Consider the following 566,521-nt stretch of genomic DNA (forward strand, 5'->3'; position numbering starts at 1 on the left):
TGATCAAACAATTTCTTAATATTAAAAAATTTTAACGTATTTTTATTTCATTTAATTAAAATTAAATGTAAAAATAAACTTAGAAAGATATTTAAAACTAAAGAAGAAAGGATGGGAACAAAATGTAAGCAGATGTTAAAAACATTGGGTAAAAGAAAGTCATATATGAATTCCATCAATTTTAACATGTCGTGATAAAAAGGTTCTCGTATTGAAACAATGGTGCTCTCACAACTGTCCTGCTTAACTGCCAACCCCATTTTATTTAATTCAAAGGTATAATTTTTTTGCAATAAAAATGCATTTTTACCTTTTTTTAAAATCACGTGTTTTAATGCATGCACAGTGTGAGCTTTATTTATTTATATATATTGTATATATATATAATATTGTGTATATATATATATATATATATAATATTCCGTTTCCTTTGATGCCTTTTTCATAAAAAAATATTCATACTTTTTTCATATATCGCATTTCTTTTTTTACATCATTTCATTTTTGTTTATTTCATTAAGTTTGAATAAAAAAGTCATCAAACTCTTTTTTCTTCAACTCTCCTTTCATTCATTTTCTTAACATTTCCTTTTTAACAAATCTTTAATGCATATCCAAATGCTTTCTTTTCCCACAAGTTTTTTGTTTATAGTACAATGCGCAGATGCAACTTAGAATGAATTCCTGTGCATACAACGAGCAAAAAATAATATATAAACATGTAGTATGCTAAAAAAATAATAAAAAAATGCAAAAATAAAGAAGTGTTTTTTGTTGTATGTATAATAAATTCAATGAACTTTGTACAAAAAAAAAATAACGAAAATTGATATAGTAAAACAGGATGGACAATTTTTTTTTTCTTTTCTAATGGTTATTAAGTACAATGGTGAAATTTATGCTCTGAAAAAAATTTCAAACTACTTCAAAAATTTTGACAATTTTCAGCGTTTAATTAACTTAAACGTAGTTTAGATTTTATCGGTTCTTTACTCAAATCTAGGAGATAATCTCCAATTATTCATCAATAATAGTATCAAAATTCCTTGAAAATTTATAAAAAAATATGTGAAATTGGCCGATTGATTAGATTTAGAATTCAAAACATAATAATTTTTTTCAATTTTAACGCTCGAGAGGTGTAAAGGTAGTTGTCTAAGATTTTATAACAAAGAATGGAGGAAGTAGGGATTAAAATGTCATTTTTTGCATAGTATAAAGTGAAAGGTTCTCAACCTTAATCATTTTAAGTGATTTAATTTCGAAACTTGCATCTATTGTGTTGAACCCTTTGAACTTTGTGTCCCGTAACTATAGCTTTTTAAATTTGCTATTATATGCACACGATAAATCAACAAAAGACTCGTGTCTTTTTTAAGGATCAAGGATCAGACTTGTTTTGTTACCCATATTTTTTGTCTTTTACTAACAAATATCAGGTGTATTTTGTAAATAAAGGTTGGTAAAATAATGGAACAATAGATTGCCTATAGTGTAGCTTTAAAAAATGTTACCCCTCATAATGTACCCAGATTATGTTTTTCTATTGTGTGTATAAACTATGCCTGTTTTATATTTATACTGAAGATTTACATCAAAAGGACCTTTGTCAGATTGTTTATTTGGTATTTTGAAGCACTTTACAATGAAGATCAAGTGTAACGACTTTCTTGTCTTTAAAAACTAAAATTTAGTTTGCGTGTAGGTGAAACGGTTAAAACCGTTTAAAAATTGATCAAGTGAAATGTTTTTTTTTTTTTTTTTTTTTAATATGTTTTTGGGATTTTCATTTTCTTACATTGTTTTGTATAGTATAATATTTTGATAAAAAACTACTTTTAGTTAGTATAAATAGTGTCAAACATTAATTATTGCAACAATCAAATACTATGGAATAAAATTGAATCAAGAAAGAGATAGAATGAAAACAAAGTCAACTAATGCGTACAGTAAATACTGTTGACGTCAAAAACTAGAAATCATTATAAACATAAACAAGAAACTTACATAGTATTAGTCGTTCTTATGAAGGTTCAACTGTATTGCTTAATCAAACCGATGAGTAAAGTGCTGCCATTTTTATAGGCGTAGTTCTCAGTTTAAAAAAATGTTTAATTTTTAATACAAGAAATTCTCATTAATAGTTTTTAAAATTTAATAAAATTGTGCAGTGCCTTTTAGTGCTTAAAAATGGTATCGACAGACGATTATTGGAGAAGTGTATTCACATTTCTTACCATTCTAATTATGGGCGTATTCGCTCAATTTGAATGGCAGGCTCGAGATGCATTTGATGAGATTAAAGTAAAATATGATAAAGTGACTCAAGATAATTGTCAAATTCAACATTTGGGCGATTTATATTTGCCTGAAAATACAGTTTCGCATCTTCCGGATATTAAAGAAATTAATATAAATCCAGTATTTCCAAACCGAACCGCTCTTTTACATTTACACAACATGGCACTAAGTAGAGCATTTTTTTGGAGTTACATTCTTCAAAGTCGCTTTATCCGTCCAGCTATAAATGATACCTATGATCCTGGAATGATGTATTACTTTTTGTCCACTGCTGCAGATGTCTCTGCAAATCCAATGATTAACGCTTCAGCTATTTATTTTGCTCCAAATTCTTCATACTCTTCCTCGTATCGTGGATTTTTTAATAAAACTTTTCCCAGATTTGCACCTCGAACATTTCGACTTGATGACTTCAACGATCCAATTCACTTGCAAAAAATATCAACATTAAATACATTCTCAGTTCAAGATCTGGGTGCAATTCCATCGAATGCTTATTCGAAAGATTACACGACTGATTATTATAAAACTAATGAATGGTACAAAAAATGGTTACCAGATGATGTAGAAAATAGACATGACACAAAGACAACATACGACATTGAGATTCGTTATGCAAATAATACTAATGAAACATTTACATTCCATGGACCACCCGGAGCTGATGAAATTCCTGGTCCTGTAAAATTCACACGACCCTATTTTGATTGTGGCCGTTCAAACAAATGGCTTGTAGCTGCTGTTGTCCCAATTGCAGATATTTATCCCCGACACACTCAATTTAGACATATTGAATATCCAAAGTGAGACATTAACTAATAATTCACAAACATAAAAAAGTAATTTAGAAAGACGGCTTTAAATAATTGAATTTTAATTGTTATAGGTATACTGCAGTTTCTGTTGTTGAAATGGATTTTGAAAGAATTGATATTAATCAATGTCCACCAGGTGAAGGAAATAAAGGACCAAATCACTTTGCTGACACTGCGAGATGTAAAACTGAAACTACTGAGGTAAACTACTGCAACCACTTACAGAAAGAAGAATTGAAAAGCTTTAAGATAACTATTTTGTTTGTTTATTTTTAAATGAAAGTGTGAACCTTTGGATGGTTGGGGTTTTCGAAGAGGAGGATATCAATGTAGATGCAAGCCACAGCATCGACTACCAAGTCACGTCAGACAACCATTCTTGGGCGAAATTTTAGAAAGAGCTACTGACGAACAATATTATAATGGATTCGACTGTCTTAAAGTGGGATGTAAGTTATCATGTGATGAAAATGTGAAAATTATTATACATTTATTACAACCATTTAAACTTATATTAAAGGGATTCAGAAAATACCAATTCAATGGGAACGAGCGCCACCATATATACGGGAAAAATATTTAGACAGATATACTGAATATAGAAATTACACAACTGGAGCAGGATCTTTACACACTGACAAAATTAATGCAGATCAAGTTTTAAATTTTATTTTGGGTGTTTCAGAAAGAACTTGTGGCGAGTAAGATATTTTTCTAATTAACTAATCAATTTTGATTAAAACACATTTATTTTCCCTTTTTTTAGTTATCATGAACAAGATTTGGTGTTAAGAGGAGATATTGCTTATGGTGCTCGAAAGCAATTTGAAAATGAAGCTAAAATGGCATTACGATTGGCAAATTTTATAAGTGCATTTTTGCAGGTAAATGATCCTACTGAAGTTTACTCTGGAAAGCGCGTTGCCGATAAGCCTCTTACAGAAGATCAAATGATTGGTGAAACTTTAGCACTTTTACTTGGTGATACAAAAATTTGGTCTGCAGGAACTTATTGGGAGAGAAACAAGTTCACGAATAGAACATTATTTGCACCTTTTGCTTACAAAAAAGAGCTAAACACACGTAAATTTAAAGTTGAAGATTTGGCACGTCTTAACAAAACGGGTGAAACATATTTGGAAAAGGATTTTTTCAGATTTTTAAAACAACGTTGGTCTACAAATTTTGACGATTTAGAGCAATTTTGGATGAAAATAAGAATTAGACATAATGAAACTGGAGAATATTCTCAAAAGTATGAACATTATCCTAATTATTATCATGCATCAAGATTAGAACATGGTCATTGGACTGTTCCACGTTTTGATTGTAAAGGATTTGTTAAGAAGTGGATTATTACGTATGCAGCCCCTTTCTTTGGTTTTGATAGTTTAAAAGCAAAATTAGAATTCAAGTAAGGATAACTATAATTTAAAAATATATACATATTTATAAAATTGCTTCCAGAGGTGTAGTTGCTGTGTCAATGGATATGAGACAATTGGACATCAATCAGTGTCCTGATGATTATCACGTTCCAAATGCATTTAAAAACACACACAAGTGTGATCAAAGTACATCCTATGTAAGATTAAATTATTTACATTGAAGAAAATTTTAACCAAAATGATTTTTTTTAGTGTGTTCCTATAATGGGTCGTGGATTTGAAAGTGGAGGATACAAGTGTGAATGTTTGCAAGGGTTTGAATATCCCTTCGAAGATTTGATAACATATTATGATGGTCAATTGGTTGAATCAGAATTTCAAAATATCATGAACGATAAGGAAACTCGTTATGATTTATTCAAATGCAGATTAGCTGGTGCTAGTGCAATAAAGTCTCAATTGTTCCTCATTTCAGGGGTTCTTCTAATACTTTTATTTTATGTGCAAATTAGAAACCGATAGATGAATATTTTCCGCCTATCATTAAAGAAATCTCATTGAACATATCAATTTGTTCAAAAACAAATATTACAGTAAGATTGATGTTAAACCGTCCATTTTTAATGTTGAAATTTTAAAAAATAATAATAAGCATAAAATGTCCGTTTTTAAATAGTGTCTGTTCTAAAAAATTCCAAAAATTAATGAATGGACACAACTACCTAAATAGAAAAGAAGTTAAATAAATTTTTCTATTTTTTTAAAAAACAAAAAAAACTATGAATTATTATTTATTGAACTTACATTTCATAGAAGAAAGAAAATAGGACACAGAGGATCCCAGTGATCGTAAAACCAATTATAAGATCATGCAATAACTGAAGGAAAAAATTCAAATAAATTGATTGTGTGGGTGAAACAAGTTGGTTATGTCAAATGTATGTTTATGTTTTAAGCGCATCGTTTCATAACAACGATAACGATTGGTCACGAATATTGATCCGTTAAATAATAAAACAATAAGTAAATAAATTAATTACTTCATATATGATTCAATCAATGACTCTTGATCCTACTGGATTTTGTACTTTGTTGATTTGAAAAAAGCTACATTTTTCTACTAACATAAGTTTCTAAATCATGCTACAAATATGCATTTACAAAATTTTTTAATTAATTTGAAGTTACAAGTCAAAAAGCTGATCGCTGTCACAAAAATGCGCTTAAGTCGCAGTTATATCGCAATAAGTTCGGATATATCGTATTTTTATTTAAACCTTCTTAAAATTATTAATAAATCTTATGTTTTTAAATTAAAAAAAAATTATTATTTCTGACAATGGAAGAAAACAGAATACAAAGAAGTAATGATGGTACAAAAATCAGTGATATAGTTGCTTTTTGGATATTTGGTTTGTGTAATAATTATGGATATGTAGTTATGTTAACTGCAGCCAACGATATTCTTAATTCAAACAATGTAATTGATTAATTTTATCGAAGTTTTAATACAGACACTAAATTTGTGATAATTTTAGATGAACAAAGAAAACTTAATAGACGACAGAAATTGTACTTTTGTTAGCACGGGAGCTATTCTTCTTGCTGATATAATTCCGGCTTTCATAATAAAGCTACTATCACCATTCCTTCCATATCATACAACAAGTCGAATATTTTTGTCATGTCTTACATCGATATTCAGTTTTATATTAGTCGCAACAGCATCATCAAGATGGATTGTAATACTTGGTGTTACCGCGACTTCTTTTTCTAGTGGCCTTGGTGAACCAACATTTTTATATCATTCAACTTATTATGATAAAAATACTATATCTTCATGGAGCAGTGGAACAGGCGCAGCCGGAGTCGTAGGAGCTCTTTCGTATTCAATATTAAGACAAATGGGTCTTAATAGTTACAATACATTAATCCTAATGATCCTAATACCTTTAGTAGAGTTATCAGTTTACATGAAAGTATTAAGTTCACCGGTGGCTATATCGAATGATAATTCTGGTGATCATATTATTAATGATAACAATAATGAAAATTCCCCATTAATACGTCGAGAAAGCAATTTATCAAATACTGTTCTAACATTCGCTGAAAAATGTGCACTTTTTCCCATGTTATTAGTTTATATATTACCACTAAGTCTCGTTTACTTTTTCGAGTATTATATCAATCAAGGATTGGTAAGTTATATAATCTAGATATAAATATCATATTTGCTTCCATATTTACAATTATATATATATATATATATATATATATATATATATATATATATATATATCTTGATTTTAGTTTGAGTTAATCGTGTTTGAGAATATTTCTTTAACCAAAGAACAACAATATTATTGGTTTCAAGTCACATATCAAATTGGCGTATTCATTGCTAGATCATCAGTAAACTTCATCAAAATCAAGCAAACATGGATTTTAGCAATCATTCAAGGAGTTATTGCCATTTTCTTCACATTTGAGGCAATTTATTTATTTTTACCAAGTATTTGGATAGTTATGTCAATTATTTTGGTCGAAGGTTTTCATGGTGGTCTTGTTTATGTTAATACTTTTTATCGAATAAATCAAGAAGTCATGCCCGCATTAAAAACGTATGCAATGAATATTGTTGCATTAAGCGATAGTTTCGGAATAATTTTAGCTGGATTTTTTGCCATTATCGCGCACAATTTTATATGTAGTTTATAACGATTTAATAAGAAAAAAATTTATTCGATTAAGACGTAATGCAAAAACATTTAGGTACCTATTTCTTTGTTTTTACATCGAAAATTATTTCTTTTTATTTTTCTTATATATTAAGAATTTTTTAATTAAAAAGAAGAAGAATATCCAGATGTTTGTTCATCAACAAAAGATCGTTATTTGCATCTACTATTTGAGCAAAAAATGCCAGAAAATGATAAATGAGATGTTTTATGACTTTTTTTTTTATTGCACACCATGATAAAGAAAGAGATGGACTTGAAATTTTTTCTAAGATAATAATATTAGTTATTTCTTGTATCTCCTGATTTTACAACATCAAACAAAAAAAACTATTTCCCCTATTTTTGAAGAAAGCAAGAAACATTTTTCGAAATTCTACACGTTTTTAAGGCAAGACTGTATTCTTGAGGAATCTTCATTTTTTCGTGTGAAGTATTAATTATATTTGTGAATACTATCTAAAAGTTAAATTTGTTTCAAACGTTATTAGAATTGAAAATGCTTTAAACGAAATAAATTGGATCATCATAAGTGAGCGAGACAAAAATTTTACCAACAGTTCCTGAAATAAAAACCTGTTTTACGACGAAACGTTTATTTTAAGAAGTAAAATCAACAAATGTGATGCATTGTATGGTAGAGAAGAAGGGTTGCGAAAAAACGAAGATAAAAGAATCAAAAGTTGTCTGTACATGCTAAAGATTTACAAAAAAAAAAAACTTCTCATGCACATGTGATGGTTCAAACAACTCAAGGCAAAGAAAATTCCCACACATGACTACAGAATGTTAATGGAATAAATAATAAAACGTGTTTCCTTCCGACTATTTTTCTTAGCGATTTAAAATAAGCCGTTGGATGAGTTTTTTTTCTATTAATTAATAAGGGTTTGTGCTGTGTATCAAATTTTTTTTTAGATAAAAAAAATCTCACATAATATTCTGAGTAAATCATTTCTTTTGTACAATTTTATGGATCACTTAAATATAATACCGAAAAAAATGACACTGAACTTTCTTTCCTTTATAATAAATATTTGCATATTTTGAGGTCTGATAGAATTTTAATTCGAGCTCATATCTTTCTATTTTGTTATTCCAATCAATAAATGGACAAATAAATTCATCCATGTTTTAATAGCTTTGCTTTCACTCTCCTACTTTTAAACAACACTGAATCACTGATATTTACTAGAATCACTTTATCACAAAACATTGGCTCTTAAAAATAATTTCCTCGAGTAATGTCTTCAAGGTTTTAAAAAAGTCTTAATTTACTAAAATTATTATAATGAAAATCTTGAATTTCACGATTAACTTTGTGTTGCATTTTTGTATTTTTACACTCTTTTATTTTTACCGAATTGTGAAAATCTGAAACTTTGAAAACTTGTTGAAAAACCGACACTCAATGAGAGAATAGAAATTTCAAATTTATTTTGACCGTTCTAAAAATCGACGTTAAAATTTATAAATTTTCGACTAAAACAGTCACAACGAAGGTTCGATTTGTTAAAGTAAAATAAAAATTAAGAAAAAGTGAATTTCGTAATAGTTTTTTATTTATGTTTTCTACTCAAAACAGATATTATAACGGTCTTTCGATATTGAAAACGTTCATGTTTTACACTAACACAACAAAAAATTTCTACGGAGAACGTCTCCGTATAAAATTCATTTAATAGTATTGAAAATTTAACGGTCGCACTGTTAGAAAATAAAAATAAAGAACAAAGATTTTTATCGTTACCTATTTTTTATTTGATAAAGGTATTTTAACTATTTTTTTCCATTTGAAAGACAAAGTAATTAACAAAAAACGACTTAAATTAAAGAGATTTTAATAAAAAATGAAATAGAATATAATATTCAACCACAAAAAATTTCTTTTTCGACAATCGACTTGCAGAGAAGTTAATTTATTTTAATTTGAGCTAGATGCTGCGATGGATTCTTTCATAATTTTGTTTGCTTCTTCAGACTTTTGAGCATGCTCTTTACCACCAAGATAATGGTATCCAATAAATCGTCCACCTTGAACTGTTTGTGCTGAAGCATTAGTAAAATGGCACGCAAATAAAAGTAGATTTTGTGGCTGAACTTTCCATGCAAAGCGCATAAAAACACAAGAGTAGAGGATTAGTGCTGAAAAAGAATAAAATCAGGAATAACATTCTGCATTACCGACTAAGCTTATTTACCTGTAGTCATTGTGCCTGAAATAATTTTTGGATCTTTTCTAATGTCAGCTAGACATGCAATTGGAATACCCCAATTTGCCACTGGACCCCAAAAATGAGTACTGTTCAATTGAATAATGAGAAAATTGATATAGAGTGTAAACAACACATACATCAGCCGGATAAGATTATATTATCAAGTTTCCAAACTGTCATTAAAAGTCATTTTAGCAATCAAAAATGCTCACCTCATTAAATAGTCTCTGAACTCTTTACTTTTCAAGCTGTCAAGTAATTTTTTTGCTATTTTCGACATTTTTTAATTTATAAGATTTTTTTTATTCCTTAAAGATCTTGAAGTTAGGTAATAAATTAATCTTCTTGTTTTACAATGTATTATCTTTATAACACTTTATTTTTGATATATGTAATGTCTTGATACTAATTGTATAACCAAATAGAATGATTAAATCGTTTAAAGACAAAAAAAATATAATTATTTTCTCTTTTTTCCCGCAGTCTATCCAATATCGATACCTCTTTAATCTTTTGTTGACATTACTTTTCAAAAATATGAAAAACTTCTGTTAAATTTAAAATTGGGTAAAATATTTATCAAACTTTACCAAATGATCATTGCAATGGAATAAAAAGTCAATAAAGAACAAAGTACTTTGATAATTACATAATATTTATTATCATTTCTGTGACAAATACGCATTTACTGACACTGTACTTAAATTTTGTATAATATTGCCATCTTTGTTGTTTTTTGTAAGATTTTTAAATAATTTTATTTCAAGAAAAAACAGTTTTCACACCACAAGAATGCCGAAAATGAGAGAGCAATTATTTAAATTTATTTGCAAGTACCTTTACAAAAAAAAGATTACATAATTAAAATGCATTAAATGCTTGCATTTTTGTTTTTTCCTTTTTTTTCAAAAGCTATTAAATAATACCTTAATTGTTTTAATATCTGTACTTCTTATAACTATAATAGTACTTTTTCAGTTTTTTTTTTATCAATTTCCTTTAATTTTTCACGTGAATGTCTAAACAGTTTAAAATTAATTTTAAGTTTTATTTCATTATCGAATGTGCTTGTATGTATTAATATTGATAGTCAAAAGGAGAGTTGCTTATTTTTTTGTAACATTTACGAAAATTTATGCTTACGATATTAGGTATGTAGCTATTTTTTATTTTCTTTTATTATTTTCATGCATTCATGCTTTCATAAATGCATTACTCTTTAAGTAAAATTTTGGAGTATATTTTTTTCTTTTTAATTCTCTTTTATATTAAATTATTTACATATATTAATCCACATTTCACAAACTTACTTTTGATTTATGGAAATTAAAGAGAATTTAATTTTAGTTATCATATTGACGATTTCAGATACAAAAATGTATGGCACAATAATTAGATTTTTAGATGCACATTAATATTGATAGATAAATAGATTTTGATATGGATATATTATTTTTTCATATATATCAATTCAATTCAATTCAAAACGAGATTCTTTTATTTATTATTTTTTCACTGATGATGCTTCAGAGTTGAAGTCTGATTAACAGATGGAAAAATATATTGCTTAGTCTAAGAACTACAAGTTTACAGGGCTTAAACATGCTAAGATGCTAAACCAAGACGAAAAGTAAACAATATCTGCCAGAGATATAATCAAGTCTTTAAAATAGCAACTAAAAAAATTAATTTAACAGATGAATCTAGCAGTAGAAAAAGCTTTAATACAATCGCCTCTCTGCAAATATGCTTAGTAGTGATTTTTGAATTTTTTTATATTAGATTCAAATAATGGAATTTGTTATTACTGTATTTAATACTGACCAATAGAATATTGCAAGAGTTTAAATGTTACGCAATTGGGTATTTTCTCGTTTTTATCTGACTTGTTATTAACAATAATTAAATGCTGTGAAATAATTTTGATAAATTATTTAATGCAATAGTCAGTGAATATATTTTGTAATAGATTTTCAACATTAAATACTTATAAACTTTGCGATTTTTGAAATGGATTATCGTCACTATAACTAATTTTTTTAATAATTACGGTTTAAAATGTTGTTTTGTGGGGGGCGAGACAATTCAGAAATTAAATGTTCATCTATTCATCATTCTTCTATTTAATGATTAAGTAGACAGCAAGCTGTACATCGATTTAAATATATTAAGATTAACTTTAAAGAATATTTTTTGAAAAGTAACAAACCAAATGAACCAAAAAAGTATTTCAATTACTAGGTAAGGTTTAAAGCGCAATAATAACTTCACTCTGGTTGGCTAACTGAATGAGGCAGTGCTGATACATTTGAATCCAATTGCAATTTTTATTTAAGTTGTAAAATTGTCAAATTTATGTTGGAAGTTAATTTTTGTATATCAAATGGTTAGATAATAGCAAAAATCATGGATATTTTTCATATTCTGATAGTTAAATCTGAGCAAAATAATATTTAGGCAAGTAAAGATATTTTATTTGTCTGCCTTTGCATCTATTTTCGGTATCGTACGATATCATAAAAAGTTAGTGATTTCAAAGTTTAGCCATTATAAAGGCGTATCTTTTGATATATAACAATAAAAAGTTTAAAAATTAACCCTCATTTTAAAGTTTAGAGTTTTAAAGCATAACTAAAAATCGCCATTGAATTCAAAGGAATCAACACTGAAATAAGGAATTTTTGCTCTGCACCATTGCTTTATTCTGGTGACAGTTGATCAAAAATCGCAAAAGCATATTCAAACACTTTAAATACATGACAATGATTTTTCACTTCAAAGGTATTGGGTAATTCCACAGATTGGTTGAATTTTGGAAATTTTTACTTGAATAATCCGTGTTCTTTAAAGTTTAATTATTTCTAAAATGACATTTAATTTAGTTAACACTTCAAAAAGATGTTTTCTAATGAAAACAATTGTTGTTAAATAAACTAAATTTTTTAATTTTAATAATTTGTTTTCACACGGATTAGGAATTTTGTTACTTAAACTTTTTTTGACCATTGGGAGTAATTAAATTTTTTAATTTTAATCAATTTATAAAATTTTAATTTTGTTAAAATGTTTCAATAGTCTGAATTTTACTTTTGAATGATGTCAAAAACAGCAAATTTCAAAAAGAAAAAAAATGTATAAATAACGGGTTTTATCCCGTGGATGGTGGATGGAAATATTATGCTTTCCCGAAATCCCGGTTCCGAAACTTTTCCGGGTTAATTTCTTCTAATCCTTACAGATTGTTTATAATCGAATATGTCATTTAAAATCGGAAAATTTATTTTATCTAGTTTAATTAATGACTTTTTGGTAATGGCTTATTACCGGATAAAATTCTTTTTTCAGAGTTAAGTTTCTTTATTAAGCCAGTGGCTTAGTAACGGGTAGTTGCTTATAACGTAAATTCAGAGTAAACGTCCTTTATTCTTATTATTTTTATTTTGTTAAGAATTTATAATAATTTTTTTTTAAAAATCTGGTCCCGCGGGACTAGTCCCGGAAGATTTTCGGGACTCGAGACGGGACCGGGACGGGACAGTATCGGAATTTCTCGGTCCCGGTATTGGGAAAGCATAGGAAATATTTTTCTAATTAAAGTATATTGAAGTGTACAGACAACTTATAACGGTAGTGAATGGGTAAATATAGGGCAGTAAAAGTAGTGATAAAGTGAGCAAATTAAGAGAAAAATCATTTTTGGTGAAAAAAATTATCTGTGGAATCACCCTATTTTCAAGTTCAAATTTTGAAGAATTTTTTTCTTTTGGGTTTAAAATTCGAATTTTGTTTCTTGAATCGATTTCAATGCTTCAAATCAAGGAAAAAATCTGATCTGCCTATTCTATGTCATTGTTTTTAAAATACAAACGTTTCATTCAACTTTATTAGTAAATGAGAATAAGATTTTTACCCCAAAAAGTATCAGAGAATTAAAAGTTTGTTAAATTCTTTTGGGTAATCGATCTTATTGTATAAATAAAAACTAATAGAAAAATTTAACTTTTTTAACCTGCCATTAACTGAGAAATAAAAAATTAAGACTATTACATGTTAAACTACACTCAAAAACTCATATCTATAAACGTTAATTTTTATCATTATTTAAAACATCACCTACAATTGAAAATCAAACGGATGAAAATGCATTTTAAAAAAAATTCATGTCAAAAGATGTTTTGTTTCAATACACATATCCTTCGTAATTACAATTTTTTACCAATTTTCCTTAGTTTGCGATTCCATTGGAGCTGTAAGAACGAAAAAAATATAATTAATCAGATAAATATATTTTATTATAATAATTAACAGCGCTTACCTGCTGAATCATAAAGCGTATCAGTATCTTGAGTTGGTTCGCCTTGAAGTGAACATTGATTTGTAAGAGTACCTAAATAAAAGGAAAAATATAAAATAAAATTGTGATGCTGCATTTCATTTAATATAATCACCTGCTCCACAGTCGCAAAAAAATCTATCGTGTCTAATAAATTGTACATCGTGACCTTGATGGCAAATTTTGATACAATTGACACATATTGCATTGCGATCAGTAGTGTTACACGACAAACATCTATAAAAGTCATGCATTGGAAATGATGTATAAGATGATATTTTGTAAAGACATTGGCCACCACTAACGGCTTTCTCTACTTCGTCATGATTATTAAAAATTTTATTTGTACCACGAATAATAGGTTGAACACCACTTGCAAGACAAAGTCCTCCAAACTTGTTATTAAAAATTTGATTATTCTCTAAAGTAGCTGTTGCATTGTTTGTTATTTCTACGCCTGCTGCTAGGCCATCAAAAATTCTATTTCTTTTTAGTACGGGATGAGATTGAGTTGAAATTAAAACTCCGGCTTGTGTATTTCGAAAAATGTCATTTTCTTCTAAAATTCCTTTTCCACCATTGAAAATGCAAATTCCTCCATCTCTTCCATCATAAATCTTATTTCGTTTTAATGTAGGATTAGAATCGGTTTTAATCCAAACACCGGCCATTGCGTTGTCAAATATCTCATTTTGCTCCAAAATACCTAATCCACCGTTATAAACTAAAACTCCACCATTTTGACCCCCCCAAATTTTGTTGCCTTTAATAATTGGATTAGATCCAGTTCTAATTTGAACACCAGAATATAAGTGATTGAAAATGTCATTATCTTCAAGCTTTCCGTGCCCATTGTCATAAAAATAAACTCCAACTTGTTTTCCAGAATGAATACGATTTCGTCTTAGCACTGGAGTACTTCCAGTTGTAATCCATACACCTGCCAAAGTATTTGCATAGACCTCATTCTCTTCTATTAGTCCTTGACCTTTTTCATGAACGTATATTCCACCGTGCTGACCATGATGAATCTTGTTATGTCTTACAATAGGATCTGAAGTAGTACGAATTTGAATGCCAGCAAGAGCATTTCCATAAATGTTATTATGTTCGATTAATCCTCGTCCTTCTCCAAAGATGTACACTACGAAATTAGAAAATTAAAAAATAAATAAATAAATTTTTAATCTCTTGTAATATTGTACATTTATGATTAGCATACCTCCACCCTGATGGCCATTATAAATTTCATTTTTACGTATTGTAGGATTCGAATTAGATGTTATCCAAACGCCTGCAAAGTTATTGCTATGTATTCGATTTTCAATAAATTGTCCTAGACCATTTTCGTGTACATAAATTCCACCGGTTTGTCCGTGATGAATTTCGCACTTGACAACCGTTGGATTTGCACCAGCTTTTACTTCAAAACCTGCTATTCTGTTATTATGAATATCATTTTTCTCAAAGTATCCCTGTAATTGATAAATAACAATATTAAAATAAAAATCATAAATTAATATTGCTACTTACCATTCCATTGTCGAAAGTAAAAATGCCTACATCACGACCATGATGAATGTGATTATCGCGCATAATTGGAGAAGCGAAATTTTTCACCCAGATTCCAGCTAATGCGTTTCGACTAATCTCGTTGTGTTGATATGTCCCTTGTGCATAATCTGTCACATACAGACCAACATTTTCACAGTCACTTATATCGCAATATTTTATATGAGGATTTGCAGCAACTCCGTTAATACAAACAGCCGCACCAACTATTTAGTAAATTAAAATTGTTTAAAATCATGAATATTTAGATAAAATAAAAATTACTAACCAACAGAAGTACTACGAATGATACAATGATCAATTGTTGGACTACAATTTTCACTTATTTCAAGACAATAATGCTTATGATGGGGTACAGTACTTGTAATGTCAGGAGAAAATTTAAGAGTCATATGTCCGATATAAGCATTTTTAGCGCCTTCGACGAACATAACTGTTGATTCTGATTCACGTTCTAATAAAATGGCATTAAAATGTTATAATAATAATTAATAATATCAACAACAACAAAAAAAAAAAAATAAATAAATAAATGAAAAATCTTAATTCATACCTAAAACTACAGATTCTGCAACATTTCCAGACGCTGCACCAATTAATGTGATATCAGAATCAATCACGAGAAATTCACCACGATATATTCCAGTATGTAAAAATATTAAAGTACTAGGTTGGTCTTGAACAGATGAATTTTCTTCATTCAATAATAAGTTAGGTGATGCAGATGGAATCGATAAATTACTATTACTGGCATTACTATTAACTCCATTCATTTGAGCATTTCCATTCAAATTATTTGCAGCATTTCTCTCATCAGCATAATCTAGTGCTGCTTGTACAGTATTAAAATATGAAATGTTTCTTCCTTGATATTTCCTTTCTTGATATCCGGGACGTACGTGAATACCATGATACAATTGTCGAAAGCTCTCTTTCCACGGATTGGCATAGTCGCAGTCTTCTACTTTTACAAAACTCATAATATTATGCTCGGGATTGAATAATGGCATATCATATTCATAAACATTTTGATAAAGTCTCTTCCACAATCCACAGTCATTTGCAATGATTTGAAATCGTTTACATACCAATGATACACGACATAAATCTTGCTCTAATAAATAGCTAAATATTGTCAGCAAAACTTCATCGGGCATTTCATATTGAAGATAATGTGCCGCACTCATTGTCGTAGCAGATGATGCATCGTTACTAGAATATGTTCGTCGTGGACGTTTTCGTGCGGGAAGATAATCATAATTTGCATTGTTATTATTAGCTAATGAATAATGGTGATGGCTGTGTGAAGACGATAGTTGACCAGATGTGCATGTTGCCGACGACGATGTTGAGCTACCACTCGAACCAGCAATGCAGCCAAGCCAATTTTCACTATTGCTACTATTACATGTTGTTGGAGACTTTTTTCTTAAATCATATGGCGAATGATGGCAATTTGCAGATGAAGAGGAGCATCCACTAGAATTACTTGGTAGAGCTTCATTTGATGACACATTTGTTGATACGGCAGTTGATGCCGAAGTTGTATTTGGAATTGTTGGATTACTACCGCTCGAGTTTGATGAACTGGAAGTATCTGGATTTGAAGATGAATTATTTACGGAGGGAGCAGTTCCAACATTTGGTGCAGGAATATTTTGGCAATTTGGTGGTTCATATGCATCTAGAATAAAGGAAGAAAGAAAATCAATTTTAATTCAACTTTTTCTTTTCCTAAGTTTCATTCAAAAAGTATTAAGGTGGTATATGGCCATAATGAAATTGAAGCCTAATAATGCATGTAGGTCATAAATTGAATTCAAAGTTGTTTTTAGTCTTTGCATACTTTTTTCAGCTTCCATTTTTTTGGTACATCATTTTATTATACCCTTAATTTTTTTCATTCCAATTTATATATGGATAGTTCATAAAAAAAAAAATAAAAACAGAGAAGGAAAAAAAAATCATTTAAAATTTATGTGTATCATATTTTGAAAGAGTATGAGCAACCGATACATGTATTTTTTTTTTTTTTTCTAAAAGGATAAACAATCTATAATAATTTTCCTGGTATAAAAAAAGAATCAATGCATATTTTAACAAGTACCTACACTTTCAGATATTTAAATGTCAGATGTATGTATTCTTTTCTTTTTCTTTAAATTTGAAAAAAAAATCTGTCACAATTCCAGTTAATTTCACATTAATTAAATTAAATAAACACTGAAAATTGCATCACAATTTTCGCAGGTAAATATAGTAAAAATGATTATTTTTTATTGTTCCTCTTTATTTTTAAATAATAATATATTTAATCCCGAAATACCCATCTGTCCGAAATTCATGAATTTCATATTACTCACAGGAACCAAGAGAAGAAAAAATTTACCTGAATTATTTCGATTTGATCCTTTCCTTTTTGAACGTCGATATGTTCTTGATGATGAAAATGAAGCACTGGGCATTGTATAATTTTTTTTTTAATATCAAAGAACTAAATCTTAGCTCCACAATAAATAATCTTGGATTTATTTACGCAGCTTCTTGAATAAATGAAAGATATATTTCTTGCTAAATATTCTCCTTCTTCCTATATTTCCAATTTTTTTGAGCTAATTTGAATAATATTCCATACAAAAAACTTTCACACTCATTTTGGTTCACTTATTTTATATTTCTGCAAATAAAACTTTTTCATTCATATTAATTAGTATATTCAAAACATTTCTACACTGTATATTTACTATTTTTCGCAATGTATGTTATGTTTAATTCCGTTTTTTAGTAGGTCCATAGAGGAAAAAAGAATGAAACAAATCTCCGCTGTGCTGCAGATGCACTAAGCTGAACAACAACAAAACCAGTATATAAGTTCCATTCACAGTTGTGACTAGGTGAATTAGGCGCTTTATGTACGCGTAAATATGTCTATTCAAGTATTCTAATTAACAAAATAAAAAACGATTCCCGAGTTTTTGAGGTTAGCTAGCTATTTAATTACATGTGTAGTTAAAATTTTCAAACTACCTACTTCAACTTTGTCTCTGTCGTTTAAACTTTGGAAGGCAAATATATAATTTGCATAAAAAGGGGATTTCAACTAAGTGAAATAAATATTTTTTAAATACAACTTTGAAAGTTATAGACCATGACAAAGTGAATCTTTCTGCCTTTTTTCTCAAAAAAAAAGGTCACACTAGAAAAAAATATCACACTGAACGCAACGTTTCGCAATGTTTCTTAGACAAAATTCGTTCAAATATTTTTTATTCGTTATGCTAAAAATGGGTTTATCTACGTAGGTAGGTATTTAATTAATTCAAACATATTATTTGCCATAACCGTTTGTTAAAAACCATTTTTTTTTCTTCAAAAAAGTAGGTAGCTTAATAAGACACAATAGTCGGTCATTCTGCTGACGTTAAAAAATTTTAATCCAGACATTGCAGAGGGCTTGGAATGGAATTAAAATATTAGTTCCATAAAGTTATTGCGGCGCCGAGCTTTTAAAAGTTTCAAATCGCACCATAAATATCATAATTAACAAATTTTCATTTTGATAAACAACATCAACAACACATTTTCTTATTGTTTTACAGTTTTTTCAATGTTTTAAATTTTTTTACAGTGTTTCCGGAACAAAGTTTAAGTTCACCTTAACCGTTTTGTGGATTGAATTATAAAAATCCGTTAAATGATGAAATTCTTCAGGCTCCTGTCAGAGGGCGAAGCCGATTCATGTTTAGCTCGCTATAGCCGGCTAAGAATCGGCTAAACTATAGCTAGCTTTAGCCGGCTAACGAATTTCGTTGTTTTCTTTTAGCCGGCTATAGCTGGCTAAACGCATACTAGCTGGCTAAAACCTTAACTAAAGCCGGCTAAAAATAGAATTTTTGACTTGTGAAGTTTAGTGAAATTTCATACAAAAATTTCAAGCTTTTTCTTTTTAAGCCCCTGGCTTCGCCCTGTGGTTCCAGTAAATTGATTTGGAATTTACTTGAACTTTTTTTGTAGGTCTGGAAGTGATCTGGATCCTACTACATTAAGATCAACCTAATGGATTTCGTTTTTTAGATCTGGAATCTACCTGGATCTTATTGAATCTCGTTTTTTAGGACTAGGAGTGATCTGAATCCTACTGGATGTCGTTTTGTAGGTCGGGTACTGACTTACTGGTCGCTAGGGAAAAAATGCGCTTAAGTCCCTCGATAAATAACACGATGAATTATGCATTTTTTTTTTGCTGTAACTCAATTCAGCTGCAGCACGGCTTTAATTGTAAATAAACAACTTATAGTTGATTATTACTACAAGGAAATACATGTCATTTTGAAGTTTACACATGTCTCAAAGGAAATTAACAATTTTATATGGAAGCGAAACAGGAACAGCACAAGAAGTGAGCGAAAATATATGGCGTGAGTCTAAACGGTATCATTGTCATGGATTTGTAAAGCCTATGGATGATTATGATGTTAAAAGTTTAATTGATGAGAAACTGGTATTATTCGTATGTTCAACAACTGGATGTGGAGGTATGAGCGATTTACTATAGTTTTTAAATTTTTAATTAAATTATGATATTATAGAGGAACCTGAGAATATGAAAACATTTTGGAAATTCTTGTTACGTAAAAATCTTCCGACAAACTCGTTATCAAATCTTTCCTTTGGAGTAATCGGTTTGGGCGATTCTAGTTATCAGAAATTTAATTTTGTCGCGAAAAAATTGCATAAAAGAATTTTACAACTTGGAGGAAATTCAATTTTATCCATTGCTTTATGTGATGATCAGCACGACTTAGGAATTGGTGGAACGCTTTCTAAATGGATCATTGATTTCTGGGATAAAATCAATGAAATCGAACCTCTTTCTTTAGGAATAAATCCATTGCCGAGTACATTTAAAACTACAAAATGGACAGTTAAAAAAGTTCAATCAAATACACCTCATATTGATATTTATGGACCTGAATTTTTTGAAGAATCTATATCAAATGGATATGTTCAAGTTTTGGTAATAAATTATATTTTCTTTATTTAATACCTAATCGATATTAATTATTTCATCACTTTTCATATCAATTATTTATAGAGAAATTTAAGAACTACAGCTGATGACCATTTTCAAGATGTTAGATTAATATCGTTTGATCGGTGCAATTTAAGTTGGGAAGTTGGTGATGTAGCTTACATAAGACCTAAAAACTCTCAGCAAAATATTGAACAGTTATTTAAAATTTTTAACGAACATAATTTAGACATCAACGCTGAAGATACTGTCGTTCTTGAGGATAATGAGGGTGAGTTGAGCAATTGAATTTACTTAATTAAATTTAATATTTTGGAACTGATTTCATCTTCTTGGCAATACATAAATGAACCGTCCGTTGTTTTCAAAAACGACTAAAAGTTGTTAAAATCAAGTCCACGGTGATTCCACCGATTGGTTGAATTTTGAAAATTTTTACTTGAATAATCCGTGTTCTTTAAAATTTAATCATTTCCAAAATGACATTTAATTCAGTTGACACTTCAAGAATACCAGATAAACATCTTTATTTTCTCACTCAACATCATAAACAGCATTCTAATCAAATTAATTGCTGTTAATTAAGTTATAATTTTGATTTTAAAAATTTGTTTTCCCGCGGATTAGGAATTTCGTTACTTATACTTTTTTCAACAATGAGAATTTTTAATAATTTTAGCTTAATAGCTTGGTTTTGAGCCCTAATAAGCACAACATAAGATGTATTAGATAAGGAACCATCGATTAGACTACCAAAGAAGCTTTAAAAGTGTTTAAATAGTCTATATTTTCGTTTTGAATGATGTCAAAAACAACAAATTCCAAAAAAAGTATAAGTAACGGGCATAAAAATGGAAATATTTCCTTAATTAAAGTGTATTAAAGGTACTAGATGACATAAAACGATAGTAAATAGGTAAATACATGATATAAGGCATTAAAAGTAGTGAAAAAGTGAGTAAATTAAGAGAAATATCATTTTTTGTGAAAAAATTCATCGGTGGAATCACCGTCCAATGATTTTTCATTTTTGAATATGATTTTTATAAAGTTTCTTTGGTGCATGCATTACGTAAAGATCTTTCATAATACTTTCAATTAGTTCCATTCGACTCATCTTTAACGACTTAATTTTTTACTATTAAAAATACATGATAAGTTAACTTCACAAATTTCTAGCGCGTTTCTCACTTTTATATGTAAACATTTTTTAGTGGATTTTTGAAATTTTAATCAAAAAAGTCGTTCGGCTGTCATTAAAAACTTTTTATCTAGACATCGTAGAGAGCTCGAAATGGTTTTAAAAGATCAGTTCCATAAAGTTATTGGGCATTAAAAGTTTCAAATCAACGCATAAATACTAAAATAAACAATTTTTCATTTTTATATACAACATCAACAAAAACAACAACACGTTCTTTCATTGTTTTACAATGTTCTTCAATGTTTTTGGATATTTTTAGTGCTTACCGAAAAATGTTTGAATTTTTTTTAAAGTGACCTGGATCTTACTGAATCTTGGTTTTTAAGTCTGGAAGTGACCTGGATCTTGCATTTTAGTTCTGGAAGTGATCTGGAATCCTACTGGATCTTGTTTTTGAGATTTGGAAGTGATCTGGATTTTACTGGATCTTGGTTCTTAGATCTGGAAGTGACCGGGATCTTACTGGATCTTATATTTTAGATCTGGAAGTGACCCAAATATTACTGGATCTTGTTTTTTAGGTCTGAAAGTATACTGGATGCTTCTGGATCTGGTTTTTTAGGTCTGGAATTGACCTGGATCTTACTGGATCTTGTATTTTAGGTCTGGAAGTGATCTGAATTCTACTGGATCTTCTTTTTAAGATTTGGAAGTGACCTGAATCTTACCGGATCCTCGTTTTTAGATCTGGAAGTGACCTGGATCTTACCGGATCTTGTATTTTTGGTCTAGAAGTGACCTGAATCTTAGAGGATCTTGATTTTAGATCTGGATCTTACTGGATCTTGTTTTTTAGATCTGGAAGTGACTTATTAATCAATTACTGATCGCTGGGACAAAAATGCGCTTAAGTCCCTTGATTAATAACACGAGGACTTTTGTAATTTTTTTATTTACTTGCAATATTACTTAACTTGCGTTTTGTAAACAAAACTTGCTGAATAGCTGAATAAAAACACGAGTGTTAAAATTCAGAATTAATATTATTAAAAAAAAGTTCAATTTTCATTATAAAAGAAAATGCTTCGAAGACAAGCACGTTTGCGTCGAGAGTATTTGTACAGAAAAACTGCCGAAATAAAGCATAAATCGTTACAAGAGAAAAAAGAACGAATTAAAAAATCTTTGGAAGATCATACGACAATTCATGGAGATTTAAGGAGAGATGCATTAGAATTGCAGAAAAAACTAAAGTGGAGTGATGATGGACCAAAACAAGCATCAACAACAAGTGGAATTAATGGAGGAGCAAATACAGCAAATTCCCAAGACGACGAATATTTGTACGCTGGAAGTCAGGATCCAAAAATTTTAATTACTACTAGCCATAATCCATCAAACACATTAAAACAATTTGTAAAAGAGCTCCGATTACTTATACCAAATGCACAACGTGTCAATAGAGGAAACTATGATATTAAACAGTTAGTCCATGCGAGTCGAGCAAATGACGCTACCGATTTGATTATAATTCACGAGACACGAGGCGTTCCGACCAATTTAGTGATTTGCCACCTGCCTTATGGCCCAACAGCAAAATTTAACATTTCTGATATTGTTACTAGACACGAAATTCCCGATATTGGAACTATGCCTGAAGCAAAACCGCATCTTATTTTTCATAATTTTAAAACAAAATTGGGCGAACGTACAATGTCCATTTTAAAATATTTGTTTCCTGTTCCAAAAGAAGATTCTAAACGTGCAATAACATTTGCAAACCATGATGATTTTATAAGCTTTCGACATCATTCATATCGTTATGTTGACAATAGTCTTGAATTAACAGAACTTGGTCCACGTTTTCAATTAAAACTTTATCATATTTTGTTAGGGACAATTGATGAAGAAAAAGCGGCTGATACAGAATGGGTTTATCGCCCATACATGAATACAACGGCCAAAAGAAGATTTATGTCTGATGAAGATGGTTGGAAAGAAGATGAAATTGAATAAAAACTTGATAAAAATTTTATCGAGGAATTTACATTATGAAATAAATGAATATTAACTTTATTTATGCATTATTTATCATGCCTAAATTCTTCTTTGATTTCAGAAATGCCAGCTCCAGTTTTTTTAAAGAAACCATTATCAATGAAAACAATTGCAAGTCAGTTTTGGGATCTGAGTTCACGTCCCAAATTAAGAGCTTTCGAAGTTCTTGCATATAATTGCGATAATGAATTGGAAAAGGAAAAATTGCAAGAGTTTGCTTCATTCGAAGGACAAGAAGAATTATTGAATTATGTTAATCGACCAAGGCGAACAATTCTAGAAGTTTTACAAGACTTTCCCCATGCTACTTCAAAACTAACTTTTGATTTGCTTTTTGAGCTATTTCAACCAATTAAACCTCGTGCATTTTCAATTGCTTCCAGTAAACACAGTAATCGTTTAGATATTCTTGTGGCTATCGTTGAATACTATACAAGACTCAAATCACAGCGTAAAGGTTTGTGTTCGAATTGGTTAAAAGATTTAAAAATTGGAGACCGGATAAGAATTTGTATTAAGAAAGGAACATTAAAATTTCCCAAAGTTATCACTACACCAATCATTATGGTTGGCCCCGGTACTGGATTAGCGATATTTCGCGCCGTCCTTCAAGATGCCGAATTTTCTGCAAATACTTTTAAAGATAAGTTTGTCTTGTTTTTTGGATGTCGTTATTCAAATAAAGATTTTCACTGTAAAGATGAATTGAAAAGGATGCAAAATGAAGGGAACTTAAATCTTTTTTGTGCCTTTTCAAGAGACAATGACCAAAAAGTGTAAGTATTTAATTATTAATTATTTCAAATCAACTTGTATCTTTTATTAATTTTTAGGTATGTTCAAGACTTGATTCTAAGAGAAAAATCTTTATTGAAAAATTTGATTTTTCAACGAGGTGGATATGTCTTTGTATCTGGAAATTCAAAAAACATGCCAAAATCTGTCAGAGAATCTTTCGAAGAGGTACTGGAGGATAAAAATTATGTTGCTGAAATGATAAAATGTGGACGTTATCAAGAAGAAACATGGTCTTAATTTATTGATTGAAAACGAAAATGTAATTTATTTTGCTGCCACTCTTTTTAATACATTCAACTTTTTTTTTTATTCATATATAGAAGATTTATAAAATATGAAATATTTAATTAATATTTAAAATAAATCATTAAGCGAGAATGCATTACATTAAACAGAATAATAAAACAAAAAATAAAAATACAAAAAAACTTGGAACGACTTCAGCGCATTTTTGAACAAGCGGTCATTAATTATTTGATAATTTAATCTTTTATAATATACAATTTTTATTTTCAGCTGAACAAGAACAAAGTGTATTACAGGGTGTATTATTAAACTCACTTTTGCAACAAAATTCATAAAAATGCACTAAAAATTTTAATTATGATTATTATATTGAAATCCAATAAAGGGTCGTTCACTTATTACGTTCGCTCTTAGGGGGTCTATGTTTTTTTTTTCTTTTCATGGAAATTTCTTACAAGGAGGGGAGGGTGTTGGGTTCTAGAAATTTGTTTTTCTGCGGAACGTAATAAGTGAACGGTCCCTAAGTTAAGTTCTTATAAATTATACTCTTTGAATTTCAAAAAGCTTCACTTCTGTTTCGTACCATATAGCAGGATCAACGTTTCTAAGATAAATTATACCCCACATATATGTTCTAAACCAAGCTGTAGTTCCACCTATATAAATTTTTAAACAATTAATAGACATAAAACTAATTTATCGAAAAATTTAGTTAATACATACTGTTTGCTTGATATTTTCTTATCAAAATCGGATGAGGAACAGGTAGCAGTCCTACTAATGTACCATGTTGAAGAAATTTTAAAATTTCACTTTCATCCGTTAAGCCCCTAATTAGGGGGAAAGGGAGAGAAAAGAAAATAAAATTGAAAAATTAAATTTTAACTAATAATCCAATTATTTACTTGTCAATGCAAATTTTTTCTACTTGTGGAACTAAGACTTGTAAAAGTCGCATGATAGTTTGAAGAGGTAATTTTGCTCGCCAAGACTGAACCCAATCCGAATTAGCTCGCCAAACGGTCTGATTATTCTGAGTTAAATTTTGAGTTACACGTATGCTGCCTCTTGTATTTATTGCACGTTTGAATGTTTGAGTTGCATTCTTAATAGGAGTTACACACTTATTTTCGTCAAGATTAATGTCGGTTTCACCATTTGTTATATCAGTAATCGATGCAGATGTATGCTCCGTATTTGTTGTTATATCATTAAGAAGCTGCTGACTTGGATGAGCCGATTCTTTTTCCGTCATTTGACCTATTGCTGGTGTTTCAAGTAGAGTAGCATTTAAAGTACCAGGCAGACAAGGTTCTGCTGGTTTACTCCCTGGCTGTACGTCTTGACTATCGTTCTTATTATCTTCATCGCTAGCTTCTCCGATAATTTCAGATTCAATTTTATTGGGTTCTGTAATTTCCGACAAGTGTGCAACATTTTGACTCTCATTCCCATTCTCACATTCGTCATCATCATCATCTTCATCATTATTTAACTCTAATTTTTTCATGAAACCTGCTGTTTTCTGAGTTCGACCACTCATTTTTCGATTATTTAAACATTTATTAATCGAACTTATATCAGTTGGAATGTTTGCTAATGTATGGAATACTTGTCGCTTTCTAATAATAGTATACACTAAATTGGAATTTCCGTCAAATTGATACTGAATGATGTTATTAAAAATTTCCAAGAGGAAAAACACTAAATGATGATTTGATGGAGAGCTAAATAAAAACCATGGTGTACTAAAAGCTTCTAGTAAATGCAATAGTTTGATTGCTGCTACCATCGAAAGAGTCTTCAAATAAGGAGAAACATTTACTAAAATTGTTAGTAAACAATCAAACAATGGCTGAAGACGTTGATGTCCAGTAGCTATGATTTTGTGAAAGACAGTAATCAATAAATCAGCATGAGTTCCAGAGAAAACAGGAATATCCATAGGAACGGTTGCTACATATGGCTTGTTGAGTCGAACACCAAAATTTCTTTCTCCAGACAATAAAAGTAGAATAAACACGCCAATGTGCATCAGTCCAACACGAGCTACAAAATTCAAAAAAATTTAATTAGCATAGATATTACAGACAAAATTGCATTTCCTCAAAAATATATATTTTATACTTTAGGTATTTTGAAATAGCCAAATTTAAAAAAAAAAAAAAATATATATATATATATATATATATATATATATAAGGAAAATGCGTTTAAAGAAAGTCCATCAGTTTCAACAAATTATTTCATACATTGATCAGCACGTGAATCGTTCAAGTGGTATAAAATTGGAACCAGGATATCCAAAACATCGGAACTTTTAAGCACAAAGTAAAGAAATTTTTTGTTGTAGTCGCAAATTTTCCAAAAAAAAACTAGCAACTCTTGATGGCAGTAAAGCCGCTTAGTAGAATTAGGCAAATAGCTTTGCACTAAAGGATTATTCAATAGTCTTGTTATTCCTTTCAACATAAAACTAAAATCTTCATCTCGATGAATTCTTGATAAATAATTGATGAACAAATTATCTATTACAGTCTCCTCAGCATTGAATGACGATGAAACAACCGAAGAGGTCGGTGATGGAGTATTGCATGATATGACATCATGATCTAATGTAACTATTAATAATTGCAAGCAAACTTCTACGAGAGGTTCTTGAAAATCTTGAAATAGTAAATGATTGTACGGAACTCCAAATGAACCAATTGCTAAAAAAAATTAAATTATTGATTGATTTTTATTCCTAAAATAATGATTATATTTGTCTTACGATCATAAGCACAAACAGTGTTTAGTAAAGAAGTGAAAAGTGGTAGAGCATGTCGATTTTCAGCACTTGTGAAATATTGAATCCATCTATTTGGTTGATTTTCATTAATATTTGGTGGTCTATACATCGTTTCGCTTAAGCACGTTAGTAAAAGCTTCAAGAGTTCACACCTTCTAGCTTCCATTTGACTATTTTTCGGAAGAGAATTCGCAAAACCAACTCCAGTCTCCCAAATGTACTCACAGCTATCGATATTTGCCAATTCTTCAGCTTTATCAGGACCCGATTTTTTATTTGTCGCAGTAACAGTAAAATCAGGGCAAAACAACAAGTCCTAAAATGAAAACAAGATTTTTAAATCTGAAAAAATAAACGAATACTTCAACATACACAAATTGCATTTATCAAACTTTGAGCTAACGGTGTTGAATCATTTTTATCGCTTGAAGGTAAAGATGACCAGAAAAAGTCTTTCCATTCATTGTCTTCAAAAATATATGGTATAATTCGTGTGAGCAGTCTTGTGCAATTCAAAACTGCTTGCTGGTCTGTACTTGTTCTACAGCTACTGTCTACTGCTTTAACTATTCGCTCAGTTGCCTTGTAGCATAATGTTGCCAAATTTTCTGGTTGTTCCATACGTAGCTTTCTTATTTCATTTGATGTCACCAGTGCGAAAACGTCTATAAATTTTTTTTTTCAAACAGATGTTTTTAGTAAAAACTTGGATTTTCGATAGTAATTTAAAACATGATTTTTTACCTTGAACCGATGTCTGATGTTCAGCCCAAAATTGCTCCCAAAAAGCATCTTCCGGTTTAATTGGCTATTGTAACAAAAATTTCAATTGAGAAAAAATTATGACGAATTAAAAAAAAATATTGATTTCGTTTCAAACTTATTTTTTTAAATATTCAATTCATTTAAAGTTTTATATTACCTGATTTTTATTGGCTAATTGAATTATTGCCTTCCTAAAATTCAACTTAGTATCCGCGTTGCCCATTAAAACAATTAATACTTTTCACTCTTATTTATTTTTCAAGTAACTTGAGAAGGGCAAATCCGTAAAAAGCAAGAACTCTTATATTTTTGTGTGCAGGATCAAAACTTTTTTAATTGCTACCTAATTGTACCTAAGTAGCTGAAGTATCTTAATTTTAAAAAAAAATCATTCGGCTGATTGTGGGATTTTAATCAATTTGTCCAAATTCAACACAAACTTTCGTGATCCTCATATTGTCAACTGATCTATCACTTTGTCCTCCTAGACTCTTAAGTTGTGAATTTGTGTGATAACACACTTAATTTGTTAACACAACATATTTTTAAGTGTTGAATTAAAAAAATTGTGATAAACAAATTTTCGACAATTTTTGCCTTTTGTTGATTTGCCCAGAAATAGAGCACAAATAATCTTTAAGTTTGTCTGTAACGCATGAATGAAACAAAAAATTACAAAAGTCCTCGTTTTACTGATCGAAGGACTTAAGCGCATTTTTGTCCCAGCGATCAGTAATTGATTAAAAAACCGTTTTCGATAAATAAAAAAAAACGAGATCCAGTAGGATCCAGGTCACTTCTCGGTCCACAAAGCAAGATCCTGTATGACCCAGGTCACTTCCAGACCCAAAAAAACAAAATCCAGTAAGAACCAAGTCACTTCCCTACCCACAAAACAAGACCCTGTAAGATCCAGGTCACTTCCAGACCTACATAACGTGATCCAGTAGGATCGAGGTCACTTCCCTACCCACGACACAAGACCCAGTAGGAACTAGGTCACTTCAAGATCTATAAAACGAGATCCAGGTCACCTCCCGGTCCACAAAGCAAGATTCAGTAGGATAAATGTCACTTCAGACCCAAAAAACAAGATCCATTAGGATCCAGGTCACTTCCAGACACAAAAAACAGTAAATTTCGAGTCATCATACTAGATTTTTAAGAATTTCATCATTTAACGGCTTTTCATAATTCAAACTATAAACGGTCAAAAAAAAATTAAAACTTTGTTGAATTGTAAACACTGTAAAAACATCGAAGAACATAGAAAAACACTGTAAAACAATCAAAAAACGTGTTGTTGTATTTGTTGTTTATCGAAATGAAAAATCATTAATTATAGTATTTGTGCTATGACTTGAGACTTTTAAATGCTTTTTCCCGCAATAACACAATAGCACGGAGCTAATAAAACAATCCTGAGCTCTCTACGATGTGTAATAGCTGCGAAAAGCACCGGACCCGAACGAAAGAACAAAGTGCATTATTAAGCTATCTTTTTGAAAACAAGTTTTAAAAATGCGGAGCATATTAAAATAACGCGAAACTTCAAAAGTTTCATTTTTTCAACCATATCATTTTTTCGAAAAATTTTTCATGCAAATCTCTTATAATTTTCGAATTTTAAAAAACCGTTAAATTCTTCAAGCATTTTATTTATCTTAAAAATATATTTTATAGCTAAGTTTTCTTCTTATATTGATGAACTAAGCTAATTTAATTGTTTTTAATGTAAATAAACAGTTTTATTCTAGAAAACATTGGAAACGTGTATGTATAAATGCATAGTAAATTCAACGGTTTTTTAAAATTTGAAAATTATAAGAGATTTGCATGAAGAATTTTTCGAAAAAATGATACGGTTGAAAAAATGAAGTGTTCGTAAAAATGAAGTTTCGAATTATTAAAATTCGTTATTTTAATAGGGACTCGAAAAAGCGCTAAAAAGTAAACTGGATTGAATACAAAAACCTCTTGATTACGTGGAAAAATAATTGTACGTTTAAAAAAAAACCAGATTAATTACACATCATTCACCAAAATTAAAAATATCAAATTTTATTTTAACGTTTAGTGGAAATAAAAAAATTGTAAAATGTCGAGCAATCATAATAGTTAAAAAGTAAATTTGAAAATGTTTTGACCGTTGTGAAGAACGTTGTTGGAAGAAACATTATTTCTTAATAACACAAAATTATTTAGATTAGATAGTATAGGCAGTTGTCGGCAAACTTTTTGCTGAAATCTTCTGGTCAATCCATGTACGGAACTTAGCAACATTTACATAAACTCCAGGAACATTTGTTTCGCCACATCCAATTCCTAATATTAATTAATTAAGAAAAAAAAAAATAAAGTATTTGATATTATGTTGTTATACATTAATTTAGATTTCATACCCCATGCGACTATTCCAGCTTGATAATAATGTCCAGCTTTTCCATCAACTGGACAAACAAGTGGACTTCCTCCATCTCCTTTGCATGCATCTTTACCAACTTCTCCACCAGCGCACATGAAACTGTCGTGCAAAATAAATCTTCTTCCCAAGCGTGTCTTTCTTAAGTTATCTTGACATTGAGCAAATGGAACAGTAGGAATATCGATTTTCTTGAGAATAGCTTGATATTTTCCTTCTTTTCCAAAAACATCCTTTCCCCAACCTAGTATTCCAGCGAAATTTTTTAATCATTTAGAAATTTATAAACAATTCTTTAATATTCTTTTATTGTGATTACCTGAAACAAAGCATCGTTTTCCATCAAAAACTTGACCTTGAGGTGCTAAGCAGATAGTATTAATGTGTTCCGCAAGTGGAATGCTATCTTTAAGGAAAAGTAACGCTATATCGTTATGAAGACCTCCTTTATAATATTTTTCATGAATAACCACATCAATAACAGAATGATCTGAATGCGGAAAGAGCTCATTCTTCGTTTGAGTATCCCATTCACTGGAATAATATACATAGATAATGTCAAAGTAATATTTCAGCAAGCACAAAATCTACTCACCCAGCACGAACTTTCAGAACATTTGGGGCTTTCCCGTCCACACAATGAGCAGCTAAATTTACAAACAAAATTATTATAATACTTTTCCAAAAAAAAAAAAAAAAAAATGAAATAAATTACCAGTAAGAACAACGTTTGGAGTTATTAAACTTCCACCACATTGATAAACATTAAGAACTTGCTCTGCTGCTACTTCTTCTTTGAGAATTGCCAACATCCATGGGAATTCTAGAAAAAAAATTAATATATAAATAAACTAAGTTTATATTGAATTTTTAAGTCATACCTCCGTATTCGGATTCGCCATCATTGTTACCAGTAATTCTAAAACCTACGCCTTCAGCATTTCTAAGACCACAACCTTGTCCAACAATTGGCTTCGTTGTCACGGGTAGTACTGGATCAGTCTAATTTTATTATTTTTTAATTACGTAAATAAACGCTTTAATAAATCTTATGAATTTATACCTTAACTTCTCCTGTATCGCAGCACTGTTCAAAGTAATCAATGCACTCATTTTCTTCATTAAAACGAATATCTAAAAGATCAGATCCATCCGTATTGACTTTACCTTCGCTACAAAGATAGTAAGGAACACACTCTCCATTTCCATTATTGCATGGCTGAAAAAAAAGTTATAAAAATAAAATGAAATTATTCAACAAATGCTTCTTTTTTTAAATCTTACTTTTGGTGTATCATCTGCAACAGCATTATTTTTACTATCAAGTGCAGCATTGATAGCTTCATCTACATTATCATCTGCATGTGTCAATAAAATTACTCCTAACACCAGAAGTAATCCTCGAATCAACATCTGTAAAATTGTAATGCAATAATTAAGTGTTTATTGTATTTTGCGGTTAATAAACTTTAATATACAAAGTGTATACTAAATATGATAGCATTAAACAATTAAAATGTCATGTCTGATATTCTCAAAACTGGTTTTGTTCTTATTTTTTTTACCAAGAAATGTTTATAAATTAGCACCTTTACTATTTAAAAATTATTCAACACACAATATCAGCATAAAGCATTCTCTTAAGTTAAAAAATTTGCAATATATTTAATCAATAATTTCTGTAGAACTGATTAAAAATTTTCAAACTCTTTTTGTGTTATATGTCTGCTTAGAATTCGATAATTTTTAAAAGACAAAACTTATTTAATGTAGGTAGTTATACGAAAAAAATCTACAGAAAATATTTTAGAGCCAATGATAATTAACAGAAAAGAAACTCTTTGCTATGCAAAATTATAGTCAATAATGGTAGTTTCAGTGAATTTTTTTGTTTATTAGTATTGTAGAAGTATTTCACTAAAATCGTTTTGAAGAAAAAAACCCAACTTCAAAAGTGACGACTGCTTTGTGGTCATTAAGGTCATCGACAAAAATTATGCTTAATACATGCTGACAAAATTCCAATTTTATGATAAGAATTATTAAATCAATGTTTTTTTATGACAAAATTCTTGAGAAATTATTTTTTTTTTTTAAGAAATATAAGCTATGATTTAATCACATAAATGATTTCTAGTACTTACACTTGTTAATTAGTTTATAATAAATAACGTATACAAAACAAAAATCACTACTGTTCCTCAATTACTACTGTTTCGTTATGCGATCAGCAAACGAATAAAGAGTTTGTGAGGATGAGAACTACTTAAAAGATCTCTTTTTTTCACAATATTTTTTGTTATTGTGTGTTTTTCCCCTATATATTCATATACTTACGCATAAGAATCAATATTCCGTAAAAATCTCAGCAATACACATTTAAAAAATTTTAATTAAAATTACCTGCTAACCGGTATATGTTTATAAATAAATATAAAAGAACTTTTGTTAATAAATATTATAACATTGACCATGCATTGAAATAGCACTTTTTCAAGGTTGGTGGATAAAAAAAAAATAAGCATATAAAAAAATAAACCAGTATTACTAAACCTTTCTTCGTTTCTCTTTTTTTCTTTCAACAAAATAATTTACACTGAAAAGATTTACATTTGTATTTTTTGATTAATATTATCATCTTTCTCATCTTTTTGCTGTTCTCTTTTATTTGAAATTGTTTTATTTACATATTTAATATTGTTGGGAAAATCCGAGGTATGATTAAAATAAACATATGCACATGTATTCATATAGGACAGTAAAATTAATAGTCATAAAACAATCGATACAAAGATTCAATATATAAGTATCTACCTAAAAATTATTAATTGAATTCTATTAAAACATTATATTAGGTATTAAGTTTTTGATTATTCATATTCAGGGGTGAATTTTTTTTTCTTTTGAAAGCAGGTAAAAGAATTAAAAAAATAGCTCACGTATTTTCTCAGTCGAGTGGCTAGACGTTCTTAATCTTTGAAGACCTGTGACGAGACTTAAAATAATAAAATTATTTTTAGCAGAATTACATTTGATTTATTGACAAGATACTAGCTATTCTTGGATGAACTTAAATATCCATGAACTAAATTTTGCTACATTTACGTAAACTCCAGGTACTCCTTTATCTCCACATTTTATCCCCCATGCAACAATACCAACTTGATAATAATGATTTGTTGAATTATCGAATGGACACATAAGAGGACTTCCTCCATCTCCAGTGCAAGCATCTATTTCTTGCTCACCACCAGCACACATAAAGCTAGAATCTAAAATAAATCTTTTTCCCATACGCTTTTTTCTCAATATATCTTGGCACTCAATAAAATTAACAGTTGGAATTTCAATTTTTTTAAGAATAGTTTGATACACTCCTACTTTTCCAAAAACATCTTTTCCCCAACCTAGAAAAAAATTTTCTCAAAAATTAGTTAAATTAAATCACATTTCAACTATTTTTCTTAAGTTATTAAAGCAGCACCCGTTCTTACCTGAAACAAAACACCGTTTACCATCATAATCATGACCTTGGGCTGGCAAACAAATTGTATTGATATGTTGAGCAAATCTAACATTATCTTTGAGTTTTAGAAGAGCAATATCGTTTTGAAGATTGGCACTATTAAACGCTTCGTGAATTATTATACTTGATGCATAATACTCTGAATAAGGAAATGGCTCGTCTGTGCTCTGTGTGTCCCATTCTCCAGCACGAATTTTTAGAGATTTGACATCTAACTTATTTACACAATGAGCGGCTGCGTAAAAAAATTGTTTTTTTAAAAATTTTCAAAGGAGAAAGTATTTAGATAAAATTACCAGTTAATACTATTTTGGCGGATATAAGAGTACCTCCACATTGATAAATGTCAGTGATAAAGTCGAGTGTAATATTTATTTTTAAAATGGCTACTATCCAAGGAAATTCTGCAAAAGTCTCAAATTTATTTTTAAACCTAAACAATATTTTAATTATTTACCGCCATATTCTGCCTCTCCTTCAATATTATTTTGAAATTCTATTCCATTAGCATTTCTAAGTCCACATTCTTGTCTTAAAAAATCAGATCTCGTTGAAAATAAATTTATAGGCTGCAAATTTGTACTTTCATTCAGATTTAATTTCAACTTTAAAAGTAATCATACTTTTCCTGGAATAATGCTTGCTTCAACATTTTTAATATCATAATTCACAACCAATTGAGAAAGGAGTTGAATAATTAGAAATATTTTATACATGATTATTATCTTTTTATTTTGTTAAATTTAACAAGAAAAAAATCTTTTAAAGCTATGTAATATATATTTTTTTTACTAAAGACAATTTCAGTCTGAGTTATATAAAGATAAGAGTACAAATGAAATTGACTAGGAAAGTCCCAGTTTTTATTATAAATGAAATACTTGTAAAATACCGAGAGAAAACATGGTGAAATTAGGTTCTCGTAGATTAATAAAGATGAGTTATTTTGCCGGGGGGCTTTGGGGTTTTTCACTTATTGCATTCTATTCTATTTTTTATGATTGAAATAGTTTAAAATGAGACTTTTTAATGTATTTTCTTGAAGAAAAAAAAAAAAAAACGCTATTAATTACATTTTGTCCATCAATTTATAGACTGTCGCTTTACAACTCCTTCAATTAAAATTTTATATGTGTTATATTCTTAATAGATAGCAATCAAATAGATAGTTATAGTAGAATTCGGCTGGGTTTGATTAATCAAAATTTTAATTATTTTTTAAAACTTTTTTTCAGTCTGAATTTTACTAATTTTAATTTCAGGTAGAAGTAGTTTAAATAAGATAAGTTTATTGTTTTTAAAAGTCAAAATTAAATTTTCATTCCCGGGACAAAATCTCAATCCCGGAATTTGAAAAATTGCCCAATTTCGATAGATTTTCGCGATTCTTCGGATAAGTCAAATTCGTCTAATTCGTGTCTCAAAAACTAAAAAATTTGCTTCATAGAAAAACATTACTTTAACTTATAGTAAGTAAGTATCTTTATTTACCATAAAGGTATTTTGATTTTGAAGGAGTTGAATATTTTTTTTGGTACACAGTATTTTTGACACATTGATATGAAGGATCCAATTTAACAATTTTTCAAATCAAGGTTTCGAATAAATTTAGGCTTACGTTTCGGCGGCTATTTAGCTCTCGTCTTTTTGTCACTCGAGATTGTACACTTCAAGTTTGTAACCCGTTCCTTAATCCAACATTGCACCAGAATTTCAAATTAGGCTTGATCTCGTACATTAAGCAGTCGAAGTATCTAAACTTCCGAAAAAGAACAAATTTGGAAATGACTGGATTCGAACCGACAACCTTCGAGTTACCATACCAAATTTGAGCCAATCGCCTTACCTATCGCCTTGCTGGTCAAGGCACTTAACTTATTGAACAAAGTAATTAATTGTTAATTTCGTTTTAATATTAATTATAATATCTCAATCTGTCTTTATTTTGTGTTGTTAGTCTATAATTCCTGCAAAAGCATAAAATCAAAAAATGAATTTTCTCACGGATTAGGAAAAAAGTTAGAAAAAGATAGTTTTAGGTGAAATACACTCGAAATATTAAGTCAACCATAGTGAAATGAAGAATAAAGTGCAAAAAAATGGATAGACAGAGCAAGTCAAATAAAAGTGTGTAAAAAATTAATGTTGAAAGTCGGAATTTGATTTAATTGATTCCGAGAAACCGGCATAAAAATTTAAGTATTTAATTAAATGAAGCATGACAGAAAAATGTAATTATACAGAAATAAAGATCTGCACAACCCCATAGGATAAATAAAGAACGGAGCTATAAAATTGCCAGATTATAAGAAAAATTGATTCAAAGTCCAAAATTTTAAAAAAATTTTATCAGAGAATCACCCTTTCACATACAAATATATTTAATTTCTGGACTTTCAAAATATTAACAATTTAACATGAGTTTTTGAAGAAGTTTCAATCAAATTTTGTTGAAAAATGAAAATAAAAAATATTATTAGAATAGAACATAGCAATTTACAATCTTTATTTTTTTTATCATCAAGAACTTATAGTGTTTCTGTCAGACATTATTTTAATATACTAAATATTGATTATATAACTTGTTGTAGGCAAATTTTTAGAAGAAATTGTTTGATCAATCCAAGAGCGGAAGTATGAAACGTCAACATAAACTCCAGGAATATCTTTTCCACCGCATCCGATTCCTTGCGATTCGATATAAGTAAAAATAAACACATATATTTTTTTTGTTTTACCATTATTATTTCAAAGAATTTGCTATATTTACCCCATGCAACAATTCCAGCTTGATAGTAATGGCCAGGTGCTTCTTCAATTGGGCAAACAAGTGGACTTCCTCCGTCGCCTTGACATGCATCTATTCCCTCTTCTCCTCCAGCACACATGAAGCTATTATGTAATATAAATCTTTTTCCCAATCTTGTTTTCCTCAAGTTATTTTGACACTGAGCAAATGATACAGTTGGAAGATCAATCTTTTTCAATATAACTTGATATTTTCCATCTTTGCCAAATATGTCTCTTCCCCAACCTAAAATTTTAGTTTAAAGTCGGTTTTTATTTACCTTAGAAATATTATCCTTAATTTTTTACCTGAGACAAAACAGCGAGTTCTGTCAAAAATTTTACTTTGAGGTGGTAAGCAAACTGTGTTTATATGTTCACTAATTGGTACAGATTCTTTTAATATCATAATTGCCACATCATTTTCAAGTTTACGGCGATTAAAGTTTTCGTGAATTATTATTTCGGCTACTGAATAATCTTGTTGTGGAAATAATTAATTTTTTGTCTGAGTGTCCCATTCACCAAGTCGAAGCTTAAAATCGTTTGCACTGTTATTAAAAACACAATGCGCAGCTGGAAACGATATTATTTAAATGAAATTTAGATCAGTAAAAATCACGAATATTAAGCGCACCCGTAAGAACAACGTCTGGAGTTATTAAACTTCCTCCACACTTATAAATATTAAGTATTTCTTCTTCAACTCTTTCTTGTTGTAAAATGGCAACCATCCAAGGAAATTCTAATCAAAATTAAATTATAGAACGGTATAGCTTTTTAAATGTTTTTTTTGTTCCTCCATATTACCTCCATATTCAGCTTCATTGTCATTATTACCAGTAATTGTAAAACCAATGCCTTGAGGATTTCGTTTTCCACATTTCGATGAAACTTCAGAAGTTTTCAAATGTGTATTATGCTTTCACAAATATAGGTATTATTGCTTTATATAAACTTTTAATTGTTATCATTTTAACTATTTACCTCTGTTTTGTCCTCTATATTGCAACAAGTTTCTAAAAAGTCTATGCACTCATTTTCTGGATTGAAACGAATATCAATAATAGTTGATCCATCAGTGTTAATTGTTCCGTTCTTACATTGATAAAAAGGAACACATTCTCCTAACCCTTCATTGCAAACCTAATAATATAAATGTTTGAATTTATTATATGTATATGTATCTTTTTGTAATTCAATAGTTACTTTTGGTTCATCGTTTTTGAATAAATCATCAATTTCACCTTCTCCGTTTCCGGCTTTCTGTGTATAAACTAATGCTATGATACCGGTCAAGATGAAAAAAATTTTCACCGGCATTTCTAAAAATGCTTTTAGATCAAAATTATTTAAATGATAATAAGTATTTAATTTAATAAAGTCTGAGTTTTAAAATAATCAATGTTTGACTAAGAACTTGTGATTGATGATCCATTTTAATGAAGTTTCAGATTATATATAAAAAAAATACAATTAAAGAATCACACACATTTAGAAGATTATTGAGATTGAGAGTCATAAATTCTTATTCTCAATTATTAAAAGTTTACTTTTAAATGGGTTTCTCCAGCTGATAAATTTTGCAAAATTTTATAAACAGAGTTGATAATCATAGACGCATAAACAATTTGCACGTTAGATCTAAAATTCACATTTTTTTAATAATAATTACCTGGATGCAGAAAAGCGAAATTTTAATAAATTCGAATTTTCATGACCATTTTCATGGCATTTCAATGAGCTTCTCAATGACGGAGTGGAGGACCCTGCTGTACAGTCAAGGCACCCGTATGATATTGATGATGTGAAGGAGTTCGAGCCTCCATTACTGGATGAGGTAGCAGCGGTAAACAGTAGCCTTAAAAATAATAAATCACCTGGTATTGACAACCTGCCAGCAGAGCTGTTCAAAACCGGATGTGATGAGCTTATTGATACACTTCATCACCTGATTGTAAAAGTTTGGACAGAGGAGAAGTTGCCGGATGAATGGATGACCGGTGTGATATTCCCGATACATAAGAAGGGATGTAAGATGACGTGCTCCAACTACAGAGGGATTTGGCTCCTTCCTTCAGCATACAAAGTGCTCTCGAAAGTGCTAGCAATGCGACTTGAGTCCCTTGCGGAAGCATTCTTAAGTGAATATCAGGCTGGCTTCCGACGACAGCGATCGACCTCGGACCAACTATTTGGCATCAGACAAATTGTTCAGAAGAGCTACGAGATGAAGGTGGAAACGCATCATCTCTTTATAGATTTCCGAGCGGCGTAAGATTCAATTGACCGAGAGGGACTATGGCACATCATGGCAGAGTTCAACTTTCCGCATAAGTTGATAAGGTTGCTTAGAGTTTGTTTGAGTGTAGGACCGGACTGAGACAAGGTGATGAGTTGTCGACTAAGCTGTTTAATATCGCTCTGGAAGGTGTTTTTCGAAGGGCTGGCCTGGAACTAAAGGGAACGATCTTTACAAAGTCAACGCAGCTACTTGGGTTCGCGGACGATGTGGACATTGTTGGAAGGAATATCAGGTCTGTTACCGACGCTTTTTCCAAAATGGAAAAAGAAGTCAACAAAATCGGCCTCCACGTTAACGTCGATAAGACAAAGTTCTTGATGGTGTCTGCTTCGGAAAGAACAAGGAAGCTAGTCCGCTCACATCTTGTCATTGGTGATAAGAGTTTCGAGGTAGTTAACGAGTTTGTCTACCTGGGAGCTATTATCAGCAACAACTTCGACACGACAATGGAAATTAATCGAAGAATTTTGGCAGCTCTGCGTGCTTATTTTACAGTCAGACACCTACTAACGTCCAAGAGAATCTCGAGACTCGCCAAGGTAACCATGTACAAGACGTTAATACGCCCAATAGCTCTGTATGGCTCGGAATCATGGAACAAGACTGCTGCGGATGAAAATGCTGTGGGTGTCTTCGAGAGAAAAATTCTTAGAGCCATCTTTGGCCCTAAGAAAGAAGGTGACCTGTTCAAGTGCATGAGTAATGCAGAAATATATCAGCTTTTTAGGGATGCTGATATTGTAAAGCGAATAAAAGTGAACAGGTTGCGATGGGCTGGGCATGTTATTAGGCGACCTGAGGAAAGCCCATTAATTAAGGTCTTCAAAGCTGATTTTCTGGACGGTAAAAGAGCCCGTGGACGCCCAAAGAACTTTTGGAAGGAAGCTGTCGATAAAGATGGCAATGCACTTGGTATCAGAAATTGGCAAGTGGTAGCCAGCGATAGAGTCAGTTTCAGGCGACTCCTGAGGGAGGTCATGGATCACAACTGATCTGCACGACCAGCGAAGTAAGTAAGTAAGCTAAATATAAATAAATTTATTAGAGTTTTATTTTTTTTTTATGTGATATATTATGAATATGCAATATTCAATTTTATAAAGCTTTAGTTCTAAGTTTTACATATGGCAGTTCCTTCAATTCCCATCGAGCTAATAAATGTTCATTCATAAATTTTTTTGATACTATACCTAAGGTACATTACAAATATTTACAATCAACGCATTTCGCTTTTTTCTCTATTTTGTGTCCACGTGATAAAGCTCAACATAATGGTAGTTTAATGGTAATTCATACGCTACACACCCAAAATTTTACAATATAATATTGGAGTAGAATACTAAATTTAGTAGAATATTTTGCGTTGAAGTGAAAGCATTAAATAATAAATTTTTTTGGAAATTATGCCTGGAATTGAAGACAAAAGTCATTCTATTTCAGATATATTTTCTCCCGCGAAAAATATGTCTAATGATCGTGTAAAAAAAACAAATAAAAACGTATTAAATAAATGTTACAAAAAACATAATCAGGATAAATTTGAGAATCTGAAAAGATGCTTTGGATTTTTCGATTTTTTAGAAACTTCATGGAAGACTTTTAAGGAATTCTCAGCTGATACCAGCATTCATGGTAACGAAAATCAATATTTGTTGATATTGAGATTTATTAAATTCTCTTGTAGGAATAAAATATTTGACTGACAAACAACGAAATTGGACAGAAAAATTATTTTGGTCAGTGGCTTTAGTTTTGTCAATTATTGCATGTGCATATGTCATTTATTTATCCTGGCGTAAACGAATTGATTCGCCTTTGATTTTTTCTTTCGCTCCAAAACCAATGAATATTTGGGACATACCTTTTTCTGCTGTAACGATTTGTCCTACTGGTGGCATAAACTTATCAGCGACAGTTCTAAAAAACTTTACAGGCAATGTGAATGAAAGAATTACAAATGTGAAATGGCGACATGATGAATATCATTCAAATAAACTTTTCACAGAAATTGTGACTCATGAGGGATTTTGCTACACTTTCAATATGATGAACTTTTATGATCTTTTTGAGAAGGATGTGTAAATTAATTAAATTTTTTTATGCTTGATTATTTAATATTTATTCCATCATTTTAGTGCATTTGAGGGATTTGAAAACTTAAAAGATAAAGTTAAACATCCTAATACTACTTGGGATTTGCAAGAAGGATACAGTAACACTGATCCTTTTACTTATCCATTTCGAATATCAGGTTCCGGAGAAAACGGAGGTTTAAAATTTCAAATTTGGAGAAAAATTAGCGAAGTGAAAGCTATCAAGACTCCTGTGAAAGGATTTAAATTAGTTATACATCTACCTTGTGAAATGCCAATTTTTGATCAACAATATTTTAGATTTCCTCTTGAAAAGTCAGCAACATTAATTATTCGCCCTTCAATGACTGTAAATAATTTAAATTGTTCAATTGTTAAAATTTTTATTGTTTTACTTTAAGGTTACAGAAGGTTTAGATGGATACTCGTCTGATGCGAGACAATGTTATGTAGAAGGAGAGAAAAAGCTTGTTTATTTCAAAAAATATACAAGAGCCAATTGTTTACTTGAGTGTCTGGTAAAATATAACATCGAAAATTGCGGATGTGTTCATTTTTCCCTACCTAGAAAAAAAGGCGAAAAAATTTGTAATTCATCAATGGAAAGTTGCTTTTATCAAGCAAAGAAAAAATTGGCATTGCAAAAAATGAAAGACAGTTTAGACAAAAACAACTATAATGGTGGAATAGAAAAAAGTTCATGTAAATGTCTACCGTCATGCACCAGTCTTTTTTATGAAGGAGAAATAAGTCAAGATGATATTCGATATTTCTCTAAGAGCGAAAGAACTTTAGAGTAAGTCGTTCATATTTGTATGTGTCTCGGAATGTGAAATACGTTTATATGTATATTTTAGTGCATACAGATCGGTTGTATCAATATTATTCAAAGACGATGACTTTTTGTATACTCAAAGATCAGAAATTCACGGATGGGCAGATTTTATAGCAAACGTTGGAGGATTACTTGGACTTTTCCTTGGTGTATCCATTCTTTCAATTGTTGAAATAATTTATTTTATATCATTTAGACAGTTAAATGAAGAAAATCGAAGCCACAGTATATCAAATTTTTCAAGAAAATCTTCTTTTGCAAAAGATTTGGAAAATATTTCAAATTCAGCATCATTATCATCCAAAAATATATCAAAATATTAAAACTGTTTCATTTTCATCATTGTTTAGAGCTTTTTTGAAAGCTATTTAATCCTTTTAAGTTAAATAGAAAAATTTTACTATTTTAGTTAAATTTGCGAATAATGTTCGTAGAGCAAGGAGTGGTAAGGAGTGGTAGAACATTTGAAAAAAAAATTATAAACTCATAAAAGTTCAATGTCATTTCCTTTATTGCGTAAGCATATTAAAGTGTCATAGTATTCAAATTTAAAGTTCATAAAAATGTAATAATTTTAAATACCTAAGTTGTTTGTATTAAAGTTTAAAACTACTTTTAACTCTTGTGAACTAGTATTAAAATTTAATGTCTATTTATTACTTATTTAAAAAAAATCAGTTTTTGTTAAGAATTATTAACTTTTTATTACAAATTAATTATAAATTTTAATTTTTTTTATTAAAAAATTGATAAATACAGAAAGCAAATTTAAAAGTGAAAAGATGTTAATCAGAATCATTAAATCTTTCGTTTGTGATAGTTTTATCGAACTTTGACAGAAGGAATAAAAAAATCCTCTCAAGAAACTAGTGTCAGTAACTTATATGTATAAGTTTATTTTTTCTTCTGGATATATCAGTGGTTCTCAAACTTTTCAGAGTGCAATTTATCACATTGCACTAATTTACTGATACATTTTATATTTTTTTGTGTCTTCTTTTTAGTTGAGTATACAATATTTTTTAAACAAAATATGCGATTACGCCATAACATAATTTGTTGGTAGCACTGGTAAAAAATTTCAGAATTAAACTTGATTCTGTATCATACAATTAAACGATATGCAACAGCTTGCAACTTTTTATTTCATTCTATTATTAGCTACACTCATGTACATGAGAGTAAATGACTTTTTTCACCTTTCACTTAATGTGAACTTTCAATGTTTTATTATATATTGTTCATAATGAGACAGATTTTTTTTAACGTCTTTCAATTTTACGTAACACTAATTTCACTAGTGCTGAAGTTTTTGTGAAAATAAATTTAATCAGAATATTGTTAACAAAACTTTATACCTCATAAAAAAAAAAAATTTTCAAAAGTAATAAGAATTAAGTGATTTTTTCCATAAAATTTTAAGTCGACATAGCAATTACAATTTTAATAATAAGTAGAATTTTTATTAAAAATCACTCAAAAGCTTCATAATTAAGCAAAGTTTTAAACATAATTTAAATGATTTTTCACTCGAAATATACTACGTTCTCATAAAATTAATTGCAACAATTTTTTTAGCGGCAAGTGAGATGCATGAGAATTATCATCATCATTCGAGAATTATTTGAGCTTATGCATACACAATATTTTTACGTTTCAATGGCTTAATCCTATTTTTGAGTGTTTCAAGTGAAAATGCATACTTTTGCAAGCATAGTTTTCCGCGTTTTGAGAATGCATAATTAATGAGAAAAATTTTATATTTTAAGCAGTGACGGGTTTCAAACTTCGTAATGCATGTGTGAATGCATAATTAAAGTATGGAGTTCGAGCATTTTTCATACATTTGACAAATTCTATACCTCTATTGTATTGAAAATCTTGCCAAATACTAATATATTTAGGAAATTTAAACGGATGTATTCTCTTAAGAAAATTTATGTTGTAATTTTTAATTGGAATCGATAACGATTATCGCGAAAAAAGATTTAATGCGTTTTAATTGATAATAAATTTTACTCTTGAGTAGCATTATTGAAAATCATTAGTATTTAATCCCTTTTATAGAAATTACTGAATATTGACAGCTTAATTTATTTTTAAATAATTTGTAAATTAAGATTTTTTTTTTGAATTTTGTGCTTCGGACTAACGAAGTTAATCAATATGACGATTAACATCGGTCTGAAAATATTTTAAATTTTCTGTTCTTCTACTTTAAAGAGTATAAAGCAAAAAATACGTAATTATAAATAAATACTATTGATTAACCACACGTTGTTAAGTGAAAAAATAATAAAATTCTTAATTTAATATAATGCAAAATTTTATTGCACTACTCAATTTAATAAATTTATTGATTTACTGATTTATTAACAGAGACATCAAATGGAAAATTGCTAGTTATGACGTAATTTTGTCCACTCGGGATCCACACTAATATAGCATTTATTAAGGTATTTGAGTATCATTTGGTCCAGATGGTATTTTTGAAAAATGTCTCCAAGTACTAATCTCTTCAAAAAGTCTTTGTCCAGGACATTCAGTATCACGAACTTGACGATGGGCAAGAATTTTATAAGTTGATGTCAAATAGCCATTGTGCATACTATATTCAATTAGAGTCTTTGTGGCATCGAGCATTTGTTGTGATGGTAATTCAGCTAATTTAAAAACAAATTTGAGATTGATATAATTCAACAACAAATCTAAGTGGGATTTTTAAATTCATTTACTTCTCCAATCACCGATTAAACAAATTCCAATGCTTTTGTCATTATATCGTGGTGCGTGAGCACCAATTACATTAAATCCTCGACCCATATAAATTCGACCATCACCACATACCGCAAAGCTATATCCAACGTCATTCCAACCATTTGACAATTGATGAAAATCCTGTATATTTTGCATTGCTCTTTTGCACTCGTTTTCCGTATATGATACGCTTGGTTTATAGGAGTGATGAATAATGACAAATGGTATTTTGCCTGTAAACTTTTCAATAAGCTTCGGCTCTCGTGCTCCCCATTCATTTCGTGAAACAAAGCCTTCATTCATTTGAAAAATAAATGAATAAATAGATAAAGAAAACTAGTAAACTAATAAACTAAAAAAAAAATAGCTTTAATTATTTAAGTAAACCTACTTAAAATTTAAAGAACAAGTGACCCCGTGCGACACAATGCTCCATTTTGAAGCTACACGAAATGAGTATGAACTCCTCCTTCTACTTTGTGTCACTCGGGGACTCTGCTTAAAAGACATTTTAGATTTCGATATGAAATAATTTCATTTCAAAACAGATCTGTCTCTTCCTCTTTTTACGATTATCTATCAAATGTGTTTTTAAAACTTTTTTTTAGAAACGAATTGAAATTTTATTTCATCAAATTGCTGATAAACAATTAAATTTATATTCAGATTAATACAGTAAATTTTCTTTTTCTTAATTCTTTTAATACAGTAAATAGAAAAAAATTGGAGTCAGCTCACTCATATTATTTCCAATCTCACTGATCATGTCACAGGTACTAATTTTTGGCATTCTTATAAAGAGTAAAATTGTCAAATGCACACACAACAAAAATCTCCACCTTAAATCTTTCATGATGACACCCACACGCTTGCGAAATATTAATTGCGAACTCAACTGAAAAATTTATCAGTCACTAGGAATCATTTAATGAAACTGATAGATCGCAATGAAATGACTGATTTTATATATATGTATATACATGCAGAATTATATGTAGAATACTATCATAGTGTATGTTGTTCAAGTGTCAGATTGCTGTATTAATTTACCTATTTTTTTGTATGTTTGACATATATTTGAATTATATTGCGGTACCTTATTATCTGCAGAGTAGTAACCAGATTCGTCAAATATTTCTAAATATTTTCTAGTTTTGATATTAGCTATTTTTGAATTAAAATAAATATAATTATATATAACATATAGAATAATTTTTAGAGCGAAGTTAAATTTTAACCAAGAAATATTTCTACCCTAACTACGTGTCTGCTTAACAAACACATGACATTCAGAGTACGATTTCGTTTCTTTACTTTTTTATTTTTAGTTTTTGCTTAATTTTTTAAGCATAAATTTTTATTTATCATCTACAGAAAAATTAAATAAATATTTATGATGATGATTTGTTTATTTTACCAAAATGATATTAGAGTTGTTGAAAATATCAATTCATAAATTTTAACAAAATAATACAATAATAAAAAAAAATATTTATCTATTTTAAATAGGTAAAAATGTTTATTATTTTTATTTTTTACTAAGAATTTATAATTGCTCATTTCTACGACTTAATCTATTGCCGCATAAACATCTTTTTTATTTGAAAAATCCCCTTTTATTATCGTCATAACATATACATTTTTGCTGAGAAAACAAACATTCGACCAAGCAAAAGTCACAAGAAATAACTATTGCGCAATTTTTAAATTCATTTATCTCTGCGTTTAATTTCGAGAAAAAACTAATCGATCTTAGTGAAACCGGATAGGATTATCCTGCGATTTGGATAATCTTATGGATTATCCTGAGATTATCTCGATACAATCCCCAAAAATTAGGGTAGATAATCCGAAAATGAGGATTATCCACTAATGAATTTATTCTAAAATCAAAAAAATTGAGTACAAAATTTAAATTTCTATGATTTAGGGTAAATTAGAAAATTGGTTGTCTTACAACTACTTGTTGAACTGCTAAGTTTTAAATATATAACAATGTATTACAAACTAAAAAAATTTCTATATTTGAATGAATTATAGAATGAAAAGAATTTATAAAAATGATGAATTCATTATTAATATAATTTAGGTCATTTGTTCTTTGTCTGTCATTCCGCTCTAAACTCTGTCGCTTTTATAAATTTTATTTACCAAAATTGTGAAACTTTTTGAGAATTATATAAATATCCATAGAAGCACGTTAAATTTAAGTCATCCCTCCGTGCTTGGTGGGGTAATATTCAAGTATTAAAGAGTTTGAATATAATAAATATTTTTCCTTTTTGTTTCACAATTTTATTTCAGTATTTTCATATCTTTTGTGCATATAAAGCAATAAGAGTAAAAAAACATCAATTCTGAGCATGCATCAAATCCATTAAAAATCTATGTTTGAGAATGTATTTAAGTTGAAATTGAATTTTTATAGTGTATATATATATTTATATATGGATATATATATATATATATATATATTTATATACGTCAAATATATTTGATGTATACATGGAATTCAAGCATGAAGAATACATAATCTTAATTTTAACATGTTAAAATAAGCTTTACGTATTAATTATATTAAACTTAAAAAAAATAAAAAAATAATATTCTCAGTTAAAAAATACTAATACTAAACTAATACTAAAGTTTTCTATTAAGAAGTAAAATTAACATGTAATTGAAATTCATACACGCTCTTACTGTGGTGTGAAGAGAAATGCAATTTTTATGGTGTATTTGCAAACAAAATCCAATTCCGCTTTCCATATCATTTTTATGGATGTATGTAAAGAAAAAGCACTTGAGATTTCCCGCTTCGGTAAGTTTATATATTACTAGTTCAAATACTACTTTAAAGCTTATGTACATTATTTCGCTTCGTTTAAACTTTTTTCATTCACATTCTTACATTTTCCCTATATACTCTATCAAATGATTTAGATATTTTTTTTTCCTTGTTTTTTTTTTTTTTTTTTGATAGTTTAATACTCGACACATTTAAGAAAAAGCTTTGTAATAGTGACAAATACTTGAACCTATGATAATAAACAAAAAATTCATTGTGAATTGCGAAGTGCTACTCATTTTAGATATGTATAACAATGTAAAGCATTTTAAGGTTCTTAAAATGCAAATAAAATTGTTCAAACAATGAAAAATCTCATAATTAGACAACTTTTGAACAGTAATGTACATAAAACCTATGCTATAATCGTTTTGTAAAAAAATCCAAAAATTCAAGTATTTCTAAGAATTGAAATACAATAAGAGAAAAACTGATCAAATTCTCAGTCTAAAGGGGCAGTTAAGGACTAAAATTTTAATGAGCAAAAAAAGGGACTTTATCTTTCTTAGTTATAAGACCTTTCTGTGATGAAAGCATTATTTTATTACTTTCTATAAAGTCATCCTTTGTAATGACCATTCGATCCTATTTATCATCCCTTAATTGTTTAAATTCTCCTAAAGTACTAAAGTTACATCAATTATTTCACCAAGATTAAAAGACTGTTTAAGCAAATTAAATTTTTATTGATTTTTATACTTCATGAAATCTACAGTTTTTTGCATATTGTAAATTACGATCCACAAAAGTTGGTATTGAAATTAAAGCAGGGGAGTTAATAATGAAGTGAGTTTGACACTGCTGTGATCTATAAAAAGTCGGAAGAGCAAAGTGAAGTATATATTTATGGTGAGTTTGGAACACGTAATAGAAAGTTCTTTGAAGAAAATAACAAAACTTCTAAAAATAAACAGAATAATTATAATGTGAGAGACACTTACTTTTTCTATTTACAATAATTTGGATTGAATTTGGATTACTTTGATACATAAATGATGATTATTATTTATTTATTTTTTATTTTATATTTCGCCATCCTGATTATATGTGTACAAATATTTGTGACAAAAAGTCTAAATGAGATTTAAGCAGCGAAAAAGCGGCAATGGTCAAGTGGTTAGAGCGTTGAACTACCGTTCTAACTACCCGGGTTCAATCCTTGGGAAAAGTCTAGTTGGATTCGGGTGCCTTTTTGCATTTTTGCCCCAGCAATCAGTAACTGATTAATAAATTAGTTCTCGACCTACAAAATTAGATCCAGTAAGATCCATTTACCTTCCAGATCTAAATCAATTATTGACGATGGAATGAAAAGCGATTGTATTTAATGCTCTTATATCCCTGCAAAATTAATTAAATTAATAAATTTTACGTACGTAAAAATTTTAACCGAGTGACGGATTTTTTGCATTTTTAAGCTTATCTAATCTTAATCTTAATCTTAAATCGAGAAAAAAGAATGCAAATCAAGTATTAGAAAGACTTTAGATGATATTAGCAATGCAAAGTTGAGTAATTAATGAAATATTTTAAATTTTGTAAAAAAAAATTTCGTAAGTTTAACCGAGTGACGGATGTTTTTTGACAATATCTCTCTTAATAGCTATTAATTCTACACTTTTTTAAACAGGAAAGATCCAGACCAAGTTTTTATACATCTTTAGTTTAAAAAAATTAAGAATTGGGACGTATTTAAAGAAATATTGCAAATCAAAATCTTTTTATAGCATTTTTCACTCATGGATTTGCTCAGCGTTTAAAGAGCAGCAAATGATAGTTTTAGGTGAAATACACTCGAAATAGTAAGCCAACATAATATTTTTTGAATATTTTTTAAACATTTAACTACTTTTTAATTTCAGAAAAGACTAATTTTCTTATTCTCCTCCTAAAAAATCCGATTTTGCATAGATTTTTTTTTATTAAAACGTGAAAAATTTACAAAAAATCCGAATTATGCCTCGAATTTCTAATTTTCGGATGAAAAGCTCTCAAAAATTTTAATTGAAGTATTTATTTTGAAAAACTACCCAGAAAAGCATTATAGACTAAATAAGAAAATTTGAAGCAAAATTCAGTTTTTCTTAGTGTTTTTCATCCAATAATTAGAAATTTTAGGCAAAATTCGAATTTCTCGTGAATTATACACGTTTTAATAAGAAAATCTATGCAAAATCGGCGGAGTTTTGCTAGAATAAGAAAATTAGTCTTTTCAGATTATAAATTATGAGAAAATATTAAATAAATATTACGAGATTCGAACTTCGAAATTAAAAAAAATTTTTTCCATATGAACATTCCATATATGACAAGTGAAGAATTTCATTTTAGTCGATTTTAGTCAAAATTTTCAGCCGGTTTTAGTCGACTAGTCGGTTTTCTTGTTTGTACTAAAAGTCGACTTTGTTTGCATAAAAACCTTCCGACTACGACCTCTGTGAATTGCAAAATTTTCAATTTTCTGTTGGTTTTCTTGTTTGTACAGAAACGTTGTTTGCATAAAATTCCGTACTTTGTATGAGAAAAATCTATTTATCTTATTATATATCATCAAAAATATAGAAATATCAATATGTTATACCATTTTCTTTTTTGAATTTCTTAATACAATTTATAACTGCATTTTGAGCTTTAAAGAAGATTGAAGCAAGTTTTATTTTGAATTTTTATTCTGTATTTCTTTACAAGCCGATATAACTTCAAAGAAGCAATGATATAAATGACTTTTTTATTTACTTTAATGCTTTAGTAGAGAGTAATCTACTCTTTTTTCCTTTTATGTAAATATAGCTTTTTAACTTGCAAATATTTAAGCTTCGTTTTACGTACAGTGAACATATAACTTAAAAGAGTAAAGACTTATCTTGATGAAATATCCTAGGTCATATTTGTAAATTACTTAATTTTTAAAAAATATTTTAGTTTGTAAAGCATAAAAAGTAATACAAATATTCGTACAAACTCCTACAAAAGACATAAAAAGTATGAAGAGGCAAGAAACGCATATGAAAAGAATTCTTCATATATGTATGAAATTTAATAATGTGTATTGTGTGACAAAAGAAGCGCACAAAAAATATTAAAGAATGATGTGCGACGATTGGAATTAGGTTATTGTACTTCTTTTATGGTATCAATATATTATCTCACCTTTTTCCCACAAACTCTTATTTTTCCTTTTCATCCTTCCTCTAAACATTTTCTGTGCTTTGCTTTCATTGGAATCGTAATCAAACAATTTATGTTCTGAACGTGAAATGAATTTTATGTTGAGTTTTGCGTCTATAGAACATCTATATTTATTTATATATTTCAACATTTGGTATTTCTAAATGCGTGGAAGGTGATAAAGAGAATTAGAGAAATTGAAAGAGTGCTAAATATGGATTTAAAATTCAAGACATCAAAAGTTAAGTCTTTAAGGGATTAAAAATTCAATTTGCCTTGTTTTCAATAAACTTGTTCTCATTCTGTTGATTGCTGTGCAATAGTAATATCAAAGTTATTAAATCACAAAATTTAATAAATCTCATTTTTTCATTAAAGTGATTTTTAAGCTTTGACAAGAAAAACAACAAAAGTTTTCCAGTAATAATAATTGAAACATTTTATTGAAAAAAAGTTTAAAATGTTTCGTTGGTAATATCAAAGTTGAGCACTATAAGTATTAAGGGGTCTTTATATTTAAAAAAACTTAACTTTTTTTTAACTCTTTTGTTTTTATCTCATGATAATAAATTTTAAACTCTTCCTCGTGCTATCTAAAGCAAAAAAAAAGGTCAAGCACTTGATTAAATTGGATCGAAATTTCTTGTCATGTTTGATTTCAAATCTTTCATCCCTTTTTATATTCTTTTACTTCTTTCTTTATTTTCGATGTATTTATATATATATATATATATATAAATATATATGTATTTATATATGTATATTGAAAATAAATTTCATCGCTTTAGACAAAGATGTGTCAGAAAATATACAAAAAAGTATGTGGATGCAAACACCCGACAAACCTTCTTCCTTCATTAAATTTGTTCTTATTCATGTTCCTTTTTAGCCAACACTTGACTTGAGTAGATGCGTGACAAGAATATATGATCTATGCTGCTGAATAACTTATAAGAGTGAAGCTTCTTTTTTTACTTTTTTCCCTTTTTTATTTTTCTCTTGTTTATTTATATATTGTTAATAATTTGAAAGTTAAAAGAGTGGAAAATATTTGACTGACTGTAAATTGTCAATGGATTCTTTTTAACACATTTTTGAAATTTTTTTCAAAAAGGTAGCTTAATTAGACACTTTGTTCGTTCGTTCGTTCGGTCGGCTGGATTGCGAAATCTCGAAAACTAGACTTCGTAAAAAGCTCAGGATTGTTTTATTAGTTCAGTTCCATCGAGTTATTGGGTTATTGGTCATTTAGAAGTTTCAAATTAACGCATATCAATTTCAATACAAAATGTAAACAACTTTTGGCGGGAAAATTTTTAAACTTGCAAAACCGTTAGAAAGTTTGAATCCCAGAAAACCTTTATAAGAAAAATTTAAATTATTTTTTCGAAGCACCAAGTTTTTCTTGAAAAAAACTTTTTACCAGTATTATGCTTCCTAAACAAAAGATTCTGAGAATTATACCGTTATTTATATGGATTATCCAGCGGTAACAGATTTTTAAAGAATTTTTCAAAAATTCGAATATTAAGACCGTAGTTTATTTTTTTGTTTAGGGTATTGCATTATTTTTAGACATTTTTCATTTTTGAAAACTTTTAATGTGGATATTTCCAAAAGAATTTTTAGACTTGTCAATTCCAAGATATATAAATTTCAAAGTCAAGTGTAATCTTTGGTCATCATTTTTTATGATGAATCCTGAAGAAGTGCTTTATTTATTTGAAAAGGTAATATCAGGAATGATAGAGAGATGAGAAAGGTAACTTTACAGGTACTTATTGGGTTATGAAAAACTAGTTTTTTAGCGCAAGCGGCTGAAACAAAAATTGACCAATTTCGGTAATTTTTCGAATTTTTTCTTTTAGAAATTTTAAACTGCAGGAAGTCCAATAGTCAGAAGTTTTATTGCAAAAGTTTTTACTTTTGGTTGTTTTACAACTCTTCTTTACAAGCCATCCTCGAAAAACGTTTATAAATGGCTTTTTTTTAAAAATGACCAAAAACAATTTTTTTTTACCCTAAATATTCGGATATATATAGTCAGAATATACGGATATTACCGGTAATCACCGGTAATTACCGGTAAATATACGTTACCGTCAAATCTCGATTACCGGTAATTTTCGGAATTCTAGGTACATACACTTCTTCAAAAGTTTTGAGAAGCTTAGATTTTTATTTAAATCCCAATAAAAGCTCGAATAATCATTCGAACCATGCTTGATTAATATTTATTCTAGTTGTTTTATTATTATAAAAACCACATAAATAAACAAAATTATAATGAATTGCATAATTAGCAATCTTTAGGGTAAAGAATATACAGGCCGTTTCACTAAAGCGGATTATCCTAAATTTAGGACATTTTTTCAAATATTTTTTATTTAATTTATCATTTTCCACGTACTTTGCAGACTTAAATTTGTTGAATATAATTCTAATAATAAATTTAGCTAATCTTCTTGAAGAATTAAGCTAGAAATTCTCAATACAATATTACAACAAAAATTAGATTCTTTATCCATTTCAAATTTTGAAAGCACAATCTTTTCGGTGATTCCACCGATTGGTTGAATGTTGAAAATTTTTATTTGAATAATCCATGTTCTTTAAAATTTAATCATTTCCAAAATGACATTTAATTCAGTTGACACTTCAAGAATACCAGATAAACGTCTTTATTTACTCACTTAATATCATAAACAGCATTCTAATTAAAGCAATTGCTGTTAATTAAGTTATAATTTTGATTTTGAAAATTTGTTTTCACGCGGATTGGGAATTTCGTTACTTATAATTTTTTTCAACAATGAGAATTTTTAATAATTTTAGCTTAATAGCTTGGTTTTGAGACCTAATAAGCAAAATATAAGATGTATTAGATAAGAAACCATCGATTATACTACCAAAGAAGCTTTAAAAGTGTTTAAATAGTCTAAATTTTGGTTTTGAATGATGTCAAAAACAACAAATTCCAAAAAAAGTATAAGTAACGGGCATAAAAATGGAAATATTTCCTTAATTAAAGTGTATTAAAGGTACTAGATGACATATAACGATAGTAAATAGGTAATTACATGATATAGGGCATTAAAAGTAGTGAAAAAGTGAGTAAATTAAGAGAAATATCATTTTTTGTGAAAAAATTCATCGGTGGAATCACCGTTTTATCAAAATCAACTCATCAAAAGAACTGTCCAGTGACATCAGTTGTCCACTTTGTTCGTCACTCATTGAGTTGAAGAATAAATATTTAAATATCATCAATATTATCAATCAGAATTTTCTTGATTTTTCCTTTTCCATTTTGTATTTTTTTTTTCTTTCTTTACTTTTCACGTTTTGACCATTAACATTAGTAACAAGATTAACATGAAATAAATATTTAGATTTATGTCATAAGAATAGGTTGTTGCTTATAACGATCGAAAGAAAATTGAAGAATGAATAAAAAAAAAATGTAGCAAACATTTCAATTTGGTTGACAATGTACTTATATGTATGACTGTGGGGAAATCTATTGATTGAATTCATGTCACAAATAAAATTGACTTGATTATTATCAGAAATCATCAAAGTAATGATAATGTGAAGGGTTCTTCGCACGTTTCTTTTACATGACGATGACGTTACAGTAATGCTTTGAAGTATTGCTTAATCTGTTTAAGGACTAAATAAACTGTTTATAAACCATAGGAGCAAGACAGTACTATAAATTTGTAAGGTAATAGTCGAAATATTGACAATTTGTATTGTGATTCCGAAACGGACGGAAGTAAAATTGTGATTACAAAAAGTTTAACAAAATAAAAATGAACTCTTACAAAATTTATTGGAAAACTCATATAAATGAGCATTCAATGATTTGTCATGTATGTGGAGATAAGTCAAGTGGAAAGCATTACGGAGCTTTCTGTTGCGATGGTTGTTCTTGCTTTTTTAAGAGAAGTGTACGTAGACAAGTCATTTATTCATGCACTGGTAAGCAGCAGCTTCAATTTTTTTCTTACTAAATATTAAAGGAAAATATTCAGCAGGAACAAATGAATGTATTGTCGACAAAACAAGAAGAAATTGGTGTCCACATTGTCGACTGCAAAAATGTTTTACAGTTGGGATGAATATTTTAGCAGTACAAGATGAACGGGGACCTAGACAATTAAAAATCAAGCCTAAAATTAAAAATATAATCTCATTGGATTCATATTCTATTTTAAATACTAATGGAATAAGTTTAATAAAAATACATAACGAACATAATGATGACAATCAACAGAAAATTTTAAACCAAGTTTTGATGACGTGCCTAAATCAAGCTCAACAAAATGAATATTTCTACTCAATTTCTAAAATTCAACGAAACTTCATTTTGAAACATGTATGGAGCGAATTATTTCTATTAAAAATATCTTACTGGCCGATTGATGTTACAAATGCTATTGAAAGATGTGGCTTTAAGCATTTAATGGATATAACAAAAGAGTTGAGAGGATTGAATCCTGATTTAATGGAATTGTCATTGCTGGAAAAAATTATTCTTTCGAGACCAGAATATGCAGTTGACAATAAAGAACATTTGAATTTGAAATACAATTTAGAAAATGCTTTGGTTCGATTGGCCTCTTATATTTCATCAATACCACAAACATTCGATTCTTTATTTTCTACACATCCAGAAAAAAATGATGAAACATTACATAAAATTGAAAAGTTAATGGAAAAAGGAGTGTCATTGGATACATCAAATGTTACAAGATTTGGGAAGTTATTGCTTGCGTTAAAAAATTTATCTTTCGGTTCATATCATCTTCATCATTTATTTGGTGAAATTATAGATTCAAATTTTTAATGTTATCAAAGCAAATGTCGTTTAAGAACGTTTACTTTTTATATAACGTTCTTTTTGGATGGAGACTCATATTTTTTTTTTAATTTTCGTATACTTTGAATATTATAATGTAATTTAATATTGTTTGCATTCCCAAACGAAATAACTTTTAAAAAATTTAAATTTTAAAATTAATGCTTTAGTTCAGATCAATGGTGGTATGGAGAAATGAATGAAAGTAAATATTGAGTCGTCACTCACATCGTAAACTATTTTTTTTTCACTCATCTCGAAAATTTATTACTATCAATTTAAAAAAAAAACTGATTTGTTATTCTGTTCGCGTATAAACTGCGTGAGAGAGTAAAAATAGACGAGTAGAAGTATGATGATTTTCTATGGAAGTTAATGGCAAATTTTCCATGCTGGAAATAACAACTGTTTGAGTTTGAATTATTCACGTGTTGGATGGAACTTGGAATACATTTTTAGCATTTGGAATGAGAATTTATATGCATAAAAAATTCATATAAGCTATTGTTTATTGATTTTAATACATTTTTTTCGAAATAAGTTAGATTAGTTAAAAATATAATACCCTATTTTAGTTTTTATTTAATGAATCACAATTGGAATAGTATGTATGATTATCTATTGCAATTACCGTAAAAGTATTCCAGGAAATAAAAAAAATTGTTGCATTTTCCCTTAACCATGTGACAAGACGTGTTTTAATTTAAAAACGTACTACGCAGGCTCTTAATTTTATGCTCTATAGAGTATTGCTTTGAATTTTTCACGACATCGCACATTTCCCTATGGAAAGAGCATACAGAGAGAGAGATTATTATTATAAAGTAAAATAAGAATTTTGACAGAATTCGTATTTCAATCATTAAAAATTTTGCTCTTTTCTTTGTTATTGCTTGTTGCATGAGTATTTTTTTTCCTTAATTGAATATAGAGACTGAATTTTATGAACCATAACTATTCTTTTTGTATTAAGTTTACCTATGTACATAGACTACTTACTAAAGATTATTTAATAATATATCTGTATGTTGATATGACTTGACATGTTCTCATAAGTATTCAACTAATTGTTAGAAAGTGAAAAAAAAAAATAACAAGAATAAAAAAGGAATAGTAATGATGGAGTATTACAAATCCCTAGAAGGGATTCATTGAATTTTTCTCCCCATTTCCATTGCTTTTAGATTTTATTTTATCGATTTCTATCTTAATTCGTGAATGCATGACCGATTTTGAAAAGGATTCCGTCTGATGTGATAGATTGAGTGCTGTCCTTTACCAGAAAGCAATTTATTTTTGTTGTATATATTTTTTTCCTTTTGAATTGATTGTTAATCGTTTAAGAAAGTAAAAAGTTTTATAGGTATTTAAAAATTTATAATACAATAAAAACGCTTTTTGATTGTTCTGAAAAGGTTTACTTAAAAATTTGTTTACTTGGCTGAATTTTATGCTAATTACAATTTTTACTAAATTATTGAAAATATTTTAAATAATGTTTGCCCACTAAATAACAACTAAAAATGGTTTCAATTAGATAATGGCATTCATATATAAAGTAAAATATGTCAAATATTGATAACTTGACACTTCTCAATTAAGGATATAATGTGTACATTAACTTAGTGTGATATAAAGATTGATGATATACGGTAGGAAAAAATTATAATACTTATGAACGACCCATTATGTATTGCATGTCTTATTGGCATGAATATAATAAATGATGATTTTCTTTTCATGAAAACCCTAAATGTAAACATAATTTTATAAATTATTGTATAAATAATCTAATGTTGTTCACTTATGGCGTAACAAGAATAAATCAGGGATTTTTTTTTTCAAAAAATATAAAATTAAATAAATAAACATTTTAAAAATTATTTCACTTAACGGGAATATCTCTCAATCAAATAAAAGGATGAGCATTCAATTATGATTCAATTATGAATTAAATTTTTATCACTAAAACGCTAACTTTAAATTTTGTCAAAAAATGGATAAAAAATTTTGATACCAACGCTACTCACGACAAATCTTTGATATTATCAAAATTTCTCAAATGTATAATTTTGGATGTAGGTATACATTTTTCATCACATTTTCATTTTCAACTTTAGACATGTTCAAGAAAATTTTCTCATACATGATATTTCTAAAGTCGTACACATATGGGTATACGTACGTATGAAAAAGAGCTGGAAGAGAAAATCCACCACATAAGTTGATGAGTACTGACTTTATTTATAACTTTTCTTCCATATTACCTAGTTAAAACTGTTGGAAAACATAATTTGGAAAGTGAAAGATACATAAATCTCTTCAAGATTTTATAATTTCAATTTTTATTTCATTCATATCTTTAAATTGAAGATCTTGAATTTCTTCTTAATTATTTTACTATTATTTCTGTTGAAATTGTTCTGAACGTCTTATTAAGGGTTTACCCATGAGAAATCTTTATTTTAAATAAAATAAGTGGAGCTGAGAAACGTCAGTTACTTATAAAAGCTTGTGAAAGCATAACATCATCCCCTGTTGTAGTAACATTAAGCTTATCGTATAAATCAATGTTTGTCTCAACTCATAAATTTTACTTTTATCTCTTTTTTCATCTTACTGAAATGCGATTTAAATTGGGAGTGACAGCTTTTTAATGAGAAGATTCTAAAAGCTTTACATGCATACCTCAGCTGGATGGCTGACTGCTAATATATTTTTCGAATGTTTTTATCAACAGTATTAATTTTTTTTTTGTATGTGAATTAATTGAATTTACAAGAACGTTTTAGTATAAAAGGATGCTAAAATTTGATTTTTATTGGATTTATTTAAAATACATAGATGACTAATCATGTAAAAAAAAGTAAAGTAAATGTGTTAAAATTATCAGTTAAAGATGAAATATAAATTTGCACTTTCCATGAAAAGGTTAAATTGCTTAATTGCCTTAATGTCAGCTTTTCTTAGTTGACTTCATTAATTTTTACTTCACTTTATTTGCTGTAATTCTTTCCATCTTGTTTATTTTATACAAGAAAACTAGAAGAGTAGCTCGCCAAGCATCATTCAATAATAAAACAATTTTCTCATTTTTGTCATATTATAATAAAGAGTGAAATAACACAAAATAAAAGCATACTGATATGACTTTAGGATGTATATAAATATGTAAATTGATTTGAAGCTTATATACACACACAAGCATACACCTATGTGCAGTGAATCGATCAAAAAATTTACAATAAAAAAGAGAGCAATGCGGATAAGAAAAACTTTGAATTTATGTATAATTGATGCTGAATATTTCATGAAATGTTCCCGTTTGTTGAGTTCTCTAACTGATTTACAATTTAAAAATAATGAATAATAAAATCAAATTAATTTACTTTATTTTCCATCTGACGCTTTCATGTTAAGGTACTAAAAAATCTCAAATGACAAATCGTTGTTGATAAATAATGAAGAATCATTCAAGTAAATAAATCAGAATATGATTATCGAAATTGATTTAGAATTATCCTCTTCTATCAAAATTTGCATACTTTTTATGACATTTGTTTTATTTTCTCAATTTTCTATATTTCATCACTTTTTAGTCATTCATCATTGTTTCTTTTCTATAGGTTTTTTTTGAGCACCTCAATATGGCTCAATATCTATGAGGAATATCAATAAAATGAGAAAGATGAAAAATTTGCTAATTTTTTATTATATTTTCTTGACAGTTTTTATAGACCAATATCATGAAATAAACATTATATTCTGAGCAATTAATGCTTTTTTAAAAGTTAAATCTGGTTAAATCAAAGTCTGCCATGAATTATTATAATTTTGTTATAAATGAAAATAAAACTGAAATGAATTTAATGTTGATGAAACTGTATTTTTTATTTTCCATCAAATTCATCACATCCATTGCATCTCAAAGTATTAACACACGGTATAAAGTTATGGACAGTAGATTTAAAACTGGATCAAATCGGGTAAAAAATATTTATGATGAAGCTGCAAGTGAAATAAAAGAAGAAATTGTTCATGAATGGCCTGTTCCTTATTATGGAAGTGGAAAATATCATAATTCAATTTATGGTTTTAATCCTTTATTTCAAATTAAAGCCAACAAAAAGGAATTACAGCCATTCAAGAGAAACAGTATTAATCGTAAGTAAATATGATCGCCTCTTGGAATATTTTTAAACTAGAATTTTTTCTTGAATTAAAGGCAATCCTGCAGAAGAATCTATTAATAATAATGGTGAAATAAATTCCACTTTAAATAAAACACAAAAAGATACAAACACTTCAAAAATGTTAAATGTATTGGCACCAGTGGGAAATAATAATGAAACAAATGAATTGGAGGATTTAAAGATGATATTGAATCAAATATACGATGAGCTTGAGACTATAAAAACTGTGAAGATGTGCACGGATAAAGATCCGGATGCCAATGATTGTGATATGAATGGAACATGGAATTCTGCAGAAATTGGATTACGGATAGAACTTTCAACATCATCAGCAATGAATGGAATAGATGGCAATAAATTGCTTGTCAATTTATCTGAAAAAATTCCTAAGAAGCCAACATATCGTATCGACACAACTTGGGTATGTTCCGGAAGTAAAGTACAAAAAAATGGTGGACCATTTTATTTTCATTGCACGAATCATCAATCTCCACAATCGATGACAATATTTCATGGAATCTGTAAAAAATGTAGCGGTTTTGACACAATTTTTGGCGAGTGGATATTTCAGCATATTCCTAGCGACTGCAGACACTTATGGACATTTTCTGAAACAAAACGTGACGTCTTTCATAGAAATAAAATACATCACCTCAAATTTTCAACCAATGATAATAGTAAGCTTTTGTTCAATTGATTGACAAATATTTCATTTATGATTTTCTTCCAATCCAGTTGGCAATAATCAAACGAGATTATACTCATTGAACAAGAATAATGAGACTATAAACTCCAAGACAGCAAAATTCCAACGAAGTAGTAAGAATTATGTTCAAAAAATTAATCAAGATTTATTTTATGAAAGCTTAAACTAATATTATATTGAAGGCATTCGGCAAAAAATCAACTTTTCAAGAAGCCAATTATAATTTTTACAATTCATTAACTTTTTATTTTTAAATTAACAAAATTATTATGTACCTACTTCAATATTAATAAAAATAATGCAAAATAAAACTATTTGTATATTAGTTCTAGGGATTTATTGATTTCATATTCACACAATTAAATTGTGTGAATTATTGTTTGACCACCAAATGACTAAATCAGAGTTTATTAATTTTTCATGCACAACAAACGTTTTTTTTTTTTTTTTTTTAAACCATAATGTTACTAATAAATTTGAGAACCACTGCTCCATATGAATCTTCAAATAAAATAAAACAGTTCAAATGCCTTTTATTTTATTCTACAATTTGAAAACAAAATAAATGGTAAAATGCTCTGTATGATGACGAATAAAACTGATGATGGTGATGACAGCAACGATAACCAAGAGGATTTTTAAAATGAATCATGCAAATTGACAATAAACATAGCGATGGGACCAATTGTTTTCTAGCACAAGAGATGCAAAGAGAATGGGAGGAGAGCTATAAAATCAAATGAAAAGAGAATGTAGAAAAGAAACTTTTGTATGTCCATCAAGGATCTGTCGACATTTGAAAGTTTCCAATTCAATTTTTCATTTTAATTGAATTGTCATCCTTTCGACATTTCAATTTTTCATTTATACAATGAAAGAAGTAAAAAGTAAAAAATATACTCAAATGGCATTTGGTGTAAAAGAGTCTGTATGTTTTAATGCATTAAAATAAAATTACAATTTAAAGTTCTTTTAAAAAATCGGCTTAGCAAGCCGATTTGCCTAAAAAAAAATGTAATGGTGAAAATAATGACAGCAACAAATGTGAAATCAGAAATGTTTCAAGCATTCCAATGTCGTTAAAGTTTTAAATAATTTATAAGGTGAACGTGAAAAGAGAATTCGTTTAAATTATTTTTTTCGTGAAATCACTTGAGTAGATTAAATAATCATTCAGTTTAAGATGAAATGCGGAGGTGAATAAAACAGATAAGCAAAACAAAATTCATTTGCGAAGAATTTTTCATTTCATATGGACAACTTTTTGGATTGTTAGTTACAATTTTCACAACGATTTCAGATCTTTATTAAACTTTCACATTAAACTCTTTATAAGAAATTATCATAGTTCTTTTTATTTGCCATTTCCACTTGATTTATTAATATTTTATATTAAAAAAGTAATACTGAAAGAAATAAAGAAAATAATGTAATGGTGAAAATAATGACAGCAACAAATGTGAGTTATAGTCAGAAATGTTTCAAGTCATTTTACGAACATTTTTCAAATTCTTTTTTTCTGTTTTGATCTGTGCCATTATCTCTATTTTATGAGTAAGACTGGTTAAAATATAAAAAAAATATGTATGATGAATTCTCATATTATTAAATAATATTAAATATATGGATTTATCATATGTAAATAATGTGTTTTATCCCTCAAAAGTGCCTAAACCTTGTGAATATAAATAATGTATTAATGTAAATGCTTATTCATCCATTATTTATTTTTACACACATGATGTCCTGTATAGATGTAAATATTTTTTTGTCATGTAACCATTTTTCCTTTTTTTTTGTATGTGAAAATGAACGCTACAGAATGCGTCTTTTAGTTCAGTCATATAACAAAACACAAACTCGATATAAAGCTCTTGTTTACTGGCAGCTAAAGTATCAATTTATCAAAACTTTCTTCTCTTTATTTCAGATGGTATGTATTCAAACGTTACTTTGAATGAATGGCCCTTGGGACATCACAAAATATACTGCAAATGTTGCTTCTTGAATACAAGATTACATTATTTGCTCAATTAGTCATAGTAAATACAGGACTCATTTGTAATTTTTTATTATCTCATTATTACTCATTGCTTCTGAACATTAATAAAAATTTTATATGTAGATAATCAAAAGTTTTTTCAACAAGTTTTAAATTTAAAATTTTGTTTTTCTTTCCGAAGATGCGCGTTAAAAAATTTGCTACAAACTCTGTACTTTTCTTTTGACTTTTTAATTTTTGAAAATAATTTAAATCAATCACTTTCTACATCATTTTTCTCTTATTAAACCAAAGCTTAACCTATTTCTCAATTTGAGCTAATGCATATCATTATTTTATGTGTTTTTTAGTTACAGAACGCAATATATGAAAAACATGAAATCATCATGTTCATAGGATAATTTGGAATTTTTTATCCCCGAACGGAAATTAAAATTTCCTTCGCAATTTGTAAAACCTTCTATTTATGTTTTTTGTTTTCACTTTTCTAACCATTGTACTTTTTCATTTTTATATCATCTTATTACCATATTTTTATTTTCCGGAATGTATGTTTGTGGATTAGAAGGCTGTTTTGAATTTAACATAAGTAGGCAATGACGAAGCAAAAACAAAAAAACTAGCAGACTCAACATTTTCAAATGTCAACTGTGGAATGCTTAATGCATATGTTATTAAAAGCTCTAAAAAATCGAGTATGGGTGTGTTATTTTTATATTCATGTGTGCATTCCAAATATTCTTATATCATTCCTTTAAATTTTTCAATATGTCAAGAATTGAAAACAATCAAGTATAAAATTTAAATTGCCATTACTTTGACATCACACTGTCTTATTATATGAATTTAATCAGCTATACTATTCAACGACTTTATTTCAAAAATTTTAAAATATGCAATTTATACTTGAGAAATTCTCTGGAGGAAAAAATTAACTTAAAAAAGAATCTCTCGCATTTTATCTGTACAATACCATTTTCATTCGATGTGAAAAATAATTTTCTACATGACACAATAGAGGAAGTGTAGGAGCAGAAAATAAATTTATAAAGATATATTAGGGACTGAGAATCAAATTGACGAACTGAAATAGCCAAAAATTTATCACACAATGAAATGATGAAACCGTGAAAAGTTCAACTAAAATTTCATAGCATAGAAAATGAAGATTTTGTGAATTTGATTTTGCAATTCATCTACGACTACGTAATAATCACAAAAATGTTTCTACTAACTAAAATTGAAGATTAAATTTAAATTAAGAAAAACGTATAAATGAAGTCATTAATTCTAACGTTCGATAGGAGAGAAAATAATAGATCTGAGAAAAACGAGTTTGAATTCAACATTTTTAAGGGATCTTGTATTATGATTTTATTTTTTATATCCTTTTTGAAGTTCAAATATAATCAGTAGGTTCCCAGTCTTTCTAAAATATTTACTTTGTAAATAAGTTTGTAGCAGGAATGATATTTTAAAAAGTCCTCTTGATATTTTTATTTATTTAAGTTTACACCATCTTGACTACTAATTGCTCTTAATTATTACAGAAAAGCAACTTAAAATGATAAGATTAAAGATAATTAATGATAACAGAGCAAGCGGAGTGCTCGATTGGGAGTTATCATCAACAATTTCATAAGAATCATTTCTTAAAGTATTTTTTAATTCCCAGATTTGATTATCTATTGAATCTAAATGTTGATAAACGCAAACTTTGTATTGCCATAGTAAATGGTCACTTAACAATTGCTTCTGACATTCTTGAATATTTTCTTTCAAATCAATCATTATACCAATTGCTTCTTCGTGAGCGTATTTTGGTAAAAATGAAATGTTTAATTTCATGTTTCCTATAGATAGAATTGAATTTAGATGATCATCCAAAGCCGATTCGTTTTCAATATCTGGCCACTTTAAAATCTGTCATGAAATAAATTTTTCTGTTTAATATCTGTTTTATTATGCATGCACTTAAATAAAGTTTATTCTTACTTGTCCATAAGTTGATTGTAAAAGTTGAAACAAAAATAAAAGGACCAAAATAAATATTTTAAATTTCATGATTTTAAATTATTTTTCTTTGACTTAACTTCTGTATTCAAAAACTTTCAATTATCATCTACCTACCTTTTTTTCTTTATATTTTGAGGAAATAAATTTTCATCTATTTTATCATTTATTGTAGCAAACGTTTGTATCTTATCATGGTAAAATATTTTTTAACAAATATTTAGGCAGATCTGGTCTCTAAATTAGTTTTTTTGCGTATTTCCCAGACTTCAGTTTGAAACTCGTAGTTGTCCTCACTTTGTTCGTGATACCTTATTATTGTAATTCTGTTAAATTGCGGAAAAGTTCCACCGACTTTTAAAATATTCGTATTTCCGGAACATTCCGATCTCGATCCCGATAGTGAGAAAGCATACCGAAGTCAATACGCAAGGGTTCTTTCCAAAGAATGAATTCCGATATCATCAACTGAAAAATGCGCTTCTCTTTCCGCATTTATGAGGGCATTCTTTATTACTCTTAGCGCATTTCTAAAACTTGTTTTCAAAAAGGTAGCTTAATAATACGAAAAATATGTTCGGCTGACGTGAAAAACTTTTTAACCAGACACTTTTTTATCAGAGAGCTCTGGTATTTTACATTTAATCAACGCTGTTTTTAAACTACTTATTTACTTATTTATATTTAAACTTGATACTTACCAGTTGTACGTATACGTACACTATTTACCTCGTCATCACAAGCACGTAACGCGTTATTCAATTCAATTTTTTTCAATCACAAATTAATTCAAAATTTCTTAATAATATCAGTTTATCTTGTTATTAGTCTTAAGCTATAATTTGTCCGATAGGGTTAATAAATCATTATCAATCAATCAAATACTATAATTAACGATTTTTTTATTTCATTTTTTATACATTACCGGATCTTGACCTAAAAGGTCGGGAAATTTTTTTTTTTTTCCTTTTAAAAGCACAAGGCTTTTATTGAATTATAATTTCGAATAACATTAAAAAAAAAAATATTACGTTTGTAGGCCTGGAAGTTACCTGGATATTACTTGATCCTGTCTTATAAGTTATTAATCAATTACTGATCGCTGAGACAAAAATGAGCTTAAGTCCTTCGATCAATAACACGAGGACTATTTTAATTTTTTTTTTTTCATTGCATGATTACAAAAATATCCTAAATTTTCACCTAACAGTGCAAAAAAAATTTAAATTATTCGATTCTTTGATAATTTGAATAAGGTTAATTAGATTTTGTCTGATCTTGTCAGTAATCAATACTATTAATATTAGGAAGAAAAAACAGTAAAATTGTTTAAAAATAAAAAGAGAACATCATATTTTATGAAGACTGATATAAAAGTTTCAATTTTCACTATGTGCTTTATTATTAATTTAACTATATATGAACATGACACATTGTACGATATGAATTGTGTAAGGAATGCTTTATTCGTATAATTAAATTTTAATTTTAAAGCTGTTCGTTTTCATGACATCAAGATTCATTCATCATCACCCTGAATTGGAATGTATGGGAGAAAAAGCTACAATGGAAGCGTCAAGAATTAAAAACAATATGAATGGTATAAAAATAAGCGTAGCTTCGCTTTGTAAATTTGTATAGAACTAATTAAAGGCTGAGTATCTCCAAAATGAGAATGACGAACAAAAATGTTGATTGTAAATAACTGAAAGAAATAACCATATGTCATTAATTCGTACAAAATGCTACATTTCAGGTACGATTATTTATTTTTTACTAATTAATTTTAACATGTTCACGTTATAGTTCATTTTAATTATCTTGTTTTCATATGGATGTTTTTTGCCCACCCAATTTTTAAAACATAATGACGTTCACACACATAATTCACATATGCGAAATAAGGATTTAAGAACAAATAAGTCATTCTTAATTTACACAAGAGTTAATTTTCAGTTAATGTGATTGAAAATAATTTTTTACTAACTTTTCTTTTTCTCATATGATGATGTTTATTTTATTAAAAGTATGTGCATTAAAAAATAACAAAGAAATGTAGAAGTTCCTTTCAAGCTACGCTTTTATTCTAATAGGATTATTTTATTCTTTTTTTTATACTCTTTATGGGGGAGGAGGGTCTACGATTTTGTAACAGCCTAACCAAAAATTTTTTTTTTCGATGTACATTTTGTAACGAGGGCGGGAGGGGAGTTCTAGAAATTCGTTTTTATTGCGTAACGTAATAAGTGAACGGCCCCAAAGTATATTTCAAGATTTTGACAAAGGAATGTTTCTATAGAATATATGTATATACATATATAAGTATCTTAAAGACAATGTTAATAGATGAAGAAAGAGAAGGAGAAAATTAGCGTTGAATAATTAAAGCAAAAACAAAAGTAGCAGTATGAAGGATTTTCTATGCATAAGTACAGAGTTTTATACAGCTACACACATACAGAAAATTACGGTAGGATGCCATAAAGAACGAAGAGCAAGGAAAAGACGGAAGAGATTTGCTCAAATCTTAATCATACTACATAAATTTTGATCATATTTCTAAAGTACTATAATCTGATGTTATTAAGATGAAATAATTTATTTATGCGGTAATTTTATTCTTACCCTCTTTTCACCGATTATCGTTATTCGTCGTAGATACCGTTTGAGATAATCATTAGTAAAGTCTATTTAGATATACATAAACATATGAATTCTTTCATATATTCAGAATGCCAGAAGCTTATGTATATTAATAATTCTTTTCATGCACAGGTAAGTGTTTTACTTAATTTGTAGAAATATTACACCAGATTTAAATAATTTAACAACAATAATATCAATATTCGGCATATTCAAGAGTGAGCTCTCAATCAGTCAAGTTTTAACTCCAAAACAAAATCATCTTAAAGAAATCCTGTTAAAAAAATATTGATCGCTTAATAAACTTTAGTAATGATATAGCACAAGATATGATGACATGTTAAAAATCAACTGTGTACTTCATATAAAGAAAGAGCCATCTTTATGAATGAAAGATGACTCTTCAACATTTCATACTCGTTTTATGTATTGAATCGTTTCGGCATGTGACAATTAACAAGATATCAAATAAAAAAAAATCAATATATTACATTTCTCTGTACTTAAGTACTCTTTTGCCAGTTGCTGATAAGAAATATTTCGGAACAAATTTTTCATTCAATTTTAGTTATAAGTTCTCGTTCTTTAGCATTAAACGACGTCGGTATTTTATATGTTCTGAAGTGGGTAAATCTCAATGTGGAAAGTTTTAATACTGTTTGTTTACGTAACAATAGAAGCTTTAGCCGAAGTGTCATTTGAAAATACCAATGTGAATGTTAAGAGTGCTCAAAAAAATAGTGGAAGTAGTAACGATGTCACTTATCGGTTACCTAACACTACAATCCCTCAAATGTATTCAATTGGTATTACATTCCGTGATGATGTGAGCTTCTTAGGAAGCGTTTACATAAAGATCAACGTTCTGGAGAGCACTAATATGATAACTCTTCATAGTTCTGTATTAATATTAAACACAACTTTAACAAAATCTGATATATTTGGTGCATCTATCGCTCACACTCACGATATTGATGTGGAAAGAGAGTTTTTATTGATTAAAACAACAGAAGAAATATTAAAAAAAGATTCAATTTTGTGGTTAACAGTTAACTACATTGGGTATATTAGTACATCCAATGAAGGTGTTTTTCGTAAAAGTTTTACAGATTCAAATGGCAATATAAGGTTTGAAAGTGGTTAATACAGTTTATATTTTAATTATTATAAAATTTAATCAATGCTTCGTTTTCTTTATCATTTAAGTTATTATATTGCAACTCGGACGAAGCCAAATTATGCAAGAAGGATATTTCCATCGTATGATGAACCAAGATTCAAGGCTCAGTTTATAATTTCATTAAACCATGCTGCACAGTATAAGGCAATATCCAATATTGAGGAACAAGAATCTACCGAGTAAGTAATAGATATGATAAATAAGAAATAATCAGTTTATCTGTTATTTGACCTTGAAAATTTTCTCATAATTTATTTTTAGCGAATTTTTGATTTTTTTTTTAAAAAGGTAGCTTAATAAATCACTTTGTCTGTTCGGTCGGCTGGCAATAAAAACATTTTATCTAGACACCGTATAGATCTCGGAATGGTTTTAAAGGATCAGTTCTATAAAGTTATTGCGGCGCCTTTAGGTCGGAAAGTGACATGGATCCTACTGGATCTTGTTTTGTGGGCTGGGAAGGGACCTGAATTTTATGAGTCGAGTAAACTGACTTATTAATCAATTACTGATCGCTAGGGCAAAAATGCGCTTAAGTCCCTCGATCAATAACTATCAATTCTATCAATTCGTCAAGAAGACATCGTAGAGAGCTTTAGTTTTTTTAATACCTCAATTCCATTGAGTTATTATGTTCCCGGGCATTTAAAAGTTTCAATTCACATTATAAATACTATAATTAACAATTTTTCATTTTCATTAACAACAAAAACAACACGTTTTTTTCATTGTTTTACAGTGTTCTTCAATGTTTTCCGATGTTTTTACAGTGTTTACAATTCAAGAAAGTTTGAATTTTTTTGACCGTTATATAGTTTGAATTATCAAAATCCGTTAAATGATGAAATTCTTAAATTTCTAGTATAGTGACTTGGAATTAACTGGATCTTATTTTGTTAACTTACTTATTAATCAATTACTGATTGTTGGGACAAAAATGCGCTTAAGTCCCTCGATCAATAACACGAGGAATTTTGTAATTTTTTTTTATTGTGTGTGTAGTGTATAATTTTCAATGCCGTGGCAAAAAAAAGCCCACCGCTGATTTAGTATGTTAAAGATGTCCATAAACCCTTTCAAATTTCCTTATTATAGTCATTTTTGAAATACAATTTAATATGATTGTCATAATATTTTATGATTTTATTTTATTTTTTGTTCTACAAAGAGACAGCTATGGACGAAGAATAACGGTTTTTAATCACACTCGTTACATGCCAACTTATCTCATCGCGTTTGTCATATTTGATTTCAATGCGACAGAATACAGAACAAGTAATAATATTATGCTTCGTACATTTTCAAATCAAATAGAACTTGAAAATACGGCGTTTGGATTAGAAACGATTGAACAAGCACTTCATATGTTTGAAGAAAATTTTTCTTTTGAAATTCAATATGAACTCAATAAGCTAGATCAAGTAGCATTACCTTTTTTCAATCAATGTAGCGTTGCAAATTATGGAATCGCACTTTATCGGGAGAACTGCTTGTTGTATGACCCTTCAGTAAGTAAAATTTATCTTTATTTGTTATATGTATTGATTTTATCATCAGTATTGTGGTTTTAAAAAATTTGAGCGTTTTAAGTATTCAATTGATATTTGAAATTTGCATCTCTTATATTTTAATCTTAATGACGGCATTTCCTCAATTAAGTAACAACACAAAATAATAAATTATATTAAACATTAATTAAAACAATTTTTAAAGTTACTACTCATCGTCGTTAAATACACAGAGGTCCCTATGTAAAAGCGTTGGAAATAATTTAAAATCAGACATTTTGCAACTAATTTTCGTGCCATATCATAATGATATTATATATATAAACGTGATTTTAAAACCATTAATTTTTGTTAATAAAACATACACTATAATAAAAGTGTTAGGTACTCATGATAATGAATTATTTATTTCATGTTTGTTTTTCTGGTAACAAAAGATTAATACAATAAAAGAGAAAGAATCAGCCGCTTTATCTATAGTTAACAATGTGAGTTACGTAGCATAAAATATTAAAGAAACAAAAAGCTCTTATCTCTTCCTTTTTCTTGATTTTCTAAAAAAAAAAGGTCTGTCATCAAGTGTTGGGTAGAGTAAAACATGATCTGATTGAATTTTTCTGTGAGATAAATATACAAAATTGTATTTGATTTCCATTAGATAATCGCCTTACACCTTCTTGGTGGTCGACTGAATGGCTTTTTGAGGGATTATGCAGGTCTGTTATTTATTTGTTTATTTATTTATTATTAGTTTTTCGAAAATGTTATTTCGTTTATGATGGCAATAAACTGACATGTGGAGTATAAACAAATAAGTAATAAGTAATTTTTTTTTTTTTTAGATTTTATGAGTATTTTATGACATCGAAAATTTATCCCGAAATGGTCTTAGAAGGATTGTTTTTAGTGGATATAGTAGAGAGTGCTTTGGTTTACGATTCATTGTCAGCAACACATTGTTTATCACATTATGAGGAGTCACCGGGTGGTGTCAGAGAGTTATATGATACAATAACTTACAATAAATGTAAATAACTGTGAAGAAAAAGACACCAAGTGAAAAAAGAAACATTATTGCAACCTTGTTGCTCATATACTTTTCTATTTTAGCTGCAAGCATTCTTCGAATGTTTTATCATTCACTATCAGAGACAACATTTACCAAAGGCCTTAAAATTTACTTAAGTAAATCCTCACTGAATAACTTGGGTGTAACATTTCACAAAGATATTTATGACGCTTGGCAGCGTGCAGCCAACGAGGACAATACTGCTTTGGGAGGCTATAAAGTTGAGGAATTATTTAGCTGCTGGGAGAATCAAGAAGGATATCCAATATTATTTGTTGAGAGGAGCTATAATAATCATCGTGTTAGGTTTACTCAAGTAAATTATATTTTGAATTTTTTCATGGATATTAAGAAGGAAAATCATTTTTTGAAATGTTTCTTAATTTTTTTTTATAGAAACCTTTCACAATGTCATCCAAAAATTTGTCAAATTTTTTATGGTTTATACCTGTTACATATACTTCAAAATCTGACTCTGAATATAGTTTGCAACCAAAAATTTGGCTCCAAAAGCAGAAAACTATAGATATTTTAATTGACACCTTACATCCAAGCTCTTATTTTCTTGTGAATATTGAACGAATTGGTTATTATCGTGTACAGTACGATGAAGCTAATTGGATGCTTATTTCAGAAGAATTATCCCGTATGGACCCTTCTTCAAATATATCGCCTATTAGCCGTGCAATGCTGATGAATGATGCTACAATATTTCTTACAAGAAATATGCTTCGAGTCAGAATATTTTTGGAATTGATGAAGCATCTCGAGCATGATGTGAGAATGAAAGAAAAAAATAAGTTTTATTGTGCCATTGGGAGCAGTTGTACAATTATGATTGCAAACGAAAAAAAAACGTTATTATTTCCTTTTTTCTTTTCTCGTTTTATGTTTTTATTATTTTTATAGATCGAATATATACCATGGCTTGTTGCAACAAGAAGCTTACGTTATATGAGATTGATGGTCATAAATGGAAATTCAAAATTATCGGACGACTTTAAGGTAAATATTTTTTTTTAAATAAAAAGCTCATGACAACTTTGAGCTCTAAATTTTAATTAATTAGCATTTAAATATTTTAGTTTTGGTAGTTTTTTAGAAACAAATTGATACTCACTTGCTTTAAAAATTAAAAAAAAAAAAAAACAAAGACATTGTCAAATGGTCGCTTGTGAAGGTGATTCAAAGTAATTTAAAGCTTTTCAATATTAATTAATGAATGCTTTCAGAGATTTTTACAAAAACTTCTTTTGAAACTTTTTACGACATATGGCATTGATGAGAAGCCTGAGGAGCCACAATATCATAAACATATTCGAAATATTGCTATCTCATGGAGTTGTGGTATGCATTTACAATCATGTTTAGATGCAACACGGGAAAAATTATGGAAATTTATGTTAGAAGAGAGAAATACTAGCATATCGGTTGATCATGAATATGTAATATTTTGTAAAGGCCTAATAATGATAACTGAGCACGAATTTGATTTCATATGGAAGGTTTTCAAAGGAACTAAAAATCCGGCGAGACGTAATCTTTATTTGAATTCAATGGGATGTATAGAAGATGAGTCAATATTAATGAAATTTATTATGATGATAATTGAAAGTAAAGATATCGATAACGTTGTAAATAATGAATGGAAAACCATATTGAAAGCTACTTATTCAAACAACGTTGTTGGTTTGAGGGTTACGCTTCATTTTCTTCGACAACACTATGATGCTTTTATTGAATTGTAAGTGCATAGATTTTTTATTCCAGTCGCTTCCCATTTCCCTATTTAAGCATTGTTATAACCATCTATATCTTCATTGGATTTTGTACTCCATTTAATCTATAATCACTTTAAGAGTCAAATCAATTGATACATTCAATAATATGCAATTTCAATTCAGATTGCATGAACTCAACTCCGTGTCATCAATGAATGCAATTCTAAAGGACATCGCTGACAGAATCAATGATAACAGTTTATCAGCAACACTATCTGATTTGCTTGTAATATACAACGTAAATAAGGATGTAAACGAAGAGATTCATACTATTGTTAGCGGCAATTTGCGATGGCTCAACACTCATTCAAGTGACATTCAAGATTTTCTTAACGATTTTCATAGCAGCACATCATTGTCAACTACATCTACAGTAGTTTGGTATCTCTTCATAATTATATTTGGTTTCCTCTATTAATTGGATTATGCAAAGTTAAATGAGCTCAGAGTAGCACAAATTATAAATTGCTTAAAGCTATAAACAGATGAAGATTAAAATTTTAAATATTATCATGTAAAAAAGTTTATTTCATGAATAAAACAAATTAGTACTTTTATTTGATCTACTAAATGGTGATGTAGTTTTTAGAAAATTCATGGGATTTTTCCTTTCCCTTCTTTATAACAAACTATTTTTGATCTGTTCTAATTTTCGTCACTCATGAGAAATAAATATTTAAAATAATAAAAATATAATGATTGTTAATACTTTATCATGTTTGACATGGAAGTTCTATTAAAAACATTTTTAATTAGTTGTAAACGTTTTGGCTTATACCTAAGAAAAATATTGATAAAACTAAAGTAAATGAATAAAAGCATTCATGAAACACATCAGCAGAAATGTATTAATTTTTTGTAGATAATTTGATTACCATTATTTTGATAAAACAGACTACAGAAAAGTTATTTTTATTGACACATAATCTTCAAACATATGTAAGAAAACTTACATACTCACGTATACTTTATGCCACCCATTCATAAATACATCTTAGCGAAGATGGAGAACATCCTTAATTGGGAAGTCTTATATATTTCTATTAATTGTCTTTTTGACACAAAATCATCTGATGTCATTCTTGACATACATTTAAGAGATTCATTATTCATATTCATAATACTTACGGACTTAAATTTGTCGAAATATAAGTATATATTTTAAGACATCAGCAACATAAAAGAAATTGCCTGAATTTTGATTAATAGATAGCTTTTGTAAACATTTTATTAAAATGAAATAAATAGCCATCATGTTAAGCTATTGGATACCGTAACAGAAACTAAACGATGTAAATTATTGTGCCTAATTATTACATAATGTCTAAATTTATTTCTAATTCACTTCAAACATTAATCAAAATGTTCTTGTTTATCGAAATAATCAGAGATATAACTTCTTTATTATTCATTAACATCATTTATACTAATAAGAATTCATAACATTCTGACAATGAAAAATTGGCTTTTACACTTAAAGTAATTATATTTAAATAACTTGTATATTGGGCAGAAACACAATGCAAATATATTCACATCTTATCGTAAAATCTTTAGAGCAAAATGCTTTTACTGTTGACGACCAAGAAAATTAACTAAAAAACGAAATCATGCTTTAAATGATTAGGAATTAATATAGATTAAAACTTCCCATTTGCAAATTACTTGGTTTACATCATAATAGCATTATGAATGAGCACAGGCTAATTTTTGAGAGTAAGAAGCTCTTGTGAGGATAAATGACATTCATATGTCGATCATTTTAAAAAAAATTATTTTCAGATTCATGGAGTAAAATAGTGCTTTCACTGAAATACCAAAAACTCTCCATAAACAATATATTCACCGAAATTGAAAACTTGGTGTGAATATGAAGTTTTAAGTGAAGTTTGTTTTTTTACAAAAGTAAAATAGTTTTTCGAGAAGACAAGATTAAAATCGAATCAATAATTAATCAAATGTTGGAAGATTTAGTGATAAACAAAGTTAAATGACGATAGTATGAATTACGGAACAGAGAATTATTTCCTTTTTCCCCATTTCAACGATTTACTTATCGTGTCTGGTTTACTCTATTTCATTGGCTCAATATCGATAAAGATGAAATGAGCGGATATAAAAATTTATGTATTATGGTAGTAAAGCCACCTAAATAGAGCTAGCACGACGGATGCTCCCATCCCCTCTGGCATTCAGACTTCTGTCTCCACTTACGCGATAAATAATTTTTCTATCTCTTCTTCTTTATATATTATGCTTTATATATTTATATATGTGTTTATGTCTGTGCTTTTGTAATCCTTACTGAGTATATTGACTTAAAATGATTGAAACTTTAAGTTTCAGACATTTTACGTAGTCAGTGGTTGATTAATTTTTTTTTAAGTTATTAGTCTCAGAGAATTTAGAATTTCATAATCATTTATACAGCCATTAAAGATATTTTTGTGCAAATTATTTTACACATATTTAAAGGTTACACTTTATTTATATATGTACATACTTATAAATGAGAATATTCAACACATAAGAGAATTCTGGAAGGCTGAGATGAATGGCTTTTGTAAATAATGAAGAAACATTTTCATTTCCATGTCAACATTTTGCTAGTTCATTAACACAAGTAAAGCGAAGGAAAATAGGGGAAAAGAATAAATGTATAGGATTTTTCTTTCAGAGTATTTTATCCCTTATTTCCTTCTGTTATTTTTTCATTGTTTTTCTATCAACGCTTTAAACATCATCACTGATGTATAACTTTACAATAAATGAAACAAAACTATGCAAATCAAGCGTTCCTGAATACATAAATAAATGTATATATAATATTAATAAAAATATGTATATAAACATAAGGAATTGAATACAATATGTCTTTCAAATTTATGCAATATTCTAATGTTGATGATATCTATCACATATACTTTTATATAAATTATACGACAAAAACTACTTTGTTTGTTTCATACAGCTTGTGGCGCTTGTTAACAAGTCGGAAAACATGAAACTTTTCTTTTGAGTTTTTCACCGTATTCAAAAAAAAAAAACCAAATTGGAAAAAATACAAAAGCATCTACATACATTATACCAGCTGTTGAAATTCTCCTAAAGTTTCAAAAAATCATATTATACTTGAGTCCCTTATATGCATCAAAATATTTAAAAATGAAAAAAAATAAATTTATTCTTCTATTTTTATTTGATTAAATAAAGTTACATATGTATCAAATAATCCCAATGGAGCAAATAGTCCGAAGCAACAATTTATTGCTCTAGGAAAAGGAAGATAACAAGAAGCATATAAACTCAAATTTAACAAATCTCAATAATATTAAAATTATCATCATTATTGATGTAATTAAACATGTTGACAAGTCATTGTAATTGCAATTTTCTAACGTATGCTTCTTATGTCAAGAAATATAATTGTAGCAACTAAAATTATTGATTAATATCATTATTATATTCGCTTAATCTCAGAACTGACAAGGAGCATAATCATGAATATGCTCAAAAAATTATGTATGATAATTTATATTGATTGAGTATACTCATTACTTACTTACTTACTGGAACCATGCTCCGACTTGGAGCCTAGGTTGCTACAAAAGGCCTTCCATCTGACTCTGTTGCTGGCTGTATCACAAAGCTTGTACAAATTCTCAGTTTTGACATCTAACTGGCATTCTTTCATTACCGTCCTACGCCATGTTGCTCTTGGAGCACCTGGACGCCTTTTCCCTTGTGGATTCCAACCAAGGGCAGTATAGCAAGCTTGTGTCTCACCCCCAGCTACAACACTATTACGTTTTCGAAGTGTGTGACCTATCCAGCCATATTCGAAGTGTGTGACCTATCCAGCCATATTGAGTATACTCATTAACGACCTCATTTAGGAGAGCATACTGATTGCCTGTTAGCGTTATTTAGAAAGACAATAGTCAGTAAGATGATATCACATTAAAATAAAAAAAAAAATAAGGTTAGGCAAAGATAAAAAAAAAAAAAATAAGTTGCATGGATTCTAATTTTCTTCTTTTTGAGTAAACTTCATTCGTCCCTTCATTTTTCATTTGTTAAATCGGCTTTTTCATATAAACGAGAGTTTAAAAGGAGTAAAGTCTCTCTTCTTAAGAATATAATTTGTCCTTTTTTCTTCGAGTCTTTCGCCTCAAATAATCCTTAAAATAAAGATTATAAATTTTCATTAAAATTCTAAAAGATTTTAATTTTTTAATGTTGAATTTTAAATCTTTGTCAAAATATTAAAACTTATGAATTATTTATGATCACTTAATAAAAGTTTTTTTTTAAAAATAATTCAATAGTTAATTCGTTAAAATATTAAGTCATGAATTTCAATTTCTATATATGCTCAATAAAGCTTTTGTGTTTAAATTCATATGGATGTTTGACAAAAACATTTTTTTTTATATCTATGTAAGACAGATTCTGTCTGAATTTAACTTTTAATTGGAAGATAAAATGAAAAATTGGTCTTAAAATAATATTAATTTTATTAAAAAAATAGTGATAAACAAAGGTAATATTTTAAAATTGAATCTAAATCCTTAAGCTCTTTCATTCAATTTTATTTCCATCTTATATTTCCTTAAATTTATTCAGAATTAATATTCACAAATTATGTCGCTAAATTCAAGTTTAGTCATTTGCATTCTAATTATTTTCCTTATCTCTTTCTGAAGCTTTTTGAATTTCTTTCTTTTCTTGCTGAATATTTTGTTTTTATTTCATTTACATCGCAGTTCGCTCAATTTAATTACTAAGATCGTATTGTATTCGTAAATCTTTTTAAGTGGTTTTTTTAAGTGAGGAAAGAAATGTTTGTGTACAATTATGAAGAGAGTGAGAAAATTAAAAGCAAAATTGTAAGGAATAAATTTTACAATTAGATATAAACAATTGTGTGCTTTTGACAAAACCAGATATGAAATAATCTTGAGCGAATGGCAATTAAGATAAGATATGAAGCTTATGACTAAATATGTTGATTAATTATTATAGAAGAATGCTAATCTTAGAATAAAGAGAGTTAATTTATTCAAAACTTTTGATTTTATTTTAAAAACGGTACATATAATAAAAAAGATTTTTAATGTGTTAAATAAAAACATCAAAATTTAAAAAGAAAATTGTTTTTATGAAATGAGGAAAATAAATTTCAACATTCATAAAATGAGCCTAATAAAATAAATTTGAATTAAACAATAATCAGGAAATACAGACTACTATTCATTTGAATAAATATACAACGACGATTTTCATAAGTAATAAACAGTACTTGGAATGTTCTCTTTTTACTTCTTTTCATTTCTTCATATCTCACGAAGGTCGGTCTTGTTAAGCAATGAGTTTTTCGTTTTTTTACCCGATTCCAATTTTTTTTCATGGATTCTCTAAATAATTTATGCTACCTTTTTTATTAAGCATCACCCAAATTTAATTTTCATTTTCACATTTCCTTCAATGAGTGAGAAAGCATAAGACAAAGATTTATATAATACTCAAAAGTACAAGACTTTAACTTTCCACCTCGTAAAGCAAGGTTTCAAGTGAGTTTATGGTTACAAAATATCCACAGTGTAAAAATATTTCACTAAAAATCTACTTTCATATTTTATCTATTTTATCTTGTTAAAAGAATATTAAAGACAGATGTATTAACCATAAAAAATTAAACTTATAAAACAATTTCAGAATTCATAATAAAGGGTAGGAAAAAAGATTAAATTTCATCTTTGACCTAAAACTTTACATCAGAAAATAGTAATTTTAAAATTTTCTAATTATATTTCATCAGATATCTTATTTTAAACTTTGATTTTTCTAGAAGAGTATCAGCATTAAAAAGAGTTAGAGACAATATATAAAGTGCTACTGAATCAATTTCGACAATGATATTTTAATATTTATATATAGACTAATTCTTGTCTTTTCTTCTTTAGAAATTAGGTCTATGTGTCCTTTTATTTTTGTATCTATTTAACCAGATGAAAAGTCCTATAAAAACATTGATGAACGCATTTTATAATTTCTCTAATTTGACAAGTTAAGTTATTAATTCGATCCTAGGTTGATGTGTCCAATATTGAATATTAACCAATGCCTTGAAGCGTGAAACATAATATCAAATTATGATTTTTCTGTATAAATTTGATCTCTTTTCATATCTAATATTTCAAACATCTCTAAGGTATTTTTCTACAAACATCATACCAAAAAACGAGCATCATTCAATTTATATACATATGTATGTGGTTCTATATTATATTATATAGTCATATATAGTTGTCAAGAGTTAGTTCGTGATAAATAAAATCCCTACAATAATGTTTTATTCAGTATTATGGAATCTCAATTTTCTGAGAAAGATATTTATTATTATGTATTTCGAGAACTATTTTAGCGAGTATAACTGTGAAAAAAGAAACCATAATTTAATTTTAAAATCAAGCTTTCATGGCAATTTTCTTTTAAATATCCTTTATTATAATTCTTTGTAAAATTTTATATATATTGTTCTTCTAAAAATCATGACCTAAACGATACATTCAACAAAATCAGCTGTGTTATATTCTCCTATATAAAAAATATTTATTTTTTTCCTGAATAGAGCATTGGAAAAAAATTTATATATTTCTCTCAGTATTTCCACATGCTAAATTTTCTATTCCACATTTTCTTTCCAGTTATTGCATGGAAGAACCTAAAGGCTTCATTATTCCAACATTTCTCTCTTTGATAGTGAGAATTGCATTTGGTATAAAGATCTCGAGAGTCAATCTTATGTCAGTTTGAATGTGAACTTGAATCGGGGAAGATAAACGTTAATTTGCCTGAATCAGATTCATATTATCATTTTTTCATAAAAAATGTAAAAGTTTCATAATTAAAAATTATGACACAAAGAGTTTTAAAAGAGAACAAATTGAAATTAAATATTTTGACGATGAAAAAAAAAAATATTTCCGAGTAATAAAGAAAATAAACAAATAAGATTTTTCTTACGGTCGGTGAAAGAGAAAAGCAAACAAAAGAAAAGGAACAAAAAAATATCTCTAATTAAATGATAAAAATTGCTTTGTGCTGTAATATTTGGATGAATATAAATGTTGAAGAAAGACATTAAAATGAAATTAGACGCCTTTCGTTCTCCTTTTTTTGTTAGAGTGCAAACCACAATATTCATAAACTCATAAAAAAGATAAAGTTAAAAAGAAAAAAAAGTGATTAAAAGCCAGACAAAGCGTAAAAATATAAAAAAATATCTCCTCAAGGATTTCCTCAACAGAAAACAGTGAAATGAAACAGCAAGAAAGAATGGAAAAATAATTTAAAATGAAAATAATTAACTTTGAATTAAAAAAGACAAAAGAGGCATTGGCCAAACAAAAAGTTATGTTAAATATGAAATAACTTAAATACAAATAAGTGACAAAAATGAGACTGTCAATAAGTCAATTTTGTTAGTATCTATAATACTTTAAAATTTATTTTAAAGTGGGAATACTTCTTCAAAATAAAAATACTTATTTATTTATTCAATATTCATTCATTTATATCTACAAGCCAATATTTTCATTATTTCGTTTTTGAATAAATTTATAAATAAATAATACACAAACAAAGAACCTTTGACTGTAAAATTCAATTTTTTTTTGTTATTTTTCTCCACTTACTTGTTGTACGGTGTTTTGATACAAAGACTCTTCATAAAAATAATAAAAATTGACATTAAAGTGCTAAAAATATTTGCTTCATATTTTTCCATTTACACAAAAAAAACGACAACTTTCAAGATAAAGAAAGAAAAAAAGTTTGAAGTCTGTGTTGTCTCTGCGGAAAAATCAACCAAACAAGCACACGCGAAAATATAGCAAAAAAGGAGCATAAAATTCGGAAACACATATTTACTCACATACATAAAGTTAGCGAAAGGAAGCGTGATAAAATGTTAAAAGTGAATGAAAATCGATTACAATTCATTCGGAAAGTAAGCAGTGAATGAGAAAAATTTGTTGTGTCTCATTTTTGAAGCTGTTGTTGGTAGTTTTCGTAATATGTGGATAAAACATTTAAATTTTGCCTAAAAAAATATACTCTACAAATGGAGAGAAAAATTATTAAATTTGAATCAGTGCCAAAAAATGTTAATACGTTTTTCCTTCCATCATCATCTTTAGTATCAGTTTCAGATTTTGCATACATAACTATAACTATAAATCAATAAAATTAAGTGTGAACAGACAAAAAAAAACTTAATTGAATAATATTTCGAAATTGTTGAAATCTTCTTAATGACCAAATTTTAAATAAGAATAATAAAGATTCAATTACGAAAAGTGAAAATTAAGAAGAGTATGCGGAATGGATCTGAAACAATAAAAAAAAATATAATATCAACAACAACGAAAAAAGAAGGAAAGGAAGAATGAAAAGTCTTCAACTTGAATAAAGTAAATTGCAAATTGGCATTAAGCAATCCAATAAAAAAAAATAACAAAAGCAAAAACAAAAACAATAACTAGAGAAGCATGAGAAAGAAGATTATTACATAAGGAAAAGACAGAGCAGACAAATAAACAATAAGAAGTAAAGACAGTACTAGTGAAATAATATAAAGAAAGTAAGAAAGAGATTTTCCCTCTCATTTCTATTTTACGACAAGATTTACTCATTCTGTCATTGTCATTGAAAATTTTTTTTAGTCAATGCTCTTCATATCTTAAAGAAAAAGAAAGAAGAGAAGTAAAAATTATATAAATACATTAGAGAGAAGCGAGAAAAAAATATAAAAAGGACAACAGTCACCAGCAATACATATAAGAAAACCAAACCTTATATATAAACGTTACAGAAGAAGTAACACAATGAAATGAAATTGAGAAGTAGATAATAATCTGGTACAGATTTAATAAACAAATAAGCACACCAAAAAGCAATACTTGAAGAAATTAATATCTTTATATATTCGCATTGTTTACAGCTGATAATGTGTACAAATCGATAAGGAACAAAATAATAATAATAATTACGTCGTGGCTTATCAATTCAATCAATGAATGAATAAAAGAGAAATATTCTTTATTCTATAGCTGTCAGTACATGAATGAATCTTAGATATGAAAAATGACACAATAAAGTAATAAGAAGAAACGAAAAATTATCGATTTCTCTTACAAGTTATTATTCTTATTGTATGCAATGACAAAAATCATTTTAAAATGATACAAAAAGGATAAAATATGTGAAAAGTGTGGAATAGAAGAAGCAGAAAATTGTATATTGGGATAATTCTTTAAAAAAAAAATTAAACTTGAGGAAGTAAAAGGAGACATTAATTGAAAGCAACTGAAAATTACATCACTAAACGGCTCTATACATTTGAGTATAACATAGAGTATGTTACTGTAAATTTTAATTGTGACAGTAATTAATGGGCCACATTCGGTGGCTCAATATAATGGAGAGTGGATATAGCATTCTACAACAATAACACCTCTACAATTATTGACGAGATTGCTGGATTATTTAATGAGATAAATACTGTTTAGGAGGAGTATTAAAATGTGCTCATGTACAATTTACATATAACATACATTTGTCGTAATTGTGATCGAAAAATTGAGAGATATATAAATAGACGAATTAGTTAAAAAGGTAGATAAAAGTGTTTTAAAATTAACATAATAAATTTGCATATATCAAATAAAGGAAATGAATGTTTTAAACAATTTAAGTATATGAATTCAATAAGAATATTAAACATGTGATATAAGTATTTTTTTTATTTCGAATTCATTAATTGTTGTTGTAATTTCGAATTACCGATCAATCATCTAATCAATGAAAATCGTAATCGGGAACTTTCGGAACAAAACGGGTAGAAAAAGCAAATCCATCTGATTTAACTCAAAAAAGCAAAAAAAAAATAATAATAATAAAAAAATAAGTAAACATTTAATTGACGCAATGGAAACAGATAAATTGAATCAAAATTGTACAGTATATGCAAGGAGTTAACTTAATTATTCAATATATGCGCTCATAATTTATATATTCATCATTGTGCGTTGATAAGCATATAAACAAATAATTAAAATAATCAATTATTACAAATAACATTTTATGTGTGTTATTTACAATTTTTATCCCCAAAATAAATGATGTTAATTTTTTAAACGTGTATTTCGCGCGTCGCGTGTATCAAATGTAATTAAACGTCGCTAATTAAACTAATTTTCATTGTGCTGCTGCATTAATTAAATAAAATTTGCACATAATTAAAGTGTATGGTGGAGGGAGATACCCTCTGACAGATTGAAAATTAAAATTTTTTTACCAGCATACAGCAAAAGCTTCAAAGCCACTGGCAAAATATTTTTTCTAGATATTTACATATAAATTTTTTTTTACCGTGTGTGTACAAAAATCATATAAGAAGAACGAATAACGCTTAATTGAAAAAGTGAACAAACAATAATTTTACATGAATATTCATATTCACAACATAACATGTGCACGACTGAGAGTTGAAACCGATACAAAAATTCTCAAAGAAAAAAAAACATTTAGTTGACGCGAGTCGTCGTAAAAATTTCATTTACACAGCAAATAAGTTTACATGATATATTTTGGAGAACAATGGATAAAATATATGCAATATCACAATAATGCCATTGCAACAGCACTTAAAACAGAACAAAAAAAATACTAAGTGAAAAAATACGAAAATAGTGATTTAAAAAATGAACCATTGTTTTGTGCATATTTTATCGTTTTAAATGAACAAAATTCATTTATCATATACAATAATAGAACAAAAGTAATAATAATAATTAAAATGCTCTCGCAAATGCTGCTACTTTGATATGGCTTTCCATTTATGCAACATATATATGTATATTTATGTTGTAAGTCGAAAGGAGTAAGTGAAAAGAGTAAAAAATCATAAAAAAGATAAAATTTATGTGAATTGTACAAGTCTGTGGGTCCAAATGTCACACAATAAATAAAAAAAAAGAGTTTTATAAAAGTATGAAGTAGAAGAAGAAAGCTAAGTTAAAAAATCGACTTTTCACAAAACATTTAACATTTAGCTATTGCCCCCTTATGTCATATATGAACGCTAGTAGGTAAAAAGATAGACATAAAAAATAAAATTTATGATGCAATATTACGTGACACAGCGAGTTAAAGTTAACGGAAGCAAAAGGACATAAAATACAAGAAAATATTTAGATCCGAAATATAATCTAAGTGGGAAGTTGAAATATCACTGACTTCAGCAAAAAAAAAGCTTTCTAAATCAGAGGTATTCAATATTTTAAAAGTGTTTTAGTAAAAGATAAAAACATAATATAAAATAAACCACGAAATATTGGATGAATAACTAAAGGATTAAAGACGAAAGGGTGATACGATGCGTCAAAAACACTGTACTTTGCTAAATTTTAGGCAACAAAATATTACAGTATTGTGAAATGTATGATAATATAAAAAGGATTTTTAAGGACAAATCGATAATAATAAAGTATTAAATTTTAAATATAATTAAAAAGAACATAATACTAAGAGTAAGTGAAACATTATGTTGGCTTTAAAAACAGTTAGAAATCAAATTTGTTTCGTTCATTCTTCTATAAATGTTAATATAAAAAGAAATAAATGAATAAGAGAACAATAAATTTTAAATTTCATCATATCACAAAAACCATATGCATCAATAAGCAAAAGCATAAAAAAGTGATGTTAACTAATAAACAGTTACGACACATATAGATAATAAATACATATAAAGCAAACTCGCAAAAAATAAACATTAATAAGTTTTGGGTTTTGTGATTAATTGAAAATGACAGTAATTATTAAGTCTCCAATGAGAAATAAGTTTTTTTCAACATTGAATTCTCAAAGCATTACTATTACATCAAACTAATCAACATATAAATATATCATCATTTTTGAAGTGCAGAAATAATTATATTAATATAAAACGAAAGAAAAAGGCAATATACAATACCTATATTTTAAAAAAAAAAATATTGAGTGTGTTTGAAATTTTAAAAGATCGTGATCTATTATAAAAAATAAATAGCTAAGATGGATTATCTAACAGCAAATTCAAATATAAATGAGACAGCTGAAGAATTCCTTTCATACCTTGGAAATTCTTCATCTACGGATATGCTAAATATAAGTGATGCATACAACAATGAATCTTTTTCATCAACTACTGCCCTTACACCACATACAATATACCGTAATGGATATCCGAGCGGATACACTATTACTTCCATCATATTTGCATCCATCATTGTCACAATCTTAATGATAATTATAGTTGTCGGTAATATGCTAGTAATTATTGCAATTGCTACTGAAAAGGCATTAAAAAATATACAGAATTGGTTTATTGCTTCGCTGGCCGTTGCAGATTTTTTTCTTGGCCTTGTAATCATGCCCTTTTCACTAGCTAATGAATTAATGGGCTATTGGGTCTTTGGCTCATGGTGGTGCGACATACATTCAGCTGCCGATGTACTACTGTGCACAGCATCCATAATGAATTTATGTTTAATATCCCTCGATCGCTATTGGAGTATTACTCAAGCTGTAGAGTATTTAAAGACGCGGACGCCTGCACGTGCCGCACTGATGATAGCCTTTGTATGGATAATGAGTGCACTGATTTGTATACCGCCATTACTCGGTTGGAAAGCAAAACGTCCCGAAGGTGATTTGCCACAATGCCAGGTGAGTTATTTTTTTATTTATTTACTTCTTACATCCCACTGTGGTGTCATTTTTTGTTCACTTCAACAGACCATCATAACATTTGTTCTTTTTTTTTGTCATAAACTTAATTTGATTTGGTATTATGATCATGATTTGGTGATTATGATCATTAGGTATTTAAAGAATTTATTCGAATTAATGCAAAAATACCTAATTAAATTATGTGGCACATAGGAATTTTGGAATTATTTCATGCATAATTTTAAGAAAAGTTAATTAGATAATTTGTCGACTTTTTATACATTTCTAAATTCGAGATTTTTCTCCCATCAACTTTATATCTACAGTAAAAGAGCCTCAAGTTTATTTGTCAATATTGTCCACATAAATATTATTTTATTTGCACTCGCATAAATTGGTACCTTTTCGTTACATTATGTATTTATCTACTACAGCATTTTCGTATTCTTATTTCAAATTGATTGCCTTTCTACATACATTTGACAATTCCGATTTTTACTTTCTTAACATATATGCGGCAAGAAAATAACACCTTTAAATTTAAAAAAAAAATCGAGAAACAGATTTTGCTTCGATTATTTTAACTAAATAACATAACTGTCTTGAAAAACATAGCTTTATACTCATCCTTATACAATTCAACAATCACTTTACTTCTTTCTTCTATTCATTCTTTATTTCGTTAGAAAAGGGGGGAAAAAGAATCAACTCTGATTTGCTCAACCATAAAAATTCATCGGTGTAAAAAAGAGAAAGGTGCGAGTTGGATAGAAAAAAGAGAAAAATAATTGTGCTGATGTCGAAAAGTTGAATGCCTTGAGAAATAAAAACTTTCTTTCGTTTTTCAGTACTTTTGTACCGGAAAAACAACACTTTTAGTGGAAAGTATTTATTTAACAGCACGTATACAAGCTCATATGATAAATATTTTTCGCTTTCCCAATGTGTCGTCTCGCGTCCTCCGCGAATAAAGAAAGCAATTGCCTTCCCTCTATTTATATGTATATGAAAAAGCAAAACAATAAATCATAACCATAAATATATGCTTACATTGGATGTGCGTTACATTAATTTTTTCATTGTCGTCGTCATCGTCGTCGTTGACGTCTTTGGTTGAATGGAAAGAGTATATGTATTTTATATAGAGAAAGCATGCCGGCAGCGTCTTCAAGAATCGCCTAGCATATTTGAAAAGAAAAAGTTTTCTATATCACGTTTCAACTTTTTTCCTTTGCTTGCTTCCACATCTTTTTTCCTCTTTCCCCTTTTTTTCTTACATGTTTCTTTTTCCCTTTTGCCTCTTTTCATTCATTTCTTTTGTTCTCAATCTTTTAGTTAAACTGGATGTTTTGAAAGTATATTGCAATATTTTCATGGAATGATTGATATGATGTGAGGGGAGAGAATGTAAACCTCAGCATTTACTCCCCTCTTAAGCTACTCTTGCTACTAATACTTAAAAATTCTCATCTTATAAATGTGATACACTTATTTAGATTACTCTTTTATTGAGTATTATTTCAATTTAAGATTCAGTAAAATTTATGTATTTTACCTTAAAAAAAAGCGTGTAAAATGACATTGAACTAGATGAATATGATCTTCTTGTTGACATTATTCAACTGTTGGTTGTGTCTAAAGTATAAAAATTCAAATTTATTCTTAATTTATTATTCATTATTTTTCGGGACAAGGTCAAACTTAATTTCGAATTTAAAAAAGCTACCATTTTTATTTTCTTTCTTAAAGCTATCACTTTTGTCTTCAAGGTTGGAATAGCGCAATTTCTGCGAACACCAAATAATATAATTAAAAACGGCTTGCTTATATTTTTAATTCAGCTGGTTTATTCCATAAATTTGTGAGTTCACAACTTAAGATTAATAAAGGAATTCAAGTTAGTTTAATGCATAAAATTCATATTAGAGTAACTTACAATCATTGCTTTTGGATCCAACCCTCTTGACTTATTGATATTAAATGGGGTAAGAAAAGGGGTTGCTAAGTGTAGGGTAATATCAACCTGGAAAATTATCCCTTTATTGAGCAAGTACGAATTTTATGACATAACGTAAAATGTAACTGAAGTCTGTCATTTGTAGCGAATGACATACTCGGCGCCCGAAAGAAATTCATAAAGATATACATATATGCATATATCATATATGCTTATTCAGCGATGTCAGCATCGAGGTCAATTTGAAGGACTTCATCATCAGAGTCTTCCGAATTAGGTTCAGCCGTCTTGGATGTTTCACCTATTTCTTCTATTCGTGATTGAACGGTCTGTTTACTTCCTTCCGATGTTTTCTTATCCTCATCGTCCTCCTCCTCAGTTGTGTCTTCTGTTGCATTCAGCATTACGTTGTGTGTTTGACGAAACTTTTTAGCTGATTTCGAATTTCCCTTTCCTGGGTATTTTTTGTGATACTTGTCGTACAGGTTTTTGATCAATCTCTTGTTGTCGATTTGCTTCTTTTCTTGCAAATATCCTGGCCATTCGTAAGTAATGATTAACTGATTTATTGCTTCGGCTTCTTGGTTCCAGGGAACAATTCCATTTTGGAGGAAATGAGAGTCTTCCATAGCGACCAGCATGGGGATATTTTCGCTGAGTGTTGCTTTAATCAGCTTCTGCTGAATCATATGCTCAATAAATCCACCTTCTCCTGCGGTTAGGCGAGCATCAGCTTGACGAAGGAATGTCGCAAATCCATGGGAGATAGTCCAATCTCTCTTTCCATCATATCCCAACCTCATTCCAGTTATAACACCTTTCTTTTCGAAGTATCTTAATAACTCAAACAAGTAATAAATGGGCGCTTCTTGCTTTCGATCTAAGCCTTTTAGCATAATAGTAATTGGTACGCCATGAAACGAAGCACTGAAGTTTTTGTCAATAAACGTTGCTCGGCCTATCTTCATTGGAACCTCTATAGGAGAAACGTAGCTGTTATTAATATCCAATTTTACCTTTTCAAGGTATTGTGCGCTTTGCTTAAATGGAAGATAAATGAACACAGTTTCACCCAAGCGTTTAGCCTTATAATCAGCCACTCTCATTATTCCAATCGCATCCTTGATGTACGGTGAAATTTCCAGCAATATTTGGCTGAGGGTAAATGATTCAGGAATTGGAGCTAATTGTACAATCGAATAGAAATTGTCTTGAGTTCTGGGAAACTTATTCATACGTTCTGTCAGATCATTTTGTTCTGCCTTGCGCTTGCTTAATTTAAAATTCATGATTATAATTGATTTATCTGTAATGAGAAGAAAAAAATAATTAATGCTATACCATGCGTATAATAATAGAACTGATGCGTTCTTTCGGGAATTTAAGTGAGTTTTATAATAAGGCATGCTTAGTCATGCAGAGAGTTTCTGAATATTTAATTTGGCAAGTCTATTGACACTACGACGTTGCTTTATTGTGCCATCCGACATACGAATATCAGCAACTCTTCCTCGCGAATCCTTTGATTTGTAAATTTTGATGATCTTTGCTCGCTCCCATGCTTTCCGAGTTTTATTTGGGTCAACAAGTAGAACTAAATCATCCGGTTTCATCGGAGGCTTGTCCTTAAACCACTTGTCTCGTTTTGTTAGAACAGGCAAGTAATATGCGACGAATCTGCGAGTAATGTCTTCAGCTAAAATTCGTCCTTTCCTATATTCACTTCTGTCATTCATCGGATCATGGGGTGTTTTTTGACTGAATAATGATGGGAGCAATGGCCATCCTGAACGGTTTTTTGCTAAATGATGAGGGGTGAGGACTTCTTCATCCTCGCTGCTTAGTGGATTGTGAGTGAGAGGTCGACAATTGAGTCGGTGACCTGCCTCTTGCAGTGCGATGTTAAGTTCCCTTTTGGATACCTTTCGACTCTCAATGGATGATATTATGGCTCTTTTGACTTCTTTAATAAGCCTCTCGTAGAAACCCCCAAACCACGGCGACTGAATGGGAATGAATTTCCAGGTACAAAACTTTTCAACTTGTTTCTTGTCCCATTCTTTCTTAGACTGTTCAAGACATTTCAATATTTCGTGCTTATCGTGATTGATGACCTTCGCGGCTTTGACGAAGTTGGTGCCATTGTCAGAAATGAATCTGCTGATGGGGCCATGAGCAGCCCAAAGTGAAATTATTGCTTCCAGTACACTTAGTGTATCAAGTTTCTCAAGTAAATGCAAATGCACAAATCTGGTCATTGTGCAAGTAAAGATAAGGATCCACACCTTTTTCGCCCTTCCATAATTATATACTATTAATGGTCCAGCACAATCTAAGCCAGTGACCTCAAATGGCTTCAGTGATGGATTTACTCTGTAATCTGGCAATGGAGCCATTTTGGGAGGAACTGGAACTGCATTCTTGACGTTACAGTAGTTGCATAAACGCTTTGTTTTCTGCAAAGCTGAGCGGATTTGAGGCATCCACATAGAAGATCTAAATTCAGCAATTTGGCTTTCAATGCACACATGCTTGTATTTGTGATGATAATGCATGAGTAAAATTTCACTAATTGGATTTTTTCTAGGCACTATGGGTGCATTTTTTTGAGCATAAACTTCCTTAGAAAGATTTACCCGTGAACTTATTCTCATCACACCATTGTGATCCATAAATACATTTAGTTGAGCAAGTTCAATGTTCCTCACACTTTTTCCTTCTTGTAGCCTTTTGTAATCAAGAGAATATGACTCACGCTGCATTCTGCGTATGATGAATAGAATGGCTCTTTCATAATCGATAGCTTTTGGATGTTCAATATCAACGCTTTCATAAAGTTGTCTCCACGCAAGAATTTCATTCCATTTTTTTGTTTTTAATAGTGGAATGATCATTTCAAAGTAGATTTTCAGTGACCGAGCTACGGCTCTCGTTAATTTATCCCAATTGCTCGTAATTGAAGCTGGAAACAAATCAATAAAATAGTCAGAAGCTAATGCACAATTGATGTTTGGCAGTTTAATTGGCGATTGAATATTATTATTTTGAACTATAACATTGACATTGTTGCTCGAACACTCAAAATTAATTTTCTGCTTTGGCCAATATTCTCTCGGCAATTTAAGAAACCTAGGACCTTTGAACCAATCCGAATTTGAATCTCCAAAATCAAAAGCTCTGAATTTTGTAGCGATGTCAGCAACATTGTTTTTGGAGTCTACATGTCTCCATTCATGTGGAGTAGTAAGTTCCAAAATCTCTTCAACTGGCGAAACAGCAAATTTCGGTAATCGTTGATTGGGATTTTTGATCCAACGAAGTGCTATTTCGCTGTCGGTCCACAAGAATGTTTCGAATGACAAATCTTGATGCAAATGAACTATTGTATTTTTCAATCTAGCAGCGATGAGACAGGACATCACTTCTAGCCTTGGCATTTCCGTTATTTCCGTTTTGCTTTTCATCTTGATGGGAGCGACCTTTGCTTTTGCCATAACGAAACTGACATTTTTGTATGAATTAATTGTAGCGACGAAATACGACGATGTAGCAAAGGCTTCCTTTCCTGAATCACAGAACATATGAAGTTCTAATGACTCGACCTCGTTAAGATTTATGTTCTTAAAACGTAATCGTGGAATTTGAAGCTTTGTGACTTGTTCTAAGTCTTGTAACCATTTGATCCACACATTATTATCATCATCTCCGATTTCTTCGTCCCAATTAACTTTCTTTCGCCAGGATCTTTGTAAAAGTATTCGACCACGAATTATGCAAGGTGCCAGAAATCCAATTGCATCAAATATTCTTGCAATTGTTGAGCATTGTTCGCGCTTTGTTGGTTTGCGGCCATCATCTTTAATAATTAGTGCACTTTTATCCAATTTAAATTCAAATTTGTCTGTTTTTGGGTTCCACACCAATCCCAGTACCTTTGTCGTATAAGTTGATTCCTCTTCGCTCATAATGGGAATTAGTTCTTGTTTAACGTGAGAATTGGGCAACGACCTTAAAAATTCGATACTGTTGCTCTGAAATCCTATAAGTTCCCAGTTTATTGTTTTTAAAATATTGATACATTCACTTGCAACTTTTATAGCTTTCTCAACAGATGGCTCACTGCTCAATAAATCGTCCATATATGTGAATGATTTCAATGCATGAGCTGCTTCTGGATATTGTTCCTTAAATTTATCAGCAGTTTTATTTTTAACATACTGAGAGCAGAACGGTGAACAATTTGGACCAAATAGCATTGATTCTTGTATGAATATTTGTAGTGGATCATTCAAGAATTCCCTCCAAAGAATGCGTTGGCATTGCTGATCTCGATGACAGATTTTGATTCTATGAAACATTGATTTTACGTCTCCTGTAAAAGCTATCTTATTCATACGCATTTTCATCAATGGTTTCAGCATGTCTACCAGTAAGTTAGGTCCCATTAAAAGATGATCATTTAATGAAGTATTATTATAACGTGCGGATGCATCATAAACTAATCGAGTCTTTATTGGTTCTTTATTATAGTTAACAACAAGCGAAATGGGTATGTAGGAAACGTTTGGCCAAGATGACTTCATATCCACATCTGTTGCGGCTCTAACGTAGCCATCATCAATTAGCTGCTTAAATTTGTTATTGAATGCCTGTAATAATTCTGGATTTTTCTTTAATTTGACTTCTTGAGCTAATGTCCGTTTCAATACCATCGGATAATTATTTGGCAGACTTGGTATATTCCCATTAATCTTCTTCCAGACCAACGGAAGCTCCACTGTTCCATCAGGAAGGATTTTCATTTCCTCTTCCAAACAGTTTATAGCTTCTTGCTCATCCTGTGTGTAATGTGAATCCTTTTGCTTAATTCCGAGGCTTTCTATGGAGCATGCATAAGCGTAATTATAATCCAATTGCTTATTTGATAGTTCGTCCGATGAATTATTCATTGATATGGATTGAAGAGTAAGCTTATTATTAGAATTATATTCAGGAGCGCCTCCATAAATTGTGTAACCTAGTTTACTCTTCAAACCCACAGGTTTTCCACTTCCGTTTTGTTTGACAGGCTCTACTGCTTCAAACATATGAGCGTCCCTAGATCCAATCAAAATACATGGAGATACATCATAATATGAATCAAAGGGAATGTTACGTAGATATGGGAATTGTTTCTTCAATTTCTCAACATTAAGCGTTCGAGGAGGTAGTATGAAGTCTTTAACAGCATAACATTCAGTTAATTCCAACACTTCGCTATCGTGTAAGATTCCTGAAATTTTCAAATTAACTTTTATAGCTGGAGTTAATTTGACCGTTGAGTCTGTCCAAGAAAGTTCAATGTGGCAAGGTTCTCCAACAATTCCTAGATCCGAGATTAAATCTTGTTTAACTAGAGTCACTTCCGCTGCCGAATCTCCCAACGCGAACCCAAATCCTTTTTTATTTTTACCATAAAAATACGTTCTAAAAAGTTTGATAGTACGCTGGGAACTAATTTGTTCGTTCTGATTGCACAGCGACAAAATTGTGTATCCTTTTTCAGATGTGGATACAGTGGAACAAGTATAACCTTGATATTGACTGTTACTTTGCTGTGATTGTTGAATTGTATTTGATGATGTTGGCTCATTTGGCGGTGCTGAGGGCGTTTGGGGTTCGTGACGTAGACAATTGCTTTTGGACTTGTAACTGTTGTTGGAACTGGAACGTCTTTTATGTTTGTAGAAATTATTTGATTTATTATATTTCCCACGATGGAGAGTAATATGGTGCTTTTGGGAGCATTTGGTGCTGTAATCTACATTAAATCCACAACCTAATTTTAGATTGCATTCGTTAGCTTGATGCTCAGTAGTAAGTAAGCAATTGGTACATATGCCTTTGGCTTTTAAAATATTGTATCGCTGATCCATTGGCATAATCCTGTAATCACGACATTCAAGCGAGAAATGGCTCAACTTTTCACAAAATTCGCACTTCTTTTTCAGCTTTTGAACTTTATCCATATCGTAGCCAATATAAGGGGCTGTTTCCTTGCTGCGAATCTCGTACTTAAAGTCTTGATTGCTGTCTTTATTATCCTTTCCTTGGAATTTCGAAAAAGATGATCTTAAATTAGTTCCACTTTTAGTCGATGTGACTGAAGTTGAAAAGACTTGAAAATTCTTGTTCGTTGCTTCCTTCTTCTCAATATTTTTAATTTCATTCATAGGTAATGTCTTGGACAGTTCATTTAGAAACTCGAATTGCACATCAAGCCTTTCCAAGCGTGTCGATCCAGGATATTTTTCATAGAAGTATTTGTAATATTGTTGTTGATACGTCGGGTCCAGTTGATTGTGGATATGCATTGATATACTCATATCAAGTATTGGAAGTTGGGCATATTTACATGCTGCCATGTAGGAGGTAATTTTTGTTGTAATTTCCATGACAGAAGGATGAGTAAGTGGTTTCGCCAACTTCACTGCTAATAACTTTTTTCTTGCACTAGATACGATGTTCATAGAACATCCATAACTCTCTTTCAGGTATACCATTATCTCAGATGCTGTTGAAAAATTGTAAATGCTGTCAACTCTTTCGAGAGGTTGTCCTGATAGAGCCTGACGAATTAAACTTTTTGCCAAACTGTCACAATAACGTCCTTCACGTATATTTCTTTCTACAGCTCTTTCAAAGGTTAGCCATCTGTCTATACTACCGTCAAATTTTTCAATTTTAGGTAGACATTTACGAATGTCTTTCAGACTTAATCCTTCGTCGAGGTTTTCAGCAATTGGAAGTGAATATGTCGAAGTGTGATTATTTTGAGATGTGTTTACAGCATTTTGATTTTGATGCATAGACTGTTGATTCAACTCTTGAGCTATTTGCGCTAGAACCTCATTTGCTGATAATACTTTGATGCTATATGATGCTTGATTCAATATTGCAGCCTTTGTGGCTGAACTTTCGGTGTGAGATTGTCTCAACGTTTGTGAAGAAGATGTACCTTCTTCAGTTCCGGACACGTTTATGCCATTCGGGTGAGAAATATGACTCATCACCAAAGTTGAGCTTAACGGCGGAGGAGGTTGTCTCACTCCAGACTTTGTTGAAATTGCTGGCAAGCTTTGAAGCTTCGCATCCTGTAAAAACAATCGTTCATTTATAGTTTTCTCCAGTTGTTGCATTCTTATTTCTCTAGCATCATTTTCTGCTGCCTTTCTTGCCAATTGATCTTGCAATTCTTTTTTCTCCAATTCTGATCTCATAACTACATCCTTTAATGACTCAAATTCACTTTGTTGTTGTATTAATTTTGTACCAAGAAGTCTTGATACTGTCATAGGCTCCAAATTTTTAAAATCCACATGTAGTGATTGCTCAATCACTGACATGTCGAAAAATGGATCCAACTGATCATGTGATTCTTCCAATGAAATAGGTAGAGGTGAAGGTATTTCCACTGCTGTCGTGTATTTTTTCAAGCCTAGCTTTTAGTGTCAGAATTTGTCTACCGGACTTGAAGAATTCAGTTGCGTGCTTATTTAAAGGATCCGTTGTGCATTCTAAACAAATCCACGGAGTTTTCTCATTCACTAAATCTTCCTCAGTTGCCCTTGAACATCTCTGATGATATATACGGTCACAAGAGAAGCATAATAGAAATAATCGCGATTCTTCACTGTCGCGATCTTTACATTCCTTTTGAAGCAAGTCACACTTATTTCCTTGTGCACATTTATAGCCTTCTTTGACAGTATTGGCAGCGAAAATGTAATTGTCGATAACATCTGCTCCAGGATTATTGTTCATGTAATCGATGAACCATTGTTTCTCCTTGTTCAACAGCTCCTTAAGTGATTTGACATTCTTATTTGTCATGTTGTAATTTTTTTATATATAAATTATTCAGGAATTTGACAGGTGCCTCTTGCCGGCTTGTAGACCACTTGAACGGTCCAAATTGAACTTGGATCGATGAGGGGTATCTTGTTGTGTTTGGTAAGTCTCTTGGCGACTTATAGGATCTCTTGTTTGATCCAGTGGATCACTTGACAATCCAGTTGAGGTTTGAAAAATTTTTTTATATGTAAAATACCTTGATTCGTTTACCATGCGTAAACGAATGCAAGTTTTGCGTAAATCTACGACGGGTGATGATTCGTAGTTGTTTACGACTTTGTAAAGTAAGGAAATGATTACTGTGGAAGAAAAAAAGAAAGAAAAAAAAAAACTCTCCGCGTGCCTTCAGGCTAAATTAAAGTTAGTGCCAATTTATCTTCGATAACTCACCAAATACCCCTTTTTCGTTCATAAACCGACTTACAGGTGTTATTGGATGTCGTTAGCTGCCTGGAATTGCTGAAACTACAAGTTCCAGTGATGATTGACCAAAAAAAATTTTCTGCACCAACACGCGTCTCGAAAATTCTCTCAAAATTTTTTCAATTTCTTCTTTTGCCTTTTCTAGCGACTTTAGCTTCAGCTCTTCAATTGATTTGACTTCCTTGATGATCAGGCCTTCACTTTTTTCGCTTTAAAATTCTCCGCTCTATCCTTTTCCTTTTTATTCACACCAAAGATTTTCAAAATTTTTTTTCAATAAAATCCGCGTATTATACTGACGAAAAAAAAAATTTTTTCTCAGGAGTTAATTTTAGGCTAATTAACTAGGCCCTGTTGTGGTGACTTTCGATATTGTAATGACTTAACCAATTGTCACCTCAATGATTTTGTGAAAATGTCTTCAAGGTTGGAATAGCGCAATTTCTGCGAACACCAAATAATATAATTAAAAACGGCTTGCTTATATTTTTAATTCAGCTGGTTTATTCCATAAATTTGTGAGTTCACAACTTAAGATTAATAAAGGAATTCAAGTTAGTTTAATGCATAAAATTCATATAAGAGTAACTTACAATCATTGCTTTTGGATCCAACCCTCTTGACTTATTGATATTAAATGGGGTAAGAAAAGGGGTTGCTAAGTGTAGGGTAATATCAACCTGGAAAATTATCCCTTTATTGAGCAAGTACGAATTTTATGACATAACGTAAAATGTAACTGAAGTCTGTCATTTGTAGCGAATGACATAAATGTCTTCAAGGTTGGAATAGCGCAATTTCTGCGAACACCAAATAATATAATTAAAAACGGCTTGCTTATATTTTTAATTCAGCTGGTTTATTCCATAAATTTGTGAGTTCACAACTTAAGATTAATAAAGGAATTCAAGTTAGTTTAATGCATAAAATTCATATTAGAGTAACTTACAATCATTGCTTTTGGATCCAACCCTCTTGACTTATTGATATTAAATGGGGTAAGAAAAGGGGTTGCTAAGTGTAGGGTAATATCAACCTGGAAAATTATCCCTTTATTGAGCAAGTACGAATTTTATGACATAACGTAAAATGTAACTGAAGTCTGTCATTTGTAGCGAATGACATACTCGGCGCCCGAAAGAAATTCATAAAGATATACATATATGCATATATCATATATGCTTATTCAGCGATGTCAGCATCGAGGTCAATTTGAAGGACTTCATCATCAGAGTCTTCCGAATTAGGTTCAGCCGTCTTGGATGTTTCACCTATTTCTTCTATTCGTGATTGAACGGTCTGTTTACTTCCTTCCGATGTTTTCTTATCCTCATCGTCCTCCTCCTCAGTTGTGTCTTCTGTTGCATTCAGCATTACGTTGTGTGTTTGACGAAACTTTTTAGCTGATTTCGAATTTCCCTTTCCTGGGTATTTTTTGTGATACTTGTCGTACAGGTTTTTGATCAATCTCTTGTTGTCGATTTGCTTCTTTTCTTGCAAATATCCTGGCCATTCGTAAGTAATGATTAACTGATTTATTGCTTCGGCTTCTTGGTTCCAGGGAACAATTCCATTTTGGAGGAAATGAGAGTCTTCCATAGCGACCAGCATGGGGATATTTTCGCTGAGTGTTGCTTTAATCAGCTTCTGCTGAATCATATGCTCAATAAATCCACCTTCTCCTGCGGTTAGGCGAGCATCAGCTTGACGAAGGAATGTCGCAAATCCATGGGAGATAGTCCAATCTCTCTTTCCATCATATCCCAACCTCATTCCAGTTATAACACCTTTCTTTTCGAAGTATCTTAATAACTCAAACAAGTAATAAATGGGCGCTTCTTGCTTTCGATCTAAGCCTTTTAGCATAATAGTAATTGGTACGCCATGAAACGAAGCACTGAAGTTTTTGTCAATAAACGTTGCTCGGCCTATCTTCATTGGAACCTCTATAGGAGAAACGTAGCTGTTATTAATATCCAATTTTACCTTTTCAAGGTATTGTGCGCTTTGCTTAAATGGAAGATAAATGAACACAGTTTCACCCAAGCGTTTAGCCTTATAATCAGCCACTCTCATTATTCCAATCGCATCCTTGATGTACGGTGAAATTTCCAGCAATATTTGGCTGAGGGTAAATGATTCAGGAATTGGAGCTAATTGTACAATCGAATAGAAATTGTCTTGAGTTCTGGGAAACTTATTCATACGTTCTGTCAGATCATTTTGTTCTGCCTTGCGCTTGCTTAATTTAAAATTCATGATTATAATTGATTTATCTGTAATGAGAAGAAAAAAATAATTAATGCTATACCATGCGTATAATAATAGAACTGATGCGTTCTTTCGGGAATTTAAGTGAGTTTTATAATAAGGCATGCTTAGTCATGCAGAGAGTTTCTGAATATTTAATTTGGCAAGTCTATTGACACTACGACGTTGCTTTATTGTGCCATCCGACATACGAATATCAGCAACTCTTCCTCGCGAATCCTTTGATTTGTAAATTTTGATGATCTTTGCTCGCTCCCATGCTTTCCGAGTTTTATTTGGGTCAACAAGTAGAACTAAATCATCCGGTTTCATCGGAGGCTTGTCCTTAAACCACTTGTCTCGTTTTGTTAGAACAGGCAAGTAATATGCGACGAATCTGCGAGTAATGTCTTCAGCTAAAATTCGTCCGTTCCTATATTCACTTCTGTCATTCATCGGATCATGGGGTGTTTTTTGACTGAATAATGATGGGAGCAATGGCCATCCTGAACGGTTTTTTGCTAAATGATGAGGGGTGAGGACTTCTTCATCCTCGCTGCTTAGTGGATTGTGAGTGAGAGGTCGACAATTGAGTCGGTGACCTGCCTCTTGCAGTGCGATGTTAAGTTCCCTTTTGGATACCTTTCGACTCTCAATGGATGATATTATGGCTCTTTTGACTTCTTTAATAAGCCTCTCGTAGAAACCCCCAAACCACGGCGACTGAATGGGAATGAATTTCCAGGTACAAAACTTTTTAACTTGTTTCTTGTCCCATTCTTTCTTAGACTGTTCAAGACATTTCAATATTTCGTGCTTATCGTGATTGATGACCTTCGCGGCTTTGACGAAGTTGGTGCCATTGTCAGAAATGAATCTGCTGATGGGGCCATGAGCAGCCCAAAGTGAAATTATTGCTTCCAGTACACTTAGTGTATCAAGTTTCTCAAGTAAATGCAAATGCACAAATCTGGTCATTGTGCAAGTAAAGATAAGGATCCACACCTTTTTCGCCCTTCCATAATTATATACTATTAATGGTCCAGCACAATCTAAGCCAGTGACCTCAAATGGCTTCAGTGATGGATTTACTCTGTAATCTGGCAATGGAGCCATTTTGGGAGGAACTGGAACTGCATTCTTGACGTTACAGTAGTTGCATAAACGCTTTGTTTTCTGCAAAGCTGAGCGGATTTGAGGCATCCACATAGAAGATCTAAATTCAGCAATTTGGCTTTCAATGCACACATGCTTGTATTTGTGATGATAATGCATGAGTAAAATTTCACTAATTGGATTTTTTCTAGGCACTATGGGTGCATTTTTTTGAGCATAAACTTCCTTAGAAAGATTTACCCGTGAACTTATTCTCATCACACCATTGTGATCCATAAATACATTTAGTTGAGCAAGTTCAATGTTCCTCACACTTTTTCCTTCTTGTAGCCTTTTGTAATCAAGAGAATATGACTCACGCTGCATTCTGCGTATGATGAATAGAATGGCTCTTTCATAATCGATAGCTTTTGGATGTTCAATATCAACGCTTTCATAAAGTTGTCTCCACGCAAGAATTTCATTCCATTTTTTTGTTTTTAATAGTGGAATGATCATTTCAAAGTAGATTTTCAGTGACCGAGCTACGGCTCTCGTTAATTTATCCCAATTGCTCGTAATTGAAGCTGGAAACAAATCAATAAAATAGTCAGAAGCTAATGCACAATTGATGTTTGGCAGTTTAATTGGCGATTGAATATTATTATTTTGAACTATAACATTGACATTGTTGCTCGAACACTCAAAATTAATTTTCTGCTTTGGCCAATATTCTCTCGGCAATTTAAGAAACCTAGGACCTTTGAACCAATCCGAATTTGAATCTCCAAAATCAAAAGCTCTGAATTTTGTAGCGATGTCAGCAACATTGTTTTTGGAGTCTACATGTCTCCATTCATGTGGAGTAGTAAGTTCCAAAATCTCTTCAACTGGCGAAACAGCAAATTTCGGTAATCGTTGATTGGGATTTTTGATCCAACGAAGTGCTATTTCGCTGTCGGTCCACAAGAATGTTTCGAATGACAAATCTTGATGCAAATGAACTATTGTATTTTTCAATCTAGCAGCGATGAGACAGGACATCACTTCTAGCCTTGGCATTTCCGTTATTTCCGTTTTGCTTTTCATCTTGATGGGAGCGACCTTTGCTTTTGCCATAACGAAACTGACATTTTTGTATGAATTAATTGTAGCGACGAAATACGACGATGTAGCAAAGGCTTCCTTTCCTGAATCACAGAACATATGAAGTTCTAATGACTCGACCTCGTTAAGATTTATGTTCTTAAAACGTAATCGTGGAATTTGAAGCTTTGTGACTTGTTCTAAGTCTTGTAACCATTTGATCCACACATTATTATCATCATCTCCGATTTCTTCGTCCCAATTAACTTTCTTTCGCCAGGATCTTTGTAAAAGTATTCGACCACGAATTATGCAAGGTGCCAGAAATCCAATTGCATCAAATATTCTTGCAATTGTTGAGCATTGTTCGCGCTTTGTTGGTTTGCGGCCATCATCTTTAATAATTAGTGCACTTTTATCCAATTTAAATTCAAATTTGTCTGTTTTTGGGTTCCACACCAATCCCAGTACCTTTGTCGTATAAGTTGATTCCTCTTCGCTCATAATGGGAATTAGTTCTTGTTTAACGTGAGAATTGGGCAACGACCTTAAAAATTCGATACTGTTGCTCTGAAATCCTATAAGTTCCCAGTTTATTGTTTTTAAAATATTGATACATTCACTTGCAACTTTTATAGCTTTCTCAACAGATGGCTCACTGCTCAATAAATCGTCCATATATGTGAATGATTTCAATGCATGAGCTGCTTCTGGATATTGTTCCTTAAATTTATCAGCAGTTTTATTTTTAACATACTGAGAGCAGAACGGTGAACAATTTGGACCAAATAGCATTGATTCTTGTATGAATATTTGTAGTGGATCATTCAAGAATTCCCTCCAAAGAATGCGTTGGCATTGCTGATCTCGATGACAGATTTTGATTCTATGAAACATTGATTTTACGTCTCCTGTAAAAGCTATCTTATTCATACGCATTTTCATCAATGGTTTCAGCATGTCTACCAGTAAGTTAGGTCCCATTAAAAGATGATCATTTAATGAAGTATTATTATAACGTGCGGATGCATCATAAACTAATCGAGTCTTTATTGGTTCTTTATTATAGTTAACAACAAGCGAAATGGGTATGTAGGAAACGTTTGGCCAAGATGACTTCATATCCACATCTGTTGCGGCTCTAACGTAGCCATCATCAATTAGCTGCTTAAATTTGTTATTGAATGCCTGTAATAATTCTGGATTTTTCTTTAATTTGACTTCTTGAGCTAATGTCCGTTTCAATACCATCGGATAATTATTTGGCAGACTTGGTATATTCCCATTAATCTTCTTCCAGACCAACGGAAGCTCCACTGTTCCATCAGGAAGGATTTTCATTTCCTCTTCCAAACAGTTTATAGCTTCTTGCTCATCCTGTGTGTAATGTGAATCCTTTTGCTTAATTCCGAGGCTTTCTATGGAGCATGCATAAGCGTAATTATAATCCAATTGCTTATTTGATAGTTCGTCCGATGAATTATTCATTGATATGGATTGAAGAGTAAGCTTATTATTAGAATTATATTCAGGAGCGCCTCCATAAATTGTGTAACCTAGTTTACTCTTCAAACCCACAGGTTTTCCACTTCCGTTTTGTTTGACAGGCTCTACTGCTTCAAACATATGAGCGTCCCTAGATCCAATCAAAATACATGGAGATACATCATAATATGAATCAAAGGGAATGTTACGTAGATATGGGAATTGTTTCTTCAATTTCTCAACATTAAGCGTTCGAGGAGGTAGTATGAAGTCTTTAACAGCATAACATTCAGTTAATTCCAACACTTCGCTATCGTGTAAGATTCCTGAAATTTTCAAATTAACTTTTATAGCTGGAGTTAATTTGACCGTTGAGTCTGTCCAAGAAAGTTCAATGTGGCAAGGTTCTCCAACAATTCCTAGATCCGAGATTAAATCTTGTTTAACTAGAGTCACTTCCGCTGCCGAATCTCCCAACGCGAACCCAAATCCTTTTTTATTTTTACCATAAAAATACGTTCTAAAAAGTTTGATAGTACGCTGGGAACTAATTTGTTCGTTCTGATTGCACAGCGACAAAATTGTGTATCCTTTTTCAGATGTGGATACAGTGGAACAAGTATAACCTTGATATTGACTGTTACTTTGCTGTGATTGTTGAATTGTATTTGATGATGTTGGCTCATTTGGCGGTGCTGAGGGCGTTTGGGGTTCGTGACGTAGACAATTGCTTTTGGACTTGTAACTGTTGTTGGAACTGGAACGTCTTTTATGTTTGTAGAAATTATTTGATTTATTATATTTCCCACGATGGAGAGTAATATGGTGCTTTTGGGAGCATTTGGTGCTGTAATCTACATTAAATCCACAACCTAATTTTAGATTGCATTCGTTAGCTTGATGCTCAGTAGTAAGTAAGCAATTGGTACATATGCCTTTGGCTTTTAAAATATTGTATCGCTGATCCATTGGCATAATCCTGTAATCACGACATTCAAGCGAGAAATGGCTCAACTTTTCACAAAATTCGCACTTCTTTTTCAGCTTTTGAACTTTATCCATATCGTAGCCAATATAAGGGGCTGTTTCCTTGCTGCGAATCTCGTACTTAAAGTCTTGATTGCTGTCTTTATTATCCTTTCCTTGGAATTTCGAAAAAGATGATCTTAAATTAGTTCCACTTTTAGTCGATGTGACTGAAGTTGAAAAGACTTGAAAATTCTTGTTCGTTGCTTCCTTCTTCTCAATATTTTTAATTTCATTCATAGGTAATGTCTTGGACAGTTCATTTAGAAACTCGAATTGCACATCAAGCCTTTCCAAGCGTGTCGATCCAGGATATTTTTCATAGAAGTATTTGTAATATTGTTGTTGATACGTCGGGTCCAGTTGATTGTGGATATGCATTGATATACTCATATCAAGTATTGGAAGTTGGGCATATTTACATGCTGCCATGTAGGAGGTAATTTTTGTTGTAATTTCCATGACAGAAGGATGAGTAAGTGGTTTCGCCAACTTCACTGCTAATAACTTTTTTCTTGCACTAGATACGATGTTCATAGAACATCCATAACTCTCTTTCAGGTATACCATTATCTCAGATGCTGTTGAAAAATTGTAAATGCTGTCAACTCTTTCGAGAGGTTGTCCTGATAGAGCCTGACGAATTAAACTTTTTGCCAAACTGTCACAATAACGTCCTTCACGTATATTTCTTTCTACAGCTCTTTCAAAGGTTAGCCATCTGTCTATACTACCGTCAAATTTTTCAATTTTAGGTAGACATTTACGAATGTCTTTCAGACTTAATCCTTCGTCGAGGTTTTCAGCAATTGGAAGTGAATATGTCGAAGTGTGATTATTTTGAGATGTGTTTACAGCATTTTGATTTTGATGCATAGACTGTTGATTCAACTCTTGAGCTATTTGCGCTAGAACCTCATTTGCTGATAATACTTTGATGCTATATGATGCTTGATTCAATATTGCAGCCTTTGTGGCTGAACTTTCGGTGTGAGATTGTCTCAACGTTTGTGAAGAAGATGTACCTTCTTCAGTTCCGGACACGTTTATGCCATTCGGGTGAGAAATATGACTCATCACCAAAGTTGAGCTTAACGGCGGAGGAGGTTGTCTCACTCCAGACTTTGTTGAAATTGCTGGCAAGCTTTGAAGCTTCGCATCCTGTAAAAACAATCGTTCATTTATAGTTTTCTCCAGTTGTTGCATTCTTATTTCTCTAGCATCATTTTCTGCTGCCTTTCTTGCCAATTGATCTTGCAATTCTTTTTTCTCCAATTCTGATCTCATAACTACATCCTTTAATGACTCAAATTCACTTTGTTGTTGTATTAATTTTGTACCAAGAAGTCTTGATACTGTCATAGGCTCCAAATTTTTAAAATCCACATGTAGTGATTGCTCAATCACTGACATGTCGAAAAATGGATCCAACTGATCATGTGATTCTTCCAATGAAATAGGTAGAGGTGAAGGTATTTCCACTGCTGTCGTGTATTTTTTCAAGCCTAGCTTTTAGTGTCAGAATTTGTCTACCGGACTTGAAGAATTCAGTTGCGTGCTTATTTAAAGGATCCGTTGTGCATTCTAAACAAATCCACGGAGTTTTCTCATTCACTAAATCTTCCTCAGTTGCCCTTGAACATCTCTGATGATATATACGGTCACAAGAGAAGCATAATAGAAATAATCGCGATTCTTCACTGTCGCGATCTTTACATTCCTTTTGAAGCAAGTCACACTTATTTCCTTGTGCACATTTATAGCCTTCTTTGACAGTATTGGCAGCGAAAATGTAATTGTCGATAACATCTGCTCCAGGATTATTGTTCATGTAATCGATGAACCATTGTTTCTCCTTGTTCAACAGCTCCTTAAGTGATTTGACATTCTTATTTGTCATGTTGTAATTTTTTTATATATAAATTATTCAGGAATTTGACAGGTGCCTCTTGCCGGCTTGTAGACCACTTGAACGGTCCAAATTGAACTTGGATCGATGAGGGGTATCTTGTTGTGTTTGGTAAGTCTCTTGGCGACTTATAGGATCTCTTGTTTGATCCAGTGGATCACTTGACAATCCAGTTGAGGTTTGAAAAATTTTTTTATATGTAAAATACCTTGATTCGTTTACCATGCGTAAACGAATGCAAGTTTTGCGTAAATCTACGACGGGTGATGATTCGTAGTTGTTTACGACTTTGTAAAGTAAGGAAATGATTACTGTGGAAGAAAAAAAGAAAGAAAAAAAAAAACTCTCCGCGTGCCTTCAGGCTAAATTAAAGTTAGTGCCAATTTATCTTCGATAACTCACCAAATACCCCTTTTTCGTTCATAAACCGACTTACAGGTGTTATTGGATGTCGTTAGCTGCCTGGAATTGCTGAAACTACAAGTTCCAGTGATGATTGACCAAAAAAAATTTTCTGCACCAACACGCGTCTCGAAAATTCTCTCAAAATTTTTTCAATTTCTTCTTTTGCCTTTTCTAGCGACTTTAGCTTCAGCTCTTCAATTGATTTGACTTCCTTGATGATCAGGCCTTCACTTTTTTCGCTTTAAAATTCTCCGCTCTATCCTTTTCCTTTTTATTCACACCAAAGATTTTCAAAATTTTTTTTCAATAAAATCCGCGTATTATACTGACGAAAAAAAAAATTTTTTCTCAGGAGTTAATTTTAGGCTAATTAACTAGGCCCTGTTGTGGTGACTTTCGATATTGTAATGACTTAACCAATTGTCACCTCAATGATTTTGTGAAAATGTCTTCAAGGTTGGAATAGCGCAATTTCTGCGAACACCAAATAATATAATTAAAAACGGCTTGCTTATATTTTTAATTCAGCTGGTTTATTCCATAAATTTGTGAGTTCACAACTTAAGATTAATAAAGGAATTCAAGTTAGTTTAATGCATAAAATTCATATACGAGTAACTTACAATCATTGCTTTTGGATCCAACCCTCTTGACTTATTGATATTAAATGGGGTAAGAAAAGGGGTTGCTAAGTGTAGGGTAATATCAACCTGGGAAATTATCCCTTTATTGAGCAAGTACGAATTTTATGACATAACGTAAAATGTAACTGAAGTCTGTCATTTGTAGCGAATGACACACTTTCTTTTCTATCTTTTACTTTATTCATCAGTTTTTTAGATGATAAAAGCATTTTTTCTGCTAAATATGAGCATAAAAAAATATGTTTTTATTGTATAGTATCTTTTTCTTTTATGTATTATTATTAACAACAAATATTACAAGACTTGAAATAAAGAATTTGATAATGCTGAGAAAACACATCTATAGATATTCCTTGAACATTATAAGAAATCTATCGCATGCTGATAAAAGTATCCTCTATCTATGTCTTCTTGTGAAAAATAGAGAAAAAAATGTAATATTGAACAAAGTCAATTTTCATAATGTTACATCATGTTGTTCTACATACATATATTTCGTCATTGACTTTCAAAAAGTACAAAAAAATTGAAAGTTTTTCTTACTTAGAATACATATACAATAAAAATTACTTTTCAATGTCTTTGGAGACTGATGTAAATAAAAAATTGATTGTGCTTTACTGAAAGAAGTGGAAAGAAAAAAGAAACCAGATGTAAAATAAAGCTTTCAAAAAACATTAATAAGAATCTTAAAACACAAGGGAGAGCATTTGTGCAAATATTTTCATTGTTTATCCTTTGTAGGAACAGAGAGCTCTAAGAAACGACATCACACAGTACATCAATATGAAGTGATTGTACTGGTTCTTTTTTTTTTCTTTCTTGCAATATTTATCAATATACGATGCTAAAATAAACTTTTGTTCCAAAAATGATGAATAAATCTCTTTTAATGCTTCTTTGAAGGCAAAAGCACGTGTTATAATTTATGGTCTCCTAAAAAAAAATATGGAAAATATTAACAATCAGAGTTGTCACCGATCGATTCCCTATCAAATTTAAATTAAAGAGAAAACATGCCTCTCTTAAACAGAGTCTTGACAGATACAAAAAATGTTACGTATATATAGACTTTATCGTTGACAAGGTGATTTTTAGGTGAAGTTTAGGCACCTATCTGAAGCTATTTTTTTCAACTCTGGTTACAAATAAATATATATACAATTCTGTCCGTCTCAAAAATTTCTTACCCTCTAATTTTCTTTATAGTGAACACATACAAATTTTATTTTTATATTCCAATCCTTCAAAGGAAAACATAATAAAACTAAAACACAAGGAAGGAATTTATTTGGGTGCTTTTTATTATTGGAATTAAGGAAGTTTTATTCTTCTTCTTATTGTCATGAATGAATGGCGTAATGAAGCATACTTTATGTCTCATCTAAAAAACAACCATAAATTTGATGAGGGGCTCAGTAATGTGGGACATTGATTACATATTTTTCAAGTGATTGAACATAATTTTTTATTTCATAACTCAGTATTTAGTATAGGTAATAGTTTTGTACAATTTGTATTAAGAAATTTACTCTTCTTTAATTTTTGAAAAAAATTTCAAAAATGCGCTAAAAATTAAAAAGCTTGATCATAAAATCTTAAACTTAAAATTTTTTAAATTTTTTTTTTTAGTTTTTTCGGAATTTTTAATGAAAGAAATCATTGCGCATCTATATTTTAAGCCCTTGTATGTGTATACATAGTTAGATATAATGTAGTTAAATATTACCGCTGGTGCTGTAAATTTAACCCTGCTTAATATTGAAGCATATTTTAAAGAACTGAAGGAATTTTCATACATGGAATCTCAGTATATCATTTGTAAGAAAGATTAGACAAATTACGAAATTCTTTCAACATCACAAAGTTTCTTCCTTTTGTACGCATTTTTCGTATTTTCGTATTTTTATACACAACTGAGTGATACATAAAAGAAAAAAATGTAAAGGAATTGTTCAGTTTGAAATTTTATTGTAAAGCATCCTTGAAAACATGAAGTTTGCGTTTTCCTTCTTTGCTAACGCTATAAGCTTCGGATTATGGTAATTTAAAAATTTTACGATAAAAAATAAAAGAATTTTTGATGCCTTTAACAATTTCTCTCGTATTTAAAAAACACTTTCTATCTTAAAATTTTATTTTTGGTTTTTCGAATGGAAAGGGAAAGTAAATTTATGCCGTTTCTTTGTCTCCACTTTACTCAATTGACTTTATTTCTTTTCTTCCATTTTCTTCCGTTTAGCTTCTTTACCTTTTCTTCTGTAAGCTAAAACTTTTAATGCATTTTATGAAAAAGTTCAAAGAGCCTCTCAATTGGCTCAATTTATTTCTTTCTTGAGAGTTTTTCATGATCTTTTTTACGTACTTTGTGAATATTTTTATTGGAATACTCAATGTATAATAAACAGCTACGAAAATAGGAAAAAAAATAATTGGTCAAGTAGTCAAAACTTTCTCTTTTTGTTGCAAAACTATATTTAGTTTGATTAATTCAGACTCAAGCGACACAGATTAGGCTAAAGCAGTCATATGGAATTTACAAGGACTCCAAATTTCGTAGTTGCCAAATGAAGCTTTCAGTATAAATTTTTACTCACAAATCAGATTAACATTTTGCTGTATTTAACCTAACCACAAAAGAACTTTTTGCAGTATCAGTTTCATGAATTCATTTATAAATTTTGAAGAGAAAAAAATGATAATATTAATCTTTCATTGTTGTTGATATAAAAAATTTGATATTTTTAAATGTAAATAAAATAAAAATCACAAAATCAAATTGAAATAAATAAATTGAAAAACAGTCCTGTTAAAGAACAACTCAACATCGATAAAATTGGTTCTTATAAATCATGCTATTCTTAATCTAATTCAGAATTAAATTCAAATTACATCGAGTTTCAAAAAATGAGCCTTATTAGAAAGTCAAGAACTCGTGATTTCAATGAATAGATTGATGTTACTTGAACATAACAAATCATTTTATATTCGCATTTCATATTTCAAATAAAATTTGCTCCTATTTGTAATTTTGATCTTAAGTATTCACCAAACATAAATCGTCTTTGTTTGAAACTTAATAAACTATTTAAGCGTGCGTTATTCTTTCTCTTTAATTTATTTGGTTTATTAATGTTACTATCAAAAACTATTAATGAAATTAATTAATATTCCAAAATATCAAAGCTTTTAAATTTTAAGTTATTTATAAATAAATATGCAAAAATAATAAAAAATAATTCCTTTTATTGATATTTTCAAAACGGAATAGTATTATTATATAAATGACTATTCAATTCATAAAACCAACCACCACCTATAGATTAATTGAATTTGATATGATATGCAGACATGTTTCAGGAAATGAGGAATGAGAAGTTCATTTTTTATAATCCTATCGTGCTGTTACTGGTATAACTACCTATACTGCATGTAATACACACCCATTTTGCTTCAAATTAGAAGACAGCAATGGTACCATCAATAGCACTAGTAGCTTTAATCAATATGAACGATAAAAATAGCTCATTCAGCATGAGTATATAAAACGTGCTGGAAATGAAATGTTATTTACTCAAAATGTGCAATAAAGTGCTGTCGATTTCTCATCTGCCATCATCATAGTCATGAAGAGAAGGGAAAATGTTTCAACATCGTAGGAATGTAGAAAAATATATAACGAAAATGTTTTAGATTTCAACTTAAGCGCTTTCTGTAGTGATTCAATCTTCGCATCATTAACTTGATAAACACTTATCGTCTGTCACATTGTCATTACAATATCAATTGAAAATGTTTGCATGATGAAAAGCTTAAATACAGTAAGAATGAAACTTTCTTAAAGTTCAAAAATTTTAAAGTTATTTTTTTTTTGTTTTGAATTTAAATATGTAGTTCATTTATTTCTAAATTTTAATTTTTAAATTTAAAAAATCTATCTCAAAATATTAAAAGGTCGATCAACCAATATCGAAAAAATTTAATCAGAGATAAAATTTAAAGTTTTATGAAAATCAATCAAAAATCTTTTTTTATAACAACATAAAGAAACAAGCTGCACATCTGTGAAAGGCATGATAAATGAGTCTCAATATATATATAAAGAAAGTAAACATGTTTGATTTTATTAACCAAATATTATACCAAAGATGTAAGTCAACTAGAATTTTGCATGAAAATGTCAAGTGTCGAGTCGACGCTGAGAAAAGATTTTGAGCTTAACAAAGCGCTCAAAAAGTTCTGATCAGAAGTGTTTGTTTGTATAAATTTACCTATTTTTATATTCTTTGAAAACGTCTATTAAACAAAATTTACTGCAACAACAAAACAGGAAATTTTGATTTTTGTTCTTAGTATTACGATATGTTTTATCAATTTCTTATATTATTTTAATAAAAGAAAATTTAATAGCTATAAACGTAACATTATTCTGTAACAATTAGCAAAAACCAAAACTGTTTCGATAATCAATGGATGAAATTAATTTCTTCCCTCATGTGCTTATAGTGTTAAGTACCTTACTAAATACTGAAATTAATGGCACATACACGTGCAAAAATTTCTGCTGAATATAGCCAAAAGAATCGCTAGGAGAAAAATATTTTAATCGTTTCCGCGCTATAATGCCTGATTATATTCTATGATATTTATGCGAAGTGAAATAAAAGCAAGTAATAAAAATGATTGTAAGTGAGTAAAGAAATAGAAATAATAATAACAAGGATGGAAGATATTAAAATTGAAAGTATATAACGTTATGCTCAATAATAATTCATGGTATATAATTTTGAGTTAGGAGGCATCTTGCTATGTAATAATATTTATTTATTGATTGTACACATTTTACAATTCTTTTTAAGGATGTTCCAAAACGAAATATAAATTTATGTTTTGAATAGAGTTCTCTCCAAAACAAATAATATTTTCTTGGCTACTTGAACAAACAAAAATGAAACTTTTTCTTTACATTGAAAATATGCATATTATTTTTCTGCTTTATCTCAAAACTAATAATTTCAATAAAAGGAATTTCCATCTGTTCAATTTCTCATAATGATGATTTTTTATGATGGATTTAAAATTTTTATTTTATTTTATCAGAGATGAAGACTAGTTGTAATATAAGTAAAATAGCAGCAATAAATGCTTCTAATTTTTATTTTACAATTTTTATTTCTTTGGATAATATTTTACATATTTAAGTTTTATTTTATTCAAAAACTTATATAAGATATGATAAGAATTTTTTTTCGGTCATGTTCACAAGGAACAATTCTCAATTTTGGATTATCCACTTTAGTTTTTCAGGAAATTCTTGATATAAAATAAAAATTCTTTTACTTTGAAATGTTTTTAATAAAAAAAAATCTCCCAAAAAAGCAATATCACCAAAAATTTCCTACAAATTTTTTCCACCTCTTTTTCATTCTTATCTAGAAGATTTATTTATTTAATTTTGTTTTTTTTATTTGCTTCTTTTTTGAAAGAACGAAAATTTTCTCTCTTAAAACTTATCATATTTCAAAGTTTTCGGATTTAAATTTCCTTCAAATTTTCTAATGCTGTTGTTAAAAATATAATCGAAGTAATGAATGTATAAAAGGAGGAAAATAAGAAGATATAAAATACTTTTGGTTAAAAGATAAATATAAAATTTAATAAAAGAACCCTCAAAGATCCTAAAATGTGCCGCAACAAGATTTCACTTTGCCATTTGTTCATATTTTGAAAAATGTATATACAAATATGAGAAATAATTTTATTTGAAAGCAAGCAGAAAAAGGAACATGTTGATTATCAAACAGTTTTCATTTACATTTCAATGACAGTGTATATTCATTTTGAGGCAATTTGTCTTGATTTCAAATCTTATTCTTGCCATTTTTAATCCACATTTTAATATTTTTCTTCTCTATCTCTTCGTATATGTTTGTGAATTTAAAACCACATTTACAACAGTTCCTAATCCTAATAAAACAAAGGCGAAATAGTATCGTGAAACATTTTCTATCCTAAAAATATTTTTTGATGAAACATTTGGTGTTTTATGAACGTATTCGAGCTTTTTTTGGTTCATTCTAAGATTAAATATGCATATATTATTATGTATCTCCATTTAATCTCAATAAAGGAGTGAGTTGAGTGAGAAAAATGAGAGAGGATGTAGAATGTGAAGCAGAAGAGGACAAGAAAACTTCTGATAGAATATAAAAGATGAGATGAATTTTAATCAACTTTTCTGGTAGTTGACATCGAAAAAGGAAAGAAAAATAAATTAAAATGGAATAATCTTTTATCCGTGGAAGCAAAGAGTACCATTTAAAATTATTATGCAAAACCATAGATTTTAAAGAGTAAATGTCTAAGAGCTTTAAGGAGAAATTGAAGAAAAATTATTTTATTTTAAAATTAATCGCTTGTTATTACATTGATGGCTATAGATTAATTGAAGTTTTCGTTAGAAATTAAATGGTGCATTAAATTGAATTCATTTCCTCTTGAATTAAAATCAAGAAAAAGTTAAGCATAAAGATATGTATTAGAAATTTTTACATTTTTAAAATACTTGAATGGTTTAGAAAAGGAAAACATTATCCCTAAAATACATTATTGCTTTCTAGATAATGTAATTACGTCTATAAATCATAGTGTGATAAGTACAAAACAATTTATCCTTTTTTGTTTATACAACAAACGAGAAAAATAGAAAGGTAGAAAATTACCTTGCATAATAACCAAATCTATTTTATTATCTGCTAAATTATGTTCAGGCTCATTCCTTTTTAAATTATCTGTCGGAAGAAAATTTATCAAAACCTAATCCCTCATTGTTGGGCCATTTGAACACTCTTAAGCTCTTTAATGGAAACATTTTTAAAATGATACAATTCCATATTGAATTCATAATCGATCCTTTCTATCGTTTAATCTTAAAATCTCTTTATTATGCATGCACACATTTTTGAATTTCTATGTTAAATTACATATCCATGTATGTTCAGGAATACGAAGTTTACAGCGAAATCTAAAAAAGAAATGGTTAAAAAAAAAATCAAATTTTTGTGCTTTAAAAATTTTGGCTAACCTTCAGTGTGTTAGCACGTGGCATAAAAAAAGTTGGCTTGAATTTTAATAAATACCTAACAAATTATATAATTACGAAAATACATTAGCAAAATCAACAAGTTTTTTTATTGTTCAGTATTTCAACAGGAAACAAAAAAAATACTATTTAGTTTTTCCGCCCTACATTTTATAAAGGCGTCAAATTTTATGGTTTTTTCAACACTAATGAAATATTTTTCTTTGATGAATGTATAACAAGAAAGTCACGCGAAAACATATTTAATCCAAAAATGGAGGCAATAAAGCAACAATTACTCGTTATTTTAATTTAATTTCTAGATTGATTTGGTGCCTCACAATGAAAATTTTCTTATAATTTTTTTTTCATAAAAGTTCATGTTTTAATTATAATTATAATTATCAAAATTCAAATATTATAATTTTTTTAAATTTATTGTACTTTTTGTTAGGTTATAGTTAAAAAAATAACTTTTGAAATTAAAGCAAGTTTGGTAAATGTTTTTCATAACAGTAAACAATAGGAAAAGGATTTCGTTCAATCAAAATACTTCTGACTTTTATTTGACAAGCATGGTCTGGCTTTAATTGAAAAATTTCATATTCATGGATTCCTTTTGTATTTCCTCAAGTAAAACTTATTTATTATTTTTAGAAGAATAAATTGAGAAAAGTTAGAGGGATGATTTCTTTTTTGCTTTCTGAAGTTTTCTTTTTATTTATTTCATTAGCATATTGCAAACCGAAATCAATAAATTCCAATAGTGGAATATTTCGTTTATATTATATCGTCTTTTAAGCAGACCCTTTTCCAGTTATTTCTATTTTACAGACTTTCAGCATGAATCTATATAAATATCTACGCACAGAATGTAATATAGTAAAACATAGCAAAGATTGATGATAATATTGACGTTTCTCTCATTATGCTTGCTTTACCCGTACTGGTTTGAAATTTTTGTTTTCCATCTCTTCTTTTTTTACTTTTTGTTCTACTCATAACCACAAAGCTTTTTTCCTAGTTGCTATTGCGAGAAAAAACAACAGAAAAATTATAGGGAGAAAGCGAATGAAGAAAAAACGTATAAGGATAATTGATTGTGTTTCATTCGACCACTTTTTGCCGCTTTCAAAAATTGTGGCACATCAACTCACAAAAAATGGACTAAACCAATGCTCACATTCTTTACATTCATTTTTCTTCAGAAATGTTGCTCAATATTCTTTCCATGGTGATTAATTTTTGAGTTCGATGTCTTTATTAATGCGTAAAATGTGTTTTTGATTGAAAAATTACTTTTCTATGATGCTAAAGTGGAAAATGATAGCACAAAGAGGAGAGCAAAAGTAACAAATTTAAACCCATCCTTACCGTAGGGTAGCGTAAATATAAAATTAAAGGCAAAAAACATAATTAAATATCGTAAAATTTATCTTTTTTTTTAGCCAACTGAATCATAGTTGCCACAGTTATATTTTTGCTTTAGAAAAAATGTGTGAAAATCAGTAAACCTTTTTTTTTTATTTTTTGAATCTGATCGATACACATGCCTTAGGAATAATATGTGGTGAAACTAAAAGAACATTTATGTATCTCTTTATATTTTTAAATAAAACAATGAAATATTTTAAAGGTTATATTTGCAATCCAATAGCCTATGGCCCGGGCGAGTCTTATAGATTCTTAATTTTTTTTTCTTTTTCCATAAGACATCAAAAACACATTTTATTAAGACATTTGGTTGATATAGATTTTAAAATACTCAATAGTAAATTAAGCTTTTTTTACTGTAACGTTAAAATAAAGTCCTTATTACATTTTATTGATAAGATTTAATCACAAAATACAATAAAGTATTCAATTCAAAGAAACTTAATTATAAACCAATAAGACAGAGATTAAGAAATTTAAACCATAAATTTTCTCAATATCGTCGGCTATAGTTCAGTTTATTGCTCAATTTCTCACTTAAACTGTTATAAATTTTTTTTTTTGGATTTATTGTTTTTTGAAGGTTAAAGAAAAAATTAGAAAAACAATTTTAACGACCTTTTCAATTATTTTTGTGGCATTTAAAATACTCTTCATTTTGCTTATATGAAGACATAGCGGATGCTCTAACAGTACAATTTATTTGGTTAAGAAAGCCAGAGCATTATATGAGTCGTTCACCTATTACGTAACACTTTTACATTCTGTCATTCCGCTGTTTTAAGCAGAGTTTTTTTATAAACACATACCTTTTTTTAATATTGTGAAACCTCTGAGATTAGTTTTAGCGTACTTGTGAATTCCATTTTACATTCTGAGAAACAGCTTCTTGATGGAGTTTTATTTTAGTTAAAATTAAAAATAATTCACAGTCAATAGGATTCCAAAAAAAAAAATTTGATCAATTCAGAGTTTATCTCGTTTAAATTCGTTAAAAAATTGGAAATAAATAAAAATGGTAAATGTTCTAAAATTCAAGAAAAATATGAATATATTGATAATGAAAAACATTCAAAGATGAAGATAAAGCACACAATGTTGAAAATTTACATATTTACATTTTCATATTTATTGCTTTGAAATTTTTTTTGACATTTAATTTTTGATTAATTAGTCATCAAAATAAATAATCTACTCTTGATTGGTTCAATTTTTTTAATAATCGAAATTTTCGCTCTTTTACCTCCTATTTTTTTAACGTTGAAGTTAAAAAATACGTTACTGGAGTATTTAAGAGAACTTAATAACAACTGTTGTTGATTTTCGATATGGTCTTTTTATTTTTTCCTACAATAAACTTTTATGTTTATTCCATTCGATCAACAATGGCAATTGTTACTTGTCTAACTGTATTGCACAAATTATTCTTTTTCTGGTTCAATAAGAATCCTTTTCTCATTATTTTTTATTTTTTGATCTTAAAATAAAAAATAATAAACACTTTAAATTCAAACAGACCAAATACCTAAAGCATTGTTTGAGAAGAGGATTTTGATTTTCGCAAGCATTTATTGTAATGAAAAAGATAAAAAAAAAGCACAAAGGCGTAATGGTAGACTTATCACATTTACTTGTTGATTTTTGTAGATGATTTTATGCTGATATTGATACTTATGTTGATTAAGTACATGCCAAATGCTTTTAGATTCTTTAAAAAAAGTAATAAACAATATTATCTAAATAATGAAAAACAAGAAAGATTTTCACCTCAGGAACATGATGATTTAAGTATGTAAATTTACATCATTCACTTCGACAGTCCTCAAAATAATAAAAAGGAGATTTTTTACTTCGCAAGTAACAATCAATACTTGGTTATTGAAGCAATAGCTTTTGATGCGCAAATGCCACAAATAGACACAAATAGATAGTAAACACAACAGAAAAGAGAATTTAGCGAGGAAAAAAACTTTTTTCTCCTCCACCACTTAATCCCTCGTTTACATTTCCATCTTTTAGCTTTGCACAAATGTGATGGGAATTTGAAATATTTTACATTTTCTTTTACCATTTCCTATTCATTCATCACTCAACTGATTTATTAAGTTTCAAATTATTTAGAATAAGGTTATTAAAAATAAAGCTATTTAAGCTAATAAAATGAAAAAAATTAAAGATTCTTTGAACCAAATGAACCGAGTGTTATATTAATATGATCTTTTATTTTCATAGTAATGATTCAAACAAGATGAGATATTGGTATGCATAGGCAGTAAGTTCTTTTTATTTAGTCTTTGTAAAAAATTTCTAAAACATGCAAGCATATCGAATATGCTGCATAGTGATCGATATATAGATACGAAATTCTGAATTATTCATAGTATGACGAAAATCTACAATATAATATGCAGATAAATAAATGTTTTCTCTCATATCAGAATTATTTCTTATTGAAAAAGTTATAATAAAGACATATTCATCAAAATCTGCTTGTATATTCAGAAAGCGAGCAAAAAAGTTCTGCAAAACTTTATCTAGAGCATCTTAAATATTTTTCAATAAAAAAAGGTTTAGTAAATCTGAAAGATTCGCTTATTTGATTTCTTTAATTTTAAATATTTGACTTTAATTTGCAATTAACTATTTATTTTTTCAAATATAATTTAGTCCTTTATTTAGTTTTTTGTCCCATTAAACATTTCTTTTTAAACAACAAAATTGTAAATTAAAAGTATTGAGAGTTTTTTTTAAAACAATTATAAAAATCTCATTTGAACAGTAAGTTGATGACTAATGGCACTGGATATTATCAAATATATTCTGGATATTACTTGATCTTTATACATTGAGATTTTATAAGATTCTGTGTATCTGAGATCTATTTTGTACATCGTTTTATATAAATGTTTTGAGAATTTCAGAAACGAAATAGAAAATAGTTTAGGGTCCTTCAGTGATGGTTGATCTGATCTATACTACGATAATAATTCTATGCTCATTATGTTCAATTGAGTCCTTTTTTAGATAATTAGTTGTTTTTATTGAACGTTTAAAATTTTTGTTTTACAATAAATCATATATATTCAATAAACATGAGTAAATTAAATTATTGCCATTTTTAGATAATTATTCGACGTTTAAAATGTTTTACAATAAATCATATATATTCAATTGTAAATTAAATTAATTTTTCACTTAAATAATTGTTTTTGTTAATTTTATATTTATCCATTTTTACGTTCATAGCGCACTGAAAAAGTTTTTATTTTCACAAAAAAATGCCTAATGACGATTAGTTGCTAACTAACGATTAGTGGCTTAGATCGTTAGAACATAATAATAATTTAGTATAATAAGTCAAACATGATTTCAGATCAAGTTCACTTTTTTTTAAACTTTTTTTAAGTTTTTGTGTAAAGTTTGAAAAACTGCAATTATGAAAGAACGCGATCATGCTGTGTTTAACGAAATATATTTAAAAGATGAAGAATTATTAACATTTTGTTTGATGGGATATACCTATCTCTAACACAATATAAATTTGAGTAAAAGTTTAATAAAATGATAAATACTGGTTTGTAAAGTAAGTTCTTAAATTTTTGGAAGTTTTATATGGATCTTGTTTTCAAATTATTATATTAATTTTTGGTAAACCTGGGTAAACCATAAATATATTGATAAAAGAGCTTAAAATTTATGAAGTGAAACAAAAATTCTTTTGGATAGTTAATCTAAAGTAAATCTCAAATATAAGAAAAAAGAAAATATTAAAGGTAGCAAAGTTCCTTATATCTATATCATCTCCTCCCTTATTTTTCAACAATCAAATGGTTCGATGAATAGGAAAATTCAGCACCTTTTTTAGTTTGAAAAGAGGGAAAATATAATATACCTCACTTAAACTAGATAGACACCTAAAATTGTTTTCTAAAACATGGTCAAAAGCGATCGTCAATTTCACATCGAAAAGTTATTTTTATGAAATAAATAACAACTCAAACAAATGAAACCATGGTGGTGTTTTAATTTCCATTTCTTGTATAATTGAACAGAAATGCGATAATTAGAAAAAGAAATCGCCGTTAAATATTTATGGATATGAATGGCAATGATATAGCATTGTGAGAGAGATAACATTAAAAATACGAGAGATGAGAAAGAATGTGGCTGATAAATTAAATTAAATTGCATGAAAATAAAATATTTTTATTTAGACATTTCTTTACATTTACTCTCCCCATTTTGCTATTATGGTTGCTTTTGCTATCGTCCGGCCGTTTTTGCGGTTCAGTAAACGATTCTCAGATTGCCTCATCTTTCTTCTCCTTTATATATTTTTTTCTTTTCTATTGTATTTCATGTTCTGAGTGTACTATAGAAAAAAGCAGCGGAAAAGAATGGAGACATATAGGGTAAGAAGAAGTAAAAAATTATGGTTTCCGCTCTTGCACAAACAAAATTTTTGTCTTCATGAATTCCTCTGTATGTTACATTTACAAACATGCGAGATGTATGAGACATCATCAGTTGATAAATTGTGAGTCAATGTGACATGTAAAAATGTGATTTGTATGCCTCACTATGCAATAATAAAAGTGTCAATAAAATTTTTTATTTTATTTATTTATAGGTTTTGGACCAATTTTTCATTCATATATAATCATTTTACTTTGACAAAGATCCCGTTTAATGTCTCAATATTATAAAAATGAAAAGTATTTTATGATTTAAAATGCTTCACTTATTTTTACGCTGATTCTGTGTCAGTACACTGTTGTTTATGTTAAAGGAATCAAATTACGGTCCCCTTTTCATATGGCCTAATGGTAGCAATTTTTGCTGACTCTTTTGCTATCCAACTTCAATTCTAAATGTGTTGGTTTTTATAGTACCATTAAGGAAAGCGAAGATGCTCGCTTTACCATACATGCCTACATAAAAACATTCGAATTATGGTAAATTAGAGGACATTTGGTTTTTCTTTACGAGATTGGAATGAAAGTGAAATAAAAACCATTGAATTTGGTACCGTAATTCATCAGATAATAATTGAATATCAAGTGACCATTTTCTTGCAATACCAAATTTTGCTCTTTACATTTTCATTAAAATTGCTGTAATAATTAAATTGACCTATTTATTTGATACAAAACTTCTTAACAATATTTTTTAAGCTCTTAATTAAGACAATCTAATCAGATATCTCAATGATATGAAAATCAAAACTATTGAAATGAATCAAATACAAAGTCTGCAATTTTTATATAAAGTTATTTTTTCATTGTTGATTATATTGGATGTAATAAAATTGCAACTGTTTGAAATATACAATTTTTCTATAATATTAATATAGATTTTTATCCATATCTTTGTATGATACAATATTAGTAAAACTCTGAAAGTGACAAGCTCACAAATATTATGGTCTACTGCTACTCGTACTGCTTTTACTCCATCTCAATATAGTAAAGTACATACATACATATAATACCATATGCTGCACAATATTGGAATCATAAATTTTCCAAGTGTGTTAATGTTTTTGATAGGTAACAGGCCCGAAGCAGATATTTTACTTCACTTACTCTACATTTGCTTCAGATAAACATGAACATATTGATCAAGGAGTTGTTTCTTTGCACCAAATTTAGTTTGTTTTTAAAAATTAATAGATAACATAAGTAATCAAGCCAACATTTTCCTAGAATCAACTTTGAGCTGTGTTTTCTGGGAAGCGCTTTTTCAGCAAGCATTCAGAGATTTTCAGTCAATGAATTTAAATTTACAGCGTTAAATTCAACACTGAAACAAATAATTTTCGAAAATATAGTTTGCTTTAAGAATGATTTTAGATTAAGTTTGTAATTCAAAAAAAAAAAAGTTAATACAATATAAAAAAATTTAAACTGTCGCATCATTTTTTTTTTGGGGAAAATTTGACGAAAAGAATTGCAACAATTCAAGGGTACAACAAGTTCATCTCTTTAAATATATTTTTCGCATTTTATCACTTTTTTTCATAAAAACCCACTCTCCAATTTACATATAAAACGATTGGTATCAAAGGAAATTTCTGCATTATAAAAAAACATAACCTTCAAAAAAAAACTGAAAATTCTGTTACAGAAGGTTTCATTGGATTTTAAAACAGAAAAAAAACTCATCCATAAAATTTGAAACATACATATTTTACCATCCTATACATATAATACAAGTGTTTTATATTCTTCTTTCATTTAGTGCTTTCACATTTTTTAAACCACTAAAAGGCAAATAAAATTTCTTTGTCTCTCACAGTATTACTAAAGCATTAACAAAAGGCAAAAAAAAACATGCATACCTTAGCGATATTTATTAAGGTTGAAATCCTTTTGGCTCGCTGCACTTTTCGTATTATCCCCTCAGAAATAAATGATGATTACTAAACCACGAAAAGCATAACTTATACACAATACACAAAAACAACATTGCGAATCACAGTTGTATAAATAAGTATCAAAAATGGAGAGCAGTATAATTAAAATCTTTGTGTAATAATAATGTGTACGCTTGTGTGTGGTTCACAATGTAAGGACTCATTAATGTGAGTTGAATTAATATCTTTTTTTGAGACATCGCAAAAAAGAAGAATTTGTTGAAAAGAGGAATAAAAATGTTTTTCTTACTTTTCTTATATATAACTTATCACACGTACCACCATATTTTATATACATACATATATTCAAAATTGTTGAATTTAAATTGTGTGCCCAAAATTAAACACCAAATTTGTTACATACATCACGAATTTAATTTTTTTTTTTGTTTAAAAACCGAAGAGAAAAATAATACAAGAAAATAAATTTTTAATAATCCCAAGCACACATAATTCTTGCATATATTTTCCTTCGTTCTGTTTCAATAAATATAAATGTAATTGAGTTACTTCATACTCCAAGAGCTCGCTTAGCTCTTATTTTTGCATTTATTCCTATATTTATAAAATTTTCCCAAAGTTTATGCTTTTATTTTTTAAAAGCCAATCAAAGAGAAAAAAAGGTTTAATAGTATTGTATGTCAAAATGATTTATTTGATTAATATTGCTTAATACCTATTCCAAATCAATTTATTTTTATATAATTTTATCAAATAATATTTCAAGTGATTCAATTTAAATCTTCTCTGAAGAGAGCATTTTTCGTCAGTGCTATCTATAAAATTTGTATTTTATTTTGATGATACATAAGGACCATTTTCAGAACAGCGTATAATATACATTTTTGGATTATCTACTTTCTCGATTTCCTCAATGCAAAAAAAACCCAAACATTTTTTTGTCTAATAATTTTCATTATCTGAAAATGAAGATTATCTGCTTCAATGTAAACAGCTCTACAATCCTCAGAGTTTATATGAAATAATCTTAAAATTTTCATTAATTATGATAATTTCACTTCAATAAATTTACAACTCTAAAACAAAAATACAGCTTAATTGGTATTGTCGTGAAAAGAAACAATTTTTCAGCGATTAATACATAGCACAATTTGTTAGATACAGTAAAAAAAATTTAAATTTATAAATTTAAAATTTAAATAATTAGACCCAAAACGCAAGTCATTTTGTTAATATCATCATAATTATGACCTCATTTCATATCTATGGTTGCCGTTTTTTTCCTTTTTCTATTATATAAGCGTTTAAACTGCCTTTACAATGCATATTTTCCTTTCCAAGTCTTAGACCCTTATTATTATTAGTTTTTTTTTTATGAATGGGTCAAAAACACAAATTGGCTCGACTTTTTGAATCTGTCAAATGACACATCAAAATCATTTCGTCACAACCATTTACGGCTTTTTATGTTATATCACGCGGAATGAAAATAGCAGAAAAAGAAACAGAATCGCCTTTAAACTGATAATATTTGTGGCGGCAGGATGTAATCATCATCTAGCAGTATGACATTAGCAGACACAATGGCGTGACATTAAAGTTACAAAGGCACTAGTTTGAAGGTTGTGAATGTTTTTATTGTCATTTTTGAGGTTGATGTATATGATGTGAAATAGGAACAAAAAATAAATTTTTATATTCCATTTTTGTCCTATTCGTTTTTTATCATACATCTCTCATGTGTATGTTAACTATGTTTGTGTATGTTTGTTTATTCGTACATGTCATTAAATTACCTCATGAAGAGCAGTAAGTCAATCAAATTCTGATTTATTTTTATTGTTGAAAAAAATTAAATTTGAATTTTATAGTTATTTCCTATTAAAATATTATGGCGTTAATGACAATTACAATTTCGTGACACACATTTGTTTGCGTTCATAAAAATACATTTTGCGTGCGGTATAGATTTAAATGGCAATAAATGAATATGCAAATATATTTTAAACAAGTTCTAAAAATGTGATGTATATTTTCATTTAAAATAATGATAAATTTTTTCAATACGTGCACTTGTATTTTTTTTTAATATTATTATGTTTCTTGGAATATAATATATATTATGCCGTCAGATGTTTAAATAAGAATTACCGCATAACCACGGACATTCAATATTTCAATTTAAAAACCTATAAAAATAAAGGAATAGATATAAAATAAAAAAGATCTACAATATTCGCATTTATTTTTTTAATAACTCACTTTGTTTTTTAGGCCTGGAAGTGTCTTAGATCTGGTATTTTTAGTAGCTGATATCAATTACGGATCGCTGGGTCAAAAATACGCTTAAGTCCCTCGATCAATAACACGAGAGAAATTTTCGTAATTTTTTTCATACATTTAAACGTTTTCATTTTAATAATACCTAGTAGGGATTGGAGAAGCTTCCATCCCGGGATTGCGGGATTGAGAATTCATTTGATGTTGATACAAAAACTTCAAGTTTAAAGTCTAAAATTTAAAAAAATTTAAGAATCACACGTTTGAAAATCATATCTAATAACAAAATATAGTAATTTCATCCACAATTTTAGAAACCAAAGATCTCAAAAGTTTAGACAACACAATTCTGTGTTGATTATGCTTTCTTGATATCGGGATTTCCCGGGGAATCCCGAAAAATCCCGAGATCCCGAAAATTCTATTCTCGATCCCAAAAATCTATCGAGATTGGGATTTTGAGAAGGAATGATGTTGATATCTTGATTTCGGCTTTGAAAACACAAATCTTGGCAATTTTTTGGCATTAACTTGTCTCGTTAACTATTTAAAATACATTTTTGTCTACTGGAAATGATTTTTTTAGCCAAAAAATTTCTAATAAAACTATTAGTATTACATTTATACTGGAATTCGGCTAAAACTAGATATTTTTTTCTTCATCCAATCCCGGGATTGAGATTTTGTCCCGGGATTGAAACCCCTAATACCTACCTAACAAAGATTAAAAATTCATCAATTTTCGGTCTTTATTCTACTCGAATACTTTCTCAAAAAATCGACATAAATGAAAAAAATAAATTAATTAGCTTAGTATGGAAAGTTTTTTTTTAATAATAAAGTAACTTTTAGAGTAATTGTTTTAAAGTCTTGATTAAAGACAAGAATAGAGTTTCATTTCATTTTTTCATTGCACTTTAATGAGTGCATATAATAATAAAAAAAAAAACGAAAAAGAAACATCGTTATTATGAATAGAAGAAAAAGTCACAATTCATACCTTGCCATACTTTAATTCATGATGATGATCACAACACAATGCATCTCATTAATGTGAAAGTTTTTCCTTTATTTATTTCTGTATGTAAATAAGCATGAAAGGAAATCTACAGAAAATGGTATGAAATGGAAATGTAGACAGAAATGGTAATGAAAAAAGGAGGATTCTTTAGCATACTGTGGTTATTTTCACATTTTATTTTAATGAAAGCGCATCATAAAATAGAATTATTAATTTGAAGGAATCTTTTTCTTCCTTCATAAAAATTCCATTTCTGAATACGGAATTATCTTTTTATTATGTTAGCGCATCTTTACAAAACGAAAAGGAACAAAAAAAGAAAAACTTCAGGTGAATTGTAAAGATTATAACGATGTTAGTAAATGCCAATTTAAAGCATTCCTTTCTTTGTTAATATTTTCTTCCAAAAGATACGAATTTGTTTTGCTTTTTTATTAATGTTCTATGTCATCTTATGAAACAAATACTTTTTTAAAATCTTGATCAGCCCTAACTAGACTAATTGTCAAACTATTTGGAAATTTAAAGGAAGCTAGTCAATATTTTGAAAACAATGCTAATGAATTTTCTGTCAAACAAAAAAGAGCTGGCTTTAGATTTTACAATGGCTCTTTTAAATTTAAAATCATCATACTTCAAACTCTTGTAAGTTACTTGCTTATAAAAAAAAATAGGATATTTTTAAGGGTAAATAAATTTAAAAAAAAATAAAAGTTTTTAAAAAGTTTAGAATGATAGAAATCTCTGCGCGTCATTTAAAGTTCATGATAAGACGAAGCGTTTGAGACATGCGAGAAGCGAACAGGAAATGATTTATTATCTTTTGCCCTTGTAGTAAGCGTTTTCCAGTAACAAAAGACTAGAAAACAAATTATGAGGCAAGATGAAAGCGAAATAGAATAGAAAGAAAAGCAGAAAAGTTTAAATGAAAAACTTCATCGTAAGCTGCTGAAAAAATCTTTCAGGGATGAAAAAATAAAAAGTATATATTCAGGATCCACCACAACAGCTATAAACGTTTTTCTTTATATAATCGTATGTTATCAAAAATAAATAAATAATATTATAAGTTGGTAAGCATGTTTGTTTATAAAAAATGTGGAATAAATTTATTTAAATAAATAAAATCACAAGTAACTTTCAATAAAGTAAGTTTATTAATCATTTCTAAATTTATTTGATTCCCAACTTGAAAAAAATAACTAAATAAATCCGCTTTTAGGTATTCATAAACTTTCCAACAATTTAAAATATAATTCATTAAATAATATATAATTAACATGGCAAATTACAAGTATTTACATCAATTTCATAAAATAAGGAAGGTTTGAATTACATAGTTTTATCTCTTTTGAGCCTTTTTAAACAAGAATATATTATTATTAACAAGACGTAAAGGAAAAAGGAGTAGTTTGTAAAAGTTTTTCAATATTTGTACAAAATGTCAAATTGTTAAAGACATTTGTTTTAAAACCAATAAGTTAGTTGCATTGACCCAAGCTCTCCGGTTTTTTGTGTATCCATAACACTTGGTTGTCGCATAAGTTTTTTCATTGTTTGACGTCTCTCTGTTCTTCTTGCTTCAAGTGGCGTCTTTTCATCAATTGTTGATGTTTTAAATGATATCACCTGACTTAACTCAATGTCTTCTTTTGCTGCTAAATTTTCATACGAACCAGATGCTGAATCAAGTGTAGTTTCAATCGGAATACATCTTAAGCAATCATTATAATTCCAATTTTTTCCATATTCTTCTCCTTCTTCAATTGTTTGCGGTAATCGAGAATGAAGAGTTTCAGGCAAACGTAATCCAGTAAATCCACCAGCTGTAACAAGCCATCCCATTATGAATAATGGTAATCGTAGATTTTCTTTTCCCAGATATGTAATAAATGGTATTATGATAAGTCCCAGACCACCAACATAGCTTGAGAAACCAATGCCAACACCTCGAGCCTGTGTTGGATATAGTTCACCCGCAAACGGATAAATTATCAAGAAAGATCCACAAATCATTGACTTAGATATAAGATACAATATAAGGGTTCCCATTTCAGCATCTTCAGGTAATAATACTGTTATTACGCAACTAATACCACCAAGAATCATAAGTAAGCACATTGGCCATCGTCTACCATAGCGGTCCATAACAAACCAACATAAAGCATAACTCGGCAGTTCAACCAGTGATGACAGAAAGAAGCTCAATGGTGGATTACTTCCTAATGACGGCCCATAATAGCTCAATCCCAAATAAACTGTCTCATTCGCAAACCAATTTAGAGTGATGAGAAATGTTTTCATACGCATATTGGGTGTTCTAAAAATAAGAAAAATATTAAGAATGAAAATAAATAACAAACATCACGACTTAAAACCAGAACAATTAATCAAGTTCTTGATTCAGATATAAAATTTTTGAGGGCTGCAATGCTATGTATACACTTTAAAGACACTCTTTTCTGACTAACTTTTTTGTTAATATTTTTTTTTCTTCAAATACATACTTGCATAAATCTGATGCTCCAACAGTACGGTCTTTCCTTTTACTTTTTCGTTGTTTCTCTTGCAAAACGCGTTCTTCCAATTTGCTATGAAAGGTTTCAGGAAATTCTTTTCCATTTATTCGCGCCATTGTTTCAAGTATCTTTAGTGCATCTTCTAATTTACCTTTGGCAAGCAGCCATCTTGGACTTTCCGGCATGATGAAAATGTACAAAAAATAAAGAAGAAATGGAACAGATGTTACGAGACTGAGAATGAACCAATCTTTAACGAATACTGTAACCAATGCAAGACCCATAAGGCCAAATGTATAGAATGTGCAGGTCATGACTGTAACAAATGAACGATAATTTGGTCCAACAAGTTCTAATGCTAAAAATAAACAAGAAAAATGTTGTGTTAGAAATTTTCTTAGGTAAATTAAAAAGAAAAAATGTTAAAGCTTTTGACACTGAAAGCATTCAAAGCTTTAAAAGGACAAAAATTTCAAATTAACATACCAATTATAAATGGAATTTGGTAAACAGCCGGTATAGTAAGTCCAACAACAATTCGACTTAATGCCCACATACCAAAGTTAGTACTAAAAGCTGTGATAAAACTTCCTATTAATAATGTTCCTAAACATGAAAAGTATGAGAAACGACGTCCATATCTGTCATTAAGCATCCCAAAAAAATATACTCCAATCGGGCCACCAATGTTGAGCGCTACTAAGCCTAAAGTAGGATAAATATCTTTTTCACAGACTAAATCGTACTGATGATATTCATATATGTCATTTCATAAAAGTGAATAAAAATTATTATTTACACAACAATAAAAAATAATAATCATGAGTTAATAAGGTGTAAGAACATGTAAATTAAAAATATAATTAACTAATAATTAGTTTTGTCACACATTAGATTTCAATTAGCTCTTACATCAATCACAATTGAAGATTGTACATCTGTTTTATTATATTCCCATCCATTATCACAATGCTGAGTTGGCAAAGATTCGTTTGGCATAAAAGATTCAAGGTTACCCTCTTGCAAAATAAAATCCCAATCCACAGCATATCTCCGGCATTTATCATACACCTGTTCTCCATTTTCCTACAAAGTAAAAGAAATTCATTTAAACTAGCTAAGATATAAAATAGTACAACAGTATCTAAGGAGAAAACTATCGAATGTTAAAAAAAAAAAATATTTTAATTAAACAATTTTGGGAAGAATTTATTCAAAGCTAAATTAGCAGAATTTATCAACCTAATTTTAATATCCATTTCCGATTCATTATTCGAGGAATTTAAGTTCAAGATAAATCTATTATCTGACATCCTTGAATTAATTTATTGGGGATCTAAAATATTGTAATTTAATAATATATTTTATTCAAAGATAAACCTTTGTTACATAAAAAGTATAAAAAATCTTTTTGACACAAAACAATAAACAAACAAAAAGCGACAGATTTTGGTCTTATTATTATCTTATTTATTTTCTACATTTCCTTTTCTTATTTCCATCTTTTATTTTCGTGCTAAACTTTGTTCATCCTTTTCTTATCAGAAATAGAGTTTATTCCACGTTCTTACTTCATCACACATTAAATTGAATTTTCAATCGTCAATGTCGCATTGGTGTGGCATTCATTGATCAAAGTCGAGGTTATACGTATTATATTGTATGATATGTATATACAGAAGAATAAGGAGTAAAATATACATAAACAGAAATGTGGAACAGATGAAGAAAAAACGAGTAATGTCAATGTTATGCAGTGAAAAAACATAAATCTCAAGAGTGTTTATATTGTATACCCACCTCCATTTTTTCTATATGCCACATTATATTGAGAAAAATTGATGCCGACACCAAGCACGCGAGTCACATAAGTTACTCTGATAAAACGTAAATCTTTCACTCATACAATAATATGCTCATCTATGTTATTTTTGACTTATTTTATCAGGATATTGCATTGCAAATCACGTGCTTGCTATTCTAAAGCGAAGCTCTTTAACAGCTTACGAAACACTCTAAATTTGTATGAATGCATTTACATACCATAAACTTTTTTTTTACATTAACATATTGGTTTACGATAATTCTTAAAATAACACTAATCATATCTTTTTCCAAAAATCTAATTTTCTATAAAAACAAGTTTTCAGAATGCACTAAAATGTGTTTTTTATTCTGAACAGAGAATTAATATTGATAAAACAAAAAACGAGAATCAAAAGAATTAAAATTATTTACCTAAATGCCACATATGAAAAAGTGACGAGAAATTCTTTAAATCGATTTTATTGTGTCAGCTTAAACTATTTATCTACTTTAGCTAAGAACTTTAAAGTAAAATTTATTTAAATTCAATATACTCACAGTAAAAGAAGGTATTGATAATAATTTCTTATGTTCTTCTGAAAAATTCATTAATTGTGGAACTCGACACCAATAATCCTTAGGAGTATCTTTGAAATATTAACAATAATCATATAAAATTTGCAAATAATAAATAAAATGTCAAATCTTCTGCTAACCAGCCATAAATATTTGATTAAAAGCACAAAACCCGCAAGGAACACACGCTGGCAAGCATATAAACCAAAGTAATAGTTTTTGATATTTTCCAAATTCTCCTATTGATGGTAAAAGCTCGTCTAAATCGAAAGGTTCCTGTTGATTTAAAATAAGAAAAGTCATAAATTAATCGATACTGATCAAGCATAATAATATGCAAATTTTACTAAAACTGTTAATGATTTCATAATTGATTAGATTAAAAAAAATCAAATATTCAGTTATGGTTTTATAAATTACGTTTTAAAAATTACATGTACCAAGATTTACAGCAAACGCATGCACAACACTAAATGTATTAAAGAATTTTACTAAAGCAAAAATTTTCCTGAGCGAATATATTCCAACTTTGCTTAAAGAATGTCGTAAAGAGTCTCAATTTATACAGAACTCAATGTTTGTAGAAAAAATTTAATAAAATCATTCGATCGATTTATATAAAGTCAAAATAAACTCGTATTTCACATTACCTAAGTGCTTAATGAACCGATGTGTCATTGGAAAATGAAATCTATATAATCCAGATAATGCGAAAAATGAAAAGAATCATTGATTTGTATTTTATATATTTTTCGTACTCCACTTAACTCATACTTGTTCAGGATATTGCAAATATACTATATATACTTTTTAAAAAATGGTGATTCAAAATGAAATGTGAAAGAATAAAAATCTTTAAAAAATAATTAAAAAAAGAAGTATAGTAATAAAATATTCTAATGTTAGTAATGTAAATTCACTAACATTTATTAAGATCAAGAGCTGCGCCAGGACGACTGAAATAATTTTTTATTAGGAGAGTAGACTATTCTTTCTATTTTTTAATTATTTCATAAATTCAATTACATTTCGCAAAATTCAGCTCTAAAGACTTAGGATTTTTTTATACTATATATGAATCAATAGTACTTTCTTTGAGAATACGGAAAATCAATACTACAAATGAATGTTTATAATTTAATCGTATTATATGACGGTTCAACAACTTAAGCTTAAACTTTTTTTTTTTTACTAACTTGACATTTCAAAAATAATTTTTATTTTTGAAATTTATTTTTATTTTTAATTATTTGGATATATTTAAATATTTTAGACTATTATATTTGTCATCAACAGTAACAATTTTTTTCATATAAACTCTGTTTTTTGTGCTTACATCATCGCAATATGTTATTTCATCTTCATTAATATCTTTGACCATTTTGTTTATTTTTTTTAATTATATATTACTTTTATGATAAAAATATTTTACACCAAAATTATTCAACTAATGTTTCTTATTTATTAATAATATTTTTGCACTAATTTATACTTTTATAACTGTTTATAACTTTATAAAAAACATTTTATTTAATTTTAATGTTGAAACACATTAAAAAATATATACTTTTGTCTATTGTTTAAGACCTCTGCAAAGAATGTCTAGAAGGAAGACAAGTTAAATTAGTTCTAAATAAATAGAGAAAAAAAGGAAGTTGCTTTTAACATCAAGTGCAACACCGTGCAATAGTAGGAAATTCTATTCAACTTGAGTTTTTTTACTCATTTTTCTCTCTATTCACTCACAAAATATACCTTAGCGTTCCATAAACGCTCAATAAATGAATTGTTGTAAGATTTAACATGAGACAGAACGTATTGAATGAAACCTTACAATATCATTCTCACATTTATTATTGCTTATTAATAATTAGACTTTATTGATGCTATTAATTTCATACCTCTGAAATTCAAAACATGAGCATGAGAACATGAGCATTCAAAATCGACGGGAAATTATATTATAAATAATCTCCCTCTACTAAAACTAACTAAGAACAAAAGAAAAATCACATAGAAACCTGCTTAAACATCTAATAAAATTTAAAGGGAAATTTCACAGATGTAAGATAACATTAAATATTATTTGTTTATCTTTCATTGTTTTAAATTTAATTATTAACTTTAAATAATTGAAAAGATAGCAAAAAGTTTGTTTGAAAAACAAACATTTAATGCAGTTAGGAAAGTAAAAATAACACAAGTATAGATATGGTCATTCTTATTCGACAGAAGTGCATCTTTCTCAAAACAAAGTTAAACATTTCAACAACTCAATGACGACTACACCTATAGTTGTAAAGTGACCAAAAATCATCTTGAAGTTTTTTTAACAGGAGTCTATGAAAGATCTGTGTTCTATACTTTTTAAATATTAGAACTCAGGATTGAATGCGATAACAGGACAACATTTTTCGCAAGAAGATGTTGAAATAAGGAACATAAACCTGTTCAAGAAGAAAATCTAATTATCATTGAATCAAAGATTATTAAATGAAACTTTCCATTTTTTAAACGAAGGAGTTTCGTTAGACTAGACGGTCAGAATGCCACAATATCGTTATTCCTTTATAAAAATGTAGTAAAAATTGAAATTAATATATTCTAGATTTTTAATTTTTTTTTTTTCATACTTAACAATCGATAAGTAAGCATCTACTTATCACATCGTTTGTGAATTAATTAAACGTAATGAAAGGTGCTCATCATAATTGAGATAAGTGTATAAGTCATAGAAAGAAAATAAAAAATAATGAATGATACTAATCAAAATAAATGTGCGGTAGTTACTTATAGCAACGAAATGTGAATCAGTTTTATATAATCAAGATTAAAAGTACACTGAATCACGCAGTGTACTTAATGAATATAAATTTATTACGAATGTGAAAAAACACTTTTCTTTTCTTAACTCTCAAGAACTATTAAGGGTAAATCTACGAAGAAATTTATAGACCATCAATTTTAAATTCACGCTGATCTGAGTGCACAAAAAAAAATTAGAACTAGACAACAACTTGCCATTATCTAGTTACACAAATTTATCCACTTGAGATTATTAATATTAATATTGGTGAAATAAAAAAAACACCCCTAAATAAACTGGCTGGATATATTGAAAACTCAATATCCTTCCAATTTTTTGAATCCATTTAGTTTACTGATGGCATGCCTTCACGTATTTCATATGTGTAATTGCAGAACGTGCTAGGATATTGTACTTTATACGAGTACATCTAAATGATGGTCTTCGCCTTACTTCTTTGTCTTCGTTTAAACATGAAAATACGTCGTAAAATGAGCTTTAATAAATTCCAACATGTTGATAATTATTAATTTATTGTCCATCTGCTTGTCAAGGCACTTAAAGCGTGCTTATCTTGCACGCACATAAGTTTTTCAGCATCTTCTTTTTTATGAGCAATTTTTTCGATTAAGAAATCAGGCGACCTTATACAGCTGAAAATGTCTAGCATTTCTAATTAAATCTTTAAAATTCTTCATGGTTGAAACATGTTTGATCCTTAAATTTAAATGTAAATATCAATGAAATACTTATTTTATTATCTGACAAATCAGTTCTCTCAGTTTGATCATAAATTTAAATGTTAAACAAAATATTCAAACTTAAACGTTTGGTACATCCTAGCCTATTATAAAGACAGCAAAGAGTATATATGTAAAAATTAAAAAAAAAAAAAAAAAAAAAAAACATTGTTGCCAAAAAGCATAAAAAAGTAAAACATTTTTCTTCATATTCATATACATATCTGTTGGAAAAGTAGTAAACATGTATATATTTGTTCAAATTAATCTTAATGTATATACCTAGGTCAGATCTCGTTTAAATAGACTTGTTATTTGTACGAAAGAATATGTACATGAACATTTAATGTTAAGAACTTTTTGTGCTCATACAAATAAAAGTTTTTCTACCATTATAAATAAAGTTTTTATTTCTCATCACAACATTAATTTGTATAAAATGATGAATGAGAACAGACTAAAAACCAACAAAAAAGTTATTTTAGAATTGCTTAGTTGTAAATTTAAGCAAAATCTTTTAGATTCTTAATTGAAAAACTATCTGCAATGCATTTCAATATTAAATAAATTTGAAAAAACAAAAATTTTTTTTGTGAATATAAAAAAAAAAAAAAAGTTAAGCTTAAGCGACATCAACATCTAAGCCACGAAAGTAGTACTTGTGCCAGTAACAGAAGGAAAAAAAAAAACTTTCTGTATTGGTATTTTATGATTTTACCGACCGATATAATATGAAAAAATTCCATAATATTTAAAGGGAAGATACGAGATGGTTAAAATGAAGCATAAATTCCAAATAATTGAATCGACATGAGAAAATCGTCCAGCGGTTTCAAACAGCAGTTGGAATGTGTATTGTTTAGCATATATTTTTTTTTTTTGCTTGTTCTCTGTTTTCATTATGAAAGAAAATGGAATGATGTGAAAATTAAAAATATTTTTCATGATGGAATTTAGAAAATTTTACTACTTCTATTTCCATTTCTCTTAATACGTATATAAAATAAAGTAAAGCTTGATTTTATTGATTTTTTAATACATTTAAATATCACAATTCTACGGTATAGTATTTAATCTGTTGTTATATATTTCATTTGCCAATTCTTTTCACATCAAATCAATTTAAGTATTTTTTTTTTATAAAGATAGCGTTATGATTTTTTAATTTACTGATAAGGTCTGTTGATTAAAAAGATTGCATTCAATTTAAATGCGGATTATATAGGTATAGAATTTATAAGTAATAATTTTTCTATTTACTGTCTTCTATTTTTAGCTTTCTGAAGATATCGGTTATGTGCTGTATAGTGCTTTAGGCTCATTTTATATACCATCATGTATAATGGTTTTTGTTTACATTCGAATTTACTATGCTGCAAAGGCTCGTGCAAGAAGAGGTATACGGAAACAACCAAGAAAACTGCCAAACGAACAGGTTAGAATAAATAATAAAATAAAATGAAATGAAACAATAATAATAATAATAATGTTTTCATTATAATTTTAGGAAACAAAGTTTTCAAATCCACGGACTAACATTCCAATGCCCCCTGGTCCAAGTGCTTCAAAAGAATGTTCAATGCATAACGATTCAACTCAAATAGCAACAATAGAACAACAGCCAAAAAATGGTGCATCTACGTGCAATAATAATGGTGCGCCTGGATTAACAGATCAACAAGTGCCTGGCACATCAGTAAATATATCAATACCTATAGTAACCTGTGATTTTGCTTCCGATGTCTCGACAAGTGAAGCTGGTGCTGAAAATGAAAATGATATATATAAAGATACGTTGCGAGTAGATGCAGTGACTTCACCGCAGGATGGTAAGTCACGTTTATCACTGTCAATAAATGACACATCAAATAATGATTGTTCGGCGAATGATAATCCAACAATGTTTATAGAAAAATCAGATGGAAGTGATATTAAAAAATCATCGCCAAACATTGGGCGGTGCCGTGCCCTTTCAGTAAACATTGAAACTGATGCAGTGAGTGAATTTGAGCCATCAAGTAGTGATTCCGGTGTAGCTAGTCGATGTGCAGTAGTTAAACCATTAAAATTTCGTCTTTGTCAACCAATTTTCGGTAAAAGGTTTGCAAAATCAAGTAATAAAGAACAAAATCTCAATCATCAACACCATCATCACCATCATCATCATCATCAGCATAATAAAAAAGTGAAAAACAAAAACCAAAAATCAAGCTCAACAACCGTGCAATCAAACTGCGAAATAGAACCTGCTCTGCCCAAAGTTAAACAGCGTGATCCAGAGAAAGAGAAAAGACGGATAGCAAGAAAAAAGGAGAAGCGAGCAACTTTAATTTTGGGACTTATCATGGGAAGTTTTATCGCATGCTGGCTTCCATTTTTCTTCCTTTATATTCTAACACCTGCCTGCCCTACATGTGAGATTCCGTCATGGGCGTTTGCATTAGCTTTCTGGCTTGGTTATATGAACAGCGCTTTAAATCCTGCCATTTATACAATATTCAATAAAGATTTTCGTCGAGCTTTCCGTCGTATATTGTTCAAGTGATGTTTATCTTATGTATGCTGTTATCGATGCGTCACGCGTTCTATTGAGAAAGCAACAGAAAAAGCTATGATGGGTACAAGAACACCATTGTACGGCGGCTATTTGAGACATCATTATTAAATAATTTTTAAGAATATATATAGAAAATATTATTTAAGTTTTTCCAAAATATTTATGCTTTTTTTAATGATTTAAATTAGTTATCCGATATAATTATTATGATTCTCATAAATTTGTAGCTTTGCAAAGAGAAATATTTTCATATATAAAATCCACTCATTCTTTCAAGATGGATTTTCTTTTTTTTTTTAAATTGTTGATAGTGAAATTAAATACAATAAAGAGAGTATATTTTTCTGAAACTAAATAATATGAATATTTAAAAAAATACAGGGAATCTTTTATGTAAAAGTTCATCTTGCAACATTCAAAGAAAAACCTGAGAGGAAGAGAAAGCCAGAAAAAAATCATTAAATTTCCATCATCGGGATATGACGATAAAAAAAGAGAAAATAATTATTATTATATATAAATGAAATAATAATAAAAATATATTTGTAAAGTTATAACATTAAGCAAATGTGTACAATATTTATACATACACCTATTGTTAAATAATATATTTATAAGCAAAAAGAGAAAAAGTATTGTTGAAATGAAAGATGAAAAAAAGTTTAACAATTAGAACCGGTATGTTGATTTTTTTCGCTCTTTTCATTTTTTCTACCCTCATTGCGTGTATATGTGTGTAAATAACAACAAAACCTCATAAAAAGTTTTTCTTTTAGTATTCAACATATTTTCAATATTTTTTACCCTCTTTTCCTCGTGATTTACTTTTATCAATGTGGGTATAATATAAGATGTTTTTTTACATAACTGGATTATAACGTAAATGTTCAAATACATATAAATTTAATAAATATGAATAATAATTAATAGAAAAAAATCATAACACCAACAAAAAAAAAACATATGAAAAGAAAATTTAAAAAAATTATGACTAAGCGAATTAGGAACAATTTTCAATCATTTAAAGAATGATAAATAACATTAACAATAAAAAAAAATCAATAGATAAGTTTTTATAACCCAATAAAAAAATGTAAGTTAAAATTTTACAGATACTACCAGAAACGTAATTATTTAAAAAAAATAATAATAATAAAATGCATAGAGACACAATAATGATGAGGCATACAGATTAATCTGTTTCAGAAATAAATTAATGTAAATTAAAAACTTAGAAAAAAATTTCAATTTTATACTTTATAAAAACTATATGTTTTCTATATACAAATATATTTTAAGACAAGATTCACGAAGTAATCAATAGTAATGAAAAAAAACAAAAAGAGAAAGCAAGAAAAGATGTTCTTCTTTCACAATCATGAGCAATATAAAGTTTTTGATGTACACAAATATTGTTCTTCTACAAAAAAATATATTTCCTGTAAAGAAATAATACAAATATTTTTTAACATAATTACTTTTCACTCTCTTTAATACAATCTCCCGAATGTCATAGAAATGAAGCGAAAAGCGATCCCAAAAATATTGAAGCTAATTGAAAATTAAAATTTTAAAAATATTATCATACGCCGATTTCACTAAAGTGGATCATCCTCCATTTTGGATTATCCAATTTAATTTTTTAAGATTATCTCGAAAGTTTTCTTCAAAGTGACGGTTTTAAAAGGACTTACGTTTAGGTTTTTCCGTGAAGATTTATGACATTGGGGATAAGTGGGGTCTTAAAAAATTTAGTGATACGTAACAAATGAGCAACTCATAGTTAGAGATTAATTCCCGATGAATCATGTAAAAAATTTAATTTCTAGTTGAAAAAAATGAGAAAACAGCTTACACGAAAAGTTTTCATATACATAGGTATTCTTAAAAAAATCAATTTGAAAGTAATAAGCTTGAAGCCTTTTTTCTTTTAACTTTTTGCTTTCTTTCTTTCGTTTTGTTTGCAAATTGATGTTCAAGTTTTCTCAATGAATCTAACGTCGAAAAATTTACATGTGCTCAATTTGTTCAAGTTTAAAAGTACAGTATATAAAATTTTTATGCTAAATTCGCATATTTAACGATTCATTATCATTGTGTTTCCAACTGTAAAAATAAGATAACAATCGTGGAAAAGAAGAGTTAATGCGATTAAAATTGAAAGGTTTTCGGTAACTCAAAAGTAAACATTCAAACTTTTGAATTCATTACTTCTTTATAATGCTCGCTTTCACTGGTAATGGCTTAAAAAAAATTGAATGATTAATACGTGATTTAAAGATGTACAAGGGCTCATTTGTATTATAGAGAGAAAAAGTTTTAAAAAAATTAAGTATTTTAAGGAATATAATTTCAAATGGATGATGTAAAGCCCCCATCATCCATTCGAATGATGTGTGAAAATCAATTCTAGCCTATATGCTTGTGTACACACAATAATAAGAACTAAACAACATATGTATTAAATACAATATTAGTTTTTTTAATGTTCTATTTCGTTTAAAAATTGTTTAAAAAATTCTAAATCTGTTAAAGTATGACTCGGTCTGATAAATTAATAATGTTTTCATCCGTTCATCATCGTGTTGTCATCAAGTTTTTAACTAGCTAATATTTAAAACAAGGTTGCCACCATCTAGGTTTTTCACATTATGGATATAATGATGGTAATTTTAAAATGTTTTAAATTACAATTTAATTGTCAAAAACATGTTTTTGGTGGTTATTTTTTTGCAATTTTTAAATGTACAATATTCATCACAAAACAAATTCTTTATAAGTATTTAAATTTATCAATTTTTATGAATTACTTGAACGTTCATGATTAACGGTTCTTCGTTTTTAATCTTCAACAATATAGAATTAAAAAAAAAATGAAATGATCTTATAGTATTAAAGATTAAAAACTTGGAAGCCAACGTGATGAAAATATATAAAACATAAATAAAACCAGAAATTATTTTATAAACAAAACATTAAGTTTTTTAATTGGCATCTTAAAATTATAATGTAATGTTTAGAGAACTGAAAATAGCAAATTTTTTTACAAAGTGAAGTTCTAAAAAAAATGATAAAAATGTGAATTAATTCTTCCAAGAACCTTTTTCAAAATGTTAATATTTTTTTATATTCAACAGTTTTACAAAATAATATAAAATTTGAGAATAAAAGCTCTTGTTTTTTACAATGACCAAATTTACCATTATTCCAATAATCTTCATTTTTATTAAGAGCGAAATTTTTTGCTTCATCGCTCATTCACTCATTCACCGGTCCGAACTTCGCACTGAGTGCTGAATTAAAATCGCAACATATTTTTTCATTAAATTGTTCAAATCATGAAGCTTTTATACTTAAAAAAAAAAGTAAAACAACTCGTAAAATGTTAACTTCCATATGTATGTGTATTTATAAGATTTTTATACAGAACCAAGTGAGTAAAAGAAGTATTTATAAATTTCAAAAAAAAAAAAAACATATGACCAACTTATAGAATTGAAAGTTCTTTACTGTCTAAAAATCTAATCAAGGTTTAATTTTGTTATATTCTACATTTAAATAAATTCTGATAAGGATCGAAAAAGTCGAGTTTAAAAATACAGACCTAAAGACCTCTTATTCAGTTTCTTGTTAACATTTGCCAAATAATAAGAGTCATCATTCTATTTTATTTTTAATTTTATATATTAAATGTTATGACGTAAACATATTTTAAATTAAATGAGAATAACTATCGGATAAATTAAAAAAAAAAAAACATTAATCTTGTTATTATGAAAATACCTAAATTAAGAAGAAAAAAAAATCAAAAATAATAGCATAAAAATTGTATCGTAAGCATTTTAATTGATGTTCATAATATAAATACATTTTTCGATATAAATATATGTTTGTCTTTTATTAAAAATATATCAAGAAGAAAAACATGAAGATATTCAGAAACAAGAAAAAATAAATAAAAGCAAACGATGCAATCGAATTAATAAACACTAATATTTAATAAAATGAATTGATTAATTTAATGATATATATTCAAAACATCCATTATCCATAGGTTTTATAAACAAATTATTATACATCTATGTCATAAACACATCTAGCAAAAAAATAGTATATTTCATATATTGTCATGAGAATATCGTGAATGATTTTGAATATAAAATAATAAATTAAAAAATTATACCTAATAAAAATGAACAAGCTCATATTTTTATTCGTTTTGGAAAATGAAAGAAAATTTATAAAAATCAATTAATAAAAATGAATAATTATTTAAAAAATAATTAATATTATGTTTAATTTACATTTATAAGAATCGGAATATATATACAAATATATCGGTATGTATACAACTTTGATAGCAACGATGTTCTCATGTTTGAATAAGAGGAACATCTAAACTTGACTTATACCATAAACAGATGGCAGCAGTGGCCATTCAAAGTCTTCTGGCCACCCTAGCTTAATATGGCTACAGAAATTTTTAAACACAAACATCTTACCTTCAACAATAAATTTTAAACCGATGTTATTATACCAATTTATATTCAGGCATTCAACGCATATTTAAAGCTTTTTTATGTGAAGCAGTAAAATAAAACTCCATTTAAATCTTAGGAACAACATTCATATTAACCCGTTCAAATTTTTAGCAAGTTACAATACATTCAAGTCCATATCATTACAACGATACCATCCGCGGTATATTTTTCTTCATCCATTCATGAACTATTTGTTTAACCTTATATTGTCATCAGACCACTAATGCAAGGTAGAATTGTTTATGTAAATTATTTATTTGGGCCGTTCCTAGAAGTACTGCAATACTAGGCCAACCCGGACAGAACAGAAGCAAGCTTCTTTGTTTCCGTCATTTTCCAAAAATCAGTTTAACATTTGTTTGTTCTGCTATGCAGAAACTACCAGATGTTAAGCTGATAAGAACAGATACTACACTTTGATCTTAGCCATTACAGCCGAGAAGCGATAAATTTTCAGTGTCAAGTCAAAATATATGAATTCTTAATTTCTGGTGTCACTTGCGAAGTATATGAGCAAACTAACATTAATATATAGGAACCTTACAAATTCATTTTTTGTACTTGTGAATTATGTGACCAAATTTAAATTTATATGAGAACACTACAAAACTATTTTCTACGGATAAAAAATTTATCAAACTCCTTCAACAACAATAAAAACATATAAAAAAATCATGCAAAACGTCAGTAATTTAATTACTTATATGCTTTAGTAATTTAATCAAAATCATGAAATTGAAGGTAGAATTGAAGACATGTAACAAATAAAATTTATAGTCCTAAAAGAATAACCGAAAAACTAATTTTGAATTTATCAACCCATATACATTTTTAAGCGGGAATTTTTTATTCAGAATTTGTTATAAAAAAATATTAATAAAAACCATGGAAAATGACTGTTCTGCTTGTGGCAAAAGCTTCAAATTGGGTGATAAAGCTGTAAGATCCAACTGTGGACACTTTGTTCATTGCTTTAAAGCTGATTGTTGTGAGAAAGAGTGAGTATTGCATAGGTTTAAGGAGTGTAACCTTTTGATTTCTCATTAACAATTTTTCTCTAGCTTCTGTCGGCAATGCAACAAGGAATTTCATGTCCATACTAGCTCTCCAATCGTTACTTTGAGATGCACCAATGAAAAGTACGAAAATATAGTAGAAGATGAAGAGATTCTGCAAGAAAAACTGGATACAAGTCGTGTTAAAAAAATATTCAAAGGAAATACATGCGACGAGCGCAATTCCTATTATTTAGAGAAACTTGAGGAACAGCGAAAGATTAATTTGGAAATTATGAAAAAGATAAACTTGCTGACCAACAATCACGAATCTTTAGTAAAGCTGATGTCGGAGCAAACTCAAAATTTCAAAATTATCGTCACGGAAATTTCGTGAGTATTATTTAACCATACATTTGTTCAATCCTGTAATAAATATCCTTTAAATTAAATTTAATAGAAAAATGCATACAGATGTTAGTAAAATTAAAGTCGATGTTGGCGAGGTTACAGAACAAGTAGTAGATTTGTTGAACGCAGTTTTTGAAGAACCATATTCACCATGTTAACTGTTTCATGTTCATACCATATAATTAAGGCTCAAAAATAACGTTCAATTAAATTTTGAATAAAGATTTTTTTTCTAAACATTCAATTTGTTTATACCGCTTTATTCATTTTGTGCACAAATTTTTTATTCAAATTAAATTAAAAAGGGCAAAATGAACGATAGTTTAGTCAGAATTAACAGTTCTTTCGTTTCTGAGCGCATTAATAAGATACGGTTTGTGGAGGAAGAACAACAACAATTGGAACCGACGAATTTCCTAACTGCATCGTCAGAAAATAAAAACAATGTGAAATTTTGGAAGATGACAAAGAACAAGTATGCAGATGAATTTGTTGAAAATGAATACATACCGAAAGTGCTCTCAAAGTTGACTCTTGATGGTGATGAGTCTACGGGACTTGAAATAATAGATCATAATAATTTTGCTGTATCTTGCGGAAGTAACGTGTTTATAATATACATCAATCGAGATGCTAATATTATTCGACAAAATTTCAAATTTAGCAACATACACTCTTTTAAGACCACTGATTCTGCTTTATGCACGGGTAATACATTCTTAAATTATAAATTCAACAATATTTTACTACTTCTAAGATTTCTTTTTTTTTATCTAGGCATTTCAGTTTTTGGTGAAAATATTAGTACAATTGGTGAAGATGGAAAAATTAATATTTTATCTGCAAATAGTCAAAAAGTTGTGACAAGTCTAGAAAAAACAGATTCAGTTACTCAAACAGCAGTGCGTTTTATTAACTATAAGGAATTAATCACAGGAAATCGTTTGGGAATTTTAAAAACCTTTGATTTAAGATCAGGAAAAAGAGATCCATCATCTGTTTTTGAAATATCTTCGCAAGATCAAAAGAAATGTTATGGTGTAACTAGTATCATCCATCATCCAACACAGAGCCATATTATTTTATCTGGATCAGAAGAAGGATCTATTACAGTTTATGATCTTCGAAATCCCTCATTTCCTGCAAGTTATCTTTGTTCTCATAATTTTGCAATTACTGAGCTTATGTTTCATCCAACTCAACCGGATAAGCTATTCTCGGCATCGTCTAATGGTGAATTATGGAAGTGGACTCAAAATATGATGCAAAATATTACACAAGATTATGATGGAAATAACCAAGTTGACTCTATAAATTCATGGCTTAATGGAGAGCGAGCAAAAAACAAAATATCAATTACAACAATGCTTAGCGGCTTGAGAAAATCCATCACATCCATTGATTGTTCAAAGCAAACTCGATTAATATGCTCAAGCAATAATGAGGCAGTCTATGTAATCGATAATTCATTTTAAAAACTGGATTTTTAAGTCACCTGCTGTAATGTTAATTTTGTTAAATTTTGCTGATTAATAAATAAAGGAAATCACATCAAAATTAAATATCAACTTAACCGATAAACATTGATTTTATTACATCTATCAATACTTTAGAAATCAATCTTTATTAGACAAACTGAAAAAAAGCTTTAACGGTTTTGCTATGTTTAAATTTGAAAAGTGACTCTAGAATATAATTTGAGAGTTTTCACTGTACATAGGGCTATTGTTTTTTGTTTATTTAGTTTAAATAAAATCGTCGTCTAGAGAACAAAGAAAAATGAGAATTTTGATCAGTATATTTTTAGTATTTATTTTTGGTAAGTAATATTTGTTTATTGATCGCAATTCTAAACATTTTAACTTCATTGTATTCTAAATATAAAAATTCTTTGTTTTGATGCGTAATTAATGACTGGTATTACATTTATATTTAGCTACTGTAATTTCTTGTTCGGTAATATTGGGCCGTAATCATTGCACTTATGGACCTGCATATTGGTGTTCGAATATAACGTGAGTAAACCAGCATATATTTTCCTTTTTAATGTCCCACAAACTTGATTTTTTTTAAAGAAAAATATTTACATCTAAAGGCATTTAATTTGATTAGCACAAAAAATTAATTAGATTTATGATAGCGTAACTTATTCCTATTGAAAATGAAAAGTTACAAAAAAATTAATTAATATAGAAGATGAAAATAATTTTATCAAATTGAATAAAATGTCACAAAGGTTATCATACTTTAACTTATTTTCATAGCTGTTTGCTGATCAATACGGAATTCTTATAAAATTAATTTAATTTCAGAAACGCAAAAAGCTGTGGAGCCGTTCGTCATTGCATTAAGACTGTTTGGGAAAAACAACATGTACCAGAGGATAACGATTCAATTTGTCAAATATGCCTTGATATGGTAAAGCAAGCGAGAGACCAACTCGAAAGTAATGAAACAATGGAAGAGATTAGAGAAGTTTTCGATGGATCCTGTGACTTGATTCCTATTTCTGTTGTAAAGAAGGAATGTAAACGATTAGCAGATGATTTTATACCTGAATTGGTAGAAGCTCTGGCATCGCAAATGAATCCACAGGTAAAATAAGTATTTAGAATTTCTATAAAAAAGAAAATATTTTCCATTTCACTGATTGTCCCAATTTATTTTATTTTACATCATTATCATCATCATTTCAAAAAGAATGATTCACTTCCTTATTTTCAAATTATCATTTTTATTGCTATTGTCTTACTTGTGTCTTGTAAATCTATTAGGTTGTTTGTTCAACGGCTGGACTTTGCAATAATGTAGCCATTGATAAGCTACTTGAGGAGTATAAGGTACAAAAGCAGGCTTTCAGTTGTAATAAATGTAATGACGCTGGAGATGCAATCTCAAATAAATTTCATACTTCAAGTCGTGACCAAGTACTAGATGGGTTTTTATCAGCTTGCGGTCATTTGTCATCATTTTCAGATGCTTGCTCAAGCATTATACTAACATATTTCGATAATATTTATGATGAGCTGTCGAAAAACTTAAAAGCTGACAAAATATGTCATATGAGTGGATCGTGTTCAAAAAAATATCATAATCATGACTCAAGCAATATTGAAATTAAAACTGAATCAAATCTTGGATTTATTAATAATAAGGATGATATTCCATGCGAATTGTGTGAACAGCTTGTCAAGCATTTACGCGACGTTTTGGTTGCAAATACCACAGAACAAGAATTCAAATCTGTTCTTCTAGGATTATGCTCGCAAACTAAAGGATTCAAGCAAGAATGTAATAGCATTATCAATCAATATTATGGCATAATATATGAAACATTGGTAAAGAATTTAGATGCCAATGGAGTTTGCTTCTTAATTGGACTTTGTGATAAAGGTATCAAAGGAAATGCACCTCATATGCCTTTACTGCCTTCACAACAACCTATTTCACGAAAACGTCTTGGTCAAAACGAAAAGGTCTTTTCAAATGAACAGATTCAATCAATGATATTGCCTATTGATCAACTGATGGGAGCGAAATCAAACCTTGACTTGGTTGACGGTGGTCAACAATGCGCTATTTGCACCTATTTCCTTCATTTTCTTCAAGAGGAATTGAGTGACGCAAAGAATGAGGATCAAATCAAGGAGTTGGTCAAAAAAACTTGTGCTAAATTTCCGAAATCTATTCAACCGAGTTGCGATAGCTTTGTAGATTTGTATGGTGATGCTATAATTGCACTTTTAGTGCAGGAAATTGACCCTCGTGATTTGTGTCCACAATTAAAATTATGCCCAACAAATGTTAATCAAGATGACGTTGATATATTTTCTCCAAACACCATTCATGTTGAAATTAATGAAAAAAGCAAACCAAGTTGCCCGTTATGTGAATTAGTCGTTGCTAAAGCTCGCCAATTTATTGATAGTCCAAAAAGCAAAGAATCTGCAAAAGCCGCTCTATCAAAAGTTTGTAAGCATTTACCACCTAAACCACAATTGGAATGTAATGATTTTATAGAGACTTACTATGACGAGCTGATTGAAAAGCTTTTATCTGATTTAACACCAAAGGGCATTTGCTCTCTGTTAAAGTTATGTCCAGGAAAGGCAGAAATTAGAGACGATACGATTAAGGTCGGTGTAGAAAAAATAAATTTCATCCCTCATATTATCGTAACAAATGAAATTCCTGACAATACAATTGATGGTCAAATTGTCAATACAGATTCTGGAGAGTGTCTTTTGTGTACATCGGTTGTCGGTGGTGCCGAATCAAAAATATCGCAAAGCATGTCAAAACAACAAATTGAAGATGTTTTACTGCGTGAATGTTCTAAATTCCATCCATATCAAGGAATATGCGATAACTTTGTTGAAAAAAATGTCGACGAGATTGTCGATTTACTTTCAAAACAACATATGACACCAAAAGAAATTTGTCAAAAGTTATCACTTTGTGCTATTGAAGAAGATTTAAATATTGATGAGGCTGTTATTGTTAATGTTGTTGCTATTCCAGCTGTTCCAGTAGTTGGACTTGTATCTTTGTCAAAAGATGACACAAAGAAAAACGTCCAAGAGGATCCAATGTGTGTGCTTTGTGAATTTGTCATGGCAAAATTGGAATCAGAACTCAAAGATAAGCATACACAAGAAGAGATTAAACATGCAGTGGAGAATATTTGCAGTAAAATGCCAAAATCCATCACAAAACAATGTACTAAATTCGTAGATCAATATGCTGAATTGATAATGACTTTAATTGACACAGTTCCCCCAAAGGAAATTTGTGTTGAAATGGGTTTATGTACTCCCGCAAAGAAAAATATGCACTTAGTTGGTGATTCTGAATGTACTTGGGGACCTACCCATTTTTGTGGAGACTTAAAAGTTGCTGAAAAGTGTAAAGTAAGTACTTCTAAACAAATTAACATTTTAGCAAATTAAATTATTAAAATTTTGTTCTTAACTTTACAGGCAACTGAATATTGCAAGAAACAAAAGATAGGAATGTTTGCCTAAAAGAAGCCATACAAAAAATTATCTCAAATATTATAATCTCTCTCCTACGTAGAATGTTGTGATTGAAATCTCATTTGTACAATTTTAATAACAATAATAAAAAATAAGACATCGTTTGGATGTCAGTTATACCAAATACATACTAAATTTACAGAAATGATTTATTCTAAAAATGTCAGTAAGTTACATTTTGAAAAACTAAAAGCTTTATTTATTCTGATACTCTTTCAGTGCTTCTTGCAGTTTAATATCCTGCTTTTCTCGAACCTTTCGTATTGTGCTTTCTATTAGCTCTTTTTGCTGCTTATCTTCTGGCGGATAAAGTTCTCGTTTTGTTTCAATTACCTAGAAAAAAAATATTAGTCTATAATTCATGATTGAAATGAAACAATATTACGTATATTACCCATTTCTCAAAATATTCAGGTTGATTAAACCAATGAAATAATGCAACTGGAAATGACATATACAGCGCCATTCTAAATACCTCCAATTTCCATCCACCCATTTTGGTATGCGTTCTTTTTTTAATAATATTTTTTTCCAATTTTCCAAATTAATTTTAGAACCGGTTTTTTGTTTACATCTGAATCGGTTCTCACCGATTTGCTATTTTTTTAAAAAGTCAAAAACCGTTTAATTATCAACCTATTTAAAAATTGCAAATATCAATATCGGTAAAAGCAATGAAGCTGACTTAATCATCAAGAATCGATTCTAGATCATTGAAAATGAGTAGTATTAAAAAAAATTACGATTTAATTTGTGCAAAACCAAATCTATATGCATAAGTAGTTGAGCGTTACTTACTTGGGTAAAAAGTTTATTCAAACCAAAAATTTAAAAGTTAGAAAAATTAAAGATATTTTTAGCGAAACAATTAACAAAAGAAGGAGGAATGGAAATTTGAGATATAATAAACATCCGGTTTGTGAAAAAATAAAAAACAAATAATTGCAAAATAGACTTTTATTTCAATGAATAAGATGCATCTGTTGTAATTGCACAGTTTAATCTATTGTCCTTCAACACCGAAATCAATACGATTCTTCCTCTTTCCGTTTGCAATTTATCACCATTTATCACTATTTAATGCCCATTATTCGATTATTTGTAAGGAGGGAACTTACATCAGCTTTACTTCTTCTTTCATCTATTGTACAATTTTTGTCATTGTTAATTCGTCTTAGGTAAGTATTTAAAGGATAGTAAATAAAAAAAAGGAAAGGAAGAGAAAAAAATATAAAGAAGAAAAAAAAATTTCAGATTCATATTGTTTGCTAAAAGACGGAGCGTGGAGCATAAAATATAGAATAGACAGAGGAAATGGTACATTATTTACACTCATTTTTAACACCATTTATTGTAATAAGAAATTTAGTAGAGGAATATGAGAATAGGATTAAAATTTAATGTAACTCAACAAATCAACAGCTTCAATATATTTTTGTTATTTTCTTCTCTAATTCTTTACCAAAGATTAAGTCGGTAAATAATATTGCATTTTTTTATTCTTAGACCTAAATGCCTTAATAATAAGCAGTTAAACCGATTTCTGGTATTTTCCTCCATTCAGTTATGCCCTAAGCAATCTAATCAAGAAACCAAACATTAAAGGAACATAAAGAACAAGAAAAAATATCATTGAAATAAGTAGCCACAGGAAAACACTGTTAGATAATTCATTAAAGCTAAGGGAATAGAACGCACATTATATTTATATACTTTTGGTGTTTTAAATCATGGTCAAAGTGAATATTTCAATATGTAGTATCATGCATTTCATCTTTTTCTGAATTTACTGTGTTAAAGAATTAGACCAGAAGATTATTAAATAGTCTCAAAGGAGGCTGTTGCGTATTATGAACATATACAATTAGTATTACATGTGTCATGAGTTTATTCTTCAAGTCTCCATCACACTACATATTTCATTAGAGCATTGACTGGTGCCCGTTTGATGATAGTGGTAAACATTGTAGTTAACATGATGGTCTCGAAAAATGAAGAGCAGAATGTTAAAATTATATTATAATGAGAAAGACAATTCATTTCGTGATTTTCAAATTATTTAACTTGCAGGTGAAGCGCACACATTAAATTTTGATGTTTTGTTTTCAAGCTGGAAAAAGCTGAGGGCCTTTTTTATATTTTTTATATTTTATTTTAACATCACTCTTCCACACTGATATAGTTTGGAATAAATTATTGAATTATTGCTTACCATCATAGCTTTCTTACTCTTTATAAATGCCTATATGAAATGTGTACATGCACTAAAGGAAGGAAAAAAAGACTTAACTTTATATAATGATCATCGCAATGTAACGAAGAGAGCGAATAAGCAGGTGAAAAGTTTTATAACTTCACATCGAATTGAAGGAACTGAAAGAACGAAGAACAAAAAGAAGCGACCTTTTAATATAGAACGAACCATGAATGTATTTTTAATCGATATGCATTCATTTTCTATTGATGAGACATGAAAATCATGATCGAGCTGTCTATAGACTTTATAGACATTTTTTAGTTTTTTTTTTTTTTTTTCATTTCTTCATTTTTTTTCTGAGAATAATTTTTTTTCAATGATGCAGGTGAATTTTATTTATTTCATTTTATTTGTAAAAATAGAGATAATAACGCCTTTTGTACAAATTTTAAATTCCTTAACTACATTAATCGACTTAACATGCATATCTTTTTCAATAAGTGGATTAGTTTCATATTATGCCAAATGTATGACGTTGAAATGAGAAATTTCTCGGAAACGCCTATGACTAATTTTGTTTTCTTGCTTCATTCCCTAATTTACATCAATAGCCACAAACATGGATAACTTCTAAGGTAGCATAAACAATTATGACATGAAATATATCAGACAACATATGCACAAAAGAATGCAAAAGGAGAATCTGAAAAGAAAAATATTTTGCAACAAACAGTTACTTAAATCTTAATCGGATTAGTGTTGAATCTGTTTTGGTTACCCAACAACACAATCGCAATGGTAATGATGTGCATTGTTCACATTCACTGACCATAACCCAGCATATCTCCAATTACTTTTCGCATCGGAAATCTACAAACGTTAACAAATTTGAGTTTTATTCTTAATAAAAACATAAGTCATTGTTCGTTGTTAAATCCTAAACTTAAACTTTAAATTCCAATGCAAAACAACTTATAAAGATTTTTTTTCATTTGTATAGATTCAAAAATTCTTCCTTCATAATTATTTTTTGCATGATATAATTTCTTTTTTTTTAATCTATGATAGCTCCAAAGTCCGAGCATACTCAATCACAGTAACAAAGTTCTTTGTATGTTAAGAAATGATATCCAAATTTTGCAGACTTTTATTCAGTACATCATGAGAGTAATATGAATAAGTATTTTAATTATCATAATGTTTTTTTTAAGTAGATATATATGACTGAAAAAAAGTAGATTTAAAATGAGTCTATGAGCAAAAAGAAACTATATAGTTAATCTTAGCACATTAATTTCTGCAAAATAATGATTTGTAGATTCCCCATGCTTTAGGGTATCATAAAGGTAATATTTATGGTCGAAAGGTGCATCAGTAAAATAAAATGAAATCAAGCTTCACAAAATTTATGGACGAAATGAAATGAAATGAATAAAAGAGAAAAATTAGGAAAAAAAAAGAATGAAAAGGCAAAAATTTGTTTGCAAAATACAAAAAATACTATGGAGCTACAGAAAAGTAAGATTACCTACTGAGATGCAAGCAAGCACAGCGTGTAATAGATTTCAAAAAGTCTGAGAACTGTAAACTATATATGCAGGGGTTTTGTTTTCATTTTATATCCTCATTTTTCTTAAAATATTAGATAATCAAAACCAAAATACTAGATAACGGTCAGCAAGCATTCTTTATTTTCTATTAAAGTTAAGAGATAAGACCATTTCCAACATATTAAAATTACCAAGACGAACCCAATTCTGATTATAAAGTAAAGTAAAAAAAAATAATAATTAATTTTTAAATAAATTTTATGCTCATCATATTCTACACACATTTTTGACAGCTTCATTAAAGCTAAGTCCGAAAGTAAATACCTAGAGAAATTCTTTAGCTGAGAAATTTATCGGAACAAAAGAGTTAATCCCTCATTTTCACATCCTTTTATCCATTCAATAGCCATAGAATTTCACTCTTTATCGAAATGTGTTTTTTCATTTCTCTATGCCTTTATATTGTTGTTTTTTTTTCAAAACATAAAAGACAGATAAAAGAGTGAAAAGGAATACAGACAACAAAAGAATTTTAACCAAACGAAATTTTACAGTGCAGTCGCATTTGTCAAAAGGATTGATTCATCAATACATACCTATATTTTTCTATCCATCTTAGTGTATATCCTTTCACTTTTTGTGGAATTAGAATAAATAATTTTAAGAAGACTAAAAATCGAAAAACATCATACAAAAACTTCTCATTAAACTTTTACACCTGCCCGGTGCAACGATTTTATTTTATTTTTTTAATTTTAAGGTATTGGAAGAACGAAATGAGAGATAATTTTGAGAAGATTTTATTTCTTTATTGTGTTTGTATATATTTTGAATTCACCTGCAAATAAGAAGAGGCCACAAAAAGGAAGATGTGAAGATTGATATTATTTTGCCTTTTACAAGAAAAATGCATTAAATATTCCTATTTTTTCCATTCTCTCTCGCATTCATGTATTCAACTTTAGTTCTTGGTAAAAAAAAAGCGATTACAATTTTTATAAGTTCAAATTTTATGCTATGGATAGAGTTATGGTAAAAAATGGAAATTTATTTATAATGAAAAGAACTGGAATCACCTTTTAAGCCTGCAAGCAATTTTATTATTTTTTTTTCGTTCTCTCCTCATCTTTAGCAGTGCATCAATGCCGGTTGTAATAACAACAATTTATTATATGAAAAATGTATGCTGGTTGGTTGACTTGTGAAGGATCAAATGCAGTGCTGCATAAATTTTTATTCAACACATTTCCTAATTGTTCCACGACACAATACCATGTAATGTGTTCGCTATTCATTGTCTGTTAGTCCTAATAATCATTAACCGAAAGTATTGGAAAATTAATATTTTGCGATTTCATCGGCTATTGTCAATGATGTTCTAGGAATAAAATATTAAACCTTTCATTCTAAAAATGGTTCAGTGTTAAAAGTAAATAAGCTATATATTTCAATTGATATAAAAGAATAGGATATTTTTGCAGCTGGACTTCAAAAAAGAGATTAAAATGTGTGTAAACTATGTGACAAAATGAAAATAAACCTCAGTAGATTGCTGAAAAGCGCGTTCATGAAAATCGTTCTCTTTCGTTTAATATTGATTGTGTGGTTTCATATCAAACACAATGTGTATGAACTGAGAACACGAAAAAGAACTTTCATCACGAGCGACATCATCGCCCTCACAAATAAAATTGAAAGAAAAGGAATGTTGGAAGAAGGGAGTAAAAATAACAAAATTAAGAGTAAACTGACAACATAACATCATGGTATGGTTCTGAATAATTACTGTGGCAGCCACGAACTTGATTGTAAACCTGCATTGTAATCATTTATACGTATATGAAATGATCAAGATGATGAACATGAACAATTCTAGGTGGGCACCAAATCTTATGAACGAAAAGAGAAGAAAAAATCAATCGAAATTATTTTTTGGTCGTTAATGCTGGATGCTGTAATGAGAATTTCATTTCTTTAGATCAGAAAATTATGACTTCAAGTAAAAACCAAATATTTTAGTCTTCAAAACATTCATAGTCTTAATGATTTATTAAATTCTTTTTTTTTCTTAACTTATGACCTAATTTGTACAATAAACTCTTACATTTTCATTAAAATTTTTATTTCTTTCCTTCCAATTTTGTTTTTTCTTTATTTTACTTAACGAGATTTCTTCTTTTTCTTCTTTTTTTATGAAAGAAATGTAGAGCATTAGCAAGCATATTTTAATTAGCTTAGGTATGGCTCATCAAAAGCTCTAGTAACATTAAAATTAGAGCAAAAATAAGATGTAAAAGAAGGAAAAAAAACTCGTAAAAAATTTTCTTATAATTACCATAAATAAAACATAACTTTTCTTATTTTTTTAGTTAATACAAAGAACTAATTAGTTTAAACTCATTTGGGACTAGAAAATGATTCAATAAGCGATATATTTATGAGAAACGAAAAAGCATTTCCTCTTCTATACTATCATTGAAGTTTAATGATTTCACAAATCAATGCCATTCAATTGGTCATACACCAGTAATGATAATGTAGTTAAAAGCGTGTCTACGAACTCAATTGATGAGTAGTATAGAGTGGAACAATTTTTCGTTCGTCATAAAGTCCCGTTGGTAAATAAATTGGTGGTTGAGTGACAGCTTGCTGAAGTGGATAGGGGCATCCGAAACTATAAATATTACTGTTCACTGTATTATTGTAATGCATAAGATTGCTCATGTTTTCATTATGCTTTACCGAAATCTCTTCATAGATGTGATGCTGCTCAAAACTACAGTCGGCATCGTTGTTAATGAATTGTGATTTGCCTTTGAATTTATGAGTAATAAAGTGACGATTCTTGTAAACTACTATTGCTGTCACAATACCGATCATAAGAATAAATATTATATATGTTACAATTGGTGATCCACCGTTACTGCATCCAAGAGCTTCATTTGGAATATCTTGAAGTCGTTGTTCATAAAATTGTGCTGGTGATGAGCAAATTATATCATAATTGCTTTTTATATCCTTCGTCAAAATTGTATGAAGCCATTTTAATTCACAATCACAGCTAATTGGATTATCGGCAAGCTCAAAAGACTTTAATGATTTCCAGGGCAATAATTGTTCACGAATAGTCTCAAAAGCATTATTTCGTAAATCAACATTTTTGATGTTTGGCAAATCACTGAAAACGCCATCATGAATGTCAATCAATAACTTATTTGATGAAATGGTGATCGTTTCTAGATTTGGATTTGCTGCAAAAGCACCAGGTTGAATTTGTTTTAAGATCTTATTGCCGGAAATATCAATTTTTCTCAGAAATGAAAGACCGAAAAATGATCCTTCACCAATTACTTCAAAATCATTTTGTCCAATTTTGAGCGATTCAAGTCGTTGAAGACTACTCAATGCGGCAGTAGGAATTTTTGTTAACGAATTATCTGATATATCCAGTGATTTCAAATTTCTCAAACGATAAAAAGCAGCATGCGAAATGTTTGTTAGAAGAGAGCCATGAACATCGAGAGCCGCTAAATTTATTAAATTTCTGAATGCGTCATTCTCCAGCGAGTTAAGTGAATTCATACCAATAAAGAGCTCAGCAAGATATGGAATATTTTTAAAGGCAAAATTTGGAATTGATGTCAAGATATTGTCGTCCAAGTATAATGACTTTAAATTCTTTAAACCATCGAATGCTTCGGGTTCGATTGTGGCTATTCTATTTTGTCCCAAATTCAAATATTCAATGTTTGGTGTTGTCGCAAAGACGCCATTTCTCAATTCCATAATGTAATTGCCGCGTAAATTTAAAGTCTCAAGTCTTACGAGGCCTTTAAATGTATTATTATTTATATCACTAATTTTGTTGTTATTCAAATGAAGCTGCAGGAGTTTATTTTGATAGATGAAAACTTTATCTTCAGTCAAATAAATTTCGTTATTGCTGAGATCGCACATTCTTAGTTCACTATAGAACTGAATAGATGAATCGATTATCCTAATTGAGTTGAATTTGATGATTAAACGTTCTGTGGCTGGATTTAAAGTAATGGGTAAAATATCAAGATTATTGCCCTCTTGGCAACGAACTAATAATCTTTCATCTTCACAAGAACAACCAGCAGGACATAAGGCCAATCCAATAGCTAAATTTGTTAGAGTCAATAACACTAAGCTCTTTATGACGATACGTTCCATTTTACCCAATTAACTTAATTAATTTAAGTTCTACTCTCGCCTGTCTAGCGACCGTAAATTATAATTTTTAATAATTTTTCACTTTTTTATTTCACCGTAAAATGTTGGTTTTCTTTTCTTTTCTTTGTTATAGTCTCAACATGTAGCTTATTATAAATTCAACTTTTTTGATTTTTTTATTGGTTTTAGATTAGGCACTTTCAAATAGGAACGCAAAATAAAAGCGTTTTTTATATCGTTTACATTTGAATTTTCACATAAAATTATCTTTATATATTTTTTTATTTATATTTTTTCATCTTCAATTTATTGGAAAACTATTATGACTTTCAACTTTACGTATATATTTTATTCTTGTTCGTTTTTCTCTTTTTGTGATGTTAACACGTTGAAGGTAAGTATGAGACTAAACAGAACGGAAACGAAGAACACAGTATATATTGTTACAGGCTTTAACAATAAAAACCTTATATTTTCTCATTTTTCTCTTCTTCTCATAAAAATGATCTTCAGGTAAACTTGTTTGCTCTTTCAGTGAGCGTTTGATGGGAACGAAATATGACGATCCTCTCAAATTTATTTGTGTTTATATTGTTGAAGCTCACAAATTTTTAAACATTTATTTTTCTCTTTGCAACTTTTGTTTTTGGCTACTCGTGAAACGTGGTTGAGATTACAAAAAAAAAAAAATACGCAAATGCATAAAATGAGAAAAGAGAATAAGAAACAGTAAAAAAAATAAAGGTTGAAATTGTTCTTAATAAATTAACGGCAGGTGCAATTCTCACGGCTCAATATATGTATCCATCGTTTTGGGTCTCTGGTTTTATTATTTCGAGACGGTTTATATTGGTATTTCTTGACTTATTCTTTAAGGTCCGTTTTAAAGGAATCTCATAATTTTCGGGCTTTCTACAAAAAGAATATCAAAAACTGTGCCTTTGCCATCATTAAAGTCTTGTCCTTTTAAGAAATAAATAATTTTTTATTTTAAGAGTATAAAATCATAGCAGTAAATTGGTCATTAATCGTTTTTGGAGGCGCAACGAAATGATACATCTATCCGTAGAATTTCCGATGAAATAAGTTAAGCACATCGTTCAGAAATTGCCACTGACTAAAAATAAAAAGAATGAGGGAGCGAAGAAATCATTCGCTACGTTTCATTCTATTAATTTCTCAGGTAATTTTCTCATCAAATCTATTTATTGAATTTAACACAGATAATTTCAATTTAATTGTTTCTTTTTCTACTCAAAAATAATGAATCGTATGAATTTCTAGTGTATTTTTAGAATTGCAGTATTCAAAAGAAATGGGCATTTTTAAAGTTTTCATATTGATTATATTACCACCTATCGATATGAATTATGGGGCGCGAAGTAATAACAACGAAACGGTCATTTAATAAATCACCTCGATAATACACCTTTGTTATTTATGAATGAATGGTCCTTTTTTTCTTATCCTTTTATAATAATACGGTTCTTTCATTAAACTTTTTCCACTATAGTTAGTGATTGTTAAGATATTTTAAGGAGTTTGTAATCCAAGAAGGTGAATGAAAAATTTTGTCATTTGATATCAACGTGGGATGCCAAAACTAAAATAGCAGTATAAAAGAACTTTTATCTTAAAATTTCTAAAACTTGGTATTTGAAACTAAATAATATTTGATTTAAACATAACATTTTTTTGGAACTAAAAAAGTTTAATTCTTTTCGAAATTTAAAAATACAGTTCAGATTAGTTTTTAAAACTAAAACGTCCAATTTTAAAATGTTTAAAAACTTCAAAAATTAAAATCCAAAAATGTTTCGATTGCAATTTTAATATTCTTTTTCCAATTTCGTATCAGTTTTATTATTTGTTATTTTTCATATTACTGATATAAAAAAAATACAAATAAGAATTTTTCATAAATAATACCATTCATATTAAGGATTTCCACAGAAAAAGTTTCTCGGAATTACTAAAATTTAATTTTTAAGCTTCGTAAGTAAAAAAAAAAATCAAAACAGAAAAGTCTGATTATGAAAAAAATTGATATGAAGTCGAAAATTTTAAAAAAACCATCTGGAGATTGCCAATTTATAATCAAAAAAATTGATTTCGGTAAAATAAAACTTCTCATATTATCAAAATCTTGACAGAATATTATTAAATAGAATATGAGAGATTTTTAAAGATCATCGTTTATTTTGATTTAGTCCCTAAAATAATAAACTTGTGAGAACAATAAAGTAAAAAAAAAAATATTTTCACGATTTCAAGAATTATTCAATACAATTTTATTTAATTTTGGTCATTTGATCTTAAATGATTTAACTCACGACAATACCAAATTGAAAATTTCACACTCGTGATCTACCATGAATTCTATTTCATTTTATTTTTACTGAAATACAATTTAAAAGTCATTAAATTTCGTGATTTTTTTTCTCATAGCCCACGTACGAGATGTGAAAAATTCTATTACAGCAATTAATTTTCGATCAATCATTAATCGAGCACAAATGAGATTAAAACTAGCAAGTAAGCATTTTGGAATAGGTAATTCTTGAAATTCTTCAAAAATTACAATTAATCATATTTTTTCTGATGTCATACCTATATGCACAATGAATGTAAAGCCTCCTTTTTAATTTATAATCTTCCGACACATAGCATCCGATTTCTTTTTTTTTAATTTTTCAATTTATTAACAATGGATGATGTTGGAATAAAATAAAACGAAAATCTATAACTGGATATTAAAAAGGAATTACACATACAATTTGTCATTTGTCCATTTATTTATTTGTATTAAGTAACTAAAACTAAAATTTCTTGAGATCATATAGCTATATATAGATAGATTTAAACGAGTAAATTATGAAAATTAATTTCTTACATATTGTTATTTTTCGGTATTAATTTATAAATCCATCTGCATATTAAACATCTTACCTATCTAATAAAACCACTATATGTATATAGATAACTAAAGATATTGAGAAATTCGCGTATCAAATTATCTTCTTACTAGAAGATCATTGATTTGCTATACCATCCACATTCCTTAATTTAGTATGAGTTAATGTACAATCTTGTGAACAATCGTCATATAGATTTATTAACATACGATGGATATAAATTTCATGGTTTATAGGTATGAATAATAAAGTGTACAAATTACAAGTTTCTTCTAATTGAACAAAAAAATCAGCTTTTATGCAGATTGCCGAATGTATGAAAGGATCCTCTTGAGAATGTAAAACAATGATTTTAGCAGAAGTCAATCTGGTAAAATTTGTTATTCCGAAAAGGTCCATTTTATGAGCCATTATAAAAGCTGAAAATGAGAAGAAGTAGAAAATAAATTGTTGAAAAAGGGTAGTCAAGGTGTTATTTAAAAGAAAGAGAAAATGAGAGAATTTTGTGATTTATTGCCACCTTTTGTTCAATGTGTAAATAAGAATTTTGCAAAAAGATACTTTGGTCTCAAAAAGAATCGATTCCGTATATATTGTTAAGAATTTCAATTTATTTGAAATTTAAAGAAAATTATTATTTTTTGACTCAAACAATAGCACCAAAGGTCCATCTAATGCAGACAATTACAAGCAATGAAGGCACATATACTCAGTGGGATATCTATAGGACGACGATGCCGATTGTTTCTGTTTAATATTAAGAAAAATTGTCTTCTTTTGTGGATCCTTTTGTTATAAAAAAGTATAAAATTCAACCAAAAGCAAACTTAAAGCGCATTAATTTTTAATTACATAATCGAAAAAAAAATTTAATTTCTAACAAATATTAATTAGAATTTATATTTTTAACAAATTTTCCTAAAAGGAATGTTTTATGTTATTTTGTTTACTTTCTATTTATGTTACCATAAGAAGATTTTAAGACTTTTAAATCGGTTTAAGATTGTTAGATGCGACTTATGCGTTTTATATGTGCAATACAAGAAGGTCCTAAATGCTTGAATTGATATTAAAGAACTTCACATATTTTGCCTTTCTTTCGCTTTTTGTCATCCTTCGTGCCTCTTTTGAAAATTAATTTCTCAAAATCACATTATTACGGTTATAAATTTGGAATTAGACAACCATTTATTTTCGGTTTTAAGATTATGAGATTTTTCATGTATCCAACATTTTTATTTTGTTATTTTCACAGATTTAAAAAATGTTGAGACCAATTGTTTTCGATTCTTTTATCTTTTTTTTTCTTTTCGGCATTGTTTATAAGTGCATTATTTTTGCGTGAATGATTAACTGTCGAAACTGTGCAATTTCAAAACCTCATCCTTTATAAGAGTCTTCTTTTTGTATATGCTGGCGTTTTCTTTTGTGTTATTTCTTTTTTCGGTAGTTCTTTTCTCTTCTTTATTTAATTTTCATTAGAATTTCATTACAATCGGTTAGATCATTAAAAACTATTTGAGTGGAAAATTCTTTCTTAGTTGGGTGCGTTATGGTTCTTCATTTTTTTATTGTATTTAATGAAACAAATGGAGAATAAAAGTATTTTCTATGAAATCGAACATACTTCTGTCCCATTAATTCATAAAGGCAATTAATTTTAATATCAACACATCTTGTGGCCTTTTATAGGTTAAAGATGTTAAAACAGCACACGTTTTGCAATATGTTTGTTACCCTCGCTTCTTTTATGACAATACATGATTATACATATGTAAGGAAAAATATTTTAACATAAACCGTTTAATTTATCATGTGAACAAAAAAAAATAAATTTTGCTTGTGCGCAGCTTTTTTCTAACGTTTTCATAAAATTCAAATCTAAAGGGCTTTACGCTAGTTTTTAAAGAAAACAAAAATTTAATTAGGCAGGAGGATGATAATTTATTTTAAAAAAATGTTAAAAATTGACAAGTTTTAGTGATTTAGCATATACGGTTTTGTGCTAAATCACAAAGGCGTGACAGATTCTATTGAGATAAAGGAGTTTGATAAGCAGATATTATGTTAAAGAAGGAAAAAATTGAGAATACTGAATAAAGTTCTTAAATTAGTCAAATGATAAAATTAAACGAAACTAAAAGGCTATTGAATAATCACTAATCATTTTTGACGATCTACGCTTCATTTAACTATGTTTTTTATATTAGTTCGTCGCTATAAATTGTTATTTCTACTTGGAATTGTCATATTATTAATTCAAGTGTTTCTCGCATATAAATCAATTAAAATTCCAATCGAATCAGGCAATAAGTTGTTTGTAGAAAAAATTAATATTCTTAAGGACAGATTCCAAAGTATAAACGATATAAAATCATCATTAAATGATGATGAGGATATAATTAATTCAAATATACAGCATCAAGAAACCAGCGCACTTAAAAATGATAAAGAGAAAACATTAGCAACATTACTCAGCGAATTGAAATTTAAACCAAAATGTGATATTTTAAAAGATAAGGAAGTTCTATCAGCAGTTCAGCGAGCGAAAACACAACCGTGTAAAGAGCACATTATAGATGTGGCATGCGCTATAAAGACTAATACATTTTATCCTAATACACTTCCAAATTCATGTCCTAGCGGCAATTATATTGCGAATCGTTCAATTGGTTGTTTTAAAGATAATAAAAAGAATCGTCTTTTATCCAAATTATATTCCAATTTTAAAGAATCTAATTCGGCCAAAAAATGCATTCAGACATGCCTTCAATCTGGATATCTTTTTGCTGGTGTGCAATATTCAACAGAATGCTTTTGTGGAAATACTGAACCAGATATTAAACATAAACTTCCTGATTCAAGCTGCAACATGAAATGTCCGGCAGAAAAGACAATTTGTGGTGGATATTTTACAATGAATGTATATGAAACTGGAATTGCAAGTAAGCTATTTAATTCACATTTTACGATGACATTTTATTAATCCTCATTATTCTTCCAGAGTTTTCACCGCAAGTAGCCGAAACTCAGCCGAAAATTGCAGAGAGAAGAGCAAAGATTGTGTTTTTATTAACTCTAAATGGACGAGCGTTGAGACAAGTTTATCGTTTAATTAAGTCAATTTATAGTGTTGATCATTTCTATTATATTCATGTTGATACGGTATGAATAACAGTAAATTATTCATTGCATATAATCCTTATAATTCCTATATTATGCTTATTTTTAGCGTCAAGATTATCTTTATCGAGAATTATTATCATTAGAGACAGCATTTCAAAACATTCGTCTTTCAAGAAAACGATTGGCAACTATTTGGGGAGGCGCGTCATTATTAGAAATGCTACTAAGCTGTATGGCTGACTTATTGGAATCTGATTGGAAGTGGGATTTTGTATTAAATCTAAGTGAAAGTGATTTTCCTATAAAAACTATAGATAAATTAACTGAATTCTTAACAGCAAATAAAAATAAGAATTTTGTAAAATCGCATGGTAGAGAAGCTCAAAGATTCATTCAAAAGCAAGGACTAGACAAAACCTTTGTAGAGTGTGATACTCACATGTGGCGTATAGGGGACCGTTCATTGCCTCTTGGCATCCAAATTGATGGCGGAAGTGATTGGATATGCTTATCAAGGAAATTTGTAGAATATGTAACGGCAGAAGAAAAAGACGAGCTCGTTGAAGGCTTACTCAAAATTTTTCGATTTACTTTACTTCCTGCTGAATCGTTTTTTCATACAGCTATTAGGAACTCAATCTTTTGTGATTCGTACATTGACAATAATCTTCATATAACTAATTGGAAGCGAAAATTAGGATGCAAATGTCAATACAGACATATTTGCGATTGGTGTGGATGTTCTCCAAACGATTTTAAACCTGAAGACTGGATTCGATTGCAAGCAACTGAAGCAAAACAATTGTTTTTTGGACGAAAATTCGAACCGGTTGTAAACCAACTTGTGATATTACAATTAGGTATCTAATAATGCATTGTCTTTTTTTTTATTTAGAATTTATAATTGTATGTCTTAAATTTTAGAGGAATGGCTTTTTGGACCCTATATTGACGGCTACTTAAATTTAAATAGCTATTGGCAAAGTCTTTATCATTTTAAAGACAAAAGCTCCCCGTCAAATGAAGCAATTTTATTACTTGCAAATAGTTTGATACGAATTAATTCCAAATCAAATTTAGTTCAACAATTTTACGAGCCTGGAAATGTACTTGAGATTACTGACTATTTTGATTTAGATGTTTATAAAGGATTTCTTATAAGACATGAAGCAAAATTTAATGAGAATATTACTTTAGAGGTTGAAACATGGTGCCGTCCAAATAATCAACACGCGCAAGTTTCAAAATCGAACAAAATCGCAAAAAAGATTATGCAATTAGATGTTAGCACGGATTTCGATCAAAAAGTAAAAAAAAAAAAATTATTTTTTTGAAATTTCCTAATCAAACATTTTAAAATCATTTTAGGAGCAAATATCAAGAAATTTTCCAAGAATTATCACTCAAGTTTCTGAACCATGTTTGATTATGAAACTATCTAGTACATCGCAAGTTGAAAATTCAACAATTACATTAACTGTCGTTTGGACAAATCCTGATAATAAAGTTGAGGATATTGGAGAAATAACTATAGAAGACATTACAGTGACATCAATTAATTTCTCAAAATCCAATTTAAAGCATCCTCTAATGAGTGGCATTTGGACAGTCAAACTTCTGCAGAAGAAGTCACTCATTGGACTTACAAAATTTCTCGTGATTCCGAGTTTTAACAACACAATGACCAAAGATTTAAATTCAAGTCATCACTTAGATAAACTGATAGCAAATTTTTATTTAATAAAAGACACATGCATATCCTACAATCAGAAAAATATACGGGATATAATAGGAACATATTTGGGTAATTTTGGCCCTAGTTATCTAACATCAAAAAACATTGTTAAATTTAATGAATGTAAAAAATCACTCTGGAGCTCAATGTCACCTGATCCCAAAAGTGAATTATTAACAGATTATGGAAATTTTGATGGTTCGTCATCATAGCGATATGAATTAAAATTATCATTTTACAATTCCTGTTAGATATGTACGTAAAATCAATCAAACTGTTGCAATATTTATATCTATGTACATTTTCAATCGTCGTTTTGTACTTGAAGCATTAAATTTCATGCCCATATCAGATCCGTTTTCATTCAATTTAAGTGCCATTGAACAGTAGAAAAATACATAAATTTCTTCGAGTAACGATCTATTTTTTCTTGTGGTAGATAGGTACTTCCAATCGACAAGGCCACTTTTTTTTCATAATCATTGAATGTTTTTTGAAAAATCAAAAAAGACATTCAAAATACATTGCATTTATCACTATTCTGTATTTATAAATTCTTCAATAGTACAATATGTCTAATTCATGTATTTATGTTTTCTTTTTCTCTGAACGGAATAAAAAAACATTTATTGATATTATTGATGACTAAATGACAGTAAATTTAAAATTGTAAATCATTATCTGGATCATCTTCTTCATCAAAATCGTCGGTAATATCAGGTGTATAAATTATTTTCCCTTCTTGCTTGACATTTGCAGTTTTATTTGGAAGATCACTAAATAGAAAAAAAATATAAATTTAAAATTGGTTTAATCAATACTGTTTTTTAATTTAATATGTATCTAATGCTCACATTATTTCAAATGGAAGTTTTAGGCTTCGTTTTGCTTCAAGTTCATCAGCTTTTTGACCAATCTTGAAGGTTCCCATATTTTCCACATTCACCTCCGGTGCTATCAATTGAATATTTTCTTTTTTATACTCTTTAATAGACGTTTTTCCTAATGATAACTCATGGACGTATTCTCTTGATCTTATAATGCCTGATTTATTTTTTGAAACAATTGTCATATGCTGACTATTATTAATTGTGACTGTCAAGTTGCTCATATGCTCCAAAAATGACAAAAGAATTTTATTCTGAACATTCTTGCTACTGATCCATCCGAATATTTGCAAAACATTTTCACTGGATTTTAATTCTTGAATTTTTCTAAAAATATTTTCATAGATATGACTTGAATACTTAAGTTCAAGTTCCGAAAGTGATCCTAAAATGATACAGCTTTTCTCTAAAATATTCTCAAACTCATTGTAAAATTTGTAGTTCTGATTTTGTTCTTCTAATAGGTTTGTTAATATTGTCTTCCAGTTCGGATCTATTCCGAAATTATCCACAAACAGCACAAATTTATAATTTCCAATCAAATTACTCGATAACATGTTAATTTTAATTTATAAATTTATTAAGATCTGTATAGCTTGTTTTAACAAAACATTTTTTGAAATTATCATCTTCGTTTCAAAGAAAAAAAAAATTAAAATTCAGAGAAAAATGGAAAATTTTGTTAATTATAATAAAATAATAGACTTAAAAGTCGATATGCATAATTTAAACATTCGTGCTATCATTCTAGAAATAGAACCTCCAAAAATTCTCTCAAATAAAAAAGACATTTATAGATTAATCATCGCTGATAAAACAGCAAAAATTTGTTGTAAGCAAAGAATAAAATTTTCATTAATTCACTAGGTACTTAATTCGTCAATTTTCATTGCATTTTTTATAAGGTGCTTTATTCGACAAACGTGTATCTTTTTTGAAAGCCGGCGATATAATTTACATGACAAAATGTTATACACTGATATTTAAATCGGAATTAACAATTTACAAATATAATAAGGGTAATATTGTTAAAATTGGTGACTTTTGCATGGTTTATAATGATAAAGTAGATATGAGTCAAGTAAGAATCAAGCAGGAAGCCATCGATGTTCTTAAATCACGTAATAGTAATCAAAAATTCGTAACTAGAGAACATAATACAGCAGAGAATAAAAACATTCAAATCAACATGGATGAAAATAAGAAAGTCGAATCTCCATCAACACATCGAAATACCGATAGATTATCAAGTCCAAAATCCCCTCGATTTTTAAAGTATCCATCTACTCATAATTTAATGCTTAAAAAAAGAAAAAAAGAATACGACTGATTTATAACGATTTTTTTAAACTACATGTTAAAAGGGAAAGTTTTGCTTCAATTGTGTACCTCGTTTTTCCCGCTTCAACTTAAAACAAAGGAAAATTTCAACCTAGTTCTTAATTAATATTTTTGTATAAAAATGAGTGTAACTAATAAAAATGATATTTTGGCTGTAATACAAGTATTGAAAAAGTACAATTTGAAGGTAGTTTATGATATATAAAGTCAGTGTATGTATTAACATGAAAACGTTGTTAAATAATTTTTAAGGACACAGAGAATATTTTAAAACAAGAAGCAAATCTTTATGATATACCTGAAAGTTTCACACATGATGCATCAGATAGCGTTTTGCAGACTTATGAGAGCGGAGGAGATCCAGATGTTTATAATTCTTGTTATTATGAATTACGAAAATTTGTTGATTCTTCACTGGATACATTTAAAGTATGTTTTCATTAAGTTTGGTTAGTGCAAAGGTATTTCAAGAGTATTTTTTTTTAGTTTGAACTGAATATGATTTTATATCCTGTATTCGTTCATATGTATATTGAACTTGTTTATAATGGCCATGAATGTCAAGCAAAAGAATTTATGGAAAAGTTTGGTCCGGAACAAGAATATTACTATCAAGATGACATTAAAAGATTGTCTATGATTACAAAAAGAAGTCAGATGCGTGGAAATGATTTAGCTGATACTTTTAGATCCAATGAATTCATAATTCGTATTTCTCGCGACACATTGTCACTGCTTAAACGGCATCTCCAAGAGAAGAAAATTAGTATCGTTATGAATATAATCAATGAGCATTTGTATTTTGATCTATATGAAGGAATGGCTAGAAATAAAAAACAATGTGAAGCAACTGCTGGTTCTTTGTTGGGTGAAGCTAGAAGACAAGACAATAGAATACAAGTTTATCATGGATTATTAAAAGAGCCTGATTATCAGCTAATAATGACACAGACGCCTTTGCCAGAAGATGAAGATGAAAATGATTTTGATACGGAACGTCCAAAAAAGAAGAAAATAAAGAAGGATATATTGTTTGGAAAGAAAGGAAGGTCGGATCCAAATGCTCCATTATCAGATAGAGTCTATTTACCTCAATTACGTGAGATTGACATAAATGAAAAAATTAAAGTTTTCCGTGAGACACAAAAACGCGTAAGTCTAGGGCCAGATTCTTTGCCTTCTGTTTGTTATTATACATTGCTGAATTCTTTGCATACAGTAACATGTGCTGAAATTGCTGAAGACTCTTCTTTAATTGCAATTGGTTTCTCTGATGCTACAATTAAAGTTTGGACTATGACACCCGCAAAGTTAAATGAATTAAAATCTGCTGAACAATTAAAGGAAATTGATACCGAAGTCGATGATATACTTGTTAGAATGTTGGATGAAAGAAAAGCAGAAACATCAAAAATGTTGTTAGGACATGCCGGTCCAGTGTATAATTGTTCATTTACATTCGATCGATCTCTTTTACTTTCTTGTTCTGAGGATTGTACGATAAGATTGTGGTCGCTCCAGACATGGACATGTCTTGTAGTATACAAAGGCCATTTAAATCCAGTTTGGGATGTAAAATTCTCACCACATGGGTACTATTTTGTCAGTTGTTCCCATGACAAGACTGCTCGCGTTTGGGCTACAGATTCTCCACACCCATTAAGGATTTTTGCGGGTCATTTATCTGATGTTGATGTTTGCACATTTCATCCAAATTCAAATTACATTGCTACTGGATCATCTGATAGAACTGTTCGATTATGGGATGTTTTATCGGGTGGCAGTCACGTACGATTAATGACAGGCCATAAAGGAGCTATCTATTCCCTTGTTTTTTCAAAATGCGGACGGTATTTAGCCAGTGGATCAAGTGATAAAGTAATAAATGTTTGGGACTTGGAACATGGACATTTAGTCGCAAGTCTAGATGGTCATACATCGACAATTCATTCGCTATGCTTTAGTCGTGATGGAACTATTTTAGCGTCAGGTGCACTTGATTGTAAACTTAAGTTGTGGGACTTTTCAAAATTATGTGAAGATCTAAATGTCGAGAGTTTCAATGTTTCTCATAATCCAAATGTAAGAAGCGGAGAAAATTATTTACTTAGAACTTTTCCTACAAAAAAATCACCGTTCATAACACTACATTTTTCCAGGAGAAATTTATTATATGGTGTAGGTTTATTTAATAAATCATAGCAGTAAAAAAATAAAGAAATAATATAATTTTTGAAATTTAAAATTCTTAAAAGTCATTTTTTACTTGCTTTATTTTCAAACTTCAACCAAAAATGGATATCACACAAAACATAAAATGCTGAGGAAAAATATCAAACCGGGTTTATGGATGAAAAATCAGGGAGGGAAAATTTAAAGATCAATTAAATCATGTGTTTTAGCGATGGCAAATAAATAATTATTTTTGAACATGATTGGATCTTCATCATCGGATGCAAAGTTTCTTTCAGGTCGTGTACTAGCGTAAGGATTCTTTAAAGGTGGTATTAAAATTTCAACATCATTATTTGTGACTTTTTTAATTCTGTCTAAATCTAAATAACATTCATTCTCAGTAGTCGAAGTTACTAGAAGAGGTGAACCAGTTTTTAAAGCTGCTTCAATCGTCATTGGCCACGTATCAAATCCACAAAATCCTGAACGGTGTAAGGCAGGATTAAAGAAGCATACAAAGTCAGGTTTAACAAATGCCGAACTTTCACAGTAATCATGATAGAATTTTTTGCATTGAAAATCGAATCTTATACCACAGCAATTTTGACGACATATTTTACATACTCTAAAAAAAGTTATTTTTAATTTTAAATTATAACAAGATTTAATATAAAAACTGTAAATACCTTGTTCGAGATATAATTTCCACCGGAAGGTTTTCAAAATTTAATTCAGATCCAATGAACATTATCTGCAAATCAGTCACACCATGTGCAAGATGAAGGAATAGCGATTCCCATTTTTCAAGTCGGTCAGCTTCAAATTTTAATTCTGCACCTAATGATAAAATAATCTACTATTAGTAAAAACTATATCTTGTGCCATATTTTAAGATAACTATACCAACAAAATGAATGATTAATCTTTCCGAAAATTCAATTCCTACTTTTTGAATTGAATAAAATGTTGTTAAAGGTGCTGTGACGATTTGCATTAATGCAGCATTTATGCATTCATCTTCAAATGCAGTCACATTTTTATATAATAACTGCATGATATCTTGAACATTATCAGTCAAAATTGGAATCTTTTTTAAAACTTTTTGTGGAAGTGCTATGTTAATTTTTCCGTATGATTTTTCGTGCAATACAATTCTTTTGAATAGTGCGTAAGAATTACATATTAATTTGTGACTATCATTTAAAGGATGTAGTGAACAAAATGAAATCTAATAAAAATAGTTAAGTCAATTTTTAATTTTAAAATCATTTCATATTGATATAGTAATTTAATTACTTGTCCACATTTTCCACAATCACTCAATAAATTAGATCTCCACTCTCGACATTGGTTGTAATAACAGAGTCTAGGAAAAAGAAAAACTTCTCGCTCAAACGTGAGTAGTGATCGATTTAAAAATTGTTCACATAAATATATTGTATGCAGCCGAAGATTTCTGAATTCCATTCTTGAGAGATGTTTTGCCATATTGTAGACATGACCTCCTGATGAGATTAATCATAGTTAATTATTGAAATAAATGATCAAATTATTGAATAAAAAAAAATCACCTCTTCGTTTGGCTATTAATTGAATAGCCATACATAAACCTTTATGATTAAGGTAATCAATCTTCATGTGGTCTTCCTTACAGTATGCAATCATTTTGCATTGATTGCACAGAAAATATCGACTCAAATTAACTTTACAGACCTAGGAAAATTGATTGAGTCAATCCAGTGACCCATAATTACGCAAAATTATGTACATACTTGACAAATTGATGCACAGAATATTTGACGTGGCGTTATTTTATACTCTGAATATTGATCATCACTACTTCCAAAATTTTCGTTAGAGACGTATCCTTTTATGAATGGTTTTTCATTTTGAATTCTTGATGATACTGCATCGGTGACATCTTTTGAAAAAAAATTTCGTTGTAAATTTCCAGTCAAAGTTGATGGTAAAATAATTTTTATTGTGCCATCTTTTGTTAAAAGTGCTTTCATTTGATTAGTATTATTATCGGAACTTGATGTTGTTATAGGACGCTTGATGGGATTCATTGATTTTTCATCCATTTTATTTATTCTAAATGCTGGTTGACTAAATGATTTAAAAGATTATTTTGTTTCAGTTGCCGAAGCCTAAAATCAGAATCACAGTTTAATAAAATAGAAATCATAATGAATGTTAAATGAGATTTTGGAATTCAAATTACCATAGATGATGCAGATTTTGGTGTTGCTGTTTTAGTGCTATTTGCTTTTTGTGGTGTAGCTAATGGCTTTTGGTTAGTACTTTTAGTATTGATAGGGGTTTTTGAAGTGGCTGATTGTCGTGTTTGTGAAACTGTTGGCTTCGGCTTGGCAGTAGGTGATTGTGATTGGGCAGTGCTAGTTGTAGTTGCCTTAGCAACCGAGGGTGTTTTAGTTTTAATAGGTGAAGCTGTCTGATTAGTTACATTACCTGCTCTCGGTACAGGTTTTACATTACTAGTTTTAGTTACATCGGGACGTGGTGGAACTTTTGGTTTATCAGTGCTGGGTGGTGTAATTTCGTGCGATGAATTTTGGACATCAATTTTTTGGGAAGGTGTATCATTTGAGACATTATTAGCACTTTCAAACTTGGGTTGAGGTTTTTCTACAGTCGGTGATAGTGATTTTGCTGGTGCTTGTGAAGGCTTCTTTGCATCTGCAGGTTTTGAATTGATTTTAGCTTGGACTTCCGATTTAGGTTTTTGTATTATTGTTTTATTTTGTGGAGTTTTTCCATCTAATCCCTTTTGAAGAGTTGGTCTTGGCGGGGTTTTTATCGGTGATTTATTCTTATTCGCTTGCTGCTTATCATCTTTCTTCAGCGGCTTTGCATCTTTTGCATCAGCAGGAGACACAAAACCGCCTCTTTGCACGTTTTTTGGATCGGTAAAATCTTGTTCATTCACTTTTTCTTCTTTTATTTCTGCTTCAACTTCCGCTTTATTAACAATAACCATTTCATCATCTTGTATTTCGGAACTAACTTTGATAGCTTCATCATCTGAATTTTTTGCAATTTCTTTACACAGTTTTTCTTCCGTGGTCTCTTTCATTATTGGCTGCATTATTTCTTTGATTTGTTCAGATGGTTTTACTTCAATTATTGCTGATTCAGGTCTTGCTAAAGGAGCTGCTTCAACTTTAACATCATCATTCTGTTTTTTAATTTCATCTGGTGGTGGATCAGGAGCATTTTTTAACATTTCTGCCATGCTTGGCTTTTGAACAGTGATTGGAATTAGAGGAATCACCTCAGGAACTCCTTTTAGGACATCTTTCTTTTCATGCTTATGATTCTTATTTTTGTGAGAGCTTTTTGGCGAAGTTTTTTGTTCCTTATCGTTTTTCTTCTGATCATTTCCTTTCAGATTTAAACTATTTTTATTTTCATTTATATTAAACTCTTGTGATACTGGCTCACATGATGTAATTGGTTTAACTTCAACTGGCATAACTAGCTTTACGTCTTTGTTATTCTTACAATCAAGAGATTCAATCTTTCCCTGAGCTTGTTCTTTATTTTTTTCTTCAGTTTTTAGAATTTTTTTTTCTTGGTTTTCAATTTCTATATTTTTAACTTCTTTATCATTCTTTCCTTTATCTTTATTATGTTCTCTTTTCTTGGGTTCTTTTTTTGGCGATTCGGGATTTTCATGCTTAATCGCTTCAAGTTTTACGTCATCCGGTTTTGATTTACATTCATGTAAGTCCATAGGAGCTTTTATTTCAGGAAGTTCGTGCAATATTTCTTTTATTTCTTTAACGGAAACACTATCATTTACACATTTAATTTTTTCCAAAATATTATCCTTTTTATTTTCAGTACTTATTAATTCCTCAGCTTTAGACTTTGTTTGGGGTACCTTTTGTGGCTGTTTCTTTTGATCATTTGCATGCTTATTTTGTTCTTTTGGTGAACTCTCTGGTGATGACTGTTTTTTCTCAGTAATAATTTTTTTTGCATCCTTTTGTGGTGATTTAGATTTTTCTTTTTCTGGTTTTTCGGCAACAGATAATGCTTCAGCATCATTTTCAACTTTTAGTTCTGCATCTTGTAATTTAACAGCTTCTTTAATGTTTTCAGGAATTTCTTGAACTTCCGATTTTTCAGAAACTTTAACCTCAGATTTCTGCTTTTCTTTTAATGCTTGGATTTCTTTTAACTTTCCAACATTTGCCATCAGAGCATCTAAAAGTGAAGCTGTGGCAGGAGATTGTTTAGGTGGTGGAGGTGGCTCTTGAGATTCTTCTTCTTCGGTAAGAGCTATCAATTTCTCAACAATTTCTTGATCTTTCATTTTGTTCAATTCAACTTCGAGATTCTGAATAATTTTTTGTTGCTTCTGAACTTTATTAATTTCACTTTTTGTATTGTCTAAAACTCTATTAATTTCTGACATTAGTGCATCTCGTGATTCGATTTCTTTGATTAGTTCGTCCTTGGTTTTTGGAACTTCACCTTTAGTGAGATCTCGCATTTCTTTGGCCATTTTCTGGATATGAGGTGGAACAGCAGAACTAGTTTGTCCTCCAAGTAAAATGTCCTTACTTTGTTTAACTTTTGCCACTTCTGCTTCAAGACGACTAACGTATGCTTGTTGAGTTTGAGCGTTTTTAATTTCAAGTTTTGTCATTCCTAAAACTTGTTCTATTTTATTAACCAATTCTTCTTCTGCTGGTGTTGATTTCTTACTTGATGATTGTTTAGAAGTTTTTGAAGCTAATGTTGGTGAACGAGGCTTGGCAGCCTCTTGACTCAATAATTTGACATCTTTTAATGACTCTTGTTGATTCTTTGCTAACTCAACTTCAGTTTTATGACAGTCTAATACCAAATCAATAGTCTCTAACAATTTTTCACGTTTTGCTATTTCATTTTTAATATGTGCTTGAGCTTCCTTCTGCTCCCGTTCTTGTCGTTCTTGCAACTCATCTGATATAGTTTTCTTTGAGCTTAAATCAAAACGTTTTGGTTTCTTTCCTCTTCTTTGTGGTTCAACTTTTTCTTTTTGCTCACGTTTGGTTTCGGTTTTTTGAAGCTGCTCATTTTCTAATGGTTTTTCAGCAATTATTTCGTTTTGTTCTTGATTAACTGTAGTTTTGTTTTTGTTTTTATTTCTCTTTCGCTTCAAAGTATTTTGTTGAGAAGATAAAGTATCCTCTCCCGGTTTTTCCATAACGATTTCTCCTGAGTCATCATTTTTAATCGTTTCTTGGACATTTTCTTCTTGAACATCACCCACGTTACCAACATTTTTCTTTCTATTTCGACGACGTTTCTTTTTTAACGTATCTGTTGATGCATCAGCTGATGATGGTTTTTCTTCAGCAGATTCAGATTTCATTTCATTTGCAAGATTCAAGATTTCCTCTTTTTCATTTACATATCCAGCTTTTTCTTCAATTGCTTCCTCAATGTTTATTTCTGTTGCTGTATCTACACATAGAAAATAAATTTTTAAATTATTTGTATCCTTTTGGTATTTGATCCAAAAACAATACTGATCAATAATTGAAATTATTAATAGATCATCAATGGATAAATACGTTTTAAGGAAACCTACTTTTCTTTTTGCGATTACGTCTTTTCTTTGATTTTAATGTTCCTTCCTTTGATTCATTACTTTCTTCTGCTAAAGTTTCAACTATTTCTGTCTCCACTTTTAACTCTTCCACTTTAGGTGTTTCCATTATTTGAAATTTTTCATCTTTTTCAAAGTTTTCACTTTCCAATTTTACAGTATTTTGTTGAATATTTGCAGTCTGATTTTTATTTTTTCCTTTTTTCCCCATCGTTGCTTTGCTAGGCACGAATTAATTTAGTATTTACACATTAACATATATTTGTATGTGGTACATAAATTGAAACGAATTAACTTCGAACAAAATTGTATTTATTTAAATTGTTTTAATGTAGTGAATTTGTTTAAGTCAATTTTAGGTATGTATAGTTAAAAATTTGGTAAAAAAATGAATATTAGCCAGAAAATAAAATGCATGTTGAAATGCCACAAAAAAAAATTCATTGTGATTTCTTGGCGTTGAATATTTTTATGTGTTATGAAAGTTTTAAAATTGTAAAAAAAATTTGATGGCATCAGATGATAATTTCTAAAAATATCTCTTAGTAGTATTGAGTAACTCATCAAAAATTGTTTTAAGATCTTCAATTTTTTGATAATTAAATGTCCTACTATCCTTCATATTTACAATTCTAAAATTGTTTCCTCGCCCCAAACCTTGACTTTTTCAAATCCTTTTCAGATTTGACGTACGTCACAAATCAAATTTTTTTTGTATCATAATTATACAATTACTTTAATCAACAGCAATAGCAGAGTATTCGTAGATCCAATCCATCGAAATTAAAAGACAATTTAGATAATTTTAGAATGGAAATAACGTCGTTCGATGACATTATAATGAAATGATGAAAATTCTAAGGTGACAAATAGCGTAATGCATTGCAATAAAAAGAAAACATTCAATACTAGTAAAGTAGAGGCATTTTTTTCAAGCACTTCATTTTCTTCTTTTGAGAATTTTTCTCCCAAAAATTCTCATATATTTCAAATATAAAAATATTTACGCTCTTAAAATTTATTTTTAATTTGTTCAAGACGAAAAATGAAAATTATTGTAAATGAATACATACAAACGCGCATTCAAATTTTCGCGAGTTTTTTGAATCTTCAAATAGGTACAATAAGAGAAAAATAAAAATGAGAAATATATATCCAAGAAAAATTAAAATTTCGTTTTTAAATTTTTTTTAATGAAAAAATAATAATTTTCATTTAAAAAAGGAAACTCTTATGCAAAATTAATTTATATTAATTTAATTTAAATAATATACACTCAATTGTTTTTTTTTTATTTTTTTCTCTATATAGAAATTATATGCTGTAAAAATCCTTTTCAAGTTATGTAACCACAATTTTTTCTTCAGTAGTAACTCTTTTTAGTCAATTTAATTTGACATTCAAATTTAATCAGATAAAATTTTTAAGTCGACAAGATTTTTACTAAAAATATATGGAGGAAAAACCAAACTCCGCTTACAATTTTCTACTTATTAATAATCTATCTGGGAAGAAGAAGAAGATTAAATCTTCTTTTTTAGCTGCGCGACTATTTGTTTTTACGTTTCGAGCACACAGAAGGAGATCTCAGACTGAAAACTCTTCGAGCATAAAATGAAAATTTTTCATGAATTTTTTATTTTCATGATCTTTTGAGAAAATTAGAAAATGAGAAACAAATAGAAAAGAAAATCGTTAACACGAGTGCACTGTTTACATTTTCTAAATGTATAGCATCTATTTTCATTTGATCAGCAGATCTTTATGGTAAAAGAAGAACACAAAAAGATTCATAATATACATGTATGTTGCATTACATTACATTTTACTAGATTAAAACGCATATTAATGCGCAGCTATGGATCTTATGATCTGAACAGCTAATGCATATTTTTTTTAAATTAAATTTTAGTTAATAAATATTAAAACAATTTTTTTTTAAATTTAAGTCATTTCTTTATTTTAATTCATTTTTAGAAAATTGTTATAGCATAATTACTGAAGATAATGGAGAGTTACATGTTTTGTGCCATTTATATTATTGTCACTGATAAAATTTTTACTTATTGTCATGTACAATTGTGTTACATTATTTTTCATATTTCCATGTTTTTTTTAGATTTAATTTTCGTTTATTCATTGAAAATTCGAATTTACGCTTTACTATTAATTTCACTGAGTCAATGATGATATAAAATTTAAAATAAAACCATTAAAAAATCTAAAAACCATGGAAATTGAAATATATTCGTTAATAGAAATTGATTTTATAAATCTATTTTATTATAAATATTTGTCAGTTTAATGAATGAAAAGTTGAGAATTACAGTTAAAAAATATTAATAATCGAATGTCACATCTAGTAGAATTGAATACATTTCTATAATAAAATTAAATATTTTGTGGAAATGTTTTCCACGAACATCATTTTTCGGAAGTTTACAATTAAAAAATCAAATTTTTTATAACTCAGAACTCGAAGTAAATTCGAATTTTATATGGATTCGAGTCGACTTTTCCTTGGAAAATTTGAATCAACTTCGAACTCTGTTATTAATTGATAAATAATAATTATTTTAATTCATAGGTATTTTGTTAATTGATATAGAACAGTTTTTTGTGCTAAAAATAAAATAATTTATTTTTTGATTTTTTTTTTCAATTGAATAATCTCAATAATTATTTATAGAATTTGTATGATTATTAATTGATTAAGGTACAGATTATGTTCATTCGAAGATGTAAAATGTGAAATACTTAATAAATATTCTTGCGTGGTTGTGTGAATTCTCGATGCATAAGCTTTAAAAGTTTACATTTAAGCTTAATTTATCATATTAGTTATTTTTTATTTTAATTTCAACACGTTTAAGGAATTAAAAATGAATTTAGTAGTTTATGTCAATTTCATCATGAAACTTGTAGATTTTAAGTTTTTAATTTTACATATAAATGGAAGAAAACTAGAATTGAAAGATATAGAGATGATTTTCTATTATTTCAGAGAATAATATTCGTTATGTCATTTATACCATCAATTTTTAATTGTTTTTATAATTTATCAGCCATATGAATGAGTTTCTTGGGCTAAAATTATGATGTTTAACGCCAACATCATAATTTATCATTTACAACTTTTAATGTTAGAATTTTTAATTACTCTTTGTAATAGTTTTTAAAACAAGAAACTTTGGAAGAAATTAAAAATAATTTTATTTATTAGGGACTCGAGACAAAATTAATATCATTTAGAATTCAAAATCTTTGATAATTTCACCGATGAAAATGCAAAAATATTTTTTTATTGTCAAGCGAATGAATAACAGGTTCTTAAACTGTCTGTTAAACCTTGGCATATTCAACGCATTAACTCACAAAGAAATCCATTTGCTAACATTTGATTTCACAAAAGACTCATTACCTTCTTAAAGCTTTTATTTCATCAATTTGAAATAAATTCACAATTGAATTTTTTTTTAAAAACTTCTTTAAATTGTCCCTAATTAAATTTCATTTTCAAGATTTTTATTTCATTTTTGGAATTGAAATTTTGATATTGTTTTCTTTTAAATAATTTTTATTTTAAACATGTTTTAAAATTCTCAACAAAATACTTAAATATTTTAATTAACAAAATTGATTATTTAATTCTTTAACGATTAAACATGCTTAAAATAATAATAACTTATATTGATTAATTTGATCATTATTTTTAGCTTTATAAAGTTAAATCTATATAAAGTATTTATATTTCTAACATAATTTATTTTTTTAAAAAAACTTTAAAATTCTAATTAAAAATTTAATTATTGTTTTGTTTACGATTAAAGTAAAAAAATTACCTTAAGGATTTATTTAGTTTTTTATTGTCTTTGAGCGAGAAATGATGGCTTTAAAAAGTAATATTTTTTGTGAAAAAATTAAAAATGTTTGTGTGTTATTTCAAAAAATAATAATATTAATTAATATTGACAATGCAGTTAATACTTGTTTATAGACACTACCAGTCATTTTTGAAGAATGATAAAAACACTAAAAAATTTCAAATGAAGTCAAACCAAAAATCACATCAATATATCGCTCCTGATTATTCTTATATTATTCTAATTTAAATTGTCTTGTCACTCACATATTTCATTCTCACAAGTTTCTTCATTTATGTTTAATTCTAGTTTTTTATTGTCGACTTTTGCAATACAGCTTTGTTCGTTTATTTGTTCTTTTTTTCTTTTTTTTTTTTTAAATTTTTTAAGAAACATTAACGAGCAAAAAAAATCTCTTTTTCATAAAATTACTTTTAGGTTTGTTTCATACGTAAAACTTTGTTTTCTTAAATTTTTTATAATGCATAATTTGCTCTCAAGAAATTGACATGTTTATTTAATTAATTTCAATTTATTGTTGAAAGATTATTGTCAGTGTTTTCAAAAAAAAAAAATAACATTTTTATTTTCTTATTGTCTTCATGTCATTTTTCTTTAACGAAATTTAGGCGCTACGCTTTTATATTTTATATACGAAGGGGAAATTGTCATAACCTTTCTTTTCGTTTCAACTGGTGCTGATGTAAAACACTAGACATCTCACTTTTCAGGATGAAAATTTTTTCTCCCATAACTTTCTCTCGTTTCCACCATAATTTTTCGCATATTAAATAATATGGGGGAAAAGAAGTTTTGATTTAATCCAAATGGCATCGTTTAGTTCTATTCGAAATGGCCTTTAAAAACTAGAATACTCACCCACACGAATCTAGCAGACACAACATTCGCACAGATATGTTTTTCGTAGATATAACAAGGTTGAAAATTTCAAAATGCTTCTTTTTTTGAAATTTTGATATTTCTTAAAGAGAATAATTAGTGTATTTTTCTCTTTTTCTTCAATTGATTACATTGTGCTTTCAAGAAAAAATGAAAACTTTGAAAAATTTTAAATTATCTAATATTTAACCTTCTGTTCTGTACTTTGAAACTTTATGCTATTTGAAGGTAAATATGAAGAATTTATTTATCAACTATAAGTAGCATCTGATAGCGTTAGCAAAATGAATGGCAATTAAATTTACTATCAGGAATAATGATGCATTTAATGAAACAGTACTAACTGCATTTCTGTGTAATGTTGTGCCTGGATCGACTACGTGTATTTTCCATCCAAGGTTATTATGGGTGTAGCACTATAAGAAAGGGTTTACATTAGATAATCAGAAATAAAATCGTTATTTAAAAAGAGTTAATAGTAAATAAAGATTGTATTTGACAAAAACTACAAATTTCAAGGTTTCATTAATTGCAGAATATAATAAAAGATGAGGAAATAAAACTAATTTTTTTGTATTATTTTGTGCTATATTAAAGAATAACAATATACCTGGTAATAAACCAAATTTGGTGTGTCAAAAGAGACCGTCCAATTAAGAACAGCCGGTTCTCCCGGCTCACATTCTAATTTCAAGGTCTTTTTATATTCTTCGAATGTTTCAATGTCATTTGATTTGTCGATTGTAATGTGTTGCCATTCACAATATCGTCCTGTTGCTGTAAAAATAACAAATGATCATCTTCTTAGCGCTTCTTAGCAAGGACAATAAACTAACAAAAAACTAGATTCAATCCATAAAATGTTTAATTTGGCATAACATGAATACAGTTGGATATTAAAGTTTCTATGAATAATATTTAGGTATTTATGTTTTTATAGCCAAAAACAGTAAATGTATCTAAGTATCTTTAACTTAGCTTTTGAATAATTGAGAATAAACTAAGAAGCATTATACTATATATATTATACAATATATCCAATTTTTATCTAAATTTTAGGACTATGAATCTAAACGTGCACGTGTTGTCGAACATTTGAACTCACCTGTAGGTTTTGGATAACCATCATCTTCAAACTTAACACCAGCATAAACTGTCTGACGTGATTGTTTAAGTTGAGACTTTTGGCCATAACCACCTTCATCTGAGTCACTTATATAGAAAGGATGATACCTGTTTACACAAAAATAATAAACACGAAGTTATTATTTTTATTTATACATTTATTCAAATTAAGTTATTTAACCTTGCAGGCTGAGTTTCATCGTTTCCACCTTCCACTAAGAATGTATAAGTTTGGCCTCTCTCTACATAAAGTTCTGGGATTAGTAAATCATTTAAATACCATGCAATTCCCCAAGAAGGATAACCTTAATGTTAAAAAATAAGAATTTTTAAAAATAAATTATCAAAGCTTAATTATAGAAATTAAATTTAATACCGGTTATCGCTGTATAACCCTTCTTGCCTCCAGTTGGTCCAATTCTCACAGTAATCATGTTTTCACCAATTATTGTTCTCGGTGGCCAAGGCTTTACAATATTTTCATCTTTTCTATCATAAAGCGATGATTTACATGAATGTTCATTCTTTGATGAAAAATCTATTTTTATATCATCAACAGTGTGCTCATCACCGGTGTGAGTGTGAGAATTAGCTTCTTGTCGAGAATTAAGTGGTCCAATTGCTGCAATTACATTAACTTCACGGTCCAATGGAATTGCTTGGTCATTAACAGGCTCATTTGTCTGTAGAAAACGTCTGTATTTTATATAGGTCACTCCATTTTTTCTATCCCCATGGACTTAAAAAAGAAACAAATTGTCAAGAAAAAATAATATTTTTTTTTTTTAATTTAGTCTCTTACTATAAACTGCATCGTTTCTTCCACCAATTCTTTCATCCGGACACACGCCTTGTTTGCCGTCACATTGTGACAAATGGGATATATAATAATCCTCAACTCGAAATCTTAATTGGCTTCTGTCGTAAAAAGCTACAACCACATCACCATTTACCATTTGTGATCGACCATTAGCTCCGGAGAGGCCAAAGGCCATGTATTGATCTTCTGTTATTCTACCATACAGTTCAATTACTACAGAATCTCCTTGTATCTCCCACTGCACTTGAAGCTTTCCATCGATTATTTCCTTACAATTCTTCGCCTTTGGTCTCTGAGTTGTTGTAGTCGTCTATTATCGATAGAACAGAAATATGAAGAAAGAACAGAGGAAAATTCATATGTAATAAAAGCTATATACATAATTTAAGTCTTACAAATTCAACAGGTTAAATAGTAGTAAACTTAAACTTACAGGATTATACCACCATTCAGGCTTTTGGTTAGCGTTAAAATTAATTGATTTCAATTTTATAAATGCATTGTACATAGATAATTTTTTATGAATCAATAAATGCTTAATATTAGAAATACACTCACAGTTATTTTCGTTTGCCCTAAGGCAGGAGGCACATCTAAGTCCTTTGGAATCACAACATGACCAAAATTGTGTCTATATTCTACGCACCATACAGCCAGCCAGTCTATATCATAAACTGTGAGATTGCCAGGTAGTTGTATCTCTATGTCTTCTCCTTGATAACCACGCAAAACCTCATAGCTTCCCAATTCATTTGGAACTTTGACTCCTTTTAAATCCATAAAATATTAATTATGAAAACAAAATAACTTGTAATTTTAAATTTTTCAACCAATAAAGTTAAAAGTTGGTTACTAGTAATATTTAGCTTCTTACCCATGATGTTTGGTTGAGAGCCGTTTCCCACCCAAAAATAAGCATCAGGCTGAAACAAAAAAAAAAAAATTAGTTATTTAATATAAATTGCTCTAAATTTATAAAAATTAATTTAATATTATAAAGGAACATTTTAATTCTTAAATAAGCTTTTTACTTACACCAGCTCCATCGTAGTGAAGATTAGGTATATAGAACGTTTTTGCATCTAATACGCTTATATTACTTGATCTAAGACCATGTGCTAATCTCTTAAATTCTGGTAACACTCTTGGTCTTGGTACATCTAACATTGATGGTATGAAAACCTCACCAAAATCAACCTAAATATAATACACATTAAAAAAGGGGGAAAATAAAACGAAACGACAGAATTTTTCATTTCTGCTGGATTTTGCGCATTTCAATAGAATAAAGCATAAATAATGCCATCTCGCTCAATTGTATTTCATATATCTCCCCACTATTACACAAAATATCTAACTGAGACATTTGTTAGTCAAGATATTTGCATGTTACGTATGTTTCCTCATTTTATGCTCCATGCTACCAAATATATTATTACGATATTTTTTAATGTTTGCTTATTGTTGAATTATTTTTTCTTTCAATACTGTATCGATTTCTATCTACATTTTTGTTTTTCGTCATACATCTTTTTAAAAGGGAAGGAGAAGATAGAAAATAATAACGACAGGACGACTAATGAAAATTGACGTTGAAAATTTAGGGAATATTGATGAATTGTCACATTATCGAATTCATCATTTGACTGTAAAATTTCTATAGAAATATAGCAAATTAGGTATAAATCGATGTTAATTTAAAATTGGATTTCATACTCATACAAAATCTTAATTTTTCTTTTCATACCAATCCGCCAAATTGCTAGTATAATATCCCTTCAAGCTTGTAAATGTGAATATCAATGAATATTTGTCAGGATATTTACTAACTGGGAAATATTTTTCATTTTTGTTTCAATAATCTTTAATATTTACAAATCGGCACTCGCACATCAGCATCAAGTGTTTGTACTAGAAATAAATTGCTTCATCTATTGCATGTTCCCTCTATTTGCTCAAAAATATATAAATGTAATAACATTCTCTTCTTTCTTTAGATACCAAAAAATGAAAGACCACGCACATCATGAACATTATCAAGTAAAAATAGCAAGAGTTTTTATAAGTGATTTAATAGCAATAATCTTTATTTAGAGATGATATTCATTTCAAACTGTTTTGTATGAAGCAATTGCAGACAAAATTGTTAAAGAATTATACTTTGACAGTAATATTCAATATATGGAAAAAATGTATTCGGGTTATGGAAAAAGAGGGATAAAGGTTATTATTATTTTTTCTTCTATTTATAAGATGGTCAATCATTTTTAAGTTATCTTCATATAATATGACATGATTTTATTTTTCCTGTTTGATTTAGGTACTTTCGTCATTTTATGACATCAAAACAAAATCGTATAACACTTCGCATATATCAATGTAATTGAATATTATTTTAGTTCTAATTTAATTTTAGGACAACACAACTTGTATAAATTCAAAATATTGAAATAAAACAAAAGAATATTTCATAATAAAGATTATGAGCAAAATCATGAATGATGGAAAAATGAGCAGGAGGAGATAAGAAATTTGACAAGCTTTAAGCGGAAAAATCACTGAAATGCGGAAAATCTCATAATTTTCGCAATATTGCGTTAATAATCTGATTGTAAAAAGGGAAGTTGAAGTATAAAGGAAAAATAAATAAAAATATAAGGTATCGTGTTACAAAAGTTTTCATGAGGGATTTCATCTGATTCTTGCATGATACCGTTTACTTACCGTAAATCGACGACACCATACAGAAAGCCATCGAATATCACGAATTCTTTTGCCCATAGGCAATCTCAAAATGATGTCAGTATTATTGTGTGCTTGCAAAATTGGTGGTTCTCTATAATGAATTTAAAATAATTTTAACGGACAATAATGGAAATCTTCATGAATTTAGTTAAATTGTGCAAGATTTCACCCATAAAGAATGAAATGAAAAGAAAAATGATTTGAATGAAAAGAATGGAGGTACCATAGCGTAAAAAAGAATATGAAAATGAAACGAACATTACCCCTTAAAAATTAAATTTATTCTAGAATGAGGATAAAATATTAAAGCCGTTTTTGATTGAAGCTTTAAAGTTGTAAAGAAAAAGAATTCCATTAAACGCTTTATTAATTTTTCATTTCAACAATATGCAAACAATGTGAGGTTGTAAATTCAATGTTTTGTTCATAGCAATCGCAAGCTAATCATTGTATATTGCTAGGATACTTAATGGCATAGGCGACAACATAAAATCTCCATTTAACGGAGGGTTGAACATGTACCACTATGTCATAAAGACTAATAACAATGTGAAGCCACGTGCCATAACTAATATGAAAATGCATTTTATTGACTGGATATGATAAGAGAGTGAGAATAAAGGGAAGGAAGAATTATGAGTAGATATTTATATAAAAACGAATGCCTTTCTTGTCGCTTGGATGATTTTTCTTTTCATATTTGAAAAATCTTTTTATTTTTTAGAAATCGATATTACGGCTGTCATGGAAATTTCTCATTTTTTCTTGTTTTTACATGCTCTTTAATGTCATGATATTTTCATCAATGTCACTTATATCATACATTGTAGGTTGATGTACGATATTAAATTTATCATTCATTGCCTTGCGATGACATTAAGGCAGATATATAAAAATATATGAATTATTTAAAAAAAAGGTGTACACCTGTAAGTGATATTTAGGATTTTAGCTAAAAAATTTAAATTATCATTCGCTTCATTAATAATCATTTGATTAAACATGGTAACATTTAATACTTTTAGCAGCAAACAATTGATGTAAGTAAATTAATGACTTTATCGTATCATCATATCATCATTTCAATTTCCATTCGAGTAATAACTGAGCTTTTGAATAATAATGAGCATTGTACGGAGGACACGCACAACCCTTTTGGTAGATATGTACTTAGATTTGTTGCAAGGAAATAATAATGATTGAAATGATTAAAAAAGACACGAAAAAGGGGTGAACGAATTTCTATTGTAAGCAATATTTTTTTTTCACTTTATTTTACACTCATTCTGATTTTCATTAGTGCCCTACGTGATAGTGATAGATACAAAATTGTGATTTTTAATGATGATACATTCTTCTTATTAACGCAATACTTTTAAATTATTTTTAAAAAATTTAAAACCGAATTTTTTACTTCTACAATATCAAGTTGTAAAATTTTTAAGGGAGATAAAATTATTTTAATTTAATTTATCATTCAGAAAAGAAGGAGAGTTTTTCATGCTCTGTAACCAGAAAAATAATGACAATTGAGGAGTGAATAACGAAAAAGAACATTTATGCATCAAATGGGGTGCATTTTAATCAACTTCTTGTTGCTTCAGCATCTCTAAAAACAGTTAATTAAATTCATCGAAAATTTTTGCTTAGCAAGACAAAATTTAACAAGGCGCAGACATAATTTTGTACTTTTGTAAAATGATGATTTTAGCGAATTTTAGAATTTAAAAAAAGTATATAAATCTTTGATAAAAACTCGTATCCTGCTTTAAAAACTACCTATCTATATATAAATTCAAATTAAAAGCAAACATCTCTTTTGGAACTCGTAATAAAATGAGTGAAAGAAACGAAAGCAATATTTATTTGATTTGAAAATATCCAAACAAATCCTCTTCATTTTTCCCCTTATCATCTTGTTTATGTGCAATATACACTACTTTCTTATACATCTAAGCTTAAAGCGATATTAAATTTAATGCGAAACAAGTGAAGAAATAAGAACCAGCAACAAGAAAAAATAATTTTTCTTCCTTTATTTATTTCTCATCGTTTATTTAGACGGGGATTTTCGGCTTTTAAGAAAACTTATTTTTCTGTTTTTTCTATCGTTTATGTTTTATCGTCTTGAATTTTCTGTGAAACTACCATTGTTGATCTTTATTAACAGCTTACATTTTCATCAGAATCAAAATTAAGTATTTAAAAACGCATATAGGAAACTTCATCAGTCATTTATGATATGAACCTTTTAGTAAAGCACGTATTAAAGGTTGTTTTTTTGAAATTCATTATGTGGAATTGTGAAATAAATTTTAAAGCAAGAAATTAATTTGTCTAGTGTTAAAGTTATTTGTCGAGTGTTAAATAAGTTGATAAATTACCTTCCACTGTATTCTTCAGGATATGGTATGATGTAGCCTTCAGGACTTGGCCTCGCTGAATTTCCTACCCAGAAAAAAGCGTCCGGTCCAGTCCCATCGTAGGCGAAGCCTTTTATAAACAAGGTCGACTCATCAACTGCATAAACTCTACCCTGTTATTAAATTTTTAAAATTTTTGCTAAAAAATTGAACAACCCAAAAAGTATACCTTGATTCCATGGGCAAATTCTGTAAAACTACCAATTAAACGTCCGTAATATGGCTCTGGTGGTGCTCGTGCATTAATGCCTATAAAGAAATAAAAAAAAAAAGTTTTAGATTTTCTTTCCACATGAGCGCATGCATTCACATAATAAATATGTCTTGGTTTTTCACCCACAGTAAATGTAAAAAAAGAACATGAAAAGGTTACAATTTGTGGCATTTTCACCATTGCACATACGCATTGAACAACGTGCAAAACATATGAATGAAATTGTAAAAAAAAGAGTATGAGTTGAAAACGCAATTTCGTTAAAAGGATTTTCCAATTGTAGAAAATGAATTTCTTTGTTAGTGAAAAAAGTTATGTGAATGTATACGTATATTGTACACAGTTGAGTTTGTGTATCAGTCAAGGAAAAATAATGATGTCATCATCATTTTCAAATAAAATTTCATTTCCCCTCATGCAAGCATTCATTCTATTTTGTGCCCTCAATGAAGGAAATTTGAGAAGAAAACGAGAGAATTTTCTCAACGATGTGGTGTGAGATGATATAATATTTTATTCTATTGAGAAGAAATAAAACTCTAAAGAATTATGAAATTTTTTATTAAAAATTAAGAGTTTTCCTTGATTAAATTTGATTAATCCTAAACAACAAGCATATGCAGTCACGAATCAGTCTAAATGAATATACCACCAGAAATATATCTTAAATGGTACTTAAAACTCATTGAAATTTTGTTATAAATCACCTTAGCATATATCACTTTTAATTGTTATGCTTAATTTGAAAGATGCAAGAAAATTTTGTTGAGCATGAAAATATTTTTCTTCAAATGCCAAAAAAATTTCAGGAATTTTCTCATCATAAATATTTTATGTGAAGGGAATTTACCAGCATTTTCAACAAGTGAGTTATTTTTCCAACCCTCATAAATTCTGTCTTTCCAAATTAACTGAAGCTTCAAATAGACACGATATGAAACTCATATAAATATCCCTTGTAGGCATAAAAATGAAGTCAGTTGGTAGAACGAAAAGTCAACGAGGAAGCGTCTATGTTCGTTAAACCATCAATCAATTCCATTTCAAAAATAAATTGAGTAGATTTTTTTAATTTTTTAGCGCATTTTGTCCATCGAACCATCTGTAAAACGTGTAATAAACTATCATCAAGAGAAAATAGAAAAATATTTTATATATACTTGTCTGTAGTACTTAACAAGTTAAAAATCGAAGTTGCTCGAAGTTGCATGAATTTGCACCAAAAAATGCAGTTCGCCGCATTAATGGTAGGGCTATGGAAACCGTGATTTGTGCGACAAATGCAGTTCACCGCATTATTCTGCTCGTTTGTTTTAATAAAAATTTTCATCTTTTTAAAATTCAACAAAGTAAAAAATCTATAAACATAAAATTAATAATATCATTTAGTTCATTTGTTCTTTTGTCTGTCATTCCGCTTTAAGTTCTGCCCTTTTTCATAAACATCACAATGCATAGCAAAATTTTTACCAAAATTTGTGCCACTTTTTGAGATTTGTTTATTATGTATATCCCAATAGATGCCCGACTAGTAATTAAATTAAAATTTTCCCATCCTGCTTTGTAGGGGATTATTCTAGTTTAATATATTAAGGCATCATTAAGGTAATTTTTAATGACTACTTGAAAAAACTGCATCAAAAAACCTACGGCATCTATTGTTTAAATCTGGTTTAAGATTATATCGTTTCATTCTCTACTTTATGTGTGAACGACCTCTTTCCAGTTTTGTTCAGAGAATGGTACTATCGAATGGCCTTGAAAAAGTGAAAGGAAAATTTTAAAAACATCGTTTAAACAACGAAATATTAAATATGTAAGGTGGTTTACGTTTTATTTTATTTAGTTTGAAATATTTTTTTGATTAATATCGGCAAAATTGAAATTTTAATCTGAGTTTTTCTTAGCTATGGAGCATCTTGATAAAAATGGTTTTAATGTTAAATTTTTCCTTTATAAATTTCCGTAAAATTTTCTTATCACGTTTCATCACCCTCGTTTAAAAAAAAAAAAAAACATTATTCACCAAACAGAAATCTTTTTCATTGTGACAATCCTTACATTAATAAAATAAGGATTTAATGGTATGAAATTCAATGTCTGTTTGTTTAAGATAATCAACATTGATGCATTCATCAATGCTGTTATTAAATTAACACTGTATTTAAATGGTAAATGTCTTGCTAAGATAATTCCACATTAAGAACCATCAAATCACTATTTATTGTTCGAAGAGCTCAAGGAAAATTGTCAAGGGATATAAAATTGTAAAAAAGAAGTGAATAAAACGAAGGGACAGTTTCCTCTGCAGTCATCCCTCTTTTTATGTGTAATTCTTCCTTTTCACTTTTGCTATGCTTTATAAAGAATAATGAATAAGGAATTGGATAAATGGATCTTTAAGTTCATCAAGGAAATGAGAGGAAATAACTTTTTATTCAATTCAACACAAATAAAGGAACTGAATTTACTCCATACATTTAAAATTATATAATGATATATTCAGAATATATGAATTATGAATTTTTTGATTTAACTTATTAAAGCTAACTTTAACGTTTGAAGTTGTTTATAAATGACGTCTTTTGTTTAATCCAAAGAGAAAGTTGTGTAAAATTCCGAGAAGAAGCTTCTTTAATAATACAATATGGGTCATTTAGGTATTAAAAAATTAAGTTAGCTGTGTAACAAGAAATTTCGTTCACCTAATTTATAAATTTACGAGATTAAATTGCTAGAAAAGATCAATTCCTTTGGGATCTTTTTTTCAATTTCCACATTCATCATTTTTGCTTCATTTCATTTAAACAATAGAATTTTCAAATTTTAGTCTATAAAGCGACATAGATTTGTTAATTCAGCATATATTTCTCTCAAATATATAAAAATAAAATTTTTGCCATATCAAATGTACTGAAAACATCAAAGAGACTAGAAAAACTATAATGATTTATTAATAACAAAAAAAAAGTTGCCACTATGGTATTAAGAAATGAAAAGGGAAATTAAAAAAAAAGTTTTCTGTAATGCTTTTACTTTAGTTTTTTAATGACGAAAAAAACATGAAACTAGTCAAAAGTCGTTCACTTATTACGTTACTCAAAAAATGTAAGCGTAATATGTGAATGAGCCCCAAAACAAATTTATATAATATTTTAAACAAACTTGTAATCAAGAATATCTATAAGTATATTTATTTTTTTATAATCATATTTGCGTTTTTAAATCTGTTCAAAAGTCACATTTTACAAAACCCAAAATCAGCATGGGAAATAAAAAAAATAAATCTAATTATTTTTTCACTGATGTATAACTATATATTCAATATTCATTATATTTATTGAAAATCTTAAAAAATGACATAAAAGAAGATGAAAAATCGATAAAGATTAATTTACATCAAAAAGTCGTTTGTTCTCTTTCTTTCTTTTATAAAAATTTTTCGTACTGTTTCAAGGTGAAGTAAGTGAGTATTCAACTTAAAAAAATTAAATCATATTTTTGTTTTATTTTCAATATCTTTTAATTTTTTTTTTTTTAAATAATAATAGTAGCTAGTTTATAAAAATGTAAAAATTCTAAATAATATCTCCAAGTACAAATCTCCTAAATGTATATATTTCAAATGCGGACTTAATCTATTAAAATTGGATTATTTTCCCTTTTGAATCTATTTTCATACTTATTTCATAATTTAGAATTAAATTATGAAATTTATTTCAGGTTTTCTTTTTAGAGCTTCTGGAAAACCGCGTTTTTTTAAAAATGCAGTGTATGCTGTTTTTAAAAATGTGTAAACTGACGCTTTAAAGATTTTTATAAAATAATAAAAAATTACAATTTTGAAATTAAATTTACTAAAATATTTGAAAAAATGATTCAGAAAACCGCTGTCAGAAACCCTAATTTCTCTCTATTTTAATATTTGAAATTTCACATAATAAAAAAAAAAAAAAAATCCGGAAAAAAATCCTTTCATAAATAATATTAAAAGCTCCAATGATAAAAGTAACTGAGGGTATTGTAGTAGATCATTATCATATAATTCTTACATCTCTCTCATTATTATAATATTCATATGAATCATGTCTCTATTTTGCTCATCAAATTAAGCTGATTTTATACATAAAGATATTCCTGTTGTGAAAAAAATTTTGTTCTTCTTCATTCTCATTTCATTCATCACCCTCGCTCGTTCATGGATCATATTTATTGTGTGTTTACTGTCAGTGCAGAATTATGGGTATGTCTATATACATAAAGTGAGAGAGAGAGTTATGTACTTTAAGGGTGATTATATGATGAGTGAGCGAGTATTATATTCATTTTTAGTGTGAGGTTTATTGCGAGGGATGTTTTTCATTCAATATTCCTCAATCTCTCTATTTCACTTTTCCCCATCTCCCTTATGTCTCATCGTTTTATCATTCATGACACATCATAAAAATGAAATTTAATTTTCCATTATCACAATTTAATGAGCCACATTCCGTTCAGGAATAAGTGAAAATTTCAGTTCTTTTACAATTTTATTTCATTACATACAATTGTTCAATTTTTGATATTTGAGATTAAGGCAAATTAAAGTTAGGTTTATTAAATTTTATTAATTTAGCTGGTAATAAATTTAAGATAAAAAATTTACGCCAAATTGTTTGAAAAGATCTCCATACTCACAAAACAAAGCGAAATGAAAATTTAAAAATTTAAGATATCAACATATAATAAAATTATGATTTGGCTTATAAAATAATGATTCATTAATTAACGTGCTTATAGATGGATTTGCGATTTTAGATTATACCGATCAATCTATGGCAAGCAGCCAATTTTTCAAACGAGACCTTTCTACGTTGATGATTGTCATAATTTCAGATCACCTTTCAGTCAGCAAAACAAAAGGCATTGTTGAGAGCTCTTCTTTAAATTTGTTTGAATAAATGATTTAAATGCACGCACAAATTTGTATCCAATTTAAGTATATGCAATTTTATTGTATAACATCAATACAATGAAATCTGCTTTATTTCTAAATCTTTTTGAATTGTAAGTGTATACAGTATTTGGATTGAGTTCTCAAAATTAACAATTTTAGAAATATTTGTGCATCAAAAGGCATTATTAAAAATTCGAATAAACTTTTTTAAATTTTAACTTGTTTACCTTAAAAACTGATTTAGTAAAGGTCAATCAATTTAAATACAAGACTCTGTCTCATTAGAAAGTGATTTCAAATTAGTGCGATCATCATAGTTAATATCTTTTGATTTTTGTAGTAGTAAAGAAAATGCAACACAACAAAGATCATTGAAGGACAGAAGAAGTAAATAACAACAAAAGAACGGAAAGAAAAAGAAAAAAAAATAACTTATTTATATGCAGTTAAGCAAAAATTATGTTGTTGACGTGGAACAGTAAAAGCAATAAGCGATTCATTTACCTTGGTCTTTAAAGACTAGTTTATCATCTTAATATTCTCATAGCATTTTTAATTAACAGCATAATAGTTGAATGAACGAGAAAAGGTTTTTTCACAATGTAAGTAGAGAAACAAACTCATAATAAGAAGTATGATGTTAAGTAACTTGCCATTTTTAATGATGTTAAGAAATGATAACGTTTAAAATTGATTTCAACTTCAAAATCAAATAAGGTGGTGTTTTTTATTACAAAAAAGTAAAATTAAACTGAATAGGATTTAATTGCGTTTCTTTCATATACGTTTTCGTTTCAATCTATTGATTTTTTTAAAGTTTAATAATTACATATACTCAAATTTTTAAATTTATTTTAAAACTTTAAATTATAACGTAAGATAGAATGGTAAAAGCAAACAAAAAACAAATTGAACCAACAGTATTTGAAAAATATAATCTTTTTGAAAATCAGTTATAGATTACTTTTGATATTATAAAATTTACATTCAAAACATTTTCATAACGCTTTTAAGCAACTTTTAAGCTTTTCAACGTGTTAAGGGTTAAGAATTAAAATTAAAAAATAATTGTGAATTAAATTACATAACTATGCTCACCATTATTCTCGATAGTTGATAGCAACAACAGTGCTACGATATAAAAATCCCTGAACATGTCTAGATGTCTTATGCCTTTTCAGATTAGCTATCTTCTTTCAATTTATGTAATCCACATTAAAAATCAAAACTTTTTGATGTCGTGTTGATTGGTGATGCTTAAAAAGAGCTTTTTCACAAGAACTTTTCTTTTTTCTTCTATTTATATATATATTTTTCTTCTTTCCCCAAAAAGAAAATTTGACGATTTTCACAAAATGGCCTCCCAAATTATCTACTTTTTTTTGATTTTTCAAATCAGATTTTTCTTATGTTTTAATTATTTTAATTTTATATAGGTAATGAATATCATTATTGTCATCACTTTATCACAGATTAATTCACTATATAATACACATATATGGGATATCCAATAATATGGTGGAATGAAAATGATGGTATTTAGATGTAGCCTTTTTGTATCGTAAATGAAGAAGCTTTTCAACACTTTTTTATTTTTTTTTTTTCACTTTTGATAAAATTATAAAAAATTACAAAAACTAAAAAAGTTAAAAATAACAAAAGAAAAAATGTATTGTTATTTAATTTTTCTTTGCACAACCGAAGAAAGCATGACAACTAACGAATGTGTGTCTTTACAGCAGGGACTTTAATCTCGGACTGAAAAACTTCTCATTTCGCAAATCTTTTTTCTTCTTCAAACCGCAATGAAGCTCTTCGATATACGTGTGTGAAAGAGATAAAAAATGTTTCATTGAGCTTAAAAGATCTCCACGCGCATTTTTATACTCACAAAATGAAGAGACTTTGGAAAGATTTTTTTAATTGTACAATAAGTCATGAAACAAGTGAAAGTTTTGCATTAAATGCTAGTTGTGATTTTTTGCCGGCATAAATTTATGATTTAAATTTAAATTCACATTCAAAAATTTGTATTAAATAGATAATGGTTAAATTTTTTAAAAAGCTTCTTAACTTAAAAAGCTCGATTTGTAACAAAATATTATAACTATGGAAAATTTATTAAATTAACAAATTTGATATTTTAATTATTGGGGAGCCATCATTTTTGATGACTGGTATTTTATTTGCGCATGGATTTTGAAGGGGAAATTGTTGTAATTTTATATTTATTCTGATACAAATAATGCAGTATACACGTCTTTCACTTAAAACATTGAAATTAACATTTTTAATGTTGAATGTTTTATCCAATTTTGTCATTGTGTTATTGTTTTTGTATCGATGTTTTACACTGAAAAAAAAAATTACGAAAATTATCTTTAGGAATTATTTAAAAAAAAAAAATAGGTATAGCACTATATTACAGTGTTGTCAAAAAACTATTTTGTGCTTCAAAATACCCAATGAACAAAAATACGTTATAACTTAATTAATTCAAACTAATGACCAGATAATGGCTTCTTCTAATGGTTTTTTATCCACTCAAAGTAAAAAAATCTGATCAAAATTATTCTGAATTATCGCTTACTCTGTAAATATTCATTTGAGAAAACATTGTTGCTTCTAGAAAACATTGTTTTATTAGAAAACATTTAACTTCTTTTCTAAGTTTAAATTTATTCTTCAGTAATGTTTGAGCTCTTGTTGTGTAAACATAAAACAGACACATTTTTTTCCTAAGAAAATATTTACTTGAATCTGCAGGTATTTTAGTTTAAAGAATATGTGTCAATTTATTATCGAGTCTTTTTAAAGAGTCATTCGAAGCATTATTGGATTGTTATTTGTGTACTCAAAAAATTTTAAGCAACAACATAAAATTTTTAAAGCTAGATTTTATTTGATGCTATAGACATATTAATCTTGAATTTTACTGGATTTTCATATTAGAGTTTGGAAATCATCTATCTCTGAGAATCCTCTAGATTCAAAAGCTCGAGTTTTGATCTACATGAGTGAGAATTTTTATAAGAATGTTCAATGTTTTTTAAACTTAGATTAATGTTTTGTTTGCAATCAGTTTGAAAGTTAAATCGTTTCTCTAAAGTAGCGCAAATATAACAAAATATTTGAAGGAATATATAGAATTATCAGTAATATGCTAAGTCAGTTTCATCCTGGTTTCATCTCAATACTGAATTATTCGGTTTGGTTTTTATAAAAATAAAATCTTCATCATGTTCTGGAAATGATCGAAAGATAATTATGATCGTTTATCATAAGGAATTTGGTGCTTAGGACTTAAAGATCGGATTGACAGAAAGAGAAAGAAGAAGATATCAGTGATTTAACCTTTTATAGAGATTTACCCTGAATTTACGTTATAAGCCACTACTACCCGTTACTAAGCCACTGGCTTAGTAAAGAAATTTGACTGAAAATTTTTTGGATTCGTTAATAAGCCACTACCAAAATGCCATTAATTAAACTAGATAATATAATTTAATTGTTTTCGAATGATATATTTAGACATTGACAATCAGTTAGGACTAGAAAACACTTAATAATTTTTAAAATTTCCAAGAAAATTTTGAATTTTCTTCATTTGTTTACATTTCTTTACTAAACCACTTCTCGTTATTAAGCCTTTTTTTGAGATTTTGAAAACTTTTCTCTTCCGATAAGCCACTGGCTTATAACGTAAATTCAGGGTAAGGCTTTTTTGAAGATTTGAACCTTTTACATATATTAGGATATATTCTAATTAAAATTTTAGTCAAAGTCCATTTTACAGCAGTATCCAATATAATTATGTTCAATCCATTTGTATCCATTTAGTTAATTCTTACTAAAATTAGTAAACAATGGTAAAAAAACATACAACAAAGTTTCATATGACGGAAAATTATTAATATAATTTAAGTAATTGGTTCTTCTGTCTGTCATTCCACTCTAATATTCATCCCATTTTCATTAACATCAAATTTCCTAGAAAAACTTTTATTTACCAAGATTTGTGAAACTTTTTGATATTTTTTTGCTATTTTATAAGTCCCAATAGAAGCCCGACTAATCGTAAAATTAAAATCTACCCACCATGCTTGGTGGGGGAATATTCTACTAATATATTAATTAAAAAATGGGTCATGGTCATATTGAGAAAAAAGCCATTTTCAATACGCATAATAAAGTGTCATTGATTTAGTTTAAAGTACAATACGAGAAGAAGCAACAGGTAAGAAAATTCCCGTAACATAATATCATGCGAATTGAATTTCCTTTTTTAAATATAATGTAAAGGGTGCAAATTTATTCATCCCTCTTTCAACGTACACCTTTTCCCATAAAAATCATAAAATGAAAAGCAACTTTAATGGGAACCGAATTCTCAAAGGTAAAATAGCTGTAAAAAGTAAACATTCTGTAGAAAATAAAATTTCTGATTATATTATTCCTAAAAATTATTTTAGCTTTTCCTAAAAATTATTTAATTTGTTAAATGCGCTTAAATGAAGAATAATGAATGAGTTTTCATCCAGAGGAAATTTTGTTTTTGTTGGCTTTTTCCGTTCAATATTGTAGCCTTTAATGTTATTATGTTGTGTTTCAACTTTTATGCAATGTACTTTTACACAATTACCTCTGTCTCTCAATATTTTTCAATGACAAATACACAAATAGAACTTCAAAATTAAATATGTATTAAAATCCATTTGCTCAGTATTTTTATTCTATTAATATCAACGCCAATGTCCAATAGAATTAAGATTTTAAAATGTAATTCATTTAATTGAAAATTCATACTTTTAAATTAAATTGATTGAGCTTTTTTGACTCACTTTTCTGAGCTAATTTTTCTCTCATCGTCTCATCATTTTGCAAACATCCACTATGTCATACATTACAAAGCAAATAAAAGTTTATTAGCTTTTTCTGCTGCCAAAAACCCATCGATGGATTACAATAACCGCTTTTATCTCTTTTACTCAGTCTATTGTTGTTTCATAGCGTGATATGTATATGAAAAAGTTTCATAATACAGCTAGCAAAATACACTTGACAGGAAAAAAGTTTTCATTATAAAGTTTTCTTCTTTCCTTGCTATCCTACCTAACAAATTACAAATTAAAGCATAAGGTGCACTCAAACTGTGTTGATATTAAGAAAAATTAAATTATATTAAAATTAACGTTAGTTCAAAATAAATCTTATCTTTATCTACATGATGAAATTTCATTATAAAATCAAAAAAATTAATTTTCATTATCATTATGCAGTTAGTAAGTAGGAGTAAGAATCGTATAGTAAAAATTGTTTTATAACAGGAATTCATAAAAAAATAAATTTAAATAAAATTATTTGAAAATAATTAAAGTCATAAAGTAAAGATTGTTATTTACTAGACTTTATAACGTGTTATTAATGAAATGAATACAGCTTTTTTTAGAAGTAAATAAATGTATTTAGTTGCCATGACAATACCTCAATTTAATTAAATCTGTTTCCATGATTTTCATTTTCAATATATTTACTAAATGCCATTGAAAATGTGAAGAAAAAAGCAATCTAGAAATGAGAAGGTTCACTATAGCAACAAACAAGCATCATTCCTTAATCTAATAGGTATTATTGAAATAAAAATGATTTTGTACTGAGATTTTTTCAGGAAGAAAATCCGCTTTTGTTTTTCTCAAAATAATAATCCGCTTAGAAAATCCATAAACAATGATGCAAATCTTTCTTATGTCTTAAATTTTAATCTTTTTCCTTTTCTGGAAAATTTAACTTTGAATTTTTAATTATATGAATACATATTGTAAATTGATATCTGAAAATCGATTTAAATAGGAGCTATTATTTTCACTAACATTTGCTCAAATGTAAAATTAATAATTCTAGGATAACATAAAAATAAGGTAACCATATCACTTCATCACTCGAGTAAAATAAATATTTTTGAATATTAATAAGAACAACTGTAATCACACAAAGATATTGTTAACCGAAACATGTGTATGTCAACAAGTTTTACCGCTGACTGATTCATATCAGAGTTTCTCTCAGTTCTCAAGTACTCTTTTTATCTTCGTTTCGGTAGATGTGCGCGCATCTGAAAACGTTTTGCTCCTTTTACTATAGATGCATTTTATCAATCGTGTTAAAATATTCGTTATCACATGTTGTGGAAATATTCAATTTTGAAATGATTTTTTTATTTTGTTTTCTTAGGTTTTTAACAAAATAATACTTTAAATATGTATTTAAATTTTGGTACTCTGTAGAAATTACTATAAACATAATAATATTGAAACTGCAAGAAAGTTCAACTGCAAATATTATGGCAACACCGAAAAAAACCTGTTTGATTTCATTTTTATTCTTTAAGTTTTTCATTCCAAACTTTTAATTATTTTAGCGGATAATTTCGAGTAGACATCATTTAATATTTATAAAATGAAATTTGTTTGGAAAATATTTCTGTCAGCGACATTTTTTGGATTGATTCTCTTACTTTATCTGGAGACAACCAGAGATTATGAAGCAGAAAGTTCAGATATTCTGAAAATTAAAGATGTTTCGGAAGATTTAGGAAAAATGTATGCGAATTTTTATGAAATCGAAAATATGTTTGGCAATTTAGTTAAATCTTTTGACAAAAATAGACAATTCATACAGAACTATAAAACACAAATTGAAAATATAAATATGAAGAATAAAATTTAATTGTTTAATGCACATTATTGAAGTGTTTTCCTTGTGTTAGTGATTTACCATAAAACCAACTTCCAAGTGATGATTGTATTCAACATCTAAAAATATAAATTATATTAACGCTATTTTAATAATTCATTACAGCGAGCAGAATTTCTTACAGCGAGAATCGTTTTTCGTCATCATCCGTATAGAGTCCGTCATCAGATATTGATAGAGTATAAAATACTTGAGTGTCTTTATCTTCGTAATAAAGAATTTCTCACTACAATTTAAAAGTGTAAATCTTTTAAATTATCTACAGCCTTATTCACGTCTTTTAATGTAGAAGAACCGAAATTTTTGACTTTATCAACTACTTTGCTTCCAGTTTCTTTAATATTATCCTCGATATTGCTGGGAGCATTTTTCAATTCATCAGTTATATCAGCAATTAATTTGTCAGGTAAACTATTTACAATAGACACAGTTATAAACATTAAAAATAATGCACAAAACTTCATATCGGAAAATTTTAAACTGTCCTGTGTGCTTTAATTTCTAGATTTTACTGAATTTTACTATCTTGTCTTCTAGCTTTTTATAAGAATATTTTGATTTCTAGACATGCTAATTAATTAATTTTACACCTTCAATATTTTTTTACATATCCAACCTCATAATCATATTATTTAAAACTAACACTTAAAATTTTTAAAATATTGACATGTATAATTAACAATTATGATAAATTCAAAGAAAAATTCACTTGTTATTGGAGCTTTTTAGTTGTAATAAAACTAACTCGTAAGTGACGATAGTTGCGAGCATCTAAAATTCATCGAACATTTTTAATGCAAATACCAATTTAGAAAATAATTTATCAACTTACTGCTAAAATAGATTTCCTAGTCAAATAGAAAAATTTCATTCCTGAAAGTGCAATAGTTTGTGATCGAGCCTCATCCAAAATTCTTTGCATCTCTATACACCATCCTTCAGGCGGAATTGATTTTATTATTACCTCGTTTTTCTTAACTTGCTTTCTTGTCTGTTTGTTTGTTTGTCTGTCGAGGTCAAATCTTGCGATCGATTTTTCGACCACTTCTACTACTCCAATCGAGCTGAAATTTTACATGCATGTGTATTCTCGATGACAATGCAATATTCAATCATTAGTTAATCACAATATAGCTTAGTTATGCTATAATTAATTAATTAAAATTAATTATACGTACGCGCTTTACGCGCTTTATGCGCTTTACGCGCTTTACGTACGTAACTTTTACGTAGCCCTTAAAAATATATTTTTTATAAAATTCCAAGCCGGTCAAGGGTTCAAGTCTCAAATTTTCCAACTTTTTTTGACGTACTTTTTCAATTCTTTTTCATACTTTTTTGATAACTTATAATGTTTTAAATTAGAATTTTCCATTTTCACACTTTTCTAAGCTATTTTGCAATTGTTTCTTAGAGTTTAATATTTTTCATCGGTGCAGCTTAGTTCTTCAAACTTTTGCCAAGCGAAGCTTGGCCTATCGGTCTAGCTTAGTCCTTCAAACTTATGCCAAGCGAAGCTTGGCCTATCGGTCTAGCTTAGTTCTTCAAACTTATGCCAAGCGAAGCTTGGCCTATCGGTCTAGCTTAGTTCTTCAAACTTATGCCAAGCGAAGCTTGGCCTATCGGTCTAGCTTAGTTCTTCAAACTTATGCCAAGCGAAGCTTGGTCTATCGGTCTAGCTTAGTTCTTCAAACTTATGCCAAGCGAAGCTTGGCCTATCGGTGTAGCTTAGTTCTTCAAACTTATGCCAAGCGAAGCTTGGTCTATCGGTCTAGCTTAGTTCTTCAAACTTATGCCAAGCGAAGCTTGGCCTATCGGTCTAGCTTAGTCCTCAAACTTATGCCAAGCGAAGCTTGGCCTATCGGTCTAGCTTAGTTCTTCAAACTTATGCCAAGCGAAGCTTGGCCTATCGGTCTAGCTTAGTTCTTCAAACTTATGCCAAGCGAAGCTTGGCCTATCGGTCTAGCTTAGTTCTTCAAACTTATGCCAAGCGAAGCTTGGTCTATCGGTCTAGCTTAGTTCTTCAAACTTATGCCAAGCGAAGCTTGGCCTATCGGTCTAGCTTAGTTCTTCAAACTTATGCCAAGCGAAGCTTGGTCTATCGGTCTAGCTTAGTTCCTCAAACTTATGCCAAGCGAAGCTTGGCCTATCGGTCTAGCTTAGTTCTTCAAACTTATGCCAAGCGAAGCTTGGCCTATCGGTCTAGCTTAGTTCTTCAAACTTATGCCAAGCGAAGCTTGGTCTATCGGTCTAGCTTAGTCCTCAAACTTATGCCAAGCGAAGCTTGGCCTATCGGTCTAGCTTAGTTCTTCAAACTTATGCCAAGCGAAGCTTGGCCTATCGGTCTAGCTTAGTTCTTCAAACTTATGCCAAGCGAAGCTTGGCCTATCGGTCTAGCTTAGTTCTTCAAACTTATGCCAAGCGAAGCTTGGTCTATCGGTCTAGCTTAGTTCTTCAAACTTATGCCAAGCGAAGCTTGGCCTATCGGTGTAGCTTAGTTCTTCAAACTTATGCCAAGCGAAGCTTGGCCTATCGGTCTAGCTTAGTTCTTCAAACTTATGCCAAGCGAAGCTTGGTCTATCGGTCTAGCTTAGTTCTTCAAACTTATGCCAAGCGAAGCTTGGTCTATCGGTCTAGCTTAGTCCCTCAAACTTATGCCAAGCGAAGCTTGGTCTATCGGTCTAGCTTTGTTATTGCCAAGCAAAGCTTGGCCTATCGGTTATGTCCTCAAAAGCCAAAAGCTTGGCCTATCGGTCTAGCTTAGTTCTTCAAACTTATGCCAAGCGAAGCTTGGCCTATCGGTCTAGCTTAGTTCTTCAAACTTATGCCAAGCGAAGCTTGGCCTATCGGTCTAGCTTAGTTCTTCAAACTTATGCCAAGCGAAGCTTGGTCTATCGGTCTAGCTTAGTTCTTCAAACTTATGCCAAGCGAAGCTTGGCCTATCGGTGTAGCTTAGTTCTTCAAACTTATGCCAAGCGAAGCTTGGCCTATCGGTCTAGCTTATTCAAACTTATGCCAAGCGAAGCTTGGCCTATCGGTCTAGCTTAGTTCTTCAAACTTATGCCAAGCGAAGCTTGGCCTATCGGTCTAGCTTAGTTCTTCAAACTTATGAAGCTTGGCCTATCGGTATAGCTTAGTTCTTCAAACTTATGCCAAGCGAAGCTTGGCCTATCGGTCTAGCTTAGTTCTTCAAACTTATGCCAAGCGAAGCTTGGCCTATCGGTATAGCTTAGTTCTTCAAACTTATGCCAAGCGAAGCTTGGCCTATCGGTAGCTTAGTTCTTCAAACTTATGCCAAGCGAAGCTTGGCCTATCGGTATAGCTTAGTTCTTCAAACTTATGCCAAGCGAAGCTTGGCCTATCGGTCTAGCTTAGTTCTTCAAACTTATGCCAAGCGAAGCTTGGCCTATCGGTCTAGCTTAGTTCTTCAAACTTATGCCAAGCGAAGCTTGGCCTATCGGTATAGCTTAGTTCTTCAAACTTATGCCAAGCGAAGCTTGGCCTATCGGTATAGCTTAGTTCTTCAAACTTATGCCAAGCGAAGCTTGGCCTATTTAGCTTAGTTCTTCAAACTTATGCCAAGCGAAGCTTGGCCTATCGGTCTAGCTTAGTTCTTCAAACTTATGAAGCTTGGCCTATCGGTCTAGCTTAGTTCTTCAAACTTATGCCAAGCGAAATCGGTCTAGCTTAGTTCTTCAAACTTATGCCAAGCGAAGCTTGGCCTATCGGTCTAGCTTAGTTCTTCAAACTTGATAAATTAAGTAATCTTTTGACTAAAAAGTTGAAAATAAAATACTTTATAAAAAAAACTTTTTAAAAAAACCTCGTTTTTCGCGTAGACTAAAAAGTAAAAAATAACTTTTATTTTGTGCTGTAGAGAAATTGGTTTGAAAGTTGAGACGACACATGAATTACAAACATGCACCTTGATCTTATCGTATAGTTCTACAACTTAAAACGAGGGCGCTTGTTAACAGAACTTCATCAAAGCTTTGCGCCCTCGTTTTAAGTTGTAGAACTATACGATAAGATCAAGGTGCATGTTTGTAATTCATGTGTCGTCTCAACTTTCAAACCAATTTCTCTACAGCACAAAATAAAAGTTATTTTTTACTTTTTAGTCTACGCGAAAAACGAGGTTTTTTTAAAAGTTTTTTTTATAAAGTATTTTTAATAGGATACCTTGAAGAATCGTGAATATTTGCTGCTAAAAACTGAGCAGTTATTGTTCGAGAAAACAGGTATATTAATGAATACCAAAAATATATTGAATTTATTTTATATGGTAATGAACTGAAAAGATAATTTTATATTTTTAATTTCCCTAAAAAGATGTAGTATGAAGAAGATTACTCAAAAATGTTCAGCAATTGATAACAAATGAAATAAAGGTTGTTTAAATTTGATAATAAGATTATAAACCGAAGATCATGATCAACCTTTTCAACTAATTCACATAGAAGTACGTAGTCTTTATGAACCTTTGTCCAAAGTTCTTCGGAAACTATCTGTAATAGATGATATACATTTATTTTAGAACGTTATACAATTTTAGAATTTATTTGCGTTTTGTTATTCACTTATTACGTTTAGTTTTAATGCAAAAAGCGAGAGAGATCAATAATTTTTTAACAGTTTAAACAAGCAAAAGAATATTTCCTGTAACAACATGAATGGGACCTAAATTGAAATTAAAATTACCTTTCCAGAAAATTTTTGAATTCTTTGATTGATTTGTTGAAATCTTGTTGATAAACCTATGCTAATTAACATAACAAATAGTTCCATATAATTCCAACCAAAAGTGAATGTCATGTTCATTAATTCATTGAAAATTCCAAAAGGTGTAGAAAAAGAAACATTTTTAAAGAGAAATCCGAATTGATTCTTGAGAAAATAGCCAACTGGATCGTCAATTGTTATATTTTCAGACTTGACATATTTGTACTGATTGTAAGCTGAGTTTACTATATACAAAGTATGCTCAATGAAGGCTAATACAATGATAATCACTGCCGTTAGTTGAATTTTAACAGACAATTTTAATTTGAATGGCTGATAAGGGTTTCGAATGAAATGCTTGTCAACTAATGTCCATTTCTTCATTAATTTTGGCCATTTTTGCGCAACATTAAGAAATATTATTGTGCATGTAACTGTGTATGAAAAAAATACAAGTCCAACTGAAAGTTATGAAAAATAAAGTAGTGCTTTATAAAATTAATTTGATTGCCTAACCAAAATTCAATGCATTAATTCCCGAATTGTAAATTTCTTTGAAGTATGTATAAGTCAAAAATGATCCATATGATATGTACAATAAAGTAGCTAAAACTCGAAATGAAATCCATTTGAATACTAATTTATCACTGTTACCACTTATACCACAAACTGGCATTAAAAAAAGAAATTGTACAAAAGTAGCGATGGGCTTAATCGCGTCATGAAAATATTCGTCAAGATCTGTTGAAAATATATTCTCATTCTCTTCCCGATACAAAAGTTTAATTTTTTTAAAATATTTTACATTATTTTTTGTCTCGAAATTCGTTGTTTTATAAATTTTTGGAACAGAAATATTCATTCTGTATTCGTCAACTGAAATAAATAAACTGATTTTGTTACAAATATTACAAAGTATATATTTTTTATAAATTACTATGTTAAATTCATATTGAACTTAAGATTATAGGAATTATAGCGTTGAGCATGATTTTTAGCACATTTCGAAGAAACTAAATAAAGTATGACTACATTAAGTATGATAATAGATCAAAGCTTTAGAGCTGGAAATCATAAACATTTTGAGCAATAAATATGAAATGTTCATTTTAAAATTTCCTGAAATAAATATGTTTTATTTTAGATTGACTTTGTTATATAGACTATCTCCAAGCTCGAAGTCGAATTAAATTTTGCATGAAGTAAAATTGTCTGCTCCACAAAAATCTGTATTAACTTTTGATAAAAATATATCATTAATAACTACAAATAATTTTTCTTGTATTTTTGGATACTAACTTTTATTTCTTTTAGAAAAAAATTTGTAAAAGTTTTGTTTGAAAATTAAATACATATTTTATAAAAAAAAAATTAAGTCACTTAAATACAGAATAGAAGTATGACAAATAAAAAATCACGAATTTTACTTTCAATATGGGTAATCGAATTTTTTTTCTCATTTGATTTTGTAGAATTTCGCAGAAATTTATTAAGAAAAAAGTTTCACAAAAAATAAAGAAATTTGCAAATTAAATTGCAACTAAATTTGAATACAATAGATAATTTATTAACTTTAATTTTCATCAAAGTACCTACAATAAAGATTAGGATAATGAGATTATTTAACTATCTATTGAGATTTCTTTTTAAATTTATTATTTAAAAATGTGTAAGAAAAATTTTGTCTGATTTTTTACAGTTTGCAAAATTTTTCTAGACATTTTATTCGATCTATTTAACAACGTATGCTCTTTAATTTATTATGTCAAGTCAGTAATAATGTTCTGTATAACAGGATTATTTTCTTTGTCTTCAAAAATCATTATCATTATTATGATGAATTAATCATATGAATGTGAAGAATAAAGAAGTAGTTATTTTTATAATTGGATATATGGAACTTATTTCGGTTGACACAAAATTTGAAGTTTTTCACACAATTTTTCAAATAGAAAATACGTTCGTAAGCACACTCGATAATTTTCTCCGGATATTTTTTTTATAATTTTTGATTGGAAATAAAATTAAACAAAATAGACATTCATGTTTTTAGATAATGTTGATAGTCTTCCTTATACATTGTGTTTAACAAAAACTCTTATTTGTGTCAGTCGAATTTGGAATAAGCAATTATCTGTTTTAGCTAATTAATATCCATTATGATAAGCCGAATAGTATTATTAGTAATCCAAAAAAAAAAAAAAATAAATAAAAAATACGCAAGAATAATTTTTTCTCACCTAAGTAACGTAAAGATGATTATCTATCTTACTGTATTATGTAATGTAAACGATAATAATAGTTTTTGTTTTCTAATAATTTAAAATGGTGCTCAGAGTCTGACTAGATTTGTTAAACTTTTATTAACATTTGTATTAACTTGGTGCTGCTAGTCCTGAATGTCTCAAACTTACATTTGAAACTGGACGAGGACCTCGTTTAATATCAGCATCGTTATTACTCAAATTATGTACTCCAATCAAATTGTTAGGTTGTTGAATCCCATGAGCTGGTGCATGTGGCGCAACAGGAGGAGGGGTATCTTCTTTTTGCATTTGTGCTTTTATCACTTCCATATATTCCTTAATAAGATTTGCAATTTGGAATGCCTAAAAGAATTATTAAAAAACGATGAATAAACTTTTAAGTTTAACCAAACAATTGTCAATATTACCTGTGATGTTGTTAAAATAACTTTTGACTGCTTTTTCTCTGATCCAGTTATGATCATCAAACAATTCATATTTGGCGAAAATGATAGAATTGAATGATAATCATAAGTACAGAGTGTATTACGCGATCGATGTTCGAGCAAATGCAAGCCCTTCTGATCAACCGCTAACCATAAAATTCGCGGCCAATTAGAAGTGAAAGATTGCATAACATCAAAAATTGTTGCCTTATGTAATGGCCAACTACGAATAAGATTTAAGAAAGCTTTTTTGGCTTCAGGCTGTGTCATTCCTCGTAAACTTTGATGATGCATTGCTACTCCTTCATGTGGAATGTTAGGAACAAATCGAGGAGGTAAGCAGTGACTTGCAATTAATCGATAGTCATTTACAGCGTCAGTGCAATCTCCAAGTTCAACTTGACCTTGCAAAGCAGTCAACATAATCTACAAACAAGCAAACAAAAATATTAAATTTTATTTTAAACACTAAAGTCAAATACATACAGCTTCCATTTCCGATATTGGATATCTTTCAGCTCGCAGTCCATGTAACACTTGATGATATAACAATTCTTTTTCAACAGGGTCTTCTAAATTCAAGTATTGATCACAAAACAGATGCTTTTTAAATAGGAACAAATGATGTTGTCTTCTACACGTTTGATTATTGGCATTATTTTGTGTTTGGCTTTGTTGTACAGCTTGTGCTGCAGCATTTCTATATTTTTCCCATTTTGACATTACATCTGCGACTTTTTCATCAGGAAGAAGGCTTCGCTCACTAGCACCAAGAACTTCATAGATTGCATATCCTTGTGCATTTTCCTGTAATCCAATTTTTTTCTTTACTATTTCCATTACTTCGCGTGCTGTTGAACTAGGGTGAAATTCTACAGAATGATATTGTCCATCCATAAAGTGAAAGCGAGCATAAATAGGGCGTCTATTAATTGTGCATACAATTTCTTCGCGCGATGGGGGCCATTGACGTCTCCTTGTTCCTTGAGTCTTCATAAAACACTTTTCAGCAAATCTAGCATATTTTCCTTCTTCACTTATATAATCCGATGAACATCGCTTTAAGTGTCCTATTAAATATTTTCTAACAATTTTTTGTGGTGGAAGAATAACACTACAAGCAAGAGACAAAAGTGCCCAATGACGAAGGTTCACTCTTGAATTTGGATCTGGATGGTCAGTTGTTTGTTTAACAAGTTGTAAATATAACTCATTTAAAAGTGATTCTTTTCGCATACATCGTTCCATAATCGATTGAATTAAAGTTATATGTTCATCTTCGGCACGTTGAACAACCTCTCCATTCTGTCCGAGCCCAGCATATGTTAAAATTGATTGGAAGACATTCAGCATAGCTTGTTCCTCTTGATCAGGTAATTTTGTTAAAGATTGTGGAAGCGCTTGACGACAAAATGCCCAATAGGCATGAGGGAAGCCCTTATATGTTTCACCATGATCACTTACAGAATTTCCACCTTCAGCTCTCAATTTTTCAAGTCGATGCTTTGACAATCTCCTTAAAGTGTTTCTTAAAAATCCACCTGATAAATCATGAGGTTTACGTAGCAATTCGGTATCAACAAGTTGCCGACGACAAACAACAATATTATGATGTAATCTAACTCGATCTTCATTAGTAATACCCTTTGCTTTTCTTATTGGATTTTCATTCTCAGTAATCCAATTAGATAGTGGTGGAAAGTATGAGACAATCAATGATCCTATTTCATGTTTCTGTTTAGTTTCAAATACATAGCATCTTTGTTGCTCTGGAGCCGTAGTTGAACGATTAAGATTAATTGTAATGAATGAATCGGATGGATCTAGCATAATAGATTCAATTTCAGAATAACGGAATTCATACAAGATAAACTTATCATCTGGTTTTATAAGAGCAACTCCATCAATATTAACTCCAAAAATAAGACTATTTCCGTAACTCCAATAACCTCTATACGAAACAGTAAACATTGTTGTCCCATAGAGAGGATATTGCATAACACATGACAAATATAAAACTTTGGCTGTTAAATCTGTACGTCCAGCACCATATTGACGATGTGCTTGTGCCAAAATTGGAATCCATAACTGCTCTTCTCTAGTTTTAGAGATTCTATCTGGTAAATAACTTGAAACCTCTGAATAATATTCAAGTTTTGGTTGATTTGATGGATCACCTAGAGCAACTTGGGCTTGTAATCCAGCAAGCTGTATAGCAACTTTTTCGCTAACCGGGAATTCATCACATTTAACGATTGAGTATACAGCTTGAGCATAAAGAAGACTAATTTCAATTGGATCTTGTGATAATTCTCTTGTCGATTTAAACATTCTCTTTTTGAAAACAAATCTGTTTTCTCCTGAACCGAGAGTTGCTGCATTTTTACGCAAAGTTGAATTTGTTGCCTGCAACTTTGTCTGTTTAATTTCCCATGCTGCAATAATATCGTACAAAAAATCATGAGATTTTACATGCTCTTCTCCATCTGGACGTGATTGGTAAATTGCCCAGCCTTCTGTATTGTATAGTCCTAATTTTTCGGCTAATTTGGCAACAGCATCGGCTGCCGTGTCTGTTGGATGAACATCAATTGCTTTTGTCCTTCCATCCAGGAAAAAGAAACGACAAACTATCGTACCCAATCGTTTCATTGCGGCAATTTCAACCGATGATGGTGGAAATTGTCGGCAACTAACTTTTGTATTTTTACAATTATCGAGGCACCATTGCACATATTGTCTTAATTTTCCATCAAGTTGCTCGAGATTTCTCTTCAAAAAACTCACAAAATATTTGAATAATAATTTGCTGGGTTGAAAAGCAACAATAGTTAAGCATAATAGAAGCCAGATTCTATCAGTCCATTCTATTGATGGATTGTTGGTGGATTGACGCATAGCTTGTATAAAAATTTCATCTCTCAATTCTTCACGTTCAATACCCTGTCCTATTATGTACTGAATAACTTGTAATTCTCTTTCAGTGCTTAATTCACCGCGTATGTATTTGCATAGTTCCTTAAAAATGTTGCATGAAAGTGTAACATTTTCTGGATCATACATATGAATATGAGAGGATGGTATAGACGTTCCCCGATAATAAGTAATCATTTCATATTTTGGCACCATATCAACAGATTTTCTGCCTTTTCTTGTTAGTGTTGCCATTATAGTACCCTCAGGAGAACGTTCATGAGTATTGAAGTAGTTTTCGGCAAATTCGAGAATGTCATGATATACATCTTCTCTTTGATGCTGTTCCTTCTCACGATCAATGTTGTCGCTTTGCATTTCCTGTAATTTCTTTTCAACACGATGTTTTCGACGTTGTTCTCGCTCAAACGGATGTCCACCTGTAGACGAAGTTCTTGAACTTGGCCTCGAATGTTTTGGAGATGATGGACTTAAGGGACCTCCAGATAAACGGTTCATTGGACTAGCAGAACGAACATTTTGAACTGCTGGACTTTTTGGCCTCAATTTTATATGTTCATTAATTGGAGGAGTTGGAAGTGGCTCAGGAACTTCTTTAACAGTTGGCAGTGTTTGAATACCCTGTGTAACAATTGGTTGTAATGGTGGTAATGGTATTATGTTATGATGATTTTGCGGTTCGCGATGATGTATGACTGCCTCATAAATTGGCTCTTCGAATAGCAATTTATTAGCAGCTTGTGGTTGTGGTTGCGGAGGTGCCACCTGTAAACTTTCATTAAATATAGATGGAGGTGGCGGAGGTCTAGTTGTTGGTTCTGGTAAAGACGGAATGCTAAAAAAAAGAATTTTTTTTATAAAAAAAACTTTAAAGAATTTCAAATGAAGAAAAATATTAATTTACATACCCCATTTTGTTTTGTTGCTGAATAATAGCATTTGTTTGTATTTGAGGCAGTTGCTGTGAGATTGAATGATTAGTTTGATGTTGAGCATGGTTTAATTGTTGATTAGCTGTCAATTGTTGAGGATTGTTGAATTGTCTATTATTATTTTGTGGTTGCTGGTGATTTTGAACAGGTTGAGGCGAACTTTGCGTCTGATTTTGAACTTGATGCTGGTCCAAAACATTTTGTGACTTTTCAGAACTGTCTAGCGAGTTTTGACTTTTTGCTAGATTTTTCTCATTTGTCAAACCTTCAATTTCTTGTTGAATCACACTTTCTAATTCAACATCTAAATCCTCAACTAAATGATTCATCTTCTCTCCAATCTCATTTATGATTGCATTGGAATTTGGGCCATTTGGAGTAACTTCACTAAGAAATGCAAATAAGTTATCCAAATCGACTGACTCATTTGATGACTTTATTCCATTAGGAAATATTTCTGACTTTCTTTGATTTTGTTGTTGTTGAGCAGAAAATTTTGAGTTTATCTGTTCTGCCATTTGTGAAAGTGCCATTATTTCTTGTTTTGCAACACTGTAAAAAGTTATAAAAATTATAAATTACTATTCAAAATATGATTTGATTTATTTAATGCATTATGTTATCAGATTTGTTATGAAATGGCCAGATTCTATTCATATCACATTAAAGTTTTAAATCAAATGCATTGAATTAATTTTGAATTATCTTATTAATTAAGCTATTGAAACCTTATTAAGTTTATTAAACTTTACATGAATTAAGGATCTTTTCATAAATCACATTGAATAATTCAAGCATAAATATGGTTTTTGAACAATAATTCGGCTATTGAGTAAAATGTTAATATTTATTTATTTTATTAAGATATTAGCTTGTTGTGTCAATTAAGCAAATAAATTGTGTTCAGTGAATAAATTAAACTAGCACACCTATATACTACCTTTTAATCTATCAGCTTTAAGTAATTATACATCAATATTTACGTTAAACTGTTTCACTTACCGTCTAGATTTACTTGATTTAACTTTTCCACGGTGATTCAATTTTGCGATTCTTTACGTGCACAATTTTAATTCATTTTTTATTATGGATATATTTTGGATATTTTTTGGTTGTTGAATATATTTTATTATATTCCGAAAAGGAGTCAAAACGGAAAATTGTGGAAGAAGAAAAAGAAAAAATTTTGAAAATCATAAACCGGATATGAAGGATTTCATTAGTCCATTAAATGTTATAATAAATGAAATGATGTTTTGAACATATAAATCATTTATTTTTAAACATCAATAAATGGAAAAACGAAATGTAATAGGAAATCCAATTTTTGAGCAAATATTTTCTTATATCTAATAAAATTGTTTATGTCATGTCTGTTTATTTATTTTAGAGTTTTTTGTTATGACTATATAGGATAAATGCTATTCTACAATTACATTCTGCAATTGTTTAAAAATTATATTAAAGTTCATGAGATGATTTCTTAAGCATGTTAAAGAAAAACAAGCAAGATGCTTTGATTGTTTTTAAATTTCTGATTTTCCGCATCTTGAAAAAAATTTAAATCTAATGAGGTAGGTAATAAAATTAAAATAAATGCACTTAAAATACTATACTTAAAGTATGATTGACTGATAGCTAAAATACGTAAACAAAATATCAAATTCAAAATGGCAAAAATTAATTTTTATAATCCAGTCAACATAAATTAACCAAAATAAGGAATAAAAAAATCTGATAAGCTTAATGCAAAGTTGGATGCACACTATTGAATGATTTAATTTAGGTGTTTTATAGGTAGTGTAGAAAGATGTGTTTTTCAAAAAAATAAATTATGTAAATATAATATATTACTAACCGCTCAGATTCTTCAAGTGCTAAACGATCAGCTTCTGCTTGTTCAGCCTCTCGCTGCTTTCTCTCAGCTTCAAGTCGTTCACGTTTTCTCATCTCTTCTTCAACTCGACGCATTTCTCTTAATGCGGCTGCAACTTCACGAGCAAAGACGCCACGTAAATGACTTTGTATGACAATAGCTGCTCTTCTTTTTTGTAAGAAAACGATTCGTTGTTTCCAGCCTCTATATGCGTGCTGAATTTTCATTACAGCAACTTTAATATTACTATATTTACATCTTTCGTGATATCTTTTCCAATGTTTCTGAATAACAGTTGCTTTGGCATTTATTACTTGTTTTCTAGCATCCTCTAGTGGTTCATGAACCTTAATTAAAATAAATATTTTAAAATTGTTTCTTTAAATGAATTTAATAAATAATTTACATACCTTTGCTCTTATAAATACTTTTGTTTTACCCATTTGCCATTCTGTTTCCGGTACATGCAAGTTATTAATAACAGCAAGTACTTGATCTTTTATAGGCAAATTTCTGACCCGTTTGGTTAAACACTGATATCGATAAACAAAATCGTCGAATGGAAGATGTATTTGGTAGCCTTCGCGTCTTATTCTAATAATATCTAGCATTCCTAAATATCTAAGTTGATCTAGTACCATTTGGTCGTTATAATCATTTGGAAGTTTATCAGAATTTGGTTTAATACAGCGAACATACCATGGATTTGTACTTTGAAGTACATCAACAAGAGATTGAAGTTGATATCGAAAAATGTCACTGACAGTCTGCTTTCCTTTAGATGTTCCTCGTTGCACAGTCGCATTTCCGTTTGGTATATTTTGAAGTTGTTGTTGTGATTGCGATTGGCTTTGTAATGTAAGAAGATCTTGATACGAAGAAAGTTCTTGTACAAATGTATTTTTACTACGACTCATAAAATCAAAAAGAACATCTTGTTGCACATCTCGATTTTTATCTACAAATCCCTTTACTTGATAAGTAACAAAACCTGCATAATGCTTAATACTAAATTCAGTTTCTAAGTGGCGTCTATCAGAGCTTTTTTCATAATATGGATGAACTTCAAATTCACTATTAAGATTGTTTACGTAAGCAGCATCTGATCCTTTGGGCATATGGCACTGTTCAGTTAATAATTTGAGAAGACATCTCGGAGGCTTTTCTATCAACTCGAGGCATTGTGTGTTATCAGTAAATTGAATATGAGAGAATACAATTTCCTCTTGCTTGTACTATGAAATAAAAAAAAATTAGCGATAAAATACGATTTGTATATAATGACCTAGAAATTTACTTACAATTTCCTGTTCTAGTGCAAAGACATAATGATTAAAGAATTTATGAAGTTTTTCATTTGTATAGTTAATACAAAGTTGTTCAAAGGAATTTACAGCAAAGTTTTCAAAACCAAAGATATCTAAAACACCTAGAAATCGTGTAGCATCTTGTCCTGGATTTATACATGTGTTTATATGATTAATCAACCATGCAAATGTACGAGAGTATAGTGCTTTTGCCATTGCATGTCGATTTTCACGAGCTTCTTGAACTTTAAGTGGGATTTCCGTAATATTTCCACGAACATTAATTTGTCTTTTAAGAGCTACTTGACTAACTTCATCAGATTCTAGACCAAGTAGTTCTGAAACTTTGGCAATAATTTCTTTATCATCAACAGCTAATTCGCATTTTTCGCCATCTACGTCTTCAAATTCTAAATTTCCAAGCCATAAAATAGCACTCAATACACGAAAAATACCATCTATTATATGTTGTGGAATTTGTAAAACTTGGAATGCTAATCGAAGACCTTCAAATCTTCTTGATTCTGTTGCAATTTCAATTTGAACACTTCCAGAAGCATTTAAGTATTTATAGAACGATGGCTCTCGTAAATGCAATGACTGACCAACTTCCTTGTTATTTTGACCCTCAGCTACCAATTGATAAAGAACATGATAATTTCTTTCTCCGGGACTTTGAAACGTTATTCGTGATTGTTCGAGAAGATAGTCTTGGATAATGCAGCCCTTAATAGTGTGCTTCGAATCAAAACAGACTTGCATAAATTTCCCAAATCGAGAGCTGTTATCGTTTCGGACTGTTTTTGCATTTCCTGTAAAAATTACAATGCATTATTAAATTGAATTATTTTCCGATATACATTCCAAAAGAATATTTACCAAATGCTTCTAATATAGTATTAGCTTCTAAAATTTGTTGTTGCACCCATGTTGATACGTTACATGTTACAGAGCATAAATATTGCAAAACAAATTTTGTCGTTTCTGTCTTCCCTCCACCACTTTCTCCAGAAATTACGCATGACTGTGTGAAAAATAAACATTATGAATTTTTTTTCTCTATTCTTGCCAAACCAAAAACAGAAGATTTGGTGTGATTAATTAATAGTGTCGCACAGACATTAGCGTGTCAATTTTATCTGCTCACCTGGTTCTCATCGTTATCTATAATATTTCTATATGCTGCCTCAGCAAGCGCAAAAACGTGAGGCTCCAACATTCCAATTTTTTGACCATGATATTTGTATACGTGATCCTAAATAAATTTAAATGAAAATTATTGTATTTTCGACATTTTCTATTCTAAAATAACTCGCTTGTTTTTTATGAATATACATGACCATATTTAAATGAGTTTTTTTCTTCTTACTTTAGTTATATTTAATCCTATTTATTTGTTCGATTAGTGCATTTTTTCAATGCATTATACTTTATTGATCCCTTTCCTTAGCAAAAACATGAACAGAAATTCTATTTGTAGCATTTAAGATCAATAAATTATTTTGGGCAATAAATGTTTTTATTTTTTCGATATCTTAGGAGATAAATTTTAAATTTGTTCAATATACTATGTATATGATTTTTCAGACAGTAAGAGTGAAAGAAGACGAAAAAAACATTTTTAATTGAAAATGAAATGGAAAATGAAAAAAATTTTTATTTGGAAAATTGGATAACGGAATTAGTGGGAAATTATTTATGTTTGATTGAAAAGCAATAAATTTCAGAATAAAAGTTAATTTTTCAGACGTTCATTTCAAAGAGAAAAAAAGGATAAATTAACTCTCTTAATTTTATGATACTTGACTAAGACAAATTCATTTTTCACATTGATATTTTCCAGTGTGTATAAACTTTATACTATAAAGAATCAGATAAAATTAAATGGTGAGAAAGTGTAACTCAAATTCTTTGTGATATAACAAAAGTTCTACTATTGTTTTCACGCTTAAGTAAATACGCGGTTGTTAAAAACAAATCAAAATTATACGGCTATTTATCACATCAAGAAAGAGATTTGACTTTTGTTACGGAGTCCTCATAAAATTTAATGGAAATTTAAAATCATTTCTCTTTTGATGTATTTATATTAAATTCATAATAGTTGATCAAATGGTTTAAAAAAAGTATATATTTTGAGCATCATCATCATAAAAAAAACAAATAGAACTATGCTTTTGATCATAATGGATGCCTATACAATTCGTTTTGCTTATCTTTTGCTTTAATATTTTTTATTTACACATTAATCTTTATTTTATTTTACATTTCTTAAAAATGTAGTTCAACGAACTTCTCATCAACGTCAAATGAATATTATTACACTGCAGCATAACATAAATTCCACACTTCTATTTTTAAAAATTTTTAAGGCAAGATTTTATTAATGAACTTCGAAAACAGAAAGTTATGTTTGCTTTTAACACTAAAAGTTTTCATTATTTTAAATTTTAAAAATTGCTTAACTATTATTTAATACTATACAGTAATTTGACAATAAAGCACACCTTAGAAGTTAGTAATCATTGAAGGCGTCAAAAATTCTAAATAAAGTTTTTTTTACGAAGAGTTACATATTTAAAGTTTATTCAATTAAATAAAGCATTATATGATTAAAATTTATAATACTTTTACGTTGTAAAAGGGAAAATGTCATCTGTCTCCCTTAAAAAATATATTGTGATAAAAATTTATTTAATTTGTTAACAAAATCGCGTGACGTTGAAATTTGATAAGTTTCCAGTCTACCAATTAGCTAAATGTTTGATCTAATAAAATGGTATTAACAAGTATTAACTTCTTTCCAATAGCAAGTAGCATCTGGTCATGTTTAAAGTGAATGATGAAATTGCTACGCATTAGTTTCTTATAATAATTTGTCAGAAGTGAAAAGAAATAAAAAATTTAAACAGTCAAACCTCGCTTTAGTGATGCAATATTTACTAAATTAGGTCAAATGAGTCAATAGACTCTTTATGTTGAAGAGAAAATGTATTTTTAACTTAATATTTATCGAAACTTATTAAAAACATTTTATGAAATGCTTTAACTATTTTAACCAGCGAAAAAAACTTTAAGTTATCAAAAATCAACTAAAAATATCCTCAAAAATCGTACTACTTTAGCAGTTCATTTAGTTTATATAACCCAGCAAAACATTATTTTATAAAGAATCAGATTTCATTAAACTGAACTTACCAGTCCAAAACAATCGATTTCTTTGTATGGATTTACTGCTATAAGAATAGATCCTGTGTAAGTCTGAAATAAAAAATTAAAATTATATTTTAAACGAATTTAAAAGATATAAAATATGTTAATTGAAAATTAGATTCTTAGAAAAGATTTTAATTAAATTATGAATATTTACAACTTTAATTATCACTTTAACTCTTTAATGTTTCGCGAAAATGATTCTATTTTATTATTCTTGAAGCTTCAATCACTTTTTAAAGTAATGTTATTATTTATATGTAAGTAGGTATTTCGATTTTCCCAATACTTTTTTCCCCAAACACAGTCAAAACATATTAAATTTTATTTTTTCGTACTCTATACTAATAGTATGTTATATTTATTCACCCTATTTATGTTCATACCTGCTCAACTCATTTATTTAATTATTCGCAAATTTAACTTTGCAAATTTTTATCAGGTAAACAAATTCATTTGAAAGAAAATATAGCATTGGACAAAACAGGTTACAGTTTGTCACACAGAGAATTATTTAACTGTTGTATCGAAAGAATTTTAAGTATAAGCTAATAAGTCGAGTTTTTGTGGATGTTTTGATGATATAATATGATAATTCATTTAAGTATCTAATTTTAGACGCTTAAATCAGAAAACAATTTAATTTGAATGTTAGTTCAAAAGTTTCTTCAAATGTTTGAAACTCCGTTCTTGAAAAAAATTAAATAAATTCTTTTATGAAATATTATTAGCTTAATATCTTAAGCATAGATAGAGAGTGAAAAAGAAAAGAGGATCGAAGCCACAGATGACATTCCATAAATCACAAAGAAAGAAATTCACTTTAGTTTTACATTTTAAATAGGAAATATATAAGGCATAGTAATATACTAATACTGCATATAAAAATAACTAGTTCTGTCTCATCGGCAAACAAAATAATAGCTAGCTGCATTCAGCTTTTTAAAGTGAATAAGCAGCAAAATGACATAAACCGAATTTATTCCTCGTTTTGTCTTTTTTATGTGTGAACTGTAATCTCGATTATGTTTATTCTGTTCTTTGCTATATAGAGATTTACAACGTATATTTTTTCAATGATATTTATAGCACTTTAAATTTATCAAAAGAAGTGATTATTCTGTGTGAATAATTTTATTTGATTTACAAATGCTTTACTTTTTAAAATGCATTAGTAAATTCAAAATGCTTTGCGAAAACTTAATTGAAAAATTGTTTCATCCTGTCATTTTTTTTACGAACTTTTATTACGATAAGTAGGTATATATTCTATATGGAATTTAGATCTAAGATACTTCTTAGATGCTTACTAGCAACTTTTATTGATGATTCATTTTAATTTTTAACTCCGCAAGATTTTGAAAATTCATTCAAAAATTAATTTTTCCTTAAAAATCATACCTTTATTTCAGTATTTTGATTCTACTAGATGAATCATCATTAATTAAATCTATAGTCATGCTTATAAGAATAAAACAAAAGAACTATAACATGAGATGGTCAACAATCATCAATTCTTAAAATTATATTAATCACCACAAAATTTTCAATGTTATTTAGTGATAGGTATTTCTGGGATATTATATAAAGAAATTTTTCATTATGCAGCAAACACCTGATTAAAATCAGTTTAATTATTAAATGTCAACAAGATTGAAATGTAGAAATTTAGCTCCTGTTTCTTTGAAAAATGATGAATCATCATGATGTTTTCCTTATTGTAAAGCGCAAAAAATTATTCTTTCGTAGACTGAATTTACTTTCTTTGATTTGCCATATGAATGAAAACAATTTTTAATTGATAGTTAATCAGTTTTCGTCAACGTGTATACATAGTAAATAATAAAATTAGCTAAATGACCTTAATGTGAAATTTAAAATTCATCACACAAGCTCTCATGGCTAGTGGAAGTGTATGGAATGAAAAAGAAGTAACGACAGGAAACGTGCTGCGTGTTCTCTAGACTGTCGTAAAAATTTCTTTGACGATTTTTATAATTCAATACAAATGTTTGAGGATTACAGAACAACAAAATAATTATAATAATGAAAAATTACCTATATCTATTCTTTTTTCTCAAACTCAATCTTTACTACACTTTACTACTTTGAAATAATTAATAAAGAATTTCATTCATTGGATCATTCATTTACTGTGAATCAGGCATATTTCACGAGATGAAAGAATTATTTATGGTTGATACGAAGAATAATAATCATCACCATTCTAACAACTATTTAAAGTAGTTTTTAAAATTAAATTAGATTTTATGCTTAAAAAAATCAATGATAGCACTCTTTTATTCCGCATTATTATGATATGCGAAAAATCCTTGTCTTTTGTCAAAAATTATGTAAAGACAACAAATAAATTGAGTATTGCAGATGAACATGAGAATTGTAGTTTACTTTAGTGTATCTACATGCTTGTGTGTGTCTTAAATATATTTAAGTTTACTTTTTTACAGACAGCAACCCCATTTCAAATTTGTATCTCACACACACTTAAGTGCATTGACCTATTAATATGACTGCTTTAAAAGTCTTTAGGGTAAAGTGTGAATATTGAGTTTTTTTTTTTAATTCTTATTTTTATAATTAAAGAGTCGCATCTGTTTCAATTACGATTTGTTTATTTGATCGCTGATATAACTAAAAAAATCTTATGACACTAAAGGAAACTTACATAAATTTCATCACGTTCATATCGAACTTTTAAATTCCGATTGATTCCAGTTTCATCAATGTCTGGAATACATGTCATATCTGGCACACCTTTGTCTGGAGTTGAAGATCCAACACGACCTGAAATGGAGTGACATTATAAGCAAAAAGTAATGAAAATGATCATAAAAGACATCAATGTTCTTATGGTAGATTGCAAAGTCCAAAGAAGTGTATTGAAAATATAAAAAATGCGAATAACAGAAAAAAAAATTTCAATTCAGATAGCAGCATCAAGAGCTATTAAGAATTTTTAAGTGAGCATGAAATTAAAAAGGATTTTGCCATTTCAAAATTCAATAAGGCTATAAAAAATCTTCTGAAAGTTCAATGTTTTTTCTATGGTGTTTATCGTCTGGTATTTTTAAATCAATATCGATTCAGCCTACCGACTCTCAGAATTGAATTATATGTAACTATCCGTAATTATAGGATCAATCCCGGAATTGAAATCCATGAAGTCGGTAATATTTTTCCAGCGAAATTAATTAAAGTTCCGCTAAAAATCTCAGCACATGAAAAAGTGATAAATTTTTTGGATAGGAACTGTTGATTGATATAAAGACCAAATAAAGACTGAATAATTTCATTCAAATAAAAGAAATATTATCACATTGAAATTATATGCTGCATTAAGTGCACGAGTTCTTGTCTCAATAGCATGAAACGTGATTTTATTTATTTAATAAGTCAATGATAAAAAAGAGCACAAAAAGGAGCATGACAGAGTATAGTTACAAATAAAAATTTCGTTGAAATTAAACTTGTTTTCGTTTGAATAGACACAATAACTGTTATACTCTTGGTAGAAAACACCTATGACTCATTCGTGCCTCTTATTATCTTTCATTCATTTCTGACGTCATAGGATTCATTACTCACAGTCAATTCCATGAAAAAGTATAATTATTTTATCATACCTCAAGAAATTATTTAAATTATCTAGAAAATGTGTACCGTCATAAAAAAATTTGAAAGTTCCCGAATAACATAAATAAACAAAACAAGAAGAAGAGAATTTGCACATGTGGTCTCCAGATTGTTTTTAACCTTCGATAAATTCCAAGAAATTTTTCTGTGAAAAAATTCTATGCGCGATTTTTTTTAAATAAATTTTAAAGGCCATCCACATGTTATCTCTTTATTATTTAAGGAACAATGTGTTCTATTTTGGCAGCTGCTTCATCCACACATACACACTTATATCTTATTTATATAATTTCAATGTGTATACAATACACACCATAAATTTATGTTCATATTATGTTTTTTTAATGTTGCAAATGCACCAAATTCATATAAATATAAAGAGAAATATCCACGAGCATGTTGATATCCGAAAATTGTATGAATGAAAATCGAGGGTGGGTTGAAACATAATTGAGAAAGTGTTAGTGAGCTAAGGGTGGATTTTTATTTTGCTGTATTGGTAAATTTTCGCTAAATTAATAAATTTTGATAATTTTACATAAAATTTTCTTTATTTTTGCAAATTATTTGAGTAAAAATAGTGGACTTTTTGTAAAGAAAGTAAATTAGGAGATTTTATTTTAAAAGTTTTGCCCAAAAGACCTACAGACCTTCAATAAAATTGATCACCTCCATTGTGCAAAAAAAAAAGTTGCAGAAGAAAATTTAAATAATTCCTCTTAATCCTTGATGATAAAATTATCAAAACTAGCTGAAACTATTATATTCTATAATTCACTTTGTAAATTTATGACTCTGATCATTTTTCACTAGATTTATATTCACATTTTAATTTTTTCATTTTTGCATTTTTTTTTGCTTATCGCAAATTCTTTTACTTGCAACTTTTCACTATTTAAATTTTATTTTTAGCCTTTTACAATATTAACAGGTATTTTTTAAGAGGTAAATTAGCAAATTTTTCTATAAAAAATCAATGTAAATCAATATTATGTTAATTTTTTACAGTCTTAAATTGTATTCACAAATTTTAATAACGGGCTTTACTACACGATGTCTCGTCCCGATCTGAAGGAGAGTTAAAAACTCTCAAAAATGTAAGTGTTTCCTATTGTTTCCCAATGCTTCACACTGAGAGTAGTGAGAAAATAAAAACACTAACAAAGCATTAGCCAGACAAAAAACATATGGAACAGTCACATGGTTCCGATGTTTCTCTTTTTAAAATTCATGTTGAGTTTTTTTATGTTTTATGCTGTTGATTTCATTTAATGTTGCATTCCATGTTTTCCAATGTTTTCACAATCTTCAAAATAATATCATTTTTTACTTAGGGAAATCATGCTATGAAATTTAATTCAACTATTTCTTGCTATGTATTGCGAACAAAATTTAATATTTGATAAGGGATTTAATAAAAATTATCGAAAAAACCGACTCATTTTATTTTTATTAACTATTTTAAGCGGATTCAATAAATATTAAAATAAACGTATAAGCATAATGTTGTAAATTTTCTTAAAAGTTCTTAAAACAAGCAATCTGAAAAGGCACAAATGATCATGTTTTCAAAATGTAGTGAAATTCTCTATTAATAATAAGAGTAAGAAACCTGTTGACTGAACCCAAAAAAAAAAAAATGTTTTCCGATTGACAAGAGCAGGAACTGACAAAATGAGTCCGCAAAGATAAGAGAATTTGCTTTTCTTATTCGTAACGTATTTAATTTTTTTAAATAACTAAAAGTACTATCACATATGACTATTTGATAAATCAAAATCAACTAGATACATGTTGGCAAATTTGTATTCCAAAGCAATTCTCATATTTCAATAATTAGTAAGAAGATAAATATTATTTCAAGCTTTGAATGGTTGCTATGAGAATCATACATTTACTTCTTTTATGTTACGAAAATTAAATTTTTAATTCCAGCTGGTTGCATATTAATTATTTACCAAAATAATACTAGTTTAAAGATCGTCATGGATGTCTATTATAAAGCAGAAAATGTCGTTAATTAATGTTTTGAATAACTTTCTTGCAAATCATTTTTAACCACATTTCACAATAAGCACCAGCAATAAATATACAAGTAACGTATTTTTTTATATCCATTTGTCAAGCGTAAAAGTGGAATAAATACAGCAATAAAATTTATCAAATTGAATGTGTCCTCATAACTGACTATTTGATGATATGCTCTATAAGTTATTTCCTCTAAAAATCAATTCCTAAAAATAAAATCAGACAGTTCAATTACCTACCTATAGAAAATATATTACTGTCCAAACATCCAAATACGCACACAGAAAATAAGTTTACGATCATTATTGTCGTAAGTAACTAACCTGGCGCAACTTTCCGAAATTTCTGCCTTCTTTTTGCGACTGTGAAAATATGAAGTAAATATTAAATCTCGTCATTTTGGTTGAAAGAAAAATATCAACAATGAAGATAACGTTCATTGACTGATCAGTTGTGCATAACAATTCCATTTTGTAGAATGTTGACTGAGCATGCCCAAAAATCTTTTGACCTAGTCTTCTTGTAGGAACTATTATTTTCATCAATATTTTCCCCAATGAAAACTGCACAGTAGAGGTTTGAGCAAATCTGGATCAGACTGTATAGACAAATGACGATAAATTTAAGATAAGATAGGAACGTTTAAAACGTGATATTAAAATGCGAACAAAATCTGTTGGTTGTTCTAGAATTCCGCAATATTTTTATTTTGAAAGAAATATACATAATTTTCGCCGATTTTTATTTACATAAGAGAATTCTTAAAAGTAATCCGAATCGAATTTTGGTAAACGAGATTTTCTCTATCTACTAAAATTTAACCCATTTGAACTATTCGCCCGATTGAAACGATAATCTACTTTTGCTTTTACGAGAAATTTTATAGCGAAAAACTTCATTCTTCATACTAGTTGGAATTGCTGATACTGCTTATTCATTATATTTTGGTGCAGGTGATTCGGTTTTTGAGTAGTCACGAATTGGACTGTAGAACTATAAATAAAGACAAAGAAAAGAAAAATTTGATTATTAAAATGACCTTCATGATTGAATTTTTCATCGTTAGGTGATCATGAAAGCGAAAATTCTTTGCAGTGTTTATTTTATCTCGCATAAAATAACATTTGCGTTGCGGAAAAAAGCTAGTGAGCTTGTGCATTACTTGAAGGTTGCACTTTATTGATTTTCTTTCTTCCTTGAAAATGTGCAATGAAAATTTTCAATGTAATATAGATATGACGAAACTTACTTTGTACTGCTTGTTGCGATAATGTTCCCATGGTTCTGAAATTGGCAAATAAAAAATTAACGTGTTGCTAATAATAAGACAAAGATTAATTTTTTACCTGGGTTATTCTTATGACTCCATGTGACTTCAGGAGAACGAGTTGCCAAACGAAGAAGATAATAACCAGCACCAGCCATACCAGCCACAATACAAACGTATAGAGGCAAGAGCTTAGAAAATTAAATAGAAAAAAAAATTGCTAGAATTGCCTTGATTTTTAGACATGGACGACACAATTTTTTTTTTTCTTTAAAAAAAATGACGTAATGACGAAAAACTATCGGAATTAATGTTTTCTTCTTATTTCATTTTACTTACTGCTGGATTCTTTTTTATACTAGCCATTGACAGTCCTTGCATAGTCATCTTGCAGTGAATTTAATTAACTTTTTTCAGCGCTTGAACAATTTTGATGTGCTCGAAATGAAGTTTCAAATCCGACTAAAATTAAATCCCTTACGTTTAATTTGTTCAATAGTTTCAATACGTCATTTTTTTTACGTAAATCGGGGTACGCAACAATTAGGTGTATAACCGAATTTATTTGAAATTTCGAATAAAAAGAAAATTTTTTTCAAAACTTTAACATTATTTTTAAATAAAGTTAATTTTGTCGTAAAATGTCTATTGAAATCGAGTCAGCTGATGTTATTCGTCTTATTCAACAGTTTCTCAAGGAGAGTAACTTGACAAAGACTTTATTATGCTTACAACAAGAGAGTGGTATAAAAGTAAATAATAAAAGTTCTAAAAAAATCAATTTTCAATATAAACAAATCTTAATGAATAATTCAAATAATTAATTTAGCAAAATACTGTGGACTCTGTGGAAGGATTTGTGTCGGATATAATCAATGGGCATTGGGATAATGTATTGAAAGCAATACAATCACTTAAACTACCAGATAAGAAGCTAATTGATCTCTATGAACAAGTAAGTTCAAAACATATTCACAGTTTATTTACTTATACTTTTGTTCGTTCTAGATTGTAATTGAATTGATTGAGTTGAGGGAAATGGGAGCTGCAAGATCACTGTTGAGACAAACAGATCCGATGATCATGTTGAAACAACGCGAACCTGAAAGATACATACATTTAGAGAATCTTTTACAACGTGGATATTTTGACCAACGTGAAGCATATCCTGAAGGAAGTAATAAGGAAAAAAGACGTCAAGCAATAGCGCAAGCGTTGTCTGGTGAAGTTTCTGTAGTTCCTTCATCAAGATTGCTTTCTCTTCTTGGTCAAGCTCTCAAATGGCAAGCAACGCAAGGACTTTTACCTCCAGGAACAACTATTGATTTATTTAGAGGAAAAGCTGCTGTAAGAGATCAAGAAGATGAACAATGTCCAACACAACTTGCTAGGCAAATAAAATTCGGTTCAAAATCACACGTCGAAGTTGCTACCTTTTCACCCGATGGCCAATTTCTTGTTACAGGGAGTGTCGGTAAGAAAGGAATTTTTAAATAATTTCTAAATTAAAACTAAAAATATATTTTAATTCTTAATTCAGATGGTTTTATTGAAATTTACAATTTCTTGACTGGAAAAATTCGTAAAGATTTGAAATACCAAGCACAAGATAATTTTATGATGATGGATCAAGCTGTACTTGCATTAAGTTTCTCAAGAGATTCAGAAATGATTGCTTCTGGAAGTCAAGATGGTCAAATTAAGGTATGGAAGGTTCTGACAGGACAATGTCTAAGAAGATTTGAAAAAGCCCATACAAAAGGAATTACATGTTTAGCTTTCTCTCGTGATAATTCTCAAATTTTGTCAGCATCATTTGATCATTTAATCAAATTACATGGATTAAAGTCTGGAAAGATGCTTAAAGAATTCCGCGGACATAAATCGTTCGTCAATCAAGCTGTATTTTCAACAGACGGACATCATGTTTTGAGTGCATCATCTGATGGTCAAGTAAAGGTTTGGTCAATTAAAACTACAGAAACTTTATCAACATTTAAATCTCTTGGTGAAGATTTGGCAGTAAATTCAATCATGCTCTTGCCAAAGAATCCTGACAATTTCATCGTATGCAATCGAAGTAATACAGTAGTTGTAATGAATATGCAAGGACAAATAGTAAAATCATTTTCAAGCGGAAAGAGAGAAGGAGGCAATTTTATAACAGCTATCATATCTCCGCTTGGCGAATTCATTTATTGTGTTGGTGAAGATAAAGTTCTATATTGCTTCAGTTACACATCAGGAAAGCTTGAAAGAACACTTACTGTGCATGAAAAAGACGTAATTGGCATATGTCATCATCCGCATCAAAATATTATTGCAACATATTGCTCAGATGGTCTTTTAAAATTATGGAAACCTTAGATTGTAGTTTTTTGTGTGTCATTTTTTCTCAAATAAACTTTTATTCAAATTTAATAATAAGAACCAGCAATAAAAATGTTGTTTTCGATTAAAATAATCATCTGTGATTTTCTTTAGATCACAGGAGATATTGACTTGTGTTGGAAGGTTGTGAACCAGGCGCAAGCGGTAAATCAACAGGCACAATGACAACATTATCAAAATATTTATGAGTTAAAGCATCTTTAGCTGATATTCTTTCATCGGGATCATATTTTATCATTGATTGAAATAATTCTATTGCGTCATTATCATTATAAATTCGAGATGGTAAACCTTGCCGCTCCCATTTCGGAAATGATTCTTTATAGTCAGGTAATTCATGAATGTTCTTCCAGACTGTTGTATCTGGTGTTCCAAACTGTCTGAATATTCTGTATAACTGATCTATTTCACTATCACCTTGAAACATTGGTCTTAGCATCATCATTTCTGCAAAAATACATCCAAGACTCCAAATATCTACAGCTGTTGAATACAATTTACATCCAAGAAGAATTTCTGGTGCACGATACCATAATGTAACAACTTCATGTGTATAAGCTCTTAAAGGAATATTAAACGTTCGTGCTAGTCCAAAATCTATACAAATTTTAAAATGAATTTTAAATTTCCAAAAAATATTTTTTACTATTTATACCTGCAAGCTTGATATGTCCCGAACAATCGAGTAGTAAATTTTGAGGCTTGAGATCTCTATGAAGTATTCTATTCATATGACAATAATCTATTGCTTCCAAAAGCTGATGCATATAACTCTTAACCAGTTTTGAAGTGAGTAACTGTTTCTTGCGGTCTAATAATTTTTTAAGATCCATATCGAGGTATTCAAAAACCATATATATACAACCTCCTGCAACAATCACATCAAATAATTGAACAATCGAGTGATGCTTCATATTCTTAAGCAATGAAATTTCTCGCATAGCGGTTGATGGAATTCCTTCTGTCTCCCTGAAAAAGTGATTTTGAAAATTTAAGCTAATGAAATTTTTCCGGCATCTTTTAAAAAATGTTTTAATTTAAAGAAAGTTATCAAATTCTAAAAGGTATGCTTTTTAATTTCAGTCGATATGATACATAAAAGCAAAGCTGAATCCTGTGGTGCTACGAATACTTTTTAAACAACGTAAATCACACACATAATTCAGTCGTTCCTTAATATGCATAAAAATTATTTCTTCTTCTTGATTTTCCAAAATGGATATTCCTCTTGGCCTGTTTTTTTAAATGCTACTTACGATTCAAGTCGGATTTTTTTGAGGGCCACATCGATGCCATTTCTTTTATGCTTAGCTCGATACACAATTCCATAAGTTCCTTCGCCGATCTAACGATATAATAATAGCATGAAAAAATTTCAAGTTCAAGTAAACAACTCGTCTCAATCAAAAAAGTAAACAAATTAATATTTATTCGATTTTAAAGCACTATAATTTACCTTTTCTATTTTCTGAAATGATGGTAAATGATTTAAATCGTTCATTTTCTATTTAATTAAATGAATACACCAATTCATATAAATTTTCTTGCAATTTAATGCGTTTACAAAAAATACAACATCTGCTCACAAAAAAATAACGATTAAATGGATAATCGAAAAATTGGATTAATTCTTAAACTACAAGTTTTGTCAGTCTTCCTGCTGATTCTTCCGATAATTAAGTCAGTATTTAACTAACTAAATTATTTTTTGATACAATTTTCCCGTCTATTAACCAATTTTTACCAATTTTAATTTTCTTTTTACTAATTTCTTTATCCACTTTTCGCGCCAAGTGATTGCGCATGATATGACATCTGTCGGCAAATAATCGATTGCCTTAACTATTTAATTTAATATTTTTGAAGTAATAGATTAACATCAACGGTGAATAAAAAATCAAAATATTAAGGGAAAAGAAGCTAAAAAATGCCGATATATTGTGTTTTGATTCTTTAGTTTAAAAGGTTCTTTTGTACTGTGTAGACTTGATTTTTTGTAACTCTGTATTATATTAAATAATTTTAGTATTTATTTAGTTCCTTTTATCATTATTAAGTGATTATAAAATCTAAACAAATAAAGAAAAGTTTGTTGTAACATAAGTTCAAGATAATTATTTATGTAAGCAAGGATTATGCATTATTTCTTTTATCGCATGACGACTATTTGTGAATTTAATTAATACCGTGTGATACAGTGAATCATACTTTTTGAAATATATAAAGAAAGATGTAATGTCAAACGATGAGTGACTTTAAAAAGTTATGAATAGTTTTTTGTGAGTTTTGTGTCTGAAAAAAAAACTGTAATGCAGTTGTGCAAAAAGTGGTACTCTGTATAAAAAAAAGTTTCTGTCACTTTTCCTTAAAAGCATTGAAAAGAAATATCTCACTATTATTTATAAACATAGATGATCGTGTGACTTTCGCTTTTTGAATTCCCTTGTAATTGTGTAATAACTAGATATGTATCAAATGTTGATCTACTACTTGGAACTTATATTAAATCATAACTTTGCTCTTCAATTATCTTCATATTTGTTTGATCAACACCTATGAGTAATGAGCAGTTCGTATGTATATCAAGACAATAAAAATTAGCTTTTAGCAATTTCTCACATGCAAACAACTATAAAAGATCACTTACATACAAACATCGTTCTTAAAAGCTTTTCTTCCTCTGATGATATGTTTTAACTAATTAACAAGTTATTTTACTGTTTATTTTAATAATATATAGATCCGTAAAAAATATCTTGTTTTCTCGTATCATGCAAAATTGATCAGCCATGAAATTAAAATCACTTTTTTTCCTTTTAGAATAATGTGCCCGTGAACCAATAATTTAACATCAAACTTATAATATAACGAAGTGATTTGAGTAAAATTTGTTAAAAATGAGATGATATGAGTTGAATACACAAAGAGAAAGTTAGAAAAGTGCGAATAATTCATTTTAATTCTATTAAAGAAGTGATTAGAACATCAATTGTCGCTTGACTTAAAAATTTTGTAAAGATTGCTCATTAAAGCAATTAAAAAAAAATCAACAAGATGACAGTCAGCTATACAGGTCAAGTAGCCACTTGCCGTGGATTTGGATGCTTCCTAAAGCTATTAATGAGGTAAGAACAATGTCAAAGTATGGAAATTCCGTACGCTTTGATGCAATCAATAAGTTGTTATAATTACACTGTTCGTGTAGTTTTGAATGTAGGCCTAAAAATTTCCTTAATTGCCATTCTATAGGTACATGTACAAAAATGATTTGTTATCAAATATATCGATGTAACAGAATATCCACCTACAATAATTACCAAATCATGACATGAACAATTATTTGTGTTAAACCAAAAGCCTGACAATCAATATTATCAGTCAATATACTATCTATTATAAAAGTAATAAATAATAATAATAAAAAAATATATGCAACGAAGTTCATTAAACTTCCGCTGTTATTTATCGGTAGTTAGAATATTCGCTTGAATCATTTGCATAATTATTATATCTGTATAAATAATTTTATTGATCAGAGAATTTAAATTCCTTCTTCCTTTTCTATAGATTTTTTTTAAATATTTACGAAGATCTATAGAGGTTTCTTATTTCCCTTTTAAAGTTTTTCAAACTCATCTTTATAAAGTTCAAAAAACCTGCCGCTTTTAAAATTCTCACGTTGACCTTGAATATTCACTTTGTAATGCCAATTGGTTTCAACAGGTTTTCTTCTAACATACAAAAGTACTCGAATACCGTCAACGTAAGACTTCATATTGGTTGTTTTTTGAAAATCCCATTTTTCGTGACGAATAATTGACGTAATTTGAAGGTAAATAAAAAAAACTTCTTTGGCCAATCTTAGCTTGTATGGCGGTTATTATTTATCTTTTTTAATGGCGAATGAATCATTTTGGGGTTTTTAGGCTGATTTATATTTCTAGGAAATTGAGAGATGCTTCTTAAAGATATATTTTGTAAAAATTCAAACTAAGATAGATTTTTAAAGTTTTTTTTATTAGCATCTGAATGAAACTTACTTAAAGATTATTAAATCATGAAGTTTTTATATTGTTAAAATTAAAGGTTCAAAACCCCTTTAAAATTCTTATTAAAAATGTTGCATAAAGTAAAAATTCCACTGCGAAATAAAACGCTAGTGGTGTTTGAAACACATTCAACTGTTTATGACCATGGCGTCAAATTAAAAATCAAAGCGACATGCGACCGTATACACTGCCGTCCAATTGTAATTATTAGTTTTTTTTATTCAATACATAATTTTTTCTTCCATTCATAGATACGAGCCTCTGAGGCGTCATTCATTATCGTATTTACAATCAAACTATAAAATTTAATACTTGAATTATTTCTTTCAAGTAGACTTTGTGATTTTCTATTATAAAAACATTATGCAGTCATTGATGATAGTCGAAAAGTACTTATCAAAAAGATCGATAAGCGTCACAAACCAAGCAATAAATGTAGCATTTTATTCCATTCTAATAAGGACGAATTACTCATTAGAATCACATGATAGTGCTTGAAATTTTTCGTCATTTCCGATTGCCCAGTATTATTAACTAATGATAAATTTTTGCTTTGGATTTGTTCTGTTTATAAATCATGACCTATGTATGTAAGTTTGTTTTAAACATGAAAACAACTCACACACATTAATTTGTGAATGAAATTTTATGTGTTTCTTGAACTTGGTTCCTTATTAATTTGCGTGATTACTTCGTCATTCTTTGAATAGAATTTTATTTCCTGCTTCTTTTTGTTCTCATTATAGTTATTGCATGTTTATTTTTGTTGAATTAATGCTCTTAATATAATTACTACAGGCAAAAAAGCAATAAATGCGAAACAAAAATCATCTGCTGCGGATTTCCCCAATGATACTTATTATGAAATAATGATTTCTCTCAATTTACGCTAAAAAGTGAATCTCAAGGTCAAATTCCGAAAAAACATTTTGTACACATGAACTGTTTTTGTTCTATTCATACTAATAGACGGTTGGCATAAATGACATAAATTTTAAAAAATGTTAAAGACATAATATTCATATGATAAAAATGCGACAGATGCGTTTTTTTCATGTCTTTTAGAAAATTTGGATAATGATCATGTATTTTTTTTCATTGTAACACGAGAGTTAATAAAAAATAAATATAAAGTGAAAATCAAAATATTATATTGTAAGGAAATTAACTTTTTTTTTAAGAATTAGAATCTCAAGAGATATTTTACATCATTATTAAAAATAAATACATAATATATAAAATATATGTACTTAACTTAATTGTATTAGCGCAAACATGCTAATGCGTTATCATAAAAAATAACTCTCTTGGAACTAAATTAATGTGAAGAACAAAACTTTTATGTCATCAACATATCTCAAAATGTTAATTATAACCGGTAAAACTCAAATAATTTACACTTGAGTTTTAGAGATTGTAAATAGATAAGTGAATGTTCTTATCATTCATCAATAGTGTGTACTTGAAATTGACAATTAAAGTATGTGCATTTTAAATGATAGGAACGTGTATGAATGACCATAAAATTGTTGAAATAGTTTTGTGCTTTAAAGGAAACGTTTAAAGTATGTTTTTTAAAACCTAAAAGTAACTTGATATCAAGTCTTAATTGCAGTTTTAGTAACTAAATTCTAAATTATATTAAATGTTGTTAACACTTTGTTATTTGTCATGATCTCATACTAATTTATTTACTGACTTAATGAACTTGCAATATACCCTCAATGTTATAACCTTTCAAAATTTTAATTTATACTTTCAGATGGCGAGGATCAATCTACAAATTAGTGTGGCTAGATCTTACTTCGTTTCTTTTAGTGTATTATACATTAAATCTTACGTATCGCTTTGTGCTCAACGAAGAACAAAAGAAGACTTTTGAAGCAATGGTTAAATATTGCGATGAACATTCCAATTTAATTCCACTATCATTCGTGCTGGGTTTCTATGTTTCCATTGTTATGACTCGTTGGTGGAATCAATATACAGTAATCGATATTTATTTCATTTATTTTTCTGCGGAATGATAACAAATATTTTAATTTTAGAGCATTCCTTGGCCTGATCCAATTGCTGTCTTCGTGAGTGCTACTGTCCATGGACAGGATGAAAGAGTAAGCGTATTTATTATTATTATTTGCATTGATTTAGTTTAAAATGATCAATAATTATTTCTGTATCATTTTGCTTATTGACCCAAGAAATTTCTGTTTTACATACAAGCAATTCTTATCACATTTCAATTGTTGCTATTCTCTATGATTTTATTTTTATGCGTAACAAATACATTCTGTTTGTTCGATTTGATCTTATAAACTAATTGTTCTGTTTTAGGGTCGTGTGATGAGACGAACAATTATGCGCTATGTCTGTTTATGTATTTCAATGGTAAGTTATAAAATGTCTTTAAAAGCATTGTCTTATTTATCGCACTTGTCTGCTCATTTATTTTATTAGGTATTAGGAAATTTGTCGCCAAAAGTGAAAAAGAGATTTCCAACACTTAATCATTATGTCGAAGCTGGTCTTTTAAATGATAATGAACGAGATATTATTGAGGATTTAAATATGAAATTTCCGAAGCATTCAAAGCACTGGCTACCAATTGTTTGGGCTGCAAGCATTATAACAAGAGCAAGGAAAGAAGGAAGAATTCGCGATGATTTTGCTGTCAAGACTATTATTGATGAATTGAACAAGTTTCGTGGTCAGTGTGGGGTTTTAATTGCTTATGACACTATCAGTAAGTAAATCAAATTCAATTATGTATCCAAGTGCATGATAATAATTGCAATTTATTCTTTTGAAAAAAAGGTATTCCGCTCGTTTATACTCAAGTGGTTACGATTGCTGTATACTCTTATTTCCTTGTTGCACTTTTTGGACAACAGTGGACAGAAGGGAAGGGAGAAGAAAATGGATACAAAAATAGAATTGATCTTTATTTTCCTATATTCAGTCTACTACAATTCTTTTTCTATATGGGATGGTTGAAAGTCGCCGAACAATTAATCAATCCATTCGGCGAAGATGACGATGATTTTGAAGTCAATTGGATGATTGATAGAAATCTTCAAGTTAGCTATTTAATTGTTGACGAAATGCATCATGACCATCCTGAACTTTTAAAAGATCAATATTGGGATTCCGTCCTTACAACAGATCTGGTATATCACATTATTTAAAAAACACAGTATTTGAAACGTTTATTTCATTGTGCTTTTTATCATTTCACTAGCCATACACTATCGCATCTATGGGTAATCGAGAAGAACCACCTGCACCTTCAACGGTAATTAATTAGTTTCATTACTTGTTTTCTTTTTCAAGAGATTCTTCTTTTTAAATTCATATTTAATTTTATATGCAGGCAAACATTGAAATAAAAAAAGGCGGGGGAGATATCGTCACTGCTCCTTCTATGGCTAAAATGGAAGATATGGTCGGTAAAAATGCAACAACAATGAATTATGAATTCCCAGATAATGATATTGACAGTGATAAGGTTAGCCGGATATGCATTATTCCAAGAGCTTTCTTCTTTTAATGCCAATTAAGTGACTGATAATTTACTTGTCATTTTAACATTTTTTCTTTCTTTTGGTGAAGGATTTGAATCAAAAGTTTGTCTATCTATTATGCACAGGCTCTCCACAGAAAGTAATGAAAATTTTCAAGACTACACAAAAGCAATCATTAATTCAAAGTTTTAGAACTATAATTTATGAATGACAAATTTATAGAGAACAAAATTTATTTTATCCTTTAATAGTGTCCCAAAAAGTCTTATTAACCTTTCTTTCTAGGCATGTGTAACATACATCGGCTTCTTTTGCTAGCTTTTAATTATTAATTGTGGGAATTGGAATGTATTCGGCTTTATATCTATTATTACAGCAGGAAATTTTTTAAATTCCTATTCACTACTTTATTAGTTCAATCTTATATTTTTTCGTTGCTTTCTTATAATTTTGGTAAAAGGAATTTAGAAAATTTGATTGCGAAAATCATAATTTATTTAACATATGAACTTTAACAAATCAAAACGAAACAATTTAAGGGAATATTTTAAAAATAATTTTAGGATAATGATGACAATGCTAGTGGAATTCATTTTACGGCAAGTGGGCGAAGACGTAATGCAAGTGGTTCAGCTTCAAATACCTCAATGCATTCAGTGGCTGGAACAATGAGTCGAGTAAATACAGTAACATCTTTATTAAAACGATTCTTAAGTAAAGATGATGGAAGCCGCCCAGGAAGTGCGGCGAATCCTGAAAAAGGACTTGGAAATTCTGCAAGTTCCGCAAGCATTACTGAAAGGCGACATCCTGCAGGCAGCATGAGGAAGATAACAGATCAAGTAATTGAGGAAGTGGACGAACAAATGACTATAACTTCAATGAGAAATAACAATGTTGATCCACGACCAACAGCGCAAAGTATATTTTCAAAGCCAAGTGAACCAATTGACGTTCCTGGTTCAATTCCACCTCCTTATGGACGATTTTTCTCTGCCACTGTTCATGAAAATGATCCAAGCCTCTTTCCAATAGGCGGAGTAGATGATTTATTAAGTTCGTCAGCACCCACAAAATTTGCCACTACAAGTAGCTCTCATCAACCAAATACATTATCGGAATTTGATCCGAAAAATTTCGAAACTCAACTAAGTCGAAAGAGTGAAAGTATGGAAGAACATGATAGTACAGCAGCTGATGACGATTTCGAAAAACTTCGCCAAGAACGCGAAGCAGCAAGACTGGCAAAACAAAAAGAAAAGATAGCACGTAGTATTTCAACACAACAAGGAATTGTTAATCAAATGGAGTTACATGAATTACTCACAGATGCTTTAAATAACGTTCAAAAATCTGAAAGTGGAGCTAGCAGTCCTACACACGAGGCAGCATGATCTTAATTTTAAAAAAAAGGTTAAAACGAAGAGCCTTAGGTTGATTACATTTAATAACTGATTATACTTTTCTCAAACACACAAAACTAAAAATTAGTTAATTAAGTTATTGTTAAGAATACCTATTCCCGAAAGACACAAACAATTAAAGTGTTCATCTGGGTACAATTTTTTGGATTATGTCAGGTTTGAGCACAAATATTGACATATTAAGTACTGTAAAATTGAAGGTAAAAAATCCCGATTCAATCGACAGAACCCGTCAAGAAATGACCTTATTTCCCTAAAATAATACTCGGAACGATTTCAAATAAATTTTGATTGAATATACATTTGATAAATTGTGTCATTAAAAAGACATTTAGATGATTTTGGCAAACAAATAAATTCTTTGATCAGTATCTATTCTATTTATTTAAATTAACTTTAATAATGCAACTTAAGCTATAAAAACATAAGATATGAGCCTTAAACGTGATAAAAAAAAACCACATAAAAATAGTGTGATAATTGAACAATAAAATTGAAGGTAGTTTATTTAGGCAACAATTCTGTAGAATTTGACATTAACATTTATAAGAAGTAAAAATGGCTGAAATCTCTTGGAGATGTAACACTAAACAATTTTATATACTAAGTTTTTCAATTCTCATGGCACAAAATTTGATGTTATTTAAGTGTTGCTTAAAATTTCCAATTGATTTCAGCCCTTCTTGTGAAGATAAATTGCTAAATTGGCAATCAAAAACTATTTAAAATTCCACGTTATTATTTAAAAATGTATTTTATTTAAGAAAATATTTTGATCTGATTTCACAAATACGAAATAGAAAATCAGAGTTGCTTATTAATTTAATTATAAATACCTAACTTTTCATGAATCTTGAAATTTCTTGAATAAAGAAAATTAAAATTAATAAAAGAATAATTTTTTTTGAATCACAGTTATCATTTGCATTAAATTTTTTCTTTTACTAGAAAGAATAATAATGACCGTAACGTACACTGATCAAGTGGCAACTGCTAAAGGATTAACTTTGATAAAGTTATTTTTTCGATGGAAAGGATCAGTAATTCGATTGTTATGGAAAGATTTGTTAGTTTACCTTGCAGCATATTTTATGCTTCATTTTATATATGCATATGTATTCAACGAAACTTTACAATTGTATTTTGAAAATATCGTTACTTACGCGAAAAAGTATGACGATATTAAGACACTCTCATTTGTGCTGGGATTTTTTGTATCAATAGTAATGACAAGTAAGTATTGTTGGCATATATATTAGTTTTGTCAATGACAATCGTTTTATTTTTAATTATTTAGGATGGTGGAATCAATTTCTATGCATCCCATGGCCACATTCTATATCGGTTTACGTATCAAGCACAATACATGGATACGATGAAGTAGGACGGGCGCTGTAAGATTAATTCATTATATTCTAAACATTTAATATAATAATATTATTTTTATATTCAGGAGAAGAACCATATTGAGATATGTCAATTTATCATTAGTTATGGTCTTTCGTGTGCTTTCGCCACGTGTCAAAAAAAGATTTCCTCGAATGGACGATTTGATTTCCGCTGGTTTGATTAATGAAAATGAGTTGATAATTTTACAGGAATTGGAAAAAAAGTTTCCTGGTGAGTTATTGACATTAAATTATAGCATGCAGTTTATGAAGATTTTATTTCACTAGGATACAGTAAGAATTGGCTTCCAATTTGTTGGGCAGCAAATGTAGCAACAAGAGCTCGAGCAGATGGCAGAATAAAAGATGATTTCGCATTAAAGACAATAATTGAAGAGCTAAATAAATTTCGTGGAAGATGTGGTGAATTGATGAACTATGCAATGATTTGTATGTAAAGTAAAAAAATAATATTTATTTCAATATTATCTAATAATTTTTTTTTTTAATGAAGGCATTCCACTTGTTTATACACAAGTTGTGACAGTTGCTGTCTACACATTTTTCTTAACTGCTTTGATCTCACAACAGCCCATCAAAATACGAAATGAAAGCACTGAAAATCGATCTGTCGAAGAAAATAACCATCTTTATTTTCTTGACAGCCTTCCGTTTATGTTAACTCTCCAATTTATATTTTATATGGGATGGTTGAAAGTTGCAGAGACAATGATTAATCCGTTTGGCGAAGATGATGACGACTTTGAAGTGAATTGGATGATTGATAGAAACTTGATCATGAGTTATTTAATTGTTGATGAGATGCACAATGATCACCCGGAATTGCTTAAAGATCAATTTTGGAATGAAATTCCAAAACAATTGCCAGATTTAGGAAGAACAAGCTCAAAAGAATTAGTTCCAGGTCACCATCAAAAAGATTTTTTTGATGTCGATCAAAATCCAAGCACAGTTTTGCGTCAACGTAGAACACTTATAATTCCAACTGATATGGAGGAGGAAGTACAACCACAACTAACATTAACGGTCAATCCTTCAAAAACAGAATTAAAGCCTCGATCGTCAGTCATAGACGAGACGTATCGAAGATTAACGGATGTTGAAATGACACAAAGCTTATTAGACAAAAGTATGCAAAAGATTCGAGACAAAGCAGCAACACCAAAAGATGGAAGTGATAGCGAAACTGATAGTTCTATCATTGATTCTACAAAATTTTCATAAATAAAGTTAAATAAAAATTGAAAAATTTTTAGTGAGCTATGAAAATAGTGTTCATTGTTTTAATTTTCAAAATTATTAATTATGACTGTTTCATACTCGGCTTCTGTCGCGACCTCAAATACTTTTACGTTCTTCAAGCTTTTATTACGTTGGAAAGCATCTGTGTATAAATTATTATGGAAGGATTTAATATTTTTTGTCTTTTTATTCTATTTCATTCGAATTACTTATATTTTCATACCAAATTACAATCAAAAGCAATTTGAATCTTTTGTCCATTACTGTAAAAAATATGGATCGTCAATTCCTCTATCTTTTGTGCTTGGTTTTTTTGTGTCAACTGTTATGTCACGTAAATATGATTAATGGCATATTTTTTTCCGAAATGTATAAAAATAATTTTACTATAGGATGGTGGAGTCAGTTTCAAAACATTCCATATCCTAATACATTGGCAGTATTGGTATCATCGTCACTACGAGGATATGACGAGGAAGGACGAGCAATGTACTGATATTTTTTTTTAGATATTCAATTTGTCGGTTTTTAAATAATAAATTTTTCAAATTTAGGAGGAGAACGATCATGCGATATGCTTGCCTTAGTCTTACGCTGGTCTTTAGGGTTTTATCACCTAGAGTAAAAAGCAGATTTCCAAAACTAAAGGATTTAGTTAAATTTGGTTTACTATTAGATGAAGAACTGTACATGCTAGAAGAATTGGAAGAAAAATTTCCTGGTAAATTGAACAAATTTTTTGATTCATTTATTCTAAAAGCTTAAGTTTTTAGGGTATAGCAAGAGTTGGCTACCTGTCATATGGGCAGCAAATATAGTTTCAAGAGCAAGAAAAGAAGGAAGAATTCGAAATGATTTTTCTGCAGATGGAATTGTCAAACAATTGAATATATTTCGTAGTCAATGTACAAAATTAATGAGGTAAATTTTGAATTTTTAATTTAATTGAAGACAAAATGTTTTATTTTATTTCGTTTAAGCTATCACTCAATTCAAATTCCATTGGTCTACGTTCAAGTTGTGACAATTGTAGTTTATTTTTACTTTTTTACTGCATTGTTCGCAAATCAAGAAATAAGACGTACTGAATCAGATCCTGTAGGATTCAATACATTTGATGCACATCCGATTATTTTGATTCTCGAATTTATCTTTTATATGGGATGGTTAAAAGTCGCAGAAGCTCTTCTAAATCCATTTGGAATGGATGATGATGACTTTGATGTTAATTCGATGATTGATAGAAATTTACAAATGAGTTATTTAATTATTGATGATATGCATAATGAACACCCTGAATTGTTGAAGGATCTTTATTGGAATGGAATTCCGCAAATTTTGCCTGATCGCACAAAGATATTATTTCCTGAACCAGAAGAATTGGATGCTGATATTATCGATTATGATGTATTATCACGTAAAAGTGTTTTTGGAAGAGTTTCGGTGACAATGAAAAAGTATAAGAAATCTAATTTAGAAGATAAAAATGAAAGAAGAGTCACGTTTGCAAATGATTGCAGTCTGATTCCTAACCCCAATCATATTTGTGATATTTACCAAAATAATCCTAAAGTTCAAACAGAGCAGAATGCTTTAAATCAAGAATTCGAAAAACAACGTCGTTTATCAAAGCAAGATGCTGAAAATTATTTAAATAGCAAGCATGACAATCAGAACTGAAAGCAGAATTTCTTCTTTGCAAAATTATAATTTTTATTTGACTTTTTATACATAATGTTTCATCCAAAAACCGAACGCATTACAACATTTTTGCATCCTTTGTTATAAAATTGATTCTTATTCCTTTTTTATTTCGCCTCAAAAATCAGAATTTTTAATGTTATTGAATACTCCACACTTGGAATATATGTTTTTTTTAATGGACAGCAGAACTCAAAATTTTCATCTGTTTTTAAAGCTTAACTTTCTTTAATATAATTTCTCTTATCTTTATTATTCTGATATTCTTTTTGGTTCATTTTAAGATGTTTTCTAGCTTTCTATGAATTAAATTTCATTTCAAAAGTTTACAAATCTTTTCTTTTTTATTTAGAACTGAAATGAAATATTCAGAATTAAAAGGAAAGAAAAAAATATGCCAAAAATGGTAATCAAGTAATAACTATCACTTTTTTGCGTTGCAAATGCTTTTTTAATGATTACTTCATATTGCTATTGTAATTTTTTGGATTTCCTGCCTTTTTGTAAATCATCTCATTTTCATTTTTTTTATCATGCAAAAGGGATTTTCATCATGTTACTTAATTTATGTTTTTTTTTTCATTTCATCTAAAGTTATAATTTTTATACCATTTAATATCATCATTGATTTCTAGTAAAAACGAAGAAAATCATAACAATTAATGTGCTTATCTTCATTTCTTAATTTAAAGAATTTTGTGATCCGCCGAAAAAATTGGTGAATTTCATCAAATCACAAAATTGCCAATCATAATTTTTTTGCTGTATATTTTAGTTTCATCATTAAAGCGTTTTTCATTAATAACTTACAAGCATTTTTTTTTTTGATCTTTTGCTTATGCGCTGCCTTTAAATGTGTGTTAATGGAATAGGAGAGACGGTGTGTATATATAATTAATATGTAGTTATTGAATAAATTAAGGCTTCTTACTTTTTTAGGGACACGATTTAGATGAAAATAGAAACTATAATTACTTTTTTCTTCTTGATATGAAATGAGCTTGTGATTCAATATTGTATTGATTAAAAAATTCCTTTCTTTTATTCCCAGCAACTAAACAACTCTACTCGATAATATGTTTCAATACTTTTAAATTATAAACCATTAATAATATAAATTGAGCTGAATTGGTTAATTTTATGAATAATGTAAGGCAATTGACAAAAATCCTTTTTGCATTATTTTTTGCTCAATTTTTATCTTACTTATTTATGAAACAGCAGCAGTTGTTTTGATACTGGGATTATTTAAATTGTGAATAATACATAAAAGCCACAATAAAAAAATGCAATTATTAATGTCTTTTCTTTACCGCATTTTGCGACTGCAGCGAGAGGTTTCTTTAAGATGGTTTTAAAGAAAAAAAGAGATTCATGGAATGTGAAAGAAGCTAGTATTTAATAACAATATAGGAATTTTTTATCTACTCCCACTGCATTATTTAAAAGCTCGTAAATACATTTATTTAATTAATATGCAATATTATTTTCAGGATCATTGAAGTTGGTGGATCAAATTCATTTAATATGTATGTTTTGAGATCATAATAAAATGGCGAATAAACGTGGGAAAATCATCAGTCTCCACCAATTAATATTAATCATGTTTCAAAATGAAAACAAAAAATGACGATTCTTCAAAAGTTCATTTTTTTTCTATGTAAACTAGGCTGCGTGTTTTGTATTTTTTATGATCACGAAAAATTATGAGTTTATAAAAAGGAAAAAACACTGTCCAATCTTGATTTTTTTTTTTAATTTTTTCGTTCTTTTTGCACTTTTCTTAAAAAAATACAATTATTAGCTTCTTACGAATAAATACATACTTTTCTCATCTGTTAATATATTTATAATATTTCTCATTATCTTCAACAAGGTTTCCCTTTTTTAGCATTTTTAAAGCAATCTTTTTTTTTAAGTCTGCTTAATAATATCATAAATTTTTAATACGTAAATGGTTTTCATAAAGGTAGCAAGAATGTTCAGATCATTATTGGAAAAAGTTTATCGAAAATAAATTAGAGCACATATTTGAACTAAATTTAATGAACAAATAACACGAAAAAAGGATAATGAGTCTTGGAAATGTTTTGTTAAATATGTTTAATGTTGATAACTTTACGTCACTTATATAAAAGGTATCATAAAGAGAGCTAATAACATAGATTTGAACTAAACGATCAATACAACATATAGTAATTAATAAAAGTAAATAAATAATTATTACCTATGTAAGTAAATTATTTCTTAATTAATAGATCTGATGGATACTGATAAGTTTTGAGAGTATATCCAACATTGAAAATTTTTGTATTCAAGTCCTTTTGAGTATATTTTAGTTGTTAAAAATGTCATGTTGATATTTTTGAATTATAAGAATCTTTGAGTAAATGCGCATTTGATATTCTATTAAACAAGCTCCTTTTACATAAAATGATGCAATTTTTGAATACTTTAATAGAATAAGTAGAATAATCTATAAAGACTTGATTACAAAATTTCAATTTATTTTGGATATTTGGTGGTTATAATTCGTTCTTCTTTTGTCTATAATGCATCAGGCATAATATGGCAATGTTAATTGAACAGCTTTATCTTATATGACATTTAAATTTTTTTAAGTTCTATCTCGTAATGATTTGATAAATTTTCTGTATTATGTTTTATAGTCATAGACAGTTACACGGAATATAAAGCAATTAAACAAATTATAGTTCTAAAAATTAATCAATTAATTAATAAATAATACTAAATTCATACCTTACAATCTTTGGTAAATGTTACGATTCCTTTGAAAATTGCACTGACATTCTTAAGGGTTTAATCTAAATACCATTCATTCAGATAAATTATTAAAATTGTAAATAAAATAAGCAAGAATTATGAGACAGTCAATGTTGTGAAAAGAGGAGTTCATTAAAAGCTTCTATGAAACTTTCAAGAGCTTGAGCCATCTTTTTTAAAGGATAATGTGTTCATGATGTTTTTTAATGTTTCGCCAATACCTTTAGAATTTGGCGATTGCGAATCAGCTGAGGTTCTACTGTTTGCAGGATGTGCATCTAAACACTTTTGATATCGAAGCTAGAAATGTAAATGAGAAAAGGATTAAGAATATAAGACGGCATAGATGAATAATGATGTTTTACTTACTTTACAAGCAGCTTCTATAGTTTTACATAAAGCACCACTACTCGGTTCACATCGAAAAGCATGACATATAAATTTATCCTGTGCTGTATGAACAATGAAAGCGCAATTTTTAACATTTTTTCCGATTCCTAAGAAGCTCAAATATCGTACACGAGCTTCCACAACAGTCTGGTCATCGTCCTGAATAAAGGCAATAAAAGTTTTTATGAAAAAATCAATAAGAATCCAAACTTCCGTATGACTCATTTTCATTGTTTAAATTACCCCAGTTGGCCGAATCGCAATCACACTTGGAGATATAGACACATTTGCACTCAGCCAATTCTCAGAAGGTACTTCCGAGATAATTTTCTCAATCGCATCATTAAGGACCGTCATTCCGACAGCTTGATGCACTTCTGTAAATCCTAAATACTGCGCCCTAAGTACTTTTTTTGGCTCTTCCATTGGCGTTGGAAAAGATTGTGCTAGAAAGGAACATTTATAATTAAGGAATAATGGATATTTAATTTTAATTTTACCATGTCTCATTCGACGTTGTCGATTTTCAGTTGGTAAATCAGTAGGACGTACTGCTCTTTTTGATACATTCGGACCGTTTGTTCCATCAAGTTGCACAGAACGTTCAATCATGATTTTTTTGCAAATGTCCCTAAAAAAGTGGAAAATGGAAAATGATGAGCGTAATTTAGGATATTCGTGAAACAATTCATACCTTAAAGTGTTGGCAATTGTTCGCGCCGCCGTTTCACAACGAAAAACATGACACATATGGACTCGAGTTAAGCGATCACGAGCTACATAAGCAAAATCACTGAAACAATAAATCCGAAATAAGGAAAATTAATGGTTGGAAATTGGAGTTCAGGCTATATAAATAGCAAATAAATTATATACCCATTTAATTAGTAACGAACTAGTCAAAAATATGAGACTTACCGTTCTCTGTAAGCACATTTGAATAGAAAAATTTTGGGGAAAAAATTGTTAATGAAATGAACACTAATTAAAAATTTATTGTTAAAAAAGATGTGTGAAAAATTCTGGAAAGCTTTTTACGCTTTTGTTATTACTTGCAATGAAAAAAATTCAAACACAATACTTGATAGCTTCCACAGAGTGAAATCTGTTACTTCAATGTATAATTTACCTTCCATTGTCTCGACCAACACCCCACACTCGTATTGTGTGGATTGGTTGAGTATTCAAAACAGTTAGATTTTCGGGGTCAATAAGTTTCAATGCACCTTCATCCAAATCCAAAAATAAGTCTTTTCCCTATAAATTCAAAAACAAATAAAAATAAGCTTAAAAATAGATCTCAATTACAAAACTTAATTTACTTACATCACCCCATCGCCCAACTACATCAAGCAAATCATTTTTACCAAACGATAAATCAAGAATGCACTTATTTACAGCTTTTGATGAGCGCTCTGGTGTTAAATCCTCTTCTGCTATTTCGACCCAACCTAATGATCGCACAGCGAATCGTATGGGCTTGTTGTCTGTTTCTGATTTTAGTGGATAACTGCGGCGCCTTCAAAAATATAATGATATTAATATAAAGAGGCTATAATAAAAATTTTGTCATTACGTACTTATACTCCAAATCCTTTCGCTTTCTATTATCCTGATCTAAATCTAATGTATGACTGGACGTACTTCGTGCAACTGAAGTTAGTGAATTCGCTCCATTATTTCCAATATTAGAGCTTCCATTTAAAACTGTACCACCGTTTTGGTTTGAATCACCATAGTTATAAAGTGAGTTGAATGCCACAGAAAATGGATTATTTCCATCTGTGCTTGGTATTGGACTGATGAATAAATCAATTTTTATTAAATATTGATGTTCTTTTTTATAACAAAAAAATTACCTTGTAGGTGGAATAAGTGGAGTCTTTAATTCCTTGGGCCAAACTGGCATTTCACGTTGAATTGTTCCAGACTTAATGTGCCAAAAGTAACATCCGCCGTTATCTATCAAAGATAAAATATAGTGTAAAAGAACAAATTAAATTTAATTTTTCACATTCAAGCATGTCCATAAAAATAGTAAATCTTTTACCTTCATGACGTTCCCAACCAGGAGGTAACTTTTCAATGCCATTTTTCTTATCACCACTTTTAACCTTTTCCCTATCGTCTCTTTTCCCGTCGCCCTCCTCTTCGTATTCATCTTTTACTCCTTCTGGCTTTTCTATCACATACTTTTCACACATTTCATCGCTTTTTTCACCTCCACAACCCTCACTTGTTTGCTGTTCAGTTAGTTTATTATCTGGATATTGATTTGTGTCGGTGAGAATTTTGTTTTTCCTATTTGACATAGGTCATTTTTTATTAAATATTTGCAAATTTTCATCATTCAAATTAATAATAAATTAAAGCATATTATTTCTTACTCGAAATTTTCCTTTAGATCAACTCCCATTGATCCAATGTCTAAGCATGCATAGCTTTTTCTATTATTCATTATGACTTTTGTATCGCTTCCACTACGTTGCCTTGATTCAGACATTATTTCCTCAAATAAGTTTTGATTGTGTTTTATTGACTTCGGATCGAGATGATAATTTGGGTTTTCATAACTTAATAGACCATTTTCTTTTTAGAAACGAAATACAGGAAATATATGTGTTAAAGCTACAGAATTATTATATAAATATGATTTTTAAAACGGTTCATTTAAAACAAAAAAGTTTTGATTAAAAAAATTCTATCTAGAACCTAAATATACATACATAGGTTTTTCACATCGAAGAATAAAATGTTTTACTATTGGCTACATAAAAATGTCAATATTACAAAAATCTACTTCATGGACAACCGAAAAAAAACGATAAAAATGCTGAAACAAAAATTCAACGTAAAAAAATTAGAGAAAGGAAAGAAATACCACAACATATAAAGCGTTTAGTCTTAAAGCGGTTACTAGTGACTAACTTCCGTTTCATTTGCGTTCTATATATTAAATCAATAGTTCCGTTTGACTGAAAGGCGCCAAAATAGGAATTTCTGATTTAAATGCGGCGCCATGCATATTGTTTCACTTTTTACAACCCCTCAACTTTAGTTCATTTTCATTTATTATTATTGGATTGCTTTTTTCTTTAAATTTGAATGACGGCACTTGACAGTATAATTAATTTCGATGCACTCAATACAGCCGATTTGGTGAATGCCCTTTTACACTTATTCTAATGATGGTTAATAATTAATTATAAATAATTTTACCACATTAATTAAAATATTTCTTTTTAAATAATAGCATTTGAAAAAAAAAAAAAAACTGAAAAGTTAAAATTTCAATATTCCAAAGTTAATTAGGTTCATTTCAAAAATATAATTAATTTATAAACTTTTGATTAATAAAGGCTAACATAATTTATAAAACATAAAATAAATGAAGAATTTAGCAAAAGATCGACTCTTGGTTGTAATATTTTAAAAATTCATACTAACAACTGTCAGTAAAAGTAATTTATAGATGAACAAATAAAGCAAATCAACATAAATGCGAAAATGTATAATCTAATTGATTAAATAATATATTATAATATTATTATTATAACGAGGTAAAAAGTGCTTAAATAATATAGTAGACATAGGTAAATAAATATGAAAAAAGCAAGAAGAGATAAGAGATGAGTGATACAGAAAGAATGAAGAAGAATATAGAATGTATATCAAGGTTTATATTGAAAAAAAAAACAACAGATGCTTACTGTAAAATCATATTGTATGCGAAATATAAAGATAAAAGTATATCTGACTGTCATTTAGACATAGCTTATAGTAAATTTGAAGCAGAATTGATAACACATAAGTTTTGGACTAATTAAAAAATTAAGTATAATGTTTGTAGTGTTCAAAATTTTGTATTTTACTTATAAATACCTATTTAATGAAATTTTTCATTACCTAGACATATTTCGGATACATCATTGTCTAAACCGGACTGATACACATCCATAATACGTTTATATGTGCTTTTTGCACGTAAAATATTTTGGATCTTAATCCACTTTAATACACACAATCGTACCACTTTGAATTATTTTATTTAAATAATTGAATAATATACTTTCTTGGATTTATTGAATTGTGATTCTCGATAAATTCACTCATTAAAAAGTGTCAGTAGGTTATTAAGAAATGTTCTTTTTTATTTTAAAGGAGAAAAGAAAAAAAATTTATTGATTAATCTCACTATATATATTTTTTAATAAACAAGCCATCAATTCACACATAAATAAAAGCAATATTTTTTCATTTTCATTCGGTTGCAATCTCTTAATCTCAATCTACTCGCTCCCACAAATTAATTAAAATTACTTCATTTCAGTTTATCAGCCCATTCAACACATTCAATATCGAAAAAGGGTAAAAAGAACTCTCATTTTTTAATTTAATATATCAGCAAATTTTCAATTTCGGATACATTATATGATTATGAGACTGAAAATCTCAATCATCAAGTTTTTGCAGTGGCAGACATTTTCATCATTGCATTTATGTTAATGAAGAAATTTTTTTACTAATTAATAAATTTAATGCATGATTAAATTTTTCTCAATTAAACAGGAAAATCCAGAAATTAATTTTCACATCTTGTATGTCTTATACTTCAACATTGACTTCGTCAATAATGGTGTAACATATTGAAAACACTACATAAAAATGGTCAGAAAGGTTATTGGTAATAAAGGGACAAATAGAATGCCCTTTGGAAATATCATATATAACTTATTCATGTCTACTAAGGATATAGAAGAGCAAGGAAAATGTAGAAGATATACCAACTCAGAAAGATATTCTTCTTATTCAACAAAAATATAGTGCAATAAAAGTACATAATATCAACTTCGAAATTACTAATTCTGATTAAAAATATTTTTTTCATAAACTTCTCTTCAACATTCAGTTTAGTAAAGTAATGAAAATAGTTAACTTTTTTATAAATTATACAGCATTATGTATTTAACTAATACTTGACTAATACAATAAAAAGAGCTGTTTCTATTCGATGCTGGCATAAATAAAATTTTATTTTGCAGTGACATTTTATACAAACAGAGCATGATTTTGCAACTTCTGTACGAAAAATCAAATGAATATTTATGTTATTATATTTTTTGCTCACATTTTTAAGACTTTTTATCTCTACCACAAAAAAAATGTGTGTACAATCGGTAAAAGAACTCTATGTACTATTTGATACACAACAATTTGAGATAGAAAAAGTTTGACAATTCAAAATCAAATAAAAATGGACAGTGTAAACAGTAATCTGCTAAATGCAAAACGAGCGTCTGTGGACACATCATGAATTAGGGCTTAAGTTATCATCATTTTTTGTATCGCTTGCGTTAAAACAAAAATATATACAATTGGGGATTTAGCATTTATTTTACCACTAGAAATAAAAAACCGCATTGGATAGAGTAAGAGGCAGACGATAAGGCGAAAAAGAATATCATAGACAGAAAGCAAAAGTCGGTTTCAAATTACATAACAAATGCCAGTAAATGAATATTTTTTGGTTTTCGGTTATTTGTGGAAAGTTAAGAATAGTATAGACAAACAGTAATCTTTTAGAATTGTATTACTTTACGTTGTCATATTAATAAAAGTTCTAATGAATCATACCGAAATATTAATTACATGTACTTAACGAGAAATTTTCTCTCTTTCGATTCTTTTAATAATTTCAATATAAAAATGTCCTTCACAATAAATTTACATGTACAGAATGATTCAGCATGATGTTAGAAATTAAAAAAAGTTTTCACATATATTTTTTATGTAATAAAATTTTCCTTTTCTAATTAAATGGGGAAAGCAATTCAGCAATATAATTTTTTTTTTCTTTTTATCTTTTCCTTTATATTGTTGCATTATTGACATTAAAAGAATCTTGAGTACTCTAAAGAAATTACTTCAAACCTATCTATTCCTAAATTTCAGTCTTTAGATTTTCTTTATGTCCAGCACTCGAGTTCTTCTGTATATTTTTGTTAATTAAAGATATTTATATCATGATAGTTTTAAGTAATTGCAAAAGGGTGTGTGAAAAGGAAGATTGGAATTCATTTTACTTCATAAGACATACAAGTTTCGCGAGGATATTTTTCTTGTACAATGAATTTCACGTACGTAGCACACAGCCAGTCAGCGAAAAAAATGTTTTCATTGATTTTTTTTTCTTCAACCCCTCTCCCATGCTCGATACATAATATGCCGAGAAAAAAAGAAAGGAAAAATACCCCATTCAATGAAAAAAACGGGGAGAAAATCATGAATAATCCAAAAATGTAATTTCATGTTTGCAGAACTTTTCTCATTTCCAAATAATCAGCTAGTCAAAAATTTACTTTTTATGAAAATTGAAATGTTATTAATCATCAAAAACATTGAAATGCGTCGTTATTTAAACAAAAAAAGGTAAATACTCTCTTCATGCAAGAATTTCGGAAAAAAATAGTCACACAATTTCTATGAAGAAAATCCTTTTCACAAATCGATTTTTCATTTTTCCATTTTTTAACTTGAAATTTTTTTAACTCATTTATTTCACACCATATCGTTAATATTTATAATAAATTTAATCCTTACACATTCAATTGTTCTTAAAGTTTATTTTATATGCATATTTATGCTTAATTTAATAAAATTTCACTACTTTTATCAATTTTTAAATTTTCCTTTTCTTCGTCTAATTTTTCCAAGCAACTTATTTTCATCCCCTTTCTATGGAAAACTGAGCAATTTTGAGCAACGATTTTTGCTCAGATTTCCATTTAAAATTCGTATAAGATTCATACAAGGATATTTATTTATATTACACAAAATATTCATTCAAAGAAAAATGATTTTAAACAGGATTAGAATCAATTGTCGATCAATTTGTACAACTGCAAAAAAATTTAGGCCTATTGGAAATATCAGCCAGTCTAGTGATGTCAATATTTTTGATTTATTTAACACAAAAAGATTGCAAAAAGAGAGAGCTGCTAAGAGGTAGGTATTTATTTTTATTATGATAAACAAATTAAAAGTTTAATAATATTATTTAAGGGATGATGTTGAAATATATGACTATATAAAAGAAGAAATAGGTTTTCGGTTATCAGATCGATTATTTGACATCAAGAAGGAACTCAAAAATGGAGTTGATTTTGGTATGTTTATCTATTTCATTAATATAAAATAGTTTGTAATTCTTTTGATGTAGGTGGTGGACGAGGATATTTATCGAAAAATATTCTAGCTGAAACATTACAAAATCTTAAAATATATGATGTTAGCGAGACAATGTTAAATCAAGCTGAATCAACTCCTGGAATTAATATTGAGAAAAATGTTCTTAAAAGCGAATATCTGGATGTAAGCAATAAATTTTTGTCTTTCAATTGATTCTAATTCCTTCATTTTTAGTTGCCTGAAAATAGCCAGGATGTTGTAATTTCAAATCTAACATTTCACTGGTTTAACGATCTTCCTGGAATTTTTAGATCAATTAATTATTGTCTTAAGCCAGATGGAGTATTTCTTGCATCGATGTTTGGAGGAGAAACATTATATGAACTGAGATCGGCACTTCATTTAGCAGAACAAGAAAGAAGAGGTGGTTTATCTCCACATATTTCTCCATTTGCACAAATTAGAGACATAGGGGGGCTATTGAACAGCTCAGGATTCAATATGCTAACTATCGATACTGATGAGATGGTTGTTGGATATCCAAGTATGTTTGAGCTATTACATGATCTTAAAGGAATGGCTGAAAATAATGCAGCATTTAATCGTCCATTGACATTAAGCAGAGATGTTCTACTTTCATCAGCTGCAATTTATAATGAAATGTACAAAAAAATTAATCCTGAAACAAAAGAGGAAGGTGTTCAAGCAACTTTTCAAGTAATTTACTTTGTCGGATGGAAGCCACATGAGAGTCAACAGAAACCTGCTGAGCGAGGATCAGCGAGTGTGTCTTTGAAAGATTTAGGGACAATTATGACTGAGAAAAATAATAAAAAATAAGAAACTAAAGTTAATAAATGATATAATAGTCAATTAAGAGTAACGGTTTATTTTGAATCTAGTATCATGTCCCGTTCATTTTATTTTTCAGTCATGCTTGCCCCTATCAAGTGAAAAAAAAAAAATTTCTTCTCTGATGAATTTAATTTAATTTTTGTGGAATAAAATATCAATTGATATCAAAAATATCGCAAATCAACATCTAAGTGTATGCTTTTGTGAAATGTTGTTAAGAATTTGATATTTAAAAAGAATTAATAAATTTAAAATTTGTGAAGAAGTGGTTGCAAGAAATACCTTGAGAATATAAAGAGAAAAAAATACAAATTTCTAATTAAATTTTTTGTTTTCACAATGAATGCAGTTCAAAATTATTTGGATAATTGGATAATTTAAAAAAATGAGCAAGCCATAATGTGGTGAGTAAAATTATACATAAATCAGAATTCGTCAAAATGTAAGGATGGGCAAAAACATTTTCCAAGTGCTATCGATTTTTCATAATTTTCCCTCACATAATAATAATTTCTTTTAAATGAGTACACCAAATTGTCAATTTTTGCTTTAATTCTGACTTTTATGAACTCGTTTGTGTTTAGAATAGTCTATATTTATTAAGCATTGATCGATCAAATGTGCTGAATGAAACGAAACAAATACGCAAAAATTAAAACTTGCCAAAATACGGAAAAAAGTTTTTTCCTCTTATCGATTTTTCCTTCATTGAGTCATGCTATAAAAGAAAAGAACAATTCTTATTACAAGAAGAAGAAAAAGGATGAGGTTTTCAATAACAGTATGAGAAAAAAAAATAAATAAAATGAATAGAGTTAAAATGTATTATCAGCATATGCACTGATTGTGAAAATTTATGATCTCGAGTCTTATCAACTTTACCTGTATCTACAAAAAACCTCATTCCTAACAATAAAAACGTCAGCTTCATTATTAAGCCGTTTGTGATATGTGAAGTAAATGCATCATTTTTTTAGTTTACTTATCTTTTTTTAAAGTATATTTCATTTCTACCTACACATAATGCACAAAATTCATTCACCGCACCCCGATTCACTTCGAAGACGTTTTCAAAGGAAGTCGTAAACATCATAATCATTATTTAATTAAACATAAATTTAATGTACTAAACATTGACATAAAACGATTTTAAGGAAAGAAATTATTTCACCTAATTTATATTCATAAAAATACTTGTGAGAAGCGTAAATGCACTCACATCAATCACATAATAATCTGATGAACCACTTAAATGCTATGTTAAAATTCACATGCTATAAAGACAAAAAGTATGCTTCAAAATAGAATCTATGTGAAAAAGTTATTTAGGTTGATGTGGAAATAAAAATATTTATAATACGGATGAATTGTACGTGACGTACTATATAGTGCTTAAGTCATTCTATTTAATCAATAATTGGTTGTGGATTTTGTAACAATTTCTTAATGAAATGTATGACATCATCATATGAAAATTCCAACAACAAATACCAAGAAGAAAATGGCGAAAAATAAATATTTGCAATTACACTACAGAAATCTAAGCAGAATATTTTTATGAAACAAAAAGCATTAAGGACTTTGGGGCTGATAATTCACAGATGTGACCTTTATTATCTTACGTTTTTATTGCTAAAATTTCTTATAAATTCGCTGTAAAGTAAAAAGAGAGTCCATCATGCAAACGAAAAAGGAAAATAGTGTTTTCTGAAGGGAAGCTCATTTTTAACCGAAAAGCGCATGATCAATTTTTTTTAATTTTCTTCCTTATTTAGTGTGGTAGAAACATTGTAGAAAAGAACAAAAACCATGCACAAAAATAATTTGTTAAGAGGACAAATTGAAAAATTTTTATTTTTGATACATTTAAAAAAATTAAAGAAAAATAAATTATTAGAAAGAAACAAAAGGTTTGGTTCAATGCTATGTCTACAGACATTTTTGGTCGATTTTTATGTGGTCTCCAAGTTCACGTCGAGTAATAATATTAAGTTTAAGACGTCATAATATACTTTTTAGCTGAATAATTCTGCTTCAGTGAATGCCAAAGTTGCTTAAGCTTAAAATAAAGCTACTACTTAGAAAACCATTTTTGGTGAAAGGAAAAGTGATTTTTTTTTATGTCGTAATTGCTCTTTTTCGCGTTAAAACAAAAATTTAATACAATACTGAATCTTTTATGAATTTATTTTGTTTTTAATTTGCACTAATAATGAATCATTGAGAATGAAATTAACTTTGAGCAATTTTAGTTATAAAACTTTAAATAAACAATAATTATGCGCTAAAATCGTGCAAGCATTTTTAACTTAAGAAACCTTGTAAAATAGTAAAATTTAAGTCGCAAAAAGCAAATTTTGCATGAATTTCAAAAATATTTCTTTTCAGCAAATGATATTCTCACTTCATTGCATGCATGTGTCTACAGTAGTATGTGCATGAAAAACTTTTATTCGTTAACATTGAAATTGATATCAATTGAGCTTATTAAATTGTTTAGACTGAAAATCATGAAAAAAACAATCTATAGTCATGAGTTCAAAAAGAAAATATAATTCATTAATTTATTTTTGATACGTTGTAAATTTCAATGGAATTATTGAATTGCATCAAATAGTACACATTTTGGTCACAAATGTATTAGCATATGTATTATTTCTTTGGAAGTAATTTTCTCGGTTGATCTCCTCTCACATATTTAAATGAGAAGAAAATATGACATTAAATGATGTGAAAAGAAAGTTCAGTATCAAATACACGATTTTCAAGGCCACATCTTATCACAAAACTTTGAGCTACACATTTAATTTACAGTTAATATAATTTTTACAGAATAAAATTTTTCTGAAAAAGTAATTTTCTTAGGCATGAAAAATTATTAATTTATTTAGGTATAATTGGTTACTGTTGTTTTGTTTTTTAAGAGTAATCAATGTATATGTTACAAAAAGTTGTCACTGACCTATGGGACAATAACTGTAAAACAAGAGTTAACCACGCATTAAAAAAAACATTCAGTCTTGACATTTAAACAAATATTTATCAATTTAGATGTTTGTAAACGAAACAAATCCATGTTAATATCTAATGAACTATAAAAGATTAATGTTTAATATTTTGCTAGGTACGCTCTCTTAATTAATCACGCTTGATATTTTACACGCATCAGATTAGATATCGAGAAAAATGATCAAAGAATAAAAACAAAAGTTTTGTTTATTCGATAAGTTAGACATTTTTTTTTTCATTTCATGATTTACGTTTTTTTCTTTAATTCTGAGAATGTAGAGAAATTTTGAAGAAAATCTGAATCGTTCAATAATAAAAATATTATTTCTTTAAATGTTCATTGTACGACAAAAACTTTTGATTATTGTACATAGATAAATTTATAATTATGCTTAATACTTTAAAGATTATAATTTTGTCAAATTGTATAATTTCAAATTTTTAAACTATGTATTGGAATAAAAAACTTCCTTTTCACATATGATGAATCATCATCCACATGTGTTAGTCAGCTAACTAAAATGTTCCATAATAATACACGAATGACATATTTAAATGATCATCTATCAAAATTTAAATTCTTGGTCGCAGGGATAATTTTTATGTGGCAAAGATGTTCATAAGTTACAGAAGAGAGAAGAAAATAGAACAAAAAATGTAAAAGATATACGATGACTAATTTTAAATTCAATCTTCACATTAAAGCATTTTATGTTGTGTTTTATGAATTCATATTCTCATGATAAAGTTAAAAAGTTATGCGTAGTGCATATTCGGATTCACGATTTATCATTTCAAATGATGTTTGGAGACTCATCGGAAAATTTGTTTTCTCACGTTTTCGGTACAAGCATACATCTATACAAAAAAAAAAGAAAAAATGAAAATGAATAAAAATTCTCGTAAGTTTTCGTTTATTTTCTTCATCAAATACTTTTTTACTTCTCGCAGAGTCTCATTCATTTAGATTTATCCCAAAAATACCATCCAAAACGACAAAACTCAATCGGAAAAATAATATTTTTGGTAATTGAAAAAACATGTGTCATAAAGTCAAAAAGAGTCGTAGAATTAAATTCCATTTTATTTAAAAATAAATCCAGAGAGAAGGAAAACATTTTGAAGCAGAAATCGTTAAGTAACGAAAAGTATATGTGTAAGAAAAGAAAATCAAAACCGAAAAAAATTCAATAAAGTTCGTTCGTGAAAAGAGCAAAAACCCCGACAACTTGTCTCGATGCCCACAAGTATACCGACAGTTCGATTTTGAATCGCGTTTGAGAATGTACATCAAGATTTTTTTGTTCTAATAAAAAGTGAAAAATTTCCTCTTTTGAATGACCTCATCGTGAAAAATGATTCTATTTATAAATGAGGAACATTTTTATGCTTTAAAAGAAGCAAAGTGAAAAAAAAATAAATTGAATCTAGTTTTTACTCGTGATATAGTGAAATTAGAAAAGAGGAAATAAAAATTAAATGTTCACTGGATTTAACTTTAAAATACATACATTTATGCTAATTCTTCTAGTTTTGCGGAAGAAAGCTTGGATAATCAAAAAAGTAAATGGAAAAATTCACAAATATCATCTCTTTGTAAACAATTCAGTTGAAGATTTAAATCAAAAAATCTAATGGTTTTTAAAGGAAATTGCAGCTATTTTTTGCATTTAATCTTAAGATTTATATGATGACTGGTAATAAAGATGTTCGATAAAATTATAGTATTAGTACGCACTATTCAAATATAATATGTGTGTGTATTATTCTCCATATATTATTAATAGTAAATTTTTCTTCAATATGCTTTAATGATGTGCGAACCGAAGATTCATCACACAGATCATGGACCTACTTTTCTATCTCACTTAATCTTTGTTGTTATGTTTATTTTAAGCATCGCATCGAGAAAGAGTTTTTTTTCGTGTGAATAGTTTATTTAGTAGTAGAATACGGTATGCTAATGTAAATATTTGAACAAATAAAATATGCATTTAATATATGCGAAATTTCTTTTCGTTGTGTTGAATAGAAATGGGAATAAAAGTCGATAGTAATACCTAAAAGGAAGTCAATTTTTATGCCTTAATTCACTTTATTAAACACAACTTTGATATTTTTACCAATTGAATCAAACTTTAAGATAGACAGACAAAGCTAGTGAAATAAAAGCGTGTAAAAATACATTAATTTCTAGTTCAATGCACATCCATGATTTAATTGAAAATAAAATTATGAATTTAAATTGAAATTAAAAGATTGATTAGTATTGAATAACAGGATTGAAATTAAACAATAAGATAAATAGTACCAACTAATACCATTCGTTCTTTCGTAAATTTTCTCCACTTTGAATAACAAGAAGGAATTATAAATTATTTCAATATAAAAGTTCCAAAAATAAATTGGATTTGCATATGTCCTTAACATTTATGATATTCATGTGGCAATTTTCACAGTTTTTTCCTTCTCTGCTTGTCTGGCGTCGTTATTATTTATTGTTTTCATAAGTTAAGTGTCTTATTGTTCTGTCTATTTTTGCGATGACAAACAATTTTCGATTTTTTCTTCATTATTCACATCACTACGCCAGTAAAATATTTTTCATAAAACAAAATACAATTTTCTTTAAATTTTCATGCTTATTGAATAATGAAAAATTTTTAAGAATCAATAATAAAATTTAATCTCTATATAATGTAATGTGAGTTTACGATGACAGAAAATATTTCGAGAGAATAATTTAGAGAATACTCATTCAACTAATGCCAAGATATTTTACGAAGATCAGTAAAAATGGAATATATTCAAGGGTGAGAATTGTATAATTTTCGAAATGCAGTCAGAGGGATTAATAATTAGTCCCTAAGAAGCACATTTGGTGTTTGTTAATTTATGTCATGAATCGGGTTAATATTAAATGAGAATACGAAAAACTAATAAAAAAATAAAAAAAAAAAAAAAAATTCAATACATCCACTGTTGAAATATGAAAATGTATATTTGCTAGAAATATTTTTCTCTTCAAGTTATTAATCCATTTCACTATTATACTCTAATTTTTATTCAAAAGTATTTAAATTTTAACGCTGTAAGATCAAATTTCTATTTATATGATTCTTATATTTTGTTTAATGTGATGCTATGCAGGCGATCACTTAGAATAAAGATGCCATGAGATCTTAAATTACATTATACATATTTTATTATTATTATTACTTAGAACTTCCATAATTTACATTAAGTCAAGTTAAATAAGAACATAATTTCCCTTCTAATTTGGAAATATTAGTTGCATTTAATATGATCGTAAAGGAAACGCTTGATTTAAATTTTCAAATATCTAAAAGTATTTTTTTTATCCATAATCCTCAATTTTTCTAACAAATCATATTATTAACTTTTGCTTCTTTCTATATTTCATATTCTTAAAATGAATATTTTACTTTTTTCGAAATACCTCAAAAAGTAAATCACTTGGAGCATAAAACGTTGCAAATACTAATTTTTGGTAGTTGCATCATAATAAATTTTTCATCATAGTGAAAAATGAAAATAAACAAACTAAAAGTTTTAATTCCAACGCTTTTAATTTTTTTTTTGCATGTAGAAGTACAGTCTTAAATTCTTTGTACATTTACAAGATGTGAAAATGTGATGTATGTGTGATAATGAGCTGTTTGTTACAGAAATAAAACGTGCTAAAATTACGGCAAATACTTTTCACATAGTATTTTGTGGGCAATTTCCATTAAATGGCCTTCAGATTGCAAAAAAAAGTTATTCGTTAAATGCATTTTTCACAAAATAGAAGCAATAAGGTAAAATTAAAAATAATTTCCCTTATTTTGTCTTATTGAAAGACATATTTAAAAATAAAAAGGGAATCAATTTAGAAAATTTTTAAATTTTTATGTTTTTGTATGCTTTTTTATAGAAACATTACGTTAAAATAAAACTCAATGTAACAATTTTATTTACATTTCTGTGGAAGTTCATATTTATTATATAAGAAGTAGAACGAAACAAATATAGTAAGAAAAGTAATTTTCTGAAAATTCATGACGTCAATAAACCAAATGAAAAAAAGAAATAAAGAGAAAGATTAAGCGATAATTGATCGACGCTAAAAATAAGACGATGGAGTTAATTTCTATTCAAATTGAGTACCAGTGTTTTAGTTTTGATTTAATTAAATACATGCACAATTCATTCCGTCATTGTTTCTTTTGTATTTTCAATGATTTAGTGGATTTTATTTCTAAATATCTCTAGATGTTATGTTTTTGGATAAATTGCGGAAATGAGATCTTAATAAACGTGTTAAATATTTTATACAAAAAGTGCTTTTCATCTCACATTAATTTATCTTCTCATAATGCTTTTTATTGACCGATTTGCATAAAAAATAACATCAAGATATTTGGTTTATTATACAAAAACAAAATTTTTCCATTGCGTAATATATTGACAACTCTTATAATACATATCTAAATGTGTAGATAAAAGATTGTTAGATATGTAAAAGATTTCTATTTCAGCATTAAAATTTAGGTTACTATGAAAACTGTTGAAAGTAAAAGGAACGAGTTAATGAAGATTCCCTTTTATGTTGACATGTATGTTTGCCTTTTAATTAAAAGAATTCTTGCTTTGCTTGCATCATATTTTTTATTTTCTCTAAATCATTACTTTTCTTTTTTTATTGAAAGTTAGTCACTTTTTCTATTGAATTACATTAATAAATTATAGACTATTTAATACCAACTTTGTTAAATTTATTGAATTATTCATTATTTAAATAGAAATTTCTTATAACTCACTATAAAAATATTGGACCGCATGTAGCGCCAGACAATAAGATAACGATGTAAGCAAATATGAGTAAAGAAATGTGTACTTCACATGAAGAGAGTAAAAAGTCCCTATTAGAAAAATTTCCTCTTTTTTGCCAATATGTTTTCTTTTGCTTTGTCTGCACAACTTTGAATTTGCTTAAATTTCTTTAAGGTCCATCATTATTTGTATAGTTTTTTTTTCAGTGTAAATTTAGCCAAAAATATAAATTTTTAAAAAATTGCCAAAAATTTATTTGATTTTATTTTTTGAAAAATCAAAGATGGATGAATAATGAGAATTTTACAACACATAGCTATATTTGCAAGAATAAAGAAAAATGTTTACAAAGAGAAAGAGCGAATAAAAAATTTAAATTAATTTAAATTGGCATTAATTCAACTTGAAGTCGTTAGAATGTGTTGATATGTGGGTATAGCTAGCTACATATACATAAAAGAGTTGAATAAAATGGAATACATTGCATATGGGAGTCTGCTTTTAAATATATCACAAGGAATACTCTTTCGAGTTGTATTAATGCGAGCACAGAGTGATCTCATGCTCACTTAAATATGAAATAAAAAAAATTGTTCTATTAATTTTAATTTGTGAGAGAAGCTTGATGTGTTCGGTTCTAAAGGTCCTAACGTTTCTTCTGTGTTTATCGCGATTAAAGTGCGTGACATCAGTACAATTTTAAATAATTGTGAAGTTTTTAATAAATAATATCAGCTATTGCGCAAAAAATATCTGAAATGAATTTTAAAAATCATAAAAAGAATGAAATTTGAGAAAGCTATTTATTATTTGAATGACACGAAATATAAATGTCTTAAATAAATCTTCAAATGATTGCATTAATTTTTATTGCACCTTGTTTAAACACTCTAAACCAGCTACTTTATTGGTATTTTGTAATTATATCGGAGCATAAAATGTCTAATATAGAAAATGATAAATTGCAAACAGGAAGTTTGATGTAGTTTGCACTATGTAACTGATACATATGAGAAAAAAAAAATTATTATTGCCATACTTTTAATCTACTTTGTTTAAATTGTCATGTCGTCAATCTGTGAATAAATAAAGTGACATTTTTTTCATTTTAAATGAAATGACTCAGTTTTATAGCCACATGATATATCATGATAAGACGATGATGTAGAGTATTTATTAGTATGAAAGAAATGAATGCATAGGAAGATTAAGCAGTGTTTTCAATTTAAATTTAAAGTCCATGTTGCCAAATTTGATTAATATTTTTTATATTTGGTTTTGAAGGCACATTTCTATCACTTTGATATTTTTTTAGCAAATTGGAAATATCCGTAAAGACAATATTAATTGACCTAGTAAAATAATTTAGAAATACAACAAAGATAAGTAATGCATTTAAAAAAAATGATTTCTATAGTCTTGATTTGGAGTTCGTCTTGAACAGAAACAAAAATAAATTTACGAAACCTTAGTCATATTATATCCAGACTGATATAATTAGTGCAAGAGGTACCACAAAAGTAAATTGATATCATCCAATAAATTCTTTTATTTATGCATAAAAATTAATGCAAAAATAGCACTATATTTTAATGGCGACAAAAATAGCTCCTTATTTTTTTTTTCATAGAAGTTTAATCTGCAATTAAAAAACTAATAAATTTTTTTTAAAAAACTGAACAATTGAGAAATAAAAGTGAATGAAAATACGTTGAGCTTCCTGCTAAACAAAAAAATAAAATGTTGTGAATAAACTGTAAAACAAAAAAGTAAATAAGCAAAAATCAAATAAATGAAGAATTGAATTATGAGAAATCAAATTGCATTAAAGGTACTGTGAAATAAAATTTTTAATGTGAATATTAATAAGCTCAACAAAACATAAAAAAAGTATTTCATGAACAAAAACATCAACACATGATAGGGTAAACATATAAATGCTGCTACTCTTCATAGTGTGTTTGATGAAATTAATTGAAATGTATTCAGCAAATACCAATAATAACAAAATGACGCGTAATAAATGTCTTCGAAATACTAAAGAGAACAATTTTAAAAGTGGATTTAAAATTCATAACAATAATAATTATGGAAGCAATGAAATGTGGAGGAATGAAAATATAATGACAAATGAGAATTGCTTCCCTATGAATTACTTTCAAGACATTGATCAGTCTTGTGCAGAAGAATTGAAAGAATATTTGAAGAATCGTAAAACAGGTAAATAAAATTTGAATGCCTTCCTTTATGTTCGTATTATTAACTACTTGTTTTATTAACTTCCTATCAGTAAAATTAAGTACAATTTTAAAATCTAATACTAGAAATTAAAGTTTAATGACTTTATGACCCAAACAGACATGCAATGCTTTAACAAAAAAATTTTTAAAATTGCATTTAAAGTGCAATTTTTGGTCTGACTTTGGTATTTTTTTTTTTAAATCATAGATTTTTTATTTATCAATTGAAAATTTAGTCGTAAAAGTCTAAAAAATTTCAATTTTCATATATTTATTCGTAAAAATTTTGAAAACTACTATTTAACGATTTTCAAGATAGTGTAGGACATGATTGAAAAACTGACAAAAATAATTAAAACTTCTGAACATGATACACGTCAAAAATATATAAAAACCTCTATTACAAACGGAGAGTGGACACATATCGTACATAGAAAAAATGTATATTAAACAATAATAGAAATAAAAAAAAAAAAGTTGCGTTATTTGTCAAAATTAGCGTAAAATTCTTCCATATTTTTTTTAAAAAATATTTTGCATTCTGTTTTCAAAAAGTAAGTGCCTTAAATGTGGCCTACCTAAGCCTCTTTTAAACAAAATAGTCAAAAATCACTTTTTTTCGACCCAAATATTTATTTAACGCTATTATATATATTATAAAATTGAAATATAATACAAAAACTATTTTAGTGCATGGGAGGAGTCGTGTTGCCTTTTTCAATGTTGCAAATACAAAATTACTCAGCTATTGTTAATTTTTGAGTAAGAAAAATTCACTGCTCTTTAAACTTAATTTAACATGCATACTGGCATATGTTATTATACACATTTTAAAGATACATTCAGTTACATTAATGTATCTGTTTATGCGTGATCACTTATCAAGCAATATGATGATTCATAGTAAACATTTTAAAGTTCGTGAACTTTGTCCTGGACGTAAATTAAAGTGACAATATATCTGATGTTTCAACAACTTTATTTTCGTCAGAACTGATTCATAGTAAACATTTTAAAGTTCGTGAACTTTGTCCTGGACGTAAATTAAAGTGACAATATAGCTCAGAACTGAGCTCAGAAATAAATGTTTTTTGATTTTGTATTTTTGTAAAATTAAGGAAATATTTTTATAAATTTTGTTTTTTTGCCAAAATTTCAATTATAAAACAGTCAAATGCTGATTACTGTTTGAATTTTGTTAGTCTTTAATTATGAAATCTTATAATTCATTGTGATGTCCCGTCAAAACATGAACTCAACAAAGAGACACGCGCATAAGATTTATCGATTTAGTTCAAATTTATTAAATACAACTACAAATTAGCGAAAGAATTTCATTCAGAGATTAAGAAATAAAAAAAAAATTGTTTTGTGGTCAACTATTTTTCTTAAAGCGTTTGCGAAATTTGAAGTGTTATAAGAAATATTCTTGCTTTACACATCAAAAATTGAGTAGGCGGCTAATTTCATTTTAACCTTAAGTATTTTTGAATGCGGTATTTTTGTATCAATGACGAAGGCCTTTATTATTTTAACCTTATATATTTTATTACAATTTCAATTACTCATCGTGTATTTTTATTTTACCAAGAAAATTTAACTTTTTATCACGTGAAACATGTACAACTTCCTTCTATAATCACTGTCGGAAATCAAAATATACTTAAAAACTTATCATAATTATTTCTGCACAATGCATACTGAAATAAGATAGTCACACCATCTTAAATCATTATTGGTGAATATCAATTAGCATTAGTGAGCTAAAAATCAATTTTTTGCATGCATTTCAATATATTTTTTGTTTATAATACCTATTACATTTTATTTATGTATTCCTATAAGCAACAGACAAAAGTATGACAATACAGTCAAAAAAATAATTATAATCTCTAAATTATTTTATTGGCGTATAGATTTTATGAATTAAATAAGTAAATATTTCTTTATATAAAGAATAAAAAAACGCATAACGGTTTTATGAATTTAGTGTCATCCACGAGAATGATTTAATTGAAATCCACCTTCGCAATGACTATTTTCTTAAAGTAATAATATTGCAATCCCTGAGTAATCCATTGCAACCCCAATACGACAATATCTTTACATCTATATAAACACAAAAGCAAAATAGTCTTGTTGAATTTTACAGTACAAAAACCCAAAAACCAATACATGATGAACGGAGTACGAAAGAAAGAAAAAATATTGAATTAGTTTTCAGTCTCTGTCTGAGTTTCATTTGTTGCGGTTGAAAAGGTATAAAGATTTTGTTTGCAATATAATTTCTTATATTACCTTACGTCGATTTGTAAAAATGTGTGTAGAATTTCGGCCTCAAAAAATGAATGAGTCAATGAATGAATTAAAATTTTTTAATAAATTCTCGACAACAGGAAAAAAATATTAAGCATGTGATAAGAAAGTGAAAATGTTCAAAGGTTGAAGTATCTAAGAATGATGATTTAGCGTCACAAAGAAGATCTTTTAACTTTATAAGAAAATATTATCCAGTTTATTTATTTTTTGTTCTAAACTTTAGAGACATTCAAAAAAAATATCAAACAGAATATAATAAAAATTAAAATGTTACTTAACATCATAATAAGATTAGTGTTGCCACAAATTGTCATACAACGCTTTCGATGAATGTTATATAAAATGTTTGTCATTTATAGATCTCATTTTGAATTGTTAATGATATGTCGCCTGCTACATAATGCACAAGCTACCACACACATCAAATGAAGCATATGAGAGAAATAAAAAACTATAAAAATATATTTTCTAAATAATACAAATTTTTACCAACTCGATGCTCTATGATTTTTAAAAATAAATTGATTCACAAAGTGAAATGGGATTTTTCTTAAAACCAACTAATTTTTTTTTCTTCTTATAAGAGTGAAGATCTTAATTTACAGACATCAAATTATTTGATTTCTTCTTATTGTGATAAATAAGAAATTACTATTGAAATGGCGACAGATAAATCATTTTCACATTCTTTGATCACAGTTTTGTTTAATTCAAAATATGAATTGATTTAAGCAGGTTTTAAAACTAAAATAATTTTTAAAGACATCTTAATTTAATATTTGTTTTGAAACAATTAAATGTGGACTCTATAGAATTAAAAAGCACTGTTGAATTGATATATTGCGAAATTATTAGAAAGCTCTAAAGGAATAATGAAGAATTGATAACAATGGTTTTAGATGTCTAATTTTGTGCATATAACTTACTTACATATTATTTTAAAAAAAAAAATAAAACAGCGCACTGCACCTAACAAGTTTGAACTTTTCAAGTTCATCGTCATTTTGCTTAAAATAACATACATTTTGACAGATCTTGATCTAATTGTTGAATATTTCTGTGAGCTTGATTCATTCACAAATAATTGTCAATGAATTTATTTAAATCTTATTTATTTTTTTATTTTATTCGCGTTGGTAATATAGGAATTAATTCATATCGTGGCATGACAGACAATTCCACGCAACGACCAGCAACAGTCAAGAACACAAAATTGATTAAAACTGGATTATTGTCACAACAACAGCATCATCAGCAAGCAGGTTTTTTACAAAAACCATCATTGCTGAAACAGCCGTTATCATCATTAAATACAAATTATATTCTGAATAATCAGAACTATAATAACAATAACTTTTATTATGATCAGCAACATGTTCATCAAAAGAGACAACCTTCTTGTCAAGAATTAAAAGATTTAACTGAAGATGCACTTAAAAACAATGTGCAAATTGTGTTAAATAATATTCAAAATGCTCTTTTGAATCAACAGCAGCAACAAAAAAATCAACAAGATTATTATCAGGATCAATTTAAATATTTAAATATATTTGGTAGTCATAGTCCACCAATTCCGACACATAATCAACAACAAGTCGCCATTAATCAAAATAGAAATAAAACCAAAAAAATGTCGACTAGCCCAGCTGATTGTGATAATACCAATAATAATAATATGGGCCCGACATCAATATTGGGATGCTCCTTTGCATCGGACTTTACTCATGATAATTCAGACTATCAGTGGTTTGTTGACTATGGGTAAGTGATTTTATTATAATATTAAAAAGCACTTTAAATTAGTTTTTATCCGTTTAATAAAATCAGTTATAGAGATAGTGTACAGCATCAAAGCATCCTATCGTCACTATCAGCTAGTTATGGCATGAATGAGCTGTCGTATTATGATGATTTAGCAAGAAATATTGACGCAAATCTAGCTGAAGTAGACATGGAAAATTTTCGAAGTGAGGACATTCACTCACTGTTGAAATTGCGTCATGAAGGAGTAGAGAGTAGAAATTCAACAAAATTAATATCGAAGGATCAAAATGAATTGGATAATTCGATTTGTAAATCTGAAATCCTTTTTTCACCAGTAAAGGAATCACATATCAGCGTTGATTCGTTAGATATGGATGGATATCCGGACGATATAATATTAACATGTCAAGCAAATAAAAACAATTATACAATTGCTTTTGAAGGGAGCTGTATGTACTCGGATGAGAGTTATTACGGTAAGTGATGTTGAATTAAAGTTTGAATTAGGTATATTAATATTTTTACTGCATATCTAATCTCAATGTCATGTTTTAATTTCTCTTCTCTTTATTTCTTAATGTTTGTTTTTCATAGATATTCCCGACAATGGAAAGCTGAAGCGAAATTCGGTAAATCTCGACAATATGTTAAATAACAAAAAGATGAATGCAGAAAGTGATATGACACAATCAGACACCGGTTTTACAACGTGGAGTCAGCTGAAAAAGAGTAATGATCATATTCATATACAAAGGTAAAGTAATTTGAATCTTCTATACCTTTCTTTTTATCTAACGAAATTTATTCCTTTCTTTTCAGATATCCATCTGGCAATAATAATAACTGTAACAATAACGAAACAACTCATAACAACTTTATAAACAATAATAATGTCAATAACAATAATGTAACAACGTGTACACATTATTTTGACTATAATGTGCGTAAAAGCTCAAGTATGCCGAACTTGAAGGCAATTTTGCAACAAAAACAGCATCATCAAGAACAGTTTCAGCAGACTCAGCACCAACAATATCAATTGAATGTATCAGAAGTTGCATCAAGTCAATCCTCAATGGACACTGAAAGTAAAATTAAGACAATGCTTCAAATGTATCCGGCGCCAATTGCATCATCAGAATCTGATAATCCAGCGCCAAATGAACATTCAAATAGCAATAATGAAAGAGTTGCTAATCCACCATCTTTTAATCTTGTAAAATTGTTTATTAAACAAAAAAGTAGTAGTTCTGATACGTGCATGGATGTGTCATCAGGATGTTGGCCAAGTGATTCAACCAACAGTTCAACAGAACATCCCGGAAATTGCTCTAATTCTAGTCTAAATAGGTTACGTAAAAAAAGTATGAATGACTCTGGAAAATTTTCTGCATTAAGTCGTCATGAAGAAGATGCTGAGTATCAATTAGACAGTCTTGATGCTCATGTAAATCATCGCGATGAGAAAAGGACAAATGATTTTAATCGTGAAATTTTCGATTCGCCTACACATAGACGAAATTATAGAGATTGTGCATTAAACATTAAAAATCAAATAAAAAATCCATTACTTTTTAATGTGCTTAACAATAATGCAAGTAGTAGTGGTCGGGTCAGTAATCAAAGTCAATCAGAAGGAAGTCGAACATCTGAAAATCTTACACAAATTCTTAAAACTGAAGCGATCGAAAACAAAATGACTGTACCAATTGATATGATTACAAAATCTATACAAACATCTTCTATACTTATGCCAAAACCTGAAACAACAACTAATAAATTACCTCAAAACTGTGTTACAATGGTTCCACCATCATTCTTATCCCATTTAAGTAAACATGGTGATCAACAACATGCTCCGGTGTATGTTATTTATCCTAATTATGCTCTTCCTGATTTGGAATTTATTAATAATCAAACAATTAATTTAAAGAAAGACATAATTATGTCACCAATAGTTTACCAAGGTCAACCAAAAATGACAAGAACTCTTGACTTAAAGCAAAATAAACACATTACATTTAGAAAGCGTCCACAATCTCTAGATATTGATAAATTGCAACAAAATCAATATAGTCATGTTCAAGATTGGAATTCATTACTTACATTATTACCCCGTGATTATAAGAAACTCCTTAAAAATGTTCCAGAAGTTAATCGAATAACCTCGATGGAAGCTTCAATATCATCACAAAAGCCTTTATTCTGTATGACACCACCAATTAGACGCACTACAACTGGATTGATATGTGATTGTCAGACATTAATACAAAATCAAACTGTAAATAGTTCAAGCTCTGGTGGAAGTTCGCAACCACCAAGTAGTGGATATCGTGGCTCATCTACGATGCTAACAGATTCGGAAATGGAAGAATTAATTAATGGTGGATCAACAAATGAGGCAATGAAAAATATGTTTATTTATCAATATGACAATGTACCCGATTTAGATCAAAGACCACCAAGTGGAAGAAGAGGAATTTTAAGGAGAATAAATACGACTACAAATACACCTACACGTGTTTCAGTTAATCCGAATATACAGAAACAGAAACGTTATAGTATGATGGATCAACAGCCGACCAAAAATTCAGTAACGAATCCAACGCCACAAGAGAAGAGGCGGTCATTGCAAGATGTAAATTTCTATCATCACAATGAACTAGAAGAATATTTTAATAATATAGGAATTAATGGGATTGGTGGCACAAAGAATTTTGCTAATCGCTTACCAAATTATATGAAAACACGGGACGATCAACGTGACAGTGGAAAAGATCTCAATCAATTGCTTACAGAATTGGAACTTAATAAGGCATTATCAAATAAATTGAATTATGGAAACAATCAAACTGTGACTGATGTTGACATTCAAGAAATCGAGGCGAGATTGAAAGCTGAGAGCTTTTTGAATGCTATTCCAAAATCGGAATTAAGAAATTATGCAGATATTGCACAAATTCTTGAATGGAATCAAGCTGAGAATGAGAATAATAATCCATTTGAAAAAACAAAGTTGAGGAACGAAGTAAGCAAGACAATTTCATCTAGAAAAGTATCGTTTAATCATTCATCTCCCACATCATCGCCAGTAAGAAATGTCAAAAATCATTTACAAGCACCTGAATTTGATAAAAAATTCACAACGCCACCAAATTCACCGCAAATGTCTCAGTTAGTTGATAAAAAATCGCCGGTCGAGAAAAAACAACAGAAATTAGAGAAAGAAAAACAAGACAAAATACAAAGTAATAGATTTAAGAGGCTTCAAATACAGTGGGAATTATTGAGTAAAGAACAACAAGAACCAGAGATATTAGAAACTAAAAGTAATGTCACTACACCAACTGGAGGATCAAAATGCCAATCAAAAATTCCACGACCTGTCAGTTATCCAAATCCAAAGTAATTATAGGGAAAATTTGATTTTAAAATATTTTATTTAGACTAATTTTTGATGATTGAATTTATAGGCAAAATCAAGAGCTTCTTATTGGAGGAAAAAATCTACGATCGCCGAGTAAAATGGCACAACCAAAGAAATATACAACAACACCGACAAATGTTACGTCACCCACAGCTATGATTCAACCAACTCCTCGTACGCCAAATAAGCAACTTCATACAACACCAAAGAAAACTCTTCCAGTTAGGTAAATATAAATATTTAAATTGAATGAAAAAATTCCTTTTGTTTAGATTCTACAAAGCTTCATTTTCTCATTTAAGATAATATTTGATTTTTACTATATGCAACATTTATGAACAATTTTGGTGAATCAGACTAAAAAATTTGCTTTGTGGTTAATGCAAATCATTATCGCGTTCAAGAGTTTCATGACGAATGGCACGTTTTCCGTATTTTGAAATAGCTATCGGATCATTTAATTTTTCCTTTTCATTAAACTTTCGTGTTGAATTTTCTTCAGTTTCTCGCTTCGAGTCTTCATTTTCAAAAGGTGTAAGAGATCTCATTAATTCAGAACTTTCTGCCCGATTATCTTCGTCGATATTTTCTCGCTTTAAGTCTAAAGTTTTTTCAATCGTGACCATTCTCTTCTTATTTGGATTTGGGAGGGACCATCGAGAATTTCCAATTTGAGGTGCACTTAAAGCATTTGATTGTTGACGAGTTATGATATTTGGAAGTTCCCATGTACTCTTAAATACAAAATGTCACAAATTAGTATATATTTTTTCAAGTTAAATCGAGGTCTAATTGGATTTAATTAAAACAATCTCACCTTAAAATGTCCCCAAGAACTAGATTTCGGCCGTTCAACATTTGGCAATAAATGACCACGATCATTTGAAATAAATTGCGTAATATTTGTCCGTCTTCGTGGATGTTTTGGATACCAATGTGGTACTTGCCAGTTACACAAACTTTTTGCACTGAATGCTCTGTCATATTGATTTGCGGAAAAGTTTGATGCCATTTACGTTTGAGAAATTTTAATTTGACGCAACGTTTGGAAAATATTTTTCTTCAGGCAAAATATGTATTAGAAATTGTTATTATGTATCTATGGTGACAGTCAATAATTATCGATTTTAGATTTACGTTTTGTCAAGTTTGTCCGTAGTAATGTAATTTAATTAATTTTATTTTTCATTCTAGAACGACAACACGCACACGATAGGATGATTGGTGATAATTCGAATATATTATAAAGACAAGGAGCTGGAGAGGAAAAAAAATGATCAATAATTGATTCAGTTTTCATTTTCTATTTTTTCATATATAAATTTTAATACTCAATGATCAATATTCTAATCATGTAGTAACTCTGCGTTAATTGATGATGAAAAAGTTAAATATTTATATACAAAAAATTTCTCAAAAATTACTCTTGATATTATATCCTGTCTATCTATCATTCAAAAAAAATATATATTTATTGATTAAGAATTCTTTAGGAATTGAAGCTTTGTTGATAGGCAAATATATGTAAAATAAGTATTCGACTTAATGCTTATTGCTTTTGGCAGAATCTATAATTCTAACTAAATTTTTTATTTTATCTGCTTAAAAAGTGCTTTTTTGAGTTCGACAGTAAAAAGAAAATTATAGTGTTTTAATTATAAGTAACACTTAACAATAGAATATGATTAAATAACAAAAAAATATGTATTTGTTACCAGCAGAGAAATAGCGTTCATAGACGTAACTACTAAACTACCCAATTCAAATATTTCTAGAAAAAATATTCGTACTCAAAAACAATTATATCCCAATATTTTTTTGTGTAAATAACAAAGCGTGAAATCCAAAATATTGGTTCTTAATTTTTATTTAATTTAAGTCTTCAACATCAATGATTATCCTGACTAAAAAAATACTCCCCAATTTTTTTGTTGTGTTCCTGATTAACGAAAAAAATAAACTAAAAAACGAACGAACATTCCTGAATTTTAAAGATTCTTTAGTAAACGAGAAATATAACTTCCGATAATTAAGGAAGTAATCGACTGAACATTTTTTACGAAAATTTTTTTTTTTCATAATTTTAATTCACTTGATTTGTCCCTTTTATGACAATCAGTTTCATTTAATTAAAGAAAATTACACTCATCGATTTACTCCTTAGTTAAATTAAATTTAGTTAGAATGAAATGAATTCTTGAAAAAAAAAATCGATGTACGATAGACGAAATATGTATACTTTCAGTATCGAAAAATGATGCATTTTAAATAAATCGATTTCTAATTTGCATTAAATTTGTTTTATAAAATATATAATTTACCGGTGCCATAAGAGAAAAAAAATTAATAAAAATCTAAAAATGAGCAAAATTTTTTAGGCAGAAACAAAATAGAAATTACTGTCTGAATGCAAAAGTGATAGCATAATATCTATTTCTATTTTTTTGATTTCCATATTCATTGTGAATTTAATAAAAATTCGCCAGGCATAATGAAGATAATTTCGTTTAATTCTCCATAATTTCACAACTATAAGTAAGTTTGCATGCATACAGAAGGAGAAAATAATTTTAAGTATCCTGTAAATATTTTTTTTAAATACACAAGAAAGAGTTTTTTCTAATCGAATAAAAAATCTTTTTTTCGTTCATTTCTCGCTCGTTGAATGAACAAAAGAAGAAAAGATTTTTTGCTGAAACATTTTCATAGTCATTTTTTCTATTCAGCCATGAAAGGATAAATAGAAATATTTTAGTCTTCTCTCAACTTAAGAAATCAAAAAATTATGAAAATAAATTGTAATAAAAAACGTTTAGATTTTAAGAAGCCATAAAATTATTTTAAATTAAAAACTAAAATTTGAAAATCAAAAAGTGAAAATGAAGAAAATAATTGTCTATGCATATTATCCCTAATTTGATCTGATAGTTTAACTAAAGACATCAGACACTGAAATAAAGAAATATTTAAAAAAATATATTTTAATTCTATTTCATTTTTTTATCAAGTTTTTCAGATACCAAAATATTACTACAATTGCTTGATTTGAACAAAATATGACCGTGAAAATTAAATAACTATAAAAACAAGCAAAAGATGGAGCTCATGTGAACTTTTTAACTTATGATACTATTAGGCAGAATTTATAGATGGCGCTGAAAACTTTTCGTATAATATGAGTATAGATGGCGGTGTGCATAAATATATTTTCTGGAATAACATTATTATATTCTGGATATTCATTATTAAATACTAACTAACAATCAAAAAGTAAACGAAGACAGAGGACAAATATCCGACTATAAATATGATTAAATTTGAAACTATTTTTAAAACCGAGAAAAGAAAGAACTAATTTCATTTCTTAAAAAACTTGCGTGTTTTTCCACAATAAAAAAGACGAAACTACACAAATTTTTTACTTTTATTCCAATTGAAATTACCGTGAATTCATTTTAAAAGATACCCATTACTAAAAAATGAAAAATTAAAAAAAAATTGAAAATTGCATGGATACCTATCGCAAAAAAATACACATAAATTTTTTGGTAAAGAACAAAAGCTAGGATTTTTTTGAAACAAATTTTTATTAAACTCTAACCAAATTAATGAAAACTTACATACATGTACATTTATTTATATCATAAACTTCTTATATTATTGAATGAATCGTTAAATCATCAATTTAAAAGAAACAAAAAAGTAATAAACATAATTAATTAAAAGAAATCAAAAACAATATAAGATTATTAATTATATTATCTCAAATAAAATAAAATAAACTGAACTAATAAAAAATCCAATCGATTTGAGTTTGAAATTTTTCTAATCTAGATAATCATCATGTATATTACAGTTATCATTTCTATCATTACAAAAGATATAGCTGCTATGTATATATGTATATAATTTCCATTTTTTCATGTATATTTCATCCAATATATTTAACAAAAAATATTCATTTCTCCCATCATTTAAAAAAATTTTCAGCTTTTCTTTGATGCTAAACTGTTTTCTCCTAAAATATTCATGAGGCTCTATTCTTTAATTCCATGAATAAATTATTTCCTTCTTCATCATTTTTCAAGAGTAAGTTCTAAATTCTAGATGCATTTTTCAATTAAACTTATTCAACATTAATTTTTTTAATTCGGATTTTCGCTTTTTTTAAAAATTTTGTAAATTTCGCATCTATAGTAATGAAGTGAGATTAGTGATTTTCTAATTTTTTAATTTTTTATATATTGGGAAAGTAAGATAATTTAAAAAATAATGAAGGACATGAATTTATCATTTCAAATAAGAGAATTTTTTTTTCAAAAATCATACACTATTGGTTTTATTTACTTTTAGATTTTAAAAGAAAAACTGTTGTCAAAAGTTTTTCATTGCTTTTTGTTAATCACTCTAAGTTTTTTAGGAGATTTTAATCTATTTTGTGCAATGAAAGATGCGATTAAAATGTTACCATAAAGAATGCAATGAATCCTATTTACTACTTTATATTCAAATAATTAATTAATTTTTTTCTCCTAAACTTGAATGTTATTTGAAAATGAAAAATTGTAAAAATTTAATATTTTATAATCAAATTGCATGTTAACATATCCGAACACTTAATTTTCTCTTTTCCTTTTTGTATTTAATATTCTAATTATTGTTATTTTAAAAGTTAAAAACACTTTTCAACTGCGATGATTTTTTATCTTAATCTATAATTAAAAGATTTTTTTTTTGCATGTATGTAAGTTTTCTTAAGGGTGACGATCTCTTAATCAAAATATTAAATCATTACGTGCCAAAAATTTTTTTAAAGTAGATCTGAGATCAGAGTTCTTGTAATTTAGTTGCTAGATCTCTTTGTACATATAAGGTTTCTTCTTTGGGATGCTTGGGTCATTAAATGTCTTGTATTCCCAATTATTCTTATGGTTACATACTTGTGTATAGCTAAGAAAATTTTGGCAATATACTATCTGAAACTATTTATTGTAATTTTGAAATTGATCAAAGATTCGTCTCCCTGTGAAAATCTATTTACTTACTCCATTTTTATTAAATTACAGTAATAAATGTGCAATTTTATTTAAAATTAGTTTATTCTCAAACGAAAGATAAATTCATATCCTTAATAGGTATAAAACAAGTACAAATCAAAACATAAAATTTATTTTTTAAAGAAACAAAAAAAAAAACTAATAAAACCAACACCCTTTTTCTAGATAATTCAATTTCATTAATTAAATGTATATTTAATAATTTCATTGATTCTAACTTTTGCTTTAACATATGCTTGTGTATGTAAAAAGAATTTTTTTGAACGAACGTAATTATTATTTCTTGTAGGTATACAAAATTATTGTGTAAAAAGATTGATAAAACTTTGAGTAAGAATTGTGAAATATCCTGCAGTACAATTTCTTTTCTCTTATTTTCTTTCATGGAATTCTGATGCAATAGTTGTCGTACATATGTGCAATTTAGGAAAAATTAAATATTGTTCTCATTTTCTATTATTTTATATTTTCGGCAGTTAATTTTGATTTTTATCATCTTTTTTTTACTATAAAAAAGAAGAATATTTTTTCACATTTATTCAAATTACCTCTAAATTCATACAGAATTTTATTCATTAGTGTATCAAAATAAAGATTTATAATTAAATTTCGTTACAATTTTTATCTTCTTGAAATTCAAACAGATAACAGGATTTATCATCATTTTAGTTTACTTTAACATTTTTTTATATGATTTTTTTTTCCATTTTGTACCATATTCTCCTTTTATTATTTATAATCATTCAAAAATAGATTAGGAAGATAAAGCTCTTCTTTTCCTTTTTGTATAATTACAATTGATGCAGTTCATGTTTATTTGAAAAGAAATCTAATGAAAAAAAAAATATTTAATTATGTCAATTATAAAAATATATTGAACGAAAAGATTCATAAAATGGTAAAAATTAATTCGTAACTGTTGTACCTTTAAATTTAAAAAAGGTAATTGAAAGTATTACTTAAAAAAAATAACATTAAAAAATTTAGAGTAATGATTGCACCACATAAAAAAATTATTTAAAAATAGGACAATTTTAAGGGAAAGTGAATATCTTTCGATATTCTGATTGAAAAATTATTTATTTATGATGCACAAAACATGTATGCAAAAATTGTAAATTATATACTATTTTAACTCTTTTCATTCCTCTGTCTTAAAAATTAAGCTTAATTCGAGCTTTTCTTCAGATTGAATAAAGCTTTACGGCATTAACTTCAAAATATCATTAACTGGTATGTTACACTCATAATCCTGTTCATTTAATTCCATTAAGAAATTGATTGCATCAGAATCCATGAAGTTGTTATAAGCAGCATGATTGTTATGATTATTACCATTTCTAAGATCTCGACATATGTTATTGTTGCTTGAGGATGTTCGATAAATTTCCATTTCACCTGGTGACGTCAAATGTAGAGAATTTTGATTGGTACTCGGTGCAAGAGTAACAGCTGCCGAATGACTCAGCATTTTATCATTTATGACAATAGGCGATGACATACTTTCTTGATTTTCCTCTAATAAATCTTCTGGTGGATCAATTGACAACGGAATCTTATTGTGATAAAATAAAAAGAAAAATTATTCCAATTCATGAAATTCAATGAAAATTTTCATTTTCATTTTAATGATGAAAAAAATGTGTAATTTGATGTAACTATTATGCAATGCATTTTATGGAGCTTTAGTTTTTATGGAACTTTTTGCAATTTTCTTCAAAGTATCAACTTATAAACTTATAAACAAGGAATTGTATGTAGATATTATTGTTTACTTTTTTATTAGATTGTATTATTGAATGTAAAAAGGAAGAACAAGTATTTTAAGGATTCAAAAATAATTAGCATTATGATGCATAAAAGAACATTCATAAAAAGAACACACAAATAAATAACGTTTAATTCATCCTTAACTGAAGTGTAAACAGATGTAACTCATGAAATATTAAATTACAAGTAATTATATAAACACGACCTGAGCGGCAAACAGAAAGTGAGGACAATGTAATGCTATTCTGAAGAGGATAAGCCAAAAGATTTTTTTTATTAAGATAAGAAATGAAGAAAAATGGTTATATGACGAGAATCTAAATAGATGGAATAAGGGCAAATTATATGAATGAAGGAGAAGTTAATTCCTTTGTGTATTTATGAATTTTCATTCCTTCATTTATTCATGTCTCTTTTTCCTCCTATTTTCAATTTTTCTTTTCAGTTTTTTTGTCTGTCAAGCATGTTTTAAGTTGAATTGAACTGCAGACACACACAAGTTAAGACCGAAAACAAAATTTGTCAACATGTATTTCACATATCACAGTTTTCTATCTTCTTGTTACGTTACAAAAAAAAATATAAAGAGTAAAATGAAATGGATCTTGATTATATAAGAGATACATGTTGCAGATTTGTGACGTAGAGAAATTAAGAAATACAAAATTGTTTATACAAAATTTTGAAGCTTATTCTTATTGTTTAAGGAATTGTGCAAACAAATTAATATTTTGTTTTCATAGATGTCCTTGTTCCTGAATATAATAAAGTCATTCATGAAAGTAATAAAAAACATTTGTAACTATTGAAAATATAGAGGACTTGATTGAAGAAAAGAAGAATATTCGAGCGATCGAAGAGTAGTAATAACTTTATAAAATTGCAGTTCGTTTATCACTACTGCTCTCTTTTCATATATAGAAATTTTATTCCAAAATTTATGGTAAAAAAGTCTAAAACGAGAAATACTTATTAAAATTAATGCGATCTTGTATGGAATTATGGTTGAATTTTTTTTGATCTGATAAGATCATATAACTTATTTTTTATTTCAATTACTGATTATCATTTCTTGCACATAACAGGAAGTAGATAAAAATTGTATCATTTTGAAAATAATATGGGGAATTTTTAAAACTCAATTCAGTTTTAAACATTAAACTTTTAAACTTTGTCAATATAAAAAGCACCCAAAAAAGTATTGAAAATCGTTCAAGCTTGTAAGGTCAATTTAACCATCAGGATAGACGTCAACAGCGATTAAATCCTATATCAAATAATCAAGTCGAATTGTTGACAACACTTTAAGAGAAAGATTTGATAGGCAATATCAGTAGGATGTATTTGAAAGCAAGAGACAGATAAATCTTAACTGTTTGTGACAAATATAAGGCCTTTAATGGCAAAAACAACATGAATCGATATTGGATATTTTTTTTACTTAAAATACATGTATACGTTGAAATTAATATCTAGATAGATTACAATTTATTATAGGAATTTGAAGCATGTAAAAGGATATTCCACATACACGCATTTTATAAAAACTGAGAATGAGAATTCCAAAGGGAAATAAATTTAAGCTTATATGACCTACATTTAGATCTATCCTATTACTGAAGCAGAATTTCAGAAGAAGATTTTTTTCTCTTTTAATTCTGAAGTTCAAATCGATGTAGTCATACATATTAACATCTAAAAGGTGGTTGTTTTCATTGCTTTTTTTACGGAAGAAAAATTTTCATCGTGAAAAAGTAGCAAGCAAAATACACAGGGTACATTCACATTTGCTGAGATCCAAGGGCGTAGAAATGAAGAGTTTTCCTAAGAATTTTTACTCTCACTTAAAAAAGAAATGTAAGATTGAAGAAAGGGAAAGGAAATAGTTTTCCCATCAGATTCTTGTAGGTATTTCTTTATTTTAAAAGAGTTCTCTCTCTTGATGAAAATGAGAGAGAAAGAGATTTAGAGAGAAATTTCATTTTCATTTTCTTTCTCAAATACAATCGAATAAAATGAACATTTTGCGAGGGTGAGAAGCATGCGTTTTAAAAACAATTCAGTTTATGTTACACACAGTCACATTCATAGACGACGAGGAGACATGAAACATCTGATTAACATTTTTTTCTCTTTTCTTTACTTTCATTCACTTTTCACAGACGATGATTTCTTTCATATGATGCATGTTCATATTATATAATTGACTACTCATTAGAAAAATTAATAGAACAATCAACATGAAACTTTAATCTGATGCAAATCTAAAAATTCCTAAAATATAAAATATGTAAAGTTTTGAAGAAAATTGCAAAATATTATTAATATAAGTTTAAATATCATTTTAAAGCTCCATAAAAACACAGGGTTTAAAATTTTTCATCAAATTTTATTTCTTTTTCGAATTTTGCTTTAGACTTTTTTGTTTCTCATTTTAAATTATTTTTACAATCTAATTTGTAATTATTGCGTCATAATAGTTATCATTCACCATTGATTTCATCATCAAAAGTTCTGAAAGAGAAGATTTTTCCATCATTTTGTGAAATAATTTTTTAAAAATATTCTTTTTTCATCTCTAAGTTCACCTAAAAATTTAATAATATTTTACTTCACAACAACATCAATAGATTAAATTTCCGCGTTTTTAATATTTATCATCAGCATTGATTTAATTTAGTTTTAATCGATTAAATTCACTTATCCATTCTCATATGTTTTCAGAATTTAGTTTTCAATAATATTTTAAAGCGTTGGTAACGTTTACATTTAGAAAACTTCAGAGAGTTTACATAGAGTGGACCCACCACTCAATTTAAAAGGAGGGAGTGTTGGGATTTGTTTTGCATTTTTAATTTTTTCAATTCTAATTAATAGAATATGTATAATTTTTAAAATACTTTTTTTTGGTGCAACATTTCATTCTTGCAATATTTTTCTCCTTATATCGCTATATATTCTTTTTAAATCCTGATTATTTATATTATAATTTTTCATCAAAATAGTTTTTTTTTTCTATCCTTATATTTTATCATCCTATAGTCTTTTAAATTATTGTAGTTTTTTCATCCCTCATTTTCAACAGTTCTTTATTGAAAAGGAACTTTCGAGTTCATCTTGTTCTAGAGTTTCCAGTTTAATTTAATGAAAATGCAATTCATATTTACTCATATTATTTTAACTTGCGTTTCTCATATTTATTTTCTCCAAATTTATCGCCATAAAATAGATTTACGTTATTACTACAATCAGATTAAATTAAATTATTAGGTATCTCAAAAATTATACTTTTTTTTTATCGAAATTCAAGCTCTTGTATAACAATTTAATATGCAAATTTAACTCTGATTTTCTCTTACAGAAAATAATTTGACAAGTTTAAAAAACCTTTTCTTTTATTAAATTTTGAAAGATTTTTTACACCATTCTATGTGTTAATTTTAAAGCAAATTGAATCGATTGTCGGTGTGAAAAATTGATGCCTTTTTTTCGTCCCTATTTTTTTTATTGTAGTTTTCCGAATATCTCAATAATTTTTAAAATTTTTGAAAACACATCAACAATGATGATGTACCCTTTTTCTCTCGTCATTTGTTACCTTGTATTATATGAATTTTGTTTCTAATAGGTGTTATCAGTTTGAAGGATGTTGCTACTTTTTTTTACGGGGGTTTGAATCTATGTAAACTTTCACTAACATTTTTCTTATATATTTTATGTAATTATATAACTTTTTTTGCCTTTATGCTCCAAAACGTATTTATACCAGACTTTCAGGTTACCATTATCAATTTAATTAATTAGTTAAATTTTGTGAGTGATACTTTCGAGATGTCATCCATGCCCTAATGTTATCATTCATGATGAAGATTTTGCTTTCGATTAATTTATATTTAGTCATTTTTGATTGTTGTGACTTCTTTTACTTCGATGCTTTATCGTCAAGGAAAAAATGTAATGCACAGTAAGAATTCTATGTGAAATCTTTATTACTTTTCATTAATTCGTGAAATTTTACTTTATGATCTTTTAATATATTTCTATTTATATTCGACATCAAACTTTTCGTTGTTTATGATCTTAAGAAATGAAAATGAAAGGTCGAAAAGTATTAAGAATGAAGATACCATACAAAAGTTTAAAATTGTTATCTGGTTATTTTCTTGTCTCTTAATATATGGTTGAGAGAGGTATTTGTTTCATGTGATACATTTCCTGCATACCTGAGATTTTAGGAGATTTTATAATGTACACAAAAAGAAAGTATATCTTCTTGTACACATATTATTTATTCTCAAGTAAATAAATATGAATATCAAATTTCTAAGCTTTTTTTCTTGTGGCATGTGTATAAGTATGTATGTATGAAACGTAATATATAATCATTATCATGATCATCATTACGATAATTTATACTGTTGATTGAATTGAATATTGGCAAGACATTAAATTCCTCGATTAGTTTTTTTTTTTATCAGTTTTTGTCGGTGTTTAATTTTCTGTGGTGATTTAATATTTGTTTAAATGTTTTTTTTTTTTTTTGTAATTATTACTTTTCCTATTATATTTCTATAAAAAGTATCGAATTGCTTTAGTTAATGTACGAATAGTGGCTAGTATATTTTTTTTTATTTTGAATTGGTTGCATTTTATATTATTTCCGAGTAATGTAAACTTTTATTGTTTTGAACTGATTTATTTAACAGCAGTGATAGTTATAGAGACAACAGATGTTAATCTAGGGATTTTATTTAAAAGCATCACTATTGAACTCTTCCAAATTATAAATTTTTAAATAAGTTGAAAATTTTTACTTGTCTGTCTGTAAATCACTTATGTACGATTACGAGTATATTTCCAATTCCCTTTTAAGATATTCAATTGAATTTCTCCTTAACTTGAAATACTTGTATGAATAGAATTATTTCAATTTACTTTTCCTAATATTTGCCATTTGAAAAATTTCATTTGAACGCTTTTTTTAACTAATGAGAATGATGGAAAAAACATAAAAATATCTAGTGGATCTAAATTTTCTTTATATTCATCGACATTAAATAATAATTATTTCTCATTGTGCTTTAAGTTATTTATATATATTATCTTTATTTTTATTTTTATAATTTCTTAAAATTTAACCATCAGTTCCAAATGAAATATCCGTTTCATCTTAATTTCTCAAATATTTTCATTTTATTTAAATTTTCTCATTCCGTTTCCAATTAAAGCCCGATTTATAATTTATATAGTATTTTATTTCCAGTCAGGGTCAGAGCAGTAGCCAGAAATTCTTTAGAAAAAGGTAGGTAGATGTTTCGATACCAACCTCCTTGTTTTAGCTACACGACTGCATAGGGTTAAAGTTTATTAAAGTGGTTAACTTTTATAATTGATGATTTTGACAAATATTCTCAATGAATCAATTTCAAACCTAAGATGAGTAAATTAAAGCAAAATGTCAAGAGAAAAATTTAACATTTTGATATTGAAAATTGGCATGAACAACCTTGGTGTTTTTACTATATTTGGTGCTTTTCAAAATGAAGTTTAATATTTAAAAAAAAATTGTCAATATATAAGCTAACCGTCTCCAAAAAGGAGTTTAACCCTGATATTATCTTCATTTTCTTGCGATTTACAAAAACCTAAGAATTTATTTCACGAGAGGTTGGAAGAAAAGTAGCGCGTTCGAGATTCTCGCAAAATTTTCCAACGATATTGATTTTCCTTTTCTTTTTGTACCATAAACGGGCTCATTATTTCTCATAAATATTTTTTTTTGTATATTGAGAAATAAATAGAAATTGGAAATAAAAAAAAAAACTTAATATTTCACTTTATACTTCAATATTTTTTTAGTTTTTTCTTTAAAACATCTTTTTGCCTCGTGTTTTACAGTAGTTTTATGTATATATCATTAAACAACAGCTATCACAGTTAAAATCAAAAAATGACATTAATAATCGCATTTTTTTCTCTAAAATTTTCTTTTCGATTTTTTGTTTATTTTTGTCGCACCCAATCAATGTTAATAATTTTGTTTTTAAACCTAAAGTCTCATCCGATAATTAATATTTATTCTTTTAATTTTTTGTCTCTCAATCTTTTTAATATTTATATTATTTCATCTTTCATCATGATTATTTATCTAAAGCTAAAACTTTTCTATGTTTTTTTTTTTCGTCTACGTATTAGATAACTATACAATTAATACAAAATAATTTAATTAAATTCAACTTGCAATAAAAATAATTATAAAATTTTTCGATTTAAAATTCTAACCATCTCATTTAAATGGCACAAAAACCTTAAAAACAATATTATTTCACATACTGAAACCACATAAACCATGTCTTGTTGCTATTCTGTACACATAAAAGCTAGTTGCAAGTGTATTAAAAACAGCATTTTGTGATTTTTTTCCCGTCTTAATGTCTTATTTTTATTAGTGAAATGTTTCCATTTCAAAATGGCATTAATCACTTGAAATAATACTAGATTTTTAAAAATAGTCTCTAATATGAGCATTCAAAGCTTATTTGACTACTTCATCTTCAAATTCATACTTTCAACCATTTTTAAAATTTTGTATTGTTTTAGTAATTGCGAATAAATGAGAGGCTAGAAACAGACTCTTTAAAAAAAAACTTATACGATGTAATAACATATGTTGTTGCATAGCTACAATAAAAACAACTAAGTAGTAATGACAGAACATTTTTGCTTGATTCTTTTATAACAACAAAATGATGGAAACATCATCGTCATCACCATCGGAGGGGGTTTAAAAAGGAGTACTCTGAGTTTTTTTTAAGCTTTCGCAACTTTAGGTCGCGGTAAGCATGTGTAACCGGCACTTACATCACATCCGCTAACAAGAAGATTCATTAATACCGAATTTGACGCCGGTTGATGAGGTTTTGATTGTGCATTTGATGTCCATCTTGAGCTCGTTGAAGCTACATCTGAATTATTTAAATTCTGTTGCACTTTCTGTTTACTTTTTTGATTAATTCCTGTTGACGTCATTAATTGTTGCAATAATTGTGGTGTGGTTTTTATCGTTTCCTGTCCTTTAACACGTTTTGAATTGATCTCGTACGATATTGATGGACGTTTATGATGATTTGTCTTCTCCTTCAATTTCACTAAGTTATTGTTCTCCAATCCTGATTGTATTTGATTTATGTTACTGACAGATGTATTTATATGCGACGAATTATTTTCGATACTATACTTTTCAATCGTAATTTTAGTGCTTGACTGATGATGGTTCTGTTGTTTTTTAAGTTGCAAAAGATCATTCATTGTCCATTCAACGTTTGATGCTAAAAATATAAAAAACCAAAATTTTATTTATTTTGTCGCTTAAGAAAAATAAGAATAAAAATGAAAAATTCAAAAATTATCATTTAAAATGACATAAACACAATGCTACATCATTTTAAACAGAAATAATCTACTAACCGATTTTCGAATTACGATCTGCTTCAATATGGTCGCTTGTGTCCAATATTTTAATTTTAAACTCTGGACTTTTGTTAATTGTAATGTGTTGTGTTTGTTCTTCTGACTGTTGTTGCTGTTGCTGATGATTTAGTAACTGCTGTTGCAAAAACTGGCTGCACAACAATGACGCTAAGCTCGAATCCATTGCATTCTTTCCAGTTACATTTTGATACGTTAAATTAGATGTTTTACTAGAACTTTCAATATTGTGCTGCTGTTGTTCTAAAACAGTTGGAATTTCTATTTTTTCATTTTTTTTGATACTTAATGTTTCTTTGAGGTCTGGTTGTGCACCCCACATTAAATCTTCTGCTATTAGTAAAGGAAGCTCAGAAGATTCACTCATTGAAATATATGGGGCACGCATTGACATATCCAAATCATCATCCATATTTAATGTCATAAATGCAAGTTCATCTTCAGGAAGAGAACCCGGACTGCATAGTGACGGTATACTGTTGGCGTCAGGACTCTAAAATTATAAAATAATATTTTAATAGTTAAGTATTTAAAAAGGTAGCAGTAGGATGTTTTTGATTTTTACATGTTAAGGCACTTTCTTTATAAATTCTTTCTCATTCATCTTATTACAATGTTGAAGTCTATTAAAAATCTTTTTGAATTCAAGTGTCAGTGATGAAACAATAATATTTTTTATAATTATCTTTGTGTGGATTGTGTGTCAAAGTGTGTGTAAAAATTTTATTCTTTAAAGCATGAAATTAATTTATTTCAATAGTATTTATATCTCTATTCATTTTTAATTTCACTTTTTGTGGCTCCTACTTGAAATTCGAATTGAAAATATAATTTTTTTTCCTTCTCGCTGGTAAAGAAAAGGAGCTGAACGGATTTTTTTCAACTTTGTCACATCCTACGTAATATTTACTGCACAATCATCCACATGTCCATCACCTCTCAAATGACTTGACAGTCGGTAACTATTCATCTCTATAAGATTTTATCTTTTAACAAATAGAAAATGAATTTAAATTTAAATCCAATTTTAAAAAGAGAAAAATTTTCCATAAAGTTAATTTTTAAAAGAAATAGGATAGTATTTTCTGCAAAAACAGCATTTTTTTGAATCGGATAAAGAGATAAAGTGATTTTAGGTAAAAGATTTTTTGACGGATGAATTTATATTTTAAAAAATCTTTAAAAAAGTTAAATAAAAATATTTTTTTTCCTTATTAACATCAATTAACATCTTTCGTTCTACACCTGTCACAAACGCATGTGCGTAAACTTTGATCAATCTTTGTAATATGAAAATACAAATTTAATACTTAAGAATTCATAACTAATCTTAAACTTCTTTTTGGCTTTATCCATATAATTCACTATCACATCACGTTTCTATTTTGTTGTTATCTTTTTTCACTTATTCTTATTGTTTTGAGCATGTGAAACTAATCGCACGACGTTGAGTCATTGATCACGATTGCAAAACATGGTCTGATGATAACTTTTTATTATCGAAAATTGCTAATAAAAGTGTAATTTTTTTATTATCTGTGCTAATAACCGGTACATTTGAGCGATGCGTGGTATCTTGTTGACTGCGCATGTAACAAATAAGTAAATATTTATTTGCTATGTGATAATTTTAAAGAAAATATAGGATAATTGTGCATTTGATATATTATTAATAAATTTTATGTGTTTACATCCACATTTGTTGAATATTTATTGTTGATAAGGAGTGTATGAACTTATAAATTCACAAGTATGTGTTAATGATCTAGATACATTATAATTTCTCATGCATTTACTATCGCTTTTTCAATCATAATATGACACACTGAATACTCTAATGTTAAGATAGTCATACAATTCAGTGTTGTTTAATTCTTTCGAGCTCTTAATTCTACTAATTTCAACGACAAATTTAAATTGTTTTTCTTTATAAATTAACAGTATGATTTTTTTAGGCAAATTTCTTAAGGAATTGAATTAAAGTGTTTCATATTAATTAAAACATCTGAACTTTTCAGGAACATTCCAAGCTCATAAAGATTTTGCTTCAACTCTTTATCGTGGATATCAAAATACTTTAAAAGATTAAACGAAAACCATCATACGAGTTTGCAATAAATAAAACTATATTTAGTTCTTTACGCATTGTTTTTGAAACGTGGCAGTCTGTAATTAGATAGCAGTTAGTTGATGGTGAAATTAGAACCAGAATCAAATTTTTGAAGCACGTGCTCATCACAAAAACATTTTTATTATTTTCTTCTTGTGATATATTTTATTTTTAGTTTGTCGTAAGTAACAGCGATTTTTATGTCACAGTAAGTTGAAAAGAAATTTTCATCTGAGATAATCTTTCTTTTCCTTCTCAAAGTTTTTAATACCTGTTTAGTATCACTAAAATTAGGCAGAACACATCTGATGTTATTATTTTTTCATGGTTTTTTGTTTTTGAAAATTTAACGCCATATTTTATAACGGAATTCATTCCTTTTTCGGACATTTATTAGAAGAAAATGACAAAAATTATTCGCACGATTTTTTTTTAATTTTAAAACAACTCTGAGCTGCTCTGTAAGAAGCGATTATGAAATTATCTCTTTTTTCTATTTAAATTATATTTTTGCCTCTAAATATTTGTTTTTTTATATTTGAACAGATCAATCTTTTTATTAATATATCAACACAAAAAATAGGATATAAGATACACAAAATTCATTTTCTTCTTCTGACTCTCATCGAGATAATTTTCTTTTCAGAAAAATAATAAAATGTCGCGAAGTTTCCACACATTTTTTTTCGTCTATTTTTTCAGTGAGAAAAGTACTCGTTATGTAATCAGAAATGTAAAAAAAAATGAAAAAATTTCCACAAAACTGAATTCTTTTCTCACTTTTTGATGACTTTGTTGACGGATCTTGTTTTTCATAAGATTTTTCCGACTTTAACAGAGCTTGTTTCATCTCTATACATTTTAGATATGTCGAATAGACAAATAACATGAAAGTGCATTAACATTTCGAGATGAAGAAAATGTTTTCTCGGTCAATGACCAGAGTTTCCTCATTTATTTCCCACAAATAACTACCTTTGCTTCACTTATAATTACCTTTGACAATCCTGGCGATAGCAAGTGGGGTGAATTGCTCATATCATTGGACTCATCTCGATAGTTTATAAATGGATCGTTGCTACAACTACTACTTGACGTCGTTTTACTGCACTGACTGTCCAACGAATTCAATTCATCTGTCAATAATGCATTATAATTATCGGGTATAATAAAATCATCAAACATATCAAAAAATGGAGCTGATTCATCTAGAGAAATACAAGAATCTCCAGCTGTTGGTGCCAAATGTGTTAAATCGTCAGGTTCATCTTTCAACACTGAAATGAAAGTAAGAAAGTTAAGTGGTTACATATATTTTTTGTATTAATAATATTTTTTTAAAAACGATGCAAGCATACGTTCAGGAACGACTGCAAATAAATTCTCTAAATTATGTGAAGAAAAAAAAACATTATAAAATAGCCAAAAATAAAGAAAACAGCTGCTCTAGTTGAAGTTCAAGTTTTTTTTTTCTTATTTTTTATTGTCTTGTTTTGGCGCGAATGAAGGTCTGCCAAAAATATCCTGATGAATATTAGTATCATCATCATCAAATAAGTGATCTTAATTGCAGTTATATATTTTGACCCTGAAAAATTATTCGTCACCATCAATTTCGTTTAAAGTGTGACAATGAGGAAACTGTGACAAAGAGTGTTCATTTAATTACATTTTAATCGACTGTTACAGTCTCTATTAAAGTCACAAATTTCCGCTAATTTTTGCAACAAAAAAGACCTTTGCTTAACTTTTTATTCATGTAGACATGTTTCAGCTTTAAAATTGGCATTCGTGTTTTTTGTATTCTCTACACAATTATTCATATTCTTTCTTTATAGTTCAATGCACATAAAAGTGGTATTTTTGACTGTATATATATCAATCCAAACAATACCATAGTAACTTGTTTCCAAAGCCCATGACTGTTTTTCTCTGTAGGTCTATATTTAAAATATATTCAACATTTTTTTTATGTGAATTGGAGGAAAATGAATTTAACAAGACAGAGACGAGAAAAAAAATCATATTTTTTCCCTTTGAGAAGAAAATTTTATTATTTCTGATATAATTTCTCGCAATCATTTTCGTTTCATGAATAAAATGCAATTCAGTAAATCAAGTAACAAAAATATTTACAGATACACATAGTAATTCAAAATGCTTTTTATCTACATATGCCAACGTAAATATTCAACTGTCTGTTTGGTTAAACTTTTATCACTTGAACATGATAATGCGATTTTCTTATACAAAACAATAGTTAATTATGAATATTATAATAATCAAACTAAATAGACCACAGAATAAGTTTAAACTTTCTATTTTCATAAAATTTTCTTTAATTAACGCTTTAATATTTCTTTCGTAATCATTTTCCTACTTGTTTTTTTAAGAAACAATTTTATTTTTATGTAATCGACTGTGACAAATGTATGCGAAAGAACGCAAACAAAATACAATAAAAGTAATAATCAGCGAATTTATTCATTTCACACGATTTTGACACTCCTGTTATCATCGTGCACTTGGTTATCATAAATTATTGTATGGATAATGATCTGTCCCCGATTACTACAAACGTTTATATTTACGTAGACAATAACGATGAGGAGGTTTAAAATTGTTTACAATTTCAGTCTCCTTATTTTTTCCAATTTAATTTCATTTAAATTAGACACAACATACATATAGTTTGCATCACGCGACATTATTATTTGAGTTTTGTTGTGAACTCTCTGAGATTATTTTGCATACTTCTTCAATTTTATTCTTTCTTTATAAATGTAAATATTTCGTATGTACTTGTGGGCGCAATATTGTAGAGATATATAAATATATATATAAATAAATAAATTACATGAATAAATGAATATAAAGTCACAAGAGAAGAAAAAAATGAATAAATTTTCATAAGAGCATGTGACTTAATGTTGATTTAAAATACTCTTACTATTTTTTATACTTTCATTTTTTCTATAATTTGACTTATTCTGTTTATTTATTATCGTTTAAATTTTAGTTGAGAATAATTGGAAGTACTATATTTTCAGTGACGATTGATGTGTGAAAATAAATTTCTTTTGTGTTCAACACCTGCCGAATAGCACCGACGAAATAAGAAGAACAGAATGCAAAAAAAGAACTCATCAACAGATAGTCAAATTATCTCATTAGTTTTAACTAAAATCGACGAGAATCCAAATTGATGAAAAAGAAAACTGATTTGACTTCAAAAGACAGCCAATGAAATCATCAATATCCTATGTAATTTTCCACTTTTTTGGCAAAAGTTCACAATTTCTCTCGTTATTCGAATATAGCTTATTTATTTATGAACTGTGAAGATCTTTTTGTTGTCCTTTACAATGTTTACGATACAGAAAAAATTAGACTTTAAATATTTATTCAATAAGGGAAATGAATTTTAAACCCTAACAGACAATGAGCATACTCATAAGCATGATCTTTGTCTGTTTGCAAAAATATAATTTCAATTGAAACTTCGAGCGACTCGCTGCGAAAAGTTTATTTTTCTTAACACAGTCAAATTACACTTTTTTTGAAACCACCGTCACGAAACTGTTTGGAAGACCCTACGTTTCACCGTTTGTGTTCAGAATGAACTCTAAATTAATTACTACACCATTTGCTTGCTTGCACCATTTTTTGAAAAAGATGAAATAAATAAATTGTGACTTACTTGTTAATCCAGTATCGTCTTCTGCAAACATCAAGTATCCTTTATTCATGTCCTTAGTACGTGGAGCAAAAATGGTGGATGTAACGCTAGTTGCGTTTTGTAAAGTAGAAGGACGAAATATTTTTGATGGTGGTCCTCCAATTGATCTCTTAATCGAAGTTTTAATTGATGCTTTCCTGTCAGCACTTTTTATCGAAGTTGTTTTTGGTTTTAAAATAGTTGGATGGGAAAAAATTGAAGCCGTGACAGAACGTGGACGATTTACTATTTCACAATTATTAACTTTAATTGTATTTATTGGATTGATTGCGACCACAGATTGTTCACTGCTATATACTTTATTATTATTACTATTATTATCTTCCTTTTTGTCAGCAACTATTGATTTCGCAGCACTTTTATTATTTCCACCAATATTTTTTGAATCAGCAGACGATTTCCTCTGCTTTTGTTGTTTCAAATCATTTATGCCAAGCACAATATTATCTTTTTTAATCACTTTAATGTCATGTGTTTCTGAAGATTTAGATGATCCGCTTAGATTTTCAATAGCTTTCGACAACTCTTGATGTGCCTCAAGTTGAGCACACGAATATATTTCATGTTCATTTTCTATTCCACTATAAGAACGAAGAAAAATTTTGCATTTCACAAAAAAAATTAATTTATTTCATATTTTTTAAAACTTTTCTTTTGCACTATTCTTCATTGATAACTTTTTATTGTAAAACCTTTTCTGTGCTATCAAAACAGTTGTTTTATAGCATAAAAAAGAAAAGTAATTCTATGAAGATTTTTTGTTTGTTTTATCACAAAAATTTTATTAACACTTTATCATCAAAATGAAAGAAGGAGGAAAAAAAGTCACGCGTATATCATCAATATTACTTGAATTTTCACTATTTCACTCATTAAACATATAAAATTGCAATTTGTTATTTTTTTTGTTTGGGCCTTTATTCTCTCTTTTTTTGTTTGACGAGACTACTGTTATACCATCACCAACATCATCAATTTCTTTCATTTCTCATTCTTAACTCTTCTTATTATGCTTTTACTTCTTGTACAATTCGTCAATTATTTTAGGTTTTTAAGCGTTATTTCATTTTTCTTTCCTTTTACTTCTTTTGTTACCCGAAAAAAGCATTTCTATACACACAAGTTAAAAAGTAATACGGTTCATGTTTTACTTTTTCCTTTTCGACTTAAGTCTCATAGAGTGAAAAGGAAGAAAAAAAAATAAATTGTGCCAGCAACAACACTTGTTAGCGCATTTTGCAAATAACAAATTTCGTAAAACTTTCCATCATATCTGAAATTATCATTATCATTATCATCCATAATGCTATTTCTTGTTTTTTTAAACAGAAATGAATAAAATAACACTCACTCATTCATTTTCATTTACGTTTTATTTGTACACTCATAGCATTTCCTTATCAAAACTAATTCAAAATAAATGAAATGAGAAATGAAATTTAAGTTAATAACAAGCTGAGTACTAATAGAATATTATCAGAATTAAATCATCTTTTTTGACATGAAAAATATTAATTTTATACTTTTAATATCAAATGAATCATCTTCTAAGCATTTTTTTAGACTTAAATAGCCGCAAAACAAATTGGATGTGTATGAAATTTCAAAAAGATCTTTTTTAAATTGTCATTTGAGCACTTCAGCATAAATGTCAGAGGTCATGACCACTATTTTATCTTAATAATAAATAATCACTGGCAAAGCATTCGATTTTTTTCGTGATTTCTTCACATCCCCTATGTCAAATATACTGTATGTATTTTACATGATTTATATTTACTTATGTTCGGAAGATATAAATTGAAGTCAATTATCTTAATTTATTTCGTTTCTATACATCTTAGCTTCTTGTTTTTCTAGGCAAAAAAAAAAAACTCAAATCAAAATTGAATGATGATCCGAAGTAGCAAAGAGCAAGAATAATATTGAATGAACATTGTTGATAACACACAATAGAAACAACAAAAATATAAAATAAAATATTAATGACGTATAAAGCTGGACAAACAGACAATTTTTAACGTCTTTAAGTAAATTATATTTGTTCTATACGTGCAACGCTTAAAATCGTGTATAAACAAACGATATGCATTTATTTTAGAATTTGTATATGTGACGTCGTTCTATATGCACATCTGATTTAAATAGCGATTTGTCGACTTTTCTAATTTACGAAACGTAATTAAAGTTTTTATTGTATTTTCACTCATTCGTACACAGAGCTCAATTTAGATTCATTAAATGATAATTATGTAACCGGTAAGGCATTAAAATGTATCGAACACTGCCTAAGATTCTCGAATTCACTTTTTCTTTCCTTCACAGTCTTTCCAACAACTAAAGTTTATTTCATCTCTTCATTCTCTCCTTCTTTCATTCGATAACATTTTTTTTTCTTCCTTCTAATTAAATTATGCATTCACAAAAAATCACAAAAATAAAATGGGATTTCTTATTACTTCTTTGATTTTTTTTGTTGTTGTAGCTCTCTTTTACGGTTTAGTTTGTGCAATTTTTGTATATCTTGTGGAAAAAAATTCACTTCTCCAAAAAAAAAAAAAAAAAAGAATGGTTTATTTAAGAAGGGAAAAGAAATTTCTGTAAAGTCTTTTTACTCTTCTTGCTATATATTTTTTTAATTTATATGATGTATATAATTTTCTCTTTTTTTCTATCTTAATTGAAGGCTACAGTTTAGCTCAAAGTTTTGAAATGAACTGAGGGAATGAAAAATGGGAGGAAGAAAAAAAGTTGAAAGGAAAAAAATAAAAACGAATATTGTGCAAAGAATAAACTCTCTCACAGAAGCATACAGACGTAGAATTTTATATAAAAGTATCCTCACATAAATACACATTGAAAGAAAATGTAAATGTAAGATACATTGACTACAGTAATTGTGTTCGTGAAACGATGTAAAATGTAATGCAACACAAATAACGACAGTAATTGACGTTCTCATATATTCTCTATTCCTCTCTTAATTATGTTGCTCTCTCATTCAATCAACAATATTATCATGTTTTCGCTCTTAAAACTTCTTCATTTTTATTTTTCGGAAAAATTTCCTTTTTCCTTCATAAAAAATTTTCATTTCTCTCTTATTCTTCCAACTATGACGTCATATACGATAAACTTTTTCTTTCCGTTCATTTTGTTTCATTTTTTTATGTTTCTTTTTTGTTGTTGTTGTTGTGCTTCTTGTTTCTGAAACACTTTCATTCACTTTCGAGTTTTCATTTGAATGTGTCTATATTATATTTTTTCCCATGAAAATCTTCTTAAATTTTCATTACTTTGTTGTGATACATGATCATTTTGATCTTTAAATATATGTTTAACACATTTGATTAAACTCAATTCATTTCGGAATTTCGACAATTAAAATTATGATAAAGGAATGTCATTAAAAAAGATTCTGAGACTGTTGAGTAAAATATGAAGTCAATATGAAGTCCCATAAATATTTCTTTTATTCTTCCAGAATAAACATTATTGTAAGCAAAAACATTTTAATACACGAATACTTCAAAGTTCTTTTGTTTTCTTCGTCTTTGATACCCAAAATTACATCATCATGGTGCAATTCTATGCCTTCTACTCCTCATCTCCTTAAATTCATTAAATCCAGAAAGTAGTTAAAAATAATTTGATTCACCTTATATCTGATTTTTGTTACATTGTTTTTAATTCCACTAATACCAATTTTATTGTATATTGTATGTATTTTTTTTTTTGCAATCACTATAAAATTATAGGATTTCCATTCTTCTTTTGTCTGTTTACTGGTTTCACTCTATAACAGAAAAAGAATGATCAACGTCATGGTGATTTTTTTTCTGTGGTTCTTTCTGCTTTGTAAATTAAACAATGAATAATAAGAAGAAAGTTCTCTGTTTTTGCCAATAGTATAGTCTGGATAAAAGTACTTCCATTATTTTGCATTTTTGAGCTTCAATAGTTCTTTAGTTCTTACTTTGTGTAACTTTTGCTTAATTGTGGTGAAGAAATACATTTTAAAAAATATATATGGCATGTTTTGAGATTTATTTATCTTAGATACGGAGAGAGAGAAAATATTACGCAAGTCAGATCTGACTGTAATTGTCAGAATATTTTCATTGAATAAACAAATTTCATTAGTAATTGTAGCACGTGTGTGTATATTGTCATTGGTGCGACTAACTTTTATTACGCTATTTTTCTACATCATTCCGTGCCTTTATTCTTATCAACATTCCTGGCATAAAAACAGAGGCCGAATCGAAAAAAAGAAGAACGTTCATATTTCTATTAAGCGCAGGAAAATATTAAGAAAAAGACATCTTTCCGTCTCAAATGATGCAATCGAAACATATCAAGTATGCATGTATATTGGAAGAGAAAAAAAGGAAACAAACAAAACAGACAAAATAATCATAATAATAAAAAGAATTTCATCTCGCTAAAGGTCTAAATATCTGAAATGGCACCCACGTTTTTGTTTTCTCATTCTATTTCTGTCTCTGTTTCTCTTTTCTTTTTCACTTCTCATCGTTTGATAAATTAAGATGCTGTCGCAATCAGTAAATTCTTTCTTTTTTACTGAAATTTCAATTTTTACTCCGATATTTGTTTTCCTAAAAACACTTCATCTTAATTCATCGCGCCATCAGTGTTTCTTTATAAAAAGCGTTTCAGTATTTGTTATTTAATTCGAATTCTTTCAAAAATTGATATTTGTCTAACGCAAATAGACACGAATTGAAATTGAAATTTATTACTGTCTTGTTAAGGATTTTCGGAAATATTTTTAGGTGAAAATCGTAGTTTTATGACATTATTCAAGAAATACACTTAACAAGTTTTAAAAATTAGTTTTATTGCTGAGATAAATTTTACTTTTCTAAGGATGAACAAGATTTTGAAAACAAAAAAAGCAAAACAAATAAAACTCCACGTGCTATAATTTCAAATATCAAAGCAATTCTTGATAATAATTTACATCTGCTTGATCAGTTACAAGGAAGCTATAAGTTCATCATGTGATTTCATACGATTGTGCTAATAGATTACGATTATTTTGTTCATTCATTAACTTTTAAAGAAACAAGTTGAGTAAGTCATTAAACGAGGTTAAAATATCACATTAAATAAAAATAAATATTTTCAACTCTAAGTTTCTTTAAAAATGCATTAACGTCAAAATTTTAAAAAAGGTTTGATGAACGCAAAACATATGGATTCACGTGCATAAGAAAAATAATTTCATAACTAAGCAGTGAGATTTTTTTAGAAATGTGAATGATTTTGGCATATAGCAAATGATTCATCTTTCTTATGAAACATTCTTTCCTTGGTTTTAACAGAAACTCTAAAATTTTACTGGAGTACTCCTTTAAATATTGTCTACTGCATGTACACACACGTGATTATTCATTTTTACCGGAATTTTAGTTATTAAGCCGTCATCGTTTGTGTGTACGTGAAATGTTGCACACTGAAAATATTTTCTGTAGGTATTGTAAAAATATTATTGCAATTTACAAATTATTTCGATGAATTCACAAACAATGAGTTCTCTTGTTTGGCTTTGCTCTTCTTTTTTATTTTTTTTTTCAAGTATGTTTGCAAACCTTAATATTAAAGCAAGCAATAAGAATAAATAGTCAGAATATAAGTGATTCAGGTCTTGACATTTCATCACATAAAAAATAGACAAACTTGATGATAAGTTCCATAAACGTCATTGTTTTGTTTTTGTACACAAAAATGATTTGGTACATTCCTACCATTAATTTCATTATAGATTTTTTATTTGTTTACTTCTTAAATATATATTTTTTTTATTAATATAAAACGTAAAAATATTTTTGTGGGCAGGTCAAGCTTTTATGTATTTTTATTTTAAATGCTTTATGCGACTATATGCTTGCTAATCATTTTAGACATATTTTTATATTATCGCTTGTATTGACTATCAGAAAGTTTAAATTGTCAGTATTGATTTGAAATATTTAATTCAAATTAATACTCTTTAATCTACAACAATTATTGTATTTTCTGCAAATATTGACATATTGTGTCTACAATCAGCAGAAAAATTTACGATGATCGATTGTTAAGATTTTGCTAGGCTCTTGAACATTCATTTAGAAACAAATAAAAATGTGCAATATTTCACAATCATTACGAAACTTTCAGTGAAGAACGAGAGCAATTAAATGTATGGCTGTGATTGGAATGCTGTTAATTGATATTGCTTTTCAATTTTTATTTCAACGAACTTGTTTAACATATCTGTATTTTAATTTAGCTCATTTTGAAACTCAAGTCATTGAGAATCATTTACCCTCATTTTCGGTCCGTCTCAAAATAATTTTTAATGACTTTTATATGTATGTTACCTCATAGAAAGTCTCATAAATCTTATTGAACACCTTTTCGTCATATTTAAGAAGAATATTAGAAAACGTTAATATTTTCGAGAAATCTAAGCATTTTAATTTTACGTTCCTCACGGGAATCATTAAAATTTAAAAGCTGTCCTTTTTAATTTTTCCTAGTAAAATCTTTAGCATGTGACTTAAAACTGAAAAATAATTCTTTTGATATATCTAAATGAGACATAATCGCAAAGCTTTATTTAATTTCTTTTTTCATCTAAAAATATGATTAGTCATTGACTGCTACTATGTTGAAGCAACAAACAATTTCGATGTTCTATAGTTGCCAAGGTTCATCAATTTTAATTCGTATTTTCATAAACTAATAAAACTTCTTTCAATCTTTCTATTGTTGCTGTTTTCCGATTTCTTAAGCAATTTTGAATGCAATCTTTGAAAATCGTTGACAAAACATAAAATTGGAATCTTTTTACCGTAGATTTCATAATCATCATTAAGTCTCTGATTTAATTTTTTTAAATACTTAGATTAACTTCTAACTCCTACATAAACTAAAATGATCCACATAGAATCGGGTTCAGAGAGACAATCAAATGTTGTCCGTCATATTGACGGGATATCATACTAGTATTTGAATAATAACTCAATTTTTGTGATGTTTATTTTTTTCCAAGTTAAGTACCTAATAAAATAAAGATATACTTTGGGCATCGTATTCGTAATTCTTTTCATGTGTTTAAATTGACGGTCAAGGTCTATCATTTTTCAAACCCGTGTATCATTATATATCGTTTGATTTTTTCATTTAAATTTGGAGACATGTTGACTAGATGTGATATGATATGGACAGCAGATGGGAAAAGTTTTATTTTTATGGTTGTTTCTCTGTTTTTTTTTTTTTTGATTTTGTTATAATTTCATCCTTGATACGAAAAGTTATCACAAGGAAGCTTCTCTCCAACATTTAGAAGGATGGACAGTTTTTTGTGAATAGAGTATTAATTGCGTTGTTGATAGACAAATTTCTATTATAATGACAAAACATTGAAGGTTTAATTAGAATTTTATTTACAATTACATAAGTTCAGCACGAATGAGGGCAATTTTCAATTGAATATTTATACTTTCACTTCAATAAATTATTCTTAATTAAAAAAGAAAGAGAAGTTACATAAATTGACTATACGATAAAAATAGAATATCATTGTTTTCCTTCATCCACTTTCTAATCTCATTAACGCACGCCATTAAAGTTTTATAGTTTATCAGACGAAGCTTTTTAAATATTTCATGGTGCTTCGTACATATTATGATATGAATAACTAAAGAACTAAGGGGTGGTTTGTTATTTTTGTTTTTGTCTAATGGGATATTTAGTTTATAATGTGTAGTTAATTCAGAATTCAAAAACAAATTGTTGCTGACATTATATTAAACATATTTGAAGTCATTTTTAGTTCATAGTGAAAATCAACAATATTTCTTCTTATTTTTATTGTAAACTTGAAGAAAATCAAAACATCAATTTGTTCGAGAAATAAAATTCTACGCAAAAAAAAAGAATAATAAGGATGCTATTGTTGTTCGCATTACTGTGCGTTCATAACGAAAAAAGTTATATAACGCATTATGTAGTATTTAGGTTTCAAAAAGTCATTCACAGTTGATGACTTAGCGTAATAAGAACCAAGAAGGAATTTGTCTGTAATCCACTTAGCAGACGTCTTTAATATTGAATGTATAATAAACAAGGTAGACCAGTATAGACTTAAAAGCGAAGCATATCTAAAAATTGCAAATAAAGTGGTTCAAGAACAATAGAAGCATATTCAAAAGTGAACCGAGTTCTATCTTTATATATATATTTATCTATATATCTATATATATAGATCCATATCTACACGTGTCAATCGGTTTCCCTTTTTATGATTTTCACTTTCTATACAAAAAATGCCAATATACATACACAGTGTTATATAGAATGTCGGATACACCACCCACTCGTAAAATGAAAAAGGAATAAAAATACTCTGTGGGGTTTTTCGTATTTCTCATGTAGTAAGGGAAGTGAAAAAATTTGGTAGTAGAAATGGCAATTGTATGGTGGAATTTCTTCCAAAAATTATACCATCATTGATTTTTTACAAAGCTCACTCAAAAAGAGCTCCCTCATTTATTTTTGTATGTATTTGTACTCGAATACAAATACATAACTGAACTTATACTGTGAGTGTGCTTTATGCTTACGCACAAACACTGATAAAATAATGCGTAGCGAAAGCTTTTTTATATGAGAAAAAAAAATCAGGCTAACATGAAAATTAGAAAGAAAAACTGGAAACACATGCAGCCTTGAGGTAGACCTTGAACTACCAAAATAAGGCAACAAATATAAAATAATAACTATGATATATTTCTTTCTCTCTCGCACATGCACGCACAAATTTTGGTACTTACATTGTGTAAGTGGAAATGAGAAGGGAAGAATATTTTATGAATAAAATTACAGATGATGAGAGCACTCTGGTGACTTATATGTTATATCGATTATAAAACTGTTGTTATTTAGCCTTTTTTACACACATATAACGATCGAAGGGATACGATAAAATCTCATAGACTTGTACAATTCAACAAGCAGAATAGAAATTATGACTGTTTACAGCATTAATGAAAATTAAGGCGAAGCTGTTTCAAAACTTTACAATTTTTTTGAGGAATATGTTGAATATAAAGAATTAATTTTAAATGATATGATCCATTCTGGGTGTAAACTATTTTTTTTGATTAGCTTAAGCTTTTTTTTAGCAAAAATCTTTGAAGGCTTGTTCTGCACACTCTGATTTAAATAAATATATTACATTAAGAAGCTTTCTTTCTATTTTGCGATAAGCACACCCCATTTCCTAACTCAAATTTACGCTTCCATAAACAAACCTAAATTATTTACTTCTTTGTTTATTGGACTTTTATAGGAAAAATTGCTTTTTACGTAGCTTATGTAACCACAAAAATGTTCACAATTACTTTTTTTTTTTTCATTTAGATTGAAACATGCTCAAGAAAGTAAATTAATCTTCTAGCATCACAAATAATAAGAAAAAGTACCGGTTCATAAGTCATTTATTAATGCTTTAGATAGCTTCTTATAGTATCGCGATAATGAGCAAAAAATTGCTTTCATCAACACGATTATTAGTTTACCAGTCAGGAGATTTAGAACTTAATGATTGACCTGATCGTAAATCTATAAATAAATGCCGAAACGAAAAAAATATCAAAAAACATTATTTGCACAATTCCTCCTTCTTTCATGATTGAAGATCTACTTTAGAGATTTGTAGGTAGAGATTTTATTATTTATTTTCACCACAAAGGAACTACCACAAAAATGATGAATCGCAATTTCTTTTTATTGTTGCTCTTTTTTACTATTATTTAATTTATTTCACGCTATTTGAATTTTTTCTCTCGTTTTTGCCTTTTCATTCTTTAGCGTAAGGCATTTGAACTTGAATTGAATGAGAAAGTCTGAAAACATGGCACAGTGAGATATGTATTACGCATTAGTTATTAAACAAGTTAGAACTCACAATTCAAAATGAATTGCATTAACGCATTATTATTTTTTTTTTTTTAAAAAAAGGATAAAGGTATTCTATTCTACCTATGTCTCTAGGTATTTTAATGTATTATTTTAAAGATATGAATATATGAAAACTGGAATTTCTGAAAATAAATGAGCTCAAAATGAGGAAAAAACGAAAACATTTGTATTTTATGATGCTATAAGCCCAGCCCGAGATAGGTAAAAATTGTATGTGCGTATTAAGTATAAATGTAGAAGTATACAAAAAGCAGCTGATAGTATATCCTTGTTCTGCTTTATTTTCTCTTGTTCTCTCTTTCTCGCTTCGGTTTTCGAAAAGGTGAAAGAAGAAGTCAATGAAATTTATCGAAACAGAAAGTGAAAGCAGAAAGGGAAATGGAAAAAAAGAATTTTGGCTCGATGAATTTCGATTTTCGGAAATAAAAGAAGTGGCAAGGACGATGAAATAATCAGAAAACCAAAATAAATAAAAATGGAAAAATGTTGAGATATGAACGCCTTGAGGCCTTCAATGAACTGAATAATAAAGGAGGAAAACAACAAAATTGTGCCTTAGAAAACTTATCTATTCATAAATAATCTACACATTTTTATTTGTTTCGTCCACATTGATTTCTTACATAAATAGTCAGATAAACATTGATATAAAAGTTAACAGGGAAAATTTCAGATCATAACTTTTCTTTTGTCTGAGCTACAAGATACTATAAAGTTCATACACGCGCATATTTTTTTCGATCCCGAAAACAATATTACGTTGTAAAAAAATTTAGAATACTTTTTCTTCCCAAGAAAAGTATGAAAATAGAAAAGAAAAGAAGAGAACGCAAAAATAACAACAAAAAAAAAGAATTTCGGAGCTTTCCCTAACATTTTCTATAGAGTAAGCTTTATTTCCAGACACGTGTAACCAACACATTTAAACATTTGGGAGCAGAAATGAACCTAAAATATTCTGCGTTGAGAGCTTATATGATTTTAATGGTAGCAATAAGCTGTTATGTCACGCAACGGTCTCTCATTTTCTCTCTCATTTTAATTTTTATGCTCAAGCAACATCAGGAAATTTTTCCTCGAGTTAATATTTGATGTTGCGTATTTATAAGGAAAATTGTATAGAAATACAGAAAAGTTATATATGCCTTCATGCTGCGTGTGTTATGAATAAAAAAGAAAATAGGCCAACAGTTAAGAACAATTTGCACTGGAATTTCTACAAAGACACAATCGTTTTAATTTTCCTTCTTTCACTCATAATCAAATTCACATTGCTTCGTTGTGTGAAATAGAATTCCAAATAATATTAATGTTTTGGTAAATTAACTTTAACACACTCTTTACTCTTGATATCATGACATAAAGTCAATCATGTTATTTATATGACTGGCATTATTATGACATTACCTTAAGTGTATTTGAAGCATACCCTTAAGATATTATGGAAATGATTTGCTGAATTTTGAATCAAAATATGAGAATAAATTTGATTTCTTTAGAAAATTTATTTTTGAATCAAATGAATTTTTTTTTCAATTGAAAAATTAAGTTAACTTTATTTGTCATGGCGATGACGATTAAGATGCTTTGGAAATTTTATGAAAAATTTAAACTTAACTGAGCTTTATTTTATCTGGAAGTTTTTAAATAAATCTTATAAATTATCTCCATAGAATAACAAATTCCAAAAATTATCCTGTCTTGTATGACGGAATAGAACTCTAATATGAAATGAGCATACTTATTACCACAAAAAACTTAAACATCTTCCCAAGGAAAGTATTCAATTATTTTTCCACCCTCTTATTACGGAGTTGCATGATTTATGTATTTTCATTTGTTTCGTTAACAGTTTATGGTATTGAAAGTCAATAATAATACCTATTAATACATTCGTGAAGTTTTTAATTGACAATTTTAGAAAAATTAATTGGAATTTTTATGATTTTTTTAATGTTTTTATCCTTGAACATTTTTGTGGGAAGAAATATGTAGTTTTTAAGCATTATGCATCTTTAATAGAAAAGTTTTTAAAATACCGCAATCAGCTTAAAAGTAAAGCAAGTCAAATAAGACTAATTAAAAAAATTATTTCTGCGAGAAATTAGTAATGAAGAACTGATGAAAACTTATTTGAATAAAAGTGTTAGGTAAACAATGTGATAAACAATTATCATAATTATCTACTCTTTTATTTCTTTTAAATCGCACTTTTTAGTAAAGTTTTGTGAAAACCTGATTATTTCTAAACACAACAAAATCTAATTATAGAGAACTTTAAAGGCAATACATCCTTTGAGATTTCTAAATATTCCATTATGTTCTTCTTTCTTTTTCAAAGTTAAATTATTATGGCGTAGACTAGAAATAGCAATACAAATAAAAAACGATTAGAAAACTAATTGAAATAGAAAAAGTAAAGAAACAAAAGTTTTGTTTGTGTTCTACGTCCTAAATTCTCACTGAATCGAGAAAATGCGAAGGAAGTGTAAAGAAAAAGGAAGAAATTGAATAATTTAAAATTTAGGCCTTGCTTTAGCAGGGATAAATATTTCCCAGGGAAACGAGCTTACTTTAACCATTCGTATACATTCATAAAGGTGCTAATGTCTTATCTCATGTTTTTGTATATTTTCTATTATCTGTATGCAATTCTATGAGAAAATATTATTAAAACTAAAAATTATAAATTTTAAACTTTCTTGCTTTGTTTTGTATATTGATTTATTTGCATGAATTCAATTGCAAGCGATATATGTTCTGTAATGATTCATCTATGAAATTGATCTAGATAAAAAAATAATTTCTTTTTCATTCTAATGTATTTAATTTCATCCAATATATCTACTTCCATAACTTCATTAAGTGTATTGTAATTAGATATATACATGCGAAATATTACACGAGTACAGAAATATAAATTACGTCAAAGCTTTCGACAAAGACAATAGCAAAAACTACATTAAGCCATCAGACAATAAAAATGACAAAAATTTTGATTCGTAGAAATTTTAACACATGTCCGTGTAAAGGTTATACAAGATATCGTTTGCTGCTCTCATAAATTTTCTTTTTTTCGGGTCTCGGAAAAAATGTATTTTTGATATATTGCTGACGAAATTGACATGAACAGTTCTGCTCTATGTTTCCAAAATAAGGGTGTATTACATATACATACTGTACGAAATATTTTATGACTTTTTATAAGGGGTTTTTGTAAGAAATCAAATCTAAAGAATGTATAATAGGAAAAAATGAAGGTTTTTGAAATATACTGGTCATTTTTTACGAAAATCCTTTATTACTGAATGACAGATGATTTTTAAAATTTAGGTCAGATTATAGAAATGTTGAGAAATTTCTACCACAAATCAATAACTTTTTTAAACTAATGAGATCTTTAAATTTTTTTAAAAAATATAATGTTTCAAATAAATCACGTATGTGTAGAAAGATAATATATAAATCGATGACAAAAGATATAATAGAAATTAATCAATTTGCAATTTGATTCTTTCTTCTACTTCTTTCAAATGTCAATTCAAAGTTCAAATTTCTATATTTGAACTGATCTAACACATTTTGACTTAGTTTTAATTGAAAGAAAATTCATTTGATGATCTTGGAAATTAAAATGGAAATTTCATCCTCCCTCTTCAATAAAATCTACCAGTTTCATTTCATAGGTATTACGCAAGAACTCATAAATACTCATACATATTATTTTTTTCTCGGCAGGATCATATTTCTTCATGCTATCTCTCATAAATCTTTCTCCTGATTGCTTTGAAATTATAAGCATGCAAAGATTGAGACAAAAAACGTAATATCAAAACAGGCATCAGTATGCCCTTTACAATGTTTCAAAAATGTTGTAATTGTTTAAATAAAATATAAGCTTTTGTGTTGAAGCTTTTAAAAATCGTAATGCTCTTATTCTGTATAATCTATGACTAGATATATCAAATACCTAAATGAATTCGGGTTACGAATAAAAATTGTTTAATTTAAAATCGCTTGAAAAGAGCAAAAGTGTGATAACAAATCACTTTCATAAAAAGTTTAAAGGAACTCAAGGATCACTAACCTCGGTACTTATTGAAAAAGGAGGAATGAATGAGCTCTTTTTGGCATGGCACAATAAAATATTAAATACAAGAAAGCTTTTGTTCTGGTTAATCAATAGGAAACTTTTATTATTATAGAAAAGTCCAATAGAGAACAAAGGAAGGAAGGAAACTAGTTTATTTGAAACAGCTAGACAGTGTTGCTTACAAGTATGTCGTGCTTAAAAATTGATGATTTTTATCAACCTATATCTATTTTTTCTTTATTGATTTTCAATATGATTAGTGCTGATATTTTTTGTTTGAATGATAAATGCTTAAACCCGCTTGAATCAATTTGACAAAATAATTTGCTGCATTATTCTAAAACCTAAAATTAATTGATTAATTGAAGTACAGTAAACACCTATGAATTATGAAATAAAAGGAATACCTTTTTATGTAATTTCTATGTTAAGTACTTTTTCATTATTGGTTATTGTTTATTCACTATTAATTTCCTATTAACGAGATAAATACTGACGGGGACGTAAAAATGACTGATTAAGTTTGTAAGAATGTCATCAGGATATATTATCTCTTATTAATGTTTAGGTTATCGTAGTAAATGATTATTTTATCAAGAGAGATGGCCTCAAACACGAATTATTAAGTAGGAAGAAAATTATGTACTCACCTTATGACGTAATTAACACAGACGACACTTTGCGGCTTCTGTTTTTCAAAAACTACAGTTGCCTGGGTAACAACCCATACATATCCACCATTTCGTGCCAAAAAGCGGTATCGGTTGGTTTCAGTTTGACCTTTACTGATTACTATAATTAACGTGGAAGGAATAAAAAAAAGAAGAATAGTTAATGATTAGTTAACAGTTTGATAGATAAAAGTATCGAATATAACAAGAATAATATCCTGTATAATATCTAATGACCTCATAATAAGTTAAACTCATATTAAATAATTGGGGATGTTTCTTAATTATTTTTAAAATCATTCACATTCTTTTCATAAAAGAGTAGGAGGTGAGCTTTATCCACATTTTTTATTTCAGATTACTGTATCTAAAAATAGCATCAAAAGAATTTCATGTTTAATGTAAAGAAGAACTAATACAGTAAACTCAAAAGATTTTCAGAAAATAAAGTCGAGATAAAAAAAAGCTTATTCTTCAGAGAAATGAGAATACACAAGACGAGAAGAATTTAGAAGTTAAAAAATCAACGAGTTTAAGAACTTAATTATCTTTTGTAAGTTTATTGTATATAAATTATATCAATCAGATTGAATGAGATTCCTTACTGAGTTGTTTTAGTGCAGCTGGATATTCAATAAAATTTTTATTGGAGAAAAACACGCTCAGCAATGTAGAACAATATAATGAAAATAACAAAAGCTACATTAAATGCATAAAAAGTGCAAGTTGCATCATACATTTGTAGGTGAATGAACGGAGAAGAAAGAATGGAAAGTTCAATGAAAAAATTATTCTTTTTTTTAGTAAAGCATAGAAAAATCCAGAATAATGCATTGCTACCCTCACAAGGAAATAAGAGAACGTTTTTGATTATATAAAGAAAATAATACTTAGCATAAGCATCTGTGCTTTAATAAAAAAAAATTTATACTAATAATAAGAAGACTTTCCTTTCGCCCACTGAAGACATTTTAAAAACCTTTAGAAAGATTCAAGTAAATGAGATTTTCTTTGCGTTGTCATTCAGATTATTGATTTTCTTTTTTCTTTATTTATGTAAATTTTTTTAGGGTGATAACTTAATATTAAATTTGATATTAAAATACCTTCGTAAAAGGATTTAATGATCTATTGACAGTCTTTTCTGTCATCATGAAGTATATTTTATAAAAGTGTTTAATGAATACACCAATTAATAAATAAAATACTAATACCACATAAACAAACTTAAAGAGATTTTAAACGCTTAATCTATATTATGGATCTGTTAATTTTAGGTGATAATTTTTTCACAATAAATATAAGCAAAATCTGTTATTTAAACAGCGATAAATGAGTAAACAGTTGAGAATTTCTCTTCAAAAAAAAATCGTTTAAAAGTGAATTATATAATAGATCCATTATAAGTCCTTTCAGTAAATATCATTCTCAACTCAAGGGAAATTTCCACTAAGCACAGTCAGCGCGATTATAAGAAGAAGATAAGTTGCATGGTCATAAATCTTGATTAATTTATACACTTAATAGCAAACGTCAAATGTTGGATTATGATTTTGTGAAAATACTTTGATACACACGCTTATTGTTTAATAGCATTTTTTTTTATTTCTTTCAATGACTAAGATCATTGGCTAATTTTTTTTCTATTTCATTTTCACAGCTTGTTGTTGAGTGTTATACAGAACATTTAGGAATATCTGAGTGAGTGAAAAAGAAATTAGTGAACATTCGAACAAGATTTGTAAATTATCATCATCATGTGAAAATCGTCGACAGTTAAATAAGCATTTTGAAAAAAAGCACGTGTCATTGGTAAACAACATAAAAAATCCACATAAGATTTTAATTTTCACGAGTCTCCACAATACTTTCTATTTATAAACAGACTGAAAATACAAAAATCTATGAATAAAAATTCAATAACTTTAGACTGAAAACAACAACATTAATAGTGAAAAATGTTGGACGATGATGGGAAAATAAGTTGAAAAGGAGATGCGGCTAGAAACAAAAAATGTATTAAGAAGAAATTGACGAAGAAAATAATAATAATAATTTGAACACAAGCAAAAAAATATGCTGAAATGTTGCCAAACATTTTGAGCTGTGAGAATTGAGATTTTCTCAAACGCGTAAAGTGTTGAATATGTTCATTATTCATCTTAAATATTGAATAAATCAAAGGAATATAAAATATAAATATTTCATTTTTCTTGAAATATCTCATTTTGTGTAACTTTATGCTAGTAAACATCTCTTTCACATTTCAGTGACTTGGTAAAAACTAAGTGCAATTTAGAAGAATATCAAGTTTCTAAAAGAAAATAATCCAATCTTGAATAATTAATTACAAATAAAGTTCAAAGGACCCTTGCATGATTTGAATTTAAAATGTAAAGTTTGTTGCCATCATTAGAGCAACGAGCATAGTTATTTCGAGTTTACTCAAAATATATCTTTTTAACATTCAAAAAACAATATTTTAACATCAAACATATAGTTTTAATAATATGTTTTGCTTTGGTTACCAAGACAGTTAATTTAAATGATATACGATACTAATGATAAAACTAACAATAAAACAAAACAGAAAAATACAAACAAGTTTGTTAAGTGAGAATTAAATGACGAAATCTTAAGATGTTCGAAAAACAATGCGTCATGATTATTTCTTTGAAAATTAAAAAACGAGATTTTGATAATAAAAAAATAAATTTGATTACTCATTTTCAACTAATTTGCAGCAAATGAACATGCCTTTTAAAATCAATATCAACTTTCTTAAATTCTATTTGAAAATTTATTTAAATTGGTTTAAACCAAAAGAATTCTTCATTCGAAAAAATAAAAAGGAGACAACAATGTCATTAGTAATTTCCGGTAATTACAATTGATAAAAATTATTACTTTGTATAGCACAGCACGAGGCAAATTTTTTCAACGCTAATTTTCTTCTCATCCTACTTCTTCTGTGATCCTTTTTTAAATCAAGAAAAATGTATTTTCAATTTTTTAGACTTGCCAATTTACAAAATACACGACAGAAATATTTATTACAGTTCAAGAAATTTTTAAGCTAAGAAAATTTTTCTCAGATTTCACTTTTATTTTTCGCGCTGCACGTGATATACAAGCATCCCCAAATCTTTTTTGTGAATTTTTAACCAGCCATTCTGACTTCTCGTTAATTTTAATGTCAAACACAATATTGACATGCGTGTGTCGAATAAATACAGATTTGTTCACAAACTTGGTCATTGAAGTATTTTTAATTAAATAATAGTAAATATATACATACGGCACTTAAAACTTGTCATTAGACTTTCCGAATCATTTCCATGATGGTAATCGTATAGAGATTTTCCGAGCAAATGTTCAGGCTTATAACCCATCAATTCAAACATTCTTAAAAGATAAATATGGAAAAAAATTAATTGTTTTTAAATTATATTAAATTCGTCCGGTTCAAGGCATTTTAATTTATACTCACTTAGGACTATCCACGAAACTAAACTTCATATCAAGAGTATGTTTCGTAAGGAAAGTGCTGGATCCTAATGGCACTTCAATATTTGATGGATGTGCTAGTGGTCTAGCAATAACAATCAATTGTCTATAACCATCTTCCTTGAAGATGATATGACCTGTTAAATGAATCACCTAGAATTGATTTGAACCAATTAGTCAACACAAATATAAGTTAATTTTTGTTAAAATCATGAATAAAGAGGAAAATCCTTCTTAGTCATGCATAATAAAATGCTAAATTTCTGTCAAAATGAATAAATAAATATGTGCTCATAAGAGATAAACTTATGGATTACTTACTTTATATGATGCACTTTTAATGTTGACAAAACGTCCACTTTTAGTTAGTGTGCATTTTAAGCGGAGCATCATATCACGATGTAACAGTGGATTACAATCATTTGATTTTGATCCATTAACAACCTCTGATGGCGATGTTTTTCTTCCATTTAACACTTCACGTAGCTCATCATGATCACACGCATGGGCATAATCCCAAATTGGCTGACCCAATAAATCAATCTAAAATAAAATATAAAATTATAATTAAAAACATTGTTATAATTCAACAAAAGTTAGTCAATTACCTTTGATAGCCCTAAATATTCGGAAATATTTTCAGACACATACGTAATATCGCCTTCATTATTTAATACGAGCAAAAATCCATCAAGAGCTAGTAATGCAAGTTGCTCATTTTCTATAATTTTTTTCATGACTTGAATTTTAATGTCCTTGGTTTCTTTAATGTCCTCATCGTCATCAATTTGATCATCAACATTTTCAGCTTTTCCATCGATCGGTATATCTAAGTTTTTAATTTTCGGAACTAAAAGGAAATAAAAAATTAAAATTACTAATTATATTGAAAGAACTTGCATAAATTAACTTACATAGTTCAAGCATATTACGAATGTTAAGGTAGGCTATAGACAATCGCATGACAGATGCCTTGTCCAAATGATCAATCTCTTCTTGCTTAATTGGTAAGGAATTCGCAAGATCCGTGAAAATTTCTGTTTCCCTTGATCGTCGGGAACGGGCCGCATCTCTAGACTTTTCCTTTCGCTTTTCATTATTCCTAAAGAATACAATAATAAGATAAAGTATGTTAATCGAAAGGTTTTTGGAGAATTTTTAAATTTTTTTAATGCATTGCTTTCATAAATTATGTAATTGAAAGAAAAGGTTTACGCTCAAAGAAACGTCAAATTATGTCACATGTAATCCTTTAAAACATGGTGAAACTTTTAAAATAAATGTTAGCACAAATTGATAACTGTTTACAAAATATATAACAGTGTACTGAACATTGTAGTCCATCCAATCAATCATTTTTTTTTGGCAATAAAAACAAAATACCTCTTAGTGCTTAAATTGAGTAAAGCAATGTACGACAGATAAAGATAATTTTGTCTGGTTGATGTAATTTGATAGCATTTATAGCAACTTGAAAGAGATTTTTTGAGGCTCTTGTGTCTTTTTAAAGAGTGAGGTTGTGCTTGAACAATTAAATGATTTTCTTTAACATTTTCAATACTATTTTAATAAATCGATTAATTGCATTTTTATCTTCATATTAAGTTTATGGAGCTCCGACACAAAATGTATAATCACCAATCAAAAAGTCAGCTCTGCTATTATACAAGAATTTCATTATCATTCAAATTTTATAACTTCAAGTTAGGCAAACACGAAATGAAAATTATTACTTCTCTGTCTCAACATTAAATAATGACTGTTGTCAAGCATGATAACAATAATACTAGATAGTGATGGATGTTAAACAATAAGAAAACTGGAAGAAATGTTCGAATTTACAGAAATTTCAAGTACTTTTTACAATTATATGTTTTGATAGATTCTTAAGTAGTTAGTCTACACTTGAAATTTACAGTGGCTAACAATCAAATAAAAATCTGGTGAAATCATTTTGAAAGATTTTATAAAATCTTGAACATACTCAAAAGTTCTTATGTGGTAAAAAAGGTTTACATTCATTTACTTCGGATATCAGGATTTTTTAAAAAATTGTAATTATTATTTATCATCCAAAATATTAAAAGAATTTAAATGACCTCATAAACAATGTAAATAATGCATCTGGAGGTCTTTTGTGTTTGTATTTTTTTGAAGACATCAATACAACTTTAGAGAATCCAGTATTAGTTTGAGTAGATAAAGTAGAAAAAAAAAACAGGAAAACAACATATAAATATTAAAATGATATAAATTTTTAAAGAAATCTTTAAAACTAGTTTTCCTCCTCTATATTATTTGTCATTTATTTAAAATCTTGAAAATTTCCAGCTATTGATTTTGCTTTTGTTAATGCTTCTTTATAAGATCCTTGTTTGTAAAGTGCAAATGAACCCGTACTTATTTTTAAAACGATCAATTAAATTCAAATATCTTAAAAAAAATTGATAATGCAGATATAGTTCGACATTTGTTCATTTATTGAGTTTTTAATGAAATAAGATTCCAAAAATAAACATTTTGTTTCCATTCAAGTAAGCAACCGACAATTATTATTGCATCCATAATTAATATATTGATTCTTTCTATTGAAATAAGAGAACAGTTTTTTTTTTGATATTTTGTCTTTATAGGGCAATTATATTTATTTCAAAAATTTTTAATGACAAATATTAAAGTGGATAATGGAAAAATATAAAATAAACGCTTTAAATTTTTGTGATCTTTAAGGATCAAAATTTATATAATTATATCAATCTCAAATTTTTTCATTTTATCAGAATTTCCCTCTTCGGAGGAAATAGTAATCTCTATAGCCATTAATACATTCATATATTTGGTGATAATAAATACAATGACACAGCAAATATCTGGATTAATTTAGAAATTTTAAAGTTCTGAGTGCGAACAGTGATTCACGTGATTTATCAAAACTTACATGAAATCTTCCATATCAATCACATTCGCAAACTGACATGGAGCATCGCCATAATATCCGTAGCATTGAGCAAAATTCCAAGGCTGTGGGCCATCACATGGAGGATGAGTTTGAAGTGATTCAGCATAAGTATAATTATAATTTGTTGCATAAACATTATTAGTGTTTGTAAAATTATTATTTGAATTAACCGTATTACTTATGATGTTTGAAGGTTCGGAAACGTTTGAGTAAAAGTTACCCTGATTAAAATGTGGTTGTTGCTGGATTGGATATGATTGAAAAGGAATATTTTCATTGTTACTATCGTAGAAATTACTGGGTACAACACTATCATCAAAATTATTTAAATTAGCAGCAGTGTTGCTATAATATTGATAATTTTCATCAGCAAGAATTTGTGTTTGCTGCTGTTGATTTAGATTAAAATTTGCATTGTCATTATTATAGTTATAATTATAATAATTGCATTGCATTATATTTTCACATTCCAAATTGCAATTATCATCACTTTGGTAAATATTATTTGTATTCATTTTTTTAGTGCAAAAATTAAGATTTCTGAAATTTTATACGCACTGCAGGATTACACAATTCAAACTAAAATGTTTAATTGAAAAATTTCTTTCCCTTAACTCTCTTCTTTTTATTCCTTGTCGATAATTTTCGATAAGCTTCTAATAATACAATTATTTTTTAATCGTCAAATTGATAATAACTTAAGCACGAAACAGAAGCTTAAAAAGAACTATACAGATACAAGGGATTTCAAAGTACGGCAGCTACATCTCTCTGCTGTTTGCTCAATTAATAACACAAGTAGATTGACTCTCTTATCGCAGAAAGTCTGATAAGATATCTTGCAAATGAAGAGATTTTTTGCTCTTAAAATGACTTGGAAGAAATTTTTTCTTTATAATAACAGAATTTATCTATCATATCTATCTTTTTAGACATCCAGAAGATAATATTCATTCACAAAGATCCATAAAGTTGTGTACAGAATTTTTGAGATTTAAATTTTTTTAAGAATTTATATTTGCAGAGTAAAGTTATAATATTCCTGTAATAAAATTCTGACAATGTTTAGATTTAATTCCATATAAAGCCTTTCTTGAAGTTTTCACATTTTAAAAACAAAACATTTTTTAATATTTTGGTTCAAAATAAATTTTTCATTGTGCTTAACTTTATAGGAATCTAATATAAATCTATGATTAATTTAATTAATTTGTTAAGTTTCAAATAAATAATTTGCAACAATATCAAATAAGTGCTAGTAAATTAAAAAATGTGTTTTTCTCATTCAAATATAGGTGATTTTATTAATTAACTAGTGTATAACCCCATCAAGCATGATTTGAAAATATTCATTTATTTTCGAATATTCAAGTTGCTATTCAGATTTATTTAAAAATTGAATTTTTAAAGTTAATCATGAGTGGTCAAAAAACTTTAGAACTAGACACCAATTTGCCATTAACTAGTTATAACGTATTTCTGTCCACTTGGGATAGTAAAAAACAAACAAGCGTCCCTGAGGTTTTCAAAACTTTTTAACAGAAATATAAATGCAAATCTCAAAATGTTTCACAATTCTGATAAAAAATTTTCTTAGCAAATTTAAAATTTGGTTTTTATAAAAAAGAGGTGGGACTTAAAAAGTAAAACGACTGAATGACTGTTGATCTAAGTTAATTAACAAATAATCTCAATAAAGTCGATAAATCGGAAGGTCATGAAAATGATAAAGCTCAATCATTAAAACTGTCTTTCATTTAGGCACTTGTCCATCATGCATTATTTTTATAAATGCAATACAAGTAATTAAAAATCGTAAAAAGGAGATGAGGAAAAAAATATTTTCTTAAAGAAAATAGGTCAATGAACAAACGCACAAACACACGCATTAGTATATGACCAGTTTTGTGAAGTGTTTTTTCACACAAAATTTTCTTCACTGAAGAAAAGAAAATAATATAGACAAGCTTTATAAGTGTGTAGTATAATAATAAATTCCTTTGACGTCATAGCATGTAGCGAAATAAGTATACAGAGAGTCCAGGCGCAATGTGTACACATATTCATTATGCAGATTATATATCGTATAGCATTATAAATTTGCTTGTAAACAAGAGCTTTAAACACGCGCAAAATAAAAATTAGAACAAAACAAGATTTTCTGAGCGAGAAGAGCGAAGCTTGCCACATTCATTAACTTTAAATCTTTTTTATTGCTTTTTTCGGTGTGTGGTTATAGTCGCTTTATGAATCTATTGTTTTTATATATACACTGTTTGTGTTATTCTTCATATCATATGATTTAGGCATGTCATACATATTTATATGACTGAACTTGTTGCAAATGCATAAATAAATTATAAGATCTTAATTCTTAGTCTAACTTTAAGTATGGCATTGACATAAAAACTTTCATTTATTCTTGTGCTATAAATTTTCAATCCAGCTCATTTATTGTGACTTTTACAACAATTGATACAAGTAAACCAAGTTAAAATTCTTTATGTTTTCAAACGCATCTAGTCTAAAGCAGCCTTGACCTTAAAATATTTTTTCTTTCTTGAAATTTATACAGTAGACCGAAAAAAAAGAAAAAAAAATTGCTACACGTGTTTCATTCTTGTTTTTATTATTATCGCTATTCGCTTCCATATTACCATTTAATGGCAATGAGTTAGAGATTATTTCCTTGTGTATGTAACGAATGTTCATAGTATATTTTGTGTTTCTTTGTATTGATAAAGCATCTTAAAAGTTTAATCATTATCTTTTAAAATTAAAAGAAAAAAAAAATCTTGATAAAATTGTTCCTTAATATTTGAGACTTTGAAAGAGGGGTTTTTCCAAATGCAAATCCTTTCATTTTCTAAATATTTACACGCTTTCCATTGTATTTTTATTTATAGTTATTACTCACAAAAATAAGAGATAAAGTTCTAGAAACAAAGGAATTTAATAAAGTGACCAATCTATAGCTAAATTTACCCTTCTGTAATACTGTCTATTAAAATAAAATCATCATATATTTAGATTTATGTCAATTTAAGTGATCAATTCAATACTTATAAAATAAACAAATAAAATTCATAAGGAATAAACAAATTCAGTGAAACTAAATTTCCCTAATAAAACAATGGTGGACAACCTATGTGCCGCCAAATTTTTATGAAAATGCCGTTTGTAGTTTTGTTCGAGACTTACCACCAAGATGGACCGTGAAAAATAAAGGATTGTCCATCACTGTATTAAAACAATTGAATAAATATCCAGTAAATATCCATAATTTATATATCGAGTAAAAATATTGAAAAGGAATAATATAAATTCTTGAGGTCTAATAAGTTGATCGTTGACAGTACATAAATATGTATTTATGCTCGCCAAATTAGTAAATACCAGAAATATATATACATAGAAATATTTTTGAATGTGGTGGTTATTACTAATGAACTACTACTAAAGAAAAGAAAGAAGCAAGTAGTAGTTCATAACTTTTTTATGTCTTACATCAGAAACCAAAAAATGTTATCAAGTCAAAAAAGAAAAGTTCAATCATAATTTGCAGGCCAACATCAGGTCAAAGAAAAAAAAATTATGAAAACATAATTGTGACGTATGATTGCTATGCTTACTGTCAAATTGATAAGGGTTTATTTTTAGAATTTATTTGTATTAGAGTGTCTTTCTTCAATGTTTTTCTAATACCTTTATTCCTTGATTTTGTAAGAACATTTATTGATCATCAGATACAATTCATTTTACACTTAAACAAATGAGGATTTAAAATCTTTCCGGACATTGTATTGTTTGTTTGTGTCTATATCTACATAGCAAGAAAAAATGCATTTTCTGCATATTATACGCTAGTTATATTTAAACTGGTCTTTTGCCTTATTATAATATACATATATTATTACAACTTATTTCTTGCTGTTGCTGAGGCTATTTTATGCAAGTAATATTAGTTAGTTGAAGGACAACATTAATTACAAGAATAATAGCGAAAATATTTTTAAGAAAATCATTTAGTTCACATTTTATCTTAAATGTCTGACTCTTAATCGCAATGAATAAAGGAGATGACAGAGTCAAAATAAAGGAAGAGTGTGAAATAAAAGCAATTCGACAGGTTTATGTAGATCGACATATCCACCGATTTAAATTTATATCCAGAAATAAATTGTTAACATTAACTTATTTAATTAGTTGTAGAGTAATCTTTACACACTTAAGTGACACGAAGAAAAAAAAGAGAAAATTTATACAATCACAATACATTAGGACATTTACTTGTGTATGGAAAAAAAGATTTTAAATCATATGGCATATTTCTTTTATCAATTTTCTTTTTGCAGGTCTTCTTCTCAATTACATTTAATTCCGACAAATTTATGCTAATAAATCGTTCTCTGCCATTATTAAGGATGTTGTAATAAAATTGAGATCGTTTCTTAACTACAATGTATTGTATAATCGTATTTACCTCCGCTTTTCCTTTTCCTTGGGCTTTTGGATCGCATTATTGGCAATAGCCTTCAGATTTGCTGATGATGATTGAAAATCCAAATTTCTATTTATCTTGCACATTTTTCAAGCACATAAATATTTTTTAGTAAATCACTTCACTTGATTACAGCCTAATCTGTATCTGTCACTGGTTTTTAAAAAGTCGACAGATTGACACAATCAAAATATTATTTTTCCTTCACTCGTGAAATTGTTTTTATTGGGATTCAATCCTTCACTTTCAAATTAATATTAAGCACTTTTGGACACTGCCAATCAGATGCTCATTAGATATTTGATTTTGTTATAGATTCATCGAACTTTTGTAGTATTTTTCAGCACTTATTTATCAGTTCTAAATATTTATTTTGAATTATTTTATCATCTCCAAAAAATATAATGGCGTTTTAATTTTGAAAAGTTGTCCCGATAATTTCTCCCATAAGCATAAATTGCCAACATGAAAAAATCTCTTAAAAATTTAAAAGTTTTCAAAATTTTACCTGATTATTCAAAGGTTTTTGATAATTAATTGTTATGAATTTTCATGATCTAAATTATTATTAATAAAATGTTTTTAAAATTGAAGCTTAAAATTAAAAAAGACTAAAAAATCAAGTGAATTTGAAATATATGGGCATTATAAAGGAGATTATTATAGGACACCCATTTAACTGGTTTTGTGAAAACCATACAATCAATATTACCCAAAGTAAAAAAAAAAAAATGATCTCAAGTTCTTTATTCTCAACATTCCTTTATTTATGTATATTCCAGTTTTTTTTTGTATCATTAATTTTTTTTAATCATAATCAATTAGCGAGAGAAAATTAACATTATATGAAATCTTTACGTCAAATTTTATCAATATGACATTATAATTGTATTAATTTAAAATTAAACTTCCACTTGCATAGCTTACACTCGAGTCATTTTGATTGTTACACTTGTTACTTTGTGCATATTTTAAAAATTTAAAGCTCAATTGATAATTTTGTTTCATCAAACTCTTGATCGTCTGCATAAATATTCCTATTGGATGACGTCCACAAATTGTATTCTCATATTTTTTTAAGTAAGTGGTAAAAGATTCCGGGTTTAATGTTTCAATTAAATCCATACCCTAAAATGTGAAGAGAAAATATTAAAGTGTGAATATTGCATAATATAACATAATGGTTGCGTCCATGAAGTAATACACTTACAGTTTTATCCAAATTTTCAATTGACTTCCATATTGGACCTGCTGACTTGTCATAATGCTGGTAGCGAAAGCGACTTCCCCAATGACAAAAGTCAGATGATATTACGAATAGATTTTGGGGATCAGCAAGATATCTGGCAAATATTTCACCGTACATTTGTTCGACTTCAGGCAAAAAAGATCCAACCAACACTATAAAATATATCGAAAAAATATAGAAAATTTAGTTATATTTAATAAAAGTGTGTATAATAAATTATGTTACCTGGAACTATCGTAAATTGATCTTTAAAGTCTTCCATCACCTTAGCAATATAAGGTAAATGCATTTCGATACTATGTTCATCTTCATCAGTTTTCATATCCATCCATTGAAATTCTTTCGTTGCATCTAATTCAGCAACAACTCCTGAATCGATTTTGAGATCATAAAGCGGTGTTTGATACTTTTTACAAATTGTTAGTGCACATTTCCTCAGCCTGACATGATGCGATGGACCAAGAATGAAAATTCTTTTAACAGTTGCAGGACTAATTTGACGATACGCCCACGCTGCCGTCTCCCCAGAATAAGTATAGCCGGCATGTGGCTATATTATTGCCAAAAAATAAAAATATAAAAAATATGTGAAGATCAAATGATTTGATGTAAGTAAAAGTATAAAGCAAAATTACGGCAATTATTCCTCGCGCCGGACCATAGCTAAGTTCCGCTTTATTAAGCCAATGATCAAGCTGATTGTTAAGTTCAGCACCTGAAATCGTAAAATTTATGTAAATAATCAATGACCATAAAGATTTTTTGCTTATAAACTGAAGATATTTTTCATCATTTTCTTTTATTACAGATCTTAATCTGAACATTCTGAATCAAGATTATTTATATTTAACTCCTCAAATTCCTCTTCATTACAATCATCATCGCTTGTCTCATCTTCTTCATCAAGAGATTCAGTGACTAAATCATCTAATTGATTTGCTGAATCTTGAATTTCTTTTTCAAATCGATTCATTTCTTCGTTTACGTCTTGCGTTAATTTCACAAAATTATCCTGCTGTTCCCTTAATGATTCAATATCAGTTTGAAGACTATTCATAATTTTTAGCAATTTTGTTATGTCTGGAAACGAAGTCTTAAACTTTTCATCATCTTCATGTATTTTAGAACGGAGTTTTTGGATTGAGTCATCAATTGATTTTGCTCCGAGAATCTCATTAACATCTTTGACGTCAAGATTTGAAAATATGTCATTAAGTGCTTGACTTTCTTTGGTCTCATAAACATTTAAGTAATCAAAATTAAGCTTTGAAAGTTCTTCATTTGCTTTCATGAAAATTTCATACGACTTTTGAAATTGTTTCTTCATTTCACCGATTCTTGATTCAAAAGGCAACGGCTCAGTAATTTGGGTCTTATCCATCTTTATTTGCTATTTCTTTTTGAGATTGAGATGATTTAAAAAAAAAAAATTGGCGACAAAACAATTTTTTTCTGAATTGTTTATTTTCATCAAATAAACATTTCTGTTGCGTAGGCGACTAAGATTAATGAGGATATTTACTATGCATAATATACAGCACAAAAGCATTTATGAAGTAACACTTTCTAATAGACATTATGCTCCTTTATTAATTTCATTCAGAATGTTCTTAAAACTATACCTCCCGATTAGATATTCTTGTACTTACCGTCTGATGTGTACCAACTGCCAGCATGGCTAGCAACTCTTACAGACATCTCTTTTTATTAATTTATTATTCACAATTTAGGAAAATTTAAAAAAAATTTTTATTGTAATCTTTTTGTTCGAATTTTTTTAGTAAACAATATAAAACGTAACGTTTTAGGATGTGTTTGAATTTCAAAAACCCGTTAAATGAAATTAAAAAACAGAAGCTGCTGCCAGGTCAAAAATGGGCTACACATCTTTACAGTAAATTTTACTTTAAAGATAATGCTTTCCTCGTCGGCTTTGTAACTTTTTTTTGCTAGCTAACTAGTTAGGTAGGCAATTAAATTAATAATGTTTAAGATTTTTCTTCAAGTCCAATGAGTCAGAATTGTCTTAATCATACAATTGAACTTAAAGCTTTATAATGATATTAATCATAATGTTAAAGATAAAGGGTATAAAGAAGAAAAGTATTAAAATGATGTTTGAACATAACAAAAACATGATATACTAACACGAAAGAGAACGAATTAAGCATGTGGGTGGTCAGATAAAAGAAATCAGTTGCAAAAATTTACAATTATGAGCAAATTAGAAACGGTGTAAAGTCGATATATTTAATGTAAATATGATTAAATTTTTCCATACCTTTTTTGCTTTTTGTTCTTTCACACGGCATGAAATGAATGTTTTCTATAATTATTGGCTGTTTATCAAATTTGCTTACATTTATAAACAATGATTGCTAGAGTGGAAACAGAGGAGAGATTTGTTATAAGCCAATTAGGTATCGAGCAAGAATCAAGAATTTGTATGATTGTTAATATATCAATTCGTCACATATAAAATATTTCTATGAGATTTCATCAACTTTTTGAATTACTGCTCTTTCAAACTATTTTAAATATGTAATCCTTTTCGTGTGTTCATTAACAATCAGTTCAGTCAATTTAACTTCTTCTTATTCCTACCGAACAAAAAAAAATATTAAAAGAGTTCACCATCATTCAAATTATTCAATTTTTCACAACGATCGCTTGATTGAAACATCAAAATATATCTCTGCAAATGCTCAGCAGGATAGCTAATTGTAAATATAAGAGAGAGCTATTGATTCTTTTATATTTAAATTTTGTTTTGTTTAAGAAACATAAATAGAAGAAAATAATACGAGTTGAAAAATTACATCAAGGAGATCTATTTCCGAAGCATTTATCTTCGCATTGCAAGATTGGTCAAGGCACAAAATTGTTCTTTAAAAAATGTAAGGAAAACTTCGGAGAAACTTTAGTAAATTAATTAAATGATTACGTTTCTAAGACAAATTAAACTTTAAAGTTTGAAGCGATTCTGGAGCAAGATAACGAAATGCAAAAAAATAAAGATTTGAGAAGATTTTATATTTAGATTGCCATTTGTCAACGACTTTTGACTTGAATATGATTGAATTAATATTTTTTTTTCTATACTCTTAAAAAAATTCTAAAATTAAATTTAAGATTTATATGAAAAAAACTAAATTTTAAATTTTAATTTAAACTAAAATTTTAAAATTTAAAAAACTTAAATTTTTAATTTTAGAAATTTTCCATAGAAAAACTTGAATTAATGTTTTAAAATTAAAAATTAAAATTTTAAAATTCTAAAATTTCAGTATTAAAATATAAAATAAAGCTTTATGTGCTCTATATTGAAAATTAAATTTTAGAATCAAAAATCAAGTGATTTCTGCATGCTCTTGTGAAGTTATATGAGAAAATTTTTTCTAAAAAATTAGTTTTAGAATTTTAAAATTTGGGTTTTAGATTTTAAAAACTAAAATTTTAGATTCCAAAATTAAGTTTTAAAATTTAAAATTAAGTATTTAAATTAAAAATTAAATTTTTAAACTAAAAAAAAATTTATTCTAAAAATAAAATTTTAGAATTATTTTTAAGAGAATAGGATTCATTTGAATTTGTTTGAAATTTTATGTAGATTGAGACAGTTAAGTAAAAATTGAAGTTACTGTCACACAATCTTTTGGCAAAATGTGCTAAAAATTATTATAATGATAAATAAATAGGAAGAAGAAAAAAAGTTAATAATTGAAGCAAAAATATAAATCGGCGGAAATTGAGATAGCCACAGAAGAGTAAAAGGAGAAAAAATATTGAACGGCAGCTAAAGCTGCGCATTATAACAATTAAAATGTTTCGTGGGAATGAAATGTTTGCCCAGGCAAAGAGGCACATGGCAAAAAAATGAAATATAAAATTAAAATATGGAAACTTTCTAAATGATATTTACGTATAAATGCAAATTGTATTCAAACTTCAGTCAAAATTGATTGTGCGAACTTATAGATCGGGTAATATCATTAGTCTCTTTTTCTTCTTTCAATTCATTTCATTTCTATTTCTGACTGATGAATTTTAAATTTCGTGTGAGTCTTAATATAATTTATATATAAATTTATTTAAAAAAGAATCATAATGTAACATTAAAATGCTTTTTTGAGTACACAAAGGAGAAATAAGCCAATCTCTCATCTCATGCTGGTCCTATATCGGATAAAGCAGCATATAGGCAAGAAGCAAATAGAGAGACAGAGAGAGGAGAAGTTTTTTGAAGAACAGAAAAACCTCTTTACACGAAAATATAATAAGTAACAGCAAAAGGCAACAAATACACAATGTACAATATAGGTGAGCCAACGGAAACCACAAGCGATCAAAATATAATTGATCAGACTGATCTAATAATTTTTTGTTAACCTGCGGTTCAAAGCAGCTCTTTCAATTACTAATTTCTATTTGTATAAATCAATATTTGTAATGTTATATTTGATTGTGTATGGTTAATAGATAATAACACAAGAAAAGGCAATACATGCGGCAAAAGTATCTTAATATATTTTAGTTCTTTTCTATTTCAGTCTTTTATTTTATTTATTTTTTTTTTTTTGTTGTTCATTTTGCTCCATAATGAATTGAAGAATAATTCATAATAAAAGAAATTTGTAACGAAACTTAAAATAAGATTTATGACTTGATATTTTTCATTCAATTTTCACTGGATTCTCATGGATGTATAAATAAATACAACAATTTTTTGCTCTGAATTGTTATCTCTTTTCTTTCAAGTAGTTTGTAAGCATTTCCAATTGAAAATGTAAAACGTGATCGTACCATTTTATAATAAAAAGATTTGTACACCACGGAAAATAATTTTTTTATAGACATTCCTTTAAATGTTTCTTCTTTTTGTGTGCATGCTTTTTTCAGACAATGCGCATGAGTTTTATTTTGATTGTACAAACTGATTGGGTGGCTGGCTGAGTTGAACACTGTATGAAAATGGTACAAATCATTCTGAAATAGATTTATAATAAATAAGGATATTTTGGAATATTAAAAGGATTATTAATGCGTAATTGTGTCATTCAATCTTTCTGCCGAGACAGTTTCAACATTTGGTTTTTTCACTGATGAATTTTTAACATTTTTTGCGAAATGCGTTCATCACAGATTTCCATTTATTTTTATTTTCATTGATGACATTCAAACTTGCTTTGTATTTTTTTGCTGTTTGTGCGGCATCGTTGGTTTTGGTTAAAAAGCATCATCAGTAATAAACTAACTGAACACGCTGTAACAAAAGACAAATTCAATTTCATTTAATCTTTTTTTTTTTCTTTTTTCAAAACTATCTCAGTTATTCATTTACATCTTTATTAAGCTATCATTTTCACAAAAAAGATTTTACATGTATCTAATAAAACACTTTTTTTCTTCCATTTTTTATTGTCCAAGTTCTTTTTTCTTAAAATATTCAACTTATTTTTTTTTATACTATGAACAATAATTTTTTAAATACTGGCTATTTTTCATATCTAAACTCACTACTCACTAACTACATTCATAAAGTTAAGGAAACTATTAACTAAAAATTAATTACTCTTATTATTTCGTTAATCTACTTCTTCAATAGAAGAATCTTCAAATAAAGAAGGTAGAGAAAAAAAGAATTTTTCTTTCTTCAACTTAAAGGGGAAAAATGTACTACAAATGGAAGAACTGACAGTTTTCGTCTTATAATCATTTATCAAACAGAAAAAGAAGAAGAATTCTTGAAGAAATGTAGGAATTTATAAGTTGTTGCCTATTCAAAAAGTACGGGCGCATTAGAGACAGTTTAGGGTTTCATTTCGTCACTACTTACAACTTTGTAATGAAAGGCATCTTATTCTTCTTCATTTCACTTTTTTTTCTCTCTCCCACTCTTTGTTCTTTATAAATTATATTAAAATTTATATTCTATTTTTGTTCATTTATTTCATTGAGACGACGAAATGATGGAATGATTGAGAAGCGGTAATAATAAATACAATCAACATCATCATACAAAATTAAATTAATTTAATAACATATTGGGCTGTGACTTTATTTTCTGGATACTTTAATGAGTAAAAAGTTCAAAAAACTATTAAAAGTACGGCGAATTTAAAAAACAGCAATGAATTGAAAAAGTGATGGAATTTGACAAAGTTGGATTTTAATTTCATTATATCTATCTATACACAGTCATAACTTTAGAAAAAGTTAGCAAAATAATTCTAAATTATTTACATTAATTTTAATTTATTTCCAAAAGTCTATCCAATTTGTCAAAATCTCAAAAATTAATAGAAATATTTTTTCCAAAAGAATTTTTAATACTGAATGATTTTTTTTATTAAAGTGTACCGAAAACAGTTTAACAACCCAACAAGATCTAAAAGGAAAATTATAAAATATATAAAAAATTCTTAATTTAATTATATATGCAAGGTGAGCGTATCGTTTGAATTATTTATAGTTTGATGTGTATTGTTGCTACTATTGTAATTATGTTGATGTGCTTGTGATGTTGCTGTTGATGGAGAGAAGCACTTAAAGTCAACCTTATTTAATCTCTTATCGAAATCTTTATTCGTTTGCTGGCTTTCAATTGTATTTTTATCTACATCAAAGTTCTGTGTCTTCAAGTACAACGATTGAGATGAGAATGGAATAGCTTTTGTCGTCTCAAAATCATTCGAGAAATCTTTTGGTGATTTAAATATTGATAGTTGCGATCGATTCAATCCACTTGGACCGGCTAGATCGTGTATAGGATTTAATTCAACATTTGAACTGCGCAATGAGCATGTTGAATTCTTTAATGGATTTGCATACCGTCGAAAATTTTCTTCGTTTTGCAGATTATTCGATTTTTCTTCGTCGTGACAACGGGTGGTATCAGTCGTCACTGAAAGATCTATTTCTGATTGACGGGAACAAATCGGATGATTTGAATACCACAGGCATACGGTGTATATAATAGAACTTATGATTAATAGAAGTATGCCTACAAAAACTATGAGTAAATAAACATCATTATTGATATTTTCATTAATTATTGCTGTTTCAACTTTAATTTCAACTATTGCATTCAGTGCTTCTATCTCAGGATAATCAATTATATGTGAATCCTTTAAATAAAATTTTGGCCGAGATAGTAACTCTCCCAACATTGCAACTACATTTTGTAAAATCGTTGTGGACTCATCATTTGATGACTGTAAAGATATATAAAAAAAAGAGAAAGGTGTCATTAAACTTCATTTGCAAATTTGCTGAATGTTAACGTTCTTATTCATCAGGATAAAAAAAATTTTATATCCATATTCTGATCCAATCATCAATTTAAAACGTATTCATTGGATTTTAAAATAACAGAATTTTTTTTAAGTATTTGACAAAATAATTACGTTAAAATTATTAATCAGACATTGCTTCAATGTTCTGATGTATAAATTTCGTACCCAATTAAGTTGTAAAAAATTTTCAACATAGAAAAAAAAAATGTAAACGAATTAATCCTCTTTCTTGCTTTAACATTTCACGTGGTGATTTTTTTTTAAATTTAGCAAGAAATCTTTCCTTTTTTGTTATGTTGAAAAGTAAATGAAATGAAAAAGCTTAGATCGGCTTAATAACAAGACATTAAAGCTTAAGTCACTTACCACAGTCACTTCAATTGTATCGTTTGTTCCCGATTTTATATCACAGATTAAAATGATTGCTGAATGGGAAAATATTTTCTGTTCCAACATTCGTCCGCCTATGAGTGTTCTCAAATTATGACAATAACTTTCTGTTGATAATCCTTTTGATATTTTTAGCATGTCTAATATTATGTTGATACGTGAACAATTTTCACTCAAAATTGCTTGATTTGGCCAACACTTATTTGAGGTTGGATATTTAGGTGGTGCCGTTCTCAGCGATTGCTCTAGTATGCGGCAATCACCACGTCTCACACATGGCGGTAATAGGCATGTTTCCTTTAATGCAGGAACACAAACCTCATTATAATTGCACTCATGTACAATTAAATTTCCTATTTCACGTTTCTTCTTCAATCCTCGATCACTACTTAAGCAATTTGGTAATCCACACCATAGATTTGAACATTGTGTCTCATTATGCTCACCAATTATACAGGAATTACACAAATTCGACTCATCGACGACGTTATTTTCAGTAAAGGAACGTTGTTGGTGCTTGAGCGGTGCATTTGAAAGCACTAGACCGAAGGAAATATAAAGAATTTTATTTTATTTTATTTAGTCTTTTATTTTACATAAAGGGAATTTAAACTATCGCATCGTGCATAACAAGGTAAGAATGAAAAAAGTATAAAAGAAGAAAGGAAAACAAAGAATGAATAGGTGATAATCATTAAAATATACTTACAAATCTCACATCTTTTGCCTCGTTTACTTGGCGGACAAATGCACTTAAAACTTCCAATACCATCGATGCATGTTGAGCCCTCAGCACATGGCTGTGATGCGCACTCGTTTATATTAATTTGGCAGGTTAAACCATCAAAACCGTGTGCGCATGAACATAGAAACCATGTTTCGCCTGATTCACATGTACCATTATTTTTACATGGACTTGATGAACATAAATCAGGCGTTTTATTGTCGCAATTTTTCGAACGGCACTCGTTAATATCAATTTCACATAACGTTCCGTTGTATCCAGCTTCGCATTTGCAATAAAACTCGTTGATCTTGTCAATGCATTCGCCTCCATTTTGACACGGTGAGTTGGCACACTCGTCAATGTCTATCTCGCAATTTGGTCCACTATAACCGGGAGCACAATTGCATTGATAATCGTTTACGAGATCGACACAAGTGGCGCCGTGTTTGCAAGGAGAGCTTTCGCATTCATCAATATCTGGTTTATTGGTTTTCATTATATTACATACGATTTTAGTTTTTTGTTATTATTATTATTCGAATTCGTTTGACGAGACATGAGAAGAAATGAGAAAAAAGAAAGAAAAAAAAAAATGTTGATAAAAAATTAAATATTTATGTTGTGTTACAGAATAAAAGATTTTTTATATATTTACTTTGTTCACATTGTGTGCCTGTAAAACCTGAAGCGCATTTACACACGTAGTTCGTCTCATTATTTTGCTGTGTGCCAATGGCTAAAGTATTTTTTGTATCTATAGTTCGCACGGAAACTGGTGCTCCCATTGAGCTACCACCACGATAATATCTTGCCGATGGCTTTTTTGTAATATTTAATGCTGATGGATCTTTGACTATGCATGTTGCACTGTTTTGGCATGGCGTCGTAGCACACGGATCCTCAATAATTTCACATCGCATTCCCGATAAACCTTCGGGACAGCTACAATTAAATTTCTCACCACCTAAATGATGACAAGTTCCTCCATACATGCACGGTGTATGAGTTCCACAATAATTTAAATCTGAACATTTGTGTTTTCATTGGATGAAGTGGAAATGTAATAAAATAAGAAAAAAAATAATCATTAATTAAAAATCCAAAAAAAAAGAATCTTTTTCAACAGATGATATCATTTTTACATGCTAAAAAATAACAAATGTATGATTTTTCTCTTCCTCTGTATGTACTGTGCTATGTGTTTCTTCTCTCATCTTGAATGATCACATTTAGCACAAGTTTTATTTCACATTTGTGTGTGCGAGCCAAAAGAATTTAATTTTATTTATTTTACAGACTTTTATTCCATACGTGCTCTAATGTGTTTGCACTTTGCTCAATTGATTGAATCAATACTTTCAGATTTTATCAAACTTCTGCTTTTTTTACGAGTGCTATTTAATAAAAAAAAAATCTTTATTGAAATTAAATTGAAAATTGAAGCAGCATTTTTATGTTCTGCCATATTATTTGTGGAATCATTCTGTATTTTTTGTTTCATGAAGAAATTTAAAACTATAAATCTTTTGCAAAAAAATCATCCAAAATTTTTTTATAACTATCCCTGATTTATGAAATTGATAAAAATATACTCCAAAATAAATGCATTAACATTTTAATTAAGTTTATTAAGTTACTTACAAAGTAAAAAATGTTATGTGTATTTTAAAATTAAATTGAAGAGATACATTTTTAAGGCTGTTGCATTCATTTCATTAATTAGTCTTTGAAGAAACAAAATTTATCCAATCAAAAAAGCGCTGCAATCATTAGCTGAAAATCAAATTCTTGTCTTATATTTCTTACAAACTGATTATGCGGAATCAAATAAAAATAAAATTTTAATATATTGTGTGTATTCGTATTAAGAAGGCCAATGTAATCAAAAAAGCCTAATAAGAGAAAGATATCTTTAGCATACCTATACGAAATAACTCCATTTTCTGAGTAAATTGAGAACACAAAAAACTACATGCTACAATAGTATTTCTCCGACGGTAAAACATATTATTGATTTGAAGAAGAAAAAAAAATAGAAAATTGACTTAAAATTAAACTTTCAATTAAATTTTTTTATAATTTAATTACGTGAATTAAATTAATAATTTATCGCGTTTCGAATTGAATCGGATCTTTGAATAGTTATTTCATAACAAGTGTATTTTCCGCATCGAAATACAATGTGTAAGATTAAAAGTGTAATAATTTAAAATGATTTTAAAATTTATGATTATTCATATCTCTCTCTCTCCTATTTTTACGATTCAACATGTGAAATATGTGTGAATTTTATGCATTTTCGAGTATCTTACAACTTTCACCCCTCTCTTTATACACATGAACATATTATGAACTATTTTCTACTCTTCGTTTAAGCTTTAAAACTATATGAATAATAGCATAACGCAATTGTACATTATTGAAAAACAAAAGCAGAAGAAATGAAGCAACGGATCATGTAGGAAAAAGAGTAAATCATGAAAATAGGAATTTATGATTGTGCGCTTTAATTCATATCCATTGTCATTGAGATGTAGCATCGAAACTGGGTTATTTTCTCTGAGAATCATACACTTGGCATAAAATTGAAGTCATATGTCGATCTGATGGCGAAGATCAACAAATAAAAATTAATATATTTTAATGTTGATTGGAAGGGATGATGCCGAAATATGACACAATGCCCTAAATATATCCTTTATGAATTTTGATTCATTCACCTTTTTTATAACAGACTTTTTATTGTCATACTCTACATATTGCGGTTAGTTACCCTCCTAAACCGCAACAGTTTCTTTCCTGCACACATTTGTATAGCATTTATACTAAGATACTTGATGAGGACATGAGGGTTGATTGCATAACAATAGGATTGAAAATTAAATAAACTGTATCACAGATAGAGAATTTATAAACTATTAACTTTGAGAGGGGCTTAACATACACTTATTGCACATGCTATCAATTTCCTGGTCATGAAAAATCATTACTGCATGAAATAGAAACAAGTAAGAAATGCAATAAAATATTGCGATTTTAATGATGAAGCTCACATATAGAATATTGATAAGATAGTGCGCTTCATTTATCATTATGTTGTATGCTCCTCGTAAGCTTCAATAATCTAATTTTAAATTATTTTCAAAGGTTTTAAATACATATTTAAAGTTTAAAGTGTTTTTTTGGACAAACTGTACCGTGGAAAAGATTTGAATTTAAAAAATAATGCTAATGTAATGTTCCTTTTAAAAATAGTAATAGAATTTGATCCGCTTCAGCAATTGAGCTGATTGTCATTGATTATGATAGAATCATGTGGTAAATTACATACGAGAAGGGATTTTTTCTTGTGCAAAGTGAATTTTTTTATGAAAGAAAAACAAATGTGTTGTCGAGGGAGATTTAGACTGTACTTCTGCACTAAATAATCTCATAATTTTATTAACACTTGTTCCGATCACTCTGTATGTTTTAGGTTTGTAAATGTTATATCCACTCAAAATGAAAAATTAACACATGTTACAATTATACAGTACAGAAAGTTAGAGGAATCATATAATTGTTTAAAAGATCAAATACAGTTCACTGTACTCACCATTATCGCATAAAATCCCACCCCAGTTTGTTATACATATACATTCCCATGGCCTCGTGCAGAAGCCATTTTTGCATCCAGGATATGTCATACATTCGTCGCATCGCGAACCTTTATATCCATTCCTACATTCACAAACACCTGCGCATAACAAAATAAAACAATATTAATTTTAAATTGATTCTGTGGTTTTTTTGCTGTGTGCATTTCCCAAAATATTACCTGGACTTTTGCACATTCCGTGCACACATCCTTCCGTACATAAAGGTTTATCACATGTTTCACCGCTCCAACCCTCTAGACAGACTTTTTGTCCCTTGCTGTTGCATGTATAATGACCAAATTGATCATTTCTAGGCTTACATAGTACGGTGCATGTAGAATTATAATAATTTTTATCACATATCACACGAATTTTATACTTAATACGAGCATTTTTGCTCATTTGATTACTATTATCTAATATTATCCAATCGGATGGTGGTGAGATTGTTCCAGAATACGCCACTTCCTCAATAATTCCTAATTAAATTAAAAAAAAGAAAATCAAATGAAATTTTCCAACAATAAAAATATTTTTTTTCAATGAACAAATTCTAGATCAGTTTTGTGTGAAATAGAAGGATGACGAGTACAGAACAAATTAGTGGGAAACGAAAATGTATTCTCATTAAATGATCTCAGTAAAGGAAGAAATGAAGAAAAATTCTAAGATGTATAATAATAAATCATAATTTTACGGTAATTTACCTGGTGACGATGAATTCCTGTACATGTCCAATGCTTGAAGTATTAACGAAAATGATTGCTGATGAGATTAAATTGGTCGATCGTGATGTGTTTGCGTATAAATAACGTAAAGAATTGGTTCGATTGTTATTATTGTATTGTATTGTTGTTGTCGGTCAATAAAAATGTGAAATGAGAGAAAAAAAAATACATAAAAAATTGTTAAGAACAAGAATCGTAATGGAAAAATCAATTAACCTTAACTAATTCAATTATCACGCTCAAATTTTCTTACTCATAAAAACACGGCGACCAAAATCATTAAAACATTAAAATACAAAATTTTATGTATTGTTTCGTGTGTGCTCATATGTAGATATTCTAAACAAAATAAGAAAAAAGAAAGACCAAAACTAAAATACCGGTGAAGATTTTTATGGTCGTTAATTATTATAATCATTAGTGGAACTTTTAGAATCTACTAATTCTGGAGAATATTAGGAACATTCAAAGAGTTTAAACGAATTTTTCAAAAATTATTGCAAAATCTAAATTTTACGTCGAAACGGTTACACATGATATAGTTTTTTAATGAATTTGTGCTGTATTTTCTATTTATAAGAGCAAAACAATAAAAGATTTATACTTACAGTCCAACGAAATGTAAATGGCACTAAGATAGTTGCAAATTTTTGGCCATGTAGTTCAAAACTGGAGCCTCCAAACACCGAAGTCGTGTTTTCACCGAATGGACATCCCACCGATTCAGTTCCACTTGGAAATTCTTTAAGACATAATCTGAATGCTGTCGCACATTCGGGACAGTTTGCAGTCTTTGATTTCTCTTTGTCATTAGTACCACAGCAATAGCCATCTATAAGATGATTGTTGGCATTCGAAATTTCCAGAATTTTAAGTTCAAAGGAGCCAGCGCCGTTTATCTTTACAAATCAATGAGAAAAAAGGAAAATTAAATAAAGAATGAAAGAGAGGAGAAAAGTTAGCAACAGTATAAAGAGAGATATTTGAGGTTAAAAAAATATAATATAAAAATTAACGTTGGAGGTAACGATGCTGTATATATTTGTTCTTTCGCGGATTATGTATTAATTTAATTTAATATTCAAACTTATTTTTTCCTTCATCATCATCATCATTTTGATTCCCCTCTCAATTGGTCGCTGTTGTGTCGACTTTTGTTTGAAAATTAAATTCATTTTTTTTTCTTTTTGTTTTTCTTCTTTGTTGGATTTCAACAGGTAGGTAGGATGTGTTTTTATAGTTTTTGATGATTGTTAGGCTATTAATTATAAGTGATTAAAGAGAAGCTCAACTTGTCACACATGGTAAAGACAACAACAAAAGCCAGACAAAAAAATTCAATAAATAAGAGGAACCTATAAAGATCGCTCGTTTGCTTGCGAGTTGCAGCGACTATTTAAATAGAAATGATGATGATGTTGGTGATGAGCGAGATTTTTTTATTAGTGGTTTTACAATTCCGAATGTTTTGAACCATTAAAATTGAAAAAATTGAAAATTGTTAATTTTACGCATTTTGAATATGAAAACTTGCAAAATTCAAATATTAAGTTAGTAAAAAGTATCAACTTAATTTTAGAGACCCTCCTAAATAAAAGACTTGTTAAAAGACCCATTAAAACCGACCGTCGAACCAATATTTTTCATTTTAAGCCACTAAAACAGAACCAAATGAAAGAAAATAATAAAATAAAAACACACACAAGAAGACCATTAACTCATTATAAGAAGAAAAGTGAATATTTTCTGGTGAATTTTCTTGAGAAATATCGGTATTCAACAAACACATACCATCCATAAGGTATCTTTTTTCTTATGTTTTTTTAAAGAATTTAACGTTGTTTAGTCTTAAACAAAACGCGACATGTTTTTACTTTTTTCTTGCGTTGTCGTCGCGTTTCGGTGACTGAATTGCTTCGCTTTCATGGGGGGACTGCTTTATATTTTATTTATTTTAATTAGGTGGGAACATGAAGTTTAATTGGAAGATTTTTTACCTCGATTTAGTTTCGATTTGAAAAAATATATTGGACTTTTTTGGAATATTTGTGTGTGCTGTTTTTTCTACTTCAGTTTTTAATTCGTTTGATTTTCGTGTTAAATATAAAGAAGGAAACTTTTATGTTAAATATTCCACGAAATAATGAGATAGCTCATGTCCACTTCTTGTGTATAGATCGACATTCTGAAAAGACACTTGAATCATCATCATTGTTGAAAAACCAAGAAAAAATGTCATTTTCGATTGATTCAATAATAAAAATCAAGTCATGAGTAGGCAATAAAAATAAAACAGTCTTTTTACGACAAAATGATTTAATTTTGAAGGATGTTCAATTTTTAAATGAGGATTTAAAATTTTTCTGCAGTTGGGTCAATTTTTTAACAAAAGTATCTTATGGTGAGAATTTTTTGTCACTAAAGGGATTTGACCACCAAAAAACCCTTTCCAAATCAAAAATTCAAACGCAATAATTTTTTACCCACTAACAGAAATATAACTTTTACTCATATTAAATTTCTGTCAAAGTCATTAAACGTAAACACTCTTATCACTGTTAAATGATTAAAAAAGTGTTGAGCCGAAAATTTATTGATTTTGATCTAATCGCGATGGATGAAAATTTGAATACCTAATTTTATTATATTCGATAAAAATGCTTTTCTTTCAAAGAATATTGCGTTAATATGCGCAAGCTGTAGGTTTTTAAAGCACCTCTATCTGATTTTAGATTATTGGATTTTATTTCCTGAAAAATTTAAATAATCTCAATAAGTCAGCATATCCAATTTTTATAGTTTCCAATTAGTTGATTCAAAGTAAATAAAAATCTAATATTTGACATGCTAAAATAATTTTCTGTAAATTTAACTTTAATTAAAAAACTTATTGCCATTCATTTGTGTGAACTTTGTGTTTTATTTCATTTAACATTTTTAAAAACACAGAAGATTGACAGGTTTCATCTTTCGAAAGTTTATCAAGATCAACCTATTTATCAATGAGCCATATAGTGATGAAAATGTCAATGGCAGGAAAGGCAACAAGACGAAGAAGCGTCAATACAAACATACTTGTTGTCCACTAATATTGATAAAGTCATAGAGTCAATAAGAATTCATGAAGAGTGATCATCACATCATTCCATCAAGTCAGTCGTCAAATAATGAGTCGCTTTGGTTTTTAATTTAATTTTTTTTTTTGGTCACAAACCGGTCACGCGGTTTTTGTTGAAAACATTGAGAGATTTATGGACTGTCCAGATGGCACTAAATTTTTCTCTTTCCTTCAGTTCTTTTTCTGTTAACTTCATCCCGAAAAAAGAAGACACACAAAAACTGAAATAAAATAACATGAACGAAAGAAACTGAAACCGAACCGAATAAAAGATAATAAAATTAAATGAAACATTTTGAAACCACAGATATTGAATGTAGTAAGCGCATTTTGAATCATATCCTATCAGAAATATCGCTGAAATAATTATGACTCATTTCATAAATAGAATATAAATTATGTTGTATGAAGTTATGCCAACATAAAGCTTTACATTTCATTAAAACATTAATCCGACATAAAGACATAAAAAGAATGATTCTGTTCAGTCCTTCCTAAATTTTTTGGTAAAATGAATGGCACAGAAAGAATTTTTTTCTTTCTCTCACTCTTCACATACCTTACTCCTTTTCTTTTAGTTAAAATAACGAAGACATTTGCCGCTTTATAATTTTTCTTGATTCCTTTTCACGACTTTTTTTTTCTCTCTTCAAAATCAGAAAAGAATTCTTTTTAACTTCCATGATTTCAATTTGAGCCATTTTTTAATGCTTTTTATCTTAATATAAAATCAGATCGAGTTTAGGATAAAAGTGTTAAACGTTTTGGAATTCGAAACTAAGATTCTAATCTAATTAGACATATTACTCTGTTCTTGTGGCGAACGGAAACTGTAGATAACAAAATGACAATAATTAAGATTTGAATTTATGAAAATTGAATTTTATTTTTGTTTCAAAAATGATGCTTGTTGATGGTTAATAAGGAAGTTACCGAATATCTTGATAATTTTATTTACTTAAAAGATTCGTTTAAAATATGACCAAACCAAAAGTTGATTGATTATTGGATTATTTAATGTTTATTATGAAATAAATTTTATGTGTCCTCTTAAGTCAAATGACGCCTAAAGAAGATGAATAATGATGATGATCTTTAATAGTTTTTAGGTGTATCAAAATATTTTTACACAATTTTATGCAATAATGGACATTTTAAATTTAAACGAGTAACTAAGGGTAATTATTCGAAAAATTAGGACGATAAATTTTAATCAGTAGAACACCCAGAAGTGAAAATAATATTAACACATCACTTGAATCTATTTTAAGCGATGATTCTGTTATATATTAAGAATGTTCCAATTTAGCAGGTTTCTCAACCCTTTTATTCTCTTTTCGTCTGTCATCATCTTCGTTCTATGAAAAGAGATAAGAAGAAATTATTTAAACGAATTTTATAGACATTTTTTCACTATCATAAAGCCATCGCCACCGTGGCGGCGCACTGTCCCTGTGAATACGCAAATAAAAAAAATGTGAGAGACATTATACGTAATATTGAATGAGTATCGATAGCGCACAAATAATAAAAATAATATAGTTCTCCATTTAGCAATATAATGTTTTATGGATTGGTAGTAGCATCCCATTTCTAGGATGTCATGCTGTTTAATATTTTTATTTCGCAATCGCGTTCGAGATATTTATAATGGGTAATTTTTTTTTTTGCTTTGTAACCAATTTTGTATCGAGAAAAAGAATGATAGAGAGCAAGAGGTATAAAGGTATAATATAAAAGCGATACGGCGGTGAATTGGCCAATAATATGAATCATAAAAACAGCTTCGTCATTGACACTTGGAACACGTCACTCGTGATTTTTTTTAGAAATTCCGATTGGATGATAGTCTGACTTATTCTGTTCAAAAATTCTTATTCCTTTTTATCAAAATTCACGCTCTTCTTGTTCATTTCATTCCGTGTGTCTTCTGATCTTGCTGAAGCTTTAAATTTTTTTCAAAGTGCACAATTTTGCATTATTCATGCGTTTTACAGTTCCTCTGACTCAATGACCGATGTCAATTATAGAGTTTAAGAAAAAAATCACAATTTTTTCAGAAATTTTTATGGGATTTAATTCATTTATGATGGAAAAATGCGCTTTATGCCTTAATATACAGTAAACTTCTCGCTAATTTTTTAAACATTTTTCAACTCTTTCCTTTCTTTATTTTTGTGTGGAGACAATAAAATACATTCCACATCTTTATTTCTAATACAGCTCGTTGCTCTATCTCTGATTATCGACAGTTTAAGCTTGTCTTATGCCTTCTTTTTCTCATTCGTAATATTTATTTTATGTTTAAACTTAATATATTGCGTTTTTTGTTGATTCTCTCGAAAAAAAATCAAAGAATGAACAAAAAGAAGTTTAAAAGAGGAGAAAATGTATAAAATTAAAAGTTTAATGAGAAAAAACTTATATTAGAATGAGAAACTGGTTTGTTCATGTATTTCATGATACAGTGCGCATCCTGCTAACTTGGTAAAATTGCAACTTTGCATGTCAATATATATACTTCGTGACCTGGCCACAACACAAATCGTGATCTCGGCAATGAGATTAAGCTTAAACACTTTTAATTGTTTTTAGCGCCTTAATCTTAGATAAAAATCTGCACGTTGTGACTCTCTTTTTTGTACACCCGCTGGCTTTGTATTCTATTCAGCTACTTTTTGTTTCTCCCTAAGTTACAATTCTCATAGGCTTTAAAATTTATAACTTTATTAATACACAAATATGGTACTACTATATTTTGAACTTTGTGCTGTTAAAGTTAACGTCTTTATCTTTTTATTGAAACTTTTTTGTTCTCTTGCTGCTCCATAGAGGTTCTATGAGTTCGACGTAACTCTTGCTACAAGACTTGTATTTTTTTTTTTGATAGAATTGTGTTTTAAATAAATCGCAGAACAAAAAATAAAGGAGAAAATGTAGTTGATGTGACTAAACATTGTTTAAAGTTAAGAAAAGGAACTGAAGTTTAATTTAATCCCTAACGAACCAGCAACATCATCTTAAAAGTAATCGTATAATTAGACCCACTAGTAAATCCCTTTGTTGCTACTTTTCATTGTGAAATTTTCACACTTTTTGCTGCATAGAGATTTAAGAGATTGCAGAATCTATTTTTTTTTATATTTTTTCTTGTATTTAATAATAGTAAATCTATTAATAGTGGTATGAGAAATGAAAAATTCATAAAATTCATTAACATTAAATTAAATCAAAAAGTTAACTTTTCATGCAATCTCTCATGGAAACCTAAATTCCCTCATGCAAGTTTTCAAACGCGACTTGAAAATATAATAATATTTGTGCAATTTCTACGGCACCTGACTGTAATTCTCTTATGCTTCTTGATCAATTTCGTAAAAGTTACTTTTTTTAAATAAAAATATTTTAGGTTAAAAAAAAGTTTAAATCGAAAATATATGTAATAAAAAAATCTTTACCACTTTTTGTTAAGTTATTATTACTGGTTAACTTTTTAGCATGTTTCAGTATCAATTTCGATGTTATCTTTGGATTGTCTCTTCTTTTGAAAAAACTTAATATTAAAAGTTGATTTTCAGTTTGATTTTTTTTTAACAAAGTTTGTGACCAAAACTTATTTTATATTACTTTTAATTTTCAAAAACTTATTAGTATTAATTAAGTGCGTTTCTCTGACTTCTAAACGAATACATTTCACACTTGTGATTTCTCTCCTTCCTTCTTTATGTTGTGTTTTTCGCTTAAATTAAATTGCGAATTATGTATTATTTTATTTTTCATTTCATTTTCGTTTAACTTTTTTTGATGTAGTTTCTTTTTTCTGCTTCTTTATGTTCTACCTTCCTGATGCCAAACAGATTTAGGCGCAAGTCAAACTATCGATTTTTTATAATGAAATTTCAAACTTTTTTTCTTCTCGTTCTTCCACTTATTCATTTCCTTTCTTCCATCACTCAGTCTGTCCATCTGAGTTCTCAACAACACGAAAGGCCAATTGGGCTGTGAAATTTTTTATTCAATCAGGAATTATGAACTATAGAGTAATAATATTAGCTCAATTCGCATAGCGCAATTTAATTTAAATTTATTCAAAATGAATTGACTAATTTGAGGTATAGCAATATTTAATTTAGGGAAAGTAGAAGATGTATGAAAATTAAGTAGACAAAATGATAAAATTAATTTTTATTTCTTATCGAAATATTAAAATATATGTTAAGCATAGAAACATAAGCAAAATATAGTTTTAGCATATGGCAACAGAGAAGCGAGCGTGCGATCAGTTGAGAGAGAAGATATGAATAAGAAGAAGAAAAAAATATATAAAGAGTCATATAGGCAATCAACAATTGAAAAACAACTGGTGAACGAGTGTATATGATTTGTATCACATTCTTATTTATTGTTATTGTCAACAATATTATCAATAATTGATCTTTCTCTTGTGCTCTCTTGTTTCGTTGCCTCTTATTGCCTTATACATCTAGTAGTACACCTATGATTGGAAATTGAGTGTGTGAAAAGCAATACGGCAATTTATGAAACAAAGCAAAAGTGACACGATTACAGTAATTGATAACTAGTTTATCGGGCTAAGCTATAAATATTCTTCCCTCTCACTCTTTCATTTCTTTCTATATTTTTCTCAATGATTCAAGTTCCATCCATATGTGAATATATTGCTTTTTAAAAATATATATTCAATCGCTATCAAATCTATATGTTCTCACATTAAAGTTATGTTTTACTAAACAGCACATAAAAGCTCAGCAGAAACAGCAGCATAAGTCAAAGTAACTATTCAATGGCTGTTTTTTTTTTCTCTTACAATTTTGTTTTTCATGCCGTCGAAGATTTATTACATTCGAAATGAGTCTTAAGAAATCACCTTCTTACCATTGGAGATAAGTTATCTTTCATGTTTCGAACAACAAAAAAAAAATTAAATGCAGAAAAAATTATATATTATTTGCAGTATTTCTTTCTTTTTACTGCACGGTGTGCAACTTTTTCTTCTTATTTCATCTCTTCATATATTTATAAACTTTTTTTACACAGCGCTCTCATGAAGAATCAAAGAAAAGTCTAAATGGGTTTTATGTTTTCAAAAAAAAAGGCCAAAAGACTAATTTTGTACTTTAAATATTATTTTGAGTTCATTTATGTATGATTACAAAAACTATTCAAACTTAAGGATTATAAGTTTTTGAAAATTTTTAGAACATCCGATGGACATTTTTATTTCAGAGCCTTGTACACTTATTAAAAGTAATGCACTATATCCATCAGTCAAAAGGGACTTTTTAACTAGTTCTTTTTTTCTTGTTCTTGCAACAACTCTTACTCATGAAAGAAATGAAATAAAAGAGCTCGTGCAATTTAAAAACTCTCGAACTCGATACTATATTGTTTTTGTGCTCCCTTCAATTTTATTTTTCGGAATGAGATTTAATTTTGAATTCTTTTGGCGAAGCTTTTATTTGTTGCTCTTTTTTTAAGCAACATTTTATATAATTTTGATTATTGGTTAAACTTTAAATCGTATCTAGTTAAATTTTGCTTTGTTGTTCGTCAATCTTTGTCATTGTGATATTTTAAGAAGAAATGAAGAAGCATTTGCGTTTAAGTATTAATTCAAATTCAAATTCAACAAGCCAGACACGGCTGGAAAATGTGTGAATTCTTATTTAAAACTTTAAATTACAAAATTACTAGAAATTAAAACTAAAGCTCGAAAATTAAAACAAATTAAACAGGAAGTTTCACTTTTTCACGTTATAATAATCTTTAAATGGGCATCATCAGCTAGTAAATTTGTGATGTCTGATACTTTTTTCTACCGTTAATATATTTTATTTTAGATGATCCGTGTTTGAAGTTTCTTTTTTTATTTTAACTAAGTTTTTTTTTCTGTTTCATTATTATTTTTCGAAGGAGGTACAAAAACAACTCTTTTTCTTTTTAACTCTTCAAAACTTAGTTGCTGCCGCTGTTACTTACTTCACATCATCATCATCATCATCATCTTTTCATTCTTTTTCTCGCGCTTGTTTTTCCACTTGAAATTCTCTTGAGAGTTGATATAATGAGTCAATTGGTGGTTTGTTAATTAATCTATTGTGTGGTGAGCAAACAAAATGTGTTTAGAAAAGAGCATCGACTATAAAAAGAATGAAAGATACTTCACCTTTTTATAAGAAGCAATAGTGCACTTAATGCCAAACAGTAAGAGTCTTCTTGAAACAATTTTTTATGATTTATTCGAAGGTAAATAAATTAATTGGATTGAATAAAGAAACGAAACAAATTTAAGTGAGGAAACCGAGTATAACACGAGAAGAAAATGAATAAAATTGCTATCGTTAAATACTTTCAACTACAATAAACTATTTAGTGGAAATTTCAACATGAACGAATTGAATTTAAATGGAAATTGATAAATCTGAGTCAAAAAAAAAAAAAAAAATAAATAAATAAAATCAAAAAATGCAAATGTCATTTAGTAAAATAAAAAGCAGAAGGAAGTAATAACTTTAAAAGGTACCTACTCTCTTATGCTTTTAGTTATTTTAACTAAAAAAATGGCGAGATTAAACGTGAGTCTATTTTACGAAATTCAAACTTTTGCTCAAAATTCATCAATTTTAAAGTGATTACAAAAGAATCTTTATAAGTTTTAAATTGATTCCAGTTTATTGTTTTTTAAAGTTGAAGAAATTTTATCAATGAAATAAAAAATGTGGAAAAGGTGGAAAAAGAAAACAAGAGAAATACGCGGTTTCATAGCGAAATGCATCAAAAAATGTTCAACGATTTGCAATGAAGAAAAAAATGGAAAGAAGTAGAAAAAACCAACAGACAACAAAAAACAACATAATTCTGACCTTAAGGGGCGATTTATGCAGCCTGTGAAAGAGAAGAAATGTAAAAAAGCTGAGCCATGTTTCGAGCGCGGCAGGTCAGGAAGCCACAAATTCAAAACAATATTTAAAGGGACTTTAATGAAGGTTCATAAATGACGTTACAATCAAATCATGAGAAATAGTAAAAAAATATGCTTCTTCTATATCGCAACAGCAAATGAACAAGCAACGAAGGCAAGCAATGTTGTAATTTGAAGCTAGTGATTATTCAAAAACACTATCTTTAATTAAAGTGAATAGTGAAAAGAAAGAGAATTTTCTTCGCTTTAATACAACAAACTTCTTGCCATGATTTGCCCCAAATGTAATAAAAGAAGAAAATATGTTGTGCAATTGAAATCCATAGGTTATAGTCCAAAGTTTCGCTATTGTATTATTTTTTTTTTGCAAATAAATTTCATAAAACAACGACTTATTGTTTTTTAAAAGAGTACTTAAAACAACGGCAGGCAAGCAGAAGCCGTAAGGTTTTCCTTTTTATTGTTGATCTCGTTTACTGCTATGACGCGAGGAAAATTTATGTTTTCAGTTCAATTCTCCACCTCATAAGCATCTTCCTCTTTTACGTTTATTTATGTGAAAGCGCTCATATTTTCATCATTTTGGCAATGCACAATTTTTTTTGGATATTTTTATGAATTCTCATTTTGATTTACATAGTTCCTTTGTTAATTTCAAAAATACGTATAAAAATATTAAATTTTTTTACATAGTGACTAAAATGATCCTGTATACACATCAGTTGTAAATGCTTTTTTTGAACATGTTTTAAGAAATTTCTTGCTGGTATCTTTTACTTTCCCAAAAAATATTGTTCATATAAATATACCGTGTATTGTACCAAACCATACATCAGACTCGAAAGAAGAAAAGAATAACCGACCAAAACCATTTAACGTAACATTAATTTTATGAGAGAAAATATAAAAGAAGTAAATGAAATATTTATTATGTATGTCTAACGAAAAGGAATCATGAGATGTAATGAGGCAATTTCGGATGAAAAAAGAGGAAAAAAAATGTTTAAGAATTCTTCCTCTATCTCCATCTTCTTTCACTTCATTTAATTAATTAATTCGATTTATTTGCCCAATCTTTTGCTTCTACGTTATAATTTGTCTTCCTTTTGTATGTTATTTCTTATGATTTTTTTATTATTTCATTTCAATTCTTATTATTACGGACTTTTTACTCAATGGCTCAAAATCTTGAACCGTCCGGTTTTATTCTCGTAGTGGTGGCAATAAAGTAAGAAATGAAAGAATTACAAAAGATGAAAGAGAATGATGCAAGGAGTTTTTTGATTTCAACGTTATTAATTTTTATGCTGTATAATATAGCACATCTTATAGATGAATTCTAATGAAAAAAATGAATACGCCAGCATGCTGTTTATCATAGTTCTATTTATTATTCAAATTAATAGAGCTCAGATTCTAAGAAATTTATTGGTCATAGATTATTGAAGAATTAGTCATTCTTTCAAATTAATTAATGATTGAGGTAGGTACGTCAAAAATAAATTACAGCTGATAATTCTCAAAAACATACAAGGAACTGTCAATCAGCTAATTTAGGAGTAAAAGATTGCTGTTATTAAATAAAGCTTCCGATCACAATGCCTACCCGAATTTTTCATTCTTCTTTTGTTTCTTGAAGCAATACCATACATGAAAGTGTTCAGACCTGTACACACATGTGTGTGATGCTGTTTTATGAAAGAATAATTTTTTCACTCTCTTCACTCTCCGTTTTCCTCTCTTACTATCCTCTGAACTGTATCATCATTATTTCTTTATTGACTAGCCTCGCTTCTTCCACTTCTCAACTCATTTCTTTTTGTGTGTGCCTAATTCATTTAATATTATTCATGCCTCATTTTTTGCTTCTAATTGGGAATCAAAGAAACAATTTTATTATTAGTATTATTCGAGCTATCTACTCATCCATTCTTTTCATTCTTAGCGACTGAGGCAGAGAACTGAAGTGTGAGTGAGGGAGTGAGAAAGGAAAACATTATAAGAATTATAGTTTATAGTTTATAGTTTATGTATGTTAAAATTTATAACTAGGCACATATTAATATGAAAAGATTTTTTCTGGCATTAGTTGGACGGCGCTTTTCCTCCAAAAAATATTCTTATATGAAAACATAACTTTTCATTAAAACGATTTAAATGACATGGAGAAATATGAAATTTAATAAAGCATTTCTACTTCCAGATTTAGCTACAAAAATACATAGAGATAAAAATGGAATCATAAGAAACCCATTAAGAAGTTCAAAAAAAAAAGAAAGAATAAAAAAGCAAAGATTCAAATTTGATGGAATGACTAAATAGTTTTGTTAGGGCTGCTCCATTCAACCATTGCCTCATTGTGTTATTGTATTATTTCATTTCATAAATCAGAATAGAATTTAGAATCTTTCCTTTTCACTTCTTCATGAAATAAAATGTTAAAAAATTTTCGCTGCCAAGCCGTGCTGCTTATGTGTAACCCGTAGAATTTTTTATTTCAAACTCACAAAAAATGAAGAAATACAAAAAATCGGTTTCGCGGTAATAAGTAGTTTCAAAGTTTCGAATCATCACCAGACGTACCATTAACAATCAGTAAATGAAATGAAAAAGAAGACTAAAAGAAGAAGAAGAAAAATTATGGAAAAGTACTAATTAAACGGTAGATTGAGCTTATTAATTGAATTTTCTGTCGAATTTCCTATTTTTTTTTCAATTCATTCATTCAAAAATGATTTTATTTTTTCAAAACAGAAAAACATGTAAAATAAGCTTGAATGAATGAAAAATGTTATAAGGTAGTAGAAAAAGAAAGATAGAAAAATTTTAATCTGGTTAAGCATTTCGATACGCCAAAATAGGCAACAAATCGATTGATTTTGAATAAGGATAAATTTGAATGTTGTGTGGTTACATACAACATGTTCATTACACTTTCTTGTGCACAAATGCACCTTCTCATCTCGTGATTGGAATTTTTCGACTAGAGATTCTATCTCGACACGGAACGAAAGATTTATGAGACTTTTTGATTTTAATATTTAGTTCACATCATTAATGCTTATTAATCTAATTTAAATGCAAAAACTTTACATCATGAAGATAAGACTCATTACAGTTAATGCTGGATAATTAAAATGGTATTTATAACTATCATACAGAAAAAAATCTCATAATTATCTCAATACCTAAATGTGAAAATCGTATATCACATACATATGATCATCAAAATTGAAGCGAATGTCGATGTTTTATATCCACTATTTTATTATATAGATCGATTGATTGTGACTAACAAGCCGTTGCAGTTATGGAAAACACGAAAACAATTCAAATTTACCCAATATATTTCTATTTTAATTGAGTGACAATAGCATTTAAAATGCTGCTTGGGGCTTCTGACAAGTCACTTACTATGGATTTTAAAGACACTTGGCATATTTCCTAGGAATATGTATAAACACAAATAAAAATAGAAAAAATAATGGTAATAATACAGAGCGAGGAAGGAGAAGAAAAATTTGTCGAAAAGAAAATTAATAATAACTAATAGAGAGATATACAATTTATGATTATTAGATATTAAAGGTAGACGAGAATGCTACCTGTTCAATGTCTCATTCATTATATTTTTGTGTGTGATCACTTCTGTTTGTTGTTTTGTTGTTGTTCTCACTCGTTGATGTCGACAGAAAACGAGAGAAAGAAATGACTTAACGCGATTAATAATAAATAAAAATTTATGTGTGAGAACGAAGAAATATAATAAAAAAATTAATAAGCTTCAAATTGGCGTTGCCCGCCCACTGTTTAAAGATAATTTATCGTTTTAACACATTTTAATAAGAAGGAAAATTATCATAAAACTCTCTTCATTCACAGATATTGCCATACCGTTTGTCGCTTTATAATCTTCAATCGAAACCAATATTGGCCTCATCATTATTAATAATAAATTTGATTAACATATTTAAATCCAAAATCTATGGATGAGTTTATAAATTGGTCCGAAAATACCTATTAAGTTCTCAAACAGAACTTATCAATAAATGTGAGAAATGGTGTGTAAAAGAAGAGAAAATTGTCATCGTTTAAGGAAGCTCAAGCTGCGATTTGCATAATCTTATTATGCAGTTAAGAACGGCGCTTCTCTCACGTATGGAAAATGGATTATTAAATGCTTTTGCCTTTACGTTTGATTAGAATGCTGATGATGATGTTGATGTGCTCTTAACTTGCTTACCTGCCGATTTACTACCCATATTATATTATATGAATATCATTTACAAATAAATAATAATTTTTGTGGCTTCGACACCTGCCGTGATGATTGTTTATCTCTAAGTGTTCTTTCTTTTTTTTTATTAATATTTTTTTTTTACATTTTACTCACGCTAGTGAAATGGAAATTTAAACGAAACAACAAGAAACGAACAACAGAATGAATTAATTCATTCGATGTGGTTTCTGGTCATTATTAGTGTATAATAAATTGTTAAATTATACATAGACCGACGTTAGAAATTTTTCTTCATTTCTACTTCAATTAATTTCCACCTATGTGTCTACGTAGGTAATTTACTTAATTCACTGTAAAATATTTTAATTAATTAAATTTAATTTTTGGACATTCTGAATTCAATGTTCTTAATTAAATTTTTTCTTTCTATAGTTTTCTATTTTTGCGTTAAAGATTAATTCAGCGGCTTTTATGTCCACCTGTCTATGTTTGTTTTCACTGTCCTAAGATGGTAACATTAATAACTTATTAGATCTCTTTGAGCTTCGCTTTTAGTAGGGTGCTGCTGAATTTTTTTTACTTTATAATATTATATATTGAAATATTTCACCATTTAAATAATTAAATTAAGACGAAAGAATATTTTTTTTTTTCAAATTGAATAACATCAAAAATGGTCAGAAAGTATAATAAAGAAATGCCAAAAAGAGGGAAAAGAAATGAATAAAAATAATAAGAGAAAAAATCCCATGGTAAGAATTTTTTCTTTAATTCATATGCAAATCAATTAATAATTTGTCTTGTGAACATTAAGAGAAACATCTGAGTATTTTATTCATACATACATAAGTTGTATTCATTGAGCACAGCAAAAAGGCATATTGTAATAATTGACTCATTATTCTACCATTATAAGAGATTACAAGCAATGAAAAAAAGGCACAAAAACAAAAGGAGCGATTGAGAACAATCGAAAAATTCAAATAAAGTGTCTTTTTTGCTTCTTGTTATTTCCTTCTTTTCCTCATCTCCGCACTCTGCACAGATATCTTTTCTACTTCTTGTGCGCAATATTGTGGGAAAAATATCAGCGATTTAATTGTGTTAGAAAGCCAGATGCTTTGCAAAATGCAAAAAACAGGCGCTAGTAACGTTTTGCTCTCCTTTCATGTTATTATGAATCGACGAAAAAAAAACCTCGGCAAAGTCAGGCATATTCATTGAAGAATGGTAAAAAATTATCTAGATTATTTTTCAAACTACAGAAAATTTTCTATAATCAATCTGCTTGGAAGAATGAAAGGAGAGAGAAAAAAACGTGCATTTATATGCCTGTTGCATAGAGTAACATGTGCTTTCTTGTGCAATTTTTTATATATTTTTTATGCTGCTTTCAGACTCGATCAATAGTCAAGAGCTTCTTTTTTTATATCAATTATATTGTCAGCATTCGAACGTGTATGAGTGCGTTTTTCTACATTTTCCTTTATCTTTCATCTTCAAAATTACAAACTAAGAATGGACATGCAAAATTTTTAAATGATGAAACTTAGGAATTTTATTTAAGGAAATTAAAATTAATAGTGATTTCCGTTTCCAATTTACAAAAAGGTTGTTAGTATTTAGGATTCAAGATAACTTTTGTAGTCAATTGTTTCACAAATTATAGACAAATTGAATTTAGAATAAATCGATAGTAATTTTGTTACTGACTAATTTATTTTTTAATTTGTTTAATATATTTAATTAAAAACAGCAAATTTACACGATTAAAGGATAAACATAAAATAATTCACAAGAAATTAGATTCCAATTCCCTCAACTTGATGTTTAGTATTTTTCTGCAATAAATATGTAGATAGAGTCTCTCATTTGGATCTTACTGTGTTGTGTATATATAATACATATAAACTTGCATAAAAATGCAGTTTTCCACCTGATGCATGATGCGAACATCAGTGCAAAACGACGCAACAAATAAACTGAATTCCAATCAACTTATTTTACTCGTTTTATATCTTCTTTCTTCTTGCCTTCTTTCGCTTCTTTACCTTCTTCTTTCTGTGCTTTTTTTGAACATTCTTCGTATGTATGTACATATTGAACAGCCACATATTTTCGCCGAAAGATATACAGTACCGTGTGAGAAATATTTTGCATTTAGGACTTTTTTTTTAAGTGGAATTGAATGTGTGCCTTATAAGTACATCTTTTATTATAAGCATATTTGTTCAATGTTTAATTTTTATATTCTTGCTTGCATATTTGTTGTTGCTTCTCTCAATCTCTCATGATTTTGTAAACTTCCATAGTTTACTTTTTAAGGGAAGATACTACATATTGGCCTGTAGTGTATAAACATACATAATATTATACTGAATTGATATGTACTTTATATTGTACAAAATATCAAAACTGTTTTATTTGGTAAGGAGAAAGATCTTAATTAAGTTCTACTTGGCAATGCCTCAACTATTCGCCTCATACTATATATGGATTGCAATCGCCTTTAGATGGAAAGAAAAATTCCAATTTTTCCATACACACACAAAAAATCTTTTTTTGCCTTTTGTTGCTGTTATTTTTTTTTTTTTTTTGATTAGAGAATTTACTATATGCGCTTAAATCTTATGATCAGAGTGATCAGAGGCCGAAAAAACCCGTTGTGAATTTTAATCAGCTAAAAGGAAAGGAAAAATGCTTCAATCTATCTATTTATCCACCATTCGCTTCTTGTTTATATGGCCATTATCTTTAGTCTGACTCTCAATATAAAACGAAATGAATATTTTTAGCACATTTTTGGTTAAATAAATGAGATTTGTTTAATTCAATGAAATAACTTTTTTAATCTTTAAATATCAATAAAATGAGTGACTGATGAAACAGTTTAGGAATCAGCTTAAAATGTCTAAATATGCAAATTGAATGTGTAACAAATGTGATGTCTAATTCGAAAATTAAAGATTTCCTCAAGTATTTTCTGGCATTAACAAAATAATTGTGAAAAACGCCTAAATCATTCTTTATTTGAAATGAGCAGCTTTATAACTTTTTTAGTTTTCGCTTTATAAATTGTAAGAAATAGCAAGCACACTTTGTGTGTAACAAATATATAATAAAAATAAAAAAATGTTTAGTTTCAGATATGGCACACATATAAAGCAGCATATAGCACGAGAGAAACAGAAAAAAGCAACAGAAAAGCGCAGATTCAAATCATTATCACATATATATTATGTATATATGAGAAATAAGAGAGGCAAGTGAGGAACAAACGAATTAAAATAACGCTATGCGCTTAAATCTTGTATTTTATGAGAAGATAACAGTTTTATCTATTAAATACAGTCATTTTCAGTTAGAGAGAATATTTCTCCATCTCTTCTCAATGTAAATTTTGCCTTGTTTTTTATTTTCATAGTGGCTCATTTTAAGGAATTGAGAAAAATGTTTTTAGACACCACGCGACAATATAATGAGAATTAGATTAAAAAACATACATATATGTTATTTATTTGTTTATCAATTCTGCATTTTTAATACCCGCTTAAGCTACTCAGACTGATGATGATGATGTAAACATTTTTCATTATGGGGAATATTTCTATGAAAGAATTTCGGAAAGTTGCGATAAAAGAATGACTGGAATATGATAGTAATATTTACTGTATTATTTATGCATAGCTTTTCTCGATATTTCTTAATTGACATTAAATATTACTCAATGAAAATAAAAAGTAAAGCATGTAATACTTTAATCCAATGCACGGCACTTACATATGAGTAAATATGAGTTGATAAAGGTAAAAGCCAAAGAGAGAAGATTTTTTTATGATATTCCAGGTATTTTTATTGGCAATGCGAGGAATTTGTTTCATACTAAGTTTACGTCTTATGTAATTGATTTACTTTTTTTAAGGCATTGGAATGAAGCATCAAGAACTACTGCTCTGCGAATTTTCTAAATTTTAATGTAATGTAAAGAGTTTTGAAAAAATGAATCTTGTGAATTTAAACTATGTTGTAAATGTGATGAATTAATTAAATATTTTATAATTTCATGCTCTATAGAAATATCATTCAATTTTATTCCTAGAAATAACTTGCATGTGTAACTTTTTTTTCATATGTTTTGTTTTAGTTTATTTTATGACTATTCAGTATTTTATTACACTGCATTTAAATGTCTTAATTTTTTATTTAATTAACTTGTATGTTTTATTATAAATATTTAATTCCTCATGCATTAAATTACATACTAAATTTATAAAAATTGTAGAAAAAAACTGAATTTGAAATGTTGTGAATGAAGCATTAAGCTTTTAAAAAAATCATATCATCCGAATGCATCCAATGTTTTTATAAACAAATAGAAATTGTAATTCGAGAAGCAACTTTACTTCCTTATTAATATCTTCAAATTATTTGAATCACGTAAATTAAAACGAAATAAAATTTTAGACATCGTTTGTTCAGCATATCTACTTTGAAAGTTACAATAAAAATCTACTCTTTACATCCACGATCCAACAAATATTATTTGCATGAACTTCTTGTAACATTTCTTTGTAACAAATATTTAATAAAATTTTATACTTCAAATTGATTATTTTAAATGCTTAAACTGCATCAAATAACTTGAAAAATATCAAGTTATTGAAATGATACAAAGTTAAAAAAAAATTCCGTTCAGCAAATATAACGTTAATCTATGATGAAAATTTCTTTCAAGCTTTCAAGTTGTTTTCATCATCAAACTAATTTTCTATTTATTCACTTAAATACTTCTCCATCTGTTCGTAATTGAATTTATCTTTAACACTTTTTCAAATAAAAAAATATTTAAAAATACAGGTCAAGCAGTAAAGCGGCTTATAAGTAGTTCATTTTGAAAATGTTTGGTCAATAATGAGCACCTGACTGATGAGCTTTTTTGAAAAGAAATAAATTTGCGCGATTTAAGAAAATTTAGAAATTAACAATTTCGTTTTACTGCTATTGTTCAATATGTTGTTAATATTTAGACGATTTCCTTAATCTCAGAATTTCTACTCGAGTTTTTATTAAATTATTTCATTCATAGTTTCCGAAAAAGAAATTTTTGAATAGTTTTGAATGAAATTTTTTATCATCAATTAAAATGAGAACAATGCATTTAAATAATAATAGTAAATTTCACAATATTTCACCCTAATTAACAATATCGTTCTTATTAACTTGCTATCTATATATTATTCACTAAAAAATTTCTATAATTAATTCTCAATTTATATTCAGTTGTTAATTGCTTGTAAAATGAATATGTTTTTTTTGTGCTGCTAAAGAATTTAGAACAGTCTTATTAAATCATCACCATTGGAACTAATCAATTCTTATAAAAAAATCTTTTTGTTCTGCCTCTAATCTTTCGTTCGCACCAGACTGGAAGTTGTTAAGTTAAGAAGTTTTCTCTCACTTATAAATTACTTTTCAGTACAAAAAATTTTTTTCATTCGAGAAAAGATAAAAAGATGAATAAAATTGTATTATTTCAATTTCATTCATTCATTTCAATTCATTCTTTTCTTCTTTATATTACAGACGCATTTAGAGTTAGAATGACAAGTTATAATTCCCATTTTTTGATCTGTCTGACTGTCTTTCGTATACTTTTGGAGGAACAAAATATGAACAATGTTTTGAAAAGATATATAAAAGAGAACTAGAAAAAGCTACAATGTTCATCCGTATGCGCTTATCATACTTATCTAACATGCATCTTTGTAACTTGTTTTATCCACTGAGACAATATCGCAATAATTAACGCAGCGGAAAAGGCATTGTGATTCAAATTCAAGGCTATGGAAAATTATGAATTCTACCGTAATGTGAATCCATATTCAAATATATGCTTTGTACTTATAAAAGAGATGTTACACTTTTTCTTATATTCTCTTTCCTTCTTTACTTGTTTCATTTCAAATTGAAATAATGATGAATATAAAAGAAAGAAAAAAAAAATCTCGTGAAAGAAGTGCTTCACATGCTCCATGGCACTTTGCAGCCATATAGAGTGACTTATTGGATGAGAAAATGAAGAAATTTACATGTTAGCATTTTATTTCTTACATTTTTTGTTTAAAAAGTCATCAAGAAGTCTTTAAGCAGTTTTATCACGTATTTGAGATAAAACCAAGTAAGAGCGAGGTGTAAAGTGTTCGTGGCATGTTAAAATTTCCTGCCTGGTGTGTGCGAAAATATAAAATGAAATGAATATGTAGAAGGAAGAGAAAAAAAAAATTGAACATCATTTAACTTTTACACGAGGTGAATTGAAGGAATCGACTCAAGATAGAGGTTCTGAATAGAAAACTAATGCACCAGAATAGAGTTGTACTTCATCAATATGATTGCAATCCTCGGCAAACATATTCAATTACTTAACATTTGAACATTAATTTTTTCAGAAATTAAAGTTTGTCTTATAACGTTCATTTGTAATTTGAATAACATTTATTAAACATGGTTCAAAATCCCTTTTCATACAAAAGTTCAGTCTTTATTTGAACTTAAATAAATAAGCATCTCATTTATATAATAATCAGCTAGGAAATAGTTTTAATTAAACTACATCTACCACAGTTAAAAAAATTTCGAGAATAAATTTGTAAAACCAGGACGATGAATAAAATAATGCATCGAGTCTGAAGAACCCCCAATCGCGATTTAAAAATAAAAAATAAAAATGTAAAAAAGTTAAAGTGCAAAAAATGCAAATTTCAAATGAAATGAAAAAATAACATTAAATTAAAAGAAAAATAAGAACTAAAAGGAATAGTAAATGAAATAATAAAAAATGGGGATCAACTTACGTTTGGAACGAAATCACAGATCACAATAAATATGAATATTCCAATTCGAATCCATGAATGTAAATTTTCCATTCTCATTTTAATTTAATCATAGTTTCTTCCTGTTCCTGTGTACATATATATGTCAATCCTATATCTATATCTAAATGTGTAAATATTTATAACCCCGATGATCGTCGATGATGCTGTTGCTGATGCTGATGTGCGTTATTTATTAGATTATAATATGAGAATTAATTAGGCACAAATCATCAATCCAATTTCACAAGTTGATGACAACGATGATGATAATGACAGCATGTTCAACATTATTCTTGCATGAAATAAATCTTCTCTTTCGTTTTGTGTTCTTCTATAAATGTCTATCTTGTAACAATTGCATAGAAGCATCTTTTATATTAGTTGGCAGTGGAAATATGTATAAAAAACGGAAGATGTTTGTGAAGCACATGAGAACAAACTATCAATTAAGCGAATATAATGCAATTTATGGTAAAAATGCATTTTTCAATATTCAATTTTTTACGCTAAAGACGTATTTCTCTTTTTCCGTTTTCCATTCGTCTCTTTTTCTTTTTTTTTAACTTAACTTTTTGCTTTTCATTTGCTTATTTATTTATGTATACCTTTTTATATTTTTTGTGCTAGCCTATGTGCATAAATTTTCATTTTTCCACACGTTTTAAGATTTAATTTTATTTTAATATCTTTCCGCGCTGTTTGCCGTTTTCATTCCCGAGAAATATGCTTTATCTTCACATAAAACTTATGCACATTCTTCTTTATTTTACTTTTTGTGCTATAAGAACTTAAAGACTTTTCATTCGTGTTTTTTGCACATTCGTGTGGTGTTTATTTCATCCAATGCACCTCACTTTAAAATTATTTTTTTTTTTTCGTTTGATTCGTGAACAACACACAGGTTTATTTTATTAGGTATTTTAAGAAATTGATAATAAATTTATATAGGAATCATACACAAGAATCCATTTCAATTTTTTTTTATGACAAATTTTAAAATTGCACAATTATTCTTGACTGCTTCCGCTTAATTGCACTGACTTGTTCAGATGAAAAGTTTATTCGATTTATGGTTCAAATACAGTAGGGGTACAAAAAAATTAATTAACTTTTTTTTTGCTTACAAATATTCTACACAGAACTGCATGTACATTAATGTGCTTCAATACAAAATATGTATATAAAATTTATTTATTACTACCGAGAATCCTTGGAATTCTTATTTATTTTTTAGCAATCTTTTAAAGAGAAAATTAAAGTTTAACACACAAAAAATGTAAGCCAATTTTTCTTATCGCACTTCACTTTTTCCATCCAGATGTATATAAATTTTAATGGAGTTTTTTTTTGGTTTTTTTTATACATTCGCTGCTTCAGTTTATTCCTTTTTCACGATATAATTTAGCCTGTCTTGTCTTCTTTCCTTTCCTTTTTCTTAACTTTTTTTATGCCTTGCTCATGCACTGCAAAAATGTTATTTTATTTTATTGGATTATTCCCGCGAGGCTTATAACTGTGCAACCGTTCAGCAACAGCGATAAACATAAACTGCTCAATCGCCAACGGGAAAAAGCTTGAGGCGATATTTTTTTCCTCATCATCAATTCTTCTTTAACTCAAAGGCATGTTCTCTCTTCCTCTCTTGATTTTATATCAATCGAACCCTCACGCGCTCTCTTATTTGTATAATAGTTAAAAGTTGCTCTCATTCTCCGCATTTCAAATTTTTATATTTTTGTGTGTAATTATTGAATTACATTTTGCGGTGCTGTGATGAGAGTAGCGATTGACTTCTTTGAGGGTCCGAATTTTTTTTCCTGTGTTGTTATACCGCGCTATATATTACATTACATTTTTTACTTGCTTACTTATTTGCTTCTCTCACTCTCAATTTTTTTTTTTTGTTAAATTTAACTATTTCTTCCATCATAAATCTATCTACATATAGATAATCTTTGTTTCTTTCATTATATCCCAATGTATATGCATGACTCTTTTCCACGGAATAATAGAAAATAATCTATTTGCGTTAAGCAAATATGAGATGTTAGATTAATCACACATTATGCAATCAAATATTGATCGAGACTTATGGAAAATTAAACAGTTATCCATTTCTTTTCTTTCCCATTTTATTTTTTATTTAATTCAATTGACTTTAAACAGTAAAAATAAAAAGAATGGACAAAGAAGTCCTCATTTACCAATCGAGATTTTGTAGATTAAATCACAAGATGCACATCACGCGCAAGCTTTAAAGCATTGTATTTATACAAATTCTTAAAAGAACAACGTTCCATTAATTCCATTATTCAAGGTTTTATTGGTATTTGCAAAAATTTAGATTCCTGAATCCAATGATTAGCAAGATGTGAGTCAGGAGATATTTCATCTATATTTTTTTAATATCTTTAAAAAACAATTTCCAAAAATATATATTCAATACCGTATGTACTGACAAAAAAAAAATTAAATACTGAAGTGTGTCGTGGAGCAAAGACTAGTCGGGTACTATTGGCTCTAATCAGATGGATTTAAATTATCGACCATTTAACAATTTAAAAATGGAACTTAATTAATTTTAAACAATTCTGAAAATCTTAAAGACACATAAAAAGAAATGACACATCTGTTTTGTAAAAAGCACGTTGAAATGTGTGAGTCACATGGCTGGAAAAGTTGTACAATTTATTAAAACTACCAATAACTATTGTGAAAAGAGGAAAAAATGTTAAATGTTTATTGCATATACTGTGAATGAATGTGTGTATAAAAAAAGAAGGTATATAAAATAAAATGCATTAAAAGTTAATAAAACTTGCCGCCGCACATTGTGAACAATGTAAATGCAATGCTCATAAAGATATGTGCTAAAAAAAATTGCCATTATCTTGTAATTCTTGTAAATTGTATCATCATTTTTTACTTCCACTATGTAGTTTTTATTATGCGCTTTTACACTTTTATGGAGCGTTGTACCGCACCGCACCATGAACTTGCCAATATGTACATAAATAGCATGAAATGATCTCTTTTTCATAAACTTTTTAATTTTTTTTTTCTTTTTTGAGAAGCTCTTTTTAAGTAAACATGAGAAATGACCGAAAACGAATGACATATGTGAAAGATATTTTTTTTTTCCTCTCTTTTCTTTTCTTTTATTGATTAATAACATAAAACTTATCGTGAGATCGCAACGGCATTCTGTCAAACTATTCGTAAGGTAAATATGATGATAAAATGTCAACAAAAAAAGAGAGAATATCAAAAGAAGGTGAGAAATATTTTCGATCTTAGTCTTACTATTTGATATAAAATAATATATATTGACTTAACTATTAATTATCATCATTAATGCATTAAATTTCTTATCAAAGTGCATGTATGCCATGTTGTTCCCATTCTACAATAACAACAGTAAAGTTCTTTTCATTTGCCATATCGAAAGCCAATTTTCTCATCTCATTTGAGTGCATCTTTGCTATTTCACCTTAAGTAATCTTAAATATGGATGTACATACAGCACATTCATAAAATAAAATAAAAAACATAAACGATTTCAAAGGTAATAATGAAAGAATTTTTTTTTTTTCCTCTTTACATTTATGTCTTAAAGCCACGTGGTATAGATATAAAGCAATGAAAATAGTCTACATAGTAATTATATTTGTTTTTAATCTTTTTTATTACTTACTCGTTCGCATCTTACTGCTTCAATTAAATATATAGGGTATTTATACTTAGTCGCTAATAAAAAAGTTTAAACTACTACTAAAATGTCTTCATGGCATTGGAACTCTAAAATTATTTTAGAACATTCTTCAAAAACGACAAAAACCACAATTTTATTTATTAAAATATTAATTGACATTTATTGGATATCCCCAAGAAAAAAAAAATGCGCTATCGTAATTCGCTTAAGATAACTTCATTTTACATATATTTTCATCATCATCTCTTCCTTTTTATTATTTTCGAAGCCAGATGTTGGAATTTTCGCTTTCATATATTATAAATTATAAAAAAATCTGACGTTTACGTAGTTGCGATATTTATATTCAATAATATTGAAAGATTCAGATATCTGGATCTGTTATGGGTTAAATCACTGTGAGAACATTGCGACGAACAGGCTGATTACAATTCGATTAAAAAGGGAGAAACAAGTTGTTCATTGAATTGAAAAGGAAGAAAGAAAGAAAAAGAAATAAACGGAATCAGGTGAAAATGCAAATTATTATTAAGCCTTCTCTTTTTTTTTCATTCTCTTTCCTCTCCCTTGTACTTACATATATACCTGGGAGAGAAGCATTGACATCGTATATTTATTAATAAGAAAAGCGAAATGAAGCGTATTAATAAACAATGTTCAAATGACACGTTGACAAGATTATGATAATTTGAAAGATACTTAACTCCATCAAGCAGTCAACTTAATATTTTAATTACACATACATATAATGAATGGAGTTGAAAGGAGTTACCGTTCACATTAGCCTAATGAGCAATTTTATTAAGTTTATGATGTTTAAAAAGTAATAATAATAAGAATAAAAAGGCAATATTATATCGTAATATAGTTAGTTAACTTGTCTGCATCATTATATCTACATTCATGAACATAAAAAAATTGTTAATGCTTTCGTTTATGTTTTCACTCAAGTTGTGGAAATTTTAGTGTAATTGTTTTTAAAAGTAAACATCTCAATATAAATTTTCCATGTAGAGTATCTTGCATACCTAAAATTACTGATTTTAAAAGTTCTTCAATTCTATTACTCAAATAGAAACAAAAATTGAAAATTTTGGTAAAGAACATTTTTTTAAAAAATATTTACTTACTGAAATCAAACAAAAAATTATTCACATTGCCGTATAATGAGTTTACTTTATTTTCTTTATTAACTGGTTGTTGATTCTTTAAATGCCGCTTTGATTATTATTGCTGTATTTAGATAGATAGAGCGATCTAACAACAGAAAAAGTACATATTCATTAATGAGTGCATATTAAAAAGTGTATTATTTTTGCCAATTTATTCACTAAGATATTTACGTAAACATATCAATTAAAGAGGCGTTTAAATAGACAATTAAATTATACACATTTCTAAAATAAATATAAAATTAAAAAGAAGCAAGAAATAAAGTGAAAAAGGCAATAAGAAGAAGTCAACATACCAAGGAGATCTGCAGAAAATGTAATGGATGATGAAAGTTATAATGTTGAAAAATTGGATCGGCAGTGACACATCGTCGAGGGCATTAACCAAAATAAGTTTTTGGAGTGAGAAGAAAGATAAAAAGCAGCGCTAAGTAAAGGAAGCCAGCTCATACGTGTGTATGTTTTTTTCTTAAATGTACATAAGCATTAATTTATTTTCACTTTAAAAATTATTTTTTGCCTTGACACCTGACACACAAAGTGACAAGATTGAAAAGATTAATTCAAATTCAATAAAAAAGTATGTGGAAGAATGAAGTTGATTTGCTTTTGAGGTGTTTTTGGAAAAAACGCGTTCACTAAGAGAATAGCTGCAGAAATAACGTTTCAGGCAGGTTTTCTAGAGCAGTATCCCTAACAAACAAAGAGCATACTCTGCTCACTTTTTTGTGCATGCTTATTTGTATGAAAAAAGAATGATTTGAGTATGCTAATTAATATGAGTATGCTTTGTATGTTATGGTATGTTAAGGGATAGTAATGAAAATTAAATTAAATCAACAAATTCTATTCAGATTACTTAGACTCAATTAACTGGAATCAGCCAAATATTTATTTTAACTAAATGCGCTTAAAGTATCCACGACGTTGATTCTATCAAAATTCTTTCCTTTCCTTCCCAATCGTTAAAATCTTTTCTTTATGCACATTTTTTTTTTTATTTCTTTTCATTCTTATACATTTCTAAATGATGAAATTATCGCAAGATATGCTTTTTCAAAAGACGATTGTAAGCGGTAAAGTCGTAATATAATCATGCTATTTTATGCTCGTTATTCGCTACATTTCATCAAATTAACGAAATGAATATGCACTTGATGAGATTCACATTATAACTTTTACTCTGTTACTGCTCTCTTTTATGTGATTTTTTTTTATTCTGTTCAGCTTCTGGAACATAAAAGAACGATATATAGGATTAAACGTTTTTTTGATAATAAATTTTTTTCGATTCCATTTTGTCGTGACCCCAAAATTCTCCCAATTTTTTCATCTTTATTTATGTTCATATCTGAACTTTAACTGGCATTATACTGTACGTGAAATCCAGTAAAGTCTTTTTTTATTTATTTAAAATTTCGCTCAGTTTTTTTTTTCTCTACTTTTTTTTAATCAGATTTTAAAAAATTGCTTACTTCAAAGATTTTTAATTAGGTACATAAGTATTCACTTTCATTAAAATTTGTTAATTTTTCATTTTTTACCAAGGTATTTAAATGGAATGATTCAGAAATGTATTATAGGATCGGATGCTTCTAACTTATATTTAATTTTACGATCCAAATACCCTAAATAAAAAATTCCATCCTTGACTCACCATAATTTTAGTGATTTCAATTTTACAGTAAATTGACGCTCTCATTAGAAACATTTTAACATCATTTGAATAATTACTTCCAATTTTTTAAGGATTTGAGGTACATTTTAGAAATTGCGTTTGACATCCCTATTTTTATATGATTATATGATAGACTTAAAATACACTTTTAAACTAGTTGCTTGACAACATTACAGATTTTTTAAAAGTTGAGGGTTTTAAGCTATTTTCTATTCATTGATACAATTTTAAGCAGTTCAAAACATAATTGAGAACAAATCATTCTTATTCCAAACACAGTTTAATTGAACGACGTGTATAATATTATTACTAAATTATTTTTTTATGATATGTGACATAATATCAAGTAAATAAACATAAAATGTATTTATATGAAAGTTAATTTTTTATTGCATTTATAATGTTGTAAGCAATTGCAAGTAATTGCTACAAATTAAACGCATTAAAAGTATTTTTTATCTACTAAATTAGAAATGAGAACCTTAATTAAGAGATACATTTTAGAAAATCAAAAATAACAAAAACTTTTTGAATAAAGCTCATTTTCTCTAGATTTCTAGTTTTCTCTAAACGTATCTGATAATACTTGTTAAACTATAAGATAAACAAATCTTTTATAATTTTATGATAAATGACAATAGAGATCATAGTTACTTGACTGTCTATACGAGATCAATGTGTGTCATGATATAAAATTAACGGGAAAAAAATTTTCAAACTAAAAGCAGGGTTCTGTATAAAAAATAATCTTTAAATTATTCAATTTCTAGATGACTGTTTTTTTTTCATAAGTAATTTTTCGCAATTTCTTGCAGGTTTTTCTTGCTTATTAGTTTCATCGCAGATCTGTTTAATAAAAGACGTGATTCTAGTGAATTAAAAAAATGTTTATGTCAAAATTTTGCATTTTCTTAACATTTATAGTTTTTGTATTATCTTCAGATGTAAATGAAAGACAAAAAAGGTATATTCAAAGTAATAATTTCTATTATCCTCACGAATTACCTATCATAAAAAGAGTGTCCCATGTAAGTGCAATAAAAATTAGTTTTAATTCAAGCGACATAAATGAAGAAGTTACCAAATAGAACCCTTCTTTATTTGACGGCCATACGGCTAAGGTAGTTGAAAGAGATTTAGCAGAGCTTTCAAAGTTCCGTAGCGGAACCTTCTTCATTTGTGCCGCTCTGGTTAATAATATATTTATGAATTGAAATTTTATTTAACATTGTTTAAAATAAGAATTTTTAAAATATAAAAATTAAATACTGGGAAATTCCCATTATAAATTATTCGGTTTGAACAGGACCGAATTCCAATTTTGGATAAAATAAGATGCAAGGAGAACGAATACCTCTATCCGGGCGATAATTTTTTGGATTGGATGTATGTTAAAAGTTATAAAAAGAAAAAGAACAAGAAATATGATTTAAATAATCTTTTTTATTTAGTTGTGACTGTAAGCCCGGATTTTTGTTTTTCCCAGGCGATGCACGCTGCTATGAAGCATATAAACAAGGTAAGAAAAAATATTTACAACAAAACTGATCAAGTAACTAAAACGTTCTTAGTAATTCATAACGTATAGACATTTATGTAAATACTAAATCTATTCTTTTTGGCCAATATGAAAAAAGTATCTAAAATTATGGAAATGTTCATTTATTAAGTTACAAGTTTATTAAAAAGAAGTGTGCAATTCTCAATATTTAATATTTATTGAGACTATCATCCATTAATTATTACATAATTGCACTGATAATTTTCTTTACTATTAATTGTAAAGTATTAATTGCCTACAATAATATAATTCAATCTATGCTATGGATGCAATTTTTTATCCTTATTAAATCTTTGATCTCTTATTGCACACAAATAGACAATGAGCATGCTTTCCAAAATGAACGTGCTCGTGAGTATTCTAAATCAATAAAATTAAACATCCCACATAGCCAAATTGACACAAATGGAAGATCAACGTATTACTTAAAAATCTTCCATGTACGATACTTAAGGATAGTACATGGATCGTCCTAAGGACGTTATTGTCGTTCAGGATGTTAGATTTTTTGGATGATTTAATGGAACATTAATGTAATACATATGTATTACACTTATGTAATACTTTTGTATGGTTCTACATGGAAGAATAAAATTAATTTTTTTGGTAATTAATGAAAATTGCGAAACCAAAACTTTATTTAACATGAATTTTACATTTTTAAATTTCAAAAATAATTTAATTAGTTCTCCATTCAATCCATCAATGCACTAAAAAGAGAAAAAAGAAAAGAATAAAAAAATTAATGCTATAACTCACAAAATGACAAACCTACAAAAAAAATCATTAATTTCCTGGAAAAAAAGAATAATTAGATTAAAAGAGATATTAAAAGATCTGAAAATCGATAAAAAGAAGAGAAAACAGACCAAAATTAATATGATTTATAATTACAGAATTTTTAAAATTTTAAGTATTATAAATAAATTTTACTTACCAAATTGATAATTTTCTGCTTAAAAGGTCACTTACCAAACAATATTAAGACCCTGATTAAGACTTAAACGCTTAAAATACTTTTTAAAACACATTTTTTTCACATCACATTTTTTAAATTTTTATGTAAACAAATAACTCAAAGTTGGAAAAATTGCAAAATTGCTCAAAATTGTCTGTCTGGACTAAAAAAACAAAAATAATACATACATGTAAAAGATTTGGACTATACATGGATAATCCATTTATGTTATACATGAGTATTACAAAGATGTACTATTTTAGGATAGTACATAGATCTTCCTTCAATGTCAACGGAATATGTATGGAATATTTTGGTTATGTGGGATGGTCAATTTTGTAACCATTCTCATGAGCATGTTCTTTGTCAGATCGGAGTAATGGCACAAAAGTTTTCCGTAGTAATCAAACGAAGCTATATAGAGATGGTATTACTTTATCTGCTTTATTTACTATATTAAGACTTTTATAATTCATTTATAACATGTTAAAGATGCATTAATATTTTTTTAAACAGGACCTTGTAAAAATGGGGAAATTTTAGTATTATCAAAATCAAATAAATCTCCTAAATGTATTACAAATCAATGCATAAGAGACGGGGATGTGTATTATAAAAAACAATGCCATTCACTTGATAGTTCTAAGCCATGTGAAAAATTTTATCATCTAATTGGACGAAAAACATTTTTAACAGTCAGCCATTCGAATTTTGAGTTGACTTGCGCTGATGATGATCATATATTTGAATGCAATGGATTATGCTGCGTTCATTCAATAGGCCAAGAAAAGTGTATTAAAATAAAATCAAAATTACCAACAGCTCAAAGAAGAAATATATTAGGATTGTATTAGTCATTTGTCAAGAGCAACAGCTGATTGTGGAAAACAAGCAAAGTATTATAATCGTACTTTAAATGTTGAATGTTTAATGCTTTGTTCAACTAGGTAGTGTAAAACATTAAATTATCAATGTTTTAACAACAACATATGGGAATAACAACAAAGCATGCTGAGATAGATCAGTTGTGGTGATCGTCTATTACTGTTAAGACGTAGCTTAGAATCATTACTTGATTTTATTTACACAATAAAAAGAATCTCTCTGAGAAAATTATAAAATGGTTTCAATTAAAATCTTCTTATCATTTTTTGCGGTCATGAATTTTATCGAAGTTTTTGCTGCAAATAGTAATAGATCTAATGGAAGTGGAATAGTCTTTGAGACTGAAGATACGAATAAAAATCGTACATCTACTCATGTAAGTAATTTATAGAACACAAATGGAAATAATTTTAAAAATGACAAATTGATTAGAGTAGAATAATAAAAATAATTAATATGTATTACTATATATAGTCAGCATAAAATAACATTCTAATTTATAAGAGAGCTTGAGCGTAGTCTTATCACAGGGAATTTCCAAATGATTAACAGGATTTTTTAAACAAAAATATTTTACAACTTAATATGAATTAATTTGTTGAGATTGTGTTATATACACATAACTTATTATCAGGAATTTATTCTTTTTACTCCAGAATTCTGAAATATAACAAATTATTTTTAAAATTATCTAATGAATTCTCAAAATCTTAAGCAAATATTAACATTAATTATGTTTCAATTTTCAGAATAGAAAACCAATTTTAGATGTAGCTAAATGCGACTCAAAAACTGAACTTTTATATCCCGGTGACAATGATTCTGATTGGGTGTAAGTTGACTTAACTTTTCTAAACTATAAAAGTATGAATTGAAAAGAAAAGATTTATGTTGAGACTCGAGATATTGTGAAAAGGGAAACAGATTTTGACAAATATTTTCTTAATTGTTAAATATTAAAACATTTCAATTTTAGATGCGATTGCAAACCATCATTTTTATTCTATCCAGCTACACAAAAATGTTACCCAGCCTATACTCAAGGACCATGTCCAGCAGGGAATATATTAACTTTATCACATCAAAGTTCAGTTCCAAAATGTGAAAAAAATTCCTGTGATTTTGGAAAAGTTATGTTCCAAGGAAGCTGCAGTTCACTTAATAGTGAAGAAGGTTGTAAGGAATACAAAAAAATCATTGGAAGAGAAGTTCACTTAGTTGTTGATCCTACTACTCTCCAATTAACTTGTCGAGATGAAGATGACAAATTTAAGTGTGCTAATAATTGCTGCATTGGTAGTACAAGAGCTTACTACGGAAAATGTGATAACAGACAATAAAAAAATGCTAAATAATTAAATGCAATACTATAAAATACTGTAAAAACTACTTTACTAAAGAATGGAAATTCCAAATAAAACATGTTTAAAAACCAGTTTCATTGAAAAGATTGTTAAAACATTCACACTATGAAGTAGTGTCTTCTTCTCATATTGCATACGTTCAAAAATAAATTTCGACTCATTAAATTATCAGCACTAATTCGTATAAATCTCATTTTTATTCTAAAATCTTCAGTCATAAGAGAGAAGTTGTGGAAGAAAGAAGTAAAAAATGTTTAATAGAAAGTTGCTAATTTTTGTTCCTTTGCTTTTATTCATAACAATGTGCATTGCACAGCAGGTTCTTTATCAAGGCGTGGAAACTGATAAAAGTAAACAGCCAAAACATGTAAGCTATTTTCTCTATTTCCCAATCTCCTGATAGTGTTTTGAATTCTATTTAATCTAAATTGAGATTTTTTAGTGTTTTTCTTTATTAACCCCTCGTATGAACTTTGCTTGTCATTCAATCTTTCAGTTTCAAATAATCTTTGCATAACTAATTATCAGAAGTGGTATAGTGACATGACCTATGGCAATTATTGTTTCCTCACTCGAACAGTTCATTCATTTTATTTATGTGATTTTTTGTTCCTAACAAAATTATTAAAGATCTCGTCATCCATTGACTTTTAAAAATTAAAATGGGCGACTTTAATTTTATCTTTTATTTTAGAATAGGCAACCGATTGAGTCAGAAAAATGTTTGGAAGGAGAATTCCTATATCCAGGTTAAGACAGAAATCAAGTTTTTGTATCTTTTTAAAATCTCGGCATTAATTCTCTACTAGGTGACAATGAAAAAGACTGGGTTTGTGATTGTAAGCCAATATATGTATACCATCCAGAAACGATGAAATGTTATCAAGTCTTCGAACAAGGTATTGATCTCATTAATTTAAATTCAATAATATTAAAAGAATTTTTTGCATTCAAGGTCCTTGTAAAAATGGAGAGATTCTTGTTTTACCTCCTAAAAAGGCTTCTCCTAAATGTATAAGAAATACATGTGGCGGGAAGAAAGTTACCTTTAAAGGCAGATGTGTAAATTTAAATGAGAATTTAGGTTGCCCAAAACATTTGTTTGTTCAAGTAGATCCATCTTCTTTACAATTAAATTGTTCCTTTAATTTGGGAGTTCGTTTTGATGATGAAACTCCATCGGCTCCTCTTGATTATAATTTACTTTCTGTTGATGATAAAGGATCATATTGCTTGCCTGGAGGGAAACGATCACAAGAAGAAAAATGCATTGATACTCCAGTGTAATTTACTTTTTCATAAAAAAAGAAGACATGTACAATTTTTGTAAAAAGGAAGTGAATTAAAAACTTATTTCAATTCGAAATTGTATAAAACTAATTAAACTTTTAACACAACAAACAAGTATTTGATTAGCTTTCTTCTTTAAAATTCTTTGTATCATCCTCGTTATCATCGTCACTTAGAACGTCATCTGCGTCTTCAGGACGTGTATGCATTTTAATCAGTGCCTTTTCTAAAACGTCCACGAAAGCACAGCTTTCATATTCTGGCCAATTTATAAATTCATTAAATGTTGTTAATATTTGTGTAGGTGTAAGATTTCCAAATTGTGTAAAGATATTAATATTGTCAACAAAATCGTTAACTATTAATGAAGTAGAAGGTGCTACAAACGACGGTAGACTATTTCCATCGGTGCAAGGATAAAGAATTTCCGGTTTTTTCGTTGGTTTTGCATTTACAATTAATCTTGGTCCACAACCAGGAATCCAGCGTCTATAAATATTAAAAATGCTAATAAAAACAAAATTTGCATAAATGTCAATAGATAGCTTACTCTAATGTCGGTATAACTTGCTTCTTTCTACTGGATAAATGCTGTTTCACATAAAACCAAAGAGCTGGCAAATGATTAGGTGTGCAATATTGAAAGAGGTTTCTTCTTGGAACGACTCTAATTAAGTACATATAATCAAAGTCTGTGAGTAAAATTTTTCCTACTTTTGGCGAATTTGTTGGTGTTGCTCTCCAAGGCAAAAAGTGTTTTCTATCAATTTTAGATATAAATTCATATTCAAATAAAAGTTGAAATAAAACAGATGTTGGACGGTATAAAAAATAGCCTGCTGATGGTGATGCTGCTAGTTGCTATAATAAAAGAATAAATTTTGTAAAACATAATTGTTAATAAAAGTAATATAATTAAATCTTACAATGAAAATAGGAGGAGGTAGACAAAGAAACATCTCAAATCGTCCGACGGCCGAAAATCCAATTTGAAAGATAATAGAATTGATGAAATCTTTGAAAAACTTTGCTGAACCAATGCATGCAAATAATCGAGCACAAGTATCGTCATCAAATTCTTTCCTTTGGATTTTATCAAACAATAGTTCCACGCGATTTCCATCATCAAGTTTATCTAGATATCCCATTTTCCAGAGTCCAATAAAATCGCATTGTTTAAGTGATATTTTCCTGTGCTGACTTTTGTGCAATATTATCTATACATAGACATTTATATTAGTAGAATCAAAATTTAAAAATAAAATAAAGTTGAAACTCACAGCTAATTTATCAAAAAGTTGCTCATGTGCTTCATAAAGGAATAAATCGTTGTCAGTTTCGGTAATTAATTTCTCTGTTAATAAGCCGATTCCCGGATTAATTTCCATAATCAATTTATCAGCCGGCAAGTCTTTTTTTATTGAATTTGCTATGGTCGATGCAGCTAAGTTACTAGCTATATAAAAATTATCTGGAGTTTTTCCTCTTTTCTTTACAAAAAAAGTCTCTGGAAAGCTATGAGCCACTTTTCCTTCTGGATTATTAAAATGTTTATAAACTTCCTTTTCTTTTATCGTAGCATTTTTTCTTTTTGGTAATTTTAATTCTTTTACAACTTTTGTCGATAATAATCGGTGAATAATTTCTAAATTTTTTGAAGTATAAATACTAAACAATCCTTTTCTAGTCAACATAATTAACAATGTTTTTAAACGCTTTTTTTATATCACAAATGTTAATCAAAACACACTTTTTAAACTTCCGCGCTAGATTAATTTCAAATTAAAGAGGTTTGGTTTTAACTTGATTCCGACAAAAACAAAAGAAGTAGTAGATTTTATATTTTTTGATACCTATTTAAGTGTTAAAATAAATAATAATGTAATTATGTTTGTCGTAGTCCAATACGAAGATTATTATAGTTCATTCTTAATCGTAAAGCATTAGAATTGGCTAATGCTCGTATGTTTTATATTCACCATTTTGTTTACAACCAGTTCACTATCACAACAACAGTTATTTTTTGAACCTCATTTTCAAATTTTGAACTACGGTTATTTTCAAAAGATTTTGAATTTTATTAGAACGTTTATTTTTCATTAATCTCTTAAAAAATTCTCAGAGTCATTGAGATTTTTGAACAGTTCTAATAAATATGCCGGTTCGTTAGCACTTATCTCAACCTTGAATATTAAGATTGTGTCTTGATTGAATTTTGACTTGATTTCTTTCCATCAACAAGCGATTATTTTTCTCATTAACTTACTTTTTGCCAAAAACTATAAATTTTTTTAATTTATTGCAGCGATTAATTAATGATGCGATAGATTTTAATTTAGTAAAGGAATATAAAAATTTAACGCATACATTTAGTGCGAAAAGTTTGTTGAATGTCATAAATTTACGTTTTGATCACTTATCTTAAAGATTTTATGTTTCCTTTTTATGTCTGTTATCAACTAATATATCAGCATTAGCTAATGTAATTTAATTCGTGTTAATTTACTTTATTTTATGAAACCTGATTTTATTGCTTGATGCCTTAAAAATATTTAAATTTTCCTTATGAATGTTGAAATACTTTTAATTTGAATGCTTGCGCAAATCTGTTTAGACTTATAATTTTCACATAAACCGAAATTCTAATTCAGTTTTTACAATCATTTAAATCGTTCTTGTAGATAAGAATGACTATTTAATGAGTATTATTATTTAGGTAATTCGGCAATTTTTAAATTTACAGGCAAGCTCCCCCATAAAAGAAACCATTTTTGGTGAGATTTTATTCCTGTTAATAATATCATATTAAATAGTTTTTTATATTGAAGAAGTGAAGATATTTTATCTGCAAATTAATCAAACGCAGCATTTTACCATAAAATTATAGTGCTTGTCATCAAAATGTATTGATAATCTCCTATTGCTTTCTTTTTTCAACACTCGCATATTTTCTCACGAGAGATTTCATTCATTTCTTCTCTTGCTGCTGGCTACTGTCTGATCTTTTCTTGTAAATCGTAAACTCAACAGAAGCCAGTTGTGATATTAAGAAGTGATATTAAAGTAAGAAAAAGTATGCGAATTAAATTTGCTACTGTGCATTCAGAAGTAAGTGTATTACGATATTAAAAAAAAGTTGATAGGAAGCTTTAAGCAATTTACTCATTCATTCCTTTTTGAAGTTATCTCGAATGAAATTTCATCAGTCAAGAATTGCTTGATGCTTTAGAAGTATGCAATAAAATTAATTATCCATTTAATTGAATCGCAGATCTTTGACTGAATCATGTGGTCATTTCTGCTACCTTTTCCTATTTAAATTTTGTCTTTTTGTAATAAGTGCAGTCAACGTCTTGTTTATGATGGAGATAAAATTCACAAATATCACACGTACATTCAATCAATAATCTTTTATAATCACAAACCAAAATAAACAGAAAAAGACAGCAGCAAAAAAGTGTAAACATTTCTAAATCCTTCCTTTTTGCATTATTCTCTGATGCTTTTTGTAAATTTTACGAATTTTTGCTTCATAAAATGAAATGCAAAAATTAAGCTGAATAATTGTTTATTTTTCAAAACATGTTTGTTATTTCACAATTGTCCATAAAAAATTCTTCTTCTACTGCTGTATTAAATATTCGAAAAATAAGCATAAGATTTTTTTGGTAACACAAAATTTGTTTCTTTTATTGTCTTCTTACTCAAATTTTGCAAGGAACTGTAAATGTAGAAAACACTTTTATAAAACTTAAGAATCAGGGCGCATTTTAATCAACATCAACTCTGTACATAAACTGAGTCAAAGTGACAATATTAACAATTTTTTTGCAAGAGCATTCTAAAGTTATGTATTGCTTTAAGTTTCTAGGTAGATAAGGAAATTTTAAAGAGTCATAAAAATTAGGTTTGCAAAAAAGCATGTTGACAAAAATATTGCCGGGCCATATATCTTACGTAACTGTCCCATCTTGCAAATTTTCTTTATTCCTCGAACATTTCTTAGTTCTATTCATAGTAAGGATATTGATGAACCAATTAAGCCATAAAATTTTTTTAAGTAAAAGCAAAACAAAACGCCTTTAAAATTACTGTCGCTCTTTTCCTTAAGTGTCATTTGGCAAAAAAATATGCCTGATTTTTATGAAGGAAAGGGAATTTTTTTAAGATGCCTTTAAAAATTACTGTCGCATGACACATTTCTTCGTTCTTTAGAAAAAACAATAAAAATTGCATCAATTTTCAACAATGAATACTAAAGGAGATGACATTTCCAATGTTTTGAACGATCGCATTGGAAATATTAAAGAGAATTCCAGAAGGAATTTGAAGTAATTACTATGCTCTGATTCGTTGATCCATTTCCCCTTCTTTTTTCATTTTCTTTATTGCTTCATAACAAAATTCGTACAGTGTTGCCAGACTTTCTTTAATGGAACGATATTCGATATACTTTTCCAGCACTTCGGTATGATCATTCATATATACTTGTGAATATCAATTTAATAGACATGTAAAAATAAGACGGTAATAAAAAATTATTGCAATTACCACAAATATTTCCATAATAACATGTATCGTTTAGAATTCATTAGCATCAAACTCTGAAATCCCATGTCTCTCGGATAGGAAATAAAAACAAATCAGAATAAAATTAGAACAAATGTGAGAAAATTGAATCACCTTAATAAAATATGTATACCTAGATACAAGATTGAAATGTGTTAATTGTATCGGGAAAAAAATAATAAATAATTTCTATGTCACGAACAATTTAGTGTCTTTATCTCCAAAATTAGTTTAATAAAGATCTTTTTCACATCTTTTCCAATTGAACGTTGAAGCACCTAACTGAAAAGGATGATGAACAACGAAAAGCAATTTATTTAACAACAATCGCATTAAAAAATTGCAGGCAATTTTTCTTTTGTTTTAAATGGCGATTTTAAATGATTTTGTCGTAAATTTTATATGCAAAAAATTACAACTTCATGGATATTTGGATTCACTTCTTTGTCTCTGTTCACTCATTTTTCTTTTTTGTCGAATATTTTTTGATGAAGACACTCTCGAGCAGATTAAATATAGCAGATTTGAAAGTTTTATTAACCTGTTGAACATCAGCATTGTGTGTGACTTTCGTTTGCATTAATTAAATAATAACTAACCCATGAAAATGCGTAGTTTGCGAATTTATTAATTACACTTAGAAATAGTACTTGCATCGATCATATTTTTACTGACCTTCATTTCTATGAAGATAGTCTAACGCATGATATGTTCTACTTTGATAATATTGCTGACCACAAGAATATTTTTCTGAGAATACAAAGACAATCATCAAAACATGAAAACTCGAAGATAATTCAGCTAAAGCGCGTCAATAACATTAAAATTCACAATTCAAAAAGTTTAGAAAATATACAGTGCGAATCGTTTGAAGATCTAACCACAGAAATCCGAAAGGTCATTGCTAATAATACATCTAAGACTAAAAAGCACCTGAAATGTATCAAACCATATGTAGACAAGAAGACTCGTGAATTAATTGAGATAAGGAACAGATTTATAAATTTGGTAGCGAGATACCCACATTGTAATGAGTTGAAGAGTCGATTCAAGTACTATAGAAATCTAGTAAACAAGACAATTAAAAATTCCAAAAAAGCATACTATGATAGGATATTCACAGAAAACCTTAATGACCCAAGGAAAACTTGGCTCAACATTAATTCAATCCTGTATAATAAATCAAATCACTATGCTCCATCTTGCTCAATCTTGTCGGAGAATGGCATATCAGTTACGAATCCAAAAGCGATTGCAGACTACTTCAATAATTTCTTTATCAATATTGCTAACAATAATCCACTCGACTCAGTTAGGTCTGCCACTCAAAGCACAGCAGGTACAAGACATAATCTTTCATATGAAATTAGCCAGAACTTTATATGTCCACCAGTAACAGAGGACGAAATAAGCTTGATCATTAATAATTTAAAACCATCTACTGCAGCAGACTTATATGGTATGACTAACAATTTCATAAAATTTCATGCAAAAGCACTCATAAGCAATATGACCAAATTGATAAATAGATATCTTTTCACTGGTGTATTTCCTGACGCCTTAAAAATTGGAATAATAACGCCGATTTTCAAAACAGGCGACAAGAAAATTAAGAATAACTACCGCCCCATCTCAGTTAACCCAATATTAGGTAAAGTTTTCGAATATGCCATTCATCGACGGTTACAGGATCACCTTGAATCAAATAAAATCATTAACTCTAACCAATTTGGGTTCGTCAAGAACTCGAACACGGAAATAACTGTCATACACATCCTACACGATGTCTACAATGCTCTCGACAATCGAAAGGCAGTCTCACTGACCTGCATCGATCTGTCGAAAGCATTTGACTCGATAAGCCATGAAATTCTAGTTTATAAGCTTAGAAAATTACAGTTTGACAAATTCTTCCTTAATCTATTGATATCGTACATCGAAAACAGACAACAGGCGGTGAAAATCAATGAAGTCATAAGTTCCTTCAGAAAGACTAGCTCAGGCACACCACAAGGTGGAATTTTATCTAACCCCTTCTTCAATATCTATATAAACGATATTTTCAATATTGGCACCACTGGCAAGCTGGTGTTATACGCCGACGACATATCATTGATCAACATTGCTGAAAATCCAACCGAATTAAAATACTGCGTAGAACATGACTTGGATCTCATAACAGATTGGCTGAAAGTGAATCGTTTAGCACCTAATATTGAGAAGTCAAAGTATATGATGTTTCACAACAGAAAGAAATTCGAAAATTTCACCGAAACGGCAATGAATATCCAGTTTTGTGGAAAAAAACTAGAGCGTGTGGAAAGCATTCAGTTATTAGGTCTAACCCTGGATGAATCATTGTCGTTCCATGAGCACATCCAAACAATTAAAGAAAAAATCATTTCGTTTTCCTACGCGGTCAAAAGAGCAAGGAGATTCATTTCTGATAAGACGGCATTAGATTTATATTACGCTCATGTGCAGTCTAGACTCACATACATGTGCAATGTATGGTCGGCAACGTCAAAGTCTAATTTAAAGTCGTTGGAAGTCACACAGCGAAAATGCCTAAGAATATTGTTGAGAAAGGAATGGTATTGTTCGAAGTCAGAAATATACAGCATTAGAATCCTTCCTGTTAGCGCTCTATGTCAAATTAACATGAGTATTAATATTTTTAAAATTATATCGAACATGCTCAAGTGCAATGTCACACTCATCACAGCAAATCAGAGACACAGCCATAGAACAAGAGCTAGAGGAAACTTTGTAATTCCAACGTCCAACACACAACTAGGCGGTATGACATTCTTCATAAGAGCTCTTATTCTGTATAACTCACTAAACCAGACAATTAAGAACACATACTCTATTAACCTGTTTAAATCTCGAGTAAAAGAATGCTTCTTTGAAGAATATTATGATGCTAATGAATTAAATTAACGAAAAAACCACAATATGTTGCATATCAAATTTAAGAAATATTGTAATACAGCCTATGGCTACATACAATAAAATGAAATAAAAAAAAAAAAAAAAAAAAAAAAAAAAAAAAAAAAAAATTAACAATGAGCATACTAACCTGTATGAACGTGCTCATGAGCATATGCCACAAATATGATGGATTCACAATTTTGTGAAAGGCTTCACTTCCAAATTTTTATAAAGAAATTTTATTGCTTATAAAAAATGTGTCAGTTCCTATATTGAAATGTTGCACTGCATATAAATAGCCTGCATAACTTAATTTGTCAGTACAATAGCTGATTTTCCAGACAGCTCATCAATTCATATTATTTTTTTTTCTTTTCCACCTTCAAAATCACACCAAAAAAAGAGTTAAGAATAACATAACAGCAAAGAGCACACAAAAAAACATAAATAGGTGAGGCACTTGATACATTTTTTAATATAATAAATTACAAGCAAATTTTTTGTTTTTTATTCCTTTACCAGCGCATTCATTCATGAAGCAAAACAGCAAAAACCGTGAGAACTGGATCAAGATGGAACTAAATAAGTACTGATTTCACATTATATTAAATTGATTATTATTACTTTGTGCATTACTGTTTCATTCATTCCTCTTCTCTCTATTTTGTTTTGCGATCATCATCTTATTGCCATTGTTGCAACACGACGATAAAATTGCATTTGAAATGAAGCTAAAATAAGTATGCGTGGGTGTCCGACATGCAATATTATTTTTCTGTTCATTCGTTTCCTTCCATTATATTTGAGTCTCTCAAAAAGTAGTTTATGGCAGTGAATTAGCAATGCAGTTTAAGCGACTTTTAGTCAAATTTGTCATTACTTCATATTATTGCGATGAAATATTCAGTAAATTATAATTCACATGCACTGCTCTATACTGTTTGCTTGTATGATGCAATTTACAATATAATATAATATGTCATGAATTGCTAATGATATTTCTTACTATTTTCTGATTCAATCAAGAATGATTTTGAAATCGTTGTGTGTACCAAGTATGTACTTGATTTTAGCTCGATGATTGATCGTTCAACGTTAAAATTGTTTTATTTATTAGCATAATTATCAATCTATTTTTTTTTTTAAAAAGACAATTTTAAAAATATGACAGAAGCTTAATAATCATACCATCACGTGTATTGCTAACATGCCCTTGCTTACATTTGCTGCATAAAAGTGCATTTGTAGACGCAAAGGAACTAAAACAATTCTCAATGTCACGAATGTTGAAGCATGAGGAAACAATAATTCAATTACTAAACTCATGCTTAATAAACCGACTGAATGATGAAAGAGAATTCTATCTCTTAATGGAAGTTCAATAAATTTATTCATTTATTGCACAAATGTTCGAGACCTTGCTTTCATCTAAGATTCTTACTAGTGTAGTTGCTACTGATGAAATTATGCAAATATGATTATTTCTGTGATCTGAAATTTACTTGATGCCGCTTCTGTGCTTTTTTCTTTTTTTTCCTTTCGCTATCCACTGCATCTATCTATCTATCTTGTGAAAAGGTCAAGTCTAATTGCCTTCAACATATAGCTCAAGCCTCTGTCTGATGATACACGGAATTGTAATTTTGCATGATGATGGAGGTCTTTTTATTCATTTTTTTCCATACATATTTTTTTTATTTTGCTTTGAGAAAAACTAAAATACGATCTAAGAAATTAATTTTTTCCGTGTTCTGAAATTAATGACACATGTTTGCATTTTACATGTAGATGTGCTCACAATTTCAAAATTAAATAAAATTACACTTGAATTTAGAGAAAGCAGTATTGCAGGATATACAATAATATCAAGCTGATAACTCTATTTCTAAAATGTATTGTTAGCTTATAAACATGTCTCTGATGATGACTTGAATATTGGAATAGTTTAATTTAAATTTATATTTCATGAAATAAAATATTGTAAAGTTTTTAAGAAGTCAAAAAATTTAGAAAATGAAAATTGATATGGTAAAATGAAATAAACACAAGAATGCTCGACAATATTGAAATTGAAAAAAAGAGGAGACCTAAACGTTATGTGCGAGAATTTTTCTCATTTTTTTGGCTTCATGCTGCGTGCTTGAAGGAGAAAAACACAGCATTTTAGATTTTTTGTTATGATTTTGTTTTTGAATGGTACATCACAACGAAAAGGAGGGACGCAAAAGAACACAAAAATTGTCAGTTTGGAACTAACAACAGAACAACGTGAGATATCTAGAGTATTCAAATTATTCGTTCGTTGATAAACTAAATTAGAAAATTATTATAACTTCGAAGCTGTAAGCGCATTTATAAAACTACTAATAAAGTCCATTCATAGCAACACTGAATTTCAGAAAGAAGGAACCTTTAACTACAATTCGTTTCGTATCTCCAAATTAATTTTTTAAATTCAAACAAATATTTTGGTACAAAAATGCGCCAAAAGTAACCATTTAATATTTTCAGATGTTTAATCTTATTGTGGGGATGTTGATAGAAGGCACAGCGAGTAAGCAAGAAAGAGACAAATGTTTGGGTGAATGTGAATTATAACATCTTTCCAAGATCACAAACAATTTATTCAAGTTTTGTTTTCAACTACCGATAATCTTTTGACTTTGGAATAATTTATTGGCTTTTAATTTTTGTATTTATATAACAGCGATGAGAATTGAAATCGTTTACCCATTGAAACATTTTTTTCTTAAACCTTCTTTATTCTTATACTTTAAGATGACCTGAGCGCTCAACAGATGATATTGAAAGAAGTGTAGAATGCTTATGTTTATTTTGTTTATCCTCTTCTTTTTGGGGAGTTTTCTTTTCATATCGAAAATAAATTGAATATTTGTTAAATGCATTTGGTTCTGGGTGCATGTTTCGTCGACAAACATACATGAGCATTAAAATTCTGTTTGATTTCTTGTGTTGTTCAATTCTAAGTCTCTTTTATTGTGGGCAATTCTTAAAAGACTTTTGATTTCTTGAATTATATTTTAAAGGTATTTTAGCAGATCAATTTAATATCTTGATGAAGGCATGAATATTAATGTTTCAAAACTAGTCATTTGAAGAATTACCCAATTTTTATTCTCGTTTTTATTATGTGTTTATATTCCATGTAAAGAATTATTGGTTTCTCATTTTTTATGCAGCACCCAAAAGTACACTTTGTTTTAAGTTATTAGTCCAAAAAAGGTTTTTTTTTTAACTCTTAAACATTGCGTTGGCTTACAAGCTGTCATTTAATGGTGTCTTTACGTAAATTCAGATGAAAATATGAAAATCAGCATAAAAATTCGTAGAAATTGAAATTTAACGAAAGAGTTTTATTTTTGTCATTTGGTATGACATTTTGCATAAAAATCCAATTCTGTATGTACAATATATAAACACAAAAAGAGGAAAGAAATATAAAATAATAATAAAAACAAAAAGGTCGATAAAAATGAAGACTAAAATAAAAAACTATAACGCAAAACGATAACATCAAAATACTTAAAATGTGTCACCACAAATGTTGTCGCTACAAATGAGTGGTTATTTATTAAACTGCTACAGCTATTTAATTGGACGAGAAACTAATTAAATCAAAAGTGTATCATGATGGTGAATGAATTTTTTGCCATAACTGGCTTCAAAAATATAGTCTACACTGCTTCAAAGATTATCATAGATCCAATTAATTTTGATAGTGTTAGTTACTTTTATTTCTACTGGAGACAATTTTATAGCGATGATTTTAAATAATTTGCGACTGATAAGAATCAATTTGTTTTCATTTTTCATTGAAAATTGGAACATTGTATAATTTTTAAATTATAAATTTTTAGGACTGTCTTATTAAGAATTCATTAAAAATATGAATTTGTTTATAAACAAAAAAAAAATTAAGTTTTTGCTTAAAATGAGTTTCAAGAAAGTTGATTTTTTTTTTAAGGAATATTTTTTACTTTCTCAAAAATTTTAAACTTTTTTTACTTAAACTTAAAAATATTTAATCGGAGTCAAAATTTATTTTTGTGATGAAATTTCTGAATTTAAAGCTTAAGATAATTGAGTGAGAGTTGTCTCATCAAAAACAGAGTACGATGTGAACGTATTCCGAAATGAAGAAGTAATAAATGTAGTATAATCATAATTTTGATTTTCGGACTTAACAATTCGAGAAAATTGTTATAATTTAAATGTTGTGTTGAGCAAGTGAGCGCCTTTTCGATCTGTCATAAGATAAAGTGTCATTTTCATATAACGGCAGTGAAATTATCATCATCAACTTTTTTCAGTTATCGTTTTGTGGGACTTTTTTATGATTTTCTTTTCATTTGAAAGATTCATTGAAATTAATTTAAAGCTCGTTACATCAATCTTCCGGTTTTTTTTCAGTTTTGTTTTGTCGTACTCAATTTCATTTTTGTGATGAAAATCAAGTATACATGAACTAATTTTAAGTAATTTGAACTACTATATGGGAATTTCTGAATATACCAAACAAAAATTTTACTGGCAGTTTTTTAATGTTTTCGGTTTTCAACGTCATAAATTGATTTAATCTTTTAAGATAAAAATAAAAAAAATGTCTCATTTAACAATGTGAAAAAATTAATTTGCTTTAAATGAAAACGATTTATTCATGATATTTTTTTTTTTTTTTTGAAAAATAATACAGCACACAGACATTTGTGATATATCGTTCATGAAGCTTTGAGATTAACACTTAATTCTGTTTCGAGTGTTTTGATTAATAGTTTCAATTTTGTTTCGTTACTATGTTCCATTTATAACTACACTTCACTTTAATGAAATGAAGAGGAAAGATATAAAGTAAAATAAGTTATACTGTATTGAATCGACGACAAAAAGTGTGTTAATCGCCACCAGACCACTTAACGAGTTTTGCCAGCAAATTTTTCAAACATATAAAAATTCTTAAAGCTTTATCCATTTCTTCTTACTCTTTTTCTCCTCATTTCCATCAATATTTAATCAAGATCAAGTTTCTCGAGTTTCACACATGATAGATATTCGATCAATAACATTCTTATTTGTTTGAGATTCATTCTCACGATCTTGAGGAGAGTCTTACTTTACAAACATAAATAAATTTGTGCTTGCTTTCCATCATCATAATCATGATCATTTATATTAAAAAGTCACAAGGTGATCTATATGATGATATCTCTTGTATTGTTAAATGAAAAATAGATTTCACTTTGCTCTAAATTGGTCATCCACTTATACTCATTCTCTCCTTTTTCATCATCTACACTTCATGAGTTTTTAAAGAAGAAGTACAATGTATGTCTACTTAAAAGTTAAATTTTTTTACATTTACTCAGAGTTCAACTATATTCTTCTACTGAACTTATAAAAGCGCATTTGAAAGTTTTTCAATATTCAGCATAATTAAAGATTTAGAACCAAATATAAGACAGTCTTAAATTAACTTATGCAACTTTCACAATTTCGGATAAGTCTTGTTTTAACCACAAAACTATAAAATATTATATTAAAATGGATTTTTTCTAGTACCAAAGTGTCAAATTTAATAAAACTCATTACATATTTTCAACTAAATAATGTAAAAGAAATTAAATGCTTTCATCTAAACCTCTTATCTCCTTTATTTAATGGGATTTTAAAATTATCTTTACCTTTAGAATTGAAATCGAATTTTAGTTTTCAGTTCTCTCATTTCAATCTCTTGTCTCATAGACAACTCATTTGTTAAGAAACTGTCAAAAGATCCATGAGCAAATAAATAATAAATAAATGATTTTAATATAGAGAACTGATGTTCTCAAAACTTTTTTACAAAATAACAAATCTCAAAAAGTATCACAATTTTTGAAAAAAAAAAAATTCTTTAAATTTGGCGTTTATGAAAATGGTGGAATGGAAATTTGTTGAATTTTTCTTAAAAGGTAGCTAAACCCCTTTGTTAGATTCATGCTGACCAGGGGACACTATTTCTTGACTTTATAAATTATTTTAACGTGTTTAAAAAAAATTTAAATTTTAATAATTTTTTATACCTAAATAAAGTCTTTAACTCATTATCAGCATTCATTCATTAAAAATGAAATTTCATTTACTTCTCTTTCTATCCAATGGAATGAAGCCTTCTGACTAAATCTTTATTTCATTATTTTTAAATCTGTTGTACATATTTTAAGCTGAACACGATATATTGGGAATCATCGACTCCATCTAATTAAGATAAAGTTTTTGTTCACACTTGAATAGAACATTCGTTGATGGTTTTATATAAATACGTTTTTCGTATTCTTAGCATGTGTATGGTATGAATGGTTCTTTGAAAACTAAAGTGACAAAAAATTAACACTGAATATTTACTTCTCTCTTTCACGTTGTCTTCATATTAATTTTTTTTTTCTTGAATTTTCCTTGTGTATATCGTTAGTGCCGCATTTTTGAATTTTTCAGGCATCTTATACATTCATTAGCAATCCATTATTCTTGATCGTCTCATTTTTTTTTTGGCATTCAAATGTAAATGAGCTTTTTCCCCGAAAACAAGATACATGACAGAAATTACTGAATCTGTATGATTATTGGTTGATTTTTTAAATGTTTTTTACTCTTGTTAATTGGTGCTGAAAATTTTAAGGAACTTTTCTCTTGTTTTTTATTTGTATATTTCAACAATGCTCATAACATTCAGTAAATTATGTTTAATGCTAACGCAAATGCTACCATAATTCATAATTATCGTGCAAGCAAATCCCTAAACTCAAAAACTTAAATAATCAAATTCAGTTAGTTGTTTATACATATCATGCAGTGAAACACACGTTTATTTGCACTGTAAGAATTAAAATGTGCAAGCGAATGGAAAAATAATTATCAGAAAATACAATCTGCAGACCATTTCTCAACTTTTATACGATCTAAATGGTGAAGTGATTAAATTATAAATTTAAATACAAAATAATATTCTGATGATTTTGCAAATATTGCACAACTTTTAAAATTTAAGCTCAGGTTTAAACTTTTGTAAACTATTTACTGTGTTTGAATTACTTAGCCTCTGTCAAAATCTACACTTTTTTACCTTTGATAGGCCCTGGACTATAAAGGTTAATTTTATTTTTTTAAATGGCCAATTTAAGACAAAAATTTTCTTTTATGTAATATTAGGTATTAATCCAATTAGAGATTTTTATTTATTCTTAAAATAAGCTTTAACCAGAACAAATTGTTCTTCATTATTTAGTCCATCAGAATGAAGAAAAATTTTTTATTTCGATATAAAAGTATGATCTGAAAATATTATCTTAACATAATGATGATGAGATTCGGTAATCTTACAAAATCTAATGATTCCCTCAAATTGATTTTAAAATCAGTGTGAATAGCACAAAAGATGTTAAGAAAGACATTTCCTTAAAAGATCAAGTTTATAAGCTCAATAGGTTGAAGTAAATTTAATCGTGATTTTGCTATATATAAGATGGTTCATTATTTTGTAACAGTAAGAGAAATCTCACCTGATATTTTCATAAAAGTTGTGAGTGCTGTGATGTATATAGAGACAAAGAAATGCTCATAAGGTCACCAAATTGTTTCTCGTGTACTTTTATTTTAAGACTGAAAAAAGTAATCAAAAAAGTGTTAATGTTTTCGTTAAATAAGGTATCATTGAGAAAGTGATAGAAAAAATAAGATGAAATTGCCGTTCCCGTTAAAAATATTCCATTAAGAAAAATGTTTCAAAAATTCTTCTTTATTTATGAGTCAGTAGGGGGCCGTTCACTTATTACGTTACGCAAAAAAACGAATTTCTAGACCCCCCTCCCCCCCTCGTTACAAAATGTCGTTACAAAAAAAATTTTTTGGTTGAGGCTGTTACAAAATCCTAGACCCCCCCTCCCCCCTAAAAAGCGAACGTAAATCAAAAAGTGAACGGCCCCTAGATTGAACTTAGTATGTATTAATAATAATTGTCATAAAAAATGAAGTTTAAACGACCAAAAAAGAAGATATTTCCGACTTAATTTCACGAAAGACAATTTTATACACGTAAAATGAGTTTTACTATTAACAAATAAATTATCATTTCTCTTTTCATGTTCTTCTCGCTCGAAGATATTTCGTGTGAGAAATCAAATTTTCTACTGAAATTGTTTCAATTGTTGGACTCATCCGCGACAATTTTATTGTCTTTTATTAAAAATTAAATTGGTTTACTTTTTTTAATTAAATTGGTCACAAATGTTTTTGTCCGATTTCATGAAGATGCTTCTGTTTATGTTGTTTAGATTTCCTGCTTCTTTACTTTTTGATATGTTAATTATTATATTCAAAACGTTTTGATTTTTTAATGGCACTTTTCAGATCAATTCCTATCCAAAATGCTTAAATGATGGATATTCCCGTACTCAATACTAATAAGTAATTTGAAATTGGTTCACTTTTATGCACTTTTATGCCAGACAGCTTCATCGTTGTTGGCTTTCAAATTGTGCATCACTGATCGACAATGATAAATGATTAATGAAGTTGAAATAGTTAAAACACTTCATTTGAAATAAATCATTTGCAATTTTAATTTTTTTTTACTTTACATTTCTTTTTGAAACAATGTTTGCGAGAAAGATGCTTTGGGAACTAGCAATTTTACTGCACTTTATGTTAGCTCTAATATATTTGCCCATTTTTTATTCTTAATGCGCTCTAGTAAAAATTGAGCTGTGAAATTTATTAACTTTCACAATTTACACAAGCAATAAGAGCTCGCAATTTATTCTCGGGAGTAAGAGCCAATCTCATTACTTAGTTGATGTCTTAATTCAGTTTTTTAAGCAAACTTTATGATCTTTAAACTTGCAGCGATTAATTATTTTTATGATATTCCTTTATTTTTGCCTTCTCTCCTCTTTTTGTTTCTTTATATGTTAAAAAAATTACATTTTCATGTACATAAATATGCAGAGCCTGCGGCAATTTCTACTTGACTTTGTTTGTGCAATATGCGCTAGTAAATCATTTGTAGTAAATTTTCGAAAGTATAAATTGTTTGTGTTTTAATTATTAGAATATTTGTAATGCACAATTTTGATGTCCATACTCAATGAAACCAACTCTTTTTCAATCCTATTAAGTTTAGGAAAATTAAAATTCAGTAGTTTTGGCTTTATAAATTAGAATATGATTGTGGATTCTTTCAGTCCATTTCATATTAATATTTTGTTTAATAAAAGTTAATATATGCTTTCACGTTTTTAATTTGAATACCTGTTAATTGCTGCAAATTTCAAAAAAAAACATAAATTGAGCGATTAATTTTAGTTTTTCTCGTGTATATTAAACAACTCTAAACAACTCTTAATGCAACATCAATGATCTATAAATAACTGGTAGTTATAAATGTATATAGATGCAGAAATAGCTCATATTACGAATGAGAGAAGGAATGAAAACTTAATTAAAAGGAGAATGCCAATATGAATGGAAATAAAATCGAAATTGAAAGGCGAAAAATGAATGAAAGAGAAAAGTGAATGATGATGATGATGATGAAAAATCAACACAACCGAAATATCATTTACGTCTTTCATATACTTCCATAACAAACAGCGGCAATAGTAGTAACGGGTAATAATCCTATTAAGTTAAATTAAGGCTTATTAAGAGCACGGTAGCCACAACAAAATTTGTTTTTGTTCACCTCAAAAATCTAATATTACTCATTTCTATAGATCGCCGTCAGACAGTCACATAATTACTCTCTGTGCACAACAAAAAATAACAAAAGCATCTCCTCGGAGCTGTAGATTTCATTAATCATATGTGATTATTACAATAAAATGATGAATAAATTTATTTATACATTATACATTGATAAAATCTCAGCATCCGCAGTTGACTTGACTTGATTTTTTTTTTTTTTTTGCTATGAGATTTGAATTATTATTATTATGATGTGTTATTGCTGCCACTGCTTACTTTATTTTCCCGCAAGTGATTCAATTTAGTTTTCTTCTTTAAAGATTATTTTCAGCTAGAGGTTCCAAATTCTAATCCTAATACTTATTTTGGATTAACCGAAACGAATCATCCTCTAATTTTAATAAAGACGAGGTTGTATTTATAATGTAAATTTTGTATGATGATGATAATGATGATTAAAGACAATTTAATAACACCGAGGAAAAAAGATTTAATTTAAGTTTAAACAAATTTTTTGCTATTTCTTCACATGAACATCAATAAGATGGTATGTATGTGTATTAGATTGTGCAACAATATCAAAGCAATTTATGAACAAAACGAAACATAATAATTATTGTAACGAAACGGAACAATAATTCACGTGTGAAGGTCATGAATCGCTTACTTATAAGAGCTTCAACTTTATTCCTCGATATGTGTATATTCTCTGTTTTTATGCCATTGCATTGTATTGTCTATGAGTTATTCTTTTTTTTTTGTTTTTGCTTTCCTCGTAGCAATGAATAAGATTTGAGCATTAAAATGAATGCATATCCGTGAAATAGCAATATAATGAAGAATATTCTTGTTTGTTAATCACATACCGGCGAGAATTTCGTGCATTTTATTGCCTTTCTTAACATTGCTCTCGTAAAAGATGAGGTTAAAATATATTAATTAACAGCTTTGAAAGCAAAAAGCATTTTTATGAATGGAAAATAACTCAAACATTGTCGGCAATGCTTTATCATCTCTCGACCAAATCCTTTTTGTGACGACCAAGATGAGTATGGTTTGATATTCAACATTTTATTGCTTCTCAAATTAATAAGTAAGGAAATAATTTTTTATTTTTTTTATGTAGAATCTTGAGGCGCATTTTTAGATGGATCTATTTATTTCAATAAAGGAGCACAACACAATTGACATAAGGCTCTATTTGGCAGCCGCACAGAGTTTGGAGTTCAATATGACTCCGAAGAGGTTCCATAAAGTTTCTCTCTCCTACTTTGTGTCACTCGGCACAAAGTGAGCACTCTCTTTGCTAAAAAAAACTTGTTTAATGCTTTTCATCTTAATTTTTTAGATCAAAAGGCACTCATTGTTGGTTAAAAGCTGTAAATTATTGTTGTGCTTTAAATAAATCAAAATATTTTTAAAAGCCATAACTATTTAGAAGAACTGTTAAATTTATAAATGCTTGTGAAGAGTAATAAAAAGTCAACAATGTTGTTGTATAGTAAAATATTTACAAAATAAGCAGAAGAGACTTAAAAATTCAATTTACTTGAGCATGAGAAATAAACATAAAGATCACATTTTTGCTGCTTTTCTCGACTAATTTACTTAATTGAAACGCAAGACCATTTAAATGATGACTTAGCAATGATTCAGTAGCTTGCTTGTTCACTTGTTCATAACTGTTAATATTGAATCAAATTATGCTCTAAGATTTTTGATAATTAGAAAAATTTAGTGTTCTCAGAAATAAGAAACCTTTACAACCATTTAAAAAGGATATTATAAAATTATTTTCCAATATCCAAAATCAAGTCCATATTTTTATTTTTTATACTTCAAAAAATGACTATGAATTCCATTGCTTCATTCACTTTATTTACTTAGCGATCATTCAGTTTTTTAAACTATTGGTGTCATTCATGCGACTCATCTAAAAATCATCTCAATTCATCAAAAATATAATTTTTTTACTCTATCTGTCATGTTTTTTCATGATTCATTTTAGTTTCCGATTCATTGTTATTTGTAATATTGTGTAAACTTTGTATACAAAGATTTTGACAATTGGTCTACTTATTTATTCAATGACATGCAAACTGCTACTGGATTAAAAATATTATTTCAACTCGTTAAATAAGTATGGATTTGTTTAATATATCAATGCAGTAAAATATAAAAAAAACGAGTGCAACAAACCTCATAATTGACTTTAATAATTATCATAATTTTTCATTGACTTCATACAGTATTTATGTCAAGTGATATTGAAAAAATATTAAAATATTTTGAATAGATTCAGGTATAGAAAAAAAAGAATTAAAACATGTGTTTTAAACATTTAGGTAATTAAATAAAAAATTTATAAAGTAGTAAAATGTCGAATTCTAAATGCGCCCAGCTTATGACGATTGCTCTTTTTCAGATCTCAAAAACTTGATTTATTTTTTATAGAAAAATAACAATAAAATTTGTGTAACTCACATGTAAAGAACAATTGCAAAGTAAATTGTCGACTTATTTTTTCATTGCTTTTTTTCATTCAAATCATGTTGCGTTGCATAATCTCCTCATACTTCAACTTGTGGTGCGCGGAAAATAAAGAAAAAATTATTATTGTAACGAAACGGAATAAGAACTCATGTGTGAAGGTCATGCGATTTTTTAAGCATTTTATATCTTGTGACAAAATTATCAATTTCGATTAAATGAAAGATTTTCAATAATATTAAACTTTATGCGTCAATTTAAAATGTTTCGATAAACTTTGACGAATTTGGCAATAGAAATATTAAAACTTGAATAATAAATTCCAATGACATTTTTCTTTTGTGTTTAAAAAATTTTATCTCGTAAATAGTTTTGACATGCAAGATATAAACTGAGCATTTAAGGTTTGAGAAATCATATTAAATGTGAAAAAATCATCAAAACAATGGGATTATTGTTTCTGAACATGAATTCGGTTACGATTACAATTCACAATATTTCTATTTGTCCTTGACAAATATTTTTAATTTTATGTGATATCAACAATAAATAAAAGAATGTTCTTGTTCACATGCATTCATAATGCAGAAATTAGTAAAAATATATTATTTTTTGCATCAAATCAAATGAAATTAAGTTCTTTGTGCGTAGTCAATAAACTCAAAATTCTCATTCCAACCTGTCCTCGTGCTTGATGTGATGTAAATATGTAGATACTTATTAATAATTATTTTTAAAAAAGCTCGCAAACTTGAGTGATTCAATAAAACAGAATATCAACATTTTTGGAACCTATTCAGATAATGATAAAATTTAGTAATGTAAAATTTTGTCAGGTAGTCAAAAATAACCATGTTAAAAGATGTCAAAACAAAAGCGTTAAAAAGATTAAAAATTTGGTCAAACCAATAAGCACTGTGGTAATTGGATTTACATTTACTTACCGAAAAGGAAGATTTGGAGCAATAAATTTTGGGATCAGTGATTTTCAAGCAAGGATTAAATGACTTAAAACCATTAAAATAATGAGATTATTCAAATTTTATTGCCTTTTAAAATTCATTTCTTTTGCAGAAAATAATTTATTTTTTTCAACATTAAAACTTAAATTTTTTTTCAATTTTTTTTAGTTTGTTCTGTTTTGACATTTAAGTAACTGTATTATTATATTAAATTGCTCATTATGATGCTACTGTTGAATTAAGAAAATAATTGAAAAAAATTAATTCTGATCAATTTTGATCCTTGATATTTAAACTTAAAATATCAATTCAAGTTTTGTTGTTAAAGGTCATACAAATAGTTAATCTAAAGTATAAATTTATCACCAATTACAATTGTGAAATCGGAAAATTGAAATTCTCTTTTCATTTTCATTTTGTGCAATTTTGTATTTGCCCTTTTCTCACAATTTAAAGTTGAAAGAAGAGAAAAGGAAATGATTGTCATCATTTTTGAATTGTTAATCATGATTGATCATCAAAAGTTTTCTAAATCAAATATATGTAACCTTACCTACATATAATTTGTCTCTTCTTGCATTTCTGAAAAGAATCGTCAAATTTCTGTACGAAAATAATTTTTAATAGAGTAAATACATCATAAATCATTTATTTAATTCATTTTATGTACGCTTCAAAATTTTTATCTCCTTCATTTATTCACAGTTTTGCTCACACATTTCAGTTATTCGCACAAAGTGAGATGAAAGAACAGAATCATGGAATGTGATTATTACTAGTCAATCGTGACTCAACAAAATCCATCATTCTTCTTAGCTTTGTGCCTTTGTTTAGCGTGAAATTATTATAAAAATATGAGTTAACATTCACTTTGTCTCCCTTCCAAGAACTAAAAATATCCTAGATCCACTAAAAATATCAGAATTCTAAATTTTTCAATATTGATGCTTTTAAAGTCAGCCAGCAAAGAAATGTTTTCCCGAATTTTACTTCATTTTAGAGCGGAACATTCGAATGAATATGTACGTCGAGAGTTATGCTCCTATGAATGAGATTCCGAGCGACACGAAGAAGACATGGGCCATATAGAATCAACTTGAACTTCGAAATCTTTGTGATTTCCAAATAAAGGTCATACGAAGCCTTGTTTCACCCGGGATTGGATATATGGATATAAAAAAGTGATAATTGATTTGGTGTTACAAATTGAATTAAGAATTGAAAGCAAAGAAAGATTTATTTATTTTTTTCACTAAAAAAAATACTGTGTTTGTGCTTTAATATCACTAATATCTTTAATTTTTGTTGCAATGTTAGTTTTACTCAATCTAATTGTCTACAATGTATAAATAAAGATTTTTCGTTTCAATAATATCGAAAGTAAAAGTTGTAGAATCAGTGAAAGTTCAGATGACTGTATAAAAAACGAAGATGAACTATTACAAAATTTAATTAATTGTACTTTAATTTGTAACGGAAATGCGTTAAAATTGTTTGTAAAAATCTTCTTTTACGCTTCAGTTACCATCCAAAGACGCTTATTTTTGCATTACAAAGCTCATTAAATGTTTTGTAACATAAAAAAAATTTTTCATTCTTTTATTTTGCTTTGTTGAGTTTGAAATGGAAATTGCACAATCTCTATAGAAAATTATGTTGTTTTTTCGTTCTCCCTTTCAATTCTTTTTGCTTTACCTTTGTGTCACATTGAAGAACTTTTGATTTCGTTTTCACTTACCATGTTGCTCCAAATTTAGCGATTGACTGAATAATTTAAATGACTAAATTTTGATGCCAAGAAAATTTACAAAAAGATTTATAATCAAAATAGTTGATTTTTCAAAGAATTTTATCTTTATTAGACTTTATTAGGCTTCTTTTAATTAAAGTTTATGGCATCACGACAGTTAAAAAACCCAAATTCTATTATTGCATTTATTCCTTTAATGTATTGTTTTGCCAATATACATGTTAATTTATTTATGACTGCTAAAAGCATTTTTAATCCTCTTTAACAGATATACGAAATTTCATTGAATAGCTGGACGATCAAAAAAATTAATTTAGTTCTCATGACACTTTATGTTCACATTTTAAATTCCAAGTCATAATTCAGTTGAATTTTAGTGAGTTACATTTAAAATATTAAAAATTAATTATTAATAATAATAATTAATATTTCATTGATATATTCCCAGTTAAATTGATCCTTTGAACTATTTAAATACAAGAAGAAACTTATTAAAGTGTTTGTATGAAAAGTCAATATCTTCTTATTGAGTATGAAATAATAAGTAAACCCTAACAAGCAAAGAGCGCGATCAGATCGCGCTTTTTAAAAAATAAATTTTCATCTGATGACGTTCAAAAAAGCGTGATCTTCCATACAAATTGTGATCGCAGCAGGGTACCATAAAAATCGCGCTCTCAAGATTACGCTATTTTACTTGCATGCAAGTTAAATTGAGAGCGTGTTCAAGAGCATGCTCAACTGATTACGATCTATATAATGTACTTATGATTATGCCCTTGAGAATATGGTGGCTTAAGCACAGTCTAAAGCATGCTTTAAAAAATACGCTTTTAAGAATGACCTATTGAGCACAATTGCAAAATTACACTCAAATGAGTTCACTTTTGAGCACGATAATCAGCTCATGGTAGGTTGAGCACAATCTAGAGCATATTTTTATAAATTATGCTTTTAAGCATAATTAATTGAGTACAATTACAAAACTATATTCCAATATCGTAAAATCTGAAATTAAAATGTTTAAAATAGAAAAAAAAGATTCAGATTAGATAAAGTAAGTCTTGTATTTATTTAATTTAATAAAATTATGTATATAAATTCAGTTCTGGTTGAACCAGAAGGAAAATGTTCAAAATTTGTCAAAAATCCAAATATTTGATTGGAGTTTTCGACTTGTTGGAAAATCGGGACATTTTAAGTCTTTGTCGGATCACAACAGCAGGGTAGAAAAGTGCAACGGCGTTCCGGCAAAAATATAGCAGATGACCGCCTACGTACTATCTAATAAAGAAAAATAAATTAATAAAATTTGGTTAAAAATTATAAAGTAAACCTTATTACCTTTTCCAAATCTTTGCGTAAAGTCGTTTTAAGTAATTTGACATCAGAGCTGTATAGGTTATTCTACTAAATAAATAAGTCATGATTAGCACATGTTTTTGTTGACTAAATTTCAATTATCTTACCATGAGATCATATAGTCATCATAAAACTGTATTTGCAGCACTGTTTTAACACTTATCTTTTCTGGAGCGATTTTTTTTTGATGTTCACTCATTGAAGTTCCAAAAGCGAATGACGAATAATTTGAAAAACACTTGTATTTATACTAAAATTTTTCCGAAATAATTTTTTTTTATTTAAATCAAAGTTTTTTGAAGTTGACATTCAAAGTTGGATGTCAGATATCATTTATGACAGAAATTTTGAAGCTGACATTCAGAATCGAATGTCAACTGTCGTTTTTCAATGAAATTCTTGAGTTGACATTCAGAATCGAATGTCAACTGTCGTTTTTCAATGAAATTCTTGAGTTGACATTCAGAATCGAATGTCAACTGTCGTTTTTCAATGAAATTCTTGAGTTGACATTCAGAATCGAATGTCAATGTTGACATTCAGAATCGAATGTCAACTGTCGTTTTTCAATGAAATTCTTGAGTTGACATTCAGAGTCGAATGTCAACTGTCGTTTTTAATGAAATTCTTGAGTTGACATTCAGAGTCGAATGTCAACTGTCGTTTTTAATGAAATTCTTGAGTTGACATTCAGAATCGAATGTCAATTTAATTCTTGAGTTGACATTCAGAGTCGAAAACTGTCGTTTTTTGAAATGAGTTCAAGAAAAGTCGAATTCAACTGTCGTTTTTTAATGAAATTCTTGAGTTGACATTTTTCAAAGAATTTTATCTTTATTAGACTTTATTAGGCTTCTTTTAATTAAAGTTTATGGCATCACGACAGTCGTTTTTCAATGAAAAACCCAAATTCTATTATTGCATTTATTCCTTTAATGTATTGTTTTGCCAATATACATGTTAATTTATTTATGACTGCTAAAAGCATTTTTAATCCTCTTTAACAGATATACGAAATTTCATTGAATAGCTGGACGATCAAAAAAATTAATTTAGTTCTCATGACACTTTATGTTCACATTTTAAATTCCAAGTCATAATTCAGTTGAATTTTAGTGAGTTACATTTAAAATATTAAAAATTAATTATTAATAATAATAATTAATATTTCATTGATATATTCCCAGTTAAATTGATCCTTTGAACTATTTAAATACAAGAAGAAACTTATTAAAGTGTTTGTATGAAAAGTCAATATCTTCTTATTGAGTATGAAATAATAAGTAAAGCTTGTAGTGTATGAAAAAGAGATCTTTAGCAAAATAAACATTTATTAAATGGAGGAAGACATGTGAACGCCTCTCAATTTTTAAATTGAATTAATAAATTTATGAATATACTTACCATAGAGTACGCTTAAACCTAATGTCTCTCCGTATTATTTCTTTTCACATAAAATATACATACATGAGAATAAGCGAGTAGACTGAAAATAACAGCACAACGAGAAAAGAGAAATAAAAGTTGAATGAAATGAAAATGTGATGCTCAATGTAAGGTGTTTGTACAATATCAGATTAAAACTAGTGAAAAAATTATAGTAGATAAATGACGACAGAGCATTTTATTTAAATTAACTGTCAACACAGATCAGTGCTGCTCAACCTATTCTCCACGACATACTAGTGTGTCGCAAAAAGTATGGTGACACACGAAATTTATACTGGATTTTATAACTATACGCACTCGAAAAAGATTAAGGAACACTGCCATAGACATAAAAAAAATTTTACAAACTTATTAGTAAGTTTTAAAAAAAGATAAGAGACCCGAGAAACCAGTAGAGGACAGTCCATTTTAAAGTAATGTCTCAAGTTCCTACTTTAGAAAATGACCTTTAATACAGCAACCAATATGTGACACATAATATGATCGTTTTTCATTACTCCTTATGCATTACAAAAAACATTTTCAGGATTGACCTCTGATGATACTGTGGGGTAAAGTTGGGGTAACATTGTAAATTTCAAGTAAATCTCGACAAAAAGACAATTAAGGACATTTTTGCAAATTTTAATTTTTTTAGTTAGTTGTGTACAGAAAAAATGTGTGTTGTGAATGTGATATAAAATAATTAAAAAATAGTGCTATTAGTGATTTAATAGTTTTTCAGAGAAGTGAGTAAGTATTTGAAATTCATAAATTTGGTAAGTAAAATTAATTTAAAATTAAAATAACCAAATTGTTTCATAATTTTGAGATTTTATAACTATACGCACTCGAAAAAGATTAAGGAACACTGCCATAGACATAAAAAAAATTTTACAAACTTATTAGTAAGTTTTAAAAAAAGATTCTTAATTTCTAAACGTATACAGTTTTAGGGCAATTAGCATATTTATTGGTCAGCCGTTCAAATTGCTAATATACTCATTCTTATATAGCATTAATCCACGTAGTAATATTATTAAAAGTCATTTCTATTCACATTCGTTCCTATATATTCATATTCGTAATGGTTGTGCCCCAAAGATGGTTCAGCAATTGCCTTATCGTAAATGAACATATCAAAGAGCATTAAATCAAATATTCCATAGAGCACCTCGATAGCAATTAAACTCAACAACAATCTAGCACATATAACATTATATTAACTAAAGAGAGATATGAACTTGTGTATTGTGTGTATTTGTTATAAATAACATTAAGGCGTTCGCTGTTTTCCTTCTTTTTATATGAAAAAAAGAAGGAATTACATCAACAACAATAGTAAAGAGCAAAAGATGAGCAAAATATGCGGATAAACTTGAAAAAGCAGAAATTGATGATGAGTGAGAAAAAAATAGGTGGGTTATGCCATGGCTTTTGAACTTTTAACCTGAAATTATACTTTGAATGGTAGAAAAGATATGAGTGAGACACACATAATCTCAATAAACCTACACGTATTGAGCTCACATTGTGGCATCTATTACTTATAACTATTGTGATTTCATGTATTTCTCGTTATCTATTAATTTTCACATAGTAGTTTTGAAAATATCTTATGATTAGGAAATGCTATTCCAAAAATAAATTCAAATGACCTAAACATGAAGCTTATAATAATCTCTAATCTTAAGAGCATTCAGGAACAAAAACGATGTCATCTCTATGATAATCTCAAAAACTCTTCATTAGACAATCATCAACGCTTTATTAAATAAATGTTCATCGCTGCTCAAGTTAGTCAAATTATTTACATATTTATCTGATATCGCCATTGAAAAACACTTAAAATTTGTGAGAGAGTTTGACTTCTTTTTAGTAGTTAGTTGTTTGAAATCAACATAAAATGAATTCAATCTTAAGTCTACGATATTGAATCAAATTCACACGGATGTTTTTCAATGTGTATTTATATATTTGTTTACTATTATTACTATTATTGTTACTGCCATATTTATGTATTTACATTTATATTATGGAAGTTGGAGAAAATCATAACTTACGTTACATAAAATTCCAGAGTGAATGGATAGCTTTTAAAATTCACATTTTTTTCTTAGATAAAAATTATATTTCTCGATGCAAGAAAAATCCAAAAAAAAAAATTGCAAAAGTAAGTAATGACTTTATCTTTCGTCTATCCAATATTCAGCACGTTAAAAACACGTATCAATTCGAACTGGAAATAATAAAATGAAAAATAACATCTTATGAACTTTATGAACCCATATTCATATAAAGCTAATAAAATTCACACCTGATCTGTTGACATTGGGAAGGCTGAACACATTTTGGGGTTGTCACACACATAAAAGAAATCTGAATACACATTCTTTGTTTATAAATCATGTGATTTATTTTTGTCATTAATTAGGTATGAAAATTTAAATTTAACTGTGAAATATTAACGAGTTTTGTTATAACATCTCTTTTTCACAAAAAATACCGAAAAAGCATAGCCTAAAGATGAAAAATGTCGTTGTCATTTTACAGGTATCAGCTTCACACCGACGAATAAGACCAAAGTGAAAAATATTACACCTTTATTAGCAATTCATTATTTTTGTGATCGCTTGATTCAAATGCAAATTAACTTTTTTTTTCAAACTTCTTCATTATTTCTTGCTTGGAAATATTTTCTTCCTGACATACCAAAATTAATGAAATGATTGAGCATCAAGTATTAAATGTAGAAAACTGAGCTTTACACATTTGGACTAGAATTCAGATATTACTATTCGATCGCGAGACAAGAAGCCTGATACCAAATCATCATGATGACAAATCATCATATAATATTGATAAAATTTGTTGTTAATATAATTTGATGAATATTGTTAGATATCTCACACGCGTTATCAGTATAATCATCTCAATTGTGTTTTTCGCAAACACGATTAAGTTTTCAACAAATTATTCCAAAATGTCAAGCCATTTGACAAAGAAACGAAAAATAAATCCCACTTTATTTGCACATCTGATAAGCATCGTATATGTATGGAAACAAAATGAAATGAAATATTGAAATATAATATGAGACCAGTTCGAATATGCTTAATTTATTCACGAAACTAAATTCCCAAATAAAAAAAAAAAAAAACAAAACGAATAAAAAGAAATATGAACCGATGATATCATAATTTTAATTTTCTCTTCTCATCTTCCTATCTTGTACTTTCTTGCTCGCGTTTGATTACCATATTTTAACTTACATTTAAAAGGATTATTGTTCATTTTGACTGTGAGGATGCAATGTATCAAAAACTTCAAAACTTCTTCGGAAATATTTCAAAAATAAATATGAATGCCCTAAATACTTTTTTGTACAAGTACTCACTAGGAAAATTTAAGCTGTATATTACGAAGAGTTAAAATTCAGATAATAAGTTTAGAAAATGGTAATGAAATATTTGCTTTTTAACACATAATCAAAGGCATTTTATTCAATTAATTATTACCAAACCATACCAGTAAAATTTGGTATTAGACCATAAAGTACCTTTAGACTCTCCAAGAAATTAAAATTTATTAGTATGTATTGAAAAGAAAATTAAAGTAACAACATATAAAAATGTACTGTAAAAGAGAAAAGAAGATATTATGATATTATGGGTACGTTTGTTCACTGGATGATTTGTTCACTGCTTTATGATGCCATAAGCTTTTGAAAACTTTTCAATCTAATTTTACATGAACAGCGGGGGATTAAAAATGAAATCAGAAATTAGTTAACAGATATCTTCTCGTGTGGCGAATGGAAAAACGTCAAGAAATATTTTATACTTTTTTTAGATTGGATTGAGAAGAAAAGAAATACGAAACGCACTGATACCATTACTTTATGATTTGTTATGTTAATTGTCTTATAAAAAAAAAATTTATTTCTTCTCAATAGCAGTCGATTTTATATACTAATAAGATGCGTAAGATTTTTCTAATTTATGTGAAAATAAGCATTAGCTAAAATTTTGAAAAGCTACGAGCTCTTTGAAAGGAATAATGAACTAAATTATATTAATGAAAGTAATAAAGACGGTGCTATTCCATAATCATATTATTTAACTGGATTCATTTATAATGCATGAAGCACTCTTTTATTTTGCTATCTAAAAAATTATTGATGCACGAATTCGCTCTGGAATAGATCACGAAAAGTCATTTCATCATTAACATTCATAATTTATAATATGTTATATGTGTGTGGCTATGTGTCTCTTTCTCTCATGCCATTATCATAACTGATTTCATCCATCCATCTATCCTTCCTCCATCAAATGTCGCATGCTGACATGTAAATATAAGAAATTCATAGACTCATATGTCGTTATGCAAAACGACAGTTTTCTAATTATTCGAATATTTCAGAATTATTATATTAGTTCATTATTAATTAAAGTTGTTAAAGTTGATTTACTGTATTAACAATTATTATATATAGATTTACATTTAGTATTTTACAATTTCGCTTAAAGAACAATGTAACGGTTGAATTATATTCATATTTAGTATTCACTCATAAGGCGAATTCATTTTACATAGTTGAAGTCTCTTTATACCGCGATTGAGTGAAGTCTTCACAAATTTTCTAAAAATTTTAAATTTTTTTATAATCCTATTTTATATAATTAAGGCTCAAGTGCCAATAAAGTGAATTAGAATTAAATGAAATTGATGAGTTTAATTTCGCTCAATCACATATTTTTAGAAAATTTTGAAAATTTTCAGCGTGTCAAGTTTCGCGAAAATTTCGGTCGCGTAAATTTAAATCGCATCATTTAAAGTCGTGTGAAGCATCTGAAGGCACGGAAAGCAGCCAGCTGAAGTTACCGAATCATAAAAAGAAGCACTTGATAGATCCAGTTGACCAGAATCATCAGAAAATCTCTGTAGTAAGTAACAATAGAATTTTAACCTTTTTGTTTTTTTTCTCTTTTCACGAAACAAAAAAAACGATTTGCTTACAAGAAGCCAATCCCCGCTAATTCAAGACTACAGAGATACCATTTCTGGTCAACGAGTCACACAAAAGACTCACATCAAATTCTTCAAATCGAATTTTCAAGTAAGGTAGCACATAAAGTGTCAGACAAGAGACGACTTTTACCGCCTAGCAAAAGGCATTGTTACTAGTCGGTCAACATATAAAGTCGTCAGACAAGAGACGACTTTTACCGCTAATCAAGAGGCACCATTAAAGTTGTAAAGTCAACAAAGTCGTCGTAGTCAAAGACGCATGTTTAACAGTCAGTCACAACATAAAAGGTGCAACAAACAGTCAGTCACTTTGAAAGCAAAAAGTGCAATGTATTAAATCGTCAGACAGTAGACGTAGCCTCATCAAGTCAGCGCAGCAACGATTAGACACTTAACACAAAAGTGCAATTGAATTAGAAGGAAGTTTTTAGAGTCGTCGAGAATCAGGACGCGAAAGTTCAACATTAATTATTTCTAACAAGTAGAAAATAATTATTAGTGAACAACACGCATCATTTAACTTGGCATTAACTAAGTCAAATTTATGATGTCACATCATCATCATCATCATTATTATTAAATCAGCATCAACATGAGTGCTGAAGAATTAGGCAGTTTAGGATTTATTAAGGATTTTCGTGAAGTCTCTTCAGAATCAAGTTCTGATTACGATGAAATGCAGGAACAGCATGTTAATGGCGATGGAAAATTGATATCAAGTAATTTGAGAACCGACGTAAGCAAGTTACAACGGAAATATATCTCAATACGGAAGTCTAACAAGGAATTAAAACAACTGGTCCTCGCACAAGGTCAACAAATGTCGCAAATTATGGAGTTGCTGCAGTCATCGTCAGCACATATGAGCTCTATTGGAACAAGATCCAATAGAGATACTCAATTGGCGCAAGAGTCCTCATTTGCAAATGCAGTACTCAATGCAAATAAGGCATATAGAAGAAGAGATTATCAAATTATTAATTCGATGATTGGAGTTAAGGACAGTAATGCAAATCATCAACGCATGCTGAGCCAAGTCCAACAGACATTAGCGATAGTGATAATTCGAAACAACTTTGAGGCAGCTTAATAAATTGTCATTGAATGAAATTTCGGAACCTGCCAAAGATAGATAAATTTGATGGTAATCCGGAAAGATGGTTGACATTTGAAAGAGCCGTCATGAGGAACTGGACAGAAGGAGAATACTCCGACGAACAAATGAAATCACACATTCGTCAAGCGTTAACAGGACAAGCCTTAGCGCGCATTGACAGTTTGTACTTAAACATGTCATCGCAAAGAATTATGGAATCTCAAGGATAGTTTTGGTAATTCAAGTATTGTTGTTTCGTAATAAATTATTTAATTTGAAACTTGCCAAACCCTTAACTCACGCATCGTGTGTGGAGGTATGCTAATTTTATGGCAGCTTGCAGTTATGCAGGCATATCGATAGCAGATTCCAGTATATCATCCAGGCTTCATAATCAGCTAGAGCCATATCATCAGGAACTTTACTATAAATATTATTATGAAAAACATCCAACAGCAACAACAAGGATGGAGAGACTTGATGTCCAGTTTGAGTTCCTCAACAATTTATCCAAGACGTTACCTTTGGGAAATTTCAAATTTGAAGACGACAAGGGTAATAAGTCTAAGGACTATCAAGTTATGTCAGCATCAGTCAACAACAGCGCATTTAAGAGTTCATTTTATAATCATGATGATTATAAGTATGAAATTCGTGATAATAAAATAGCGATTTACATCGGATATAATATGGAAGCAGTTAGACAATTGCCAAAGCAATGTGTGATTTGTGCAAGAACAAATCATTTCACGATTGAGTGCAAGAATCGTAATATGGAAGCAGACGCAAGGTATGTCAAAGCAAAGAATCTTTGCATGAATTGCTTGTTAACATCAAATCATAAAGCAAAGGATTGTGATGTTAAGGCAGGATGCGGCTATAGATCGATAGGTATTCAAGATGTTCGGCAAGACATCACATTACGCTTCATCGATCAAATAAGGAACCAATTGATAGTGAAGAGTCAACAGATTCAGAATCTGATGCAACATTGAAAAGAAATCATGTGAGGAGGAATCAAAGGAACATTTTCACAACAAGAAGAAACAGGAAGTCAACATGAAGCTTCGTACATAAGTAGCTTTATATCAGCAAGTGTTCATAAAAAGCAGGATCAGATAGTGCAAGACTATTCTGATACAACATCAACTAACGATGTAAGTAAGCCATACATATTATTTACAATTAAATGCTTTCCAGTAAATGAATTAGAAGACAACAATGTTAAGTCAAACAAAGAATCAAATGAAATTCGAGAGTCGAATGAATTATTGGAACCGAATGAAAGTTTTACATCAGCTTTGTCTAATGTATTGAATGAAAACAATAAGCTTTCAAATACAGTATCAAATCAAATTTATGACAAGCAGTTTGAAGAGATCAATAATGATTCAACAATTAGAATTCAAAACAAAACTATGAAGCGTCAAGTAGCTTGCATAGTCACCTCATTTGGAAATAAGAAGATCCAACATTTAAAGCTTGAAAGAAAGCGGATCTTAGAAATTGTTCGAATAGGAAACAGCAAAAGACGATACAAGGAATGGAAGATAGGATAATGAAATTTGGTCACCAACATCCAGTCCAGGATGGCGAATTGACGGTGCAAGCTATTCTTCTGGCTCCCCGAGGATGTCGTTATGTAAAACGACAGTTTTCTAATTGTTCGAATATTTCAGAATTATTATATTAGTTCATTATTAATTAAAGTTGTTAAAGTTGTACTGTATTAACAATTATTATATATAGATTTACATTTAATATTTTACAATTTCGCTTAAAGAACAATGTAACGGTTGAATTATATTCATATTTAGTATTCACTCATAAGGCGAATTCATTTTACATAGTTGAAGTCTCTTTATACCGCGATTGAGTGAAGTCTTCACAAATTTTCTAAAAATTTTAAATTCCTTTTTATAATCCTATTTTATATAATTAAGGCTCAAGTGCCAATAAAGTGAATTAGAATTAAATGAAATTGATGAGTTTAATTTCGCTCAATCACACTCATATCAACATCTTTTTTTTCATCATTCGTATGTATTTTAACGGGCAATGACTGAAGAGTTGGAAAAAATTATTTTTTTTTTAATTTTAATTTTTTGTTAATTTATGCTGTAAGACATTCTTCGAACAAAGTGCTCAATTTTACTCGGTAATGCTTTTTTTTTGTTGAAATGCTTAGTACTTTCAGTCAACCATACTAAAGTGATTTTATAAATTAGACCACACCAATATAATTAATTCTCAATTGTATCGTGCGCAGATGAAAAGTCAGTAAATATCTTTAAAGTAAGGTGAATTTCGCACAAATCGTGTTCTATCCGTCTGTGATTGTGCTATGGGTCTGACTATTTCAAATATAGCACATCACATTATGATCGGTTTGTTACGTTCATAAACATTCATGTTATATGTATATTTTTTGTGTTGTTCCTTTCTTTAATTCTTTTCACATGACTTGTCCATTTCCATTTTTTTATTTCATTTCTTCAGCATTTTTTGCGATTACTGCTTTTTGCTCTAAGCATCACACACATGGGAAACGAAGAAAAAGAAAGAAAAACGCGATACAAAACATCAAAGTAATAATAATAATAATATTATTAATAATAATAGTAAAGCAAAGCAGTTCCCATGAAAGTGATGATTGAGGAAACAGATAGTTTTCTTTCTTATAAGAAATAACAATTTCGTGTCTAAATAGCGATTTAATTATTGATTTATCACTAAATCTCAACATTTCTATATGTGCGAGTATGTGAATATTACATGAGCGAGCATAATTTTTCATAAATTCCTTTTGTACCTTGCTCGTCTTTTTTGGACCTTTTTCTTTCACGCCGAGCTGTAATAAGAAAAATATTTTTTCGAACATACAATGTACCACGTCAATCACTACATATTCATCAATCCAATTGTGTTTAAGTTCATTCAACAATTTGTTATAGTTTTACAAGTAATTGGACCAACAATCTTTAATAGCAAGCATATACTTTGAGTCATGTCTTCAATTCATATTATTTAGTTAATTTAAAGTACAATTTTATAATCTGACAAAAAAAATCATATTTATATTAAAATAATCTACTTAACAATAAACTCTGGGAACATCTAAAGTTTTTGCTTTTAAACACATCTCTCGACTTGATACCGATTGCTGAAACTAAAATCTCAAATGAAATCCATTTTAATTGAAACATCATATCCAAGTTTATATTTCCTTATTTTATTTCACGCTTGCCAAGAACATTTTTTCCATATATATTTATTCATATAGAAAGCTATCCCAAGCATAAACTGAAGTGGTTTATGCGATCAGAGGATGGTAAAATTGTTTTTTTTTTTACTAAAAAATTCTTACATGAATCGAATGATGTTTACAAGGTATGGCAAATAGAAATAAGCTTTTACATATTTATAAAAAAATAAATTTTGCTAATACCATAATCGTATTTTAAATAATATTAAGAAAATTCCTACTTGTTCAAAAGTGCCTTCAATATCCAATAGAGATACATACATTAAAATATATTTTTGCATGTTCATGACATGGATACAAAGAAAATATTCCTTTTATTTTTTTGATAATAAATTTTATTGCAGTTTTCATTAGTTTCGCTGTTGCTGAACATGATATCTCAAGTCTTATGCCTTTATGAAGTTGTTTAAATGTAAAACCTAATCACATGAGATATGTAGTACAACGGTTTGACCATCAGGACGAACAACATAGACATTCATTTTACTTCTCTCTTTCTCTTCGCACCATTGGGAATGTCGACAAGCTTGAATGTTGAACGAAGAAATATAAATGTTGGAAATGCTGTGTACTTAATAATTAGTTTTATAGATTACAAATTAATGAAAATGATCATCATATTTACTTACGTCAGTTGAGTCTCTATTTATCTACCCCATCTTTCGTTTATATCTGATCATCTTTCTGAATAAGTATTGTACAACTACACCTTTTTATTAATTACAGAGTAGTTATAATTAAGCGAATTGTAAATTAATGCCAATGTTTAATAACAGAATGTTAAAACTATAAACTTAGCTTTGGTCAAGCAAAGCACATCAGTTAATATCTGAATAAAGTATACTTTTTACTTACACATTAATATGTAAGTACGTAACATGTTTATGATGCTTTAAATTGGTAATAAAAATGTTGAATTTTCATTCCAACTTTTTTGTTGCAGTTGATAATGTTTACTTCAAATATCTAAATTATTGAGGTATAAACTAATAGCAATATTAATTACAAAATCGTGAACATTTCAACTTCAACTTGTGTTCTAACAAATTTATTTCCCATATTATTTCATTATTTTTTTTTAATAAAGTCTGTTTAAATAAATCCACTTTACGAGTTGTTTTACTGTCAATGCTTCAATTGTACTTGTTAGTTGTATTAATAATTTTAATGCTTCATTTGTAAACTAACATTAATTGATCATGAATTATTTATGAAAATACTAAAATTGCTGAATTGAGTTTTAATCAAGTTTTAATAAATTTACTCGGCAAAAATATAAATTTATAAGAGTGTTATCTACATAAAACAGCATACAATATAAACGAGAGAAAACAAATTTATATTTGTGTCATTTATCCTCATCGTTTTTAAAGTAGGTATCTTACTTAAACGAAGAAAATTTATGTAAATTGTATCATTAGCGAAGAAAATTGCAAAATTTCATGAAAGGTGTTAAAAGTGCCAAAAATATCATTAATTTGTAATGAAAATTTATGAATACATTAAAAAACTTTAAGTAGACACAATTGACATAAAATTCACACCATGTCATCATTTTCAAAAGTATTAAAATTGTATTAATCACCACAAAATATGAAAGTTAAATTTTTTAATTCTTTTTGAAGCACAATTATTTGATGATATTATTGTCAAGTATTAATGTGCCATTATTAAAAAGTTATATACATCAAGGTGAATATCCAAAAAAACAATAAGCATTTATTTTTGAAATAATTTTTCTCTCCTGTTCACGCGTTGATGTCTTTCTTAGAATTTATCCATCTATTCGCTTTTACATCCCACAATGGAACTGAATGATGATGATTACTATGATGGGCAGTGATGAATGATACAAACGAGTGAAACATTTGCTGCACTTCATTTAAAGTAAGTCATTATTTTCACAACAAGACATCGTAAGTTAGGGAAAGTGCATCATTTACTCTTTATTCTTTTTAATTGCATGGATGATGTCTTTAATTTATCACTGCAACAGCTTTCATGATCTCTAAACTCATCATCCATAAATTATTCGCTATAATTTTTAAGATATACGATTTGATTTGGCATTGAATCAAAGTAGGAATTGAAGACGAAATGCCTCTCAATTTAGGAATTACTTGATATTGAAAAAACTTTAGAATAAAAATGTTCTAAGTTCAAGTATTATTGGTGAAAACGCTTGCATCAATTTAACGTTAGCACACTTAGCAAAGCTAATACCAATGCGTTGTTGCAATTCTCCTGTATATATTACGATGACATCAACAACTTGTTTGACTCTTCAAATAAAAATTGAAAAAAAAAAAAAACATCAAGATAATGGATTTTTAAAAGTTAAGTATGTACTTGTCTTAATATAATTAAAACACCATTCGTTGATTTGACCTTAGCACTTTATAATTTATTGAGATATACATATAACAGCAATTCAAATATACAATATTTCATAGAATACCTTGAAAATTTACTAATAGCACTGTTGAACATCTACAATTTTTTATTTAGATTTCACGACTGACTGAATTAATGAAAGAGGAAAAATGTCAAAACTCAACTTTTTTTATTAATTATCGTGTGGATACAAAAATGAATGACATATTGTTGACTATATAGTCTTAAAGTCAGTTAACAAATATTAGTGAACAAATTTAAATCATTTCAAGATTGATTCATAATAAAATGAGTAAGCTCATCATTCCTTAAAATCTGTCGCAATAAAAATGAATAATGATTTCATATATTATGAATAAATAATTTGGCTTGCAGACAATTTTGCAATCTGAATAAAATGAGTTTCATTTTGTGCAAAGGAAGTTATAGGGCCTAATTTCAGCAGTATTTATACCAATATCGAGAAAATTACGGTCACAAAACACTAGAACTCCTATTCATAAAGAAAATATATGTGGGTAAAGCATCATAAATATATGGCTATGATTCATGCTGTTGCAGCAACAAATTTGTTGAAGCAAAAAAAAACAGTTCTTACTATATTTCTAAGTTTTTAATTAAGTTTTCTAAATTCAAACTTTTTTATTGTTTTTTGAGTGTATTCCTGAAGTAAATGCTAAAAACAAATTACAGATATAAATGAAAAAATTCGGATTCCAAAATTTTGAAACTCAAATCGATAGACAAGCGCAATAACAAAATTTCAATGAACACAACTCGAAGAATTTTCATATTTTAAGAAGTATTGATTATTTAGTTATCATGAAATTCTTCTCTGAAATTCATAATATGAAGATGAGAAAAATAATAATTCTTCGACAGATTTCAGTCTCTACTTCTTCATTTTGTTGTTGCGGCTGCCTATTATGAAATTTTTTCGATCTAGATTTTAAATTGAAATCTCAAAAAAAAAAAAAAAATATTGCATCAACTTCTGATTTATTATTCAATCAAAGAACATCAGCAGTATTTTAAATGTGAATTACAGTCAGTCACTCACTCAACAAACTCAATGTGATGATGCAAATTCCGTCATTTCTGTTGTACTGAAAAACTGAACTTGAAAGATGAAAATTTGCATATTCTATCTGCTTATATTGCACATAAAGATTGAAATAAAGGTATGATTGTGATGAAAGATGGAAGCAAATGTAATGATCGATTGTTTCAACCGTTTTCAGTATAATCAACCTGAAAGTAAATAAATGAAGAAACACAAAATTGTATTTTCATAATATAAATTTTTATTGAACTTGATCGATTTGTTTTCATGCTCGTTTTGACATTTCACTTGCACAAGAAACAACATAAGAAAAACCATAAAAATACTGGCACTAGATTAACTAACTACTTATAAATAATAAAAAAAATAACTTTAAGTTTTATACATTTATGAAAATTAAATTTTAATTAATTTAAAAAATCAAGTCAATAGAATTTTGTTTAACTGAAAAATCTACTGCTTTTTAACAGTAGATACCTAGATTCTTTTTAAAATTTAAATTTGAAAATCATAAAAAATGGATTAGTAATGTTTTTAAAAAGTTCAATCAGATATCATTTGTACTGCTTAAAATTTTCATCGTCTGATTTCATTGAAAACATTCCAAAAATGTTTTGTTTAAATATGATTTCTTTTATCCTTAAGTCATGTGTCATTTTGTGCTCTCTCTTGCTTATAATTTTCTATCTAAGCTAACATACATTTCACATTTTAGCATTTTGGTAAAACACTTGAAAGTACTTAAATTAATCTAAAATGTTCTACAAATTCCTTACAATTTCAGTTTTCATTTTAAGGTTTAAACAGAAGGAAAAATAATTAAACTTTTGTTGTTAAATCTAACGGTGCGGCCAAGTGCAATTTTCTACGCTTCAATTCGACATCATATTGATTATTATTGTGGTGTCTAAAGTTATCATCATCTTCTTCATCGGACTCTTCACAACGACCATTCATTTGTTTTGTATGTTTAACTCCATCCTTCAAAGCGTGACAATGAATTGTCTTTCTATTACTATTATTATTGTTATTGTTATTTTTATTATTGCTGTTCGCATTGTGATGATCATTTGAGTCACTGTCAGAGTTACCATTCATGGTAAAATTATCTGATGGAGATTTATTATTATTTGTTTTGGTTTTATAGTAGTTGTGATTTATATCATCAGATTTGGTGCTACTTCCGCTCTTCATACTCAAATCTATTGGATTATTTTCAATACTCAACATTGGTGTTTTTGGTGATCTTGGTGGCGTTAAAACTTCATCGCTTTCATTATTCATATCAATATCTTCCTCCTCCTCCCCCTCTTCCTCTCCATCTTCTTCTTCGCTTTTACATATTCTATTACTAAGATGATGACTATTCATTAGATGAAGTGCCGATGATGGTGAATTTGATCTCTTTGGTATTTTTGTTGTTACTGTCGTCAATAGTGAGTTGGATGATGACAGTGATGAAATATGCTTCCTCTGCATATCCAATAATGTTTCTGTGTAATGACGTTTCTTATTATTATTACTATTATGATTATTGTTATTTTCACGTATTTGTAATGTTTCACAACTTCCATTGCTATTATTTTCTAGATCTCTTTCAGTTGATGGTGATTTCTGCGAAAACATAGTATTTGTAGGCAAGTCAGTTGCAGTTTTCAGGAGACCTTGTTGAACTTGTTGCTGAAGTAAATGATGATTTTGTTCATACAGTGCATTGTGATAGCTTGAAAATAAAAAGTGCGTTGGCGGAGGCAAGAACCCTGGTGGAGGCATTAATGGAAATCCCGCAAACGGTAATGGTAAAAACAAGTCTTTATTTAATGCCAATGGAGATGGCTGTTGTTGCGGTTGATGGTGAAGTTGAGATTGTGTATTTGGTACATGCTGCTTATTGTTATTACTTTGCTTACTCAATAAAGAGTTTCGTTTATCACCAATTTCAATTGAACTATCTGAGTTGTGACTATCGGGCGAGCTAATCGACGGTGAAGACGCTGGATGCTGCTGTTGATGCTGTTTTGCATATTCATCCAATCTTAGCATCATCATTTCCTCTTTCGTACACGGCGGTCGAGAAAATATACTCGTTGAATAAGATGGATGTCTCATAAGATTCAGAGAATTTGGCGAGAGTGCTGGTGGTTTTGGACATCCGTTTTGTGCTGCATTAGCAGCTTGTTGTTGTTGTTCTTGTAATAGGCAGTGAATTTTAAACCAATTTGAACGACGACCATAACGCGATCCACTCTTTGACATACCAACTAATAAGCATTTCCTGAGTCGACATGCTTTGCATGCTGTCCTATTTTTCTTATTAATTATGCATTCACCATTATTCTTACATTCTGATATCGATGATAGATTATTATAGGATCGACCAAAGAAAGACTGTAATAGAAACGAGATTTGATTTAATTAGTAATTTATTTAATTAATTTACATTTTTTATTTTTAAAAATATACATGCGAAGCATTCTGAATTTTAATCGAGATTAAGCAATTTCCATTTCAAATTCAACAATGGAATGAAATCAAAGAAATCTATTACAAAATATTTAATGAGCATTGTTAATGCACAAAAGAACGTCTCTGAAAATAAGTGAAGCATTAAAGTATAATGTAAACTATAGTTGAACGCATTTCCGTTACAAATTGCCAATTTTTTGTCTTCTTCTTATTTATAAATTCTGCAAGTCTGAATGTAGGTATTTGTTGTTCAATGACTTTGCAGATTTTTTAGCCTCACTATACAAAACGAAAAATTAATCAATATTTAATTTGCGATGATGAATTGAAAACGAAGATGCAGTGAAATGGCAAGACAAATAAACTTTCTTGACATAAAAATTATAAAGCATAGTGATCAATCAAAATTTGTCATTGTTTCATATCAATTCGATATGACTTAATAAATATGGACTTAAAAATAATTTCGAGATATATTGATTTGCAGATGTTTTATGTTTTATGAAAAAAATTTGTAAATCCAATTCTTCATAAATTTATTTTTCCTTCTCATAATGAAACTTGATCTCGTTTCGTGGGCGAGTGTTAAAAGCTGCACCTACAAAGTTGGCAGAATTCTTCTTGTCTGCCAGGAAGGAATTCTCACATTAAAAGTAATTTGATTCAATTCAAATATTATGCAATTTAATATGCTCATAAATATATCTCATGCTTGCATCTCTGCAGCTCCAGAATTGTCATTAAATGGAGATGAAATTTCATGATTTTAGGTGAATCATGCCGCAAATTGAATATATTGACACACCTTGTTAAACCTTATTTAATTTGTGCAATCAATTTGAATATTATTTAAATCATTTTCTTACTTTGCAGCCCTCGCATGTGAAAGCACCAAAATGAAATCCTGCAGCAGGTTCCCCACAGACTTTACACTGTTGATTCATTCTGTAAAGAAAAAAAAAAATTCTCACTTTTAATAAATATTTTATGATCAATTTTAAAAATATAAATTTTTTCATTCTTTCATCGCTTATGTATCCTTTCCCTCCCGTGAAGAGCTTTTGTGTGACATTTGCCATGTCATAGCGTTTTTCTAATTCAAAAAATGATTCAAAAAGAGAAACATTCTGATGCTTTTTCATTCATACAGTGTCGTAAAATGATCAATTGATTGAGATGGTTTTAAAAATTTAATTTTTAAATTAATGTCAGCAGACATCTTTGTCCTAAATGATATCTCCAACGTTATCACTAAGTTGTATTTAAAGGGGAAATTGTAAAAGAAATGTATGAGAAATTGACTAGATACTGTTGAGTCATGATTGGCTAATAATCATTACAATCCAGAGAATTGCTTCTTTCTATCATCATATACGAAAAGTTGAAATATGCGATTATTGAGAAGAAATTATGAACAAAGTCGAGGAAGTATATGAAACAGATTTAATAAATGATTTATGATCAAAACTTTTCGTACATCATATTTTTGGTGCCAAAAATTCATAATCTTCTGATGATCAATCATGCTTAACAATTCGTGAAGGATGACAATTGTTTCCTTTTCTGTTTGAAGTTTTTACTTGATCGAAAAGGGCAAATACAAATTTACACAATGCTAGAGTAGAATTCAATATACAGAACTTCACTTTTTAGATTTTAAAAATTATAGTTGATTTTTTAAAAATGAAATTGACAAAAATTCAACTAAAATAAAATGAATCCAGTAGCATCATCATGATTAAATAGTACAATGTATGAATATCGATATGGATATGTGTACATATAAGGCATAAAATGGAATATGAGCGCAATACTGGAAGCTGTAATAAAGCAAATCATTGCTCAATTTGCAATAAACATTGAATCTCAATTGAATTGAAAAGCATCTCCAATAGTGAAGAATAGATGAAGAAGAAGTTGCTAGTCAAATATGTTCAATTTAGGATTGATTTAAAAATGAAGCAGCATCAACAAATAACAACAAAACTTTGACTTATTAGGCATGAGTTGAGTAATTGAGTTATTGTTTCCTCATGCTGCACATTCATGACATTGAAAATCATTCATTTGTATAAGACTTATTAAACTGAATCAAGTGCTTATTTTTTTAACCCGACCGATCGACGTTTTCCACTTCGATAGACATTTAAGAGCTAATAAGTTGAAAGCATTTAATTAACCAGCACAACTTTTCAATGCAGACTCAATAAATACCTATATGGATGAATGTTAGCTTTCAATAGCTTCCAATAGTTTGAAGTGTTTAAATAACATTAAATCGAACCCATATTTGCACTTGTAATGCTCGAACTGATATTATACTTCTCGCATATATTCATTCATATCGCATGCATTTGTTGAGCAAAGAGATCATCTTCAAATAACAAAGACTACACATGAAACTCTCGATATTTCACTTAAGCGTCAATAGTGTGTCACATATTACAATGCAAATTCTATTGTACGGAATTAAAAAGAAAGTTTATCTGTCTAAAATGCTACAAAAGCTAATTTGAACTAAATATCAGTGCAGCAAAAAAAATTCTATTAATTTTACTAACTTTTATATTGCATCTTCTGAATATTTACATAGATACTCCATATGAATATTTTTATTTGCTTAACATTTCCACACATTATTATTGATTGCATTCAATTTGCATAAGAATTCTAATAAAAACACGTTCCATCTAATTCATCATTCAATTCCAACAATATGTATGCTAATAATTTTTTAAAGACATTTAGATCGATATTTCTTATTTATACATATTGAAGAACATTCAAGAAAGAATTCCATAATCAAAACCAGTGACTTTGGCACGTACATGATAACTTATGCATATCAAGTTGTAGTAGTGAGTGAATGAATTGAAACGATTTGATGAATATTTAAGATTGGAACTTATGGATAATTTAATTTTTAAGGAACAAAATGTGAATATGCTGAATATTTATAATTTCTATTTATTGTATCAAAATTAATTAAATTAGCATTGAGGATTACATCAACAATTTCTTGATTCTCAAAAAGCTTATACATCAATTTTAATTTTGTTTTACCTTCTACAATCCATTTTTTTGATTTATATTTCCACCGACGAATACTCAACAATGTGTTTTTGTTTATTGACCGATTCGTACACTTGTCGCGCATTTTAATGAATTGAGAACTGTTCATGCAATTGTATAGACTTTTTGCAATTTTTCTTTGAACTTGTCTTCGTTCCACACATCGAATTCGAATCACATACAGTTTTTTGGAACTTCTTCAAGTCACGAAATCATAACCTTGAATAACTCGCTTTTAGCTCATCATTTATTACTCTGCACTGTAATATTCAATCATTACTCTGTTTTTGCAGGTTCAATTCAATTCATTATTCTCAGACATCTACCATATCAACTGTGAAATAGCAACATCAAGTATATTATACTCATGATCATCATTATGTTGATGGTTGTTATTGACTTTTTAACATATACATCTAAACTCGTGAAACATTCATCTTCGCAAATTTTTTGTTATGTTAACCAACAATTTATTGTTTTGAATTTTTTTATTATAGGTTTAGTGCCATAAGTTAATTGAATTAAACGTTTGAATTCAAACACGTGAACGACATTAATTATGTTTGATGTGACATCGATTAATGAATTATTTATTATTTATACATTTGTTCAAGAAATAAAGAATGAAATAATTGAATAACTGTCAAAATATATATAACTTTGAGTTCATATACCCTTAATAATTTTATTTTTATGAGTGATGACCGCCCTTGATGTTTATTATAGACAGGCATTTACTTAATTAGCCTATTATCATTTTAATCTTTATTACAATTATTTAAAAGCAAACTAAATAAATAACAATAGCTATCAAAAAAGGAATGAAAACAATGGATGAGCCGCAAAGATGATCAGTAAAGAACAAGAATGAGGAGTAATAATAATCAATTGCCAATAAATCAGATTAAAGAAAAGAAACCAAAAAAAAAAAAATCAAGATCTATAGATCACTAGAGGTAATATCGTGATCCAATTCTCACGGTCTCACGGTTTCTGGAACACATTTGCACTGCCTTATACTAACTATTGTCGGTCGTTATGATTTTTAAACTTCAATTTGCTTATTTTGTAAATTAAGAAAATGAAAATGAAATGAGAAATATTATGTTGATGATGGAAAAAAGGAACGAAACGAGAGAAGAACACAACACATCTCGTCGCGCTCGTGATTTATTCATTGAAGCAAGTGCCTCACCTCACTTCAATATAATATTATTATTTCTTTTTACTTTATTGAACAGTACATACAACATATATTGGAAGCATTGATTGAGAATCATAGGCGTTGAAAATTCTTTATTTCTCTAGTTTCTTTCAACGTAGCATAATACATGATAGTCGCATTGTTAAAATGTATGTATGATATTTATAAGATATTTTTCGGCTCCTTTTGTTGTTCTTCATTATGCATAATATTGTTTGCAATATTAAATAAATTGCGATTCATATATGGAAAGATGCATGTTCATTCATTCGCAACTACAAATTGAACTGGTTTTAAATACCTGCAAGACTTGTGAGTTATTGAATAATTAATCGAATTGCATTTACTGAGATTTTTTATACATCAAGATCAATATAGTAATTTGTGGAATAAGAATGAGATATTTTATGAGAAATGGAATTAAAGAGAGAGAGAGAGAAAAACGTAATATTGCTAAATAAATATAACGCTTCATATATATAAAATCAATAAAATTGAATTATTCACGCTTTAAGGCAGAGCAAAGTGAGCGCATTTCTGGTGAAAAATGGGAATTTTTTTTAAATTTGCTAAGCTTCAAGGACACCTGTTATTAAAAATCTAAAAGAATTAAACGAGATCATTGAAATTTAAATGATTTTAAAATGTGGATAAAAAGAATTTGCACACTTATAATAATTAATTTTTCTTCATCTCTGCTCGTATTATGAAGTGATAAATTTGAGTCTTACGGCGAGCAAAGAGAAAGAGATGCATGTAATGGCCTTTATGCATTAACAGGTAATAAACGTTTTCTTTTCTTCTTTACATTTATTATAAATTTATGCAAAAATAAATTGTTAAGTAAATTGCAAACGATTTAATTTCAACGTGTGAAAAATTATGTTAAAACCACCCCAGACATATTAAGAAGTAAATAGTTTTGAGCTTAATGCTTGTGCTTTGAGTAATAAATTTACATTTAAATATCATTTTTTGCCAAATAACTTTAAAAAAATAAATAAATAAATTTATTTAATTAAAATTCATATCTTGATATATTTTACCAGCTTAGCTGGAAATTGTTTCCTCTTTACGGAATGAAATATTTTCTTCGTCTCTCGCTGCTGCTAATTTGTAATTTGCAAATAGGCACATGACCTAACAGCGATCAACCGTATTTGCTTGTGTATAATACTACAAGTCCACTTCGCATATATTCGAGCACCCAATATTTCTCAATAAACGATCTATCTCCATCTCATTTCAATATAATACTAAGAAAAATGATGTGATAAAGAAGAAGTTCAATAGGCAAATGTTCAGATTTTGTTTATTCAATAATTATTCAAATATCTATGTATGAATAGAAAAAGTCAACATTTAACTTCTAGTTGACTATGGAACCAAGGTGTGCCATCAATTCTCTTTCACTCACATATATGTGTGCTTACTTCTTTATTATAATTTAACCTGTTGTTGTTAACGGTTGGTACCAAATGGAATTTTTTATTTGCTTTTGGTAGTCTTTTATGTTTACATAAATCTGTCGGCATTTAAAATTCAATCTTTTCCTTCTATATTATATTATTATATTAAAAACGCATGCATGCTTTATTCATATAAGTGACAAAAGAGCATATATTGTGAAATGCTATTGCTTACAATTAATTAAAAGTCGATAACACTTGGGATCAATTTTAATATCAGGTTGTGTAATTATCACGATGTAATATGCAGAACAATTTTAGATTTTGATGTGTCGAAAAGATTTCAATAAACTGCTTTCAAATAGATGTTAATTACATATTTTCTTTCTAGACATGGATACACATTTATTTGAAAGGATAAAAAGAAGTCACAATCATAAAGTTTCGTCGATAGATCAGTAATAAAGCACATTTAAGCGTTTCTTTCCGCATACATAATAAAATTTTATTGGATATCTAAATAATTCTCTTATTTATAAATATTTTCATCGCTTATAAAGTGTTAAAAGTCATACTGACTCATACTACACATTAGGTTATTAAGAATGAGAATGAAAAAAAGTTAAATGGAGAGATAGCGATAGATAGTGAGTGAAAGAGAAATATCATCATAAAAAAGCCGATGCCGACAAAGATGAAAACGCGTATATTTCATAAAGATTATTTCCCCAGTTAAATGGGATTCTTATGGAATATTTTTACTTTTTCTCTTCTTTTTATTATTGAATGCAATAAAAAATCGTTTGATAGTTCATTAAAAGAATGTTTTGTTACCTTCTTGCGAACGTTACTTAAATAAATCAGATTCAGATAAGCCAGTTAATCTTAATATTAAAATATGTCATATACATCTCTATAATATATTGTATAAATAGCTTTCTCGTTTATATTATAGCACTACCAATTCCCTTCATCTCACCAAATTGCCTTACAATGTTTACTTTTATCTTAGCAAATTAATTATTTCTCGACTATTTTTCTTCATTTAGGTACTTAATTGAAAAAATGTTAAACGAAGCATAATAAGTAAATTGATCGGTTGCCTTGCAGGATGTTTTTGCTTTTACTTTTTTCTTGTCTTTTTTATTACATTTCTATCATATTTATGCAACACTTAGCGTACCAAGAATTTATTTTACTTGCTCAAATACTTTTAAGCGATAGCACTTAGAATTAATTTATACTTAGGCTTGATTTTAAAGGAAGACTGATGAATATGAACATTTTTTAAGTATCGAGTTACAACTTTAGAGTAAAGTTTTGCAAATTTTGTATTCATCACTCTTAATATGTCAAATGAATTTTGTTTAAACGTGGAAGCTATTCGACAAAAATTTCGCAGTAGAGTAAACTGATAAACGTCAAAAATGGCGCCTATATAAAAGTTTAAGTGTCGATAAAACAGCAATAATGCAAAATATTTTATCCAGAGGCCACATTTTTTTGAACGAAAATTCCAAACACAGAGTCAATTCCTTCATCTCGTCTCTTTTTGTATAAAGTTTCGGTCATAAAATATTTATATATCACACAATAATACTTTTAATTACCATTCGAATAATAAAGTTAATTTAATTTATTTTTATATAGGCACAATCAAGGTACAATGGAAAATAAATCGAAAAAGTCATCCATCATTTTTTAAATGATGTGCATTTTAAAAGAAATGTAAAACAAAATTACAATTCAAATTCACGACATCCGTTTGTTGTAGGATCTGACACGTTTTTAATGCACATTGACTGGAAACAATAAGATTATCTAGATCTTGATGTGAGTATTTAAAAATAGCAAACTGTACATAGAATCTTTTAATATTTATTTGCAATGGATACATTTTTTCAGAATGTTACTGGCAGTGAATAAAAAGTTTTACATTAAAATCTATTTAGTTCGTAGACTGTAAGTGACACTGACTGAGTATTTTCACACAATATGTGTAAAAATTCAAATTTGTCTTTGAGAAGTTTTAAAAATTCAAAAACTGCACATTTTCATGGAGTAGTAATTATTTAATTAATGCAAACGATAGCCACACACAATGCTGATGTTCAACAGGTTAATAAAACTTTTAAATCTGTTTATAATCCATTTTTAATCTGCTCAAGAGTGTCTTCGTCATAAAATATTCAACAAAAGAAGAAGAAGAATATGTTAACGGAGACAAAGAAGTGAATCCAAATATCCATGAAGTTGTAATTTTTTGCATATAAAATTTACGACAAAATCATTTAAAATCGCCACTCAAAACAAAAGAAAAATTGCCTGCAATTTTTTAATGCGATTGTTGTTAAATAAATTGCTTTTCGTTGTTCCTCATCCTTTTCAGTTGGCTACACGTTGCACTTACTACTAAATTTTTCCACACAATAATCCACACACTACTCGTAACAATAATAATATGCGATGGATTTGTTTGTTATTAAAAAAGAATATTTTCAACTCGAATTTTAGTGAATTCTTCATTTATTATTATGATTGTTGCTGATTCTCACTGAACCATTGCTTTGACCTTTTTCTTGTTCTCTTTTCGTTTTCTTACATTGCATTCTGCAATACAAATTGTTAATAAAATAAGTAATGATTCTCGTTCGCTTTTGCGGTTTTTTCTTCTTAATAATTTGTGTGTGAAAAATGTGAGTGGCAGAAGGAAATTAAGTTCAAGTTATGCAAATATATTTTTCTTTATATTAATTGAGTTTAAAAATTTCAATAGTTCAATGAATGTCAATAATTTTACAAATTTAAAACTTCGATGTGTTTAAAATTACAATGTTTTTTTTATAGGTCTATAAAATATTTTTAACATTAAATATTCACTCTTGGGTGCCAAATTGATTGTTACTAACTATGAAAAAGATGAACAAATTATATTCCTTCTAATTATTTTTAAGGACCAATACTTTAGTAAATTTAGTAGACTGAATTTAAAATGATTCATGATCCAAATATATTCAATATATTCAAATAAATCGGATCAGTTCTATTTTGCATATATTATATGACGAAACTTAGCAAAGTCAAAATGTGTATTTTCAATACTTCATTGTTAAAATAGAAATCAGTTACAATTTGTCTATGAACAAATTTCAAAAAACTATCAATCAATCAAGAAAAAAAAAAGTTTTAATGAATTATGAAGTCATAAGTCACAAAGCTCATAATGAAATTTGTAGTTTTACAAAACAAAAGACTCAAATGCGGGATAAGCGAGAGAATGAATTTTTTTTAAATCTTTTTTCATGTTACATACCTTGATTTTGATATTTAATAAAAAGAAAAACAATTTTTATCCTCCTTGGCTTGTCTTTCTCCTCTTATTTTGTTGCTTAATTTTTTTTTTGTATAACAATAACTTAAATCCTTTTTATAGTTAAGCTTTCAATTGATTTTCTAAATCCACAACCATGTTTTCTTTTTTGTTTATATAATTATATTTTCTTAATTTTAAATCTTTAACTTATTGACTTTTTAGCAATTCTTTTTTTTTTATTTTTAATTTTTCTTATTTTAATTTTTTTAAAATAAATTAACACTTTTATTCTAAATCCTTTACACTTTTATCATATTTTTTATATATATATTTTTTATCGCGCACGTGATCATACCTTTGTCGTAAGCATTCGGTATTTGTCTTTTTATCATACTATTTAACCAAAATACAGAAGAAAAAAAATTTGTTAGACAAAACAAAAATCGATTGTGCGCACATCAAAATCTAAAAAATAACTGAATTGGAAATATCACAAAATTATTAGTAAACCTGTTTGAAAGAGAAGCAACACACAACAATGTAGATAGAAGAAAGAAAAACAAGAAGAAACAACAACATTCAAACGCAAAGAATTCATACTTTGAGACTTTCCAGTATATATCTTAAGATACAGAACACACATACAGAGAGAAGAAAAAGAAGGGGAAATGGATCAACGAATCGGAGCATTGCTAACACTGTCAACTCCTACCTGAATTTCTTACTCATATTTACTTCCAATACGATCATGTGCAATATTGGAAATATATCTTTCAATGTATTTGTGCATGTGATATTGCAAATTGATGCAATTTTTTATTGCATCACGAGATATATGACATGAGACAGTAATTTTTTAAAGGCATATTTTTTAAGGTCTATCGCGATAAAAGAATATTTTTTAGATCCCTAATAAGGTTCAGGCAAGAAAATTTTTGCAAAGGACTTTTTATTGATGAAATTTAAGTTTTTTGGGCGTTTTGTTTTGCTTTGCTGAAAATCTTTTTACAATTTTTTTATGACTTAATTAGTTCATTAAAAGCAATACAGTAATGAATAGAAATGAAGAAAATTCGAGGAAAGAAAGGAATCAGAAGATGGGACAGTTACGTAAGATATATAGCATAGCAATATTTTTGTCAACATGAATTTTTCCTTAAACCAAATTTTTATGATTTTGAAAACAATTTAAATTTACCTAGAAAGAAAATATAAAATTTTAAAAATAAATCCAAATATGCTTTAAACTTATTCAGTTTGATCTTTACTGTATTTTGTTGTATTAATATCTACTCAGGATTTGCTTCAAATGCGCTTTTTTATTTTTTCTGAAGTCGTTTCTTACTTTACATTTTGCAAAATAGTAAAAAATTCAAAAAAGTAGAAAAATGTGCCACAAATTTTTATGTATTTTGCGAATATTTAAAGCATTAGAGAAAACATTATTATTTATGGGCAATTGTAAAATAACAAAAATATTGAGTAAAATAAACAATTATTCAGCTCAATTTTATGCATTTTCAATATTCTGAAATAAAATAAAATATGACAATACAATGCAAAAAGGAAGGATTTAGAACTTATTTTTCCTTTCTACTGCTAGCCATATTCTGTTTGTTTTGGTTTGCGATTAATTTTTCTGCTATTTCTGCTCGACTCTTCTATTTATTTTATTTTCTTAAATTATTTTTTCTAAATTTACATTTTGAGTCAAAAATATTTTAGTTATCATATATTAAGGCACCCCGAGTGACACAATGGTGCAAACTGGATTTTTCATCTTAAAAATGAATCGAAATCAACCGTCACGTCAACTTTGCGGCAACGTAGCAGTGCTGTGGCCAACCCGCTGTGCTCTTCCGGTCTTGTGTTATCCAAAAATCAAGCTATGTATTAGAATAAACCTAAAAAATTTATTTGAATTTAAATAAAAGCGTATCAATAACATGATTCCAAATCAGTTCATTTTGCAGTCAAACATGATATGAATTTATACTTGAGCTGTCAAATGTATTAAAATTCTCAAAGAAATATAATAAATAATAAAAAGTAATAATGAATTAATTATTAGCAGGGAAATATTCAGTGCATAGCATATAATATACAAATGGACTTCCATTATTACAATTTAATTCACATTTACCTTTAGGTCATAAATACTTAGTGACCCCAAAAATTAGAAGGTAGAATAATAAATTTCGACCATCGTATAACTTATGGAATGATCCTAAAATTTATTGCTCTAAATTTCTTTCCTTTGCTTTTTTTGGTGAAGACAAGGAAAAAAATTGCTGTTTGAATGTCTCATTGTGATTGAAGAATGTATAGTTAAAGCCAATTACCACAGTTATTATTACTCTGACCAAATTCATAATCTTTTTAACTCCTTTATTGTTGCATTTTTTATTTCTTCCTTAAACCCTACCTGACACACATTTTGTTCTTTCCTTTTGCATTTTATTCTTTCTTCGTTCGTGCTTCCAAAAAAATTATTACAATTGTGGCTTTCCATTCTATACGTATCTTGCAAGAAAAAGGTTTGCAATTGAATGTCCAGTTGCTGAGTCTATTCAAAATTGAAGTAAAGATAAAGTCATAATGTATTCATAATATTTATGACAGAGGCAGAAACACAACAGGAGGTGCTAAAAAGGATTCTAAAACAAGAAGAGTTTTTTCATCGAAGAAAGGATTAAATGCGTTGTGAAATATTTATGAACTTCTTCTCTTTATGTTGCTTCCTTAACAAGAAGACAAAAGGCCAAGAAAAGGGGCGAATACAAGGCAAAAAAATTGTTTGTTTGAAATAGAAATGAAATTACCACATATAGTGCAAGAAATTAAATGAAATTATTGAGAAAGAGATTAAAATTTGTATTTTCTTCTTCAATCCTTTCCGTTGAAACCTATCGGAAAGATCTTGTCACATTTACTGATTTGCTGAAGAATTGAAAGAATTTTGTCTCTTTGATATCCAAAATTGTCTTATAGCTAGCTTAATTTCATGAACGACAATTTTCTGCAGTATTAATGCACAATTGTTTTCATTAATATTTTTGTATTGCTTATTGTAATTTTATTTATTTTTGTCAAGGTCGCGGAAAATTTGAAATAAATTTTTCATGCATGCAAACAATAAAAATCTATTGTGAGCACTTTTTCACGTCTTAATGTGATTATAATATTACAATTGTTTCACAAGCATTAAACTATGACTTACTTACTAGTGAATATGTTACTATGTCAACCCCTTATGTTCTCCACATTTATCTATGTCTCTATGTATTCATTCTTTCTGTGCCAAGGTTACGCTTTTACGTTATTATGAGATTTAATAACGATATTTTTTAACTCAAATGTTTTTTTTTTTGCAGGAAATTTGAGATTTTAAAAAAAATGTTAAATTTTTTTAATTCCTTTAAATCTTTTTAGTTCCAGTATTACATCTTAATCAATATCATGAGCATGGACCATAAAATCATACCAACTGCTAAAATCAATAACTGTTCCTTTCTTTTGTTATGATTTCATTATTAAATTTTATGTGAGCATTTAAGAATGCTTCAACGAAATTTAACATCCACGCGAGTTTTTCGAGACATATTGACTTTTATTGAAAGATAGTTTGATACTTATATTGTATATCTCATTCATTCTCAAAGATTTTATTGAAATAATTAGAGATTCCAAGAATCGAACGTTTAAACGTTAAGTAAATATTTCGAAATTGCGGGATCTCTAATATTTTCAGTATCTGTTCTCAAAAAACAATTATTATTTTGATGATGTATAAATACTTGACATGAATGCGTACAGATCACTGCTATAAATGTCTACATGAGTTCAATTTTTTTATTTCATTATTTTAATTTCTTTTCATCCTGTCAACATCATGATCAACAGCATCTCATCTTGGACCTTTAAAGAAATTTCATGTTCATTGTTGCTTCTCTCTTCTTTTAACTACTTGCCAATCACAAAAATATTTAAGTATTTTTTCTTTTCACTCGACTCGAACATTATAATAAATTTTAAATAATACAGAAATAAGATTTGTATGATCAGCACCTGTCACAAATGTGAAATATTATTTCATACTCCTACAACAATCGCTTTTTAACAATTTAATGTTCAAGTGTTTGAGAACTTTAAAACTTCTGTTAATCTTATCAGTCACGCGCGACAATGAAATCATAAAATAATAAAGTTGTCACAAAGGTATTGCAAATAATCAAACTGAAAAATTCACGTGACCTTCACATGTAAGTTCTTATTCCGTTTCGTTACAATAATCATTTTTTCTAGGTTTCCCGCGCGTTACAAGTTGAAGTTTGAAGATTATGCAACTTAACATGAATTGAATGAAAAATAAGCGGAAAAAATTTGAGTCGACAATTTACTTTTCAATTGTTCTTTCTTATAAATTAGACATATGCGCGTATATTCATTACAATTTCGATTGATGTGAGATACTCAAAATAATTTAGATTTAGCATGTGTTTGATGAGAAGAAAATATCGACTCAAGCATTTATGTTATAATTGGCTTTTAAATTTTACATAAATTCAGCATTCTTTGAAGAGCACAAAGTCGACTCGATATTTGTATGGAAAAATCAACTTCGAGCTTTGCTTCTTTGTCATTATCAATTTTTGATTTGGTTTGAAATTGAAGAAAATATGAAGTTAAAGTGATTTAATTTATGACTCATGACACATATAATAACTGTACCTACATGCACTTTGATGCTCATAAACACATTATTATGATTCATTTAAGTATGAAATATCTGTAGACAGCATGGAAAATGTGTTAATACTAATTTCATTCATGTCAACTTTTATGCACTTTAGTAATGATTTTTACGTCTCGCGAAACTCCATAAAGACTACAACAAATGATGAATTGAGAAATTGAGACATCAACAGGAACTGCAGTGTAGCTTTTAACGGGTTTTGCAATGTTAATGAAGTTTTACCGTTTTAAAGTTATAAATCATTACTTCGTAAAGTGATGTTTTTTTATAAAATTAAAAATTCATTAATTTTAGGATCTTGAAATTGTTTACTTAAATGAAAACCATGGTAAGGAAACAAAATGAAAATAATTTCTTTAATTAAATTTCAATTCAGATTTCTTTAATAATTTCTTAAAAAATCAACTAAGACATATATTTAATAATTTACTTCTGGAACTTGTATGGCTAAAATAAAATCATAAGAAATTCAAAATGTTAAGTAATTTTCGACTATTACTTCGTCTTCCTTCTTTTCAAACAAGATAATCTGATGTTTTAAATCGGAAGATTCACATTGTTCAAAACACAACATTTAAATTATAACAATTTACTCGCATTGTTGGCTATAAAATTTTTGAAAAGTCGAAAATTGCTATAATGTTACCCTGCTTTTTATGAGACTCTCACTCAATTATTACGTTCTTCACAAAAATTGTCAAAACATTAATTTTTTTCGCATCGAGCGACAATTTACAGTAAGTTGATGTGAAGGTCCGAGATATAATGAACAAAGAGAAATTTTTCAGTTAGTAGTTTGGCCGAAAAAATTGTAATTTGCAGCAACAACACTTATTCTTGGTGTTTTTTGGTAAAAAAAAATTAATTTCATAAAACAATTTTTGTCATTAAGTAAATAAATTAGATTTGACATGTGAACCATGAATATAAATTATAATTCTAAGACGTGTTTATTCTTTTCAAAATTGTTTCAATTGTTTCCAGATCAGCAGTGAAAAGTGGCATATATGTTATTTCCCAAACAAACGTATTTATGTGCTTTGTCATCTATTTAATTTTATACATTTTTCCTGCAGTAATTTCAATCATTATTTAAGAATCAACAAGTAATGCAATACATTTTAATGAGCTCTAATAATTTGGTCACCTTTCCTCACCTATTAGAATTTATGTGTTTTAAGTAAAACGGAAGAAATTAGTGATATTCCAACAGGTATTAGGAGGTCATGAACGTATTAAATTCACTAATTATGGATCTTATTACAGTTCTTGTTTAATTTCAGTACAAGTTTACAACTGTCTGTAGATGACCATTTAAGGCATTTTAATGTTTCACTCGATTAAAAACACAAAATTTTACCAGAAATTTGAATAAAAATGTAAACGATTCGAATAATAATTACGCCGAGTATTGTTAACTCAGTGAAATTAGAATGAACTACAAAATCAATACTTATTTACACATCATTAATTATATTATTAAAAATGATCGTGGTTTTTCAATCTACTAAAAAAATATAGATTTTTGAATGTTTGTCAATGAAGACTTTCGATTCTTAACACTAGAATTGCATGATTAAGTGAACTCGTTAGCCATAAGTTTAGTAGTCAATTAACACACACTAAATAAGATGACTGGACCAGCAGAAAAGTAATCTAATATAATTAGGCATTCTCTAAGATCACTAAATTATTGCCTCTTTTCTGCTTGTACAATCGTGAAAATATTGTTCCAACTGAAAATTATTGATTTATTAATTCCATTTAATCCTTTATTAGTTGTGTTGAACAGTTTTGATCTATGAAATGCCATGCAGATCTTTCAATTTTGATGTTTCCGTTATAATTGAATATTCAATAATAACAACACGTCGATAATTAAATTTCAATACCATATTCATTTTCAACTTCATACCAATAACAATAAATGAAATGAAAAAATTTCCGCCCGAAGTGACGGTGCTCTAGCCTTAAAACGTCTAATAAATCATTATGCTTGTAAAATCACGATGTTAAAAAACTATTGACGATTATGATGAAGATGATGATTTGTGAAATATATCGCTCGAAATAATAAAAAAAAACTCCACAGGTGAAGCATCATACTCAAATAATTATAATGAAGATGATGAGAATTTAATTTGTTTACGGCATAATTTAAAATCACTCACGATTTCATAATCGTGAGATTTATGTTTCAATAAAAACAATTTTTCAATCGTAGATGCACACATATTGTGAAAAGTTTTTGTCCATATTTCCTATCACCTTATGAAAATTAATGTTAGCAATGGGTGACACCTATGGAATTCTTAAAGACTGTCTTATATGATTAAAAAAAAAAACTTATTTGCACGGAATTTCCGAACGAAGTGGCTACAGTTAGTGAGCGTCCGCTATACACAATCTCAGAAATTATAAATGTGCACTTTATGCTCTACTTCTATAAATCCTCTTGGAATGTTAAAAAATAAACGTCTATACATAGTTTTTTTCATTCTTGTAAATCCGAAGAAGCAGATAATATTATCTGCAGAAAACATGGACGAAGGAATTAATGTTTTAATCGATAAGCATGATTAAACTCAAATATGTAAGCTAACTTCGTTAATTGATTTAAATCAAATCCCACACTGATTACATTCGAAAGTCTGAAAAAGTCAATTAAAGATTGAATATCGGTGCTTAAAATAAAAGTTGTAACTAAAAGTTGTTAATAAATTATCGTAGCAAGTAATAATGACATTAATACATCATTATTATTGAGATTATGATGGGGTAACCTCAAATTTATTGCTAAAAACTCTCGCCACTTAATGATTGTAATTTAGTCATTAAATTAGATCCATTAAAACCGCGCTTTTGCTACTACATTTATTTTGTTAATGAAGAGAGAAACTGATGAAAAAAATGATCTAGCGACGAAAGATATTGCTACCTAAATATTTTATGTTCATCTTAATGAACCATTTCATCATAACATTTTCGTTCATTCAATGCAATATAGCCACAGCAGAGTTGCGCTTTGTTAAATATTGCAAATGAAACTTGATATCTTGTACAGTATACATCAGCACATATATACAACTCTGTTTTTTATACGCACAGTTTGTGATCGCCTTAAGCCGTGAATTTATTTTTCGCTAACATGTGTTTAATTTAAGCGCACAGTTGGCTCAAATGATTATGATTGCCTTATTTGTTTCTCACTCACTCTTTTACTATTACTTGATGCTTCTCACTGTTTTTACTCTATCATTTACTTACGCTACTACTGAGTACTCTAATTTGAAATCATTTGTTTCATTGAGATGGATATACGAGTGTTAAAATAAAGTTAATGAAGCACACAACAAAATTGAGATAATTTTGATTGTTTTGATTTTCAAGTCTTTCATGTTGCGGTGTGTGATGAAATGGATGATTAATTGCGATAAATCGATAATTAAATTGCAATTAAGACTTGGTAAGACTCAAACAAATTTCCATGCTTTCATTTCATTTTTAGTAAATTATCGTCAAAAGAAAACTATCTGTTTCCTCAATCATCACTTTCATGGGAACTGCTTTGCTTTACTATTATTAATAATCTTATTATTATTATTTTAATGTATTGTGTGGCTGTTTCGTTACTTCTTCTTTAGTCTTATGAGCATCATGCTCAAAGCAATACGCATCAAAAGAAATGTGAAAAGATGGAAACGGACAAGTCATGTGAATAAATAAATATTGCGATGCGCTATTTTTTAAAACAATTGGGCTCAATCTAAATTCATCTTTTTTACAAAAAAATGTTCAATGTTCGCAAAATTTCGTGTAATTTTATGATAAAAATAATAAAATTTAAAGGAACAATATGAAATGCCAAGCTTAATTTCTCTTGTTAATTTCTCGTACTTAAATTATAAATGTGAACTATTAAATTATTTCATGTTGTGTAGTAATTAAAATCATTACACAGAAAATAACCGCGTGCTAGTTCAATCTCACATTCTACATCGTTTAACTAATTTTCGTTGACCGCCTGCTGCTTCCTAAGAAATTAGATTGAGCAGTTCTCAGACTCATGTCATCATAAGGCACACATGCTATTAGCTTTCTCGCTCTCCACATAAGCATGTAACATACATACGTTCAACCTTAAGAGAAAGATCTCTATCATGAAAATAGAATTGAAAAGAAATGAAAGATAATTTGAAGGAAAAATATAATATTAAAAACTAAAGCGAAGTTATTGTCCGTAATAATTTATATGTTGTTCTTTTCACAATCCATAATCCCATTTCGCTTATTCGAATTCAGCATACAATATAGTATGTTGATAGAGACGGAGCAGACGTGGTGTGGCAATAAAGTCAAGAAAAAGCTAACAACAATATACAAATCATAAACGTACCTTCATGATCTCAATAATAATTTTAACTTTTAGTTCCTTAGCATTAAACAAAAAATATGTATCGATAAATTAATTAATATTGTTTTCAGTTCATGAACTTTTTCACATACATACGTACGAACGCGAATTCTTTAAAGTGAGTTATTCCTTCTTATTTTGTCTTTTCTGTCTTTTCTATTGAATTTCTAAAATTTTATGAAAGAATCGTGAATGATGTTTTCTAAAGTATATCAATTTTGACAGTCTTTAGATTTTTCGAATACATTTTCAATCAGGTATTTTGCAATTTTTCAGTTACCAATTATTTTCAAATCCATACTGCGATAGACTGCAAATCTCACAAATTGTGTAATATTTTATAATGTTTGATTATTGGAGATTGTTATCTAGTTTCCACATGAATGCAATATTAGAGAGAGAAGAGAGGTTACAAAGATTAAAAGTCACGAAATTGAAACCATCCGCCCTTTTTTCTCTTTCCATTCTTTAATCCAAAACCAAAACTGTATAGTTTTTCAATAAATTATTCTAAATAATGAAATTCAAGATCAGTAAGTAGGTACTTGTTTTTTTTTATAGAAATGATAAGAAGAAATTCAAACTTAAAATGTGTTTTGGAAGTTCCTTTAATTTAATTTTTATCAACCTAAAATAAATTGAATAATCGATATTGCGCTTCATTTTAAAGAGGAAGAAGAAGAAAATTTTTATTTAATGATGTTTGATATATTGTCTATGATAAAAACGTTCAACATCTTTAAGGCATGTCTGAAAAAAAAATGAAGAAGAGAAGAGAAAGAATATGAAACTAAAACAATATTGAAACCGTGTAAAATGTGATCTAATATCAGAATATGATATGTTTAATGTACACAAGGCAACGAAATGAAATTAAATTTACAATTTACCTCTAATTCTTTACGAAACTCTAAAAGATCGATAGAGACCGAATATGATGCCCGAGCGACACAAATTAGGAGAGTCCTTCACGGTGTCCCGGATGGATAAATATGAAAAAATATTTTAGGTATGTAGGTATTTTAAATGAAACAGCAATGGTAAATAAGACAAAATGGGAGTATTTAACTCAATACTTAATGCAAAAGCTAATGAAAAAGGAGAAAAAAGATATTAATTCAATTTAAAGAAGAAAATTGAGAGGCGTTCACTTGTCTTCCTTCCCATCATAAATGTTTATTTTTCTAAAGATCTCGTGAGATACACATTACTTATGACCATGATATGATTCATTTATTGATAGCTGTTATACCTTCTTTTCAACGATATGGTTTTAATTAAAATTCATTTTATGCCTATCTATTCCAATTATTCTTTATTACATGTAAGTTAAACTGATTATGTAGATCACCTGTTGCCCATTTATGTTAATTTTATTCTAAATATTTTCTCTCAGACTTTTCTTTACCATTGAAATATTTCATGATTCATTAAACGAACTACAAGATCGTTTATATGAAAGTTATGATTTTTATGACACAACAGATGCACTATTATCTTAATCAGCATCAAATTCAAAGGGTTAGACATATAATTAATTAAAATTTATGAACACAATGGATCAATCAGGCTAACCAGGTATAACTAAATATAAAATTGTTAGTATGAATTATTGAATTAATTTAACAAAAAGAAAAGCTATAGAAACTAAAAATATTAAATTATGTCCTTTTGACATAAAGTCACCCTATGTTAGACATATAGTCATCCTGTGTCACCCAATGTGAATGCATAAAGGAGGAAACTAACCAAAAAAAATCAGTTATAAATTTAATATTAAATTCATACCTGGAAGCTCAGAATATAGAACATCTACATTCTATATTAAATTGGAAAAATATTGTCATTTTCTTTTAAAAAAATATACATATTTTATATAAATGAATTGATAAAATTTCTGGATTTAAATAAGATTCAATGTTGATCCTGAATATCGTTTCATTTAAATTCATTTTTAATCTTCACAGCGCAGGGATATATAGACAGCGTGATATATTCATCAAATAAATATGCCAGTTAAATCTGTATCATGTTTCCGTTTTCTGGTCCAAAAGAATAAATATAAAGTAATGCAAAGAAACAAGAGAAGCAAAAGTAGGGGAAATGGATCAACGAATCGGAGCATTGCAAATGCTGCCAACTCCTACCTGAATTTTAACATTTCTTCTTTGCATTCACTTCCAACGTGATGATGTGCAATACTGGAATATACATCTTCAATTATGTTTGTATTTGTTGCAAATTGATGCAATTTTTATAGCTCCTAAAAAATTTTACGGCTATGCCAAAAAAAACATGAGACAGTAATTTTTTAAAAGGCATATTTTTTAAGTCCTGACGGTAAAAAATTAAAGTTCAATAAAATTTAGGTAAATATTTTTTTTGCATAGGTTTAATACGGAGATGAAAATCTGGGCGTTTTGTTTTGCTTTTGCCGAAAATGTCTTTACAATCATTTTTATTACTTAATTAGTTCATCAATAGCAATACAATAATGAATAGAAATGAAGAATGTTTAAAGATAGAAGAGAATTATAATATGGGACAGTTACGTAAGATATGCAGCCTGACAATAGTTTTATAATCATAGACATATTATATGGGTGAGCAAATATTGTTTAAGTAATAAAAAGTCATGCAATTTCGGCTACGAAAAAACCTTGTTGTCTGCAAATAATGTGCAAAGTAAAAAAAAATTTCCCGTGACCTTCACACATGAGTTCTTATTCCGTTTCGTTACAATAATCTTTTTTTCTAGGTTTCCCGCGCGCTACAAGTTGAAGTTTGACGATTATGCAATACAACATGATTTGAATGAGAAACCAGTCGACAATTTAGATACTTAACAATTGTTCTCTCCATGTGAATTACACACATGAAGTTATTGTTGTTTCTAAATCAACAATTTATTTGTGAAGTAGGTAAAAAGCAATTTGAACTTGACAAAGATTGTGGTATGGAATAAGGTATAATGATAATCTATATCAAGAAGTTTATCATAAAACGTGTGGATATTGACGTTCATTAATACACACTATAAATGGAAAGAATAAGAAAATGCCCCCCATTAAATTTTGAATCAATTAGTGAGCTGTCATAACGCACAAATCAAGTGGAACAGCTAATTAAATGCTAATAAAAATTTCTTTTATAATTTTTATAGCTTCTTTGGCGAAGAAATTAAAGCTTTTCTTGTCTGAAAACGATATTAACAAGTTTCACAGTCCGTGCTTAGTAGATTTATAGTCAATAAAAGTAAATTTTATGTGAGATTTCGGTGCCTTTTTTCGGTGATTGTCCTAAAGTTATATTTTTACGACTTTTTAAAGTTTTATGAGCTAAATTCCGCTATTATTTTTATATTTCATTAATAATTTTATAGCATTTAAGTCTCTTATCTGTCTGATTAAAATGATGATGATTGAATACTTAAATTGCATTTAAAATTGAATAAAATACATTTGTGACTAAGCTTAACTCATAAAAATAGAAGTTTTAATAGCAACATATTAAAACTAAAAAGTTATTGACTACAGAAAGGTATTTTCCTGAAAAAAGTAAAAGCCATCACACATTAAAAATTAGCTAATAGACAAAATGCACTAAAAATTTATTTATTGGCATTTGGAATACAAATCAATAGAAACTGTTGAGTTTGAAAATTATATCAGCAATTTAATGCCATAAAAATCATTCTTATCGTAGAATAATCATGTTTCTTCCATTGTTAGTATCTCAATATCCACTCAAAAAGTCATAAAAATATTTTTCATAAGCACAAAGACGAAGAAAGAACGATGAAATTCGATACCTTAACGTGTTTAGCGTTTGAGTAATAAAAGTTTTTTTTTGTGTAATAATGTCACACACAATAGAGATCATGTCAATGGACGACGGAGAATATCATAAAGCGCATAAACTTATTGATCGATATTCGATACTAAATTAGATAGATAGATGGGTGAATATAGTGGACTCATTTAAATAAATAGTTGTTAGTTTTTTATAGCTGATATTACCACCAAAGGTTTTCTCATTATTAAATTTTTATTACTTTACGTTTGACATATTTTTTGTCTGTTGTTGTTTGGTCTTCTTTTATTTTCAATAAATTCAATATGAAATGATGATTTTGTGAAAGAAGAGACATTTTTTTGTAAATATTTATCAAAATCCTTTTAAAAAAAATAATAATAACATGTGCCATGTTAATATAAAATACGATTAATTAAAAAAAATCTTTATAGCATGCAATCATCAGAAAAATTTACAATTAGCACATCTTCTCGCTTTTAAAAAGGCATCAGCACGATGAATATTTTTTTTCAACGAAGATAAACACTTGACATCACTTTAGATTGTTGAATCACACGAATATAAATTTACTACATATATAGTCAAAGTGTTTCCATTTAATTTCTCAAGAGGCAAGAACAATTTGTTAAAGACCACTTTTTATTTTAAAAGAATTCCAACGTGATTCATCAATTATTTCTATAAATACATAAAGTGTTTCAAAATGATCTAATTTCAACAGAATTCTTTCTAATAATTCAATTTTTATAACAATACGTCAGCTATTCATCTATATATATTTATGTCTATCACATCATTTAATATGAAATATCTAAGAGAATTGATGGTGATCAGAATTTGACTTGATTTATTAAGATTTGTTAGCACATTCAAATTACCACACCTTCGTACACGTTCATCTTTTATCCACTCAATCAAATCTTTTGTTTTTCGTTTACTTATTGAATTTTCTCCGAGTAACAAAAAATCATTATGCTTACTTTTTTGCTCAAAACTATAGATCTACAGATCATTCAAGTAACATGTATGTATATGCCTAACTTAAAAATTTAAGATTTTGTTTAAGTGTTTCACATTTTGATCTGAATTTGCAATTTCTTACAGATGAAAAGTAACATTTTTGCATAAGTCCACCAATCATGGTATATGCAATGAAATTTAGCAACAAACACTTTTATTCAAATTATTATTCAAAAAAAATGTCTAATCTTGATCTAATCAATATTCAAGATGAAAGATGAATATAAAAAGAGAATAATGGATGTTATCAGATGAACATGTTTTGATATCATCAAGAAAGCTCACATGTAGGGTCACATTTAAATGAACAACCGTTGCTGGAAAGTGAAATCAATATATCAACGTCCATTAATGTAATCATTTGGAGGAAGAGAAGAGCAACTTTACTTTTGGAGCGAGAAGCAATTTATTATAATCGCGTTTTTATCTTTAAAATGTATTGTTCCTTTTGTCTTTTGAGTTTCTAGCTTTTCATTTTTAAAAAAAAAAAAGATCAAAAACAATACTTCTTGAAGGCATTGGTCTTCGCAGCGATCACGTAATGTACAACAAAGTATTTAGAATGATTATATGAAGATGGATCGAGCAGTGAAGAACTAAGAAGGAAGAATAAATAAACGAAAACAATATTCATTGAAAAATGGAATTTTAAAATGCTTTATGTCAAGTGATTGCTTTATGCTGTTCCATGTTTATTTAAGTTTGATGATGATAAGTGCTGTCCAATTTGGAGCAAATGACCAAAGATCAACTAAACTATTATAGTTTTGGAAGTCATGGGAACGTTTTGAATCTCTTTATTTCTTAAGTGAATCTAGAGTTCATATATACATGTACATGAACACACATAATTTAAAATATGATCTATAAGATGAAGAAAATAAACTTTATGGCTTTTAAGTGAGATAAAGTGATCGAAGACTCTTTTTATGAAAATTTGAGTAAAATTAGTTTGTCGCTTTGTTCATTTATTTTTAAAATCATAAATTTATAACCCATGAAAAGCTAGGACAAAATGCGCCGCATCATGCAGTTTTTTAATTCTCTCAAGTAAAAACAAGATCATGCTTAATTACAGAAAATAAAAAATTGATTGAAAGTTGAAAAGAATTAATCAAAAATAAAGCACACTAAACTGTTGGCTCTAGACGATCATAAACATACCATAACGAGCGATATATCACACAATTCTTTACTTTGCACTTCACATCTCATTCAGCTCTCTGTTTCTTGTATTCCAATAAACGTATAATTCATATTCTTTTAAGAAAAACGTGATTGGGAATTAATAATTTGTTTGTTTCAAGAATTTATCATTTGATCATCATTTTTTTCAAAAAGGTACTTAATCTGTCGATTTTCATAAACAACAACAAAAAAACAACAACAACACGCATTAATAAAATAAAAGATCAGTTCCATAAAGTTATTGGCGCATCGGACATTTAAAAGTTTCAAATTTGCTATAATTAACAATTTTTGATTTTCATAAACAACAACAAAAAAAACAACAACAACACGTTTTTTCATTGTTTTACAGTGTTTTTCTATGTTCTTCGATGTTTTAGCAGTGTTTACTGAACAATGTTTGAATTTTTTTGACCGTTATAAGGTTTAAATTATGAAAAACCGTTGAATGATGAAGTTAAATTTGTGGAAGTTTTATATGGATCTTGTTTTTAAGATCTGGAAGTGACTTATTAATCAATTACTGATCGCTGGGACATTAGTCATGATGCCATGATGCCAAAAATAAATGTATGAGAGAGTAATGATGAGAAATATAGGATGCGTGTTAATGTGTGAAGAGTGGATAAGTGTGTCGTAATTTTATTGAATCCATATATATTAATGTATATTGAGACAAAAATTAAGCTTTTGTCTTTCATTATAACTTATAATGATATTATATTTCTTGGCACCCATAAAATATTCAAAGTATTTTTATATCATCTCCTGTATTAAATCAATGCTTTCAAGTGACGTCTATCTAAGAAAAGAATTAAGATGAAACTTTCAACTCGGTTTTGTATATTGGACATCATACACAAACGACGTCTTATAAAATATGAATTTTATATTGATTGATTAAAACGTGTGAAAAATGCTTGTGCTTCTTATCACTTTATTATTACTCTTCTTTTTTCTTAATATGTAGTAATAAAAATATATTTCTGTTTTATAGGTGTCATAATTTTCTGTGAATTTCAATCATCAGTTATTTCTTATTCCTCTAAATTATTTTCTTCATATTCATTGTCTTCATCATCATCGAAAGTGGACTGTGAATAATCAATTTCGTAGTCCTGATCGACATCACTATCATCTCCATCATTAAACATGTCGTTGTCACTATCAAAAATTCCATCTTCATCATCATCAACATTTTGAACATTACGAATTCTGTTTCTGTTTGGCAATTGATTTGCAGGAGGTGGAACCACTTGATTTATTTGTATATGAATCTGTGGGGGTCTTTGGGATGTGTAAGAATCTGCTTTTTTTAAGAATTATATTAAAAATAATCAGCAATTGAAATAATTCAAATATCTTTTTTATTACCGGATGAAGGATGGGCCATTTCTCGGAAATGTTCGGGATTGCGTCGGTAGCAAGAATCCCAATAAGGACATCTGGGTGCTAATATATAAAAATAAAAATGAATCGCATTTGATAAGCTTAATATAAAGCATAGTATACCATTTAAAGGAGCGGGTGGAAAATTAGGTCTTCGATAATCATTGTCCATGGGATGTGCATATTCTCTTCGATGTTCGTCAGTCATACGATAACAACGAATGCCAAATTCACAACTTGGTCTTACTGATGGCTGCTGACATGATGAATTATTAAGATTGTCTTCTTTCTTAACCGTACTTGTGTCAACTTTCACATCTGCATTAGAAGATGATGGTTGTTGATCATTGTTTTCAGTTGGTTCTGTTTTTATCGTTGAAGAAGTGGAAATATTTTGATCTTTTGTATTTTGTTGTGGTTTATTCATATTAGTACTGTCAGGATCATGCTTAATATTAATTAATAAAGTACTATTATTTGTATCACTTGATTGAGGCACCACATATGATGAATCAGAAGTTGTTTGTTGTACGCTTTCAGAGGTAGTACTTGAAGGCACTTGTGCAGAGGAAATTTGCTTAATTTTTTTTATCCCGATATTCTCAGTTTCACCGGAATTATCCAAAGATCTTTTTCGACTTGAAGATGAAACTGCCTGTACTACAAAAGCATTTCCTTGATTATATTGAAAACCTTCCGGTGGTCGCAGGTTATCTGGTGATGGAGTTCTTTCTAAATCAGGTGTTTCACGTCCTTCTAAATCTGGCGTTTCAAGTAATTCTAAATCTGGCGCTTCATATTCTTCTCTTAACAACTGTGTTAAATTTGCATTTATTTCATCAGTTTGACGAATACGGAATGTCGATGTGGGCTTATCATTCTGCTTATTTTCTTGTTCAACTCTTATAGTCCATTCAAACTCTTCAGGCAAGAGAGAAAACCTATCAGAATCGCCTAAAATAACTTCTGAGTCTTTTCTTAATACGTTTTTCTTTGGATCATTTTTAATTTTGTAAAAAATTGGATTTTGATGACAAGATTTTATCTTGATTGTTGAGTCTAACACAGTTATTTCTCCATGTTTTTTTGACACTCTTTTATCTTGGCACTAATTTAGAAAAAAATAATTTTGCGACATTATGAAATTGAACAAAAATCCAACAATTCTCAGTTTACCTCAAAAAATCCTCTGCCAATTATTGTAATCTCGTCATTTGAAAGCACAATACTTTGGTTCATCGAATTATTAAATAAACTGATTTTAACAACCATTATTACTTCACATTTATTAAATTAATCAAAGTTTTGTTTTAAAATATTTTTGTTTATGTTCGTTTTATCCAGTTGTTCTCAAACAATGCTGTAAATTCCACACTTTATTAAATTTTTAATTTATTTAATATGTTTTTGTATTAAAAATCACGTCAATGATTTTAGTCTGAATTAACTAACTATTGATAACATTTTTTTAAATTTATTTAATGTGTCTTAACAAAAAAAATGTTTAAAACGACTGGTTTAAATGTTGAAAAAAAAGGCGCAAATGAATTCAAATTTATTTTATTCGTTAAAACTTCCACGCGATGCATAAATATATTTTCAAATATAAATTGTATTTCAGTTTATTCCATTTTATTTTACATTTAAATATAATTCAATCAATATGAATGGCAGTTTGCTTTTTAGGTTCTACTATAATGACATCATCTTCATCATCCGATTTCACTGTTGAAGATATTTTTGTATACGATTCTGCATTTAATGACCTAGATTGTTTTCTTGGGTTATTATAATATTCATTGCTGTATCTTCGTTTTCTACTGGAATGATAGGTTTTGAAATTGTTGTCATCTCGTCTACTTCTGTTTGAAAAGCTGCGGTCATTGCTTGAAGAGCGGGAGGATACATAAGACGAACGAGATGAAGAACGAGAAGAATTTGACTTGAATTTTCTTGTGTCAAATCGTTCATTTTTGTCATGATTTGAAGAAAAAGAGCTGTTGTGCTTGAAATTTTCACGATGATCATAGGAAGCGCGAGATGTACTAGGAAAGTTATTTCTGTAATCTTTACTATTATTCAAATTTGATTTTTCACGATAACTGCCTTCAATTTTATTATAATTTGAGCCATCGCGAAAACTGCTTGAATATTTTTTTCGAGTTTCAGAAGTTTCACGTTTGTTTTGTGAAAAATGACGATGATTGTTGCTTGATGATTCACGACGACTACTGGTTGGTTTTATTTCACTAATATCATCAAAATATAATTTGAGTTTTTGTAAAGATGGCAATTCATAGACTCGAGATGGACTGAATTCAATATCATTATCTTTAGGAATTTTTGGGCCTTGAACTATGTAGGAATTCGTGGAATATGCTGTGTAATGGAAATCTTCTCTCAGATAATCGTTAATTATTAAATAAACCAAAATTTGCTCTCCATAAAAACGGTCAATATTTGGTGCAGGCATATCAACTCTTGCAGATTTTGTTCCTTTTTGAAACCAGGCATCTATAAGTTTTAATGCAGTCAACTTGGTATCAGTTGATTTTGCTTTATCAAGGATCTTCAACAAGGAACGATAGTGCTCCATAATATCAATTTCGGGAGGTTTTACTATACGAATTTCATTCTTATGAAAGCAGCAATCACACATTTTTCCGCAATTTTCATCATTCCAAACATCTGTAAAATGTTTAGCAAACTGATCTCGTCGACATCTCTTTGAGTTTATCGCATAGTTAATCATTGAATATGCATTCTTCAATCCATTTACTTCTGCAAACGTCATGGATGAAATTTTAAACATATCCGCCATGCGATACATTAATATACTTTCAGCATATTTTCCATCTCGTCCACATCGACCAGATTCTTGATAAAAGTTTTCCATCGATTTACTCATTGTATGATGAATTACAAATCGAACATCTTGCTTATCAATTCCAAGTCCAAAAGCAATAGTTGCTACAACAGCTTGTATTTTATTTTCCATCCATTGACGATAAATGCTAGATCTCTGTGGTGCTTCTAATTGAGCATGATAAGGCCGAACTTTGATATCTCTTTGAAGTAGCTCACTTGTAAGCGTTTCAGTGTCTTTGATTGAAAATGTATAAATAATTCCAGATTGTCCTTTATATCTATTTGATAAAAGGTCAGCTAGCATATCATAACATGCTTCATTTTCCGATGGCTTGTCAATAACATGATAATATAAATTTGGTCTATTAAATGGTGAGTTGAATATTATGCATCCTCGAATGTTAAGTATTTTTTGAATATCTATCAAAACTTTACGAGAAGCTGTTGCTGTAACTCCTATTAGTGGAGTATTTGGAAACAGTGTTTTCATATTTCCTAAAAACTTGTAATCTGGTCTAAAGTCATGACCCAAAACTGAGACTGAATGTATTTCATCAATTGCTATTCTATCCAATTTGCTGTTATGATAACATTTTTGCAATGCTTGCATAAATCTTTTGCTTTTACTCATTCTTTCCGGGGTAACATACAATAATTTCATTTGATCAGAAGTTGAAAGCGATGGATCTTCTAGAATAGTGTGAATCTTTTTAGTCTCTTCCTTTGTACTCTGAGCTGAGAGCATTTTTGCAGGTATTCCTCTTTTTTCTAACGAATGTAGTTGATCTTCCATTAATGAAATTAATGGTGAGACAACCAATGTTATTCCTTTATCTACTAACGCTGGAAGCTGATAAGTCAAAGATTTGCCTCCACCAGTTGGTGCTACATATATCAAATCATGTTTTGATAGTGTTGCATTAATTGTTTCCAATTGCATTGATCTAAACTTTTCAATGTTGAAAATTTTTTTTAATTTTTCACGAACATTCCCTGACCACGAATATGTTTCTAAAAAAATAAATGTTGAGAATGTAGTAAATTTATTGAATATCATAATTTGAGTCTTCCTTACCATTTTGCCATTCCGTTTTAGATAATTTCTCTGATTTCTCAAAATGTTTCTTGTCTGTAAGTTTCTCTTTTTCTGCTAAAAGTTTCAATTTCAAATTTCGTAACCTATCTAACTGTCCATCAATTTCCTTTAGTCGTTCATTGATTTCCTTGATTCTATCATCATCATTCATCATGAAAATGTTCTAAACGAACTCAAATCAATAAAATAACTTAATATTTTTAAAATTTTGTTTTATTTTCTGATTTTTGCGGCAAAAATGCGTTTAAAAGTGACGTCAAGTTAAAACAAATTTAAATTTTTTTATAACGGTTTTTCTGAAAATTGCTGTAAGTAGTCTCTCTCAAGTTCATGCAAATTGTTTGAAGGAAGTACTAAAGAATGAAGTGGTGGACCTAAATCAAAAATTTTCATTTCTGCTAAGGAACATACAATGATTTTTTGGCTTTCATGACCAATACGTGCAACTCCTACAAATATACTGTTTTCATCGTAAGCTAAATCCTGAATTCCTTCCGATTTCTTTTTTTCAACAATCTGTAATAGTTGATCTGCTGCTTCTGAGACGGTCATAAATTTTGGTGGCATATATTCTTTCTTCTTTTTCGTCATTGATTCAAAAGTTGGTTCCTTGACTTTAATGTCAAGTAAACATAAAGTATGAAGACCGTGTAAACGGTTTGCTTTGATTTTTTCGTAAAAACTTTCTGGTTTCCAAGAATCTGTCCAAAAAGGAATGGATATCGTTTCACCAAAATGATATAATTGTAAACCGCAAGATCCAACTGCATTCATTATACTCGCATTATGAATGATTTGAAATTTAATTCCTCTTTCCTTGGCTCTCAAAATAAGATCAGTGTGTGTTGTTGCTGAAAATGGATCTCCGACGACCAAAAAAGCAACTTCTTTTGTTTCAGCATTGTTCAACATTATATCAGCTTCCTGCTCTACAAAGTCTCGATCAGCAACAATAATTTCCTTTTCATAAAACTTTTCCTAAAAAATAATAATCTTAATTAAACATTTTTTGTGAATAATATTATTGTTTTGTTTACCATTTCTTCCTTTCCGCATGTTAAAATCGAAGTATACGATTCTAAATAGACCAATTCACATCGTTTCAGAATCTCTAATCCTTTCACAGTGATATCTTTTGCATCACCTAAACCAAGTCCTATTACATAAAGCATTTTTTATGTTTAGACAATAATCAAATTTAATTTATTTTACAAGAAAATTATATTCTGGATCTGTAATAGCAAATTAACAAATGAAACATTGAACTTCCACGTTAGTAACATTTTATTCCAAAAAAATTAGTTGCTAACTGTGTTTTAAGTTTTATTATATAAAAGTGCACCCTTACTTTTATATCATCGTTTGAGATAACGATTAAGTACTTTTTAATTTAATATAAGGGAATACAGGCAAATACAGTACAAAACACAATCTTCACATTTCCATAATTCCAATAAGACTCGGGTGACTAGACATTACAAGTAATTTTAACAGATTTTATTTCGAGGATATTTAAAGAATTAAGGATTAACATGTTAGGATCTTCTAGGTTTGCCATGTTTAAAGCTTAAGTAAAATAAAAAAAATCGGACAAATAATGAATTAACATCTTGTATGTAATAAAAGAAGTATCACGATTTTTCGATGTCAATGACCTCAACATCTTACAACTTTCCAATGATGATCATTCTTTATTTCCATTCTTGAAGAATCTCATCAAAAATCAGGGTGAAATTTTAATTTTACACCATATCTGAATCAAGAAATGATTTTATAGTCTCAATTGCAATAAAATCAATTTGCCGCCACTTGAACAATGTTGAAAAAGAATAAAGAAGATAAGAAGAACAAAGATGATCAGGTAAATATCGCAAATAAGTGAGAATTGAATTTAATGACCTATCTATTTTTGATCATATTATAGGAAAATGATTGTGACGATAAAATCATCAAGCCACGCGACAGAATCAATTCGCTAGATTGCTCGCAAGAAAATTCATTTTTTGATCTAAGAACTACTAAAGGCCAATTTTTATTTTTCTTCATAACAATTTTGACAAGCATTACAATTACTCAAATTTTACCGTACGAAGAATTGAAGAGTTATTTTAAGCCTTCAACAAAATGTCATTTGGAATGTCCAAAAGTTCACGCAGTACGAAAACCGACATATTGGATATATGGCAAAGGAGGTGACGGTCAATGGGTTCACCTGATAAAAATATTTAATAAACTTGGCATGGAACGAGTTTCCGAATTAGAAAGTGACACTGCTGATTTATTATGGGCACATGATTATCCATTTAATAAACTTCGTTCAAGAATTCTTGAATTTAAGGCACATCAAAAAGTCAACCATTTTCCTGGTTGTGGATTTTTGACAAATAAAATTGATTTAGCAACAACAGATATGAAATATGTACCAAAAGCATTTAGATTACCTGAAGAGACAGAAAAATTTAAAAAATATGCTGAAAATACAGAAAAATTATTTGTTGTAAAGCATCACCAACATCGCCATATAAAAATTCAGAAACTAAGCGAGATAAATTTTAATGACAACGAAACGTTTATTCAAGAATACATTAAAAATCCTCTTTTGATTGACGGACACAAATTCGACATTGGAGTTTACACAATTATTACTAGCATTGATCCCTTGAGAGTTTATATTTATTATGGTGATATATTATTTCGTTACTGCCCACAAAAGTATATTCCATTTGATCCGAATGTTCTCGACAAATACATCGTCGGTGATGATTATTTACCTACATGGAAAGTTCCTTCGTTAGCGAAATATTACAACGGTTTGGGCTATGGAATGAAAGAATCTTTTGATACTTATGTAAGAACTCAATTTGAAAAAGATCCTCAAATAATTTGGGATCAAGTTGAAGATGCAATTCGTTTATCAATTTTGACAAAACAACCTTTGCTAAAAAATGCTCTGCACCGTTATAAATACAAACAAAATTTTTTCGAAATGGCTCGATTTGATCTGATTATTGATTCAGAAATGAATGTTCATTTACTTGAGGCAAACATGAGTCCAAATTTATCGTCTGCTCATTTTAAACAGAATTCGCTTCTTTACGAACAAGTAATTTATAACATGCTGAATTTAGTTGGAGTTGGAAGTTACTTACATCGAGAGTCTTTCAAAAAATTTGACGCTGAAACTGATGCAATATTATCTTCGGATAAAAATATTATGGTAAATGGAGCAGTATGTTCTCAGTTGCCATGCTCAGAATCTTGCTCACCTGTTGAATGTCATTTGTGTAAACCTTGTCTTTCTCAAAATGAAATTTTAGAGCTACATCGTGCTTACCGAGAGCATGTTAACAAAGGAAATACGAAGCGAATATTTCCTGTTCCTATAAATGATTCAAAATTACCAATAGACACTAAATTTTTCAGAGAATTATCATCGAGTAATCAGCTTATTACAAAATGGTTCCATCAAAAGTGCATAAATGATCAAAGTTGGTGTCAATAAATTGAATTCTCATTTCATTATGGAACTAGAAGAAACAATCAGGTGTAAACTTTTGTCAGTATTAAAATTTTTTGAAATAAAAATTCCACGATAGAAAAAAAGTTCATTGTTTAATATATTAGTAAATTATTAAGCTGAAAATACCTGAAATACCTAGCTTTGAACTTAAATAAATATTAAAAAAATACACAAAAATTTTAGTTTTTAATACTTTATTTCGTTGAGTTGGATGCGATTATCTTAAAAACCGCTTTTAATTTCTTTCTTTTGAATCAATCGTTTCAATTAAAATAAAAACTTAAGCTAAGTCATTTCATGCTATCAAGTTAATCCATTTAAATTTTTGTTTGCATTTTTTAAAAATTATTCTATTTTAAAGGACATGGATTAAAAAGTTTATATTTTTATATATTATTGTTTTAGATAGAGATATTTAAGAAGTTTGATCAAAAATTGTATAATTTAAATAGTTAGTTAGTTACAATCCTTGAACTGATTTTTATAAATAGATAGACATTGGAGAAAAAAATTTGTTTATTTCTGAAAAAACAAAAAAAAAAGTTAAAATTCTGTTCTGTCGTTTATTAATCTTTATCACGTATGTACCTGTTGAGGAGAATGTTGTGGCGGTGTAGCGGTTTGTTGATTCGGTGATGCTTGACTTGTTGATTGTTCAGCATTTGAAATTTGTTGCTGGACATTTTGCTGCGTCTTCTGAATTGGAACATTGGAAATCCTTCGGTTTGGTCCGATTACTTGCAGTAAATTTGAATTATCACTTGAAATCATCTTAATTGCCTGCACAGGTTGCAATCTTATATTACTGGCAATTCCTCGTGTCGATGGTGTTACAAACTAAAATTGTTAAAATAATTTGTTAGATTTAAGAAAAATAATAAAAATGGATTGAATTTTTGTTACCTGAAGAGTTTCAGTTCTTGTTTGAGATACAGAAACAGGAATGACATTGCCTACACTTGAATTACTTAGGAATATTCCAGGTGATTTTATTGATCGTACATCAATATATTTCCCCTCTTCTTTTCCTTGTTGTAATATCAATTTATTTTGAGTTACTTGAGCAATTCTCGCGACTTTAGGTGTTGTCTTTCGAGCTCCTTGTAATGTACTCATTGTCATTGTTTGAGGAATTGCGACCTGTCGAACAGTAGAATTTTGAGCTAGTCCAGCTCTTACAGGTGAAAGTTTCATATTAATTTGACTCGTTCCTGCAACTGTGGTAATTCCAGATGGAGCAGATGTTTTAATTAATGTTGTAATTTGCTGTCCACCACTCGAAGAACCACTAGCTTGTTGTAATTGAAGATTTCCTGATGGAGCGTATGCAATTTGAGTTGGCGTCGTCAATTGTATCGGTGAACTCTTAAACTGTTGTGGAATTTCACGCTGAAGCATTACAAGCTTTTGATTTCCTTGTCCAATTGTTTGAGTTGTTCCCACTTGCTTTATAAATTGAGCTCTTTGTTGAGGTCCGCATCCAACCTGCACTGTAACGCTTGGCGATCCTTGTTGAGCATCCACATTTCCTTCACTAACCGACTGACTTTGTTGTACTGTACCTGCTTGAGTTGTTGGATTTATTGTTGCAACTGTAATTTTTTGTCCAGAGCCACTCTGAACTTGTACAGTCTGAGCAACTCCACTACTTGAACTTACAACTGTCGTTTGGGGAGATCCAGTTTGATTTATTGGACCAGTTTGAAGAAATCGCAACTTTTGACGAACTTGTTGTTGACCATAAATATGAAATTGTGGTGTTGTGACTAGTTCAAATCGTTTAGTTCCACTAGCAACAACTTTTTGATCAGGCGTTGCTGCTCTTAATTGGTTTGGCTGATAATTTGATGTGAATCTTAATGTCGCGTTTTGAAGTTGTGTTAAACCTTGTCCTGTTAATCCACTTAGTGAAATTACAGTTGGGTTTTGCTGTCCAGGTCTTTGGAAAATGACTTCTTTTGAGACAGATCTTTGACGAATTTGAGGATTTGTAGAAATTGCGGCTCCTTGAGAATTTGATGTTAAACTTGTTGATCCAATTGCAAGTTGTGATACAGATACGACTTGTGAACCAACTTGTGGATTTATAGTTTGAACAATTGATCCTGAGGTAACAATCGGAGTACTTGTGGCAACAGTTGGTTGAATTGATACAATTTGTGGTTGAACACTAGTCACCGTAGTTGGAGGAGAAGTTAAAACGACAGAAACTGATGAAGTTTGCATTAGATTTGATTGAGAATTTTGCATTGATTGCGGATTTATATGAATTTGTGGAATGAGTCCAGTAAGCAATGTTGTTTGCTGTCCTGTTGATGGTGATGCAACAATCGCTTTCATTATTTGTTGTGACTGCTGTGCAGATCCAGTTGATGTTAAATTTATTCTTTGAGATCCATGAACGAGAGCAGTTATTCCTTGCTGCTGAGATTGCTGAGATGTAACTATTGTTCCAGTTGGTTGAACTACAATAGTTGCTTGCTGTGGAATTTGAGAGATAGTTTGTGGCTGAGGAGATGCTTGAGGAATTGGCGATGCTTGTTGTTGAATATGCATTGGAGATAATTGATCAGATAATAACTGAGTCGTTCCACTTATTTGTGGTTTCGTTTGTAATTTGACTTGTTGCTCAATCTTTTGTTGATTAATATTTCTTTCTTGAACTAATCTCTCGAAACATCTCTGAGCAATATCAATCGGTGAAAATGGCATGTCATAACTGGCGATTCCCATTTCAGCTAATACTGGTAAATGTTTTTGATTCAAAACTGTATTACCCATATATTTCTTTAAATGTGGTTGTTTTTTCACCATTGCTGCTTTAATTGCATCAAATTTCATTTTTGTCAATTTTGTAAATGAGTTATTGTTGTCATTCTGATACAATTGTGCAGTTCTTGGTGTCCTAGAATTTTTCATTGAAGTCTTTAAAAGGGCCTTATTCTTTTTCTGTTTTTTAGGACTATCGAGAAGTTTTCCTTCTTCCCTTGGTAGAATGACTGCTTCATAACGCCAACGACAATGTTTTGGAGATCTATATGTTCTCGATGTTTGATTTACAATGTCAGCAACAAGATCCCAGTTTGGAGTATGTCCTGGTGAAATTAACATTAAGTTTAATGGTAAGCCTTGTAGATTCTGAATTACATTCAATATGGCTCGATCTTCAAAAATAAGCCATTCTGCCATTCCTTCTGGTTCTACTAAAGGTTTCATTGGAATTTGTTGCTTGAAATTAGCCATTGGCATTGATCTTATTAATCCACGATTTCTTTGTTGTTTTAAATCTTTTCTCATTTTTGCAAGAGCTGGAGAAGGTCGATCAAATAATGACCTCGGCGGAACGTAACCATCATCTTTACGCATTTTGAGTGGACGACGACCATCAATGTAGAATCCATCATCTGTTCTCATTCTCTTATATTCTTTTCTGATATAAATGGCTGGTAATTGTTCATCGTCCATAATAGAACATGTATTGTATAGAAATCTCAACGAATAATCGATATAAAGGTCTGATTCGTCGTCTTGTGGAGGAGTTGGAGGGCACCACATCTAAAGCATTAAGCCATTATAGAACGTTTTCTTATTTATTTCTTTTTATGTTCTACTTACCGGCATGGTTTCCATAGTATTTTTTGACACCCAAATCTAGAAGAAAATCACGTGTGTTTTAGAAAAAAAGAATCGCGGTAGTAAAGTGGAAACGAGTAAAAAATGACCAACCATAATCGAAAAAGAATATCATTAAAATATTGAGATTTTGGGGAAGGAAAGAGAAGGATTTTGGTTGTCACTTAATTAGTCTCGCCCACACATTTTGTGTTGTAAATTGATTCTAAAAAAATATCCATTTCAGTTTTAATTTTTCTTCTTTTTGAAAGAATGATCTTAAAGATTAATTAGGAATAAATATTTGGTTATCAACAGAAGATCGAGTTTGGATTATGGCAAGGCAATCGCTGTTTTGGTGCCAACAACAAGAATCATAGAAAAAGTCAAATATAATTTCCATATTTTATAAAACCCTCTGCCATCTCCAAACAAAAACATTTTTTGTTTTTTCTCATGAAAGTTTCACGGTTTATTGGAAGTGTATCAAAGGATCTTCTACTGATAACACAAATTATTTCAGAACTTTTTTTTAGTTTTCATAAGAATTTTCATTAGATATTTTTTCATTTTCAATTAGAACACAATAGAGGTGTAGCAGGCAAGTGACACCAAAACAACAGAGTGGGCCAGAGATTGAGTTAGCTTCCAAGACTCGATTTCGTTATTAATTTATTTTATTTTTTCGTCTTTCGATCTTTCTATTGAGTTTTAAAAAAAAAACTTGACTGATACGAATATTTTTTTGTCATCGATTATTAACAACACAAAACACCAACCGACAATTTTTCTTTTCTGTTCATTAGTATTTTCACCTGTATTCAATTAATTTTCTCATCAATTACTATTAATTTTATAATAATATTACATCATTCATATCTGTTTTTCATCTTTTGCATATTGTATTTTTAAGAGAGGATAAATTAAATTTGTTTGAGGCTATTCATTGATTATGTTTTGTTTTTTTTTTTTCATTATCTCATATGAACTTATGCTAAGAACATTATTTGAATGCATTAATATTTCAGGGAAAGTTTTAAAATTTTGATAATTTCATGCTGTTTAATAACACGTGAGATAAATAAAATAATATAATAAATTAAGAAATGAAAAAATAATACAATAAAATTTTTCTCACGCCTTCCTTTCCAAAAATTACTTATAATAAAAATAATAAGCAGGAAAGCCAACAAAAATAGATTCATTGAGAAATCTTAAAACAGTTATTTACAATTTTTTTTTTTTCAAGATTGTTCATCATATCTGCAATCATGTTAAATAAAAATTTAGAAAAATAAATAATGTCCTATTTTCTCGGTAAATACTCATGTCGTCATCGAGTTTAGTTAGATATTTTATTTTAACAATCATTCGCATACGAATATTTGTTTTTGCAAATCGATCACAACTGTAAGAATAGTGTGACGTTATGTGAACTGTTTATCAAAGCGTTTTATTCTGCATTGCAACCACTCGTTTTGGTCGAATTTTGGGTGTATTATCTTCATCATTACTAGAAGTATGCTGTTTAGCTTTAAGTGGAGGGTCTGGCATTTTTTGAATCCATGAGTCGAGTGTATGATTATTTTTAGCAGATGATAAAAGTTTTTTATTGGTTCGAGATTGAGGAGATGGCGTTGCATTTTGTTTCTTTTGCTGGATATCAATCATTGATATCTTACATTCTTTAACACCAAATTCTTTTTTCACCTGTTTCTCATCTTTGGATAAATCTTCTATCTTATCTAAATTTTTATTACTATTTGATGTTGAAACCTTTTGCCGCTTAATTGGTAAAATTGGACTTTCATCCAAGGTCCACAAATTTAAATTGACAGTTCCTCTGGAACGAGTTCTTGGACTACTTGTTGATTTTTTTTCGGCTATTGAAGGTTTAGGGAGTATTTCAATCGTTGTTTCATCAGTAATTGTACTATCGTCATTAATTATTGTATCGTCTTGCGATGTGGAATCGAAATTACTTTCTACTTTATGATTGGAATTATTTGAATCAGAATCATTGACATCATTAGAATCAACCATAACGTCTAGACTACATTCACTATCTGAATCTTCTTGAACTGATGTTTGCCGACTCATAGATGTTGATCGAGTCGTACTTTCACTGGTAGATCTTACAGTCTTTTTAGATTTTGAGGAACTGCTTATATCACTCTTTCGACTCATGGCTCTTTGACGCGGAATAATCGAAGCAATTCTTGAATTTGATTTTCCTACATTATCATCATTAGTTCGACTTGTATTTCTGGTCGTTCGCTTAAATGAAGCATCGACATTTTTTGGTAGTGTTTTCGCAATGATCTTTTCCTTTTCTTTTTTATTATCAATGCTTTTATCATTTTCTTTCATTATACCATTTTGTATAACTGTTCCATTGTTACTACTATTCTTACTATTTTGTGATGTACGTGACGAATGATTTACATTTTCAGACTTACGTTTACCTAATATAGATTTTTTATTGGATTTTATATTAACCTTATTAAGTGAATCCTCTCGACTGTACGTTAGAAGCTCACTATCCTCTTTCTCGACATTTTGCTTCTCTAATTCTTGCTGCTGTTGCTGTGCCAATCTCTTTTGTTCCCATTCACGCTTTTGTTGTTCAATTTCCATTTCAACGGCTTTCAGCTGTATCGCTGCCCAATTTGCTCCAGTATCCTCAACAAATCTCATCGCATATCTTTCAATTGGACTCAACTATGAAGCAAAAAAAAAATAATTATTTAAATAAAATTTTGTGAAATATTAGCCCAATTTTATTATAATATTATTTAAATTTTGATTGTAATAAAAATTTGATAACCAGAACACTTTGATATTCATGCGCCGGAAGTCTGTTTCTATTATATTTTGATTTAGCATAAAATCGCAAAGAACTTTTCCATGACAAAAATGAAAAGTTCAATTTTAAAAGATAATTTGCGAAAAAAGAAATTAACTAAAAAAAATTTACTCACTTGTTCAACAAGATTTTGAACTTCTTTTTCTTGCTTTGTTAGCTCAGGCTCTTTTTCTTCAGTTATTGGAATGTTTTCGTCGAATTCAGCTAAATCTTCGGCAGCTTCTTGTCTCACAACTTTAGCAGCTTCAACATCTTGATCATCTTCAGCAGCTGCTAAAGCAGATTCAAAAACTCCTACTATAGCCTTATCATTCTCATTACTAACAGATGCAGTAGTTGCTAATGTATGAGTTAATTTCTCTCGCCTTTCTTTATCTCTGTCAAGAACATCAGCTAAACGAGCAGTTGCATCATCACTCTGATCAACATTGAAGAGATCTTGAATTGTTGAATTTTTGAAATAAGCTTCAGTAAAGTTTCCACCTTCGATTGCTAAGTCTCCAAGCAAACGTTTCTGATTAGCTTTCTTCAAAATATTCTCTTCGATTGTCTTTTCACTAATTAATCGATAAATGTGCACATCTCTCGTTTGCCCAATTCGATGACATCGATCTTGAGCTTGTGCATCGCATGTTGGATTCCAATCACTGTCATAGAAAATTACTGTATCGGCACCTGTTAAATTTATTCCAACACCACCAGATCTTGTTGATAAAATAAATACAAAAATTCTTCTGTCTTCATTGAATCGTTCCATTAAAATTTGTCTTTGTTCTATTTTTGTCGTTCCATCAAGTCTCAAATATATATGACCATGATAATTTAGGAAAGCTTCAAGAACATCTAACATCCTAGTCATTTGTGTAAAGATTAAAACTCGATGATTATCCGATTTTAATTGCCTTAATAAAAGATTAAGTGATTGTAATTTTCCACAGTCATATTGAATTAATCGTGGATCTGGGAACTGAAATTTTACAAACAGAAGCAATATTTTAATTGATTGTTTTTTTTTTTAATTATAACTATGAGTATTATAATACTAATAAAATGTGCACAATGCTCTAGAAGTAAAAATGATATTAAAGAAAGATCTTTACTTGCTGTACAAAGCCCAAGGAATAAATTCCTTAAATTGCTCTTGCACTCTTGCAAAGGTTCCATTAAACTGAACATGTTTATTTGAACCGATTTTGAGTGCATATATAAACATATATATTGAAATGGTAAAACTTACTTGAGTTGTCATTGCTGAAGCTATTGGATGCAAGAGATGAGTTTTAGAACTGATTTCTTTGCAAATAATTTCGTTGCGATTTTGTTCGCTATTTCTTATTGATGGATGCATATGAGTAACGGATAATGTTGGAATTTTAGCGCTAACAGCAGGAACGACAAAGACAAACTTTTCAAAAATTTCTTTCAGTTCTTCTGTGCGATCTTCATTGGACTTTATTATATCAGAAAGACTGCTAAATACAGCTTTTTTCAAGATTTCATATTGGCAAGCTACATGACTTTTTGAATTGAATGAATAAAGTCCATCATATTTTGAATATGGATTGGAAATAACTTTACTAAGAAAGTTCCGCACATCTTCACCATAAAGTGGAGCAGCGTCGCACTTCCGCTGGTTAGTTTTGCTCAATAACTGCAAAATGTGACGACGATATTCTTGCTGAAGTTCTTGAATATTTGGCAATTGAAATTCAGATGGTGGTTGTTTTTCAACAGTTTCTACAACACTTTCTGTCGAACTTTTACGCACGGCATCAATAACGGCATTAGCTAACGGTGGGGTTATACTTGTTGTAGACACAGGATTTACTATCATAACACCAGAATTGGCAGTTAAAATACCTTGTTTCCTATTTACAAGATAAATTTGTCCAGATGAAGATTGAATAAGTTGATGAGTAGCTTTATTTGATCGAACATTAATCGTACCACTAGACGATGGAATTTGTTGAAGAGTAATTTGTGTTTTATCATCGTCTACAAGCATTTGTTGACTGATTTTCCGCTCATTTTGTGCAAATTTTGAGGTTCTTATTGCCGGACTTGTACCGACTTTTATTTGCGAGCATGAAGATATTTCCTTTTGTGCGAGTGGCTTTATTCTTAAATGCATTTTAAATTTTCCCTGTGGACAAACTGGTGGAAGTTCTGGAGCGGAATCAATCTCTTCTATTAATTTTTTCGGTGTTATTAATTGTTTCATTCTAAATGCAACAAAAGCCGTTAAGCACATCTCTAATTGTATTAGTACTAAATTTAACGCCACTAAATCAATATCTTTAAGTGGATCATACTGAACTATATTATAGACCATTGAAGGTACAGTCATATTTATTTGTTCCATTCGAAATGGTGAAATTGTAGGTCTTGTCTCAAATAAATTCGGATGATTACAAACTTTACGAAGTTGCATTAATACATTGATAACACTTAAAAGATTTCCACTTGCCAAAGTCTCTTTCGTTTTTGTACGACCCATAAAATCGTCGTACAAAAATCTTTGACGTTTTGATAATCGACACATTACAACATGTTCGTATTTTTTTGGCATCTGTTTTTCAACTTCACTTTTAAGACGTCGTAGTAAAAACGGCCGAAGAACTTTGTGAAGTTTTATAATGATTGTCTCATTATACTCTATATTTCCCTCAACCATCCCTGCCATTGGTTTTGAAAACAGCTCATCAAATGCTCGATGTGATTCGAAGAAATTTGGCATTAAGAAATGCATTAATGACCACAATTCAGACATACTGCGGATGATAAAATAAACAAATTATAATTTGTAATGCAAAATTTTCAAAAATATAATTGTAAATTACCTATTTTGAAGGGGTGTACCAGTCAACAACAATCGCCTCTCGGTTGAAAAGTTCAAGAGTAATTGCCATCGCTGCGATTTAAAATTTTTAATATTTTGAGCTTCGTCAAGTATTAAATATTTCCATTTTTTCCTCCGAAAACTTTGATGATCCTGAATTACTAATTTATAACTTGTAATACACACATGAAAAGCATTAATTTTTGTCCAACCAATACGTTTCATTTTCCGCTCTTTTTGCGATCCATAATATGTCATAATCTTGAAACCGGGACACCATTTTTTAAATTCCATTTCCCAATTTAACATTACAGAAGATGGCACGATAATCAAATGTGGACCCCAATTTCCTTTAATACAAGCCAAATGTGCTAACAAAGCTATTGTTTGAATAGTTTTACCTAGACCCATTTCGTCAGCCAAAATTCCATTCAATTTTCTGTCGTACATTGTTACAAGCCAATCCAAACCAATGTGTTGATACTCTCGTAAAGTATGTCTTAACAATATAGGAATTGGTGTAACAACATTCGTTGACGATAAAGTATTTCCTTTTGGCTGTATACTTTGCGCTAATGCTGCTACATTATTCAGTAAAGCATCACCGTTATCACAGTTTTCGGAGCTTTCATCTTGTTGTTCGTCATCTATAAGATTCTTTAAACTTAAATCTTCTTCTTTATTCTCCACCGAAACTTCAGTCTCATTATCCGAGTCTACTTCCATAGACTCTATTTCGCTCTCCTCATCTGATTGTTCCTGTTCAGACTCATCGTTATCTGTCGAGTCATCATCAGAATCTCGTTCACTTGCTTTTGGTGCATTCCTTTTATACTTTGCCATCAGCTCGTCTATACTCATTTCGCCTTCAGCCTGTAGATAAAAGATCAATTCAATTAGTTTCTTTGTTTTAAATATATTTGCATTAAATTTTTCTTATTAATTTTAAATAAATCAGACAAATGCCTCGTTTGTCATCCGGAGGTTACGTTAAAAAGCTCAAAAATAGAACTTAAAAACATATCAGAGTTTGAATAATAAGTTTATCATCACTTTAATTTTAAGTAAAAAAATAAATATACAATAATAAAAATCTTGCCTTTAATTCATCAATTTCAGCTTGATGATCTGCATTCTTTTCAGTCTTTTCTTGTTCCATAATTGTGTCCTCATCATCTTCATCGTCCTCATTTATGGCCTCAAATTCTTTATCAGATTCTTCGGGCGCACTAGACGAAGAAGATTCATCAGCAACATCAATTTTGTCGCGATTGAGTAGATAGTCTTTCGGCAGTGTCTTAAGAAAATCATCCAACTCCATTTCAGATTCTTTTTTCAGAGCATCAATTTCATCATTTGTAGAACTTGCTGGAATTTCCGCTTCTGCTTGAGCAATTGTCTCCTCATCGTCATCAGATAATTCATTTGGACGTGACCATTCATCGTCAGAGCCCGTCATTCGCGTTGGCGATGAAATACGACTTGAATTGAGACTAGTAGCTTTACTTGTTGCCTGTCCAGCAGCTTTGTTCATGCCTTCGGCAACTTGTTGCGAGTATTTTTCAGTTTGATCAACAATAAAGTTTAATTTTTCATTCAATGCCTTCTTCCTTTTCGCTTCTAATCTTACATTCTGTTTAATTTCCACAACCTTTTCAACATTCGCCCAAAAGGTTTTTATCTCTTTGGCGATAAATGCAGCAATCCTCTTAAGATTTTGCTCTTGTGCCTTTTCCGCCTTCTGTACAGCCATTTCCTTCTCTTTAAAGTAATTTTGAACCATTCGTGCACATTTTCGTGCTGCTGATTTCTTCCATTTTCTCTCATTAGCAAAATCAGCTGCGAGCCATTGCATTTCTTCTAAAAGAAAATCCCAATGAGTTTTAATACGTTGTGGCTCAGCCAATTTCGGTAATCGAGTTCCCATCCATAAACCCTCCCTTTTTAGCTCTTGCACTCTTTGAAGTACATATGCTTCTTCTTTGGCTTTTACTGACACTGCTGGTTCTGTCGAATTTATGGAGGGTGATGATATAGAAGTCGTATGGTTTGATGTGGTTGCATTTGTACTTCCAATTACTATAGATCTTCTTTCAGGTACAAGTGGAGTTCCCCCTAAAATTATTAAAAATAACCTTTTATATTTGACTGTTAACAAAATTAAAGCTTCTTTGAGCAAAGAAAACTTTTGATAAAAAAAAATAAATAAAACCTTCAGGCATCAAGATATAAAAATGACTATTGGAAAATATTAATAGAACTATCAAAAATGAAAACTAAGTATGAAAATCATTTCGAACAAGCAAAAGCTTGTTATTAAATGCTTTTTGACGGTAGAAATTTCTTCTGAATAATTAATCATGCATAAATCTAAACTAATATTGAGATTTTTAATGAAAATCAAACAAAAAAGAAACAAGAGACACTTTAGTATTCACGTACATCTTGCATGCAAATGAGCTACGAAAAATGGATTAACGATGACATCAATAAAGAAAAAATTAAAAATTAAAAAAAAAATAGAAATCTTCCTTGCGTAAAATCATCCTTAAAATCATCATAAATGCATAACATGAAACAAAAATTATGCTAATCAGACATTCATTCCATATAAATTATATGTATGTATGTATCAATTAAAATAACTTAGAAGTCTTTCAACAATTTTCAATAAAAAGGCTCAAAACAAGAAATTAAAAACATAAAAAGTCAAATACGAAGAAATTATTGAAGGTGCTCTGACCTGGCACCAATGGCTTATTGAGAGAATTTCCAATTGTGGGTGAACTATGTATTTGGCCAAAAATCATTCCATGACGTCCTCCTTGAGGTTTGCCTGGAACTTGACCTAAAAATAATTTTGCGAATGTGACAGTAACAATCAGTTATCATGACTTCAACAATTATAAGGTGTGTGTATATATATATATATAGATTTTTTTTTGTAACATCTAAACACATTTTTTGATGAGTTTATGATGATACATAGGTTATTTGAAAATTTCTTTTGTACAGAAAGGACAGAAATAAAAAATACACTTGTTTTTGCGAAACACAAAAAAGAAAGAATTTTTAGATTTCACCAATTGTCGTTAATTAAGAAGAAATATAAATTTTGATTTTCATGGATGTAAACAAACAAAACTTGAGAGAAATAGGAATCACTTGGGTTGAATGCTTTGCAATTTAAATCTAATCAAGATGTGTTACGATTTTCATGTTTAATGTATGTAGCTTATAAGATGCCCGCAAATAAATTTTTTGTTAGTCTCATAGCATGACAATAAAACAATACAAAAACTCACCTTTCTTACTTAATTGTGCAACAGCAGCTGGTAATTGCGTAGAGATAGCTATCGGTGTGCTGCCTACACCGGGGATTTTAATTTCAGCACCTTCTGGTGACTGTTGATTTATCTGAAAAATGTTTAATAAAAAAAATCCTCATTAATAAGAGTACTTTTGGTGTAAAAGTAAGATTTTTTTGAAGGAAATATCTCAGATAAATGCCTCGATTGTCTTCTTAGAGCTTCACTCTACAATATGTAAAGTGAAATCTCAACGCTCAAAATATTCAAGAATAGAATAGAAAGAGCAATCAGGAAATCGGAAAAGTTTGACATCATTGAAAAATAAAATAGGAAAAAAAGATAAAAAAAGTAAGTATAAAAAAATTACCGTTCTGAAGGAATCATTATCATCAGTTGCTGAAGGATCTAATCTGTAAGTTTTCTTAAATGATATAAATTGTGGTATAGGTGGTTTCTTGCGCCATGCTGGATAATCCATCATGTTGCCATTCGATTGAAGAAAAAAAAGCTCAGCTACATGTTCGGCATGTCTAAATATTTTTTGAACAGAATATAATTAGTATTTTTAATTATAAAATGAGATGACTACAGTCGTTACTTACTTTTCCTTGAGACTCTTTAATCGTTGAAATTTGTGTTCTAAAATGCGCTTCTTTAGCGCAGATAAGTCTTCTGTATTACTTCCAGTACTACTCGAACTATCTGTCGTGACTGTTTCAAGTTTAAGACGCTTCTTAGCGATTGGAGAACTGGAATCTAAGTGATGCGTTGTAGATGTGGATATTTGAGAAGAAATTGAATTTGTGGCATTTGTAGATGACTGATTCACAACTAATGGCGTTGTTGCTGATGATGCTGAATAATAAATACTGCCTTGGATTGTATTTACATTTGTTGGCGTTCGAGAGATACTTTCATTATTTGTATTACTATTAATTATAATATAGGAGGAACCACTTTGTGGGAGTGTAAGGATTTGTTGTTGCTGCTGCTGCTGTTGCGTTCTAAAATTTTGAATCGGTATCGATTGTTGTTGAATATTTTGGACAATTAGTTGATTTGTATTTGGTTGTTGTGGCTGTTGCTGATTTTTATCGCCTGTCAATCGGGACATTGATGATGATATATTTAGGTTGCGGTATCAATATTTGTTGTTGAAAAGTCGCTATTGAAATTTCTTCCAACATTTAATTCACTAAAGGGTTTCACGTTATAAATTATCGCTTAAGTTTAAAAGTTTTGCTCAAACTATCCTATTTAATTTAGCTGTGAACGGAAAGAATTAATGGAAAAAAATTCAATATATTATAATATTTCGCATAAATTGAGACGCTAGAGATTTTACGACTTAATCAGCTAAATCTAATAAAATATTAATAAATTAAGTTATCTATCTAATCACAATATTTTTTTTTTTAATTTCGATTCAAAATTTAGAAAATTCGCTAAAACCCAGCATGAATTATTATTAAAATAATTAAAGAAAAAATTGTGATTTTACAAATTCTAAAATGTTCGATTAACGTACGTAAAACCTTACGTAAAAGATGGCGTTTTTTCACAAACCACAAACCTCATGGAAAATTTTTTCAATTGGTTAAAAACACTATAAATAACATGAATCACTAATCTATTTCAATCGCTTTCAATTTATTACTCTCTAAATACAATTTTTAGACTAATTTAAGTTAATTTTTCTTGCTTTTTAAGCTTAAATTAATATTTTTTTACCAAGCCACAAACACTATAGTCGCTCTTAATTTTCAAAAAAACGGGAACTTGCACTTTCTGCTTCTTAATGATTTGCTCGACGAATTCATTCAAACTCATTTAATTCAAAAGTTGCTATGCTTCTTGTCTATATGTCCAACGCATCAAAATTTTATTTAATTACAACTTTTTGCATCTTTTTTCCTTAAACGTCTCAAAAATTTATTTAAATATGCTGGTAAACTGGATGTATCCAAAAATTATGCAATATTTAATATGCGCTCTCCAGCACCTAAATTGACAGTTTCGTACTAGTGAATTCGCTTTAAGAATAATAATAAAATAAAATTTTATTTAGCTAGCTAGTTTAATTTATTTAATTTAAGCATGTCTATTAACAAGCTGGAAATTAATATAAGAACTTTATTGGGAACATGTGAAGTATTGTCAAAAGATGAGGAACAAAAGTGGAGATTAACACATTATATCAAAAGTTTAGATTTAATGATTAAGGAGCTAGAAGATTTGTAAGTTTATTTAGAATGAGAAATGATTGTATTTAATGGTAATCATGTATTTTTTATCGTCCAGTGATACCGCAGATAAGAAAAGTATAGCAAATTATCAAGAAAAGATACTTGAATTAAAAACACAAACTAATTACGTGGAACCTCCACAAAAGCAAAAACTACGAAGTCGAAAAGATGACAATAGTGAAACGATATTAAAAGAAATTAAGCAATTAAATAATGCAAAGTATAATAAAGAATTGAGGAAAGAATTGTTTGACGGAGATGACAACTCCGGTCTCCGAAGAAGAGGTGCCAATGAAAGTGCTGAAAATATGGAGAAATATTATGAAAACATACAAGAAAAACTAGGTGAAGAAATGATAGCACTGACGCGAAATCTCAAGGAACAAACTCTTGCTGCTAGTGATATCATAAAAAAAGATACAGAAGTAATTACGCGATCTGCAAGACTTACTCACCAAAACATTGGATCATTAGAAAAGGAATCAAAGAAATTAGATGAACACACTCGGAAAGCTTGTAAATGTTGGCTTTGGATTATGATTTTCGTTGTTGTTGCAATTTTTATATTTATGGTTCTTTTTATGAAGCTTATGAAGAAAAAACAATAAATGTTGCATTTATTTGCCCATTCCTTATAATTGCGCTTTATTACAAGTTTTTCACATAATTTTCTATCTTGCCAAGTTTTATTTATTACAGAAATTTAAAATTAAAATCAGGTAAAAAATGAAACTTTAGAATTAATTTACATTTTACAGCAATAATGATACCATTACAGGAAATGTTTGACGACTTAAATAGATTGCCTGATATTATTGCAAAAGAAATATTTCAATATTTAAGTTTTGAAGACATTTGTAATGCATTGTTAGTCTCAACGATATGGCACGAATATGTTGGAAGTAAATCATTTTGTATGGACAAGTTAAGGCTAAAAATAGAAGGATGGCATGATTTGGAAATAATCACAAAAATATTACAGAAAAATTCAAGAAAATATTGTGCCATTATTTTAAATAATTTAAATCCCATGAAAGACTTTGCCTATACTAAAACTCAAAATTGGAAGGACGTACGAATTCAACAAATGAGATTTTTGTCAACCTATGAATTTTACGAATTTATCGCTCAATTTGGAATTAACTTGGAAGTACTTGATCTGGAGAAAATAATCATCGTAAATGGGGAAGAAACGTCTGAATATTCGTTAATTCTTCCAAAATTAAAGAAGTTGGATTTAAAGCAAGTGCCAACTACTGCTTTTCAAATATTTACTAGATATTCAAGTCTCAAATCGCTTCATTTTGATATTCCAGCATTTGGAACACAAAGTCGCTCATTGATCATAAATTTTTTTGAGAACTTTAGACATGTCAATATTGAGAAATTATCAATTTGTCGCAATTCTCTTTATGGCTTATCTGCAGACGCTTTAACATCCATTGAATCAATAATAATTTCAATAGCTAATAGTTTAAAATCTATAGATTTGCAAGATTGGGGATGTTGTCATACTTTTGAGAGACTATGGAATCAAATTAAAGTGTCACATTTTTCATTCAATTTCGTTTCTCATCAACCAAGGATACAAGATTTAAATAATTTGATGCCAAATAATAATCTGACTATTTTAAAACTATCATTGCTTAACATACCTGCAATTGATTGGAGTAAAAATCTTTTTTTGTTAACTACATGTCTAAAATATCTCTTTATTGGAAAAATAAGAAAGGAAATTGTTTATTATGCCGCCGTTAGCTTACAAAAGTTGGAAGTTTTCTCGTATGTATCTTGTGTAATTGACATAGCCAACACTGAATTTAATGCAAATGATTATGAAGATATAGAAATAATAGAAATAGACGAAGAAGAAGATATTGATCTTGGACATGAATATGATTATATTGGCAAGGATGAAATTTTTGATCTCGTTGGGAATAATACAACAACAATACCTTCGGTGATTAAGCGTTATTCAGATTTCAATTCAAGTAAAAGCTTTGCCAATTCCTATTATTTAAACATTAGAAACTTGTCATACGTTAATCCTAACATTAAATTTCATAAATGTGATTAAAACGGCAACATATTAGTGTCTTTCCCTTGATTGTAAATTAACGGTTTTTTTATATTGTAGAATTTAAATTCAGTTTTATGAAAAAAGCCGGAAAAAAAATATTGTCTTAAAAAATAAAGTATAATTAAAGGAATTCAAGTCTAAGAAATGGCATTATTGAGCAGTTTTAACGATTCATTTCTCCCTGGTGATAGTTTTATCAACTCAAGTGGACCAATAAGTTCGTTGCCATCAAAATATACAACAAATTGCGTAAAGGTAAAATAATTTCAAATATTTAAATTCTTTAAAATAATGATTTTCAACGTAAAAAACTAATTTGCAGCTTCATGCATATCCGGAAATTAACATTAGCAAAGAAATCTTTAATTCGCATATATCACAACAAGATCATTTGATTTTGCCAGTTCAGGAAACTTTAATAAAGAAATTTACACAAACATTAATAGACGAAGGGTTAAAATGCTCATTAGAAATACTTGAAACATCGGAATCAGTTGTTCTATCGGGCATTTCAAAAGGATTATTAAAAATTATGAACTATGGCAATCGATTGAAAATATTTTTGAATCCGTACAAAAAGGAAATTCCAGTTGATCAATATGATAACTATTCAGAGGTGCGTAATTGGAAAACATCGGCTATTCGATTTATTGCATTTCATCCACAATGCTTTAAAATTGCTGTTGCAAGCGTCGATGATTCAATCAGAATTTATAATGATAAAAATTCAGTTGTCACTGTTTTAAAGAATGCTCAACAAAAATCAATTTTTGCATTAGCTTTTCGTCCATACAATTTTTCAACGTTGGTTGTTGGATGTTCAAGCGGTATGCTAATTTGGACAATAGATCCTAATTCAAATATGACAAGACCATTATCACAAGCAGTACTTTGTCGGCATGAAAACCATTTCCCAGTAACATCACTTGAGTTCAATCATAATGGAAATTTATTAGCAACAGCAAGCATTAATGATACATCAATCTTAATTTGGGATATTGATAAAAATACGTGTGTCCCTTTGAGAAGATTTTCAGTTCCATTTTTGAAACTGCAATGGAGTTTAAATGGTTCATACTTATTCACTTCGACTGTTGGAAATATATTTCGAGTATGGGATTGTGAAAAGTTTAAATCAGACCGATGGACAATATCAGGAGGACATATTCAATCATTTCAATGGTCACCATGTGCAAAATTTTTGTTATTTGTTACGTCAAAAGATCCCGTTTTATATTGCCTTGGATTTGCCGACGAGCCGTTATTTAATAAAAGTAATGAAGATATTCATCGAGCACTGCCAATTGCCGATCTTTCAAAAGTCACAATTGAGCATAATGAATCGGGAGGAATTTCTCAGCAGTTGGCTTGGAACGGAAAATATTTAGCTGTATCATTCAAGGAATCTAATCAAATTGCAGTTTTTCAAACAACTATTCGCCAACATCAATTACATGTTTTGCCAATGTTTTTTATTTGCGGTTTAGGTGCATCTGAATATCCATCATTTATTTCGTTCCAGCCATTCTATAAGGCTAACTCCTCTAATGGTCTTATTGAACACGTTTTGACAATTGGCTGGTCAAGTGGAAGAGTCCAATTTTATCCTTTTGTATAAATAAATTAAAGAAAAAATAAAGATTTAAGATTTTTGTCTATTTTTTATTACTAGAAACTCCTTTCTTATTTTACTTTGTATTTCTAATGGAAATTCAGTAACATGATTATAAGCACAACGATAGCAAAATGTTTTATCATAGTATATACTACAGTCTTTACAAAATGACATTTCACAGATATTACATTTTGATCCAAGTATTATAAAATATTCTGTATAAGATCTTTTCAAATTTCTAGATGGAGGTGCTGAAAATGGATCTTTCATAATGTATGAATCTTCAAGAAACTCAATATTTTTTACAAATGGTGGGTTTTTTCCGTAGTAATGAACCAGTTCAGACATTAAACATTCCTTACATAAAAATTGGATTTTTTCTTGTTGCTCTGTTTCACGTTTTGTGCTCGTTGATGCCGTTTTATCGCTGTTTTCCATTCTGAAAAAACTTAATATTTTATTGGATGCTGATTATTCAATTTGGCCACCAAAAAGGTTTTTCAGTTGTACAAGGATTTTCATTATAATTTAAAGATTTTGAAGAAATTGTTTGTTCAAGACGCATCAATCCTAATCCATAATTTCCTGAGATATTTCTTAACTTTCCTACAGACAGCTTTCCTTCATTTTTGATGTCGACATTATCGTTTAAGTTCATAACAATTTTCTTTTCAAATATTAATGGCATCAATCGTTTCCTTACAACTCCAGTGTGATAGGTTCTGGCTGTTAATTCTTGACCAATATAGCATCCTTTTTGAAAGCTTATTCCTTTCATATAGTCACAGTTTGATTCTAGCGGAAAGCTTTTTTCAGGTATAAGATCCACAATTCCTTCACCGATTCCTAATTTGTAACGATGTTCCATATAATCTTCATCGCTTCCTAAACTTTCATTTAACATTTCTTTTAAATTAAAGTCTTTTGATGTAATCAATCTCGTACCAAAATCACTAATTCGAGGATCTATATAAGGCATAACGTTATTTGAGTATTCAATATTCTTTTTCGAATCACTTAAGAACCAAATATTATGTTCATCAGATAACGATATATCAACCTTCTTTCTAATTCTGTAAAATTTCAAGTGCCTCATTAAATTATCGGCAATAGCTGTATCGCATTCAATTATAAATTTTTCTTCGTCAACATTGGCTGGAAGTTTGTAGATTATGGAATCGTATAGGATTCTTCCAAGTTTATTGAGAAATAAAGTGTATATACAATTTTGTTCACTAAATAGCTTCATATCATTTGTAATGATTCCTTGAAGGAAATTTGATGCTTCATTGCTGGTTCCATTGCAACGTATCAAAGAACGTTTAAGTAAAAATAAGCGATTCATAATTTCTGTAAATTATTATTATTAGGACGTCATCTTACGAAAAACCTTTTTATGGCACAAATATATTATTAAAAGTATACCTTTTGGATTGATTTCCTCAAATTGTACCTATATTCAGAGAAAAACTCAATGTTTTTATTTCTTTAAAACAATTTTCCAAATCAGAACCTCTATAAAGAATAATAATTACAGTTGAACCTGTGTACAATTGACCCTCTATAATTTCAAAATCTTATTTTTCATACAATTGAAAAGAAAAAAAAAATTAAAAAATAAGTTTTTTAATATTTTTGTTAATTCTCGTACAATTTAACGATATTTAGAAAGCTCCCCATATATCCAGCCATACAATGATACTGAATTTATTGAGAAAACACACAAAGAAACGCCATTAAAAGTGCAAAAAATTACGATGGAAACAAATGGAAAAGACGATTTGAAAACGCAATTTGTGACACGAGAAGGATGTTATCGGTTATTAAATTTATCAGAATATTCACGACCGAACCGTGTAGGGTATCAATCAAATCAAAATTCTCCACAAGTGCGAGTATCTTTCGTCTCATTGCCTGTAAATTGCTCTTCGCAGCAGCAGCAACAACAACAACAATCGACAGAAAAAGGTATGAAAATGACGAAAATATTTCTATTCTGTTTAAATTAATTTTATGATTCTATACCAGCTGCTGGATCAAACAATAGTAACGTAAATGGCAATAACTCAAATGGGCCTACAAATGTTATCACATCATCAAATTCTTTATCATCATTCACAAATGGAATAAACGGAATACAGGATCAAAGTGATTGGATTTGCTTTAATTTCGGTAAAGAATTGTATACCTACGCTTATCGAGGAGTCAAAAAGGTATGTGGCTTAAATATAATTACTACAAATATCATTCTATCGTGGTATATCAAATGACAAATACTTTTCACTAATTTTAATGTCTTTCCGAAAGACAAAAGAGCGATTATGAAATAAGAAGCCAAAATTTATATGTGTTCTATTATCAAACAGTGCGATAAATTGTTTACATTGCTTATATACTTGTATTTTTTTATATCTTCCACACTATATTTTGCGACTGCGGTTGGTGATGAATAAACATTAATTTAATTTCCGCTTCAATCAATCGAGATTTTTTTGTGAAGTAAAGCATTTGCATGTGTGTTAACGTAGCAAAAAGAATCATATACCTGAATCATGCATAAATGTTTATAAACTTAAATTGAAAGCTAATTAATCAATTAAGTTAATTCAAGTCATTTCGCAAGTATGTAGTACATTTATGAATCATTTTAAAAGCACTTATTTAATTTATCGCTTTTGCCCATAAAAAAATTGATTCTGGCATGCTGCAAAGGAAACATGAAAAAAAATTGTGCAAAAATGAATGTAGAAAATGTACATCACAAATATTCTCATACATAGCTTTAGCTATTGTAAATTTCCTTTCTTCTTCCTCTTGACTGTCTTGATTGAAAATGTAAATATTAGTTTTAATTAAGCCTTGTTCGCATGCCTTAATGCTTCATTTGTTATTTACTTTAACGTTATCATTCGTTACACAAATCGTATCTCACATGAGCTAAGCGGCAAGTCTGATACATTATCGACGTACCATATTGTGATTTATTACGAATTCCCATTGACTCAATGGAATTTCCAAAGTTTCCTTTAAAACGAGTCTTATTATTGATTTATTTGTTGTGATACCTTGCAGGCCGCAGATCTAAGCAAACCAATAGATAAAAAACTTTATAAGGGAACTAATCCGAGCTGTCACGATTTCAATCAGACAACATCTACGAATGAAGGTGCTCCTCTTTTAGTTGGTTTTACAACTGGTCAAATTCAGTTAATATATCCGGGACGAAAAGAGCAAGGAAAGCTTTTCAATGAAGAGGTAATAATTCCTTCTTATTATTTTAATCAACACATTTTAATTAATACTTATTACTTTTAAATTTTTTGTAGAGATTAATTGATAAAACAAAAGTGACATGCTTAAAATGGCTACCAAATTCACCGAACCTTTTTCTTGCTGCGCATTCATCTGGTCATTTATATTTGTATAATGAGGAATTGCCTTGCTCGCCGACAACACCAGTATATCAGCCATTTAAATGTGGTGACGGATATACGGTGGTTACATGTAAATCAAAATCAACAAGAAATCCACTCTTTAAATGGGCTTTTGGACTGAACTGTGCAGTAAATGGCAGTGTAAATTCATCGTCGTCTTCAAGTTCGTCGTCAACAATAAGCAGTAATTCGAGTTCATATTCTTGTGCCAGTGATAACAGTAGCATTAATGAGTTCTGCTTCTCACCATGTGGCACAAATTTAGCCATAGCATCACAAGATGGATTTTTGCGTGTCTTCCTATATGAAACAATGGAACTTGTAGGTATCGCACGATCGTACTTTGGTGGATTTTTATGTGTTTGCTGGAGTCCGGATAGTAAATATATTGTAGTTGGTGGAGAGGATGATTTAGTGACAGTTTATTCATTTAACGAAAGGCGAGTAGTTGCTCGATGTCAAGGACATCGTTCATGGGTTTCAGTCGTTGCATTTGATCCATATACAACTTTAACGACATGGGATCAAAATGATTTCTCGGATGATGAAAATCAATATGAAATGTCAACAAGTAGTAATTTAAACAATAACAAGAGGCACAGATCAGCATCTATAAGAGATAGTACATTAGCACCAGAAAAATTGATTTGTTATCGTTTAGGTTCAGTTAGTCAAGATACACAATTGTGTTTGTGGGATATAACGGAGGATATTTTAAGACCACATCATAGGGTACGATTAAGTACACTCGATCCTACACAACAGCAACAGCCGCAACATAATAGTAATAGTCTTAATAGTTCAACTCAATGTAATAAAACTGAATCAGTTCAAATTAATGGTGATTGTTCTGCAAATAATAGCGGAATTGGTGATCGTTCGTCAACATCATTAATTATTAAGGACACAATTGATAGTAGCTTAAGTAATTCGCACATAAAAACTATGAATTCAACAAATAGTAAATTAATAAATTGTGTGAGTGGAAGCAGTGCGACAAGTGATAGTATTACAAACGATAATTGTAATAACGGAAGCAGTAGTAGCACAAAAAAGGGCAAATCATCATTGATTTCAGTTGGCAATAATTCCAATACAAATTTAAGTGCCACAAAAGTCTCATTAAATGATGAAAAATTAAATAATCATTCGGCATTCAATACGCTCACACAGAGATTTACAAATTTTAGTTTTGGAAGTGATAAGAGCTCTAAAGGAAGCAAAAAAAACTTTACATTAGTCGGTAAAGGTAGTGGAAGTTCTGTAGATCATAAAGGAAATAGCAGTCAAAATTGTGATGATAATAGTGCAACGTCAACATTAAGAAATAAAAGTAATGGAAGTATAACTACAACATATGATGCGATGAAATTAATCGGAACTCCAGCTTGTCCTCGTTTTGACGAATGCCCAGTTTTAGAGCCTTTAGTTTGTAAGAAAATTGCTCATGAACGGTTAACAGCACTCATATTTCGCGAGGATTGCTTTCTTACTGCGTGTCAGGATGGTTTTGTGTATACTTGGGCAAGACCGGTAAGCATTCATGCCTTATTAAATTTATTTGATTCGTTTTTATTTAGGTATATGTAACCAATATATTTTAAATTTTTAGCACTCATCACATTTAGCAACGAATAGTCCGACAGTTCCGCACAGCAGTTCTACAATTGTGTAATTCTTTAACAATTAATTTTCGTTTTGGACATCATTAAAGATGGATATAGAAATTCTTACTTCTTGACTTGATAAAAAAATTAACAAAATTGTGAAATGAAAAATTGATAGTTAGGATAGTTTTGTTTTGAATATTTATCTGCAATTACTACTAAACTACGAAAATGATGTGCATAATACCAAAGAGTAAGAGAATGAAAATGACATACAATTGAGAAAGTAAAGCTGATGATATACTATTTCGTATATGAAATGCTCTGATCAAATTTCAAAAGTGATTGAGACATAGCATAAAACAATATAATACACTTAGTAGCACTTTGACATGTAAGTGCCCTCAAAGAACAAAACAAAATAAAACTTTGTATAATGTAAACGAAAATTGATTCAACATTATCCATTAAATATTTCAACAGACTGGTTTTTCATCCTTTTAAGCGAGACAGACATTTATATCTATATCCAACAATGTAGTGCAATCAAATGGAAGTGAAAATGTTAGATTATTATGAAGATTGAAACATTGCCGTATATCATTTTACTTGCCTAATAGATTTTCAAAAAAAAAAAAAAACTAATTCATTTTTGCTGGGTAATCAGCAAACATTAAAAAAAGTAAAATCTATGCCAAACTGTTCAGATTCAATTCTATTAAAAAAACAGACGTCTATCAAGATATAATATCTTCATTAACTCTTATGTTCTTCACTATACCATTCATGCCTGATTTTAATGAAAACGAATGATGAATTTATGATAAGATGAAAAAATAATAATAATTAACATAAATAATGTTTACTCTTTTAACTTAAAAGAATTAGTTAGTACTGAATAATTTTATAATCAAGTCTGTTAAAGGAAAACAAAACAAAAAAATTATAGGAAGTCCACTTTTATCTCCTTTTTTCAGTCAAAATAACTAATTACTGTATATATTGAGAGAGAAGATTTAGATTTATTAAGAATGTGAAAGATTTCCGATTTAAAAAAATAAACATACACCAGTGAGCATATTCAATGGGAAATCTATCAACATAAGAAAATTAATGAAAATGAGAAAATCATGTAGCAATAAACAGAAATATAATGTTGTTCATTCATGAATGAAATTTTAAAGCAACAAAAGAAATAATAATGTTCTTATTTTATAAAACTTAGTTTTCTCATCTTGCTGTTGTCTTTTGGAGAAGAGAAACAAGAAAAAAAAATTAAGAATATGCTTTCGTTCTAAATGTCTTTTCGTTCTTTCTTTTCCTTATTTTCTTTTTACTGTATTTAAATATTACAATTAGAGTTCATTGTTAAATTAATTTGCATTCGCTGAAATGTTTTTCCTTCATAAAAAAAGTAATGACTTTTTTGGCATCAAATGACTCTGATTGTAATAGAACAAGAAATTTTGAAGTCCATTTAGCTGTTTCAGTACATATCCAATAGATGAAATGTGTTAATTATATTAATATTACAAATATATTTTTTATTTAATTTAAGAAGCCACCAGCATGATTAACGATGAAAAATGTTATTTCTGTGGATTTTCAAATTTTTAGAAAAACAAAAACATTTAATTACCTTTATTGAGCCTGACTAAAGAAATTCAGGATGAACGATTAGAAACTGCATGTGTACGAAAATACAAACATAAATAATGAGTTTCGTAATAATTACTTATTCAAATCGATAAGTAAAGAACTGTAATAGAACATGAAAGTCAGGTAAAAGTGAAATGTCCATAAAAACAGTGTAAAAAATGGATTTAAGATTAATAAAAAGAGAATTAATTTATTTCAATGAAACTTTTTCGATTTCATTCAGTCTTGTTTCTAATAAGTCAACATTGAGTTTGTGCATACAAAGAAACTGACCATTTAAAAAGCATACAGGAATGTCAAGCCGATAAAGCCTTAAAAACTTTAAATTTTCTTTCCTTGTTATGTCAACCTTTTGTAATGTGTACCTGCCACTGAATTTTGCTTCCAATTCTTCGACTAAATCGTCACATAGTGAGCAGTGATCATGTGTGTACAGTGTTATTGTAGGAACTTTAAAGTTAGCAGAATCATCTCTGAAAAAGAAGCATTTAATGGAAATAAGAAAAAGATTTTAATACACGTTTCTGGTATTATTCGCATGATATGTAACTAGAAAAATCCATTTGAAATATCTAGTCAAACAGATTTGGAACAAGTGAATAAGACAAAAAAATAAGTTAAATGTTCGTTTGAAAAACAAAACCTGCTTCATTTCGCAGAGATAAGAAAATCACATGATATTTTCAGAAAAATATGAATTTTATTAACTTCTTCCAGCATAAAAATGTAACAAACTTTAACTTTTAATATTTATTCTTGTTTTTATAAATGCATCGTTTAACTGAGGATTTTTTTTGCACTTTAGGGATGTTCGATATTTAGGGTTTTTTGTTTCATACTTACAATTTTTCAATCATAATACTTGATGCACCGCCTCCACCATTACAAATTGAGGCACATCCAAACTCGCCTTTTTTCAAATTGTGAGCTAGATGAGCAACAATTCGAGCTCCACTCATTCCGATTGGATGCCCTAAACTAACAGCTCCTCCGTTAACATTTACTTTTTCAAGGTCTACTTCCAAAAGCTTCATGTTTGCTAAAACAACAAGACTGAATGCTTCATTAACTTCCCATAAAGCGACATCTTCTTTGCGAATTCCAGTTTGCTTTAATAATTTTGGAACCGCCAAAGCTGGAGCAATAGGAAAATCGATAGGATCAGTCTCTGCGTCGGCAAATCCAACAATTCTTGCGATGGGTTTGCAATTATGTTTTTCAGCGGCTTCGGCTGTCATCAAAACTAAGGCACATGCAGCATCATTTAATGTTGAGGCATTTCCAGCAGTAACTGTTCCATTTTCTCTCTGGAAAACTGTACCTAAAGAACCAAATTTGTCGAAATTCACACGTTTGTACTCTTCGTCTTCAGAAATGACGATATTCGGTTTTCCTTTCTTTTGAGGAATCGTGACAGGTGTTATTTGAGAATCAAAAACTTTATTTTTCCATGCCTCGGCGGATCTCTTATAACTTGAAATTCCAAATTCGTCTTGTTGCTGTCTTGTAATGTTGAGTTTTTTTGCTGTGTTTTCTGCACAATTTCCCATATGAAATTTATTGTAAGGATCAAATAAACCATCATGAACAATGCCGTCAATTAAATTGACTCCTCCATATGGAGTATTTCCTCTTTTCAAATAGTAAGGCACATTAGACATTGATTCCATGCCACCAGCAACTGTAAATATCATTTTTTAAATCGTAATTATGATCGAATTTAACAAAAATAACTAACCGATTATTTCTTGTCCTTGTCCTAACATCAAAGTTTGAGCAGAAATACTAATAGATTTCATTCCACTACTGCAAACTTTGTTGATTGTTGTACAACATACTTTTGTTGGAAGTCCAGCGAAAATAGCTGCTTGACGTGCTGGAGCTTGACCTGTTGAATATAAATTAGAAAATTTTTAAACCAGACAATGACGTAAAATGTGAGGTAATAATTTATTCTGAATTATATCACACACTTACCCATTCCAGCAGATACGACATTTCCCATAACTACTTCATCAACATCATTTTTGTCAATTCCAGCTTGTTTAATCGCAGAATCAATTGCAATTCCGCCAAGTTGACTTGCAGATAACCCAGACAATGTAGACTGAAAAGATCCAATTGGTGTTCGTGTTGCAGATACTATAACTACATCATTAAATTTTCGACCGCTTGAAAAGTATCTCTGAGCTAATCGTACTGAGAAAGACATTTTGAATAAAGTTATGATTATTTAATGGAATTTTTTTGCAGTTCTTATCACACACAGTGAAACTCCTGAGGAATGAACGCAAACTTCTCCGAAATATCAAAATGTCGAAATTTTCTAAGCATTTTTTTGAGTTTATTAATGTCTTGTAATTTTAATTATTGACACAAATATTCATGTTATCAGATGGGAATGTTAATCATATTTATGATTTTTGCTAAAACTTCTTACCTCGTTTTTCTTGTTTATGTGACGTATAGTATGTATCTTTTATTAAACTAAACGGCTTTTCAATTTTTGAATGGCTTATAATGTTTATGGACGTAATTCTCTACATCATGTAATATTTGTTCTTAATTTGTCAGCCTAACTATCTATTTTTATCAAAGATTAATGTTAACAAAAATCCAGTAGGTAAAAGAGTGTTTTTAAGGTGTAAAGGGCCAATTTACAAATTACGTTACGCAAAAAATAAAATTTTCGACCCCCGAAAATGGCTGTTTTTTACATTTTGTGGTATGTAAAAATATTGTAAAATTTTGTGAAAGTGCAGCTAATCCAAAATCTTAAAAATAAGTTTAAATTGAGCTATTAGAAGCAAGTCTGGAAGTAAAAATTAAAATAGTGATTTCGCAAATAATTTTTTCATTGAATTTTTAATTGGTGTGAATATAGAAGCGCTTTTGTTCATTGTAATTTTACTGCTTATACTTGAGAATTTTTTTTTTCAGAAAAAATATATATTTAAGATGGAAATATGAATACAGACTTAGAAACGAACGATCTAAAGCGAATCGAAAATAGATTAAGGACCTTTGATAACTGGCCAGTAAATTTCATCGATAAAGATGAATTAGCACGAGCAGGTTTGATAAATTTAAATTCATATTTTTTCCATTATTATTTTTGTTACTTCACTACTTTTAGGATTTTATTATTTGAATAATTCGGATCAAGTCAGATGTGTTGAGTGTGGAGGAGTTATTGGACAATGGGAAGTAGGAGATGTGCCATTTGTTGAGCACAGAAAATTCTTCCCAGAATGCCCAGTTGTACGACAAAGTGATTTATCTGATGAAGATATTGGTATTCAAGTGCGTACTCCAAAATATCCCGAATATTCAACTATTGAATCAAGAAATCGTTCATTTTCTACTTGGACATCAACAGTTCAGAATTCTACTATTTTATCCCAGGCTGGTTTTTATTATTTAGGATCAGGTGATGAAGTAAGCAAACTATTTTTATTGCGTCATAATCTTTTCATTAATCGATATGTAAAAATTTGCCTTTAAAGGTTCGTTGTTTTTATTGTGATGGAGGATTAAGAAATTGGCTGATAGGGGATGATCCGTGGGTTGAACATGCTCGCTGGTTTCCGAAGTGCCCGTTTGTGATTCTAGTAAAAGGACCAGCATACATAAAGAATGTTTTAGAAAGGACACAAAACTCAAATCAAGGAATCATTTCGTCCGCTCCTACAGCTCCTGTTTCAATAGATGATGCAATGGTTAGTCAGCCAGCGCAAGATGCTTTGCAAATGGGCTTAAATGCAGGTCGAGTTCGGTCAGTAATGCAAAGAAGATTACAAATGACAGGTAGACCATTTAATAGCACTGAAGCTCTTGTTGCTGCTGTTTTAGATGGTCAGATTGAGGATGAAGGATATGATCATGATCCTGAGACTGAAGGACAAATTGAAAGTCAGGTTACAGAGCTCTTACTCTCAGCTGTTTCCTCAGTGGCATTCAATTCTGATAACGTCGAGCAAGCCACAACAAGTTCGAATTCCGAAGTAGTAAGATCTTTCGTACCTGATACTATCGTTAGAAAGCCCATGGTTACTGAAACATCACCAAAGTTACCTACAACAAATGATACGTCTTTAAGTGATGGAGATGAAAGGCGCCTCAAAAATGTCGAATGTAAAATTTGTATGGCTGAAGAAATGGGAGTCGTATTTCTACCTTGTGGTCATCTTTTATCCTGTGTTTACTGTGCACCTGCTATTTCTCAATGCCCACTATGCAGGGAGCTTATACGTGGTCGAGTGAGAACATTTCTCTCATAAAATAATAATATTTACATATATGATATAATTAGTATCTAATACATCGATATATAATATAAATAATAATTCACAAAGTATAGCACGATGTGAAATTTTCCTTTTAAGAATATCAATCCAATCTAAGCATTTAGTCAACTGCTTATGGTACTTACTGAATCACTTGATGTAATTAAATACATGCATGTTTTAAGTGAGTAAGTCTGAAATCAATCAACTTTTAGAAGTTAAATAGTTTATATAGTTACAGTGCGAATTTCTATGAATCTTCAACTTTTAATTTTATGGTTTTATAACATATAAATAGGAGAAAAATGATATAAAATAAAAATATAAGAGTTTAATTAATTTATAAAGATACTTATTATACATTTTTTTTTACTTTCTCTAACATAATATTTTCTCTATATCTTTTGACGAAGTCTTTTTTATAACCAATATGGATATATGTTTGCCAACAAAACATTTGCTAAAAAATTTAGTATCATATTAACGTCACGCGTGCGAATCTAAATATAACCTTCAACATGTGAATTTCACGATTTTTACACAGTTTTGAACAGACACTTTAAGAGTAAGAGAGAAGATCAGCAATGAGTGAAGAAAACAGAAAAGAAACATAAGCATCATATCTGCGTGTGTATTTGATTAAAAAAATTTCTTAAATTAAAAAAGACTTGCGGGAAAATGTATGAAGGCGAGAAGAACACATGTCTTTATAGCAAACTCAGTCTTGTCTGAGACAGACTTTAGTTAAGTTGTGTAGTTCCATCATTCATAAATTATTATTAGTAATAATATTATCTAAATTGAAATCCAGTTCAAGTCAGTTCTAGAGATAAATTAGGGCAATAATGTCCAGTATACGAATTACGAGTTTATTGTGTCGACCATTATTTATTAACGGTCAAATTTTAAGGCAATTCTCGAGTCAGCGTCCACCAAAAATCCTAATCACTGGTAAATTAATCTTAATTTCTTATTCACGTGAATAATAATACATCGCATAATAAACATGTCCTAAATTCTGACAAAATTGAAAATAAAATGGATATTAAAATTTTTTAGTAAAATAAAATTTGCTCACGTCTGAAATAAGAAGAAGGCATTTTTTGAGAAGAAAAACCTTAAGAATGTCTAAAAATAAAATTTTGACAAAAAAAGAAACATTTTCCTTGAATATAGAAATTTGGCATATATTGATATACATTTGCTTACGTCAAAACCGTTTATTCAACTAGAGGCTCGTCTGATTTTTAGTCTAGATATATATTTACTCAAACAGTAGCTTTCAATTATGTATCGACAGACTGTACATAATTGTTTCAGTTTTTGAAAGAAAGAGAAGAAAATAGCTGAAAAAAGAGTCAACAATTTCTTGACCTTGATCGTCAATTTATTTTAATTTCTCAATTTAATGTTTAAACTTTAGGCGGCTTGGGACAACTTGGAACACAATGTGCTCGTTTGTTGCGTTCAAAATATGGAAAGAACAATGTCATTCTTTCTGATATAATTAAGCCAAAAGAAGAGATTGTCGAAGAGGGACCATACATATTTGCAGATATTTTGGATTTTAAAGGACTTCAAAAAGCAGTTGTCACACACAGAATTGATTGGATCATACACTTGTCAGCTTTATTAAGCGCAATTGGAGAACAAAATGTCTCATTGGCTGTTCGCGTTAATATTGAAGGCATGCACAATGTTCTTGAATTAGCAAAGCAATATAAATTGAGAATTTTCGTACCATCAACAATTGGAGCTTTTGGACCTGACTCACCACGAAATCCAACACCCAATTTAACTATACAGAGACCAAGGACAATTTATGGAGTTAGTAAAGTTCATGCAGGTGCTTTTTCTCTTCTTTTTTTTTGCTATTGGTCTTTATTCAATTTATTCCTTATTGCTATTTATAGAATTAATGGGTGAATACTATCACCATAAATTTGGAACAGATTTCCGTTGTTTAAGATTTCCAGGAGTTATCTCAGCTGATGAGCCAGGCAAGTTTTTCTTTTAAGGATATCAATGATTTATAATGACCAATTATTTTTTAAACAAAGGCGGTGGAACTACAGATTATGCTGTTGCTATTTTTTATGACGCTTTAAGAAGAGGGCAATACAATTGCTACCTCAAACCAGATACAATGCTGCCAATGATTCATATTAAGGATTGCTTGAGGCATGTATTTACTTAAAATTATATTTAGGTTTTATTTAATTAACATATTGATTTCAAAATTTGTGTAGATCATTATTGGAATTTATGACTGCTCCTGAGGATAAATTAAAAAATCGTTGTTACAATGTAACTGCCATGAGTTTCACTCCAGAGGAACTTGCTGAAAAAATTTCTAAATATATTCCGGAATTGAAAATGACTTACAATCCAGACAGCAGACAACTTATTGCGGATGATTGGCCTCAAGTATTTGATGATTCGGAAGCAAGAAAAGATTGGGGTTGGAAGCATGAATATGATTTGGATAAACTTGTTGAAGATATATTGCAACAAGTTAAGGGGAGATTGAGGGCTTGAAAAATATTGCATTTAAAAAGATTCCTAGAAAATGAAATATAACGCATTTCTTAAATTAATCCAGACCAATCTAGGCATATAGAAAATTACCTTTTTTGATAAACGAATCTCTTCAAACTCTTTAAAAATCTCGAAATGTCAACACATTTTTTTATTATTTTAGTTGCATTTGCATAATTCATGATAATAACTCTTTGTAAGCTGTTGGCTTATCAAAGACGAATATGTTCCTAAAACTACAGTTAACTTTTTTTTAAAAGAACTAGTAGGTAATTTCAATATTATTTTTATTTAAATACATAAAAAGAAAACGACAATAAACAACAGTTTATGACTAACAACAAAATTCTTTAAATTTTCGTGTATACACGTTGTATACGTTGTCATGGTTTCAGTTTATATGTATAAAAAAAGAGTTTTGTTTTTATTCTCAAAAAAACATTTATTTTAATGTTAGTTCCTGATTCACAATGAGTTTTACAAATACCCCAATTTCATATGTTTATGAAAATAAATATGATTCTGATCATCTTTTTGCTATGAAATACATTGAAAAACGTGAAGAACGTGCATATACTGTTAAAAATATCTTGGCTCCAATTACACAACAAAAACAAAAGTGACATAACTGAACTATCAGATCCTTTTGCAGAGCTTGGTGGAAACATTGTGATGAGTGCCGACAACAAGCAAAAGAAAATATTAAGTAAAGTTGAGGCATTTATTTTGATAATGAACTCATTTCCTCGAGCACATATGGAGATTCAAAATACTTTTCTAAAGGAACTAACTCAAGTAATATCTCCACATATTGATATTGAAAAGATTTTGGAAGATAAGGAAAAAAAATTCGAAAGTGAGGATGATGAAGTTTTACAAGAGGTTGCATGTTCTTTAGAAAAATGTGGTTAGTAGGGTCATTAATTTTTGAGTAACTTGTAATGTAATGCAAAATTCTTTTTAGACCTTAGGAATCAAAAATGAAAAGGAAGAACGACAAAAGCTACTTCAAAAGACGAGACAAAAAAAGGTTAAAACAGTAGATGAGCAACAATTCGATACAAACCCTTTGTCTGGAATTTGGAGGATATTCGAGGAAGGAGCAGCATCGATGAATGATTTTCCAATCACTTGACATTACAATTTTTACAAGGATAATAAAACTTGGGTTAATCCTGATGACAAATCGTGGGAACAAAAGGAAGAGATTCGTAAGAAATGTGAGGAATGGTTGAAAACATCAAGCAGTAAAACTAAGTGATCATTAGTTAATAAAAAGATAAACTTCCTAAAACTCCTTACTTTTATTGTAGACGTGCCAGTTTTGCGTTTTTTTTTTTTGTTTAAAAATGATTAGAAAAATCTTATCAGTTCACAACAGAATGATAACTGCTTATCAAATTTCGATAATTTTCGCGGTTCAATTTGTATGTATGAAAAATAAATCACTTGTATTTATTTCTTTGTTCAACAAACATCGCGTTCACTGGATTTCTACAATGAATATATCAAGAGTTAAAGAAGAAATTGATGAAATAATGGAGGAAATGGAAGCAGCAACGCCAAAATTTTTTGATAAATCAAAAAGTTTCGACGCATTTCCATGTGAAGGCTATGTGTCAGATTCAGTTGACGCAAATAGATATGAAGGTTCGAGCTTCTTCTCTTCAATTTTTCCCAAACAACTGCCACAGAAACCAGGACATAAACATATTAGTAAACCAACAAATGAAAGATATTATGATTTTACAAATTCAAATGTTGGGTTTGCACTAATTTTTAATCAAGAAAAAATAAAAGGTGAATCATTCAGGAAAGGATCAGATAAAGATGCAAAAGATTTGGCAAAAGTTTTAGATGAAATTGGTTTCACAGTGAAAATTTGTAAAGATTATTCGTCCAAGAAAATAGCACAAGAGCTTTATGATTGTAAGTCTATAAAGGTTTTTTATATAAAAATATATTTCCGCACTCACATTCTGATAAATGCCATATAATTTTTAGTATCACAACAAGATCACTCAGATAGTGATTGTGTGCTTATAACGATTATGACTCATGGGAAGCGTGATGGTAAAATATTTTCTAGTGACGGAGAATTTTTAGTAAACGACTTGTGGGAAAACTTTCTTGGAGACAAATGTGAGACATTAATTGGAAAACCAAAGCTTTTCTTTATTCAAGCATGTCGCGGCACATCTACAGATCCTGGAATTCTTCTAAAACCAAAGCCATCAATAAGAGCTGCTACTTTGGCCGATACAGTAGATGCAAAAGCAGTTAAGGAAGAATTTTTTGTGCTTCCTACTTTAGCAGATCTTCTAGTCATGTATTCAACAGCTGAAGGATTTTATTCTTTCAGAAATCCCCAAGAAGGTTCATGGTTCATTCAGGTATGCTGTTTTAAAATGCTTCAGTTTAAGTTTTAATTATTATTCGATATTTAGGCTCTCTGTGAGGAACTAAGAGAAAACTCACACGAAGAACTCATGACGATATTAACAGGTGTCAATCGTCGAGTTGCTTTTGCAAAACAATCATATGTTCCTCATATCCATGAATTAGATGCATCCAAACAAATGCCAATTATTCAATCAATGCTTACAAAAGGCTTCTATTTTGTAAAAAGGCAGCAAAAACTGAAATTATTATTACCAAAAGAAAGTGTAATTTAAATTTTCCAGAGGTCGAGGCCACATTGAGTTCACCACAATTCGCTAAGAGTCGATTGATATACAAAATTGAAATGGTATACTTCACAAGTACTACCAGAAATTAACTCAAGTGCTATTAGGTTTTAGCGAATCGGAGCAAATTTAAGTCGACTTCGATCTCAGAAATGTCTAAATTCAAGGAAAACAAGTCCAATCTATAGACTAATAAAATATCCCAATTAGTGCTACAATAAAAATGTGTGTATACTTAATAATTTGTGACACATCAACTTTAATATGTGCAAATTCTATGTAATTTCAATTAGTGTTAAATAGATTAAGATAGTGTGTCATATCAGATTAATTTTCTTTGTGTTAAAATTGATAAGATAAAACAATGAAATAAATAAAAGTTCTCCTTATAATTAGTATCTACATATCGTTTGTTAAGTATTGTTGCCTATTTAAAATTGACAATGACTACTCAAAGAGATGCCAAAACTAAAAATTCTGATATTCCAAGTACAAGTTATGCATATAATGAATCGAGGGTGTCAAAAGAAAAAGTTCAAGATTTGTTTTATAAAAATGACTGTGAAAAAGCCGGAAGAGCTATAATCTTTAATCAAATTGAATTTGAAGAACATGATGAAAGATTAGGTGCTTATAAAGACAGTGACAATCTAAATGTAATTTTAAAAAATTACGGATTTGATGTGGATACACATATTGATTCCACTAGCGAAGATATCAATGAGATATTAAAATTAGGTAAGAGCCAACTGACAGAATATTCTACTTCAAAGCTTTATTGATTATCAAGAAACTAAAATTTATGAGGTTTCTTTTGAGTTTATCAAATGCAATTTTCTCCTTAAAGATAAGAAATGTCAAGATAAGAATACGAAAAAAGAATGAAATGACGTTGACCTGCTTACTTCAAAAATATAAAATTAGAAAAAAAATAATAATTCAATAATATTTTAGCATCCCGAGATGATTATTCTAAATACAACTGTTTAATTGTAATCATGATGTCTCATGGAGATGAAAATAAGTGCATATATACAAAAGATGGTTCAATTGAAGTAGATTCACTTTGGAAATATTTTACTGGTGATAGATGTTCAAGTCTTTGTGGCAAACCAAAATTATTTTTTTTACAAGCCTGTCGTGGATCATCTCCTGATTTTGGTGCATTAATTGATGAACAAAAGAGATTTAATAAAGAATCGTCGCAAAGCAATGTAGGAGCTATTCAAAGTATTCCAATAATGGCTGATATTTTAGTTATGTTTTCGAGTGCTGATGGATTTCCTTCATTCCGAGAATTAAACTATGGTTCATGGTTCATAGAAGCACTGTGCGAGGAGTTAAAAGCACATTTAAAAAATAATACAATACAAAATATTGATTTAATGTGGATATTAACAGGTGTCAATAGATATGTAGCATTTTCAAAAGAAGCATATGATCCAAATGGAGATTCACATGGCCACAAACAAATGCCAGTTATTATGTCAATGCTAACAAAAATATTTATCTTTAACAAATCACATATAAAAATGACAAATTAATTGGACGAAAGTGATTAAAAATATCTCAAAAATGGAATATCAAGAACAGTGGTGGGTAACCTTTTGTTTTTCGCGGCACACCTTGGTGGAAAGCTATGACGCAAACCGAATGCCTTTGTGTGTCGCGGAACATAGGTTGCCCATCACTGATTCTAGAAAAAAATATATTTTTTTGTAGATTAAAATTTTTAATAAAATGCAAATAATACAACTACGATAACAAAACAATTATTTTGGCGAAAAGTTCGAGAAGAATTGATTAATGTTGTGGAATTGCTAACTAAGTCTAATGATTCGTATATTTCTTCTTGTGACGTTCCATTTTTTGACATAACATCATTTAATTCTTCATTTAACGATAATACACTCGTGTGTTTTAACGCTTCTTTAATATTTTCTAAATTATTTCCAGCACCAAATGGTTTATTTTGCGAAAGTTTTCCCAATTCTTGTTTTAATGCTTCTATTCCTCTTGGTCCATTTTCATATACGGGTTTTCTTTTGATGTAAACCGAGTTATGACATCGTGACTCGTATTGAAAAATACACATTGCATAAGCTACAACATGAGCTATATAAGTTTGATCAAATGTCCCACTAAACAATAAATTTGCCATTTGCCCAATAGCATAAACAGGAACATCATCAGCAGCATGATTTGCCCAAGTTGATGCTATTGTTGCCTTATGATATGAATTTCTATAGTCATGAATCGCTGCGGTCTCATTGTAATTTTGATAACCAAGTCCGCTGCTATATGTTAAAAGTTGATAAGGTTTTCCATCAACATTAGATACGTATTTATCCATTCCTAAGACAGTCAAGTTCTTTGGTGTAGCAAATCCTGAATAACTCATTGCTGACGCATGATCAGATGTTACAATAACTAGTGAATTGGCTAAATCTAAAATGAACAAGTAAATTTTGCTTTAGCATGATTTTTAATAGAATCAAAGAAAAATATTACCAATCATTTTTAAAGCTGCATCGATCGATTCGTCCAATTGTAATGTATCATCAAGTGCACGGAAGGCATTATTATAGTGATGTGCCAAATCTATTTTTCCTGCTTCTACAATCAATAGAAATCCTCTTGTATTGTTTTTAGTTAATATTTTAATTGCAGCTTGCGTCATTTCAGCTAATGAAGGTTCAATTTCCTTGTTGCGATCCACATTAAATTGCATATGTGATTTTGCAAAGATTCCTAGTAAATGTTCTGTATTCTCAGAAACATTCAGTAATTCATTTCTGGTTGTTATAAATTCTCCATTTAAATGAGAATTCATCCAAGTAGCAGTTAAGTTTTTGCCATCTTTACGACGTCCACCTTCAGATGTTTCAGGAATAAAACTTCGCATTCCACCACCCATAATGACATTTATATTTTTTCCTATCTCATTTTCAATCAGCTGTCTTGCGATGTCTTTACATCCAAATGAATCAACTTTTGAATCATCTTCAATGTGACGACGTGAATGAGCATACAGAGCAGCTAAAAATTCTCATCTTTATTATAAATTGAAATTGTGAGTGAGAGTTTTTTCAAAATTAATTTTACCTGGTGTTGCGTGAGTGATTCTTGATGTCGTCACAAATCTACAAAAAAAAGAATATTTAATGAGGAAATGAGAGAAGATGTCGTCAAAGTGGTTATGAATTATAAAAATAAAAATAATCAAACATGCAATTGAGTCGAAATAATGTGTGAAAGCATATTGATATTTTGGTTCTGTTCCTCTGACTTTATAAGTTATGAAATATTAATCACATAAAGAATATCAATTAACAACCAGAATTTATTTATAACTAACTCAGACTCAGAAAGACGCGAACAGAAAATGTGAATAAAATTGTCTTAAAATGAGAAACGCATGTAAAATCTAATTGACATCATAAGCAGATCATAATTCATCAAAGATGTAATTTTATATCGTTATGTAATTTTAAACAAGAAAGAGGTGAACCAAAATATTTTTTTAAACCTATGAAAGCTTTTAGTTATGTATAAATGACGTCTTTCATTTGGAAGGAAATGCGATCAGGAACTGTTTGACACTCAAAAACTTCATTATTTAATTTCCTTAACAATTTTTGATAGATTAATTAAAATTTTACATTAAGCTGGTCAAAAAAAATGAATAACTTTGTTAGTTGTAAATCAATTAGCTTTATGAATATTTTGCTTAATGCAGGAAGAAATTTTCTCTTTGATCTAGAAACCCGAGCTGCACAATTTAGTCGTTATGCTACGTAAACATGACAGTTGCTTTGGCTCAATTTTTTGACGAAATATGAAATTCATCAATTTGTGCTGTTCGCGAAAATTAATATCTAAACTAAAATTGACTCTTAATCTACTCGACTTCATGTAAATTTTCAATTCCTATCACACAAGAATTACGTCTATTTCTCTTCATTACATAGAGTTTCACAATTCCATAAGATTCTCATGATTAATTAAACATCATTTACAGAAGAGAAAAAAAATTATGATATGTAAACTAACCCGGTTTTGAGGTTTTTCTTTTGAGCCCATCCAATAATTGAAGGCGCATGTGAATTAATATTTTTACAAGCATCTCTACCCATTGAAGTTGAATCAACACCAAGGCTTTCAAAGTTTGTTTTTACACCACAGAATAAAGCAGTTGAACTTGCAGCTGACTCAGGGATTTGACTATTTATGATATCAGTTTGCATGAGTGCTGTTGCTGGAAAATCATCAAATATCATTTGTGCATTGGGATTTTGAGTAACTTGGCGTTTAAGTGTTCGTGCTGCGGTTATTGTAGTCATTCCCATACCATCGCCAATAAAGATAATTACATTTTTCACTCGTGGAAGATTTTCCATATTCATGCTACGCATGCGATTCTCGAGAATACTTTTGTTCTTATCGTACCAATAGAATTTATCATTGTGATTATTTGTTGGAGAATTTCGGCAATGTGCTATAGTAAGTAACAGTAAAAATAACTCACGATATATCACAGCTATTTTCATAATTTTTCTCTTTCCTTTTCTACTTTATTTTTTTCCTATTTATTCAATTTTTCCTTTACTTTGATCATATAATCGTAATGATTATTAGATTTTTGATTTTTGAAATGTTTACACTTTTCTTCAAATTTTTCCTTCTTTTTTCATTTATTAATATTTATGATTATGAATTATTTTTTCTCCATTTTTTTCACAATATATGCTCGAGAAAAATTAACATACCGTCAGTTCGGCGTTCACTAATTGACTGAGCTTGAGTAAATAAACGCACGCGAGATCAGTGAAAATGAAACTCGATGTCTAATTCTCTTTAAGTAAATGAGATTAACTTTTGAAAACTAGACGAGAAAATTGCATAAATTCTCAGCATTTATTTTCTTTTATTAAAAAGTAAGTTTAATAAATTTTTGAGCTAAGGAACTTGTTATAAGAGCTTGAAATGAATATTTATGATTAATAACTAATGATCGAATTTTACTCGTGTTTTCATAACATTTTCATAATATTTTATTTCCACCTGAGATACTTAAGTTCCATGAACTGGATGTTATATTTCTAACAAATTGGAATGTATCATTTTATAATTTTAGGAGAAAGAAAATAAAATAAAGTAAAAACAAAAAATAAGTGAGATATTTTTAGATTAAAGAGAATTAAATTGAGAGCAGAAAACATTTTTGTATCATTTTCTTGTTTTCATCTCACATAAATGCTTTCATTCCTATCTCAAGAATTATTTTAATTTTTTTGAATAAATTCTTCTCTCATTTTAGTTGAAAAAATCTTTTAGGCATTATTATGCACGAAAATAAATAATATTATTTGCGTCGAGATAGCTTGGTGACGGAATGGTGTAGTACCTCAGTACATAACCCAGAACTGAATTTGAGAATAAAAACAATCATGCTTGAAAATTAAAATACATAATGTACCAATAAGATAATATTTATTTCACTATATTCTTTAATTGAATTATACTAAATCTAAGAATTTTGATAGTTATCACAAGAAAAATTTACAAAAGTTAACAATGAATATTTTACTATCTAACTTATGACCACCATCTACTGTTTAATGAATTTGTATTGTGACTATGAATGAGAGACGGAAATGAGGTTGTAAGTGAGTTTAGGTGAGCTCCATTAATTCCTAATGGATTTGAAATACTAGTTGCTAATATCTCAAGTTGTTTTTGAGTTCCATTTAAACATGGCTTTCCATCACGAACAAGTACAGGAACTGCAACACGACGTGGTGAATGGAGATTATTTGATGTAGTCATATTTTGATGATGATGATGATGTTCCATTCCTTTTTCATGTGCTGCACGTTTTGTTTTGTATCGGTGATTTTGGAACCAAATTTTTACTTGTGTAGGTGTCAATCGTATTAGAGATGCCAAATGCTCTCGTTCTGGTGCAGAAAGATATCGCTGTTGACGGAATCGTCTTTCAAGTTCAAATGTTTGTGCTTTTGAAAATAAAACTCGTCGTTTTCTCTTTTTATTGATGATTCCATTTCCACCACTACTTGATAATGTCGAAGAATCACCATTTTGATTTCCATTATTACTATGCTGATCATCATCATCGTCCATTTCAATTATTTCACCACCTTCATCATCATCTTCAATATCAACATGATCATTTTCTTCTGTATCTGATGGATATGATTCTGACTTTGTTGAACTAAAGTGTTTAACATCATTTTGTTGTTGCTGATGAAGCTGTTGTTGAAGATGTTGAAAATATTTTCGATTTTTTTCTAGAACAGACTGATGACGAGAAAGGTTTCCATACGACAATTCTGTTAATTCACTAATTGGTGACGTATTGTCTAGACCGATCGATGGCTGTTGATGATGATTATGCTGATGAAAAACTGTAAAATAAATAAACAGAAGAGAAATTTGTTATAAATAACTGTTTGTGTTATTGATACATCTGTTGCAACTTGCTTTATACAAATTTGTCCCTCAAACATATTTTTGGTAATATGAGGATATAGTAAAATTTACTACAATGGACAAACGGACAATAGTAAGAGATCATAGTGAGAAGAAAAAAAAGAAGTATAGGAGAAGGAAAGAATAAAAGTCAACTTAAGGATGAAACAGAAAACACCTTTCGATACCAATTCGAATGTAGTCAATGATTCTCATGAACAAAAGAGAAAGACTGAATTATTATTTATTGAATTGAATAGATGGTTCCGGTGCCTTGCTGAGTCAATAGATCGTACACGTAATAATGCTTTCGGAAAGGAGCAAAAGCGGATGTAAATCATAAATTACACTCGGATATTGAGCTTTTTGGCTTTCAAAACTCAAAAGTGCATCCCAAAATGACTTTACAATTAATGGACATGACAAAAAAATTTCAATGAAATTACACACGCCCCACAAAAATGCATTTTAGTTGTTCTGTTTTCATTCCAGTCAACTAGAGAAATTTTATTATGTATTGCATAAAAACTGCATGAGAATGCAGATGTACATGAATGTAAAGAGCCAACAAAAGCAATTAGAGGCAAATTTATCATGAGCAATAAAAATTAAACAATTAATAATTGCCATTCAGATACAAAAACTGACATGCCACAATGGGATGGAAATGTAGTAAATAAAAACGAACAAAGAAGGGAATATTTTCATACACTAAATTTGGAAGTGATATCAAATCCAAATGAAATGTACAAGAGGTATTCAATAGAGTTGAGTAGTGATTTTTGAAATGGAAAGGCATTAAAAAATAGTTTTAAGTAAATAAAGGATAATAAAACATGGACGACAAAAACTCAACATCTGCCGCAGGAACTACTTCAATAGGAAACAAATTTAATGGTAATATAGGAGTGGAAATTATGTAACATTCATCATCGTCACAATCACATTTGATGTGCTCAATTAAAGCGTGAAAATTTCTCATTTTTGAAAAATGGAAGCAAAATTGCATGGAAATTTAGAATATTAAAATTGAATGAGGATGTAATTGAACTTACCATTTGGATTAAACCATGGTCGCATTGCGGGATGATTTTGAAAAATATGAGATGAATACTGATGGATTGTATCACTTAAAAGTTGTTGATGATGATTTACAGATACTGAATGTCCTGAACTATTGAATTGTGGAATTTCCACATTATCATTTCGTTTGCTATGCTTTGTATGCTTCATTTTTAATTTAGATTTATTTTCTCGATGTGAATCTCGTGATGATTCCTCATCTTCATTATGAGATTCATTTTCATTATTTTGACTAGTTGGGGATAGACTGTGCTTTCGTTTCATTATATTCTCAACATGTTCTGATTCATTCAAAAGATTTTCTTCACTTTCACTACTTAAATTCTCTTTTTGTACATCCAGATCATCGTCTTCATCACAATTCTCATTAATTTCATCATCACGTTTTATTTCATTTTCCAATCTTTTAACTTGCGGCTGCTTTTCATCCTTGTTGTCTTTATTCAATTCTAAAATATCACAAATATGGAAACCTGATGACGGCTTTGTATTTACTGATGTCGGTAACTTCATGCTTTCAAGAAAACTGTGAATGAGATGAAAATTTGATTTAAGTATTAAAAAACTTTTTTTTTTGCAATTCAAATGGAAATTAAATTAAATGATTCCTGATCGTCGGCAAAAGTTGTGAGAAATTTGATGAAATTATTAAGAAAAATCACTTGAAAAGGTGTAAAACAGAATTCGAGCATAAAAAAACATTTTTTGAACGTGACATAACAATGGAAGGAAGAAGAATGGAATGAAAATCATAAAAGTTTTCAAAAGTACATAATTTGCATTTTTTCTTCCTTTATTCTTATTCTAAAAAATTTATTTCTTTTTTCAATTTTGAATTTAATTTATGCAAAAATTTTATGTTACAACTATTAAATGTTCTCAGGTGCCTCACTTCACTTTATTTCATTTTCTTTTCTTCAGTTCTTCTCTGTTCCTCTTAAAGAAGAATTGATTGGAATTTCCGATTTTTCTATTGGGAATTTCTTAAGAACAAACATCTGGTAGAGGATGAGAAAATTTTGAAGGAAAAGGAGAAAAGAAAATGAAGAACTGAGAATTTGCATAGCAAAAATTGAGAAGATTTAAGGAGATAAATTTTTATAATTTATGATAATCATTATCCATCAACACTTTCTTGCATTAAGCACTAAAATATGACGAAAATAAGAACAATGGAAAATCCCACAAAATTTCTTAATTTTTACTCTAAATCATCAAAAAATTGTAGCATCTGGAAGTGATTATAACTTACTTTGGTAATGACCTAAGAGCTGCTGGATAAAATGCAGCTGGTAAAAGACCAGTCGGGTTCCAAGGTGGAAATAAAATTGGAGCCCATGTTGATAGTGCCGGCGGACTTGACGCTGGTGGCATTTTACTATTATTGTTGTTATTATTAATCAAGTTTACACAATTTTGATCTTTTTGTAATGAAATCTTTTTCCCATCCAAATGATCCAATGCTTTATTGGTCACTGTTGGAGATGATGACGTCTTTTCTACTTCGTTTGCCACTTTGAATGATTTTATTTCAATCTGTATATTTTTTAAAACTTTTTAAATTTTAGTTCTACAATATTTCACTTAATTGTTTCTTTATTAATCTTTTATTCACTAGATTCATTGATGTTCCTTAATTATTCCTATTTATTATTTCCAGAAAATTTTAAACACCTCACAATATCTTGATAGCCTAATGATGACTAAACAGTTAATTCGAGTCCTCTTATAATATTTTAAGATTCTACAATTTCAGCAACTGATATTCTCTGCCTCAAATTCTCAGAGTAAGAGAGGAATGTGCTTTCACTTCAAATCAATTCACTTCACTGAAGTACACTTTAAGAAGGACGTTCGTTTTTCTTTTTGCCTTATTTTTTTAAGTGGCTTTCTTTAGCCCTCACTCAGTCGCACTCAAAACTCGTTGCCTGTCTCGAACTATCGAAGAGAGAACATAAAGTAACATAAAAGTATAACAAACATACAATACAGTTTTCATTGCAATGAAGGGCGATGTAAAGGATAGAAAGATGAGTGAAAAAGAGAGAAGGAAAATTTTCCTCCAATCAGCATCGACACTCATGAACAACTGGGCGTGATTTCATTGAGGACACTTTACATGCATCATTTATTCTTCTTCTTCTTTCTCTTTTCATCATATTCGTCCTCTTTCGCTTACCCAACTTGTTCAATTCAGTTTCTCTCTCCTTTTATCCCTTTCATTGTTATAAAAGCCCATTGAGGACCCTTATTGCCATTCTCATAATTGAAATTTATATCGTGTAACGTTTTGTTTTGTGAATGGAATTAAAGACCCGTTTTTATATTTCAGTATCATAAAATCATCGGAGTAAAAAAGAATAAAAAAAATCTATTTTGCGGGACGAAAACATATTGTACAACAATGCAAAAAGTTGTTGTATGTATGAGTATGCTAACAGATATTAAGCTTTAGCTATTCATAGCTACATAGATTACATTGAATCAAGGATTCGATGAATAATTCTTTACGCCACTTCCATTATGAGTTTTTTCATTATGTAATATTACAGAAAAAATGTTTACGACTCCATAGGGTAACGGTTGATGTATACCTTACAAAAACTCATCATGATTTAGATTCTTTTATAGATTACTAAGAGAATATTCATAAAAAAATATTTATCAAATATTAAGATGTGAGAGAATGATGAAGTTTTGAAGACATACATTAATGTGTCAAATGGAGTTTTTTTAAATTTTATGTTCGATTATCTTAAATTTTCAGACCTTGATTCCAATGAAAGGTAAAAAAATTTAATCAAATCTATTTATGTTCACAATATGGGGTAATATATCCTGAGTAATGTGTTATGATGTGGAATTATTTATTTACATAGGTAGGTAATATGCGTTTAACAGCAATCATTGTAATTCTGAAAAGATTTATGTGTGCATTTGAGTCTTTTAGTAAGCAATTTTACAATTCAATGCGCAAATTCAGATTAAATTACATACTTAATATTTAAAACGTGCAAATTTTATTACAGCGATAATCATACAGCATCATGATGAAATCTATAATGCATCAAAATATTTTCATTTTACTCACTCTATTAACAAACATATTTATTTATTTTAATGTGATGTTGCACACATCAAGCTTTAAATCCCACAACAAAAGAGATAAAATCTTTTTCTTGTATGTATAATGCTCATACTATGAGTTGACATGTATATACATATTCCATCAAACAAATAGATGACAGCAGTACGAATAAGTTTATATAGAGCTGTTAATATAGATCTGAAAAAATAAAGATGAAGTATAAACATCAAGCATGCTTAATATGTCCCTATACATACGGCTGTTATTCATAAAAATGGCACTAAACCTGATGGAATTAATTTTTCTTGCTTTTTGGGGTTTTAATTTAACACGTCATTTATCTTAATTACAAATGGTTTTTTTTTACAACCACCAGTCATATAAACACGCAGCTTGTAATTCTATTCGATGGCTTTTCATGAAATTGTCGTCATTAGCTTGTAAATGTAAATGCGAATATTATTTTGTTTGCACTGTACGAAAATGCTGGAAAATAAATTTTTATTGTATCATGAACATTAAGTAAGGACAGAAAAAAGTTAATTAAAATTTTAATATTTTTCCCTTGAGCATGAAAGCAAATTATTGAAACTTGTGGGTAGAGCAAACGACCAACATTGACACAATTTTGAAGAATACCCTGTTCTATATCATGTTTTAATGTTCCATTTTTCCCACTTCGGCACGTGACTTTAGATTCTCATTTACGAATATATTTACCGACTTCCCTAGTTTTTAAAAAGTTATTAACAGAAGCTAAATCACAAAAATGTAGAATTAAGGAGCAAACAAAGCTTACCAAATCAACACCTAAAACAATTGGATTTGTAACGTATGCTTATATTAATACCACCAGTTTAATAAACATCTTGTAATTTTTCCAATTCCACCCTCAATTTTATGTCACATCCTTAAACTGATCCCTCCCCTAGCGCCAAAATGGCAAGATTTTTGGACGATATTGCCAGAATTCGAATGCAAGATTTTTGCCCGAGAACGATTTTTGCCAGACTTTGCAAGATTTTCCATACATTGAAAATCCTTAACTGCACGACAATGCAAGAAAACAGCTATAAATCGGACCGTTTTTTTTATCGGTCCGATTTTTGTAAGATTTTGCCAGACAAATCGTCCATAACTTGACTAACTTGCATGCAAGTTTTGGACGATTTTTGCCAGATTTTGGACGATATTGCAAGATTTTTAATTAAAAAATTTTAAAAATTATATTTTTTGTTCTCTTTTTTTTCTCTTTCTCATATACTTCACAAGCTTATTAATCTTTTTAAAACCTTTTATACTCGTCCGATTTTTGCCAGATTATGCCAGATTTGTCTTGGGATTCGAACCTTGGATCGCATGTTTTGAAAATTGTTTGATGTCCTTCACTTAACCGCTGAGCTACCGCTATCTGAAATTATATAACTTTATGTATGGCAAAAGACATATATAAGTTACTAATGAATTTCAAGTATGAAATATAGTTATATTTTGATTTTAACTTTTCGAATTAAATTTATCTTGTACTTATTGAAAAAAATTTTTTTTTTACATTTTCAAAATGTTTAGTTTAAGTGTATTTTATTCACTTCTTGTTCACATGTGAATGAATTGAATTTGTTAAGATTCGGAAGTTTGTTTTTTTTTTTTAACGTATGGCGTTATCAATAATTTGTAATTAGTTTGTTTTTTAATTCTATATCATAATCTAGATAAAGAATCGAGATTGGAAGCTGCATTGCGAGGAAATTGTCGAATTCCCTTTATGCAATATAGTCATCTAATAATCAAATCATTTTGGGTTTAAAATCAAGATAATTTAATAACGAGATACCGAAATCTCTACTTCTAGTTAATCTAGTAAAAAAATGTACGGCATAATCTGGTTCAAATCAAAAATTTATAACTTATAAGATTTTCTGAAAATTTCAAAAAAAAAATTCAAAAAATATCTGGCAAAATCGTTCAAGAATCTTTCAATTTCTGTCAGATATTCGAAAGACTTTTTCATCCGATTTTTGCAAGATTTATCTTGCACAATCGGAGCGAAAACTGGAAGATATTTCGGACGTTTTATCAAAAATTATGTCTAGCAAATTCTGGCAAAAGTTGGACGCATAAGATTCGTCAGATTTTTGCCAGAAAATGCAAGATTTTTTTTTCTGGCAATATCGTCCAAAAATCTTTCAAAATCGGACGGAGTTTTTCGTGCGAAAAAAAATCGTCCAATATCTTGCAAAAATCTGGCAAAATCGGACGGACAAAAAAAGTCTGGCGAAAATCTTTCCATTTTGGCTCAAGGGTCATACATTCTTTTTACATAGAAATAAAGTTATTTGATTTAATTTGATGTTTTTCTTATTTATTTTATTCAGTACCTAAATTTTTATTCCACTTCCACACTTTAATATGAATATGATAAAATTAAGACTTTGATTAGCAACTGACTAGTGCAAATTATATTTTATATCCTTTTAAATATTTTATAAAACGGAATTTTGTCTAAAACTGAGATTCAGCAAAACTAAATCTTTAAAATAATAGTTTAGTGATATTATATAAACCTTCATGTTTTGTGACTTATATTTTTTGAAAACAAATTAAGAACACACGTGACCAAATAATAATATATAAATAAATTAAGTCAGTCTATTGCTTCTGAATGTGTGCATGTAATACGTGTTTACAAAATGTAACTACAACTGTTGTGTTGAGCAATATCAATGCACGTGAAATCAATATTTTGTTTAAAAAAATATAAAACATCACTAAAAACTCATTGTCATATTGTAAGAAGGAAGCAAATATGCATCTAAAATTCTTCTAAATTATTTAATTAAAAATATTGAATTAGAAAATGGGTAGGAACTTGTAGGTGAAAAACAAAGCAAAGATTCGACTTCTTCTACTAGATTTTAAATGATATCAGAAGGACATTTCTTCATAAATAAAAAAACTATATTTTATTTCAGAGTTGAACCTTATTATGTTTGTTCAATTTTTACAAAACTGCATAAATATTCAAAATATTGATTTTTCAGCAATATAACTAGAAGCAGGATTATTGTATGGTCATGGATGAATCGCTTTTGAATTTATTTATGAATTTCTTTCTCCTTATCGGATGTTGGTAAATGATTTATCTACTGATTTTTCTATTATCTTACAGAGAAGCTTATCTTTATTAGAACAAAATAAGAGAGTAGATGGAAAAAAGAGTTGATCCAGAACACATGTAAAAGCCTAACATATTGATGAACTATTTTTAAATATTTTTTATTATTTTTTCACTTCTTCTTCTTCAATACACAACAATCGACTGTGCCAGACATTCTGGAAACATATTTTATGATCGGAATTTCCTTAAGGTATCCCAATATTTCCTAACACATAACATCAGGTAGAAAATATGCTCAAATCTTTACAAAAAAACATTTAACTTTAATTTATGCAAAAACAAAGTGCAAAGATTCTATGAAATGTGTTAAAAATCAGTTAAACAGTTTACCTGATGCGATGGAATTTCAAGACTTACTTGTAATTCTAAATCTGTGCTTTAAATTTGTTGAACATTTCAATAATTTTAAAGTATATGTAGGTTTTGAATTTTTGTACCAAATCGTACATGAAATGCAAATTATGCAAATGTTGAAATAAAAAAAAATTATTAAAAGCAACTTTTCATCAATAAAGTTACATGATATAAACCCCAATCAGAGTTGAACATGTGTCAAAACATTATGAGTATCCATTTACCACTTAAACCTACACTTACAAAGCAATAAGAATTTTTATGATATTTTTGTTTATCTTACTCCCTTTTTTCGCAGCACATAAAAACTTGAATAAGTAATTTGCAGTAAATTATGTAAATTTCTTCTGTTTTCTTTTTTTCTTTCGACAGTTACAAGCATATCTGATTTTTAATTAAGGTACATGAAATTATTTGGTATTATTTACTAATAATAATTTGTTCATATCATTTTACAGTCATACTTTTGAGTTTATGCTTATTGAAAAGCATTAATGAGTATTTTTTTGTGTAAAGAATGTGTAAAATTACTTTTAGCGAATCAGATCATAAAGATCAAGATTTGCACAAAATCGTTTCCAGCTAATATTTGTTTAACAAGTGAGAGTATATCAGACATATTGACTTAATAGATATTCAGTTTATAGTGAGATCATAACCACTCCTTTAATGACATTACTGCAGATCTACAAAGAAAGACAGATTTTTATTGCAATAATAAGGTACTGAACCATTCCGCTACCGAACCACTTCGACCCAATAATGTGTAAAATATATTTTAATCAAATAAAAAAATTTAAGCTTAAGTAAAATTTTTAAGTCACTGTTAATCATTTGTCATTTCTCATTCTGCTTTTTTGAGTTCATCCTCTTTTCTAAAACACAAATTAATATCTTCTCAACATGCTTTGTGGGGAAATTATTCTAGTTCAGAAAAATTTAGTTTCATCTGGAATCTTTTATATTAAAAGACGAAAATAATATTATAAAGGACATAAAAAATCAATAATACTTTTGACTACTGTTATTTACACCTTTTTTTCCTGTTAAAAAAAAAGTATGTGTAGGCTCATGCAAGCCATGAAAAAATTATACAATGAATTTTGAGTAAACATAACGAAAGCTGTGCTTACATATTGTACAATAAATTGAAGTTTGTAAAAGTATGAAAAATATATAAGAAAATGAACCAAACATTAAGAAAGAGTCCATTGAGGCTCCGGAACAACATTTTTCTTTTTGCACAATCAACTTCCGTATAATTGTAGAAGAATCTTGAGACGGAGCTCTTTGAAGTTGTCTAAAACATCTGATACGTTGATGATGATGCTTTTTATACTTAATATAGGCTAACAATAGGCAAAAAGATAACAATAAATTTTATACAATAGGAATGGAAAGGAGCAAAACTAAAAATCAATAAAATAAATGAAATTTTATTTCTATTTGAAACGAATAAAATATAAAGGTGTGATTAATGTAGCTCGATGTGCAAACATTCCATTCATTGAAGGTTTGAAAATGTAAAATTAAAGCACTAGGTAAATAAAAAATTGCACGATTGCATTTTTAAGGATTTAAAAAAAAACTGTAAATCACAACCAACCCTTAAAAATTATCAATCTACATGCATTATAGAAATGTTATAAGAGTTATCTCAAGAAGCTTTCAATGTGTGAAAATATGTACTTCTTGCGTATTTAGTAAGAAAACATTTTCATTATACATTTAAAAGGATTTTCATTTCTATTTAACGGATAGCGATGGCATATAAATTTCAATTATAAGAATGGCAATAAGGATTCTCGACAGCCTTTCATAATATTGCAATCCAGTATGAGAAAGACTGAATAAGAATCCAAGTTGAGTGAGCGAAAGAGGACGAAATGATGAAAAGAGAAAGACGAAGAAGAATAAATGATGCATGTAAAGTGTCCTCAATGAAATCACGCCCAGTTGTTCATGAGTGTCGATGCTGATTGGAGGAAAATTTTCCTTCTCTCTTTTTCACTCATCTTTCTATCCTTTACATCGCCCTTCATTGCAATGAAAACTGTATTGTATGTTTGTTATACTTTTATGTTACTTTATGTTCTCTCTTCGATAGTTCGAGACAGGCAACGAGTTTTGAGTGCGACTGAGTGAGGGCTAAAGAAAGCCACTTAAAAAATAAGGCAAAAAGAAAAACGAACGTCCTTCTTAAAGTGTACTTCAGTGAAGTGAATTGATTTGAAGTGAAAGCACATTCCTCTCTTACTCTGAGAATTTGAGGCAGAGAATATCAGTTGCTGAAATTGTAGAATCTTAAAATATTATAAGAGGACTCGAATTAACTGTTTAGTCATCATTAGGCTATCAAGATATTGTGAGGTGTTTAAAATTTTCTGGAAATAATAAATAGGAATAATTAAGGAACATCAATGAATCTAGTGAATAAAAGAATAATAAAGAAACAATTAAGTGAAATATTGTAGAACTAAAATTTAAAAAGTTTTAAAAAATATACAGATTGAAATAAAATCATTCAAAGTGGCAAACGAAGTAGAAAAGACGTCATCATCTCCAACAGTGACCAATAAAGCATTGGATCATTTGGATGGGAAAAAGATTTCATTACAAAAAGATCAAAATTGTGTAAACTTGATTAATAATAACAACAATAATAGTAAAATGCCACCAGCGTCAAGTCCGCCGGCACTATCAACATGGGCTCCAATTTTATTTCCACCTTGGAACCCGACTGGTCTTTTACCAGCTGCATTTTATCCAGCAGCTCTTAGGTCATTACCAAAGTAAGTTATAATCACTTCCAGATGCTACAATTTTTTGATGATTTAGAGTAAAAATTAAGAAATTTTGTGGGATTTTCCATTGTTCTTATTTTCGTCATATTTTAGTGCTTAATGCAAGAAAGTGTTGATGGATAATGATTATCATAAATTATAAAAATTTATCTCCTTAAATCTTCTCAATTTTTGCTATGCAAATTCTCAGTTCTTCATTTTCTTTTCTCCTTTTCCTTCAAAATTTTCTCATCCTCTACCAGATGTTTGTTCTTAAGAAATTCCCAATAGAAAAATCGGAAATTCCAATCGATTCTTCTTTAAGAGGAACAGAGAAGAACTGAAGAAAAGAAAATGAAATAAAGTGAAGTGAGGCACCTGAGAACATTTAATAGTTGTAACATAAAATTTTTGCATAAATTAAATTCAAAATTGAAAAAAGAAATAAATTTTTTAGAATAAGAATAAAGGAAGAAAAAAATGCAAATTATGTACTTTTGAAAACTTTTATGATTTTCATTCCATTCTTCTTCCTTCCATTGTTATGTCACGTTCAAAAAATGTTTTTTTATGCTCGAATTCTGTTTTACACCTTTTCAAGTGATTTTTCTTAATAATTTCATCAAATTTCTCACAACTTTTGCCGACGATCAGGAATCATTTAATTTAATTTCCATTTGAATTGCAAAAAAAAAGTTTTTTAATACTTAAATCAAATTTTCATCTCATTCACAGTTTTCTTGAAAGCATGAAGTTACCGACATCAGTAAATACAAAGCCGTCATCAGGTTTCCATATTTGTGATATTTTAGAATTGAATAAAGACAACAAGGATGAAAAGCAGCCGCAAGTTAAAAGATTGGAAAATGAAATAAAACGTGATGATGAAATTAATGAGAATTGTGATGAAGACGATGATCTGGATGTACAAAAAGAGAATTTAAGTAGTGAAAGTGAAGAAAATCTTTTGAATGAATCAGAACATGTTGAGAATATAATGAAACGAAAGCACAGTCTATCCCCAACTAGTCAAAATAATGAAAATGAATCTCATAATGAAGATGAGGAATCATCACGAGATTCACATCGAGAAAATAAATCTAAATTAAAAATGAAGCATACAAAGCATAGCAAACGAAATGATAATGTGGAAATTCCACAATTCAATAGTTCAGGACATTCAGTATCTGTAAATCATCATCAACAACTTTTAAGTGATACAATCCATCAGTATTCATCTCATATTTTTCAAAATCATCCCGCAATGCGACCATGGTTTAATCCAAATGGTAAGTTCAATTACATCCTCATTCATTTTTAATATTCTAAATTTCCATGCAATTTTGCTTCCATTTTTCAAAAATGAGAAATGCTCAGGTGAGCATGTTAAAATTAAATGTGGCATAATACACGAGCATGCTCAAGATATTTTACGCTTTAATTGAGCACATCAAATGTGATTGTGACGATGATGAATGTTACATAATTTCCACTCCTATATTACCATTAAATTTGTTTCCTATTGAAGTAGTTCCTGCGGCAGATGTTGAGTTTTTGTCGTCCATGTTTTATTATCCTTTATTTACTTAAAACTATTTTTTAATGCCTTTCCATTTCAAAAATCACTACTCAACTCTATTGAATACCTCTTGTACATTTCATTTGGATTTGATATCACTTCCAAATTTAGTGTATGAAAATATTCTCTTCTTTGTTCGGTTTTATTTACTGCATTTCCATCCCATTGTGGCATGTCAGTTTTTGTATCTGAATGGCAATTATTAATTGTTTAATTTTTATTGCTCATGATAAATTTGCCTCTAATTGCTTTTGTTGGCTCTTTACATTCATGTACATCTGCATTCTCATGCAGTTTTTATGCAATACATAATAAAATTTCTCTAGTTGAATGGAATGAAAACAGAACAACTAAAATGCATTTTTGTGGGGCGTGTGTAATTTCATTGAAATTTTTTTGTCATGTCCATTAATTGTAAAGTCATTTTGGGATGCACTTTTGAGTTTTGAAAGCCAAAAAGCTCAATATCCGAGTGTAATTTATGATTTACATCCGCTTTTGCTCCTTTCCGAAAGCATTATTACGTGTACGATCTATTGACTCAGCAAGGCACCGGAACCATCTATTCAATTCAATAAATAATAATTCAGTCTTTCTCTTTTGTTCATGAGAATCATTGACTACATTCGAATTGGTATCGAAAGGTGTTTTCTGTTTCATCCTTAAGTTGACTTTTATTCTTTCCTTCTCCTATACTTCTTTTTTTTCTTCTCACTATGATCTCTTACTATTGTCCGTTTGTCCATTGTAGTAAATTTTACTATATCCTCATATTACCAAAAATATGTTTGAGGGACAAATTTGTATAAAGCAAGTTGCAACAGATGTATCAATAACACAAACAGTTATTTATAACAAATTTCTCTTCTGTTTATTTATTTTACAGTTTTTCATCAGCATAATCATCATCAACAGCCATCGATCGGTCTAGACAATACGTCACCAATTAGTGAATTAACAGAATTGTCGTATGGAAACCTTTCTCGTCATCAGTCTGTTCTAGAAAAAAATCGAAAATATTTTCAACATCTTCAACAACAGCTTCATCAGCAACAACAAAATGATGTTAAACACTTTAGTTCAACAAAGTCAGAATCATATCCATCAGATACAGAAGAAAATGATCATGTTGATATTGAAGATGATGATGAAGGTGGTGAAATAATTGAAATGGACGATGATGATGATCAGCATAGTAATAATGGAAATCAAAATGGTGATTCTTCGACATTATCAAGTAGTGGTGGAAATGGAATCATCAATAAAAAGAGAAAACGACGAGTTTTATTTTCAAAAGCACAAACATTTGAACTTGAAAGACGATTCCGTCAACAGCGATATCTTTCTGCACCAGAACGAGAGCATTTGGCATCTCTAATACGATTGACACCTACACAAGTAAAAATTTGGTTCCAAAATCACCGATACAAAACAAAACGTGCAGCACATGAAAAAGGAATGGAACATCATCATCATCATCAAAATATGACTACATCAAATAATCTCCATTCACCACGTCGTGTTGCAGTTCCTGTACTTGTTCGAAATGGTCGACCATGTATTGTTGGACCTGGTTCACAAAACTCATCATCAATTGCTACTAACTTACACCATTCAAATTATGCCGCACAAGGATTTCCGTTGCTTCATATCAATTCATATTATTAAATGTGACTTCATATTGTAGTTTAATTGCCCAATATTTTAGGTTTTAGTTTCTATTGAATCGTGTATTGTATAAATATGATTTCATTGTTTAATTTTAAGCATTCTCACCCATCAATTCAATTTTTGATGTGAGTAATAAATTAATATTATAGTGTTCTCTATTGAAGAACCGAAGAATGATATATAAAATATATAAATGTGTTTAGGGAAATAATAAAATAAAATACTAAGTTATTTAAAGAGGATGTATTTAAAAATGAAAAGAAAATTATCTTCAATGTTTTTTTATTTTTTCGAACATTTTTGCTCTTAAATTTTTAACACCTTTTTTTAAAAAGAGGTGTTTTAACTTTGGCATCAGTTAGGATATGTATGGATTGTCTGACTCAGGAGAGGATGGAAGTGCAACGCCACAGTTATCTTATATCACATTTCTTTCTTACTTGCTTTTTGTCTCTGATGAGAGGTGTGTAAAAAAACCTATTTTACTATGCCTTCTTGTGCAAAACTTTTAAAGAGGAACTAGAAATTGACTTCATCTGTTCCGCCTATTGTTGTTGGTATTCTGTTCACATACGTTTTTCTAACCCCGTAAAAATAACTCACACATGAATGAATGAATGATAGTTAACATGAATGAATGGGCAAAAGGACTCTTCTATGCTCAATAGTGCACCATTGTCATATCTAGCAGGAACATAAATTACCCATTCAATAAGATATTGTTGCAGAACAATAAAAAAAGCAAAGAATGTTATTCAATGGACCGGATGCAGTTTTGATAATGCAAGTACGAAAGGAGTCTCATAAAGAGTGGAATCTCATTTACGAAATTGACTTTTGACAATTGGCATTTTGATTTTTTCGGATAGTTTGAAGATTTTCCTTATTCAGCTAAATCCATTGAATTTCTAGCAATAAGTTACAGGAAGTATTACAAAAATGTAAACAGCACAGTAATGAGTCATGCTTAAAATCTAAAGAGAAATTGTCTAGTTCTTGCAGAAATCTATAATGATCTAGTATCAATAGGTAACCCTGTAGGAGATTTGACCTCCATAATTAATATATAAATAAATTGAGAATTTAAATCAAGATTAAATTCGTAGAAAATAATACTGCAATCGAATTAAATAAGGAAGTAAATAGAACATTTATGAATTTCCTGCTTTAAATAACCTAATAAAGGAACTTTTGTTCATATGGTCACTGAAAAAAGGAAATAACAATTATTTTCCATTCAAATAACTATTTTTATTCCTATAATAAATTATCTAGATTCTTATTGGAGGAATTTGTGGAAAATCCGATTAAAAAACATCATTGACTTATTTAAATATACCCTTTAGAAATTTATAGCATATTACATATTGAGAAGATATTACATCGCACCCTCGTTCACTTATTTCACTTCCTGCTTCCACCAAAATGATGAAAAAGCTTTTAAAGAGCACACACAGTGAAAAATTAATTTAGCACATCATTTATCTTAATTAACTCAACTGAATGCGATTCAAAAATCTCTATATAGGAAGATTTTGTGAGAGTCATTAAGAAAATTTTAAATTTATTCCTGCTTTTCATAATAAAAGAAGGAGCGTGACATTTCACAAAAATAATAAAAGTGGCATTTTTAATCAAAAACGGCAATCAATTAACTGGCATGTTATCCCGTAATGCCACAAAAAGTCATCTAATAAAATAACATTGAATATATATGCGTATACATTCCACAGAGGGAAGTGACGAAGATATGATGAAGAAGTAACAGTAAAGGTGTCATTACCAGTTTGTGAAAGCTAAAACGCATTTTACATTAATAACATTAAGTGATTTAATGACGTGACGGATTCATTCTTCGAGATTTAATTTAACATACTACCCAGAGATAACGAAATGGAGGATTTTACACATGTCCTTTTTGGAATCATGTTTACTTTCTTACAACCTTCTTTTGCAGACTACAGACATTTTTTGCTACTTTATACTGTAGGTCTAGTTTTGAGTGCTGCGGTTTGATGAACTCTCACTCATTAGCAAACTATCATCAACAGCTTTAGATCAAATCTTAAGATATGAACTAAAAATATTATAATTGCAGTTTGATAGACCTAAAAAAATCTTGAGACATTTGAAAAATTAAATTATCCACGGTATTTAAAATCAAAGTTCAGAAAACAGATTTTCCCAAATATTTAACAATTGGCAAGCTGCATGGTGTGCCACATCAACCCCTCAATGTAGATGTATATTATTATTTAAGTTTATTTATTTGATCTCATTGCCACCCTCACAGAAATAGAATTTTTCATCATTTATTTTATGCCTTGTTTATTGTTTCGTGTTGTTAATAAAATGTTAATAAAATCATCACCCTTGTTTCAATTTTTAAGATATAAATTGACTTGTTTTTCTACCCTCTTTGGTTTTTGGTGTGATGTTCTATGGGAAAATTTAAGATTGGTCGATCCGTAAAATAAAAAAATCGCATTGAATGGGTCCCGAGTGGACAAAAATACTTTTTAACTAGATATCAACAGGATATTAACATGTCATTAACTCGGGATCGTTGACATTATTCCTTCTGTCATTCCGCTCTAAGTACCCGTTAGTTTTTTTTTTTCCAAAAGAATTTTAAAACTTTTAGAGATTAAAATAAAAAAGTTTTAAGAATCTCAGATAATCAATGTGCAGCTATTTAAACATGTGCCACGACTTGTCGGGCTCACTGTGACTTGAGGCGCAAAATCAACTTTTTATTGACTGATTCTACAAACTACAAAATTTTTCATCAAGTCTCACGATTTTACAGGAATAAAAATACACACAAGTAATAATGAAAACGAGCAATGACTATGCATATCTCATTTAGAAACATAAAGTGAAGATGCCACTCCTAATGTTGCAGTGACAATGCATCAATTTCATATTTTCAAATATATGTATGCTTGTTTGATGTCATAAACTCAATAAACTAATGAAACATGAGAAATTAATGTAAACCTTTTGGAATAGATCATGACTGCTATTTTTAAAGACCACTCCAAAAACAAACGATTTTTTGAATGAGAGACACTGAAAAGCGCAACAACTCAAAATGTGCATTTAAGTGTAAAAGTTAAAAAGGAAACATGCACGTGACCAAAAATGTGCTCATACTATCTATGCTCACAAATCTATATAGTGTGCATGGTTGAAAGCAATTAAATGTTTATGTTAGTGTAACAATCAACCGCGTGAAATCAATATTTGCTGTTAAGTGAATATTTTTCTATTTTGTGAAAAAGTTGAGAATTTTTGTTGTCGAGGGTGTAAAAATTTACAAAGGAGTTTCCCATTGTCTTCATACAATGGATGATTCAACGAATTACTTAATTGCATAATGACTTTAAAATTCTTCATTATCAATGACATCAATGGAGTTATTTAGTACGGCACGTGATGGGCGCGTAGTAATAGAACTTCCGATTCATGTCCATCCTATGTCCAATAACTGCTGACCTTATGCTTTATGAGATTTCGTATCGACAACAATGATACAATTCAAATTGAAATGTTATTACAATTTTTCTATTTTCTTCTTCTTATTCCTTTCCTGTACAGTGATTCCGTTGCCTATCTTCTTTTTCATTGTTTCCATTCATTACAATTTTTTATAGGATTGCCTTCATATCCGTCTTCCGGCTTTTCTCTATCCTGCATGAAAATTGAACAATATGCGTATATCATATCCAATTCAGTAACTGACAATTTGAATATAGACAGTATAAGTTCTTTATTTATATGATGAGAGCTAATTCATATCATATTATACGTTTTATATGCATTTAGTCAGATTGTCAGCACTTTTCATTTCTTACAGATTTAACATAAATGCGTCTTAAAATCCTTTAAAATAACTTGGTATCAATATCAAAGGGTTGATTCTTATATAAGCTCTAATCTTTATTAAGTCATTATTTCTTTCCCGCAAATCATGAGTGAATACTAAATATATATATATTAAAATAGAATCAACAACTAACAAATTTTCAAGACCATTAAATTTTAAAGTAATTTCCTCCGATGGATATATTCTTTTACAATTGATAACTTCATCAGATTGTCATATCTTTGAGCAAGTATTTTAAAAATTTTCCTTGCCGATACAGATGATTATGATGATAAAGAAAGGGATGAAGGGATCGTATGCGAGTTTAAAATTTACAATTCATTAAGTAAAGGAAATTTTTTTTATTAAAAACTCGAAAAAATTTAAAATGTGAATATAATTTATCGAGGGAAGTTGAATTTTTACCCCTTATGTATGGATTTAAATTTATATTTTTCGAATATCACGCAACCGCACCTCTATAAATTATGATTAAATGTTCTAAAGTTTTTAAGTTTGAGTAGTATTTGTAGAACTTTAGATTTATTTTTTGATGAGTATGTTGGTCTATGATCTTTATTATAATATTGCCTTTAATAACAATTTATTTAAATGAACCATCTTTCCTTATGTCTTATATATAGTGCATAAAAATTAGCTGAGTTTGCCAAATGAAAAAAACCAAAAGCATTTTCTTGTTATTCACATTTAAAATGTCAAAAATGCAGTTGAAGTCAACCTCATTTGATTTAGAGCATACAGAAGAAAATAGAATATCCTCCCTAACTACTCTTGCAAAAACAAACTCAATAAAGAGAAGGAAAAAATTTTGCAAACCATAAATCTCTTAATTCCTTTTATGTTGAGTAAAAAAACTACATAAAACATATTTTTTATGCTGAATCCTCCTCTTTCATTCGCTTTCTCTATTGCTGTGTACATTTTATTATTATTGTTGTTGAGCATAGCGTTTAATATAATTGAAAGGAACATCATGATGATAGCAGTATCTCTATTACTAAAAGAGGAAAAAAGGATATTAAGGATATTATCAATTTTCATTCTACTTCTTTTTTCATGAACATTAAGCAAATTAGATGAAAATCGTTGATGTCATTGATTTTGAGATTTTTTATAGGGATTCAATAAACATAAATGTCTATACTAATGTCAAATGTTTCTATAGTAAAAAAACTAATTTCGTTACAACAGTTAACTTTTTATCGTAAAAATTTGAAGAATCTCCGATCACTCCAGTAAGTACAAAACCAAGCAAATTTTTACAGCGTACACGTGATTGATGACCTCATGATATTGTATGTTACTTACTTCAAACGCTAATGGATTTAATGGACACAAACTTCCTTTCACAAACTATTCAGTACAATTAACTCACTTATACTGTGTGATTCATTCATTCTATCCTTATGCATGATAATTATCTCCTTCATTCTGATTTTTGGTTATCATGTGATAGTAAATCTCTTACATCCTCATCAGCATGAACTGAAAATCATAATAAAAAGAACGTTAGCCTTTTTGTGCACATTTATACCAACTAAGAGATTTTCTTCTTCATTTTCGTGGTCAACTCGAGCGTGAAAATATAGATAAAGCTGGTTCATCATCAATAATAAATTTATGAATCTGAACATATATGATTTTATATCCTATCTATCGCCCTATTTGAATGCATACATAATAATGTCAACCAAAAAATTTATGAACGGTTCGTCTATATTTGTTCCTATTTTCCTCACACTTATTTTTTTCATCAATTGTTAAAGTCATTCACTTAATGGGTATAATTCACTTTCGGCTCTCATTCTATTCTCAAATATGTTTACGAAAACATATTTCATACAGTTGAAAGAACACTTTATGACAAAAAGAAGGGATATCCACACATAGAAGCAAAAAATATTCATTCATAAGCACAAAAAATGAAAATCGGAAATATGTAGAATAATTTTTTCATTGTTAACATTTAATTGAATTTAAGGCTATGCCTTAAAAAAATTGGTCTTATTATTCTGTTTTGAATGTGCAAGGATATTATTGCTATGAAAAGCCTTAAAGAGAGATTTGTAAATATATACAGGGCAATTACTTTACAGTAATTACTTCCATTGTCCACGCACTATTACATTTTCTACCTCATTCTCAACTTACTTTCAGACATTTCCATTCATGAGTATTTTTTTTAGCATATTTTAACAGAAGAATCTTTTCTGTCTGCATGCACATCTATAACTAGTAAACAACGGACCTTCCTTCAAATGCGCCTCTTGTATTCATAGATTTTGCTGATTATTTTCCTTAGTAATCTTTAAACTAAGCATAAACTCAAAGATCATTGTTTGTGTTTAAATGTGAGAATTGACCGAAAACATCAACTCAACTTATTTGAAAATTTAAATGGTAGATTATTTTAAAGATTAAGACAGTGACATTTAAAGTAAGTTAAGCAAAATTGAACTAATTTAATTTTAGGATTTTGTGGTCAATTGATCAATTGTTCAAATTAATTTCATTTTCTTTAAGTTTGGATGTACTTGGAAAAAGTAAGTAAATTAAAATCACATCACGTACAATACTCAGTATGTGTTCTGCAATTTTTTAGGCAGTTAAATCAAATAATGTTGTTTACTTTATGTCCTTCCTCTCTCATTCAAATATGTTAACGATAATTTGTTTGATAATATCATGAATCCTCAATTTGTTACACTTTATCCGTCGCTTGTTTGCAAATAGTATTTCAGACTACAGAAAAGAGGGAAGAAGAAATTCAATTTTTATTCCTGTTAAATGATTGTTGTTAGGATAAAGAGGTCCTTTTAAGCAAGCGACATTTGGATAAGTAATAAAATCGATACTAAAATACTTTCTTCGCTGTTGGATATTTTTAAATTAAAACTTTCGTCCTAAAAGAAGCATTGCTGCATGAAATAGGGTAGGACAATTTTATTTGTTCTTATTTTCAATGTATTTCATAACTAAAATTTCTTTTCCCTCTTAAAGTATGTAAAACAGTGGTGGGTGACCTTTTATTTTTCGCGGCACACCTTGGTGGAAAGCCGCGACCGAAACTGAGCAGGATGTACGGTATGTTGCATTTCCAAACACTAGTGTGCCGCGTCACACAGGTTACTCATCACTACAGATCTAAAAGACATATGAAATGTTGAACATTTCAATTTTAATTCCATCAATCAAAAATTTCGATTCCTTGATGACAAATCATCTTGATTTTCTTTTTAATTTGAAATTCCTTAAAACTTTTTTGAATTAAAACATTTCAGAGGTTCTTATGTTCACACCTACATGTTTTCCATTTTGAGCCTATTACAACAACGAATTAAAATCAATTATGATGAGATTAAACTTTCAATGTTCCTTTCATAAGCTAGCTTAAGGCACATTTCTCTTTACTCATCTCCTTTCAACACTTAATCCATGTGTTTGCCCACGCATGTACAATGAGTAAAATATAAAAAAAAAATCATTCAGACAAATTCATAAAATTAAACTCAATTTGTTGATTGAAAGCAGAAGGATAAATGTTTGGATAAAAAAGAAAAAGTTGCAAAATTTACAAGATCTACGCATACAGCGCATTATTCTTCCTTTTACTGGTATATGAAATGAATTTGCTTTGAACAGACCTCGAAGTCGACTCAAATTTTAATAGAATCGAGTCGATTTTGGCCGACTTTAACACAAAAAAATTGAGTTGATTTCGAGCTCTGGTTTGAAAATTAGGCATTCAAAAGGATTGATCTTAAAAAACTCAGAAGTATTTTCAAACATTGGAGCTAGATATTTAAGAATTGAACAACTTTTGCAGACTAACTGGATGTTTATTACTGAAAAATAAGTTAAAGAAGTTTTCTCACTGTAAATAGATTGAAAAAGTTTTGTGCATTATTTGTATCCTACAAAAACATGTTTATTTGTATCTTTAACACTTCTTTATGTCTTTTCGGTTTTTTGTTGTCAATTTACTTAAAGTTTATTTGAAGGTATGTCGAGAACAATGACATACTATACAATAATTCGGAAACTAAAAAAAAGGAAAAACTTTTCTTCTATTTTTTGATGAATGAATTTTTTTTGCTCGTTCAATCAAAAAATAGAATGAAAGAAAAATGAGAAGCAATTCCGAAATTTCTAAATTGATCTTATTAATATACGAGGGATCTCAATTGTATTACTGTTGTTCCGCTTTTGAGGCTCAGAATATGTCAAATCATTTCACTTTTTTATGGGAAATTTATAAATAACAAAATAGTATTGTATAATTTTTCTTTCAAGTATTGAATGGATAGGACGTAAAAAAAATCTGAGGTCATCAATTGAATTTTTCAGTAACAAGATTAAAAGTGAGAAATACAATTTTAGTGACAAAAGAAAAGTGGAAGTTGTACACAAAATTCACTTGAATAAAAGAATCTGAAATTCTTTTCATGTTTTCGGCTTTTTATTTTGTCAACATTAACACTATTCTATTGAAACATACCCGAAGATTCTTCATTAAATACCATTAAACTTACATATGGTTTTTCTTTTTTGGAGAAACTTTACTCAAGTTTAAACATATTCGACAGGATATAAGAGGCATTTTGCTTTGAAATTCTCCATTTTACGTAATCATCCATAATTAAAATTTACATAGAGCTTATCTTCCCTTTCTCTTGGTTCTGTCTCCTCCTTTTACTAGACCATCCTCATTTCCTCGATTCAATAATTTCTTTCTTTTACTATTTTTTAATTTCTCATCCAATTCTAAAATTTTGGGATTTATTAAGTTCATTCCCGAACAGCACACCGTGTTCGTTAGGGCACATCTGCGTCACAAATAGAAGGATTCGCTGCTCTGTGTTGATCGGGTTTGTTATCCAGAGCAATTCATTTATTTTGCTTACGAGAACAAAATACAACCCATCCACTAAATTTATTAAAACCAATTGTGTTTTGAAAATTATTACCGAATCCAAAAAATTGATTTTTATTATAAAGACGGAAATTTTAAACTAACATGAAAAGTCCTGATGCCGTAAAAAGAATAAAGAAGAGTTAATCGATGGCCGGAAATGTTGAAGACAAAAATATATCATTCTTAAAATCCACCGACACATAATTTTCCTTTCCATAACTTTTTGATTTCTTTTTATGTCATTTTCAATGGAACCTGGAAATATTAAATCAACGACAATTGGACTTAATGGATATTTCTTTCTTCTGTATTATAACGTGTGTCGAACTTGTCGAATATTCCTATCTCATCAACATCCTGTTTAAGCATCGAAATGATCATTTCCAATTTGTTACGACTTTCAAAACTTTTTGGGAATTTCAGATTTTATTGATGTCTATTCCTTTTATTCCGTACCAAAAAATCTTGACTTTTTTATATATGCATGTCCCTTTTTAGCTACGTACCATTGATACATAAAAATATTAAACTTTATAAAAAAAAAAAAAATGTTAACAGCACACAATGATTGTATTGAATTGATTTCCTATTTGCTTCTTCATTGATCTGTGCAGTGTATTTCATTCATAAAGTCAGGGACAAAAAAATTAAACACAGCATATAACCGTGAAGAATTGACTTATTGAGAGAGCCACTTGATATGGTCATTGTGTATATCAGCATTTAACACACACTGCTAACAAGTAAATTTGATGTTTAAAGAGTAATTTTTTGAGTTTTTTTTAATCAGTTCCTTAATGTTTCAATTTTATTATCTCTAAAAAATTAATATTTGGAATGATTTAAATTCGTCATAATGCGTAATTTATTAACTTTATAAAATGTACCTACATCAAAACCAAACAATATAAAAACTTTTAGAATCTTTAAAGATTATATGAACTAGAACGTGATTAACAATTTTTTTATGAGCTTCTAAAGTAACTTTAATTTGTCTAAGTAATGTATTTAATATCTCATTTTAAAAATATCACAGAATTGGTTTCATTTGTGTTGAATACCAGAAGGACACTGATTTTTCTACTATCTTATTTTGTCACGTCCGAGTCAATGACATAGGGCTGCTTATTCATTTTTTTACATTCATTATATAACATAATGGCTATCTTTTCATCTCATCATAAACTTTGCAATGATATTTTGGAATCTTGAACTTTTTGTTCTTCTAAAATTGTTGTAAGGCACTTGAAAACATTATCAGGCAGATGATCTAATATCATTCGTGGCATGACTCGAAATTCTTGAAACTCTTCAGGTTGACACCATTTCATTTCGTATGTTGGACCACCTGTCTTTGTTTTCCTGTCAAATGTCAAAATAAAAATAATTTAATAACTTAAAATTGAAGCTTTTAGTCGTTATATACTTTTCCAGTTCTGTTTTCTTTCTTCGTATTATATGTAATATACGTCCACCAGTATAAAGTCTTGTTTTGGCAAATCTTCTTAATGAAATTTCTTTTGAAACAAGTGCTGCTTCTGCATTAACTTGATCAGATGGTGAAGGAACAGATTGTTGGACACTTAAATCTGACACATCACGCCATGTTGTTTCTAAATCGCGAGATGGTATTGTAAACATTGTATATCCAAATCCATTCAACAAAATTCGATACTAGTAAGAGTAAAAAGTTTAAATCAAATAAAAAGAAAAATAAAATTTTAAACTGAAGTCTCACCTTCGGTAGTTTACATGCTCTTAGAGTCTCAATGACATTTGTGCGAATATTTTCAACTGACTCTACACATAGTCTCATTACAAAGTCATCGCCGACACCAACTGTGAAAGCAAATGACTCAGTTATACGTGCAGCCTCACGAGACAAAAGTCCAGCAGGTGTTGCAAATGCGTAAACTCTTAAATCAGGATATTTTTCTCTAAGTTTAGCACCTATTAAAATAGACACTCCACCACCTAAGCTGTGTCCAGTTAGAGTTAATGTATAATCTGCATACGTGCTACAAACTCGATCGAGGAGACTTCCTTCTTCTAATTTTTCTATAATTTTTTCAGCACCTATTACCATACCACGATGTGCAGCTGAATTAGGTGGGAAATTAGGCGCTTGAAAATCAGTAGCATCTGCGGTCAAATCAGTAAAAACGTCTCTGAATGATAGACTTCCTCTAACTGTTAAAACAATTTGCTTTTTGACATGATCAAGTAGCAAGCAAAAAGGTAATTCGAAGACATGATTTTTAAACGAAACATAAACAATGTCATCTGCTCGAAGTCGAGAAATTTCTCTAACACCACCAAAATGACATAAGCAGCAATTATCATCAACAACATTGTTTTGACTTCTACAGCATCCACAGCATGTAGCATTTCTGAGTAATTTAAAGCAACCTGAGCAACATTTCAAATAGCAAACCATTGGCCAACCATAAGATGAAAGAGCAAAACGTAGCATATATCGAGCATTTGCAACTGTCATCCAAGATGGAGACGTTGCAAATAATCTCATCATATCCGTTGTGTATCTTGGTCCATCATCGTTCAGCATTCTTATTCTTCGCATTTCACGAGTCTCACGTTTTTGTCTTACGCGGAGTAATATGGATCCAGCAATAATGTCTGAAAATGTTTCTTGCTTTGATTACAAAATTTAATAATGAATTATTTTTCAAAATACCTGAAGGAACTAAATCAGTACTACGAAATAAGGCACTTAACAAGCTAGCTACTTGCATGAAAGCTTCTTGACCATATTCGTCACGTCTTAGACAGCAAAAAACCCATCGGAATCGATTTATCCACACCTTTGAAACTAAATATAAATAAATCAATAAAAAATAATCTATTTATAAGTGTCTGTCCTAGCTAATTACCTTTTTTGTGCAAAAAGGTTTCGGTTGGATGAGTTTTTCGATATTTAGAAGAACCTAATGGATTATACACTAGCAAGAATCCAAATATAATGAGACCAAATACTATCCAGTTCAGAACGACAGTGACTATAAAGAAGGAAAAAGAGTTAAAGCATTTAACTTATAATTATTTTAATTCAATGCAGTGTTTCCCAAACATTATTGTGCCGCGACACACTTTAGTTGTGCGCTACGACCGAAGCCGCACTCGACATGCGGTTCATGACACATGAGTGCCGCGTCAAACAATTTGGACAACACTGATACAAAACATACTTTCAATCACTGTCTTTGAATAAAAGTCGTCATTTTCACAATTTAATGATCCGCAAAATGCCCAAATGCTACCGAAAATATTGAGAATTGTTTCAGGAATGATGAATATAACTTTCAAAGTTAACAATGGAGCAACAAATTTTCTTGCGTTAACATCCGTTATAGCACCTTGAGCACTCCGATTGATTAATAGCACACAAAGAATCAAATTTATACAAATAATGGTAATTATTGAGGCTAAATATATTCTTATCATAAATCCATGCTCATCGCATGTATAAGTTTTGTGCCAATATTTATTTATCACACACGAAATTAACGCTAACCTATGTTGTACAGGATAGAAATAAATTACAGGATGAAAAAAGTAAATCAGTAAATGTTGATTTTAGGATAATTTATGGGATGTAACTAACCATACAATGCGGAAGGCAAATTCAAATATACCGGGAAATACGAGATCATCAGATCCAAATAACCTAAATAAATTAAAAACAAGTGGTTAATTGAAGAATCAGTCATTTATTTACACTGAGTTTTGCCCTTCTTCAAAAACTCACCACTTCCTTCCAAAAAGACGCAGTGCTGGCATTATTTGTATCGTTAATTCCTCCTAGTCTGCAAGTATAATATATTTACAAAAATAATTGAATAAGTATTAGTATTTTCATCATTGAGCAAATGATTCATGATACTCTGAACTCTGTAAATGGATATACGATTTATTAACTTGGAAATTACTTATTTTGTTTTGGGTATTTTAGGATTTTTGATATGATAAAGCTTATTTTCAAAAAGTATAGTAATATTTTAACATTTTTAATCACATTGGTACTTATGTCCAAGTTGATTGTAAAACAAACGTAAACTTTTCGCCATGCTTGTTACCATATGTCAATGTTGCTCTTTCTTAGAGTATAACATTTATTAGAAATCCTATTTTTTTATCTCAATAAAGAGCGAAAAATGTAAGAGTTTAAAGATTGAATTTGTAGTGAGTCGTAAAAAAAAGACGTATGTGATATACTCAGGGTCAAATTTTTGTGTACAATTAAAATTGCTTATTACAGGTAAAATGACCTCGCAATCTAATCACATGGCTTTTAATACATCCTATATTGTAATTCACAAATTGAGAGAATTTTTATAATGATGAACTGTAATTGATGCTCGTAAATATTTACACAATGCATGACTAAAACAGAAAGTGCTTTATTGATTAACAAGTAGGAAAATTAATTTTTATTAATAATTTTCCGAACTCATTTATTCAAATTGCTTTTCCAAGTTTTTCTGTTTGAATGGGAAAGTCTATTAAAATTTTAATTCCTGTAGGAAATGATTTGGACTGCTCACTTTGAAATGTACTGATTAACTGATGAGATATAGGCACTCATTATTTATTGCCACTTTAAATATCTATTACTAAGAAGCTTACGTAGTGAATCATATCGGATATTTTTGTAAATCCCATTTCAATATTTTTGCAAATCATCATAGCAATTAAACATTGAAATGATGACGACGACAAGTGTCCATAAATGCGAACGTAATGAAAATATTTTACAGCATCAAATTATCAAAAAGGTGTATTTGGTCAAAGATCATTGTATACTATACGATCAGAAATGTCAATAGTAAACAGTCAGTTCCATCGGAAAATATGTATAGTCAATTCAGAAAAGAGGAATAATGGATAAAATAATAAAATAAATTGCCTGCAATTGTGAAAGAGACTGCTATTAAATCTACTATTAGCTTAAAAATACAAATGGTCTTTTTCTAGTGGCACAAAGAAGCAACAGCAATATGTTTTCGTGAAAAATTGTATGTAAAATGTCTAACTTATGCATGTATATATTGCATGCTTTTGTGCAGTTGTAAGAAGTATAAAGAAAAATAATTTGAAATAACATATCTAAGTAGCTGTTTTTCAATGCAATAAAATGTGACATAATAATACAGTATTTTGCTCAAAATGAATGTATGTATCGAAAAATTTATGGATTTAGGTATGATATGTTGCAATCTTAAATTGTTGATGTAAACCAATGCATACATTCTTTGTTCAATCATTATTTCATGAGAGATCCTTGAAATTTAAATTTTGATAATGCATAATAGGGCTGTAAATAAATTTCCGAAATATAAGTGTACCAAATGAAGTACAGAGGCGATTTTGATGTTATTTGAAGAAATTGATTTGGTATTTGAATATATTGGACATTTCTACTGTTTAGAAATATTAACCTTTTTCAGAATAATTAGATTTAAAGCAAAATTGTTGAAGTTATAACTGTCAAAAATTTAAACTTATTATTTACTAACACTGTTAAAGAAAATTGTATAAATTTAATTTGCAAAATTTTTCTACTTTAGGTTTAATTCTGATAACACATGAGTATTTTGAATGCTTTATTTGTTCTTAATATAACTAGATAAAGGCAAAAAAACAATATATATTTTGATATTTGTGTAAAATTTTTAAAATGAAATTTTACTATTGTTTATATTAGAATACAACATTTGGTATAGTCATGTACAGTAGGGTGTACTTTGTATTAGAACATCTAAATATCTTGCACAACATTATTAAAGCACCTATCATACTGGAATAATGAAGAAAAAGATGTAACGAGTTCCCTTCGAATTGGTAAAAACGAACTAGTTCTAAAAAACAACTTAGCATTACCTTTATGAATAGATAGTAATTTTTGATGCGCTCGATTCTCTCTCACGACTTGAAATTTGTTATTTTCTTCTCCACTGCGTCAAGAATATTTTATAGTTTTCTTTATACTTCTCACTTTTTTTTTACTTCTCTACAATCGTTGATATTTCTTTTGGCGTAGAATGGAATACCGTTATGTTATCGTAGTGATATGTAAAGATGAAATTCTGTGCACCATATTATGAACGAGAATTTTTCTCCCATTGCTGCTCATCAAATAAATTATTATGCACTTTATCATTACGCACACAACACTCCTTATTTGATTCTTCTGTTCAATTTCATTGACATTTAGATCGCAAACTTAAATTGAGATATTTTTCTCATTTTTTTACCAGCACAAACTTCTTTCACCATTTTATATAGTCTTCGATAGAAAATAAAGTTAATAAAATTGAGTTCAATTTACGCAGTTAGCAAACAAACAAAACCAAAATTTTCACTTTTACTTTGCATATTTGAGAAGTTTTCTTTTACACTTTGTTCAAAAGTCACTAAGCTTGTCTTTTTTCCTGGATCCTTATATTATGTCATATAACTTATCTTCAAGTCACTTATTAGTAATGAATCATATCATTGCTTTGAATAATATTTTTGAAAAGTCGTTTTTGGCACCCTTACTTATTAATCTGCTTACTTATGCTTCCTTTCGACATACGATTTATTATAACACACACTTTATATTATTTTTGTGTGCACAAAAAGAAGGTAAAAAGTAAACAAGCATCGCACATTTGCAGCAAAATGTTTTGCAAGAAGTTGGACTGTGCTGAGATTGGAAAAAACGTGTTTGATCACTTTTTTTGTCGTTGCTGCAATTTATCCAAACTGCATCACAGAAATAAAATCTACATTTAAAAACCAAATACACCTCTTTTTTTCTCACAGAGCAAATTGTCTATCCTCAAATATTTCTTTCAATTATACTGTATTTAAAACCATAAAATGTATTAATTTGTTATTTTTTGTGCCTGACTTGAGGCATCGAATTTAAAACTTTACAAACTTTTTAATTCAACTGATGTGCACATGAGATTTTGCAATTTTTTTGATTATGAAATAATAATTCATTAGTTCTTAAGCACTTATTTCTTATGACTATTTACAGCTACAATCTTGAAGCAATCACTAGATCATGTCAAAAGAAATCAAATTTCATTTTTTTATTTTAATTCGAAAATTCTTTTAGAAGTAAAACTTTTTAATTGAATTTTTTACACAAACAAAAAGATATTGAATCAATACACGATGTGATTCGTTGAAATGAGTGCTGAAAACTAACCAGCAAGCTGAGAAATAAGACATAAAAGTATGTACATGCTTTACGCTCTCGCGATTTTTTGAAGCTGAGTTTTTTTTTTCTTTTCTTTACAGTGCATGCGAACAAAGATTGTTTGTTAAGTACCGACGGATATACTCACTAGAGCAATTGTATATTCTTCTCTCATTTTTAATGCATAATTTATTTGTATGAACGCAACAAATGCACTGATTGATGCAAATTGATTTAAATAGAAGATGATATATTCTTCCAGATAAAATGCTCTCAATTCTTACATCATGAAATAGTAATTTGGAAGCAATTTGAAAGTAACAATGATTTGCATTTAGTACTGCATATTGATTCTATTGACTTTTTCCCATAGATTTCAATTCAATGAGATATACACATGGAAAATTTTTGGAGTTTGTGTTTTTGGGCGCCTTATGACCTTTCAATAACTAAAAAGCTGCAACTTAAGGCACTCGTTCTCTTCTGCTATTTAATGTCTTGACAAATACATCGATCGTACTCTCTGTTCATTACACATTTACTTACATGCTTCAACACTACTGACCTTAATTTTTCTTCATCTCTCTTTTCTTTTCTTGCTTTGGTACATGCATTACATCTCCGTGTATTAGATAGACAGTCATTTTAATAGAAATTAAAAATTCATTTTAATGCCAAAATTAATTTCCTCATATTTTATTTTTATACTGTCGCACATTTACATTTATTCGGCTATCCATTAAATATTTTTCAAATTGCTTCCATGATTCTTTGGAGATGCACTCTTTTAAATCATCAGGATTGAGTACGCTGCAATTTTTAGTGTCATCATTTTCGTTCCATGTTTGCGATTCTGATTCAAAAATTCTAGGAACAGCATGATAATTTAATCGGGACCTTCCAGACATTATTACAACATCGCCTGAATTTAGTAAGATTGGCACAGCATCGGCATCTTTGAATGATCCACCCATAAGAAAAACTGCAGATTGTCCAAAACTGATGGAAAAAAGTGGAGCATGACAAATTTCTGAATGATCTGTATGAGCTGATAATGTAGATCCTATGTGATAAAAATTTATTATTGCTGCCTCTGATATAAAGTTATTAAAATTCAAAACTTCAGCAAATACAGAAACAAGTCTGGAAAGCTCTTCAGGAAATTCATCTTTGTTCTCTTCGTTGTAAACTTTATTTGTCCAGTCATAATGATAACCTAAAGTTGTCCATCTCATTGATTTTTTAATTAAATTTTTTTGTTGCTGATCGACTTCTTCAGTCCATGAAGTCCAAAAATCCTTGATGACATTTTCTTTAAATCTTGATTCCAGTAAATTGTTTGGATGATTTTTTGTGTAATCTTTCAACAGTTTCTTTATATAGTATCGTTGACCAAGTGATGTAAAAGGATTTTTAATGATTATTAGTCCTGGACAATCTTTCAAGCTATATATATTCCAATCACTTAAGTCTTTTAATCCAATATTTGGTATTTCTTTGTTGATATCAATCGTGAATTTATCAACCTAACATTTAAAACAATAATTTTAAGTTAAAATATTAATTGATTTTAATATTATTATGCTCACTGCATGCTTATTATTTTCACTACAGTCGATGACATCGTCCAAACTAGGCAGTTTATCCTTACTTTTATAGTATTTAAATTTTTTCATCATTTTGTGTGATTATTGGATTTGTTTTGGTTATGAACCTCTCTATAACGAATTTGACTGTTGTAACGTTTTTTTTCGAGATTTCTTTTAAATTTTCATTAGTTCAACTTGTTCAGACGTGTTTTGACTTTTCGGCAAAATGGTAGAAACAACAACAAATCTCAACAACGAGGAAAGTAACCAAAAACTTTCGGAAAAACAATCTGAATCTCAACAACAAGATTCAGCACCCGTGACAACTCTCATCACCGAGGATATAAACAACGAAAAGCAACATGACATTGAGATGGAAAATCTCAAAACAAAACAGACAACAATGGATCAATTCGTCCAACCATTAAGGGCAGAAAAACGTCGCAGCCAACTTGAAATCTTCAGTGCGCCAGCCAAAAAGATATCTAGTGCTAGCAAAAAGAAAGATGACAACAAAAAACAATTTGACTTCTCAAATGCCAGGATGAATCTGTACGATGACAGATTTTTCAACTTCAGCGGAGATAACAGCAATGCACCAGAACAACCAAAACAAAGTGAAATATCATCATCATCGAAAGATAACAACCTTCACAGCAGAAACCGAAACCACCACCGATCCATATAACTAGTGGTGGAGGACAGGAAAGAAGGTTGATGAACCAGATCAACAACCAACCCAGGAGTTTTATGATCAACGTCAAAAAGGATAAACTCAAAACAAAAGTTGTATCAACGGAGAGTTGGGACGACTACGACAGATTCATCAAACTCCTCAGAGAAAAACAACACCACTTTCACAATGCAAACCAGGAACCACAGATGAAATTCGTGCTCTACGGACTTCCAATGATGGAGATCGTAGACTTGGAAAAGGAGTTGAAAACGGAAAACATTCACCAGTTAAAATTGTCAAAATGACAATGAAACAAAGGAGACACGAAAACGACGACGACCAGAACTACCTTCTGTATTTTAATAAAGTACAGGAAGGTAACATTTTGGAAAACCTTCGAAAGGTTAACTGTGTCTACGGCTTCAAAGTAAAATGGGCTAAATACAACAACAGGCGTAACGGACCTTCTTTCTGTTCGAAATGTTTGAATGGACAACGTGGTTGTAACAAACCACTAATCTGTTTCAGATGCTCTGAACAGCATGATTCAAAAAGTCCTTACATTTCGATTGAAACAACAAGGTCCCAATCGAAAAACTAAAGTGTCACTTCTGCGGCGAGAAAATGAGCAATCTCACAAGAATGCAACATCAGGAAACAAATAATCGAGAAGTGGAAAGCTAAATCAATGAACGACAACAACCGAAATCAAAACAGACCATCAGGTGAACAACAAAGGAATTCACGAAATCCTGCTGGACAACAAAGGAATTCACGAAATCCTGCTGGACAACAAAGGAATGCTCCACCAACATCAAAAGCAGGTGAACGATCAGGCGGATCTGATCAACTTACATCACAAAGACCAGCTGAGTATCCCAGAACCGGTACCAACAACATCTAGAAAACCAGCTTCTGAAACCTCCGCACCAGTCACCATAAAATCACAAAATAATCATCCACAGCAGAAACCCTCAAATCAGGGAAATCAAAACAAAAACCGAAGAAATAGGAGAAGGGGAAGGAATGGAAATAACAACAGGTCAAAGCCAAAGACCAATAACAATCATCAACAGAACTCAACACAGGTTGTAGAAATTATGGACCTAGACTTCAATTCACTAACCTTGGAAACAAACAAGGTCGATGTGGTAATACAAAGGAACAAATTTCACCAGCCCAAGGCACAATCGATGAATGCATGTTCTTCATCAAATTCATCGAAATCATCACCAAAAAGCCAGAGTACCTAAAAGAGGAACAGATACAACAAGCCATCGGCCAAAAAGTTGCCAAAATCTACATGAGTCAACATGGATTGTAGTCACCAAAGAATCAACGTAATTTACTGGAATGCTAACAGCCTTGCAGATAAGATGTTAGCATTTCTCGACTACCTCAGCATGCAAAACGTTGATGTTGCGTGCATAGAAACATTCCTAAAACCAAACTCCAAAGTAGACTCGCATCCTGACTACGTAATTCATCGATTTGATCGCATTGATAGACCAAAAGGTGGTGTTGCGATCATTGTCAAAAGAAATCTAAAACATCAGCTTCAACCAAGCTACAACACAAAGCTAATAGAATGCATCGGAATAAAAGTCTTCATCAACGAATCAATAAAATCCTCTCCGTCTATCTTCCAGGAGGAAGCAAAGGAAGGAAATAGACGATCATCTAAGAGATGACATCAACAAAATAACAAACATCAGAGGAAACTACTACATCTGACTTCAATGCAAAACATCGAGAGTGGAATTGCAACGTAGCAAACAAAGCCGGGACAATAACAGGATATGTCCGGGGAGTTCATGATCTACTACCCCGATTCACCAACGTATTATCCAGAAGATCCGACGAAATCTGTATCAACAATCGACCTAATGCTCTCAAATTCCAGTCTGAAGTACAGCTAAAATGCACAGAGGCAATGAGTGACCATTGCGCTGTGTATTTTCAAATCAGGACATCCAAAGTTGACAGAACAGACAACACAGTTTACAGATATGACTACAGAAATGCCAACTGGAAAAAATTAATCGTATATAACTCGTCGCATCGAAGACAGCACTCTGGAAAACCCATGCAACACAGTAGAGGAGATAGAACATCATATCAAAGTATTCTCAGAACTCATCATGGATTCCAGAAACAAAACTGTGAAGAAGAAAAAGATCAACTTTGAATCGACAAAGCTCACACCAGAAATCAAAGACTTAATCAGGACGAAAAGAAGTCTTCGACGAAGATGGCAACGTAGCAGAGATAAACAAATCAAAACTGAATTAAACATCCTACAGAAAGTCATCAAAGACAAAATTAAGGAACTCAAAAATACAAACTGGAATAAGCGGCTTTCAGAAATCCAACCATCAAACCAAAAGTCTGGAGGATTGCAAAGCATTGCAAGAAAGGTTCAAAATCGATGCCACCGTTGATTGATGCAGATAGAACGTTCATCACTAATAAGGAAAAAGCCAGCGTTCTCAGTGACTATTTTCGTAAAGCTCACGAAAATCCACTTGAGGACAACAACCCAGTACATACCCAGGAAGTAGACAACGCAGTGAAGGAAACATTGGAAGGAGAAAATAGTGACTGCACAGAACTTACAAATGTAGAGGAAATCTCATACATTGTAAGAAATCTGAAAAATCCTAAAGCACCAGGATTAGACGATGTCAACAATATACTCCTCAAAAATCTTCCACCAAAAGGCTTCGAATATTTGAAGTTCATCATCAACACGTGTCTCAAACTTAACTATTTTCCGAAAGTTTGGAAAAAAGCTAAAGTAATCCCGATCCCAAAACCTGGCAAACCAGCAAACGAAGTGAGCAGCTATAGGCCAATAAGCTTGCTTAGTTCCCTAAGCAAAATATTGGAGAGAGTATTGCTGAATAGAATAAACGAGCATCTGGAGGATAACAACATCATTCCGACTCAACAGTGTGGCTTTCGCACAGGACGATCAACATCTCACCAACTCATCAAAGTAATCAAAACAGCAAAGGAAAACATAAGCAGGAAGAAATCAACAGGAATGATCTTCCTAGATGTGGAGAAAGCATTTGACAGAGTCTGGCATAACGGACTCTTGTTTAAAATGATCAAATTAGGGTTTCCACTACCACTTATAAAAACTGTAAGATCTTTCCTAAGTGAAAGAACTTTCTCAGTTTTTATTAAAGGTCAGTTCTCAGAAACCAATGAAATCAAATTCGGAGTACCACAAGGAGCAGTGCTTTCACCAACTCTCTACAACATCTACACATATGATATTGTAAGAGAAACAACTAACAATATCGCACTCTTCGCAGATGATACTGCATTGTATCATTCTGCAGAAAACTCAGCCGATATTGTAACACATCTACAACACACTGGAAGAAAAGTACAACAATACATGAACAAATGGAAAATAAATCTCAACAAACAGAAGACTCAAGCCTTATTCATCACAAATAGGTACTCCAGGCAACTTCCTAAAGACAACATCAAATTCCTCAACGAAAACATCAAATGGGAAACCGAAGCTAAATATCTGGGAATGATAATCGACAAGAGAGTGACACTAAAGCAGCATGTAGAATATGTGACCAACAGAGCTCACATGCATTAAGACTACTTTATCCCCTCATCAGCAGGAACTCACATCTCGACGTTCGAAACAAACTTCTCATCTACAAGCTAGCCGTGAGACCCATCTTCACATACGGCTGTCCAGCATTTGAACGGATGGCAAAAACACATCTACAAAAACTACAAGTACTACAAAACAAATTCTTGAGAATTGTTCTCAACAAAACAAGATATGAAAGGATATCAGATCTACATACTGAAGCAAAAATACCCTCTATTGAGGACTACGTCGGAAAGTTGCAAGCGAATTTCAACACTCGTCTTGCGTCGCGAAACACCGAATAAACCATAACATAAATTAAAGCAAAACAATTTCAAAATAAAATCAAAAACTAAGTGATTGAAGGCGATAAGTCAGAATCCTTAAAAATTTAAATACAAATAAAATGTATCCAAACTTTGTACATAATTAAGTTAAAAATTTAATGAATAAAAAGTTTATTTTAAAAAAAAAAAAAAAAAAAAAAAAGGATTTGTTTTGGTTATGAACCTCTCTATAACGAATTTGACTGTTGTAACGTTTTTTTTCGAGATTTCTTTTAAATTTTCATTATTTTTTTAAACGATTTTTAAATAAATCAATAAATTAAAGAAAAGAGCTTAAACTAAGTTTTAAATAGTGTTTAATTAAGATAAGTAAGTAGTATGTCATTTAGAAATGATTGAATCCTGTTAAATACGTCATGTTCTAATATTTTTTTTAGCAAAAATGAATGCGGCTTTTCGATTAGAAAAAAAGAAATTAAGTCAACATGATTTAAGACGCTTAATGAATGAGCAGAAACAATCACGAACAGCGGATGCTAATAAGATTGATTCACCTTTTGCAAAATATGATAATGGTCAATTAACATGCGTTTTATGTAAATCAATAGTTAGGTCAGAAAGTGTTTGGAAGGTACATATAAATGCAAAGCAGCATAAAGATAATTTACAACTTGCAAAACAGTTGAAAGAGAAGTTAGAAAATCAAACGAAAAAAACAGGTAACGACGACAGAATTGCTGGATTAAAAAGATCTATTGAAGATATGCGCTCAGAAGTGCCTGAAAAGAAATTAAAAGGAATTTTGAAAAATAGTACACCATCTACTCCATCAGCTACGACTAACATAGTCGTTAAGCAAAATGAAGTATCAAATGACAAGTCACAAAATGATAAGATACCTGATGACTTTTTTGATTCAAAACCCAAGTCAAAAAAATCTGCAAAAACAAAAAATGAAGAAGTGGATAGTGAAAAAATGCAAGTTGATGAAGCACTTCCAGAAGGTTTTTTTGATGATCCAGTAAAAGACGCAAAGGCAAGAAATCTTGAATACAAAGATCCAGTGGAAGAAGAATGGGACAAGTTTCAGAAGGAAATTAAAGAAGCAGAAGTTCAGTCAACAAATATTATTAATGAAGAGCATGAGGAAGCGACTGTTGAAAGACAAATTGATGAAATTGATGAACAAATTAGAAATTGGTCAAGGTAAATTTTAAAATAAAATCCTTTACAATCAAAAAAACTAATTAACTCTTTTTAGGGTGCTTGAGATGGAGAAGAAAAAGGAGGAAATTGAAACAAAACTTAAACAAGAGAATATAATCAAGAGTGATAACGACACAATAATGAAAACTAGTGATACAGAGAGTGATGAGGACGAAGATATTCCTGAATTTATAGACTGGAGATCAAAAAAGAGTCACAAATAAATTTTAAATTGAATTTACTCTTAAAATAGCCTAATTTAAAGGATAGGAATTCACGCCACAATTAATTCTTTACAATTTTCTTAATTAGTAAGCAATAACCCAAGAGTTCGCTCATTTGTCATTTGAATATTGACTTTAAATAGTTTTTAACATTTGTAGACCAATCTTTATTCTTATTAAATTATGTACTTTAAATTTTTATTCGAAGCTTTGTCCACTCTTTTGATTAGCACAATGGACGTTCTAAAAATTTTAAAACTGTTCTTAGATCAAAAAAGAATATTAATTCGAATTGCTTGTTCCAGCTTTTCCAAACAAATGTTAAGCACTAATGCTTTTGTAATTCAATTTAAAATTGGCAAAAGAGAGACCAAAAATATCCACTAGACGTGGTGTTATCTGATGACACTAATAAATTCCTGAAATACCTATTTAAAGGATTCATAGTTTTTCATCAATAAAAGAATGTTGCAAAATTTAGCACCTTAAAGTTTTTAAAAATAAAATAATTAAAATCTTATACATTTTTTTGATTACCATCTCTAATCGGGAGTTACGCGACTGTGTGTATTACCAAAAGCCAAATGCACGTATATTCAATTTCACTTTATAACTAGAAAGTTGCGAATGGGAAATTAATCGAGGACATACGTCCCATTTGGATAAGAATCGTCGGAAAATTTGATGGTTGTGACCACCAGATAAATGTGTCATAAAACCAAATACGAGAAGGGGAAGCTGGATCTACATGTGGAGAACAAAACAGAGAGTTCAAAAGAGCTTTATTTAAATATTGGGAATTCCCTTTTTAACATTCTACTGGGAAGTTTTTTTTTACAGATTTTTCGATGCGATTGAAATCCTCTCAATTGGAGAACATTGACAAAAGAGATTCTTGCTTACATTTATATGATTCATTAAGACGCAGCCGATGAGAGCGTTATGTGTTAAACTTATTATTTGTTATGAAATGAATTAAGAGAGAAAACTTCAATTTTGAATTGCGATTAGCATGCACATGATGGAGATCAGTTGTTATTTATAATTCGTTTAGTACACACTATTTTAAAAGAACAAGGAAATAATTATGTTATCACTTTTTGAACGATTTAAATTGATTGGTCTATCGCTAGGAATTTTTGCGAGTTATAGTATCATGGCTGTCTACCAAGAAAAAATATTTAAGGATGACTATGGAGGGGAAAAATTTGTTTATCCAACAGCATTTGTAGCTATTCAATGTTTAGTGTACTTTATTACTGCAAAAGGTGATTAAATTTTTTTTTTTTTTTTTATAAGTGAACTGACAAAAATTTTTTTTTCCAGGAATCATGATGACACATGACCATCCAACAAATGAAACGCCACAAAAATTTTATTTCTTCATAGCGTTATTCTACTTATTGGCTATGACGACCTCAAATATGGCTATTCAGTATATTCCTTATGTAGTCCAAGTTGTTGGAAAAGGTATGTTCCTAAATAATCGTGCGTGGGCAAATATACATTAAAACAAGTTATAACAAGTTAATCGACGCTAGTTCACATCTAATACTAACGTATTTTATCCATTAAGAATTTTTTGCAATTAATTAACGAGATTTGATCAATGTTTTCTATTGGTTCTTTAATAATATGCTATGTTATGCGGAAATTCATTAGAATTATGAGACTGAATCTTAAAATCTAAATTTTTAATTACTATTATTTTAACCGCTATATTCTTCATTCATCGCAAGTTCTACATTTTTCAAGTTTATTTATTTAAATAGCATTAGATATCTTTTGTCTTATTAAATTTAAAAATGTACATCAAATTAATGATATTTTAATTTCCACAGCATGTAAACCAATTCCAGTGATGATTTTTGCTGTCTTGGTAGTAAGGAAATCTTATACAATTCAGAAATATTTCTTTGTTTCGATGATCGTTTTTGGAGTTGGTTTATTCATATACAAGGACGGGATAAATTCATCAAACGAGACATTTTGGGGATATATGCTTATAATGATAAGCCTGTTACTTGATGGATGTCTCGGTGCAGCACAAGATAAAATGAGAACTGTTTCAAGGCCATCATCATTGAATTTTATGTACTATGTTAATGCTTGGAGTACGTTAATATTTATTCCACTACTGTTCATAAACTACGAAGGATGGAGATTTGTCCAATTTTGCATTAAACACTATGAGATTTGTTACTATTTGGCTATTACTGTTTTGATGGGAACTGCTGGTCAATATTTTATATCAACGATGATATCAAGCTTTGGTTCATTACCCTTAGCTTTAGTAACTACTATGAGAAAATTCTTTACCGTTTTATTTTCATCATTAATTTTTGGAAATGTCCTTAATGGTCGGCAGTGGACAGCTACTATTTTAATTTTCCTAATTCTTGTTTTGGATGCATTATTTGGTAATAGAAATTTCTTTAATTGTAAGACTGAAAAAGAAGTAAAAGGAAAGGATTCAATTGAAGAAGATGTGCCGAAGATTAATGTGTGATTAATTTCTTGTAAAACGTCAAAATTATTAAGTTATTCTACTTATTTTTCGAATTTTCTTATGTAATAATTCTAAAAAATTGTTCGCCTACATGTTTAAACAACGCTTAGGTGATTTAAAATTAATTATATGATTAAGTGTATAAAAGTGAACGTTAAGTACAGTTAAGTATTTTAATTAATTACATTATATATATATCATTAATTTATGGTTGACAGAAATTGCTCATTACTTGATGATGAAAAGGTGGTTCTAATAATTTAAGCTAAAACTGTCGATCGTCATCAAAATATTTTAAATACTTAGGTACTTTAATCATTTCCTAACTGTTAAATCCCTAGCCATAAAGCATTACCATCAAAACATTGAACATTCTTTTTGATGTTTTCAATGTTTAATGCTTTAATGTGTTTACTGCAAATGCGAATACAAAACTAATGAAACGTACAAATGTTTTTAAAACATTTGAAAGTTTTATCCCATTTAATAAAAATATTCTGGTTTTCATTGGTATATATTTTTCTTCATTTATTGAAAGTAGAACTTTTTATGATACAAAATAAGAGATACATTAGACATTTACATATTTTATAGATACATATTATTGCATTTAACATCCTGCGATTTATAAGATTATTTAAAAAATTTGCAAACCAAGATAATGAAATTATCGTGTCTATTATTTTTTATTAATTCTTGTAGTCAATGTGGGAGCATTAATGGAAAATTAATTAAATGAAAAATATTTAGTCTAAGTACGTACTGATTGAAATTATCAAAATGACACTTAAAATTTAATTAAATGCCAACTTAAGAAAGCTCTTAAAATAGTAGATTAAGAACATTTCTAAAGTAACAAATTGTCAAATTTTGTAATGGTTTGTCATATTAAAAACTAATTAATTTGCTGTAAATCTCAATTCATACCTAAATAAAAATTGTCTAAGAAGCTCGAAATTTCAAATGAACAAATTTTTTTTACAAAGCATTTCCAATTATTTTTTTTCATCCCATTTTTCATCCTGTTACTTTAATTTCTCAGCTTGTAAAAATTGTTCAGAAGAGAAAAAATTCTTTAGGCACTCGAATTTATATTTTTCTTTTCATTAAATTTTAAATATTCTAAAATAACTTCTTTGTCAGGCTTAATTAATTTACATGCAAAGTTCATTCAAATGAGATCAAATTTTCATTTCATTTCTTAAAAATTCTAGAATTTTTACACTTTTTATAATTATTTAATAATTATTGTAAATGCAAACATTTAGTAAATGGTCAGTTTTCCTTTTCATTAGAGAGTATTCTTACAATTTTAGCATTTTAATATTTTTGTACATATTCGAGTATATTTCTAAATTAAACATGCTTTAATATTCACAATTTATTTTTCACTTGGTCAACTAAAGTTATTTTCAAAAGCTTCTTGTAATGTTCGTGCCATGAAAACTGTTTCTCAAATTTTCTTCATTACTCGTATAAATTCCAATAAATGAGTATTATGGCCTATAAAATTTACAAATTCATTCTTTTTCAATTTTATCCTATTCAACATTTAAATCTATTTTCCTAGACTTTATTTGAAAATCAGTCAATTTTTGCCTTTTGTCTTTTCTTTTTTTTTTAATGTTTTACTTGTATGAAAATTTCTTAAAACTTATATTTTATGCTTTAACTAATTTACTGAATAAATTAAAAAATATGAACATGGTGATGGGGACTTTGGTTGTTTACACTCTCGTTTCAGCATCTGTGCTCCTCCTTTGAAAGAAATAAAAATGTTAAAATTTTAAAATCAAGAAAAATATTTAAAACCACACAAAATTATTAGGGAAATGCACAAATAAATTTAAAAACCATAAATAAACTTGAAAAAATCGAAGTTTTTTTGAAAGTCACATGCAAGATACAAAGTTGATCTCATACAAAGTACACAATTTTGAAATTTTTGACAGTTTAACTGCAACATTTTTTTAAGAACATCTGTATATCTTAGTAACATGCAAACTTGATTATAAAATGTCAATAATAGGATGTAAAAAATCATAAGAAATATTAGCGAAAACTTGATGAAATAAATAATATAGGGAAAATCACACGCATCATGCTTGAAAATTTGTAAAGCAAAACACTCCATTTACCTTGGAGCTGAAGATTTTATGAAGAAGAAAAATCATTTTTCATGACAATTAATCATGTCATGTTATACGATGAAGAGAATTAAGATGAAAAAGGTTTGAGAGAAAATGTTTTTAAAAAGGTGTAGAAAATTAGACATTATGGCGTTTGTTCTTCTTCTGCCAGCTCATTAGCCATCTTTAAGTATCATCAGGTGTAAAATTGTCATAATGTAGATAAGAGTGAGAAAAATTATTTTTAAGTTTGTAAGTTTGAATAAAATTTTCAGTTAAACTTACTCGCTACTATCGTTGATGCCTGAAAGTTGTGAAACATGAGGTAAGTGTGGCATTGGTGGAGATCCAGATCTCGAACCATGTCTTGATGACATTCTACTCATGTTTATTGGACTAGGATTATTTATATCATTGACGTAATGTGCTTGTATATGTTGTCTCATGCCTGAATGGTCTTCTTCGGCTGTGTATGGAAAGTTGTATGGATTGTTTTTATCAGAACCTTCAGAATTTCTATCAGAATGGTATTCAGTTTGTCTCTGTAAGGAAATAAAATCATTAATTTATGTAAAGCTTTTCAATATAATTTTACAATATTACTTGATAATCATTTCGTATCAACGACTGGACACTTTGTGTATTTGTCATGTTTCCATATATGTTAGTGCTTCCATTTCCATTTGATTTGAAAGTTGAGAAATTTTGTGGACTGTACCCATCAATTCTTTCTTTACTCATGTATGGAGATGACGTCTTTGATCCAAGATATCCTAAAGTACGACTTTTTTCGTACATAAATCCATTATCGTTTGGATAGCCACCCATTCTCATATGACCTACAGTATAATTATTTGGAAATTCCTTATCATTTGGATGATATGGGAGAGTATTTGTCTGATAATCAGTGTGATAGTTCTCATAATGTTCTTTCTTATAAAGTTCAGCACTATAAATAACTGGATCTGTAGGTGGAATGTATTTCTCATGAATGTTCTCTAAAATTGAAGGAGGCAAATTCATTTTATTTTGATGTTGTTGTAAATATGAGGTATCAGTTATGTCTGGGTTTGGTAAAGGATTTGGAGAGCTTGTTTTATGTGAATGAATTTCATTGTCCGATCCTGTCTCTTGTGACCATCGGCCAATATTTGGTGTTGGAAGGAATGATTCAGGTGCTTGACTTGACCATCTACCATTCAGTGAACCTTTGGAATTTGGAAAAAGTTGTGGACTTTGTACAACATGCAATTCAGGTGGAGTAGTTGCTACATGCTCAGTAATATTTGGTAAATAAGAAGGTACTGCAACCACACCTTTACTACGATGATGAGAATTTGTTGTACTGCTTTTACCAGCTCTCGATTCATCATCATCACTTGAATGACTAGATGCCAATTCCATACTTCGTCCATCAGTTTCAGAACCAGAGTCTGAATCTTTTCTATGTCTTCGTTTCTTTTTACCCTCATAATTTTTCATAAACGATGGAACATCACTGTTATAATTGGAAGTTGATGTCGAAGTGTGCCTTAATTGCCCATCACTTCTGTAAGGACTTGAGCTTGTTTTAGCCGTACTTCTTGATGTCGTACTCGATGCACTGATTCCAATATTTCTTCTTGATGTTTCATAAGTTCCATTAAATCCTGGGGTTCGATTTCCAGAATTACTACTGCTTACAGCCAATGAAGAATCAAGAAGTGGTACTTTCTTTCCCATGCATCTCATAAATGTATTATGAAGATTTTCTCTTACACGTTTATTGATTATACAGTATCCAATAATTGAGAAAATTGCATGAACAAGAACACATGCTGATAATGCAAGATTGTAAATTTCAACACTTTCTGATGCCGAAAGAATGGAGAGTACCCACATGATACCCATTAAGGGAAGTGATACAACTGAAAGCCACAAAAGCGTTCTCAAATTTCCAAATCCAAGAACATGATCTTTAAGTGTAAATGCTGCTTTTACGGATATAAAAAGAACCATTAAATTAACTATACACATGGATACAATTGGAGCAACAAGCCACCAAATAACTGATTCATAGACTGATAACCAGCAACTGAAATAAAAATATATGTTTTAATTAAATGAAATCTTAGAATGTTGTTAAGATACTCACAACATGTTATTTCCATATTCATGTACACGAACGCCTACTGAGAGTCCAACAAGAAGAGCTGGTGCACCATATCCAACAGTAAAGTAAAATCCCATTGGTCCATGATTAATATCGCGCATTTCTGTCAACATTCTATACAGATGAATGCAGTCGACTGTTGTCCATGCAAATGCTGCAAGCCATGCGTAATGTAAACCGATTGCAATGAGTTTACATGGAAACTAAATAGGGTGGATATAGAAAAATTTAATGAAGATTTATGAGGATTAAAAAGAATAAACTTACATCGTTTTCAACTAGACTTCTGCGAGCTTGCCATGCCACGAAGAACAGCATTTCAGCAACAAAAATACAAAAAACGAGATTCTGATGAATTGTATTTGAGTTTGTCTGCAAGCCACGTAACAAAGCCAATGCAATTATTACACAAAATAGAATTGGAAGTGAAACAACAAATGCAGAAAGTGAAGTAATTTGCACTAGTAATGAAGGCTCGGGAATATCTTCTGGGTCAATGACATCAATTAATACAGCATAGCTTGAAACGTGAGTGCATGTGCAATTAATAAGTATCAATCCATTTTCATCTTCTTGCACTTTTTCATAATCGGGCATCTCAGTATGACATCCGATTCTAGTCCATTGATTGTAAAATGTGTGCCATCTTACACATTGTGGATTGAGGCGAGAACTAAAGCGCAACTTTTCAATATTTAACCACATTTGAACGCGGATCGGTTGCGAGAGGTGAGGTGAACCGAGTGATCTATAAGTTATCTTTTCTTCAATTGTTTCAGCATCGGAATTAGAATCACGATTTACTATATCACGTTTAATAAGTTTCTTAGATTGAGATTCATCTGTGGAGAAAAAAAAAAATCTTAATAAATAAATCAAAATAAGTCATTTAAAGTTAACAAACCTTCATGATTTAACGTTCCCATCACAACATCTTCGGCTGAATTAAAGTTTGGATTGAATATGTCATCGCCAGTGACATGAATTTTCATTTCTCGACCGGCATCATCATGATCTGTCATATCATGTACAATTATTTTGATATCATCAGGATATTTGATATTTTCGGGTGGGAAATTTTCATCAATACGATTTTCAGAATGTTGGTCTATATTCTTTATTCTTTCCATCTGTTTATCATCATTTCCCATAGATGGGACGAGAATTGTTAGTGATAAAACGGATGTAGCAATTTCCACATCAACTCCATATCGTCGAGTGACAGTATCATCAAATACCATCGGAAATAGCTCACCAATATCTTTATATTGTGTATAACCAATGATTGCACGATAATTCTTAATGGCATATGATACTTCTCCTTTCTCGGGTGGTAGAATACCAAGCATGTCAAGTGGCACTAATACTTTTGAATATCTATCAAATTTCGTTTTGTCTTGCATGTAATTATTATACTTTGGAAATGAAATTGTCGGTACTCGTTGCTTAGATGAATGTTGTAAGAATGCACTTGTGTCAGGAATTATTACACTTTCTGTAGTATACTGATTGGCTTTTCCGTTACGATTCTTGTTTAGTAATTGTGGCTCGTAGCCAAATAATGACTCAGCTGTCACAATATCTAGACCTAATGCCATATTATTATGAACTATTTCGAATGGTGTTGTATATGTATCATGTTGAGATCTAGCTAGCACAACAAGATACTTATTGAATGCATCAATAAGGTCATTTGGTCCACGTGTTGTCAATTCCTTTAATCGTTTCCATTCGTTTGCATATTTTTCATCCAAAATTATACTTGCTGATTCTACCAAATTCCTAATATAATCCTTATCTTGGCTGTGGCTTAAATCAAGTCCACTTTGCATGACTTCATAACCAATAAGTTCATGGAGAATTCCTTCGGTAACTAAAAGATCTGCTCCATATAGCTGTTCATTCTTTACCAAATGTTCACTGTCAATATAAGTTTCTATATCTATTTCATTATTTCGCATTCTGTTGCGTGACATGAAAGAATTTTCAAGTGAGAACTTCTTGAATTTATCATCTTTAAGTTTTTTATTTTTACTACCGCCGATAGTTGAAGTTGCATGCTGTAAGTCTGTAGCCATTTTTACTGACACAAAAGTATTCAATTGCAATTCGCCTTGTTCCATTGCTGACAACTGCCTCCTTAAATCCCAAAATAGATCAGAAGTACAGTTAAACATGCTTGGAATGCCCCAACCACCAGATGTTTCATCACATGTTCGTATGCCTTTACCACGAGATTTGGGTGGACAATTTTCTATTGCTGATTGACCAAATGATGTTCTTGGCCACCACACTCCAGCAGAAAATGATTTTGGACAACCATCGTAAACTACTTCACAGCCATGGGGTGTAACTTCTGCATATGAATTTGAGCATGAATCACATCGACGTCCAATTACGCCTTCTCTACATTCACATTGGCCTGTAAGTTTATTGCATGAGCCACTAATTGAGCCTTCATAATAACAATCACAGGGAATACATGCTGTTTCATTAACAGGTTGATAATGATTATCGCGACAACGGCACTGACCATTTTGTTTGTCACAATCAGGATGATAACCGCGTTTAATATCGCATTTACATGGCCCACAACTTTTTTCACCCCACCATCCTCCTGGACATGGTTTTTGCTCTTGAATTTCGCAATATTCTCCAGTATAAACTGTACTATTGCATTCACAAAAGTAACCTTTCTTTAAGTTGTTTTCAACACGACATATTCCAGCATCAGCACATGGTCCAACTGTGCATATTGGCACGCAATCTTTTCCTACATATCCAGAATTACACTCACAATGAGCTTCATCCCATGATAATGCACATTCTGAATGAATAGGACAGTTTTCGGGACATTCAGCATGAGAAGGACATCCCTTTTGGACATTTTCTTTTCTTGTTGGTCGATCAATAATAGATTGATGAGTGCCGACACGAATATCTTGAATGCATCCATCAAGTGAATCATATTCTTGTATGTTTCCTATTTTGTTTTAAAAGGAATAGAATTAAAATTAAAAATTAATAAGTATTTCTCATGAACTTACCAATAGACTTATCAGGACTGCCAATCACAACTATTCCAGCATACAATCCTTGAACCTTTTTCATGGTTGGTAGTAATGTTTCTCTTTGTCCATAGTCAACAGATAGTGAAATATCAGCTCCTAACCATTTTATTTCGATTCTATGCCATTCACCGTCAGAAAGGAAGCTTCCTGGCAAATACATCGATTCTGAGTCAAATGTGTAATAAAGAACTCCATTCTTTAAACTTATAATAGCAGAACTATTTTGATCAACAACTATTTGCATTAAGAAGGCGTCTCTCTGTCGTGTACGAACTGACAATGCATTCAACCATGGAAGCTGAATGTGCTTAACGATTGCATTAAAGCTGACATAACCATTGCCAGCAAATCTCCACGATGATTCAACATTTTCCTGACATACATTTCCAGTGAAATTATCACGACATTTGCAAGTGAATGCATTCCATCCATCATGGCATGTTGCGCCGTTAAAACATGGACTAGTGGTGCTACAAAGCGATTTTTTCTCCGGACATCCAGAAATTGTTCCATTATCGGCTACGAATGAGTTCATATCAATAAATTTGTAATCAATTTCTAAATCGGATATGCAGCCGACGTAGTCTTGTGATTGAATCTGGAAATGAGCGGGAATTCGGGGAAGTCCTCCAATTTGAAGTGGACCAGTCAGGTCTAATAATCGATGACAATTTTCAGCAAATAATGAACATTTTTTGTCCAACTCAAGTGTTGTTTGATTTGCACATGACCATTTTTCGCCAAGATTTCCACTCAATGCTAGAGCAACATCACATTCATCAATAACGAGAGTAGCGGTACGATTAAAGTATATAATTTCAACTGTATGCCATTCACCATCCGACAATTTATTTTTACGTGTTACGAAGACTTTTTGAATTTTATCGCCCAGTGAAAATGAGAATGTCGCACGACCGTCAATCAATTCGAGAGCTATGAAATCATGAAGATCATTATATCGTCCATTATACAATAATAATCCATTGTCATTGATTGTTGCAAATTTCAGTTTAATATTAAATCGATGACGTTGTTTGAGACTGTCGAAAGTAAGGAAGGAATTTGATGAAAATGAGCGAGCTTTCAATTCACAAGTTGGTGTGAATGGAAGATTGAAATTTTCGCCATAGGGTGATGCATTTGAACATGAATAGCCACTTTCACAGATCTCGTTGAGGCATGTTGGCGCAGCCTTCAATTTTTTCTCACAATTATTTCCAATAAAATCATTTTTACAAAGACATGTATAACCATTTTCCTTTTGTTTGCATGTTCCTCCGTTTTGACATGGATCAGAATAACACAGATTTACTTCTGTATCACATAAATATGCTTCAGTCCCACCAGTAAATCCTTCTGGACAATTACACGCAAATGTGTTGACAGGTTGGATTGATCTGAATAAAACCGTGTCACTATGAGTGAAATCTGTTGCATTTCCGAATTTTGAAACTGTTAGACATTGTTCAAAGTTTAAGCATGGCTCACGAACACATAAATTATCATCAAATGGAAGAACCTCTACATTTGCTAGGCGTGCTAATATTGCTCTATTAAGATACACACGTTCTTGGAGATATTGTGTTGAGTAAAACTCTTCATGAGCTACATCAGGTCTTCGAGCTGCAAAACTTATATTCAAAACACGTGCTACAACATCTGTATCTTCTTGTATTGAAAACATATAAATGTTTTCACGTGGACATGGAATAACAGCCGCCAATCCATCAAGGAAGTAGTTTAAGAGAGGTGATAAAAATGCTTCAGCCGTCATCTCATTCAATCGAATTGTAACCGAATTAAAAAGCATATCATCAGAAACAAGTCGCACAATAAGATGCATTGAAGCTTTAATTTCATTAATACCATCACTGACTGATACTTCCATAGTTGCTGATTTAGGTACATTTGTATTAAGTTGTGGACTGAGTGTGATTTGTCCCGTGTTTGAGTTGAGTCTAATCAGATTGGCATTATTTCCAGACAAGATTCTGTATGTTAAATTATCATTAACGTCGGCATCAAATGCAGGCACACGTCCAATAATTCCACTCGGGAAATGATCACGGAAATTATTAAATATGACGTGAAAGTCTTTTAAAACTGGTTGATTATCGTTCGCATCCGTTACAAGAATTTCAACATGAACATCATTTCTTAATGGTGGTGATGATGCCCGAATGACAAGTTCGAAACGTTTTTGAGGAGATTCATAATCGAGATCAACATTTGTTATGATTCTTGCTCCATTTACGCCAGGTTTTGTTATTAAATGGAATGAACTTGCGTCTTGTCCACTTAAAATAGCATAATGAACTTCGGCATTAATACCTTCGTCAGGATCTTCAGCTTTTATTAATCCAACAGTGCTTCCAATCGGAGAATTTTCCTTAATATAAAATTTCATTCGATCTGATGGAAATGTTGGTGGGGAATCATTGACGTCATCTAGTTTCACTTGAACTTCAACCGTAGAGCTTAATGGAGGTGAACCTTTATCAACTGCGATGACATTCAAATGATAAACAGCAATAGTTTCACGATCTAATCCACGATTAGTTCGTATTACACCGGATGATGAATCTATAATAAATGAACCATCCTTAACATCTTTATCGCTCAACATGTATTTTATTATTCGATTATCCTCTTCATCTTTGTCAGATGCTGAAACTTGAATAACAGATGTTCCTATTAACGCATCCTCGGATATTGTCGAATGATAAATTGGAGCATTAAACTCTGGCTTATTGTCATTAACATCCACAACTGAAATTTCAACAATTGTTGTCTCGCTATGTGATGGATTTCCACCATCTTTTGCTGTGACCGTCAATGAATAACCACTTGTTGTTTCTCGATCCAAAGGGGTTTTTGTTGTTATTGCACCTGTTTGTGGGTTGATTGAAAAAGTTTCAATCGCACTCATACCGGCTGACGTTTCATCATTTGACATAGTATAAGTGATTTGTGCATTTATTCCTACATCAGCATCAGTTGCAGTTACAATCAAAACAGTAGTTCCAATCGGAGCATCTTCGAGAACTGATGCTGAATATGGTGCATTTTCAAAAACTGGTGGAAAATTATTTGCATCTGTTATATTAATGTTAACTGTTGCTGTATCAATTTTTCCTCCAGAATCTGTGGCAGTAACTGTCAATATAAAGCGCTTTTCAAGTTTGTAATCTAAAGGTTGAGCAATTGTAATTAATCCAAGACCATTTTGAGTTGAAATTGAAAACCGGTTTCTTAAATTTCCTGATTTGATATCATAATGAAGCCGAGAATCTTCATCGGGATCCGATGCTGACACAGTCGTTACTGGTGTTCCTGGTTTTTGATCTTCTGATATTATAGCTTCATAATATTTTGGATTAAATATGGGATTATTATCATTAACATCCTGTACTGTAATTTGAATTGTTGTAGATCCAGATTTTGGTGGAACACCTCCATCAACAGCAACTACTTGGAATGAATATCGATGCTTTTCTTCTCTATCTAGTGGTTTTGTTGTGTGGATTTGACCGGTTCGAGTGTCAACAGCAAATGGGAAAGAGCCGTCACGTTCTGTAATGCTATATGTAATTTCCGAATTTGCACCCTCATCAGCATCATAAGCTTGTACTCTCACAATGTTATGCCCAACAGAAACGCTTTCAAGTACAGTTTCTTGTATCTGTGATGAATAAAATCTTGGTGCATTGTCATTAGCATCGATTACGTTAACTGATAATGTTGTCGTATTTGTTTTGGGTGGAGTTCCGCCATCTTGAGCACGAACGACAAGTCTATAACTCTTCATTGTTTCATAATCTAATGGTTTTGTGAGCGTCACCTCACCACTCATAGAGTCAATTGCAAATTCAGATTTCGGATTACCGCCGACAATTGAATATCGAATGGCTGCATTGTTCCCTTTATCAGCATCCGTTGCCTTTATGTGTGCAATTACATTATTTCCATTTGAATCATCTTCTGATACATCAACTGTATAATGCCTCTCACTAAATTGGGGATAATGATCATTCTCGTCGGCTATGCGAATCACAACAGTTGCTGTTGCGGTTTTTCTCTCACTTATTGGCGAGGCAAGATCATTTGCTGTCACAATAAGTGTGTAAACTTCAGAGGTTTCACGATCCAGTTGACTTCGAGTTGTTATAATTCCTGTCCGGCCATCAATCTTAAATGTCTGTGCATCTTGTTCAGCTGATGTTAATCCACCGCCAGACACACTATCGATGTGATATTCAATTTCAGAATTTTTACCGCTATCGAGGTCTGTAGCACGTAATGTAAGAACAGTGGTGCCAATTGATACTCCTTCACTTACTGTGGTATCAAACTGTTCAGTCTCAAATTTTGGTGGATGATCATTACAGTCGAGAACATTAATTTGAAGAATTGCTGTACCAGTTCTTGGTGGATAACTGTCATCTGTTGCAATGACACGGAAATAATGCATACTTATTAATTCACGATCTAAAGTAGCTGATGTTGTAACAATTCCTGATTTTGAGTCAATTTTAAACATGGTTTGAGAACGTGAATCTGATGGTGATATCATTGAGTAAACAACAGGAGAGTCCTCAGGATCGCGTGCTTGGACAGTTGTTACTTTAACACCAGGAAGTTGTTCTTCAAGTACAGTTGAAATATAATGTTGTTGCTCGAATGAAGGATTTTGATTTTTTAATTCACGCTTTATTCTTTTTGCAATATCAGTATCATTAAGTTCTTGATGATGATACATAATTTTAAGTCGATGCTCTGCATCGAGAATCTCCGGTGTTGTGCATTTGGTTGAAAAAATTATCGTAACTGACCAAGATGGTTCATATATACAAAAGTCGCGACTTGCAACCATATCCCCATTTTGTCGTTCGATTTTAAATCTTTCATCCCTCACATCTAAGAATGTTGCTTTACAATGTTGTTGTATTGTCCTTGGCAAGAAAGCGTTCAGATTATTAATAACTTGTGATTTCTTCAAGCAAATTTTATCAAATTTGTCAGTTGAGTGAATCGCATATGAGGCATAAGTTTCAGATATCCATTGTTTTGCGTCAGATATTTTCTTATGAAATCTATCCTCATTTTTTATCACAAATCGTCTTTTACGATTAAGAATCAAGTGGCGTCGGAAATTATTTTCCACCGAATCAAACAAAATGTCGCCTTCTCGAAAGTTCTTATAATCTGTGTGAGACTCGTTTTGAGGAAATATGAATGGATAATCTCGAAGATTATGATGGAAATTATTTACTCGAAATATTCTTTGCTCCATATCAATACTTTTAGTATTATCATCGTTCACATCTTCATTCAAACCTCTTTTACGTCGCAAGAAGCTTGGCATTATTGAACTTTCATCATCGTCCTCATTCTCGTAATACATTTCATGATTATTGCCATCATCATTACAATTTATCCCATTTATAAATATCCTTACTGGCAAGCCATAGTAATTTACTGTCCTTAAATGATTCGACACCGAATCCGTATAAAATGTAAATAAATTCGGATATTCATTGCCGTCACATTTCAGTTGTTTTCGCAATTTTATTTGTCCATTTTTAGGATTTATGTGAAAGAGTCGATGAACGTAACCGCCATTCTTATCTGTATTTATTTTGTAGTGACGTTCAGATCCAAGTTTATTAACTGATGCATTAAAAATTATTGTATTTGCGGGCGTTTGTTCATCAATAATAACTAAATACGATGAGACATGATGTATCACACAGGTTGATAATATGATTATCAATGCAAATAGTTTGGTCATTAACAATTTTATTGGACCGTTGCCAGAACGATATTTATACGTGTCTGGCATTTTCCTCCTTTTTATTTCTCATACAATATTGCACTTGATGACGATACATTCGGTCGTGTGAATGGTGAAAGTGTAAAATATGTTCTCTTTTTATTTTCAATATATAGGTGTGGATTAGCTAAGAGAATTTAATTAAATGGCACTGACTATTTTGGCTTAAAAAATGCATATAAATTTACTCTGCTTCTACTATATAAAGCCTCAAATTGCCAACCATTCAATTTATAACCACAACATTTTTATTGTTTTTTCCTGAGAACTTTTTCTCTATTCATTTATATTGAGTTTAGGGATATGTATCCACAAAAACGAAACCGTTGAAATCTCAATGCTTTTTTTTCTGCTGACTTCTTTTTATTGTTATGATTTATAGCATTCCTTTTTCTGCTCTTCGTACGAGAAAAACTGAAATGAAAAATGAAAAGAGAAGAAATTATTAAAATTTATTAAATAAGATAATTGAAAATTTATTAAATAATTCTGAGAACATTAAAGCAACGCATTAAGGATGGCCTATTAGTAAAAATTTTAATTCGTTTTTACAAATACTTTTTTCTAACTCGAAGCTATGAAAAAAATTAAGAATGAACAAAATAAAATTGCGAGCATCATCAATTGAATGTATCAGCTGAACTTTATGAATAATGTAGTGAATATGTTGCATTTTCCTGTATTTTAGTCAACTCCGAACCCTCATGAATTCCGAGCTAAAAGTCAACATAAAGCACGAAATGTGCTTCTCAGACAACACAAATCTCCATTTAAAGTCAATATAGATGCAATATGGAATCTGTTGTGTTGCTCGGGTTTGAAGCATCGAGGGTGATTTTTAATCCTTATTTCCTCAAATCAACAATGACTTTTACTTGATAATAAATCTTTATTCTTTGCAACTTTTTTTGCTCATAAAATGACACAAATAAAAAAGTCGGAGTCACAATGTTGGAATTAATATCTTGGCAATCCCTTTAAAGCAATAAAAAAAGTTTCACAATTTTTTCCTTTTCTTTTTTCTAAAGATTCATTCGCTAAATGACATTTCATTAAGTTCTGTATTTAATCCTTCGTTTTTTGTCCTCAAAAACATTTCACTTTTCCTTCCTTTTTGAAGCTTATTTTTCCTAGAAATGATGGTATATTTACACTTTGTCAAAGATACCGCTTGAGGGTATAGCGATGAATGTAGCTTGTTAAATAATTTTAATTCATAAATTTAAGTTGATTTATTTTTGAGAGTGTAAAAGCGTTCCAAAACGATAATCTTTATTACTTCCTTACTTTTATTCTTTCAGCATAAAAAGTGCAAAAAATGTTTTCTTTTTCAAAGTTTTAGTTTCCTATTTTTCCCCCTTTTGACGATATTTACGATGTTGGAAATTAATTTATTATCTGGCATCCCTAAGTCTGCCTTAGATTTAGCCATCTTACTTACTTCTAAAGAGCATAAAATATAGTACAGAAAAAATTTGAACAACAATAATCTACAAGCTCGAAGTAGATTGAAAAAATCATCTTGATCTCATTCCATCGTCATCATTCATGCCTTTTCTTTATACCACACACATTCTTCTCTACTTATTCACGTCAAACTACGATGGTATTTAGATTGGAAACGATAAAAACTCTATTCAGAAGGAAAATGTTAAATGGAATTTTTCATTAAAACTTTTCTTTCTGTCAAGATAGTTTTCTTCTTCTTTTTATTCCTTATCATCGTAAAGTGGAAAACCTTAAGAATTTTACTTTTTCTTCTCATTTTATTGCTTTCAATCCAATTCCTCACAACATTGTCCGCAGTGAAGTGACGTAAGGCTAAGGCTTTTTTGGTTTAAGAAAATATTTTCTTTTTCCCTTCATCACTAATTGAAACGCATAATTTATTATTAAAATGAGGATTAAATTAAATTCAATGCCTAAATGGAAATTAAAGTAGCAGAGGGAGGCTTTTGATAACAATATCAATTTACTGATAAAATGTAATTTGTATAGCATTCAAGATTAATTATGTATATGTATATGAATATCTGAAATAACTTGAATTTTGACATTCTCACATATTTTATTCTATTCCTGTTGGTTCTCATGATTAGTCTAATCAAATTTCATACATTGATTCTAGTATCACATTTCAAATATTTTTAATATACTAATATCTAATGTTAATTCGATAATAGTGGTAATTCCGTCGTCATCTATTAAGCATTTCTTCTCATCATCAGCTAATCATTTGTTTTAATCTCAAAATTTCTTATCTTTTTATAATAAAGCAGTCAACACTGGACTGCCAATATAAAATAAAGAGGATCAGCATTCTAGAATCGGCTTAAAATTCGACTATTTTGTTTAAAATTTGCATGCTTAATTTTGGCCTCACAAGGTACTATTTATATCATAACGGCAAATAGACTGTTGAAATTAAAGATAAATCTAAAATGTGTGAAATCACAGTGGGAGAAAAGGGACGGAAAGGAGAAATCTAATTTTGTTATGCATGAGAAGCGACCTCATCATAAAATTTAATGACAATACATAAATAACGAGCTTATAGGAAATGTTTGGATATTTTTCCACAATCTTTCTGAGAATCGAAGAATAATTTTAATTTTAGGAGAAAATTCATTTTATGCTCTACAAAATTTTACTTCCGTAATTTTTAAAATTGTCCTATTTTTTCCTGTTCTAAATGCTCACTTGTATAAAACGAGTAAGTGTCTTAATAAAAACATGGGTGACTCGTGTGCGTAGCTTTATAATTATTCTATGCTCATATTTTTGAGTATTGGATATGCTTGAATGTCATTTTTTCCTTGTCTGCATTAGTTTTTTTAACGCTAGATAGGCGCTTAAGGATTAAAAAATTTTAAAATAATGTTTGTTACTTGCATAATTCTATGATATAAATAAAAAGGGGTTGATGTTTGACTCAAGACTCACTCATGCAATGCACGCATATTACAGAAACTTTAATGTACATTTTAAAATTCTAAAAAAATAATTTAACTCGGTACACCAATACAATTATTTGAAAATTATGGATAACGCACACTCACGCAAATTGTGTCTTTGAGAATAAAAATTGGAAGCAGGATTGGAAGTGAAATAGGGGTAAAATGAATTGAAGTGAAGCTCGCGACCCTTCTCAGATAAAGAGACATGAGTAAAAATCCAATTTGTCACATTCTCTGACGTTCCATGAGAGATCGAATCGTAAACTCATTATCGCTATGAAATAAAGTTTTATATTATCATGCACTTTATTTTCTGTGCCATTGTTATTGCTTCTGTATTGTGCTAAGAGGGTTACACAATATCAACTTGCTAATGACTTTATGCTTCTCATCTTTACTCAATTTTCCCTTTATTCATGCACCATAAGACAAATCTCTTTCCTAGTGCTGCTTGATGACTGATAAGATACTTATGTTGAATTAAAAATGAAAATAAAATCTTCTGAACTATTGCAATTAATAATGACTTATAAAGTTTTTAATCTTCTTGAGAAAGATTTTAATATTTTGAACTTTTGGTGCATCTTTACTTTCTTGGAATCAATAGTGCTTCATTACCGAATTAAGGATTTTTTAAATTTACTGTAACTTATGTTAAATCATGATGGGAGCGTGTTGACAGAAAAGAGCGATTAGTAGGCATCTAAGGGAGATCACGAACCATGTTTGCACGAGCTATTGAACCATGTTGAAGAATCATAAAAATATTTCGATAATTTTTCTCACACATAAATTTTTGATCGAAACGTTAATTAACTATTCAAAAAGTATATTTTCATGCATTATTAAAAGAGGAAGCTAGGAATATAAATTTAAAAAAAAATCTTTTGAGCTATGCAAATTTCTATTTTTGTGCAACAATAGATTTTTTTTCTTCATCCATCACATTGTTAAAATCCAATAAACACAAAAGTAAAAGAGAGGAAAAAAACTTTCAAAAAATATGAATATTTCTTTCTTCCTATAACATAAATTGATTGTTGCAATATTCAAATAAAGTGATACATACTACATAAACAATAATCACATCTTACTTTCTAAATTGTGTCATTTAACTTTTAATTTGTCATTTTGTCTCATTAAATCATGATAAATATCCTGTATTGAGTCAATTCATTAAAATTTCTTCTTAGAATGGAAACCAGATAGAATCTTAAGTGTTGAGTATCTATTGATAAGTATTATTATTATTATGAGAGTACTAAGAGCACCTTATACTTATGTAAAATACTATGCATGTATTTGCAAGTGTTAAATTTAAAACCTTTCAGTTCAGTTTAATGCCATTTTGACTTTCTAAAAGTATCTCGCTCTTTTGTAGTTTGCTCTCTGATTCATATTTCTACTTCTACATAATAATTTTGCAACATATAATAAAAGGTTTAAGCAACATTTTATAATAAATCTCATACTCCAATGCTACAAGTCTTTCGTAGCTGTTAATTAATTTCAATATTCACATTTCAAATAAGTATGCTAAGACTAAGATTTAAATTGCTTTTAATTAAAAGAAATGATACATAATTATCAAGTGGAAGTGTGAAATTTATATGATGAATATAGAATAGCTCAAGTGAATAAAATTAAAACCATGCAATTTTATACATGAAGAAAGCTGTCTAATGTTTTGAAGAAAATTTGAATTGATGTCGATCAGCAGATACTCAATACTTATTATTTACATTTTTAAGACATAAATCATTCATTAGATGTAGAATATCTTCGACGTGACGATCATTAGAGCACTTTTCTCACTTTACTATACTTAAATCAAGTTTTTATGGAGTTTTGTGGATGAAATGGGTGTAAAATTTCCAATAGATTTTATGGAAATGATTTTTTGATCATGTTCACATAAAGATTAAAAGAGATAAAAGATGTAGGAAGTAATATTATCGAGTTAATTGAATGTACAGCTTCAAAATCTTTTCTTGATTAACTTTAATTCTCAAAAAGGTGATAAAGTGATTTTTATCCATGAACACATTTCTACCATACTAGATTAAACTAGTAAGTGCTATAAAACTGTTTTCTTAATCCAAAAGGTAAAAAAGAATTGAATATTGCATGCTCATAAAATTTTTCACTTAAACAATAAGAAGAATGAATTTTTTATGAACATTCCATTGTGACTTATAGAACATAAGTTCTCACTCATCTTATTCATGAAGAACACCTTTTATTATAATTAAAAGTGAATGAAAAATAATTTTTTAAACATTAAAGTTTGAACATCATAAAATCATTAAAAATAACTGCATTATGATATTGAATATTCATAAAAGATTGTGGATGCATATAATTCTCAAGTAAGATACCAAAAGAGCTCAATAGAGCTTGTTAGAATGAAAAATGTTTTTGTTAATGAAAAAATCATTAAAGAAGCAATTTTGTACAAAGTAGTTTCTAGATTTATAATTACAAATGATTTTAGCAACAACTACCATATTAGATATGATATTTATGAAAATTTGCAGTTCATTGCCATTTTTCAATTAGTTCATAACAATAATCGGCATCAAATAATAAATAAAGCAGCTAAGTCTTTTTGTGAAGTAATCGGGAAGGCGCGCTTTGCTCAAATTTGGTGAGGTAACTCGAATTCTGAATTCTGATCTTCAATTACTTATTATATTATTCCAGACCAAAACGTCGACAAATAAATGAACGAAGATGACAGCAGCAGCAAAAATTTATGCTATCATCCTTTCCAATATTAACGATATGCGAGGAATATTGCTTCAGATAATTACTTCTCTTCCCCACGTCAAATCAACAAAAAGGTTCTATATTCATGAGATATAAGCGTGCGTTCGGTATCAATCATGTTTCTGATAATTAACAAGCACACAATTTAAAATTCAGATCATTATGAGACGAAATGTTGCTATGCGAAGTAAACTAAAGGTTCTTAAATAGTGCTTATAAACTTTAAGTGCTTGATTGTATCTTGAAATTTGTAGAAAATATTAGATGATTTTAGATACTTTTGTATCGTATTAATAAAGATTAAATGTGAGAAAGGTTGAATATTGAATAAATAATTAGAGGAAAATTGTCGGAAAAACGCTACAGAATAAATTTATAAAAATGGTAGGCATAAGAGAAAACTTTGTATCCATTTGGTGGACAAAATTACAGTCAACACAAAAACCATTTAATCTTTATCTGATTAATATTAAAATATTGCCTAAAATCTCGTAAACTTATTAATGCCGACATAAGGCATTATGTTTAACATTGACCCCAACAAATAGTTGCTCCGTAATAATTTAATTCCATAATTATCTCCTTAATAGACCTTTCTTCGAAAAATTATGACTATATTGTGTACTATCCTAAAATATAATGATCAAAAGCATACAATACTCAGCATGATATATAGGCACGATAGGCATATCCATACATAAAATCTTAAAGCTCTCAACAACCCAAAAATGGCAAAAATGACACTGAGAAAATAGATGGTAGAGGGGCTATTAAGGTTTAATTTAATTTTATAGCAAAAATATATACATGTTGAAGAAATAGATAACTCGAACACACAACATTCTTTGATACAAATATCTATGGTTGTTGCTATTTTTCTTTTCTTTCTTTTTGCTGATATATTATGGTCGACTATAAAACATTGTGTCATTTGGTCTCATAAAATCTACATTTTATATTGAATGAATTTTTTCATCTTTCTTTTTCCTTTACGGAGATGTTTACTGTCGTAAAAATGAATTCTATAGGAAGCAGCAATGAGATGTTGAACGATGAACTGTAGGATAAAAGTTTTAACATCCTTTATTTCGTGTTACTGATATATCTAAGGCAAGGAAACATTTGTTGTCGTATACTTTTTTTTTTTTTTAAAACGGGAGACGTGGAAAAGAAGTTTTTCTATATAAATTATGACATCCAAAAACTTTTTTGTAAGGTTGACAAAATTTATATTCTAAATATTCATTACAAAATTTTCAATTTCCTTATAAGTGAGACAAGCTTTCAGTACTTCTTTTAAAAGGAAAATGTCAACAATCTTGGCATTTTGTCCCAAGCTGTTAATAAATTTTCAAATCATTAGCTGGATTAAATATGAGGCCAAATCAGAATTAAAAATTAAAAAAACAATAGATTATAAATAATCAAATGCGCTCAATTTTATTTCTATTCCGATGAACTTTATTGCTGTTGCTGCTATTGACTAACTTTTTGATATAAAACCAACTTGTGGCACCTCTAAGAGCATTTTAGATGCCGTTTGGATGTTATGGTAACAAAAACTTTTTTTTCTCTTGTTACTTTTCTGTACACGAAAGTTCAAGTGAAAATGAAAGTTTCTAACATTAAGATATGTATTGTGTAAATGTTCATTTACTAAATCCACTTATTGGCAGCTTATTTGCTTTTTGTGTTAATATGGAAAATAAATTAAAGTTATAAAATTTTTATCTTTTGTACACATAAGTGTCGAAATATTAATTGTTATTGTCAATAATTATTAATATTACAAAGAAGAACTTCCTTACAGTTTTGATAAATGAGATGTTTATTCTACGAAATTCTAAATCAAACTAAATTTTTTATTATAAGGGATCAACAACTATGGTTAAAAACAGTTTTAAATATAATTTGAATATCAAACAACACTTGAAATATGCTTAATAGTCTGCATTTACTTTATAATTTTTGGGATCTAAATTTGTCGCAGAATTTTTTTTAGAATTGATCCTTCAAACTGACGAAAATTGAAACATAAAAGTATATCTATTGATATGCTTGATCATTATCAATAACGTTGATTATTTTACATTTTTCTTTTCTTCCTCTTTACTCAAGGGAATATCAGAAATCACTCGAATATTTATTTTTGCTTAGTTCACCACAGAATCATTTTATTGGAAATTCCATATAAATTGCATTCTGCTTGATTGGTCAACGAAAACTGTAAGAAAGGAGGAATCATCGATTTTCTTCACTTACAGTAATGAATATTGCATTTTTTGGTAAGATTAAGGAGATAGCAGATGGAAGAAATGTAAGAAGTGTAATAAAAAATGAAATAGAAGTAAAAATTCCTGGGCTCATTCGTACACATCATTTTATTACTGTACTGCAATGAATATCTCAATTATGAGCTAAATGTGTATGAATATTTAGAGAAAATGCTAAAGAAGGCAAAAAGAAGAACAGGACAGAAACATAAAGATAAGGTGCCAAGTATGAAGTGTTTCTACATGCTTTTCAAGGTTAAAACGCTTATTCTAAATTTAATCATTAACATAAGTCCGCAGTAAGACTTAAATTATATGATTAAAATTGGTAAAGATACAATGACGTAAAATGCATATTATAAATTTGCAAATGAAGAATGAGCATTCAGTCAGACAAAAGAAATCCGAAATCTTAAGTTCTCTGTTTAAAAAGTATCTCATGAGTAAAGCGAACGTATTAAAATATTCTTATGAATATTTAAGAGGAGTAAAAGAATATACACAGAGCAACACAGGTGATAAAAATCCATTATGAAAAAAAGAAGGCATAAAGAAGACTTTTATTTTTTCATTATCTTGTCATACAAAAACGTGGCATAATCTCTCCTAACAATTTATATGTCTTTCTTCCTTTTTCGAGAAGACGAGCGAGTTATCTCTCTGTAGATTACGCTTTTATTTTAATTTCCACTCTGATACTAATACAGACGGCAATGACGATGACAATGAACATTTTTTTAAGAACATAAAAGCGGAAAAGACGGAATGAAAATAAAACAGAAGTTCTTTTCCTCTATTATTATGGTTTTCCCTTTCACGCCTATTCTTTAATATTCACATTCTGTTGGTAAAGAAATTGAAAACTTTTTGCATGCGTTTCATACGTAAGATAGATAAATATTTTATAATTTCATCTGCTTCTTATTCCTACAACAATTTTTTTAGTTGATTATGTTGAGTAAAATTATTTTCACACCGTAACCACACATCCATGAAGTCATAAACATTCTCGTTTTGTTTTACTACTTATTTCTTCTCAGCACTTTTTTTTGCTGTGCATACATTCCTTGCTTTTGATTTTTCTTTAGGGAATTTTTTTAAATAAAGAAAATATTGTTCTTATAAAAGTTATTTTAAAATAAATTTTTGGCACAAACTTTTTATGCTCTGTTGATGTTCTTCCTGGGGTTAAAGTACTTTATTAAATTGGTTCTTTGAAATTGAATTTTAAATTAAGACTTAACAATTTCACAAGAAAAAATGTCATTAGTACCTCGGAAGACACCCGTTGGATTAAGAAAATATGTTAATTTATTGGATTTGAAAGACTTAACATTCTTAAACATACTATGCAACTAGAAGTAACTGGATATCATTTCCTTATTGAAACTTTCCTTATAACGTCTTCACTAAATTGTTTTGCATCAAGATTTGTTAAATTGATTTTTTACATTAGTAAATTTATATTATCAGCATCAATGCAAAACTGATTTTATTAATTTTAACGGAATCGACCATAATCTTATAAACACATTCACTTCAGTCCATTAGTAAGTTTATTATCTTTATCATAATAAACATGTTTTAGTTTTTTTTTCTGCTTCAAATTTATATGCTGTGCTTATTTTATACGTGAGCGATGAGCAAATTTCAAGAAGTTATGGATGCTGAATGAGATCAGGTATTATGCTATAAACATTTCTGAGAAGAATCGTAAAAAGACTGTAAAAATTAGTTATAAATTTAATCACGAATTTTCGGCGAATTTCAAAAAATTTAGATTTTAAATTGATGTCCGTACTATAAGAGAAATGGAATATTGGGGCGGGAATGATTCATACAAAATTTAAAAAACTTCTTTAGTTTCATTTAATTCAATGTAAAGGAGCAGTTGAGAAACTTAGAAGTATTCCAATCAAACTTTGTGGCATTTACTCAATATTGCATTAAGGAACAAGTAACCACATCCTAATTAAATAAAATATTCGATTAAAATGTAAATGTCAATTAGCATTTTTAAGATAACAAAATTCAATGCCAAAAATTGTTTAAAGTCCTTAAAAACTTCTCAACAAGATTAAAAACTTTCAAAGGAGAGTCTTTTGAAATTTTCATATTACATTATTTTATTTCTCGTAATCAAGACATTCCCATTTTGAGCTAAAGCATCTCTTATCTTATCTTACTTCCATTCATGGCCACAAAAACAAAATTTCATAATTGAAAAGTTAACTTAACTTAACTTCTTATAGCAAAATTGTCGTTGACATTTATTATATAACTAGTCTTGAGATAAACCACAAAGCTTAAGGCATAGACTGAACGGTTTTTAAATCTGTTAGAAGAAGAAGAAATTGGTAACAACAAGTAAAAGAGATTGAAATTGTAATTTTATTGCTTGCTCGCCAATATAAATTTTTTTAAAGCTATCATATCGTTTGCTCATAGAAGTAGCAATCAACAATGAAATAAGATGAAGAAGAAGAATAAGTAAAACAAGAGTGGCACGTATGTTTAAGAATGAGAGAGGAAAGAGAAATAAATGAGGAGAAATAATCATTAAACGTAAATGAACTTAAGCGTTTTGGATTTTGTGTAAGAAAAAAAGAGAGATACTCGCGCGGTAACTGACAAACCGGTTTTTGATATTTTTCTGATCTGCAAGCAAGCACATTTCTTCATAATAATTCTTCTTTTTTTACCTCATTTCTTCGCATTCTTTTTTAACGTCCATTCCAATGGTTGCATTTATACACATGTGTGCATGAATTAATGGAAGTAGCGACCAGTACAAAATTATAGATAATAATCACATTTTATATGTGATATTAATTGAATTGTATTTGAAGGTGTACAGCATTTATATTTAGAAGTTCAGATATTATGGAAATAATCTCAACTGATTTTGGTATTTGAATTGTTTTTATGAAACTTAATTAAATATGACATGTGTTGATACATCAGGCGTTAATAATTATCGAGCAATTTTCGATCATTAATTTTATTTTTTTGGCTATGAATATAGAATTCAGGTTTTTTATAAATGAACTTTTTACAGGCTTGATCTAAATTTTGTAGTGTATTGTGTGCTCTACAGTTTCAAATTTATGTAAAAACTGCTGTCTTACTTTATCAGAGTCTAGCAATCTCATTTTAATTCATTTAATTCAAAATGAAGATTTCATTCTTTAGAGGAAAATTTTATTTGTCATACAACATTTCACGCAATTCGTGACAGTGACATTTAGTCATGCCTTGCTAGAAAAATACCCGACAATTAATTAATTATCTACGAAAATGAACTTGAATAGAAATTAAGTAATATAAGTATGATAAGCATGAAATCGTAAACAAAAATAAAGACATTTCAAGAAATAAGAAAAATGCACTGCAAGATGAGTCATACACAACAACAAATATTGATTTTCCCTCCCCTCACATTTTATTTTCCTCAATGTGCCGGCACATACTACGAGAAAACTCAAGTCGATGGTTGTAAAAATTTTTTCTCTGTTGTTCATTCATCCCTCAATTTTAGTTCATTTTATTTCTGTACAACAGAGCAATATGCTCTATACAATGAAAGATATTTTGAGTGTGTGTGGTTGGTGTTCATGTTTTTGTTTGTTGAATTACAAAAGAATAATTTTGCACCCCCTCACTCGAATCAAATTTTACATTCTCAATGCACAATAATGAATTTCTGTTTCAGATAATCGTAATGATTATAGTTACAGTATTTTAGCACAATAATACATTTATGAACTAAGGAACATGAAATTGTCAATTAATGCTTACATTTTTAAAAGACGATTAATCCAATAAAATTGAAGTTGGTGATTTGAATTTTATTTTCTTTGTCTATAATCAAATGGGAATTTAATCCACTTTACTCCTGAACACTTTTATTCAATGTCGCTCAGTTTAAAAGCCGAGTTGAGAATTTTTAACACAAACACATTCACAAATATTCTTTTTTAATTCTTTTTCTTTTGATCTTATTCTTTTATCTTCTCATCTACACATTTAACTTTTTTTGACTTCCACTGCTGTTGAAATATACAATGAAACACCTTGCTTGATTCTTTTTTTTTATAATTTTATCAATTTTTCGACTTTTTTTCTAATTTTTTAATTCACAAAAATAATTTTATAATTTTATTAAATTATTTTTTCACTTTCTTCAGCTATAAATTCTTATTATTCTTTAAATTTAACACTTTTATAGTCACAAAACTGAAGAAACGTTCTTCATTCCTCGAGTGTTGCTCCGCAAATGAGAGTTAAGGTAAGAATGTGAAGAAAAATTGAGCAATAATCCACAACTGATGTACACAATCTTTTGAGCTTTTTAGCACTCTCTCTTTCTCTCTCTTTTATTTCAAACTTCTCTCTGACTGATTCTCACAGTATATTTTCACTACAAGCTGTTGATTCTTCAGCACGATTTATATTCGGCTCTTTTTCCTTTCTGAAAATAGAAAACAATAAACTTCAATGAGTCATAATAATCGCAAACGAATTACATTTTATATTTGTTATTTTTGCTCTTGTTATACTTCAAAAATTATTCAAATACAGAATTATGTGCTGCTTGTTATGCAAATTTGTGCCACTGAGACAATTTTTTTATGAAAATGTCGTTCTTGAAAATAGAAAATTCATGACTTATTTGAAAACGATGATTGATTATGTTTTTAAGTGTCGGTTCATAGAATTTTGAGTCATCCAAATTAAGCATAAGAATTACAGTAGGAAATAATTTCTCTGACTGTCTCTTTATTGTTTAATATAAAAAAAAACATTTAGGTATTCAATCATTGAGATTTAGCGAGTGAAGGCCCGTTAAACGTCTGAACTCAGTAGACCTTCAATTCATAGTAGAACCAGAACCACTCCTATGGTTACATTCCTGCCTGTAGCCTACATAAGGGACTGTAAGCCGCGTTTCCACTACATATGATTCGAAAAACGACAAATGAAAATTCGAGACTACCGAGTCTCGAAACCATGGTTACAGGGCCAATTTTGCAATAATTAGGATCCGAAGGACTAAACTATTCCACCACCGAGTCAATTCGCGTCACTCACATTTTTTAATGATTTCATTTGAATATGAAAATTGTTCAATTAATTATGAACTTAAATTTTTAAAATAATGGATATCATAAAAACATTTGCAAGTTTAATTATTAAATAAATATTATATATGAAATAATTAATGATGAGAAAATGAAATGCTCTGACTATACGGAATTATACAATCGTGAATCTCATATGAAGTAAATTATAAATACATCACATTTTCTGTTATGATACAGACAAAGTCAATTTTGTTGTTTTTATTAATTATTTTATTTATGCTTTCCCGAAATCCCGGTCCCGAAACTTTTCCGGGACCGGGACGGGATCGGGACGGGATCGGGACGGGATCGGGACGGGACCGGGAAATCCCGGGATTTCCCGAAAAAAAAATATGTGCTAAAAAGTACAATATTTTAATGTTTTTTCAGTGTTTTAAGCTTAATATGGATTGTCAAAAATTTAATGAAGGATTTAAATTTTCAGAATTCTTGAACCTGACTAGTTTTAACTGATTTTAAAATGGAATTATTCTTTAAAATTATAAGTTTTTTTTATCATATTCACCATTTATACGATTATGAAGAAACAAATCTTAGTTATGAGAAATAATCTCTAATTTTTGTAATCAATTTAAAAAGCACTGAACCTTTTAATTTTTGAAAAACCTCAAATTAGCTGGAAATCGATAGGTCTCGATAGTTTATTTAAAAGGGTTTGTTTGATTTGGGTTTTTATTATTTGTCACTGCATTTCAGAACAAAAATCAAAAGATCATAAAAATTTTTAAATTTTTAACTCAGAAACATTCAAAATTTGAATTTATAGCTCCATATTTTTCATGTTTTTTGATAAAATTATTTAACTTATTTTGATTTTAAAGTTTTGATTACAAATTAAACGTCTTTTATTTTTGTTCTTTTTCTTTTGTAAAGAATTAATAAGAATTTTTTTAAAACCTGGTCCCGCGGGACCAGTCCCGGAAGATTTTCGGGACTCGGGACGGGACCGGGACGGGACAGTCCCGGGATTTCCCGGTCCCGGTCCCGGTATCGGGAAAGCATAATTTTATTTCCTTTCATGAAAATAATAAAATCTTGGTTGAAGCCTTTCAAATTCAATTTACAAAATCATTATCCAATGTTCTTATAAGTATTACTAATTTGAAAATAAAAACCACTGAATCAAAATTAAATTATCTCTTTGAAACTGAAAGCAGTGAAATTGTAAATAACCGAAGAAGGTGCAGTTACTGAGTAAATTTCATAGCAAGCAATAGTAAAGGTTCAGAAGCTGATGATGATGATGAAAATTACTTAATGGTGACTACTTTGAGCAGTAAAAAAATCGTTTGAGGCGCTTTAGTGCCATCAAAGTCTGCAAATTGTTTTTTAATCCACATAAATGCTATATAATATCCCTAATTCTCAAACAGGATGAAAAAAATGTAAGGAGATTCTATAATCTGTCTATAAAATATTCATTGATATTCGTTATGTAAAAGGGGGGTCATCAAAATGAAATCCAATTTAATTTAATTTATTGAAATTTTATAAGCTTAGCAGACTATTAATGAATTAATCTAAACGCGAACATAAAGCAACGGAAAAGCGAAAATAATTGGAAATTGGATCAATTTAAAATAAATTATCACTGAGAAAAAGGTAGATTGAAAACCAATTTTGCTGTGGTTATTTAATCGTGTGATACTTGAACATCTGTTTGAATTGATCTTGAAAAGTATTGGGAAAATTTCAATTGTGCAACTTTTTCTTTAATCTAGTTTGAATCAAAAATGTGTCTGAATTTTAAAAGCCACACCAAGACTATGTATGCATGTAGATATGAAGTTTTTCTTAATTAAAAATGTAACCAAAACCTTTTTCTTCGTGAAAATCCTTTTCCTTTTGTAAGTCTTGCTTCGAACAGAAGGAAATAATAATAGGATTATCTTAAAGGTGTGAAAATTGATTCAAGATTAGATCCTTTCTGAAGGTTGAGAAAAAATGTACCATTTTATATCCAAAAAAAGAAAAACCAAATAAGAGAATTCACAAATAGAAACTCTCACAAAAGTAGAATGAAAAAGTTTTCCAACAAAAAGAAGTGGATATATCAAACAGATATAAAAAAGATTCAATAACGATTATAGGTATTGACTGCAGTAGAAATTAATACAGAAGATGAAAGTAAGGGATAATAAATCATAAGTTTTTTGGACTTGCTCAAGCTTTATAAGATTGTTAAAGATTTTCAGAAAATTGAGGCTTAATTTTCGAGCATTCATGGACTAGCGTATAGAACTAATTCTTTTAATTGTCATAAAATTCTCAAAATTTCGGAGTAAAATTTAAGCCATTTTCTTTTTTCTCTGCTTTGTATCACATTCTTTAATGTATCAAGTTGTGTTTCTCCCCTGCATACACATTTCTATCTCCCCAACCCCAAGTCTAATCGTAAAACTGAGGGTTCATACACATTTTTTGCTATTTACATCTACAGCAAAACAACCAAGAACAGCAAACAGCAGTTTCATAAAAAATGTAGGAAGACATAAAAATCGATTTTTTGTCCCGAAATTTGAGTTGCACTTTTTCTCTTCTCTTCATTCTTCACATATTTTCATGTGTTATTCAGTTGATGAAATAAAATGAATGAGAAGAGAAAGAAAAAAACTTTTTGATTGTAAAGGAAATTTTTGTGGTTTTGCCATCCGTTGTGGTTGCTTCTGAATTGACTTTACTGCATGTTTTTTTGTTTGTTTCTTTTTTATTTAAGTTCTTGCGAATAATCTTGATAATATCATGTGAAAATAATTGAATGGATAAAAACTTTACAACCTCTTGAGAATGGAGACAGAAAGACCCGATAAACTTTACTTTTTTTCGTAGGAGACACTGAATGGAACAATGAAAATGAGGGGAGAGAAACAAATTATTTTACATCTCATTGATTTTATATGCATTTCATTTACTGAGCTCATACTGTGTTTATTTGATTGCGAAATCATGATGGAACAAGAGAGGGCTTTAACATTGTGGATAAAAAGGAGTCAAATTAAAAATTAAAGCTAAATTAAATTAATGATATCAGATTTCATGTTCAATTTTGGTTCTTAGATTGTAGAATTTTGGGGTTTAGAATTTTTTGGATTTACTGTAGAGTCTGTTTTCATTGAGTCAACTATCTTAGAGTTTATTATTAAACTACCAGCCCGATTAACACTTTGAAATTTTTCCACATAGCGGGAAAAATGAAAAACTGTTGACAACTCTCGAAATTTTAATTGTAATGTGGATACCGCTTGATTATTATTATAATGCTCGCTTATCTCTCGTATGTACAACAGATGGGCTGATCGGGTGACAAAGAATATTCAAAAATATGTTTCCGGGAAAATAAACAAATTCTTTTAAATTAAATTTGAAATCAAATAAAAGATTAGATTAATTCCACCTCAATCTCATGATTTTATTTTTTTTTGCCAAATCTCCATACCGACAAGATCCCCTCCAGTCATTTATTCAACATGACATGATTTATTTTTATATATATAAGGGATGAACTATATTCTTTCTGGCATCAATGTGTAAGTACGTAGACTTTTTGACTGCTATATGCTATCCATAGAAAGCATCACCATGAAATCTATCATGAAGTATGTGTATAAATATTAAGAAACCAAAGATGTTTATTGGATTTGAAATTGAGAAATGTTGTTTGTTTTTGTTAAAATACTTGATTTTATTGAAGTGTATCATCGTACAAAAACATATCTCATGTCATTCATTTTGCATAAATATGATGAGAAGATTCTATTTATTGAAGCATTCGAAGAGGCACTTCATATTATCGTTTCTTTTCAGAGTTGTTAATTCAATAGTTTTTTGAAAATTATGATTTCTCTTTATGCATTAAAATATTGATAAATGAATCTTCTCTGTACCCTTCATTAATGTAAAGAGAAGTTGATACATTTAAGCTTCTCTGAAATATATTTCAAAATTGATTATATATGCACATGTGTAAGAACACTTTAATGTGTCACATGATGTGGTTTTAATAGAAAGAGGAATTGTAAAGGTATAGAAAAATTATTTCCAAAAAAGTAGAAAAATATTGATGTTTATGAATTCGATTTTCTCATTTTCTTAATTCCAACACTTGGGGAAATACAATTTCTTTCAATATTTTCTCTGCAGATGATGTCGAATCGCACTCAGCAATCTCCGAAACGAAAAGGATTTATTTGATTTCCTTATATACTCCCCTACATTTTTACATCCCCCATTGTCAATTGTTGCACGCAGAACGTAGATCTAGACGCAACATGAAATTGAATTTTGCCATAGAATAAACACTTAAAATATTTACCATCTATGCCTGAAGTGCCGTTTAATCTGCCTTTAAAATTCTCATTTTTTCATCGATTTCAAATTTTTCTTTTCCTTCTCCTTTTCTTATCTCATCCATCCTCTTATAAGAAATTGTTGGTGAATAATTTCAATTTGTAGAAAACATTTTTATTTCTTGAACACGACTTTAAAGTGGATTAAATAATTATTGTTATGTATATGTATGCAACATAAAGGAAATATTGAATTTGAGAAAAATGCGCTCACTTCAACCATTAGCAAACAAGGTTTATAAGTTTTTGATTTTTCTTCCTTTATCGTTTCTGACGAGGTCGATGATTTCGCTTCATTCGGATATTGAAGCATACGTGTAGACGTATAATTATTTGCAATTTTCCTACTTCTTCGATACTTTTTTATGGTTCAGATCTTTTTTTTTCATGTTTCCAAAAAGTATATTGGAAAACTAAATTGTTATGTTCTTTCAGGGATTGTAAAAGGTGTTTGAAATTATAGCTTTAATATTTTCTATGTAAATTCTTGATGTGCTAATAAAATAGGAATTGAATATATGAAATTAAATTTTTACGACTACTTTATTTTAAGGTTCGGTCTCTGTTTAATGGTTTTGTTATTCCTTATTTCATTTTATATGGTTTTTTAGTAATACTTGAAAATTTTTGAAATAATGTTAATTGAATTTGTACAACGATTGTTATAACGGTCATTTGAGATTAGAATAATATTTATAGTACATACTTGAAGACCCTTTTTCCATACAAAGAGTCAGTCATTATTTGAACTCGGAAGAATAAACATCATTGTGAAATTATAAATCCGTAAGAATTTCTGTAAGATCAACTGTATTCCTTAAAACGATAATGATAATTAAAACTTCAATAAGTCAATCTCCGAAAATTGTATTTTAAATCAACATTAATTTGGTAATAAATTTATTTTATTTGGAAGGAAGACATCCAGCAATTTTAAAGGAAATCGTGAGAGCAAAAAGTACTTGAAAAAAATAATTCTTTTTAATAAATATGAAAAGAAGAAGATCAAGAAAGAATGTTTTGTTCTCATGCCATTAATTAAGTTAAAAGCATCAATAGTTTTAACATATAATGAATATGGCAATTCATTCTTTTTTTTTTTTGTAAGAGAACCGTTCACTTTATCGTAGTCAAGCCATCGTCATTACTTTGTTCAGAAAAAGAAATGGAAGTAGAAATTTTTCAGAAAGTTGAAAAGTCTTGAAAAAATAACTTAATCAATTTTTTGTATTCTTCTTTCAATTTTATTGTTTCCTATTTCAATGTATGCACATCGCATGACACATATTGCTGACTCATAGTCATTCTGTAATTCTGTTCTTTAAAGCTTTTTATTTTCAGAAATTTTATTAAGAAAAACTAAGATGAACAGCACAAATCAAAATTGCTCTGTCAGAATAATAATCATAATCTCTCTGTTGTGGAGAAGAATCGAAAAAGTTCTTAAATACCACCTGCCATTAGACAAATAATTTTTGGGGCTTTGCAATAAGCACCTCGAGCTAGAATGTTTGAATTTTAAATCTTCGCCAAATGAAACATTTTGTCTAAAAATTTATTTACTTTTCTATGCTTAAAGCTTAAGCAAAATTATGGAAATTCCAAAATTTCATGTTTCTAATGCTAATTTCAAAGTGCGTTGTATTGATTATATTCTGAATTTTCATTACTTTGATTGGATCATACAAGCAACATGTTTCATCTTTAATTGCGTTTTTATTAAATAAAGGCTTAAAAATAATTTGATTTTTGTTATAAGTATTGATTGAGTAACATGCGAAAGGCTATACATCAAAATTCTCTTTGTATAAGCATAGATGAATGTTATAAAAGATATAAACTTGCTACAGTTCACCCGGCATTCAATAAAGTGAGAAATTGTGTTCAAGATTATATGTTAAGTTAAAGCATTTCATTTATTAATTATATGGAGTAAAAATATTTTTAACAAAGAACTACAAATCAACCAGCCTCCTGATCAGTTAGATTGAAATGTAAATAAAAGTAAAAATTTATGATTCCGGTAAACCTTAAATATACCAACTTCTGTTTAAAAAATATAAAAAATTAAATTTTTATGCATCATACTGTTACTGAAACTTGCTCATCAAGACTTCTTATTACTTCCTTCTTAATCTTCACTGTTGGAATTAATTTTTGTTGCTTTTATCGAATAATTTGTTGAATTTATATTTCATTAATGAATTTTTAAAAGATTTTCTTTCATTTGCTTCGATTTTGGGTCGCCAAAATTTTCATACTACTGAAAATCATTTTAGCATGCTTAAAAATTCAAATATTGTGTATCTAAGACAGTGTTGGGCAATCTATTATTCTTCGCGACACTTTTTTCATGATAAGTCTAAACCGAAACCATGCACTGCATAATACTCATGGCATTCTAAAATATTTTGGCGACTCAAACTGGCGTTCCGGGGCACACAGGTTGTCTACCACTGATCTTTGATGTTGATTGATTGTTGATTTGTTATCTTGCTGTTAACACTTAATTGTAATTATTTTGTAATAAACTTTGAAAGAAGTAAATAACCCGTTAGTAATTTTGCTGATATTCATTAAACAACAACTACCAAGTTAGATAATGTTCAATCTTATTGTGAATTTTTAGGAGATCCTAACCTCGTATTCTTATATTCGAGAGGTTTTTCATTCAAACTATAAACTGAATTAGGCATGTTTTTGGGGTCTTCGAATAATAATTTGCTCAGACACTTTATATATTAAAATAATGAGCCATAACACTTTCAAATTGAATGAAATTTGTATACCAAAATGAAAGAGAAACTTTTTTCATTTTTGGTCTTGAATAGATGAACGATGATTAGAGTTAATTAAGAGCATGAGTTGGTTATTATTTGTTTGAATAAGATTTTAGTATGGATACTAACTAGGTTTGATTACAACAATAAATTCAAGTTTCTTAAAATTCATTTGACCGTGGAGTATGAAAGTAAGGTTTTAATGGTGAAAATTACTTTTATTGACGGTGACAAAACCAACGGAATTTGAATAAAAATCATTGTTTAATTAACCCAATCTTAAACAATTTTCCTCAAATTTTCAACAATTTCAAATCAATAAATCAAATAGACAAGAAATATTTATTGAAAATTCATTCCCATGTGCCAAATATTTCAATATAATGCTCGGCAATAAATTTTAATGTTCGCACAATTTCCCATTAGTGACTCAAATTATCAACCTTTTGTTGCTTGTTCATCTCCTACTGACATCGACCTATTGAAAAGTCTTTAAGGTGTTATTAAGTGCTTTTTACAATATTGTTGGTAATTTTATGTGGAAGATGAAGAGGTAGCAGTAAACAAATAAAAGAATTTTTTTCAATCATGCTAAAAGCTTCTTCTTGATTATTTTTGGTTCAGTCGCGTCGGAAAAGAATAACTAATTCTTTTCCAATACTTACGCCTTAACATTTTTAAAGCGGCAATTTTTCAATTTAAAATGTTTGAAAATTGCGAAACAAAACAGTTAATTTATTTGCAGAATCATAATTGAAACTGTACCTAATCTTTTCTAAAGAAGTGCCCTTAAAAATCAACTATTTGAGTCTCATACAGCTAAGAATAAATCATTGACCTCTTCATCTCAAACACCCTTCCATTAAAAATTCATAATTGACCATTAAATCTTTCATTTCAAATTCTTTACCATTGAAAACCATAAATTCCAAAGTTCAATTTCAAAGTTTTGTCTCAAGCTCACATTCGGTCATATAAATTATTAAGCACATGTAATTTTTCTAGTTTATGACTGTAATTTTGTTAATGTTCAATTTTCTTCTCGCTCTCTGCAAACTATAAAGGTTAATAGAGCCATATTTTCATGAGCATTCATCATCATAATGAGCTTCTTTAATGTGGAATACCTGTTTGCCAAATTAGTTTTAGTTAAACTATGTTAAACCTTAATTATTTGCTCTAATTTTAAAAATATTGCTCTAAAGTTTAAAAATTTCATAACAAATAAACCGAGATCAACAAAACCAATTGAATCTTTCTTATATCATTTTAATTAGGCTTTCTCAAAATTATAAAACTTCAATTGCTCTCGTATCTTATAACAGTCGACGACACATCATCATATATCTACTAGTCTGTCTAATTAACACATATTAAGACGGATGGATGATTATGTGCTTGAAAATTTCCTCAAACTCTAAATGTATATATTGCGTGTTTAGTATAACTTGGAAATGTCTTACAATGTGCTCTGTGAATTTGAGAATATCACATTTCTATTTCCTTTCGTTCTATTTTCGCTCAATAAACATAGACAAAGAATTAAAGTGACAGCAGTGGATAATGTAAATTTAATAACCATGACATTGCACATTATTATATTACAGTAAGTACAGCTAATTTAATTCGACCCAGAAAATGTATAGAAAAAATAAAAAATTTGGATGTATCAAATATCACATTAAAATTAACAGAACCAGTTCTTTTTTTTTGCAAAAGCTCAATAACCCATCTCAACTTTCACTGTGCATTCATTCGATTCAGTTCCATCGTTTATCATTAATTACAAAACATTCCGATATGTAATCAAAACGGTCAATGGAAAACAGAGAAAAATTGAGATGTATTGACAATTACGATAAATATGAAGCACGAAAACCATTAAACAGTAATTAAGCGAAAAATTCAAGGGATGATACTTGAATTCGGCGTTGATCTTTTAGATGATCCAAGCATATTTTTTTAAATGCTTAAAGTAAATTTGACTGACCATTCCTTGTAAAAAATTAAGATATGGATGCAAAACGGGTTTGTTTTAGCAACCGTAAACAAAAATTGGACGATTAAGTTGTAAAATGTTGAATATCTTCAGTTTCACTGACAAAAAATTTTGTGCTTCATTCCTTATATTTCATTCATTCATTTTTGAAGCGCAAATGCTTTTAATGGTAAATAAATAAATATTTTAATTGAAATTTCTGTCATTATTTGAAATGAGAAGAATAATTTAATGCTTGAAAGGAGCAACGAGACGTAAAGAAATGCAAAAATGTGCAGTAAATTGTAAACATGAATTTCCTTTTAATCGACAATAAAAATCAAGAGCATTTGTATATAATAGCGTGGAAACAACAATAATATTGACCGATAAACATAAGTAATTCTTAATTTCCTTTCTGTTGATTAATGAATGTAATAAGAACTGATGATTGAGATAATTAAGCTACAGAAATTGACTCACGATAAAGCTCATTAACATCATTAAAGGATTTTTTGAATTATGGCGAAACTTAGTCTTTAATCGTAAACAAATATATCTATGGTGATTAATGGATTTAATATTTGGAACATTCCACCAAAATTCTCCAATTTCTCTTCTTTATGATACACATGATAAAATTTCTTTTCATTGTTTCCATTGAAAGAAACCTACAAAGCAGCTTTCATTAAACAAATGACATTAATTAATTATTAAAACAAAAAAAAAATGTAAGCTGAGTAGTTTGAAAAGACCCATCATTGAGGGTTATAACAACACATGCCATAAAGAAGTTGATCTATATTTATGGTACTCATTTCCAAAACATACATTTTTTAGATTGAATACTTTAAAAAATGTTTTATAAAGTCATAACTCGAATTATGTATTTTGTTTCAAAATTAGCAACTTTAGTAAAATTTATGATTGAGACATAAAAAATTGAAAACAATGAATTATCCTTAATTAAGGTGTAGATATGTACATAAGAACATGATGAATTGTTTCTAAAGGTTTGAAAATATAGAAGAAGTGAACCGGAATGGAAGAATTAAGAATATAAATTAAATGAACGTTTTTTAACTAAATACAACGCCTACATACAGGTGCTATAAATGCGTATAGAAAATAATCTCATTAGTGTAGTCAGTTTTGACTAAGGTAGTCACCAAAGAATTTCAATAGAAGTTTAATACATTTGAAATTTTTCAAATCTTTTGATAAACTTTTGTGTGACACTTTTGTCTTCATCTTTAAACAGAATAAACATATATGTAGAAGATTTTGGAAGTAGCATTAACAGAAATTATTTCTTTTTAAGGCAATGAATGACAAAAAAAAGTTAAAAAAAGAATGAATCGAAAAGTTTTTATGTGTGGCGACTTTTTACAAATAAAAGTTTTTATCGATATAAAAAAACACCAACAAAAAGACGAGACTTTAAGGCAACTTATTTGGATGTTTACAAAAATTAAATTATTTGTCAAAGTTTCATCAATGAAGTTTTAATTGAAAAAATTTGTTGGACAAATTTATTTGACATAATTGTACAAAAGGACAAGTCATTTTATTGCTTTTTCTGGTTCTGGCATTTTTACACAGTTTGTACAAGAATCGAATGTGTCTCAAAATTCAATTCAAACATCTTGAATAATGCATCAAATTCCTCATAAGTTCATGTTTCAAAGTACCTTAATAATTTGCTTGAATACTCAATATGGTTCAATAATAATGAAAATTAATTATTAATTGCTTGACAGACTTGACATTCCTTAATGTATTTTAAATTCCTTAAAGCTCCTTTAGAAATTTAAGCATTGCCTTTATTTTAAATAAAATCTTCATAAATTATCTTTTTCATTACATTAATAATTTATAAATTTTAGATTTTATTCAACCCCAAAGGCATCTTTTTGAAAATTTTAAGCTTGCTTATGAATCGCCATCTGTATGCATTCTCATATTACAGTCATTAATTAAACCATTACTCATTTTCAATTAAATCAAAGAGAAAGAGAAGTTTTCTAAAAAAAATTACATAAACAGAATTATAAAAACAAGATTGGGATGGAAAATGGCAAATAACAAACCCTTTCACAAGTGTTTTCCATTGCTAGAGACATGGCTTTAGTAACGATTACTGCTGTGTTATTATGTATAGAGGAAAATAAATAGAAGGTTGATACAATAAAGTGGAAATTGTCTTACAACTTGGTTCTTTCTCATTAATTCCAGTACAAAATTTTCACAATCATGCAACGGGGGGAAGAAATGTTAATGTTAATGGCAAAAAGGGTCTCACTTGATTTTGCGCTCAGAAATAAAAATTTTATGCAAACGAAGCACAACGAATTTTCTCTAGAGAGATTTTCATAAAAACAACCCCTCCGTATTTACTTTGAAATGTCTCAATAATACACACTATGCACATCATTGAGTTATCTCGATGAAAAATGAGCAATTGGCATAAAGTAATATTGATGTTTTTTCTTGCCTATTACACAATGTATATACAAAAATTACTAATGTTTATTACTTTATTCCTAATTTATTACCATAAAATATTATTGTTTTTCATATCTGATTCGTTTCACCATTTTCATCTTCAAAAAATGACAGTTTTGTCTACAAAAATAAAACTATTATTATACATTGTGAATCGAAGTGTGCTGAAGAACTAGTGCCATTATAATTAATTACACTACGGAGTCATAAGGAGTCATACTATATGGAAATATATTAATTGAGATTCCATTCATAAAGTTCAACTTTCTGGTATGCTTTCTAATTTGAGATCTCAAAAGTGCCGACACAGTGACGCCAATTTAATTAATTTTTGTGAGTTCAACTGTAAGTGTATATATTCTATAGCCTATAAAAATCTCTAATTTGTAAAATTTAATGTAATTTCATAGAATTTAAATTTTATTTTCATACATTTAACTGCACACAATCAATTAACTACAGCTAAGTATTAAATGTTTATATGCATAACGTTATCAAAAAGGTATAAAACTTGAAAAAGTAATCATTACGTATAACGTCCATATATTTAATGACATAAATGTATCATTATGTATTTTGTAATTTAATAAAGTCATTTTCCAATATATATGCTGATTAGAAGTCATTCCTTGGTAAACAACTAGCATTTGTCGCAATGTTTGTTTTCCGTCTTGCATCCAATAATTTTAAAGTTGTTTTAATCAATTAAATAGAAAACGCTGTGATGAAGACATTAAAGTTAGAAAAACATTAGGTTGCTAGCTACGTTTAGATGTACAATTAACAAAGAAAAAATCAGACACAACGATCTTGTTCAAAAGAGTCGTAGCCTTAAAATACTATTTTCCTTATAAAATCTAACGATCTTTTCATTAAATGCTAGTTTTATATGATATTGCATAATATTCATGTAAGCATAATAGAGTATGTTCATTTAGTGCATATTGCAATAAATTATACCAATTATATATATATCGATAGTTCAAGGTATTTTCATAGTTATTGCACTCTCTATAATAAAAATAAGAATAATAATTAAAAGTTCCTTCATCTTAAATATTATTAAAGGAAAATGGAATAAAAATCTTGGCAATGAATGTTCTCTCTGCAATAATGAAGAGATGAATTAATTGAGCAATTGTTGAATATACTTTTCATAAGATGATGTAAGGAAAACAGCAGATTTATTGAGACTTATAACTGAAGATGATGAACATTTTATTTGCTTCTGTTTCTATTGGTACTGAATATAAATTAATCGAAAAGAAAAAATTACTCTAATAGTTAGAATTTTTTTTTAAATTACAGTCTATAAAAAACAACCGTGAGAATGATTGATCGACTTGAATGTTGAATATACGAAAATAAGTGTAAGACATGCACAAAAAAAAAAATGTTTTCATAAATGCAACGGTACTTTAACGAATGAAATAAAACTGTCCGATCAATCACGTTTTTTACAAGAAATAAGGTGTGTATATGCACAATATATGTGCATTAAATAACCATAAAATTCATTTAAAGTGAAACAAGCGAAAAGCAGAAAATAGTAAAATTTCTGGAAACTCCGACGCAGGATGAGTCATACACAACAACAAATATTGATTTTTCCACCCCTCATTTTTGCCGGCACATGCAATAGAGAATTCACGTCGACGGTTGTAAAAAATTTCCTTCCAATTCATCCCTCAATTTTAGTTCATTTTATTTCTGTACAACAGAGCAATATGCTCTATACAATGAAAGATATTTTAAGTGTGTGTGGTTGGTGTTCATGTTTTTGTTTGTTGAATTACAAAAGAATAATTTTGCACCCCCTCACTCGAATCAAATTTTACATTCTCAATGCACAATAATGAATTTCTGTTTCAGATAATCGTAATGATTATAGTTACAGTGTTTTAGCACAATAATACATTTATGAACTAAGGAACATGAAATTGTCAATTAATGCTTACATTTTTAAAAGACGATTAATCCAATAAAATTGAAGTTGGTGGTTTAAATTTTATTTTCTTTGTCTATAATCAAATGGGAATTTAATCCACTTTACTCCTGAACACTTTTATTCAATGTCGCTCAGTTTAAAAGCCGAGTTGAGAATTTTTAACACAAACACATTCACAAATATTCTTTTTTAATTCTTTTTCTTTTGATCTTATTCTTTTATCTTCTCATCTACACATTTAACTTTTTTTTGACTTCCACTGCTGTTAAAATATACAATGAAACACCTTGCTTGATTCTTTTTTTTATAATTTTATAAATTTTTCGACTTTTTTTTCTAATTTTTTAATTCACAAAAATAATTTTATAATTTTATTAAATTATTTTTTCACTTTTTTCAGCTATAAATTCTTATTATTCTTTAAATTTAACACTTTTATAGTCACAAAAATGAAGAAACGTTCTTTACTCCTCGAATGGTATTTTACGAATGAGAGTTTAACAGAGAAATTGAAGTGAAAAAATGAGTGGAGTTCTTGAGCTTTTTAGCACTGACATTTATGCTCTCTTCTCTCAGTTGTTATGCTTAATACTCTCTCGTTCAATTTCAAAACAAATAACAACGTGCTTCCGAGATAAATGCATGATATATCGTATTGCATAAACGTGAAACTAATGTGATAATGACAAGATTATCACAGAAATGATTTAAAAATTTATATGGATTGAGTAATTGACTTGATTTTAAATTACTAATGCGATTTCTGAGAAGTTAATCACCGAAACTGAAGTATGGGTTAATCCATAAATTGCTATAATTTGATAAGATAATTGTTATCAATCAGTAAGGTTAATTCTACTGTTTTAATTTGTTATTTAATTTTTTTCAGTCTTAAATCGGAAGTGTTCCAGTTAATTTGTGATAAAGAAATCTGTTGTAAAATAATGAAAAGTCAAGAAAGTAATAAAAAATCAAAATCAAATCAAGTCATTAGGAAGACAATAACTTGATTAAAATTTAAAGTCACATGTTTGCAGATGCTTAATTAAATCTTTTATTTATTTGCAGTTCAATTATTCATAGTTTATCTTTGCACATTTGCTGCGTTGATATCTTGCAATGCTAACCCAAAAGACTTAATTTTTTCGGAAGAAGTCAATATAAGAGAAATTTGTAAAGGAGTCTTTTTTTCTCCGCGACCATACCCAGGAGACAATACTTTTTATGTTGGATGTATGAGAGGAATTCCAATGATACTAAGATGCTATGAAAATGAAATTTTTAATGAAAATTTACTTCAATGCATTTATCAAATTCCTGAAACTACAACTCAATCAATAACGACGACAGAATCTACAACAACAACTTCAGTCCAAATAACGACAACAACAGAACCTACAACAACAACAACACAATCTACGACAACAACTACAACAGAACCGACAACAACAACGACAGAACCTACAACATCAACAACAACAACAGAACCTTTAACAACAACTACATCAACAACAACACAATCTACAACAACAACTTCAACAGAACCAACAACAACAACAGAATCTACAACAACCACAAAACCTGTAAATCCTTGTGAGGGAATTTCAAGCGGTATAAAATATACATTATTAATTATTTTATATCTCTGCTTAATACATTTTATATAATTTTTAGGAAGAATCCCACATCCAAGTGACTGCACTCTCTGCCAAATGTGCTTTCTTCAACAAATCATGGAAGTTGAATGTAAATGTGAAGCAGGCCAAATATTTTGGATTAGCGATTGTGTAAATGGTGACCCTGAAACTTGTGAACCTTTGAATTAAGTTTAATTTTTCATTGGAAATCGCTTTTTTACAACCTAATACAAAATACCTATAATATTTGAAGACAGCGATTTTTACATTGCATGTTTTACTTTCATAACCCTTTCATAGTTATTATCAGTCATCAGAATGTCAGACAAGTTCTCAGAAATTTTATTACAGAAATAATAGAATAAAAGGTGCTTAATTAACAACGCGTGCATGTGGAATTTCTACCAAATTTACAGAGCTTCTCTATTGCGTAATTAGCCATATGTTCGTGTTATGTAGTCTATCAAAAAAAAAAAGTCAAAAAATAACAGCAGATATTAAATATTCTGAAACATGAAAAAAGCCACACAGAGGAAGTACAACAAATATTAAGGGCATTAAACTCATTCAATCGCAAAAATGAAAGAAATAAAAAAAGAATTATGATGACGAGTCAGAAAACATTACCTGAGGCAGCGAGTTTTAATTGAATTAAGTGAACTTGTCAGCATTACCAAATTTTAAAGGCTCTTGATTCGATTTAATGGTATTTAAAAATTGATTTTTTAACACATTGACAAAATGGAAAGAAGATTGCGAAAATTTATTTGCTGGTGATTCCTCAAATTTCAACTTAGCTAATTACTTTACCATTCCTTATATTATTTAATCCAAAAAACAGCGATGAAGGAGAGTTCCGTTGCTAAAATACATACAAAGCTTAAAGTTAGGAATTACCTTAATATTAATTTCTTCTATGGGATCGTTCTATTATGACGTCACACAAAATTTCAACTAAATTACCATTGTTCAGAATGACACAGAACTCTAGATCCCCCGCTCCTTTCGAAACGATGAACGTCATAAGTGAATCATCCACTAAAATTCTAATTGCTTTTCATCACGGAATGGCAAAATAATGTTTAGTTTTTGGCATTCGCAATTTTTTGATTCCCTCCCTTCACCTTTAGTATTAATACTTTTACTCAGCCAAATCATACTCTTTATCAAACAACCTATACAGTGCAATACAAAAGATATTTTGATATGAAAAATAATTTGTTTAACTTGTGATAATGTTTCGGAGTTTTTATAGTATTTATCATCTGATAAATGTATTATTCCTATCAACAAGTAAGTAAACCTCATTTTGATAAGATACTAAACCGCTCTATTGTCAGACAAGGTAGTATTTTACTCAGTAGAGAATCAAACTTGAAATGAAAATGTCATTGTTCTGAGTGGATTTCAATACAATTTTGCTAGTCATTATGGTGAGAGGTAAGGTCATTGTAACATAATTTTCCTAAATATTGGAATTAATAGAAAATAAATTGTATGCATAGCTTTATTCAAATATTCCTTCACTGTCCTCCTGGCTATTCTGAACTCAATTTTGATAGTATTACTATACATCAGAAGCAAGGAAGAAATTGTTGAAAAAAGATCTACAGAAAAGAGTGAAATACAATAGAATCAAAGTTAGAATATTACTTTACTAAATAGAATGGAAATTAAGCGATATTAAAGTGCTGCCAGAAAAAGTCACATACTAGTGTGAAGCTGTATTGAATTGAATATTAAGGTGAAGCCATTGCTCTTATGATGATCATCAGCGTTAAGAAGGAAATCACATATCTAGAAGTCAAAACAATTACACTAATATATTGCTACTTTAAAATGTGTGACTCATTTTAATTTAAGTATAAATTAATTTTTATTTTGGAAATAATACGAAAATTACTTAAATCTAATAAACTAAACAATGGATTTCTCTACACATTTGCTGTAATAAATGTTCATAGCATTGATTAGAATCAGTGATTGTAAAAAAAATCTAAAGCTACAAATGTGTTCTTACTTCATTAAAAACATATTAAAAATACTTAAAGAAAGTGCTGATGTCATGCATTGCTGATTTCATTTTCATTCTCAGAAATGTCACTATGTGATGCCGCCGATTGTTGTTATTTTTGTTTTCCCAAGAATTTAAACTTTTGAGTTTTGTTTTTCAGATAATTTCTTTATTTCAGTTTGTTTAGCCTTTAAATTCTAATATAGTCTGATGAAGTTGACTCATTTGATGCATTTTAATAGTTTACCCATGCTTAGTGCTGCATAATTCTCAGCCAGTTTTTAATTAAATCAACATCAACTGCATAAATGAATAATTTCAACTTTAAAAATAATAATAAGAAATAAAGAAAGACCGCTTAAAGCTTTCTCATGAAGTAGATAGTTTGCTGTTAAACTGCATGGTAAATGCCACAAAGCGTGAAGTTTATGATCTATGTGAAAGGGGAAGTGACAAAGTGTACAAAAAGTATATAGAGTGAAATGATAATTAGTTGGACGTTTCATAATTTAATCAAAGAAAGTAAAGAAGTACCGTAATAGTCACTTTCAGTGAGTAATTAAGAATGATCATAATATCTTGATATTCTCGACAGTATCATCGTTTATTGACCAAATAAAATTTAATCAGTAGACAACTTTGTTGAGATTGAAGATTTTTTACTAAAACAATGATATAAATGCAATTATCACTTGCTCGTTTAAGCTGGTTTAAGCTATAACTAATAAAAGAACCGGTTTTACTTCATTTTCTCACTCGGATAAATCAATTTAAAACTTAATTGCTCTGCATCTCAATAAAATATGAATCATATTTTAGCGCAACATAATACCACAATATCGCATTGTAAACATCACCACAATCATCCATCATGGCTGTATTAATTAATTTTAATTGTTTACTTTCATAAGAAAAAAAAATCTTGATAAATCTACAGGCATGCAAATTAAAAGTGTTTTGCTCTGGGTTTTTTCATGTCTTGATTGATCGTCGTGATTACTTTTTTTTTATGTAACTTATGAGTGCTTTTCTTTAGTAATACAGATCTGTACGTAATGCAAGTCTTGATAGAGAACGTGTTATAATGGATAGCTGCTAGATGTATAATTATGTTAAAATTTTAAGATTTTCTTTTTATGACCTATGTGGTAATTAGATGAGTTACTAGGCTCTAATTAGTTTTCAAGTTCTTGTTTATTTAAATAGATTGGAAAAACTTTTATCTAGAAATTGACGGGCATTTAAAAGTTTCAAATTATAATTAAAAAATTTTCATTTTTGGAAAGAAAACATTGTTTTCAGCGTTTTAAAGTGTTCTTCAATGTTTTTAGAGTGTTTACTGAATAAAATTTGAAATTGTTGTAACCGTTAATTTTTTGTAAGTTGGTGAGCTGTCTTGCCATTTGTAACATTTGCTATATAAAGAATGAAGCATCAAAAATGATATTTTTAAGGATTTTAAAAAAGTAGAACTTGTATGTACATTGAAAAATTGAAGTGATTAGTTTTTTATACCTTTATAAACAAATAAATTTTCCATGACAATATTTATTACGCATTTTCCACTACGAAACTGTTCTTTAAACTCGATTATTAATATAGCCAAATTATTAGCAATTTAACCATGATTTGTGTAGAACAGACAAATGGTACGAATGAAATAAATATTTTGATTTCCTTAAATGCAAAAAAAATTATAAAACAATCCTTAAATGCCAAAAATACCTAAATGACTTGAGTTTTAATTTCCTTTGTTACCCCAAATAAAATTCTAAATTAAGTCAATGATGAATTTAACGAAAAAAGTAAAACTAAATTTGAATTCCCCGTAAAGTTCCACAATTTAGTGACAGAAAATGTCTGGCAGTACCTTTAAAAAATATTGAAAATATATTTTCAACCCTCTTCTCGATTAAATTTTGCATTTTGTTTTATTATTATTAAATCTGGCATAGTATTATGCTGTGCAAAACTGAATGGGAGAAAAAAGCAAATTTCCTGTCTGCCACACACATATAATTTACAGTAAGAAATAAATCGCAATAGCAAAACAACGGCGGTGGTAAAAAAAGGTTTAAATTTTCTGTGTGAAATCTAATATCCACCGAAAATTCACTGCACATTGTTATCGAGACTTTAATAATTCCCTTAAAAATTTCTTCCATCTTTATTCAATTTTATTTTGGCACATTGTGATGAGTATAACAGCAAAAAATAATCTGAAACATGACACAAACTCAAACAGCGAAACATGGATGGCTTTATGTATCAAAATTCAAATTTTAGTTTTCCTCTTCAGTGCATTTCAATGACTGTGTGTTGATGGTATTATACGAAATAGTTGAACAACATTGAGCTGAATAGGAAATTTTTATTTCGCAATAGAGTTTGCAAATATTTATTTTGTATACATAATGAAAATGAGTGGAACTTCACAAGAGAGCAAACATTTGCAAGTACTATGTGTTGCTATAGAGCTCATACATACCATGCTAATTCACATCCATAAATATCCGATTTCGATTTAACACAGCATGTGGAAGCAAACCAGTATTAAATTTACTAAAAAATTTCGAGTCAGAACGTTTTTATTTGCAATTTTCAACTTCAAATATTGTCGATTCTTTGTTGTACATATTGCACCTGAGATACACAAATGAAGAAGGCTCCGCTTCACCTCACTAAATAGAAGCCTCCTCCATGTTGTTTAGCGAAGCTATGAAAAATCCGTGGCGGAGTATTCTTTATTTATGTCGCTCGGGGCACACGTTTAAAGAATGTTTATCTTTCTTAGGGTTCAATTCTACACACAGGAATTTATTTCGAGCAAATCAACAACTCAAACTGTCAAGGTAGACAAATCTAGAGTTTGAATTCTAATCATAAATTTCCGATGACGAATAAAATGCTTTTTGTTCTGGATGATGACATGAAAAGAATTCCCCCCAATTGAGTTAAAACTCATTAGGATGAATGTGAACATTTGATGCTATTAAGCTAATAGTTTGAAAATGTGTACAATGAGTTTGAAGAACTTAGTTTCCTAAGGATTAAAACTCATACTAAATTTTACTAGCTCCTGTGAAGAATTCAAACTTAAAATTTTTTCATCAATTATCTTAAACGATAAATTTCGATGCATTCTGATATATGTAAATCCATATTTTAAATAAAAATCCAGTGAATCATTACAGATTATCAGATCTTCATTCAAATGCTCTGATTAAAAGTATCATCATTACTAAAAAACCGATTTTATCCACTCACTAAATTACTCCCTTAAGTACATAAAAAAATATCACGAGTATGCATTAAGACTTTATGGTGGAAAAATGTCTGCTTTGATATTTATTTGACTTTCATGCGCTTATTACTTCTCACTCCGCAGTCTGCTGTGTCTTTATGAAGGAAAATAAAATATTTTCAATTCATGAAGGAAGAAAAAAAAGGAACGCATTTGAAATGTTGAAAATTATTTTTCATTCGTGTATCGTCTGATGCCGTGATTCCTCATACTCCTTATTATATGAAAATTGCGAATGCAAAAATAAAAATATGAGAAAAATATAAATCCCCTATTTTTAAATTCGTAAAACGTGAACAGCTTTTCCAGACTGAATTGTGAATGATGGAAATTAAATTTCTCTTTATTATGGTCTTTTTGCGGCAGAAATCTTTGTCCACAGTTAATCATAAAATTGAATTAAACTCTGATAGGAAAAAAATATGTCAAAACTGAGTGGAAATGAGATGACCGACGAATTTACGGAACTTGATTTTTCGAGATTTTATTCAATTTTTTTTGCCATTTTCGTATTGACATGCGGAATTTCAATAAATCAAATGGAAATCCAGAAATGTTATTAAGTAAATGCTTTACAGAATATCAAATGCAATGAAATTAATAGAAGACAATTTTTCATAAACATTTAATGCTCTCCCCAGCTCTTAATTCTCATGGGCAACATTATTTCTATTAATCAACTCAATGTTCCATTTATCTCCACTCTTTTCTCATGTTTTATGCATGATGAAAATAAAGAGGAAATTTTTCCTTTCCTTTAGTTTATTGATGGAGGATTTTCATGGTAATTTCTTGTTTTTGTATTTATTTCAAGTAGGTATTTTACAAATCATTGGTAGTTTGTCTTATTGAAAAGAGAAATGGTATGTCAGGAATTGTATATAAAATAGATTATTGATTTTCATAATGAAATGCAACAAGCATTGTTTTCTAAGTGAGAGAATCGAATGATCATCTTATGATTTTCTTCGATGCGCCTTATTTCCATTAATTCCATTCGACATTCTTTTCAATTTCTAACTATCATGTGAATTTCTACTTACATTATTTTCATTCCTTCTTAACGTGTGCAGTAAACATTTCACATTCGTTCATGCTTATTCAATTAAATTAATTGCATTTCATTATATATCTATATCCTGTGTGGAAGCTGTTCTTATTATTGTTATTCAGTTTACAATGAACTAAAAGTGGAAAAAAAACTTATTCCTCGTGTACTTATGTGGATGCTTTTGTGGTGATTTTTACAACATTTGTAAAAAGCAGAGCTGCAAATTAATTGAAAAGACTCATGAAGGGGTTGGAAAATAAAAACGAGATGTAATTAATTAAAGTTGAAACAGAATAAAAAAGTTGAGTGTTGGTAGAAAATTTCAATTTAATTTTATATTGCTGAAATGGCCATCAATTACACAAGTAAATTTTTATTAAAGTAATTTTTCATACAGTTGAGTGCTTCAGTCGTTGAATTAAATCCTTAAAGTATATTACGAATGTGTTAAGTCGCAAAAATTTTGTCCTATTTCCCAATGGAATTTGCATGTTTCATACATTTTAGGCCCCTTCTATTTCTATTTATTTATTCATATAGCAACATGTCACATCAAACAAAATCCACAAAAGACATGAAATTTTTATATTCATTTATTCATTGTGGCATGCTTTTGCATGCAGATGTATATAAATTCCACCCAAGAAATTACAATTCTTCTTTACATTTCTGTAAATTGCTTTTTGATGCATATTTTAATGTGACGAGATTTTAGATGTGATATAATTGCTGTGGAAAATATGATTAGATATTTATCATGCTTGACGTACTTGTTGATAGAAATTTGTTTGACATTTTTAAATATTCAATATCTTTCCGGACACACTTTTTTAAATTACATTTTATTGACATAATATTTCATGTAATAATTTGATCATGTCTAAAAAAATGAATACTAATGAATCTAATATTTATGTCAAAACTGCTTTCAGAGGTGCCAAATTTAAAAACATGATTTAATATCAGCATTTTTATAACATTTGTAGGCATAGATGGATTACATGTACGAAACATGTTTCCCTAACAGATAATGAGTAAACTCACCTAAATGAGTGCACTGATGAGTATGCTCAATCGACATAATTAAGAGTGCTTTTGATCCTTATTCAGATCATTGCCCAGGACAATTTGTCTTCTATTTTAATCCATTTTCTAATTCGCTAAAATAAAATATGACATTAGTCAACGTAAAAATATCCCTAATTTATGTCAAGCTTCATAAATGTTTCTTGTCCTTTTTAATTAAATTTTTTTCAAATTGTTGCCATGATTTCATGACAAATTGATGTAAGTTAAATTAAATATTATATATTTATAGCATTCACAATTTTAGGCTTCAAGCCTGTTTTTTTCAGACGTTCATAATTCTCGCACTTCCATAAATTACACTTATAATCTGATTGGGCATTTTTATATGATTCATTTTTCTTTTTGTAAGCACTTTACCTAAGCTTTTAATCGGATTTTCCTTTTTTGCTGAGTTGTTTTTCATATATAAACGGAAATTGGTGGTAAAGACTCGCAAACTTTATACTTACGAATTTATTTCCTTTTGAATAAAATGCTGAAAATTTATTGTTCTCATAAAAAATTAATATTTATATAGGCAATTTATTGTCTACACCTTGAAATTCGATAGCCACCATATTTTGTTCCTAACATCAAATTGTCATGAAACAAAAACAAAATACCATCAATTCATACCTTTATATTTCCATATTAAGAAATATTCATATATTGTCAATGATTTAAAATTTCTACAGTTACACGTAACTGTTCATGTTTATCTTCAATATGTCTTATTACCAATGTGAAATTTCAATTCGTTCTTTGTTTAAGTAACAAAAATTGTCAGAACAATTTTCTGGATGAAAAGAGAATTCAAATTGGACAAGCACCTCAAATGGCATTTAATTTTAAACAATCATAAAATTTTCTAGCATGAGGGAAATTTTCAATTTGCTGCTTCGATTCAATAATCTACAAACCACCTCCGATATTAATTAAAACTTTTCATTTAAAATTCACAAACCGTCGACATGCTACTTTAAAAGAAAAACAACAAAAGATAAGCTTTGTACAAAAACCGACAATTTTTCTGTGACAAAAGCAAACTTAATGCTACAATTGATATTTTTCCCATTCTCAATTTTCTTCGGCCGTTAACACCTTAAACTTTTTTTTTTTTTTGTTAAAATAATAGAAAAACAAATTTAATCCAAGAGTGAAACGTGATCTCGATTGTTTGTTATTAAATACGCGCGTGCTTTTCACCACATACATAATATCTGTTTTTTGTTGTTTTATTTCTCAGTTCATCGGATTAGTTCAAAAAATTGAAAAGAAGAAAAAATTTATTTTAAAAGTCAATTCTCTATGCTATCACGTGGTTTCATTTGCTTTCATGAAATGATTAAAGAAAATACCTAACGAATTTTTTTGTAGGTAGGTTGATTCCATTCGTAAAAAAAGAAACAAAAATTGTCTTATTTAAGACCAATTGACGATGAAAAAAAAAGTATGTAAATCAGAGTTGGTTTTATATTCCATGGTAACTTTTAAAGTTAAGAGTGAAATTTACAATCGAATCAGATTTAAGCTTCATTCCTTTGATTTGTAATGATTATGATTATAGTCCTTATTATTTGATGTGAAGTCGAGCTTCGCTGGTCAACTAAAGTAGATTATAATTCAGCCTAATTGAAATCTATAAAGCAGTTTTGGACAACCTATCTACGGGTAAATTTTTAAAAATATATATATATTTAACCGTATCCCGCGTATGGTTTTGGAACTGAAAAACAACCATGCTCATAACGAAGCAAGACAAAATTCTTTTTAAATTCATCTTCAAATTATAGAAATCAATTTTCGTATTTTTCACCGTAGAGCGTGACGTTATCATCATGTGAGTTCATGAATGTCTAATCTCTTTAGAGGTCATTGAGTCTAATGCTTAAATCTTTTCTTAGCATCATTTCCTCTCCTTTTATGTATATAAAGAATTTGTATGTGTGTAATGAAAATTTGTTCTAGATTTAAAAAAAAAAAATTAACAAAATAGTAAAGAAATGTTTTTATGACTTTTGTGGACATAAAAGAATCTTCTGGGCAGCTTCATAGCATGTGAGGAGTATAGGAGGATAAGTATAGGGACTTTATAACAAACATTTAAAGAGTTGACAACTGATGAATTTTGAAGCATTGGATAACAGCATAGAATTAAGGAAACCTTACAACTTTAGAAGTTTATACTTTAATTTACTATTTATTTTGCTCAAACACAAACTTTTCACTTTAAATACTTAAAAGTTTTTCTATTGGCTGAAACATCTTTTCATTCACAAAAGGAAAGAAAATTCTCGAGACATCTCAAGTTTCTATCTATTCAGTGTTTCTTTTATTATTTATCAATAGTCTTTTGATGTGCAGTTTTAGAGCAGAAAAAAATCTGCACAAAAGGAAATAATCATGCTGATGTGAAAAACATATTGAGTGTCACGTTTTGGTTATAAACGTTGGTAACTAAAAGAACAAAATGCTGTATCAAAGGAGAGTGATGTAAAGTACTGTTGTATATCCATTCATTCTTTTTATTCCGCAAACGATGAATGGGAGAAAAATCCTTTATGTAAATGTTTGCTTTTAGAACTAGCACTTGTTATACGTTATTTAACGATAAAAAGTATAGAATAAAATAAAAGCGAGGAGGAAATACCGTTGGAATAATAAATTCTTACTAGACATGACAACATGGCATCATGGCTATTTTTAAAGATTGCCACTTTTGTGGAATTAACTTGCTTTATCAGCCATCGTAGATGTGAAGTTGTCATGAAGACTAAGTACTCATTTTAATTATAAAAAGTACAAGCTAATGAATGCCTTCATTTCATGCCATCATTTTTCTCCCTTCTGCATATACATATATTTACTTTTTACTTGTTAATATTTTATTTTCTTTTATGCATGTTCTTTTTTTTGAAATTACAAAAAGTTGTTAATTGAATAAAGACCATAACTTTTTAAACATAAGCAGTGATGATAATAAATTATTCAAACAATTAGTAACAAAATTCATGTTAATGGTTCTTTTAACCATAACCATATTATATTTTAGGCAAATTTTAGGAAAATACTATATTATATTTTAAGAGAATCACAACCAAGAATCACAACAGAGAATCACAACCTTGGATTTCTTGCATTTGAGGTTTTACCTTATATTTTGTCCAAGGTTGCATGCCTGCAGTTATGGACGTATCCTATTTTCAATGCAGTAGCTTTTTAATACTTGCAATATCACATCACGTCCAGCAGTAAACGTTCATGTATGTTCTCATCAGAAATGTTTAGAGTTGGTTACTTTTAATGCTTTAAAATATTCGTATTAAATGAGAAAAAATTAACCGCCTTATTTCCCGTACAATAATTCATACATTTACAATCCAAAGAACATTCTTGCCAACATAGAATTGAATTTTTAATACTGTAAATGAGAAATAACTCTTTTGGTTGTCTGAAAAATACATAGTTTTTTAGTGTCTCGAAGGGATTTTACATATTTAGTCATAAGCTTAATTGAGAAGAAGACGACTGATAATATTAATGAAGCAAATTAGTGAATACTTGAAGTACGCATCGCGTATGAACGGGAAGTGAGAGTTATTTTATTTTTCATCACCTCATAAATATGCAAACTCAAACAGTCAGTATAAATTGACACGGAGACGTGCATGGGTAGCATGTAAGTGTTTGAAATTGTTATAAACTACTTCATTATGAAATTGATGATAAAAAGGAGTTCTCAAAGATAAAAGTTGTAAAAGATTAAGTAGAAGAGAATCGAAAGCAGTTAAAAAGATCTAATTAAACTGACCCTAAAACCGACTTCATTTCACTTCCTTATACAATAAATAATAATAAATTTTTTTCATTAATTTGACACAGTTTAATCTTACTTTAATCAACATCATTAGTTTTGTTATTATTTCTTTCTTCATTTGTTGTCAGCATATTTTTTTAATAGCATGAAGCATATCTTAAAGCGCAAATTCCATCACTTAATTCACGTTCACTTCATCATTAACTTCACAGCATTAGGAAGAACGCCATAAAAAGTAAATTTTAATGTTTATGTCGAAATGGAATTAGATACAAACGTACTCATGAGTATTTGGAAGTGATGTAATGTGATAAATACAATTCTATCTTTCTCATTTGCTCATAGAATAAGAATGAGATGAAAGAGTTGAAAATTCCGTCTTAAATTGAAAATGTAGCGCATCTAGTGATACTTAAAAATTATTATCTGCTTAAATTGATGCTGCTGAAAATAAAGCATTTCCAACATATCATTAAAGGCAATGAATCAGTAATAAAAATCAATAGTAGAAGTTTAACTCTTGAAATAATTAATTATAATTACATTGTAAGT

At 28.9% G+C, this 566,521-nt stretch overlaps 69 protein-coding genes, 2 long non-coding RNA genes, 2 other non-coding genes and 1 pseudogene across 98 annotated transcripts; 36 read left to right on the forward strand and 38 right to left on the reverse strand.

Annotated features, from left to right (window-relative positions):
- Positions 1-1,020: 1,020 nt before the first annotated feature.
- LOC139088786 (uncharacterized) lies at positions 1,021-5,281 on the forward strand. The gene is made up of 7 exons (XM_070638073.1): positions 1,021-3,104; positions 3,188-3,317; positions 3,400-3,565; positions 3,637-3,817; positions 3,883-4,530; positions 4,584-4,701; positions 4,757-5,281. The coding sequence occupies exons 1-7, from the start codon at positions 2,191-2,193 to the stop codon at positions 5,024-5,026; spliced, it is 2,427 nt and encodes an 808-aa protein (XP_070494174.1). The 5' UTR covers positions 1,021-2,190; the 3' UTR covers positions 5,027-5,281.
- A 429-nt stretch (positions 5,282-5,710) lies between these two features.
- LOC139088811 (battenin-like) lies at positions 5,711-9,707 on the forward strand. The gene is made up of 3 exons (XM_070638112.1): positions 5,711-5,984; positions 6,043-6,702; positions 6,815-9,707. Exons 1-3 carry the CDS (start codon positions 5,844-5,846, stop codon positions 7,220-7,222), a joined length of 1,209 nt encoding a protein of 402 aa, XP_070494213.1. The 5' UTR covers positions 5,711-5,843; the 3' UTR covers positions 7,223-9,707.
- Positions 8,783-9,962, reverse strand: Mpc1 (mitochondrial pyruvate carrier). The gene is made up of 3 exons (XM_070638113.1): positions 9,671-9,962; positions 9,444-9,544; positions 8,783-9,387 (listed from the first exon to the last, which is right to left on the reverse strand). The coding sequence occupies exons 1-3, from the start codon at positions 9,736-9,738 to the stop codon at positions 9,167-9,169; spliced, it is 390 nt and encodes a 129-aa protein (XP_070494214.1). The 5' UTR covers positions 9,739-9,962; the 3' UTR covers positions 8,783-9,166.
- A 151-nt stretch (positions 9,963-10,113) lies between these two features.
- Positions 10,114-18,252, reverse strand: FBXO11 (F-box protein 11). Its single transcript, XM_070638111.1, has 9 exons — positions 18,108-18,252; positions 17,753-18,052; positions 15,917-17,047; positions 15,632-15,817; positions 15,325-15,569; positions 15,014-15,266; positions 13,907-14,935; positions 13,774-13,845; positions 10,114-13,705 (listed from the first exon to the last, which is right to left on the reverse strand). The coding sequence occupies exons 2-9, from the start codon at positions 17,826-17,828 to the stop codon at positions 13,671-13,673; spliced, it is 3,027 nt and encodes a 1,008-aa protein (XP_070494212.1). The 5' UTR covers positions 17,829-18,052; positions 18,108-18,252; the 3' UTR covers positions 10,114-13,670.
- Positions 18,253-18,587: 335 nt separating this feature from the next.
- On the forward strand, positions 18,588-24,822 carry LOC139088669 (NADPH-dependent diflavin oxidoreductase 1). 2 transcript variants are annotated; one of them, XM_070637925.1, is made up of 6 exons: positions 18,588-18,665; positions 19,678-19,898; positions 19,953-20,380; positions 20,459-20,666; positions 23,659-24,373; positions 24,431-24,822. In XM_070637925.1, the coding sequence occupies exons 2-6, from the start codon at positions 19,706-19,708 to the stop codon at positions 24,630-24,632; spliced, it is 1,746 nt and encodes a 581-aa protein (XP_070494026.1). In that variant the 5' UTR covers positions 18,588-18,665; positions 19,678-19,705; the 3' UTR covers positions 24,633-24,822. The 2 variants fall into 2 exon arrangements, with proteins under 2 accessions (XP_070494026.1, XP_070494025.1); XM_070637924.1 differs by lacking the exon at positions 18,588-18,665 and having other exon boundaries at positions 19,192-19,898; positions 24,431-24,820.
- On the forward strand, positions 21,905-23,615 carry LOC139088671 (U3 small nucleolar ribonucleoprotein protein IMP4). The gene has a single exon (XM_070637926.1). It carries the CDS (start codon positions 22,620-22,622, stop codon positions 23,553-23,555), a length of 936 nt encoding a protein of 311 aa, XP_070494027.1. The 5' UTR covers positions 21,905-22,619; the 3' UTR covers positions 23,556-23,615.
- A 54-nt stretch (positions 24,823-24,876) lies between the features above and the next one.
- On the reverse strand, positions 24,877-28,506 carry LOC139088668 (protein HID1). The gene is made up of 8 exons (XM_070637923.1): positions 28,355-28,506; positions 28,177-28,240; positions 27,805-28,097; positions 27,415-27,748; positions 26,894-27,352; positions 25,547-26,690; positions 25,365-25,471; positions 24,877-25,297 (listed from the first exon to the last, which is right to left on the reverse strand). Exons 1-8 carry the CDS (start codon positions 28,418-28,420, stop codon positions 25,182-25,184), a joined length of 2,583 nt encoding a protein of 860 aa, XP_070494024.1. The 5' UTR covers positions 28,421-28,506; the 3' UTR covers positions 24,877-25,181.
- Positions 28,507-30,222: 1,716 nt separating this feature from the next.
- On the reverse strand, positions 30,223-32,912 carry LOC139088766 (phenoloxidase-activating factor 2-like). The gene is made up of 9 exons (XM_070638046.1): positions 32,764-32,912; positions 31,904-32,032; positions 31,683-31,838; positions 31,501-31,621; positions 31,335-31,442; positions 31,215-31,266; positions 30,939-31,153; positions 30,600-30,863; positions 30,223-30,522 (listed from the first exon to the last, which is right to left on the reverse strand). The coding sequence occupies exons 2-9, from the start codon at positions 32,030-32,032 to the stop codon at positions 30,404-30,406; spliced, it is 1,164 nt and encodes a 387-aa protein (XP_070494147.1). The 5' UTR covers positions 32,764-32,912; the 3' UTR covers positions 30,223-30,403.
- A 380-nt stretch (positions 32,913-33,292) lies between these two features.
- On the reverse strand, positions 33,293-35,249 carry LOC139088735 (phenoloxidase-activating factor 2-like). Its single transcript, XM_070638004.1, has 5 exons — positions 34,769-35,249; positions 34,603-34,714; positions 34,442-34,549; positions 34,114-34,380; positions 33,293-34,026 (listed from the first exon to the last, which is right to left on the reverse strand). The coding sequence occupies exons 1-5, from the start codon at positions 34,859-34,861 to the stop codon at positions 33,674-33,676; spliced, it is 933 nt and encodes a 310-aa protein (XP_070494105.1). The 5' UTR covers positions 34,862-35,249; the 3' UTR covers positions 33,293-33,673.
- A 1,369-nt stretch (positions 35,250-36,618) lies between these two features.
- Positions 36,619-38,358, reverse strand: LOC139088717 (phenoloxidase-activating factor 2-like; annotated as a pseudogene).
- A 1,773-nt stretch (positions 38,359-40,131) lies between these two features.
- LOC139088726 (pickpocket protein 28-like) lies at positions 40,132-43,414 on the forward strand. The gene is made up of 6 exons (XM_070637995.1): positions 40,132-40,250; positions 40,354-40,869; positions 40,922-41,315; positions 41,373-41,679; positions 41,732-42,126; positions 42,188-43,414. Exons 2-6 carry the CDS (start codon positions 40,641-40,643, stop codon positions 42,486-42,488), a joined length of 1,626 nt encoding a protein of 541 aa, XP_070494096.1. The 5' UTR covers positions 40,132-40,250; positions 40,354-40,640; the 3' UTR covers positions 42,489-43,414.
- A 1,052-nt stretch (positions 43,415-44,466) lies between these two features.
- On the reverse strand, positions 44,467-45,871 carry LOC139088727 (peptidoglycan-recognition protein LB-like). Its single transcript, XM_070637996.1, has 3 exons — positions 45,661-45,871; positions 44,901-45,215; positions 44,467-44,828 (listed from the first exon to the last, which is right to left on the reverse strand). Exons 1-3 carry the CDS (start codon positions 45,773-45,775, stop codon positions 44,617-44,619), a joined length of 642 nt encoding a protein of 213 aa, XP_070494097.1. The 5' UTR covers positions 45,776-45,871; the 3' UTR covers positions 44,467-44,616.
- Positions 45,872-53,740: 7,869 nt separating this feature from the next.
- Positions 53,741-56,604, forward strand: Hr83 (Hormone receptor 83). The gene is made up of 2 exons (XM_070638021.1): positions 53,741-54,919; positions 54,973-56,604. Exons 1-2 carry the CDS (start codon positions 54,751-54,753, stop codon positions 55,785-55,787), a joined length of 984 nt encoding a protein of 327 aa, XP_070494122.1. The 5' UTR covers positions 53,741-54,750; the 3' UTR covers positions 55,788-56,604.
- Positions 56,605-59,717: 3,113 nt separating this feature from the next.
- LOC139088805 (uncharacterized) lies at positions 59,718-60,874 on the forward strand. Its single transcript, XM_070638099.1, has 3 exons — positions 59,718-59,963; positions 60,025-60,669; positions 60,728-60,874. The coding sequence occupies exons 1-3, from the start codon at positions 59,753-59,755 to the stop codon at positions 60,865-60,867; spliced, it is 996 nt and encodes a 331-aa protein (XP_070494200.1). The 5' UTR covers positions 59,718-59,752; the 3' UTR covers positions 60,868-60,874.
- Positions 60,875-64,041: 3,167 nt separating this feature from the next.
- Positions 64,042-64,821, reverse strand: LOC139088800 (uncharacterized). Its single transcript, XR_011544251.1, has 2 exons — positions 64,696-64,821; positions 64,042-64,623 (listed from the first exon to the last, which is right to left on the reverse strand). It is a non-coding gene; the product is annotated as an uncharacterized lncRNA (long non-coding RNA).
- Positions 64,822-65,729: 908 nt separating this feature from the next.
- On the forward strand, positions 65,730-73,534 carry LOC139088738 (aminopeptidase N-like). 2 transcript variants are annotated; one of them, XM_070638008.1, is made up of 13 exons: positions 65,730-66,164; positions 66,231-68,484; positions 68,563-68,715; positions 69,705-70,044; positions 70,482-70,532; positions 70,612-70,630; positions 70,703-70,760; positions 70,887-71,071; positions 71,155-71,429; positions 71,510-71,890; positions 72,023-72,118; positions 72,346-72,857; positions 73,018-73,534. In XM_070638008.1, exons 2-13 carry the CDS (start codon positions 67,994-67,996, stop codon positions 73,310-73,312), a joined length of 2,856 nt encoding a protein of 951 aa, XP_070494109.1. In that variant the 5' UTR covers positions 65,730-66,164; positions 66,231-67,993; the 3' UTR covers positions 73,313-73,534. The 2 variants fall into 2 exon arrangements, with proteins under 2 accessions (XP_070494109.1, XP_070494110.1); XM_070638009.1 differs by lacking the exons at positions 72,346-72,857; positions 73,018-73,534 and adding an exon at positions 72,199-72,293 and having other exon boundaries at positions 65,730-68,484.
- An 11,202-nt stretch (positions 73,535-84,736) lies between these two features.
- Positions 84,737-135,921, forward strand: Octalpha2R (alpha2-adrenergic-like octopamine receptor). Its single transcript, XM_070638095.1, has 3 exons — positions 84,737-85,671; positions 133,763-133,921; positions 133,994-135,921. The coding sequence occupies exons 1-3, from the start codon at positions 85,018-85,020 to the stop codon at positions 135,029-135,031; spliced, it is 1,851 nt and encodes a 616-aa protein (XP_070494196.1). The 5' UTR covers positions 84,737-85,017; the 3' UTR covers positions 135,032-135,921.
- Positions 125,371-130,321, reverse strand: CarT (Carcinine transporter). The gene is made up of 7 exons (XM_070638094.1): positions 130,277-130,321; positions 129,081-129,216; positions 128,923-129,011; positions 127,471-127,644; positions 127,045-127,303; positions 126,547-126,916; positions 125,371-126,359 (listed from the first exon to the last, which is right to left on the reverse strand). The coding sequence occupies exons 1-7, from the start codon at positions 130,319-130,321 to the stop codon at positions 125,507-125,509; spliced, it is 1,926 nt and encodes a 641-aa protein (XP_070494195.1). The 3' UTR covers positions 125,371-125,506.
- A 3,915-nt stretch (positions 135,922-139,836) lies between the features above and the next one.
- Positions 139,837-140,031, reverse strand: LOC139088824 (U2 spliceosomal RNA). Its single transcript, XR_011544254.1, has one exon. It is a non-coding gene; the product is annotated as a U2 spliceosomal RNA (small nuclear RNA).
- Positions 140,032-140,433: 402 nt separating this feature from the next.
- On the forward strand, positions 140,434-142,571 carry Nup43 (Nucleoporin 43kD). Its single transcript, XM_070637981.1, has 4 exons — positions 140,434-140,582; positions 140,646-140,972; positions 141,040-141,698; positions 141,768-142,571. Exons 3-4 carry the CDS (start codon positions 141,302-141,304, stop codon positions 142,463-142,465), a joined length of 1,095 nt encoding a protein of 364 aa, XP_070494082.1. The 5' UTR covers positions 140,434-140,582; positions 140,646-140,972; positions 141,040-141,301; the 3' UTR covers positions 142,466-142,571.
- Positions 142,572-142,689: 118 nt separating this feature from the next.
- Positions 142,690-146,152, forward strand: Sap-r (prosaposin). Its single transcript, XM_070637945.1, has 5 exons — positions 142,690-142,809; positions 142,927-143,005; positions 143,303-143,585; positions 143,765-145,900; positions 145,970-146,152. Exons 1-5 carry the CDS (start codon positions 142,770-142,772, stop codon positions 146,012-146,014), a joined length of 2,583 nt encoding a protein of 860 aa, XP_070494046.1. The 5' UTR covers positions 142,690-142,769; the 3' UTR covers positions 146,015-146,152.
- A 5,696-nt stretch (positions 146,153-151,848) lies between these two features.
- On the reverse strand, positions 151,849-154,301 carry LOC139088694 (leucine-rich repeat neuronal protein 2-like). The gene has a single exon (XM_070637957.1). It carries the CDS (start codon positions 153,968-153,970, stop codon positions 152,327-152,329), a length of 1,644 nt encoding a protein of 547 aa, XP_070494058.1. The 5' UTR covers positions 153,971-154,301; the 3' UTR covers positions 151,849-152,326.
- Positions 154,302-158,794: 4,493 nt separating this feature from the next.
- oxt (Xylosyltransferase oxt) lies at positions 158,795-162,405 on the forward strand. Its single transcript, XM_070637956.1, has 5 exons — positions 158,795-159,830; positions 159,890-160,050; positions 160,118-160,871; positions 160,936-161,318; positions 161,380-162,405. The coding sequence occupies exons 1-5, from the start codon at positions 159,080-159,082 to the stop codon at positions 161,956-161,958; spliced, it is 2,628 nt and encodes an 875-aa protein (XP_070494057.1). The 5' UTR covers positions 158,795-159,079; the 3' UTR covers positions 161,959-162,405.
- On the reverse strand, positions 161,629-163,217 carry Elp5 (Elongator complex protein 5). Its single transcript, XM_070637958.1, has 2 exons — positions 162,601-163,217; positions 161,629-162,522 (listed from the first exon to the last, which is right to left on the reverse strand). The coding sequence occupies exons 1-2, from the start codon at positions 163,188-163,190 to the stop codon at positions 162,408-162,410; spliced, it is 705 nt and encodes a 234-aa protein (XP_070494059.1). The 5' UTR covers positions 163,191-163,217; the 3' UTR covers positions 161,629-162,407.
- Positions 163,218-163,337: 120 nt separating this feature from the next.
- On the forward strand, positions 163,338-166,213 carry LOC139088793 (transcription initiation factor TFIID subunit 5-like). Of its 2 annotated transcripts, XM_070638087.1 has the most exons (4): positions 163,338-163,465; positions 163,539-164,161; positions 164,227-164,403; positions 164,461-166,213. In XM_070638087.1, exons 2-4 carry the CDS (start codon positions 164,096-164,098, stop codon positions 166,174-166,176), a joined length of 1,959 nt encoding a protein of 652 aa, XP_070494188.1. In that variant the 5' UTR covers positions 163,338-163,465; positions 163,539-164,095; the 3' UTR covers positions 166,177-166,213. The 2 variants fall into 2 exon arrangements, with proteins under 2 accessions (XP_070494188.1, XP_070494189.1); XM_070638088.1 differs by lacking the exon at positions 163,338-163,465 and having other exon boundaries at positions 163,530-164,161.
- LOC139088673 (SOSS complex subunit B1-like) lies at positions 163,592-163,963 on the forward strand. The gene has a single exon (XM_070637929.1). It carries the CDS (start codon positions 163,592-163,594, stop codon positions 163,961-163,963), a length of 372 nt encoding a protein of 123 aa, XP_070494030.1.
- Positions 166,214-166,347: 134 nt separating the features above from the next.
- On the reverse strand, positions 166,348-168,233 carry LOC139088674 (uncharacterized). Its single transcript, XM_070637930.1, has 4 exons — positions 167,922-168,233; positions 167,053-167,377; positions 166,836-166,986; positions 166,348-166,774 (listed from the first exon to the last, which is right to left on the reverse strand). The coding sequence occupies exons 1-4, from the start codon at positions 168,231-168,233 to the stop codon at positions 166,348-166,350; spliced, it is 1,215 nt and encodes a 404-aa protein (XP_070494031.1).
- LOC139088791 (axoneme-associated protein mst101(2)-like) lies at positions 168,139-173,392 on the reverse strand. Of its 2 annotated transcripts, none has more exons than XM_070638085.1 (4): positions 173,256-173,392; positions 171,758-171,996; positions 168,374-171,630; positions 168,139-168,299 (listed from the first exon to the last, which is right to left on the reverse strand). In XM_070638085.1, exons 2-4 carry the CDS (start codon positions 171,984-171,986, stop codon positions 168,276-168,278), a joined length of 3,510 nt encoding a protein of 1,169 aa, XP_070494186.1. In that variant the 5' UTR covers positions 171,987-171,996; positions 173,256-173,392; the 3' UTR covers positions 168,139-168,275. The 2 variants fall into 2 exon arrangements, with proteins under 2 accessions (XP_070494186.1, XP_070494187.1); XM_070638086.1 differs by having other exon boundaries at positions 171,758-171,991; positions 173,256-173,376.
- A 2,255-nt stretch (positions 173,393-175,647) lies between these two features.
- On the reverse strand, positions 175,648-193,929 carry LOC139088696 (protein Skeletor, isoforms B/C). 3 transcript variants are annotated; one of them, XM_070637961.1, is made up of 14 exons: positions 193,643-193,929; positions 183,821-183,900; positions 183,613-183,764; positions 181,208-181,319; positions 179,519-179,680; positions 179,358-179,406; positions 179,042-179,250; positions 178,917-178,937; positions 178,466-178,793; positions 178,040-178,402; positions 177,845-177,968; positions 177,644-177,771; positions 177,149-177,315; positions 175,648-176,954 (listed from the first exon to the last, which is right to left on the reverse strand). In XM_070637961.1, the coding sequence occupies exons 1-14, from the start codon at positions 193,665-193,667 to the stop codon at positions 176,793-176,795; spliced, it is 2,082 nt and encodes a 693-aa protein (XP_070494062.1). In that variant the 5' UTR covers positions 193,668-193,929; the 3' UTR covers positions 175,648-176,792. The 3 variants fall into 3 exon arrangements, with proteins under 3 accessions (XP_070494062.1, XP_070494060.1, XP_070494061.1); XM_070637959.1 differs by lacking the exon at positions 193,643-193,929 and adding an exon at positions 189,900-190,569 and having other exon boundaries at positions 175,649-176,954; XM_070637960.1 differs by lacking the exons at positions 178,917-178,937; positions 193,643-193,929 and adding an exon at positions 189,900-190,568 and having other exon boundaries at positions 175,650-176,954.
- A 1,231-nt stretch (positions 193,930-195,160) lies between these two features.
- LOC139088698 (uncharacterized) lies at positions 195,161-196,080 on the reverse strand. Its single transcript, XR_011544248.1, has 2 exons — positions 195,677-196,080; positions 195,161-195,613 (listed from the first exon to the last, which is right to left on the reverse strand). It is a non-coding gene; the product is annotated as an uncharacterized lncRNA (long non-coding RNA).
- Positions 196,081-196,220: 140 nt separating this feature from the next.
- LOC139088675 (gustatory receptor for sugar taste 64a-like) lies at positions 196,221-200,375 on the reverse strand. Its single transcript, XM_070637931.1, has 4 exons — positions 200,256-200,375; positions 199,977-200,062; positions 196,387-196,624; positions 196,221-196,325 (listed from the first exon to the last, which is right to left on the reverse strand). Exons 1-4 carry the CDS (start codon positions 200,373-200,375, stop codon positions 196,260-196,262), a joined length of 510 nt encoding a protein of 169 aa, XP_070494032.1. The 3' UTR covers positions 196,221-196,259.
- Positions 200,376-201,878: 1,503 nt separating this feature from the next.
- Myo81F (Myosin 81F) lies at positions 201,879-217,969 on the reverse strand. Of its 2 annotated transcripts, XM_070637941.1 has the most exons (13): positions 217,535-217,969; positions 215,917-216,035; positions 213,216-213,278; positions 211,165-211,272; positions 210,897-211,041; positions 210,012-210,829; positions 209,121-209,945; positions 208,693-209,057; positions 207,837-207,887; positions 206,811-207,386; positions 203,455-206,737; positions 202,951-203,394; positions 201,879-202,885 (listed from the first exon to the last, which is right to left on the reverse strand). In XM_070637941.1, the coding sequence occupies exons 1-13, from the start codon at positions 217,557-217,559 to the stop codon at positions 202,652-202,654; spliced, it is 7,056 nt and encodes a 2,351-aa protein (XP_070494042.1). In that variant the 5' UTR covers positions 217,560-217,969; the 3' UTR covers positions 201,879-202,651. The 2 variants fall into 2 exon arrangements, with proteins under 2 accessions (XP_070494042.1, XP_070494043.1); XM_070637942.1 differs by lacking the exon at positions 207,837-207,887 and having other exon boundaries at positions 201,880-202,885.
- A 1,621-nt stretch (positions 217,970-219,590) lies between these two features.
- Positions 219,591-220,677, reverse strand: ND-MLRQ (NADH dehydrogenase (ubiquinone) MLRQ subunit). Its single transcript, XM_070638000.1, has 4 exons — positions 220,519-220,677; positions 220,259-220,370; positions 220,162-220,196; positions 219,591-219,905 (listed from the first exon to the last, which is right to left on the reverse strand). Exons 1-4 carry the CDS (start codon positions 220,564-220,566, stop codon positions 219,843-219,845), a joined length of 258 nt encoding a protein of 85 aa, XP_070494101.1. The 5' UTR covers positions 220,567-220,677; the 3' UTR covers positions 219,591-219,842.
- A 71-nt stretch (positions 220,678-220,748) lies between these two features.
- Positions 220,749-222,643, forward strand: Smu1 (Smu1 spliceosomal factor). Its single transcript, XM_070637998.1, has 4 exons — positions 220,749-220,931; positions 221,009-221,134; positions 221,188-221,653; positions 221,720-222,643. The coding sequence occupies exons 1-4, from the start codon at positions 220,821-220,823 to the stop codon at positions 222,544-222,546; spliced, it is 1,530 nt and encodes a 509-aa protein (XP_070494099.1). The 5' UTR covers positions 220,749-220,820; the 3' UTR covers positions 222,547-222,643.
- On the reverse strand, positions 222,548-224,377 carry Cdk2 (Cyclin-dependent kinase 2). Its single transcript, XM_070637999.1, has 4 exons — positions 224,027-224,377; positions 223,827-223,915; positions 223,226-223,539; positions 222,548-223,167 (listed from the first exon to the last, which is right to left on the reverse strand). The coding sequence occupies exons 1-4, from the start codon at positions 224,069-224,071 to the stop codon at positions 222,665-222,667; spliced, it is 951 nt and encodes a 316-aa protein (XP_070494100.1). The 5' UTR covers positions 224,072-224,377; the 3' UTR covers positions 222,548-222,664.
- A 176-nt stretch (positions 224,378-224,553) lies between these two features.
- On the forward strand, positions 224,554-232,388 carry Best1 (Bestrophin 1). Of its 5 annotated transcripts, none has more exons than XM_070637983.1 (11): positions 224,554-224,692; positions 225,391-225,695; positions 228,382-228,607; positions 228,668-228,733; positions 228,954-229,007; positions 229,077-229,362; positions 229,434-229,786; positions 229,858-229,911; positions 229,990-230,124; positions 230,229-230,279; positions 230,704-232,388. In XM_070637983.1, exons 2-11 carry the CDS (start codon positions 225,625-225,627, stop codon positions 231,532-231,534), a joined length of 2,127 nt encoding a protein of 708 aa, XP_070494084.1. In that variant the 5' UTR covers positions 224,554-224,692; positions 225,391-225,624; the 3' UTR covers positions 231,535-232,388. The 5 variants fall into 5 exon arrangements, with proteins under 5 accessions (XP_070494084.1, XP_070494086.1, XP_070494087.1 ...); XM_070637985.1 differs by lacking the exon at positions 224,554-224,692 and adding an exon at positions 224,733-225,143; XM_070637986.1 differs by lacking the exon at positions 224,554-224,692 and adding an exon at positions 224,733-224,899.
- A 135-nt stretch (positions 232,389-232,523) lies between these two features.
- LOC139088776 (bestrophin-2a-like) lies at positions 232,524-234,228 on the forward strand. The gene is made up of 5 exons (XM_070638061.1): positions 232,524-232,797; positions 232,862-232,958; positions 233,018-233,184; positions 233,241-233,402; positions 233,467-234,228. Exons 1-5 carry the CDS (start codon positions 232,524-232,526, stop codon positions 234,195-234,197), a joined length of 1,431 nt encoding a protein of 476 aa, XP_070494162.1. The 3' UTR covers positions 234,198-234,228.
- A 354-nt stretch (positions 234,229-234,582) lies between these two features.
- Positions 234,583-235,895, forward strand: LOC139088676 (bestrophin-3-like). Its single transcript, XM_070637932.1, has 4 exons — positions 234,583-234,704; positions 234,770-234,936; positions 234,989-235,136; positions 235,196-235,895. The coding sequence occupies exons 1-4, from the start codon at positions 234,583-234,585 to the stop codon at positions 235,893-235,895; spliced, it is 1,137 nt and encodes a 378-aa protein (XP_070494033.1).
- Positions 235,896-235,919: 24 nt separating this feature from the next.
- On the reverse strand, positions 235,920-245,817 carry LOC139088750 (protein Fe65 homolog). 4 transcript variants are annotated; one of them, XM_070638025.1, is made up of 13 exons: positions 245,691-245,817; positions 242,997-243,235; positions 241,478-241,679; positions 241,141-241,391; positions 240,950-241,052; positions 240,671-240,889; positions 240,417-240,609; positions 240,220-240,347; positions 239,785-239,883; positions 239,591-239,721; positions 239,334-239,536; positions 239,070-239,249; positions 235,920-239,000 (listed from the first exon to the last, which is right to left on the reverse strand). In XM_070638025.1, the coding sequence occupies exons 2-13, from the start codon at positions 243,046-243,048 to the stop codon at positions 238,854-238,856; spliced, it is 1,908 nt and encodes a 635-aa protein (XP_070494126.1). In that variant the 5' UTR covers positions 243,049-243,235; positions 245,691-245,817; the 3' UTR covers positions 235,920-238,853. The 4 variants fall into 4 exon arrangements, with proteins under 4 accessions (XP_070494126.1, XP_070494125.1, XP_070494127.1 ...); XM_070638024.1 differs by having other exon boundaries at positions 239,334-239,721; XM_070638026.1 differs by lacking the exon at positions 242,997-243,235 and having other exon boundaries at positions 239,334-239,721; positions 245,691-245,795.
- Positions 245,818-245,896: 79 nt separating this feature from the next.
- On the forward strand, positions 245,897-247,155 carry LOC139088744 (arginine-hydroxylase NDUFAF5, mitochondrial). Its single transcript, XM_070638016.1, has 4 exons — positions 245,897-246,095; positions 246,153-246,256; positions 246,310-246,461; positions 246,513-247,155. The coding sequence occupies exons 1-4, from the start codon at positions 245,944-245,946 to the stop codon at positions 247,116-247,118; spliced, it is 1,014 nt and encodes a 337-aa protein (XP_070494117.1). The 5' UTR covers positions 245,897-245,943; the 3' UTR covers positions 247,119-247,155.
- A 137-nt stretch (positions 247,156-247,292) lies between these two features.
- LOC139088806 (probable serine/threonine-protein kinase DDB_G0282963) lies at positions 247,293-267,705 on the forward strand. 3 transcript variants are annotated; one of them, XM_070638102.1, is made up of 7 exons: positions 247,293-247,537; positions 260,683-261,298; positions 261,365-261,777; positions 261,896-262,055; positions 262,121-264,706; positions 264,775-264,954; positions 265,923-267,705. In XM_070638102.1, the coding sequence occupies exons 2-7, from the start codon at positions 260,703-260,705 to the stop codon at positions 265,942-265,944; spliced, it is 3,957 nt and encodes a 1,318-aa protein (XP_070494203.1). In that variant the 5' UTR covers positions 247,293-247,537; positions 260,683-260,702; the 3' UTR covers positions 265,945-267,705. The 3 variants fall into 3 exon arrangements, with proteins under 3 accessions (XP_070494203.1, XP_070494201.1, XP_070494204.1); XM_070638100.1 differs by lacking the exon at positions 247,293-247,537 and adding an exon at positions 256,640-257,198; XM_070638103.1 differs by lacking the exon at positions 247,293-247,537 and adding an exon at positions 259,410-259,477.
- Positions 267,706-268,920: 1,215 nt separating this feature from the next.
- On the reverse strand, positions 268,921-311,038 carry LOC139088692 (protein similar-like). Of its 3 annotated transcripts, none has more exons than XM_070637954.1 (12): positions 310,599-311,038; positions 304,071-304,258; positions 303,765-304,006; positions 303,478-303,699; positions 303,140-303,309; positions 302,948-303,054; positions 299,629-299,770; positions 284,854-285,473; positions 282,150-282,430; positions 279,023-279,536; positions 278,417-278,883; positions 268,921-271,340 (listed from the first exon to the last, which is right to left on the reverse strand). In XM_070637954.1, the coding sequence occupies exons 1-12, from the start codon at positions 310,700-310,702 to the stop codon at positions 270,987-270,989; spliced, it is 3,411 nt and encodes a 1,136-aa protein (XP_070494055.1). In that variant the 5' UTR covers positions 310,703-311,038; the 3' UTR covers positions 268,921-270,986. The 3 variants fall into 3 exon arrangements, with proteins under 3 accessions (XP_070494055.1, XP_070494054.1, XP_070494056.1); XM_070637953.1 differs by lacking the exon at positions 310,599-311,038 and adding an exon at positions 306,095-306,645; XM_070637955.1 differs by lacking the exon at positions 268,921-271,340 and having other exon boundaries at positions 278,332-278,883.
- A 315-nt stretch (positions 311,039-311,353) lies between these two features.
- On the reverse strand, positions 311,354-313,652 carry LOC139088702 (protein MEMO1). The gene is made up of 5 exons (XM_070637966.1): positions 313,515-313,652; positions 312,501-312,580; positions 312,091-312,415; positions 311,827-312,017; positions 311,354-311,744 (listed from the first exon to the last, which is right to left on the reverse strand). Exons 1-5 carry the CDS (start codon positions 313,561-313,563, stop codon positions 311,508-311,510), a joined length of 882 nt encoding a protein of 293 aa, XP_070494067.1. The 5' UTR covers positions 313,564-313,652; the 3' UTR covers positions 311,354-311,507.
- A 3,562-nt stretch (positions 313,653-317,214) lies between these two features.
- Ser (protein serrate) lies at positions 317,215-347,349 on the reverse strand. Its single transcript, XM_070638045.1, has 9 exons — positions 345,799-347,349; positions 325,252-325,542; positions 324,623-324,680; positions 324,095-324,394; positions 323,873-324,013; positions 320,933-321,301; positions 320,260-320,754; positions 319,527-320,089; positions 317,215-319,079 (listed from the first exon to the last, which is right to left on the reverse strand). Exons 1-9 carry the CDS (start codon positions 345,874-345,876, stop codon positions 318,297-318,299), a joined length of 3,078 nt encoding a protein of 1,025 aa, XP_070494146.1. The 5' UTR covers positions 345,877-347,349; the 3' UTR covers positions 317,215-318,296.
- Positions 347,350-353,226: 5,877 nt separating this feature from the next.
- On the forward strand, positions 353,227-356,021 carry LOC139088704 (uncharacterized). Its single transcript, XM_070637968.1, has 4 exons — positions 353,227-353,409; positions 353,688-353,767; positions 353,833-353,900; positions 355,417-356,021. Exons 1-4 carry the CDS (start codon positions 353,266-353,268, stop codon positions 355,752-355,754), a joined length of 630 nt encoding a protein of 209 aa, XP_070494069.1. The 5' UTR covers positions 353,227-353,265; the 3' UTR covers positions 355,755-356,021.
- On the forward strand, positions 356,021-357,220 carry LOC139088706 (uncharacterized). The gene is made up of 3 exons (XM_070637970.1): positions 356,021-356,161; positions 356,535-356,617; positions 356,762-357,220. Exons 1-3 carry the CDS (start codon positions 356,021-356,023, stop codon positions 357,123-357,125), a joined length of 588 nt encoding a protein of 195 aa, XP_070494071.1. The 3' UTR covers positions 357,126-357,220.
- A 122-nt stretch (positions 357,221-357,342) lies between these two features.
- LOC139088705 (uncharacterized) lies at positions 357,343-358,515 on the forward strand. The gene is made up of 4 exons (XM_070637969.1): positions 357,343-357,516; positions 357,844-357,898; positions 357,959-358,048; positions 358,105-358,515. Exons 1-4 carry the CDS (start codon positions 357,400-357,402, stop codon positions 358,434-358,436), a joined length of 594 nt encoding a protein of 197 aa, XP_070494070.1. The 5' UTR covers positions 357,343-357,399; the 3' UTR covers positions 358,437-358,515.
- Positions 358,471-360,189, reverse strand: mtTFB2 (mitochondrial transcription factor B2). The gene is made up of 4 exons (XM_070637967.1): positions 359,720-360,189; positions 359,366-359,656; positions 358,990-359,300; positions 358,471-358,928 (listed from the first exon to the last, which is right to left on the reverse strand). Exons 1-4 carry the CDS (start codon positions 360,131-360,133, stop codon positions 358,562-358,564), a joined length of 1,383 nt encoding a protein of 460 aa, XP_070494068.1. The 5' UTR covers positions 360,134-360,189; the 3' UTR covers positions 358,471-358,561.
- Positions 360,190-397,006: 36,817 nt separating this feature from the next.
- LOC139088715 (knirps-related protein-like) lies at positions 397,007-408,435 on the reverse strand. Its single transcript, XM_070637978.1, has 3 exons — positions 407,989-408,435; positions 399,857-399,935; positions 397,007-398,912 (listed from the first exon to the last, which is right to left on the reverse strand). Exons 2-3 carry the CDS (start codon positions 399,932-399,934, stop codon positions 397,344-397,346), a joined length of 1,647 nt encoding a protein of 548 aa, XP_070494079.1. The 5' UTR covers position 399,935; positions 407,989-408,435; the 3' UTR covers positions 397,007-397,343.
- A 15,664-nt stretch (positions 408,436-424,099) lies between these two features.
- LOC139088716 (aprataxin and PNK-like factor) lies at positions 424,100-425,925 on the reverse strand. Of its 2 annotated transcripts, none has more exons than XM_070637980.1 (4): positions 425,748-425,925; positions 424,695-425,679; positions 424,557-424,634; positions 424,100-424,488 (listed from the first exon to the last, which is right to left on the reverse strand). In XM_070637980.1, the coding sequence occupies exons 1-4, from the start codon at positions 425,841-425,843 to the stop codon at positions 424,220-424,222; spliced, it is 1,428 nt and encodes a 475-aa protein (XP_070494081.1). In that variant the 5' UTR covers positions 425,844-425,925; the 3' UTR covers positions 424,100-424,219. The 2 variants fall into 2 exon arrangements, with proteins under 2 accessions (XP_070494081.1, XP_070494080.1); XM_070637979.1 differs by having other exon boundaries at positions 424,100-424,491.
- Positions 425,926-426,163: 238 nt separating this feature from the next.
- Positions 426,164-428,784, reverse strand: LOC139088796 (ATP-dependent DNA helicase Q1-like). The gene is made up of 2 exons (XM_070638092.1): positions 428,515-428,784; positions 426,164-428,450 (listed from the first exon to the last, which is right to left on the reverse strand). Exons 1-2 carry the CDS (start codon positions 428,687-428,689, stop codon positions 426,226-426,228), a joined length of 2,400 nt encoding a protein of 799 aa, XP_070494193.1. The 5' UTR covers positions 428,690-428,784; the 3' UTR covers positions 426,164-426,225.
- On the reverse strand, positions 428,731-429,817 carry Dph5 (diphthine methyl ester synthase). The gene is made up of 2 exons (XM_070638093.1): positions 429,573-429,817; positions 428,731-429,513 (listed from the first exon to the last, which is right to left on the reverse strand). Exons 1-2 carry the CDS (start codon positions 429,705-429,707, stop codon positions 428,818-428,820), a joined length of 831 nt encoding a protein of 276 aa, XP_070494194.1. The 5' UTR covers positions 429,708-429,817; the 3' UTR covers positions 428,731-428,817.
- Positions 429,818-430,246: 429 nt separating this feature from the next.
- Positions 430,247-432,185, forward strand: TTLL15 (tubulin tyrosine ligase-like 15). The gene is made up of 2 exons (XM_070638007.1): positions 430,247-430,396; positions 430,460-432,185. The coding sequence occupies exons 1-2, from the start codon at positions 430,352-430,354 to the stop codon at positions 432,035-432,037; spliced, it is 1,623 nt and encodes a 540-aa protein (XP_070494108.1). The 5' UTR covers positions 430,247-430,351; the 3' UTR covers positions 432,038-432,185.
- An 88-nt stretch (positions 432,186-432,273) lies between these two features.
- dom (domino helicase) lies at positions 432,274-446,457 on the reverse strand. Of its 5 annotated transcripts, none has more exons than XM_070638049.1 (14): positions 446,257-446,457; positions 445,286-445,949; positions 445,051-445,213; positions 444,678-444,789; positions 444,116-444,220; positions 442,472-443,487; positions 441,374-442,245; positions 439,771-441,304; positions 438,649-439,500; positions 438,167-438,388; positions 435,671-435,706; positions 432,959-435,610; positions 432,644-432,892; positions 432,274-432,577 (listed from the first exon to the last, which is right to left on the reverse strand). In XM_070638049.1, the coding sequence occupies exons 2-14, from the start codon at positions 445,795-445,797 to the stop codon at positions 432,572-432,574; spliced, it is 8,331 nt and encodes a 2,776-aa protein (XP_070494150.1). In that variant the 5' UTR covers positions 445,798-445,949; positions 446,257-446,457; the 3' UTR covers positions 432,274-432,571. The 5 variants fall into 5 exon arrangements, with proteins under 5 accessions (XP_070494150.1, XP_070494151.1, XP_070494152.1 ...); XM_070638050.1 differs by having other exon boundaries at positions 446,212-446,457; XM_070638051.1 differs by having other exon boundaries at positions 446,415-446,434.
- LOC139088825 (small nucleolar RNA Me28S-Am2589) lies at positions 442,320-442,431 on the reverse strand. Its single transcript, XR_011544255.1, has one exon. It is a non-coding gene; the product is annotated as a small nucleolar RNA Me28S-Am2589 (small nucleolar RNA).
- Positions 446,458-446,685: 228 nt separating the features above from the next.
- Use1 (Vesicle transport protein Use1) lies at positions 446,686-447,567 on the forward strand. The gene is made up of 2 exons (XM_070638011.1): positions 446,686-446,920; positions 446,985-447,567. The coding sequence occupies exons 1-2, from the start codon at positions 446,781-446,783 to the stop codon at positions 447,535-447,537; spliced, it is 693 nt and encodes a 230-aa protein (XP_070494112.1). The 5' UTR covers positions 446,686-446,780; the 3' UTR covers positions 447,538-447,567.
- A 26-nt stretch (positions 447,568-447,593) lies between these two features.
- Positions 447,594-449,006, forward strand: LOC139088677 (uncharacterized). The gene is made up of 2 exons (XM_070637933.1): positions 447,594-447,648; positions 447,708-449,006. Exon 2 carries the CDS (start codon positions 447,711-447,713, stop codon positions 449,004-449,006), a length of 1,296 nt encoding a protein of 431 aa, XP_070494034.1. The 5' UTR covers positions 447,594-447,648; positions 447,708-447,710.
- Positions 449,007-449,084: 78 nt separating this feature from the next.
- LOC139088753 (aladin-like) lies at positions 449,085-450,684 on the forward strand. Its single transcript, XM_070638029.1, has 2 exons — positions 449,085-449,264; positions 449,332-450,684. The coding sequence occupies exons 1-2, from the start codon at positions 449,154-449,156 to the stop codon at positions 450,625-450,627; spliced, it is 1,407 nt and encodes a 468-aa protein (XP_070494130.1). The 5' UTR covers positions 449,085-449,153; the 3' UTR covers positions 450,628-450,684.
- Positions 450,685-450,958: 274 nt separating this feature from the next.
- Positions 450,959-452,157, reverse strand: LOC139088757 (putative transferase CAF17 homolog, mitochondrial). Its single transcript, XM_070638034.1, has 2 exons — positions 452,050-452,157; positions 450,959-451,974 (listed from the first exon to the last, which is right to left on the reverse strand). Exon 2 carries the CDS (start codon positions 451,967-451,969, stop codon positions 451,100-451,102), a length of 870 nt encoding a protein of 289 aa, XP_070494135.1. The 5' UTR covers positions 451,970-451,974; positions 452,050-452,157; the 3' UTR covers positions 450,959-451,099.
- Positions 452,158-452,191: 34 nt separating this feature from the next.
- On the forward strand, positions 452,192-457,528 carry LOC139088752 (WD repeat-containing protein 20). Its single transcript, XM_070638028.1, has 5 exons — positions 452,192-452,592; positions 452,653-452,837; positions 453,697-453,879; positions 453,951-455,591; positions 455,671-457,528. The coding sequence occupies exons 1-5, from the start codon at positions 452,382-452,384 to the stop codon at positions 455,731-455,733; spliced, it is 2,283 nt and encodes a 760-aa protein (XP_070494129.1). The 5' UTR covers positions 452,192-452,381; the 3' UTR covers positions 455,734-457,528.
- Positions 457,529-458,002: 474 nt separating this feature from the next.
- On the reverse strand, positions 458,003-459,614 carry Acat1 (Acetyl-CoA acetyltransferase 1). Its single transcript, XM_070638031.1, has 3 exons — positions 459,302-459,614; positions 459,063-459,212; positions 458,003-459,005 (listed from the first exon to the last, which is right to left on the reverse strand). Exons 1-3 carry the CDS (start codon positions 459,534-459,536, stop codon positions 458,164-458,166), a joined length of 1,227 nt encoding a protein of 408 aa, XP_070494132.1. The 5' UTR covers positions 459,537-459,614; the 3' UTR covers positions 458,003-458,163.
- A 616-nt stretch (positions 459,615-460,230) lies between these two features.
- On the forward strand, positions 460,231-461,961 carry LOC139088755 (death-associated inhibitor of apoptosis 2-like). Its single transcript, XM_070638032.1, has 3 exons — positions 460,231-460,399; positions 460,461-460,762; positions 460,831-461,961. Exons 1-3 carry the CDS (start codon positions 460,291-460,293, stop codon positions 461,602-461,604), a joined length of 1,185 nt encoding a protein of 394 aa, XP_070494133.1. The 5' UTR covers positions 460,231-460,290; the 3' UTR covers positions 461,605-461,961.
- A 352-nt stretch (positions 461,962-462,313) lies between these two features.
- Positions 462,314-464,207, forward strand: Tdh (L-threonine dehydrogenase). The gene is made up of 5 exons (XM_070638033.1): positions 462,314-462,561; positions 463,034-463,456; positions 463,524-463,610; positions 463,671-463,791; positions 463,860-464,207. The coding sequence occupies exons 1-5, from the start codon at positions 462,456-462,458 to the stop codon at positions 464,146-464,148; spliced, it is 1,026 nt and encodes a 341-aa protein (XP_070494134.1). The 5' UTR covers positions 462,314-462,455; the 3' UTR covers positions 464,149-464,207.
- Positions 464,208-465,586: 1,379 nt separating this feature from the next.
- LOC139088712 (caspase-7-like) lies at positions 465,587-467,233 on the forward strand. The gene is made up of 3 exons (XM_070637976.1): positions 465,587-466,077; positions 466,153-466,541; positions 466,596-467,233. The coding sequence occupies exons 1-3, from the start codon at positions 465,648-465,650 to the stop codon at positions 466,821-466,823; spliced, it is 1,047 nt and encodes a 348-aa protein (XP_070494077.1). The 5' UTR covers positions 465,587-465,647; the 3' UTR covers positions 466,824-467,233.
- A 24-nt stretch (positions 467,234-467,257) lies between these two features.
- On the forward strand, positions 467,258-468,592 carry LOC139088713 (caspase-3-like). Its single transcript, XM_070637977.1, has 2 exons — positions 467,258-467,573; positions 467,790-468,592. Exons 1-2 carry the CDS (start codon positions 467,279-467,281, stop codon positions 468,377-468,379), a joined length of 885 nt encoding a protein of 294 aa, XP_070494078.1. The 5' UTR covers positions 467,258-467,278; the 3' UTR covers positions 468,380-468,592.
- LOC139088711 (alkaline phosphatase-like) lies at positions 468,405-471,611 on the reverse strand. The gene is made up of 4 exons (XM_070637975.1): positions 470,889-471,611; positions 469,941-469,978; positions 469,347-469,874; positions 468,405-469,283 (listed from the first exon to the last, which is right to left on the reverse strand). Exons 1-4 carry the CDS (start codon positions 471,383-471,385, stop codon positions 468,568-468,570), a joined length of 1,779 nt encoding a protein of 592 aa, XP_070494076.1. The 5' UTR covers positions 471,386-471,611; the 3' UTR covers positions 468,405-468,567.
- An 822-nt stretch (positions 471,612-472,433) lies between these two features.
- LOC139088678 (homeobox protein vnd-like) lies at positions 472,434-475,988 on the reverse strand. Its single transcript, XM_070637934.1, has 3 exons — positions 475,663-475,988; positions 474,383-474,936; positions 472,434-473,263 (listed from the first exon to the last, which is right to left on the reverse strand). Exons 1-3 carry the CDS (start codon positions 475,782-475,784, stop codon positions 472,434-472,436), a joined length of 1,506 nt encoding a protein of 501 aa, XP_070494035.1. The 5' UTR covers positions 475,785-475,988.
- A 7,583-nt stretch (positions 475,989-483,571) lies between these two features.
- LOC139088680 (homeobox protein vnd-like) lies at positions 483,572-487,060 on the forward strand. Its single transcript, XM_070637935.1, has 3 exons — positions 483,572-483,822; positions 484,549-485,102; positions 486,279-487,060. The coding sequence occupies exons 1-3, from the start codon at positions 483,701-483,703 to the stop codon at positions 487,058-487,060; spliced, it is 1,458 nt and encodes a 485-aa protein (XP_070494036.1). The 5' UTR covers positions 483,572-483,700.
- A 9,700-nt stretch (positions 487,061-496,760) lies between these two features.
- LOC139088723 (diacylglycerol lipase-beta-like) lies at positions 496,761-502,874 on the reverse strand. Of its 2 annotated transcripts, none has more exons than XM_070637990.1 (9): positions 501,766-502,874; positions 499,634-499,691; positions 499,490-499,552; positions 499,074-499,399; positions 498,759-498,884; positions 498,563-498,697; positions 497,606-498,504; positions 497,294-497,541; positions 496,761-497,229 (listed from the first exon to the last, which is right to left on the reverse strand). In XM_070637990.1, the coding sequence occupies exons 2-9, from the start codon at positions 499,663-499,665 to the stop codon at positions 497,046-497,048; spliced, it is 2,013 nt and encodes a 670-aa protein (XP_070494091.1). In that variant the 5' UTR covers positions 499,666-499,691; positions 501,766-502,874; the 3' UTR covers positions 496,761-497,045. The 2 variants fall into 2 exon arrangements, with proteins under 2 accessions (XP_070494091.1, XP_070494092.1); XM_070637991.1 differs by lacking the exon at positions 501,766-502,874 and adding an exon at positions 500,430-500,870.
- Positions 502,875-503,743: 869 nt separating this feature from the next.
- On the reverse strand, positions 503,744-504,788 carry AlkB (alpha-ketoglutarate-dependent dioxygenase AlkB). The gene is made up of 2 exons (XM_070637994.1): positions 504,667-504,788; positions 503,744-504,603 (listed from the first exon to the last, which is right to left on the reverse strand). The coding sequence occupies exons 1-2, from the start codon at positions 504,754-504,756 to the stop codon at positions 503,767-503,769; spliced, it is 927 nt and encodes a 308-aa protein (XP_070494095.1). The 5' UTR covers positions 504,757-504,788; the 3' UTR covers positions 503,744-503,766.
- Positions 504,789-509,507: 4,719 nt separating this feature from the next.
- Positions 509,508-511,204, forward strand: LOC139088736 (zinc finger protein 830). Its single transcript, XM_070638006.1, has 3 exons — positions 509,508-509,623; positions 509,692-510,460; positions 510,516-511,204. Exons 2-3 carry the CDS (start codon positions 509,697-509,699, stop codon positions 510,682-510,684), a joined length of 933 nt encoding a protein of 310 aa, XP_070494107.1. The 5' UTR covers positions 509,508-509,623; positions 509,692-509,696; the 3' UTR covers positions 510,685-511,204.
- A 498-nt stretch (positions 511,205-511,702) lies between these two features.
- LOC139088771 (solute carrier family 35 member B1 homolog) lies at positions 511,703-513,582 on the forward strand. Its single transcript, XM_070638055.1, has 3 exons — positions 511,703-511,952; positions 512,011-512,154; positions 512,526-513,582. Exons 1-3 carry the CDS (start codon positions 511,772-511,774, stop codon positions 513,191-513,193), a joined length of 993 nt encoding a protein of 330 aa, XP_070494156.1. The 5' UTR covers positions 511,703-511,771; the 3' UTR covers positions 513,194-513,582.
- Positions 513,583-513,906: 324 nt separating this feature from the next.
- stan (Protocadherin-like wing polarity protein stan) lies at positions 513,907-538,842 on the reverse strand. Of its 2 annotated transcripts, XR_011544247.1 has the most exons (9): positions 538,176-538,842; positions 520,522-526,792; positions 518,379-520,457; positions 517,742-518,316; positions 517,457-517,677; positions 515,926-517,396; positions 515,608-515,864; positions 515,332-515,506; positions 513,907-514,951 (listed from the first exon to the last, which is right to left on the reverse strand). XR_011544247.1 is itself a non-coding variant. In XM_070637927.1 (8 exons), exons 2-8 carry the CDS (start codon positions 526,385-526,387, stop codon positions 514,921-514,923), a joined length of 10,500 nt encoding a protein of 3,499 aa, XP_070494028.1. In that variant the 5' UTR covers positions 526,388-526,792; positions 538,176-538,842; the 3' UTR covers positions 513,907-514,920. The 2 variants fall into 2 exon arrangements, 1 of the variants encoding a protein (XP_070494028.1); XM_070637927.1 differs by lacking the exon at positions 515,332-515,506.
- A 15,139-nt stretch (positions 538,843-553,981) lies between these two features.
- LOC139088728 (uncharacterized) lies at positions 553,982-554,967 on the forward strand. The gene is made up of 3 exons (XM_070637997.1): positions 553,982-554,038; positions 554,147-554,689; positions 554,753-554,967. Exons 1-3 carry the CDS (start codon positions 554,023-554,025, stop codon positions 554,902-554,904), a joined length of 711 nt encoding a protein of 236 aa, XP_070494098.1. The 5' UTR covers positions 553,982-554,022; the 3' UTR covers positions 554,905-554,967.
- The last annotated feature ends 11,554 nt before the right edge of the window (positions 554,968-566,521 follow it).

This window comes from Chironomus tepperi, unplaced genomic scaffold (genome assembly GCF_022539635.2).
Source record: "Chironomus tepperi strain 1889 unplaced genomic scaffold, CSIRO-AGI_Ctep_v1 contig_170, whole genome shotgun sequence".
In the NCBI taxonomy this organism is placed as follows: domain Eukaryota; kingdom Metazoa; phylum Arthropoda; class Insecta; order Diptera; family Chironomidae; genus Chironomus; species Chironomus tepperi.

Bases quoted from the DNA above. Each gene is read 5' to 3' on its own strand.
- LOC139088786 (XM_070638073.1), top strand. From the start codon at position 2,191: ATGGTATCGACAGACGATTATTGGAGAAGTGTATTCACATTTCTTACC. The intron at 3,318-3,399 runs GTAAACTACTGC...TTTAAATGAAAG, and splicing joins GTAAAACTGAAACTACTGAG to TGTGAACCTTTGGATGGTTG. The intron at 4,702-4,756 runs GTAAGATTAAAT...GATTTTTTTTAG, and splicing joins GTGATCAAAGTACATCCTAT to TGTGTTCCTATAATGGGTCG.
- LOC139088811 (XM_070638112.1), top strand. From the start codon at position 5,844: ATGGAAGAAAACAGAATACAAAGAAGTAATGATGGTACAAAAATCAGT. The intron at 5,985-6,042 runs GTAATTGATTAA...TGATAATTTTAG, and splicing joins ATATTCTTAATTCAAACAAT to ATGAACAAAGAAAACTTAAT. The intron at 6,703-6,814 runs GTAAGTTATATA...TCTTGATTTTAG, and splicing joins ATTATATCAATCAAGGATTG to TTTGAGTTAATCGTGTTTGA.
- Mpc1 (XM_070638113.1), bottom strand. From the start codon at position 9,738: ATGTCGAAAATAGCAAAAAAATTACTTGACAGCTTGAAAAGTAAAGAG. The intron at 9,545-9,670 runs GTGAGCATTTTT...TCAATTGAACAG, and splicing joins TTCAGAGACTATTTAATGAG to TACTCATTTTTGGGGTCCAG. The intron at 9,388-9,443 runs GTAAATAAGCTT...ATTCTTTTTCAG, and splicing joins TTCAGGCACAATGACTACAG to CACTAATCCTCTACTCTTGT.
- FBXO11 (XM_070638111.1), bottom strand. From the start codon at position 17,828: ATGCCCAGTGCTTCATTTTCATCATCAAGAACATATCGACGTTCAAAA. The intron at 14,936-15,013 runs GTATGCTAATCA...CTAATTTCGTAG, and splicing joins TAATGGCCATCAGGGTGGAG to TGTACATCTTTGGAGAAGGA. The intron at 13,846-13,906 runs GTGATTATATTA...CCTTTTATTTAG, and splicing joins TTTTTGCGACTGTGGAGCAG to GTACTCTTACAAATCAATGT.
- LOC139088669 (XM_070637925.1), top strand. From the start codon at position 19,706: ATGTCTCAAAGGAAATTAACAATTTTATATGGAAGCGAAACAGGAACA. The intron at 19,899-19,952 runs GTATGAGCGATT...ATGATATTATAG, and splicing joins TTCAACAACTGGATGTGGAG to AGGAACCTGAGAATATGAAA. The intron at 20,667-23,658 runs GTGAGTTGAGCA...CTTTGATTTCAG, and splicing joins CGTTCTTGAGGATAATGAGG to AAATGCCAGCTCCAGTTTTT.
- LOC139088671 (XM_070637926.1), top strand. From the start codon at position 22,620: ATGCTTCGAAGACAAGCACGTTTGCGTCGAGAGTATTTGTACAGAAAA.
- LOC139088668 (XM_070637923.1), bottom strand. From the start codon at position 28,420: ATGGGCAACGCGGATACTAAGTTGAATTTTAGGAAGGCAATAATTCAA. The intron at 28,098-28,176 runs GTAAAAAATCAT...AAAAATTTATAG, and splicing joins ACATCAGACATCGGTTCAAG to ACGTTTTCGCACTGGTGACA. The intron at 26,691-26,893 runs GTATGAAATAAT...TGAATTTTGTAG, and splicing joins CGATTCACGTGCTGATCAAT to CTCGTGTTGGACTGATGCAC.
- LOC139088766 (XM_070638046.1), bottom strand. From the start codon at position 32,032: ATGTTGATTCGAGGATTACTTCTGGTGTTAGGAGTAATTTTATTGACA. The intron at 31,267-31,334 runs GTAATTTATTTC...TTGTAAATTTAG, and splicing joins TCCAAACGTTGTTCTTACTG to CTGCTCATTGTGTGGACGGG. The intron at 31,154-31,214 runs GTGAGTAGATTT...ATATTATTCCAG, and splicing joins GTTCTGAAAGTTCGTGCTGG to TGAATGGGATACTCAAACGA.
- LOC139088735 (XM_070638004.1), bottom strand. From the start codon at position 34,861: ATGTATAAAATATTTCTAATTATTCAACTCCTTTCTCAATTGGTTGTG. The intron at 34,715-34,768 runs GTATGATTACTT...ACAAATTTGCAG, and splicing joins CAAGCATTATTCCAGGAAAA to CCTATAAATTTATTTTCAAC. The intron at 34,027-34,113 runs GTAAGAACGGGT...ATTTTTTTCTAG, and splicing joins TAAACGGTGTTTTGTTTCAG to GTTGGGGAAAAGATGTTTTT.
- LOC139088726 (XM_070637995.1), top strand. From the start codon at position 40,641: ATGCCTGGAATTGAAGACAAAAGTCATTCTATTTCAGATATATTTTCT. The intron at 40,870-40,921 runs GTAACGAAAATC...ATTCTCTTGTAG, and splicing joins AGCTGATACCAGCATTCATG to GAATAAAATATTTGACTGAC. The intron at 41,316-41,372 runs GTAAATTAATTA...CCATCATTTTAG, and splicing joins GATCTTTTTGAGAAGGATGT to TGCATTTGAGGGATTTGAAA.
- LOC139088727 (XM_070637996.1), bottom strand. From the start codon at position 45,775: ATGAAAGATTTAAGGTGGAGATTTTTGTTGTGTGTGCATTTGACAATT. The intron at 45,216-45,660 runs GTGAGCTGACTC...AAATGAATGAAG, and splicing joins TGAGATTGGAAATAATATGA to GCTTTGTTTCACGAAATGAA. The intron at 44,829-44,900 runs GTAAATGAATTT...TTTTTAAATTAG, and splicing joins TTTAATCGGTGATTGGAGAA to CTGAATTACCATCACAACAA.
- Hr83 (XM_070638021.1), top strand. From the start codon at position 54,751: ATGAACTCTTACAAAATTTATTGGAAAACTCATATAAATGAGCATTCA. The intron at 54,920-54,972 runs GTAAGCAGCAGC...GAAAATATTCAG, and splicing joins AGTCATTTATTCATGCACTG to CAGGAACAAATGAATGTATT.
- LOC139088805 (XM_070638099.1), top strand. From the start codon at position 59,753: ATGGACAGTAGATTTAAAACTGGATCAAATCGGGTAAAAAATATTTAT. The intron at 59,964-60,024 runs GTAAGTAAATAT...CTTGAATTAAAG, and splicing joins CAAGAGAAACAGTATTAATC to GCAATCCTGCAGAAGAATCT. The intron at 60,670-60,727 runs GTAAGCTTTTGT...CTTCCAATCCAG, and splicing joins ATTTTCAACCAATGATAATA to TTGGCAATAATCAAACGAGA.
- LOC139088738 (XM_070638008.1), top strand. From the start codon at position 67,994: ATGTGGAAAGTTTTAATACTGTTTGTTTACGTAACAATAGAAGCTTTA. The intron at 68,716-69,704 runs GTAAGTAATAGA...TGTTCTACAAAG, and splicing joins GAGGAACAAGAATCTACCGA to AGACAGCTATGGACGAAGAA. The intron at 71,430-71,509 runs GTAAATTATATT...TTTTTTTTATAG, and splicing joins ATCGTGTTAGGTTTACTCAA to AAACCTTTCACAATGTCATC.
- Octalpha2R (XM_070638095.1), top strand. From the start codon at position 85,018: ATGGATTATCTAACAGCAAATTCAAATATAAATGAGACAGCTGAAGAA. The intron at 85,672-133,762 runs GTGAGTTATTTT...TTCTATTTTTAG, and splicing joins GTGATTTGCCACAATGCCAG to CTTTCTGAAGATATCGGTTA. The intron at 133,922-133,993 runs GTTAGAATAAAT...TTATAATTTTAG, and splicing joins GAAAACTGCCAAACGAACAG to GAAACAAAGTTTTCAAATCC.
- CarT (XM_070638094.1), bottom strand. From the start codon at position 130,321: ATGGTCAAAGATATTAATGAAGATGAAATAACATATTGCGATGAT. The intron at 129,012-129,080 runs GTTAGCAGAAGA...AATATTTCAAAG, and splicing joins TAATCAAATATTTATGGCTG to ATACTCCTAAGGATTATTGG. The intron at 126,917-127,044 runs GTATGTTAATTT...GTTTATTTTTAG, and splicing joins CCAAATTCCATTTATAATTG to CATTAGAACTTGTTGGACCA.
- Nup43 (XM_070637981.1), top strand. From the start codon at position 141,302: ATGAACGATAGTTTAGTCAGAATTAACAGTTCTTTCGTTTCTGAGCGC. The intron at 141,699-141,767 runs GTAATACATTCT...TTTTTTATCTAG, and splicing joins TGATTCTGCTTTATGCACGG to GCATTTCAGTTTTTGGTGAA.
- Sap-r (XM_070637945.1), top strand. From the start codon at position 142,770: ATGAGAATTTTGATCAGTATATTTTTAGTATTTATTTTTG. The intron at 143,006-143,302 runs GTGAGTAAACCA...ATTTAATTTCAG, and splicing joins TATTGGTGTTCGAATATAAC to AAACGCAAAAAGCTGTGGAG. The intron at 143,586-143,764 runs GTAAAATAAGTA...TAAATCTATTAG, and splicing joins CATCGCAAATGAATCCACAG to GTTGTTTGTTCAACGGCTGG.
- LOC139088694 (XM_070637957.1), bottom strand. From the start codon at position 153,970: ATGGAACGTATCGTCATAAAGAGCTTAGTGTTATTGACTCTAACAAAT.
- oxt (XM_070637956.1), top strand. From the start codon at position 159,080: ATGTTTTTTATATTAGTTCGTCGCTATAAATTGTTATTTCTACTTGGA. The intron at 159,831-159,889 runs GTAAGCTATTTA...TTATTCTTCCAG, and splicing joins ATATGAAACTGGAATTGCAA to AGTTTTCACCGCAAGTAGCC. The intron at 160,051-160,117 runs GTATGAATAACA...GCTTATTTTTAG, and splicing joins ATTATATTCATGTTGATACG to CGTCAAGATTATCTTTATCG.
- Elp5 (XM_070637958.1), bottom strand. From the start codon at position 163,190: ATGTTATCGAGTAATTTGATTGGAAATTATAAATTTGTGCTGTTTGTG. The intron at 162,523-162,600 runs GTGAGCATTAGA...TTTTCTATTTAG, and splicing joins AAACTTCCATTTGAAATAAT to TGATCTTCCAAATAAAACTG.
- LOC139088673 (XM_070637929.1), top strand. From the start codon at position 163,592: ATGACAAAATGTTATACACTGATATTTAAATCGGAATTAACAATTTAC.
- LOC139088793 (XM_070638087.1), top strand. From the start codon at position 164,096: ATGAGTGTAACTAATAAAAATGATATTTTGGCTGTAATACAAGTATTG. The intron at 164,162-164,226 runs GTAGTTTATGAT...ATAATTTTTAAG, and splicing joins TGAAAAAGTACAATTTGAAG to GACACAGAGAATATTTTAAA. The intron at 164,404-164,460 runs GTATGTTTTCAT...ATTTTTTTTTAG, and splicing joins CTTCACTGGATACATTTAAA to TTTGAACTGAATATGATTTT.
- LOC139088674 (XM_070637930.1), bottom strand. From the start codon at position 168,233: ATGGATGAAAAATCAATGAATCCCATCAAGCGTCCTATAACAACATCA. The intron at 166,987-167,052 runs GTATAGTTATCT...TTTTATCATTAG, and splicing joins ATTAATCATTCATTTTGTTG to GTGCAGAATTAAAATTTGAA. The intron at 166,775-166,835 runs GTATTTACAGTT...AACTTTTTTTAG, and splicing joins GAAATTATATCTCGAACAAG to AGTATGTAAAATATGTCGTC.
- LOC139088791 (XM_070638085.1), bottom strand. From the start codon at position 171,986: ATGGGGAAAAAAGGAAAAAATAAAAATCAGACTGCAAATATTCAACAA. The intron at 171,631-171,757 runs GTAGGTTTCCTT...TTCTATGTGTAG, and splicing joins ACGTAATCGCAAAAAGAAAA to ATACAGCAACAGAAATAAAC. The intron at 168,300-168,373 runs GTAATTTGAATT...TTCTGATTTTAG, and splicing joins CAAAATCTGCATCATCTATG to GCTTCGGCAACTGAAACAAA.
- LOC139088696 (XM_070637959.1), bottom strand. From the start codon at position 189,957: ATGTTCAGGGATTTTTATATCGTAGCACTGTTGTTGCTATCAACTATC. The intron at 177,772-177,844 runs GTTAAATAACTT...TTGTGTAAACAG, and splicing joins GATGAAACTCAGCCTGCAAG to GTATCATCCTTTCTATATAA. The intron at 176,955-177,148 runs GTATATTGTTAT...CCTTTCTTATAG, and splicing joins CAAATTTGGTTTATTACCAG to TGCTACACCCATAATAACCT.
- LOC139088675 (XM_070637931.1), bottom strand. From the start codon at position 200,375: ATGAACATGACATTCACTTTTGGTTGGAATTATATGGAACTATTTGTT. The intron at 196,625-199,976 runs GTTTATAATCTT...ATGCATGTAAAA, and splicing joins AAGGTTGATCATGATCTTCG to TTTCAGCTCGATTGGAGTAG. The intron at 196,326-196,386 runs GTAAGTTGATAA...GATGAATTTTAG, and splicing joins CTAGGAAATCTATTTTAGCA to ATGCTCGCAACTATCGTCAC.
- Myo81F (XM_070637941.1), bottom strand. From the start codon at position 217,559: ATGGAGGTGATCAATTTTATTGAAG. The intron at 213,279-215,916 runs GTAAGTTTCCTT...TTTTTATTTCAG, and splicing joins ATGAACGTGATGAAATTTAT to ACTTACACAGGATCTATTCT. The intron at 209,946-210,011 runs GTAAGTAAATTT...TTTATTTCATAG, and splicing joins TTGCACTAGAACAGGAAATT to TACAAGCAAGAGGAAATTGT.
- ND-MLRQ (XM_070638000.1), bottom strand. From the start codon at position 220,566: ATGACTATGCAAGGACTGTCAATGGCTAGTATAAAAAAGAATCCAGCA. The intron at 220,197-220,258 runs GTAAAAAATTAA...TGCCAATTTCAG, and splicing joins GAGTCATAAGAATAACCCAG to AACCATGGGAACATTATCGC. The intron at 219,906-220,161 runs GTAAGTTTCGTC...CTTTATTTATAG, and splicing joins ATCGCAACAAGCAGTACAAA to TTCTACAGTCCAATTCGTGA.
- Smu1 (XM_070637998.1), top strand. From the start codon at position 220,821: ATGTCTATTGAAATCGAGTCAGCTGATGTTATTCGTCTTATTCAACAG. The intron at 221,135-221,187 runs GTAAGTTCAAAA...TGTTCGTTCTAG, and splicing joins TAATTGATCTCTATGAACAA to ATTGTAATTGAATTGATTGA. The intron at 221,654-221,719 runs GTAAGAAAGGAA...TTCTTAATTCAG, and splicing joins TCTTGTTACAGGGAGTGTCG to ATGGTTTTATTGAAATTTAC.
- Cdk2 (XM_070637999.1), bottom strand. From the start codon at position 224,071: ATGAACGATTTAAATCATTTACCATCATTTCAGAAAATAGAAAAG. The intron at 223,916-224,026 runs GTAAATTATAGT...TTATATCGTTAG, and splicing joins CATTTCAGAAAATAGAAAAG to ATCGGCGAAGGAACTTATGG. The intron at 223,540-223,826 runs GTAAGTAGCATT...TCACTTTTTCAG, and splicing joins AAAAAAATCCGACTTGAATC to GGAGACAGAAGGAATTCCAT.
- Best1 (XM_070637983.1), top strand. From the start codon at position 225,625: ATGACAGTCAGCTATACAGGTCAAGTAGCCACTTGCCGTGGATTTGGA. The intron at 228,608-228,667 runs GTAATCGATATT...TTTTAATTTTAG, and splicing joins GTTGGTGGAATCAATATACA to AGCATTCCTTGGCCTGATCC. The intron at 228,734-228,953 runs GTAAGCGTATTT...GTTCTGTTTTAG, and splicing joins TCCATGGACAGGATGAAAGA to GGTCGTGTGATGAGACGAAC.
- LOC139088776 (XM_070638061.1), top strand. From the start codon at position 232,524: ATGACCGTAACGTACACTGATCAAGTGGCAACTGCTAAAGGATTAACT. The intron at 232,959-233,017 runs GTAAGATTAATT...TTTTATATTCAG, and splicing joins GATGAAGTAGGACGGGCGCT to GAGAAGAACCATATTGAGAT. The intron at 233,185-233,240 runs GTGAGTTATTGA...TTATTTCACTAG, and splicing joins ATTGGAAAAAAAGTTTCCTG to GATACAGTAAGAATTGGCTT.
- LOC139088676 (XM_070637932.1), top strand. From the start codon at position 234,583: ATGTATAAAAATAATTTTACTATAGGATGGTGGAGTCAGTTTCAAAAC. The intron at 234,705-234,769 runs GTACTGATATTT...TTTCAAATTTAG, and splicing joins GACGAGGAAGGACGAGCAAT to GAGGAGAACGATCATGCGAT. The intron at 234,937-234,988 runs GTAAATTGAACA...TTAAGTTTTTAG, and splicing joins ATTGGAAGAAAAATTTCCTG to GGTATAGCAAGAGTTGGCTA.
- LOC139088750 (XM_070638024.1), bottom strand. From the start codon at position 243,048: ATGGATGTGTATCAGTCCGGTTTAGACAATGATGTATCCGAAATATGT. The intron at 239,722-239,784 runs GTATGAATTGTT...CCACTTTTTTAG, and splicing joins ACAATTGCCAACACTTTAAG to GGACATTTGCAAAAAAATCA. The intron at 239,250-239,333 runs GTAATTTAAACA...GCCTTTATTCAG, and splicing joins TTGCGATTCGGCCAACTGGG to GACGATGACCAGACTGTTGT.
- LOC139088744 (XM_070638016.1), top strand. From the start codon at position 245,944: ATGATTTTAAACAGGATTAGAATCAATTGTCGATCAATTTGTACAACT. The intron at 246,096-246,152 runs GTAGGTATTTAT...ATATTATTTAAG, and splicing joins AAAGAGAGAGCTGCTAAGAG to GGATGATGTTGAAATATATG. The intron at 246,462-246,512 runs GTAAGCAATAAA...CTTCATTTTTAG, and splicing joins TTAAAAGCGAATATCTGGAT to TTGCCTGAAAATAGCCAGGA.
- LOC139088806 (XM_070638100.1), top strand. From the start codon at position 256,916: ATGCTGCTACTCTTCATAGTGTGTTTGATGAAATTAATTGAAATGTAT. The intron at 264,707-264,774 runs GTAATTATAGGG...TTGAATTTATAG, and splicing joins GTCAGTTATCCAAATCCAAA to GCAAAATCAAGAGCTTCTTA. The intron at 264,955-265,922 runs GTAAATATAAAT...TTTTCATTCTAG, and splicing joins AAGAAAACTCTTCCAGTTAG to AACGACAACACGCACACGAT.
- LOC139088692 (XM_070637953.1), bottom strand. From the start codon at position 306,630: ATGAATACAAATAATATTTACCAAAGTGATGATAATTGCAATTTGGAA. The intron at 299,771-302,947 runs GTATGTATATAT...CGTTAATTATAG, and splicing joins AATGACAAGTTTTAAGTGCC to TAATCAGTAAAGGTCAAACT. The intron at 278,884-279,022 runs GTTAGTAGATTA...TTATATTTTTAG, and splicing joins AGATCGTAATTCGAAAATCG to CATCAAACGTTGAATGGACA.
- LOC139088702 (XM_070637966.1), bottom strand. From the start codon at position 313,563: ATGTCTGTAAGAGTTGCTAGCCATGCTGGCAGTTGGTACACATCAGAC. The intron at 312,416-312,500 runs GTAATTTTGCTT...GCAATAATATAG, and splicing joins CGGCGCGAGGAATAATTGCC to CCACATGCCGGCTATACTTA. The intron at 311,745-311,826 runs GTAAGTGTATTA...TTCACATTTTAG, and splicing joins TTGAAAATTTGGATAAAACT to GGTATGGATTTAATTGAAAC.
- Ser (XM_070638045.1), bottom strand. From the start codon at position 345,876: ATGAGAATGGAAAATTTACATTCATGGATTCGAATTGGAATATTCATA. The intron at 324,681-325,251 runs GTAAGTATAAAT...TAATCTCATCAG, and splicing joins CATTTACATTTCGTTGGACT to CAATCATTTTCGTTAATACT. The intron at 324,395-324,622 runs GTAAATTACCGT...TAATTTAATTAG, and splicing joins CAGGAATTCATCGTCACCAG to GAATTATTGAGGAAGTGGCG.
- LOC139088704 (XM_070637968.1), top strand. From the start codon at position 353,266: ATGTTTATGTCAAAATTTTGCATTTTCTTAACATTTATAGTTTTTGTA. The intron at 353,768-353,832 runs GTATGTTAAAAG...TTTTTTATTTAG, and splicing joins GATAATTTTTTGGATTGGAT to TTGTGACTGTAAGCCCGGAT. The intron at 353,901-355,416 runs GTAAGAAAAAAT...TTTTTTAAACAG, and splicing joins CTATGAAGCATATAAACAAG to GACCTTGTAAAAATGGGGAA.
- LOC139088706 (XM_070637970.1), top strand. From the start codon at position 356,021: ATGGTTTCAATTAAAATCTTCTTATCATTTTTTGCGGTCATGAATTTT. The intron at 356,162-356,534 runs GTAAGTAATTTA...TTCAATTTTCAG, and splicing joins AAAATCGTACATCTACTCAT to AATAGAAAACCAATTTTAGA. The intron at 356,618-356,761 runs GTAAGTTGACTT...TTTCAATTTTAG, and splicing joins GACAATGATTCTGATTGGGT to ATGCGATTGCAAACCATCAT.
- LOC139088705 (XM_070637969.1), top strand. From the start codon at position 357,400: ATGTTTAATAGAAAGTTGCTAATTTTTGTTCCTTTGCTTTTATTCATA. The intron at 357,899-357,958 runs GTTAAGACAGAA...ATTCTCTACTAG, and splicing joins AGGAGAATTCCTATATCCAG to GTGACAATGAAAAAGACTGG. The intron at 358,049-358,104 runs GTATTGATCTCA...TTTGCATTCAAG, and splicing joins TTATCAAGTCTTCGAACAAG to GTCCTTGTAAAAATGGAGAG.
- mtTFB2 (XM_070637967.1), bottom strand. From the start codon at position 360,133: ATGTTGACTAGAAAAGGATTGTTTAGTATTTATACTTCAAAAAATTTA. The intron at 359,301-359,365 runs GTAAGATTTAAT...CTTTTATTATAG, and splicing joins TACCTCCTCCTATTTTCATT to CAACTAGCAGCATCACCATC. The intron at 358,929-358,989 runs GTAAGCTATCTA...TAATATTTATAG, and splicing joins CAAGTTATACCGACATTAGA to ACGCTGGATTCCTGGTTGTG.
- LOC139088715 (XM_070637978.1), bottom strand. From the start codon at position 399,934: ATGAATCAACAGTGTAAAGTCTGTGGGGAACCTGCTGCAGGATTTCAT. The intron at 398,913-399,856 runs GTAAGAAAATGA...TTTCTATTACAG, and splicing joins TCACATGCGAGGGCTGCAAA to TCTTTCTTTGGTCGATCCTA.
- LOC139088716 (XM_070637979.1), bottom strand. From the start codon at position 425,843: ATGGTTGTTAAAATCAGTTTATTTAATAATTCGATGAACCAAAGTATT. The intron at 424,635-424,694 runs GTATACTATGCT...TTTATATATTAG, and splicing joins TCCACCCGCTCCTTTAAATG to CACCCAGATGTCCTTATTGG. The intron at 424,492-424,556 runs GTAATAAAAAAG...TCTTAAAAAAAG, and splicing joins AATGGCCCATCCTTCATCCG to CAGATTCTTACACATCCCAA.
- LOC139088796 (XM_070638092.1), bottom strand. From the start codon at position 428,689: ATGATGAATGATGATGATAGAATCAAGGAAATCAATGAACGACTAAAG. The intron at 428,451-428,514 runs GTAAGGAAGACT...TTATTTTTTTAG, and splicing joins TAAAACGGAATGGCAAAATG to AAACATATTCGTGGTCAGGG.
- Dph5 (XM_070638093.1), bottom strand. From the start codon at position 429,707: ATGCTTTATGTAATAGGACTTGGTTTAGGTGATGCAAAAGATATCACT. The intron at 429,514-429,572 runs GTAAACAAAACA...ATTATTTTTTAG, and splicing joins CATGCGGAAAGGAAGAAATG to GAAAAGTTTTATGAAAAGGA.
- TTLL15 (XM_070638007.1), top strand. From the start codon at position 430,352: ATGTTGAAAAAGAATAAAGAAGATAAGAAGAACAAAGATGATCAG. The intron at 430,397-430,459 runs GTAAATATCGCA...ATCATATTATAG, and splicing joins AGAAGAACAAAGATGATCAG to GAAAATGATTGTGACGATAA.
- dom (XM_070638049.1), bottom strand. From the start codon at position 445,797: ATGTCCCGATTGACAGGCGATAAAAATCAGCAACAGCCACAACAACCA. The intron at 444,790-445,050 runs GTAATTTTTTTA...AACATTTTTCAG, and splicing joins ATAATGATTCCTTCAGAACG to ATAAATCAACAGTCACCAGA. The intron at 443,488-444,115 runs GTCAGAGCACCT...TAATAATTTTAG, and splicing joins CAATAAGCCATTGGTGCCAG to GGGGAACTCCACTTGTACCT.
- Use1 (XM_070638011.1), top strand. From the start codon at position 446,781: ATGTCTATTAACAAGCTGGAAATTAATATAAGAACTTTATTGGGAACA. The intron at 446,921-446,984 runs GTAAGTTTATTT...TTTATCGTCCAG, and splicing joins ATTAAGGAGCTAGAAGATTT to TGATACCGCAGATAAGAAAA.
- LOC139088677 (XM_070637933.1), top strand. From the start codon at position 447,711: ATGTTTGACGACTTAAATAGATTGCCTGATATTATTGCAAAAGAAATA.
- LOC139088753 (XM_070638029.1), top strand. From the start codon at position 449,154: ATGGCATTATTGAGCAGTTTTAACGATTCATTTCTCCCTGGTGATAGT. The intron at 449,265-449,331 runs GTAAAATAATTT...ACTAATTTGCAG, and splicing joins ATACAACAAATTGCGTAAAG to CTTCATGCATATCCGGAAAT.
- LOC139088757 (XM_070638034.1), bottom strand. From the start codon at position 451,969: ATGAATCGCTTATTTTTACTTAAACGTTCTTTGATACGTTGCAATGGA.
- LOC139088752 (XM_070638028.1), top strand. From the start codon at position 452,382: ATGGAAACAAATGGAAAAGACGATTTGAAAACGCAATTTGTGACACGA. The intron at 452,593-452,652 runs GTATGAAAATGA...ATTCTATACCAG, and splicing joins ACAACAATCGACAGAAAAAG to CTGCTGGATCAAACAATAGT. The intron at 452,838-453,696 runs GTATGTGGCTTA...GATACCTTGCAG, and splicing joins CTTATCGAGGAGTCAAAAAG to GCCGCAGATCTAAGCAAACC.
- Acat1 (XM_070638031.1), bottom strand. From the start codon at position 459,536: ATGTCTTTCTCAGTACGATTAGCTCAGAGATACTTTTCAAGCGGTCGA. The intron at 459,213-459,301 runs GTAAGTGTGTGA...TATATTCAACAG, and splicing joins TGTCGTATCTGCTGGAATGG to GTCAAGCTCCAGCACGTCAA. The intron at 459,006-459,062 runs GTTAGTTATTTT...TGATATTTACAG, and splicing joins ACAAGGACAAGAAATAATCG to TTGCTGGTGGCATGGAATCA.
- LOC139088755 (XM_070638032.1), top strand. From the start codon at position 460,291: ATGAATACAGACTTAGAAACGAACGATCTAAAGCGAATCGAAAATAGA. The intron at 460,400-460,460 runs GTTTGATAAATT...CACTACTTTTAG, and splicing joins AGATGAATTAGCACGAGCAG to GATTTTATTATTTGAATAAT. The intron at 460,763-460,830 runs GTAAGCAAACTA...TTGCCTTTAAAG, and splicing joins ATTTAGGATCAGGTGATGAA to GTTCGTTGTTTTTATTGTGA.
- Tdh (XM_070638033.1), top strand. From the start codon at position 462,456: ATGTCCAGTATACGAATTACGAGTTTATTGTGTCGACCATTATTTATT. The intron at 463,457-463,523 runs GTGCTTTTTCTC...TGCTATTTATAG, and splicing joins AGTTAGTAAAGTTCATGCAG to AATTAATGGGTGAATACTAT. The intron at 463,611-463,670 runs GCAAGTTTTTCT...TTTTAAACAAAG, and splicing joins TATCTCAGCTGATGAGCCAG to GCGGTGGAACTACAGATTAT.
- LOC139088712 (XM_070637976.1), top strand. From the start codon at position 465,648: ATGAATATATCAAGAGTTAAAGAAGAAATTGATGAAATAATGGAGGAA. The intron at 466,078-466,152 runs GTAAGTCTATAA...TATAATTTTTAG, and splicing joins AGCACAAGAGCTTTATGATT to TATCACAACAAGATCACTCA. The intron at 466,542-466,595 runs GTATGCTGTTTT...TTCGATATTTAG, and splicing joins AAGGTTCATGGTTCATTCAG to GCTCTCTGTGAGGAACTAAG.
- LOC139088713 (XM_070637977.1), top strand. From the start codon at position 467,279: ATGACTACTCAAAGAGATGCCAAAACTAAAAATTCTGATATTCCAAGT. The intron at 467,574-467,789 runs GTAAGAGCCAAC...ATAATATTTTAG, and splicing joins CAATGAGATATTAAAATTAG to CATCCCGAGATGATTATTCT.
- LOC139088711 (XM_070637975.1), bottom strand. From the start codon at position 471,385: ATGAAAATAGCTGTGATATATCGTGAGTTATTTTTACTGTTACTTACT. The intron at 469,979-470,888 runs GTTAGTTTACAT...TTTTTTTTGTAG, and splicing joins AAGAAAAACCTCAAAACCGG to ATTTGTGACGACATCAAGAA. The intron at 469,875-469,940 runs GTAAAATTAATT...GAGAATTTTTAG, and splicing joins AATCACTCACGCAACACCAG to CTGCTCTGTATGCTCATTCA.
- LOC139088678 (XM_070637934.1), bottom strand. From the start codon at position 475,784: ATGCCACCAGCGTCAAGTCCGCCGGCACTATCAACATGGGCTCCAATT. The intron at 474,937-475,662 runs GTAAGTTATAAT...TCTCATTCACAG, and splicing joins GCTCTTAGGTCATTACCAAA to TTTTCTTGAAAGCATGAAGT. The intron at 473,264-474,382 runs GTAAGTTCAATT...TTTATTTTACAG, and splicing joins ACCATGGTTTAATCCAAATG to TTTTTCATCAGCATAATCAT.
- LOC139088680 (XM_070637935.1), top strand. From the start codon at position 483,701: ATGCCACCAGCGTCAAGTCCGCCGGCACTATCAACATGGGCTCCAATT. The intron at 483,823-484,548 runs GTAAGTTATAAT...TCTCATTCACAG, and splicing joins GCTCTTAGGTCATTACCAAA to TTTTCTTGAAAGCATGAAGT. The intron at 485,103-486,278 runs GTAAGTTCAATT...TTTATTTTACAG, and splicing joins ACCATGGTTTAATCCAAATG to TTTTTCATCAGCATAATCAT.
- LOC139088723 (XM_070637990.1), bottom strand. From the start codon at position 499,665: ATGCCAGCACTGCGTCTTTTTGGAAGGAAGTG. The intron at 499,400-499,489 runs GTTAGTTACATC...TGTACAACATAG, and splicing joins TTTGCCTTCCGCATTGTATG to GTTAGCGTTAATTTCGTGTG. The intron at 498,885-499,073 runs GTATGTTTTGTA...CCTTCTTTATAG, and splicing joins TTCAAAGACAGTGATTGAAA to TCACTGTCGTTCTGAACTGG.
- AlkB (XM_070637994.1), bottom strand. From the start codon at position 504,756: ATGATGAAAAAATTTAAATACTATAAAAGTAAGGATAAACTGCCTAGT. The intron at 504,604-504,666 runs GTGAGCATAATA...TTTAAATGTTAG, and splicing joins GTGAAAATAATAAGCATGCA to GTTGATAAATTCACGATTGA.
- LOC139088736 (XM_070638006.1), top strand. From the start codon at position 509,697: ATGAATGCGGCTTTTCGATTAGAAAAAAAGAAATTAAGTCAACATGAT. The intron at 510,461-510,515 runs GTAAATTTTAAA...AACTCTTTTTAG, and splicing joins CAAATTAGAAATTGGTCAAG to GGTGCTTGAGATGGAGAAGA.
- LOC139088771 (XM_070638055.1), top strand. From the start codon at position 511,772: ATGTTATCACTTTTTGAACGATTTAAATTGATTGGTCTATCGCTAGGA. The intron at 511,953-512,010 runs GTGATTAAATTT...TTTTTTTTCCAG, and splicing joins GTACTTTATTACTGCAAAAG to GAATCATGATGACACATGAC. The intron at 512,155-512,525 runs GTATGTTCCTAA...TAATTTCCACAG, and splicing joins AGTCCAAGTTGTTGGAAAAG to CATGTAAACCAATTCCAGTG.
- stan (XM_070637927.1), bottom strand. From the start codon at position 526,387: ATGCCAGACACGTATAAATATCGTTCTGGCAACGGTCCAATAAAATTG. The intron at 518,317-518,378 runs GTTTGTTAACTT...TTTTCTCCACAG, and splicing joins GGGAACGTTAAATCATGAAG to ATGAATCTCAATCTAAGAAA. The intron at 517,397-517,456 runs GTGAGTATCTTA...TTTTTATTTCAG, and splicing joins GAATATGGAAATAACATGTT to TTGCTGGTTATCAGTCTATG.
- LOC139088728 (XM_070637997.1), top strand. The intron at 554,690-554,752 runs GTATAAAATATA...TATAATTTTTAG, and splicing joins TTGTGAGGGAATTTCAAGCG to GAAGAATCCCACATCCAAGT.